This window comes from Homo sapiens, chromosome 11, assembly GCF_000001405.40.
Source record: "Homo sapiens chromosome 11, GRCh38.p14 Primary Assembly".
NCBI classification, from domain to species: domain Eukaryota; kingdom Metazoa; phylum Chordata; class Mammalia; order Primates; family Hominidae; genus Homo; species Homo sapiens.
The window spans coordinates 13,891,046-14,453,386 of NC_000011.10; the positions used below are offsets into that span (position 1 = coordinate 13,891,046).

The 562,341-nt window shown below is 41.6% G+C and overlaps 2 protein-coding genes, 2 long non-coding RNA genes and 3 pseudogenes across 17 annotated transcripts, besides 30 other annotated features; 4 read left to right on the plus strand and 3 right to left on the minus strand.

Annotated features, from left to right (window-relative positions):
* On the minus strand, nt 16,439-16,545 carry RNA5SP331 (RNA, 5S ribosomal pseudogene 331; annotated as a pseudogene).
* On the minus strand, nt 30,402-33,818 carry LINC02683 (long intergenic non-protein coding RNA 2683). Its single transcript, NR_135052.1, has 2 exons — nt 33,647-33,818; nt 30,402-30,916 (listed from the first exon to the last, which is right to left on the minus strand). It is a non-coding gene; the product is annotated as a long intergenic non-protein coding RNA 2683 (long non-coding RNA).
* Nucleotides 32,283-33,482: an enhancer, noted in NCBI's record as "MED14-independent group 3 enhancer chr11:13944875-13946074 (GRCh37/hg19 assembly coordinates)". NCBI's record gives its function as "activates an origin of replication core promoter dependent on BRD2, BRD4, P300/CBP and CDK7 cofactors, and independent of MED14, by STARR-seq in HCT116 cells {active_cell/tissue: HCT116}" and the evidence as "EXISTENCE:reporter gene assay evidence [ECO:0000049][PMID:35650434]".
* Nucleotides 47,543-48,044: an enhancer, noted in NCBI's record as "H3K4me1 hESC enhancer chr11:13960135-13960636 (GRCh37/hg19 assembly coordinates)". NCBI's record gives its function as "activates a minimal SCP1, AML or CMV promoter by ChIP-STARR-seq in naive H9 embryonic stem cells {active_cell/tissue: H9 hESC(naive)}" and the evidence as "EXISTENCE:reporter gene assay evidence [ECO:0000049][PMID:30033119]".
* On the plus strand, nt 71,678-377,088 carry SPON1 (spondin 1). Its single transcript, NM_006108.4, has 16 exons — nt 71,678-72,097; nt 91,802-91,908; nt 150,476-150,609; nt 184,300-184,373; nt 188,854-188,976; nt 244,375-244,523; nt 352,287-352,351; nt 363,483-363,684; nt 364,602-364,742; nt 365,572-365,647; nt 366,671-366,853; nt 368,235-368,405; nt 368,489-368,656; nt 369,543-369,707; nt 371,667-371,930; nt 374,479-377,088. The coding sequence occupies exons 1-16, from the start codon at nt 71,860-71,862 to the stop codon at nt 374,640-374,642; spliced, it is 2,424 nt and encodes an 807-aa protein (NP_006099.2). The 5' UTR covers nt 71,678-71,859; the 3' UTR covers nt 374,643-377,088.
* LOC124902637 (uncharacterized) lies at nt 72,112-76,824 on the plus strand. Its single transcript, XR_007062602.1, has 2 exons — nt 72,112-74,000; nt 75,996-76,824. It is a non-coding gene; the product is annotated as an uncharacterized LOC124902637 (long non-coding RNA).
* Nucleotides 74,963-75,481: an enhancer, noted in NCBI's record as "NANOG hESC enhancer chr11:13987555-13988073 (GRCh37/hg19 assembly coordinates)". NCBI's record gives its function as "activates a minimal SCP1, AML or CMV promoter by ChIP-STARR-seq in primed H9 embryonic stem cells {active_cell/tissue: H9 hESC(primed)}" and the evidence as "EXISTENCE:reporter gene assay evidence [ECO:0000049][PMID:30033119]".
* Nucleotides 130,640-131,147: an enhancer, noted in NCBI's record as "NANOG hESC enhancer chr11:14043232-14043739 (GRCh37/hg19 assembly coordinates)". NCBI's record gives its function as "activates a minimal SCP1, AML or CMV promoter by ChIP-STARR-seq in primed H9 embryonic stem cells {active_cell/tissue: H9 hESC(primed)}" and the evidence as "EXISTENCE:reporter gene assay evidence [ECO:0000049][PMID:30033119]".
* RNA5SP332 (RNA, 5S ribosomal pseudogene 332) lies at nt 243,941-244,055 on the plus strand (annotated as a pseudogene).
* Nucleotides 252,612-253,124: an enhancer, noted in NCBI's record as "NANOG hESC enhancer chr11:14165203-14165715 (GRCh37/hg19 assembly coordinates)". NCBI's record gives its function as "activates a minimal SCP1, AML or CMV promoter by ChIP-STARR-seq in primed H9 embryonic stem cells {active_cell/tissue: H9 hESC(primed)}" and the evidence as "EXISTENCE:reporter gene assay evidence [ECO:0000049][PMID:30033119]".
* Nucleotides 338,898-339,192: a silencer, noted in NCBI's record as "tiled region #134; HepG2 Repressive non-DNase unmatched - State 22:ReprW". NCBI's record gives its function as "represses a minimal TATA promoter and a strong SV40 promoter by Sharpr-MPRA in HepG2 cells {active_cell/tissue: HepG2}" and the evidence as "EXISTENCE:reporter gene assay evidence [ECO:0000049][PMID:27701403]".
* Nucleotides 338,898-339,488: a biological region, named in NCBI's record as "Sharpr-MPRA regulatory region 134".
* Nucleotides 338,901-339,488: an enhancer, noted in NCBI's record as "NANOG-H3K4me1 hESC enhancer chr11:14251492-14252079 (GRCh37/hg19 assembly coordinates)". NCBI's record gives its function as "activates a minimal SCP1, AML or CMV promoter by ChIP-STARR-seq in naive H9 embryonic stem cells {active_cell/tissue: H9 hESC(naive)}" and the evidence as "EXISTENCE:reporter gene assay evidence [ECO:0000049][PMID:30033119]".
* Nucleotides 339,489-340,075: an enhancer, noted in NCBI's record as "H3K4me1 hESC enhancer chr11:14252080-14252666 (GRCh37/hg19 assembly coordinates)". NCBI's record gives its function as "activates a minimal SCP1, AML or CMV promoter by ChIP-STARR-seq in naive H9 embryonic stem cells {active_cell/tissue: H9 hESC(naive)}" and the evidence as "EXISTENCE:reporter gene assay evidence [ECO:0000049][PMID:30033119]".
* Nucleotides 339,749-339,967: a silencer, noted in NCBI's record as "fragment chr11:14252340-14252558 (GRCh37/hg19 assembly coordinates)". NCBI's record gives its function as "represses an EF-1alpha promoter that drives an FKBP-Casp9 reporter gene in an ReSE screen in HepG2 liver carcinoma cells {active_cell/tissue: HepG2}" and the evidence as "EXISTENCE:reporter gene assay evidence [ECO:0000049][PMID:32094911]".
* Nucleotides 346,526-346,575: an enhancer, noted in NCBI's record as "active region_4468". NCBI's record gives its function as "activates an Ori minimal core promoter by ATAC-STARR-seq in GM12878 lymphoblastoid cells {active_cell/tissue: GM12878}" and the evidence as "EXISTENCE:reporter gene assay evidence [ECO:0000049][PMID:35858748]".
* Nucleotides 367,847-368,371: an enhancer, noted in NCBI's record as "H3K27ac-H3K4me1 hESC enhancer chr11:14280438-14280962 (GRCh37/hg19 assembly coordinates)". NCBI's record gives its function as "activates a minimal SCP1, AML or CMV promoter by ChIP-STARR-seq in primed H9 embryonic stem cells {active_cell/tissue: H9 hESC(primed)}" and the evidence as "EXISTENCE:reporter gene assay evidence [ECO:0000049][PMID:30033119]".
* Nucleotides 368,372-368,895: an enhancer, noted in NCBI's record as "H3K27ac-H3K4me1 hESC enhancer chr11:14280963-14281486 (GRCh37/hg19 assembly coordinates)". NCBI's record gives its function as "activates a minimal SCP1, AML or CMV promoter by ChIP-STARR-seq in primed H9 embryonic stem cells {active_cell/tissue: H9 hESC(primed)}" and the evidence as "EXISTENCE:reporter gene assay evidence [ECO:0000049][PMID:30033119]".
* Nucleotides 386,875-473,461, minus strand: RRAS2 (RAS related 2). Of its 14 annotated transcripts, none has more exons than NM_001440708.1 (7): nt 467,718-468,138; nt 404,723-404,810; nt 403,715-403,817; nt 403,426-403,534; nt 390,557-390,675; nt 389,379-389,516; nt 386,877-388,379 (listed from the first exon to the last, which is right to left on the minus strand). In NM_001440708.1, the coding sequence occupies exons 1-7, from the start codon at nt 467,823-467,825 to the stop codon at nt 388,292-388,294; spliced, it is 753 nt and encodes a 250-aa protein (NP_001427637.1). In that variant the 5' UTR covers nt 467,826-468,138; the 3' UTR covers nt 386,877-388,291. The 14 variants fall into 14 exon arrangements, with proteins under 14 accessions (XP_047282523.1, XP_047282524.1, NP_001427637.1 ...); NM_001440711.1 differs by lacking the exon at nt 467,718-468,138 and adding an exon at nt 467,212-467,422 and having other exon boundaries at nt 389,379-389,513; NM_001440710.1 differs by lacking the exon at nt 467,718-468,138 and adding an exon at nt 467,193-467,422.
* Nucleotides 417,922-418,051: an enhancer, noted in NCBI's record as "active region_4469". NCBI's record gives its function as "activates an Ori minimal core promoter by ATAC-STARR-seq in GM12878 lymphoblastoid cells {active_cell/tissue: GM12878}" and the evidence as "EXISTENCE:reporter gene assay evidence [ECO:0000049][PMID:35858748]".
* Nucleotides 421,664-421,713: an enhancer, noted in NCBI's record as "active region_4470". NCBI's record gives its function as "activates an Ori minimal core promoter by ATAC-STARR-seq in GM12878 lymphoblastoid cells {active_cell/tissue: GM12878}" and the evidence as "EXISTENCE:reporter gene assay evidence [ECO:0000049][PMID:35858748]".
* Nucleotides 432,265-432,344: an enhancer, noted in NCBI's record as "active region_4471". NCBI's record gives its function as "activates an Ori minimal core promoter by ATAC-STARR-seq in GM12878 lymphoblastoid cells {active_cell/tissue: GM12878}" and the evidence as "EXISTENCE:reporter gene assay evidence [ECO:0000049][PMID:35858748]".
* Nucleotides 449,646-450,320: an enhancer, noted in NCBI's record as "OCT4-NANOG-H3K27ac hESC enhancer chr11:14362237-14362911 (GRCh37/hg19 assembly coordinates)". NCBI's record gives its function as "activates a minimal SCP1, AML or CMV promoter by ChIP-STARR-seq in naive H9 embryonic stem cells {active_cell/tissue: H9 hESC(naive)}" and the evidence as "EXISTENCE:reporter gene assay evidence [ECO:0000049][PMID:30033119]".
* Nucleotides 461,271-462,157: an enhancer, noted in NCBI's record as "H3K4me1 hESC enhancer chr11:14373862-14374748 (GRCh37/hg19 assembly coordinates)". NCBI's record gives its function as "activates a minimal SCP1, AML or CMV promoter by ChIP-STARR-seq in primed H9 embryonic stem cells {active_cell/tissue: H9 hESC(primed)}" and the evidence as "EXISTENCE:reporter gene assay evidence [ECO:0000049][PMID:30033119]".
* Nucleotides 462,158-463,044: an enhancer, noted in NCBI's record as "H3K4me1 hESC enhancer chr11:14374749-14375635 (GRCh37/hg19 assembly coordinates)". NCBI's record gives its function as "activates a minimal SCP1, AML or CMV promoter by ChIP-STARR-seq in primed H9 embryonic stem cells {active_cell/tissue: H9 hESC(primed)}" and the evidence as "EXISTENCE:reporter gene assay evidence [ECO:0000049][PMID:30033119]".
* Nucleotides 466,968-467,067: an enhancer, noted in NCBI's record as "active region_4472". NCBI's record gives its function as "activates an Ori minimal core promoter by ATAC-STARR-seq in GM12878 lymphoblastoid cells {active_cell/tissue: GM12878}" and the evidence as "EXISTENCE:reporter gene assay evidence [ECO:0000049][PMID:35858748]".
* Nucleotides 467,308-467,427: a silencer, noted in NCBI's record as "silent region_3170". NCBI's record gives its function as "represses an Ori minimal core promoter by ATAC-STARR-seq in GM12878 lymphoblastoid cells {active_cell/tissue: GM12878}" and the evidence as "EXISTENCE:reporter gene assay evidence [ECO:0000049][PMID:35858748]".
* Nucleotides 467,468-467,667: a silencer, noted in NCBI's record as "silent region_3171". NCBI's record gives its function as "represses an Ori minimal core promoter by ATAC-STARR-seq in GM12878 lymphoblastoid cells {active_cell/tissue: GM12878}" and the evidence as "EXISTENCE:reporter gene assay evidence [ECO:0000049][PMID:35858748]".
* Nucleotides 467,738-468,237: a silencer, noted in NCBI's record as "silent region_3172". NCBI's record gives its function as "represses an Ori minimal core promoter by ATAC-STARR-seq in GM12878 lymphoblastoid cells {active_cell/tissue: GM12878}" and the evidence as "EXISTENCE:reporter gene assay evidence [ECO:0000049][PMID:35858748]".
* Nucleotides 473,124-473,681: an enhancer, noted in NCBI's record as "NANOG hESC enhancer chr11:14385715-14386272 (GRCh37/hg19 assembly coordinates)". NCBI's record gives its function as "activates a minimal SCP1, AML or CMV promoter by ChIP-STARR-seq in naive H9 embryonic stem cells {active_cell/tissue: H9 hESC(naive)}" and the evidence as "EXISTENCE:reporter gene assay evidence [ECO:0000049][PMID:30033119]".
* Nucleotides 489,878-490,172: a silencer, noted in NCBI's record as "tiled region #2156; K562 Repressive non-DNase unmatched - State 20:ReprD". NCBI's record gives its function as "represses a minimal TATA promoter and a strong SV40 promoter by Sharpr-MPRA in K562 cells {active_cell/tissue: K562}" and the evidence as "EXISTENCE:reporter gene assay evidence [ECO:0000049][PMID:27701403]".
* Nucleotides 489,878-490,296: a biological region, named in NCBI's record as "Sharpr-MPRA regulatory region 2156".
* Nucleotides 490,077-490,296: an enhancer, noted in NCBI's record as "active region_4473". NCBI's record gives its function as "activates an Ori minimal core promoter by ATAC-STARR-seq in GM12878 lymphoblastoid cells {active_cell/tissue: GM12878}" and the evidence as "EXISTENCE:reporter gene assay evidence [ECO:0000049][PMID:35858748]".
* Nucleotides 516,047-516,725: an enhancer, noted in NCBI's record as "OCT4-NANOG hESC enhancer chr11:14428638-14429316 (GRCh37/hg19 assembly coordinates)". NCBI's record gives its function as "activates a minimal SCP1, AML or CMV promoter by ChIP-STARR-seq in naive H9 embryonic stem cells {active_cell/tissue: H9 hESC(naive)}" and the evidence as "EXISTENCE:reporter gene assay evidence [ECO:0000049][PMID:30033119]".
* Nucleotides 531,119-531,771: an enhancer, noted in NCBI's record as "H3K27ac-H3K4me1 hESC enhancer chr11:14443710-14444362 (GRCh37/hg19 assembly coordinates)". NCBI's record gives its function as "activates a minimal SCP1, AML or CMV promoter by ChIP-STARR-seq in naive H9 embryonic stem cells {active_cell/tissue: H9 hESC(naive)}" and the evidence as "EXISTENCE:reporter gene assay evidence [ECO:0000049][PMID:30033119]".
* Nucleotides 531,358-531,652: an enhancer, noted in NCBI's record as "tiled region #800; HepG2 Activating DNase unmatched - State 4:PromP". NCBI's record gives its function as "activates a minimal TATA promoter and a strong SV40 promoter by Sharpr-MPRA in HepG2 cells {active_cell/tissue: HepG2}" and the evidence as "EXISTENCE:reporter gene assay evidence [ECO:0000049][PMID:27701403]".
* On the plus strand, nt 550,204-550,665 carry LOC105376670 (60S ribosomal protein L13a-like; annotated as a pseudogene).
* Nucleotides 550,666-562,341: the final 11,676 nt, after the last annotated feature.

The following is a 562,341-nucleotide window of genomic DNA, read 5'->3' on the forward strand; positions in this document are numbered from 1 at the left end:
CTCTCCATCCCTCCTGAATTCTCCTTCCCTTCAGCGACCTCCCACTTGAATCCAGCTGTCACTGCTATCTAATCTCCTGAGGATGCTACACATTGTCTTTGAAGACTAGCCTTGCAGAAATGGAAATATCTTTTGAGACAGTCTGACTTCCCAAAGAGACTTTACTAAATAATGAGAATTAGAGAGAAATTCTAGAAAGTATAAGCAGCATAAAGGACATTCTAAATAATGTTTTACATTTGTTTCTTTTATTCCACCATAAGTGGCTTCTGTCCCCAGAGTGTGGTTTCACATCATGGGTCCTTCCTCCCCACGTCACACTTGTCAGGTTATTTGTATCACACAAAAACCTGTCTCCTAGACATTCCTGACCCTTCAGGGAAATGACCAACTTCCCTTCCAGCATTCCCTTTCATTCTAGCCTGTGGTCTCGGGCACGGCCATGCTCTCCCCGCTCTCCCCCTAAGCTAAGAAAAGGCCCCCAGTGGTTGATAGACACACACAAAAGAAACTTATTCCTCAGATAAGAATTCTGCTTTCTACTCACAGAGGTAGGCGTTGTCCGTTTGGATTCCAATGGAATAATATCTCAAGCACTAAACAATACCTCCTCTATTAGACACACAATAACAGAAATATTATTTTTTAAAATAGAGGAATCATGAGCATAGCAAAGACTTTTTCCTGATTCAATTCCTGGTGGTATATAACAAAAAGCTCCCAGTCCCCTTTCCAATAGGCCTTGTTGTAACATTACAAAGTGTCAACTAATAAAGTGGTGGATCCTTCATTTGTGATTTGCACATTACTTAGAAGATGCAAGTTTTCTGGGATTTTAATCAAGAATTGCAAATTCCTAAAAATGCAGTCTCTGCAAGCAAATATTATAGCAGTGGTGCAGACAGGAAGAGCTCTGTATTTGTTCATACTGCAAGTGTACATTTTCATGTGCTTTGTAAACTCAAATAGCAAAGGATCAGCCAATAAGGTCTATAAGAGAGAGCACCTGCCTAGTTTTGCAAAGTCACACTAGACGGACATCTGCTATGAGGTAATAGTCATGGCCTCTGTGAAATGGTAGCATAAAGTGACAGGAGAGGATAATCTGACTAAAATACAGTTGAAACAGATGTCAACAAAGATAACTGAGATAAGAATGAATTACAAAGAAGCTAGAAATGCAGGAGATGGATTAAAATCTTTGGAAGATTTACAAGCAGAAAAGGTGTTGCAGAAAATCAGACCAATAAGGTAGAGAACAAATTGCAGAAGGTCTCCTAGAATTCCGAGGAAAAATAATGAAGAGATAGAAACAATATAAGAGTAATATGATAGCCATTAAAAGAGAGAGAAGAGGTCTAACCTAAGAATTAGAGATGTTTTTTATCAAAACCAAACAATTAGAACAGAAGTAATAATTAAAGATGTACTGGAAACTTTCCTAAGCTAAAAATCAAATAGGCCTTTTTTTTTTAAAATAAACTTTTTATTTTGGAATAATTTTAGATTTACAGAAGAGTTGCAAGAATAGAGTTCCTGGATGCCCTTTACCCAGTTTCCTCTATTGTTCATGGTTTACATACCCACAATGCATTTGTCAAAGGTAGGAAATTAGCACTGATACACGACAATTAACTAAACTACAGACTTTATTCCGATTTTACCAGTTTTTTCACTAATGTCCTTTTACTGCTCCAGGACGAGATCTAGGATACCATGTTGCATTTAGCCTTTATATTTTTGTAAAAATAGAATTGTAGGCTGGGCGCACTGGCTCATGCCTGTAATCCCAGCACTTCAGGAGGCCGAGATGGGAGGATCGCTTGAGCCCAGGAGTTTGAGACCAGCTGGGGCAGCATAGCAAGCCCTTGTCTCTATTTTTTTTTTATTTGTTCCTACCACAACTTTTTAAAATTATACTTTAAGTTCTAGGGTACATGTGCACAATGTGCAGGTTTGTTACATATGTATACATGTGCCATGTTTGTGTGCTGCACCCATTAACTTGTCATTTACATTAGGTATTTCTCCTAACGCTATCCCTCCCCAATACCCCCACCCCATGACGGGTCCCACTGTGTGATGTTCCCTGCCCTGTGTCCATGTGTTCTCATTGTTCAATTCCCACCTATAAGTGAGAACATGCGGTGTTTGGTTTTCTGCTCTTGCAATAGTTTGCTCAGAATGATGGTTTCCAGCTTCATCCATGTCCCTATGAAGGACATGAACTCATCCTTTTTTACGGCTGCACAGTATTCCATAGTGTATATGTGCCACATTTTCTTAATCCAGTCTATCATTGATGGACATTTGGGTTGGTTCCAAGTCTTTCCATTGTGAATAGTGCTGCAATAAACATACGTGTGCATGTGTCTTTATAGTAGCATGATTTATAATACTTTGGGTATATAGCCAGTAATGGGATGGCTGGGTCAAATGGTATTTCTAGTTCTAGATCCTTGAGGAATTGCCACACTGACTTCCACAATGGTTGAACTAGTTTACAGTCCCACCAACAGTGTAAAAGTGTTCCTATTTCTCCACATCCTCTCCAGCACCTGTTGCTTCCTGATTTTTTAATGACCACCATTCTAACTGGTGTGAGATCGTATCTCATTGTGGTTTTGATTTGCATTTCTGTGATGGCCAGTGATGATGAGCATTTTTTCATGTGTTTGTTGGCTGCATAAATGTCTTCTTTTGAGATGTGTCTATTCATATCCCTTGCCCACTTTTTGATGGGGTTGTTTGATTTTTTCTTGTACATTTGTTTAAGTTCTTTGTAGATGCTGGATATTAGCCCTTTGTCAGATGGGTAGATTGCAAAAATTTTCTCCCATTCTGTAGGTTGCCTGTTCACTCTGATGGTAGTTTCTTTTGCCATGCAGAAGCTCTTTGGTTTAATTAGATCCGATATGTCTATTTTGGCTTTTGTTGCCATTGCTTTTGGTGTTTTAGTCATGAAGTCCTTGCCCGTGCCTATGTCCTGAATGGAATTGCCTAGGTTTTCTTCTAGGGTTTTTATGGTTTTAGGTCTAACATGTAAGTCTTTTATCCATCTTGAATTAATTTTTGTATAAGGTGTAAGGAAGGGATCCAGTTTCGGGGCTTTCTACATATGGCTAGCCAGTTTTCCCAACACCATTTATTAAATAGGGAACCCTTTCCCCATTTCTTGTTTTTGTCAAGTTTGTCAAAGATCAGATGGTTGTAGATGTGTGGTATTATTTCTGAGGGCTCTGTTCTGTTCCATTGATCTATATCTCTATTTTGGTAGCAGTACTATGCTGCTTTGGTTACTGTAGCCTTGTAGTATAGTTTGAAGTCAGGTAGCGTGATGCCTCCAGCTTTGTTCTTTTGGCTTAGGATTGACTTGGCGATGCGGGCTCTTTTTTGGTTCCATATGAACTTTAAAGTAGTTTTTTTCCAATTCTGTGAAGAAAGTCATTGAAAGTCATTGGTAGCTTGATGAGGATGGCATTGAATCTATAAATTACCTTGGGCAGTATGGCCATTTTCACGATATTGATTCTTCCTATCCATGAGCATGGAATGTTCTTCTATTTGTTTGTATCCTCTTTTATTTCACTGAGCAGTGATTTGTAGTTCTCCTTGAAGAGGTCCTTCACATCCCTCGTAAGTTGGATTCCTAGGTATTTTATTTTCTTTGAAGCAATTGTGAATGGGAGTTCATTCATGATTTGGCTCTCTGTTTGTCTGTTATTGGTGTATAAGAATGCTTGTGATTTTTGCACATTGATTTTGTATCCTGAGACTTTGCTAAAGTTGCTTATCAGCTTAAGGAGATTTTGGGCTGAGAGGATGGGGTTTTCTAAATATACAATCATGTCATCTGCAAACAGGGACAATCTGACTTCCTCTTTTCCTAATTGAATGCCCTTTATTTCCTTCTCCTGCCTGATTGCCCTGGCCAGAACTTCCAACACTATGTTGAATAGTAGTGAGAGAGGGCATCCCTGTCTTGTGCCAGTTTTCAAAGGGAATGCTTCCAGTTTTTGCCCATTCAGTATGATATTGGCTGTGGGTTTGTCATAAGTAGCTCTTATTATTTTGAGATACATCCCATCAATACCTAGTTTATTGCCTCATCTCTATTTTTTAATAAAAAAATAGAATCGCAGTGGGAGACAAAAAATTGCTCCTTACATTGCCTCTGTCCCACTCTCTGCTTTCCTGGTCTCTGATTTTTTCATTCCTCCTGAATTTTCTCCTTGCCCTCAGCTGTGATGCACACCATGACCTCAGAACACCTATTGATAATGACTTTATTCTTCATACACTCTGTACTGCCTCAAGGGCCTTGGGTAATGTCCATTCCATTCCCAGGACCCTCTCACCCTGTGCTGCCTCCTCAGGGGGCACCATCGCCCCAGCTTCCCCTGGCTTCTGGTCAAAAAAGAGTCATCATTAATTTCTCCACTAGGATGCATTCTGACTGAAAAGACAATTTTAGTCTAGAGAAGTCAAAAGAAAAATGAAAATCAAAAACATTCCTCTTCACACACAACTCAATATGTCTCTCTCTTTTTTCTTGATAAATGTTAGACCCTTTGAGAATGTCATTATTTCAGTTTCACAAAAGAAAAAAACATTTAATGACTGGATTTGGGGGATGGGGTGGTTCTCTGCCGGGTACTGTCCTGTGAGTTCCCTGCAGCCTAGGATCTGACCCTCAGCCTTGCAGGGTGAGGAACTTAAACCCATCAGCTTTCCAGAGGTGATCACACTTAAGGAATGCCCATGCATACTTGAAAAATCTCTGATAAATGTGAATGAAATCAAACAACAATTTATTTATAATGAGCAACACAACTGAAAAATCTGGCAGATGTGTCATTGGATGGGCCTACCCAGCCAGCCCCAACAGGAGCCACATTATCAGATGGGTTCTTGGTGAGTACAGAAGCAGAACAAGGGAGTTATGGAATTGAAAGCTGAATGACATCGGGCCCTGAAAAATGGATGCTTCCATTTCCCCAGTAAAGGAAGGCCTATCCAGAGAAATAGGACATTACACAGCCTGTCTGGGCACTTCTCCTCTGGGGATGATTTAGGCAGCACTTCTTTCCTTTGTGCTTCTAAGGCTGACCAATGCTCATGCATGCACTCTATAGATGTGACCATATTTTTCTTCAATTATTGTCCAGCTCTGGGAGCCATTCTGGGTCTTTAAGATGATGGTGGTTCTGATCAATTATATACGGATCGGAATTTTAACCCCCAAAGAACTCACTTCCAAGTCCTGTGTGTGTGTGCACGAGTGTGTGTGTGTGCATGAGTGTGTGTGTGTGTGCATGAGCATGTGTGTGCATGAGTGTGTGTGTGTATCGGGGAGGGTTACTGTCAAGTATGTGGTCTACATTCCCTTGAATGCAGCTATTCCTGACCCCAGGAAAGTCAGGAGGACCTAAAATAGAAGAGCGAGCACAACAAGTGCCCATGAAATGCCCGGCCTGTGCCAGGCAATAGACATACAGCAACAAACCAGACAGACCTGGTCCCTGTCCTCCTGGAGCCTAGAGTCTGGTGGGGACACTGCTGTTCATAAAATAGCCACATAGATTACAGTAAGAGACTTCAACAAGTACTGTGAAGGAAAAGGAGAGGGAACAGCTTAATAAGAAACCTGCTCTAGTGCTGGAGGGCAGGGAGGGTTTTCTTGAGAGAGTGACACTTGAGTTGATATTTAAAGCTTAAGTAAAAATTAACTAGAGAAAGTGAGGAGGACAGAGGGCTGGACATTTCCAGACCTGCTCTCTGCTTTTCTCTGCCCTGCTCTCTGGGCTTGGAGGCTGGCCACCTAGGATTGCATCACTAGCTCCCTGCCCTCTCTGGCTCTTCAGTGGGGAGCCCCAGCTCCCTAGATATTCAAAGGGAAGGAGGACTGTGAGGGGTGTGCATTCCCTGTCTTCCTCCCTGTGGCATTGCCTCCAATTTGCTGGTTTTTTTTTTTTTAAGGAAAAGTCGCTATTCCCGCTGCCTCTCCAGCAGTGCTGCCCTTTCACCTGGAAGAGAGAGCCCCCCGCCCCAACCCCATACGACCCCATGGATACCATGCCTTGGACTTCCTGTCCTCCGGCCACATCACTGCCCACGGTGTAAGAGCACCCTCCTCCCATGCCGTGCATGGCCATGCATTTTGTGTGCACCTCTCTTCCTGAATGTGGACTGCTCCTGCAGGCTCCTCTGCCCTAGGCCTGAGGGGTTGACCAAAGAGTATGTGTTTTTTGTGTGTGGTAGGTTCTGAGGGCAGCACAGGCATGAGGCCTGGGATGCCCCCCTGTACCAGTAAGGCCTCCTGAAGTTGCCAGAAAACACAGGGGTGGGAAGAGAAAGGGGTGAGCTAGGAGTCCAGGGCCCAGATATTTCCCTTCTGCCATGTTCTGGGCAGTCTGAGACTTCCCAATTCCAACTTCATCTTCCAGGTTTTTATAAAGGTATATTTTCCAAGGTCAACAGCTAGGATATATTTTGTTGAGTGGTTCGTTAGTTTGAGTGATAACTTTTAAATATCTAGACATATGGTTTGGAGGATTTCCAATTGTTCTGTTTTTCTGGGCCCCACAAATGTGTGGGATGTGCTTGCCTTCCAGTAACCACTCTCTCCCTCCTCCCTTTGGGCCCAGAAGCAGGGCACCCCAGGCTAGAGAACGATCCCTTACACCCACACCTTTGTAATGACCCTTTGTGAACAGACCCCCCTTGAATTGTTCTATTTTCAGTGGACCATCTGTTTCCTGGCGAGTCCCTGCCTGATTCTGCAGGTGTTTCAGGCAGAGGGAACAGCATGTGAACGTTCCCTCCCCAAACTCACACACAATTTTTTATTTCACCTTTCAGTTATTCTGTAAGTCATTAGTTGTGGGAAGCAAGATGAGGAGAGATGCTAAAAGGGGCAGGAGAGCCAAGGGTTATTGTGGCTATTAAGCCAGTGTGTGTGTTTATCTGCAGAGGGAGGGGGTGCAGTAGCTCAGCTCCTCAGTTCTCTTTCTCTCACTCACAGACCTTCCCCCTACCAAAAGGGAACACCCCCTTAGCCGCCTTGCAGGGCCTGGCTGGCAGGAGCTCACCCCTGGTGCCTTCAGATGGACCCCGGTGGCTCTCCTTGCCAAAGCAGGTGGAAGGCAGCAACTTCCCTTAATCTCTCAAGCCCTTCCCTCCAGGAAAACTGGATTCCTGTCCCCTCCTGCCCGCCTCAGGACACTATTCCCCAGTTTTGCTCACCTCCTAAGTTCTCTGGGAAACAAGCAAATGTCCCTCCCCCTAAGCAGGCTCATGAAGCCAGCTCAGATCAGGGTCATGTACAAAAACCTAGCAAGCATCCCCTGTATTGCAATAAAAATACAATTTTGATTTTATCACCCACACCCCTTTTGCAAATTATTCGGTAGGGATAAATTTCCCCCTGCCCTGGATGAAATTGCTAGCAAGCTCACAATTACTCTGCTCACTTTCTCGTATTAGGTACTCTTTAAATTGTACATGCACTCTTAATTTATAATAGCAATCAAAATGTTCAGTCCCAAACTCTAATCTTGATTTAGCTTGGTGCCATCTACCCTATTCTCAGCTTGGGCTGACTTTAGGATGGGAAACTGCAAAGGGAAATGGGATGGGGTGTGCCTGGTGTCCCCATGTCTGCCCCTTGGGCTCCTCCATTGTCCAACCTCCTCAATTGGGAAAAGGATGGAGTTGGGTGGATGTAGGAAAGGCCTCACCTAAAATGTGGGGTCTCATCTGGCATCAGCATCTCTGGGCCTGGCATATATTGGAGCTGACTTTTTCTCTTCTGGGTGCTCTCTTAGATTCTCTGGGGTTTTCTACAGGGCCCCCCTTATGTGAATTTCTGTTCACACAGAGACATGCATTTTTTATGGGTGGTAAACCCTTGCCCTCCAGTCAGATGGTGGAACCCAAGCTGTCTTTCTTGAGTTCCATAGGAAAGTGTGTTCCATGGGAAAATACATATACTTGCCTGGACAATCTCTAGGCATGCAAGAAATCTAAAGGCAGCAGCACCTCCATGACTCTGCTGGGAAAGCGGGTAGTCAGCCTCTTGGTCTTTCCGTCCTCTGATTCCCCAGGTGTGTCCTCGTGTGTGCGTGCATGCATGCCTACGTTCATGTGTAGGAGAGGCACGTTAAGTTCTCTGGGTAGCCCAGGGAAGCCCCTGCTTGCCATGTGTATGGTGAGCAGACAGACACCCAGGCACTCACCTCCTACTACGGGGGCAGGATGGGGACAAAGAGCACTACCCAAACTTCCCTAAAGAGCCCTTTCTCAAAAATTGCTCCTGGAAAAGAGCAAGTAAGTTCTGGAGATAGAGAATGGTGGCCAACTATTTCTGCTGAAAATGTGCCTGTGGTGATTTAGGGTCTCACTTTGGAATTTCACATCTATCTCATCTTGGTATCTACTAATTACTTGGACTTGTTGATAATGATCAAAGTCCTTCACTCAATCGCAGTTAGGGGAGCTGGGTTCTCACAAATCCCCTTTTCAAATCACTCTAGGACAGCCCAGCTCTTTTCACTGTTAGCTAGATAGGAGAGAAAGGCAAACATGTGAAGGCAAGAAGGGAAGTAGCCAAAATACAAGGAAGGACTAGAAGGGTTGGGAAGAGAGGAAATCAGGAGAGAGAGAGAGAGAGAGAGAGAGAGAATGAGAGCAGATTCCCTCAAGTTTGAGAAGAAATACTCCTGACACAGCTGCCTTGCTGGGTGGGGCTTCATTCCTTTGATGACTCTGCTAGATCTCCATTCCAGCTCCAGGAAGGGGCCTGTATTCCCCTGGTCCAAAAGAATACAACAAGAGAGGAAACTTTTGTGACTCAGGTTCAAGGACCAGGATAGAATCCCAGTAATGTGAATTAATGGGGGGAAAAAAGACTGAGAATAAATCTACTTGTGGCCACAGTAATGCCCCATGATTGTGCCTGGGTCCAACAGTTCTGTTCCCTTTATGAAGCTTACTTCCAAAGGAAGAAAGCATCATTTTGGCATCAGACTTCTCGTCTGTAATACCAGAAGCTAGCGGATGTGAATAACAATCTGTAGGTCACTGAGAGAAAAGAATTGAACCCCCAAAATCCTGTACTCAGTCAAGATATATCCTTGCTGATATGCAAGGATTCAGTGAATATCTCACATCCTCCATCTGAGGAAAATATTCAAAAATCACAGCAAGGATCTCAAGATAGAGAAATGAGCAAGGACCCTTATAATCTATAGTTGAATCTAAATGGATTAATTATTCATTTTACAGGTATCTATTTTGCACCTAGAGCCAGGCACAATTCTATGCACTAGGTGGCAAACAAGGCAGACAACTGCTGTCATGGGATGTACATTCTAGTGGAGGGAGACAAAAAATGGGTAGACAAAAAGACATATGATTTAAAGTAAAAATAAGTTCAATGAGGAAAACTAACCAGGGTAAGGGGATAGGGAGGGAAGAACTAGTGGGGGTAGGCTGCTATTTTAGAGAGAGTGGTTTGGCTTTTAGGGGAGGAGGAAATTGAACAGAGACCTAAATGAAGTAAAGAAATAAGCCCTACAGGCATTTGGCGGATGAGAGCTCCAAACAGGGAAGCACCAATGCCAAAGCCTAGAAGGGAAACAAGCTTGGTGTAAGAACCTGAGAAACAGCAAGAATGACACGGATTGAGGGGCATAGTGGGAGATGAGTCAGAGAGGCAGTCCGCACACTACCAGGAACAGCCTTACAGACACTGGTAAGGGGCTTCACCATCATGCTAAAAGCAAAGCAAAGCCATTAGAAAGTTTTGATCAGAGCAGCAACATGATGTGTTTGGGTTTTTTTAAAGAGCATTCTGGCTCCTGTATGGAGAATAGATGCAGGAATACCAGTCAGGAGGCTACTGCAGCAGTCAAGGAAAAAGAAGGTTAGTGATTTTTATGGGTGATTGATATGGGACTGGTAGAAGTGGTGAGAAGTGAGTGGATTTCCATGTTCTACACTAAAGGAAGAGCCATTTGTGTTAAATTATTTACATGGACATGCATAAAAAGTTGTATAAAAGGATAGACAACATGTTATTCGTGGTTAATATGCAATGAGATTTGAGGTGATTAAGTTTCCACCTTATACATTTATATATTGTTTAAAATTTTCCAATGAGCATGTCATCTATATAAACAAAAAATTAATAAAGCTATAGTTATTGTGGATAACAAAAAAAGATGAGAAAAAAGAAATATAAGTTGAGATACAAAGACTGCCTCCAAGATTGTCCCTGAATCCCTGGTTCTATTATCTTCATGTTTCCATCTTTTCTTTGGCTGTCAGGAAGCTCAGAGCTAAATTGCCAACTCCCCTTTAGTAATTATGTAGTAGTCCTGGGTCTTGTACACCTGTGTTTTAATTTTTCAGCTGAATCCTGTCTAAGGGAGTGTTGGAGACCAGATTCTCCGGGTCATCAGACTCTGAGATAGAGATCTGTGTGCAGAAAAGTCACTGGAGTGTACTGTCAGTGGTAAGACCTGTGGGGGAGGAAAAGAAGCAGGATTGGGCAGATTTAGAAGGTAAACTCTAATGCAATCACAGTCAAAGGGCTGGGCTGATTCTTGGAGAGCTCCAAATCTTGGATGGCCCTTCAGAGTTTTCTGGAATAGGGTAGGGGGCTGGGCCCTACATCGATCTATCATTGAATGGGTAGTGTAATTCTTTTGAGGCAAGGGACTGAACTGTCAGCAGCTGCCACTCTCCTGAGCTGAGAGAATAAGTGTTTCAGTCCTGGACATGCTGGTTCTGGGCAGCACACCACAGCATCTACTACAGAGAGGAGCCTAATTTCAGGGTAAAGCTCTTACACTGCAGACTCTGGCTCCTGGGTTTAAATTCTGGCTCAACTGCTTGTTGGCTGAATGACTTTTCAGCAAGTTCCTTAATTTCATTTATGAAATAGTGATAATGATCTTGTCTAGCTCAAGTTTTTTTTGCAACAACTTATTGAGTCAATCCATGTAAAGCATTTACACCAGTAGCACACACATAGGAAACACTCAATAAATGTTAGCTATTAAAATTATGCTAGTTCCTGTATTTCCTGGTGCAAACTTTTAATGTATTATTCATAGATTTTTTTTTGAGACAGGGTCTCACTCTGTTACTCAGGCTGGAGTGCAGTGCTATGATCACAGCTCACTGCAGCCTCAAACTCCCAGGCTCAAACAATCCTCCCACCTCAGCCTCCTGAGTAGCTGGGACTACAGGTGCATGCCACCACACCTGGCTAATTTTTGTAGTTTTTGTAGAGACGGGCTCTCACTATGTTGCCCAGGCTGGTCTCAAACTCCTGGGCTCAAGTGATCTGCCCACCTTGGCCTCCCCGCTGGGATTACAGGCATGAGCCACTGTGCCTGACCTATATGTCTTCATTGTAGAAAATGCCCTAAGTTTCTGAAAAACCCCTGAGCAATGAGGGGGTTGATTCTAGGTCTTGGATCTGATCTTTAGTATTATAAAACATGGGGATCAGCCCAGGCACTCAACAGCAATACTACATCCTTTGAGGCCCATCAGGTGCTGGCCTGAGACACTTAGCAGCTGCCTCACAGCTGGGCTGTGCTGGGACCTGGAACGGGGCAGAGGCTGAACGTGGAGCAAAAACAAGATGAGGTTTGGCAAGCGTTAGTAAATAGTAAGATATGTACAAACCTTGCCTCCAAAATATGGCTTCCTAGCAAAGCCAAGGATATTATATTATCATTATAAAGAGATTTTCTGTTTCCTGTGTAGAACCCTGCCAGGAGGCTAAATAACAAAGAAAACATGGTGACAGCTTGCTGTGTTCCTGACCCTATTATGCAGCCAGTGCATGAAACGCGTCTCCTTTGAAAATAAACAGTTATTCATCAAGTTGTCGCTCTCTAGCATGGTATCATTATCTTCCCAAAGTTATGAAGGAAATTATAGGTTCCCAACAAAAAGAGCACGATGTAAAGATGGGTTTCGGCAGCGTCAGTTTGTTTCGAGGGAAAGGTGGGGCCTGCCTCTCCCTGGGCTGCTCTTGCCACTGAACACACATGTTTCAAGCTGACCCACAGTGTACATGAGAGAGGAAGGGGCCCCTTGGGGAGAAGAAAGGCTTTCAGAGGTTGGTGGCAACATTTTTGTATTGCTCCACTCCAAGACTGAGTGGGTCCAACCTTAAGCTCCCAACTTTCAGGAGGTAAGAATGGGTCAAAGGGATATGAGACCAGGTAAGAGGCCAGGACTGGCCAGAGGACACAGGCATTGACCATGGAGGAGACAGAACACGTCAGTGCAGAGCTGGCGCTGACTCTGAGTGCAGGGCCCTGCAATATGTTACCGAAAACCAGAGATCCTTCCTTTAGCCTACGTGATTATTCCTTGTTCACAGCTAAAGTCGAGAGGAGCAAAACACATCAGCTATATTCAGTAATTTCTGTCATAGGATAAATTAGTGTCTCAGACACTAATTTTACCTAACATGGGAGCATCCTCATTCATAGCAGGTGAGGCAGCCTCCTTCTTCCCGGGGAAAATGAAGCTACTTGGCTTAACCCTCTCTGTGTCGCTCCTCTCTATGAACACATCGTGCTGGATCTGTGCTCTGTCTTTTTCCTCACTCACCTGTACAAAGGAACGCTTGTCTGGAGCGAATCCTCTTTACTTGTTTTTTTCTTTCAACCTGTGTTTTCAATTCCCTCCTATCCCCATAGCACTCTTGCTCCATCAAGTATCGTTTTATCATCATGCAAATAAAATGCTTGGCATGGTGCTTGATACCTAGAATTCAGCTCCGGTTGGCTACTACCACTGTCATTATTATCACCAAGAAGGTGGTAGTAAGCTATTTTCACATGTAGTTAAGGCTGTGTCTTTCACTACTTATAACGGTGCAGCTACTGAGTCCATGCTATGTAAATGTTTGCTATCTTAATCATTCTTGTTATCATTGTTACCCACCAAGCATTGCTTAATGTGACTACTAGAGTGGCATACGCCCAATGAGCCAGTCAGGTCTAATTGTAAAGAAATTTTAAAATACCAACAAAATCCCTTCACAGGGCATTATGAGCTCCGATGATAGATAATTATAAAATAGTACAGGTTTCAGACTTTAGGTTTTGCCACTCGTGTACTACTATTGATTGTCGTCTTTGGTAGTGGGCATGGAAAGGGCCATGAGGGAGGTGAGGTGAGCACCCTCATGTGAGTAGTGACCCACCATAATGTGACAACAGTAACAAAAGTAGTCCATCAAATCTTCAACCACTTCCCACTGTTGTTACCTTCACCAAAAGACAGGCTCCCATGGCCCCCATTACTCCAAACTCAGCCATTAACCCAGAATCCCCCCCTCAACTTGACATCCTATGGTCCTCTGTGGCACAAGCAGACTTCGGGAAAGGAGAATCTACCTTCAATTAATTCTTTCTCTTTTCAGTCTGCTGGCTCCTGCTCCCACCGTTCTAACGAAACTACTCTCTATTCTTGATGCCTTTGTAATGTACATGCAAATAGACATGAAATAATTTTTAAAGTTGCAGTGTTGGTAGGGGGAAATAGTACAGTGATGATATAATACCAGAATTAACCAGAGATTTTCATTTGTATAGAGCAATGGCAAATGAAAAGTAATTATTAGGAAAACAAGAAAATTATAAAGGGAATTTCCTTTGACATTATAAAGGAAACCAAGATGGTAGCTGTGAGCAGACACAAGATGGTGGCCATGTGCTTCAGAAGGAGAGGCTGGCACCATGAAGTAACAGAGATGCTTTATTGTTCACAATTCTGCATGCTCTAGGAATGTAGTAGAGATAGTCAAAGAACTGGTAATAGAAGCACCCACTAAGAAAAATTCTGCAGAGAGAAATGGAGAGACTCCCAGGATCTGAAAAGTATAATATTCCTCCTTTTTTTCTGAGGTTTTGGGCTTATACATATACTCCCCTTCAAATTAGAGTAGACTTATTAGCATTGATTAGACAATTTAATACCTATGATGTATTTTCTGTGTTAATTAACTCCTCTCTATGACCTTGTTCTTTGTAAAAGTGCTTACAAAGAACAGGAAAGACACAATCCAATTTCATATGACAAATATTCCCAAATCTGTTGGGAGGAAAAGAGCCACTCAAGACAACCTTTCTCAGAAGAAGTGGCCTCAAAAACTTGTAGAAGTGTTCCCACATCACACACGATTGCTGTTTCCACTCCTGGGCTGATAGCACCACCAAGCCCCAGCTAGGCTTAGAGTCTTCTTCGATTTATGGCCCTATTCTTTTCTGGTCTGGGTTATTCAAAGGTCAGTTGAACTAATGGATGAGGGCTGCTTTGCAGTCTGTATTCAATTTAAAATGTGTGATGCCTGTTGACTTATTATTTTTAAAAGGAAGCTCTGATTGGAGCAGAAATGCTATTTTAGAGATGATTCTGTGATTAGTTTTAGGGAATAAATCAGATATGATTCAGAAAGATAGTGTTGAAATTCACTACATGTGAAAAAAAGGGACCAAAATTCTCCAGTGTACTCCTGCTATGTACAAAAAGGTTCTCTGAAATATTTCACCCACGTCTTTTGAGGCCATTAAGAAAGTGCCCAGCCAGGACTAAAAAGTGCATTAATAGTTATTTCTACATAGCAATTGAATTATAACATCAATCTCTACCTAACTTGGACCACATTGAAGCAGGTTATTTTTAAAATTAGATACAAGTGTTCTGGTTTAAAAGGTGGCTGGCTAGTAACCCCTAACACAACCTCCTCAAACCTCTCAATACAATTCTATGAAGATAGAAAATATAACAAATGCACATTTTAAAAAACTGCAAACTAAGACTGACAAACTACTGCTAGAATCTGGGACAAATTAACAACTTCAATGCCAACAGAATTGGCCTGAGAATGCAGATTTTGTCTTACCCTTGCTCTGATATTAGAAACAGAATAAGTCTGCTAGGCTGAAAACAATAATAGAAATAATAGTATTAATAGTTGTCTTAGTCCACTTATGTTGCTATAAAGGAATACTTGAGACTGGGTAATCTGTAAAGAAAAGAAGTTTCTTTGGCTCATGGTTCTGCAAGCTGTACAAGAAGCAGGGTGCCAGTATCTGCTTCTGGTGAGGGCTTTAGGCTGCTTCCACTCATGGTGAAAGGGGAAGGGGAGCCAGCATGCAGAGATCACATGGTGACGAGACAGGAGGCAAGAGAGAGGGGAGGAGGTGCCAGGCTCTTTTCCACAACCAGTTCTTCTGGGAACTAAGAGTGAGAACTCCCTCAGTTCCATGAGAATGGCACCAAGCCATTCATGAGGATCTGCCCCCATGATCCAAATGCCTCCCACCAGGCCCCATCTTCAACAATGGGGATCAAATTTCAACATAAGGCTTTGGGGATAGGGTAGGGAAACAAACTGTATCCAAACCATAGTAGTAATTAACACTTATTGAATGCTGACTATGTGCAAGACACTGCTCTAAGCATTTTACATGAATTCTCATTTAATTCTCTCAACAACCCTATAAAGTAGAAACTATTATTTCCCCTCACTTTACAGATGAGGAAACTGAGGCACAGAGAGACTAAGTATCTTGCTAAGGGTCCCAAAGATAGTATGTAATAGAACCAAGATTAAAATCCGTACGCTTTACTTAGTTCCTCCTTCATTTCGTAATTGCAGTCCAGAAAGACAAGGTCTTCCTATCAGAAATCTAGGCAGCCATATCTCTACAATGTCCAGTGATAACAAAGTGTATTGTCATAAAATTTTAGTGCCAAATTGCAAAGCATCAAGCCTGAAAAAGAAAAAAAAAAGGGTTACAAATATAAGAAACTGATAGTTGTACAATTATTTGAATGACTTCTGCAGATAAATTAGGACCCCAACCCAAACCAAACCAAAACAGAAACCTGGAATTATAGAGAATTCAAGCAATACATATATGGCATAACATATGGTATTATAAACAAAAATATATCTTCTTTCAAAATAGTTGAGAAACATTTACAAAACTGATCTTGTACTAGACCACAAAAACAAGTTTAATAAATCCCCAAAAGTAGAGATCGTACTATCTTTCTGCCTAAAATGCAGTGAATCTAGAAATCAAGAATAAAAGTTTAAGGATAATCCCTCAACCTCATGGAAATAAAAAACACTCTCCTAAAAAACTATCACTAAAAGAGGAAATCAAAGGTTTCGTTATATATTATTTAGAAAATTGCGGTGAAAATACAGTATATCAAAATTCATGAGATGTGGTCAAAGCTGTCATCATAGATAAATTCATAGTACTAAGTGATCTCATTATTTAACAGCAATAGCAAAATAAAATAATATTCCTTATTTGACTTGATAACTTAGAAAATAAACAGCAAGATAAGAGAAGCAGAAACACAGAAGAATTGTTATATATAGTGGAGACTGTAGAATTATTTTCTCCCATCCAAGTACTAACCAGGCCTGACCCTGCTTAACTTCCAAGATCAGACGAGATAGGACACTTTCAGGGTGGTATGGCTATAGATTACAGAATGATTTTTTTAATGCCAATTCCTAACTTCATTTTCTCTAATCTTTTTTTTTCTATGGGAGCTGGAAAATTAAATAATTAATTCCCTAGAATGTCTTGTAGTTAGAAGTGGACATGCAAAATAGACCTTATCACTGGGATATAAGTGGAAAGTGATTGAGGAGTCTTGGAACACTCTTGCTTTAATGTTAAAAAAGAGGTACAGACAGAGCCGGTTCCATGCGCCCACTTCCCCTTCTCCAACCACATTTTCTGTTTTGAATGGTCCCTTGATGTCTGAGATCGTAATAACCATCTTGGGACCATGACACCACAAACATGAAGAGGAAAGCTAATGGGCTAGGAATGCCACAAACATAAAGAGAAAAGCCAGTCCGAAAAGCAGAATGAGTCTAGATGCCTGATGGCACTGTTGAGTAGTTAAACTGTGCTAGCAACCATTCACCTCTAAGCTTATTATTATGTAAGAAAAATAATGCCTACTTGTTTAATGCACTGGTAGTTTCATTTTCTGATCCATGCAGCTAAATATATTTCTAATATATATGATTCTAGTTTATAGATTTTTAAAATAAAGACAAAACCTCGGGCACATCTAATTTTTAAAAAGAGTGGGAAAGCAAATAAACAAAATTAAGATTTAGATCAGTATATAATAAATACAGAGAGAATTTTAAAATTTTAAGAGAAGATACTCCTAATAAGATTAATGATTTCAAAATGGATCTTTTTTTTAGAAAAAAAAAATCATTGTGATTTAGGTTTTTTATTTCTTTCCAGTTACTATATTAGTCAGATATTGGTCAGGAAAACTCTGGGGATCTTAGATAAAACCTGATTTAGGACACGGAGTCGTATGCTTAAAAAACTTGAAAAAAACACACAAAAACCACTGGAGTGGCAATTTCATCATGTCTCTGCCTTTAAAAAAAAACTTGCTGTTTATTTTCTAAGTTATTGAGTCAAATAAGCATAGATCAGGGAAGATAGTTGACAGTGCTCAGGTTCCTGCTAGCTTTCAGAGAATCAAGAAAATGTTACTCTCTCCCAAGTCAGCAACTGCAAAAAATCAGCCACTGACAATGATCACAGTTGCCTGCAATGCCAAGGCGGATGTCTCTGGGAGGAAAGGCCCTGAGGCCACTGCATTGCAGGAGGAGAAATAATAGCGTACGTTTTCCTTCTGCCTTCTAATCTCACAGTGAGTACCTCTCATTAATTGACTACAAATCAGAAATCTGCTGGCAAAGAAATGGGAGAAATGTAGTTCTCAGGTTTTCAGTCCCGTTGTAATGCAGAGATAACATAGAAGGGCTGGGAAGAGAGGAATTAGCTGGTTACTGAGTGCCAGCTAACTTTGTAGCACATTTATTCATTTTATTTAGGAAAAAAATGAAAAGCCCATTAACATACATATGTCAGCCCATGAAATTCCCATGCTATATAACTGCACACACTCCTGTTCTAATGGATTGTATTAAAATCCTGGAAACAGAATTATATTCAAATGGGTTTAACTATAGATAATTTAATGAAGGGATTGTTTGTAGAGATGTGGTCAAAGGTTTAGGAAATTTGTATATAATGATTTATTCAAGACTAGCCACAGTGGGAGGTCATTACCATCCCAGGTCTGAAATGGGCAAAGGAAGTATGGTGGTTTTAAGGTATGTTCACAAATTTTGGGGTACTGTTCTCTTGAAGAGGTGGAGCTTATCTCTCCTCTGCTTGAGTGTGGGCTGGACTTAGTGACTCCTTTTGAATGGACAGAATATGGCAGAGGTGATAGTGTATGACTTTTGAGACTCAAAGGCATGTAACTTCCTCCTCATTCTCTTTTGGATTTCTTGTTCTGGGGAAGGCCAGCTGCTATTTTGTAGGAGGCTCCAGCAACCCTATGGAAAGGCCCACAGGGTAAGACCTTGAGGCTTCCTGCCAGTGGTCATGTGAGTGCATTTGGAACACATCCTCCAGCCCCAGTCAAGCCTTCAGATGACCACAGTCCCAGCTGACATCTTGACTACAATTGCATGAGATACCCTGAGCCAGAATCACCCAGCTAAGCTACTACCACATTCCTGATGCTCAGAGAATGAATCTCATGGAGCCAACAAAAAATAATCAGAACATATTTAAAACAATCTTATGAATGGTGTTTTGATAAAGATTTGATAAGAGCAGAAGAAACATTAGGGTTTATATAAAATGAGGATATATTATACAGATTGGACCTTATACAATTGTGGGAGCTGGTTAAATGTTTATGTACAGCTATTGTTTCTGTGTTTCAGGCTGGAATCTGAAATCAGAAAGGCAGGCAATGAGGAAAGAAAGATGGACATGAACTGGGGGCAGCAAAACTGGAACCTGCAAAGACAGGTTAAAACCTACACCAGTTTCTCACTGTCCCCAAGCCTCCATAGAGTGGCATTGGTGGGAGAAATAGGTACTTTTCCTCATGTAGCTGAAGTGTGTCTAGCCCAGGAATCAGTGAAGCAGAAGACATTGGCCCAGCAGAATCTGGAGGAGCTACAGACCCAGCTGCTGTCTCATCCTAACCAGGCAAGCCAGCAGAACAGTAACAGCAGGTACCAAGCACCAATGCCTTGTGTGCTGCACCAACCTTGTGAGTGTAAAGTGAATACGGCTCCTACTTCACGTTCACCTTCCTAATCTCACACAATTGTTGGTTGTGGCCCAGCTAACCCAGAACTATGTAGAGAATTCTGGAGATGTAGTTCCAGCTAAATTAAGTTGATGCAATACAAATCCACCACAGAGTTGGAAAAGGACAAAATATAATAATGACAAAATATAATAATAACAAAATAAAATATTAAGAGAATAACCTACTGCAGCTAAATATGGTTTATTCCAGAGAAGCAAGGGTAGTTTTATGTTAGAAAAATCTGTTAATATAATGGCGTTAGTTCAACAACTCCAATATAAAAAATTGTATGATAATCTCAATAGATGACAAAAAGGTATTCAGAAAAATTTAACATTCATGCCTGATTTGGAAAAAAAATCCTCATAGAAAACTAGGAATAGGAAGATACTTCCTTTAATATATAATATTTCATATTGACAGCCTGCATTATCTTTAATGTTAAAAAACCAGAATCATTCCCATTAAATCCAGGAAGTGGCAGAGATGCTAGATGTCTCCATTGTCACGTAACACTGTTCTGGAAATTCTATCTGATGCAATAAGACATGAGGCAGAAATAAGAGGTAAGATTATCAGAAAGGAAGAGACACATTATTGTTATTTTCAGACAATATGATTATATATCTTTTAAAAACTGCAAGATAACCAGCTGAAAGCTCTTAATATTAGTTCATAATAAGTAAAATGATGGCACACCAAAAAAAAGTACAAAATTCAGTAGCTTTCCTCAATGGCAGTAATACCATTCAGATAACATAATGGGGAAGGGAATTCAATCACAAGAGATATCAGAAAATATTAAATGCCAGTGATGTAGACATTTTTGAAGAACACAGATTATTTATTTTGTTGTGTGTCTCTCAGTTTGGGTTTGTCTGATGTTTCCCTATTACTAGATTCAAGTTTTCTATTTTTGGCAAGGATATCTCAGAAGTCATGTTGTATCCTTCTCAGTTCATTGTATTATGAGGAACATGATGTTAATTAGTGTCATTATCAATTCTAGCAACTTTGATCTCTTGGTTAACGTGGTGTCTGCCAGATTTTTCTAGCATAAAATTATTTTTCTCCCTGTGGTTATTAAATGTCTTGTGGGAATTTATTTTGACACCATGGAAATATCCTGTTTCTCATCAAACTTTCACCCACTGTCAACTATTTTAAATGACAATGCTAGCAAGGGTGTGGTGAGATGTATATTTACACACAGTGCTAGGGGGTCATATAAATAAGTCACATTCTCTGAAAAGCAAATGATCAGTCCTTATGAGGAACATTAAAAATCATCAAAGTCTTCGATCTAATAATTCAACTTCTATGAATTTACTCCAAGAAGGATGAAAACCAAAAGTGTGGCCAAACAGGTATCCCTTTCATTTCAGAAATCTTAGTATAGTGAAAGTTTGGTAACAAGGTAACTGTCCAACAATAGTTAATAAATTATCATGGTTCTGTATAATGAAATAATATATAACCAATTATACTATTCTTAAAGACTAATGAAAAAATAGTCACTAAGTAATGTCATTTGAAGATATGGTATTTTAAACTGTATATACAGTATGTACTTACAGGTTTAAATTTTTTAGATAAAAAAACACCAAAATTTTAATAGTATTTGTTATCAAGGGCAGTTTTTCAGGTAACTTTCATTATTTTCTTTTATATTTTCCAAATACTATACAATAATATACTTATATATTCTTTTTTATAATTGAAAAAATCTTAATAAAGAAACACTGTGTGCAAGTTAATTTTCCTGCACATTTTCTTTGTGCAAATTTGTGGTCGATGTGTTACCTCTGCTAGAGTCAGCAACAAAGAATCAATGAAACAGCTGACAAAGCAGGTGAAATCACTTTGATATGTTTGGTAGCCATTAAAATGTAATGTGTAATACTGTACAATTACATCCATCTGCTCAGACCATTTTATTTTTTAACCTCATTTATTTAATCAGTAAATGACCCAATATTTAGGCAACATTTTATAATTTACAGTGCACTTTCATATACATTTTCTCATATGTTAAATGCTGACCTGTTTTAGGTCCTTTTAATCTGACCATGGAGAAAATCTTAAAAATGTCATTGAGCACTAGGGTCATCTTGCCTCTTTAGACCTCTCTTTCCTTGCTTTAAGAATATTGTGGTAAAAAGCACATATCACTTAGGCCTGTGATATGATTTGGCTCTATGTCCCCACCAAATCTCATGTTGAATTGTAATCCCCAGTGTTGGAGTTGGGGCCTGGTGGGAGGTGATTTGATCATGGGGGTGGCCCTTCATGAATGGGTTAGTACCATCCCTCGGTGCTGTTCTCATGATAGTGAGTGAGTGAGTTATCCTGAGATCTGGTTAAGTGTATAGCACCTCCTCACTCTTCCCTTTCTCCTGCTCTGGCCATGTAAGACATGCCTGCTTCCCCTTCACCTTCTGCCATAATTGTAAGTTTCCTAAGGCCTCTCCAGAAGCAGAAGCCACTATGGTTCCTATACAGACTGCAAAACCATGATCCCATTAAACCTCTTTTCTTTACAAATTACCCAGTCTCAGGCATTTCTTTATAGCAGTGTGAGAATGGACTAATATAGCCTGAGACTCCAAACAACAGGATTTGAGTTGTCTGTCTCCTTTTTATTAACATGTGACCCTAGGTGGATCATTTCATGTCTTTGTGCTTCATTTTTCTCATCTTCAAAATCGAGGATTCCTAAGGCTTCACTTAGCTTTATTAGTCTATGATTCTTATTCGGTATGCCCATTTTCTTCATGTCCAACATTTTTTCTTGACTGGTTCCTTTGAAACGTCAACAACCATCTGTGCCTTTGCAGGGTATCTGCAAATATCATCACACAAATATGCCTTAACAAGTTCACATCAGAAAAGGACTGGATTTTCTTTTGCCCTGACAATCATAAGCATTAGGCAAATCTGGATTTCCATCTCATTTCACCAGAAACTTTGGGCATCTGGTATCTCCCTTCCTAATTTAGCCCCCTTGAATGACTGTTGGCCACACTGCACCAGAGGGAACTTTATAAATAAGTGCACAGATATTAGGCATTATGTGAGAGGGCAAGTCACAGTACTCCAAGATCAGTAAACAATGTCGCCAATAAACACTTCCCAATGAGTTAGGAGAAATAGGTAGCAAGGAGAGATCATGCCCCCAATTTCTCTCAAGGAGACCAGGCCTTGAGCAGCTGTTTATAAGAATGTGATTTTCACTTGACACTCACACTAAACCCTGGTCCCCCCAGTAAGAGCTACAGCACTTTAAATGAAATGAGCTCCTTATAGAACACGGTTTGATTAAGTCTTGAGTTGCCTCATCTAAGGTCTGCTCTGGATAAGGCTTGCTAAACTTGACAAGTTTTTGAGGCTTCCAGGAGTCTTTGTCAAACCTGGAGTTAGGAATATAAGAATATGTGTTAAGCACCAACCATGGTATGGTTAAAGCCAATTATATCCATTCACTCATAGCAGTCTTGTAAGCTAGCTCACAAAATGAGAAAAATGTCTCAAAGAGGTTAAGTGAGGTATCCTAGGTCATACAACTAGGCAAGTGTGCCTGACGAAACTTATGATCTTTCTACTGCACTGTGGCTATCCAGACCTGGGGAATTCCAGATAGGTTTCAATCCCTCTTCATTCTGTTGCTGTAGGGTCATACATTCATTTACCAAACATTTATTGAATGTCCCGTGTGTGTCAGGAACTGTACTAGGCTCTGGGAATTCATTATTGAACAAAACAGAAAAACAGTGGAGAAGACTGATAGTAAACAAAATAAAAAGTAAAACACCTTGTGTGTGAGCTGTGATGTGTTAAGGAGAATGGTAAGATTTATTGACAGAGGAGAGCAGTTTGAGATGTGGTAATTTTTAAAAATTTTTTTTATTTCAATAGGTTTTTGGGGAACAGATGGTGTTTGGTTACATGAATAAGTTCTTTGGTGGTGATTTCTGAGATTTTGGTGCACCCATCACCTGAGCGGTGTACACCGTACCCAATGTGTAGTCTTTTATCTCTTACCACCCCCAACCCTTTTCCCCAAGTCCCTAAAGTCAAATGTATCATTCTTATGCCTTTGAATCCTCATAGCTGAGCTCCCACATATGAGTGAGAACATACAATCTTGATTTTCCATTCCTGAATTACTTCACTTAGCATATTAGTCTCCAATTTCTTCCAGGTTGCCGTGAATGCCATTATTTCATTCCTTTTTATGACTGAGTAGTATTCCATGGAGTGTATATGTGTGTGTGTATATATATATATATACACACACACATATATATATATACACACATGTATATATATATATATATATACATATACATATCACATTTTTTAACTACTCATTTGTTGATGGGCATTTGGGCTGGTTCCATATTTTTACAATTGCAAATTGTGCTGCTATAAACGTGTGTACAATTGTCTTTTTCATATAATGACTTCTTTTCCTCTGGGTGGATACCTAGTAGTGGGATTGCTGGATCAAACAGTAGGTCGACTTTTAGTTCTTTAAGGAATCTCCTTACTGTTTTAAGTAGTTGTTGTACTAGTTTACATTCCCACCAACAGTGTAAAAGTGTTCCCTTTTCACTGCATCCATGCCAACTTCTATTTTTTTTTAATTGTTTGATTATGGCCATTCTTGCAGGAGTGAGGTGGTATGCACCGTGGTTTTGATTTACATTTCCCTGATAATCAGTGATGTTGAGCATTTTTCCATATGCTTGTTGGCCTTTTGTGTATCTTCTTTGGAGAATTGTCTGTTCATGTCCTTAGCCCACTTTTTGATGGGATTGTTTGTTTTTTTTTTCTTGCTGATTTGTTTGAGTTCTTTGTAGATTCTGAATATTAGTCCTTTGTCAGATGTATAGCTTGTGAAGATTTTCTCCCACTCTGTGGGTTGTCTGTTAACTCTGCTGATTATTTATTTTGCTGTGCAGAAGCTCTTTAGTTTAATTAAGTCCCATCTACTTATCTTTGTTTTTGTTGCATTTGCTTTTGGGTTCTTGGTCATGAAGTCTTTGCCTAAGTCAATGTCTGGAAGGATTTTTCTGATGTTATCTTTTAGAATATTAATGGTTTCAGGTCTTAGATTTAAGTTTTTCATCCATCTAGAGTTGATTTTTGTATAAAGTGAGAGATGAGGATCCAGTTTCATTCTTCTACATGTGGCTTGCCAATTATCTCAGCACCATTTGTTGAAAAGGGTGTCCTTTCCACACTGTATGTTTTTATTTGCTTTGTCAAAGATCAGTTGGCTGTAAGTATCTGGCTTTATTTCTATGTTCTCTATTCTGTTCCATTGGTCTATGAGCCTATTTTTATACCAGTATCAGACTGTTCTGGTGACTATGGCCTTATAGTATAGTTTGAAATTGGGCAATGTGATGCCTCTAGATTTGTTCTTTTTGCTTAGTCTTGCTTTGGCTATGTGGGCTCTTTTTTGGTTCCATATGAATTTTAGGATTGTTTTTTCTAGTTCTGTGAAAACTGATGGTGGTATTTTGATGGGAATTGGATTGAATTTGTAGATCGTTTTTGGCAGTGTGGTCATTTTCACAATATTGATTCTACCCATTCATGAGCAGGAATGTGTTTCCATTTGTGTCATCTATGATTTCTCTCAGCAGTGTTTTGTAGTTTTCCTTGTAGAGGTCTTTCACATCTTTGGTTAGGTGTATTCCTAAGTATTTTATTTTTCTTGCAAGTATTGTGAAAGGGGTTCAGTTCGTGATTTGATTCTCAGCTTGGTCTCAGTTGGTGTATAGCAGAGCTATTGATGTGCGTACATTGATTTTGTATCCTGAAAGCTTTGCTGAATTCATTTACCAGTTCTAGGAGGTTTTAGGTTGAGTCTTTAGGGTTTTCTAGGTATACGATCATATCATTAGCCAACAGTAGCCCTTTTGTCTTGTTCCAGTTCTCAGGGGGAATGCTTTCAACTTTTCCTCTTTCAGTATAAGGTTGGCTTGTCACAGATGGCTTTTATTACCTTAAGGTATGAGATGTGGTAAATTTTGAGATGTCTATTAAACATCCAAATGAAGATGTCTGCATAACAGTTGAAAATACGTGTCTGGAGTTTAAGAGAGAGGTGAATGAAAACATCTCACTATAAAAAACAGAGGAGAAATCCTAGGGTTTTCTCTATTTGTAATTTAATAACTCCTGGTCTTGACCCTATCAGCTCCAGGGCAAAGACCTGAAGATGAAAAGTAATGGCGTGTTTGAGACACTAAAAGATACTCAGTGTGGGTGAATGTGGAATGTGGGGGGAAAATGGATCAAGAGGATCATAATTAGCTTGGACTTTGTTCAGGTGAGAATAGGAGGCCATAAAAGGGTTTAAAGGAGAGAAGATGTGTGCTTTAGCGAGAGGACTCAATCAGTCATGAAGACTAAATTGAAGAGCAAGGCTGTAGGCAAGAGGCCTGACCAGAAGCTGCTTCAGTAGCTCAGGTGAAAAAGACTGGAGGCTTTTACCAAGGCAGTGGGAAAAGATGGAGATAAGCAAGTGGGTTCCAGTTATATTTGGATTTAGAATCAGCAGGGCTTAGGGAGTGATTGGAAATAAAGGGTGGGCAAAGAGTGTGAAGGGAATTGAGGGTTCCAGGTTTCTGGCTTAGATGGCAGTGCCACTTACCAAAATGGAGATGAAGGAAGAGAAGCTGATTTGGTAAGGCCGAGGGTGAGTTTAGTTTTGCATATATTGTGCTCAAGGTGACTGGAAAATCCAAACTATACAGTTGAGTGTGTGCATCTTAAACCCCTGGGTAAAATCTGAACTGTGCATATTTGGGATACACACACAATACACACACCCACACAAAACAAAGAGTGTGTGTGCGTGTGTATGTGTTGTGTGTGCATATCCCAAACATGTGCAGATGAGGTCATCCAGGGCTAGTGTAGAGCATGCAAAGACAAAAAGACAAAACCCCAAGGAACCCTACATTATCCATATGCACGTCTAATTCATCTTTTTAACAACCCCATGAGTTAAATTTTATCTTTTCTGATGCAAATCAATGAGAATGACTGAAGTGAGTCACAATCATTTCAGAGGTTTATTTTGCCAAGGTTGAGGACATACCTAAGAAAAAGGAACACAAAACCACAGGAACATCTGTGATCTGTGCTTTTTCCAAAGAGGGTTTGGGAACTTCAGCTTTTAAAGGGGAAAGAGTGGGCAGTAGGGGAAAGAGAAGTGAAAAAAGAAGGAGAAGGTTAGATAAAAGGGGGAAGCAGTGTCATTGTTTTGAGTCTTTGATCAGCCTTCACTGAATCCATGTTTTACATGTAAAAGGAGGGGATCGAGGAAGAGTCAGTTATGCATTCATCTCATGCTCTGTGAATCTGCATTGTTACATAAGATGAAGTAAACATAGAGTAGAGGAAGCAGTCAAACATGCATTCATCTCAGGTGAATGGAGAGATGACTTCTGGTTCTGTCCTTGGTTCTATATCCGTGAAGATAAGCTGTTAATTTACATTGTCAAGGTGAAATTCAACAGAACTGATTTAGGGTAAAGATCTTGGGGCCCACAAGGAATTGCCTTGTGAGCAAATTGTGAGGGAGGTATGTAGCCTTTTATCTTTGTAACTATCTATTTAAGAACAAAATGGGGGGAAGTTTGGATTGACTCAGTCCCCAAGTTTGACCTTTCCCTTTGGCATAGTGAGTTTGAGGGTCCTGAGATTTTAATTTTCCTTTCACACTGTTTTCTCCACAGCTGAATGATGAAACAACCATAGGCATTTCCCAGTTCCCGGCCTCAGGAGGCCTATTTGTGTAACATCTGGGACCCTTTGCCAAATCAGCTTACATGTGGGTTATACATTTATTACACGAGGCATCCCTGCTGTGTGTAAAGCACATGAAGAAATCTTGAATACTGTCATGAAGCCTCCTTAAAAATGCTAGTATGAAGTATCCTACACAGGTTAAAATTAGAACCCTCCCTCCCATTTTTGCAATCTTTGGGTAAGGATATTTGGGCTGACACTGCAGTTTAGATTGAAAGCCAAGAAAGTTATCAACATGGTAAAAGTCAAGTTATAGGACCCCAGAGATCAGACAGGACGTGGAAGTCTTCATACATGAAAATAGTCTTTGGTCCACAAAGGTGAGAAAAGTAATAAAATTCCCACAGGTTTCTTCTAGTAAGATAATTGGTCAGAAGAAAATATCACAAATGCAAGGTATTGTGCTATTATTTTAGCACCTTTCTTGTAGGAATACATAGGAAGAAATGTAAAATATTCCTATAGAATCTTTAGAGAAGCTTTCCATGTGGGCTGATCCCAAGTACTAGGACAGAATACAGGCTTTTGAAAGGAGCTTTTAAAAATAATAGATAAGTGTTTTTTCTTTTGAAAATTGTTATATTGTGTGGTTTTAAAATATTTAAAATCTCCAAACAGAAATCCACTGAAGTGCAATAATTTTATTGTAGGATAGACTGAAAACAATATTTAACCCAGCAACTGGGCATCAAAGTGAGAAAGATTATATGCTAGAATGGCACAGGGAACGTGTTCCATGGTCTGCATTGCTGACTGCCACAGAACGCCTTGGGAGCAGGCTTGAGGCTTTCAGTGTCATTATGTAAGTACTCATAGACCACTTAGCCATGAGATATGACTTGTACATTTATATAAAGGAGAAAAGAAAGTCATTTTCCAAGTTAGTTTCCACAGCAACAATATTCCATATTTTCTTCTTCTGTGTCTAAACATGAGCATGCCTCAACTAGGGGGTGGAATATAATTCTTGCAAAATACCAGTTAAGACCAACCGTGAGTGTGAAAGCTTCAGGGATCACATTCATTCAACAAGCACTGATTACAAGCCTACCCTAGACCAGGAACTGTGGGAGACCTTGGAGATGTAGGGAGGAAGAAGCCCCAAGGTCTGCCCTCTAGATCCTTGTGTGCAATGAGAAAGAGCCAGATAGAAGGATGAATTAATAGAATGTGATAAAGTGCTATAATGGAGATACGTTTGGAGTATTAGGAGGGGGCAATTAACAGCCCCAAGAAGTCATGGACATTTGACCTAGATTTTGAATTTGAAAGAGGTATTTGACCTTGATCTTGAATGATCAATAAACTTTTGCAAATTGGGGAGGAAAGACGGGAAAGTGGGCAATTAAGACAAAGACAAATGTATGTTCAAAAACATACAAACTGAACAAATAGAGGTATGGAAGAGCAAAATCATTGAGAAAAGACAGGGTGGAGGGGGTGAGGAAGAGGCTATGAAGTAGGTTGAGGCTGTTTGGGAAGCATAATATGTGCCTAACTAAAGTGTAAGGATTTGATCTTGTAGATGATGAGAAACCACCAAACCTAATAACGCAGAGGCGAGATCAGTTTTATGCTATTAGAATATTCACATGAGCTGCAGAATAGACAATGAAAATAATTGAAAGAGTTGGGAAGAATGAAGGCAGAGTGATCCCCCTAAGATTTCATAGTTTATCTCAGGGTTTGAGAATGTACTGGGATGTAAAAACATGTGCATATGCTTTGGATCCTAATAGAGTACTCAGCAAAAGTTAGTTCTCTCTTTCCCTCCCCATCTTGTTTAACCCCATACTTGGCAGCTGAGCTACTGTTAATCCTTTGCTGAGATTTTGCAGAGGAGGATTTTAGGCATGAAGAGAAAAATTCGTGGCCCAAAGTTACAGAGCTAGGAAATGGCAGGGCTAGAATTTGAACCCAGGCATTCAGACACCAGAGGCAGGGTGAGTAATCACCACACTGTTACCTTTAGCTAAGTGGGAGATTTGTTGTAAGGATTAAGTGAGACGATATATATTTCTTGCTGAGATGATGATATAGTTAGCCATTTGACTGAATCCTTACTCCTCCCCCAAAACCTGTCCTCCTGGTCTGTGACCTTAATCTGGTCAGTTCCCATTTTTCAGGGTCCCACATCAGCCCTCATAGTTCTGTACTTACCTTCATCCCAAGGTTAGAATTGCTCTCTACAGTCTTTGTTGCAGTTTCTTTTCTAATTTCAGGTCCCAACACCTTCTCTCCCATGTGTTCTCATGTAATACCCCTCTCAATGGCCCTTTGTGAAATGCCTGGCCCTCTTCATATAGATCCTGGTACTCTTTCCCCCTGAAGTAAGTTTCCAAAGTGGGAATACCACAGAGCCTCTCTTGACCAGAGATCTTGCTTGTTAAATAGATATTAATCAATGTTGCTGAGATGCCACTCTACCTAAAACTGCCCCACTCAAAATTCTGAGATTTGTGACCCAAGAGGATCCAGTCTGGTGACCAATTCAATTCTCTCTCTCTCTCTCTCCTCTCTCTCTCCCTGTCGGACTTAAAACTAGAGACTGAGATACTTAGTCCATCTGAGATGCTAGAACTTGGAAGTCAGGTGGAGCAGAAGCTTGGGCTCTGCTCCTGGACCTGCTGGAGCTGGACTACGGATGGGGAGAGTTGAGGGATTGTGCAGCCCCTTACCCTTGGTTCCTGGCTTTAATGGATGTTGGCTCTCTATAAAGCCCTTGGGATCTGAGAGACATTCACTATCTGCTTCCATTGAGCTTTCCTTCTGGGGTTGTGTCATTTTGAGTGGGTTTCTGTTTCTCACATTCAAATATTTCCTAACTCTGCTATAGAACTATGAGTGGTGTTGTCATATATGAGTTGTGTGCGGGCTCAATTGTAAACCCCATCAGAGCCAGATAAAAAGAATTTAGGGGGAGTGATGGAATCCATATTGAGACTTGGCATCCAAAGTAGGTTTCTTTTCTTTGCTCATAGCTTGTAACGATGTTATAAAAGAGGCTGCTTCTGTTGCCACCTAATTTTCTTTTTTTTAACCTCTCGGGGTAGACTATAACAAAGGACTCTAGAAAAACAATTATCCACTTTTATGTGGCTTAAAATATTTGGCCAGCCTTACCCTAACAATTTTGGCTAATATGAGAGCAAATTGTGGAGACTAATTATTTAAAGTCCTAAGAATTATAGTACTAAGGAACATACACGTAGAGTGGGGGCCACCAGTAAATTTTAGGATTCAGAAGCTGCGTCTGTTTGTCATTGTTATAAGCCTGTGTGTGTGCGCGCACACACACACACACACACACACACACACACACACACCAGGATTCTACCACACAAGACAGCACCTGACTTTTTAAAATATGTCCTTTTTTATTTTGACAGTGAGCTATGCCAGGTGATCAATTTGAATGACCATTAATCAGTGCAATGAGGTGTCAAAGAAGGCAGAAATCATTAGGAAGGTATTGTCTCTGGAGAGTTTTGCAATTTTCCAAATTTATCTTTATCTAAAGAGACTCATGAGGCTCCACGGTGACATATGTGTCCTATTTACTTCATCAGAACCAGGGTAGCTGGGCACAGATGCACCCAATGAGGGATGAGCTATATCAGTCTGGGGCAAGCTGCATTCTGAGAGGTCAGGGCCGATTGCAGGGAAGGGTCGGCAGAAGGGCAGCACGAGGACATCATCTCATCCAAGAGGTGAGTGTTAGTTAGGCGTGCCCGAGAGGGATGAAGACCTTGAATATCACCAGGCCTCTGGAGACTGGTGTCGCAGGAGTACAATCCTGTCCTGGAAAGGGTAGCCAGAGCTCGGCAGTGGGATGGATCTGTCTGCATCCTCAACAAGGAGAGGTTTCCTATATGAAAAAAAAAAATGCCCAGTTTTAAAGGGACACAGCTTGGCTTGTCACCCTCAGATCTCTGAGCATTGTGATTAAACTGTAAAACTGTCATAAAAGGAAGCATGAAGATTAATAGATAATATTCTTTAGCACTTTAATTTTGTACATTTCAAAATGTAAGAAAATGAATTTCCTGGCCTCTCACCAAAGGAGATATAAATAAATAGCGATTGAGGTTCTAATTTCCTGAGAATTTTAATAAAAAGAAATATTTATGGTTTAAAATTACCCCCGAAATTATGCATCGAAGAATAGATAGTTTATGACTTCGGAGAACAAAAAGAAACTTGCAAATTCTTGATGTTGGCAGATCAATTAAGCGGTAATACATGCTACATTATAATTTTAATCACCATGAAATTAAAATATGGTAATGAATGTTAACATGACTTTATCCTTTCAAACTATAATTTAATTTATGGAACTTTTCTTGACTACTTCCTTATTTCCTTGGTTACTTTTCTTGCTCTGCGTGCTACTTTAGATTATACACTTTCCAATGCACATTATTTAAGACAGCCACCAATTAAATGAGTTCTTCTTCCTTTATCAATTAAGGATCTTGTAGCTAATGTTACTCTTTTTAACCTAGTTCTTTCTGTCTCCCCGCATAAAGTATGCAGAGAATTAGAATAGCGCTCTCTTAATGTCTTTTTTTGGTTTTAAATTTGTTTATTTTTTCCAGTAACACAAAAGGCAGCCCAAGTGTGAGCTTGCTCTCTTCAAGGGTCTTCTTCCTCTAACATATCTGGGGCAGGGACAGAGCTTGTTCTTGGCATCCACATGCCAGCTACTTGGATATGGTGCTGCTCCTCCTGCCTCCCCCATCTCTGTCGGGGCTCCCATTCCTTCCCTCTGCCCAGTGATGCCCCCATCCCACATGCACCTCAGCAGATGGATGGTGTTGCAAAGGCCACGTTTCCCTTTGCTCCTCAAACCTCTAATTTCCAGCACCCCATTTTCAAAGCTCCATGCTGAGATGTCTAAAAAGTATCTCCATAAATGAAGAGAACTGTTTAATAGTACACCAAAAATGACTCAGACGGTAAGGAAAAAGAACAACAAAAAATGTTAAACCCTTCTCTGGTTTTTCCCTGACACCAAGTGCGTGCTGTCTTTTCCAACACCACCGAGTCTCCAATTCCACGACACTAACTGGGTGTTCAGCAATTCAATTCAATTCTGAGACTAACTCTCCATGGTTAGTGCAGTTTCCACAGGTTAAGGGCTCAGGCCCAGGAGACTGCCCCCACTTCAGATGCCAGTCACAAGGCCCAGGTTTCCACCTACATTTCTGAAGGACCTGCTATAAATTCAGTGGTTCCAACTCCCTCTTCAGGTTTGCTAATTTGCTAGAACAACTCACAGATTTCAGGGAAGCACTGTACTTACTATTACTGGTTTATTACGAAGGAATACAGTGCAAGAGCAGCCAAGTGGCAGAAATGCAAAGGGCAAGGCATGGGGGAGGAGCACTGAGCTTCCAGTCCCTCTCCACCCTCCCAGCACCTCTATGTGCTCAACACCCTGGAAGCTCTCTGAACCTCCTTGTTTAGGAGTTTTAACAACCCAATCTTCAGACCTCCGCTTCTCCCCAGAGGTCAGGAGGATTGGAGGGGTAGTGCTGAGAGTTCCCACCCTCTAATCATGTATTTGGTTATTTGGATTTTCTAAGGACCAGCCCTCTATACTGAAATTACCTAGGGATCCCAACCCGAGTGGCCTCATTAGCATTGACTCAGGTGTGTTGGAAGGGGCTTGTTATGACTAACAAAGGACACTCCTGTCACTCAGGAAATTCCAAGGGTTTTAGGAGCCCTGTGCCAAGAACTGGAGACAAAGATCAAATATATTTTTATTATACCACACCTTCCCAGAGGACCCACTGTGTCTTACCCAAGGTTTACTCCTTTCATCTTGAGGTCAACACTCCTGTCTCTCCCTCTTCTTCAACTCCCTGCGTGTGAAACCACACCCCATCCCCACAGGTGGGAAACCTCAGCCTCTCCCCAAAGCTGTTGGTCTAACTCCAGAATCCATTCATTCCACCCAACCAGGTAATCCCCAGGATCACAATAACCCCATTTCTCAAATGCATTGTTTTAAAGTCTGATTTATTCAGCCAAAAATGCAGTGACACGGATGGGGAGTAGTGGCTTGACGGTTGAGTGCTGAAGCAAGTCAGTCTTGAATAGTTTTCTGCAAGAAAACCAACATAATTTCCTGTCTCTACATTAAACAATGCTGAGACCATGCACACTTCCTGGGCCTGTGATAAACAACATTGAGACCAAGAAAAAACAACTTAGTTGGCTGCTCCAGGAAATACCACGCCTTGCAAGGTGAGGCTGTGGGTCAGCTAAATAGTTAAATTATCAAAACTAAGAGCATACTCGTTAAAACACATCAGCATCCTAACTTCACTGCACTCACCAATCTAAAGCCGTTACACCATAACTGTACCCAAACCTAACTAGTTCCTTGCCTTGTAAGATTTGCCTTAAAATCACCCAGTCCAGGCCCTTGTTAGGTCTTCTGATGGCTGCCCGTCAGCTGTAGGATAAAGTAAAAACTTTTATAAATGTATATGTTTACCTGAGCAGCCCTATCTCCATCAATCCAAATTTCACACTTTATTGCAGAACTCTGAAGAATTTGTAACCACCCCAATATGCACATACATACCAAGATGTTTTGCATTTCCATGTCTTTATTCATTTTTCTCATTGTCTTAAATACCCTCCTCCTCTACTCCTTGTTGCCTTGGATAACTCCTACACAACTTTTATTAGTCCAAGGCCTCTCTTCAGGGATCCTTCTCTGAGCCCCAGGCTAGATCAGATGCCCTTCCTTCCTCTTTTCTCCTTGCGCATATATCACAACTCTCCCACTTACAGCATTGCATCAGAATGGTCAGCTTTTACATGCTGCCCTGTCAGCAGAGCTCTAAGAACAGACATGATGTCTTACTGAACATTACAGCTCTCAGGACCTCATGGTTCTAGGAACCTAGGAATGCACAAGTGGTACATGTTGAACTGAACTGAACTGGATTTGGCCATCAGAGTTGTGGTGAATATTTTTCTGGCTTATTGTTCACCTTTAATTTGGGTTGTGAGGGGTTTTGACATAATTTTAATTTTTATGGAGTTGAACCTATTGATCTTCGTGTGATTTCTTCTATTGATTTTGAGCTTCAAAAGTGAAGGACTAGGTTTTAAAGACTTCATGACTAAGCTAAGAAATTCTGCCACCTCATCCTTCTCATTGGGAATAGAAAAACAGCATAAGGCAGAAGAACAAAGAAAACATCTTACCCATCTATTCTCAGAAATTCATGGCTCTTTTCCTTTCTTCCCAGTGAGGAATGGTCTATGTGTCAAAGGCACAGCTTATATTTGCTATCTCAGCTTTTATAATTTTCATCAATGCATGAAGACAGCTATCTTAAAGCTAAGCAATTCCATTTGGCTTTGGGTCCCAAAAGATAACCTATATCTAAGTGCTTCTGCACAAAAAAAAAAAAAAGCATTTGCTGTTTTACTCTTTTCTTATTTTATTTCCTAAATAAATATAATACACTGCAGCAATTTACTCAGCTGGCTCTGCTTGCCTGGCTGTGTGCTTCACCCTTGAGGTCTCCCTCTGAATTGTTGGCCCACCCTCCAAGGGCCAGCTCAAATGTTATGGCCTTGATAAGCCCCTTCTCTGATGAGCTCCTTCTCCTTCTAAACCTGTTTCCTATCCTGTAGATACATGCTTTTATACAACACTCCTAAAATGTAAGCAACATGACACCAAAACTGATGTCTCCTTCATTTGTTCATTCACTGTTCAAACATTAAGCATAACAAATCCTCTGCTAAACACAGGAGAAATGGTAATGAACAAGATAGGCTAGGCCCAAGCCCTGACCTCATGGAACTTGTATCTTAGCAGGGGAGACAACAGTTGAATAGCTAATCACACATTTGCTTACAAGCTAGGAAGAGGCTATGAAAGGAAAATGTAAAAGGATACGAGAATATATTTTAAAAGGGTGAGAGAAGGGGAGTTCAGGAAAAGCTTCTCTGGAAAGTGATATTTTAAGCTAATATTCTAAGTTATATTTGAATAGGTGTTAGCAAAGTAGTGAGGAGTAGGCTGAGGGCAGGGTATACCAGGTGGGGGAATAGCACGTGGCTGGCTAAGGACACTGCTTTGCATACAAAGACACCCAGCGCACATGGATAAAGTAAAGGAAATGATAATACTTATTTAAACAAACAAAATGATATTATTTTGTGTAATAATATCTTGTTTCAACATTCTAACATATTCAACTCTTAAAGAAGAAGCATCAAGAGTAAAATCAAGGTTTTTATATTTTTAGTAGAGACAGGGTTTTGCCATGTTGGCTAGACTGGTCTCGAACTCCTGGCCTCAAGTGATCCGCCCGCCCTGGCCTCCCAAAGTGCTGGGATTACAGGCTTGAGCCACCGCACCCAGCCTGGACTACAGGAATTTAATCAGCTTGAGCACATCAGCCTGTTTTACAGCCTCCTGCCCCATAGCTTGTTTTTTTCCAAACCCCAGGTAGAATGCAGTCACCTGGTTGGCTGGAACCAGTTTATGGCATGTCAATTTACTGAAGAGTCAGAATATGATAATAATTAAGAAAGTGGCTCTGGAATCAGATGGAGTTTAAATCTAAGCTCCATCTCTTACACAAGGTGCGAGACCCTGGGCAAGTTACTTAACTTCTCTGTGCCTTATTGTTTTCATCTGCAAAATAGAATAATAATAATATTTTTTAAAAAGTACCCCCCCCACCCCGCCACAGGCACACCTCATAGGATAGCTGAAGGGATTAGGTGAGATTTAAAAAATGTGACAAGCTAAGAGCACTCAATGAAAGTCAGCACTAATCATTTACCAAAATCAACATATCTGTAAATCTTCTCTATGTCCCTAAATAAAAGAATATTTATTGGAGTTTACATTAATAGTACTAATAGGAAAAGAGAAAGTGTGATTTTTATTTTTCGCCTTCTACCCAAGGAATTTCCCTTGTGAGTATGTCTATATATAGCATTGCCAGTGAAAAGTAGAGCAAAGAACAAGATTTCCAAATGATAAAATTATATTTCCGTTTCAGTCATAATTACATACCTTCATAGCTACTCTCAGGAATTACAAGCATCATTTTTCCTCTGTCTTCACTTTCAAATACCTACAGTGTTGGAATCCTTTGGCAATCTTCTATAAATTTCAAACTGGGGCAACTTAATTAGAATCCTGACTTCTCTCCCTTCCACCAGCAATTGCTTAAGTTTTTGAAAAACATCGTTAAAACAAAGGATGCATTGAGTTTGAGAATATTGGGCTTTATTTGTTTCTGAGACAAGATCATGGGGAGGAAAGCAACTTATAAATGATAAATAGATTTGATATTTAGACTCATCTAGCCTTGATTTCCAGCTTGGGAACCTTCATTTAATATTGAGAAAGACCAGGCTTCATCTTATATCTCACAGTTCTGCACTGGGTTGGTCAACCTACAACATTTTATCCCCTCTAATAGAGCTAGACAGAAAGCAATGAAAAAGAAACAGTAGGGGCAACTGGACTTGAATAGAAGAATAACCATAAATTAATGGTCTATTCATTCCTCCTTGGTCTGCCTTGCTGAGGCTGTGTCCTGCGCAGGTGGCCAAGGCTGCCTAATTAGTGCTTGGGCAGAATGGGGAGTCTGGTGAGACTGCCAAGTGCACCAGTGTTGAGCTTTTAATTTGGAGACTTACCACTTTCTTGACTTTTTTTTTCTTGGTAAAAGCTTTTTTTAGCTCACATACCATACAATTCACCCACTTAAAGTATATAATTCAAGAGTTTATCATACATCCATAGGATTGTGTGATCAGTGCCACAATTGATCTTGGAACATTTTCATCACCCTCAAAGAAACTCCATATTTTTTAGTAATCAATCCCTTCCTAAACACCCCCATGCACCTAACCCTCGGCAATGAGTAATCTACTTTCTGTCCCCATAGATTTACCTATTCTGAACATTTCACGTAAATGAAATCTTAAAATATGTGGCCTTTTGTAATGGGCTCTTTCGCTAGGCACACTGTTTTCAAGGTTCATCCATGTTGTGGCATGTTTCAGTACTTCATTCCTTTTTATGGCCAAATAATATTCCAGTGTATGGCTATACCGCACTTGGTTTATCCATTCATCAGTTGATAGACACTTGGGTTGTTTCTTCCTTTTGACTGTTATGAATAATGCTGCTATGAACAATCATGAGCAAGTTTTTGCACAAACATATGTTTTTATTTCTCTTGTGTATACATATGCACCTAGGAGTGGAATTGCTGGGTCAAATTTTCTTGGTGTTTTAACTTAAAAACAAACCTTATGCCAAATTAAACTAAATGACAGCACTTTGTAAATAATAAATCACCTATAAAAATAAGGTTTCATTTTAACTATCTTGTAGAATATTTAATCTCCTAATTTATTCCAGTAATGTTGAATCCATTTCTACTGTGGACTTTGCACTGTGCTATGTGTTGGGAGTAAAGATTCAAAGAGGACTGAGACATGGATCCTAAACTGGAGGGGATTACTGTCTATACAAATAACTAACATACATTGGATCCTTACTCTAAGCCAAGCATGATACTAAATGTTTTATATGTATCAAATCCGTCACTAGTAATACTACCCTATGAGGTAGATACTATTATCATCCTTATTTTACAGAGGACTTAAGTAACCATCCCAAAGTCACACAGCTGGTAAGTGGCAGAGAACTGTCACACTTCATTGCTCTCCCAGGCCAGGCTGCCTCTCTAGCAACAGTATAACACACAAGAGTTAACAACGTGTCATCTGGAGTTAGATATCCTGAGTTTGAGTGCTACCTCCCCCACTTACCATGTGACCTTGGGCAAATGAATCACACTTCCTACGCTTCACATGCCTAATCTATAAAGAGAGGTTAATCCAAGAACCTACTTCATAGTGTTGACATAAGGATTAAAAGACATAAACATATATTAGTTGCTTGACATGTAGTTAGTGCTCAATAAATATTAGTTGTTGTTATTATCCATAAAAACTCTATAAGCAAATCATTACAAAGGCATGTGATACATTTTAAGGGCTGCCAAATGTCGCAATTTATCTCTGCTGGGAAGGAAAAAAAAAAAGGAAAAAAGGAAAACAAAACAAAACAAAAAAAAACCTCAGGCCAAACTGCAGAAAAGCGTTTGCCTCCTTTTACACGAATTCCATCCATTGACTTTAACAACTGAAGTCTTAAAAGCTGGATTCTGCTTATCTCTTTCGCTTCCATTTCTAGTGCTGTTGGGGAGCCTAATGCAGGGTGGTGATTTGTATTCTGCAAGTGTCTCTTGTCTCACCAAGAAAGGGGCCCATCTGTCTGGTCTTTGGGTGGGTTTGGAACATGACACCCAGGGGATGGGGGTGGCAGCAGAGGAATCAACCCAGGCACCCACAGAGGTGCCAACCAGGCAAGATCCATCCCTCTGCAGGCTCCTGTAAGGAGGGGAAAAGACAATATGATTATTCAAGGGAAGGTCTCATAGAGATGTGTGCTGCATTTAAACACAAATGCATTCTGTCCTCAATAATTTGGTGGAGTTGGCATAGCATTGGGGTCAGCCTGACACGGTATTGAAGAGTCCCAGGGTGCAATGTGACTTGTCACACTAAGTACACTTGTCTCCCACGGCAACAAGTTACTGGGCAGCAGGAGACAGCAGGGCTGGGAAAAGCATTCAGGGGAAGGGTCAACAGGGAGCCCTTCTTTGCACATTTATCCGGCCCCAGATTTGGCTGATGGTTTCAGAATGTGCTAAGTGGTCATCAGCATTCTCGGCTGTTCTAGGGGATGCAGTTAGTCGGGATTGGCTTCCTGGTACTTATTAAAGAAAAATCAGACATCTAGGGAACCAGGCCATGGAGAAGGCTAAGTCCAAAATAAGTATGAGCTTATGGAGACACACATATGAACACACCCCAGGACGACTCTCCTTAAGGATCTTTCAAACTCACATGTTAGATCCTAAGTCAATATTGATTCCCTTTCTCCCTGCTGTCCTGGAAGAACTCTGAGATACCTAAATGTATTATAGCTACTTGCTTACTTATATCTGTTTCTGCCCACTGACTTGTGATTTGGAGTGAACAGGGACTGTGTGTTATTCTTTTAGTGGTCCCAAGACCGTGGTACACGCTGAAAAAAAAAATGTGACTGAATAGAATTTTGGGAGTATATACAACCTTTTGCCCTGGAATTCCATTTAATTATTAGACAAAGTCTATGCAGACGGCTTTACTATTCCTACTTTAACTGGTGTGGAAACTGAGGTTCACAGACATGAAGCAACCTGCCCAAGGTCATGTGGTTGGTGGAGCTGAAATTGAATTTCACAATAAACGTCTGATGGGTGATTAATATACAAAAATCAATTAACCTATTATCACATTAAGACACTTACTAGGATGACTGAAAGAAAATGTCTGGAACTTCCAGAAAGTTCAATATTAATTGCCTTCAGGCCCATGGCACTGAGCTAAATGCCATGAAAGGTAATCCATGCAGATGGCCTGGCTCTCTATTGGATTTTTAAAAATAAAAACCTAGGCCAGGCAGGGTGGCTCATGCCCGTAATCCCAGCACTTTGGGAGGCAGATGCAGGAGAATCACTTAAGCCCAGGAGTTCAAGACCAGCCTGGGCAACATGGTGAAACCCCATCTCTACTAAAAATACAAAAGCTAGCCGGGTGTAGGGGCACAAGCCTGTAATCCCAGCTACTCGGGAGGCTAAGATAGGAGCAATCACCTGAGCCTGTGAGTTGGAGGCTGCAGTAAGCCAAGATAGCGCCACTGCACAATGTGAGTGAGACCTGGCCTCAAAAAAAAAATAATAAAAATAAAAAAGTAAAAACCATAAGTAAAGTATAATTATAGTTAAGAGGATGATTAGTGCCACAGTGAACTTGAATCAATTTGAATATGGACCAGATGAGTGAGAGCTCTCTGAGAACAAGAATTGGTTTTTTTGTTTTGTTTTGTTTTTGTTTTTTAATCACTGTTGTCCTAGAGCCCTGCACAATGCTGGTGACCAACAAATGCTACTGAGATGGATAACGTATAAAGGTATAAAGGCTATGTAACCACTGGATCTGGATATAAAATGTCAATCAGTAGGATTAGATGAACAGGTTCTTTCTAGCTGACTTTCCCACCTGTGTGCCAGACCTCCTCTGCAAGATTCATAGGGTCTTCGTTTCATTGGCATATCCCTGGGGTTAGTAGCTTTGCCATAGCCATATAATAGGTGGTCCAGGTTGTGTTGTATGACCTCAGGAGTAGAGGGATGAGGGCATAGTTCGCCACAGCATTAAGACCACCTCTTCCCCTCTACCCTGGAAGTTGGCTGGAGGTGTGGAGAAATCAATGGACGGGTGAGAAGAAGATAGGGATAGAGGCCAAAGTTTTGTTCACAGAAGCCTGGGGGGCACCTCAGAGTCCAAGGAACAGCAATGGGAGGTTGATGCTTAGCACCAGAAGAGGGGGCTGCAGCTGGTGCAGCTGCTGCTGCAGGTGACATTGTTTGTGGGTACAAGATGGGAGCAGAACACTCTGTAGGGGAGACTAGAGCCCAGGCTAAGCGGAGGAGGACTGGTGCAGGGTGGGAGTTGGCCCAGGAAGAGCACGTACCTCAACAAAGGTTTGCCATGTGCTTAGGGGTGTGGACTGGAGAGAGTATGCTGGGGAAGAAGGGCGTGTATCATGGGAATATGGATAAGAATAAGCTCCAGGATTTCAGTCTACAGAGGAAAACAGACACAGACATGACCAACAGTAATTCTGCATGACAAGTGGGAAAAATAAAGATGGAATGAAGTAATATAATAATTTAAAAGAAGAAGCAGCTTGTGAAAGCTAGTAGGTACCAAGAGCCAGAGAGTTTTGGATTCAGATCCTAACTTACAAGGTGTGTGAGCTAGCACAAGTCATGTAGTTTCATCTAAGCCTTAGTTGCCTTGCCTATAAAACGTGTATAACAGCTTCCTCATAAGCGTTTGTAAAGATTAAAAGGAGATATATGTTAAGTGTTTAGCCCATGGCCTGGCATAATAACACTCACTGAAAATTAGTTGCTATTGCAACTACTACTATTTCAACTTCTATTTGCCAGGCACTGTGCTAAAGGCTTTTGTCTATGCTAGTTAATCTTTACATACACTCTGCTAGTCAGTTATTTTTATCCCATCTTTAATCAATGAGAAAATGGAACCCCTGCGTGTTTAAATAATACAGGTAGTATATAGCAGCCCTAGACTCACCTCGAGGCATGACAAGTTTCAGACACTCCACTCTAGTCACCATCCTGCTGCTTTATTACTACAAATATAACACTTTAAAATATATTCATATTTATACTACAAATATTTTTATAGTAATAAAATAGCAGGGTGGTGACTAGAGTGGAGTGTCTGAAACCGGTCAGTTTCCAATACCTATGGAAATTGCCTAGGTTAGTGCTTAGATAATCATCATAATAATAGCAACAATGAAGATATTATAATCATAATATATTTATAATTATTATATTATAGCTATTATTAAGCGTGTGTAATAATAATTACAGATTACTATGATTATTTTGTACCTAATTATTAGGCACTAAACTAGGTACTTTTCCTACATTGGCTCATTTAATCCTTGTAATAACCCTATGAATCAGAAACTATGATTTTCTCCATTTTGCAGATAAGATTAAGTGACTTGTCCAAATTGTCTAACTATCAAGTGGTGGAGTTGTACTTTGAAGTGGGTAGGGGAACTTTACTCCAGACTCTGTGTATTTTCTGACACTCCAGCCTGCTTAGTTTTAGTGGAAGCGTTTTTCCATCTCTCTAATTTGTCCTTTTTTCTCTTTTCTCTCTCCTTTTTCTCCTTCCTTTTCATCCTTGTCTCAAGGGAATTTCTCGTTTTCTTTCTTTTTTTTTTTTATATTATACTTTAAGTTCTAGGATACATGTGCACAACGTGCAGGTTTGTTACACATGTATACATGTGCCATGTTGGCGTGCTGCACCCATTAACTCGTCATTTACATTAGGTATATCTCCTAATGCTATCTCTCCCCCCTTCACCCTCCCCCCACCCCACGACAGGCCCCAGTGTGTGATGTTCCCCTTCCTGTATCCATGTGTTCTCATCGTTCAATTCCCACCTATGAGTGAGAACATGCAGTGTTTGGATTTTTTGTCCTTCTGATAGTTTGCTGAGAATGGTGGTTTCCAGCTTCATCCATGTCCCTACAAAGGACATAAACTCATCCTTTTTATGGCTGCATAGTATTCCATGGTGTATATGTGCAACATTTTCTTAATCCAGTCTATCATTGATGGGCATTTGGGTTGGTTCCAAGTCTCTGCTATTGTGAATAGGCCGTAATAAACATTTGTGTGCATGTGTCTTTATAGCAGCATGATTTTAATCCTTTGGGTATATACCCAGTAATGGGATGGCTGGGTCAAATGGTATTTCTAGTTCTAGATCCTTGAGGAATCGCCACACTGTCTTCCACAATGGTTGAACTAGTTTACAGTCCCACCAACAGTGTAAAAGTGTTCCTATTTCTCCACATACTCTCCAGCACCTCTTGTTTCCTGACTTTTTAATGATTGCCATTCTAACTGGTGTGAGATGGTATCTCATTGTGGTTTTGATTTGCATTTCTGTGATGGCCAGTGATGATGAGCATTTTTTCATGTGTCTTTTGGCTGGATAAATGTCTTCTTTTGAGAAGTGTCTGTTCATATCCTTTGCCCACTTTTTGATGGGGTTGTTTGTTTTTTTCTTGTAAATTTGTTTGAGTTCTTTGTAGATTCTGGATATTAGCCCTTTGTCAGATGAGTAGATTGCAAAAATTTTCTCCCGTTCTGTAGGTTGCCTGTTCACTCTGATGGTAGTTTCTTTTGCTGTGCAGAAGCTCTTTAGTTTAATTAGATCCCATTTGTCAATTTTGGCTTCTGTTTCCATTGCTTTTGGTGTTTTAGACACGAAGTCCTTGCCCATGCCTATGTCTTGAATGGAATTGCCTAGGTTTTCTTCTAGGGTTTTTATGGTTTTAGGTCTAACATGTAAGTCTTTAATCCATCTTGAATTAATTTTTGTATGAGGTGCAAGGAAGGGATCCAGTTTCGGCTTTCTACCTATGGCTAGCCAGTTTTCCCAGCACCATTTATTAAATAGGAAATCCTTTCCCCACTTCCTGTTTTTGTCAGGTTTGTCAAAGGTCAGATGGTTGTACATGTGTGGTATTATTTCTGAGGGCTCTGTTCTGTTCCATTGGTCCATAGCTCTGTTTTGGTACCAGTACCATGCTGTTTTGGTTACCGTAGCCTTGTAGTATAGTTTGAAGTCAGGTACTGTAATGCCTCCAGCTTTGTTCTTTTGGCTTAGGATTGACTTGGCAATGCGAGCTCTTTTTTGGTTCCATATGAACTTTAAAGTAGTTTTTTCCAATTCCGTGAAGAAAGTCATTGGTAGCTTGATGGGGATGGCATTGAATCTATAAATTGCTTTGGGCATTATGGCCATTTTCACGATATTGATTCTTCCTATACATGAGCATGGAATGTTCTTCTATTTGTTTGTATCCTCTTTTATTTCATTGAGCAGTGATTTGTAGTTCTCCTTGAAGAGGTCCTTCACATCCCTCGTAAGTTGGATTCCTAGGTATTTTATTTTCTTTGAAGCAATTGTGAATGGGAGTTCACTCATGATTTGACTCTCTGTTTGTCTGTTATTGGTGTATAAGAATGCTTGTGATTTTTGCACATTGATTTTGTATCCTGAGACTTTGCTGAAGTTGCTTATCAGCTTAAGGAGATTTTGAGCTGAGACGACGGGGTTTTCTAAATATACAATCATGTCATCTGCAAACAGGAACAATTTGACTTCCTCTTTTCCTAATTGAATACCTTTATTTCTTTCTCCTGCCTGAATGCCCTGGCCAGAATTTCCAACACTATGTTGAATAGGAGTGGTGAGAGAGGGCATCCTTGTCTTGCACCAGTTTTCAAAGGGAATGCTTCCAGTTTTTGCCCATTCAGTATGATACTGGCTGTGGGTTTGTCATAAGTAGCTCTTATTATTTTGAGATACATCCCATCAATACCTAATTTATTGAGAGTTTTTGGCATGAAGTACTGTTGAATTTTTTCGAAGGCCTTTTCTGCATCTATTGAGATAATCATGTGTTTTTTGTCTTTGGTTCTGTTTATATGCTGGATTATGTTTATTGATTTGTGTATGTTGAACCAGCCTTGCATCCCAGGGATGAAGCCCACTTGATCATGGTGGATAAGCTTTTTGATGTGCTGCTGGATTCAGTTTGCCAGTATTTTATTGAGGATTTTTGCATCGATGTTCATCAGGGATATTGGTCTAAAATTCTCTTTTTTGCTGTGTCTCTGCCAGACTTTGGTATCAGGATGATGCTGGCCTCATAAAATGAGTTAGAGAGGATTCCCTCTTTTTCTGTTGATTGGAATAGTTTCAGAAGGAATGGTACCAGCTCCTCCTTGTATGTCTGGTGGAATTTGGCTGTGAATCCCTCTGGTCCTGGACTTTTTTTGGTTGGTAGACTATTAATTATTGCCTCAATTTCAGATCCTGTTATTGGTCTATTCAGGGATTCAACTTCCTTCTGGTTTAGTCTTGGGAGGGTGTATGTGTCCAGGAATTTATCCATTTCTTCTAGATTTTCTAGTTTATTTGCATAGAGGTGTTTATATTATTCTCTGATGGCAGTTTGTATTTCTGTGGGATTGGTGGTGATATCCCCTTTATCATTTTTTATTGCATCTATTTGATTCTTCTCTCTTTTCTTCTTTATTAGTCTTGCTAGCAGTCTATCAATTTTGTTGATCTTTTCAAAAAACCAGCTCCTGGATTCATTGGTTTTTTGAAGGGTTTTTTGTGTCTCTGTCTCCTTCAGTTCTGCTCTGATCTTTGTTATTTCTTGCCTTCTGCTAGCTTTTGAATGTGTTTGCTCTTACTTCTCTAGTTCTTTTAATTGTGATGTTAGGGTGTCAATTTTAGATCTTTCCTGCTTTCTCTTGTGGGCATTTAGTGCTATAAATTTCCCTCTACACACTGCTTTGAATTTGTCCCAGAGATTCTGGTATGTTGTATATTTGTTCTCATTAGTTTCTTTGTTTTTTTTTTTTTTTTTTTTTTTTTTCTGAGGCAAAGTCTTGCTCTGTTGCCCAGGATGGAGTGCAGTGGCGCCATCTCGGCTCACTGCAAGCTCCGCCTCCCGGGTTCCCGCCATTCTCCTGCCTCAGCCTCCCGAGTAGCTGGGACTATAGGCGCCCGCCATCACGCCCGGCTCATTTTTTGTATTTTTAGTAGAGATAGGGTTTCACCGTGTTAGCCAGGATGGTCTCGATCTTCTGACCTCGTGATCCACCCACCTTGGCCTCCCAAAGTACTGGGATTACAGGCATGAGCCACCACGCCCAGCAGTTCTCATTAGTTTCAAAGAACACCTTTATTTCTGCCTTCATTTTGTTAGGTACCCAGTAGTCATTCAGGAGCAGGTTGTTCAGTTTCCATGTAGTTGAGTGGTTTTGAGTGAGTTTCTTAATCCTGAGTTCTAGTTTGATTGCACTATGGTCTGAGAGACAGTTTGTTATAATTTCTATTCTTCTACATTTGCTGAGGAGTGCTTTACTTCCAACTATGGTCAATTTTGAAACAAGTGCAATGTGGTGCTGAGAAGAATGTATATTCTGTTGATTTGGGGTGGAGAGTTCTGTAGATGTCTATTAGGTCCGCTTAGTGCAGAGCTGAGTTCAATTCCTGGATATCCTTGTTAACTTTCTGTCTCGTTGATCTGTCTAATGTTGACAGTGGGCTGTTAAAGTCTCCCATTATTATTGTGTGGGAGTCTAAGTCTCTTTGTGGGTCTCTAAGGACTTGCTTTATGAATCTGGGTCCTCCTGTATTGGGTGCATATATCTTTAGGATAGTTAGCTCTTCTGGTTGAATTGATCCCTTTACCATTATGTAATGGCCTTCTTTGTCTCTTTTGATCTTTGTTGGTTTAAAGTCTGTTTTATCAGAGACTAGGGTTGCAACCCCTGCCTTTTTTTGTTTTCCATTTGCTTGGTAGATCTTCCTCCATCCCTTTATTTTGAGCCTATGTGTGTCTCTGCATGTGAGACGGGTCTCCTGAATACAGCACACTGATGGGTCTTGACTCTTTATCCAATTTGCCTGTCTGTGTCTTTTAATTGGAGCATTTAGCCCATTTACATTTAATGTTAATATTGTTATATATGAATTTGATCCTGTCATTATGATGTTGGCTGGTTATTTTCCTCGTTAGTTGATGCGGTTTCTTCCTAGCCTCAATGGTCTTTACAATTTGGCATGTTTTTGCAGTGGCTGGTACGGGTTGTTCCTTTCCTTGTTTAGTGCTTCCTTCAGGAGCTCTTTTATGGCAGGCCTGGTGGTGACAAAATCTCTCAGCATTTGCTTGTCTGTAAAGGATTTTATTTCTCCTTCACTTATGAAGCTTAGTTTGGCCAGATAGGAAATTCTGGGTTGAAAATTATTTTCTTTAAGAATTTTGAATATTGGCCCCCACTCTCTTCTGGCTTGTAGAGTTTCTGCTGAGAGATCTGCTGTTAGTCTGATGGGCTTCCCTTTGTGGGTAACCCGACCTTTCTCTCTGGTTGCCCTTAACATTTTTTCCTTCATTTCATCTTTGGTGAATCTGACAATTACGTGTCTTGGAGTTGCTCTTCTCGAGGAGTATCTTTGTGGCGTTCTCTGTATTTCCTGAATGTGAATGTTGGCCTGCCTTGCTAGATTGGGGAAGTTCTCCTGGATAATATCCTGCAGAGTGTTTTCCAACTTGGTTCCATTCTCCCCGTCACTTTCAGGTACACCAATCAGACGTAGATTTGGTCTTTTCACATAGTCCCATATTTCTTGGAGGCTTTGTTCATTTCTTTTTACTCTTTTTTCTCTAAACTTCTCTTCTTGCTTCATTTCATTCATTTGATCTTCCATCATTGATACCCTTTCTTCCAGTTGATTGAATCGGCTACTGAAGCTTGTGCATTCGTCACGTAGTTCTCATGCCATGATTTTCAGCTCTATCAGGTCATTTAAGGACTTCTCTACACTGGTTATTCTAGTTAGCCATTTGTCTAATCTTTTTTCAAGGTTTTTGGCTTCTTTGCGTTGGGTTCTAACTTCCTCCTTCAGCTTGGAGAAGTTTGATCATCTGAAGCCTTCTTCTCTCAACTCGTCAAAGTCATTCTCCATCCAGCTTTGTTCTGTTGCTGGTGAGGAGCTGTGTTTCTTTGGAGGGGGAGAGGCACTCTGATTTTTATAATTTTCAGATTTTCTGGTCTGTTTTTTCCCATCTTTGTGGTTTTATCTATCTTTGGTCTTTGATGATGGTGACGTACAGACGGGGTTTTGGTGTGGATGTCCTTTCTGTTTTGTTAGTTTTCCTAACTGTTAGGACCCTCAGCTGCAGGTCTGTTGGAGTTTGCTGGAGGTCCACTCCAGACCCTGTTTGCCTGGGTATCAGCAGCAGAGGCTGCAGAACACCGAATATTGCTGAACAGCAAATGTTGCTGTCTGATCCTTCCTCTGGAATCTTCATCTCAGAGGGGTGCCGAGCCATGTGAGGTGTCAGTCTGCCCCTACTGGGGCATGCCTTCCAGTTAGGCTACTCGGGGGTCAGGGACCCACTTGAGAAGGCAGTCTGTCCGTTGTCAGATCTCAAACTCCGTGCTGGGAGAACCACTAGTCTCTTCAAAGCTGGCAGACAGGGACATTTATGTCTGCAGAGGTTTCTGCTGCCTTTTTTTCAGCTATGCCCTGCCCCCAGAGGTGGAGTCTACAGAGGCAGGCAGGCCTCCTTGAGCTGCGGTGGGCTCCACCCAGTTCGAGCTTCCCTGCCGCTTTGTTTACCTACTCAAGCCTCAGCAATCGTGGGCGCCCCTCCCCCAGCCTTGCTACCGCCTTGCAGTTGGATTTCAGACTGCTGTTCTAGCAATGAGCAAGGCTCCGTGGGCATGGGACCCTCCATGCCAGGCACGGAATATAATCTCCTGGTGTTCCATTTGCTAAGACCATTGGAAAAGTGGTATTAGGGTGGGAGTGACCTGATTTTCCAGGTGCTGTCTGTCACAGTTTCCCTTGGCTAGGAAAGGGAATTCCCTGACCCCTTGTGCTTCCCGGGTGAGGTGATGTCTCGCCCTGCTTCAGCTCACACTCGGTGAGCTGCACCCACTGTCCTGCACCCACTGTCTGACAAGGCCCTGTGAGATGAACCCAGTACCTCAGTTGGAAATGCAGAAATCACCTGTCTTCTGCATCACTCATGCTGGGAGCTGTAGACTGGAGCTGTTCCTATTCGGCCATCTTGGAACCGCCCCCTCTCATTTTCATAATAAGGTTATAGATTCACCTGAAAGGGAATGCAAAAGGAAAGGGGAACACAAATCTGGAAAACTAGCATTTAACTTCACTAATGAGCAATTAAATGCAAATTAAAATCGAAATGGTATTAATTTAGGCAACAATTTTTACATGAGCAAACCCGAGTCCACAGGGAAGGGGGTTCTTTTTCCTGTGACAAGGTAAGTTGGTGCAGCCCTTTTGGCAGGGAACTTGCACTGTGTAATAACAGCTGCAAAAGGCAATTCCATTTAACAGTCATTTAATTCATTTAACACACAGCCATAGAGCTGCTTGAGAATTTTTCATAACGCCATGATGGAAATTACCTTCTTCTCATGGGAATTCCATTTAAGAAGGGGTCACATGGTACTATTTACTATTCTCCCAACTACCTGTCAATCTGGTATCTCTCCCATGGGGCTCACTGGGAGAAGCCAGCTTCTGCTACAGGGTCACATTAATTACCGTAGCCCTTAGGATCCTGTCTCCAGAGGACCCAGGTAGAGCTGGAGCCCAAGAACAGTCCCTTCCTGATGTGGGCAGGAAACTCTAGCTTCCTTATTAAGGACACCTCCCAGCTCTCCAAAGTTGAACAGCCTGACTTTGTCACTGTGATTCACATTCCTCTCATCTCTTCTTGATGACCTGGCTGCCCCGTCACTCTGGCCCCAGGGGATACTGTTTTTCCTTTAACATCCTTACTTCATTCTGAGTGCTGCTTCAGAAGGAAGGGGCCCACAGCTCTCTGCCAATGATTTAATTCCAAATACTCTTTTTTTCATCGCCCCAACCCAGACCCCATCCCCTTCCCAGCAGCCTGGAGGTCCTGAGCAAATGAATTCCTGGTCATGACCTTTCCCTATAGTCTTCCTGGACATGGTCACCTCCACTCTTGATGCCCTCCGGGTCTTGGACAGCACACTTTTAAATCTAAGTACTGTTAGCTCCGCCTGGGCCCAGGGCAGCGGGTGGGGCAGGGGGTCAGAGAGCACAGGCAGGAAGCATGCTCCTGTGCCCTTCATTGCCTGGTATTGATTTTCTCCCATCCCTCACTCTTCCACTGCCCCATAAAGAAGTCAGAGTTGTAAAGCTGTCAGGACATTTTCTATGAGACAGGTATGCAGAATGGAAGTGTTGTTAGTGGCTCTTAAAGAAAGAAACCGGGTGGCTCTGTGGTAGTCTCTGGCATTGTTGTGGGCTGTGCATAGAGAATGGGGTTTGGAGAGAGACCTGCACTGTCAAGGATGTGGTTGCTGATGTTTCTAGAGATGAGGGAACACCATGGCTAATTCCTTCCCTCAGTAAGTAGCACGACACACAAAGGAGCTGCTGCACTGCTTCAGTTTCCCAAGATGAGGGTGAAAGCTCAGTGTAACTTAAAGTTTCTGCACCTCCATGGATGCATCTGTAGTCCAAGAGAGAGAGAAGGACGGAAGAGCTGAAGGTATTTATACCTTACAGAATCCATGCATCAAGGGAAACACATTGTCCACCTTGCAGGATGTTGCAAAGGTGTTTTGTTTGCTGTAACACTCTCTAATCAAAATCCACCTCTGCCATTTACTAGCTCTATGGCATCAGGCAAGGTACACAAGCTTTCTGAGCCTCAGTTTTCTCATCCCTCAAAATGGGGCTATTTAATACCTACTTGCAGAGATGCTGTAAATATAAAAGTAGAATCCTATAAAATAATCTAATGTCTTGCATATATATATATATATACCTTTTTTCAATAAATACTTCCTTTGTTTTTCAATTGTTGGCCAGAGCCCTTAACCCAATATCGGTGTGACTGTTAATGTTTTAACAGGGGCTTATGGATCTGTTCCAGGACTTGGTGGTTTCCTGGTTTAACAAAGCCCTCTAATGGCTAATAATAATAATAATAATAAAAATTAGAGGCCTGGTGCAGTGGCTTACACCTGTAATCCCAGCACTTTGGGAAGTCGAGGGGGGCAGATCACTTGAGGCTAGGAGTTTGAGACCAGCCTGGGCAACATGGCGAAACCCAGTCTCTACTAAAAATACAAAAATTAGCCAGGCATGGTGGTGGGCGCCTGTAATCCCAGCTACTCAGGAGGCTGAGGCACGAGAATCGCTGGAACAGGGAAGGTGGAGGTTGCAGTGAGCCAAGATCACACCACTGCACTCCAGCCTGGGTAACAGAGTGTAACTCTGTCTCAAACAAACAAACAAACAAACAAATTAGAGTAGAAGGCAGAATACCACAACAACTAAAGGAGGAGATTGATAGCCATTAATAATGTTGACCTCAGATGAGTGACAGAGTTTGGTTGCTCATCTTCACAACACAGTGTTTATGAAAGGGCTGAGCAAAGTGCCTGACCTAGAGCAAGCATGCAACAAGTGTGTGGTAGGCAGAATTCCTGGGTAGTCCCCAAGATTCCTGCTCCCTGTTATGCTCCTCTTGTGGAATCCGCACACCTGGAATGTGGGCACAGCTTGTGAATGTGCTGAGGTTTCACTTTAGTAAGTTAGATGTCAAAGGTGAAGGGATTTTCAGATGTAATTAAGGTCCCAAATTAGTTGATTTTGTTGTTGTTGCTGTTTCTTTGAGACATGGTCTCCCTCTGTCACCCAAGCTGGAGTGCAGTGGTGCAACTATGGCTCACTGCAGCCTCGACCTCCTAGGTTCAGAAAATCCTCCCACCTTAGCCTCCCCGGTAGCTGGGACTACAGGCACAAACCACTCTCCCTGCCTAATTTTTGAAAATTTTTTGTAGATACAGGGTCTTGCTGTGTTGCCAGGGCTGGTCTTGAACTCCTGGGCTCAAGAAATCCTCCCACCTAGGCCTCCCAAAGTGCCACGATTACAGGCATGAGACACTGTGCCTGGCCAAATTAGTTGATTTTGAGTTAATCTAATGGGACATTATACTGGGTGGGTCTCACTAATCTAGGTTAAAGCCCTGAAAAGAGAGACTGGGCCCTTTCTGAAGAGAGAGATTCTGTTGCTGGCTTTGAAGAAGCAAGCTACCACAAATTCTACAGCTACAAGAAAATAAATTCTGCCAAGAACCATGTGCACTTGGACAAGAACCCTGAGACCAAAGCCCCAGCCAACACTTTGTGAGACCCTGACCAGGGCACCCAGCTAAGTTGTGCTTAGACTACAGAAACCTGACCCATGCAAGCTGTGAGATAATAAACGTGGATTCTCTTCAGCTGCAATATTTGTGGAAATTTGTTATTCAGCAACAGAAAACTAATACAAACTGGTAGACTCTCTTTTAAAAATTACTTTACTTTATTGTAGAATAATAGGAGAGAATCGTGCCAGATGAGACTCCACCACCCTGGCCCATGAGAAGGGCCATATAGACAAGACATTGGTTCATCTGAAATCAACTGACTGCTACCCAATAAAATAAAACACCATTCTCCCAATTCCAATACATTCTCCTGAGGAAATATCCACATGCAACCTGGTGAAGCACATCCTAGGAGTAGGCATTTCAAGGGGCACTGCTGGCTGGAGAAAGTGCAGGCTGATTCATCCTGTGGTTGGAAGCAGGAAACAAATGTCCTGGGATAATATTTTGAAATAGGAGCATGTCCCTTCCCCCATCCCCAAGAGCTGACCTTCCCCTGCTCAAACTAAATGATTCTGAGTTCCTTATCTCAGGAATGGGATGAACCCCAGAAAGGGAGAAAAGAGGAGCTTTTCTGCTTTTGATGTTCAGTAAGCCAGCCTTCAGAGGCAACAGGGAGAAATCTGGGCTTAAGCAATAGTTTGAGAAAAAAGCTGATGAGTAAGAAGCAGGTTCCACCTTCCCTGGGGTGAAGGAAGGGGAAAGTCAGAAAGAAACAGTTGAGTGCATAGACTTGTGAATCTCTGAAGAAGGGGGATTGTTTATCCTTCAGTCAGGCTGAGCTCAGGGCAAGGCAGATTCTTCAGAAAAGAGCATGGAAGTGCATATCTTGTTTCCTGTGTGGGACCAAAAAAGGTAGCAAGAGCTCAGAAAAGAAGTGCATAGTGTACAGAGAGGGGCTTCAACAGCTCCTCGAAGATTCCCACAGTCCAATGGGGGCATAACAGTGGCAGAAAGGTTGAGTGCACTACATTAGGACAGAAAGAGAGTGAAGAGGAGGCCAGACCTCAAAGGGACCACACAGACCCTCACTGAAGAGCCAGGACATCTCTACAAATGTCATCATGGAGAGATGATGATCCAGAGCAGATAATGGTTCTGTAACCCTGCAACTTGGATGGAACTCCAGAAAAGTGACAGCGGGGGGCAACTAAAAATTAAGTCTCAATTTTTACCATCCAGCAAGAAGGAGTAGGGGGCTTTCAATGAAAATTAAACTGCAAAACTAGTTTTTAAATTGAGATTTATATTCATTGAATAAATAGTCTACTTCTGGGAAACCCAAGGAGAGGTAGGTTTTCAGAAGGAAAGGGACTGCGGTGGATCATGAGACAGGAATGGCCCCCAATGATATACACTTCCCTTATTCATACCCTCATTTTACCTACTTTCTCATTGCTTCCATGTAATTTGGGACAATGGAGCATTAGCAAATGGGAGGCAAGCTGAGGCTTGAGCTGGCACTTGGTGCTTTCCCTCTGTCTTGCTGCTTTTGGAAACTATCCACCGTGGGAAGAAGCCTGGGCTATCCTTCTGAAAATACGTGGCCCAGCCAATAGCCAGCACCAACTTGTAAATGAAGCCATTTCTGACCTTCCAGTCACAGAAAGTTGCCAGATGGTGTTAGCTACACAAGCGACCCCAGGCAAAACCAGCATAAGAACCACCTACTTGAGCTCAGCCTAAGTTGCTGGCCCATAGAATCATGAGTAATGAAAATAGTTGTTAGACTGCCATATTAAGTGGTGGTTGATTATACTGCAAAAAATAACTAATAAAGGGCACACAGGGAAAACATCTTAGTGAAACATGTGATATCCTGAGCTCCAATTAGTATAGCTCAATGCAAATGAATTGGCCAAATGAACCAATAACTGCCCATCTATTTTGAATCAGACACTTATATTTCATTTGATTTGTACACTGACCCTGTGAAGTGAGATTTATTATAGGTAAGATAACTCAGGCCAAATAAGTTTTGTTAAAAGCCACAGGTTTTCTACAGAATCCAATCTGTGTTTTTATAATGTGTCCTTATCTCTTCTAGCACCCTGCAGCACTTACTGTCAGGGTGGAACCAGACACTTTGATGGGACCCAGCATGCATTATAGTGAAGTCCCTTTTCTTTCTTGTTCTTTTTAAGACTCAATCTCAAATCTGCAACCTACCTACCATAAGCCCCTTCTTCTCTCAAAAAAACAGAAGAGTTAGAGGGAAGAAGGAGGGAGGGAAAAGAGCCTTTGTAACACCACTGGGTGAGAGCTGAAAATCACCATGGAGCTCAGCGATCTCCTATGAGACAAAAGCATTTAATTTCCCGCTGTTTGGACAGCTGAGACTGGCCGCCTTCTCCCTCCAGCATGCATGCCAGCAGACCAGGGCTGAATCCTAATTCTAAGAAATAAGAGGGGACTTTTCAGGGAAGATTTTCAACAGTAAATAAATAGACACTCTCTAATGGCCCAATACTGTCTCTAGGAATACTTGAGAAAATTTTTGGCTCTTTTTTCTATCATTCTTGATTTTTTTCCATCAGGCTCAGAAAGCAGAGTGACATAAAAGCTGGGTATGTGCTAAGGAGGAGGGGGAGGGAAAGTCTCCAAATAAATCATTTAACTCACAGAGTTTAAGACTGGAAGATTCTCCTGGGCCTTGTAAGCTATAAAAAAAAGCAGATCTCTGTCAAGAGGCCTTTTCTCTAAAGCAGTTCTGACTCAGCCTATTTGCCCTTGGAAGATGCTGCAGCACCTAAGACATCCACAGGCCATCAGTCAACACGTGATCTCCTCTCTAGCTATGCTCCCTCTAGAAATGCAGGATCTTTTGCCCCATCCTAAACTCAGAAAAGGGGTTTCATGTGCAGAACATGGTGGAGAATCCTAGGTCTCTGACTCACAAAAGGATCACCTTGGGCCTGAGCTTCCTCATCTATGAAATGGGGATGGGAATTCATGCCTTGCTGTATAATTGCAAGGATTCTATGGAGTAATAAAGGTAAGCGTCTGGCATGGTTTCTGTACATCTCGGGTGCTCCTGGTACTGGCTGTCACACAGGTCAATAAATATCATTTCCTCCTAATCTTTCCACATGCATAGTTATTGGAAAGCTGGGTGGGCAGCAGGCTATAATTTTTATTTTGCCCAAAAAGGCAGGACCTTATTTTGTTTATAGAAGGCAGAACCTCTTTGTTCTGCTTGAAACAAACAAACAAACAAAAAACCTCTCCAAAGGCTCTTTTCATCCTCTGCTAAATTGGACAATCCAGTCGGTCCCTCTGGAGTGGACTCAGTTGATTGCCTACCCAGCACCCATTTCTCCCCAACTCCCTACCTCCTTTTTATTTCTCCTGCTTTATAGAACTCTGATTTCATACAGATATATTCATGTTCCTCCCTGGCCATGTGCCTCAAGGAAGGTAATCCCACTCCAGCTCCAGGGGGTTTTCTGATTGGTCTAAGACTTGGTTCTCAATCTCAGAGCTATTGATATTTTGGGTTGGATTTTTTTTTATTTTTTATTTTTATTTTTATTTTTTGAGACAGAATCTCACTCTGTCACCCAGGCTGGAGTGCAGTGGCATGATCTTGGCTCACTGCAACCTCCACCTCCCAAATTCAAGCGATTCTCCTGCCTCAGCCTCCTGAGTAGCTGGGACTGCAGGTGCACGCCACCATGCCCAGCTAATTTTTGTATTTTTAGTAGAGACAGGGTTTCACCATGTTGGCCACGATGGTCTCGACTTCTTGACCTCATGATCTGCCCACCTTGGCCTCTCAAAGTGCTGAGATTACAGGTGTGAGCCACCGCATCTGGCCAGATACTTCTTTTTTATAGGAGATGCTATCCAATGCATTGTAGGATGGTTTAGCAGTTTCCATGGCCTCTAACTACTAGATGCCATTAGCATCCCCCTTCCCCAATTGTGACACTCAAATATGTCTCAAGACATTGTCAACAATGTCCTCTGGAGGAGTGAGGGACAAAGTCATCTCCAGTTGAGAACCCCAGGTCTAAGCTAATCATAGTATTCAATTTTTTCCACCAGTAATTGATTTAAATGTTGTATATGATATATTTCTTCTGGCCAGTAGGACTTAGGAGGTCTGCTGAGGCCTCTGAAAAAGTTTCCTAACTTTTAAAAAGAAGCTCAAAGAATATATAGCTCATATAGCTCCTTTACCTTCTGCTGGACATTTTTGGGTCTGGTTATAATGAGCAGACTGTAGTAGCTATCTTGCAACCATGCAAAACTAGCCTGAAGACAAAGCCAACTCGCCAAAAGATAGACCGAACCTGAATTTTTCATGATGTCAATGAAACACTGGGTTAACAAAGCCTGGGGACATTCTCTGCTATGAGAGATCATTCACTTGTTCATCCATTCACTGGATTTTGAATGAATAAGTGAACGATCCCTGTGCACCAGCTACTGTCCAAGAAACTGGTGCTGGATTGGTAAATAAGATGGGCATATTTACTTTACTTATGACACTCACATTCTATTGAACTTAGTGCTTAAGCTACTTTGAGAAGATTTTCTATTACTTGTTGCCAGCGGCAACCAAACTAATGCACTTAACAAATGCTAAAAGTTGCCAGCATCACTTGGGCCTTCTATGAAATCTAGGAGGGATTTTTTTCCCCTCCATCTGATTCCTATCTCATTCTCCATACAGACTATTCCAAACCTTCCATGCTTTGCTAAGACCTCTGACCACCAACTCTCTTCTCCAACTTGGCCCTTACTTTTAATCTACTGGCCTTCTGTAGTCCCTGATAACACCCTATGCATACATACCAATTTCATTGCATACATCCCATCATATTGGATTGTCTATTGATTTATCTGGGATGACTGAGTGCAGACATAAACTAACTCTGAGATGACTCAAAAGCTGAAAGATGCAGGGAAGCCACAAGGAGACCACTTCTGGAACAGCATTGCAGGCTGAGGGCCTGAGAGCTTTCTATTTCCTTTCCCAGGTCCTGTAAGTTTTTGCTATAGCTTTACAGAAAGGACTCATTTGCTTGAACCAGCCCTAAGGATATCTTCATTTCATGGGTCAGTAAACTGTGGCCTGAGGGTCAACACCAGCCTTTCACCTCAAAAGCTAAGAATGGTCTTAGCACTTGAAAAAAATCCAAAGAATAACATTTCACACCCCATGAAAATTCTATGAAATTCAAACTTCAGTATCCACCAATAAATATTTTTTGGAGCACAGCTGCATTTGTTTGCCTGTATATTGCTTATGACTGCTCTTACATTACAAAGGCAGAGTTGAGTACTTGCCCCAGAGATCATATGACCCCCAGAGCCTTAGACAGGGGTGTCCAAGGGAGAGAACACCGTCATGGGTTCTTAGTTTCTGTTTCTGGCTGGTCCAGTGAAGCCCCTTCCTCATCCCTCTTTTCCATTTATCACCAGAGACATAAACTAAAAACCATGGCTTCAGGCTGCTAAAAGCCTAAAACAAAACAAAACAGAACAACAACAAAATAAAGCAGGTTGAACAAACTTGGGCCCTAAAACATTTATCACCTGAAAAATGTGCTGATCTCTTCTCTGTTTCACACAACACAGAGCCCTGCCTAAAATAAGTACCTTCTGAAATGAGAGATTGTCAGGAGCTTTAAAATAGAGAATGCTTAATAGATCAGTTAGTGTGTTACTGACTGGGTCAAGACGGTCAAGACTGGGTTTGATGGAATCATCTTCTGCTCCCAGAAAAATAGTTAGAAGACAAATAGTTAGAAGAGAAGGAATTTGGATTTAGCTTGGCAAAGAGGATGGCTGGACCAAGAGATAATAAATTCAGGCACTCACTTCTGTAGTAGATTGTTTTCCAAGTATGTTCTGCTAAGACTTTCCAGCATTTTTGAATAGGGAATGTTGCTACACAAATATAGTTAAGAAGTGCAGTCAGCCCACACTCTACATGTAGCAGAAACAAAACAGCAAGCCATGCCTGCACTCTCTGAGCGACTGAGCATCCCCTGTTGAATTTCCATGGTTGATTGAATTCATTAGTTTATTCATATCTTAGAAACATTCATTCAATCTGCAAATATATATAAGGAATCATGTAAGGAAGGTTGGAGACCAAACTGAGCTGAGACAGGTAAGAAATGTCAAAATCAACAGAACAGCCTATTATCATCTGTCTGGAAGGAGAACACATGCAGATCCCTGAATCTGGCTAACGGAGAGGCTGTAAGGGTGGTGCATGACAGAGAGAAAACAGAAGCGCTCTTCTACTGGGCTTTTGTCTTTGTCAAGGAGAATGGTCATTGGACTGGAGAGAGTGAAACCTGTATTGGCACAAGAAACTTGAGTTCAAGAAAAATGATGAGAAAACAGCTACTCCCAATGAGGCTGTGAAGCAGGTTCACTGTGCAGTAATTACTGACTTGTCTGAGTCTGATGAGACAGAATACCCACATATGCAACAAGTTACACGAAGTGGGCTTATGACTTACAAATAGGTAGCAAGGGACAACAGAAGCCTAGGATTCATTGAGAGCTGGGTCCTCAAGGCTCAGGAAAGCTGCCAGGGAAGACAGAGTTCTGACTGTGTGTGCCTCACTTGCACCACAGCTGAGAGACCCCAAAAGGCAGCCCTCCCTGGGTTATATACCTCAGGGGCAACAAGACAGACTGGGCTAAAGTGTTGAAGGACATCTGGTTTCTAGAGGGGGGGTGGGGTGGGTCACTGGAACAGAGCCTAGGCTATAGTGGCCAGTACCTACCCTATCTCAGGATGTGGCATTCCCAGCAGTTTCTACAGTTATTCTTGATGATTGTAAGCAAGAAATAGGGGAGAACAGAGTAAGTCAAAGTTCCAACCTTCTGGCAGAGGCCACATCTGGACTAAATAAATTACCTACCTAGTCATGAAGATAAGTTGCCAACAAGATCATTGGCATGTAGACAATGAAACTATGGGGGAATTTAGTGGTGCCAGAGGTCAGAAAATAGTCAAATAGTATCTTGATTTCTCTATCAGAAGAAGACAGAGTCTTCCAGATTATAGAGCATTTGGGTTGATCCTGGTCCGAATTCTAGTACAAATGAATCACATTTAGCTATTAGTAATTGAAATCCCAAAAGAGTAGCTTAATCAATTTAGAAGCTTATTTTTCTGATTATATGAGAAGTTTCAAGTGAGGCATTGCTTTAACTGCTCAAGGATGTCAGGACTGAGATCTCTGAGATTCTCTTGGCCTTTCCCTCATTGTCACTTCATGGTCCCAACATGGCTCCTCTATCACCAACCTAAGTGTCCATATTCCAGGCAGAAGAAAGATAAAGGACAAGGGCATAATTGGATGCATCAGCTGTCTCCAGCCTCCCTTTCCCTTCTGAGGGACTCTCCCCGAGGCTCTATCCGTCAACTTCCTTCTCTTATCTCACTGGTCAAAACTGTGCCAGATGGTCCAGTGGTATCTGAAACAAGTGGGGAATATAGTGATTTAGCTAGGCACATGGCTCCTCTCCCTGGCCAAGATCAGGAATTTGTTAGTAAGGAAGAAAAGAATTTATATTGAGTACATAATTAGCAGTCTCTCTTACAACAGATTTTCCAAGAAACAGTATATATGTATGTTAAAAAAAAAAAAAAAAAAGAATTGATTGCTAGGAACTGCCATGAGTTTGCAAAGAAACCCCAGCAGATTAACCCACTTTTCTTAAATGAAAATGTTACTAGGCTGATAGAAGAAGGAAATATGGTGGATGTAGTAAATGCATTTATCAATTAAGAAAGCAAAGTTACTTGTGATATTCTTTTTTCGTTGTTTTGTTTTGTTTTTTTTAATTATTATACTTTAAGTTCTAGGGTGCATATGCACAACATGCAGGTTTGTTACATATGTATACATGTGCCATGTTGGTGTGCTGCACCCATTAACTTGTCATTTACGTTAGGTATATCTCCTAATGCTCTCCCTCCCCCTCCCCCCACCCCATGACAGTCTATCATTGATGGGCATTTGGGTTGGTTCCAAGTCTTTGCTATTGTGAATAGTGCCACAATAAGCATAGGTGTGCATGTGTCTTTATAGCAGCATGATTTATAATCCTCACTTGTGATATTCTTATAGGTAAGATGGAGAAATGTGATCAACCATGACAGAGGAGTAAGGTAGATTTATAACTGCTTGAAAGACTATCAAAAGACTGCAGATGAATAGTTAATGTCAGATCTATAAGCTACAGCTATTATTACCACATTGAATTATTTTAATTAATATCAGACTTAGGGCAATAACAATATTTTTAAGTGACAGCAGATTCAGTCCTTGTCCCAGTCATGTTCCACATCAATTTCTAGGATGAGGATCTAGTAGACCTTATGGACTTGAAGATGATGTTAATCTGGATGACAAGTTCAGAATCCAAAATTATCTAGATGGGCAGGAATGGTAGACCAAATAATATTAGTCATCATTTACTGAACACCTACTGGATGCCAGATACCATGCTACACACTTTCCATATATAATCTCTTGTCCTCTTAATAACCTTACAAAGTAGGTATTCTTATCGGTTTCATTTTATAGATGAAACAACCAAGACTCCAAGAGGTTAAATCACTTGCCTAATATCCCATTGATGGAAGTGGAAGAACTAGGAACCCTGCCTAAGTCTATCTACCTTCAAGACCTATTCTCATTTTTCTACACCTTTCTGCATTCCTCTGCTACTAAATGTAAGTAATTCCTATATTTCAGGAGTAGGCAGAAGATGGGAAGATGTAGGTAGAATCAGCAAAGTAAGAAAAGAACTTAGAGATTTTAATTGCCTAAAAAGTCTATTAACTTACTTTGAAATGTATCAAAAAAAAGAAGAATATATTGTTGCCATGCTGCTATCACCAACACAACAGCAAAATCAGCATGAGAACAGCTCTGGCAGGCAGTTTAATGTTGTGCTGATTGCTAAAAACCAAAAAAGCTTTCATCAAAATATGAAATTGGCTCCATCCTAAGTGAGATTATAGTGCTAAATCTTGAGAAATATATATCTCACTCCTTTATGAAAAAGAAGGAATAAGGGACTGATACAGGGACAGATAAACAGATTTGTGACAAAGTGTGTTCACTGTAGAATCTAGTTAGTGGATATATCAGTGTTAATTGTAAAATTCTTTTAACTCTTCCATAGGTTTGAAATTTTTTCATAATTAAATGAAGGGAAAATCAATGTAAATTGACAGGATGATGTGGCAATGTTTAGTTGGGCAGGATATAGCTTCTCCCTTCTGGGATAGCACAGCCATACCCTAAAATCTGTTTTCACTTCTGAGTACCAGCCTTTTGCAACGTTGGTAACAAGCTGCAATGTGCCCTTGGGAAACAGAACAGAAAGATGATGGGCCCAGAAACCATGCCTAACCTGGAAAAGAGAAGAAAACAGTACAACATGGTAATTCTCAGAAAATATGTAAATGGCTGTGAATTTAATGTGATATAACAAATTACACCAAAATTTAGTAGCTTAAAACAACACATATTTATTATCTTATAGTTTCTGTGGTCAGAAACTCACCAGTGCCTTGACTGGGTGGCTCTAGCTCAGAATCTTTGTGTGGCTGCAAGCAGTATGTAGGGGCTGCAGTCATCTGAAGTCTTGACTGAGGCTGGAGGATTCCCTTGTAGGATGGCTCATTCTCATGGCAGGAGGCTTCAGTTCCTGTTACATGGGTCTCTACACAGGGTTGCATGAATATCCTTATGACATGGCAGCTAACATTCCCAGAGTGAGCTATCTTAGAGAGCAAGGCAGAAGTCACAGTGCCTTTCATGACCTGGTCTCTGAAGTCACACATCATAACTTCTGTTTTATTCTAGTCATTAGAAGTGAGTCACTGAGTCAAGGTCACGCTCAAGGGGAGGGGAATTAGGCTCTACCTCTTGAAGGGAGGAGCATCAAAAAATTTATGGACCTATTTTTAAATTGCCACAGGCTGCTTCTCGGAAGAGAGGTAAGCTTGTTCTGTAAGTACCCTAGGGAAGTGGTTTTCACTTCAATAAAAACAAAAATTTTCCTAATAATTAGAATCATCTAAAAGAATGGAAGGAGCTGGTGAGTTTCTCCTAACTTAAGGGATTCAAAAATAATCTGGACAATCAGTTGGAGATATGATACTCATTCAACAAATATTTGTTGAGTATTTACTACATGCTATGCACCGTGCAAGGAGCTAAAGATGTCACAGTAAACAAGACAGATGTGGTACCTACGCTCCTGGTGTTTACACTGTCCTAAGGGAGGAAGACAATAAACAAGTGGACAAGCAAATTAAATAATTACAGATCGTAATGTGTATTATGAAGGCAATAAATAAATAGGCTATTGTAATAGCAACGAAGCAACTTTCATTTTATAGAGAGAACTCATTAAAGGGATAAAGATTTGAAGCAGATAATTCTCTATATACCTTCCAATATAATAGTGGTAATTCATTCCATTGTTCATCCATTCTTTCCTTCAGCAGGCATTTACTGAGCATCTACTATGTGCCAGGCACTGTGGAAGGCACTTAGGGATACAAAGTAAACAGTTCCACATTGTAAAGACTCCAGAGTCTTGTGAGAGATAACAAGATGTATACAGAGATGCTGATCCCCTGTGATAAATCCTACAAGGGATCCTACACAGGAGCCGATGCACACAGGAGTGACAACCCTGCCTGTGGCTGCCAGCGAAGTCTTCACAGAGAGGCCATTTCAGCTGCATTTTCAAGGATAAGGAAGGGGACTGACAATCTGCATAAGAATCTTTCTGAAAAGTCAGCATCTGAGATGCCAGGCCTTGTTAAGGAGAACGAAGGAAAAGAGACAAAAGTGAAATGCACGTTTAATGAGTTAACGGAGCCTGACGAATAAATGCACTCTGAATTCTGGCTCCTGTGCCACTGCCTGAAAATGCACTGGGCTGAGAACTGAAGCTCATTGCAAATTTAAAACTTCTAGAGAGAAACCCCAACACTACGGGCTCATCACAGCCCTATTCCCATTACAGCTTCCCTGTCATTCCCCGCCACAAACCTTCTGCTCCAGACTGGGTGGCCTCTCACTACGCCACCACTACTCCAGGCTCCTACAGTCTGCATGACTTAGGATGTCTTTTCCCCTCTTATCTCCAAATCCCACCTACCCATCAAGTCCTACTGCTCCCCTGAAACCTTTGGGCCACTCTAGCCTGTGGGGATTTCTCCCTTTGAGACACCATTGTCTTAATCTGTCATTGGCACGAAAGTGTCTCTTGTACAATTGCATTGGCTCTCAAATAGATTGTAACTTTGGGCAAGCAAGTAATCTAAGGTACCTACGCCTCAGTTTACTCATCTGCAAAATGGGAGTAATAAAACACTTGTTGTAAGGATGAGATATGTGTGAAGCATTTAGACCACTGCCTGGCCCATAGTAGGCATGATATGAACTGTCAGCTGTGATTATTGCAAGCCCTCTGTAGATGGAGGCATGCTTTCCCATCCTTCAGGGACCCAGTAAAGGGCTCAGCATTGTCAGTGTCACCGCTATCTGATGAGTGAATAAATGTCTTTTATTCTTATTCCCTCTTAATGTTCATACCAACAAGCTGGGCTCAAGTTTTTCTCAGAGAAATGAGTTTTGGGCCTGAATTATGTTCTGGAGGTTTTGTTTTTCCTTTCCCTCCAGGTGCCAGCTCTTTGGGTTGTATATGTGAAATAACAATTGGATGGCACTTTATTTAAAGCCACAACCCAATTGGTAAACCTGACACTTCAGCAATTATATTTTCCAGCTGAGAGACGTGCAAAACTTGAGCCCTAGTTAATTGGAAGGCATAAAAAGAGCCTTTTTATTGCCTCACATGGATACTTCATTATGGTAATAGGAGGACGGGAGCCTCATTTCCTCTGTTGTTTCTCAGACACTCTTATGTATTTCTTTATGCACTAAATATGCTTTCTGGTCATTTCTGTCTTCTTCCCTATTTCCAGTTCTGTTTGCTTTGTCTCCTTCCCTCCCTTCTGTCTCTTTCTCTTCTTGTCAGGCAGAAAGGATGTAGGTCTATTTTCTCCTCTACTCTCCGCCCTCAGTGCCTTCCTCCAGTTCCAGCTTTATGCATGAGCAAAGGAGCGATCAGCCAACAAGCTTGGGAAGCTCTCCAGAACCATGAGTACCTTCTAGGTTACAGAGGCTAGAGTCCTACATCTTTTGTTTACCCTGGGATGCCATTGTAAACATCCTCCTGTGTCACCTTGTGAACCAGGTAGGGAACTCAAGATTACTATTTTCCCATTAGCATGCTAGCAAAATTACATCTATCAAATCGGTCTATTGGTTTGGAAATCAGAGCACAAAGCTGAGAAGTAACATAAGACAGCTAAGCTTTGAGAGTATCTTAAAGGGAGTGTTGGGGCACAATACCAACTCCCAGGTCTCTGTCTCCAGTGCTCACTCCCTTCTGAGATAGAAACCTATTGTCTTTGACAGTCCACTGTACATCCCCCTCTGAAAGACCCCTTAAATGTCAAGTGTCCACAATGGAATATATATCATCTCACACATTCCTCATTCCCACATGTCCCGTGGGTTCTCTTCTTGAATTTGTTGTCTTGGAAAAATATACCACTGAGGTGGTAGATATACAACCCAGTGGCCCTTATGAGAACTCTCAGAGCCACTCCCGTCTCCCTTCCTGCATATCACCAGGCGTTCCATCCTCTTTAGTCTGCTTCCTGAACAGCCCTCCAATTCATCCCTTCCTCCTAGCCTTAGCTCGCAGCTCTCCTCTGGACTGTTGTTAAAGCCTCTTAACATGTGTCACCCCCCCTACACTCTCACTGGACAATCCATCTTCATACAATGCCACTGAAAAGGTCACTCTGCTACCCGAAGGACACACTCTGCCTTCTCTCATCTCTAAGCTTTTGCATTAGCTCTCCTCCCCTCCTATATTCTCCATCCCCGTGTCCAGTTGACAAGTTCTGATCTGTCTTTCGAGAAGGTGTTGAGTACCTTTTCAAGTGTTACTTTACCTGGGCAGAATTAGTTACTCCCTTCTCTGTGCCCCCTTTAATACTTAGTACACATAATTCTTTGTTTTACAAATATCTGCTTTATCCATCTCTGCGGCTTCTTGAAGGCAGGAATTATGTCTTGTTTTTCTTTGGATTACCTCCTCCAATACATGTTTGCTGAATGAATGAAAGGCTTAAATTTCACAAAAATTCACTAAACACCTGCTTTATGCAGACATATTATTCTAAAATAGTGTAAAACTCAATGAGTCTATTCTCAAAGAGCAAACAATCTAGTCTAAAATGGGCCCAAACATTCCAGTTTAAAATAGGTTCAAGGAGTGCCGGGGTGCTTAGGAGTTTTTACTTAATACTGCTGCATGTTCAGTTCACTGTCACCAGGTGGCAGTAGTGTGCCATGGTCATGTGGTCCAAGCCATGAAGTTCCCAGAACTTCAAAAAAGTGGTTCTGCTTGGGTCGGGTTGCTAGATTAATAGCAAGAGAACCACAAGGGGAATGTAGACTGCGTCTGGGTTCTATGTGTGGCTGGACTTGCAAGGGTTTGCTCTTGGGAGCTGCCCACAGCTGCACCTGGCATGCTGTGCTGCATTTAGACACAGTGCTCTCTTTAATCCGTAAACCTAAAAGCAAGGAGACTTAGAGATCTCCAGGTTGGGAGCAGATCTATACCTTGGAAGACCTCCTGCTGTGCAATTCTTTTTAACTGCTCTCAGTGGTGAGCTTCTATTCCGCTGTTTTTAATTCAGACAACGTCTATGGCAATTAGGAGGTCTTAGGTGATCTCTGTTAGAACACTTTCCGTAAAGAGATATGAGCTGATTCCAAGCTACACCACATGAAAAAAAAAATGAGTGAAAACTGAGGAAACAGAGTTACAACAGAGGACACAGAGAGTGAGACAAGGTCAGTAAAAAGTCCAGTCTCTTGACTAGCACTACCTGAATCCCTAGTCCAATTCCCCGCCCAGGATGGGGAAGACTTAGCTAGAGCCGCAGGCCAAGGACATGGACAGAAACAGAAACAGAAATACAAGAGGGAGAGAGGATAAGAGCTAGATCAGTGTTTGGCAGAAGTCAGGAAATGAGGACAAGAATGCAAGTAGGGGATTAGCCTTGAAAAAATTGAAGAGTTAAACCCTTCTGCATTTGAGGCAAGAAGTGAACTTGGATTTTGCCAGAGTTTGGTTTGTGGAAGGAGATATGGAGATTTGAAGAAGTTCATGCCTAATGTCCCCCATGTGAGGGATAAAATAAGAGGGCAAGTAACCACCCCTCTCCATACCAAAGAGTGAGAATTAAAGAGTGATGAAGCAGGCTTGAAAAGATGGTAAGGACTAGATGAATAGGAAAAGAAACTGATTAGGAATAAATTTAAGAACTATACTTAAAGGTAGAATTCATGCATTTGTAGTAAAGTAATTGGCAGGGTTACCAGGTTTTGTGCAGCAGAACTCAGAAGTCGGGGAGGGTTCCATTGTTTTGCTTGGTTGATTTGCTGTAGGTTGGGGGTTAAAGAGGAGGAACAGAAATAAAAGAGGAGAGCTAATGAAGAATGGTGGTTAGGATATAGTTAAAATGATTGAACATGGTGTCCAGGCTGGGTGGGGAAGGAATTAACAAGATGGGCTGGAAAAAATCAGAAGTGACTAAGCAGCTGTAGACCTCAATGACATAGAGGAGGTGAGAAATGGGAAAGCTGGAAGTAAAATGAGAAAGTGCTATTGGGAGCTCAAGATTCCCAAAGAAGAGGGTGTTTCTGTGGGAGAGGGCTGCTGATATGGAGGGAGGCCAAGCTCATTGGAGTAGAGGAGGTTAGAGCAGAGACTAAATTGTCAGCTCAGACTTCATCAGGCTAATCTCCCAGGCCCATAGCATGAGACAATAGGCAGGAAGCTAGAGAGCCAGTTGCAGAGTCCACAGTGGCTGCAGGAAAGTGACCTGGAGGCTACAGATGATGGAGATAGGATGAAGGAGTATAAATTGGATGCTGGGAGTTTTAATGTAGGAGGGACTCTTATTATCTCTTACTTACTAGAATGTTGATCTGGATACGGCAATGGGCAATCGATAGAGGAATGCTCCAGAGAGCAGAAGGAAGGGCAAAACTGAATGGAGACCAAAAGACTGGAGAGACGGGTGATCGGAGGAGCTCATACCTTACATGGAATTGTGGGATGGGCCCAATCAGATTCAGGATTCCAAAGGTAATGTAATTATATATAATTGGCTGATGCCTAGAACACAGCAGGTTCTGAAGAAATATCTTTGTAATTAATGAATGTCTTTTGCTTTTAGGATTTTTTTTTTTTTTTTACCGTATGTACGTATGTATTCAGTTTCCATAACTTAGTCTTTAAACTTGCTGGCTCACCTGTAGACAGCTTCCAGGCCTCCTCACCACAGATTACAATAGATTATTCAGTGCAATTCAACTCCTTCATTGCCTATCTGTTTTCTTTCTCTAGAAATCCCTTTCTATAAAATGTCCAATTTAACTCTATATATAAGAGAAACAAAAACATAAAGTTTCTAGACTCTTTTTCTGAATTAATAAAAGTAACAATAATAACTGGGTGGGGTTATTGTGACCTCATTGCAGTTTACAAATTATCTCAGTTACCCATTTGTTTCTCAAAATCCCACAAGGTAGGCAAGATGGGTATTACTATGTCCAATTTTGCACATAATCCGTGTAGATAGGTCCTGTGACTTTCCAAGACTGCACAGCTTCACATGGTGAAAACAGAAGAGCCAGCCTGGAACCCATGTACTTCAAGTCTGAATTACGGTCTAGGACGACGGTTCCTTAAACTTCAGTATGAGTTTTTCTTCAAAGTACAGATTTAGTAGGTCTGGGATGAGGTTTCGGAATCTGCCTTTGAAGCAAACATCTGATGCTCATGTTTCAATGACCATACTCAGAAAAACACTAATCTAGAAAATCCTTTTCCCCCTTCTCTCTTAAAGCGGGGAGAAAAAAGAGGGAGATCTTACCTCCTATGAATCAAAGGACTTTTCTCGCCTTGGAGAACTGGAGCCCCCAGCTCTTCTCTTCTGCGACCTACCCACACACACTGATAAAGTTAATTATCTGCCCTGGCTAAATGACTTTCCTTAGCAACACCCTAGCAACTGACATCAGCTCTGCCTTAGGCTACAAAAACTGGAAGGAGATTTCTTGAAGTCCAGTATATTTTACAAAAGAACAAAACATCTGAACAGGAAATTAAGGGGAAAGTAAACTGGATTCATTGCTAGGAGATGAGAAATAGACACATGAAATAGTTCATGACAATCCACTGGACCACAGTAGTCAAAATGGGAAACTTTTTCTCCTCCTCAGTTCTACTGAAGTCCACAGGAGGGGAGACTGCAGGATCTCATTCTATGGAGGAAAATTTAATCAGGCAGGAGGAGGGAGGGCATTCCAGGCCATGAGAAAGCTGTAAGCAAAGGTGCTGAGGCAATACTGAAGTGGAGGACACGGGGAGCCCAGCTGGGTGGTGCTGGGAGCTCAGATTGGGATCTATGACCAGGCATGACCAGATGGACACAGTGAGACCAGATTGTGGATGGCCTTAGAGGCCAAGTCTTAAAATTTGGGCAGAGTCAGAAGGCACTGAGGGTAGGCTTGTTAAAAAGTTTTTATTCAGAGAAAAAATATTTATGGAACCCCTACCAGGGGCCGGGCACTACGATGTGCACGGAAAATACAGTGGTAAGCCCCATAGACATCCCCTACCCTTCTGGAGCTTAGAATTTAGAATGGAGACAAATACTGAACAAATGTAAAATTTTAAACATCAAACTTATAAATCAATGGGTCATTATAAATCTTAATATTAAAAGAAGCCAGGTGTGGTGGCTCATGCCTGTAGTCCCAACACTTTGGGAGGCTGAGGCAGGAAGATTGCTTGAGCCCAAGAGTTTGAGACCAACCTGAGCAACATAGGAAGACCCTGCCTCAAGAAGAAAGAAGAAAGAGGAAAGGAGAAAGGAGAAAGAAGAAGGAGGAGGAGGAGAGGGAGGAGGAAGAAGGAAGAAGAAGGAGGAGGAGGAGGAGGAGATTAAAAGAAAAGGTACTCATGAGCTTCAGCAGAGTTTTGGGGGCTGGATCTATTCTAGGAAATCAGAAAGGCCTTCTTTGGGGAGGCAGTTTTGCACTGAGATCTGAAGAGTACATAGGAGTTGGCCAATGGAGAGTGGTGGCTAGGAGAGACCAAAGAGCATGATAGGATTCCAGGCAGAGAGAACAGCACAGGCAAAGCCCATGAGAGAAGAGCTGCATGGCTGGAGAAGCAGATCAAGCAGAGCCTTGGAGGCCTGGCTGAAGATTCTGTCTTTATTCTGAGAGCCCTGAAAAACCACCAAGAAAAAATGTTAACCTCAGGATTGACATTCAAATCTGCATTTTTAAAAAGATCACTTGGGCTTCAGTGCAGAAGACAGATGGAAGGAGAGCACAAGTAGACAAGGGCAACCCAGTTAGGAAGATGAGAGAGGATGTCAACACAGACAGGGGTAGTGGTGGAGAAGAGCGTGAAACTTGATGTGGTGATGGATCGGATGAGTGGAGAAGACAGCAGAGGTCTGAGTGACAGCCAAGCTGGTTTAGGAAAACCTAGCTCATGTAGTGGGATTGGAGCTTGGTGAGCTGGTTAGAGCCTGCCGTCATAGCCCAGATGATAGGGCGAACACTGTGTACTGGAAAGTACCTCATTTGGTGTTGGGGATGCCTGTTTTAAATCCTGGCTCTTTCCCTTAATAGCCATGGAACATTACCTCAGCAGGTAATTTCATAGGCTCCTAATCTGAACAATGGGAGTGCGGAGGTGAATTGGGACTGCCTACTTCCCATAGTTTTCCTGTCAATATCCAATAAAAAGTTAAATATTGCATTCCTGCCTACTTCATGCCCACCCATCTCCAACTTAGATTTGAACCTTTTGTAGATGAATAGAGGTTCAAGAGCACAGATTTGAGCTTTCAGACATAAAATAAGCTTTGTGAAGACAGGGGTCACAATTTATTCATTTCTGTAGTTTCCTGCCCTCTGAGATAAGATCAGGTACACTTTCAAGAACCACTTATTTTAGTTTGTAGCATACATCACAATTATAATTTTAAAAGATTCATATAATTATGTATTTAATATTTGCCTTTGCCACAGGCCTGTAAAATCCTCAAAGGCAAGTAACATATCTGTGTTTTGTATCCAAGCACTGAGCACGTGGAGGGTCTTTGTCATGAATGAATGGATGGATAGAAGGATGCATGGATGGATGGATGGATGAATTTTTGTTCCGTCTTCTACCTACCGGTCAGCACAGAGTCTAGCTCCAAATCTACACTTAATGAAAGTTTGCTGGATGAATGGGACCGTGCAACTTGGAGTGCAGCATGAGCTCTGAGCCAGTCGAGTGAAGATGCAGACAATTCCCTCAGCACTCAGACATGGATCTGAGCCTCACCTCAAAAAGGAGGGCCGATCAGCTGGATCAGGTGCTGCTAGGGTCAAGAAGGGCTAGGGATGAGAGAAGAGCATAATTGGCTTCAGCAAGGGGTTACTTTCAGGTGACCTCTGAGAGAAGGCGTCCAGTTAATAGTGGCAGTGGGAATTCCAGCACAAGCACTAAGGAGTAAGTGGGCAGGCAGGGAGGAATGGAGATCTCCCATGCACCTAGCGCCCTGGGCCTGTTTGTAGCATTATGAAAGAGAAAACCCTGACCTGGAAAGCAAAGGAGATTGCTTGCTAATTGTAGGCACTTGAGGTGTGTCGAAGGCCCTGGGCAAAGAGAAGACGAGGAAACCAAAGCTTCTGAGGGCACCTGGGGAGGGATGTTTGTGTGCACTGAGAGGCAGGGGGCTTATGGTATCCCCAAGCGGGTGAGGGAGCAGGCGCCACTAGAGACCAACTAGAGTGTTTTATATGGGTCATATCATTTACTTCTAGCATATCACCCCACTACCTCTAAGAAGGATGTACTGGCACCCACCCCCACTTCCTTGTTCTCCAGAGCAGGAAACAAGCTTGGAGAGTGCGATAACTAGCCCAAGCTTCACAATGGGTGAGTGGCAGGACTGAGGTTTGATTCGGGTCTCTTCCCAGAGAGACACTGGGAGAGATTCTTGCCCCAGGTCTTTTCCCTTCAGGCCCTCAGGCTCAGCACCTCTCTGAACATCTGTCCCTGGGGAGTGAGAATCTGAACTAAAATGTAAGCCAAGAAAACACAGGCTCTTCATTGAATCTTTGGAAACTCCTTTCCTGGGCTGTAGGAGGACCTTCCTGAGCCTTAGGCACTTTTGCCTTTGCTGGCTCTTTCCTCCAAGTCAAGCATATTTTATGACTGTGGAGGTATAAATACAAATATATTAACATTATATAGTAAAACATTTTGTTTGACATAAATTTTTTCTTCTGATTTTTACAGAAAACATTTTCATAGATCTCCAAAAGTATCGTGGGCCCTAAGCGCTGTAGCTAAGTCGTTTCTCCTTTCTCAGCCTCCAGTCTGACATGTTCCACTATGGCCTTGGGAAGAGCAATGGGCCCGGAGTCGCCGCATCTAACCCTGCTGTAACTGGTCGCAAGTCACAGTTTGCTCATCTATAAAGTGAGCGAAAGTAATGTAATCTTTATTGGGAGTAGGGAACATGAAGGCGAGTCGATACAGTAAGTAAGCCGCCAAGCATATTGCTAGGCACAGAGCAGGTGTGCAACAAAAGTTATTTCTCAGGCTTTCCCTCCTCTGAGCGCCGTCCTCCAGAGGGTCCGGAGTGTAGCTGGGGGTTGGAGCAGCAGCCTCCTAGGCGATGGGACAGAGCCCACAGGGTCCGGTATGCCACGGTTTCTTCGTCAGACCCTGGGAATCCAACGTCGCAAAATAAACACGGCCGCGCCGCTAATCGCCAGTTCGGAGGAAACAAAACAGCGCTGCGCTGGGGGATCTGGGCAAAATCAGCCCTCCCTCCTCCCGCTCCTTCGCCGCGGCCCTCCCCTCCTCGCGCTGCTCTCGTTCGCTTGGCTCAGCTCAGCTCAGCTCAGCGCAGCTCCGCGGCCGCCAAGCCGAGGCGGGCACGGTCTCCGAGTCGCGGACGCCAGCTCCGAGCTCCCTCTCTCCGCCGCGCCTCCGCCAGGTCGCGCCTTCGTCGGGACCACTTCGGGCAGGAGTCGCGTGGCGAAGGCCTGCGGCCGCGGCACAAAGTTGGGGGCCGCGAAGATGAGGCTGTCCCCGGCGCCCCTGAAGCTGAGCCGGACTCCGGCACTGCTGGCCCTGGCGCTGCCCCTGGCCGCGGCGCTGGCCTTCTCCGACGAGACCCTGGACAAAGTGCCCAAGTCAGAGGGCTACTGCAGCCGTATCCTGCGCGCCCAGGGCACGCGGCGCGAGGGCTACACCGAGTTCAGCCTCCGCGTGGAGGGCGACCCCGACTTCTACAAGCCGGGAACCAGCTACCGCGGTAAGTGGCCGCCCGGCGTGGCATTAGGAGAGCGGGACCCGGTCCCCGGAGGGCGCCGACCTCGCGGTGCCGGAGGAGGGCGCGCGGTCTCCGGGCGCGTGGCGCGGGTGCAGCCCGGCAAGGGCCCTTCTGTCCTGGCTGCCCTCGGCCCTTGCAGTCGCGAGCTCGGCGCGGATCATAATCCAGCGTCCCGGGCCGTCGCGGGGGCCGCAGCCAGGAGAGGCACCCCGCGTTTCCGACGCGCGGTTCCCAGGCGGAGGATGTAACTGAGCCACACGTCACGCCGGCCTGACTGCAAGGGAGGCTCGCTTCTCCCCCGGCCGTCTGCAGGAGGGAAGTAAAACTGCCTTTCTCCAAATCGGTCTGGAGGGGACCCAGGCTTCTCTTGGTCGGGTCCCGGGCAAGGCAGCCACTCCAGCTTTCCCCGCTCAGTCCCTGAAGGAGAGGGTACCCGATTCTCAAAGACTGGCCCTGGGCGGGACAGCCACTCCGGCTTCCCTGGATAGGTCCCTTCAGGAGAAGGGACTTTGGCTTCTCCCTAACCGGTCCCGGGGTGCGGGAAGGAGGGGCAGGGACAGCCTAAAGCTCCTCGAAAGGGTCCTTGGAAAGAACCCCAAATTATTCTCTCGTGGTCCCAGACGAGATAGAGTATCTTGGGTTTCCAGAACAGGTTCCCAGTGGGGACAGGGTCCTCAAAGAGCTTGGGGTAAGCTCCGAGCTGCAAGGGGAATTGGATGAAGATGGAAAGAGAAGCCCCGATGCCCGAGGCCTGCTCCCTGGAGGCCGGGGAACCTTGGCTCCGGCAGCTCGGAGTCTCCACGTCCCAGGGATGTCGCGCCTACGCCGCTCGGCTGAGAGTGGGGTTTCGGGAGCTCAGGGAGGAGGTGTCCAAGCAGGTGAGAGCCTCCTAGGCGGGACAGGCAGTTCGACCAGCACCGATCTGAAGACGCCTGACTCTGTCCCCACGCCCGCCACCTCGCTCCTCAGCAGGGTCATCTCCCCAGACATCGTTTCCCCGTGCAGCAGCAGCCGCTCTCCGGGTGGGGGACAGGTAACCAGGAAGGGAAGCGAGCCTGTCTGGCCTCACCTTAGCTCCCGCCAGGGAGCGTGTCCTCTCACCCTCGCCCCTTCATAAGTCAGCTCTGGTGCTAAGCAGGGATGAGCGGGTCACTGGGGCACCTGGTGGGGCAAATGGGCTCCCAGCTGCTGTACTTTCCTCCTCGCCTTCCCAGTTCCCCAGAGAGCCTTGGACGGAAGCGGTGGGAGCAACACAGGAGAAAGTCTGGGGCAGCGTCAGCGGGCGCCAGGGTCACGCCGGAGACCAAAGCCAGGGGCCACCCTTCTTGGAGCGCTTTTCCCCCTTTCCCGGGTTTGTGTCCCCGACTTTCTCCACCCGGAGCTACCCAAAGCCGGCTCCTTGGTGCCCTTGGCACCTTGGCGTGCTGAGCACTTTGCGAGGAACAGTCTGACCCCGGCGCGCAGCTCCGCGGGATCCTGGGTACTCCACGAAGAAAGATTCTGGGCGGAGAACACCCCGCCCAGCCCGGGAGGGAGCGCGCGGCTTGGCACCGCGGCTAGAGCGAGCCGCGCCGACGGGCGGCGACTGCCACTCGGTGCAGCCGGGAGGCGGCCGATCCTCCCTGTGGACCGCAGGGAAGCGGGTATGACTTCAGTGGCCTATTCGGCCCTCCCCAAAACTGAGGACCTGAGTTCACAGGGGAAACTGTCCCCGCTCCACGTAGCAGAGAAAGAAGTGGCTCTGGAGTCCAACAGACTTGGGTTTACTCGCTGTGTGACCTTGTGCAAGTCATTTAATTTCTCTGCACCTATTTCCTAGCTGGAAAAAAAAAAAAGCTGTTTATCCACCCTCTCTTGGTGGTAGGGAGTAAATGAGTTTACAAAGGTGAGTGTGCCTGAGCTAAAAGAGATTCCTAATAAGCCTAACAGTTGAATGTGAGGCCTTTATTGGTTTACTAATGGAGGTAGGTTCTTGATCAGATTTTTGTTTTTGAAGAGTGTTGTGCGTTTGAAAGCAGGTTTCCTCAGCTCTCCTCCAGTCCCATTCATCTACCAGTGGTTATTTGGGTCCTCATGAATTAATTGAATGAATGAATGAGGTATTTTTTCATATCAGGAGCCTTGCCTAAGACTGTTGCTAATGCAAGCCCAGGAAGATTTTTTCAGTGACTTAGACTAGTCTGAGGTTCAGGCCAAGTGTACCCAGCGTCTCTTTTCACACTAATCCTCCGTGTTTTAGTTGAGCATTGGCAGCTGGTGGCCCTAGCACTGGGAAGGAGATACAGCTGGTATTCACGGGGCCAAAGAGGTTTCAGAACTACCTAAACGTCCAGGGCCAGCAGGTGGGGAACTGGGACTGGATAGGGAGTGTCCTGGACTTTCACCCTACAGGCTACTCCTGCCTAAACAGCCATCTGGACTTTGACACCCCAACTCAGGCTATAGATTGGGCAATCATCTTTTCTCCCTTCTTATGGCTAAAAGACCTTGGAAGAGATCTTGCAGGAACCATGCTGAGGTTTTCCAAGTAAATATCCTGCAATTAGCAAACCTGATTCTGCCACTCAAAGTCCGAAAGAAAAGGTACTGGCCTAGTTTGTGACATTTTCTGTTGGCTCCTTCTTTCTTAGAATAATTATGTTAAAAGTAACTCAAACACATTCTGCTCATTGTCCTGACTTAAGGCTGTGAAGCTGGCATTCCCCTGGTGTTCTATTTGCTTTTTAATTTTTTCATGAATTAGGATTCCTCACAATCCTTGGAATCAATGACTTGTTTTCCTGCCTCAAATCTTTGTCCACAGTATTCCAGTTCATCCCCAAGCAGCTTCTGTTCTTTGTGCCTGCTGTCTAAGTACAGTCTTTAGGTACTCTAGACCGGAATAAAATGGTCACTATTAAAAAAGACTGAAACATGGAGTTTCTTCCCCAAAACCTGAATCCAGTTGAGATCATTATTTTGTCTTTTCCAAGTTGTTAGTATTATATTGATTTCCTTTTCTTTCCCACCACTTCTCTCTACTCTCCCTCCCTCTTCCCACAGTCCCCCCTCCCTCCAACGGCAATAATTGTGCTTTAGAAAGCTCTGAAAGGCCTGCTCTGTTTCTGGCCAGGGCCTCCTTTGAAAAGGAGATTACAGTGATTAAAAATAACAAGTTGAGGATCCTCAAGGGGCTTCCCTTATACAGGAGGACAATTCGCAGGACCAGCCTTTCCCAGATCACAATTTCAAGCCAAACAGAAGAAAATCCACTGAAATATTCAAGAATTGATTGAAAATAAAAGAGGCTCTTTTGTCTTACTGGAGGTCTGTTTATTAGGAAAATAAAGTCAGACTCTGGCTAATGAGAGTGGCTTTTCCTAGATGTATTTTAAAGAGACATTTCAAGGAACTTGATGGGAAAAGAATGTCCAGTAGAGGTTTCAAAAGCTGGTCCAACTTCAAGCATAATTGAGGGGTTTATCCTAAACTGGGAGGTTTGGAGACCTCCAAAGCTGCATGGTTTTTCCTTTGTCCCACACTGAGACACACACTGACCACAGGGGTGGACACCTCAGCCTGGTGGAAAGCGCACAGGCTTTGATGTTGGGTGGGTTGGTTTCAGGTCCTCCTTGGTCACATATTCACTGTGTGATCTCAGGAAGCCACTTCACCTCTCTGAGCCAATTTCTCCATCTGTAAAATGAGGGTGTTTTGATTTTTTCCCAGCATTCCTGTGAGAATTAGAAATAATTCATGTCAAAAGAAATTGTCACACAGTGGTTGCTAAAAAAATATGTTATGAGATGATTATTTTGGAAATAGAAAAATACTTAGCAGCAAAGCCCTGGATAAGATATTGTGTTAAGTTCTTCCGACTCATCTCACTTATTCCTTACAGTACTTTGAGGAAGTTTCTGATCGTTACTGTTTTATGGATGAGAAGACTAAACCTCAGAGAAGTTTATTCCTTATCCATGGTCACACAGCTAATAATCAGCAGAATCAGGATACAGTCTCAGGTCTGTCTGACTCCTAAATCTGTGCTCTTAACCAGTCTTATGTGCTGACTCAATGAAATTAGTTGGGAATAGAATGAAATTCACTCAGCTACCCTCAGCCTTCTGGATGGTGAGCCTTCCTTCAAGGAAAACAGAACAACAAATCAAGATAGTAACTGACATCTCTCAGGAGAATTACTTTATATTACTACAAAGTAATATAAAGTGATAAATCCTTATTCACATTTGCTGTTTTCTCTTATTGGCTTCAGTGTTGCATTTCCCCATAAACTAGAGGATTAATTTAGAAACATGAAGAACCTTGTCAGCCTTTGGCCAATTCCTTTTGTTTGTGGGGAAACAAAAACAAATTGGATAGGAAAAAAAAAACCCAGAAAGAAAAAAAAAAAAAGAAAAAACAGATTTGACTGTTGTTTTGTTTTTACATACAGATGTTATATGACCATGCCTGTAAAATTATATGTTTGGAAAGGACATATTTAGGCTCTAAGAAATTTACACAAGATGAGGTCTTTTAAATAAACTATTTCCTGGATGGTGGAGTTTTTAAAAACTTAAGTGCTGCTGATGATATTATAATTAAGCCACCCCTCCTACCTCTCTTCCCTTTTTTGCACCATTCCCTGCTTTTTTGTTATGTAACTATTTCTAACCATTACTTAAGTATTTAGTTCAAACTGATAATAAAAATTAGAAAATGCAAACATAGCTAATGCTTAATGGTTGTGGAGATTGTTTATTGCTCTGAGTTTTAGGAAATGAAAGAAATAAAAACATACAAAAAAGCATATCAAAATGGAATTTTTCAAGGTTTAAAACTTGAGTACTCCCCCATACACAGATAAGCTGTTTCATTACAGCTGACTCTTTCAGTTGCATCAAGAAGCTATAATCACTGATACGTTTACCACTATGGGCTGGTATATCAGGAGCTTTTCACTCTCACACTGTCCATTTGCTTGTTATACAGACTGTCACATATATATAGGTCAATATCAATTTCTGTTGTGAGGTGGGGGGACTCTTACCATGTTATATTAGTCATAGTACAGGCTAAGCTCATGTTACTAACAGAATCCAAAACACAGTGTTTTAAACAAGAGGTAAATGGGAGATCCAGCATGATGGGAGGCTTTGCTCCATAAGGCCATCCAGGAACCAGGCTCCTTCTACCTTGTTCCCTGACATCTTCTTGCACTCTGCTGTGTAGTTGGTGGCTACTTAGCCGTGTGTAGCTATGAAGTACTTGAAATGTGGCTATTCTGAATGGAGATGTGCTGTAAGTATAAAATACACAATGACTGTTGAAAATTTAGTATACAAAGAGTAAACTCATTAATTGTGTATTATTACATATTAAAATTATAATTGTATAAAGTAAAATACACTAGTTAAAACTAATTTTGCCTATTTTCACTTATGTTAATGGATACCTGGTAACAAAATTAATTTCACCCAGCTTGAGCTTATTTCTACTAAACAGCACTGTTTTAAGTTGCTGTTCTCCTCAGCACCGTTACAGCCGAGGAGAACCTCTGCACACCTGTATTCAGTCAGCATGCAGTGGACTGGGGGGAGAGGAAGTAGAGGACTTCAGTTTTCTTTTAATAATGTGACCCAGAAACTGCACCCAGCACTTCTAAACACACTCCGTTGGCAAAAATTCAGTCATGTGGTCATACCTAGCTGCAAGGAAGGCTGGGAAATATAGCATTTAGCTGGGTAGCCACATGCCCAGCTAAAACTTGAAGAATTTATTTTTCAAAAAGATGAAACAAAGTAAATTTCTAAGGATCATATTAACGGTCTCTGTCACATATTTTCATGCATAGTCATGTAAAAACACAATATATCTTACTTTCTCAGTGAAAGGTCAGCTAGGTGGGTCAACTTGACAACATATAAACTGATGTTCCTGCTAAGAATCAGCAGAGGAAGCCAGATGCAGTGGCTCACACCTGTAACCTCAACACTTTGGGAGGCTGAGACAGGTGGATTGCTTAACCCCAGGAGTTCAAAATCAGCCTGGACAATATGGCAAAACCCATCTCTACAAAAAAAAAAAAAAAAAAAAATTAGCTGGCTGTGGTGTCTCATACCTGTAGACCCAGCTACTCAGGAGGCTGAGGCAGGAGGATCTCTTGAGCTGGAGAAGTTGAGGCTGCAGTGAGTGAAGATTGTGCCAGTGCACCCAGCCTGGGCGACAAAGTGAGACCCTGTCTCAAAAGAAGGGAAAAAGAGCAGAGGCAGGAGTGCTGGGGTGTGTATGTGCAAGCTTATGTTGTGGCTTGTTTTGTCTCATTCTCCTTTCTCAATAAAAGAGGAAGCAGCAAAGAATGAAAGGAATGAGGGTAAGGTAAATCAAGAAAACAAAGGGGTGGTGTGGGAAGAGAAAAAGAAAAATGAAAACCCACTGGGGTATACATTCAGAATGAAAATGAAAGAAAATATTTGAGTATGGCAGAGTCCCATTAGGATGGGACTACAGGGCTAGATACAAGAAGAGCCATGGAAAGCAAACATCACATAAGTCAAAATTAGTCCTTTGAAATTATACGTAAGATATAACCCAGATACCAGCTTCAACCTAGCCTTATCTAAACACCCTACCCCCAATATTCCTGTAAGTGAGGAATAGAAACGAATTGGCATGTATCAATAAGTCTAGCCCTTCTAGTTTCCCTCCAGCATTGGAAGAGAGCAATGTTTCCTCAGTTGAGTAGCAGATAAACCCTTGGTTTGCTCTGACATGCAAGTACAAAATCTTCATCATGTGATGGAGTAAGGGAGCTGAGAGGCTCATCTCATGCTCACTCAGGCACATGCATGCATTGAATGGAGTAGCAAGTGGCCCAAATCATTTAAAGCATTACATTCTCTGTTTTTTCTCCTCCAATAGTGTGCAGTTGTGTTTGATTTTTACCAAATGCACCTCTCTTGGAGCATCTATGGTGTCAGGAAGCTTGCTATATCACATAAAAAGCTTTTTGTGATGCTTGTCAGCTCCTGCTGGTATAAAATGCCCCACTTTTACAGAATGTTTTGGCAGGGATGGAGTTGGGGTGCAGATAGGACAGGGCAAGGAGTTAAGTGAGACCACTAGAAGTCCTTTGTGAGGTCTATGTAGAGCAGGCTTCTACCTTTCGCAGAATATTCATAAATTCCATGAAATGTTCAGGAAAACTTAAGGGACCTACCCACATCCACTGATTTTCTTGAGGCTAGGAGACCCATAGGAAATAACTTGAACCCTCTCTACAGTTGTGGTTGAGATATTTGCCAATATGTCTCATGGACTGGGTGAGAGAAACAGGGAAGAGTTCCAAGAACAAGTCACCATCTGTGGGGCAGGAGTGTGGGCAGGTGGGCACAGTCACAGCAGGATGAACCAAATGGTGATTCTAGGTGCTACAGGAAGCTCTTTTCTCCTCCTCTTCCTCCTCCTCCTCCTTGTCCTCCCCCCAACTCCTGCCAACACTATCCTTTGAATTTTCCAAATACACTAAGCTCATTCGCTCCCCAGGGCCTTCATCCTTGCTCTTCATGCCTGGGATGGTTGTCCTCAGATCTTTGCATGGCTGACTCCTTGTCTTTTAAGGGAATCTCTTTAAAGAGGCTGCTCTCACTACCAATTTATGTTTCCCGTCACTTTCGCCTGATTTTGTTTTCTTCATAGCCTTAAACACTCTCTGAAATTCTCTCGTTTATTGTCTGCCTCCTACAGCTAGAATACAAGCTTTATGAGAGCAAAGACTTTGTCTTTCTTATTTGCCATTTTATCTTCAATTCCCAGAACAGTGCCTGGGCATAGCAGGCATTAAATCATTATTTGTTGAAAAAAATAAAGTATCATTGAAGCCCCAAGAACCCTGGTGTGAGCTCTCTAAGAGAGCTGGATGGAGGAAGGGGAAGGTATTTCTCTCTCAGCCAGAGAGAAAGGTGAGCACCCAAGGGATGGCAGACAGGAGGCAAGGAGCTCCAGGTGGTGGCAGCAGAGAGAAAGGATGCCAGTGCCACAGGGGCGTTGGCCAGAGGCTGAGGGCAGATGGCCTGTGTCCAGAGTGCAGACCACTGGGAGGGAAGAGAGAGCAGTTGCATCATGGTGGAAGCTGAAACGCTGCTGCTGTGGCATGAAAAGCAGAGCAACAGCAGGCAAAAGGGCAGAGGCAAGGGGCTGCCAACCTCAGAAACTGGCTCTGAGAAACTGGCTCTGAGTATCTGGAGAAGTAGGCCTGAGGGGATTATTGAGCCATCAAACCTAGACATCAATTATTAAAGTGACATTCCCTAGAACCAGCACATTGTGGAGTCATTTGTAGTACTTTCCAAACCTAGCTATGCCTTTGGAGAGTGTAAAAACTAAACTAAAATTTAATTTAATAAAAAAACTTCCTGGGCCCCACCCTAACAAAAGGCTGGATTCCAGGAATCTTATATTCTTCTTTCTTTTTTCACTCTTTTAAAGGAAAATGATGAGACACAAAGAAAAGGTGGCCCTTTTCCTATGAGCATGCTTCCCCATCACCACCTCTCCTAGCCCCAGCCCCAGCCTCCCACACACTTTAGCACCTGGTCACATCATTGCCCTATCCTGTTACTATGGGACACACTCATTTAGTGACCAGTGGAATATCCTCAAAGCCAACATGACTGCAACATTTCCCGCTTGGCAGTAGGGTGATGGGGAGAAGAGAACCATGAGTTTTCCTTAGGTGGCCACAATCACAGACTGGCGAAGCTTGAGCCAGGGCTGACTTGCTTGTACTTCTCTGCCACCAAAGTCTGCCTACCATGTAACTTTCACACATCTGTCCAAGGTTCTGTCCTTTGGAATCAAGGAAAATAAGGTCTCCCCTGGGCCATATGTCAGCCCTTGAGATGTTTGTGAATAAATAGCTGTCATGGCTTCTCTTCTGACTAAAATGCCCCATTTCTTTAACCATTCTTTGTGGGTTGCAGTTGCTTGCTCCCTTGTACTTTGTGCCCCAGATGTGGTCTGTTAGGGGCAGGACATGATAGAATGATTATCTCCTTGTCCTGGACATTGTGGTTGTGTGAAGCTTGCCAGGTCTTGTGTTTGCTATTTTGGCAGCTGTGCCGTAGTCTGGAATCACACTGAGCTTGCAGCCAACTCAAATTCTTGCAATTTTCTGGAAGGCCTGCTTCCCTCTTTAACCTAGACTGGTGAAAATGGTCCTTGAACATAAAATTTGACATGGTTTATCGTTAGATTTAATCCAGCATGTTTGGATCCATCCCTGTAGCTGTCAGCCATTCATGAATCTGTATTTGGTCCCTGAGTGATTTATTCACATAATCTAATTTTGGATTATGCACAGTGTTGATAAGAAGGTCTTGTAAGTCTTTATCAATGAAGTTGATAAGAATATTGAGCAACTCAGAGTCTAGGATAGAGCCCTCTGACATTCCTTAGAGTCTTTCTCTAAAGCTGATATTTAGCTAAATAGTTTTGAAGTCAAGAGATCTGCTGTCATCCCAATGACATTTACATACCAACTGCCACCCCCAGCATAAGCCACCTCAGTTTAGTTCTGAATACTGTTTCCTGAGCCTGCTGGTGATTCTTGTAGTTTAGGCAGAGTGTTTTCTTTCTTTGCTTCAAAATTAGTCAGGACTCTTTCCACTGCAAGTGATAGGAACAAAGTCAACCTAACTAAAGCAGAAAAGGGAATGCACTGATTCCCATATTTGCAAAGCCCAGGGGTGGCTCTTGCTTCAGGCATAAATGGGTCTAGTGACTCAAATGGGGTCATTCCATCTCTCTCTCTCTCTCTGTCCCCCGTTCCCTCCTTCGCTCTATCTTTTTGTCCCTCGCTTCTACCTTCTCTGTCTTGCTCCTTCCATCCTCAATCTCTTGGCTGTGTTTTGCCCTCATTTTTTCTTACTACAGATAAACTTTCTCCAAATGACAGGGAGGATAGCTGCCAGCAACCTTCAGTGAAAATCCTCTTAGCTCATCCTGTGACTAAAAGAAAAGCCCCTTTCCTTCTAACTACAAACTGAAACATCCCAGGGAAGATTGTGATTAGTCCAGTATGGGTCACATGGCCAGGGCAATGGCATGGAGATAGACTGGATCTGGATCACAGTCACTTTTGTGACTTGATATTTGAGGAAGGAGGATGAACTGTGATTGGAAGCCCCAGTGACCACAGGGTCAGAGTAGGGGCAGCAGTGGGGGTCCCCCAGAGCTTCCTGCCCTCATCCACATTCCCAGCTACGTTCTCTTGGCTGACACATCTCTACCTCCCCAGAGGCATCCTTCCCATTATTCCTCCTGCTATCCACGTGTTGTTCAGCTCAGGACCCATTCATCTGGCTCTGAGCTGTTCCACGACGAGGTCACACAATGGGGAAAGGATTAACTTTTATTGAGCTGCTGCAATGTGCTTCATTGCATTATCTCCTTGAATCCTCATGACAAATCCACGAGATGATAATTATGATCCTTATTTCACAGAGGAGACTGATTTATTTTTAATATATTTTATTGATTTAGCAAATGTTTTTATATACTTCCTATTACCAATTCATTAATTGTCATGATGACAACAGGAGGTAAATACTATTAAATATTACTGCTGTTTTACAGGTAAGGACATGTAGACAAGGAGAGCTTGAGTAACTTGCCCAAAATTACACATAATAAACAGGGAAATTTGAACCAAGTCTGTTAACTACGTCTGTTATAGAAAAATGACCCTTACAAATTTAAGTATGCATGATCTTCAGTTTGAGTGGGAGAAACTTCATCTCTGCCTGGGGATGCTGAGAGCACTGGCTGAAGAAGGCCATCCAGGGGAACAGCATAATCCAACCCCACCATCCTCACCTGCTCACTTTTGGATTCTCAGTCTTGCCTTCCAGTCTTCCAGGCCATCACCAGCAAATCTTTTCTTGCCTGACCTGGCTAGGTGGCCTGAATTACTGTGCCAAATTTTTAAATAGAAATATATGAGTTGCAGCTCCTCAGAGCTCTGGAAGTTGTGCAGAATAGAAAGGGGAGCACTGTGACTAACTTAATGTCCCAACAGTCTTTATAACTCCATGTTATAAGTTAAAGCAGAAGCTGACGCGCATTGTGGTTGAGGTGTGTAGCAAGACTGGGGCATTTCAGTAACACATAGCAGGTGGATGGCAGGGGCTGGCCATAGGATGGAGCTGGGACTCAGGGTCTTCTCATTGAGGTTGGAGTTCTATTAATAATTCTGAAACCCAAGAGACAGAGTGCGGAGGAAGATGGAACTGGACAAGATCCAGTGAGGGTAATAGGCATAGAAGATGAATTTGGGTAATAGTTTATTAGAGTTTTTGTTAGAAGGTTGACACACCAACATTTGAAAGACCCAGAAAGCTATTTGGTAATTAGGTAGGGTAAGTGTACCCAAGGATGGAAAGAACTCTGCCCTGGGTCGGGATTTGAGGCCAGGCTCTAGTGTGAAATATCAGTCTTCATATAAATAAGGCAGGCCTTTGTTACTGATGTGGCTTTTAGGGCAAAGCTGTAATTCAATAATTACACAACCTCCAGCCTGATCTTCCTAAACCATAAATCTGAATATGAAATGTCCTAGCGCAAGCCCTTCAGTACTGCCTCATCCCCCCTCCCCAGGGTGATATCCACACTTCTTATCAAGGCATTGAAGGCCTTTGATCATCTTCCCCCTGCTTATCTTCCTCACCAAGCCTTTTATCACACCCTTCCTCCCAGAATGCAACTTATGAAATACAGAATCAGTTCTGGTTTCCAGGGCCAAGACTGGCCCATCACACATTTCTGCTACATGGGATGCTGTTGATTCCCTTGTCCACTGGATAAACTCCTATTCTTCATTCAACTTACAACACAGATACTACCTCCTCCTTGAAGCCTCTTCGAATTCACCCAGATAGACGCAGATGTTCTCTCCTCTGCAACCCCAGAACACATTGTTCATACCTCCATAACACACTTTACATGTTATAAAAAATATCTGTTGCTATATTTTTTCCCCCAGGTACTAGACTGTGTGCTCCTAGAGAGCAGACGCCATGTCTTTTTTACTCTGTGTCTCCAGGGATGTAGCACTGAGCTAGTGTAGACCAAATGCTCAGTAAAGATAAAAGGATGAGGGAGGTTGATGTATTGCTCAAGGTAACCCATGGGAACTTTGGAAAAGGGACCAGAATAGGAATGAGAAAACTATGCATTTAAGACAAATAAAACCTTTTTTGTTCATTCATTCAACAAGTATATATTGAGCATTTACTATGTGTAAAGTGGTATGCTAGATGCTAAAGATGCAGTGGAGTTCAAGACAATTTGTTTCTGCACTCATGGAGAGTACAGGTTATTAGGGGAGACAAGCATTTAACAAATAGTTTCATAAACACGTATGGAACTGAAATTGGGTGAGAGGTATTCCAGAAAAGGGGTATTGTGTGGAGGTGAAAGGGGCAGGGAGGTCCTCACAGGGCACTCTGAGTGTCATGGGCTGTAGGAAGCCTTGCTTTATTATAAGGACTTACCCAAATCTCTCCATAACCTGAACTTGTAAGAATCGTCCCCAAAGCCAATTCTCTCCATTGCAATCCTTCCAGTGGTCCTTCATTGGCACCTACTAGAGTTTTTCTTTGGAGGTTCAATCATTGTTCCTGAGGACCAGCTCTTTGAAACACATTGTTGGGTAATCAGCCTGATGAGCATTATGATCTTTTATCATAATCACAAATTTCATCATAATCTTCATCCCCAATATCACCATCACCACTCACCACCATCACCATCACCATCATAAATACTACCACCATCATTATCATCATCATCCCTTAAAATTCTTGAACAGTTTACATGTTCCAGGCACTGGGATAAATATTTATTTAACTCTACGTTCCTATAAGAAAGGCGATATCATCAACCTCTTTTTAAAAATAAGGAAATAGATTAAGTAATTTACCAGAGATCACATAAGTGGTAGCTCTGGGATTCTAATCCTAAATGTTTGCTGTTAATCAGTTCCCCGGATGTACTCACAAGATGGCTCTGAATGGAATTCCTTTTTTTTAATCCTTCATAAGCATTTTTCTTTAATTTCTTGGATCTCTTAATAGCCTCTCAGGGGAGGCAATTGGGAGGAGTCATTAGAGAGAAGATTCTATTATTTACTGCCAAGCAGTCATTTTAGGTTATTACTGGGACTCAGAACACACTGCACATTTGTACCTTTCAGAAGGAAGTTGTATAATGAGGTTCTCTGGAAAGATAGAGTCTCCTCTATTCCTTCAAATTATACTGTGTAACAACATCATCACCAGTGATAATTATGGATTAAAACCCCACACTGAGTTCAGCTTCCAGAGCCTTCATCTCATGTGTTATATTTAATAGGGTTGTGTACAACCTTAGCTTTCTAGAACCTACAGGAATGCAGTATTATGGGAAGCTGAGTTTATGATTAGCCCTTTAAGCACACTGAGCAGATGTACAAAAGTTGGGATATTTATCATTCAGAAACATTGTTTAGGAATCTTTTAATCAAAATATAACTTACATAAGGAAAAGTTTACAAATGATAGAGTGTGGTGAATTATCACATGTTGAATATACTCATGTAACCAGCACCCAGATCAAGAAACAGATCATGACTAGCTCTTCAGCAGCATCCCTTGTTCTGCCTCCATGTTGCACTCCCTCCCTTTCCTGTACATGTTACTACTGTCCTGACCTCTAGCACCATGAATTACTTTGCCTGTTTTTGAGCTTTATGTAAATATATATAAATGTAATCATACCATTTGTATTCTCTTGTGCCTGTCTTCTGTCACTTGAGATTACGTTTGTGAGATTTATCCATGTTGCATGTGGCAGTATGTGTTCATTTTCCTGCCTGTGAGGCATTTGGTTATATGAATATGCCACAATTTATATACCTATTCTAGGGCTGAAGGGCATTTGAGTATTTCCACTTGGATGCTACTACAAATAATGTTACTACTAATATTCTTATAGGTATCTTTGGTGCACATATATATGCATTTCTGTTGATTTAAGATGGTATTGCTGGGTGATAGGGTAAGAGTATGTTCAGCTTCAGTAAACACTGCCAAAGAATTTAGCAGCAAAATTGCTAATTTTCACTTCTATCAACAGTGTGTGAAAGTTCTAGTTAACATCACTGGATATTGTTAATTCTTTTAAATTTAGCCAAACTGTTAGATACGCAGTACTATTTCATTGTAGATTTAATTTTTATTTCCCTATTGACTACTGAGGTTGAGAGCCTTTGCATATGTTTATTGGCCATTGGGCACCTTCTTTTGTGAAGTATTAGTTTGTGCATTTGTCTTTCTTATTTTTCTTCTGTTGAGTTGTCTGTCTTTTTCTTATTGATCTGAAATAGTTCTTTATGTATTTTAGATAAAAGTCAGTTTCTGGTTATATGGTTGCAAATATCTTCTTTGACACTGTGACTTGCTTCTTCACTCTTAATGGTATCTTTTGATGAGCAAAAGTTTGATATCACCCCATTTATATATCTTCTCCTTTATTGTTAGTGCTTTTTTATGCTCTATGTAAGAAATCTTTGTTACTCCAAGGTCATTCGCATTTTATTTCATGCTGCCTTCTTAAAATTTTGTTTTGCTTTTCACATTTAGCTGTACAATCTATGTGGAATTTACTCTGTGTATGATGTGAGTTAAGGGCCAAGATTTACCTTTTTCTGCATGGTCATTCAGTTGTCCTAGCACCACTTACTGAAAAGATTATCTTTTCTCCATTGCTCTGATGTATTAGGTTGGTGTGAAAGTAATTGTGGTTTTTGCCATGGCAAAACCATTAATGGCCAAAACTGCAATTACTTTTGCACCAACCTAATACATCCTTTGTCATAAACCAAGCTTCTGTATATTTGTGGAACTTTCCTGGACCCTAAGCTGATCAACTGGCCCATTTTTCTTACCTTGCTATAGTCCACTGGCTTAGTTTCTGTAGCTGTGTAAGTCTTGATATCTGGGAGTATAAGCCCTTCAATTTTGCACTTCTTTCATTAAGATTGTCTTGGACAATCTTGGCCCTTTGCATTTCCATATAAATTTTAGAACCAGCTTGTCAATATCACAAAGAGCATACTGGGATTTTAATTTAGATTGATGAAACCTATAGATCAATTTGAGGATAATTGACATCTTTAGCAATACTGAGCCAACCAGTCTAGGAACACTCAAGTAAATTTAATAGCACGTCAACTCCGCACTGGTCACTGTGCTGAGCTTAGATGGGTTCTTACCCTTGAACGTCTTACAAATGTGTAAAGAAACACATAAACACAAAATATAATCTAATTCGATACTCTTATCACTGATAATAATGAGTTCATATTTACTAAGGACTTTACACATATTACTTCATTTATAGCTTGCACTGATACTTTGAGGTAAGTGCTGTTACTATGCCTATTATGTAGGTATTTTTAATTTCAGTAGGGTCCAAGAGAAAAGGCATGCAGGTCTTTATGGGGAAATCAGAGGAAACATCACACAAACGGTGGAGATTTGGCTGACTTTTGAAGTTTGCAGAATGGAGGAGCTTGACCATTCCAAGTTATATGAGTAGCTCATGAAAAAATACAACAGGGCGACATGACATGGATTTTCAGGAAACTTCTAGAGAGTGAATCCAAGGATTGAAATGTAGTATGGCAGGGGAATGGGAGCATGGTTAGTGAAGCTGGAGAGGCAGAGCCTGAGGGCTTCTTGGTCTGCGGAGTTTGAGCTTTGTCCTAAAGGCAGTGGCTGTGGAGCAGGGATTATCTGTCTTGGCTGGGGTTCCCCGGAGGCTGATTGTATTCATTTCCTAGGACTGCTGTACAAATTACTATAAATTGTTGGCTTGAAACAACATAAATTTATTCTCTCATATTTCTGGAGGCTAGACATCTGAAATCAAGGTATCCGACGGTGTTTTCTTCTGGAGGGCTCTGAGAGAAAGTTGGTTCCATGCCTCTCGCCTGGCTTCTGGTGGTTGTCAACAGGCCTTAGCTTTCTGCGGCTTGTAAATGCATGGCTCTAATATCTGCCTCTGTCATCTCGTGGCATTCTTCCCTGTGTGTCTCTGTGTCTTTTCTTATAGGGACATAAGTTGTATGGGATTTAGGGCCCACCTGAATCCAGCATTACCTCATCTTAACAAACTGCATCTGCAAAGACCCTATTTCCAAATGAGTTCACATTCCCAAGTATGGATTAGAACTTCAACATATCTTAAACCGTAACACAAGCCTCAGATGAGGATTCAGATGAAAGTGATTCTTTTAAGGAAATGCTCCCAGGGGAAACTAGTAAGAGAGTAGGGGAAGCAGGACAGCAACTGGGAAGGTGTCCTGCCAGCCTGTGATCCCAGGCATGGTCCCTTCAGGTAGTTTCAGTCAGATCCTGCGGGGCCATTTTGGAGTGTAAAGTGCCTCTAAGAATTGTCCTCACCTGATGCAAGGCAGCTGGACCTTTCATCTTAGGCAGAGTAGGCTCCAGTAACCTGAGGACCAGGGACACAAGAGCCACAGGGGCTGGCCACGGGAAGCAGAAATATATTAGTGCCAGGGTCACATTAAAATGTAAAAAGGTATTTGAAGAAATCTGGATGAAGTATCCTTAGTGTTTGTTACTTTGTCCTCTGTTCCCTTTCCTCCAGAATTGTGTATAATGGCCTTGAAGACCACCCACCCTCACCCTAGAGAGTCTAAGACTGCTTTTTGGCTGTCTGTCTGTCCTTCAGAGATTCCCAGCTCTGTCCCCTGACAGCATAACCACCATTTTTTTTGCTTGACACTGAACACTACACTTTTCTTACTCTTCTTTGCTTTATTGTGCTTTTTTTCCCCTCATTCCTTCTTTTTTTTTTTGACAGAGTCACGCTCTGTTGCCCAGGCTACAGTGCAGTGGTGCAATCTCGGCTCACTGCAACCTCTGCCTCCTGGGTTCCAGCAATTCTCCTGCCTCAGCCTCGTGAGTAGCTGGGATTACAGGCATGTGCCACCATGTCCGGCTAATTTTTTGTATTTTTAGTAGAGATGGGGTTTCACCATGTTGGCCAGGCTGGTCTTGAACCCTGGCCTCAAGTGATCCACCCACCTCGGCCTCCCAGAGTGCTGGGATTACAGGCATGAGCTGCCGCGCCTAGCCCCTTCTTTCTTTTTTTCTATCTGATCTTTTACAGACATCAGTAGCTCCTTTACTTTTGTGGGATAACCGGCCAATCACAGCATGTCATTTACCTTCTTTATGTCTTAGAGTTCTTTGCTGTGTCATTCTGTTGGTGGCTCAAGAGCAGCCACTACATTATCCAAGACAGTGGTTTTATTTGTTGGAGTTTTAGGGTACTTCTTTTTATTATTATTATTATATTTTAAGTTTTAGGGTACATGTGCACAACGTGCAGGTTTGTTACATGTGTATACATTAGGGCACTTCATTTTCAAGACTAAAACTAGTTTAAGGAATTTGGAAGACTAAATGCCCCTCTTTAACAGGAGGCTGCATATCATACTCACAAATATTATATGTCAAATGAATTGATTTTTTAAAGTTTAAAAACTTAATAATCAGTCAATATTTGTGGAAGATCTATAACATGATGAATATATTCGGTTTGTGAAGCCTTGGATATAGTGTTAAACTGGGGAGTGGGCCTTCAAATCTGACCCTAAGTTGCCCACTGGATGATTTTATGATCTTAGGTGTGTCTGTTGACCTTTCTATGTTTTACTTTCCTATCCGTGAAATTGGAGAGCTGAATTAGAAGATACTTGAGATCCCTTGAAGGTCTAATAGTCTGTAACTCCATATCTAATGTCCAGGATCTTAGCACTTTTATGCAGGCAGTAAAGTAATTTAAATCTCAATTTACATCAATTTAAAGAAACTTGAATTGAACATCTATTAGATGCCAGGCTCTGTGCTAGGTTCTGGGGATAAAAAGAGAATGAAAACCCAGCCCCTCTCCTGTATTAGCACAGCCCAGTGGAGAAGGCAAATCAACAAAGAATTGCAATTCAGTTCAAAAAAATACTGCAATAAAAGATTTCCATCTCAGGAGACTGGGGGTCCAATGGGATGGAGGACCATGATTGCCATGTTGAGAAGATCCTTGAGCTAGATTTTTTTTGTTGCTTTTGTTTTTGTTTTTTGAGATGGAGTCTCACTCTGTCACTCAGGCTGGAGTGCAATGGCACAATCGCGGCTTACTGCAAGCTCCACCTCCCGGGTTCACACCATTCTCCTGTCTCAGCCTCCCAAGTAGCTGGGACTACAGGTGCCTACCACCACGCCTGGCTAATTGTTTGTATTTTTAGTAGAGACGGGGTTTCACCGTGTTAGCCAGGATGGTCTCGAACTCTTGACCTTGTGATCCGCCCACCTCGGCCTCCTAAAGTGCTGGGATTACAGGCGTGAGCCACCGTGCCCGGCCGAGCTAGATTTTAACGGAAAAATCGTTTCCTGGGTAGATGTAGGAATGAAGAGTATAACAGACTTATAATTCCAGCTGCTGTAACAGGTGGCCCTCCACAACATAAGTTTATTTCCAGCTCATGCGAAGTACAGTATGGATGTTTCTGGTCAGTAGGTGATTTTCCGTGGGGTTGTTTAAAATCCCCAGTTTCCTTCCCTCTTGTGGTTCCACGGCCCTGCTCCTGGGACATCAGAGTCTTCTGCTGGACCCTGCATTAAGCAGGCAAAGGCAAGAGAGTGAGAGTGCAGGGTCATGTGGAAAGCTTGTACAGGTCAGGCTTGGAAGTAGAGTATAGCAGTACTCCCTTATCCGAGGTTTTGCTTTCTGTGGTTTCAGTTACCTGCAGTAAACTGTGGTCCAAAACTATCAATTGGAAAATTCCAAAAATAAACAATTCATAAGTTTTAAATTGCATGCTGTTTTGAGTATTGTTATGATTGTGTCTTATTAGTTATTGTTGATTTCCTACTGTGCCTAATTTATAAATTAAACTTTATCATATGTATGTATGTATGTATGTATGTATGTATGTAAAGGAAAACCATAGTAAGCATAGGGTTTGGTACTATCCATGATTTCAGGCATCCATTTGGGGTCTTGGCATGTGTCTTGGCCTTATCTGCAGGGGGCTACTGTATATCATGTCTGTCCATGACTTCCACTGGCAGAACTTGGTTATAAAGCTGACTTAACTGCAAAGGAGGCTGGGAAATGCAGTGTAGCTGTTTCCACAAGAAAAATGAAATATGTTTTGAAGAACACACAGCAGCCTCTGCCACAAAGGTCATCCTACAGGATTTTGTGCTGTGAAGGACTAGTTTTCTCTTGGGCCAGTCTAATGGAAGTGTAATGTTAGACAATTGTGAAGATTGAGTTTCTGACCAGGGACTATCTTTATCAAATTGTGGTTATTGGGAGAGAGCTCACCACACCCCTGGTTGGGTCAAGAATCCCCAAGTAAGATAGCAGCTCAGATATTTAACAGGTTCTGAAATGTAAGAGGGAGCTGGGTGAAGAGGGTAAGAGTTCTCACCTCAATGGATGAAGGCCTCAACACTGTCCACGGCCTCTGTAACTCACAGGTCTGGGATATCGATGGAGAACTCAGGTCTATCCCATTTGACAAATGGACAATAATTGATTCTTATACTTAAAACCTGCTTTTTTCTCTCTCTGCAGTAACACTTTCAGCTGCTCCTCCCTCCTACTTCAGAGGATTCACATTAATTGCCCTCAGAGAGAACAGAGAGGGTGATAAGGAAGAAGACCATGCTGGGACCTTCCAGGTAAGACCCTGCCTGGGCTTATTCAGTGGCCCTCCCTGCCCTAGGAGGTAGAGGCTGGAGAGGTACAAGTGTCTCAGGTGGCTTCCCATGCAGTCCCTTGACCGTTGGCCAACGGGGGCAGGTCCATTTGAAAGGGTCATCATGGAGCAAGCAGCAAATGCCGCACACCTATCTGAGCAAGGTTGGCCATGGGGCAGGCCTTGTTTTGTCTCAGCAGATCACGGGGCTCTTCTCTGGGCCCACAGTGTCCTTCAGCAGCCAAGCGTGGGGAGAGCACTTGGAGCCCTGGCTAGGCCTGGCTGTTTTGCCTGCACAGGCATTTCGTGATTGACTGGTTAATTCTCAAATGTAAACGGAACAAGAGCTCGGGACCGCCAGGCTGGAGGGAGTTCAAAGCACAGGAGAAGGACTATTAAGGGAATGTAGAGATTGATTTATGAGGGAAGATTAAAAGAATTAAACATGCTTTTCTTGGCCAAATGAACAGGGCCGAGTTTAAGAGGTGGTAATGGTCTTTAAATGTCAGTCCTCACAGAACAACCTCCTCAAGGGGAAGCTTCATTTGACTTTGCATGAAAGGGCACACTAAGACAAAAGTGGGTCAAGAAAAGAAAGGGAATCGCACAGACAAGGACCCCGACAGTGAGTCATATTTCACTGTGGAATATTCTTCCAAGGGAAGTGGTAGGAACGTCATCCCCTTTCAGAGGTTTAGAAAAGAGCCGGCAAGTTGTCAGAACACATCCCAGAAGGACTGGAGTGATCCTAGGAGGAGGCCTGGCCAAATTTGCTGTAATTACTTCTCATCTCAGATTTCCATTGTTCTGGAATTCATTTTTATCTGGCATTTGCAAATTAAGAAGAAAAAAACTCAGAGAATACTTATACCCATAGCTGGCTGCTGGAGACTCTGGTGCAATCTGTGGGCTCCGTGGAGGACCCTGACCCAAATACCTCCCTTATCCAAAGGCATCTTTTAATCCTTGTGGCCAGGTTGTAATTTTTAATCCTGTGATTTAAATTATTTTTCTGCTCTCTGGGATTCTAGGTTTTGGGCCTGGTGAGACTTAATTCCACGCTCACCGTAATGTCCTTCTATGGCAAAGAACCTCTTGGCATGTATCTGAAAGGGTGACCCAATAATAATACTAGCAACAGCCAATATTTGTTGGGTACATACCATATGCCAGACACTATGCTAAGTGCTTTACTTTATCTTAGTTTATCCTGTCTTTGTTTAGTTTATCTTTGTTTAATTCTCAAAACAACCCTAGTATGTAGGAACTATTATCCCCATTTTTGGACCAGGAAATTGAAACTAGAGAGATTAAATCACTTGCCTAAGCTTGCTTATTGCTTGTTTTAGTCCATTTTGTGTTTCTCTAACAAAACACCTGACACTAGATAATGTATAAACAATAGAAGTTTATTTCACTTACTTGACATGAGACTGGGAAGTCTCATATCAAGGTACCTGCATCTTATGAGGGCCTTCTTGCTGCATTATCCCATGGGGAAAGGCAGAAGGGTAAGAGAAGGTGAGAGCAAGAGGGGTCCAAACTCACCTTTATAACAAATCCACTCTCAAGATAACTAATCCACTCCCACGACAACCACAATCCATTCACAAAGGTAGAGCCATCACGACTTCATCACCTCTTATTAGGCCCTACCTCTCAACACTGTTGCATTGGGGATTAAGTTTCCAACACATAAACTTTGGGGGACACATTCAAACCATAGCAGCACTGTTCTGGCTAAATTCAGTAAGTTGATAGTCTTCTCTGACTCACAGTTGTTTCTGCTTAGCTTAATCCTTGTTCTTGCAACTGATTGGTGAATACAGGGCCCTGCTCATAGTGGGCAGCGCATAAATATTTGCTGAATGAGTGGATAAACATTTGACTCTTTCTGCTAGTGTCCAGACCTCAGTCCTATTTGGAACTGTTGTTGAACTCCTATCTCTGTATGCATCCTCCCTTCTTCCTCCTCTTAGAGCTTCAGACATCCTCTCTTGTTACACAGCAGTGGTTCTCAGAATGCAGTCTCAGGACCAGCAGCATCAGCAACACCTGGGAACTTGTTAGAAATGCAAAATCTCAAGCCCATCCAGACTTACTGAATCAGAAACTCTGAGGGCAGGGCCCTCACAACCTGTGTTTTAACAAGCCTTCAGGGTGAATCTGATGCATGCTCAGATTTGGGACCCATTATTCTAATGAGACATAGACCAGCCCTCTAACAGGATGTCGTCCATCATCACGTCAACACATCTGTCTGTTCCTATCTATTCTCTCATTGTTTCCACCAGCCCTAGAGGGATCAAAGTGGGATAAGAATATGAAAATGCCTAGCATATGATAACGACAATAGCTAACACTTAAACAGTGCTTGTGTGCCAGATACTGTTCTGAGTGGTTTATATTTGTTAACTGAGTTTATCTTCAGAGTGACATGATGAGGTAAGCATTATTATCCTATTTTCCACAGAAGAGAAACTTGTGGCAAAGAACAACTAAGTAACTTTCCTAAGATGCCCAGCTCTAAGTGATAAAGCTGGGGTTCAAACCCGGGCAGTCTGTCTCTGGGTACCTGCCTGTGACCACTGTGTATGCCATCTCTCAGTGTATACCTGTTAAATGAAAAAATAAGGGCCCACTATGACTTTTATGACAGTCTCTGTGCCAGGTGCTTTATATGCATTAGCCTTTTCTTTTTTCCCCTTAATTCTTGTAGCAACCTTGTGTGGTCAGTATTGTTATCTTCATTTTTCAGATGATGAAACTGAGTCCCCAAGGAGTTCACTAAGTTGACTAAGACAGTCCAGCATCTCAAGGGTCCAAACACTGTGCCAGTTTCTTATTTCTCAAAAGTTATCTCCTCACCCCTGCCCTGCCCTACCCTTGTGCCATCAAAATGCACACTCCGCTTGGGTTCCAATTGTCTCAGAGATTTGGGGGAAGGAATCATAGCCCATGCCCCTCATCTTACTTCACCTGCTCCTGTGATATGTGGCCCCCATGCTGTCCCTTCCAAATCTATCATGAAAGTATTTTTTCTCTGTACCAAAGCTGTTATCTTTGGAGTCCTTGATTTATTCAGCAGCATTTGTTGAGTGCCTGCTGGGTGCTAGGCACTGAGTTAGGCATTGGGGATAGGGTGGTGAGAAAAACAGAGATAGTCCTCATGAAGCCTAAGGAGTCCTCCTTGTCATCATCCCATAAACTGACCTCTGTTGCTGAAAGTCAACAAGTCACCCATTGAAACATAAGCCAACAATCAGAAAGAACAAATGCCATTGTAATTAAATATATATATATAGTGATTTAACAAATAGATAAAGACTTCTGTTTAACACCTTCACTTCAAATATGATGACTTTGAGGGCTTAACAACAACCACAAAATTCTAATACTCATTCATTGATACATAATATTTAACATATTTGTTGGATACGTATGATATTGTTATATATATAGAATGTGTAATGATCAAGTCAAATATTTCAGGTATCCCGTCACTTTGAATATTTATCATTTCTATGTGTTAGGAACAATTCAAATACTCTCTTCTTGCTACTTTGAAATACACAATACATTGTTGTTAACTATAGTCACTCTGAATATTCTTTTTTTTTTTTTTAAGTTCTGGGGTACGTGTGCAGTTTTGCTACATAGGTATACATGTGCCATGGTGGTTTGCTGCACTCATAAACCCGTCACCTACATTAGATATTTCTCCTAATGTTATCTCTCCCCTAGCCCCCGACCCCCCGACAGACCCTGGTATGTGATGTTCCCCTCCCTATGTCCACGTGTTCTCATTGTTCAACTCCCACTTATGAGTGTGAACATGCGGTGTTTGGTTTTCTGTTCTTGTGATAGTTTGCTGAGAATGATGGTTTCCAGCTTCATCCATGTCCCTGCAAAGGACATGAACTCATCCTTTTTTATGGCTGCATAGTATTCCATGGTGTATATGTGCCACATTTTCTTTATCCAGTCTATTATTGATGGACATTTGGGTTGGTTCCAACTTTTTGCTATTGTGAATAGTGCCACAGTAAATATATGTGTGTATGTGTCCTTATAGTATAATGATTTATAATCCTTTGGATGTATACCCAGTAATGGGATCGCTGGGTCAAATGGTATTTCTAGATCTAGATCTTTGAGGAATCACTACACTGTCTTCCACAATGGTTGAACTAATTTACACTCCCACCAACAGTGTAAAAGCGTTCCTATTTCTCTACATCCTCTCCAGCATCTGTTGTTTCCTGACTTTTTAATGATCACCATTCTAACTGGCGTGAGATGGTATCTCATTGTGGTTTTGATTTGCCTTTCTCTAATGACCAGTGATGATAAGCATTTTTTTCATATGTCTGTTGGCTGCATAAATGTCTTCTTTTGAGAAGTGTCTGTTAATATCCTTTGCCCACTTTTTGTTTGTTTTTTTCCTGTAAACTTAAGTTCTTTGTAGATTCTGGATATAAGCCCTTTGTCAGATGGATAGAGTGCAAAAATTTTCTCCCATTCTGTAGGTTGCCTGTTCACTCTGATGGTAGTTTCTTTTGCTGTGCAGAAGCTCTTTAGTTTAATTAGATCCCATTTGTCAATTTTGGCTTTTGTTACCTTTGCTTTGGTGTTTTAGACATGAAGTCTTTGCCCATGCTTATGTCCTGAATGGTATTGCTCAGGTTTTCTTCTAGGATTTTCATGGTCCTAGGTCTTACATTTAAGTTTCTGATCCACCTTGAGCTGATTTTTGTATAAGGTGTAAGGAAGAGGTCCAGTTTCAGTTTTCTGCATATGGCTAGCCATTTTTCCCAACAACATTTATTAAATAAGCAATGGGGAAAAGATTCCCTATTTGTGTCAGGTTTGTCAAAGATCAGATGGTTGTAGTTGTGTGGTATTATTTCTGAAGGCTCTGTTCTGTTCCATTGGTCTATATATCTGTTTTGGTACCAGTATCATGCTGTTTTGGTTACTGTAGCCTTGTAGTATAGTTTGAAGTCAGGTAGCATGATGCCTCCAGCTTTGTTTTTCTTGCCTAGGATTGTCTTGGCTATTGCGGGCTCTTTTTTGGCTCCATATGAAGTTTAAAGTAGTTTTTTCCAATTCTGTGAGCAAAGTCAGTGGTAGCTTGATGGGGATAGCATTGAATCTATAAATTACTTTGGGCAGTATGGCCATTTTCATGATATTGATTCTTCCTATCCATGAGCATGGAATGTTTTTCCATTTGTTTGTGTCCTCTCTTTTGTCCTTGAGCAGTGGTTTGTAGTTCTCCTTGAAGAGGTCCTTCACATCCCTTTTAAGTTGTATTCCTAGGTATTTTATTCTCTTACTAGTAATTGTGAATGGGAGTTCACTCATGATTTGGCTCTCTGTTTGTCTGTTATTGGCGTATAGGAATGCTTGTGATTTTTGCACATTGATTTTGTATCCTGAGACTTTGCTGAAGTTGCTTATCAGCTTAAGGAGATTTTGGGCTGAGTGGTTTTCTAAGTATACAATCATGTCATCTACAAATAGAGACAATTTGACTTCCTCTCTTCCTATTTGAATACCCTTTATTTCTTTCTCTTGTCTGATTGCCCTGGCTAGAACTTCCAACACTATGTTGAATAGGAGTGGAGAGAGAAAGCATCCTTGTCCTGTGCCGGTTTTCAAAGGGAATGCTTCCAGTTTTTGCCCATTCAGTATGATATTGGCTGTGGGTTTGTCATAAATAGCTCTTATTATTTTGAGATATGTTCCATTAATACCTAGTTTATTGAGAGTTTTTAGCATGAAGGGGTGTTGAATTTTATTGAAGGCCTTTTCTGTATCTATTGAGATAATCTTGTGTTTTTTGTCATTGGTTCTGTTTATGTGATGGATTACGTTTATTGATTTGCATATGTTGAACCAGCCTTGCATCCCAGGGATGAAGCTGACTTGATCGTGGTGGATAAGCTTTTTGATGTGCTGCTGGATTTGGTTTACCAGTATTTTATTGAGGATTTTCATATCGATGTTCATCAGAGATATTGGCCTGAAATTTTCTTTTTTTGTTCTGTCTCTGTGAGGTTTTGGTATCAGGATGATGCTGGCCTCATAAAATGAATTAGGGAGGATTCCTTCTTTTTCTATTGTTGGGAATAATTTCAGAAGGAATGGTACCAGCTCCTCTTTGTACCTCTGGTAGAATTCAGCTGTGAATCCGTCTGGTCCTGAACATTTTTTGGTTGATAGGCTATTAATTACTGCTTCAACTTCAGAACTTGTTATTGGTTTATTCAGGGATTCAGCTTCTTCATGGTTTCGACTTGGGAGGGTTTATGTGTCCAGGAATTTATCCATTTCTTCTAGATTTTCTAGCTTATTTGCATAGAGGTGTTTATAGTGTTCTCTGATGGTAGTTTGTATTTCTGTGGGATCAGTAGTGATATCCCCTATATCATTTTTTATTGCATCTATTGATTCTACTCTCTTTTCTTTATTAGTCTGGCTAGCAGTCTATCTATTTTGTTGATCTTTTCAAAAAAACAGCTCCTGGATTCATTGATTTTTTTGAAGGGTTTTTCATGTCTCTATCTCCTTCAGTTCTGCTTTGATCTTAGTTATTTCTTGTCTTCTGCTAGCTTTTGAATTTGTTTGCTGTTGCTTCTCTAGTTCTTTTCATTTTGATGTTAGGGTGTCAATTTTAGATCTTTCCTGCTTTCTCTTGTGGGCATTTAGTGCTATAAATTTCCCTCTATACACTGCTTTAAATGTGTCCCAGTGATTCTGGTATGTTGTGTCTTCGTTCTCATTGGTTTCAAAGAACATCTTTATTTCTGCCTTCATTTCGTTATTTACCCAGTAGTCATTCAGGAGCACGTTGTTCAGTTTCCATGTAGTTGTGCAGTTTTGAGTGAGTTTCCTAATTGTGAGTTCTAGTTTGATTGCACTGTGGTCTGAGAGACAGTTTGCTATGATTTCTATTATTTTGCATTTGCTGAGGAGTGTTTTACTTCCAATTATATGGTCAATTTTAGAGTAAGTGTGATGAGGTGCTGAGAAGAATGTATATTCTGTTGATTTGGGGTGGAGACTTCTGTAGATGTCTGTTAGGTCTGCTTGGTTCAGAGCTGAGTTCAAGTCCTGAATATCCTTGTTAATTTTCTATCTCATTGATCTGTCTAATATTGGCAGTGGGGTGTTAAAGTCTCCCGCTATTACTGTGTGGGAGTCTAAGTCTCTTTGTGGTCTCTAAGAACTTGCTTTATGAATCTGAGTGCTCCTGTATTGGGTGCACATATATTTAGGATAGTTAGCTCTTCTTGCTGCATTGATCCCTTTACCATTCTGTAATGCCCTTCTTTGTCTCTTTTGATCTTTGTTGGTTTAAAGTCTGTTTTATCAGAGATTAGGATTGCAACTCCTGCTTTTTTTTTTTTTTTTTTTTTTTTTTTTTTTTTTGCTTTCCATTTGTTTGGTAAATATTCCTCCATCCCTTTATTTTGAGCCTATGTGTGTCTTTGCATGTTAGATGGGTCTCCTGAATACAGCACACTGATGGGTCTTGACCATTTATCCAATTTGTCAGTCTGTGTCTTTTAATTGGGGCATTTAGCCCATTTACATTTAAGTTTAATATTATTATGTGTCAATTTGATCCTGTCATTATGATGCTAGCTGGTTGTTTTTCCCGTTAGTTGATGCAGTTTCTTCATAGTGTCGATATTCTTTACCATTTGGCATATTTTTGCGGTGGCTGATACCAGTTGTTCCTTTCCATGTTTAGTGCTTCTTTCAGGAGCTCTTGTAAGGCATGCCTGTTGGTGACAAAATCTCTCAGCATTTGCTTGTCTGTAAAGGATTTTATTTCTCCTTCACTTATGAAGCTTAGTTTGGCTGGATATGAAATTCTGGGTTGAAAATTCTTTTCTTTAAGAATGTTAAATATTGGCCCCCACTCTCTTCTGGCTTATAGGGTTTCTGCAGAGAGATCTGCTATTAGTCTGATGGGCTTCCCTTTGTGGGTAACATGACCTTTCTCTCTGGCTGCCCTTAACATTTTTTCCTTCATTTTAACCTTGGTGAATCTGACAATTAATGTGTCTTGGGGTTGCTCTTCTCGAGGAGTATCTTTGTGGTGTTCTCTGTATTTCCTGAATTTGAATGTTGGCCTGTCTTGCTAGGTTGGAGAAGTTCTCCTGGATAATATCCTGAAAAGTGTTTTCCAACTTGGTTCCATTCTCCCCGTCACTTTCAGGTACACCCATCAAACATAGATTTGGTCTTTTCACATAGTCCCATATTTCTTGGAGGCTTTGTTTGTTCCTTTTTATTCTTTTTTTCTCTAATCTTGCCTGCTCTCTTTATTTCATTAAGTTGATCTTTAATCACGGATATCCTTTCTTCCACTTGATCAATTTGGCTATTGAAACTTGTGAATGCTTCAGGAAGTTCTCGTACTGTATTTTTCAGCTCCATCAGGTCATTTATGTTCTTCTCTACACTGGTTATTCTAGTCAGCAATTCATCTAACCTTTTTTCAAGGTTCTTAGCTTCCTTGCATTGGGTTAGAACATGCTCCTTTAGCTCAGAGGAGTTTGTTATTACCCGCCTTCTGAAGCCTACTTCTGTCAATTCATCAAACTTATTCTCTGTCCAGTTTTGTTCCCTTGCTGGTGAGGAGTTGCGATCCTTTGTAGGATAAGCGGCATTCTGATTTTTGGAATTTTCAAACTTTTTTTGCTGGCTTATCCACATCTTTATGGATTTATCTACCTTTGGTCTTTGATGTTGGTGACCTTCTGATGGGGTCTTTGAGTGGACGTGCTATTCCTTTCTGTTTGTTAGTTTTCCTTCTGACAGCCAGGCCCCTGTGCTGCCAGTCTGCTGGAGTTTGCTGGAGGTCCACTCCTGACCCTGTTTGCCTGGGTATCACCAGTGGAGACTGCAGAACACAAAGATTGTTGCCTGATCTTTCCTCTGGAAGCTTCATCCTAGAGGGGCACCTGCCAGATGCCAGCCAGAGCTCTCCTGTATGAGATGTCTGTTGGTTCCTACTGGGAGGTGTCTCCCAGTCAGAATACACGGGGGTCAGGGACCCACTTGAGGAGGCAGTCTGACCCTTAGCAGAACTTGAATGCTGTGCTGGGAGGTCCACTGCTCTCTTCAGAGCCATCAGGCAGGGCCTTTTAAGTCTGCTGAAGCTGCAACCATAGCTACCCCTTTCCCCAGGTGCTCTGTCCCAGGAAGATGGGGTTTTTATCTATAAGTCCCTGACTGGGGCTGCTGCCTTTTTTTCAGAGATGTCCTGCCCAGAGAAGAGAAATCTGGCAGTCTGGCCACAGCAGCCTTGCTCAGCTGCAGTGGGCCCCACCCAGTTTGAACTTCCCAGTGGCTTTGTTTACACTGTGACCATAAAACTGTCTACTCAAGCCTCAGGAATGGCGGACGCCCCTTCCTCCACCAAGCTCGAGCGTCCCAGGTCCATCTCAGACTGCTGCTGTGCTGGCAGCGAGAATTTCAAGCCAGTGGATCTTAGTTTGCTGGGCTCCGTGGGGGTGGGACCTGCCGAGCCAGACCACTTGGCTCCCTGGCTTCAGCACCCCTTTCCGGGGGGTGAACGGTTCTGTCTCGCTGCTGTTCCAGGCACCACCGGGGTATGGAAGAAAAGAACTCCTGCAGCTAGTTCAGTATCTGCCCAAATGGCCACCCGGTTTTGTGCTTGAAACCCAGGGCCCTGGTTGGGTAGGCACCAGAGGAAGTCTCCTGGTTTGTGGGTTGTGAAAACCGTGGGACAAGTGCAGTATCTGTGCCGGAGTTCCTCAGGCTCAGTCCCTCATGGCTCCCCTTGTGTAGGGGAGAAAATTCCCTGACCCCTTGCTCTTCCTGGGTGAGGTGACGCTCCATCCTGCTTTGGCTTGCTCTCTGTGGGCTGCACCCACTGTCCAACCAGTCCCAATGAGATGAACCAGGTACCTCAGTTGGAAATGCAGAAATCACCTGCTTTCTGTATCAATCTCACTGGGAGCTGTAGACCAGAGCTGTTCCTATTCAGCCATCTTGCCAGCCTCCCCTAAATATTCTTTAAATTTGGTTAAAGATTGCATTTGTGGCTCTAAAAGTGACTTTGAGAGAGGGTTACTTTGCTTCTTTATGAGTGAATCCTTATACAGAGAACACAGACTCACAAAATACAAACACAACAAAAGCAAATTTTAATGCTGTCTTTGCACCTCCCTAGACTTAGTGGCGAGGGAATGGGCTTCCTAGTACCAGGGAAAGTAAGAATTACAGCTCTCACCTCTCCAAAGAAGGCCGAGGAGAAGGGGGTGGGGCTACCTGCTCTGGCCCCAACAGCGGGTTCCAGCACAACAGCATTGGCACACACTAGATGTCAGAAAACACAGAGCCTCTCTTTGATGAGATAGCTGATTCGGTGAAAGTGGCAAGGAACTCAGGGACTCAATTGCCTGTACAAAAGTAACCCACCAATCCTTAAAAATTATATTACCAAAAACTGCTCCCTGGAATGCTGTGGCCCAGCCAGCTGCCCAGCTCACTCTCTTGTCTCCTTCAGGTCTCTGATCAGCGGTCCCTTTCCAGGGAGCCCTGCCCTGATCGTCTTATCAGGCACTTCATTCCTCCTCCCACCCTGAGCGAGGCTCTTTCTCTCTCTCCCCAACTTAGTGTTTTTCCATTGCAGTTATTGCCACCTGCCATGCTATTTTACTTATTAACTTGTGTGCTATCTGTCACCTTCCACTGAACTATAAGATCTACAGGGCAGGATTTTAATCTATCTCCCTTCAGAGTATCCCTGGCAGCAACTATGAACAGGACAGAGCAGGCACATGAATATTTAGGGACAGAATTTTAAGCACAGCATTTGCACTAAAATTTAAGCTGCTAATTTATAATACTATTCATTGCCTTGTTTTATTTTTAATTTAAGTCCTTCAGGCATCAACTAGTTTAGGTAACACTCTGCCAATCAAAGGAAAAAAGTCTCAAAACAAAAGGATATTTGTCTGAGAAGAGCAGATCAATACCATGCAAGCAAGTATCTTTTAATAGTCTTTTATATTCATAATCACCTGTTTTTAAACTATTTTTGTGATCTCTACATTAACAATAAATATTTAGTGGCATTTAATGGGTTCTGAGCCACGTTAGAACCTAAAAGGGCTTTTGACACACTTTTCTAAAAATAAAATGCTATTGCAAGCTTGTTCTCAGGAATTCTCTTTGAGTTCATAGGAAAACCTGCTCTCATTACACTAACCTAAGCTTAATCAGTCCCCTTATAAGATGTTAGGATTTTTAAAACTGCCATTCACTATTATAAATAATGGAGTAGAAACAGTTTCTTGCATAAAACTTTTTCTCATTTGGTATTGTTCACTAGGACAGGTTCCTAGAAGTATAATCACAAATGCAAAGGATATGGACATTTTTTATGGTTCTAATATGTATTGCCAAGATGATCCCCCATCCCCACACACACACACACAAAACCTGCACTCAACAAAATGGAATATGGGCATTCCATCATGGAAGTCATGGCCACTGATGTGAAGGGAAACAGACATATGAGATCAGGACTGGGAATCACAAGATTTGAGCAGGTTAAATCGATAGATCAAATTTAGCAAGATGAAAGCTAATGGAGGAAGAGAGAAACACAGAAAACCACCTACTTGGATCCAAATAACCAATTGCACGAGTACAAGATGAGAGATTTGGATTTATGGCAGCACATGAAACAAACAACAATAACAAGAAAAATACTCTAGAACTTTCAGTTGCCATTAAGTAAGTTAAGAATGAATCATCCATGAGATAGGACCACAGAAAACTCATGAGGTCTTAGGATGTATCATAGGAGCATAGTGGCCAGAACACAGGATTTTGATTTTCTTATGAGATTCTTATGCCATTCTGAGAGAGCCCACAATATTCCCTTTCTTTCTCTATATAGTATAACTTTCAGTGAATGAATATTGAAATATAAAATATACAGTGTTTTCTTTCTTTCATTCATTTGTTCATTCAAGTATTTCCATATCATTCATAGTACCCAGTTCTTTTTCTTCAGAGTAGTTATTGAAATTTATAATTATTTGTAGGATTATTTGTTTAATATTACTCTGTTCTACCAAACTGTAGGGCAAAATCATGTCTATTTAATTCACTGTTGTATTTCTAACCACTAGCACTGTGAGTGTTACATAGTGGACACTCAGTAAATATAGTAAGTATTTGCTGACATGAATTAATGAATGCACTAATGACCAGCTATGCAAAATGCAACATACTAGGCTCTGTGATATGGAGATGAATAAATAAGACATGGTATGTTAGTCTGTTTTCACACTGCTATAAAGATACTACCTGAGACTGGGTAGTTTATAAACAAAGAGGTTTAATTGACTCACAGTTCTGCATAGCTGGGGAGGCCTCAGGAAACTTACAATCATGGTAGAAGGCAAAGGGGGAGCAGTCACCTTCTTCATAAGGTGGCTGGAGAGAGAGAGCAAGACAACAAAGTGCCACACTTTAAAACCATCAGCTCTCGTGAGACCTGACTCACTTATCACGAGAACAGCATGGAGAAAACCGCCCCCATGATCCAATCACCTCCCACCAGGTCCCTCCCCTACACATGGGGATTAAAATTTGAGATGAGATTTGGGTAGGGACACAGAGCCAAACCATATCATGGCCCCTGGTATTAGGAGGTCAAAGTCTACAGAAGAACTTCCCAGTTCAGTATTTTATGTACACTGGTGGATCACAGATAGGTTGAAGGAGAACCCAGATGTGTATTTCCCTAGATATTAGGGTGGCCTCCTCTGTTTACCCTAGGGAAATATTACCATTTTCTATATGTGACATGGAGTCAAGAGACCTGTTAGAAAGAACCATATTGCAGCCTGCTAGATGCTAAAATTGCTGCATCTGTGCAAATAAGAAAACAATCATTTGCAGAAAGTGGGTAGTGAGTGCTGATTTGGGAGCACAGAAAGGACATTTACAGAGACAATAACCTTTGAGCTATCTCTTAGAGTCGTTGAAATTTCAACTGGACAAGGAGTGAAGAGTGTGTGTGAAGACCACTCTATTTTTGCCTCACACCTCTATTTTAAAATTTGCCATATTTTAATGTTTTACTATATCTTCTTTAACAAGCACCTAGAGCCTCACAAGGGCCTAGTAAAAGTTTTTTTTTTTTAATAAGAAATGAACCAGGGGATAAATGACATTCTGTCCCTTCCCCTTCCCTTGAGGAGCTCACTTGGTGTAAAATGCCTCTGCAGAGCTATAATGCACAAACAACACATTTTAAAAGCGATGTCAACACCTCTTGCTTAACACTTAGTTTTCTTGCTTAAAATTGCCGTGTGAAAAGTCATTTGTAAGAAGCACAAGAAGCAATGTGCACTGTGAGTGCCTGGAATGGACATTGGGTCCTCACACTTCTGCAGCCCTGGTCTCTAGTGCCTGCTGCCAGAAAAGATGAAAAATCATTTTCCTTCCCAGCAAGAAAGCCTGAGTCTGGGAACCAGAGGTATTATTAAGACTTAAGCATCACTCCTCTCAACAGAGCACACTTGTGTTTTGTGTTATAAAATACAGAAAAGGATAAATACAGAGAAAGATAAAAAAGAAATAAAAATATGTCATTTTATAATCTAGAGATAATCATTAACATTTGGGTATATTTCCTTCCAGGTTATATATTATATAGAAAACACACCTATGTGTGTATATATATATATACACACACACCTATATATATAATTTTTGAACAGAATATTGGAACCATTCTCTATATAGGGTTTTATATCCTGTTTTATTTTTATGGGAACATTATATTGTGAACATATTTCAATGAAATTAAATGTTCCACATGATTTTTAATGGCTTTGTAATACTCCATCATACTGTTGAATTATAATTTATTCGAAGATTCCTCTATTATTGGCAAGATAGGTGGTTCTAATTTTCTTTTCTTTACTTTTATATAAAACACTGCAGTGAACACCGTAACACATAAATCTTTGCACCTGTATTTGCTTATGATAAAAGCAAAGTTTTATGCATCTGTATTTGCTTATGATAAATGAAATTATAGGGTCAAAGTAAAGTTTCTCTCTCTGTACATACTCACATGTATGTATGCACACATGTATATGTATATATGAGCTCTATTTCTGGAGGCAGCCGTTTGGGTTTTGACAGTGTCAGTGGTGGGCACACAGGTTAGCATCACAGTAGAAAGTATTCCTATTTTCAGGCTGCTCTAACTACTCAGAAAGGACCATGCATCTAGCTTAGCTTTGCTATTTAAAATATACAGCGAGTATGTGGAAAGACTTTGGGTTTTGGAATCATTAGATCATTGGACTAGGAGTCAAATTCTGCCCTACTAGCTAAGTCAAGAAGTCTCTGAATTTATCTGAAACTTACTTAGTCCCTTCATCTACAAAATAAAAATGATCAAAATAAAATAATGTATGTAAAATGCCCAACACAGTGCCTGGACATAAGGGACCCTCAATCAATGCCTCCTACTTCTGAGCCAGCAGCCTAGGGTGCATTTTCCACATTTCTGTTTACAGTGAATCATAAACTCCATTCCTCTGTAGATTTGGGCATTTGTGGACCACTAAGGAGCACATCTGAATCTTGTCAAAGGTGTAACTACTAGCTATCTTTCCAACTCCACAGGTGAGGAGAGAGACAGTCTTCTCTAGTTCATTCTATCTTTATTGTAATAGGATTGGGATCGCTGTAAAATAAAATGAAAAATTTATGCTATGGATACATGATGCGCAAACAAAATCTGTTCAATGTGGGTGGTTGGCTGGGCTCTCAATTGCTGGTTTTATGAACTACTTCCATATAGCAGCTTCACCAAAAATGGAATTTAAATTATACCTTGGCAAAAGGCTCCGCACCAGAGGTATGAATGGATAGCGGAAACCACACTAGATACTATTCTAGTTGCTTCGTATACTTTAACTTTCTTCCTCTTGGCTGGAAGTTCCATGAGAGCAGAGACATCTTTCTTTCACAACAACACACACAGTGCTGGGTGCCATGCTGAACACATAATCAAAGCTGAGTAAATATTAGTCACATAAATAAATGTATTAACCCCTCTTCAACTCAGATTCCACTGCCTGCCCACATACACACCCATGAAGTAGGCACTCTTATTATTATTCCCATTCACAGGAAAGTTAACACTGAGGGAATCAGAGCATTGATCGATGGCACAGAGCCAGTAAGTGGCAGTGAACAAAGACTAAGCCACCAAAGGCCTGTGTCATTTTCTCTATTCTGCATCTCTTACAGCTCTGGGGAGAGATGTATGGGAGAGACAAGACAGAAATTTACTGCTAAACCCCTAAAATCCTTTCTGGGTTATTCCAGGGGTCATACCAGGTTTACAGCTTCACAGATCCACCAGGTCTCTTCCAGGCCTTTGAAATGCCATCTCTTCTGTCTTTCCTGACATTCACATTTTCCTTTCATCCCATTTGGAATCTGTGCACCCTGCCTCCTCTCTGAGATCTCAAACACTTGGCACATCCCTTTGTTCTAGTTCTTCGCTCACTGTGTTACCCTGATGAGTTAAATTCCCATTCCCCTACAAGATTCTGCAAAGAGGCAGACAACTGGGCCATGTCTGTCTCTGTATTCCTGTGGCCACCCCTGTACTCCCCTGGCCTCACCAAGGCCTGGCACACTGGCCAGGTGATAAGTGCTTTCCAAATTGATGGATATCTGCTGCTGGAATTGCTGGCCTTACCCACTTGTTTGCAAACGTTAATTGGTCTCCTACTTTCTTGCATGGAACTAGCATTGTTTCCACATCTATTTTCTAAAGGTCTAGAAATCATTTTCAAATACATGATAGACTTCTTTAATAGACAATACATAACTTTTATGCAAAAAAGAACTTTTTCATGTATCTATTAAGTAGTTTTTTAAAAAGCCAATAAGTTCCTGTGGCCTTGCAATCCTCTCATCTTTAAAATGAGAGTGATGAGCCTCCATTCCAGATCTAACTACTTTATGGGATAGCTCTTAATTCTGGTTTTGCAAACACTTAAAGCCGTTGTGTTTGTTTTTTAAAACAGGTAAAATCTAAAGAGTAAATGGGTCATAGTTTACTGAAACAGTATCCTATTGTAGGATATTTAGAGAATTTTTAATACTATAAATAATTTAGCAGTATACATTCGTATAAAGAAAACCCTCTTATTTCATTTATGAGTATATAAATGACACTGTCGTGTGTAAGGCATGTTCTAGGCTCTGAGGATATAGCTGACATAACAGACAAAAATCCCTACCCCTTTGGACATTATACTTCTATATTTTAGATCATTTCCATGAGATACAGTCCCATGTTTCTGGATCAAAGAGTTTTTAGGCTCTTGATACACATTGCTGTATCATTTTCTTTCTTTTTTTTTTTTTTGAGATGGCATCTTGCTGGATGCAGTGGCATGATCTCAGCTCACTGCAACTTCCACCTCCCGTGTTCAAGCAATTCTCCTGCCTCAGCCTCCTGAGTAGCTGGGACTACAGGCACCCGCCATCACACCTGGCTAACTTTTGTATATTTAGTAGAGATGGGGGTTTCGCCATGTTGGCCAAGCTGGTTTTGAACTCCTGACCTCAGGTGATCTGCCCACCTCAGCCTCCCAAAGTGCTGGGATTACAGGTGTGAGCCACCGCGCCTGGCCTGCTATATCACTTTCTATCACACCTGACCAAGTAGGAGTTTGAGTAGGAATCTGACTCAGAGCTTGCTTTTAGAGAGTATATAACCTTTGCCAAGTTACTTTGTCTTGGTTTTTCCCTTGGACACAAACTTTCTCTCCAGTTGGCCCCCAGCTGGTACCTTATGTCCTATAGTCCTTTGTGTTCAGGAGGACTGGGTGTTGGCTGGAGGAAGTAAGTTTGGCTGGAGGAAGTAAGTTCCCATCCTTCTACCAGGTGGTTACTAAACAGATCTTGCAAATCCTGTTCTCATAAAATTACCTCTTTGGAATAAAGTTCAATACCTTAGATTTTTGCCCTGACAAATTAATTATTCAACATGGTTCATCTCTCTAGCATTCCAAGGTTTTTCTATGTTAGACATCTTTTATCCGCCATGGTTGATCACTGTCTTCACAGCATTATGTCATCTGCAGAGTGAACAGGTCTGTCTCCCTAGGCATGGATATATGCCTCAAAAACTCTATTTCCTCATCCCTCTACCTGGGATGCTCTCAGGTAGCCACAAAACTCCCTCCCTCACTTCTTTCCGGTTTCTGCTCAAATGTCACTTTTATCAGAGTCCATTTCTGACCATATTTTATAAAGCAATACCCTCATCATTCTAAACCCCATTTGCCTTCCTTTATTTTATTCATCTGACTTATCAGCCCCAGACATGTTATATGCTTGATTGCTTATTAGCTATTACCCCTACTGCAATGTGAACTCCACAAGGGTATTGCTTTGTTCAGCACTGCATCTGTTCAGCACTATAATAGGGCCTGGCACATAATAGGTGTTTAATATATAGCTGCCAATTTATTGGGTGTGCTTTTTTGAAATCAGCCTAAGAAACAAGTTGTTTTTTCATCATGAAATGACACTGACTTATGGTATTGATAAGGATTCTGGCCCCCACCCTCAGCCCATTTTCCCCCCAAAGTCAGCTGACACCCTCAGGACTTCTTCACATGGACCAATATGAAGATACATGTGCATCACATGCACAGCCACACACCCCCTGGCCCCTCCAAAACAGCTTGTACTTATGTGGCTGCCTTTCTGGGCCCTAGCATTGGGTTTTACCTGAATCCCAATTTTACCATTTTAGTGACAACATAGCCACTCCACCCCTCATTAACTATATAAGCTTGGCCACTTAATTTAAACTTGCTGAGTTTGTTTCCTTGCCTGTCAAAATTGGAGTAATACTAAGTCGAAGAGTTGTATAAGAACTTCTAATGTCTACTGTGACATGTGAAGAGCTTAGAAATCATCACTCCTGTCCTCATATGAAAAAAAGCTGAAAAACTGAAAATCAACAACTCTAATTACTTCCATCAGAGAACTGAGGTCATGAGGCAAACCTTCGCCACCTCCTTCCTCCTCCACCCCCCAAGAAATGGAGAGACAAGTGAATACTGAAAATCACAGATTCTCAGGAGCTGCTGGAAACAGTAAATGGTAGGAGGACTTAAAGGCTAACTGATGACTAGCTACAGGCTGAGTGTAGACTGCTTGGAGAGTTAAACTCCTGGGAGCCCAATCCTGAAGGGACTCCCACACTTTTGTGAATTTTAACCCCAGGAGCCCTCATCAGGTTCTCACGGTGAAAATCAGAGAAATCTCCTCCAGCTTGAGGCATGGGAAGGGAAAAAGAACCTTTTTGAAATCTGGCCAGATGCTTCTCCCTAACAAGGTCTGCCCTCAAGGAAACTACTTTACCAGAGTCTTATCTGATCCGAAGAAAGAACAATTAGCCAGGTCCAGCCCTGTCTAGCCTTCCTGTCTCATATAAAGGAAGTAAAAAAAGGCTAAGAAACTTTTCTGAAGACCACACACAAAGATTCTGCCCCAATAAAATATTGAGATTTAATCAAAAGATAGACCGTTACCCTTTCCCAATATGTTACCATTACATCAACAAGGCTCAGTATAACAACAGTGGATTACAACAGAGAGGGCTGCAAGGCATAACCTCTACTTAAGAAGGAGTTTCTAGGGAAAACCAAAGACAAAAATGAGAAGAAAGAATGACAAACAAACATAATAACCAAGAACTGCAGGAAAATTACAAAAGATGTAACATACGTATAATGGGAATATCAGACAAATAGAGAAAAGAATAGAAGAAATATTTGAAGATTAGATGAAATAATAAAAGGGCTATTATGGTAAGTAGTTGGTTCATACTAAGTGATCAATAAATGGTAGTCATAATTACTATTATTAATTGATCAACATATCAGAGGAGGGAAGAAGAGTTGAATCAAAGGCAACTGTTTAAACAGGACTTAGTCATGATCAGGCACAGGAGGGAGGACATCTTTCTTGACATGGGGAAAACAAGCAAAACTGGTAAAAATATACAACAATTTGATGAACAAGAAGGAAAGTGAGAGTAGATAGGATTACACAGGATGCCCTCCATATAATTCTGACTTTAATAGTAATATCTTCCTTATAGAATTACTGAGAAAATTAAATAATTTATAACAATGGTTTTCAACTGGTAATGAACATCAGAATCTCCTGGATACTTGTTTGTAATTCATCTCTCTGGGCCCCAAGTCAGAGAATCTGATTCTGTGCACCTAAGGGGGTGAGGAACTGGGGCTGCGGACCCTGCATCTTTTATAAGCATCTTATGTGAATCTGACACAAGTGCCCCAAAGAGCACCTTAAGAAACACATAAGCATGTTGATTAGTGACTGACCTGAAACACAGTCAACAAATGTTTTTCAAGTAGACAGAGGCAAGCTGATCTGCAGAGGGAAAGGACAGGGCTGAAGACTGGGGAGATGGAGCAAGTGCAGGAGGAATGTGGTAGGGAGTCCATGAGAGATGGATGGAAGGATCGTGTAGCAGCAGAGACCCAGTTTAGAAAACACATATTCCTAGAGGAGACTTTGAGATTGGATTTGTAACTTTCTTCATCAACTCCCAAGAGCCTGGTGGCAGGAGCCAAGCAGACAGATGGTACAGTTTTCCCAGAACTGGAAAACCCCAAACACAGTAGAAGATAGGGGGCACAGGCATCCACCAAGGGGAGAGAGAATCAGGGAACCAGGGCACTGTTGAGAAAGCTGGTCAGGGGTTCAAGTTGGCCAGGAAGATAGTACCTCTACTATCTACCTATAATTTTTTTAAAAAACCCCAAAGTCCTAGGACCCCACATCTCCTCCAACCACTACCTCATTTCTCTGCCCCACCTCGACAGCCAAGCACTTCAAGAGAGTTGTGCCTACACATGTTTTACCCACTTCTCTGCTGTTGTTCACTTCTCGACCCCCACCAAAATGGCTCTTGAGTCTTGACAGTTTCTGCAATGGCCTCCGCGTTGTCCGTGCACACTCCATCATCTTGCACACATTCCTCAGTATCGCAGAGGGAGCTGACCACTCCCTGATTCCTAGAATATTCTCTTCTCATGTCTTTCTGGTTTTATGTATTTTGCCCCAAAAAGTGGCAGCAGGGGAGTTCCCACACAAGAAAGTGCAACACACTATCCTGAAGTGGGGCTGGTTGGGATTCCAAAGAAAGGAGCACTAAGCACCAGTGAGATCAGTCCAAAACATTTATTAGGGGAACTTACTTACAGAAGTGCTGCAGTGATCCCTGCACCGAACAGCGAGAGAAAAGGGATGTTCTGCCCAGGCACAAATGCAGTGAGGGGTCCAGGGTATGGAGTTTTTATGAGGGTTTAAGGAGTTTGGCTCAGGGATGGGGCCAGTTTCTTTCAGTGTTTTAGGCAACAATCTAGATACCTTTGTCAGTGTCTGGGAATGTTCAAGGCCCCAGTTTGGGATTAAGCCTGCTGGGAATAACCCACATTTGGCTGGGTCACAGAGTGGTCAAGGCACTCTGTGATTTTCTATCAAGACACAGAAAGAAAGCGGGAGAGCTGAAGGGACCTACATAAGCACTATTGGCATTTGGGCCATATTTGAGGTTTACAACATAATGTTATGTATAGATAGTATACATAATGATATATATATAGATAGTAAAATGGTTACTGCAGTGAAGTAGGTTAACATCCATCATTGCACATAGTTACTTTTTTTGTGACAAGGGCAACTAAAATCTACTTAACCAAAATCCGTAATACAATTTTTCATCCTCATGCTATACATTAGATCTCTAGACTTGTTCATCCTATATAACTGTTATTTTGTATCCTTTGACTTACATCTTCCTATTTTTTCCTTCTCTACCCCCTTTGATAATCACTCCCTTATCTATCTCTGCATATTTGAGCTCTTTTTTTAAAAAAATGTTTCACATATAAGAGAGATCATGCAATATTTTTCTTTCTCTTTCTGGCTTACTTCACTTAGCATAATGTCTTCCAGGTCCATCTTTGTTGTGGAGAATGGCAAGATCTCTTTCTGTTCTAGGCTGAATAATATTCCATTACACACACAGACACACACACACACATACACACACACACACGTGTACATGTTCTTTCCCCATTTGTACATTTCCTACATTTTCTTTTCCCAAATGAACATGGACATTTAGGTCGTTTCCATATCCTGGCTATTGTTAATAATGTTGCAATGAACATGGGTCCACAGGTGTCTTTATGAGGTAGTGAGTTTATCTCCTCTAGGTAAATACCCAGAAGTCGGATTGCTGTATCATATGATAGTTTATTTTTAGTTGAGGAACCTCCATACCATTTTCCACCATGGCTATACCAATCTACGTTTCCATCAACAGCATACAGGGTTACCTTTTCTCCAGACCCTTACCAACATTTGCTATCTCTTGTCTTTTTGATAATAGCTATCCTTATGGATGTGAGATAATATCTTATAGTGGTTTTAATTTGCATTTCCCTGATGATTAATGATGTTGAACACCTTTTCATATACCTGTTGGCCATTTTTATATTGTCTTTGGAAAAAATGTCTGTTCAGGTTATTTGCCCATTTTTTAGTTGGGTTTTTTTGTTTTTCTGCTATTGAGTTTTAACAGTTATTTACAAATTTTAGATATTAACTCCTTATCAGATATGTGAAATGCAGTTTTTTGTTTGTTTGTTTTTTCAGTTCGTAGTTTTCCTTTTCTTTCTTTCTTTTTTCTGTGTGAGACAGGGTCTCACTCTGTCACCCAGGCTGGAGTGCAGTGGCATAATAATAGCTCACTGCAGCCCCAAACTCCTGGGCTCAAGTGATCCTCCTGCCTGGGTCTCCTGAGTAGTTGGGACTACAGGTGCATGCCACTATGTCTGGATGATTTAAAAAAAATTTTTTTAGAGATGGAGTCTCACTGTGTTGCCCAGGCTATGCCTTTTCATTTTGTTGTTTGTTTCCTTTGCTGTGAAGAAGGTTTTTAGTTTCATGTAGTTCCATTTATTTATTTTATTTTTGTAGCATGAACTGTTGGTGTGATATCCAAAAAAATTATTACAAAGGCCAATGTTGAGGAGGTTTTCTGCTATTTTCTCTTCTAGGAGATTTATGATTTCTGAGCCAGATAATTCTTTGTTGTTGGCAGCTGCCCTGTGTCCTCTGGGATGGTTGGCAGCACCCCTGGCCCCTGGCCCCACCAGTTGTGATAACCAAAAATGTTTCCAGATATTGTCTGATTCTGATGTCCCCTAGAGAACAAGATCATCCCCATTGAGATCTGCTTCTCTAAATGATGCACTCTCCAAACTCTGTCCTGTAACCTTTTCTGTCCTTTCTCTGCACAATTAGACTCATCCGTTCCATGGCTTTGAGTACCATCTGCGTGATAATGACTCCCATTCATGCTCCACGTTGAGATTTGTGGCCCACTTTGATGTTCTAGACCCTGGGCTAAATTAAGGTAAATTAAGCCTGGGGCTTTTCAAATTAGACAGAGGGAATGTAAGCCCCTGTTCTACTCTTGCTGTGTAACTTTAACTCTTTTAACCTTTGTTTCTCTGTCTGAAAAACAAATAATAAAGATGTCAAAGCTGTAAAGATGATCATTAGAGTCCTTGGCACATAGTAAGTTGCTAAGTATTATTATAACATTCATAATTCTGATCTCAATGCCTTCAGGCTATGCACAAAGGGCTTCTGGACTTAGGGTCATTCAATAGAATGTTATAGACTGTTGAAAGTTCAACTCTAGAGCCTGAGAGACCTGGGTTCAAATCCTGAATCTACAATTCTGCTCTATGACCTCTCTAAGGCTCGGTTTCTTCCTGCTTGGAAAAGGGGAATAATAATATTACCCACTTTGGAGGGTGAATCAAATGAGATCATCCTAGGAAAATCAATTAACATGATGTCTAACATACCAGTACTTAATAAACATTAGTAATTATTATTAGGGTAACATTAGAGAAGCTGATCTTTAACTGAATCTCAAGGGCTATAGAAAGAGCAGTCTCGGCAGAGCATGAATAATGGGACAGGGTAAGGAAAAGTGAGCTATAATCTGGGAATGACAAGGAGTTCTGGATTGCTAGTGCAAGGTTAGGGCTTGAGATGAAACTAATGAATTGTCATCTAAATGCCCTTCCACGCCAGTTTGGGACTATGGGCTTTATCCTTTTAGTACCTGCTAGCAGAAATTGTTTTTTGGTTTTTTTTGGCAAGGGGAGAGGGACACCAAAGAGTTTTAGATTAGGCAACAACATGATGATTAAATTTTCAACTTAGGAAGAGAGCTCTCATCAATATGGAAGAGCTTGGAGAAGATAAGAACAGAGGCAGGAAGGCTGGGTAGGAGATTGTGGCATGAACTCCAGTGAGAGATCAGGAAGGCTGCTCATCAGGAGATGAATGCCACAGACATCAAAGAGCTAACAACTGATGAGTTGAATGCAGGGGGCTGAGTAGGACTCTGAGGCTTTTTGCTTGGTCGCACGTGGTGGACCGGTGGTCCATTGAACCCTCTGCTGTCTCCTCATCCCACCACTGCCCTCTCCTCTCTCCTCTTCCCTCCTTAGCTAAGCTCATCATCTCAGTAACACTTCTGCCATAGCCCATAACTTCTTTGCCTCTTGTCCTCACACCAATCTAGCAAAACTCCAGCCCTGAATGAACACATCTTTTCTCTTCTTTGTGCTTACACCTGAGCCCTGCACCTGGAAAAAGTCACATTTCAGTGCAGATTGGCCAGTTCACATCATGCTAATTTCCTAGAGCTGCTGTAACAAATTGCCACACATTTGGTGGCTTAAAACAACAGAAATTTAATTATCTTACAATTCTGGGGTCCAGAAATTCAAAATTCATCTCACTGGGCCAAAATTAAGGTGTCAACAGGACCACACTCCCTCTGGGGGCTCTAGGGCAGTGGTCCCAAACCTTTTTGGCACCAGGGACTAGTTTCCTGGAGAACAGTTTTTCCATGGGCTGCAGTAGGGGGAATGGTTTCAGGATAAAACTGTTCTACCTCAGATCATCAGGCATTAGATTCTCATAAGGAGTACACAACCTAGATCCCTTGCATGTGCAGTTCACCATAGGGTTTGCACTTTTATGAGAATTGAATGCCGCCACTTACTTGACAGGAGGTGTATTAGGGTTTTCTAGAGGGACAGAACTGATAGGAGATATATATGTGAATTTATTAAGAATTAACTCACACAATCACAGGGTCCCACAATCAGCTGTCTGCAAGCTGAGGAGCAAGGAGAGCCAGTCCAAGTCCCAAAACTGAAGAACTTGGAGTCTGATGTTCAAGGATAGGAAGAATCCAGCATGGGAGAAAGATGTAGTCTGGGAGGCTAGGCCAGTCTCTCCTTTTCACATTTTCTGCCTGCTTTATATTCATTGACAGCTAATTAGATGGTGCCCACACAGCTGATTAGATGGTGCCCACCCAGATTAAGGGTGGGTCTGCCTTCCCCAGTCCACTGACTCAAATGTTAATCTCCTTTCGCAACACCCTCACAGACACACCCAGGGTCAATACTTTGCATCCTTCAATCCAATCAAGTTGACACTCAGTATTAACCATCACAGGAGGTGAAGCTCAGGCGGTAATGCTGGCTCACCCCGATCTCCTGCTGTGTGGCCCAGCTCCTAACAGGCCACAGACTGGGGGCTGGGGACTCCTGCTCTAGGGACGATTTGTTCCTTGCCTCTTGCGGCTTCTGGTGACTGTCAGCAGGCTTGTGTGTGGCTGCATCACTCTACTCTCTGCCTCCATCCTCACGTGGCCTTCTCCTTGTCTCTGTCTCAAAGCTCCCTCTGCCACTCTCTTTTAAGGATACATATGATTGCATTTAAGGCTTCCAGATAGTCTAGAATAAACATCTCCTCTCAAGATCCTTAAATAAATCATATCTTTTGCCATATAAGGTACTATTCACACTTTCTGGGGATTAGAAGTGAACATGCAGTAGTCCCTTTGTATCTGCAGGTTCTGCATCCACTGATTCAGCCAAAAATATTGGAAAAATAAAAATTAAAAATTAATACAGATTTTAAAAATACAGTATAACAACTATTTACAAAGTATTACATCACATTAGATATTATAAGTAATCTGGAGATGCTTTAAAGTATACAGAAGGAGTATATGGGAGGAGTAGCTGTGGATTTTGATATTCACAGGATGATGCTGGAACCAACCCCCGACAAATACCAAGGAATGATTGTATTTCGCGGGGACATTTTTCTTCCTACCATTTACACTTATGCAGGACCACTGACCTTGGAGGGCCCTTGACCTGCCTGGCAATCTGACCAAATTACTCTGGAAGGCTTGTCCTCCCACTTTCCCTAATGCTGATTCCTTTCATTCCTGACCCACCTATGGGTCACATCACTTTTCCCACATCATTCTCAACAAGTGACCTTGTTGTGTTCTCTATGGGGGGAAAAGAAAAGAAAGAAAAAGAAATCCCTGGACCTGGACCAGAATTTCTTAACTTGTTGCTAAAGTTAATAAACCTACCTGCATCTTTCCTCACTTCTTCTCCTACTAAAATAATGGATCTCTCCATCCCTGTCCTGAGACCATCTCTACTCAGGCTCTGGATACCACTCTCTCCTGCTTCCTCAGGAACCTTAAATGGCCAATCACCCCACCTTTGTTTTGTAGAGTCAGCCTTTTCTTCTTGATAAGGTCCTTCCCTTCAGCTCAAGTTTTAAAACTCTTCCTTCAGGAATTTTCCTTCTTAAAAGAACAATTTAAAAACCTTACAACAAACAAAATTCCACCCCCTGGCCAATCCATCACTAAGTCCTGCTGATGGTACCTTGTAAGTCTTTCTAATTCACCAACTTCTCCCCTTCTCAGCCTGCTATGAGTCCAGTCTGTCATCACATACTCCTGGACGACCATAGTAACCTTTCTGCATCCATTTTTGGCACCTCACAATTGCTCTGTTAAGCTGCCTTCAGTTGTGTGTGATTGGTATGTGAGCTCCATGAGGTCAGGGACTTAGTTCCATTCATGTGTTCCCTGTGTCCTCATCATCTTGAAAAGGGCCAGAAACACAGTAGCTGTTCAATAAATGTTTGTTGAAGGTATTCACATAATTTATCACTAATTTCAGGAGGAAGACAAAGTTCCTTAACAGCCCAAAAGGCCCAGAAAGGCCTGACCCCTACTCATCTCTCCACCTCATCTTGTGTCATCTTCCCTTGTTCCCTGAGCTCTAGACACATTGGTCTTCTATGAACGCTCCCAGTTTTCTCCTGCCCCAGGGTATGTGTAGAGAAATGTTTCCTCATTGTTTAGAACATTCCCCTCTGCCCCAACCCAACTTTTCCTAATAAATACCACTCAGCCTTCAGATCTCAGCTCATATATAGCAAGTTGCTTCCTTGGAAAATCTTTCCTTAGCACCATTATATGCTCTGTTATGTTCTCGTTGCACATATATCTGTCATAGAAATTTCCCAGTAAGAACTGTGTTCATATTTGGTGACTATTTGATTCATGTCTGTCTTAGTCCATTCAGACTGCTATAACAAAATATCTTAGACTCAGTGATTTACAAACAACAGAATTTATTGCTTACAATTCTGGAGGCTGAGCAGTCCAAGATCAAGGCACCAGCAGATTTGTTGTCTGGTAAGGGCCTGTTCCCCATACATGGCACCTTCTTGCTGCATCTTCATGTGGAGGAAGGGTAAGAGAGCTCACTCAGGTCTCTTTTATAAGGACACTAATTCCATTTATGAGGGTGGAGCCCTCATCACTTAATCACTTCCCAAAGGTTCCACCACTTAATACTATCACATTGGCTATTAGATTCAACATAAGAACTTGATGGAGGGGGCTGTCAACATTCAGACTGTATCAATGTCTGTCTTTCCCATCAAATGAGGACAGGGGCCACTATATTCCCAGTGCTTAGCATACTGTCTGACACACAGAGATGCTCAATAGGTATGCACTGCAGGAACAAATGAAGGGATAATGGAATAATGGCAAGGCTGAGATCAGTTGCAGGAGGAGAAGGTTTAGTGGAAGGGTCACAACTCAGTTTTGCCCATGTTGGAGGGCCCCACAGCTAATTCAGCTGGAGAGGTACACTCTTGTTTGGGAATCTGGGCTGGGAGCTAAGGACAGAGGGCAGGCTGGATATCTAGACTTAGGTGGTTGGCAACCCTGTAGTAGATGCAAAAGATGGGCCATATAAGAGGATTCATGTCTAGAGATGAGAGGGGGATGGGATTAAGGGCAGACTGGGAGCTCAGAAAGGAAGACCCACAGATTAAAAAAAGATGAGCTAAGTGTAGAGATGTAAAGGAGGGACGAGGTTGAGGGGCACGTGAAGCAGCAGGTGAGGCCAAGTGAAGGTGAAGGACAGACTGGGGGTAAAATGAGGGATTGGGGAGAATCAGGAAGGTTTAGATTTTCTGAGAGGAAAAAAATCTCCTGCTGGCCTAGGCCAAGCAGGTGACCTGCATGAGTGGAGTGTGTTTACCTGTGTGCATGCTTATACGTGTGTCATAGGGAACACCACACCACTCTCAATGTGACTTCACTTCTCAATAGATTGCCTGGCATCTTTTTACAGCAACCCAAACTCTCTGAGGCAAGTAAGGCAGGTGTAATGATCTTTCTTTTCTAGGTGCAATATTAAGTTGGACTCATATCCTAGGCCAATGCTCTTTCCACCAAACCACACTATTTCACTGGGCTCTAGCCAGCTTGTCCGGAGCTTGAAGACATATTACTGTCTTATTTCAGCATTTCTGTCTACTGCAGATGAAATTGGCCTCCAGCCAGAGAAAAATAAAATGCCCTTGATAAACGGCAATATAGTAGGATCATAGCTTTAGGAAATTGTGATGCTCCTTGTAACATTCCCCGCTTTTTTTCTTTAATGGGGAGTCCTTAAGAATCAATTACATTTTCCTAATTAGTGTGGGTAGTCAGGACAGACCAGAACCAAAATATTATTAATGGAATGTGCCTCCTATCCTCGGCAGCTGAGTTTGGGTAGCACATGCAACCCCAAGGAAGAGCTCAGCCCTCTCCACTCTGTGGGTTTGAATTCAGCTACAGAAGCTCAGAAGAAAGAGCACTGGACTCTACTGAAAACCATGTTTCTACATGAGTTTTCATTCTTCATTCAAATTTTAGCAAATTTTAGGCTTTGTGACTTCTAGGCATGGCCCACTATTGTGTTGGACAATTTTTCAGGTAACCATATAACAAGGTACTGCGGTTCTTATTCTTAGAATCTAAGGAAAGCTATGTACTGTGTCATCAGAAAAATGCACTCACACACACAATTTTGCTTGTATTTCAGGGATTTCTCCAACCTTCTGAGGCCTGTCCATGGCTGACTCCCCCTATAGTTTAGGGGGCCTTCAGTCCACTCATGAGTGGATTCCTACTGCAGCCTCCCAATAGGTCTCTCCTCTTTGCTCTCTGACTTTCCATTCCTCTGCTAAATTAAGAATTTCCTATTGTTCTCAAGTCAGCCCAAATTCTTCTACATGGCTTATGAGGCCCTTCATGATCTGGCAACTAGCTCACATTTCCCCACTGTAGGCACGTAGAGGGAGGGGAGTGAGGGAGGTTTGAGGAGAATGTAACTCAGTGAGGATCTGATGGACAAATAAAAGTTAGAGAGTGGATGAGGATGGAAGAGGAGGAGTGTTGCTTGGAGAGGCCTGGAGGTGAGAGGGAACCCTAAAGAACAAGAAAGGAATATGACATGGGCTTTGGAATACAACATCTCAGATTTGATTCCTGGCTCTCCTGCTTATTAACCAGGTGACCTTGCACAATTCTTCAAACCTCAGTTTCCCTGTGTGTAAAATGGCAGTAATAGTAGCCTCCTCAAAGGAAGGGTGTGAGGGCTGCAATGCATAATGTGTGGAAAGTGCTTAGCAGAGTCCTGGCAGGTAAACAGTGGATGGGTGGGCTGCAGTGAGATACCAACTCTTGGGATGGGATGCCTAGCCATGAAGGCCATGTAGGTCATAGGAGGGAGTTCGTTGACACTTTATCTCCTCTTTACCAGTTGGGACTTGCTGGCCAGCCTTCCAGAGGTCTAACACTGAATGCTGCCAGCCTCTCCTGCTGGCTTCAGGGCCTCCTTGTGTCAAAAGTGATTGCAGCTCCAGACAACTGAGCCCCACTGACAGACACCTCCCATCCTAACACCCACCCTAACCTTTCACCAAAGGCCACAGGACCAAGATGGGAAGGCTGAGACTGTGCCACAGCAGGGCTTCCTATGACCCCAAATGGGGGTCAGCTTTTGACTCTGGTGAGATACATTGGAGAACCAGATTAACACCAGATTCCTCATAGAGCAACTTAGTTATGCCAAGCATATTCTCAGTGGCGACGTGCAAACCGCATTTATCCTATGTGGTAGGGAATGAGACTTTTCTCCATAAATGCATCATCACATACTGCAGCCTTCTAAGTGTTAACCATTTTGTCCACCGATTTGGCAAAAACAGACTCGTCTTTCAAGATTCAGCTCAAAGTCACTTCCTCTGTGAAGCCACTCCTGTTCCTCCTCCCCCATCCCAACACCTAGTAGAAGCCAAGCCCTTCTGAGGCTTCTGATGTCTGCCATTGGGGAGAATTTCCCTTTTATTTCTGCCTCTTTGTCTCCCTCTGCTAGAGTGCAAGTCCTTTGAGGACAAAGCATGTTTTAATCATCTTGGACTCCCCAGGGCCCAGGACAAAAATTGGCTCTCGGTAGTTAATAAGTGTTTGTTGAACAAAAGGATGGCTACATTTTTTGCCCTTTTCCTTCATTATTAAATATTAAATGTTCCTATTTACATATTCTGCCTTACTGAAGAGGTGTTGCTGGTCCCTACACAAAACGGTCCCTGATGACTGTACTCTGATATTTCTTACATTCTTTCCCTGTGAGTCTGTTTCTAACGGCAACCTCATCTTCTAAATGTAATTTCACACATGTTACTAAATCACTTTGCTTCAGCCTGAACCTAGGATGTTGCTTCTCCTTCAGAATAAGATGCCAGCTGGGAATAGAGATCCAGGCAGTCCCAGAAGCCCCATGCTAACAACTTCTGCTAATTCTTAGGCTGATTATGTGGATTATTGAATAGATCGTCTTTCTGCTTTTTATCCTTTAAACTCTCTCTGCTCGGCCTTGTCTGTTTCATCAGTAAAGGTGGGCATGGGGAACATAGAGACTGTGAAATCTAAACCTACTCTACTCCACTTCCATTTGGTCAGGTTTTGGAATAAAAAAATCTACTCTATTAGTAAAGAATTATAGTCATTTTAGAGCCATTCTCTGAGTAAAACTGTCAATTAATAAACTTGGCCATTCTGTTTGGGGAATAAAAGAAAGGAGGAGGGAGTTAAGGAGCTTATTTCCCCCAATTCTCTAACTCACCAATGGGTTTGTGGCTGCAATTGCCTGAAGTCCCATTGACTGTGTTGCCTGCCTATTGAGTAGGATCTTCTGGGGTACATACAACTTAAATGTAGTTTTGAAAGTTGCTTGTCTTTCTCTCAGGTCATATTGCTAATATTGTATACATTGCCAATTGAGCAATCAGTTTACCAACTAGAGGAAATCTGGCTCACTAGATTTACTGAGCACCTGCTGTATACCAGGCTCTAGACTGGGTGCCCTGTCTCCTTGACCTCTAATCTTCACAAGCAATCTAGGAAAAGTGTTATGAACATTTTAGAGATGAAGGAAGAGACTCAGAGAGGTTATTTACTTCTTGCTCAAGCCCATACAGCAATGATTTCCCAAACCTGTAGGGTGTTTCTTCCTTGGGTGTTTTGTAGCGGGGAAAAAGAAAGTCAAAGCCTGTTTCCATTATCGTGGATTTTAGGGAAAGGGGAGTATTAAACATAGTAATCAGAGAAGCCTGGTTCTTCTGAAGCTTCTGACTGTCATCAAATTGGAAGTTAATGCTGGGGGAGAAGCTCTGTGTGAAGGACCCACATACTCCCGTCTCTGGCCCAGCCCAAACTGCCTTGGCTTACCTGAGGCTGCCAGTGACTTCTGGCTCCTAGATCTTCATCTTGCAGCTACGTGGACAAGGTGGGTGCAGCCTGGTGCCTTATGTCTGTGCTGTAGCTTCTTAACAGCAAGTGAGATGGTAGCAGGCATGGAAGGCCATCGGTGGGAAGGGAAAGGAGGGGTTGTCATAGACCAAGGAGGGTGACCACAGCATTCCACAGATTCAAAAATGCCCATTTTTAACATTGTAGCATTTTACAAGTCAGAATGCATCTTACAATTGATATGTACATGAAATGTAGGATTCCTTTTCCAGATAAACTGTTAGTGCATCATTGATACCTCTTATACGCAATGGCATCCTGGATTCAAGGAACTATGGCAGGTTTCATCTTATGTGTCAATTCTGATCAAGTGGTGGAGACTATCTGGAGTTTGGGAGGAGAAAGGTCTGGTGCTATGTCCATGGCAGTGGTGAACAACAATAAACTGAGTGGGGCGTCACTGTGCATGAGAGATGGCATAGAATCCTACTGTCGGGCATTTGCGCCTTCATCCAATATCTTTGGTATTAAATGGAGGAGCACCTGCCATATCTTCAACTGTAAACTAAAGGACACAAAACACAGGAAGCATTTCCAAGGGACCAGGTCAGAGGCCTGCCTCTTCTCATGCAGATTTGTGACTGTGGCCTTTTTAAATACTTTTTTAAAGTATTAATTTAATTATAAAAATAGTACATGCATGCTATAATACAAAGATACAGAGGTACATGAAATTTTAAATGTCTCATTGTATAGATGTTACTATTACTGGCCTTATAGATTTTTACCCTTCTTCTATTGTAAACAAATGTGTCTTTGTGTATGTCTGTGCACGTACACACACACACTTGTCTGTCTATGGAGAAAATCTTAACAGAATTGTGGGCAGGCCTCATTTTTAATGGGCACAACATAGTCTACTTAACCTCTCCCCATTGAGGTTTGGCTCAAAGCTTATTTCTTGTTTCTTATGAGTGTAAATGCTCAGAATAACCTGTATGACCAGTGTCATAGTCCATTCATGCTGCTATAACAAAATACCACAGATTGGGTTATTTATAAAGAATAGAAATGTATTTCTCACAGTCTGGAAGCTGAGAAGTACAAGATCTAGGTGCCAGCAAGTTTAGTGTCTGGTGAGGACTGTTTTCTGCTTCCAAATGGTGCCTTGTTGCATGCTCTGGAGGGGACAAGCACTGTGTCCTCAGGTGGTAGAAGGGATAATATAAGCAGTTTCATCTCTTAAGACCTTTATAAGGTCACTAATCCCATTTATGAGGGCTCTGCCCTCATGACTTAATCACCTCCTAAAGCCTCCACCTCTTAATAGTATCACATTGATTATTACTTTTCAACATATGAATTTTAGGGGACATTCAGACCATAGCCACAAGGAATGCTTTACTTACATTTTAAATTAGTTTATTAAGATGGTTTCCCAGAAACATAAACATGCTTAAGGTTTCTGATAATTTCTGAATTGATATGTCAAAGATGTGGTTGATTGACACTTGTTAACTATGGGTAAATTTAAACTCAGTAACAAAGCTTTTGTGTTTCCATTACCAAAGAACAAGAAACTATTGGAGGTAAGTCATTGTATATTTATGTTGGCTGTTTGGCGATGTCCTTGTTAGGAATGGAGTGAGTCATGCTGCCTGAATGCAGTGTGTCAGAGGCTCAGGGTCTCAGGGACAATATCCAGGCTCTAGGTCACCTTTGACTTTACCTGCCTTATCTGACCGGCTCATAGCAGGCTGGGGTAAGTTCATGTTGCCACGGATTCTAGGAGGGATCTCTGAAGTGTCAAGTACTGCCTTTTCTTCTCATGGTTCAGTGCAGATGGCCGCAGAGGGCAGGATAGTTGATGACTTATTCTCTGGAGTCATCCAATCTTGGGATTAATTCTTTTATATTCATTTGCTGGGAAGGGAAAGGAAGAAAAGGGGAAGAAGCTCTGATGGCAGTTCCCTCTTCCTAGATTCCCTGCTGGTGGTGCCTCAGGAACTTCCTTTCTTTTTGGGTATACCCTCCTTTCTTTCCTTCCTTTCTCAGTGTTTACTATTTGTGGGAGCATGTACTAAGTGCTACGCACTTTACACATGTGATCTCATTTAACTCAATCCATTTAACTGAACTGCCAAGAGGCTAAGTGGCTTACAAAACCAATTCTATGATCTTTACATTTTTACTTGTGCAAACGTGTGAGAAAGTTTAACTGGTGAAACATCTGTCAGGTGAAGACTGATGTGCTTTCTATGGGTCAGCAAGAAGGCAGAAGTATATCCATCTAAGTATACATTTATATCAAAATAATTTATTTGGACCCATGTAACTATAGCATTGATTATTGTTTTCTAAATTTGATTAGCAGTCAACTGAACATACTATTCGTTTATTGCAATTGGGTACTTTAAAACAAGTTCTCAGAGTAAGGGTTTTTTTTCTGTTATATTTTTATACTCACATTAAAAAAAGAAATATATACCCAATCTTGTTCAAAAAGAATTTAGGATAGCTCATATCTGGTTTAATCTAAAATTAATACTTTAAAAATGGAATTTTAAAATGATAATTTTAGTAGTGTTTTGGAGACTAAAATTGGGAAAGTCAAGAAGCTGGCTGTTGACTCACACTATTGGTTTCACATTGCAGAAGATAATGTGCCATTTTTTTCATTTCAATTCAGGCAACGCTTCCTGATCACCTACTAAGTGCTGGGCACTGCATGTGGCCAGTAAGACCTCCATGTGTTGCACAGTAGCTGACAGCAGATCAGCAGACTTTTGCTACCAGGATGGGCACAGGGCACTCTAACTTTGCAAAGCAGCCTTTAGGGCCTCTTTTCAGGTGCCCAGAGATTGCTACGGTGTAAGGGAAACTTTTGTATGTTCCAGGGCTGGTGTCAGGCCCATTTTCATTGGCAATGACCTTCCTGGCATATGCTGCATTTTCCTATGTTGGTGAGAAATTTAATTTTACTCTCCAGAGGTATTAGGGAAAATATTACAAACCACTTTTCAAGTTGAGGTTGAACAAATGACCAGGTATAACTGGTTCAGGACCCCAAAATAATGTCATTGTTTCTTTAAGCATTGTCATTGAGTTGAAAGCCATGGAGGTCACAAATAAAAAGAGTTAGGCTCATATTCTAAAGATCCCCAGCTCTTTAATTTAAAAAAAAATCAGTGTCAAAATGTTTTGTTTTAATTACATCATTGTTTTCAGACTATGCTTTAAAGAATTTTAAAATTAGCTTAGTTTTTTAGTAATCTATGAATAAAGCTTCTCTTCTCGTGTGCCTGCCTTAGAGATGGACTGACTTTTTTGCAAAATGCAGCTTTTATTCTTAGAGAACTTAGTAGTGCTTAAACTGTGTTCATATTCATCCTGTCATTTGAGCTCTGTGACAGCCTTGTGATGGAGACAGAACTGGATTCTTACCCAAATTTTACAGATGAAAAGTTAGAGGTTGAACAACTTGCCTAAGGCCACCTTGCCTAAAGTAGCAGGGCCATTTGAGCCCTAGTTCAGGCATATTTCATTGGGCACACTGTCTTTCCAAATATTTGCAAAATTGGACGCTTGAATAGAAGACCTTCACCAAAACTCTGCTTACTATTTGGCTATTTCAAAAGTTAATTGTTGGATTTGCTGGGACTACCTAAGTGTCTTGAAAAATATGTGCATTCTGATAATGGATGCAATACATCAACTAAGTATTTTTAGGCCCCTTGTGTTTTTACACTTGTTACATCTTTGTAATGTATTGATCAAACTAATGAGTCGGACTATTTGGAATGAGCAGCTCAGTATTATTTAATGCTGCATTTCTTGTATTTTATTGATCACTTGCCTGATTAATTAACTTATACTATACTTGGTTTTAAGAAGACTTTGCTGGAGCTACTGAACAATTCTTTAGCTCACTTTTCTTATGAAATAACCATGGAACAAGGTACTATTTAGAGTCTTTGGGTCTTGTTGCGAATTTGTGGGTAGAAAATGTAAGATATATTTCAATACATGGATATAATCCATTTACAAGTAGCTAGACGGCCTTTGTTCAAATTTGACCACCTTTCAGACAATGAGCTTCACCTCTCAACTCTGCAGGAAGCCCTTAGTAGGTCCCAAATGGAAATAGGATCTACTCTGTCATAACTATCAAGCCTGAGATCTTAAGGCATCCAGGTAGTCACTTAGGAATGAAGAGGCAAGGATAGATTCAAACAACATTTCAGAGGTAGAAATTGGCTTGTTCAGTTTAGAAATGACATGGAAATTTCTAGTTTAATGATGCCAGTAACTGAGAGACCAACGGAGGGGCAGGGGCTGAAGGAAGGGGCTGGATTGAGTTTGAAATATTGTATCCTTCTCCTGAGGAGGTTATAACTTGGTTTGGGAATGTGGAGTTGACATGGATGAGAAAAGATAAGTAAACAAATGACTAAACTGCAGTATGATAAGGCCAGAGACAGAGATCTGCAGAGCATGCTGGGAGAACAATTTGTGGAGGTTGAGAAGTCAGAAAAAGCCTCCTAGTGGGCCTGACACATGGGCTACATTGTAGAAGAATTAATTAGGGAGAGTGTAGCACAGGGCATTCAATGCAGTAAAGGCAGTCTATACAAAGGCTCCAACGGTACAACAAGAGCCAGTAGACCAGGCAAGTTCAGTGGGCTGGAGGTTTTAGGATGGTTGAAAGATTTGAAAAGAAGCAGCAGCTTAGTCATGAAGAGCCTGGTAATAGCAGCCAGCACTTGTAAGCATTTACTGCAAGCCAGGCATCGCAGAATAGTTCAGAATATGTTTAGAAGGTAGAATTGTCAGTATGTGGTGACCAGTTGGACATGGGGTAGAAAAGAGAAGTACAAGTCCAAAGAGAGTCCCAAGTTTCTGCCTTGACCAAGACAGAGTTTGAATGAGGAGCCTATTTATGAGGGAGAAGGCTGATGAGCTCCATTTGGGACCTGTACAATTCAAGGTTCCTTTAGTCATCCATAGTATTTGGATGTATGGAGTCTGAGACCAGACTGCCCCGGTTTGAATCCTAGCTCAGCCACTTAGGAGACTTATGACCATGGGTAAGTTACTTAATCCCTCTGTGCCTCAGTTCAGTTTTCTCACTAATAAGATGGGAATAATGGCACTTAACCTTATAGAGTAGTTGTGATATTTAAATTTTACATAAAATTATGTATATTAATTATATATTATACGTAATTTTATAATGTGTATAATTATATAAATATACAATGTATATAAAATTGTATATGATTATATATATAATTTAGGTTCTAGATCATAACAGGCACTTGATAACTTATTGTTATTAATTATTATCATTATATAGTTCTGAGACTCAAGGACCTGGGTTGACACCATCAAGGTAGAGTATTATATATGATCATTATGTATGATCATTATGTATCTCTTAGGAGGTATTTGGCTATAAGAAACAGAAAATCCAATCATGGCTTTTATCATGGGTTCTTTTATTGTTTAGCAAGGAGTTTGGAGATAAATGGCTTCCACATTCTTTTAGCAGCTCAGTGACATCAGGTCCCTGGACTAGTAGCTCTGTGATTCACTCAGCCTTTCTCTTCTATTCCATAAAATGGCTGTGCTAGCTCCTCCGGTTCATAAATTGGCCACACTAGCTCAAAGCATGTCACCCTCACCAACAGTGTTCTAAATAGGAGAGAAGGAGGATAGTGGGGGAAAACACTCTCCTCATAGGCCACTACCCCTTTTGTCAGAGAGGAAAATCCCAGAAGCCTCCTGGCTGATGTTTCTGTACCTCTCATTAGCCAAAAGCAGGTCACATGGTCACCTGAAACTCAAGGAAAGGAACAGGATAGCCATAATTGGTTTAGACCAGTCATGATTCAATCTCTGGGGTTGGACACTGTAAATCCTAAACAAATAGGGTCTTTTAGCAAAAGAGAAGGAGGGAATGGCTGTTGGGCCAGTAATTAAGAATGTGCACCACTCTAGGGAGGGAGGACATTTAGAGAAGAGGACAAGAGGAGAACCCAGGACTCCATGACATTCATAGGTCTTATAGGGAACAGGGGCCAGGGAAGAGATTTCAAATGCCAAGGAAATAGGAGAAGAAATCCAGAGAAGCACCCCAAAGGGAAGAGCTGGGGGAGAGGCAAGTCTACAGGGGTACATCTGGCAGAGCTTTGAGCAGAATGAGGCTGTAAAAAGCTGTCAGAGTTGGCAGTGAGGAGGTCAGAGTGACCATTGCCAGTGCAGATTCAGTGATGCCAAGGGTTAAGAAGAGAATGGTGATCTCTATCATATGCAGTTGGTAGGCGTGCAAATTAATCCAAAATTTGTATTAGTTTGGCACTGTGTGCCAAAATTTAAAATGCTCATACCCTTTAACTCTGAAATTTCACTTCTAGGAATTAATTCAACTGGCCAATTTAGACAAGTGGAGGCTGATGTAAGTACGAGGATGTTGATTGCAGCCTTGTTTGTTATAGCAAAACAAAAAAAGAGGGGTGATTGATCTGATCTGAAAGCCCATCATATAGGATTAATTATAATAAATGGTAGTACATCTTGGCAGTGGAATACCAGGAACAGTAGAAAAGAACTGAAGTTCTGGAGTCCCACAGCCAGGGTTTAAATTCTGGTTCTGCCATTTACCAGCTGTGTGACCTCAGCTCTCTGTGAACATTTCTGGGACTCAGTTTCTTTAGCTGTAAAATGGGATAATTATAATACTAACTCATAGAGCTATAGTGAGGAATAAGGATGCAGATATAAGTGAAATACACTGAATATTTCTGGCACAGATTATTATGCAGTAATTTAAAAAGATTTGGCAGATTTACATGTATGTTTAAAAGATTGTTTATAAGATGTTAAGAGAAAGAAATGAGGTTACAGAATATCACGATATAATGATCCAACAGGTGGTTTTATCTGGGAGGTAAAATCCTGGGCACAATTCACTTTCTACTTTATACCTATTTGTATTTTTTACCTTTAAAACAAGGCATTTAATGTCTTATTCACCTGGCCAATTATAAGCCACAGGAGGGAAGCTACCATTTCTGTTTTGTTCACCACAGTATATCATAATATCTGGCATATTACAAGCAGATGATAAATATGTGTTGAATGAGTGTATGAAAAAATAGTAAGTTGTGTTTAGAAGGAAATTCCATAGGCCAAGAGTTCAAAGATGCAGTAGTTCTGCACCAACAAGTCCCCGGGTAGACCTCAGGGACAAGGCTGCAGAAATGAAGCAGAAGTCAGGGCTGAGGGTTGTATATTGGTCTTCAGTATGAATGCCTCAGCTTCTGAAACAGCTCAGGTTGCAAAACCTGAGGAAGAAGAGGGAAAACAAGCCCCAAAGCACCAGGATCCAGTCCCTGGTTTTGTTCAGCACTTCCCAAACAGGCTGAATCTGAGAGCCAAATCACATTTTAGAATTGCAGGGCATTTTGGTGCCATTGAGTCATTTCAACTTCAGAAAACCCAAGGCCCTGGAAGGAGGAGTTCTCCAAGTTCCTACAAGACCTGAGACGACCCTGCCCTGTGTTTCCCAATTCCTGCTCTAGTGCTGGCTCCTTCTTCCAAGGACTGAACATTGTAGATTTCTGATACACACGAAGTTGTTTTCAGAGGATGTCCATTCATTTGACTCCTAAGAAACCCAGTTCTCTTAAGCACAATTCAATGGCTTGCGTCTCTAAAGTTCACTGATCACCCATCGCTCTTGCTCTTTATTTGTAAAGAACAAAGGGACCAGGGATGTAATTAACTCACCCACATTTCCCATTGTCCTTAAGTCTTTTGTGCAAGCATTGATTGTTGTTTTTATTGTTGAAAGCAGAATTGTTCTCCTGGCAACACACATCCAGAAAGAGAGCCCAGTGAGGGACTCAGCAGGTGATGCTGTTGAAGTTTGACCTTACCGTTTGGAAGAATAAAAGAAAAAGCCAAAAAAAGCAATAATTGAGCAGAGGGTCGTTATGAATTGGTTACTATTCTATACTATTAAATGCTTTGGGAGAAAAGACATTTGGTTATTTTTAAGTGCATTTAGGAATTCAGAATATCAGCCAGCTGAGCTCCCAAGTACAGGTCCTCAGGGGATTCAGTTTAATGAATCTTTAAGAGCAGCCTGTTGTTAACATATTACAATTAGCACAGGTAAATGGAGGATTCGAATGTGCTTCTGGCAAATAATCTGTTCTCACTTTTATATCTTAGTCATTACTTACTCATACATTGATGTTTACTCTGAGGTTGTTTTGCTGGGAAGAAAGGATACACTTAGCAAAGCAAGATGATATGGCAGAAGAGAGCTTGAGATTTGGGATCTAAATATGACCGGGTGGAATATTGGCTCTGTTCATTAGTACAGTCGTGTGGTCCTCAGGAAATTGCTGAAATCCTCTGAATCTGTTTCCTCCTCTATAAAATGGGGATTATAAAACCTGTTTCAGTGGATTGTTCAGCTGATTCAACCAAATCATGTTAAAAGGGCTGCTGCATAGCTCAATAAACTTTAGCTTCTTTCCCTCAAAGTTAAGCTTTTCTTCCCTGTTCATCTAAAAAATCAAGCAATGAATTACTGAAACCTTTTCATAGGGAAGAGAAGGCAATGTTTTGGGTTCTTTACCCACATTTTGCCCATACATTCGACTTTATCCAAAGAACGCTTTGAGTTGCTGCAACCACCTGCACGCTGAGAAGACAAAGGTGAGGAGTAGGGTTAAAAGCAGGTTCATGTAGGTTCAACTGGAAAACCAGCTGCCACGGAAGCCTCAGGCATATCTAAATTTGTTCCTCCCTCTTTTCCTTCCTAACTCCTTAAGGTTTGTGGGCGGGATCATGTAGGATGACGACAGCCAAAGGGAACCATCCAAGGCTCTGAGGTGGAGGGAGCTCTGCTTGTTTAAGGAACTGGAGCTCGGTGGGTGAGACAAATGGTGGCAGGAGATGATGCCTGAGAAGTTGGCAGGGACCAGATTAGGTGGGGAATTGCAAGCTGGCATTATAAAGTTTGGATTTTAAGTGTAATGGAAAGCCACTGGAAGTCTTTAAACAGGGAAGTGACATGATTTATTATTTTAAATGTGCGCTCTGGCTTCTGTGGGAAGATTGGATTGTAGGGGCTAAGTATGGAAGCAGAGAGATAAGTTAGAAGGTTGTTGCAGTGGTTTATTGAGTTTGGGTGCTTTAGGGTGCTGGAGAGAAATACTGTGAAGGTAAAACTGACAGGCAGTCAAAGGTGAGGCTTAAATGAAATAACATAAATGAAGTGCCAAGTGTGTAGTAGATAATTAACAACACAAGTTCCCTCTCTTCGTGCTACAACTATATCAACAAAGTGATGTTTTTCTCTGGAATTGGATATAGGGAGATGATAAATTAATAACCACATTTTCTCAGCTATGGATTTGTTCTTTGGAGGTGGGCTGACTGGGAGATGGAGGTCAGCTTTTGCAGATCACAGCCTGCCAACTGGGAACACTTGCGAAAGGAAGAAATAATAGAAGCAGGAAGCAGGAAAGGAGGGAAGAGCAGTATGGAAAAAAGACTGGGCCAGGTGCGGTGGCTCACGCCTGTAATCCCAGCACTTTGGGAGGCTGAGGTGGGCAGATCATGAGGTCAAGAGTGCAAGACCGGCCTGACCAACATGGTGAAACCCCATCTCTACTAAGAAAACAAAAATTAGCTGGGCGTAGTGGTGGGCGCCTGTAATCCCAGCTACTTGGGAGGCTGAGGCAGGAGAATCACTTGAACCCGGGAGGCCGAGGTTGGAGTGAGCCAAGATTGGGCCACTGCACTCCAGCCTCGGTGACAGTGCGAGACTCCATCTCAAAGAAAAAAAAAAAAGACTGGAAGGAGCAATTTGGGGACCTTATCTCCCTCACAAGGCATGTGACAGTGGTATGGCTTGGCTGCTTCAGTGCCCTAGTACTCAAACCCCTAAAGGGAGAATGCAGATGGACAGGTGCAGAGGTCATGGGGAGCACTTTTGGGCTTCAACCCCACGGCAGTATCTTGGGGTGAGTGCTTACGACTCTTGAAGCCCCAGTGGGTGTGTGTTACAGTGTGCTCTTTCTGCTTTGCCATCTGCAGGTGGCTTGTGTTAATCAGCTCAAGTAGACCCTCTGCCTTATCGCAAGAGCAGAGGGCTTTCTGTATCCTGAGTTCTTGCCCAGTGTACCAGAAAAATTTGATCACAGGTGGGCTTGGTGCAAGGTTCTGTTGAGTGGTGGAGGTGGCGCTCAGCAAGATGGATGGGGGGCCAGAAGAGGGATGGAGTGGGAAGGTGGTCTTCCCCTGGAGTCAGGCTACCCAGTGGCAGACTGTCCTCTGATGGCCCCTGGCTGAACTCCCCTCAGAGTCCGCATTGTTCCACCATCGCTGGTCTGCCAGTGTCTGCTGGTGTGGTCCTCTGCTCCTCCGATGTCTAGCCGCTTGTGTGTGTGCCTGCTAAGGTCTCGGGTTTATATGGGCACAGGATGGGGGGCATGGCTGGCCAGAGTGGTCTTGGAAAATGCAACATTTGGGCACAAAAACAAGAGTGCCTGTTCTCTCTTAGGTCCATGGGCACAGGCCCAAGGGTGGAGCCCCTGCCAGGGACCCCACTCTTCTCTACCCAGGGCTTCCCTGCCCTACTTCCGCATCACTGAGAAATGTGAGGACATTGGTGTGTGTGGAAGGTGCTGGCATAACAGCTGGAGTTGCATCCTTCAAGTGACAATATAGGTATATCAGGGCAGTCTGCTATGATTAGAACTGAAAAGAATCTGGAGGCCATATCATCTGAATTCCTCATTTTAGGAAACTGATCTCTAGAGAGAAAAAGTGACTTGGGCAAAGCCACAGAGATAATGGCAGAGGCAGGGCTGGTAGCAAACTAGAGTGGGAAGAGATTGAGTTTTAAAGTAAGAGACTGGGGGTGCAGTCATTTATTCAGCAAACATGTACCAAGCTCCTGTTCCATGTCAGACCCAAGTCTAGGCACCGGGAACACAGTCAAATAAAACAGACAAGGCTCCTGCCCCCATGGAGCTTACATTCTCATTCCTCCTCTTACAGACTCTTCTGAGACTACCATGGCAGTCCACCTAGTTTGCCTTCATGAATCGATTTCCTCTTCTCTAAAAAGGGAGTAGCAATACCTCTTTAATTTTAATTAATTCATTTATTCATTCTACAAATATTGATCAAGTATATATGATGTGCCAGGCACAATGCTAGGTGCTGGTGACCCAAAAGTAAGCAAGGTAGAACCAGCCCCTGCTTTCAGATATGACGAACTAGAGGCAAGATGGTTGTCATCTTAAATGTCCATCAAAATCACCTGAAGCCCTTAGGAGGTCACTGCTGCCCTGGCCCCATGCCTGGAGCTGTCGATTCCACTGCTCTGGGGTGGGGCTAGGCATCACTATTTTCACAAACCTTCCAGGTGGTTCTTATAGGGGTGGGGTGAAGAAGTGCTGGAGAGGCAAAGATAAAGGGTCATGCGGGTGGTGGTTTGGCAGGTGGAGGGTGCAGCCTATCAGACCTGGGTTCTTGGGGCTGGGAAATGCTTCCCAGAGGAAGTGACTCATCAGGTGAGACCATGAGTAGGACTAGTCCAGGAACAAGAAGTGGGAGCAGTGTCTGGGAAGGCCAGAGCCCCCAGAGGTTGCTCTGAGGGTAAAAGGGGTAACAGAGGTGGACCATAGTCCGTGGTCAGAGACAAGAACTATGCCATTGTTCCTTTGCCTGTTTCTCTCTCTTTGTTCTTTCCAGCCCCACTCCCTTCCTGTTATGTTCTTTATCCTACAATACACCATACTGACAGCACAACAGCTGATTCTCCAGCTCCTAATAATTATCTGAAAGAGCTTCCTCCTGTCATCCATCTCATGTCCACTGCTTCTCTGCAAGGCAGGAGCCAGCCTCCGGCTCCCTTCCCACAGCTTCCAGCTCAATTGCCTCCCTACAGCAGAGGGAAATGCTCTCTTTGCTGCATGATTTGATCAGTGTATTCCCCCCAACCCTCCACCTTCAGGTGCACAAAGACAAAATGCATTCTCTTCAGATATTTGATTTGTTTTGCAAGTAAGTGCTCAGTACCCACCAGCTGATAACCACATTGGATGTGTTTGACAAATAGTCCTTGAGTGTTACCATAAATCTATAACTTGATGAGAGATTCTTATTGTCAAAATATAATTAGATCAAAGTTTGGTATTTCCCAAGGGTGTAAGGAAGTTCATGGATGTGTACCATATTCAGTAAGATATACATCTGTGCATGATGTCTGCCATTGTCACTCTAAAACAAGAGGGAAATCTGACATGCTTTTACGTCCTAAAGAAGGAAGATATTCAGTGACTTGTTTAAGTCTCTTCTGAAATAACCCTCAGCAGAGCCTGAGTTTATTCTCAAGGCGAGGGGGTGGGGGAAACGGGGTGCACAAACAGTTTTGATCCCATGCCGATGTCTGCTGACTTACGCAGAGAATACAACAAGCTTCAGGGTTAAGGAAAGGATAACAGGGAGGTTGAGAAAGAAAAATCAGTCTGCTGGAAATGTCATTGTCTTAAGCGAGGGTGGAGGAGAGTTGGAGAGTCCTTCTCTTCTATGTATAATCTTCTCAATGCATTGTAAAATGTTTTAAAGGGATTATATTATTTCTCCTGCCTGTGAGGTTACCCCAACTTGTCTCCTCCTCTCTCCCCATTTTTCCCATTTTTGGCTCTTTTGACATGTAAGTGAGACCAGAAACAAAGGCTGTCATCTCATCCAGGCAGCCATTTGTCCACACTTACCAGTAAACTGAATTTGCCAAGAACTCCCACTCTGCAGTCTCTGGGAGAGGCAAGATGATAAGCTTGTGCCTCTGATAAAGCCTGCAGCCTGGGATGATCTGGGCTGAGTGGGGAGACTGAATCCATGGGAAACTGCATCCCTTGAGGAGACTCGTCTGGACTTCTCTCTGCCGGGAGGCACTGGCGTTGTAAGAAATGAAGGAATGGGGTCAGGGGTGGGGAGCATCCACAACTCAGATGTTTAAAGAGCCAGAGCTGCAAACAAAATCTGGCTAGGAACAGTTTTCTTCGACTGACCTCACTAGATGCCTCTTTCCAAAATTCCAAGCCCTCTTGGGGCACACGGGGTCTTTCTGGAAGTTGGTGATGTCGTGGAAAGGTCACTAGGTTTGGATCCAAACTGCCTAGTATGAGTTTACCATGAGCTTCAATAATCTGATCAAGTTCCAACATTCCTCTGAGCTTCAGTTGCTTCTGTGAGATGGAAAACACCATCCCTTCTCAGGACTGTCAGGGACTTTAAATGAGCTGACATAGTTAATACAAATAAACCACCAGCACAGTGACTGGGACACAGAAGGACCTCAGCAAACTGAGTTTTTGCTCCTTTTTCCTTTGCTAAATGAAATCAAACCATTGCAAACCCCATTAGTGTATAAGAGACATTCATTTGTCCATCCCTGAAGGTGTAAGCACAATATAAAAAGGCTTCCCAAACTACTCAGGCGGAGCAGGATAGAGAGATGTATGTTTTGCTGAGCTGATCATAAATCTGAATGAAGTAATTATGTAAAGTATTCAAGAGCAATTCAGTAAGAAGATGCCTCATCTGCCTTGATGGGCTTTTCAATTACTCATTTTTAGTACTGCATTATACTGTTCTCTGGCAATAATTATTAAACATTTCAACTGTACTGCTATATAAAACTTAAAAGGCTGATTTATTTCCTAGGCATTAGACTACATTGAATAAAATCCCCCAATTACATGGTTCTATTTTTTAAAACCTGTTTATCAGTGATTTTCTAGTATTGAGTCAAAACTGACAGCAGGTCCTCATGTGAAAAATAAGGGTACAGTGTGTTAAATCCAGCGGTTATTAGCTTTGGGGTCATGGAGGATATTAATACAGACCCCCTACTTGCTAGTCCCAGTTTCTGAATCTGTAAAATGGGGATAATTCCCACTTCACTGGATTATTGTTTGAAATAATGGATACAAAGTGTTAGCAAGAATGTAGAGTCTGTGCCAGGTTTGGTGGCTCACACCTGTAATCTCAGCTCTTTGGGAGGCTGAGGCAGGAGGATTGCTTGAACCCAGGAGTTTGAGACCAACCTGGGCAACATAGACCTCATCTCTACAAAATATAAAAAATAAAAAATATTACCTCGGCATGGTGGCGTGTGCCTGTGGTCCTAGCTACTAGATAGGATTGCTTGAGTCCAGGAGTTCAAGGTTATAGTGAGCTATGATCTTGTCACTTCACTCTAGCCGGGGCACAGAGTGAGACCCTGTCTCAAAAATAAATAAAAATAAAATTTTAAAAAAGAATATAGGGTATTTACTTATTAAACACTAGATATTCTGAGATTCACTGGCATTTACATATAGCCAGTGAGAATCTTCCCACTTATTCAGTGTATATGCATCAATCACCTACTAGGCTCTAGGCACTCAAGATGCCACCAGGGCCCATTCTCTGATTGTCACTTCAATGACTCAAAGTCATGGTCATCAAGCATCTAGCAGCTCCAGGTCCCCTTCTGGGCTCTGTACACAGGACATCTTTCATCATGTGTAGCCATTTTCCACATAAGGATGTGTACTCACAGAGAGTTGGGTGACTTTACTCAAGGTCATTCAGTAGCTAAGGCAGAAATCAGACCTATGTCTGCTGGCTCCAAAGTCCACATCTTCTCTCCCCACTACCCCATGCTACCTCTCAGGATTCCAGGAGCACATTTCACCTGGTTTGAAGGATAATTCCTCCTCCTCTTCCTGGTTTTTCTAGAGGAGATAGCTCTTTTCTTATTGAGGATTACCCACCCCTGAAAAATTACCACTTTCCCGAAGTCTGTCTCTACTTTTCTCAGCATCTTCCAATTCTCACCTGGAAGATGAGGCTTTCTATTCTAACTGAGGACTACACCATGATTCAGGCAGTGACCCCTACACACACACACACACACACAAGCATGTGTGTGCCCAGTTCTACTGGAGCCTGTCCATTGTACTTGAGGCTCCCAAGCCAAACTGGATTTAGGTGCAGGCCAGCTGGGCTGGTACCCTGGATACCAGTCTGTAAAGAGAACTAAAATGCTGCTGGAAATGTAATACAGTGGAGAAAATGGTCTTTACCAGAATTGTTGAGAGCAAGCGGGACACGAGAATGATAATAATAATATTTATCAATGCACAGTGATTATAATATACACTGATAGTTTTGTTGATAAACTTTCTCCTTAGTTCAGCCAAAACCGGGCTCTTGTCACATGATCAGGAAAAGATTAGGCTTGTGGACACAGAATGGTGAGGAAAACAGAATTTATTGGGTGAAAAGGAAAAAGGAAAAGCAACTCTCAGCAAAGTGAGAGAGTCCTCCTATCAGGTTTCCCGCCTCACACGTTGAATCCCAGGTCACCACATAGCAACGGGAGAGGCCAGGCTCCTCCCCACTGAACTTCCTGAGGCTCCACCCCATTCTCCCAGTGCTCAGGTGGGCGTTATTCAGAAAGAATCAGTCAGGAAAGGGTGGCTTCATCCAGGAAGTGTAGTCAGGTTTTTCAGCCTTCAGGCTGTTTTAGGTTTAAATATGGAGTTTTGCTGGGGACCCTTGGCTGCCTCCTGTCTCCACTGGTTTTGTGCCAGAAGCTTCTCTAACAACTTTGTATATGAATTCATATAAACACTTCTGGCCCATTGAGGTAGATGCTATTATCAGTCCCCATTTTACAGATAAGGAGAATCAGTCCAGAAAAGTTAAGGAACTTGCCAGAGTCACACCAGTAATAAATAGGCTGCTGGACTCTCCTAGGACTTTGTATTGTCTCCTGGTAGGGGGAAAACCCCCAAGAGCACTTAAGTGACAAGAGCTGGTATCTCAGTGACCTTCCAGGCCTCTTAGTTGCTGGGTGAGGTATGCAAGTTTAGGGCAGCAGTTGAACTACTCAGGTTAATAGAGTGAGCAGTGCTGAGCTGGCAGTCTGCCTGCCCTCCTCCCACGCAGCACTCAGCCTATCCTCCAAATGAATGTTGGGCAAATATTTAGAGAATATCGTTTTGAAAGGGGGCCAGGTTATTAGCCTGCCCAGGGCGCCTACGCATCTTGGCCCAGCCTTGCTCCCAAGCCTGGCCTGCTGTCTGTGCTCCTAATATGTGAAACAACTCACATAGCATGGAGGATTAATCTGCTTTTGGGGGAGAAATGCAATCTGGTGTTTCTCAGGACTAAACTTCTGTGGATTGGATGCCACATGCCCGGTGCCAGAGGGTCCGCCAATGGTGCTCGTGGCCACGTCACCTCCCCCACAATCCCACGTGCTTCTCAAGTCTGGAAAGCACAGGGTACACTCCCGGGAAGAGAAAATAAAGCAAGTGAGATTTTAAAAGATGAATAAGATGGAGGTAAGAATCCGTTTGAAGAGATGCTAATGCAAAAAGGGATGCTAGTTCAGAGACATGCAAATCAAAACTACAACGAGGCACCACCTAACAGCAGTCAGAATGGCTGTTGTTAAAAAGACAAAAAATAACAGATGCTAGCAAGGCTGCGGAGAAAAGGGAACACTTGTACACTGTAGGTGGGAATGTAAGTTAGTTTGTCCACTGTGGAAAGCAGTTTGGAGATTTCTCCAAGAACTAAAAACAGAACTAGGATTTGTTCCAGCAATCCCATTACTGGGTATATATGCAAAGGAAAATAAATTGTTCTACAAAAAAGACATAAGCACTCATATGTTCATTACAGTACTATTCACAATAGCAACGACATGGCATCAACTTAGGTGTTTGTCAGTGGTGAACTGGATAAAGAAAATGTGGTACATATATACCATGGAATACTACATAGCTATAAATAATAAAATCTATCCTTTGCAGCAATATGGATGCAGCTGGAGGCCATCATCCGAAGCAAATTAACTCAGGAACAGAAAACCAATACCACATGTTCTCACTTGTAAGTGGGAGCAAAACACTGGATTCATATGGACATAAAGATGGAAATGATAGACACCAGGGGCTACCGGAGCAGGAAGAGATTAATGGGGAAAGGTCTGAAAGACTACCTTTTGTGTACTGTGCTCACTACCTGGGTGATGGGATCATTCGTAACAAACCTGTACATGTACACCCTGAAGTTGAAATTATATATTTTTAAAAAGGATGCTATAACTTTTGTGAAAGTTAGGCTGGAAGATGGGGGTATTTGTAGGGAAAAGGGACAGGATTTAAGCCTAAATCTTTACAGTTTAGAAGAGAGGCCACTGACAAAAAGTACACTGAATAACGCAGTCAATGCAGCCATTCAAATTATGTTTCTGTTAAGTTCAGAAAAACCTGGAAAAATATTGAGGCTCCTAGGACAAATGGAAAAAGAAACAAGACACATTATATAAACAAAATCAGTACCGCTATTAACAAATTTTAAAGAATACATGGAGAAAAGGCTAGAAGGAAACAAACCAAAATTATTCAAACAGTGGAGGATTTTTTTTTTTCCTTTACTTTTCTGTCCTGGTTAACGTTTCTATGATAAACTTACTTTTTAAATCAATAAGGGCAAAATCTGAATTTTAAAAAATCTATATTGAAAGCCCTTTCATAAAAGACAAAAGCAACTGTCTTTCCTTCCATGGCTTTCAGATTGAAAAAATACACGTAGGAAACTAGTAAGAGGTGATTCAATGACTGGGATTATTTTCTTTGGATTCTCTCTCAGGTTTTACTGAAGTAGTTAGAAAGCCCTTCCTGGGCAGATTCAGCAATAATAAACTACATTAATTTCATTTCCAGAAAAAACTTAAGATGTCAAATTTAGCTAAGGGGGATCATAATAGCCCCAAATTATAAACAACAAAATGTTCAACGTGCTGAGGTTTGTTAGGTAAAATGTGGACCAAATAAGATGAGGTATTATGCTGCCATTAAAAATTTTATTGGGATTGTACATTAAATGGAAAAGAAATATGTTCGTGATATGGTGTGAAATGACGAGTTATAACATGGGAAGCATACTTTAATCCTGTCTTTTAGAATTACATTTTTATATGTATATGTATGCACAATCTAAAATGATATACACCAAAATATTAATAACTATCTTGGGGTGGTGGAATGATCAGGAACGTTTGTTTCATATTTTTTGCTCCCCTATGTTTTCTGATTTTCTACGATGAACAAATATCTGTATGGAGTAATTATAAGAAGCTTATTTGTTTCCCCTCTTAAAAGTGTCTTCCTCCCATGTTAGCCAGCCTGTGGTGTTAATGCTTCCCTCTGGGGATGTGGGCCACGACCAGTTAGGAGAGGGGTGCACGGCACACAAGGGGAACCACAACATACCGAGGGCCTGTTAACAGCTGCTGGCTGCTTCGTCAATACTATCTCATCTATTCCTTCTGTCCATCAAGCAAGATGGATATTATCATCCTCATTTTGCAGATGAGAAAACAGACCCAGAGAGGTCAAGTAGCTTGGTGTGGTCAAAGTCATCTAATTAGAAAGTGGCAGAGCCATGATTTAGTCCAAATCTACCTGCCTCAAACATTCATCTACTTTTTACTCTATCACACTACTTCTCATGACACCTCTAGAGAAGAAATATTTATAAAGTGGTGTCATAGCACATGTCTTCCCTCATTCCCCACCCTGGTCCCTAACTTCAGTGCCCCCTATACTCCCTGACTCAACAGTGCATATTTAGATGTCCCAATGCCCTGTTCTTCAGGCCCAGCCCACCCAGTACCCACATACCCAGACCAGAAGCTGCTGTCCTCAATTGGGGGTTATCACACCACTATCCCTGATAGGAAACTTTGGTCGTGGTGCCTCAGCATTGACCACTGAGTCCCCTGAGTTGTTTCCTTAATCACATCTCACATCCTCCACAGAAGATGTCCCTTCTTATCCCAAGGCCCAGTTTCTAAGACTAGCCTCTCCTGCTCACTCTGCTCCAAGCCCATGTTCATGGGACTAGTTTCCTGCTGTGGATGCTATTCCAAGTTCCTGTTCTAATTATCTGACTTCTCCTTGATTCTCATGTGGGAACTGGAGCCCTGACCTGGCCACTAGTCCTGACCTCTGTGTCTGGGGCTCTGCTTCCTGAAGACAAATGTCCCAGATGCCACTTACGTGGACTTTGGAATCGTATTCTCCTAGATGTCTCACTGCCATGGCCCACCCACGTGTTAGAACGCTTGCAACTTCCTCTGGGACCTTGATGCTGTTCAGGTTCATCTCTTGAGGCTTGTGTCTCTTGAACCAGAAAGTGTGAGGAGGTGACGTATCAGGGGAGATAATCCAGATCAGAGTTGAGGAGGGGAGTCAAGATTAGATTTAGGGAAGAAGGGTTGTATGTTCAGATCTGAAAAAGAAAAGCCCATAAATAGGCTGAGGGAAGAGTAGGCACCCTCAGAGTAAAGATGGGTCATGATGTAGGTTTCAAAATGGGTATGGCATGTGATTTAGGACTAAGACTGCATTCAATGAAAAGTTTTAGAAGCCTAGAAAAATCATTCTATTAGCTTAAAATGCCCCTGATATTTGAAAAGGCATATTCATGACCAGATACCCAACCAGTTGCTTTAACAATAGACTGACAAGTATTGGGGAAATCAAACCTTGTCTACCTGTCTAAACTTGGTGGATATCTGGGTTGTCTCACCTGGCTGGATGGGAACCAGTCACAGATTAAGATTTCTCCGTCTCTTGCAAGGAGTCAAGCAGCTGCCTTATCAGCAAATCTCTCCCAAAGTGACTTTAAACTTAAACTTAACCCAAGAAGGTTTATTTAAACCTATATATAAAATAGAAATGTTATCATTGGAATGTTGTAATTAGGTCCTTTAAAAATATTAAGCTGGGTGTGGTGGCATATACCTATCATCCAAGCTACTCAGGAGGCTGAAGCGAGAGGATTACTTGAACCCAGGAGTTCACAGCCAGCCTGGGCAACATAGTAAGATCCTATTTAAAAAAAGAAAAATGTATAACCTCTTCATCTAAAGTAATACATCATCATTGTTGAAAATTTAGAAAACACAAAAATTATACAAAGGAAATAAAAATCACCCATAATACTATTACTAGACACAACCACTCCATTGTAATATGTTTTAATTTTCTGTCTTAGGTAAAAAGAAATCACAGATTGAAATGAATGACTGCCATTTAGTTGGTAGCTAACACGGTAGGATTCTGAGACCCACTCTAGATGACGAGTGTGGAGACGTTTGGGATTGCCAGGAGGTTTGAGAGCAGGTTCTGATAGTGCAAGGCTTTTCAGAAGAAGCTGATATTTTCTGAGAAGCAAACAATGTTTGGAGGATTCTCTGGATCGAGAGAAATAACTCCTTCTGTTCAATGTTTAATTACCATCTGGCAACTGAGGTTGTGGATAAACAACCGTATTTACCTGAGGTAGCTTCTATGGATTGGAGAACATTCTTCTTTGTTTCACTTCTGGGCCAAGGGTCTTAGTCTTATGTCCCCCTGGGATCTTGGTCAGAGTTCACCTGGAGAGAGCATGGACTTTGGCTTCAGACAACCCTGGGTCTGAATCCAGACAGATCACTCTGAGCTCCAGTTCCTCATCTGTAAAATCTTCTGTTCCTATCAAAGGTCCAGTGATATGACCATGCTAGGTACCTGGCAGATAATAAATGTTAACTCGATATGAGTGCCTTTTGGCTTTCCCAGTGTAGTCACCCAGAACCTTCCCAAGGATTTTAAAGATTTAGGATTAAAAATTCCTGCCAAAGTTCTCTGCGACCATCAGCAAACAGGGTCCTCACTGGACTCACTATTCTGCAAGTCCAAGAAAATCACATTGTTTGGAAACCTACCCTCACGTCAACAAAGCTGCAGAAGAGAGTCTAAGAACCTGTTAAGAAAATATGAAGCAAAAGTACTATTCACTTTTACCAAGTACTTATGTGTATGTTGGAGTGGAGTGGGGTCTTTTGTTGTGGGTTGGTCCAGTGTATGTGGTTTCATGGGACTAGGATTGGCTAGAGAGAAATTTCCTGCCTATCATAAAGGATATGGCACTATTAGGAGGGACTGTAGCATAGGGGAAAGAGCATGGACATTATGGCCAAGTAGGGCTGACCTCAAGCCCTAGCTCTGCCATTCTGGGACTTTGGACAGGTTGTTGAACCCATCTGCATTACAGTAGTTTCCTAAGGGGTGGGTTTAATAATGCTTATTTTTCAGTGTTTGAGGGAATGGAAATAATATATGTAAAGGTCTTCATCAAGAGAAAGTGCTGAAAAATGCTATTATTATTATCAAGGCTATTAATAACCATCTAGGGAAACAAAGTCCAAATTCAGAAGGAAGTCCAGGGAATTATCTAATTAAAGGAGCTGAGACACATATTGTGGCCAAGTCATATAGCCAGGAACCTCACAACAAAAGGGAGGAGGCAAGTACACTTAGTTCTTTTTTTTTTTTTTTTTTTTTAAGACAGGGTCTCACTCTGTCACCCAGACTGGAGTGCAGTGGCACAATCACAGTTCACTGTAGCCTCAACTTCCTGAGTTTAAGCAATCCTTCTACCTCAGCCTCCCAAGTAGCTGAGACCACAAGTGTGCACCATCACAGCTGGCTAATTTTTTATTTTTTTATAGAGATGGGGCCTCACTACGTTACCCAGGCTGATCTCGAACTCCTAAGCTCAAGCAATCCTCTTGCCTTGGCCTCCCAAAGTGCTGGGGTTACAGGCATGAGCCACCATGCCCAGCCTACTACACTTCATTCTTACAGTGCACACTTATTAGTACCAGCTACCTTGCAAAGTGGTGATGAAATGATGACTATTTTTAAAAAGGCTTTGGAAATAGGAATTGACCAGGGCCTTGGCAGGAGAAGACACCTGACCAGTGTACAAAGTGCAGGAAGCAAGGAGGGAGATGGCACAATGTGAGGCTAGAGGCAGGGAGGCAGGAACTAGCCTCTGTGTAGGATTTCAGTCTTGATTCTGAAAGCAATGAAAAGCTGTTGAAATACTCTGAGGAAGGAGATAATTATATTGTAATGATATTTGTGTTTTTAAAAGGCCTGTGGCTTGCAGTATAGATAACAAATTGGAGAAAGACGAGAGAGTATATAAAGACAGTTAGAATGATGTTACATTAGTTCAGAGAAGAAATGATGTAGCTTAGTCCAGGGTAATAGTAAGAATGGTGGTAGACATTCAGGAGATATTTGGAAGGTAAGATGGACAACATTTAAATATGGAGGATGAAGGCAAGGAAGAGCCAAGGGTGACCTCCAGGGTTTCCGACTTGCACAATTGGAGTAGGACCAGGTTAGAGGAAAGACGGTTAATGGTTAGGTTAGTTATTAACAGGGTATATTTGAGGTGTTTCTGATATATCAAAAGGTAAATGCAAGTAAAAGATAGAAAGTTGGAGATACATGCCTGGAACTCAGAGAAGCAGCCAACACTAGAAATATAAACGAATGAATCATCTATACAGAGGTAGTAATTAAAGCCATGAGTTGAATGAGATCACCTACAGATAAAGAATCAAGTCAGAACAGGAGAGGGTTTACGACTGAACCTTGAGCAAGTTCAAATTTAAAGGCCAGTAGTGGAAGATGAGTAGCCAAAGAAAGTGGAGAGAGTGGATGGGGGAAGTTGGGGGAGGGCACCAAGAAGGAGCTATGGCACAGAAGGCAAGGGAGGAGAGTCAGTTGAGAAGAAGGATGACATAGGATCCATTGGATTAAGCATTGCAGAAGCTTAGCTAGAGTTATTTTGGTAGTGCAATGTGGCCTGAAAATACACAGAACTGGGTTGATGAATAAGTGGGAGGTGAAGGGAAGACAGTAAGTATAGCTACCTTATTCAAGTAATTTCATTGTGATGAAGAGAGAGAGAAGACCGTAACTGGAGGGGGATGAAGAGTTAAGTAAGGTCTCAGCTTTTTTTTTAATTTTATTATTATTATACTTTAAGTTTTAGGGTACATGTGCACAATGTGCAGGTTTGTTACATATGTATACATATGCCATGTTGGTGTGCTGCACCCATTAACTCGTCTCAGCTTTTTAATGGGAGAGATTTGAATGTGCTTAAAAGACAATGACAACAATTCAGTTGGAGCACAAGTTGAATCCAGAGAAGAGTAAGGAGATAATTGTTAGAGTTGGGAAGAAGGGATGGGACCAAGACAGTGTGGTATTAGTAAAAAAATAGTCTAACAGAGCAATGGAGTATAATAAAAAGCCCAGAAATAGACCCACACAAATATAGTCAACTGATCTTTGACAAAGGAGCAAAGGTAATATAATAGAGCAAAGATAGTCTTTTCAACAAATGGTGCTGAAACAACTGCATATCCACATGTAGAAAAAAAAAAAGAATCTAGACATAGACCTTACACCCCTCACAAAAATTAACTCAAAATGGATTACAGACCTAAGTGTAAAATGCAGAACTATAAAACTCCTAGAAGACAACACAGAAGAAAACCTAGATGACATTGGATATGGCAGTGATTTTTTAAGTACAACACCAAAAGCATTATCCATGAAAGAAATAATTGATAAGTTGGACTTCATTAAAATTTAAAACTTTTGCTGTGTGAAAGACACTGTCAAGAGAATGAGAAGACAAGCCACAGATTTGAAGAAAGTATTTGCAAAAGACATATCTGATAAAGAACTGCTATCCAAAATATGCAAAAAACTCTTAAAACTCAACATTAAGGGCCAGGCGCGGTGGGTCTTAATTCCAGCACTTTGGGAGGCCAAGGCAGGCGGATCACTTGAGGTCAGGAGTTCGAGACCAGCCTGGCCAACATGATGAAACCCTGTCTCTACTAAAAATACAAAAATTAGCTGGGTGTAGTGGCACACACCTGTAATCCCAGCTGCTTGGGAGGCTGAGGCAGGAGAATCACTTGAACCCGGGAGGTAGGGGTTGCAGTGAGCCGAGATCGTGCCACTGCACTCCAGCCTGGGTGACAGAGTGGGACTCTGTCTCAAAAAATAAATAAATAACGACTGGGCGTGGCAGCTCATGCCTTTAATCCTAGCACTTTGGGAGGCCAAGGTGGGCGGACCACTTGAGGTCAGGAGTTCAAAACCAGCCTGGCCAACATGGTGAAACCCCATCTCTACTAAAAATACAAAAAAGTTTAGTCAGACGTGGTGGTGGGCACCTGTAATCCTAGCTACTTGGAAGGCTGAGGCAGGAAAATTGCCTGAACGTGGGAGGCAGAGGTTATAGTGAGCTGAGATGGCACCACTGCACTCCAGCCTGGGCAATAGAATGAGACTCCATCTCAAAAAAACAAAACAAAACAAAACAAACAACTCAACATTAAGAAAGTGAACAACCCAAATAAAAAATGGTAAAAGACCCAAACAGAAACCTCACCAAAGAAAATATACAGATGGCAAGTAAGCAAATAAAAATATGTTCAACATCATACGTCATTAGGGTGTTACAAATTAAAACAATAATGAGATACCACTATACATCTATTAGAATGACCAAAATCCAACACAATGACAACATCAAATCCTGTGGAGGATGTGGAACAACAGGAACTCTAATTGTTGCTGGTGGAAATGCAAAATGGTAAAGCTGCTTTGGAAGACAGTTTGGCAGTTAAATCTAAATATACTATTGCCATATGATCCAGCAATTGTGCTCTTTGGTATTTACCCAAATGAACTAAAAATTTTATGTCCACCCAAAAACCTGCACATGGACGTTTATAGCAGCTTTATTCATAATTGCCAAAACTCAGAAGTAACCAAGATATCCTTCCGTAAGTGAGTGGATAAACTGTGGTACTTTCAGACAATCAGATGTCATTCAGTGCTAAAAAAGAAATGAGCTATTAAGTCATGAAAATACAGAGAGGAAACTTAAATGCATATTACTAAGTGAAAGAAGCCAATCTGGAAAAGCTACATACTGTATGATTCCAATTCTATGACATTCAGGAAAAGGCAAAACTGTGGAGATAGAAAAGATTAGTGGTTGGGAAGAACAAGGGATGAATAAGAAGAGCACAGAGGATTTCTGGGCCAGTGAAACTATTTCATATGATACTACAATGGTGGATACATCTCATTATACATTTGTCAAAACCCATAAGATGTATAATACCAGGAGAGCAGCATAATGTAAACTGTGGACTTTGCAGGATAATGATATGTTAATATAGGCTCATTGATTGTAACAAATGTATCATTCTGATATAGGATGTTGATAGTGAGGGAGACTGTGTGTGTGTATGTGTGTGTAGGGGTGAAGGGACAGGGAATATGTGGGATAACCCTGTACTTTCCACTCAGTTTTGCTGTGAACCTAAAAGTGCTCTAAGAAAATAAAATTTATTAATGTTTTTTTAAAAAATGAAGTTGGATCCCTACTCTATCATATTAAAAAATAAACTCCAAATGGATTGAAGACCTAAATGTGAAAGGGAAAATTATAAAGCTAATGAAAGAAAATATTGGAGAATATCTATATGATCTCAGTTTCTTTAGGCAAGATCATAAAAGTGCAAGCCATAGGAGATAAGTTGATGAATTTGACTAGAAGAAAGTTATTTCTGCTAAATGAAGAATTCCAAAGGTAAGACTAACCTCTGGGTGCCAGAAAGGAAAAGATATTTGTAGATGTTGAGGTATTCATGTCTAGAAAATCCCCCAAAACAGCAAGAAAAAGACAATAGAATCCACTGGCAAAGATTTTGAATAGACAATTTGCAGAAAGGCAAACCTGATAAATTTGTGAAGATGATCAAATGTAGTAACATTAAAATAAGATACTACATTATAAGCATCAGATTGGAAACAGTTAGAAAATCCAGTAATAACAAGTACTGGTGAGGATATGGAGGAAATTAGGAACACTAGTACATGGCTGATAGAATAAAAGGTATAGCTATTCTGCAGTACTTAGTGAAATTAATATGACTATACCCACAACTTAGCAATCCTACTACATTATCAATCTTGCTGAGAAACTCTGATCACAAGTACAGCAGCATGAGGTTCTTCATTACATCAATATTTGTGGAGACAAGGAACTGGAAGTCAACTAAGTGCCCCTCACTGGAAGAATGGTTACATAAAATGTGATCTATGCATGCAATGGAATACTAGGCAACAGTCATAAACAAATTACATTTACATGTAGTAACAATGATATAGCTCAAAAGTGTAAAGTTGAATGAAAGAACCATTAAAACACAAAACAATTCTAAATAACACACACACACTCAGAACAACACAAATACTTAGGAGTGAATGCTAAGTAGAGGAGGAAAAATGGAAGTAGGATAAAAAGTATAAAGATAAAAAGTAATAGAAAATGGTCTTTGCTTTGTCCAGTGATAAAATTATATGATAAACTATGGAGTTTGAGGTACTTCATTCCTTTTGTCTGTTGTCCTAAAAAGAAAAGGAATTTTTAAAAGTAAAATAAATACAATATAGGTATAATAATTTAATAAGATTGTGTTTTGAAGATTAAGTCAGATAAAGCACTTAACTTAGTGCCTAGAACATATTAAACACTCAATGAATGTTATCTAGTAATGCTATCAACACTATTCATGATACAGCTACTACCAATCTATTGGAGTTGGCACTTAAAACCAATTGGATTTAGATTACTTTCTCCCAAAAGATCCTTTCAGGTCTAATATACTATAGTTCTGCAAGAGGGATAGGGAAATACCACAGGAGGCCCAGAAGCAACAGGCAGGAGAAGAGATGGAACATCCTTGGGGAATGGGAAAGGCTACCATCTTGTTTGTAGCATCATAGGAAACTTTGATGGTTAATTTGGGAGAATACTGATTAGTAAATACAATGCACAGATTAAGGAAGTAGGAACTGCGCTAGTAAAAAGTGCTATGAAGCTGGGATACTTTATATACTTTGCTATACTTCCTCCAAAAGGGTGTTTTAACATTTTAAGTTATAAAATTGTAGCTGAGTTATGAAGTTTTGCTATGCAGTGTTTGATTTGGATTACCCCTCCCCCATCCTCCTTCTTCCCCAAAGTGGGACACAGGTCGTTCTATTGAAATAAGCAAGATCATCACCTAGTGGTTAATTCCTCAAAGTGCTGACACAAGATTTGGTCCCAGAGAGCAAAGATGTGCCCAGTCTGCGTCCTCATACAATGTTAATTCATTCAACAAGCGTTGACTGGGACTTTATGCCAAGCACTATTCTGGTGCCTGGGGATACAGAGTTGCTAACATAAAATGATAAGTTTAAAAATAAAGTTAAGGAAGTACCAACTTAGAAGCTTAAGCGCCCTCTCAAAATGATGTTGCATGTATTTATTTCCCACTGGTTTTCCGTAGATCATAGACGAAGAAGAAACTCAGTTTATGAGCAATTGCCCTGTTGCAGTCACTGAAAGCACTCCACGGAGGAGGACCCGGATCCAGGTGTTTTGGATAGCACCACCAGCGGGAACAGGCTGCGTGATTCTGAAGTAAGTAAACATGGAATCCTTCCCTGCAGTTTATCAAAGACTTTGTGGTGTGATTGCAGGGAAAAAAAAAAAAGTTCTTTACTGAGCATCAGAAAGTTGCATCATCTCTCTGCCCTCCCTTATCTGAATTCTCAATAGCACCATAGACTATCATTGGTGAAGTGTTCCATAAAGATTCATTTGCTAGAATCTCTATTTTCATCAAATAGGATGATTCTCCTGGCCACCCTGTCCTACCAGAGATAATTATATTAGGGCTGGTTAAGAAAAATTACAAACCAGGTGAAGATAATCTTTGACTTTTTCCACCTGGAATTTAACACTTTTTCTTTTCTCGGAACATACAGCACCTAGAATCCTTAAACACTGCTTAGGCTGCCCCGAGACCCACATGTGACCTCCATTAGCCCTGAGCTCCACTTTATGATGCTATCTTCTTCTTTGCCCATCAAAATGGCCCTCTGGTGCCACTTCCTATCTGGCCTCCTGACCTCCTTTCAGTGAGTTATAATAGGTGATAAAAGGTATTAACCAGCCAAAGGAGTTTTCCTCTGGAAGGTAGCATTATCTCAAACCTGTTTCTCCAAACTTATGTGCCACAGAATGATGGTTTGGGAAATGGAAATAGATGGGCAGGAAAATGATTTCTGTGGTCAAATGTTTGCAAAATGCTGTGTACTAGATACCCTTCTTACAGATTCATAATACTAGCATAATGAAGGTTTTGCAAAGTCCTGGCGAAAAAAAAAAATCTGTTTAATTTGGTTTCACCCAGTATTTATGGTGACATCTATTAACATTCACAGTTTGGTGAAACATAGGCATAATCTATTTTAAATAGGTTTGAAGTCCTATATGGAATGATGCTGAGAATGTTAGGATTTCATACCAGCAAATTAGTCATGGGTAGATGGAGAGGGTTCCAGTCCTAGCATCCAAGAAGTCACTTTTTTTTAATGGAAGTAGGCACTGAGACCTTCCCAACAGCCTTTCTCTTTTTTAAATCCTCGAAGGTCTTATTTATGTATTTGGTTCATTTGTCAAATATAGTCATTTTGACAGACTTAACAACTGTGGTTAACTCCAGCCCACCCCTGAGGAGATCCCGATAAGAAAGCCCACCTAGGCATCGCAATACCTGCAGTTCTTAGACTTCCACTGTGCTTGGCTTATGGAAAAAACCCCACAGAATCTCTGAAGCATCTGTCCATTGTCCAGACTCACCCGTCATTGTCTGGCCTCCCTTTGCCGCCATCTGTCTGGACATTATTTGTTTCTTTCTTAGTTTAATGCAAGCTGAGCATCCTTCCTCAGATTCCTTGAGCAGTTTGGCTCTTGGCATTAATCTACACTGGTCATTAAGAAAAAATCAGAATTTTAAAAGATGAAATCATATCTATAAATGTCAATATATAACATGTCTATAGTATCTAGTTAAAATGTGGGAGATGGCCTTGTGGAAATGAACAAAGACCCCTGAAATGAGAACAGAGACTGTGTGTTCAGAGCCTGTTGTATAACAAGGGAGTCAGCTGCCATTACTAGCATTTGGCAGAGTCTCAAAGACAGGCAGAGGACTGGGAAAGCCTTCTAGTGAAAACAAGAGAAGACTGATTGGAGGTTCCTTGGCATGAGGAAGCTGGAGGCAGGCTAACTACAAGTGGAGCATCTTATGTGATTGGTTTGGAGGGCATATTTGGCTTCCTCTGGTTAGTTCTGAGTTGAAAGTTGGGGAGGTGGTGAGGGCAAAAAATAGAGCAGTTGACAGTTCCTTGGACAAATGCTGATTTTCTGTGTCAATTGCTGGGGCCCAGAGACTAGGGGTCAGAGTACTATGGTCACTGTGATAAATAACCTTGCTATTGTCTGTTAGTATTTTCACTCTTAGCCCAGAGACTGGGTTCCCAGCTTGGCCCTCAGTGCCCATCCCACTACCCATGACAGCCCAATGGCTCCACAGAGCCTGGAGCTCTAAAGAAGATGGGCTGAAAATGTCAGATCTATGTGAGGAGCCTTCCTGCTCTAAAAGCTCTCATCCCTCTGGCCCAGATCTCTGGTTTTCTTTGATTTATTGTTCTTACAACCCAGAAGCATTAGATCTTTTTGGTGGAAGCCAGAAAGGCATCTCTTGTTTACCCATTAACAATCAACGTTATGTGTACATATGTTTATCCATTAACATGTATGGCTTATTCATTTGCTCATTCTTCCAACAAATGCAACTGAGCTTCTATTAGCCCAGGCATCCAGGATATACACAATGGAGGTATATTCTTGACCCTGGAGGTTCTTACAAGTCAAATAAGGGAGAGAGAAAAAGTCAACCAATGCTTTCTGTGTACCAAGAACTCAGCACACATCTAGCAGGCTTTGTCTAATTTGATCTTCACAGAAAACGACTCCCATTTTACAGAGGAGGAGACAGGCCCTGGGGATATTAGGCAAGTTTTTTAAAGTCATGAATCCATGTAATATTAAAGTCCATGTTCTGCCTTTCTTTTATTTATTTTTTCTCTGAAGGAATCATATATAAGCTACAACTATTTATTAAATAAATAGTAATTGTATGGGCAGGACATAAATGCATTCACCTCGTAAAATTTCAAACAATACAAAAAGTAGTAAAATACAGAAAAATACAGAATAAAGAAAAAGTTAAAGATCCATGACATCTTGGCTGGACACAGTGGCTCATGCCTATAATCCCAGCACTTTGGGAGGCTGAGGCAAGCAGATCACTTGAGGTAAGGAGTTCAAGACCAGCCTGGTCAACATGGCAAAACCCTGTCTTTACTAAAAATACAAACATTAGCTGGGCGTGGTGGTGCGCACCTGTAGTCCCAGATACTCGGGAGGCTGAGGCAGGAGAATAACTTGAATCTGAGGGGTGGCAGTTGCAGTGAGCCGAGACTGTGCCACCGCACTCCAGCCTGGGTGACAGAGTGAAACCCCATCTCAAATAAATAAACAAACAAATAAAATCCATAGCATCTCTCTCAATTCCAGTTTTCTACACAAAGGCAATAATAGAATCAATTTGGTTTGTATGCTTTAGACTTATCTCTGCTTTTACATTCACGAAGGTAATCATAAAAGCACATAGTTTCATTCCTGTGGGAATTTAAGGTTACACAAATGGTATCATGTTATGTCCTGAACTTGAATGGTTTTTCACTAAATAAGATGTATTAGAGATATGTCTGGGTCAGTACATACAAAGCTACCTCTTTTTGTTTTTTAACTGCTGCATGTCTATGGTATGGATGTTAATTATTCCAAAGTTAGTGGACATTTAGATTGTTTCTGGTGTCTTACTATGACAAATAATGTTATGATGAATATCCTGAAACTTGCCTATTGAGCAAATTTCCAAGTTTTTATCCACAGTAGATGCCAAGAAATGGGATCATAAGGGATGCACATTTATAATTTTATTAGATGCTGCCAGATTTTTCTCCAGAAAGCTTGCCAACTTAAACACTCTCCCTGACTGTGAACAAGAGAGCCTAAATCTTTACTTGCTCAATGGCACTTGGTATTATCAATCTTTAAGATTCATAAAGATTGTGTGAATGGCCCATTCATATTCTTGTCCATTTTTTAATAATCTGTCTTTTAAAAATTGATTTACACGGCCGGGCGTGGTGGCTCTTGCTTGTAATCCCAGCACTTTGGGAGGCCGAGCCGAGAGGGGGGCAGATCGCCTGAGGTCGGGAGTTCGAGACCAGCCTGGCCAACATGGTGAAACCCCCGTCTCTTCTAAAAATACAAAAATTAGCCAGGTATGGTGGCATGCGCCTGTAATCCCAGCTACTCAGGAGGCCGAGGCAGGAGAATCACTTGAACCCAGGAGATGGAGGTTGCAGTTAGCTGAGATCCTGCCACTGCCATTCAGTCTGGGGGACAGAGTGAGACTCCATCTAAAAAATAATAATAAAAATTTAATTATATATTTAATTTTGTTTTAATATATATATTATATTTAAAATATAGCTTATAAAATGTTTTTATAAATATATGTAAATACATCTTATATATTTACATACATATAAAATAATTTGATTTATTTAGAACATATTTATGTTTAAAATTGCTCTTTAGGTAGTCCAGATAATGACACTTTGTTGTAAATTTCAAATATTTCTCTCCACCTTTCTTTTAACTTTGCTTGTGGGTGTCTAATCAGTCAAAAGTTTGAAATTTTTATGTAATCAAATGTATCCATCCTTTCCTTTATGAATTTTGATTTTATGTCTTGTTCAAAAATAATTTTCCTATGCCTAAGGCTATAAATATATTCCCATATTTTATAGATTTTAAAATAAATGTAGGTCTTTAATCTTCCTGGAATTTAATGTTGTGAATGATATGATATTAATAAGCTACCACAGAAAATAGATGGCATGCTCAAAATGAGGTGCCAGAGGAAAGTTTAATAAGGGTCTATTCACAATGGTGGGGGCAAAATAACAGTGAAGGAGGGCTATACAAGGAGGGCCTGAAGAAGCAAAAGGAAAAGGCAGAGAGGATGGGGTAGAGAGGACCACCCCTTTACAGGAGCTAAGACCTTCGGTTAAGGGAAGCAACTAGCCTCAGGTACCCCAACCCTACTCCTTTCTCTAATTCCTTGTGGACTCTCCCTTTGGTGTGGCTCCAACTACAGGAACACAGAGCCCATTGATATAATCTTTACGGAGTATTCTCAGTCTTTAACTAGGGAGCAGAAGAGTAGAGCAGGTATCCAGAGGAACAAATCAAAGATATCCACCATAGATGGGAAATTGAAATCTACCTATTTTTCCCCAAATGGGTAGTTGTCCCCCATCCATTTATCAAATAGTTTATTCTTTCCTTGATGGGCTGAGATGCTACTTCATTAAATGCAAAATTTTTATACAGGTCTGGTCTGTTCTGTTGATCTTTTTATGTATTCTTGCATGAAACCCACACCATTTTATAGTGTAAAATGGTTTGAAATGGTTATGTTTTGATAGCAAGTCATTGCTCATTAGTCTTCTAGTTCAAACTGTTCATGGTCATTCAAGCAGATTTCTAATTCCTGACAAATCATAGAATAAGTTTGTTGTGTTTGATAAAAAATCATTTTGGGATTTCGAATGGCTTTGCACTGAATTAATAGTTTCCCAGAATACATAAGATGCATTCTCAGTCAAAAACATGGAATGTTCCATATTTATTTTGGTCTTTCGTATCCTTCTTAAAATTTTGTAATTTTTCTTCATTTAGATTGCACATTCTTGAGAGGCTTTTTCCCCACATAGGTAATTTATAGTTTTATTTCTTTTGTGAATGGGATCTTTGTCTTGTTGTGCTTTCTAATCATTGATCCCTTGTGTTTAGAAAAGCTATCAATTTTTGTACCTTAAGTTTGAATTTGGGCACTGCTGAACTCTCTTGGTAGTTCTACTGGCTTATTCTTTCATTCTTTTGGGATTGTCGATGTAAATGATCATATCTTAAAATAATGAATATATATATATACCTTTTGTTTCTTTTTTATGTTTTACTTTATTATCTAGCACCTCTAGTACAGTATTGCATAGTAGTATTCATGCTTATTCCAGATTTTAATGGGAACACTATTTTACTTTTAAGTGTAATATTCAGTATTACAGATTTCAAATCAGTGCCTTTAATCAAGTTGAGGAAGACCCTTTAGCTAAGAAACTTCCCTTCTTTATCATGTTGAAGGTGTTATTTGGGAAACCAACCAACCAGTATTCCATGTGTAAGAGTAAGGCAAGAAGTGTAGGCACCCAGAGTATACCAGACATTGAGAAAGATTCAGGGTATAAACAATGATCCTGACTTTCAAAACACTTTCAGCCTAGTTGTGATGTATATTAAAATATTTATGCAAAAGCTAGCAAACCGAAGACAGATATTAATGGGGGACAAATTAAACATGGTAAGAGTTCAGAGAGGAGATGAATGAGGAATGGAAAAATCAGAGCCTCTTGGAAAGGTTAGCAGTTACATCTTGAAGACAGTGTTAGGGTTTGGATAAAAGGACAGAAGGGAAGAGGTTATTCCAGGTAAAAGGGGTGGATAAAGTGAAAACTGAAGTGAGAGCAAACATGGCAGCCCTAGAAGACAGTAGACAGACCTTTCAAGATTAAAAAGCCTTTGGGGACAAAATCTATTGCTAAATCATAGAGTCCCTCCAATGTCAACAGGAAGAGATTGAACTTGATTCTAAAGTAGTTGAGGGAGCCATTAGTAGTTATTAAACAGTGGACTGACACACTGGGAGGAATGTTCATTAAAAAGTTAATAAGGGTGGGCCAGGTGTGGTGGCTCACGCCTGTAATCCCAGCATTTTGGGAGGCTGAGGCGGGCAGATCACCTGAGGTCAGGAGTTTGAGACCAGCCTGGCCAACATGGTGAAACCCTGTCTCTACTACAAATACAAAATTAGCCAGGTGTGGAGGTGCATGCCTGTAATCCCAGCTACTTGGGAGGCTGAGGTAGGAGAATCGCTTGAACCCAGGAGGTGGAGGTTGCATTGAGCGGAGATCATGCCATTGCACTCCAGCCTGGGCAACAAGAGTGAAACCTCATCTCAAAACAAACAAACAGGTTAGTAAGGATACTTAAATCTGGCAGCAAAGTTCAGGACAGATAAAGAGGGGGATACCAACTGTGCTGCAGAGCCCTCACTTGTAAAAAGGAGCATTTGTGTTGTGGTGTTTGAGTAATATTCCTGGGAGAAGGCAGCCTAGTAGATAAGCTGCACAGACTGATGAATGTCTATAGATGACAGCTCTGAAGCCCACGTAGCTGGTTGTGTTCCTTTGCCCAGGAGTGCCGGGAAGGAAAATACATAGCAATTATGACTTTCCTTTTGGCACAAACCTGACACCATTTCCATTTTCCATTTGGATGCAAAGCTTTGAACATTTCTAAATTACAGACTTTCCAGGCAGCCCTCCTTATAGACTTCTCCCTACAAATGAGCGACCCAGCACTTAAAGTTTCCCTGGCATATGCTACAATGCTGCAAGAATGCTGCAAACCATCATAGACAAGTAGCGATTGATTAAAAGAAAAAGCCGCCATGAGTAGAATAAATGTTTACAGACCCCACCAGAAGGAAGTTCCGTACCCTTCAGTCTGACAAAAGTTTTATCTCATGAAGTGATCCTCTGTTTCCATGGATTTGTTACCTTTGGATAGATTTCCAACACTTACTTGTCCCTTCCTGGAAGGGTCTGAGATGTAGATCATCCGTCTCCTGAGAACACACTCATTTGGTAAACCATTAGGAAATTCATTCTTAGGAAACAGTGGTTGGTAAAAGGCAGACGTAAGAGACAAGAGCCAGGCACTGTTCTGGGTGCACTACAAATACTTATTTCATCCTCATAGCAACCCTATGAAGTAGATATGAAGGAGGAAGCTGAGGCACAGAGAGGTTCAGTAATGTTCCCAAGGTCACAGAGTAAGTGACAGAGTTGGGATTCAAACAGAAGCATCTGGGCTCCCAAGTCTGTGATCTTCATACTGTACTCTGCCATCTCAGTCTGATGCCACAGGGTCAGGTTGAACTCTGACTCTTCTCTCCCTCCAACATCATTAGAGCCAGATCTTGGCTCTTTTTTTATCACTGCTCTACATTCATTGCCTAATTCACAGACACTTCTTGCATTACTCTTACAGAAACCTCCTGACTGATCACTCTAGTTCCTTACCCTCTGGTCCTCCTCACGCTGGTATAAGACTTGCTGTCCTCAGGCCCATCTGAGTCACACCACTTACCTAACACTTGAACAGGGCTCCCCAGCACCTTCAGATAAAGTCCAAATCCTGATCAGAGCATATAAGGGTGCCTATGACCTTCACCAGGTTCCTCACCAGCCTTCCACTGCATCTCTCTCTCTGAACTCTGAATCCTCCCTAGCCTTTCTTGTCTGTCCATTCCTTTGGTAGCACTTACTGAACACCTCCTGCTTGCAGGCAGTAAGGACACAGAGGCTGCCTTTGAGGTTGGCACAGTCTAGGGAAAATCATGAACATACAAATTGGGTCCACAGCCCTTCATCCACAAACTGAAATCCAGAAAGCTCTAAAATCCAAAAGATTTTTCATAACTCATTTAGGGCCAAAACCTGCCCTAAACTGCCTCAAAGTTACGTATGGTCTTTTTGTGTACATATTAATGTGTTTGATGGTGAGATGCTGTCCCAGACCCTGATGGGGGCATTACAAGATACATGGAATGTGTACTATATTATTCAAAATATTCTTAATTTCAAAACATATCTGGCCTCAGGTCTATCAGAGAAAGGACCTTGGCCCTGTCGATGCAATCCAGGGTGGGAAATTCAGTAATGGAAGCATCACTCAGGGTGCTTAGGCAGCCCTCTGGCAGGACTGGGTTTCATGTAAATGTTAAAAAGAAGCAACTCATTTCTTGCTAGTGAAATAACCTATTCCCAGCTGCAGCTGCTACAAGATATGAGAACTCATTCAATGTTTCTCACCACCAAAGAATAAAGTCAAAATTCCTTAACATGATGTCTAACTCTGTATATTTCTAGCCACCTTTACAACCTTATTTGTAGGAACTCCTCCCCACACAGGACTCTGAGCTTCATAAAGGCATAGATCAATTTCATTCTTCTTTGTGGTCATAATGTAGGTCAGCAAATCACAGCCCATGGGCCAAAACTGGTCCATTGCCTGTTTTTGTAAATAAAGTTTTATTGGAACACAGTTACGTTAATTCATTTGTGTACTGTTAGAGCTCTATCAAGCTATAGTAGCAGAACTTAAAAGTTGCAGTGGAGACCATATGTCCTGCAAAGCCTGAAATATTTATCTGGCCCTTTATAGAAAAAGTTTACTGACTCCTGTTCTAATGTACACTCCAGCATCAGGAACTCGAAAATTATTGATTCTTGTCCTAGGTTCTTCTAAAAGCCCAGCTGAGACCTAAGTTTATAAGCAGGTAGTTTATTTGGGAAATGATCCCAGGGATCAAGAGTGAAGGGTGGGGGTGGTGATTTGGTCAAGTGTTATTGACTTGGCCACCACTGCAGGCCACTGGTGTTTGACCCCAGTTGGGGCCTTTGGAGAAGGCTTATGACATGTGTCTCAGAACAGTGTGCCCAGGGTAAACCGGGGAAGCCACTATCCATTGGCCTCCATCCTTCACTAATCAAAGGTGGCCCCATAGCATTAACTCTCCTCCACTTCTGAGATGCATACATGTGAGTATTCTTAAGATTCTGAACACTTGCTGCAGCATCAGAGAAGCTCTGGGACAGGAATCAAGTGGTACACCATGCAGGCAAGACGTGCATCATCCCATTGCAGTGGGGGCAGAGATGGTCAAGTCTGTACAGAGTTGGTCACTGCAACAGTGGTTGGAGTCAGAGTTGTGCTGAGAGGATGTGAAGAGGGGTGTAGAGTTGCCTATTATGGTCTGAATATTTTGTGTCCACCCCAAAATCCATTTGTTGAAGTTTAATCCCCATCGTGATGGTATTTGGAGGTGGGACCTTTGTGCTATAATTAGATCAAGAGGGTGAAGCCCTCAAAAATGGGATTAGTGCCCTTATAAAAAGACACACAGGGAGAGATGTGGTGGCTCACACCTGTAGTCCCAACACTTTGAGAAGCCAAGGTGGGAGGATCGTTTGAGTCCAGGACTTTGAGACCAGCCTGGGAAACATAGTGAGACCTTGTCTCTACAAAAAATAAACAAAATTAGCCTGGTGTGCTGGTGAGAGCCTATAGTCCCAGCTACTCAGGAGACTAAGGTGGGAGGATTGCTGGAGCCCAGGAGATTGAGGCTTCAATGAGCTGAGATGGCACCACTGCACTCCAGTCTGGGAGACATAGTGAGAGCCTGTCTCAAAAAAAAAAAAAAGAGAGACAGGGCTTCCTTCCTCTCTCTGTCATTCACTATGTGAGGACAGGAGGAGATGGCCATCTTTAAACCATGAAGAGGGCCTTTACAGGGCACTGAATATGGTGGCACCTTGATCTTAGACTTTCCAGCCCCCAGGACTGTGAGAAATAAATTCTGTTGTTTATAAGCTACTCAGTTTATGATATTGTATTTTGTTATAACAGCCTGAACAGACTAAGACAGTGCCCAATACATTGATTAATCAAATAATAAGTAGCTTATATTTATTGCTAACCACTATGCTAAATGCATTGCATGTCTTATATATGTCTTATGTAATTCTCATAAAAGCCCTATAGAATTTTCACTATATTATTCCCATTTTGTTCATAAGAGAGCTGATGTTTAGACAGTTGATGTAAAGTAATGAGGCCTGGGACTTCAACTCACTTCTGCCTGACTCCAAAGCCCTAATCACCACTAAGCTACACTGACTAAGCTTGACTCCCCTCCCCACAGCTCCTGCCCACCTTCTGCCTCAGTAGGTCTGTCAGGAGTAGGACAGAGCTCTTCCTATAACCAGGGGTTGGAGGTCTACCTGTGAGGTGAGATATTGTTCCCCAAGTGAGGAAACTAAATGTCACTTAGAAAATGGAAAACAAGCCCAGGGAAACTGGCAAGAGAAAGACTTGTTAGTGGGAAGAGAGGATGAGTATTAAGAAGCAATTAGCTAGCACTCATAATACTTTGTAATTTCGTAGGGCTCACTAACTCTTTTTATCTTCAAAGAAAGTAACAGAAAACCACATGCAATGACTCCGTGTGTGATTTAGAGGAAAATGGCAGGGTTAGGAGGATCTGATGTGGCTGGGGCGAAGCTTACCCCACAGTTTTTCTGGCATTAGGTAGCAAGAGGAACTACAGGCTCCTTTGTTGTAAGTCAGGGTGGTTTTACTTCAGGCAGCCTAGAACCTCAGGAACCCTGACCAGGGAGGAAGCAAGGAGTCAACAGAAAAGGGACTAGGAAACCCCTGAACCAGCTAAAGTGTCAGATTCTTGGGAGAGCAGTTGGAAAGACCAATGCCATGGCTAAATGAAAACATGTGCCTGATTAGGAAGACTCAGATACCCCAGAATCTGCCATCCAACAGGTGGAATCCAGATGCCAGAGGTTCTCGGGATGCCAGTGGGAGCATGGCTCCAGGGGATCAGTCCAATGGCAGCAGAGTTTCATTCAACAGCTGGGATCCCAGGTGCAGGATCCAGCCCCCAGGGGAGAAAACTGGAAAGAATTAAATAGGAAGTACAGGCTGCCGAGGAACAGGCCCTAGACAGAGCTCTAGGCACAGCAGTAAACTGAAGCTTGGTGGGAAGACTAAAGCACTGCCAGATTGCACCAACATCGTGGGGATCCTGGGATTGACTGCAACTTTGTTGGCATGCAAGAACACATGGCCCGCCCTATTTGTGAGCTAGCACCAGGTCTATGGCAGCAAGACTAGTTCCAATCCTCTTCCACTGATGGAGTGGGAGTTGCCAATATATTCCCTGCCCTGGTCAAGTTGGGATCAAAACGGAATGTTTCAACCCTATGAACATTTTTATAATTGAGGTTAAATTCACATAACATAAAATCAACCATTTTAAAGTGATCAATTCAGTGGCATCTGGTACATTTATAATGTGCAACCACCATCTCTACCTAGTTCTAAAACATTTCCATCATTTCAAAGTAAAACCCCTTATTCATTGAGCAGTTTCTCCCCATTCTCCTCTCCCCACCCCAGCCCCTGGCAATCACCAATCTACATTCCGGCTCTATGGACTTACCTATTCTTGATATTTCATATAAATGGAAGCATACAATGTGTGACCTTTTGTGTCTAGCTTTTTTTCACTTAACATAATGTTTTTGAGGTTCATCCATGTTGTAGCTTTATCACTACTTTATTCCTTTATATAGCTGAATAATTCCCCATTGTATGGATATACCACAATCTGTTTATCCCTGTGAACATTTTTAACATGAGATGATCAAAGGATAAAAATGAGAACTTTGGGCAACAGTGAAAAAGTATCATGGTATTATTCCTACATTAACTTTTCAGTCCCTATTTTTTTAACCAGGAGATAATTGGCATGTTGCCTCACACCTAAGTCCCACACCATCCATAGGAAGGACAGTAATGACTCCAAACAAGAGTAGAAAAGGACAAAGAAATGGTTTTACACCTACTTTGTCTTTCAGGGTCACAAAGTATGAAACAGCCTGTCCCAAAAATGGGTTGATTAGATCTTTGGACACCCAGTGTGTGACCACAGTGCAACAAAGTCATATACTTGGGCATTTGTTCCTTCATCTGGAAGAAGCGAGGGCAGAAGCCACCTGAAGGTCCTCAGTGCTGTGGAAGATGGCATTCCTCTATAGATGCTCTCCTGCTCTACCACTGTTCATTCTCAATTACTAATCAAATAAGTGCACCTGAGTTATTTACCTCCCTGCAAGCCTGCTCACAACAAAGAATACCCAACCTAAAGTCAGTGAACAATAAGATTGCATAAGAAGAAAGAATGTACCACACTCCCTCCATAATTAATTATTGTGGGCTGATTTCAGCTACATTTTTCCTTGGGCATTTTCCTAACAGTTCATATTTAACAGTCCCTGGAAGCCAGGAAAACAGAGGAGAAAAAGCTCCTTTATGTCTTAGTTCTATGCTATTCATAAATGAAAATCATTGTTAATTTAGAGTTTGACAGCTGTGGTGCACTTGTAAGTCCAGGGCAGCTGTCATCAGCACTCCAGTTTATTTTTCAAGCACATGTTTAATTTGACTTTAGCGCTATTGCCAGTTCTTAAGGAGAAAGAGGGGGAAGCAGAAACAGAAATAATCATTATCTTCATCATTTGGTTTCCTTTCAAAATGTAAATCGGCATGATTAACAATGATATCAGAATTGCTCTAATTGCAGTTTTGGGTGCAGAACTAGTTAGCTATCATCTCCTACATGGTCCAAAGTCTAGTTTTCTTTTCTTTTTTTTTTTCCTCCTAAAGTCAGAGGGTGTTTTGTGGTAATTACACGCAGACTCTGAACAACAGTCCCAGCTCCACAGAAAAGCCTTCCAAAGTGCAGAAGAAAATCAAAAATCAAGGAATGGGGAATGATGGGGGTGACTAGGCCACAATCCCAGATGAAAGCCACAGGCTGAGTCTTGTCTTGTGGCTCTGGAATCAGGAAACCAGCGAGAGCAATCAGAGCCCTTGGAACAGCAGCCAGGATCTCCCGCTCTTACATATCTACCATGCTTCTGCGGCCAGGCAGCTGGCTTTGTACAGGCTCACAGTGTGCAAATCGGTCTCAAAGTATAAAATTAAACACATCTGTAGCTCCACGTAGAAATCTGATGAGTCAGTATGTACTTGATCGGGCCCACTGTTCCAGTCCACGTTGCTTGGAGGAATCTTCCTTCGCACCAGCTGTGATGCTAGCTAAACCCACTTCCTGGATCTTTCTTCACCCTCATTTTTATATGTGTGGCTTCCGGAGGTCTCACTTGGCCTTTATTTTTTGCCATCTGTCATGTGTCCAATCACAATGTCCCAAAGAACCTCTTTGACATTGCCTCTGTAGTGGGGACAGTAGATGCAATAACACACTCCTATCTTTCTATTTGTTTCTTTGTACATTGAGATGAAAGACTGCCTTGCCTTCTTCATCAGTCAACATCTCGATATGTGCTATGCTAAAAAAGATCCCACCCAAAGGAAAACTTTGGCAAATGTCCTGGACCCCAGCTCTGAAATTAAAGTTTGATAGAGGAACAATCTACAACTTCACCCTTCTAGTGCCGGAGGATCCTCTAGACAGAACTAAAGATGTAGACCCTGAGGGGCAAGTCTGACTCCTAAAAGGGTAGTCTTCCGTCTTTTTAAATGGAAAGTATTATTTGTAGATTATGAGATCAGAACTAATTCTTCCTTAACGATAGAAAGACCAGGCTTCTGCCAGGTTAACGTCCCAAGAATCTGTGAGAATCCTTAGGGAATTATAAACATGTACCAAAAACTACTGGCTGTTGCTTGTTGCTTGCCACCTTGGCCATCCACCTGGGGCTAGGCTCTGGATCTGTTCCGTGGGCAGCTCCTCTCCCTGCCTTTGCCTCAAGCTTGGACTCCAGGCTGTCCATTAGTACCCACATTATGGTTAGGGCCAAACAGCAATGGTTAATAAGATGTTGAGGACTTGGGGAGTGCCCCAAAGTCCTCACAGAGATCCTACATAACTGGACTAAGGGTTGGCTGCTCTTAGGCCCACGAGCCCAAGCTCATCCTTAGAGGTTCCCTGCTCTCAGCTCCTGGCCTGTCTCACACAAGGTGGGCACCAGGCTGCCTGCCTAACCCCAGTGGCCTCTTTACTTCTCCTTCAAAGATTACCCCTGTACAAGTCCCAGGTTGCCCCAATTTCCAGACCTAACTCCCCTCCACACTAGTTTGCTTAGCATTGTAGTTAAGAAGGTGGACTTCCAGGTCAAGTGATCTGAGATTGAAGTCTGGCATTACCACTTACTAATGACGTTAGGCAAGTCATTTTAGACACCCAGTGCCTCAGGTGCCTCCCCCATAACATGGGGGTGGTAATATTAATAGTATGTACCTACCTCATAGAGTTGCTGAGAAGACTAAATGAGTTAGTGCATGTAAAATTCTTAGAACACTTCCTGGCACAGAATAAGCTCTAAACAAGGCTATATTATTAATGTTGCTGTTATTACTATTGCTTTACATTTGCAATAAAACAAAGATCATCATGTAGATGTTTCCTAAGACAAAGAAGTGGTCTACCCAAGAAGTGAATTTCAGTTTCTGGTACTTAGGACAAAAACTGTACATTTTAAAGGTCGTTTTTCAAGCTTCAAAAACTGTTTAGTCACACTGGATCTCCATTTCTTTTACTTGCTTGCTCCTTGCCACTTCCCATAAAGAATATGAAGTGGCATTAAGAAAAATATAAAACAAAGTGGTCGTGTTAAATTAAAAAAAATCAAGACCAGGGAAAATCAACATTAAAATATAACATCGGCTGGGCACGGTGGCTCATGTAATCCCAGCACTTTGGGAGGCTGAGGCAGGTGGATCACGAGGTCAGGAGATTGAGACCATCCTGGCAAACACGGTGAAACCCCGTCTCTACTTAAAAATACAAAAAAATTAGCCAGGCGTGGTGGCGGGCATCTGTAGTCCCAGCTACTTGGGAGGCTGAGGCAGGAGAATGGTGTGAACCTGGGAAGCGGAGCTTGCAGTAAGCGGAGATCGCGCCACTGCACTCCAGCCTGGGTGACAGAGCGAGACTCCATCTCAAAAAATAAATTAATTAATCAATTAAATAAAATATAACATCAAGACAGGAGGAAGATCTAAAGCATGCTAAGGGCTCTAAATTCTCATACACTTATAAGAGCACTGGATTACAACCCATTAAATAAAATGGAAATAAACTAAATAATATAAATAATATAAATAAACACATATACCAGTTAAACAAGTGGATGGATAATTGGAAAGTTTGATAAGGAACAGGAGGTTTCTATAATCTCAAAGTACTTGCCCTTGAAATACTTAATCACTAAAAAGGGAGAAAAGCAAGAACTTTAGAATGGAGAAATCTGGCAGCCACCTGTAATGTGTGCCACCTGATAGGATGCAATGAGAAGAAAACGACACAGTGCCACTTCTGTGATATTCCTGCTAGAGATGCATAACCTGAATCTAATTATGAGGAAACATCAGACAAGCTCAAATATTTTACAGAATAAATAACATGTAATCTTCAAGTTTCAAAGTCAAAGACTGAGGAAGATTCTAGATTGAAGGAAACTAAAGTGACATGAAATCTAAATGCAACACTGTGATTCTAAACTAGATATATTATCTGCAACAGAACAATTGTTGAAATGTGAATAGGGTTCGAGGATTAGATATATCAATGTTATCTAATCTCATGGTTATATTGTGGTTAAATGGGAGAATATCTTTGCAAGAATTACACAAAAAAAGTACTTGAGCTGATCAGCATCATGTCAACCACTTACTCTCAAATGCTTCAGGGTAAATAAGTTTTTTATACCGCTCTTGTAAGTTTTCTTTAAGGTTGAAATGGTTTCAAATTAAAAAGATTCAGGGTTGCCAGACACAGTGGCTCATCTGTAATCCCAACAATTTGGGAAGCTGAGGCTGGAAGATTGCTTGAACCCAGGAGTTCAAGACCAGCCTGGAAAACGTAGTGAGACCTTGTCTCTACAAAAAAAAAAAACAAAACAAAAACTTAAAAATAAAATTAGCTGGGCATGGTGATGCATGCCTGTGGTCCCAGCTACTAAGGAGGCTGAGGTAAGAGGATCACTGGAGCCAGGAAGATAGAGGCTGCAGAGAGCCATGATTGTGCCACTGCACTCCAGTCTGGGGGACAGAGTGAGACCCTGTCTCAAAAACAAAAAAAGGACTCGGCAAAATCAGGGGGTGTTGGGGTGGAGAGGAAAAAAGAGCTATATTGACATCTTTCCTTCCTTCCTTTTTTTCTTTTCTCCCTGGCTTTTTTCTCTCAGAAGGTTGGGCCAAGATTTTGATGAGAAGACACTGGGTTCAATCAGGAAGGCAGGCAAGGACTTGCCAGACCTGAGGGGCTGAGCTGAGTTGGTTCGTTCAGTGATCCTTCCTGTAGTGTGTGTATACTAAGCACCTTCATCACATCCCAAGTGCCATACCAGACAGCAAGGATACAGAGCTGAGCAGGATGCAGCCTGTGTGACCGGAGACTCGCAGAGTGGTGGGAAATGAGCCAGTCAACAGGCAGCAACCTCATGGTGTGAAAGGGCCTCCCCGAGAGAAGCACAGGGCGGAGTTGGGCAGGTACCCATCCTGGTTGAGGGTGGTGAGGAAGGTCCAGACAGCAGTGGCAAAAGGCAACAGATGAAGGGAAGCAGCGGAAACAGTGTGGGATTGTCCCTAGACCAGAGAAGGCAAGGAACATTAGGGGACCTGCAAGCAGGTGGAGCAAGGAGGACTGTGATTGGGGCGAAGGTGAGGCCATGGTAAGGAGTGGGTGCTCAATGAATGTTCCTCTTTTTCTGTACTTTCCTTCTCTTCTTTATCGCTTCCTTTGCCAAAACATCCCTTCTTTGAGCATTCAGCTGGGTATTGCTCTAATTTTTTAATGACAGTAACAATTGCTAAAATATGTGCCCACAATCCTATAATGCAGATACTATTATTTCCTCCATTTTACAGAGAAGAAAATTGAAGCACAGCTTGCTCAACATGATATAGCTCATAAGTAGCAGAGCTGAGATTTGAACCCTGGACAGTCTAACTGTGTAGCCCAAGCTTTTGATCTACCACAATGCCAGAGTACATCTTTAACAAGGCTGAATCCTCAGGGGATTATGTCTTTTATAAAGTGTCTTGAGGGCCTCAATAGTTCTATAACTAGAGGGGTAAAGGGAGTGGGGATCTTACAAGCTGTGTCTGTTGGTGCATCTTACCCATTCCAGCCACCTCCCCTCATCCCACTCACTGCCTTTTCATGCCTGCCCTGTTATCAGTTGTGTGGGACCTGCAATGGGTCCAGGGACACAGGCAGCCTGGGCTGGACCAGTGAGGGTTTTACCCAGGGTGGCTGCAGAGTCAGCACAGCTCATAGTGGAGGAGGGAAACAAAGGGTCAAATCAAAGAAGGATCAGGTCCAAAGGGCCCTCAGGGGGAAAGGCTGTGCCCAGCAAGAAACTGGGCACAAAGTTGGGTCAAGGTGAGCTGTTCGGGATGGAAACTGAATAAAGCAAAGTCAAAATGTAAAAGGTGAAAAAGGCTCTTTTGCATGTGGTCTCAGGCAGGAGGGAATGGGAAACATACTTTCCACCACCGTAGACCCCCCACTACCCCCTCAGGGCTCAATTATTTATTGGACAAATATTTAGTGAGCACCTACTATGTGCCAGGCTAATGCTAGGAACTGGGGAGGAAAGGAGAAAAAACAAGGCAGAGAGACCAGAGGGGCTGGCACATGAATATTCATCTGAGAACCTGAAATGCCAAGCTTTCTTTGGAACCAGGCTGCATTTCCATTTTCCCTTTAGCCCCTGGAACAAAGCCAGGAAGTGACAGAGTTACTGGCTGGGGAAGAGTGTGGGAGGGAGGGAAGAGCAAGTTCCCCCCAGCAGCCGCTGCCACAGTCATTTCTAAAACAGGTTTTTACAGAAAAGCCTGGTTATTCCATTATTCCTCTGCAGCCAGGAAAAATCCCCCTTTCCACACCTGCCTGGTGATCAATACAGATGCTTCTGCTAATTGTGTTGTCAAGAAGGTCCTTGACTGGTTCTAAGCATTCTGTTAGGCAAAGCTTCCCCCTTGCAGGTGGGTTTTAGGGTCAGACAGGTCAAGGTTGGAATCCTGGCTCTACCCAGTCTGAGCCTGTTTTCCTCCTTATAAAATGGGAATCAGGAGCAAAGGCATAGGAAGTACCCCTTTACATTTTTAAAAGTAATTTAGGGTTTGCAGAGCACCTTCCGCTCTACCCCCCCAACTACTTTTGCTAGGTCAACATCATAATAATTGTGAGAAATTGAAGCTCAGAGAGGTAATGTGATTTGAATTGGATCACACAGACCCTGAGTATAAATGTCAAGATATAGAAACTCGGCCTTCACTTTTAAAATAGAAATGATTTGCTAGGCTTTTGTACATTTTCTTTTGTGATGGTCAAAATCTACTGCCTAATACCAAGGATACCTACATACTATCTAATACCCAGTAGTTTTAGCTGGGAATTTCCTTGACAAATGGAAGGCAGGAGAGCCCAGTGGAGAAGGGTATGGGTTGTGGAGTCAAAGTTGTTGGGCTCCTAATCCTGGACTACCTCTTAACAGCTGAACTTGAGCAAGGTACTTGATCCCTCTATACCTCAGCTTCATTTATTTGCAAAAGGAGTACTACCTACCTCATAGGCAGGAGAATTAAACGAGATAACCAGGGATTCTTGGCCCTGGCTGCATATTGGAATCACCTGAGCAGCTTTTAAAACTTACCTGTCCTTTGGCCCCACCTCTGGAAATTCTGATCTCATCTGTCTGGGGTGGAATTAGGGCACCCAAATGATTCTAATGAGCAACCAGGGCTGCAAACCCTGGAACTAAATAAAATGTCTACTACAGAGTGCCTAGCACATCACAAGCACTCAGTAGATGCTAGTTATCACTGTCATACTGGTTGGTGATAAAACCAAGGCATGTGGGCCAACACTGATCCATTGGTACCAACATCCAGTAGGTCCCAGTTACTGTGCCATGCACTGTGGGTAGATACAACGGTGAACAAGAGTGAGTCTCTACCTTATAAGGGTTTCATTAATTCTCTAGTTTGGTAAAAAAAAAGGCATAAATATGAGAAGTTATAATAAATAGTGACACAAGGTTTAAAGGAGAAGGAAGAAGGAAAGATAAAATTTTTCAAGCTCCTATCTCATGCTAGGCACTTTCTACACCAACGTAGTTCATTAATGCACACAGGAGCCCTATAAAGTAGATATTAAGCTCAATTTGTGGGACAGAAAACTGATGCTCAGGGAAGAAATTCACCTACACACAAAACAGCTAGATCCAGAATAAAATTTTATCTGCCTGACTACAGAGGTCTTTCTATTGTACCATGTCTTTAGCACACTGATTTCATGGTGATTATAAGAACAAGTAATAAGCTGGTAAGAATTAGAATGTAGAAGGTTCAAGTCCTTATGTGTGTGTGAATGTACACAACTATCATCTATCTGTCATTCTATGTATCTATCATTCTATCCAATTATCCATCCATCCACCTATCCAGTCATCTAATTCTGTTATCCATCATTGGTTGTAAAATTAGATTTTCAGCTTAATCAAATATTTCAGTTAATAGGTCAAGCTTTTAAATTACTCTTAATTAATTCTCCATTTTCCTGCATAAAATTAAAATATTAGCATTAAGCCAAACAATATATCACTTCCAGTAAATCATGGAGGAATAGGATTGCTGATGTTATTCTTTAAAGTGTGCTAATGGTATCAGACTATTTAATGTAGATTAACTACCAGGCCTAAACAGTAATACAAATAGAGGAAAACAAAATTAACGTGATTAAATACACTTGGAGGCTATTTAGTCAACAGTCAGATTGCAGACATTTGCAGCTGCAGCTCCAAAAGCTGGTTCTCTTCTCAGCTGTCACTAATTAATGCGATTTTCCTAATAACAGTTTTCTGATAGACAGACAGCATCAAATCAAAACAACTTCATTTTTATGCTGATGAGGCCTAACTACTGCAACAAGAGCCCAACAGATGCAAATGGCAATGTTGCTAACTGCAGGCTTGCATGTGGTCTTAATCACACACAAGTTGACCATCAGTGCTGGAAGTTTATTGCACAAATACATGGGATGTGGGAGAGCTTGGCTAGTTACATCGTCACATCAGCCTTGGTAGTACTGGGTCACAGTGGGATATACCACAGCTCTAGGAGAAAAGTGCTCTAGACAATTGTCCATTGCTCCGGACCTACACCTGTGTAAGTGACTCATCTTCCCTTAATTTGACTGACACTTATTTTTCCCAAAAGACAGAATTCAAGCAGGCCGGTTCACATCATTCAATATTCAGAACCCTTGCTGGGCAGGGTCAGCAGGAAGGCAACCCCAAAATGGCCAGCATCCCTCAAGTCTAATATGGATGACTTTGGCTCAGGCATTGATCCCTGGTGTAATCAATTGCAGTTAATCGGTTTCTCCAAAGCATGTTACATAAATCATAAATATTTATGGATCAAGAAACTGGTTTACATTTCCTAAGAAGGGTACTAGACACATGGAAGGCCAGGATTTACTACCTTTTCTACTGACAACCAGTACAATAGCATCGCAAACTGGGCCAATCAGTGGCATTTGACCTCTGGCCATGAGGAACTTCTGGTCATCTCTAGGGGAGCTTGAACAGAGAAGAATCCAAATTGGCAGGAGAGTGAATTGTAGATTTTCAAGACCATGTCAGCCCAGAGAAACACTGTACATATTGATGCCTTTGGATGGAGAGGCATTAAATACAGTGCAAAATGTTATTACCAAAAGATTGTTGCCAAATATCCTCCGAGGATAAGAATTCTGCTAGTTGACTTTCTTGAAATGCATCTCACTTTATAATAGAAACATCCTTCACATGGAGATATCCAGAAAGCTAGGGAAATGTACATCTTAATCTCATGGCCCAGACTCATCCATTTACAAACAAAGCAGTGACCAGGACAAAGACCCTGGAAAAAGTTTGGGCCCACCACACTGTGAGGGTCCAGCTCCAGGGAGGTCTGTTGTGCTGCACCATGGAGGTGGCAACTACCTGGTTTTGCTCTTGTTCCCTTACACAGATGAGGAGATAGAGACTTCCCCCTCCTTCCCTCTTTTTTTCCTCTCTTCTCGGTGATTTCTACCTATCCTACTTTGTAAAGGTTTTAAGTGTTTTCAAGGGACACATTCTCTGAAGTTCAACTCCCTCATGTCTCCCAGATGTGCAACATGGAAATGTACATGTTACATTGTCAACCTTAGGATATAGATTTTTACTTATGTATTGGGTTTTAATTTATTCCTTGCCAACTTGAAAACAATTTGCAGTACCTTGTTTCACACAGACGCTCCAGAATGATTCCCAAGTCTCCCAACATAAACATGAGTGGTTTACCATTAAAATAAAAAAAATTCATCATTTACATTCTGCTCTGCATTAAAATGGGATCACATTAATTTCTTTTCCACATTATTCACTAAGAAAACTAGAGTTCTTGGTTTCCTTCCTTCCCTCCCTTCCTCCCTTCCTTTTTTCTTCCCTTCTCCCACTCTTCCTTTCTTCCTTCCTTTCTTGTAGCTGAAAATATTTCTGTGAGAAAGATTAGGAAACAGGACAGATCATGTCCGGATTTTGTAGCTTACATATGGTCTCATGCTGTTGCCCCAGAACTCTGTGAGGGTCCAAGATGACTGTGGCTTACGTCTGATGAGCTTATGCCACATAAGGATGAGGTCAGATGCTACAAGAGGGGCACAGACATTGAAAAGAAGAAACATGGGGCAACTCAATGGATGAGCAAAGTTGAATGCGTTGTGCAGTCAGCAAGTGTCTTTTTTATAAGAAAGCTCTGTGCTTGGTTTCACCTCCTGGTGCTGGACATACCATCATCCTGCTGATTCCCAACATTGTGAAGGGATTTTGAGTTCAGCCTCCGTGGTTCCTTTTGAGAACAATGGTTGCCATCAGCCAAACTGCCTAGCTTGGTCAAAACACAGAAGGCATAAACAGCCTTTATGCAGTGGGAAATGTTTCATGATTCAGACCAGTCACTGTTTGCTGATCACACAGCACTCTGGGTGGCACTGCTAATACAGAGGAGTTTGTGCTTCTTGCCAGATTGTGGACATATGGCAGACACTCAAAATTATGTGTTGAATATAAAAGAGTTGAATTATGGGGAAAGTCAGTGTATTGAAAATGTATCACATCAGCACACCTGCAATGTTTCCTGTAGGAAAGCTCAGTGCCAAATGTTAGAGGGTCCACCAGGGAATAACAAGGTTCCTACCCTCAAAAAGCTTGGAATTCAGGCAGAAATGCAAAATATAAACATGCAATAAATCAAAGGATAATACAAGATATTAAATAAAGTTCAAGCAAACATCAAGAGTACCCAATGCCTGAATGCCAAATGAACAGTAACAACAAACTGTGTTCTAGAAGTCTGGTGGAGGGACAGGTCACTTCTGATGGTCCTGGTTAATGCGGCTCTGAGGAGGAAGTGAGATGGTGACAGATGATTGGGATCTGACGAGGCAGAGAGGAGGGTAGAAGTGAGGAGGAGACATGTGACACACATCCACACAGTAAAGCTGAATTCAGGTACTTGGGGAGGGGGGTATCAGACCTGAAAGGTGGCTTGCACCCCAGTGTTCAGAATTGTGGATGTTTAGCCAAGACTTCGGACTATAACCTGTAAGCGAGAGAGGAGCCTTTGTTTAGAGAGGACCTACTGTGTGCCACACCCTGTGCTGGGGTGTGGTAGAGGTTGGGGGTGGGATAATTAGGATGTGGTGCCATCGTTGCTAACAATGTGTGAAAGAAAGTGATAATGAAGAGGTGATGATCAGTCCCCTGGCAGAGCATAGGTAAATGGGATGGGTTGGCAAGGACAGGAGACCATTAGGAGGTTACTGCAGTAATTAACCAGAAAATCCTTCACTTAATCTTCTGTGTGTGTCCTTCCTTAGGGTGAGGTAGAGGGGAGTCAGGTGGGTACTAGCAGGCATGAAAATCAAGGCTTCTACTTTAGACAGCTGCTCTTATAGAATCTCTCCCCAAAGCAATGCACATGCTTACAATTTTGCATATACTTTCCATACAGTTTTTTCAGGGGTTCAAAGATCCTCTGGAACCAATCATGGTCTATGAGGTCCTAGCTGAGAACAGTGACCCCCCTCCCACACCTCCAACCCCACCTAAAGAGCAAGCATCTCCCAACAGCCAGTTCTACTACTCTACAGGATGCTCCCATTTCCACAGCAGAAAACCTGAGTGAGAGGAAACAGAAAGAAGGCAGGTGGCCCGCCCTCAAGGACCTTGCTCTGTCACCTGGATTGTTTCCTTACACCTGAGAGGACAGTGCTCTTGCAGTCAGCCCTAGTTTGCAGGAACCCACAGAAGCGGGAGGAGGCTGAAGCCAAGGCAAAGTGGGACGAACTGCGGAGAGTAATGACTTGCATGAACCCAGCCAAGAGGGAGCTTGCAATGTGGCAGCATTTCCTCTTCCTTAGAGGCTGGGGCGATTATATGATTACACCCACGCCCAGCCACGGAGCAGCAAGGACTCAGCACAGAACACCGGAGAAACCCAAGAGCAACACTTCACTTTCTATTTCTTGTTTTCCAGCTGAGACAGGTTCTATTTTGGATCAGAGCATAGTCTGGAGAGAAAGCAGTTGAAGTCTTGGGTGCTTGGAATAAAAATTTGACCTTAATCTTTAGGAAAAAAGTGTATATCTTAGTTGGAATATTTTATTAAATGGAATGACATTCATGCCCTTCTGCGTATCTACTGTCATATATTTCAGACCTAATGGTGATTCTTAAGCTTTGTGGGGTCAGGAACCCCTTTGAGAAGCAGATGAAAGCTATGAATTCTGACTCAGAAAAATGCACTTGTGCACATCAAACAAAATTTCATCATCCTAAAACCTGTCTGCAAACCCTATGTTAAGAACTCCAGGTTTGATAAGCCTTGGCCAGATCCTCTGTTAGGTCCTAGGAATGCAATGATGAATAAGACACTAGTCCCTGGACTCAAGGGGCTCTGAGTTTAAGGAAGTGTTGTTTATAGATGTGAAGAGGTTGGCAGGGAGAGCCAGGGAGGTCACCGAATAGCAAGTGAACTGTAAGAGGCATTAATAGTCACCAGCTAAACAATGTCATAGAGACAGCCTGCCAGTTGTCCCTTGACTAGTAATACCCCAGGTACCACTAATCAATTGCAAAATGCTAAGTAATGTGCTAAGGCTGATTGAAAAATAAAAGTAATTTTTTAGTAACATCAAACTGAAAAATAAAAGTAATTTTTCAGTAACATCAAACCCCTTGTTCATGTGTTATTAAGAGAAAAGATTTTTTGGCTTAATGATGTATGTGAGATACTGCCTTCACCCCAGGCTCAGGGATTAGACAAATATCTCTTTGCAAGGTTAAGAAATACCATGGATAATTTCAACCAGAGGAAGAAAACCATTAAGGGTCAAAAGACGCTGGAAAAAAAAATTGATAGTTTGGTTTAAAACAATTATAGAAAATGAGAAATAGTCCTGTTAACTATCTAGAATTGCCTGCCTGTCAGAGCTTCCACAACCGGGACTACCTCCTGCAGCCTATTTATTTCATTCATATGAGTTGAAGAGTTTTCCAACAGCTGACAAATTTCCAGCCAGTGATCCAGCAGGTACCCCTAAGGATTTCCGCTCTTTCCTGAGCTTCACCTTACAGGCATGTGAAAGCTTCCTCCAGAGAGAAAAAAAGTATTTCCCTTGCTTGTGTTTTCCTGTCAAACTCCTACTCACAACCCCCACCCCACCTTTCCTTTACAGCCACATCTCTGGGATGTAAACTTGAAGGCCTGACCCAGCACAGGGACCCTCTGGTTCCCAAATCCAAGGCCTTCTTATAAGGCCTTGTCCACAGCTGTCCCTCTTCTCCCTCTTCTCAGTCTCTTCTGATGAAGGGCATCCCTGCCCCTCACTCCCACCAAAAACCGTCAGTGTGGGAGCAATAGCTCACACCTGTAATCCCAGCACTTTGAGGGGCCTAGGCAAGCGGATCACTTGCCAGGAATTCGAGACCAGCCTGGACAGCATAGCAAGACCCCATCTATACCAAAAAAAAATGTAAAAAGCAGCCAAGCATAGTGGCAGGCACCAGTTGTCCCAGCTACTCAGGAAGCTGAGCCAGGAGGATCACTTGAGTCCAAGAGATTGAGGCTGCAGTAAGCTGTGTTCATGCCACTGCATTCCAGCCTGGGCGAGACAGTGAGACTCTGCCTCAAAAAAAACAAAACAACAATAAAAGACCTCCAACAGCTCCCCAGTGGTGCAACCTTGTGGCCTACATATGGGACCAGACAGAGCCTGACTCCTCCTTTCCTCTGAACTGCCCTCCCTATATCCCACCATGCCTCTTTCCATCAGTTAGGCACACATTTAAGAGCAGCATTCATTACAAAGGTTGGCTGATGATGGCTTCAACAAATAGAGGTTTATTTTTCCCATACCACAAGAAGCCCCAGGGTAAGTGACTGCTGGTATTCTTTCAGCAGCTAAATGATGTCAAGGCCAGTGTCTTTGTGATTCTTCTTGGCCTTTCTTCATGGTAGCAAAATGGCTTGCCTTGTTCCACACATTGTGTTTGTAAGGGAAAGTCCATGGTGGGTCATTTGTTTTTCTTACCTGGGAAGCAAAACTTCCTCAGAAGGATCTCTTTTAGGTGTGCAGCTCTACTGCGAAGTTCCTGTCCCTGGTTTTACAGACTTAGTCTCTTCCATCTTGCAAACTTCCCGTTATGTTACTGAGGCCACATGTGGGTCACATGTCCTACCACCAGCAGCAAGGAAGGCTGGGAAAGCAGGAACAGGACTATCATGACTGGCATGTCTGATATTACCCCAAACAAAATGACAGCTCTGCAAGTGGGGAAGATGGAGGGAATGGATGCTGGGTAGACGCCAGGACTTGCTGTGCAGTGTTCTGATTCAACAGATTACGTCACTCTCCTGTCAGGTGGGCAACTATTTGGTATCACACAAACAATAGCTTATTCATCTTTGTATCTCTAAGTCCTAACACAGCTTTGTGGCACTTACTCTGTTAGACAAACTTATGAGTAAATGAATGTCTGTCTGGTTTTAATACCTCTCACATCTAAAGTAGTTCTTTTTAAAACACAATCCAGTTTTATTCTTGTCTTTTTATATCTCTTATATGAAAATCAATTCATCATTAGTTTTCCATTGGATTTGGGCAGACGGGTAAGTTGTAAAGTGCTAGAGTAATGGTATTGACAAGTTATATGATGAAGTTGAACAATATGAGAGAAAATGGGATCATGGTAACCTTGTTATCCCTAGGTCAGTTTAACTATTGAAGAGGAAATAAACTGAGCACTAAAACTAGCTTTCCTTTAGTTTTTATTAAAATCAGAACCAGGGCTTTGTAGTGTAACTTTGTGCAATGCGAATTGAGAGCTTGAGAAATCCAATGACCACACAAGTTTGGGAATGGGTTGTAGTCTTGTTAAGAGCCTAACCGACCTCTTACCCAAATTCTGGTAATAATCAAAGCTGCACATGGGTGTGCAGCACCATGTGGAGCTGATATCTCTGATTCAGGTCGAGATGTCTGCTCAGAGCAGAGAACGTTGTTTCCAAGGGCCACAGATGGTGGGCCTGCCAAGGGTCTCTTTTAGGTGTGCAGCTCTACTGCAAAGTTCCCGTCCCTGGTTTTAAAAACTTAGTCTCTAGGACTCCAAGTCCAACTCCTGTGCCATTTTTCCAAGAAGTTACACCTGGTCAACCTCATTTCTACCAACACTTTCCCCAACTCCACCTCACTCCAGCCAGAAATGGCCACCCTCCGCTGAGTTGTAGCACTTGTAGATGATTGTTTGATTGGGATTCTAACAGATTTGTGTTGTGAGAGTCATTCGGGTATGTTCCATCATAGAGAGTGCCAGAGTTTCTTTAGAATGGCATGATCTAGCTTTCATCTAACCTTATTGCACCATTTGGTACCCAGACTCAAGCCCAGTGAATTGTATCAATGTCAATATCATGGTTGTACAATTATACTTAAGTTTTGCAAAGTGTCACCATTGGGAGAAACCAGGCAGAGTACAATCACTTTGTATTCTTTTTTACAACCATATATGAATCTACAATATCTCAATAAAAATTTTAAAAATAAAAATATTTCTTTCTAATCCCCCTGTCTTTTGTGTCAATCCTAGCATTACTATGTCTCCCTCTAGTCATTGGTGTTCGTACCTAGGAGTCAGTTCCCTTACCTCCCTCTATCTCAGTTTTCTCATCTGTAAAATAGGGATGATAGTAATGCCTACCTCTTGGTTGGGGGGATTAAATGAGTTAATATTTGTGAAGCACATAGGAAGGTGCTTAACTGTTAAATAAACAATAAATAAATAAAATATCTTATGCTTAACTTTCTCTTTCTGCCTTAGATCCAATATGCTATAAGTCCTGATGAATTTTCCTACCATGTGTCTCATAGAGTCTCTATTTCCCATGCCCCTTTCTCAGTTCTGACCTTCAGAGCCGCCGCCATCATCTCCTCCTCTTGAAGCCTTGCCATTGTGAAGTTAGTCACTTCACCTCTGCCTCCCATGGCTCCTCCATTATCATGTTCCACATTGATTTCCAGTTTCCTTTTTCTGTTTATCTCTTTTCACCCACTAGCATAGGAGCTCCTTGCTGGAAGTCATCGTTTCTTATTCCTCTTTGAAGTTTCAGCTCCTAACATAGTGCCTGGCACAAAATGAGTGTTCAGCATATGTTTTTGAGTGAGTGATAATTAATCAGGAATAATCTCATTTCAGCTACTGGAATTGCTTTTTTGCAGTCATGGTAGATGACCTCTGAATCTATAGCTTTGTGACCCCAAGCAGAGACTGCAGCCTTACCCTTTAACTCTATCTACAAGTCATGGAGTCTTGTAGATAGAGTCTTGTAGATAGAGTCCTGCAGATAAGTTTTCACTTTTCTTCTCCCATGGGCCCACTGTCTTGGGCTTCCTGGATACTTGTTAACTCTTGAACATACCTCCATTTCTTGAGACCCACCTAAAGCCATATACAAGATTGGTGAGTGTGCATCCTGGCATGTACACAGCCTTTGGATAAATATGCGGCCATCGTTCAGTTAGCCCTTGGCATCCTTGTGAAGTAAAATAAGGGAGACGGCCTCAGCATCTGATATTATCATTGCAGTGACTTCAATATTTGATTCCTGGGTCATCCCACAGTTAATTTTTTCATTGGTAGATGGGAATAAATATTGCTGGTTATAAACTGGACCAACTCTATGGAAAACATTACTGAGATCATAGAGAAATTTTATAAAGTATTTCAAGAAATATTCAGTAATAAGGATTTTACTGGAATTGGGAAGAAGGCTGGCAAAAATAGTCTAGAGACCACAAACCCAACCTTCATTTTGGCAATTTATTGTCTCTGTCTGAAGCAGCTGACTAAGGTAATACTCTCACTCCTCCTTCCACAAGCAAAGAAACAGACCTGACATCAATCATAAAAACAACTACTGTTTATTAAGTACTTATTACGTGCCAGGTACTTTTTGTTAGGGGCTGGTGACTTAACAGCAGCAATGATAATGACCACCACATACTGGATATTTACCGTGTGCAACACACCACAGTAGGAACTTACATGAATTGTCTCTATATGGCTGTGACACATTCCCTGAGGATCCAGGTATATTTTTTAAGTCATTTCATGACCTGATTTCTCCCAAGTACTTCAGTTTCTGAGATCTCTCTCTCCCGGGAGCAGGGACCCCAGCCCCTTTTAGCACTAGACAGCAAACCCACAACTTCACAAACTCTAACTTCACCCCAACAGGCAGATTCCCTCAGGAAAAAGAGTGGTAAATGAATAAACCCTCCAAACAGAAAAGGGCTGAGCACCTAAGAGATTCAGGATGGCATTTTTGGAAATGTTCACTTCAGGTTGAAAAGAAAACTTTTGAAATGATTAGTGAGTTATTTAGAACCTCAATATTCTAAAGTTTGAGAAGATAACATACTGAGGAATTTAATTTAGATTTCCTTAACATGCTCTCTTATGATAAGAGAGCATTCAGTATATAAATGCTATGCAACAGTACTGCCAAATTGCAACACAGTATGGGAGAAATTTGTCATTTTGAAATGCTAAGGGAGTTCTTACTAACAGCTTTCTCATCTTGTAAAGCTATTATTTTTCTGAATGATAATATGATTTATAAACCTCAGCTGAGTTTTATAGTTTTGATGGGAATAGACTCAAAATGCATTTTCTCAGAATATAAAATTCTCTCAGGAGTTGACCAAATGAGGAATAAATAGAAACTTCCGCAACCAAGTGTACCAAAGTCTTGGTCTCCACTAGCATCTCTGTAGGTGAATGTTGGTCTTCCTCAGGGTTCTGGGCTCAGTTTGACTCTCACTCTCAACTCTGCACGCTTTCCCTGGGTGACATCAGCCACTCCAAATCCTTTGACTCTTACCTAGGCCAGCAACTCCCACGTCCACACTCCCATTCCCTCCCAGCTTTCCAGAGTTACAATGCCCTATGTCTAACGACCCACTAGACTGCCCACCATCACAACCTAAGCCACATTAGCCTCAGATTCTCTCCTGTCCCCAAACCCTGTTCCTTCTCCTAGAACATTGGTAGTAGAATGATACTAACATTTGGAGGAATAAGGTACGAATCTTGGAATCTAGCACAGGAGACTGAAAAGTGAATAGGTAACAACAGAACTCAGGGAGGATAAATGAAATTCATACATAATCTAACCTTTTTTTTTGAGACGGAGTCTCCCTCTGTCATCCAGGCTGGAGTTCAGTGGTGCAATCTCAGCTCACTGCAACCTCCACCTCCTGGGTTCAAGCGATTCTCCTGCCTCAGTCTCCCAAGCAGCATGGGCCACCTCGCCCGGCTAATTTTTGTATTTTTGGTAGAGATGAGGTTTTAGCATGTTGGCCAGGCTGGTCGCAAACTCCTGACCTCAAGTGATCCATCTATCTCAGCCTCCCAAAGTGCTGGGATTACTGGTGTGAGCCACAGCACCTGGCCCCATAATCGAACATTTTACTGCAGAATATTGATGTGTTTGATTATAGAGGTATTAGTGGTATATGTACAATCTTAACTTTCTGATATCTAAAAGTTTCTGAATTCCAAAACATATTCCAGACCACGGGTTTTGGGTGAAGAATTTGAGGACCTGTCATATATAAAGCATAAGTTATATAAGGTAATAATGTATATTAAGTGCCTCCTTAGTGCAGACTAGCACATAGTAAGGGCTCAGAAATGACAACAATTATTAAAAAGAGGAAATGGGTTGCCTTAGACTTTATAGAATATTGAGGAAGCTGAGACATCTTATAGGAAATACATGTTTTTCATCTCTAGTCCCCCAAAATTTTTATAATCATATATTTCAAAAATTTGAGGGCAATTACTTTTCTATGCACTATCATGCTTTTAAATGATAGGCTTTGCCATTGTCCCCCTATTTACAGTAGGAGGAAGAAGATTCAGAGTATTTATTACAGAGGCAAGCAAAGGCAGGCATGGGTGATTCCGGAGAGGAGGCAGCACAGGCAGAGGCCTGGTCGAGTTGAAGAGGTGTTCACACAAGAATAAACATCGAAAGTCTGCAACCCGGGAAGCTTGGCCCAAAGTGATGACAGCTGAAGCCAGGACATGTCTGGGGAAAATTATAAAGACCCTTGAATATTATAAGTTTGTATTTTATCCTGTAGATGACTGATTTTTAAATGTTTTTAGCAAGAGAGCTTTATGGAAACAAAACTTGATTTGCATGGGAGCTCTGTCCACTGCAGCCACACACCAACTGGTTTTTACTACATCCTGAGTGCTCTTTTAAAAGAGCAGATCTGATCATCTTAGTCCTCTGGGCACACTCTTCAAAGATATCTCATTAAACTTGGAGTGAAATGCCATCTCCCTGCAGGCTCTGGGTAATGTGGCCCTACCCATCTTCCCAGCTCATCTCATACAGGTCGAGTATTCCTTATCCAAAATGACTGGGACCAGAAATGTTTTAGATTTGTGATTTTTTTTTTCAGATTTTGGAATATTTGCATATACACAATGAGGTATCTTGGGATGGGACCCAAGTCTAAACACAAAATTCATGCACGTTTCAAACATATACATGAATAGACCCTTATATATATAGCCTGAGATTAATGTTATACATTATTCTTAATAATTTTGTGCCTAAAACAAGTTTGTGTTTTACACAAACATTGAGCCATCAGAAAGCAAAGGTATCACCACCACAGCCTGCCATGTGGACAGTTTGTGGTTGTTTGGCATCACCATCATTCCTAACCCTAAATTTATGTGCTGCCAATAAATGTTTTAACTGTGACCTGATACATGAGGTCAGACGTGGAATTTTCCACTGTAGTGTCATGTCAGCACCCAAAAAGTTTTGGATTTTGGAGCATTTCAGATTTTAGATTTTCAGATTAGGCTTGTATAATCTGTACTACCTCCCTGACTTACCACTCGTAGGTCCTCCCATGAGCCCATGTCCCTCCCCTCCTGAAGAACTTTATAAGGGATGCCCTCTCCCTGTCTCCTCCCTTCCACTTGCCTAATTAGCTCCTAGTTTGCTCTTTCAAACCTCAGCTCTGCCACCTTTTTTCAGGGGAGCCTTTCCCAGCATGGTTAGGATGCCCTATTCTATGCTCTCCTGCACTCCGTGGACTTCCTTGTAAACTTTAATCAAGGTTGTGTTAAATGATCAGCTGCAGGTTTGGTTATTTGATACTTTCTCCTACTATGCTGTAAACTTTGAGAATGGGTAGTGTGGCCCCATCTGGCTTGTTTATGACAGTGTCCTGGAACCTCCCTCAGGCCCCTAAGCAGACCCCCAACTATTTGTTGAAAATACACCAGTAAATATAATGGGAAGACAAATGGGGGAAGAGGCTGTTGTGGTTGAAATTAGGATGGAGCCTTTGGCTGAAGCAGGAATGTGGGGCCTGGGATACTTCCCACTAAGCCTGCCCCTTCCCCTCCACAGAGGTCCTGGAGGCACAGAGTGGAAAACACTCTGAAAAGCACTGTTGGAGATGATGGGATGATCTGACTAACAAAAGGCTTTGTTATTTGGCTTTGGGGTGAAGACTGTTATTCTCTTGGCCTGAGGAAACTTTCTTTTGCTTCATAGTCAAAAGAATGATCAAAGTAGCTTTGCGTAGACAGGAAGCATATTTCATTCATTTATTTCAACATCTTGTCTCTCTTGGGTAAGGAATGACTGTAAAAGACATCTGTAGGATGGTCAGAATTGTATTATTTTGTGCAAGACTAGATGTAGAGTAGATATTTCTTTGGAAAGTCATCCTGGCCTAGGCCCAGACCATCAGGAAGATTGCCTCTGTACTCTGTGGATCCATGCACACATGGCCCCATTCCTGGGTCTGGGATCATGTGACACATGCAGATCATGTGACTCTAATACTCCTTCAGTGTGGTCAGCTATAATACAGTCAAGGAATCCCTATATCTGTTAAACAGGGTGAATGGAAGTGAAAATTACCGTTTGACTGAGTAGCATTGCTGAAGAAAATCAGTAGAAGTGGTCCAAGATCCTTTCGCATTGTCTCAGTTCTAAATGTTGTAAACTTTCAAATTACTGAAACTCTGGGTTTCAGTATCCAACCCCTTCAAGGCCAGCTGAAAATCAACAACAGAGTGGGTTAAAATAAAAGAAGCATGTCTGTGCAATCCCAAATTAAAGCGAAAATATGTGCTGGCCAAAAGTAAGTCATTTTTCAGCCTCAAAATATTTTTTCCAAATTCTAAGATCCTGCATTTGACATGTTTAAGAGGGAGATATAACAGCTGAAGTTGTCTTTGTTCAGAATGTAGGAGACAGTTTTGTCTAGACTTTCAGGAAAGATATAGAATGACATTTTCAGAACAAATCAAAATATATTTTTAAATTCCTTTTTCCCCTTCACAAAGAGGATCTGACATGCTTCTGTGATTTGAATTTGGCTGATCTATAAATGGCCTCAATAGTTTAACATGAAAAGTAGAGTAAAATAAACCATTGAGAAAAGTTATTAAAATACTGTTAGTTCACTTTCTTACCTTCACAATAACCTTACCACCAAAAACAATTTAGTAACTAATATTGAGTGGAGTGGTTTCTAGGTATGTGTTAATCTCTTGACATACATTTTCTGACTTAGTTCTCACCACAACCCCATAAAGCAGGTATTGCTGTTATGTTAATTTTCTCATGAAGACAGAGAGAGTTGGGGTGACTCACTCAAAGCCACAAAGCCAAGCAGGGACTATGTCTGACTGATCTCCCAAACCTGCCTTCCTGCCCTCCTCACCACTGTGCTTGGGTCTTCTTTCTTCACAGGGCCAGCATCGTACAAAAACGCATTATTTATTTTCAAGATGAGGGCTCTCTGACCAAGAAACTTTGTGAACAAGGTAAGACCCTGTGGGTGGGGAGGGGGAGGGGCAGAGACATGGAAGGCAGCTCCTCCTGCACGATCCTCCTGCTGCAAGAATTAAGGCCCCTGGGCTTCGTGAGTTCCTCTGGGTTCTGCTTCCTCACGTAGCTCCGATTTTTAATCTGGCTGTGTGCTGTGGGTAATTGGATCCGCCTTAAGCTCTAATTACTCAGCTTGATTCCCTGGGTAGAAGATAATGTACCTTATATTGGTGTCGTCTTCTTATTTTTGTGAAACAGTGATTATTCTGAAGAGGTTCCTTGGAATAATTCACAGGACTTAATTAAGGAATGCACAATTGTGTACCTTTAAAAAGTCTGTAATGGTTCTTTGGAAAAAAATCACCAGCAAGATCTTGTGTGGCACCCAGACAATATGGGAGGATTTTCTCCAGAGAAGCCCAGCAGGGGATGGGGATGCCAAGGGGGTGTTGACCTTGTGATATCACCACATTCAAGGATCTAGTCCTTAGATTTGCAAACTTATCAACCTTCTCTCCTTAGGTTGAAGGTATTGTAACAAAGCTCATGGAGGCTAACTAGACTCGGGGGATAAAGCAGAGACCTGAGTTTAGATCAGGCCCAGGTTCGGATCTGCCTCTGCCCCTTCTAGCCATGTGACTTAAATAGATAAAATAGTACAGTACCTCCTTGACACATAGTAAATGCTGTCTATAGAATAGATAGCTCTTGTTATCTATATCTGAAAGCTTATTCATTAATCTACTGCAAAAAAAATTGACCTTAAACATCGGAATGTTTTTAAAAGTTATTGGATAACTAAATAAAAATAAAAAATGCTCTATATTTATACAGCATAACAATCTCATTTCTATTTAATTTTGCAGAATTTTTATTTGCATTTAGAGCAATTAGTGTTTGGAGAAGAAATAATCCTCTCCAACTATAGCAAAGTATAAGCTACTAAGAAAAAGAAAGGTTGATAAAGGTCTTCGGGGAAAACAATAATAATAGGTAATATGTTTGGGGTGCTTTGCTACGTGCCAATAACTATTTTAAGCACTTCATATGCATTAATTTTATAATCTGCACAGCAGCCCTATATGGTAAAGATTATTATTATATTTTTATTTTATGGATGAGGGGCCTGACACAAAAAATTTAAATAGCTTTCTTAGCATCATATACTCATGGTGGAAGGCTGGGTTTGAAGTCAGGAGCCAATGCCCTTAACCATTGCTTTCTAGCAAAGCAACTGCTTCCCAGTTCAGTAGTTCTTATCATTGCCTTTGACAGATCAATGCATTGTCCTCCTGTAGATGAGCTGAGCAGAAACTAGGTCCCCTGTTTGGAATTGTTTAGAGAACATGGCAATAGCAAAGGAGAGAGAGAGTTGGATACCTTGCATTAGGATCATACCTCCCAGAGGGGCTGGAGAGCTGGAATCTGCAGTCCAGAGAACCCTGGCCAGCTTCCACATGGACACCACCACACGTGTCTTCTGAGGCTTTTCTTTTTTGTGTTCAACTGCCTGCAAGTTCACTCAGCCTTTCTCTACACAGGGAGCATCTCCACTTATTAAGCTCTTGGTTCCTCAATGACAATCCCATCCCTGCTGTATCTTCATGTGATGAGATCCAGGTGCTGTGGTGGACTTGTGGGTGTTTTGGATCACACATTTCCAAGACACCTCTTGTAAATGCCTTAGACAAGTCTTCACATAACATCAGGATTGAGACTTTGGGAAGTGCACATTAGTTAATGATTGATGGCAGTACATGAGGGTGTCAGTGAAGTATCTCCTAAGAACCCTCAGCTCCTGAAAATAAGGCTGTCCTCCGACAGTCAAACTGACAAAACCACACCACAGTGCCTGGGGAGAAGACCTAGAGCTGCACAGATGAAAAGCAAAGGCAAACAATAGTTTTAAAAAGCAAGATAAACAATAGGTTACTTCCAATTAAGAACAGAGAAACAAAATATTCAAAAAAGTGACCTATAACAAACATATGCATACACATACTTTATTTTTTTTTTTTTAGTTTTTTTGAGACAGAGTTTCACTCTGTCACCCAGGCTGGAATGCAGTGGCACGATCTCGGCTCACTGCAACCTCCAACCCCCGGGTTCAGGCGATTCTCCTGCCTCAGCCTCCCGAGTAGTTGGGATTACAGGAACACACCACCATGCCCATTTTTGTATTTTTAGTAGAGATGGGGTTTCATCTCTACTAAATATGAAAAGATCTCTGTCTCACAAGTAAGATCTAAATAGAGATTTGCCATGTTGGCCAGGCTGGTCTCGAACTCCTGACCTCAAGTGATCCGCTCATCTCTGCCTCCTAAAGTGCTGGAATTACAGGCATGAGCTACCGTGCCCGGCCCTGCATACACATACTTTAATACCATGTCACAAGCAATTAAATGAAAGAGACAAAAAAAAAAGGAAAAAGGAAGGGAAACGCAGAAAAAAGAGAAAAATGTCAACAGAAACAGGATAATGAGAAAAGGAAGAAAAAGGGAAGAGGAACAAAGAATACAGGAAGAGAGTTGCAAAGGAAGTCAGTGGATTTCAAGTAGAAATGGGGAGAGAGGGCGGCTCTGGAGATGCTCCATAGCCTGAAATTACCCATGGTTGGCAGACCCTGCCTGCTGTGGTTAGAAGAGGAGTAAGTGGACGATTCTTATCACTGCCCTTTGAAAGCCTGATTCATTTTCAATAGGCTTTTCCTTAGTAGGAAAACAGTATGTCTGTTTTTATTTTCAAACTGAAAAATTTATTTTTCAAATGGGAGCTTAAAAATGTATTTTTCAAATGGAAGCTTATTTTCCTTTGAAAATCCAAAAGGTTTATTATGCATTCCTTTGAACCCTCAGAAATATCGTTAAGTTTACCACCTATATCCGAAAGCCCTTTTGATAAGGCAAAGCTACCAGTTGGCCTTCTTTTGGTTTTTGTAGAGACTATTGCTGCCTCATTTAATAGCCCCTAGTAGCTACAATTGAAACCTCAGCATGTATCTCTGATTTAGAAATCGTAGAGCTATGTAGGGAGGCAATTTTTTTTTTAGCGCATCTTTCTTCATTGAAAAAAGCAATACAGAAACAATAAAAAAGTTTTCTCTCTTTCCTATCTATGCAGACCTATCCAGATGAGGTCTTTCCTGGAGTAATGTAGTGCAGAGATTAAGGGTATGAGTCCTGGACCCAAAAAGACCTGGCCTCCAGTTCTGCCTGCCCTGTTCACTAACCCTGTGACCTTGAACAGGTTACCTAATCTGCTTCAATTTACTGACCTGTAAAATGGGGATAGCAAAAGTACTTACCTCCTAGCATTGTTAGGATTAAACGAGACAATATATGGAAAGAAATCAGCAAATAAAAGGACTCAGTATTTTGTAGTTATTATTATGATGTCTCATCCTTTCATCTCCACCCTAGAACCTAGAATTCACTTCTATCCATCATGGATTTTATATATTTAAACCAAATCAACCCAGTAAATTCCAAAAGGAAGTCTTGTAAAATGCTCTTCCTAACACTCACAATGATTTTAACATTCTTTGCCACTACTCTTTGTATAATATTTAAGAATAAATGTCCAACTGCAAAGAAAAAAAAATTATGTTAATACTACTAGAGGAAGTGAAAAAAAGCAACTGAAGCAAGTTACATCTGTAGTCATTGTTTTCATCTTGCAGGAAGCAGAACAGACTAAAAGCAACAACGTGCAGCTAGAGATGTGGGTTTGACAATCGGAAATACTGAATTTATTCATGTAATCTCTCTTTCCCCACTTATCAGCTATTCACAGCTAAAAATGAGGGCCGAGAGGGAATCTTAAGTTTTTCCTGGCTACTTCTATACCCAGAAGTACAGTAAACCTGAGCTTATGAACACATTTCCACCCCCTACTCCTCCCAGTGAAGTCTCTGAAAGCATGATAAGAAGTGACGTGATTATATATGCATGCCTCTTTTTTTTCTCCCTTCAGTAATTCTTTATCTCTCTCCATTTATTTTCACTGCTCTGCTTCAAAGTCATTCCTTCTGGTCCTGTCATTTTGGTCCCAGAGAATATTTCCTAGAGAAAGCACACATGTGTATTCCTCCTAAAATTTGTTAGAGAAATCCTGTTGTGGGAGGGGTGGGGAAGGAGACCAGGATCCGGAAAGGATGATTGAGTGAATTTTACCCCTGATTTTTCAACATAGCCCCCATCTTAAATATTCTCGAATAGCCTATGGGTTATTGCTCCCACAGATCTTCTCAATTTATTAGGGAAAAAGCTCTCTTTTTTTTTTTCAAAATATTACCATACTTAGAGGCATACAAAATCCTTTATTGCCCAAGTACTGATCTGGCTCTAAGTCTTATTAACTAATGAAAGCTGCATCTTCTTTTCCTAAGGGTTAAGGATAAAATGAGACCATGATAGCACCACCTTATATACAACCCACGTTTACTTTCTAACTTGGTGACTTTTCTGACTGTTTCAGATTCCACATTTGATGGGGTGACTGACAAACCCATCTTAGACTGCTGTGCCTGCGGAACTGCCAAGTACAGACTCACATTTTATGGGAATTGGTCCGAGAAGACACACCCAAAGGATTACCCTCGTGAGTAGAGTGGCTACTCTGTGGTTTGGGGAAAAGCACATTGTCAAAGTTCTGTCTGGTTATAGGGCACACTAGCTGCAGCATGTCAGATCTGCTCCCTAGTATTGGCTGGTTCATGAAATGCACAATCCAAGTATGTATATTAATCAAGACAGGCAGACATTATATGGGTATGCTTTCAGCTTCTTTGCATAGCATTGTGCTATTTTTTTTCTTTTTTTTTTTGAGATGGAGTCTCGCTCTGTTGCCGAGGCTGGAGTGCAGTGGCACAATCTCGGCTCACTGCAACCTCCGCCTCCCGGGTTCAAGCAGTTCTCCTGCCTCAGCCTCCTGAGTAGCTGGGATTACAGGTATGGGCCACCATGCCCAGCTAATTTTTGTATTTTTAGTAGAGATGGGGTTTTGCCATGTTGCCTGGGCTGGTCTTGAACACCTGACCTCAGGTGCTCCACCCACCTTGGCCTCCCGAAGTGCTGGGATTACAGGTGTGAGCCACTGTGCCCAGCCCCAGCATTGTGCTTTCTTATCTGTGATTTTTAAAAATATTCCCAAAGTCATGCTGCTTATATTCAGGTGAGGCATTTGGTAACCTCAATCCCCCTGCAATGACCCTGTCCATGAATTCCATGACAGACCTGCTGGAAATAGCGGCAAAAGGGACCTGCTCTTGACTCTATAGGTCAAGGTCAACAAATACTCTGCTATCATAGGTGTTAGTAATTAGTCAGCATGCCTTTTTTTTACTGACTTCAGATGCCACCTTGAAATCCCTTCATGAGGGGCCAAGCATGGTGGCTCAAGCCTGTACTCCCAGTGCTTTGGGAGGCTGATGTGGGAGGATCCTTTGAGGCCAGGAGTTAGAGACCTGCCTAGGCAACATAGCAAAATTCTAAAATTAGCTGGGCATGGTGGCACATGCCTGTAGTCCTGTAGTCTTGCCTGTAGTCCTAGCTACTCAAGAGGCTAAGGCAGGAGGATCTTAAGCCCAGGAGTTCAAGGCTGCAGTGAGCCATGACCACACCACTACACTCCAGCCTGGGCAGCAGAGCAAGACTCTGACTCAAAAAAAAAAAAAATCTTTTCATAACATTGTTATCAAGATAGCCAATACAAAGCCATGAGAGTTGTCAGGAGACCCCAAACTTACTATTTTTTAAGTAGATCCTACTAATTCCACTTTATCATATAATTGTCTCAACAAACGCCTAACATGTGCCAGGCACTGTGCTCAGCTCTAGAGTTATAATACTGAACAAAAAAAAGATGCATCCCATATTCTCAAGCCACTCAGCGGCTAGTGGAGAGACAGACACTAACCAAATAGTCATGCAGAAAGAGGTGAAGACTATAAGAAAAGTGGACTTACTGTGAACCAAGCATTTCTACATATGTTATAGTGTTTAATCCTCAAAGTAATGTGTTTTTGTGGATAAGTTTACTGGGGAGGAGAGAGATGTCATGATTTGCCCACATTGAGATGTAAGTAATGGATCCAAGATCCAAAGGGGTTTTTCAGTCTCCTATGCCTGCCTTTTGTTTGGGTTGCGTGTTGCCCATTCTCTCTGTGGGTGGCAGGATGTCCATGTGTGGCACTGAGCCTGTTTTTTTCTGTTCATTGTCTGTTTTGTTCTTGTGCATTTTACTTTGGAGTTACCGCAGTTCAGGAAGAACAGTAGGAATGGGAGAGAGAGATTAAAAAGAGGGATTTGGCTCAGGTCCCAAAGGAAAGGGGGAGAAAAGGGCACATGATTGGACTTAAGAAGACTCAGACCAGATCAGAACCTCCATGATCCCCACGCAGCCCACCCAGAGGGGACTTCGACATTTGTTGACAAATCAAGAGCTCTATTGTTTAATGTTACCCACATGCAATCAAGGCTTGGGATCTTAGAAGCCTCTTTCTAGTTCATTCTTCTGACTCTGAGATTCAGCCTGATCTGCATCAGCTGTGTGGGAGACCTGTGCGAAGAAACTTGGACTCTCTGCCTGGGGGAAAGAAAACATTTGGAACAAGCACGATGGAAAAATTTCCTCCAGCCTCTCCTATCCACTAACCAGAGGAAATAAAATGTTAGGGGCCCGTTACTCATCTTTTGTGATCCTAAGAAGCTTCTTGACCTTTCCTATTCTGCCACTGTCATTTCCCAGAATTTAGGGAGGAGGTGAAAAAAAAAAATTGTTTCTGGGTCTTTGGGCCAAATCAAGTACAAATCTATACAGAGTTTCTGTGGAGTTGTTGAGAGTTTCTTAGTAAATATAGCAGACGTGTGTTCCAGATCTTCTAGGATTGTTCCATTTTTGACATGATGTCTTATAGACAATTGTCAGATTGTGTCCTAATTTTTGGTTGGAAAAATTTGGTCACTTGTACAGAATAGCACTTAACATAGCATACTGTAGTTATTTTTTTAAAAGTCTTTCTTTCCCACTAGACCAAGAAGTCCTCCAGGACAAACGTGATGACGTGCTTATCTTTGATTCTTAGTGCCTGTTGTCTTCCCAAGCACTGTGTACTGATTGTTGAACTCCGAGTCACACTCATTATGACCTGGGAGGCAGATGTCTAGCCTTCAGCTAATTATGATGGGCAGTATGGAGGAGAGTGTGAGTCAAACCTTCCATGGAGGAAAAGGAGTGAACACTCAGGGAGACTGGAGCCGTTTAAAAGGACATGGGGAGGATCTAATCGGGATCTTGAAAATTTAATGTTCTCAAAAGTTATTTCTATCAGTCTTAAGTAATAGATGAATTTCTTTTTGCCACTGCAAAGATGATACTGTCTTGATAACCATTCTCTATCATCATGCCCAGAGAAGCTTCCCACAATAGTGCAAACTGACAATTGCCAAGCCCCCCTGTCCTTTATTAGTCATCCAAAACACTGCTTTCTCTACAGTGATCTTAGGACAGTGGTTCTTAAGCTTTTAAATCTTAGGACCGCTTTTGTATGCTTAAAAAATCTTTGAGGATCCCAACATAAGTGGTTTATATGGGTTATAGCCATCAATCTTCCATGTATCAAAAACTAAAACAGAGAAATTGAAAAATATTATTTATTTTTAAAATAAACCTAGTAAATTAAAAATAATAAACTTGTTCCAGGTTAATATAAAGAACATATTTTATGAAAATACCTATATTCAAAACAAAAGAAATGTGAAAAGAGGATCAATGTTTTACGTTTTTGCAACTGTCTTTTCTATCTGGCTTAATAGAATACACCTGGATTCCCATTTGCCTTTGCTTTTGCATTCAACTTAGATTCAAAATAGATTCAAATAGGTTCAAAAAATCTATTTTTTGGTTGAAGTATGCGGAGAAAATTCTGTCTCATATGGCTATGTAATTGGAAAAGGGAAGAGTATTTTAATAACCTTTTCTGATAATTATGGATAATCTTTGATCCTACACCAGAACTCTGCAAATTGTTTTTTTAAAGGTTAATTACAATGTGGAATTTGAAACTATATCAATGAACTTGTACTCTTACATTAAAAGTCATTGCTTTACCTTCTACTTTGAATGGATCTTTTACAAATGCATGGTTTTGTAACATCTTACGTTGATCATTTGGAAAATATTGGTTTACTGAGTTATGCAGATTGTGCAAGTGTTGACACAGTTCATTAAACAATATGAAAAGCCATATCCATTAATATCACTACCAATCTCATCAGAAAAGTATTTAATATTGGAAAGCTATCAAGTTCATAATAATGAACACAAGTTTTCTAAAATTCTGGGTTTTGCTTGAAAGCTTGAATTTTATCATTGGCAACAAATACTGTCAGTTGTTTTCCTTGAAGTGACAGGATCACTTTATTTTTTAGAAAATGTAGGCCAAATTCCCAAGTCTGAATAACCATAATTTGTCTGTCATTTGTCCTTTCAAGTGAAAATGATGTTTTATGAACATAAAAAGCGGCTAGTCCAGCTTGCACCTCAAAGAGTCGCATAAGTGCTTTTATTCAAGACAATCACAGTACTTCAGTATATAGCAGAAGTGCTTCTGCGTAGTTCCCAATTAGTCACACAGAAAAAATAAAAATATGTTTACTCAAAGGCAGAGATCTAATGAAATTAATCATTTTTATTGTTTTTTCAAGGACATTCTTTTTTTTTTTAACTTTAAGTTCTGGGATATGTGTGCAGAATGTGCAGGTTTGTTACGTAGGTATACATGTGCCATGGTGGTTTTGCCGCACCTATCAACCCATTATCTAGGTTTTACGTCCCACATGCATTAGGTTATTTGTCCTAATGCTCTCCCTCCCCTTGCCCTGCACTCCCCGACAGGACCAGGTGTGTGATGTTCCCCTCCCTGTGTCCATGTGTTCTCATTGTTCAACTCCCACTTACGAGTGAGAACATGCTGTGTTTGGTTTTCTGTTCCTGTGTTAGTTTGTTGAGGATGATGGTTTCCAGCTTCATCCATGTCCCTGCAAAGGACATGAACTCATTCTTTTTTATGGCTGCATAGTATTCCATGGTGTATATGTGATGCATTTTCTTTATCCAGTCTATCACTGATGGGCATTTGGGTTGGTTCCAAGTCTTTGCTGTTGTAAACAGTGCTGCAATAAGCATAAATATGCATGTGTCTTTATAGTAGCATGATTTATAATCCTTTGGGTATATACCCAGTAATAGGATCACTAGGTCGAATGGCATTTCTGGTTCTAGATCCTTGAGGAATTGCCACACTGTGTTCCACAATGGTTGAACTAATTTACACTCCCACCAACAGTGTGAAAGCATTCCTATTTCTCCACATCCTCTCCAGCACCTGTTGTTTCTTGACTTTTTAATGATCACTATTCTAACTGGCATGAGATGGTATCTCATTGTGGTTTTGATTTGCATTTCCCTAATGACCAGTGATGATGAGCTTTTTTTCATATGTTTGTTGGCCACATAAATGTCTTCTTTTGAGAAATGTCTGTTCATATCCTTCACCCACTTTTTGATGGGGTTGTTTTTTTCTTGTAAATTTGTTTGAGTTCTTTGTAATTCTGGAAATTAGCCCTTTGTCAGATGGATAGATTGCAAAAATTTTCTCCCACTCTGTAGGTTGCCTGTTCGCTGTGATGCTAGTTTCTTTTGCTGTGATGAAGCTCTTTAGTTTAGTAAGATCCCATTTGTCAATTTTGGCTTTTGTTGCAATTGCTTTTGGTGTTGTAGTCATGAAGTCTTTGCCCATGCTTATGTCCTGAATGATATTGCCTAGATTTTCTTCTAGGGTTTTTATGCTTTTAGGTTTTACATTTAAGTCTTTAATAATCCATCTTGAGTTAACTTTTGTATAAGATATAAGGAAGGGTCCAGTTTCTGTTTTATGCATATGGCTAGGCAGTTTTCCCAGCACCATTGATTAAATAGAGAATCCTTTCCCCACTGCTTTTTTTTTGTCAGATTTGTCAAAGATTAGAGGGTTGTAGATGTGTGGTGTTATTTCTGAGGCCTCTGTTCTGTTCCATTGATCTATATATCTGTTTTGGTACCAGTACCATGCTGCTTTGGTTACTGTAGGCTTGTAGTATAATTTGAAGTCAGGTAGCATGATGCCTCCAGCTTTGTTCTTTTTGCTTAGGATTGTCTTGGCTATACAGGCTCTTTTTTAGTTCCATACGAAATTTAAAGTAGTTTTTTCTAGTTCTGTGAAGAAACTCAATGGTAGCTTGATGGGAATAACATTGAATCTATAAATTACTTTGGGCAGTATGGCCATTTTCACAATATTAATTCTTCCTATCCATGAGCATGGAATTTTTTTCCATTTGTTTGTGTTCTCTCTTATTTCCTTGAGCAGTGGTTTGTAGTTCTCCTTGAAGAGGTCATTCATGTCCCTTGTAAGTTGTATTCCTAGGTATTTTATTCTCTTTGTAGCAATTGTGAACGGGAGTTCACTCATGATTTGGCTCTCTGCTTGCCTATTATTGGTGTATAGGAATGTTTGTGATTTTTGCACATTGATTTTGTATCCTGAGACTTTGCTGAAGTTGCTTATCAGCTTGAGATTTTAAGCTGAGATGATGGGGTTTTCTAAATATACAATCATGTCATCTGCAAACAGAGACAATTTGACCTCCTTTCTTCCTATTTGAGTATGCTTTATTTCTTTCTCTTGCCTGATTGCCCTGGTCAGAACTTCCAATAGTATGTTAAATGGGAGTGGTGAGAGGGGGCATCCTTGTCTTGTGCTGGTTTTCAAGGGAAATGCTTCCAGCTTTTGCCCATTCAATATGATATTGGTTATGGGTCTGTCATAAATAGCTCTTATTATTTTGAGATATGTTCTATCAATACATAATTTACTGAGAGTTTTTAGCATGAAGCAGTGTTGAATTTTACTGAAGGCTTTTTCTGCATCTATTGAGATAATCATGTGGTTTTTGTCATTGGTTCTGTTTATGGGATGGATTACATTTATTGATTTGCATATGTTGAACCAGCCTTGCATCCCAGGTATGAAGCCGACTTGATCATGGTGGATAAGCTTTTTGATGTGCTGCTGGATTTGGTTTGCCGGTATTTTATTGAGGATTTTCACATCAATGTTCATCAGGGATATTGACCTAAAATTTTCTTTTTTTGTTGTGTCTCTGTCAGGTTTTGGAATTGGGATGATGCTGGCCTCAGAAAATGAGTTGGGGAGGAGTTCGTCTTTTTCTGTTGTTTGGAATAGTTTCAGAAGGAATGGTACCAACTCCTCTTTGTACCTCTGGCAGAATTCAGCTGTGAATCCGTCTGGTCCTGGGCTTTTTTTGGTTGGTAGGCTATTAATTAATGCCTCAATTTCAGAACTTGTTATTGGTCTATTCAGGGATTCAACTTCTTCCTGATTTAGTCTTGGGAGGGTGTATGTGTCCAGGAATTTATCCATTTCTTCTAGATTTTCTAGTTTATTTGTGTAGAGGTGTTTATAGTATTCTCTGATGGGAGTCTGTAGTTTTGTGGGATCAGTAGTGATATCCTTTATCATTTTTTATTGTGTCTATTTGATTCTTCTCTCTTTTCTTCTTTATTAGTCTGGCTAGCAGTCTATCTATTTTGTTAATTTTTTCAAAGAACCAGCTCCTGGATTCACTGATTTTTTTTAAGGGTTTCCATGTCTCTATCTCCTTCAGTTCTGCTCTGATGTTAGTTATTTCTTGTCTTCTGCTAGCTTTTGAATTTGTTTACTCTTGCTTCTCTAGTTCTTTTAATTGTGATGTTAGGGTATCGATTTTAGATCTTTCCTGCTTTCTGATGTGGGATTTTGTGCTTATAAATTTCCCTCTTAACACTGCTTTAGCTGTGTCCCAGAGATTCTGGTACATTGTCTCTTTATTCCCATTGGTTTCAAAGAACTCATTTATTTCTGCCTTAATTTTGTTATTTACCCCATAGTCATCCAGGAGCAGGTTGTTCAATTTCCATGTAGTTGTGTGGTTTTGAGTGAGTTTCTTAATCCTGAGTTCTAGTTTGATTGCACTGTGGTCTGCGAGACTGTTTGTTATGATTTCTGTTCTTTTGCATTTTCTGAGGAGTGTTTTACTTCCAATTATGTGGTCAATTTTAGAATAAGTGCTAAGTGGTGCAGAGAAGGATGTATATTCTGTTGATTTGGGGTAGATAGTTCTGTAGTTCTATTAGGTCCACTTGGTCCAGAGCTGAATTAAAGTCCCGAATATCCTTGTTAATTTTCTGTCCCATTGATCTAAAATTGACAGTGGGGTGTTAAAATTTCCCACTATTATTCTGTAGGAGTCTAAGTCTCTTTGTAGGTCTCTAAGAACTTTCTTTATAAATCTGGGTGCTCCTGTATTGGGGGCACATATATTTAGGATAGTTAGCTCTTCTTGTTGCATTGATCCCTTTACCATTCTGTAGTGCCCTTCTTTGTCTTTTTTGATCTTTGTTGGTTTAAAGTCTGTTTTATCAGAGACTAGGACTGCTTTTTTTGGCTTTCCATTTGCTTGGTAAATATTCCTCCATCCCTTTTTTTTGAGCCTATGTGTGCCTTTGCATGTGAGATGGGTCTCCTGAATACAGCACACTGATGAGTCTTGACTCTTTACCCAATTTTCCAGTGTATGTCTTTTAATTGGAGCATTTAGCCCATTTACATTTAAGGTTAATATTGTTATGTGTGAGTTTGATCCTGTCATTATGATGCTAGCTGGTTATTTTGCACATTTGTTGATGCAGTTTCTTCATAGTGTCATTGATCTTTATATTTTGTGTGTTTTTGTGGTGGCTGGTGCCAGTTTTTCCTTTCCATGTTTAGTGCTTCCTTCAGGAGCTCTTGTAAGGCATGCCTGTTGGTGACAAAATCCCTCAGCATTTGCTTGTCTATAAAGGATTTTATTTCTCCTTCACTTATGAAGCTTAATTTGGCTAGATATGAAATTCTGGGTTGAAAATTCGTTTCTTTAAGAATGTTGAATATTGGCCCCCCACTCTCTTCTGGCTTGTAGGGTTTCTGCAGAGAGATCTGCTGTTAGTCTTATGGGCTTCCCTTTGTGGGTAACCTGACCTTTCTCTCTGGCTGCCCTTAACATTTTTTCCTTCATTTCAACCTTGGTGAATCTGACAATTATGTGTTTTGGGGTTGTTCTTCTCGGGGAGTATCATTGTGGTGTTCTCTGTATTTCCTGAATTTGAATGTTGGCCTGTCTTGCTAGATTGGGGAAGTTCTCTTGGATAATATCCTGAAGTGTGTTTTCTAACTTGGTTCCATTCTTGTCCTCACTTTCAGGTACCCCAATCAATTGTAGGTTTGGTCTTTTCATATACTCCCATATTTCTTAGAGGCTGTGTTCGTTCCTTTTCATTCTTTTTTCTCTAATCTAGTCCTCGTGCCTTATTTTGGTAAGTTGATCTTCAATATCTGATATCCCTTCTTCTGCTTGGTTTAGCTATTGATACTTGTGAATGCCTCAGGAAGTTCTCATGCTGTGTTTTTCAGCTCCATCAGGTCATTTATGTTCTTCTCTAAACTGGTTATTCTAGTTAGCAGTTCCTGTCACCTTTTATCAAGGTTCTGATCTTCCTTGCACTGGGTTAGAACACGTTCCTTTACCTCAGAGGAGTTTGTTATTACTCACCTTCTGAAGCCTACTTCTGTCAATTTGTCAAACTCATTCTCCATCCAGTTTTGTGCACTTGCTGGAGAGGAGTTGTGATCCTTTGTAGGAGAAGAGGCATTCTGGTTTTTGGAATTTTCAGCATTTTTGCATTGGATTTATCCTCATCTTCATGGATTTATCTACCTTTGATCTTGAGGCTGATGACCTTTGGATGGGGTTTTTTGTGTGGGGGTCCTTTTTGTTGATGTTGATGTTATTGCTTCCTGTTTGTTAGTTTTCCTTCTAACAGTCAGGCTCCTCTTCTGCAGGTATGCTGCAGTTTGCTGGAGGTCTACTCCAGACCCTGTTCTCGTGGGTATCACCAGCAGAGGCTCCAGAATCGCAAAAATTGCTGTTTGCTCCTTCTTCTGGAAGCTTCATCCCAGAGGGGCACCAGCCTTATGCCAGCTGGAGCTCTCCTGTATGAGGTGTCTGTCAACCCCTGCTGGGAGGTCTCTCCCCGTCAGGAAGCACGGAGGTCAGGGACTCACTTGAGGAGGCAGCCTGTCCCTTAGCAGAGCTCGAGCTCTGTGCTGGTAGAATCCTCCTTGTCAGGATCTGCTGCACTCTTCAGAGCTGGCAGGCAGGAATGTTTAAATCCGCTGAAGCTGGGCCCACAGCCACCCCTTCCCTGAGGTGATCTGTCTCAGGGAGAGGGGAGTTTTATCTCTAAGCCCCTGACTGGGCCTGCCGCCTTTCTTTCAGAGACGCCCTGCCCTGTGAGGAGGAATCTAGAAAGGCAGTCTGGCCACAGCTGTTTTGCCACGCTGTGTTGAGTTCCGCCCAGTCTGAACTTCCCAGCCTCCTTAGCACTGTCGGGGAAAACTGCTTACTCAAGCCTCAGAAATGGTGGATGCCCCTTCCCACACCAAGCTCGATCATCCCAGGTCAACTTCAGACTGCTGTGCTGGCAGTAAGAATTTCAAGCCAGTGGTTCTTAGACTGCTGGGCTCCACGGGAATGGGACCGGCTGAGCAAGACCACTTGGTTCCCTGGTTTCAGCCCCCTTTCCAGGGGAGTGAATGAACAGTTCTGTCTTGCTGGAGTTCCAGGCACCACTAGGGTATGAAAAAAAAAAAAAAAAAAAAAACTGCAGCCAGCTTGGCGTCTGCCCAAACAGCCGCCCAGTTTTGTGATTGAAAGCCAGGGCCCTGGACGTGTAGGCACACAAGGGAATCTCTTGGTCTGCGGATTGCAAAAACTATGGGAAAAGCGTAGTATCTGGGCTGGATAGCACAGTCCTGTGTCTGGAATTGGTGGGTTCTTGGTCTCACTGACTTCAAGAATGAAGCCGCGGACCCTCGTAGTGAGTGTTACAGCTCTTAAGGTGGTGTGTCTGGAGTCTGTCTCTTCTGATGTTCAGATGTGTTTGGAGTTTCTTCCTTCTGGTGGGTTCGTGGTCTCATTGGCTCAGGAGTGAAGCTGCAGACCTTTGTGGTGAGTGTTACAGCTCTTAAGGCGGCGGGTCTGGAGTTGTTCGTTCCTCCTGGTGGGCTCGTGGTCTGGCTGGGCTCAGGAGTGAAGCTGCAGATCTTCACGGTGAGTGTTACAGCTCATAAAAGCAGCGTGGACCCAAAGAGTGAGCAGCAGCAAGATTTATTGCAAAGAGCAAAAGAACAAAGCTTCCACAGTGTGGAAGGGGACCCGGTTGCCACTGCTGGCTCCCGCAGCCTGCTTTTATTCTCTTATCTGGCCCCCCCCCCCCCCCCCCCCGCCCACATCCTGCTGATTGGTAGAGCCCAGTAGCCTGTTTTGTCAGGGCGCTGATTGGTGCATTTACAACCCCTGAGCTAGATACAAAGGTTCTCCACGTCCCCATCAGATTAGTTAGATACAGAGTTTTGACACACAGGTTCTCCAAGGCCCCACCAGAGCAGCTAGACACAGCGTGTCGATTGGTGCACTCACAAACCTTGAGCTAAACACAGGGTGCTGATTGGTGTATTTACAATCCCTGAGCTAGACATAAAGGTTCTCCAAAGCCCCACCAGAGCAGCTAGATACAGAGTGTCGATTGGTGCACTCACAAACCTTGAGCGAGACACAGGGTGCTGATTGGTGTGTTTACAATCCCTGAGTTAGATATAAAGACTCTCCACGTCCCCACCAGACTCAGGAGCCCAGCTGACTTCACCTAGTGGATCCCGCACCGGGGCTGCAGGTGGAGCTGCCTGCCAGTCCCGTGCCGAGCGCTGGCATTCCTCAGCCCTTGGGTGGTCGATGGGACTGGGCGCCGTGGAGCAGGGGGTGGTGCTCGTTGGGGAGGCTCGGGCCGCACAGGAGCCCATGGAGTGGGTGGGAGGCTCAGGCATGGCGGGCTGCAGGTCCCGAGCCCTGCCCCGCGGGAAGGCAGCTCAGGCTCGGTGAGAAATTGAGCGCAGCACCGGTGGGCCGGCACTGCTGGGGGACCCAGTACACCCTCCGCAGCCACTGGCCCGGGTGCTAAGTCCCTCATTGCCCGGGGCCAGCAGGGCTGGCCGCCTGCTCCGAGTGCGGAGCCCGCCAAGCCCACGCCCACCCAGAACTCCAGCTGGCTCGCAAGTGCCGCCCGCAGCCCCGGTTCTCGCTCGCACCTTTCCCTCCACACCTCCCTGCAAGCTGAGGGAGTGGGCTCTAGCCTTGGCCAGCCCAGAAAGGGGCTCCCACAGTGCAGTGGGGGGCTGAAGGGCTCCTCAAATGCCGCCAAAGTAGGAGCCCAGGCAGGGGAGGTGCCGAGAGCAAGCGAGGGCTCTGAGGACTGCCAGCACGCTGTCACCTCTCAATCCCTCACGGCTTCCTTTTGCTGGGGGTGGCGGGGCGGGGGAGGCCCCCAGCTGCTTGCACTTCCTGGGCAAGGCGACACCCCACCTTGTTTCTGCTCATCCTCTGTGGGCTGTACCCACTGCCTAACCAGTCCCAGTGAGATGAACAGGGTTCCTCAGTTGGAAATGCAGAAATCACCCGCCTTCTGCATTGGTCTTGCTGTGAGCTGCAGACCAGAGCTGTTCCTATTCGGCCATCTTGCCAATACCCTCCAAGGACATTCTTAAGTGAAACGGACCCCTTTTGCTTTTTACTGTTGGTATGTGGCAGTGAAAAATATATCAGCGACTAACATGGTTTGGGGTCATTAACTTGATCCATGCTCAGTGCCAGAGTTAATGTCAATACATTACAAAGGGAAGTAATGTCTTAGCATTATTATAAAAATAGTTTTCACCTTCTAGACCCCCTGAAAGGGTCTTGGGGTTCCAAGGGGTCTGTGGTCCAGACTTTGAGAACCTCTGCAATAGGTAAGATAGCAACCTAAGGTGTCTGACTTTCAGTACTCTTTGACTAACTTGCCCTTGGGAATTTACGTTGGACACTATAGGAAGGATGGGGCAATACCCAGTCTCTGCAGGTGGGCCACATCTGCCGAGGCTCTTCTCAACCATTTTACAAAATGGTTTGTTCCAAGTGCTGTTTCTGGGGTTCCTTCCATTGGAGCACAGTGTTCTCTCTAGGAGGGGCTAGATGTGGTTAGATAAGAAGGGAGGCAGGGGAATCGCCTAAATGACCTCTGGCATTCCCTATCTATTGTAATGCTATAGATCTCTGCTTGTCATCTGGAAATAGTGAAATCCTTTTAAAACACTTCTAATCTAGTAGTTCTAGAAACGCATTTTAACTTATCATGTAAGTTTTACTTCCTAATTTTACAAGTGAAAAACTGAAGCACAAAGAAGTTACAGACTCAGATGACATAGCCACAGAGTGTCCGAAACAAAATCAAAGCTTAGGTCTCCTGACTCCTTTTTGCCTTCCTCTGTAGGCTATTAGGAGGCCATCAATCTTCTGTCCTTCTGCAGAAAAATTAGTATCTTATACACAAAGCATCTTTTAATAAGGCCCTGCTGTACTAACATGAACTCAACTGGTACCAAATTTGGTGCCATACTGAACAGCTTTGCCCCACTCTACAAAAACCTGCATTGCAGAGATCCTAACTTAGAAGTCAGAAAGAGAAGGTCTGGATTCACTGGTCCTGAGTGGAGTTCATGGACCTTAAAGTGTCAGAAGAACTGCCAGCTCCTGCAATGTCTGTTCGAGGCACTGTGAGTCTGTAGCTTCCAGCTATGGCTCAGAAGCAGTTGCTTCACAGAAACAAGGTGACTAGGCAGTGTAACCACATGAGGGTGTCCTGGAGGCTGGAGACATGCCCATTCTTTGCCAAGGAATTGGGAGTTACCTAAAAGATGCTGAGTCTCTTTATTCTCTAGCTCTGAATACAGCTCTTGGGTTTTTGACAAATGCTCCTATCCCATAGAGACCCTTTAATCACCTTTGACAATGTAAGCTGCATAGCTTCCCCCATTTTTGATATGACATCGGTTTTAATGCTGTTTAACAGATATGCATTGATGAAAAGAACATTTTTTTCCAGGAGCCAATCACGTTTTCCGTTTGACAATACATTGCCTAAAATATAAATACAGCAATTGGGAAATATACTCTATATAATCAAAGTTCATTTTACAATGAAATTCAGCCATCTTTTCTATTGGATCACCAGATTTAGGAAATTATTATTAAGTCCAATCACATGAAAAACCACCGCTCTAACACTTAACAACTACTTTTGTTTCTTCATATATTCATCTATGTACAGAGTATGTATATCACATTTGAACATACTGTTCTACTTTTTGCATTTGATTTTGTCTTCATACTCATATCAGCTTATTCTAAGCAACTTATCTATTGTTTTATTGATCATTTAAGTAATGTCAGGTCTTTTGCTAACATAGAAAGCACTGCAATAAAATACTTTGTACTTAGGCCAGGCATGGTGGTCACGCCTATGATCCCAGCACTTTGGGAGGCCAAGGCAGATGGATCACTTGAGGTCAGGAGTTTGAGACCAGCCTAGCCAACATGGTGAAACCCTGTCTCTACTAAAAATACAAAAACTCACCAGGCATGCTGGTGTGTGCCTGTAATTCCAACTACTCAGGAGGCTGAGGCACGAGAATCGCTTGAACCTGGGAGGCAGAGGTTGCAGTGAGCCGAGATTGTACCACTGCACTCCAGCCTGAGTGACAGAGTGAGACTCTGTCTCAAAAAAAAAAAAAAAGCCACACAACGCTTGGTACTTAAAGTCTTCCTCAACCCGTCTCCTTTCTTTGGAATTATTTCCTTGAAATAATTTCCCAAGATGAAAACTGCTGGATCAAAGGATATGGATTTTTCTTTTGGCCCTTGATACATCTTGCCAGATTCTTCTCCAACACATTTGTATCAATTCAGTTTATTACCAATAATGAATAAATGTGTCTGTTTCTCCCAGCCTTCTCAGCATTCAATTAAAATTTTAATTAAAATTTTATTTAGTAATAATTTATTAAAATTAATCTTATTTTAAATTGGCATTGGTTTAATTACCAACACACTTGAATCTTTTTTCATGTTTATTGTCCTTTGCCTTTAAAACCACTAGGGTGTTGGCATGAATCAAGTCTGATTTTGCTCCTTGTCTCCCCAGGGCATCAGTCATTGTCTGGCACACTGAAAGTTCTGAATAAATAGTGTGGAATGAATGGATGAATGAATGAGAAGCAGTTACAAAATGAGGAAGGAAGAGAGTGGAGGGAGATGAGCAATGAAAAGCTGCTGATGAAGAGGTTAGGGCAGGAGAGAGATAAGGCCATATGTGGCTGCTGAGTGGACAGCAGCTTGGATGGGGCCAGTGGTGTGTGGGAGGATGCGCAAGGAGGACATTGCAGTCAGTTAGTGGGCAATGGTGTGGCTTGGACTGCAGCGGTGAAAGTGGTAATGGAGAAAATTGGTATATTTCACATCTCTTTTAACAGTAGATTCTGTCATGAACTGGATGCGGAGGAGTAAGAGAGAGAAACATCATAGCTGACAAGCTAGGTTTCTGGCTTGGAAATGGAGGTGCTCTTTCTTTTGAAAATATTCCTCAATATTATTATCTCTCTCTTTTTACAAATGACTTTGAAATCATTTCATCAGGCTCTGAAAAGGATCCTGTCAGAATTTTAAGTGGGATTGCACTAAGTCTCAAAATTACCTTGAGAGGAATTGTTAGCTTTATAATGTTTAGCTTGTCTAGTTTTTTCCCATTTATGAATAAAACCAAGCATTTCTGGGTTTCCTTAGCACCATGCCTAGAAGAGTGATACCATATGGACCATAGCCCTTCTTTCTCAATCTAACTGCAGAAACAAAATTAAACATTATATTACAGTTCTCCAGAGAAACAGACCAACAGGAGATAGATAAATGAGAGACTAGATAGATAGATAGATAGATAGATAGATAGATAGATAGATAGATAATACATTTTTTTTTGAGGAATTGGCTCACATGATTATGGAGGCTGAGAAGTTCCACAATCTGCCATCTGCAAACCGGAGACCCAGGAGACCCAGTGGTGTAGTTCTAGTTGAATTCCAAAAGCCTGAGAACAAAGGGAGCCAATGGTGTAAATCCCAGCCCCAGGGCAGGAGAAGGCCAATGTCCCTGGTCAAGCAGGCAGGCAGGGTGTAAAGAAATGGATTTCTTCTTCCTCTGCATATTGTTCTATTCGGCCCTCAATTGATTGGATGAGGCCCACCCACACGGGGGATGGAAGTCTCCTTTGTTAAGTTACCTGATTCAAATGTGTATCACATCTGGAAATCCTCACAGATGCACCCAGAAATAATTTGGGCACCCAATGGCGCAGCTGACACATAAAATGAACCATCACAAACATACAATGAACAATAATCCCACTGCTTCCTTCTTCCATCACTGTGGAATCCCTCCCAATCCTGAGAAGTCTGCCCATCAGAGCATCTCAGCTGTGCCACTGCCAGTGCTATGATGGGACAGGAGACATTGCTGCTGCCACCAGGCTGAGTCACAAATATAGGATTTCACCAGGAAATGGAATTTGGCACCCAACACTTGTGTCGTCATACACAGTTTCAGTGAAAGAAAGGGCAAAAGAGAAAGGATTAAATATCTTCTTTACCCTTTTTCTCTTGCCTTCCTTCTGCCTCTCTGGAAAGGAAGTCCTATGACAACCAGTCACTCATGTATGGGTTGGGAGTGGAGAAGGAAAGTCCATGATCACATTTTCCAGTTAAACAGGGAAGGCTGAACACATAAATCTCTGTTGTTTCCCCAAATCCCACAAAGATAACACTAGATGAATAAAGCAGACTCAGTCCCAGAGGATTTCTCTCACTTTTTTCCAGCACTTTTAGGTACTTTGCACAGGTGTGTTTTTTAGGGATTTCATTCTCACCCCCAGATCCACTCTTCTCTCCATCCTGCTTTGGGAGGGTGACGTCGAGGGATCTCATCAAGTGGCTCTCTCGCCCTCTGCATTCCAGCTGGATTTGGTCAGTGGGAAGCCAAGGACAGAGGAAAGTGAGGTCAGGGTCTCTACCTACCCACCCACTGCTCCCTGCCAGTGGAGGCTGCAGGTGGGTGGTCCTCTTCCAGCAGCCACAGCTTCTGCCCAGCCACCCTGTCTTCCAGCTTCAACTCTCCCTCCTGGTTCCTGAAACTGCTCCTCCTCAGGTTTAGGGGTAGTCACAACTCCCTGGGAGCTTCACCTTTCCTTATTGCACTCCTTTGACTCTGCCAGGCCCTTATAAAATGTCCCTTCATCAAACTCACTTCTCTTGCCCCACTTGAGTATGCCATCTGTTTCCTGTGGGACTGAGACTGGTATTGCCACTTTTTCAGAAATTGATTCTTAGACTCTGTACATGTATTATTTTGATAAAATAAGAAGCAAAGCTAACAAAACAGTAAAGTCAGTTATTACTATAGAATTTTATGTTGCTATAGGATTTTATAAAAGATTATACATCCCCACTGTACTGAGGCTGCCCTTTCTGAATTGCCTTCCTCTCCCCCATCCCACTCAAATGCTGCTTCCTTCCATTGCTCACCTAGGACCTAAAAACACCCAAATGAGAATGTCTTTTCTCTGGGTCTGTGGCTAAACTCAGACGCCAATCCAGTTCCCATTCCCAAATCTTCTCTCTTTGCCAACACTAGGCTGTCATCTAACCCAAAACATACTCAAAGGAACAACGTTATAAAGTAGATTATTAGATAGGGGTTTCTGGAATTTTAGCTAAGAGGACACCCTTTAATAATAGGGAGTGCATTTTCACAGATCATGTTTCCTGGTTTAAAAATATATGCAATTTCCGTAAAAACTGAGACTTGAAGAGATTTTAATTTTTTCTAAATGATTTTTGTTTTCTCAAGAAGGCTTTGCTGTTTCATTCTTATATATGCTTCATCAAGTTAATTCCTAGAATTATTTTATGTTTTGGTTATTATGAATGAGATTTCCAGTTTTCATTACGTTTTCTATCAGGTTATAATTAGTGTACAAAAATGCTCTCGTTATTCCCATTTATTGTACCTCTATGTTTTTTCCTAATAGTTTTACCTAATATTCCTTGGGTTACATAAGTAATCAATAGCTATTTGCCTAGCTGGGCATGGTGGTGCGTGCCTGTAGTCCCAGCTACTTGGGAGGCTGAGGCAGGAGGATGACTTGAACCCATCCTTGAACCCATGGTTAAGGCCATTGAGCCATGATTGTACCACTGCCACTGCACTCCAGCCCAGGCAACAGAGTGAGACCTCATTTCTAAAAAGATAAATAAACAAAATAAAAAATTAATAATTTGCCTGTAAAACACAACATGTTTTTGTCTTTTTTTTTTCTGATTACTCTTCCATGATTTCTGTGGTCTCCCACTTGTTCACTGACAAGGTATGATGTTGACTCTTGGCTTCCAGGATGTTAAAGGATGTTTAAGGATGTTAAATATAGATGTACACTTCTAATTTTTTTAATGGGTGTTGCATTTTTCTTTCTTTTTGAGACGGAGTCTCGCTCTGTCGCCCAGGCTGGAGTGCAGTGGCACGATCTCAGCTCACTGCAAGCTCCGCCTCCCGGGTTCACACCATTCTCCTGCCTCAGCCTCCCCACTAGCTGGGACTACAGGCGCCTGCCACCACGCCCAGCTAATTTTTTGTATTTTTTAGTAGAGACGGGGTTTCACCGTGTTAGCCAGGATGGTCTCGATCTCCTAACCTTGTGATCCGCCTGCCTCGGCCTCCCAAAGTGCTGGGATTACAGGCGTGAGCCGGATGTTGGATTTTCTAATGCCATTTCAGCGCTTATTGATATGAACAAATAATTGTTACTATTCAATCTCTTTTGTGGAGTATTATAATTACTAGTTTTCAATTTGCTAGACTATTCATCCATTCTGTGATGAGCCTAATTTAATTGTGGTTTGTTTTTTCCTTCCTTTAGTACACATGTGTAATTATAAACTATTCACAAAGCATTATATTTTTGGTATACATTTTCTCAATAATTCTTGCCTTAGCCTCATAGGATGAATATTATGCTCCTGATTTATGGAAGAGAAAATTGAGTCTCAGAGAGGCTAGAGAGTAGGCCCAGTTCATAGAGCAAATCTGTGGTCGAGCTGGTGCGTGATATGAAAGGCAGAGAGAGAGAGAGGGGTGGGAAGAGAGAGAGAGAGAGAATAGGAGGGGAAGAGAGACAGAGGGAGAAGAGGAGAGAGAGGGAAAGAGAGGCAGCCAGAGAATGATGCACTGGCTGTGCCACAGGTTTGCACTATGAAATGCATCTGGCTTTGAATCTGGGTCCATCTGACCCTAGAGTCCTTTCTACCATGCCTCTCCTTTAAAGTGGTAATCCATTAGTATTGTCATTAAATTCTTCAGATCTACATGCAAGAGTGAAAGTGGTACACAATTCCTGATTTTTAAATCAACTCTTTATCTGACTGTAGTCTCAAGGCCATACTAGCTTTGAGGAGTAAATTGGTTAGTTCCTACCTACCTGTTTTTATTCATAATTGAGACTTTAAAAGAATTATCCACACACATTGAATACTTTCCCTTATCCTCACCCCCAAGTTATCCAATTTCTTCATCAGTTATTGGTGTATTCAAGCTCTTTCTTTTATGTCAGTTTTAGAATTTTACTTTTTCCTTTAAAAATTATCCATTTTATTTAGATTTTCATAGTTCCTAGCATACAACTATAGAGTGCAGTAAGATCATTCACTATTTCCTGGCTAAATTTACCCGTGTTAGCTTTATCTAATAAGCTGTGTAGCTTATTAAATAATGCTACTGTTATGCTGTTGGTAATTTACACACATCCACTTTTATATATACTGTTCCCTTCTATTTCTTTTGGGTTGTCCTTTTGTTCCTTTGGTGAATTTTTATATTGTTGACTTAGTATGCTGATTTTCCCATTTTGTTTTTTGTTTTTATTAATAATAAATGCACTTAAGGCTGTGAATTTTCTTAGTGTAGCTCTGAGCCCTTCCCAGGGAATTTAATATGTAGTTCTCATTTTCATTGTTTTCTTAATAGAGTGCTTTTGTGCACTTTATCTTCTTGACATATTTGTTAATTAGCAGATTATTTCAAAATTTCTAAGTAGTCAGAGAGTTTTGATTTACATCTTTGTTCCTAATTTTGTTTTATTTTGTTTTGGTAAGTGTGTTAGTCCATTTTTGCATCACTATAAAGAAATACCTGAGACTGGGATAATTTATAAAGAAAAGAGGTTTAATTGGCTGCAGGCTGTACAAGCACAACTCCAGCATCTGTTTCTGGTGAGGGCCTCAGGAGGCTACAATCAGGGCTGAAGGCCAAGCGGAAGCAACTGATGTCATACGGTGAGAGAAGGAGTGAGGGACAGAGGGAAGAGGTGCCACACTCTTCCAAACAACCAGATCTCCTGTGAACTACCAGAGCGAGAACTCACTCATCACCAAGCGGAGGGAGCTAAGCCACTCATGAGGGATCTCCCCACCTGATCCGATCACCTCCCACCAGGCCCCATCTCCAATACTGGGGGTTACATTTCAATATGAGATTTGGAGGGGACAAACATCCAAACCATATCAGTAAAAGAGTGTGTTATATATAATTTCTGCTTTTTTGTACTTACTGAGTTTTTTTTTTTTTTTAATAACCTAGCTTATGTTGACTTTCAAAAGCCTGTTTTCTTATTCTGCCTCAGGTGCCAAGCTATGTGTTACCTAGTGACACACAAGTATAATTAGTCCATGAAAGGCCCCTCTGGGCCTTGTTGTTTGTTCGTTTGATTCCATCTACCCCATATTTATTGTGATTACTGTCCTACTATAATTTTTCTGCCATGTTATTATACATTTCTGATTGTACTTTCTCATTTCTTTTTTTTTAGACACCTTCTTTTCTTTCCATTGCCTAAATTATTTTCTTCTGCTGGATTAAAAGTGATTTGATCCATTTTTTTGTTGTTGTTCTTATGGTGGTTGCCTTTAATGTAAGACACGTACTTATGTTTATCTCTGTTGAATTCATAAACAAAACAAGTACTTTAGCATACTTTATAATTCCTTTGGTCTCTACTATCCCTGTACCCAAATACACACTTTATGTTGGTTATTTTCTAGAATTTTATTTCTGGATTGTATGGATAATTTCTTTTTTGTTTTTCTCTAGTCTTTGCTTTTTTACACAACCATAAACATTACTAAAGTGTTGTTCACCCATAGCTCTTTAGCATTTTTCTTATTTCACTATTTTCTACAAGAGTATTTTTATAATACATTTTTGCAAGGCAAACCCCCTAAGGCCTTATATGCCTGAGAATTTTTTATTATGCTCTCACATTTAAATGACTGATGGCTGACATAAGACCTGCATTCAGAAACACTTTGTTTTCCATTGTCCAGTGTGTCCTTCTATCCAGCTGCTTAGAAGCCTAATCTCAGTCTGAATTTGGTTGCTTCCTAGGTGATCAAATCTCTCTCTCTGTTTTGCTTTTCCATTTTTTTGTTGTTGTTTTGTTTGGTTTGTTTTTTGCTGTCTCTTTGATGTTCTTTATTTTCACAGTTAATGTGACTTGATGTCGTTTTTTTCTTTTTAAAACCTGGTTTTCGGCTGGGCGCAGTGGCTAATGCCTGTAATCCCAGTGCTTTGGGAGGCTGAGGTGGGCGGATCACCCAAGGTCAGGAGTTTGAGACCAGCCAGACCAACATGGTGAAACCCCATCTCTACTAAAAATACAAAACTTAGCCGGGAGTGGTGGTGCATGCCTGTAATCCCAGCTACTCAGGAGGCTGAGGCAGGAGAATTGCTTGAACCCACGAGGCAGAGGTTGCAGTGAGCAGAGATCATGCCATTGCACTCCAGCCTGGGTGACAGAGTAAGACTCCATCTCAAAAAATAATAATAATTTAAAAATAATAATAAAATAATAAAACCTAGTTTTCTATTCTATGGGTCCTTTAAATATGAGGGCTTTCCTCCTTTAATTCTGGAGATTTATTTTTTGTCAAATATTTCCCCTCCTCCTTTTTTCTCTTTCTGAGCCTCTGGTGACTCAGATATTGTCACTTCTACTCATTTCCTTCATATCATCTGGGTTTTATTTTATGTGTTTTTTCCCTTCCTACCTCACTGCTGCCTTTAAAAAGGCTTAGATCATCTAAAAATACTAAAAAACAAACTCAAAAACACTAAAAAGGTCTATTAATTAAAGAGAAGAAAAAGCAAGTGAGAAGTTCCTCAGTTTTATCCCTAGGCCACTCATTCTTTAGTGCCAACCATCCTGCTTTTACCCCAACTACTATGTTGCTTATTTCAACTGTTGTGGGGGTTTTATTATAAACCTTTATGTTGAAATAGCTTCAAATTTATATAAAAGTTGCAAGAATAGCACACAGAACTTCTGATCACCTGTCACCAGATTCCACAGTTGTTAACATTTTACCACATTTCCTTTATCATTCTCTCACCATATAGATACATATTATTTTTTGTGAACTTCTGAGAAGTAGCAGACATCATGCCTGTCCTTTTACCTCTAAATACTTCAGTGTGTATTTCCTGAATGTTTTTGTAATATTTTGTAAGAGAACAAGGATGCTCTTACAAAATTACAATACACTTATCATTAACATTGATAAAATACTATAATCTAATCTATATGTCTTGTTCAAATTATACTCATTATACCTCTCATGTTCTCCAAAGCAATACTGTATCATATCACTATAATGTAAACCACAAATATGAGCCACGTATGTAATTTCAAGTGTTCTAATAGCCATATTAAAAAAATTAAACAGAAGCAAGTGCAATTAATTTTAATGTTCTATTCTATTTTATTTAAGCCAGTATATCCAAAGTAGTAGCATTTTAACATGCAATTCATATAAAAATTTATTATTGAGACATTTTGCATTCTCTTTTTCATAATATGATCCATTGTATTTTTTTACACTTAACAGCACGTCTCAATTCAGACTAGCCACATTTCAATCACACAGTAGCTACATGTAGCTGGTGGCAACCATATCACACAGCACAGTTTTGTAGCAAATCAAAAATAAAAATTCTGGTTCAAGATCCAGTCTAAGATTATATACTGCATTTACTTGTCAGGTCTCTTTAGTCTTGTTCAATCTGGAATGGTTCTTAGTCCTTCTTGACTTTCATGACACTGATGCCTTTGAAGAGTACAAGGCAGTTACTATGTAGACTCTCCTTCTGTCTGGGGCTGTCTGATGCTTTCTCATAATTAGATTCAGGTTGTGCATCTTTGGCAGGGATACCACAGCCATTATGGATATTTGTTTAACACCTAATTTACATTTTGTTCTTTTTCTCTATTTCTTGTTCTTGCTTCATATTGCTAACATGCTCCCGATCTTTGAGAATATGTATTGTGCTTCTGTTAAATTTTTGGTCCATCTGTTGCAATAAGCTGCTTCATGTTCAGCTTGCATTCTCTTTCGCTAGTTGTACTGCTTGGGATTTAGTTACTGTGGCAGGTGGTCTTCTGTTTCTGTGGTGATATAAATGTTCTGCCTGGTAGTGTATGATGGGGAAAGGCCAAATCCTAGGTGGTGCCCCTTCTGGTGTGTATAAGGAAAAGGAAGGAGACGAGGCCCAGGCATCATGTCGCTGCTATCAACTCTTCTGTTTGCTTTCTTCTACTGGGTAACTTATTCAGTTAAGGATTCATCCTGACACTCTTAGAACAAAGCAGGAATAGGAGGAAGTGATCTCCTCAGGTTCTAATCCCCAGCCCTGCAAGTCTGGAAACAGAAGGGATGAAGAAGTGTATACCCAGTGAAGGCTGGGATTCGTTTATCCCTGTCTCTCCTGAGAGGGCTTTATGCTGCTGCCCTGAGATTATTCTGGCTGGGAATAGGAATAGAGCTGGCCTAGTCCTGCAGACATCTGGGTTGCAGGACAGGCAAGGACCCAGACCCTCCCTTGGTGATGTCAAGGAGGGGAAATGAGAGAACTGCAATAGTCCTCACAAATCCATCCTCCCACCACTGGGCCAGAGGAAAGAGGAGGATTCATCACTCCATCTATCCTCTTTTTCCTGGGTCAGGATAGCCTTTGATCTCCTCTTTATTTCAGTGTCTCTGTTAGTTCCTTGGATCTGTGCTTCCCTCTGCTTCTGAAGTTTCCCTGGGTTGAATTTAGAGGATGAGGAGCACATGCTAATTCACCGTCTTATCAGGAAACAGCAATAACATTTCAGGGTTTTTTATTTGTTTGCTTGTTTGTTGTTCAATCTATTAAATTGTTGGCAATACCTACCCTTTCTGCTGTATGTTTAATTATGCTTTTCAGTCTATTAATTTATCATTTTCTTATTAATTTATCATATTCTGATAATGGGGTATTAATACCTTGTTCTAAAATTGTATACTTATTAATTTCCCTTTGATTTTTATAAGGGATTTGTTGCTATGTTCTTTGAACCTTATAGACATAATATCATTATGCTCTCATTATTAAGGCTTTTATCACATAATTAACAGTTAGCTTGCTTTAATAACTTTTACCATAATTCTACCTTGTCTGAAATCTCACTTGCTTTTTTTCCCTTTAATTAGTAGACCTTTTTAGTGATTTTTAAATTTACTTTTTAGTGTTTTTATCCTTTTTCTAAGCCTTTTTAAAGATTTCCCAGTAAATTATTGCATTATTCCAGTTGGAAGCATTTTTTTCGTTTTTGTGTTTTATTTTTTCTTCCTCAAAATTGTTTGAGCTTATACTTATTTTAACCCTAGTCCGCTTAGGTTTATGTTCTTCCATTTTACTTTTTATCTCTCAATTTTTATAGTTAATTTGTTTTTTTTTCCCCTAGATGTTCTTTGGTATTATATACACAATTAATTTGTTTGGTTTGGGTTTTGCTTATTTTAATTTCCTTTAGCAACTGTCTTCTTTTTAATTTGATTAGCTGTCAATTTAAGATAAACCACAAAGATTTCATTATCAAAATGGTATCTTTGATTCTCTTTTATGGGAAACTTTTGTTCTTTTTTTGTTCTTCCCTACTCTGTTACTGCTTCCATTTTTCATTGAATTAACTTGTTGCTCAGTTTATTTATTTTAATCTGCTTTTATTCTAACAATTTTCCTAATGCCCAACTCCTATCACAAACAATTCTTTCTATTGTTTTTGTTTACTTATCTCTTCAATAGGTACATACTAATTCAAGATTTCATACTATTTTTAATAGCATCATCTTTTTTCAGGTCTATCTTTTAAGATCAGATTTCTTTTTGTAGTAACTTTTGAAGTCAGTGCTGGTCCATTAGTGGGTGACCAAATTTCTTAAGACTGAAAATTCATGAACATCTTTACATTTGGATAAAAACTTGACTGTATAAAGACAGAAATTATACAGCTTCTTTACTCTATGGTATGTACATGGTTTTTTCATTACAATGAAGTCCTTGTCTACTTATGACTATATCTTTTACATGAAATATGTAACCTAGCTCCTTGCAGAATGTTTTCTTTTCCTTTTGTAATTAAAATAAAATATTTGATGATACATGTTGATTTCAGTTATTTTTAGTGGATCTTAAATAGGGCTCTGTTTGTACTTTAACCTTTAACTATTTTATTAATGGTTACATTTTTCTTCTAGTGGATCTTTTCTTTTTCTAATCTTCAATGTTTTATTCTTTGTTTGCTCATTCATTCCATAAATCTATTCAAAGCATCTATTTCATGCAAGCAATGTGTTCAGTTCATTCCTTCTCTTTCTTTAGGAACTCCTATCTCTTCCAGAGCACTCCATTCTCCAGATCTTCTTTTGCATATTTTTATATCTCTTTTCATGCTCTGCAGATTTTTTCCTAGTTCATTTTCTCTTTCTCTGTTAGTTACCTGTAGCATCCAATTCTACATTTTACCTATACTACCATTGTTTACTCCTTCCTGCCCCTTCCTGCTGTAATGAGCTCTTCTGAAATAGATATAATGTCTTTCTTCCACATTTAAGAAATAGTTTATAAGTATTTTCTAAATCCTGTTTTGATTCTTGTTTCATTTCATGGTTTATTGATTCATACTTCCCATCCCCACCCCACCCTGCACCCAGGTTCTTAATTCATCTTTCTTCTCTCGTGCCTGACAAACATTTTCAATGGTTCCAGTCATTTATTCCCCTTTACTCATTCTTCCTTGAGTTTCTCATGATGATATGGCTGCTATTTCTGAAACCTTTGCTTCAGACTGTTTTATTCACATTTAAATAGGCCTTGAAATTGGAAGGTTCACAGGCTCTCACTCAGACTTCCTCCTGGAGGTCCAAAAACTTTATTTCTTGAGCACATCATGTCCTAAATAACACACACCTGTATTGGATTGGCCATTCAGAATTAGATATTACATTAAATATTACTTTCCTTATATCTATCAAGGTAAAGTCCCATTACCACTGAGAGGGGTAAGTTAATTTATTGATAACTTGCTTGCCATTTACTCCTGCTGGTTGGCAGTTTAAAGAGCACATGCTTCCTGCATCTCATTTATGTAGCTTAAGTAGTCACCTGTTTTGAACTGATTTGAGAGGGAAGACTGGATTCATTGGCAAGTCATGGATCAATTATTATGTAAGCTCTAATGCTAGCAGTCTCCTAGCAAAATGGATGTGATTAACATTTAAGCACGATGACAACCCATGCATTTTTCATTTACTATTTCCTTCAAACCTATTTGCCAGTTCCTCTGCTGTGATTCCAAGAAATGCATACTTTAATAATAAAGACTTAACTTTTCCTTTGTATGAAAATATTATAAACACCAAAAAGCCTTATGAAATTATAGGAGGGGGAATATCAAAGACCATTAACAACATTATGTATGGTCACCCAGGAATTTGCACACAAAATTCTGCCAAAGCTAGTGTCATTTATGTACTTAAGTTTTCCAAACAACGAGTTGAAAAATATACCCTCAAGAATTGTTTATGCCAAGAAGGGCCAACTATTTATAATCACAAGTGGAGTTTCTGCAAAGGTCTCTGCCAGCCACTACAGTCCTGGCATACATCCCTCCCAATCTGCAAAAACTCTACTGTTTGGGGTTGAAAGTGAAGCATGAGTCCAAAGAAATACTTGCAGCTTTTTCCTAGACTCAGTTGAATTCAGAGTGAAAGAACATAGAAGACGACAAAGGGTATAGGAAATCGCAGCATAGGCAGCCCTGCCTTATTTTTAGTGAAAAGGATTAGTACTGGTAGCCCTGCAGTAAAGCTGATCGCCTGTGATCAGGGAGTAGGATAGTTGTAATCCCTTTACTATACCACTGAGTTGATTGATTAAATTGAAAGTTATGAGTCAAATGCCCCCAGAGCATCTTGGAACCTTCCTGAGTCTGTGCATATTCATATGGTCCTAATGACCTTCCACTGGAAGGAAAAAGTGTGTGCTGCCTGCAGGGAACACATGAAGAAAGGCTTAGGACGAAGCAAAACTTTTTCACAACCACCAGCAAGAGTTTAATTAAACTCTGTCTAACATTATAAGCTTGCCTCAATTTAAGAGCAAAATGTACCAGGTTTTTCCTGCACATGGAGCCTCCCAGGGTCTTGCAGCTCAAGTGGAAAGAACAATGAAAAGCAGAAGGCTTTCATTTTACATCTGGCTCCTTGAAATGGGGCTAAGAGGCTTTCTGGAGGGTTTTGCTGGCTGGGACAGTTAGTGTTTACAGATGTGAGTGGCTTTCAGTCATTGAATGTAAATTGCATTTGCTTTGTTGCACACACCCTGGGAAAACCAAGAGGAAGAAGAGAAATAATGTTCCTTTATCCGCCCACACACATTGATATTCAAGGCACAGTCTTTTCAGGTTTATTGGGTCCCTAAGCAACCTTTGAAGAGATCTGTACATCTGTCCGGCTGTCCGTACTCCAGCGGACATGGATTCCTTTGCTTTGCTTTTCAAGTCTCTGGTTCCATCTTTGGTCCGTTGACTGAATTTTTTGGTAAACATTTCTTGCATTCAGACCTGAGTGGCCACCCAGCTCCTGGGCTAATTCTGCTTCTCTCTTAAAATTTGATCTGTATTCTGAAGGCAAGATCCTCAGGAAAAAAAAAAAAAAAAAAAAATGAAAGAGGGCTAGCTTTTAATGTGGAAGCTAAAAGCCTAAGAAGTAAACTAAAATAGGAAGGTGGGAGAGAGAGCAAGTTCTTGCTGAAATACCAAATCCCCAAACCAGATCAGAGTAATGCGAGAGTGGAAAGGAAGCCTTTCTAAAGTGAGAGAAACTGTAATCTAGGTTTCTTTTGCACCTTGCAGCTCCCCAGAAAAGAGTAGCCAATGGTCAGCACTCCGCTGAGAGGCAATACATATTGTATATAGTTTGAACAATAATGGACTATTGTGAGTCAGATCCATCTAGGAGTGTTGAATCTGAGACTTACTAGAGGGGCTTATGGAAGCTACTTAACGTGTCTGTGCCTCAGTTTTCTCATCTGTAAAGCAGGGATAATCAAATCACCTATCTCATGAAGCAGTTTTAAAGACGACCTAGGTTCAAAGCTAATCTCCACCATTTACTAGCTGTAGCACCTTGCAGAAGACACTGACTTACACTGACCTCCAGTCTCCTCAGTAAAATCACAGTCTACATCACTGTATTGTTGTAGAGTTGGATGAGTTAATATTCTTAGAATAGGCTTGGAATATGATGAAAGCTCACAAAGTGTTCGTCATTATTATTTTAAAATGAGACGATGTATAAATGGTTCTTAGCTCAGAACAAGACCAACAGCAAGGACTGTGTTAGCTATGGCTATAATGTGCTTATTTCTAGCCTTGTCCTGCTACCCACCCAAATTCTCAACCTCTAAATAAGGATTTAGCTCTGATCTCATGCTGATATCTTGGATAAGTCTTCTCATCTGATTGGCTTCCATCACCTGATGAGAGTTTGCTGAGATTCCAACCTGACTCCTGAATTTCTTCCATGTACCAAGTGGAGAGAGGGCCAAGTTCCAGGTATATTTTGTCATCCCTAACTTCACAAATATCACTGGAAGTAAAGGGCCCCAAGTTTACACTTGACAGACCATTTATAAAAGATTTTATACTACAAGGCCTAACCAGCAATGAGGAAATAGAGTTTTCATTTGTGACTTTTTCCCCTATCAGAAAGGAATTTAATAACAAATAAAATATATCCATTTCAGCAGCCAACCAGACAAACACATGGAACTAATCAGCTAATTTTAAGTTAGTATTTGATGACCTTTTTTTTTTTTGTAAATAAGAAAAGAGAAGTCAGTGGAGTTTGGAATTTATGTGTTCTGTGATTTCTGTTGGCCAAGGTCAGTTTTACTTGATTTCTCTTCCCCTCTTTGCCTACCACCCAACCCCCAGGAGCACATAAGCAATTATTAGGTGGGATCTCTCTCTATGTATCCTAGGGGCTGAGCAACAAGCAGTTAGAGAGGAATCAAAGCTGGGAGAAGGTAAGGAAACCATTTAATTGTTGAGCTGAGTCCTGGGCAGCTCCTTCTCTTTCTGCCTAGTCCAGTCTTACATGGTCTTCGTATTTCAGCCTAAACCATCACTTCTTTAAGGAAGCTCTCCCTGATTCCCCACACTGGACTGGTTCTAGTTCTTAAACACTCTTTACAACTCTTTGTGCCCTTCCAGCTATCTATTGTTCTGTTTATCATTCTGCACTTGAACTCCTGGTCTCAGTCAATCCTCCCACCTCAGTCTCCTAAGAAGCCGGGACTACAGGTTCATACCACGATAAATAGAGCAACAAGCTCTATTTATTGTTTAGTACAGCTGCTTCAGGTTTCCCTAGGGTTATGTTCTTCAGGATATTCCATATAATTTAAAGCTTACAGAAATAAGATTAATACTGAAAAAGGATTAAGACTAAATTTTTAAACCAGCTGTAAAGTGGTACAGCTGTGCACCAATAACATAAACACAGCTTAAAATTCATTCAGTCACCAGCTTTGAAACTACGGTTCTTGCAATTTTTTAATTTGGGGAAAGAGAATTTGCATTGTTTTGCACATTTTGTGCACAGAGTGGCTTTACTAATATTTTTAAATATTTTTATATGTCTTTATTAATATTTTTATGTTTCTATGCCTTATGACATGTCCATATAGGTCCAAATCAGACTGCTCTGTAATTATTTGTTTAATTAAATTAACTGGCTCCCCCAATAAAGGATAAGTTCCAGGAACTGTAACTACCCTTTGTTCATTTCATTCCACCCAGTGCCTAGCAAAATGGTATGTGGTAGACACTCAAGAAACCTGGAAGGGATTTAGAAGGGTAGAAACTGACACCTTCTGAGAATAAAGGAGGAAAACTTTTTTCTTCTCTGTGGGCAGGAAGGACAGCATGTTTTCCATCTCAAAGACAGGAAAGAGTTATCTCTTCCTCTGGGATCCATCAGCATCCTGCCTACTCCTGCGTCACAGCACAGATCCTAACTGGCAAAATTATTAATCTCTCTTCCACTGAAATAGATACATCAGACAGATTCCTTTCTGACTGAAACTGTTCTGCTGTGAAAGACTAACAACAAAGCAGATGCTCCTTCATGCCTGGCCAGTTCTATCAGTTATCCTACTGGCCATCCAGGGTAGGAAGAAGACTAAAGCCTTCTAACACCTGACATCTCCCAATCCAGGAGAGAATAAGAGGAAATTCCCAGTTACTGAGAAGTGAATTGCAGCTCCCCTTTTTGAGGATCTAATACCATCAGCCACCCCATCTCCTTATGGGCCCAGAAACCCATGATCTCTTATTTTATCTCTTCCTTTATAAGAATTATTGAGTAATTGCTATGCTGCCTATACTGTGTCAGTTGCACATCAATTAAACAATTGCCTAATTGGACTATACATTCTCTACCCTACTCCTGGTACCAAAATCTGTGTTAGAGTTCTCCAGTGGGACAAAACCAATAAGATATATGTATATAAAAGGGAGTTTATTGGGGAGAATTAGCTCACACAATTACAAGATGAAGTCCTATGATAAGCTAGCTGCCTGCAAGCTGGGAAAAGAGAGAAGCTGGTAGCCTGGCCCAGTTCAAGTCTAAAAGCCTCAAAACCAGGAAATCTGATAGTGCAGCCCTCATTCTGAGGTCAAAGGCCCAAGGGCTCCTGGAAGGCCACTGGTGCAAGTTGCAGAGCCCAAAGGCTGAAGAACCTGAGGTCTAATGTCCAAAGGCAGGAGGAGAGGACGAGTCTTCCTCTCCCAGTCCACTGGCTCAAATCCAGTCCACTGGCTCAAATGTCAGTTTCCTCTGGCAACACCCTCACAGACACATCCAGAAACAATATTTTATCAGCCATCTAGGCATTCTTCAATCCAGTCAAGTTGACGTCTAATATTCACTGTCACACCTGCCCTAGGCTATTGTTTCCCTGAGGGCAGAGACTATGTTTTGTTCATGACTGCATCACTATCTCCCAGCCTATGCAAAACAAAATAGACAACTAGAAGTATCAAATGAATGACAGATAACAGAATGGATAGATGAACTGGGATTCTGGGGTTCACTCCATCTCTTGTAGTAATATCAAGGAAATGTCATAAAAGACAGAATCTAAACCTTCTTTAAAATCTATATTAGTTAAATGCATTATGCTTCCTTTAATCTATAAGGGCTGCAAAAATCTCTCATATTACCCTCAACCCTTGGGCAGCAATCATTAGTATCTTCAAGATACCACATATATTAGAAATAACACGGGACAAACTCTCTATATGATGAACACATCCTTTTCCTTACCTTTCATTTTCTGTGTCATCTTTGCTTTTTCCCTGCATTCTATGATTTTATGGCAGACTCTCAAGAAAGGCATTAGAGTTGGTTGGGACTGTTACTATATCCCCAGCTCCAGCACCATATCTGATATAGAGTTAGTGCTGAATACATGTTACTCAACGAACTTGCTGCAAGAAGTCTTCACTTTTAAGAGAATATTTCAATTACTTAAAACGATCATAGAAGGGAGGAATATGTACGTACTAACAATCTAATAAGGTTACTCAGAATTGTATACACAAAACTGCTGAAGCTAACAGCATTTATATGCTTAAGTTTTCCAAACAATGAGTTGAAAATATACCCTGAAGAATTGTTTATGCCAAATAAGGCTGACTATTCATGATCATGACTGGAATTGCTGCATGTTTTGTGCCAGCCACTTCATTCCTGCCAAACATCCTCCCAATTTGCAAGGATTCTTGGGTTTCGTTTTGAAAATAAAGCAGTAAAATGCTTCTTAAGCTCAACTTATGTGGGGTCTTATTCTTCATTAGTACTTACTTAAGCTATACTGATTAGAGTAACATCTTAACTCTTTTGAAATGCTTATTTTGATTGACAAAGTGACATGGAATTTCTAAAGTGACAAATTGACCAAGGAGCACAGAAACAAGTCAATAGAATTGTGATGTTAGCTTGAGTTCTGAACACTCAACACTTGGAAAGAACCTCATACCACCTTTTGTGCCAGAGACACCGAGAACCTGAAAGGCTGTCAGTCAGATATTTCTATTAGCTGAAGCAAGAAAACTTCCTCATCCTGGTGGCTCCTAGGCCAAAATTTGCAGGGGAAAAAAAAAAAAAGGAAAAAGAAAAAAGCTGGCAGACCAAAGCCTTACATTGACCAAGGTCTTAAACACAGCAACTAGAGATTATATGCTTGGAAAATAATTTATAACAAACAGCGCAAAAGCACTCCTGATAAGTGAGCCTGCTGAAGACCCTTCAGACTCAGTCCAGACCTAGGTTCTAAACCAGTGAGTCTCCTTATTTGGAAGAACTGCACAAGAGTTTAGCAACCCAGCATTGTACCAATTCTAACAAGACCATTACATCTAAAGCTTTATTAAGCATGTAGACTCTGCAGTCAGAATAAATCCTGCCTCCACCACTTATTACCTGCAAGAGGCTAGGCAAGACATTTAACTCCTCTGTGCCTTGGTTTTCTCATATATTAAATGGGGATAATAATAATACTAACTTCATAGGACTAATGTGAGGATGAAGTTAATTAATTTATGTAAAGCGCTCAGAAGAGCGCCTAGCATATATTCAGTGTTATATACTTGGCAGCTATTATTATGACCCTTTTTCATGATCTATTTCTTGCCTTGGACCCCAGTTCTCATAACTGGGTCTTAATTTTCATGCATGTGTCAATTCCATAGATAGTTAAGGACTGCCTGCTATCCAGCTGACTCTGTCCTTTATAAAATGGCCTTTTTCCCCAGCAAGACCCATATAGGAGCCCTGGCTTTGCCCTTCCAGGGATGAAGTCCCTTCCTTGCTCCTTCTAATTCTTCCAAGCACTAGAATTCTGCCTTTTATTGCTGCCAGACCTGCCTGATGCCCAGTGTCTCTATCACCATCTGCTCCTAATCCCTGATCTCGCCTAACACCAGGGGATTTCTGGCCTGCCTGCTCATCCCAATACCGATCTTTCTGTCTAGTCTTTAACCTCAGCTGCCTGGTCTGGTCTTGATTCTGACAGCACCCTTGAAATTTGTTCAAGCAATGAATAAGTTATTCAAATCCTTTATTTCCCTCCAAGGGAGAACTAGGAAGCCAGACCTTATAAAGCCAAAGGAATTCCTGTTGCCCCCTTACTGCAATAATTTAATCTCTAAGAAACTCAAAAAAGCACTAAGGAAATAACCCTCTAATCATAAACAATCCCTCTCCATCAAGAGAAAACAGACCTCTCCTGCCTGGAATTGCTTAAACAGGAGTCTTCCATTTCACCAGAGCTCCAGGGACAAACCAGCCACCAGCTACCACAATGGGCTGCAAGTTTCAGAAACTTGCAAAGGGGAATTTTTCATCCTGATTATTGCCTTTGCAGTGTTCTCAGCTGCCAGCATGTGATGGAGGGCGTGGGTATGAGCCTGCTTTTGTGTTCTTAAATAAGGCTAAGAGGCTGTTCTCCTTCGCTTCTTAGCCCTAGACACTCATCAATCAACCAGATTTCCTGAGTGCACCTACTATGTGCAGGTCTTTGGAAAGCAAGTCACCTCCTATGTACTTTTTAAATTTTTTTTTTTTTTTTTTTTTTTTTTTTTTTTTTTTTTTTTTTTTTTTTTTTGAGACGGAGTCTCGCTCTGTCGCCCAGGCTGGAGTGCAGTGGCGCGATCTCGGCTCACTGCAAGCTCCGCCTCCCGGGTTCACGCCATTCTCCTGCCTCAGCCTCCCGCGTAGCTGGGACTACAGGCGCCCGCCACCACGCCCGGCTAATTTTTTTGTGTTTTTTAGTAGAGACGGGGTTTCACTGTGTTAGCCAGGATGGTCTCGATCTCCTGACCTCGTGATCCGCCCGCCTCAGCCTCCCAAAGTGCTGGGATTACAGGCGTGAGCCACCGCGCCTGGCCAAATTTTTATTTAAATGTTTCTGCATACAGAGTGGGTTTATATGTGTATAGGGTACATGAGATGTTTTGATACAGGCATGCAATGTGAAATAAACACATCATGGGTAATGGTGTACCCATCCCCTCAAGCATTTATCCTTTGAGTTACAAACAATCCAATTACACTTTTTAAGTTATTAAATATTTTTAAATATACAATTATTGACCATAGTCACCCTATTGTGCTATTAAATACTAGGTCTTATTCATTCTTTCTAATTTTTTTGTACCCACTAACCATCCCCACTTCCCTTCTGTCCCCCTACTAGCCTTCCCAGCCTCTGGTAACCATCCTTCAACTCTATGTCTATGAGTTCAAGTGTTTTGATTTTTAGTCCTTTTGTACTTTAAAAAATATTGGAGGGAAGCTAATAATCAAGGCAAAACAAATAAAGTTCTGATGCTGCCAAAGCAGAAGGGACTTTCCCAAGGTCACAGAGTTCAAAAGGAGCAGATCCAGGATTTAATTACATCACCCTGTGTAATACAGATTGTTTGACACATCTCACTCAGTTCACTGGAACTTGGCCTGTTCCAGCTTAATCTCATGCCCTCTGCAAATCATACTCTTGGCTCCACATCCGTCCAGGTTCCTAGAGAGCAGCCTCTCATTCTGATCTCCAGGCCTTTGCACAGGCTGTTTCCTGTGATTGCCACCCTCCATCCAGCCTCTATTTCTTCACTTGACTGTTTGCTTGCCACCCTTTCATTCTCTGCATTAACCCCACTGCCTCAGAAAGCCGTTTCCAATTCCCCAGTCTGTATTGGCGGCCCTCCTCTTTTCTGCTCTGTGGCTATCCTATCACGGCACTTTCCACACTGCACTGTAATTGCCTGTCCTCACGTTTAATCCCCTAATATGCTGAGAGACCCTCAAGGGCAGGACCCTTGTCTGGTTTCTCTCTGAATCCCCAGGACCATATGTAGGATTTAGAGCACAAACGTGACAGTGAATTTTTGTTAAAGTAAGGTGGACCAAACTCTCTCTTTACCAAGCTGCCTCCCTGACAGGTCAAATCCCAGACTAAAAATAGTAGCTTTGCAACTCCTGGCTAATGGCTCCAGGCAGGCACTTCTGTCCCAGAGCACCTGACCTCTGATCTGTAAAATGTTCTGGGGTAACATGTGTCCTCCCACCTTTGCCTCTTACAGGCTCACTGATCATCACTGTCATTTCCCTGATACCACCCCCATTATGGGAGAAGGAAACTTTCAGTTTTCATCCAATGCAGCTCAAGCATAGGGTAGGCCAGAGTGAGCCTGGAGAGACAAGACAAGAAAAGTAACTCTGCTTCTGCCGTCACTCAGTTAGTTTTTCTTTATTAAAAGGGAACTTTTTATTGAAGCATAACATATACACAGAAAAGTGGGTAAATTGTAAGTCTATAGCTCAAAGCTTCACATTCATGTGAACACGTTCATTTCACCAGCACAAAACTCTTAAAATGACTAGGACTCCAGAAGCCTCCGTTTTGTCCCCATCCAGTCACTACTACATCTTGACTTCTATCATAGATTAATTTGGCCTGTTTTAAAACATTTTATAAAAGGAATTTTACAATATGTACTCTTTTGTATCTGGCTTCTTTTGTTTATAGTATATAGTTAACTTTATAGTTGGTGAGATTCATCCATGTGGTTGCATATCATTTTGGTATATGTTCTTTCTCATAGCTGTATAATATTCCATTGCATGAATCTACCGCTTTTCATTTATCTATCCTATTATGGATGAACATTTGGGTAGTTTCCAGTTTGGGGCTGTAATGAACAGTGCTGCTATATGCTATATCCATTCATGTATATGTCTTTTGATAAATATACATTTGCCTTTCTGTTGGTTAGATACTAGATGTGGAATTGCTGGGTTGTAATGTAAGTGGCTTAGCTTTAATAAATACAGCTAAACAATTTTCCACACCAAAAGAGATCTAATTAATCTACATCCTTGCCCATACTTGATATTGTTGATATGGTTTTGTTTTGTTTTGTTTTTCCACTTTAACTACTGGATGTAGTAGTGATATCACGTTGGGATTTTGATTTGTACTTTTTTGAATTTTGCCTAGTGTGTTGTCATTGACCATTTGGATAACCTGAAGTATTTGTTCAGATGTTTTGATCGTTTTTCTTTTTCTATTATATTCTCTGCCATTTTCTTATTGACTTGTAGTAATTCTTTATATAGTCTAGATAAAAGTCCTTTGTCAATTATATGTATTGCAGACATCTTCTCCCATTCTATGGCTTGCCTTTTTACTTTTCTAATCTTTTGGTAAATAGAGGATTTAATTTAAATGTGGTCCACATTATCTTTTTTTTGTTCATGATTAGCACCTTTTTTGCTCCATTTAAGAAGTTTTTGCCTACCTCAAAGTCGTGAAGATGTTCTCTTGTATTTCCTTCCAAAAGCTTCATAGTTTTTATCTTTCATATCTAGATATTGAACTGATCTGTAATTGAATTTGTGTATGGTGTGAGGTAGGAGTCAATAGTCTTTCTGAATTTTTTTTTACAGGACTATTGATTGAAGTGTCCATCTTTTTCCCACTTCATTACAGCATTACTTTTGTCATACATCAAGTGACTGTACATCTGTGGGTCTGTTTCAGGACTCTTCTGTTCTTCTGTTCCATTGCTGTATTTGTCTGCCCTGCAAATAATACACTGTCTTTATTATGGTTCCTTTACAAAAAGCTTTGATATCTGGGAGTGTTCTCTGATTTTTTTTCTTCTTCAAGATTATTTGGCTATTCTTGGTCATTTGCATTTCTGCATAAATGTTAGAATCATGATCGATTTATATTTTTAAAAAACCTGTTATTGAGACTGTTTTTGAACTCATAGAAAAACGTGGGGAGATTTGACAACTTTACATTATTAAATCTTTCAATCAATGACCATATTATTCCATTTATTTAGTTTTACTCTAAGTTCTCTCAATAATGTTTTATAGCTTTCTGTGGATAAGAAGTCTTGTTCACTTTTTCATGAGATTTATTCCTGGGTATTATATGTTTTATGCTATTGTGAATAATAACTTTTTAAAATTTCATTTTCCAGTTGTTTGTCACTGGTATATAGGAATAAAATTGACTTTTGTATTTTGAATTAATTTTCAGAGACTTTGCTAAATTCACTTATTGCTTCTATTACTTTGTATATAGATTATTTTGGAATTTACGTACACAATAAGTTATGCCAATAATTCCCTTCTAATCTTTATAGCTTCTCTTTTTCCTTCTTGCCTTATTGCACTGGCTATTACCTCTACGATGTTAAATAGAAGTGGCAATAATGGACATTCTTGACTTGTTCCCAATCTCATGGGGAAAGCTTTTAATATCCATCATTAAGTAAGATTATTGCTATGGCTTTTTTGTAAATATTTTTATCACATTAAGAAAGTTTCCTTCTATTATTAGTTTGCTGATATGTTTTCTTATGTGAATGTATATCAAATATAATCAGATACTTTTTCTGTGTTCTATGAACATATTCATGTAATTTTTTCTGTTAATGTGATGAATTGTATTGATTAAATTTTGAATGTTAGACTACCCTTGTATTCTTGGAATAAACCCTACATTGTTATTATATAGCATACTTTTTCTAATTTACTGGATATAGAGTTTGCTAATATTTTGGGGTTGCTACATCTATGGTCATGAAAGAGATTGGGCTTCCATCTTAACTTTTACCTCAATTTTGAGATGGATTTTTTTCTACCTGGGCTGACCCCTCTTTTGTCCTATATATAGACTTAGTTAAATAGACTTTGCTTCTATTATTAGCTTAACAAACTTCACCCAGATCCTCTAGTTTATTTCTTATTGACAGAACAAAAGCTTTCTCAACGACAAACTAGTCATGAGCCAAGTCATGGTCCAACCACTCCCTGGCAGTGTGTCCACTGTCACATTATAGATCCTCCCTGAGCCTGTTTCCTTATCAATGAAATAGCATTGAAAAAGAAGTTAGACAATGCATAATAAAGCACCTGGTACAGGCAGGTGCTCAGTAATTCCCATTTCTCACTACCTCTTCTCTTCTGCTTAAAAACTTTTCAAATACAGAAGAGCATTGGCTTACTTATTTACAGGGCTTAGCCATCAGAGTTAAGATTGAAATCTGAAAAAATGAACTAATGGGGGTGGGAGATGTCCATTCTTTTTGTTATACTCTAAAAAACAAAGCGAAGTTGTTTACTGCTCCTGCTAAGCTTCTTTAAATACAAGCTCCTAGATTTTTAAAATTAGATAAACATTGCTAGAATTTATCATCTGTAGTGCTACAGTTCCTTCCCTGGGGCTTCAAACTCAAGTGTTAGTGGAGTATTACACATTTGGAAGTTGTCCAGGAATATAGCCTCTCTCCCACATTTAACAATGTTTATGTGTAAAAGTCAGCTTGGAAGGACACCTTTAAATAATGCTCTTTCTGGATATATAATTGCAGTGTTACTTGTCAGTGCATAATAAACCATCAACCAGCCTTTATTGTACCAGTGGGAATGAGAGTTTGAGGGTGCCCTGAAATTATGTTCTTTGTGTCTGAGATGAGAATTAGGTTAGTAGCTAGGCTTTATTTATAGATATCCAAATAAATCAGGAGTCAGAAGTTCAGAAAGACTGGGCTGGGAAGGCTGAGTCCAAAGAAGGCTGAAGTCTATGAACACCAAGAGTCAATACCCCTAATGCTATCAAGGACACTGGATAGGTCCCATCCTACTTCTCCCCATTATCTCCACCCCAAGAACTAATCCCGGTGACAGGCATGAGTGACATCAGAATGACCTTCTGACTAAATCTGAACTTGGCTCAAGCTGTGGATCCCCAGTGGAGTAGAAAGGGCAAGGCCTTAAGGTTGGCAGATCAATGGCAAATCTCAGCCCTGCCACCTACTTGCAACTCAGTTCTCTCACCATAACATGGGGATGGTAACTGACCTACCTAGCAAGACAACTGTGAGAATGGAAGGGTATTAGCTGATACCTGTGAAGGACATGATGCAGGGAACATGCTCAATAATAAATGGCAGTGATTGTGATGATAGTGATACTGATGAGGATGAGACAATGACAATGAAGACAACATCTCTAGCTTTGAATAAAGGGGTGGTAGAGGATTACCTATATTATGCTTATGGAAACAGGAGGAGCATCCCTAACTGCCTTTTTTCTAATCCCCACAATTATTTTATGGATCTCTGGGCCCAGACACATGATCTTAGTTGGACAAGCCATGTCTCAATTTGTGTTCTCCTAAAAGCAGGATCTGAGGCAAGGACTGCAGGTACTTCGTGTAGAAGGTGATAGAGGAAGCAGAAGTGAAGGAATAGGGAGAGAGTGACAAGGGAGGAGGAAGGGTCAAGGTAAGAGTGCATTATTCAGGTCACTGGCATCAGCGTACCTCTGAGAGGTGTATAGAATGAGTCCAGAATTGTCCACTTTCCAGAATTTTCTACTAGCACCCACCCCCTATTGACCAAGGGTTGTCTGCAGTAGTGTGAACTTCCCCACACTCCCAGGCACTTGCTTGCTGGCTAAATTGACTCTCAAAGCTTCAGAGAAGGCCATGAGTCAGTCAACAGGAAGAGGCCCTTGAGGTAGACACTCACTGATAGCATTAGCAAGTGCTCACTGCTGCCTGCCATAGTTGTGGCTGAAATTGGAGGTGGATGGAGAGTCTGTGATACAGGGCACCAAATGTAGCTGCTGCAGGCCAAGTCTTAGTTCAAGTGCAGACTCCTCCTGCAAGCTGTCTACTTGCCACATGTGATACACAATTGTGAGAGTCCCCCGTCGTCAGTAGAGTCTTTCCTCTCCCATCCCCTTGTGACAGAAAGGACTACCTGCACAGTTGGTTCTTATATTTAGCAGTACACAAACGTACACCAAATTCTAGAGCTGTACTGTCCAGTACAGTAGCCACTCGATACACTTAAATTGATTAGTTTATTTAAATTAAATAAAATTTAAAATTTATCTCCTCAGTCACACTGGCCACATTTAAGTGCTCAGTGGCCACATATGAGAAGTGGCTACCATATTGGACAGTGAAGTATAGTATACTTCCAACTTCTTGGAAAGTTAAACTGGACAGTGCCACTCTTGAGAGAGTCAGTCTGGATCCTAATCCTGGCTCTACCATATACTAGCTGGGTGGCCCTGGGTGAGTCATTTAATCTGTCTGTGCTTTAATTTGCTAATCTGTAACATGAGTTTATTTCCATGATTAAATAACAATATGTAAGCATATAGTAAAGTCTCACTACATGTTAATGATTATTATTTCCCAATTCCCAGGGTAATATTTATGCAAGGCAGGAAGTACTTAAAGAGCCTCCAACCCTGATTCAGGCCCTGGGTCCCTTGAGGCTACTCTCTGGGCTTCTAAATTATCTCTGTGCTCAATATGGCCATGCCCATATACCTCCCAGTCTCCAAACAGGGATGTTGCTTTAGCCCTCACTGCCTTTTCAGCTTGTCAGTTCCCCACCCTAAGTCCAGAGGCTGGAGCTGGAACAGTCACCCCCAGCTTATGTCAGGAGCCCTACTGCCTGCTTCTGGAAACTTCTGTCTGTGTGCCTGACTCATTCTGTCACCATTTTCCCACCACTTGCCCACCCTCCCAATGGGCCTCTGCACTCCCAATGCTGACTATGACCTGAACTGACCACCTCACTTTAAAATGCTTGCTGTCCTCTAAGACCTTGTCCTACCCTAATGGACAGGTCCTGTGCATGTCCTGGTTTGCTACCAATTTCTATCTTTCCTAGAGAAATAAAATATTAATATTTAAAATAACCATTATTGAATGTTTTCTTGTGTGCCAGGAACTGTGCTAAGGGCTGTAATATGGATTTCCTTCCGTAACCCCATCACAACCATAGAAGATAGGTACTATTATTATTTCCATTTCACAGGTAAGAAAACTGGATCTTAGAGAATTTACATAGTTTGTTCAAGATTGCACAGCAAGTATATGGTGAAAACAAGAATGTGATGAAATCCTTAAGCCAGTAGGAGGTCCTTTTCTTCTTTCAAGACAATTGAAAAGAAGGAGGGACTGATGCATACAACAACATGGATAAATCTCAAATGCATGATGCTAAGAAGTCAGACTCAAAAGGCTACATACTGTGGGAGACCACTTATATCTTGGAAAACTTAAAACTATAGGGACAGAAAACAAACCAGAGGTTGCCAAGGGCTGGGAGTGGTGGTGGGGTTGTTACATGGGAATGTGGGTAGGTAATACAACTATTCATTATCTTGATTATAGTAGTTACTATGTAGTTGCCTGCATTTGTCAAAACTTGCTAGACTTTACATTAAAAGGGGTGAATATTACTGAATTCAAAGCATACTTTTATTTTTAAATGGAAAATAAAGAAGATAGAGAGTAATTTTCCTCTGAATGCCCCCCAGCAATTGTTCAAATGTGGGAATAGAGGGGAACAAACATCAGTTTAAAGATTTGGTGGAGAAAATAAGCTCGGGTTCAGATTGCAAGGAAGATAATTCAAGGAGAGGAAATGGAAGCAGTGGGTTCAGACTGACCTTCCTGAAAAGCCTGGAGGTGCAGGAAAGGCAAAAGATGGGCTTTTGTGAGAACAAAGCATTGATGGAAGATTTTTTTTTCACCCAGAATGAGAAAACTTGAACCTCTTTACTTAAAGGGAGAAGCTCTTCAGTGAAGAAGAGATTAAAGGTGCACCTTACCCACATATTTCCCATTTCCAGCACTCTTTATTCCTTCATGTAGATCTGTATTTCCATCTGTTTTCATTTTCCTTCAGCCTAAAGAACTTCCTTTAATATTTCATATACTGCAGATGTGCTAATAATAAATTCACACAGCTTTCATTTATTTAAAAAAACGTTTTATTTTTACCCTCATTTTTGAAGGATATCTTTGCAAGACACAGAATTCTAGGCTGACAGTTTTTTTTTTTAAGCTTTAAAGTTGTCATTTCATTGTCTTCTAGTTTGCCTTGTTTTTGAAGCAAGTCATCATTCTTATCTTTGTTTCCCTCATTGTGTCTTTTATCGCTTTTTGTTGCTTTGAAGATTTTCTCTTTTTCTCTAGTTATTAGATTATGATGTGCTTAGGCATCATTCTCTTTGTTTTTATTCTGTTTGGGGTTTGTTGATCTGGGATCTATAGGTTGGTATTTTTCTTCAAATTTGGGAGAATTTCAGGCATTGTCTCTTAAAATATTTTTTTTTATTTATTTATTTATTTTGAGATGGAGTCTTGCTCTGTCGCCCAGGCTGGAGTGCAGTGCACGATCTCGGCCCACTGCAAGCTCTACCTCCCAGGTTCATACCATTCTCCTGCCTCAGCCGCCTGAGTAACTGGGACTACAGGCGCCCGCCACCAGGCCTGGCTACTTTTTTGTATTTTTAGTAGAGACAGGGTTTCACCGTGTTAGCCAGGATGGTCTTGATCTCCTGACCTCGTGATCTGCCCGCCTCAGCCTCCCAAAGTGCTGGGATTACAGGCGTGAGCCACTGTGCCCGGCCTGTCTCTTCAAATATTTTTCTAACTCAATCTATCTATTCTCTCCTTCTGGAACTCCAATTACCACTATGTTAAACCACTTGTTTTTATTCCACAGTCATTTATACCCTAGTTCATTTTTTTCAGCCCATTTTTCTCTGTGCTTCATTTTGAATTGTTTTCATCACCCTATCTTTTAGTTCACTGATCTTTTCCTTTGCTGTGTTCAAATACAGATATTATATTTTTCACTTCTGAAATTTCCATCAGAGCTTTTTAAAATAGTTTTTATTTATCTACCAAAATTCCCTATCTGTTCACTCATTATGTCCATCTTTAAATCCTTGAACATATTGATAATAGCTGTTTTAAAGTTCTTGTACGTTAGTTCCACATGTCAGTCATCTCAGGAACTCCTGTTATTGACTGTGGGGCTTTTTCCTGATTTGGGGTTACATTTCCTGCCTTTATACTGCTCTTGTAATTTTTTTTTTTTTTTTTTGAGACAGGATCTCCTTCTGTCACCCAGGCTGGAATAGAGTGGCAATCATAGCTCACTTCAACCTTGAACTCCTGGACCAAGTGATCCTCCCACCTCAGCCTCTGGAGTATCTGTGACTACAGGCAGGCACCACCATGCCCAGCTAGTTTTTAAAAAAATTTTGTAGAGATGAGGCCTCACTATGTTGCCCAGGTTGATCTCAAACTCCTGTGCTCAAGTGATCCTCTCACCTAGGCCTCCCAAAGTGCTGGGATTACAGGCATGAGCACCATGCCCAGCCATGTCTAGAAATTTTTTATTGCATGATGGACATTGTAAATACTACATTGTTGAGTGTCTGGATTTTTTATCTTCCTTTAAAGAGTATGACAAATGGTTAATTTACTGATGGATCTGCTTCATTCCTTTCCCAGGCCTGTTTTCTAAGCTGTGTTGGGGTAAGTCTAGAGTAGCCTTTACTCTAGGGCTAATGTAGTTTTGCTACTAAATTGTAGCCTTTCTAGGGTTTCAGTTGAACATATAGTGTTCAGCAAGTTCTCTCTAACATGGATGGGTAGATATTTTATATCTCTAGCATTGTGTGACCTCTAGAATCTCTATTCAGCTCTTAGCTCCCCAGGGGCTGTTCTCTGCCAGGCCTTGTAAAGTGTCACCCTGCACAAGTGAAGCTTAGTGTTTGGTCAAAGATTTAAGGGGACTTCTATGCATATTCTGAAGTTCCATCTCCATGCAGCTTCCTCCTCTCTGGCATTCTAGCCCATAAATCCTATCTACTTTAATTGCCCCAAATTCTTACCTCTACCTCCTCAGCTCAGACAGTTTACCATGGTCAGTTCTACTCCACCTTCCTGCACCACAAACAAGAAAGTGTCTGTGGCAGAAAGCCTGGGCAAACACGGGCTCATCTCTTGTGTTTCCCTTCTGTCAGTGATCATAGTCCTTTGCGGTCTGTTTTCCAACATCCGAAAACTGGTGCTTAATATATTTTGCCCACTTATAGTTATTTATGTCCAGAGGGCTAATGCAGTGCCACTTACTTAATCAGAGTCAGAAGCAGAAGTCAAGTGAGCATATGCAGATCTGGGAGTTGTCTATAGACAGGACTATCTTATTCTCTTCTCTGCTTCACATTGCCTTAAAGATAAAATGTTTCTATTAAGACAGTCATATCCTATCATGATCTGCCTGGCTGACTGATCTCATCACTGATCATCCAGTCTTTATACACACACACTCACACACACACACACACGCACACACTACCATGACCTACTCGTAGTCTTACACATATCTCTAGCTTTTTCTTATGCCTCTGCTTTTGCATCTATTATTTTGTCTACAAAAATAACCTTCCCCCAACTCCCTACCTGCCTTCCTAACTGCTACTTATCCTTCAGAATTTAGCTCACCTGCCATCTCCTCCAGGACACCTCCTCTGGAACCATCTGGGTTAAGTGCCCCCTTATTTGTGCTGTGACATTCTGTGTTTGCCTTTATCAAAGTTGTATCACCCACGCTTTATTGTAATTGCCTGTTATGACCTATCTTCCATGCCCTTCACACCCCACCCTCCAGACAGAACATCTCTAAGACCGGGATCAAGTCTGAGTCATCTCAGTGTCTCTATGACCTGGCACAGGTTTTGAAACTTTTTGTATGAAGGGCCAAACAGTAAATATTTTAGAGATTGTAGGCCAGACATCTTCAGCTGTAACTACTCAACTCTGCCGTTGTAGCATGAAAGTGGCCATAAACAATAGATAATACATAAAATATAAGACTTTATTGAAATAGAAACAGGCAACTGTAGCTTACTGATCCTTGGACTAGCACATAGTATAATCCCAGTAAATATTCATTGAATGAATTAATAAAATATTATTATTGGAGGCCTCAGAAGAAATAGAAAATAATGTAATCAATTTTATAAGTGCAAGAGTTTTCCTGGGAACGGAAAAGTGGCACTTTCCTTGAGGCCCTAGGGAAGGAAAAAAAGACAGTGGAGTGAAGAAGGCAGGATAATAGAAAACTGGGGGATTTCTGGCCTAAATGACAGACTTCCCCATGCATGGCTTTTGCCAGGAGGCCATTCTGGGATGGGAACCTGAAAACCAGAATGGTCTGGTCAGAGTGAGTTCCCAAGGCAGCCAAGAACAGAGAATGCCAAAGGACAAGTACAAGCTGTGTCCTGGGCAGCACCCAGGCGCAAACCCGCAGAAGGCATGTTTTGCAGCCAAATTCAAAGTGTCAGAAACCAGGCAGGTTCTAGAACTGCATCTAGCATGAAAATAACAAGGGCAAGAGGGATGTGAGATCCAAAACAACTTTTATGAATACAACTGGCAGGTCCACAATACTTTTCTGTTGGTCACTGGCCACATTGTGCATGGATGAGTCTGTAGATGGGTTAACCTTGGCTTTTTCAGAAGAGTTAAGTGACCAGTTCATCTACTAAGAAATAAAAGGAGGAGGGGAGCCTAGAACTTAGAGGCTGGAGGAGATCTGTCATATATAACTACTATAGCAGATTCCATAAGGGCCCAATCAGGGCTCAAAACAAAGATTTGCTGAAAAGTACTATGGGTGAGGCTGAGGTTAGACAACAGAAGGTTGCAGCAATCTAATCACTAAGGTTGTAGGACATTCTGTAGAGAAGCATTATGAATGAGTATCAAGGAAATGAATAGGTGGCTTGCTGCAGAATTGGGATTGGCAGGGGAATGCAGCCACTGGCCAGGAGATCCAGATAGTCACTGAATACCTGTTGTATTAGTCAGGGTTCTCCTAAGAAATAAAATCAATAGGGTATGTGGCGGGGCAGGGCGGTGGTGAAGAGATTTATAAGGATGTGGCTAACCTGAGTACAGAGGCTGAGAAGTCCCAAGACAATGCAGTTAGCAAGCTGGAGTCCTAGGGGAACCAATGGTATAGTTCCAGTCTCAGTGTGAAGGCCTGGGAACCAGGATTGTTGATGGTTCAGTTCCAGTCCTAAGGCCAGTAGGCTGAAGACCCAGGAAAAGCCAGTGTTTTAGTTTAAGTCCAAAGGCAGGGGGAAAAAAGCAAGGTTCCAGCTTAAAGGCAGTTAGGCAGAAGGCATTTCCTCTTCCTCCAGGGAGAGTCTGCCTTTTATGTTCTATTCAGGTCTTCAGCTGACTAGATAGGGCCCACCCACAATAGGGAGAGCAGTCTGTTTTACTCTACCAATTCAAATATTCATCCAGAACACCCTCATAGACATAACTACTTTGATCAAATGTCTGCCCTCCCCATAGCCCAGTCAGGTTGACATATAAAATTAACCATCACTCTGCCATGTGCAGAACACCTCAGAGAATCTATCTACCATGCACCCTGTCTCCTTCAACACTAGATAAAATATCAGACAGAATTATTTGATTAGCACTGGTGTTTTAAGCATCATTGTGAATGCTGGCAATTTAGTACCAATGATGACAGCAGAAAGGATGTTAGGAAAGAGGTTACTACACATATACTCAAAATTATCTCCCTGGAGTAGCTTTTTAGACAAATGCACCTGGTTGGCCATCAGTATCTCAAACTTACATGTCTAATTATTTCTTCCTCCCAGCTTCCCCCCACCTCTGGGCCTCATCTAAGCTATTGGGAATAAATAAATAAACCCAGAGAGGCTACTTGAACTCTGCTGGAACCAGTGAGGGACATGCAAAATCAAAAAGCCATGTCCTTACCTGAAAGCCAAAAAGGATAGTGATAGTCTGCCGCTTCCCCCTAGGTCTGAGTTCCCAGTGTTTCACCAAAGACTCCAGAGGCTCTGAGTTTTCCTTTAAGGCCACAAGCTTTAACCTCGTCTCCTTTTTCCCAGCCCTCCTGATACCTGAGTCTTTTCTCTCTCCTCCTCTATTTACTAGAGGATGTGGGGCCCAGGTGTAAACTTTCTCGTGTCCCAGCTAACTGAGATCTGCTTAACCACCTCATTCTGCAGGCCCCAGATCAGAGTCCCATTTAGATGATTCCTTGACTCCTTTTTTCAGATTCAGATCCTTGCATGTGACATTCCTGTCATCTCCACACCCCTCCCCAATCACCCAATCAGATTCTCTTTGGTTACCATGCCTTACAGAAATGTGTCTGCATTTTCCCTGCTCTATTTAGATTTAATTTTACTAGCTAATATTTATTGACCCTATTTTATGCGCCAGCCACTAGTCACTATTTCATGGACTTCAGCCTTGGAACAACACTAGGAGGCTGATCATATTACTATCCCTATTTTACAGATGAAGAAACTGAGATTGAGAGTGACTAACTGATGTGTTTAATGTAGAAAGTTTCAGAACCAAGACTAGAATATACATAGATCTGACCTCCGAAAAAAAAAAAAAAACCCAGTTTTAACTACTTTACCAAAATGCCTCCCAAGGACTGTTCAGTCTTCTGTCTTATTGTCTCACACTCCTGGCCCCTTGTCCCCATTCCCCCTACCACTGCCCTAAGTCAGACACTGCATGATTCATGAAGGGAATGTCAAAGGGCCTTCTATTTGGTCTCCTCACCTTCAGACCCTCTCCCTTCCTATCCCTGGGTATGTCCTACCAAAGGTATGGTACCATGCAGCAGAGAAGAGCTGGTCTTTGGCTCTTTGACTCAACTTTGAATCCCAGTGTCATAACTCGCCTGCCTCTGCATTTTTGGGTTAACTGAATGAGAATAGCATCTGTATTAACAGTTTTCTTTTTGAGCGTTTAATGAGATAACATAGGTCGAGACCTTGGCATTGTGCCTGACACATAGTAAAGTCTCGTGTATTAGTCCATTTTCACATGATATAAAGAACTACCTGAGACTCTAATGTAAAAAGAGGTGTAATTGACTCACAGTTCCGCATGGCTGGGGAGGCCTCAGGAAACTTACAGTCATGGCAGAAGGTGAAAGACAAGCAAGCACCTTCTTCACAAGGTGGCAGGAGAGAGCAAGAGTAAAGGGGAAACTGCCACACACTTTTAAGCTATCATATATAATAAGAACTCACTATCATGAGAACAGCATAAGGGATATCACCCCCATGATCCAATCACCTCTCACCAGGTCCCTCCCTCGACATGTGGGAATTACAACTTGAGATGAGATTTGGGTGGAGACACAGAGCCAAACCATATCATTCTGTCTCTGGACCCTCCCAAATCTCATGTCTTTCTCACATTTCAAAACACAATCATGCCTTCCCAACAGTCCCCCAAAGTCTCAACTCATTCCAGCACTAACTCAAAAGTCCAAGTCCAAAGTCTCATCTGAGACAAGGGAAGTCCCTTCTGCCTATAAGCCTGTAAAATCAAGAGCAAATTAGTTACTTCCAAGGTAAAATGAGGATACAGGAATTGGGTAGATGCTCCCATTCCAAATGGGAGAAATTGGCCAAAACAAAGGGGCTATAGGCCCCATGCAAATCCAAAACCCAAGGCAGTCATTAAATCTTAAAGCTCCAAAATAATCTCCTTTGACTCTGTGTCTCATATCCAGGCCACGTCGATGTAAGAGGTGGGCTCCCGAGGCCTTGGGCAGCTCCACCCCTGAGGCTCTGCAGGGTACAGCCCCCGCGGATGCTTTCACAAACTGGTGTTGACTGCCCATAGCTTTTCCAGGTACACAGTGCAAGCTGTCAGTGAATCTACCATTCAGGGGTCTGAAGGATGATGACCCTCTTCTCATACCTCCACTAGACAGTGTCCCAGTGGGGACTCTGTGTGGTGAGTCTTCAGCCCCACATTTCCCCTCTGCATGGCCCTACTAGAGGTTCTCCATGAGGGCTCTGCCCCTGCAGCAGGCTTCTGCCTGGACATCCAGGCATTTCCATACATCCTCTGAAATCTAGGCAGAGGTCCCCAAACCTCAATTCTTGCCATCTGTGTACCCACAGACCCCCAACACCACGTAGAAGCAGCCAAGGCTTGGGGCTTGCACCCTCTAAAGCAATGGCTCGAGCTGTACCTTGGCACCTTTTAGCCATGGCTGGAGCTTGAGCAGCTGGGACAGAAGGCACCATGTCCCAAGGCTGCACAGACCAGCAGGGCCTTGGGCCTGGCCCAGAAAACCATTTTCCCTCCTTGGTCTCCCAGCCTGTGATAGCAGGGGCTGCTGTGAAGATCTCTGAAATGCCCTTGGAGACATTTTCCCCATTGTCTTGACTATTAACATTTGGCTTTTTACTTATGCAAATTTCTCTTGAATTTCTCCCCAGAAAATGTTTTTTTTTTCTTACCACATAGGCTGCAAATTTTCCAAACTTTTATGCCCTGCTTCCCTTTTAAACATAAGTTCCAATTTCAGACCATCTCTTTGTGAATGCATATGACTATATGCTTTTAGAATCAACCAGGTCAAATCTTAAATGCTTTGCTACTTAGAAATTTCTGCTGCTAGATACCATAAATCCTCTCTTTCAAGTTGAAAGTTCCACAGATCTCTAGAGCAGAAGAAAAATGCTGCCGCTCCCTTTGCTAAAGTGTAGCAAATGTAACGTTTACTCCCGTTCCCAAGAAGTTTCTTACTTTTATCTGAGACCACTTCAACCTGGACTTCATTGTCCATATCACTATCAGGATTTTGGTCAAATTCACTCAACAAATCTCCAGGAAGTTCCAATCTATCCCACATCTTCCTGTCTTCTTGTGAGCCCTCCAAACTGCTCCAACCTCTGCCTGTTACCTGCTTCCAAAGTTGCTTCCACATTTTCAGGTATCTTTATAGCAGTGCCCCACTTTGGGTACCAATTTTCTATATTAGTCCATTTTCACACTGCTATAAAGAACTACCTGCGACTCGGTAATTTATAAATAAAAGAAGTTTAATTGACTAACAGTTCGACATGGCTGGGGAGGCCTCAGGAAACTTACAATCATGGCAGAAGGTGAAGGAGAAGCAGGCGCCTTCTTCACAAGGCAGCAGGAGACAGCAAGAATGAAGGGGGTACTGCCACACACTTTCAAACCATCAGATCTCATGAGAACTCACTCACTATCATGAGAACAGCATAAGGGAAACTGCTTTCATGACCTCCCACCAAATCTCTCCTGTGACATGTGGGAATTACAACTCGGGATGAAATTCAGGTCAATAGTCAATAGTCAAATAGTCAATCATCAAATAGTCAATCCTCACTATAACCTTATCCTCATGTTACATATGAAGAAACTGAGGCCCAGAGAGCTTAAGGAATCAGCCCAAGCTCACAGAGCAAGGAAGGAGCAAAACTGAGGTTCAAGCCCAGGTCTGCCTGACTCCAGAACACATGTTCATCTCCCTACATCCCACTGTGAGGTCATGATACAGAAGAGATGATTGGATGGACTCTGGAAACAAAGAAATTAGATGAAAAAGAATTTCAGGGCTAGGTTGTGGTGGGTGCTGAGTGCCCTTGGTGGTAAATGGCATTGGAAAAGGGGGAAACATGATCAAAAGTTCCTCCTGCGAAGAATGACATAACAATAGTTAACATGTATTAGGCTGATATGGTTTGTCTCTGTGTTGTGTTTGTTCTCAAACCCCCTTATACCAGTTATTCTGACATTGTGCTTACATAATTTAGTTAAATCTTTTGAAATTGATGAGATATGAGTGAGAAAAGGAAGGCATTTTTTATGGCTGCTCTGAAAGGACTCAACAGAGGCAAGTTGTCAAAACTATTGTCAAATAGTTTAAATTAAATCAGATAAGTGTACCTTCAATCAGAAATATAAATCATGCCAATAATTTATCACCCCTGATTTCCAGTTTAGGCTTCTTGAAAATGAATCTGTACTTAAAGATACTTGCAGAACCTTCTGAGTATAGAACTCCTGAGTTTTACAACTTTTCCCAATCTTTTACAGATATCTTGCTCTCACCTAATTATATATTATTTTCAGCAACTTGCCTCTGTTGAGTCCTTTCAGAGCAGTCATAAAAAATGCCTTCCTTTTCTCACTCATATCTCATCAATTTCAAAAGATTTAACTAAATTATGTAAGCACAGTGTCAGAATAACTGGTATAAGGAGGTTTGAGAACAAACACAACACAGAGCCAAACCATATCAGCTTAATACATGTTAACTATTGTTATGTCATTCTTCGCAGGAGGAACTTTTGATCATGTTTCCCCCTTTTCCAATGCCATTTACCACCATCGGCACTCAGCACCCACCACAACCTAGCCCTGAAGTTCTTTTTCATCTAATTTCTTTGTTTCTAGAGTCCATCCAATCGTCTCTTCTGTATCATGACCTCACAGTGGGATGTAGGGAGATGAACGTGTGTTCTGGAGTCAGGCAGACCTGGGCTTGAACCTCAGTTTTGCTCCTTCCTTGCTCTGTGAGCTTGGGCTGATTCCTTAAGCTCTCTGGGCCTCAGTTTCTTCGTATGTAACATGAGGATAAGGTTATGGTGAGGATTACACATAGGAGATCATCATCCTAACACCTATTAGATGTTTGAGCCTAGCATCTGTATTGTTCATTGAATCCCTGCTCCGACTAGCCTGCCAGTCCTGCGCCCGGCAAACTATCCCCTTTTCTATCTATTTCTTTACATCTCTAGGCACCCTCCTTCCAACTGGAAAGTTCCCTTGCTCCACCACCTTCTTTTGGATTGGTGCTTCATATCTGTAATAATACTGAGAGCTTTGTTTTGTACAACTCTTTACAGCTTTCACAATTCTTTCGAAAACTATCTCAATTAATTTGTACAACTCTGGGAGATTCTCCAGCTTGGTAATTATTATTTCTATTTCTTAAAGGGAAACTGAGGCTCTGAGAGATTGAATGACTGGTTTGTGGTTATAAATGGGGCCTGGAGCCAGAGTCTTCTGGCTCCTGGTCACCATGCCTTTCTTCCCTGCACCATTTTGCACCTGAATGACTGCTGCTCACCTGACATCAATACCCTTTGTAATGTTGCAAATTGTTTTTCCATAGGTGCCTGTCTTGTCCCCCGAGGGCAGCGACATAGTCTTATTCCTTCCCCCTGGCCAAGTGCCTTACAAATATCTGTTATTTGGTTGATGTCATTAAATGTGTTAAAAATTTGAATTAGGTCGGGCGCAGTGGCTCACGCCTGTAATCCCAACACTGTGGGAGGCCAAGGCGGGCAAATCACAAGGTCAGGAGTTTGAGACCAGCCTGGCCAACATGGTGAAACCCCGTCTCTACTAACAATACAAAAAATTAGCTGGGCGTGGTGGCGGACGCCTGTAATCCCAGCTACTAGGGAGGCTGAGGCAAGAGAATCGCTTGAACCTGGGAGGCAGAGGTTGCAGTGAGCTGAGATTCTGCCACTACACTCTAGCCCAGGCAACAGTACAAGACTCCGTCTCAAAAAAAAAAAAATTGAATTAATATGTTATGTTGTAAGGCCATTGTAGGAAACTAACAGCTGTATTGGCTAGGAGGTTGAACTTGTGTAATTAAATTTTATTTAAGAGAGAGAACCATAAAGATAGGTCCCACGCTTGAGGTGCCTGTTTCTCTGCACTCGTGCCTTTGGACTTTGATTCCTTGGATCTGGGGAATTTGGAGTTAGCTGCTCCATCCTCTGTGCTCTGCATTCTTGTGCTATAAAAAACCCTGACCACAGTGGATTGTAATTAATCCGCTTATCCATCTGTTTCCCCTGCCCCCAGACTGTGAGTCCCTTCAGGGCAACACCATATCCAGTCCTCCTCAGTGTCCAGGGCCCGCCACTGTGCTTGGCACATAATGGAAGTTACAAGAATAAGCCAGAAAACTCCATCTGGGTCCCTCCCCTAATCCCCTAGGATTGTACATGTTCCCATTATCTTATCATACATATTTCTTATCTCTTATACTGAATTAAAGGCAAGTTTCATGTTTTACTCAGTTTTGTAGCCTCCCTACCAACCATGAAAGGAAGAAACTATAATTATTGACTGTCTATTGTGTGCCAGTAGTGATTTCAATATATTATCTCACTTTTAAATAATTTAATTTAATTCTCATAATAGGTTGATAAGGTAGGCATTATCATCCCTGAATTACAAACGAGGGAACTGAGACTCAGGGAAATAAAGTAATTGAATTTAACCAAGTTTACAAAGCCAGTAAGTGGTAATGCTAGGATTTCAGTCCCTGTCTGCTGGCTCTAAGACCAATGCCTTTCTTTTTTGTTGTTGCTTTTTGTTTTTTAACAGCACATAGGATACTGCCTTAGCCTAGCAGGTGTCAGGAACTCTGCTGAAATAAGACTTGAATTTAATCACGGTGAATCAAATCTGTGCAAGCCTGTTCCCAACTATGTCAAGTGCATATACTGCTGCCCTCCCATTTGATTGTTTGGATGAAATGCTTCTGGAAACATATACTGAGCACTAACAACACACTAGGCACAGCACTAGGTGTTGGGCTGAAGTCAGGCTCCCTCAAGAAACGTTCAGCCTAGTGAGATAACAGACTGTAAGAGTGATAATAAATGTGATTTGTGCTATGGCAAGACAGAAGACAAAAGTTTAGGTTGGCTTGTGGTGGTCTTGAGTAACTTCTGAGTATTTTATAAAGGAGGAATGGGAGTTGGCTAAGCCAAACAAGAGGAGAGTACAGAGCAAAGAGCATATGGTAATTCTGCACTAAGGTACAGAATTGCAGGCAGGACACGCCTAGAACAAGGAGTATTTTGGTGGAGAAGGGCAGGGAGAGCAAGAGTTTCTGAAGCTGCTTCACTCTGTGTCCACATCACGAACCTAAGGCCATTACTGGTTACCAGCCATTGCCCCTACACAAGTGTACTTTGGCTTTGATGACGGCTAGGACTCTTCACCCAGGAAATGAGTTAGAGAAACGGCTGGCAGCATCTCTATCTGTCTACTCTAGGGATATGAGAGATGAAGGATAAACATGGGGTCTGCATTTTCCCGATGTGTAGGAAATAATGAACAAGCAATTGGGCAAACCCGCATGGTGATGTCCTCTGCCTGGGGTGGGCCGTGGCTGCCCTCAGCAGGCCAGGAAGGTGCGGCCTGGCTTTACACCTATGTTCTTGATGTGGCCCTGGAGCAGAGGGCCATGGGGAAGCGATGTGAGCTGTAAACAGAACCAGGCCATGTTCAGAACCACTTTCTTTCTTTCTTTTTTTTTTTTTTCTTTTTTCAAGAGTGTTTATTAAAATAGGCAGTAATGGGGTGAAGAGTTCTGCCCACTCTGGGCCACAGGATGGGAAACTGAAAATGTTAGTTGGGTTCACCCAGTTCAAGTTTTCCTCTTTGATATGCCTGAAAATGTTATTTAACTTGAGACTTTGTTTAACCAACCAAAGAATGGCTGAGAATTGAGCCAACTGTGTGATGAACTAATTATATGTAACTTAGTCAATAATAAATGTATATGCATCTGTATTCATCACATGTAAAAAACAAATCCAGTAAGGTGCTGATACTATCAGTTCCTTCTTCCTCCAGGACTTAAATAAAATCCTCAAGTCAAGTTCTGTCTTGCTCCAGCCCAGATCTTACTCTGTTTTCCCATGCTGTTGTGTTGTGCATTAATTCCCTCCCACATCCCACTGCAGCCACCATCCCATGTGATCTTCACCAAACCACTGTGGACTGGTCACTTCCACATATCCAAACTGTCCATCACATCCTTTAAATATAGCTAACCTGCCTGCCCCTTGTACTGAAATGTACATAGAAGTCAGCTGAAATCAACCATGTTTACTTCTAAGGCTGGTCCCCACACATTTCTTTTATCTTTTGCTCCTTGCTTACCTCTCCAGCTCTCCACTCCAACTGTGCTCTCTCCAATGCATTCTTCACACTGCTGTCTGGATGATTTATCTAAAATTCAAATGCAATTATATCACTCCTCTGCCAGAACCCTTCAGTGGTTCTCAGATCCTTTCAAATGACATCCAAACTCCTGAAGCATTTAGAGCAAGGCCATTCATGAGCCAGCTTCTTCCTACCTCCCTGGCATCATCTCCTAACTTTCCCCTTGACAGTTTGTGACACAGCAATGCTGAATTAGTTATGACTCTCCAAACACACAATGTTATTTAATGTTTCTGAGTCTGGTCTATGGCTATACCACCCTGAATGCACCCAATCTTGTCTGATCTCAGAAGCTAAGCAGGGTCAAGCCTGGTTAGCACTTGGATGGGAGTCTGCCAGAACAGTCCTTTCTACTCTATTTTGCCTTACAAATATGATCAGCCTTTAACGTTCTCTCAACTATCCCCTTCTCTGAGACCTTCCTAGACAGAACGCATCTCTGGGCTGCCTCTGCGTCTTGTTCAACATCTGCTGTTGACCTGTCTGTACATTCCCAAGACCTATTTGCTTATAGGAACTCAGTCTTATCACTGAATGGCACAGGGCCTAAGACAGAATAGGTGCTTAGTCAGTGCTCTTTGAATCGATGTCCAATTACGCATCCTCCCCATCATTTAAGGGACTCGTGTTTCAGCCACAGCCATGCTGATAACTGCCTCCTGATTGGCTTTCCCAGGTCGGGCCAACCACTGGTCTGCGATCATCGGAGGATCCCACTCCAAGAATTATGTACTGTGGGAATATGGAGGATATGCCAGCGAAGGCGTCAAACAAGTTGCAGAATTGGGCTCACCCGTGAAAATGGAGGAAGAAATTCGACAACAGGTAAGACAAAAAAATCACAGAATGACCAAATAACAGAAATGCAGTCAAAGCACTCCTTAGATATCTTTCCCAGGGGCTTGAAATTTGCAGTACAATGTGGTGGAAGAAAATCTATTTGCTGAGTTTGGGGGTTTTATGTTAAGTAGAGGACAGACAGAGGCACAAATATCCATTTTGTTGTCTCAGATTGTCCCTGACTGCATTCATGTTTTCTTCAGCCTGTGCTAAATGCTGCTGCTGTGGCCATATTGTTGGGATGCCTTGTCTCTAGTCTCCTGAGAGTCAAAGCCATGAATTAAGGTTTTCTTACTGTGATCTTTGAGAGGGTCAGAGGAGTAATAGTCAAGCTGTCCAGCCAAATCCCCAAAATAAATGTTTGAGTATTGGCACGTGCTTTTTGCAACTATGTCTTGAGGTACTTGATAAATTAGTCGTTCGTTCATCATAATCATTATGGACTGAGGCATCTTCTGTGTCCTATGCTGTGTGGGCCCAGGAGCAGTCCCACTCTCTAGGCCTTCACTGATACCTCTGTGAGATAAGGGAGAAAAAGTCCATAATTCTTATCAATTCATTTGGCTGACAGTGCCATCGTCCTTCATCAAAAGCCTAATCAGGTTGACACCAGAGAGAGGCTAATGAGAGAACCTTGGAAGAAGAGCCACGTGGCTCAGTGGTGGTTTGCTGCAAGACATGGCAGTGCAGCTTTAGCCATCACTACCCACAAAAGCCTGTCCAGCCTGAGAGAGCACATGGCAGCATGTCCCACTGCCCACCAAGTGCTCTGGAGGAAGTAAGGAAAGAGCAAAGCATGCTTGGGATGTGATCATTTTACAACACAGGTCACTGAGAGGCTGTTGCCCTCCCTGTGCTCCTGTCCCACATCTCCTGAAACAATGCAGGAGGCTAAGAAAACACCAGGGACCCCATCTCACAGTCTGCATGTGCCCAGAGGCCTGAGCAGCACAGCAGGGCAAGCACAGCTGAGGCCCGCAGTGTTCCCCACCATCTGGACTCCAAGCTGCCCACAGACCCTAAATTGGAGGCAACAAAGGTCACTCTGACTCCTGCTATAAATCCCCTGAGGAATCAGTTTGGACTAGAGTCGAAAAATGCCCCAGAATGAGCTTATGTTTCTTATTAATTTGATTTGAAGTCTTTCCTCCTTTCTTGGAAAAAAAGATGTTTGACCAGATGTTTTAAGAGTGCATGCTATTCATCCAAGATGAGCTATCTAACTATGCTCTGTTTCTCTGACTCTGGCTGCCATGCCTCATAATTGGCATCACTCCTTCAGACTATGGCAAAGTCATGCAGGGCTCTATATTGGTGCTAGTCTGTCTGGCCTATCATGGGGGAACCATTGTTTGGGATCCTGGAGGTTCACATTCCCAGTTCTCAAGTATGGAATTATGCCTCCCTGATTTGTCAAGCTCCATGGTGTGGAATCTTGAAAACCTTTTGTTACAAATAGTAGTTGAAATACTAAAGTTTGCCAGTTAATTACATCAGGGTCAAGGGCATCTTCATAATAATGTCAGTCTCACTTGTTGGCTTTCTTGAGAGGTTTCTGGAAAAGAAAGAATCCTGCAGGAATCATACATAACTGGAACTATATTGTGCTGGTGAACATTATCTGACATGTCATAGCAATAAAAAGATTGAAAACTCATGGATGGGACCCCCCACCACCACCACTGCCAGCCTCAGAATCCCTCTTAGGAAAAAGTTCTTTGGTATGTTCCTAATCAGCATGGCTGTGATTGGCTTGTATTACCACACAGGCAATGTCTGTCTGCCTATCCCAGCTGGCTAGTGTTTCAGACAAACAGTCGTAATAATAAGTTTAATTATGGGTACCGCACATGGGAATGAACATATCTCAGTGCCTGTCACCACCTTTCAGGCCCCCTGGGTGCTGGATATCTACTTTTCGCCCCCCTCACATCTAGGCTGAGGATGCTATTATTATCCCAGTTTTACAGATAAGGAAACCAAGGCATGGTCAACAGCAGAGAATACCAGGACTTAAACCTAAGTCTGTCTGGCTCCAAAGCCCAGACAGTACTAGACATATAATCTGCTCCGTGTAAACCTGAGGCCACTTGTTTGAAACTTGTTGAGAATCTCAAGATGGCAGTACCGTGAATTTCATAGCATGGGGTCCTGTGAGCCTGCATGGGTCACCTGCCCCTGAAGCCAGGCCTACCTGTATAATTTCCCTGTCCCACACAGCTGCCCCACAGAGAAATTCCTCTTGCCAGCCTCTGAATCTGGCCTCTGCTAACAGTGCCTCAGGTTCCCCAGCTCCTGGGAAAGTCAGTTGGATAGGGTGATTTCAGGATTCCAAATAACTCATCTTTCTAAATATTGTTCCCCGCAAGCACACAATTGATTTATTTTTTTGTAAGTCAGGTAAGAAACAACATTAAAATAAGCAAGAATATGAATCCTCCTAGAATACAAAAGTGTCCTCTGAATAACCAGAAACTTGTTTGAAAACATCTGCAAACTAACACAGTGTTCTCGGGCTTTAATACTTTATATCCTACCAATCACTTTGTCAAAGAACCTGAGTCCAGCCATGATGAAAATAAAAAGCCCTCTTTTCTCAAGAAAGACATTTATATGCTTACCAGCATTCTCTTATTATAAACTTACGGCTCACTGCAAGTTTCAAGGGCATGAAGAATCACAATAGATATTCTTGGAGGTAAATTTTATGCTAATGGCTTTCAAGCACAAATGAACAAAAATACTAATCCTATTAATAGTGGAAGTATTAATAATAATAACAGTATATTAATAATAATACTGTTGAGTATAAATTTTAATGTTACTATAACTGCAAAACACCAAGAAAATTAATGAAAAATTACAGCAGAATTATTGGCAGTAGTGACACTAGTGGCTGGGGCTGGGGAAGGCCACAATGCTCACCCTTTCGTGGAAGGACAAAGGCAAATGTGTCCTGGTGGCCAGGACACCTGGGGACTGGGAATTAGAAATACTGAGCTATGGCTAGCCTGGCAGGTCACAAATGGGTAATCCAAGGCAGGCGGGGGCTGTAGGAAATGGTAGATCACACTTGTAGGTTGGTGTGGGAGTGGAAAGTGAGCTTATGAATACTCGTTATGAAAACACTTCATCCCACTAAGACCATTTCTACTTCAGTAAGCCCATATTTCTGGCATGTTTACTAAGTGTCTGGTTCTCTGCTGGATGCTGGCCCAAAGATGATGCCCCTTTCACTCGGTTATTCAGGCTAGAATCCTTGATCTCTCCACACCCAAACTTGTGCCTTCTCTTTTAAATTCATCCAGTTCAATCTGCCCTCATCACCACCTCCCTCCACTTATCTCTTGCCTAAATTGCTGCACTAGCCTCCTGATGCCCCTGCCTCTGATTCTCCTCCTGTTGCCCATGCTGCCCCAGGGCCATCTTTATAAAAAACAAATCAGATCATGCCACTCCCCCACTTAAAATGTTTAATAGCTTCTCCTTGACCCTAAGATAAAGTCCAAATTCCTTATCAAAGCCTGAATACCCTTTATGTCCTGCCCTTGTCTTACCTCTCCAATTTTATTTCTTGCTGCAAATCTAAGTTTTGGGCATACAGAACCTCTTTCAGTCTATGCACAAGGGCCATGCCCTTCTTGTCTCTGGACCTTCTCTCAGCCAGACATCTTCCAGCAGCCTTCTAACTGGTGAACTCCTATTCATCCCTTAGGACTTAGCTTAGATGTTGCCTCTTCCAGGAGGCTTTCCCTGATTCTGTACTAAATTGATCTTGCCAGGTGCTCTCCCAGCACTTTGTCCTTCTCCTATTGTTAGCATCATCACACTTACATATTTCTTTGATGTCTCTCCCTCACTAAACAACAAGGTTTAAAGCTGCCGTTCCCACTATTATATCCCCTGAGCTTGGCATAGTATTGGATGCTTCCTAAATGTTTCTTGAATATATAGTTTGTTCATTCAATAACTTTATAAATATTTATTGAACTTATTAGTTTATTCATTTGGTAATTTTACTGAACACCTACTATATGCTAGGCATTGGAGATGCAGCAGTAATTAAGAAAACTCCTTTCCTTCATGAGCCTACATCCTAACAGTGGAGAAAAGGAAAACATGTAAAATATATATATATATATTTAAGTGAAAAGAAACCAACAAGGGTGGTAGTGACATAAAGAGGATTAGGAGTAGGGAGGGGCCTGTTTTAGATAAACCGGTCAGGGAAAGTCTCCCTAACAAATGACCATGAAGCAGAAACCCAAAAGACAAGTGTAGGGGAAAATCATTTTAGATGCTAACAACAGCACATGCAAAGGGCCTGTGGGAGAACATAACTTATTGTGCTTAGAACTAAAAAAAGACTAGTGTGACACAAGGATAGTGAGGGGATTGTGGCACAAAAGGAGGCTGGAGAGTTGAATGCCGGACCACTTTGTCTCTACTCAGACGAAATTAACAAAGTGGGAGAGGCACATACATGACTATTTCCATAGAAGGTACTTATTCCTTAGGGGAATCTGTGCATCCATTGGGGAAATGTGGACACACATTTGGGCAGGGCCTTGTTGGGTTTCCTCTCTGCTGGAGTCTCCTTTTCCAATCCACGTCTGCTTCTTTCCACTATTCTAGTCCTTCATTAGGGCTACTTTTATGTCTTCAATAATTTTAAATATGTCTAATTGTCTCTTTCAGATTATTCTATTTTCTCATAATCTTAGAGACTATTTTTCCTTTTCATTGAACTTGCTCTCTCAGTGACATTAGTTTCTTCTTTGGTTTTAAATTGTTTGATCATCTTCAGTGGTATTTGTTTTGTTTTTTTGAGATGGAATTTCACTCTTGTCACCCTGGCTGGAGTGCAGTGGTGCAATCTTAGCTCACTGCAACCTCCGCCTCCTGGGTTCAAGCGATTCTCCTGCCTCAGCCTCCTGAGTAGCTGGGATTACAGGCGCCTGCCATCATGCCCAGCTAATTTTTGTATTTTTAGTAGAGACGGGGTTTTACCATGCTGGTCAGGCTGGTCTCGAAATCCTGACCTCAGGTGATCCACCCACCTTGGCCTCCCAAAGTGCTAGGATTACAGGCGTGAGCCACCACACTTGGCCTCAGTAGTTTTTTTTCTTTTTCTTTTTTTTCCTGTTGGAGGAAAAAAGGTTCAAGTGATGGTGTCTTTACAGTGACTTTGTATTTTCTTCTCCTGGTCCCACCCAAGTTTTTATGTCCTTTCTCAGATTGGAATTGCCCACTGCACAGCTAGTATACGTCTGGACCCTGCACTAACACATGAGAGCAATTGGGAGTTCCATTTCTTGGAGGTGTCTTGGGCAGAAACAACCTTCCTTGCCATGTTCCCGAATGCTTGATGGAGGGTTTTCTCATGCCCTATTCACAAACAGGGCAGCCCTTTAAAACATCCACTGTATGCAGGCGTGCCCCCCCCATGCCCCACTTCTCACTGGCTCAAGATTTCCCCTTCTCTCCATGCATGGGCTTCTAAACCCCCGCCTCCAGCTCCTGGGGCCTGTATCCCAGTCCAGGGCCCCAACAGCTCACCACGCACTAGCTCCTGCTTACTGTTCTGAGTTAGACTTTCCTCCCTATTTCTGGCATCTGGGCAGTTTTTCTAAACTTGTTTACATATTTTTGTAATGTGTTTTGTTATATTTGTCCAGCATTTCTATCTGTTTGTAGAAGGAGAGAGAACTTTTTGTGTCAGTTCAGTTTTCCACATTTTCAGGTATCCAGCTAATATCTGTAGCACCTAACAAATATCTGAATTGATGACAAGCAAGCCATGAATGGTTCTTGCATAAAACTCTGAGCTTTGAAGAGTCACCCATTTATTAAAAATCCATTAGAAAAATCATTCCAACTTTTATATTTCTCTGGATTCAAGGCTTTCCTGACCATAAGAGGTCAGATAATGGTGGACCCTAATACAGGCATTGATTATTTCACCTTCAGGAGACCTTGTTTTGGAGGATGACTTGAACCAGCCCACAGGATTATCACACCGCCTGTGGCATGAGAAGCAATAGACAAGCAGATGTTCTTTTTCTTTAAAGTTGAAACAGTTTATATGGCTCCAGGAACTGGAAGAAAAGGTTTGAGAATTTTCTTTTCTCATCTCCTTTAAATCATTGGAGATGACATATGTCTACTAAACTATTGTTTTTTTCTGATTTTTGATTTTCTAAATTTTTAATCACTTTTCTTTAATTAAAGCCATGGCCTGACTTCAAGTGTTCTCTATGATTCATGACATGCTGCCTCATCCGGTTTGGAAAAACCACACACAAACACACACACACCCCACCAGCTTTTATTTATAATAATAAAGCTCCAGTGATCTTCCATGCTTATGAGAAGTAGTGATGTATAATGTCTAAAAGCATTGCCTCTGAATCAAGATTTCCTGAGTTCAAATCCTGGCTCCATCCCCTGCCAACTATGTGACTTTGGGCAAGTTACTTAACCCCTCTGTGTCTCAGTTCTCTCTTCTATGAGATGAAAATGGCGATTGTGCCAACCTCATAGAGTCATTCTGAGGACTAAGTGAGCTGATAAGTGTAAAGTACTTGGAGCAGAGCCTGCCCTTAGAAAGAGATTGCTGGATGTTAGCTATCATTACCATGTTTTCATTCTTCAGCCTCTGTTTCCTTATCAGTAAAATGAGGGGTTTGTCCTAAGACCCCCTGCAGGACTAGAAAATTTAATGTTCAAGTTCGTGTCATTTCTCAGTGTGAAAAGGTCCAGAGGATGAGGCCACAACTCCTTTACCATCTACTTCAACTACTTCAGCATCCCCAGGCACTGCCCAAGCCTGCCCCTCCTATCCCCACTTGACAGTGTCATCTCCCAATTTGCCCTAACATTTTTTCCCAAAGTTGATCATAAGCAATTAAGGGTATAAATTAAGCCTTCAAATATAGAAAGAGCTACAGTAAAACTCCACGCCCATTCCCAACTCACTGCTTTGCACATGCTCCCTCCCTTCCTTGGAACAGCCTCATCAGGATGCTCGCTGGAGCTAGTTCGATGCCACCTCCAGAACAGCCCTAGAGGCAGCCATGGAGCACATCTTCCTGAATGTAGCAAGACACAAGCCAAGGGGCAGAAATGTGGCTCCCAACCTAAGGAGAGAGGTGGTTTAGTGAAGTCTAGTTTGATTGTAACAGGAACCCACTGAAACTAACTTAAGAACAAAGGAAACTTTATTGTAGAAAGAAAGTAGGACACATGAGAACACAAGTTTGTGCAGAGTACAAAAACCCTCACGAAAGCTGGAATTGGAAGGCATCAGGCTGAGACGACCACTAACTCTCTCTCCCTCCTCCACACTGCCCCCAGTGTCAGGTGGTCTTTTCCATGCCCTTCCATGCAAATCTCTCCCCGACTATTTCTCAACAGAGCTGCTGCCTCTGCTTACTTGGGTTGCACATGGCCCCAAATGGTAGCCATAGGATCTTCCTCCTTGGCTTCTCACAGCTAGCTGAGCAGTTTTGGTGACTCTTAGTGAAGCACCAGAAAAACAGGTTGATCACTGGATAGCCTGGGCAATGGTGCCCCCTGCATCAGATATCTACCCTTACTCCAATCCAGTGGCCACCTCTGTGTAAAGAACCATCCGGCCTGTTATTATATCCAGTGGCTGTGGGCAGGGCAGTTTATACTAAGAAGGGAACTGAAGGCCTGGGTGTGGTGGCTCATGCCTGTAATCCCAGTATTTTGGGAGGCTGAGGTGGGCAGATCACTTGAGCTCAGGAGTTCAAGACCAGCCTGGGCAACACAGTGAGCCCTTATCTCTACAAGAAATACCAAAAATTAGCCAGGCATGGAGGTGCACGTCTGTAGTCCCAGCAGTTGGGGGACTGAGGTGGAAGGATCACTTGGCCCAGGAGGCAGAGGCTTTAGTGAGCCACGATCACACCACTGCACTCCAGCCTGGGCGACAGAGTCAGACCCTGTTTCCAAAAAAAAAAAAAGGGCAGGGGAAACTGAAGGTAGAAGATAAATTTATATTTCAGGGCAGCAGTGGATGGGCAAGAATTAGACTGAGTTGCAGGGCCCTAGCCAAAGGACAGGAGCTCAGGGCAGGATTTCAGTCCTGTAGAAGAGAGGGGCACTGAAGAGAGAAGAAGTTCAGGAGCACTAAAGAAAGAAGAGGGAAGATCAGCAGAAACCCAGAGTTCAGAGCTGCACCAATTGGGTGACAAAATGCTGGGTCTAGAGTTTGGTTTAGCAATTGAGGTGGGATCAAGGGACATTACTAGGCCTAAACACAAGGATATGGAAAGGCAGAGGTCAGAGAAAGAGTATGGGGCCCCAAAGCACTGTTAAGGCCACTTATTTACCCTTGCCACCTGCTGCCTTGCATTGTTACTTAAGAACCATGAAAACAGTAGAGAACCTGTACTTCTTAAGTCTCTGACCTCGAGTAGGTCACCTAAGCTCACTGAGCCTTAGATTTTACATTTGAAAAACAATAACAAGAATATGAATTACCTCTGTTGGTTATGAAATAATACGTGTACAAAGCATGGCTTGGAGTATGAGCTCATTATTACTCTTATTATTGCAACAAAAAAATTAAATTGGAAGGACTTAGAACCCTTTTTTCCTTCCATCTTCTAAAAGGGTATTTCGGTTTTACTGGGTGGGAATACAATGGAAAGAAGACATAAATTGGGCTAGGTAGAATCTACTAGAGCATAAAGACAAGGAAAAGGGAGAAAGAAAGATCCAAAGAAGACTTTTAGACCAGGCGTGGTGGCTCACACCTGTAATCCCAGCATTTTGGGAGGCCAAGGCAGGCAGATCACTTGAGTTCAGGAGTTCGAGACCAATCTGGCCAACATGGTGAAACCCTGTCTCTACTAAAAATACAAAAATTAGCCAGGCGTGGCGGCAGGCACCTGTAATCCCAGCTACTCAGGAGGCTGAGGCAGGAGAATCACTTGAACCTGGGAGGCAGAGGTTGCAGTGAGCTGAGATTGTGCCACTGCACTCTAGCCTGGGTGACCGAGTGAGTGAGACTCCATCTCCAATAATAATAATAATAATAATAATAATAATAATAATGAAAAATAAAAAGTAAAAACCCAAAGAAGACTTTGAGTAAATTTGATTTCTAAAAGAGGAAACTTCAAAAGAGAACTTTTAGCAGTATACTTTGCAGAATATTGTGTGATGTCATTTTCCCTTTGCTGCCTTCTCAAGAAAACTTCAGCAAAGACCTCTAATACTTTTTCAAGGCTTCTGGGAGTCAGATTGGGTCTGTTTTTTTAGGTGTGTCACCCTGCTGCAAATGGCCCCCAAGGGTGCCCAACCTTATTTGGGTTACATTGATGACACACACCTCCTTTGTTCTCCCCTACCTCATTCAAGGCTTAATTCCATGTAGTATGGGTAAGTGGGCACTTGTGGTTGGTAGAAATAAAATGACACTCAGAGTGGTGATAGGGTAAGGAGTCAAATAAAGATTCTGTCACAGATACTCGATACAGAAATTAAGACATTGTTTGAAAGGTATGATTTGAGTCATATGAAACCTCTTGTTTGCTTTCAGTTGAGTCTTCAAACAAATCCAGATTACAGTAGGACAAGCTGCCAGAGTGATTTCGTGATGCCTGTTCTTTAATAAAACTGGCACAGGCTGCCTTTGCTGGAAGGGTATAGAGCTGGCCTCTTAGCATTACTTCTTAACCTCTACAGTTTTATAAGACAGCATCATGATCCCTGGGAATTTTTCTGAGAATCTCTGTATGAGAGAAATGTGGGACAGTCTTATTCAAGACTTACAGAATATTTGACTCACTAAAATATCTATTTTTACAGTAACTGAGCCAAAATATTGCAAATAGAAGGCAAATTTAAGTGAGAGATCATTAATATATTACCTTAAGATTTAGAAGACAATTTAGCAATATCTATCAAAATTATACGTTTTCTTTTTTCTATTGTAGTAAAAGAAAACACATAATATTTACCATCTGAACCATTTTTAAGTGCACAGTTCAGGAGTGTTAGGTATATTCACATTGTTGTGTGTATATTTTCCTTATACATCAACATAATAAAATAATTCTATATCTAGGAATATGTCTTTCTGAAATAGTCTTGTGCAAAAGTATATGAGGAAGAATATTCATTATAGTATTTTATTTTTAAGAGATGGAACAAGCAAACTTTCATCAATAGGGGTCATATTAGAAACTCTGGATGCATTTAACGGGTCAAATACCATGCAGCTATTAAAAAGAATAAGGCAGATTTGTGTGTACTGATACAGAATGCTCCCTGGTGTATATAGTTAGATGGGAAAAAAGCAGAACAGTGTGTATAGCTTGATTCCATATATGAAAAATGGCAGGTTAGAGTGAAATGATTATATTCATGTATAGGATTATATATGCATAGAATATCTCTATGAACATACACCAGAAACTCCTTGCCTCTAGAGCACACAGAGAGTAAGGGGCAGAACTGAAAGGTTCATTCACATTTTGCCATACGGCCTCTTGTATTGCTTGAATTTTACCATGAACACAAATTACTATACTTTTTTTTTTTTTTTTTGAGACAGAGTCTCTGTCTGTTGCCCAGGCTGGAGTGCAGTGGCACCGTGTTGGCTCACTGCAACCTCCATCTCTCAGGTTCAAGCAATTCTCCTGCCTCAGCTTCCCGAGTAGCTGGGATTACAGGTGCCCACCACCATGCCCGGCTAATTTTTACATTTTTAGTAGAGACGGGGTTTCACCATGTTGGCCAGGCTGGTCTCGAACTCCTGACCTCAGGTGATCCACCTGCCTTGGCCTCCCAAAGTTCTGGGATTACAGGCGTGAGCCACCACACCTGGCCTACTGTACCTTTTTAAAAGAATAATATTTAAATGAACAAAGAAAACTTGGATAAGAAACCAAATATTCCCCCCAAAAAAAATACTGCATAACTTAATCTGTAAATTTAAAGTGTTCCCTCAAAAATCCCAGATAATTTTTTAAAAATTATACAGGCTGACGCTATAGAAATAGAAAACTAAACAGTCAACAATAGTCAGAAAATGTTTGAAAAAGCATATAATGAAGGGAAGACTGGCTAAACCAGATATAAAAACGTTATAAAACAACATTAACTAAAACTGTGTGAAGCTAGAGAGTGAATACACAGATCAATAGAATCTAATAGAAAGTCCAGAAATAGACACAAATTCTTTGTAAGTTAAGTATATGAAAAAAGTATAATTTTATATCAGTTGGAAAAACACTAGATCCTTCAATAAGTGGTAATGGCACAACTGGAAGCCATCTGGAAAAAATATTTTTCTTCATACCTTAATCCTGGAACCAATACAAGCTCCAAATATATCAAAAATTTAAATATTTTTAAATGAAAACATAAAAACGTTAGAAGAAAACATGAAAGAACCTTTTTTTTTTTTTTTTTTTTTTTTTTTTTTGAGACGGAGTCTTGCTCTGTTGCCCAGGCTGGAGTGCAGTGGTGCGATCTTGGCTCACTGCAGCCTCCACCTCCCGGGTTCAAGCAATTCTCCTGTCTCAGCCTCCTGAGTAGCCGGGACTATAGGCACCTGCCACCATGCCTGGCTAATTTTTGTATTTTTTTTTAGTAGAGACAGGGTTTCACCTTGTTGGTCAGGCTGGTCTCAAACTCCTGACCTCAGGTGATCCACCTGCCTTGGCCTCCCAAAGTGCTGGGATTACAGGCGTGAGTCACTGCGCCTGGCTGGAACCATTTTTATAACCTAGAACAAAGCTTCTTCCAAGCACATCACAAAACCCGGAGATCATAAAAGGTTAATGAAGTAAACTAAAAACATTTCTTTTTTTGAGATGGAGTCTCACTCTATTGCCCAGGCTAGAGTGCAGTGGCACAAACTTGGCTCACTGCAACCTCTGCCTCCAAGTTTCAAGTGATTCTCCTGCTTCAGCCTCCCAAGTAGCTTGGATTACAGGCACCCACCACCAGCCTGGCTAATTTTTATAGTTTTAGTAGAGATGGGCTTTCACCATGTTGGCCAGGCTGGTCTCGAACTCCCGAACTCAACTGATCTGCCTGCCTTGGCCTCCCAAAGTGCTGGTATTATAGGCATGAGCCACCACGGCTGGCCCAAAACATTTTTTAAGTAGTGGAAAATACTAAGACTTTTTTTTTTTTTGAGAGGAGTCTCGCTAAACAAAGGGCTAATTTTTTTTTGATATATAAAGAGCTTCTTATGGTCAGTTTTTAAAAGACCAACAAACCAATAGATCAAAACACATGGACAGGTCTCAGAAAAGGAAAATGAGATGGCTTTTAGATATTATAAATGATGTTCAACTTCATTTACAATCATAGAAATACAAATTAGTTTCACAGAGCTACAATTTTTGATCTGTTAGACTTTTGACAACTATATTGTCAGAGGTGTAGGGAAACACCTTTCTACACTGGAGAGCGCTTTCTTCTGACTCAGCAGTTCAGTCAGAAATTTATATACACAGATATACTCACATTTAGGCACATTCTATTTATTGGACATTGTAACACAAGAGTGGAATAAATTAAATATCCATGAATAGGGGACCAGTTAAATAAATATGAGATTTTGATATTAAACATTTCCAAGACAAATTGTTTCATTAAAAAAGAAAATGCAGCAGGGTACTCATGATTGGTCCCATTTGTGCTATCTTTCTAAAGATGTGTACTTACGTCTCTTGAAGGGTATATAAGAATATTAATAGTGGTTGCCTCTGGGGTGGAGAGTTAAGAGATTGCGGAAAACGAAGAGAGGGACCTTTCACTGTATTCCCTTTGGTGCCTTTGGAATGTGGTACCATGTTTTTGTGCTATCTATTCAAAAAGTAATTATTTTATAGTTGAAATAAAAAAAAATAAGCCAACCAACCAACAAACACCCAAGCTTAGGAACATTTAAACGATGCTGTATCTGAAAGCACATTGTGGGGTCTTGGTAGATCGTTCTCCTCCTGGTGACCAAGAGAGCTACAGTCCACCTGTTATTTTAGGTGAGAAAACTGAGGCTCAGAAAATATACTTCACATGTCCAAATGCTAGTGGCAACACAGGACTTTTGACTTCCCTCCTGGTACTTTTTTCTGTCTCTGCTAAAAGAGAAGAGACATAGGCAGCCCTGAAAACGTCACTCTGGTGTATGTACTCCTCCAGTGTACTGAAACATTTACTTTTCACCAGATTGTGTCTCTGAGACAGTTTAGAGCTGGACTTTTCAATGAATACTTGCCATCTAGTGGTAAAAAAAGATGTGTGCACCTAACATAGACTGCATTCATTCATTCATTCATGCATCAAACACCATACAGTCATGCACTGCATAACATTTCAGTCAACGACAGACTGCATCCATGACAGTGGTCCCTTAAGATTATAATGGAGCTAAAAATTCCCATTGCCTAGTATTCACTATACTGTAATTTCTATCATTATTTTAGAGGGTACTCCTACTTATTTTTTTTAAGTTAGCTATAAAACAGCCTCAGGCAAGTCCTTCACAGGTATTCCAAAGGAAGGCATTGTTATCCTAGAAGCTGAAAGTGATGAGTTACTGCCCCCGAGGACCTTCCAGTGGGACAAGGTGTGGAAGTAGAAGTCAATGATGTTGATGATCCTGACCCTGTAAAGGCTTAAGCACATTTTTTAAAATGTGTGTGTTTACATCTTAGCTTTTAACAAAAAAGTTTAAAAAGTTAAAAAAAGAATTAAAAAGGCCTGTAGAATAAGGATATAAAGAATGAAAACATTCTTGTACAACATGCACTGTGTTGTTGTTTTAAGCTAAGTATTATTACAGTCGTTAAAAAGGTAAAAAAAAGTGTATAAAGTAAAAAGTTAGAATAAGCTAAGGTTAATTTATTATTGAAGAAAAGTGTTTTTATAAATTTAGTGTAGCCTAAGTGTACAGTGTTTATTAAGTCTACAGTAGTGTGCAGTAATGTCCTAGGCCTTCACATTCACTCACCACTCACTGACTGACACAGAGTAACTTCCAGTCCTGCAAGCTCCATACAGGTGTACCATTTGTTATCTTTTATACCTTATTTTAATGGTACCTTGATATGTTTAAATATACAAATACTTACCATTGCATTACAATTGCCTATGGTATTCAGTACAGCCACATGCTGTACAGGTTTATAGCCTAAAAACAATAGGCTATACCATATAGCCTAGGTGTGTAGTAGGCTAGACCCTCCAAGTTTGTGTAAGTACCCTCTATGATGTTTGCACAATGAAGAAATTGCCTAATGACACATTTCTCAGAGCATATCCCCGTTGTTAAGTGAGGCATGACTGGGAAATCACTTGTCCTTAAGGCACTCCTAGTCTCTTGGGAAAGACTGACAGAAAAACAGGTGATTACACCAGTATGATGAAGAGACAACTGCACTCCCATGTTTATTGCGGCATTATTCACAATAGCCAAGATATGGAATCAACATAAGTGTCCATCAACAAATCAATGAATAAAGAAAAATTGGTGTATATACACAATAGAATACTATCTAGCCATAAAAAAGAATGAAATGCCATCATTTGAGGCAATGTAGATGAGCTTGGTTGACATTTTGTTAAGTGATAATAAGCCAGGCATGGAAAGATAAATATCACATGCTCTCACTCATATGTGGGAGCTGAAAAAGTTGATCTCATAATAGTGGAGTGTGGAATAGTGGTTACTGGAGACTGGGAGTCAGGGGATGGTGAGAGGTTAGTTAACGGATGCAAGATTGCAACTAGATAGAAGGAATAAGTTCCAATGTCACTGGAGCATGACTGTAATTAACAACAATCTACAGTATGTTTTCAAATATAGCTAGAAGAGCAGATTTTGAATGTTCTCAACGCAAAGAAACAATAAATGAGGTGATATGCATGCAAATTACCCTTTGATTATTTTACATTGTGTACATGTATCAAAATATCACACTATACCCTGTAAATATGTACAAAACTATGTGTCAACTAAAAATAATAATAAAAGATAAAAGAATAGAAAAATGGGGAACAAAAAGACCCATGGTGAGCGTGAAACTAAAAAAATAGAATAGAAAATGTCTCATTAATGTTTTCGTTATATTGATTACCTGCTGAAATGGTAATCATTTGTGAAAAAGAAAAATAGGTGATTCCACTACAGTGCAACTAAGGCTAGGAAAGTCAAGTACAGGACACAGGGAGCACAGTGTAGGGCTTAACCTTGCCTTGGGAAATTGCAGGTATCAGGAGCAACACTGAACTCACTTTTCTGGATTCTCAGTAGATGCTAAAATTACCTCCTTTCTTGTCTTCCTCTTGCTGGACCCCATCAGGACCAGGATAGCAGTTTTTGTTGTTACGTTCTCTGTGTCTGAGGATGGACTCATTAACTGATCATGTTAGGAAGGCAGCCAGTGTATGCCCTTTGGCTACATGGAGTAGCTGTTCCAAGAGCTGAATCCGTGCCACCGTTGCATCTGGTCTGCAGATCTGTTTTCCAAAGAGCCATATGCGAATGCATTGTTCATTTCCCACCTCTGGTCAGAACATCTGTGGAATGTCCCTCCTGCCCATGTAGTTTTTCAGCTCTGTTATCCTGAAGCTCTTTCAAAGGTTAGCCTTTCATTCTCCAAGCAAACAAGTTCTTGTAGCCCATAGAAGATGTCCTCCATAGAAACCAAAGCAGTCCACCCAGCTTGCCTAGAATGAAAGGTGCCTAAAGTGGTAGGGGGTGGACCTGCAAAGAAAGGTGGAGTCCTTTCATAAATGAACTTAAATACCAGGCTGGAGAGATGCAGAGATTACAAGTAGACCTAAAGTAATTAGGAAGCCATTGAGGGTTTCTGAGCAAGGAAGCGACCAGAGACCAACGTATTTGTTCATTCAACAAATAATTGTCAACATCTACTGTGTGCAAAGCTCTGAGTGAGACCCTGTGCTACAGACCCCAGCACAGAGATGAATAAGACCCAGGGTGGGAGACATGTCATCCTCCTGGGTTATAATGCCTTCTACCTCCATGCAACAGCTTAAATTTTTTGTCTCAGAGAAGGAAAGAAATGTCAGAGCATAAGAAATTAGTGACAGAAATTATAAACTATAAATCACAGTTCTAATTGTTCTATAATCATGTAAACATAGCAATTTTTCTTTAACATAGAAATATACAAATCAAAGATAAAACAGGAGCCCCATCTCATGGAGAGATAGTCTGCTGCCTCTTCAGATTCTACCTCAACATTATAACATGTCCTTTTGACACTGTGGAGCCAATAAGGTTTCCATCCCTAGAAGACCTTTCTCTCCCAATCTGTATCCATCAGAATTCCACTCAACCTTCCATACCCTCCTTGCCAGAATACCTTTCCAACTCCTTCCAAATGCATGTCATTTCTGCCTCCTTGGATCTTCCAGACCATATTGTAACCCCATTTGGCCCAGTTCCTGCCTTGTATTATGGGTGTCTGCTCCTAAAAACAAAAGTAGGAGTCAGTCTGAGCTGGGGTGTAGTCTGGAATCACCCCTCCATCTCCCTAGTCATGCTTTTCATATGTCTCATAGTACATTGAGAAGTGTCTGTTGAATTGAGTTGAATGCTTTAGACCTCGGTTCACTGACAGAGGGACTCCTTTAGCAAAGTTAGCCATTTTACCTCCTTTGTCTCCATAGCTACTTCCAGTTCTCCAAACTACAACCTATTTCCCAACAGACTCCAGTTACAGTACTTCTTAATTTATCTTCTATTCAAAGGCAAAACTACTGCTTCATTAATCAATGAGTAAGGAAAATCAAAAGCTTATTAACTAGCAAGCCAATGCTCTTCTAAAGGGCATTGATCCATGTATGTTATGGGCAGCCTGTTCATTGATAGCTACAGCTCTTGGAGAGCAGCTCTCTGGAGTAGCATTGGGGAAACTGAAATCTTATTTTGAAATAGCTTTTAAATGCATGGAAACACATCTGATTCTTACTGGGAATTTCTTGATAGGGAATACAGAAGGGAAGACTATTTGCTTGTCAGTAATATGATATAGAGACAAATCATTTCATAGGATTTCATAAGTGCATATATGTAACCAAGAAACACAGGTACTTTCATATTATCTTGAGAAAAATGAATTCATTCTTTAAAATGCAATGACTTCCCTGCATAATGCATTCAAGAATCAATGCAAATATAAAGGATGTGTTTATTGGCTTGTGATCTGTATTCATGACTGCAAGCATGGTTGGATCTTTTGAGATGGGGGTTTCCTCTGTTTCAGTGGCCAAGGGATATTCTTTCTCAAATGGACATGGTGATCATTTGAAACTTATCCCATGCATAGTGACCCCAAATTCGAGTAAATATATATCAAGTACATATAATACACAAAGAAGTGAGTCTGAAGTCAACCTCCAAGCACTCCAAATTAGGGCCCTAAGACAACTGCAGAATTTGTTGCAGGGCAGATGTATGGCCTGGTTTAGAACTTTATTATTTTGACCTCCATTCGCATGTTAGTTTTACTTCTTCTTCTATCTTCAATCTTTTACAACATACATCCTTTACTTATTAGATTCTAATATATTAGCATTTAACATACTTTTACTATTTCTTGGACAATGGAAAAACCTTAGAACACTGTAATTCCCTTTAGCCCATGTATTAGTCTGCTCTCACATTGCTATAAAGAACTACCTGAGACTTGGTAACTTATAAAGAAAATAGGTTTAATTGGCTCATGGTTCCACAGGCTGTAAAGGAAACATGGCTGTGGAGACCTCAGGAAGCTTGCAATCATGGCAGAAGGTGAAGGGGAAGCCAGCATGTCCTATAAGGCTGGAGCAGGAGGAAGAGAGCAGGGAGGGCCACACACTTTTAAACAACCAAATCTCTGAGCACTCACTCACTATCACAAGGACAGCAAGAGGAAAGTCCACCCAATGATTCAATCACCTCCCACCAGACCCCTTCTCCAACACTGAGGATTACAATTCAACATGAGATTCATGTGGGGACACAGAGCCAAACCATATCATTCTGCCCCTGGCCCCTTCGAAATCTCATGTCCTTCTCACATTTCAAAACACAGTCATGCCTTCCCAACAGTCTCCCAAAGTCTTAACTCATTCCAGATTAATTCAAATGCCCAAATCCCAAGTCTCATCTGAGACAAGGCAAGTCCATTCTGCCTATGAGTGTGTAAAATAAAAAAACAAGTTAGCTACTTCCAAGATACAATGAGGGTAAAGGCATTGGGTAAATGCTTCTGTTCCAAAAGGGATAAATTGGCAAAAAATAAAGGGGTTACAGGCGCTATGCAAGTTTGAAACCCAACAGGGCAGTCATTAAATCTCAAAGCTCCAAAATAATCTCCTTAGACTCCATGTCTCACATCCAGGCCATACTGATGCAAATGATGGGCTCTCAAGGCCTTGGGCAGCTCCACTTCTGTGGCTATGCAGGGTATAGCCCCTGCAGCTGTTTTCACAGACTGGCATCAAGTGCCTGCAGCTTTTCCAGGCACATGGTGCAAGCTGTTGGTAGATCTACCATTCTGGGGTCTGGAGAATGGTGACCCTCTTCTCACAGCTCCACTAGGCAGTGCCCCAGTAAGGATACTGTGTGGGGGCTCCAACCCCACATTTCCCCTCTGCACTGTCATAGTAGAGGTTCTCCATGAGGGCTCCATCCCTGCAGCAGACTTCTGCCATGACATACAGGTGTTTCCATACATCCTCTGGAATATATGTCAGCCTCAACTTTTGCCACCTGCACACTCACAGGCTTAACACTGTGTGGAAGCCTTGGTGGCTTCCAGCTTGCACCCTCTGGAGCTGTGACCTGAGACATATCTTGGCCCCGCTTAGCCATGGCTGGAGCTAGAGAGGCTAGGATGCAGGGCATCATGTCCCAGGGCTGCACAAGGCAGTGGGACCCTGTGCCTGGCCCACAAAACCATTTTTCCCTCTTGGGACTCTGGGCCTGTGATGGGACAGGCTGCTGTGAAGGTTTCTGAAATGCCTTACAGGCATTTTTCCCATTGTCTTGGCTACTAACATTTGGCTTCTCTTTACTTAGGCAAATTTCTGCAGCAGGCTTGAATTCTTCCCCAGAAAATGGGTTTTTCTTTTCTACCACATGGCCAGGCTGCAAGTTTTCCAAACTTTTATGCTGTACTTCCCTTTTAAGTATAAGTTTTAGTGTCAGGTCATTTCTTTGTTTATGCAGGTTAGTGTAGGCTTTTAGAAGCAGCCAGGCCACATCTTGGATGCTTTGCTACTTAGAAATTTCTAAATTTCTAAGATAAAATTTCTAAATTTTAGATACCCTAAATCATCACTCTTAAGTTCAAAGTTCCACAGATCTCTAGAGCAGGGACACAATGCCGCCAGTCTCTTTGCTAAGGCATAGCAAGAGTGCCCTTTACTCCAGTTCCCAGTAAGTTCCTCATCTCCATCTGAGACCTTAGCCTGGGCTTCACTGTCCATATCACTTCAGCTTTTGGTCACAACAATTTGACAAGTCTCTGGAAAGTTCCAAACTTTCCCTCATCTTCCTATCTTCTTCTAAGCCCTCCAAATTGTTCCAACCTCTGCCCATTACCCAGTTCCAAAGTCACTTACACATTTTCAAGTATCTTTGTCGCAATGCCCCACTCCAGGTACCAATTTTCTGTATTAGTCCATTCTCACATTGCTATAAAGAACTGTCTGAGACTGGGTAATTTACAAAGAAAAGAGGTTTCATTGGCTCACAGTTCCACAGGCTATACAGGAAGCATGGCTGGGAAGGCCTCAGGAAATATACAATCATGGCGGCAGGTGAAGGGGAAACTGACATGTCCTACATGGCTGGAGCAGGAGGAAGGCAGGGGAGGTGCCACACACATCTATTTTTTTATTTATTTTTATTTTATTATTATTATACTTTAAGTTTTAGGGTACATGTGCACAATGTGCAGTTTAGTTACATATGTATACATGTGCCATGCTGGTGCGCTGCACCCACTAACTCGTCCTCTAGCATTAGGTATATCTCCTAAAGCTATCCCTCCCCACTCCCCCTACCCCACAACAGTCCCCAGAGTGTGATGTTCCCCTTCCTGTGTCCATGTGTTCTCATTGTTCAATTCCCACCTATGAGTGAGAATATGTGGTGTTTGGTTTTTTGTTCTTGCGATAGTTTACTGAGAATAATGATTTCCAATTTCATCCATGTCCCTCAAAGGACATGAACTCATCATTTTTTATGGCTGCATAGTATTCCATGGTGTATATGTGCCACATTTTCTTAATCCAGTCTATCATTGTTGGACATTTGGGTTGGTTCCAAGTCTTTGCTATTGTGAATAGTGCCGCAATAAACATACATGTGCATGTGTCTTTATAGCAGCATGATTTATAGTCCTTTGGGTATATACCCAGTAATGGGATGGCTAGGCCAAATGGTATTTCTAGATCCCTGAGGAATCACCACACTGACTTCCACAATGGTTGAACTAGTTTACAGTCCCACCAACAGTGTAAAAGTGTTCCTATTTCTCCACATCCTCTCCAGCACCTGTTGTTTCCTGACTTTTTAATGATTGCCATTCTAACTGGTGTGAGATAGTATCTCATTGTGGTTTTGATTTGCATTTCTCTGATGGCCGTGATGGTGAGCATTTTTTTCATGTGTTTTTTGGCTGCATAAATGTCTTCTTTTGAGAAGTGTCTGTTCATGTCCTTCGCCCACTTGTTGATGGGGTTGTTTGTTTTTTTCTTGTAACTTTGTTTGAGTTCATTGTAGATTCTGGATATTAGCCCTTTGTCAGATGAGTAGGTTGCAAAAATTTTCTCCCATTCTGTAGGTTGCCTGTTCACTCTGATGGTAGTTTCTTTTGCTCTGCAGAAGCTCTTGAGTTTAATTAGATCCCATTTGTCAATTTTGGCTTTTGTTGCCATTGCTTTTGGTGTTTTAGACATGAAGTCCTTGCCCATGCCTATCTCCTGAATGGTATTGCCTAGGTTTTCTTCTAGGGTTTTTATGGTTTTAGGTCTAACATGTAAGTCTTTAATCCATCTTGAAGTAATTTTTGTCTAAGGTGTAAGGAAGGGATCCAGTTTCAGCTTTCTACATATGGCTAGCCAGTTTTCCCAGCACCATTTATTAAATAGGGAATCCTTTCCCCATTGCTTGTTTTTGTCAGGTTTGTCAAAGATCAGATAGTTGTAGATATGCGGCATTATTTCTGAGGGCTCTGTTCTGTTCCACTGATGCCACACACTTTTAAACAACCAAATCTCTGAGCACTCACTCACTATTACAAGAACAGCAAGGGGAAGTCTGCCCCCATGATTCAATCACCTCTGACCAGACCCCTTCTCCAACATTGAAGATTACAATTCAACATGAGATTTGGTCGAGGACGGAGAGCCAAACTATATCAATCCACTACCATCTTAAGTATTATTGTTACCAAATAATTAAATTTCATATATATTTTAACCCTACAACACATTATTAGTATTGCTTTGCCCAGTCAAAATTCATTTGGCTTTACCCATATATTTATTCTTTCTGTTGTTCTTCCTTTTTTTATGTCCATTTTCCTTCTGGGATGATTTCCTTCTACCTGAAAAACTCCTTCAGCATTTTTTAGAATTTGCAGGCAAAGAATTCTCAGTTCTTATTTATCTGAAAATGTCTTTATTTTGTCTTTATTTTTGAAGAGTATTTTTAAATAAGTTGCCACTTATTTTCATTCAGTATTTTTAAGGCATCACTTGTCTGTCTGTGGCTTTCATGATTTCTGTTGAGAAGTCATCTGTCAGTCTTATGGTTGCTTGTTAGAAAATAACATGTCTTTTTACATAGCTGCTTTTAAGATTTTGTCTTTATCTCTGATTGTCAGTAGTTTTACTACATAGGTAGGCATGACTTTATTTATATTTATTGTTTTTGAGATTTCTAGCACTTCATGCATCCATGTCTTGGTATCTTTTGTCAGTTTTGGAAAATTCTGGCCCTTATTTCTTCAAACATTGGTTCTATCCCAATATTCTTTCTCCTTTCCTTCTGGAACTTTAATTATATATATGTTCAACTTTATCATCATTTTCCATATGCTTCTTATGCTTTTTTTGTATATTATTTATCATTTTCCCTCCATACTTTAGCGTGGATATTTCCTAGTCCTCTCCTCTGCTAGTCTGAAATGCTATTAAACTTGTTCTTAATTCTAGTTATATTTATTAATATTAGTTCTAGAATTTTCATTTGATTCTTTTTTTTAGAAATTCCAGTTTGTTGCTAAAATTCTCCATCTAGATTTCTATTTCCTTGAACATATTAATTATAGTTTTTAAGTCCAAGTCTGGTAACTATAATATCTAGATCATTTGTAGGTCTATTTCTATTATTTGTTTTTCCCTTGCTTCAGTTTCTTGGTATGTCTCATCATTTTCTATTGAATGCCAGACATGTGTATGATAAATTATAGGGGCTCTGGATGACATTATCTTCCTTCACAAAGATTTGCTTCTTCTAGCAGGCAGTTGGAGTATGGAAAATCACCTAATCAGGCCTTGGGTTGGGTTGTTTTTAAGCTGGATTCTGTCTTTGTGAGGGCTCTTTTACTTATGGTTCACTCTTATTCCATGGGTGTAGCTCTTCAGGGTTCCTCACTTAAAGCCTGTAGTGCTTACCAGTGTGTCTCTTCCTTATGGTTTCCAATTTCCAATTTTAATCTTCCCCAAATCTGAGGCTGCTAAAAGCTCTGTTTAATCTCTTAGCCACTAATTTCTACCCAGAGTTGCAAACTTCCTTCACCATGACTCTTACAAATTAGCAACTGCCTCAGAAGAAACAGCAGTGCCAAACATCAGGCTCACTTCTCTGTCCCTTTCTCTTCAGGGACTTGATCTTAGCTCAAGTCATTTTCTCTCCCCAGTCTTATGAGACTGATGAAAGCTGTACTCAGCTTCTCAGCCTCTTAGCCTTGTGTGGCTGATGAAAAAGCCAGAGCCTGAAGGGAAAAAAGCAGTTTGGAATATCTGACTCACCTCCATGCATTTCCCTTCTCTCCAGGATCTTGGCCTTCAAGTCCTGGCTGCATTGAGACCTTTCCAATACTTTAAACCAAGTTACTTTGTTTTGTTTTATTCATTTTTTGTAGTTGTTCTTGGGAGATTGTTGGCCTCATATAAGCTCGCTTATCAGTGTTGCAGGTGAAACTAGTATCTCTTCTTTAAGTACTTGGGTTCTGTCTCTCCTACATGCAAGTCTTTCTCTTGCATCTTTCTGATTTGTGTCTCTAACCCAATCTCACTTGCTGGTATCAGTTCTAATATGCTAGGTGTGGAGAACTGTACGTCTGTCTGCAATTGTTCAAATCTTTCCTCTTAAGTAATATCTCTTACTTTGTTTCTATTCTTAATTTATATTGGGAAATATAATATTACATCAAGTGTGACTTCCTTCAATGTGAGTGCCTTGGTAAAACTCTGCAACTCTTAGGACTGAAGAAAAAAACCTCTATGGATTTAACATAATTAATTACTTATAGTAATTAGTAAGACTCTAATTGATTATTACCTCTAAGATGTCATGAATTGATGCCACTTTTTTCTGTTTTTTGAGTTATTAGATGTGAAACAGTCATTATTAAAAATTTTTTTGATGCCTTTGGAAAGAAATTACGGGAAAGGTGCTCAACATCATGATCATCAGAGAAATGCAAATCAAAACTGCAATGAGCTATTATCTCACCCCAGTTAAAATGGCTTATATCTAAAAGACAGGCAATAAAAAATACTGTTGAGGATGTGGAGAAAAGGGAACCCTCATACACTGTTGGTGGGAATGCAAATTAGTACAAGAACTATGGAGAATAATAGTTTGGAGGTTCCTTAAAAAACTGAAAATAGGGATACTATATGATTCAGCAATCCCACTGCTGGGTATAGATCCAAAAGAAAGGAAATCAGTATATCAAAGAGATATCTGCACTCCCATATTTGTTGCAGCACTGTTCACAATAGCCGCAATTTGGAAATGACCAAAGTGTCCATCAACAGATGAATGGATAAAGAAAATGTGATATATATACACAATGGAGTACTATTCAGCCATAAGAAGAATGAGATCCAGTCATCTGCGACAACATGGATGGAACTGGATATCATTATGTTAAGTGAAATAAGTCAGGCACAGAAAGACAAACATCACATGTTCTCACTTATTTATGAGATCTAAAAATCAAAACAATTGAACTCCTGGACTTAGAGATTAGAAGGATAATTTCCAGAGGCTGGGAAGGGTAGTGGGGGGTGGGAGGTGGGGGGGATGGGGATGGTTAACCGGTACAAAAACATAGTGAGAACGAATGAGTACAACCTATTTGATAGCATAATAGGTGAATATAGTCAATAATAACTTAATTGTACATTTTTAAATAACTTAAAGAGTATAATTGGATTGTTTGTAACTCAAAGGATAAATGCTTGAGGGAATGGATACTCCAATCCCCATAATGTGCTTATTACACATTGCATGGATGACCCAAATCATCTCATGTACCTCATAAATATATACACCCACAAAATTTTTTTAAATTTTTTTTAAAAAGAAAAGAACTATAGATACTCCTTGACTTACAGTGAGGTTACATCCTGATAAACTCAGGATGTTTTATCAGTTACAACTGAAAAAAGTTGAAAATATCACTAAGTCAAAAATACACTTAATATACCTAAGCTACTGAACATTATAGCTCAGCCTAACCTACCATATATGTGCTCAGAACACTTACATTATTTTTATATATATATTTATATATATATATTTATATATATATATTTATATATATATTTATATATATATTTATATATATATATTTATATATATATTTATATATATATATTTACATATATATATTTATATATATATTTACATATATATATTTATATATATATTTATATATATATTTATATATATATTTATATATATATTTACATATATATATTTATATATATTTATATATATTTATATATATATTTATATATATTTACATATATTTATATATTTATATATATATTTACATATATTTATATATATATTTATATATTTATATATATTTATATATATTTATATATTTATATATATTTAATTTATATATATTTATATATATTTATATATTTATATATATTTTTATATATATTTATATATTTTTATATATATTTTTATATATATTTTATATATATTTATATATTTATATATTTATATATATTTATATATTTTTATATTTTTATATATTTATATATATTTATATATTTATATATATATTTATATATTTATATATTTATATATATATTTATATATTTATATATATTTATATATATTTTTATATATTTATATATATTTTTATATATTTATATATTTATATATCTATATATATTTATATATATCTATATATTTATATATATTTATATATATCTATAATTTTTATATATTTATATATATCTATATATTTTATATATATCTATATATCTATATATTTTATATATATCTATATATCTATATATTTTATATATATCTATATATCTATATATTTATATATCTATATATATTTATATATTTATATATATCTATATATATTTATATATTTATATATCTATATATTTATATATTTATATATCTGTATATCTATATATATTTATATATTTATATATATATTTTTTTATATCTATATATTTATATATATATAAGATGGAGTCTTGCTCTGTCACTCAGGCTGGAGTGCAGTGGTGCAATCTTGGCTCACTGCAAACTCCACCTCCCAGGTTCAAGTGATTCTCTTGCCTTAGCCTCCCAAGTAGCTGGGACTACAGGTGCACACCATCACACCCAGATAATTTTTATATTTTTAGTAGAGACGGGCTTTCCGCGTGTTGTCCAGGCTGGTCTCAAACTCCTGACCTCAGGTGATCCACCCACCTCGGCCTCCCAGTGTGCCGGGATTACAGGCATGAGCCACTGCATCCAGCTAGAGCACTTACATTAACCCAAAGTTGGGCAAAATTATCAAACACAAAGCCTATTTTGAAATAACTGTTGAATATCTCATATAGTTTATTGAATACTATATTGAAAGTAAAAAATAGAGTGGTTGTATGTGTACTCGAAGTACAGTTTCCACTGAATGGGTATTGCTTTTATACCATCATAAAGTCAAAAATTATAAGTTGAACCATCATAAGATGGGGACTATCTGTATATTAAAATAATGAAGGTTTTCCACACCAGGTGTGGTGGCTCATGCCTGTAATCCCAGCACTTTGGGAGGCCAAGGTGGGGCAGATCACTTGAGGTCAGGAGTTCGAGACCAGCCTGGCTAACATGGCAAAACCCCATCTCTACTAAAAATATACAAAAAAAATGGCTGGGCATGGTGGCAAGCGCCTGTAATCCCAGCTACTCGGGAGGCTGAGGCATGAGAATCACTTGAACCCGGGAGGCAGAGGTTGCAGCGAGCTGAGATAGTGCCACTGCACACTAGCCTGGTCAGAAAAGCAAGACTCTGTCTCAAAAAAAAAAAAAAAAGACAAAATAATGAAGGTTTTCTTAAAATATAAAATGAAATATGAACACTAACCCATGTATATTACACATATATGTAGAGAGAGGGGGGAAACACTAACCAATGTATATATAGGAATGTCTAGTTTGGTAGATGCCCTCCATTCCAATTCAAATGAGAGCAGAAGTTGATTACTATAACCTAAAGAAGAATGTGTTAAAGCAGGGAATTTAAAAATTAATACATGGATATGTCAAATAGTTTAACTTAAATCAGATAAGTGTACCTTCAATCAGAAATATAAATCATGCCAATAATTTATCACCCCTGATTTCCAGTTTAGGCTTCTTGAAAATGAATCTGTACTTAAAGATACTTGCAGAACCATCTGAGTATAGAACTCCTGAGTTTTACAACTTTTCCCAATCTTTTACAGATATCTTGCTCTCACCTAATTATACATTATTTTCAGCAACTTGCCTCTGTTGAGTCCTTTCAGAGCAGTCATAAAAAATGCCTTCCTTTTCTCACTCATATCTCATCAATTTCAAAAGATTTTACCAAATTATGTAAGCACAATGTCAGAATAACTGGTATAAGGAGGTTTGAGAACAAACACAACTTACTCTTGGTAAACATGCAAGTTTACTGCAGAAGCAGAAGCGTGCTGCCACAGCGGAGAGTGGGCACCCAGCTGAATCATCCGGATGCCCTAGCTCTGTCAGTGTTTATAATACTACAGAGGGAATGGCAAGCATCGGCTGGTCCTGCAAAGAGGTTAAGTGTTGGCTAGTCAAGAGAGCTTCTGCAATACAGTTATTTTGAGTATAGTTATTTTGCTTAATCTTGGGTTGAATCTACATCTTTTTGAAGTCACCTTCCTTGTCACCACTCATCTTATCCTCACATTCACTGGCATGATTTCAGAATGATTGGAGATAGCTTCTTCCAATCTAAATATCACAGATTGCCTAAGTTTAATAATAACAGTGCACTTTTTGTGTGTTAACAAATACCAGACTTCTAAACACTTTACATGAATGTCATTGAATCTTTAGAACCCTAAGAAGTAGGGCTATTATTATCCACATTTTGTACTTGAGGAAATGGAGGCTCAAAGGAATGAAATGGCTTGCACATAGGCTCATAGAAAGTAATGATAAGTGCAAAATTCAAGTCCAGGTCATGAGCATCTACAACTTACATGTGTACCACACACTAAGTGCATCCCTTGTCATAGAACTTGGGGGCTGGTGGTGGGCTCCCGCCTGTCAGGCTGGGGCCAGCTCCCCACCCTGCCATTCTCCTTTTATTTCTCCAGTCAGCCTCCCTAAACTCAGCCCACTTTGCCTTCTTTCAGGAAGTGATTACTTCTTATAGCCCCCCAGATTCTCCCCCCATACCTGGCAAAGGGCTGGGTTCAGGCATCCTCCATTCCCTCTTTCACTGACTCTGAGGATATTTGTTTGAGCTCCTTGTGATTTCAGAATTTTACTGTCATCACTATGGAGACATGGGGTGAGAGAAATACACATGCAGAAAAATGACAAAGGCTTCAGAAACTTACTACATTCTTGGATTCTGGTTCCTGAGCTACCATTCTTCATGCCCGTGCTGTGGTGGGAACCAAATGCTCCCATGGACTGCTGTCCTCCATATTGATTCCTGAGAGAAAGGCTCTCCAATTCCCTCCCCCGCTTTAGCAACAGCCCTGGTTACCCCCACACCCATAAAGGCTACTTTGCCCAGCACAGTTGTCCCCTTGTTTATAGTGGAGACTTGTGCTCTAAAGCCCTTCAAACTGGGAAGCATTCAATTCTGGCCCCCACATACAGCAGCAGTAATGACCCCTCTGGGCATTACCTGATGGTCACTATTTAGAACTAAGTATCATGACTTCTGGAAAAACTGTTAAAATGCCAAGTATTTTTGCCTGGCACAAATCAGGTTGAGTGGCCAAGGCAAAAGAGCCACAGCTTCAGCCACCGTTAACCGTTAAAGGTGAAAAGAAATTCGTTTATCCACATAGCCTATATCCAAGATGGTTTTACTGGCTGTGCTGAAATGGCAGAAACTCACGGGAAGTCCATGGATAAATTTAAATTTCCACTATCCAGTGCATCTAACATGTATCCCAGTATCAATCCTCCCACTCCTTTTAATATCAGGATACCAGTTGTCAGCTGGATACATGGCCACCCAGAATAATACATTTCCCAGCTTCTCTTGAGATAGCCATAGTTATGAAACTAAGTTCTGACCAATAAGGTGTAAGAAAAATAATGTGTGCAATTTCCTGAAAGAGTACTTAACCAGAGGGAGCATGCCCCTCTTTGTCTTCTGGACTGTCCACCTACAAACTTTTTTACATAAGACAAAAATAAACCCGTTCTAAGCTACGATATTTGAGGTTTCTCAGTTATATGCAGTCAAACCTAATCCTAACTGGGTTAACCACCCAAGAAGTTCATCTTGCCCACTGCCTAGATAGCCGATTCATCACGACAGGGGCATTGCAATAGAGAAAGAGTAATTTATGCAGAGTTGGCCATGCAGGAGACCGGAGTTTTATTATCACTTAAATCAGCCTCCCCTAGCAGTCAGGGAGCAGAGATTTTAAGGATAACTTGGTGGGTGGGGGGAAGCTAGTGAGCCAGGAGTGCTGATTGGTCAGAGATGAAATCACAGGAAGTCAGAGCTGTCTTCTTGTGCTGAGTCAGTTCCTGGGTGGGGGCCACAAGATCAATGAGCCAGTTTATTGATCTGGGTGGGGCCAGCTGGTCCATCAAGTGCATGGTCTGCAAAATATCTCAAGCACTGATCTTAAGAGCAGTTTAGGGAGGGTCAGAAACTTGTAGCCTCCAGCTGCATGACTCCTAAACCATAATTTCTAATCTTGTGGCTAATGTTAGTCCTACAAAGGCAATCTAGTCCCCAGGCAAGAAGGAGACCTGCTTTGACAAAGGGCTGTTACCATCTTCCTTTAAACTATAAACTAAGTTTCTCCCAAAGTTAGTTCAGCCTACACCCAGGAATGAACAAGGACAGCTTGGAGGTTAGAAGCAAGATGGAGTTAGTTAAGTTAGATCTGTTTCACTGTCTCAATATGATTTTGCAAAGGTGATTTCAATCCCTCCTTTTGGGTTTTTATAACACCTTGATCTTAAGGTGTAGGCTATGAGGATGGGAAAAGGCCGTCGATCACTCTGGCTTCTTTCTGCTGACAGGAGATGTAGTGGGAATGGGAGTGACCCCCAAGGTGAGAAGAGTAGAACCACTTTGCAATTGTCTGAGTGTACTCATGCAGGCCTGGCTGGGTTTTCAAGGCTTGCATGGCAAAAAACATTAGTACTCTCATCTATAGTTTTACTACAGTGTTTAAAGTGACCAGCCTACTATAAGGTAAATAACGAGTCCGAGGATGAGGAGTACAATTCCCAATTTTAAAAGCAAAGATCTGAAAGCATTAGTTTGGGGACTTCTAACCCACAAAGAATTTAGAATTTAGTCTAAACTGCAGAAAAAACCTCAAGAACAGCTAACAACAGTGTACTATAGCTTTTCTTTTGAAGCATAATTTTTCTGTCTCCAGTCCCCATTTTTATTCAAAACAAATCATGATAGAACTGACTTGTTTACAAAATAAACTTTACTCTTACTGTACTTGGCCTGATTATTGGCAAAAAGTGCAGCAAGAATAATTATTTTTCACTTAGGCTTTTTAAACTGGCTTTGATAGAACTCTGCTCTATGAAGACTCTCAGATAAGACTTTTTAAAAGGTGAGCCCAGGCATGGGTTTGTATCCTCAAATACCTATGAGTTGGGCAAATTCCTCTTCTCTTAAGGTCCCAAGATAACTTGGGGTTCCTGGGCCTGTTAGAAAGTGGCATTCTTTAACTTTCCACAGGTCAGGAACCTGGTACAGGGACTCTGTGTACACAAGGTATGAGGCCAGATTCCCCAATGGACTTTAATTGGCTCTATAAGTCAACTTTGATTCTTTAAAAGAAGCATGCCATTCCAGTCAAAGCCTTGGTAAAATAACCAGTTTATCCAATTGTGTCCTGTTACAAAAGGAAAGAGATTCTTACTGTGCTTATACAATTAACTATACTATAATGCCATAAATTGAGAATATTCACAAATAGTTTCCGAATTCTGGAGAAATCAGGTAGAAAAGAACAAATATGATCCAAATTTTGTTCACAAGAGTATATTTTACTCACTTGTTAAAAGTTGCAAATAGCTCTAAAGAAATTAGTCCTCTTGTCTCTGAAAACAAAAGGTTTAGCAATGTTTAACACATTAGCTCTCCATGAGAGTCCTAGAAGTTTGGCTTTTTCATGTACTCCAATAGCACAATTTTTAAAGTTATCTGAGTCCTGCACTTAAGAGTCCTATATCTGATCATAAACTGCCTTTTGAAAAGGACCAAAACAAGACAAAATGTCTGTGGATGACAAAAGTCTATAGCCACTATTAAAGCTACAATTGACTAGGAATTTGGGTTACTTCTGTGGCATAAAACAATTTTATATAACAATTACAATTAATAATGTACACTAAATTATACTAACATTATAGAAGTTTCCCATAATTTTGGAACACATACTCATAACATTTATACAAACACAGTCCAAAGTAAACCAAACAGCATTTACTCTTCTATTTGAAACTTTTTCTTCTAATCTCACAATCTCCAGCATTATTCATCAGAATCCTGCATTTAAGAGCACCTTAAATAGCTCATTATAAAACCATCTTTTAAAGAGGACCGAAACAAGACAAATGTCTGTAGATGACAAAAATATTTTAGGGCAGCCACAGTTAAAGACACAATTGACAAGGAAATTTTTACCTCCATGGCACACAGTCTGTTACCAAAATAATTATAATACTGATAACATATATTAAGTCATATTACAATTATAGGAGTTTTACATAATTTTGGAACATATACCAATAACACATTTACATAAATATAGACCAAAGAAAGCCAAACACCATTTCATATTTGATGATGCTTCCTGTATAATTTTTGTACCAAATAAGCCAAATGTCATTACTGGACTTTAGAGGACCTAACATCTAAAATATTAGGCTAGAAAGAGACATAATTTATAATTTTTTTTTGGAAAGTTGTCAGATATCAAAGGTTTAAAACACTGGATATCACAAAATAGAATCACAGGTCATCATAAGTCATTCATTTGGCCAAAATGATAACTCCAAAATCTTAAAAGAAAAATCTTTACTCAGATAGGAAACTTAGCCAATAAAGATAGCATGAGGCCAGCTGAATTTGTCTCTTCTCTCTCCTCCCCTTTTTTTCCCTGCCATTTACCCAAAGGAGAAAACAAAACCATTTTCATTATCTTTTAACATTACTTAAAAATCGTCTTCAAAAAAGGAAACCAAATTTCATGTTTGCATTACAGCATCTTTAATGTTAAAGCTAGTTATTTAAATAAAATTTTATATTTCTATCCAGTTTTAATTAATTTGGCCATAAGGTAAGATTTTCATTAACTTTTTAGAACACTTTACAATTTTCCATCAAATAGCAGATTAATTTTCTAAGAAAACCCTGTTACTTGGACACATGGGCCCAGATTCTGGTCCCACATCAGTATGATTTTAATGTGTTAACCTGTGGAAAAAACCTAAATAATTTCTCTTAAATCTTAGCCACCTTGTTTATACCCACAGAATTTTTTCATAAAATTAACCAAACCCTTTTCACTTTGCTTAAGACTTCAGTTTTGTCCCATTACTCTTTTAGGTTAAGACAATCTATAAAATCCTCTGAACTGGACAAAATTACATTCTCTTTAACAAAATCCATATTCCTATGCCTTCTTATAATCTTTTACCAAAAACACCTTCCCTATACACCTTGTACGTAAAACTGTTTCTCCAGTGGTCTCAACTACATATTATACTGTTAACTCTTACTCCTTTTAGCATAGCTAGTAGGCATGGCTCTCCATATGTTCCCAGGCCTTATTTATAACCTAATGCTCCAAAGTAGGTAAATTGAACAATTTTCAAAAGTCAAACAGTTTGACCTTAAAGCATTTAGCAAATCTGATATCTGACCTTAATTTAGACCAAATGTCTACATTTTCAAGACATTTTATTTTACCAATAATCCTTAAAACTGTCTTTATTTCCAAAAGATTACTAAAGTCACGTGAACAAAAAGGCATTAAAGCTTCTTTTTTCTGACAAAATGTTTGATTTAAGTGCTTTTTCTAAGCCAATTAATCAGAGCTCTTTTATAGATAAACATACAACACATACAAAAATGCAGACAGAAGATTCAATGCTTGTAAAATTTTTCTTTTTTTTTCTTTTATTTTTATTATACTTTAAGTTTTAGGGTACATGTGCACAACGTGCAGGTTTGTTACCTATGTATACATGAGCCATGTTGGTGTGCTGCACCCATTAACTCGTCATTTAGCATTAGGTATATCTCCTAATGCTATCCCTCCCCCGCCCCCACCCCACAACAGGCCCCGGTGTGTGATGTTCCCCTTCCTGTGTCCATGTGTTCTCATTGTTCAATTCCCACCTATGAGTGAGAACATGTGGTGTTTGGTTTTTTGTCCTTGCAATAGTTTGCTGAGAATGATGGTTTCCAGCTTCATCCACGTCCCTACGAAGGACATGAACTCATCCTTTTTTATGGCTGCATAGTATTCCATGGTGTATATATGCCACATTTTCTTAATCCAGTCTATCATTGTTGAACATTTGGGTTGGTTCCAAGTCATTGCTATCGTTAACAGTGCCACAAAAAACATATGTGTGCATGTGTCTTTATAGCAGCATGATTTATAATCCTTTGGGTATATACCCAGTAATGGGATGGCTGGGTCAAATGGTATTTCTAGTTCTAGATCCCTGAGGAATCACCACACTGACTTCCACAACGGTTGAACTAGTTTACATTCTCACCAATAGTGTGAAAGTGTTCCTATTTCTCCACGTCCTCTCCAGCACCTGTTGTTTCCTGACTTTTTAATGATTGCCATTCTAACTGGTGTGAGATGGTATCTCATTGTGGTTTTGATTTGCATTTCTCTGATGGCCAGTCATGATAAGCATTTTTTCATGTGTTTTTTGACTGCATAAATGTCTTCTTTTGAGAAGTGTCTGTTCATATCCTTCACCCACTTTTTGATGGGGTTTTTTTTTTCTTGTAAATTTGTTTGAGTTCATTGTAGATTCTGGATATTAGCCCTTTGTCAGATGAGTAGGTTGCAAAAATTTTCTCCCATTCTGTAGGTTGCCTGTTCACTCTGATGGTAGTTTCTTTTGCTCTGCAGAAGCTCTTGAGTTTAATTAGATCCCATTTGTCAATTTTGGCTTTTGTTGCCATTGCTTTTGGTGTTTTAGACATGAAGTCCTTGCCCATGCCTATCTCCTGAATGGTATTGCCTAGGTTTTCTTCTAGGGTTTTTATGGTTTTAGGTCTAACATGTAAGTCTTTAATCCATCTTGAATTAATTTTTGTCTAAGGTGTAAGGAGATCCAGTTTCAGCTTTCTACATATGGCTAGCCACTTTTCCCAGCACAATTTATTAAACAGGGAATCCTTTCCCCATTGCTTGTTTTTGTCAGGTTTGTCAAAGATCAGATAGTTGTAGATATGTGGCATTATTTCTGAGGGCTCTGTTCTGTTCCATTGGTCTATATCTCTGTTTTGGTACCAGTACCATGCTGTTTTGGTTACTGTAGTCTTGTAGTATAGCTTGAAGTCAGGTAGTGTGATGCCTCCAGCTTTGTTCTTTTGGCTTAGGATTGACTTGGCAATGTGAGCTCTTTTTTGGTTCCGTATGAACTTTAAAGTAGTTTTTTCCAATTCTGTGAAGAAAGTCATTGGTAGCTTGATGGGGATGGCATTGAATCTATAAATAACTTGGGCAGTATGGCCATTTTCATGATATTTATTCTTCCTACCCATGAGCATGGAATATTCTTCCATTTGTTTGTATCCTCTTTTATTACATTGAGCAGTGGTTTGTAGTTCTCCTTGAAGAGGTCCTTCACATCCCTTGTAAGTTGGATTCCTAGGTATTTTCTTCTCTTTGAAGCAATTGTGAATGGGAGTTCACTCATGATTTGGCTCTCTGTTTGTCTGTTAATGGTGTATAAGAATGCTTGTGATTTTTGCACATTGATTTTGTATCCTGAGACTTTGCTGAAGTTGCTTATCAGCTTCAGGAGATTTTGGGCTGAGAAGGTGGGGTTTTCTAGATATATAATCATGTCATCTGCAAACAGGGACAATTTGACTTCCTCTTTTCCTAATTGAATGCCTTTTATTTCCTTCTCCTGCCTGATTGCCCTGGCCAGAGCTTCCAACACTATGTTGAATAGGAGTGGTGAGATAGGGCATCCCTGTCTTGTGCCAGTTTTCAAAGGGAATGCTTCCAGTTTTTGTCCATTCAGTATGATATTGGCTGTGGGTTTGTCATAGATAGCGCTTATTATTGTGAGGTACGTCCCATCAATACCTAATTTATTGAGAGTTTTTAGCATGAAGTTGTTGAATTTTGTCAAAGGCCTTTTCTGCATCTATTGAGATAATCATGTGGCTTTTGTCTTTGGTTCTGTTTATATGCCAGATTACGTTTATTGATTTTCGTATGTTGAATCAGCCTTGCATCCCAGGGATGAAGCCCACTTGATCATGGTGGATAAGCTTTTTGATGTGCTGCTGGATTCGGTTTGCCAGTATTTTATTGAGGATTTTTGCATCAATGTTCATCAAGGATATTGGTCTAAAATTCTCTTTTTTTGTTGTGTCTCTGCCAGACTTTGGTGTCAGGATGACGCTGGCCTCATAAAATGAGTTAGGGAGGATTCCCTCTTTTTCTATTGATTGGAATAGTTTCAGAAGGAATGGTACCAGCTCCTCCTTGTACCTCTGGTAGAATTCAGCTGTGAATCTATCTGGTCCTGGACTTTTTTTGGTTGGTAAGCTATTAATTATTGCCTCAATTTCAGAGCCTGTTATTGGTCTATTCAGGGATTCAACTTCTTCCTGGTTTAGTCTTGGGAGAGTGTATGTGTCCAGGAATTTATCCATTTCTTCTAGATTTTCTAGTTTATTTGCGTAGAGGTGTTTATAGTATTCTCTGATGGTAGTTTGTATTTCTGTGGGATTGGTACTGATATCCCCTTTGTCATTTTTTATTGCATCTATTTGATTGTTCTCTCTTTTCTTTATTAGTCTTGCTAGCAGTCTATCGATTTTGTTGATCTTTTCAAAAAACCACCTCCTGGATTCATGGATTTTTTGAAGGGTTTTTTATGTCTCTATTTCCTTCAGTTCTGCTCTGATTTTAGTTATTTCTTGCCTTCTGCTAGCTTTTGAATGTGTTTGCTCTTGCTTCTCTAGTTCTTTTAATTGTGATGTTAGAGTGTCAATTTTAGATCTTTCCTGCTTTCTCCTGTGGGCATTTAGTGCTATAAATTTCCCTCTACACACTGCTTTGAATGTGTCCCAGAGATTCTGGTATGTTGTGTCTTTGTTCTCGTTGGTTTCAAAGAACATCTTTATTTCTGCCTTCATTTCGTTATGTACCCAGTAGTCATTCAGGAGCAGGTTGTTCAGTTTCCATGTAGTTGAGCGGTTTTGAGTGAGTTTCTTAATCCTGAGTTCTAGTTGGATTGCACTGTGGTCTGAGAGACAGTTTGTTATAATTTCTGTTCTTTTACATTTGCTGAGGAGTGTTTTACTTCCAACTATGTGGTCAATTTTGGAATAAGTGTGGTGTGGTGCTGAAAAGAATGTATATCCTGTTGATTTGGGGTGGAGAGTTCTGTAGATGTCTATTAGGTCCACTTGGTGCAGAGCTGAGTTCAATTCCTGGATATCCTTGTTAACTTTCTGTCTCGTTGATCTGTCTAATGTTGACAGTGGAGTGTTAAAGTCTCCCATTATTATTGTGTGGGAGTCTAAGTCTCTTTGTAGGTCACTAAGGACTTGCTTTATGAATCTGAGTGCTCCTGTATTGGGTGCATATATATTTAGGAGAGTTAGCTCTTCTTGTTGAATTGATCCCTTTACTATTATGTAATGGCTTTCTTTGTCTCTTTTGATCTTTGTTGGTTTAAAGTCTGTTTTATCCGATACTAGGGTTGCAACCCCTGCCTTTTTTTGTTTTCCATTTGCTTGGTAGATCTTCCTCCATCCCTTTATTTTGAGCCTATGTGTGTCTCTGCATGTGAGATGGGTTTCCTGAATACAGCACACTGATGGGTCTTGACTCTTTATCCAATTTGCCAGTCTGTGTCTTTTAATTGGAGCATTTAGCCCATTTACATTTAAGGTTAATATTGTTATGTGTGAATTTGATCCTGTCATTATGATGTTAGCTGGTTATTTTGCTCATTTGTTGATGCAGTTTCTTCCTAGCCTCGATGGTCTTTACAATTTGGCATATTTTTGCAGTGGCTGGTACCAGTTGTTCCTTTCCATGTTTAGTGCTTCCTTCAGGAGCTCTTTTAGGGCAGGCCTGGTGGTGACAAAATCTCTCAGCATTTGCTTGTCTGTAAAGTATTTTATTTCTCCTTCACTTATGAAGCTTAGTTTGGCTGGTTATGAAATTCTGGGTTGAAAATTCTTTTCTTTAAGAATGTTGAATATTGGCCCCCACTCTCTTCTGGCTTGTAGAGTTTCTGCCAAGAGATCAGCTGTTAGTCTGATGGGCTTCCGTTTGTGGGTAACCTGACCTTTCTCTCTGGCTGCCCTTAACATTTTTTCCTTCATTTCAACTTTGGTGAATCTGACAATTATGTGTCTTGGAGTTGCTCTTCTCGAGGAGCATCTTTGTGGCGTTCTCTGTATTTCCTGAATTTGAATGTTGGCCTGCCTCGCTAGATTGGGGAAGTTCTCCTGGATAATATCCTGCAGAGTGTTTTCCAACTTGGTTCCATTCTCCCCGTCACTTTCAGGTACACCAATCAGATGTAGATTTGGTCTTTTCACACAGTCCCATATTTCTTGGAGGGTTTGTTCGTTTCTTTTTATTCTTTTTTCTCTAAACTTCTCTTCTCACTTCATTTCATTCATTTCGTCTTCCATCGCTGATACCCTTTCTTCCAGTTGATTGCATTGGCTACTGAGGCTTGTGCATTCGTCACGTAGTTCTAGTGCCATGGTTTTCAGCTCCATCAGGTCCTTTAAGGACTTCTCTCCATTGGTTATTCTAGTTAGCCATTCATCTAATTTTTTTTCAAGGTTTTTAATTGCTTTGCCATTGGTTCGAACTTCCTCCTTTAGCTCGGAGTAGTTGGATCTTCTGAAGCCTTCTTCTCTCAACTCGTCAACATCATTCTCTGTCCAGCTTTGTTCCGTTGCTGATGAGGAGCTGCGTTCCTTTGGAGGAGAAGGGGTGCTCTGATTTTTAGAGTTTCCGGTTTTTCTGCTCTGTTTTTCCCCCATCTTTGTGGTTTTATCTACCTTTTGTCTTTGATGATGGTGACGTACAGATGGGTTTTTGGTGCAGATGTCCTTTCTGTTTTAGTTTTCCTTCTAACAGTCAGGACCCTCAGCTGCAGGTCTGTTGGAGTTTGCTGGAGGTCCACTCCAGACCCTGTTTACCTGGGTGTCAGCAGTGGTGGCTGCAGAACAGCGGATATTGGTGAACCGCAAACGTTTCTGCCTGATCGTTCTTCTAGAAGTTTTGTCTCAGAGGAGCACCTGGCCGTGTGAGGTGTCAGTTCACCCCGTAGGGGATGCCTCCCAGTTAGGCTACTCGGGTGTCAGGGACCCACTTGAGGAGGCAGTCTGCCCAGTGCTTGTAAAATTTTTCAATTGCCAGTTTCTTAATTGGATTACTGGCTTCAGGGTGGAGCCCTTGGAGGAACAGGGCCAGGAAAGCATGCATTTCTAGGGCCAAATAAGCAGCTGAAGGCAAAGACAGTTCCCCAAAATTAAGGGTGCCATTTTATACTGGATCCTGGATCCCCAAAAGGAGGGAAAGACTATGGGAGAAGATAGTGCAATGCTTCTACCCTGCATTTCAGCATTTCATTGCAAGGCAACCCAAAGCCAATCAGCCCATTTTGTAATCACCCCATCTCTCATGAGGGAGTCTCATCTCCCATTTGGGGATGAGGATGTTTCCTTGTCTTCCAGGTGGCCACGAGCCTGCTTCTCTGATCCAAGTGTGCTAAGAGTCAAGTATCCCTCCCTAACTACTGTTAGCCATCCCTTAAAGTGTATTTCCTACCTAGTTATAATGTGAAGTAATTTGATACCCCCAAAACTCAAAACCTTCAGATAACACAATGCAAAACAGAACACAGCCTTTGATTTTGAGAGGGATTTATCTGCTTTTAATTCCTTGGGTTTCATGAGGAAAACAGAGGGGTTTTTTTTTTCCCCAAAATGGGGCCTGTGGCACCTCCTCTGTTTTCCCAATGAGTCCGAGGCTACCGGAAGTTATCTTAGGGCCTCTCCTGTGTGCATTAAGTGTGGCAAGACAAAAAAAAGAAAAAAAAGAAAAAAAAGGAGAAAAATAATTCAGTCAATTGAGAAGAAAAAACCTTTTTCCAGAAAAACAAGTTCCAAGAAGAGAAAAACATAAAGGCCTTTTAAATATATCTGTAGCTTGTTTATCCACTTTTAATTAAGCTGATTTTTAATCATAGTGCTCTCTAAAAAAGAAATCCTTTCAAATCTCTTATTACCTGACTTTATCCATGCCAAGTGGCCAATATTTCTAGCTTCTAAACTTTATGAAAGGTAACCTCCTAGGTGCTTCAAAGGCATGGTAAGCAGTTTCTTTTTTTATAGGAGTTAGAAGCTCTACAAGATAGTTCAGAGAAAGGAAAATTAAAGAGAGGAAATCAGAAGATAACCATGGGTGGGGGGAGGGGGAGACTCAATAAATGGCAAAGTTACACAAATAACAAACCAGAAAGGAATCATTCCAGAAGCCAACAATTGAACCTAGGCCACCACTGTCAGAAGATAAAGCCTTAGCTACTGAGCTGTACAGCATTGAGCAGTTTCTATTGCTTTTCCCAGAAGGAGCCTAGAGAAGCCAGTTTCAAGCTTTCAAGGCTTTAACTGCTCACAAAAAATTTTTAGGACTAACTATGACAAGAACCCCCAAATTCCTGTCCTCTGGATGGTGGAAATCAAAAGAAAGTATTCCCACATGGTCACTAAGTTAAGCTGTTAAGGACACAAAACAAGACAGAGAAATTTCCTACAGTATTGGTTTCAGGGACCCATAGCAAAGTTTGTAACTGACCAGCCTGCCAGGCTGGCTTGAAAAGCAGGGTTATAGGGGTCCTAAACCCACATGCTATCCTGTGATACCCCTGTCTCCATTACAGAACACAGAAAGACAAATTCTTATTACAAAGTACACCAGATTTGCTACAGCCTAAGACTAGTCTCACAAATCCTTTTTTCTATTAATCAAACCCTTGCAGAGGACACCAGTAGTTTACTGTTTTACTCAAACAGAGAAAGAGAGAGCAAGCAGAAACTTGGCTGGTAAGAATTTCTTACCCTTTTTGCTGGCATACCAGGTTTCTAGGTTCCCTTTCTCTGCAGTTTCCAGAAGAACCGAGTGGCTTCTGGCGACCCTGCTCACTTGTGCTATAGCTGGGGATTCAAGCCACTTTACAAGAGAAAATTACCCTTTACTGTCTTACAGAACCATAGGCAAGGTTCTTAATTTGCAAGATGCTGCCCAATGGGCTGCATGGGAAACTGAATTAACATTTTCCGTTCCAGCAAAACACACATAACAAAACAGACATTACTTACCTTGTTCAGCACCCACTATCAGCCTGGCAAAGCTCAAACTTTTTCCCATTGGTCCCTGTCATCTTTGATCTACTCTATGTGGGGACAGATGACCTCTGAAGGGTAATTCATATTGGGGTCTCTGGGAAAGGCAAAGAGCAGACAGGCACTCCGAGACAGGCCTGTTAAGCCCTCTTTAGGGTTCATTGAATGTGACCAGACGAATAAGGAGGGTTCTCTGAGTTAGGCCTGCTGGACTTCCATCAGCAACCCCTCTGAGATCCCTTCCACATATGCAAACACACACAAAGATGAGACAGACAGAAGGCCTTCCAAATCAGATCCCTAACCAAGAGCTCCAAGAATATCCCTTATTCCAAACTATCCTCCTATTCTCCGTCTGAGAAACCGCCTCAAAATCTTTCTGATTGAGAAGTCTCCAAAGCCAGGACTCTTCCTACTAGTTAGAAAGAGCCAACTGAGACCCCCAGGAGCCGAACAGACACCCTGCAATGAGGCTACAGGTATCCCATGGTAGAGCTACAAAGAGACACCCCACAATGGAGCTACAGACACCCCATCATAGGGCTACAGACACCCCACCATAGGGCTACAGAACCAGTCGGGAGAAGGAAGGTGGCCTTGGCAGCAATACTCACCAATCCAGACACCCCTCAATGGGGCTACAGACAGATATCCTGTGATGGGGTACAGTTAAGGGACATCTCAGGACTATTTCTCCATTGCAATTAAATCCATGCACATTGGGTCGGCAGTGCCCCACCAGTAGAGAGAGTACCAGAGTCAGTCCCCAGCCCAAGAGAACTAGGCGACTGCTTGGGTTGGCTTCTGGATCCATCCATAAAAGGGGTGCCACCGAACCACAGGCATGTAGCCACAAGGGCAATCCCAGACAAGCCCTTAAATTTGTAACCACCCGAGGGGTTCGCCTTGCCCGCTGCCTAGACAGAGCCGATTATTCAAGACAGGGAAATTGCAACAGAGAAAGAGAAATTCATGCAGATCCTGCTGCACAGGAGACTGGAGTTTTATTATTACTCAAATCAGTCTCCCTGAGCATCTGGGGAGCAGAGTTTTTTGTTGTTGTTTGTTTGTTTGTTTTGAGATGGTGTCTCGCTCTGTCACCCAGGCTGGAGTGCAGTGGCGCCATCTCAGCTCACTGCAAGCTCCGCTTCCCAGGTTCACGCCATTCTCCTGCCTCAGCCTCCCGAGTAGCTGGGACTACAGGCGCCCACCACCATACGCAGCTAATTTTTTGTATTTTTAGTAGAGACGGGGTTTCACCTTGTTAGCCAGGATGGTCTCGATCTCCTGACCTCGTGATCTGCTTGCCTTGGCCTCCCAAAGTGCTGGGATTACGGTCATGAACCACTGCAACCAGCCCAGAGTTTTTAAGGATAGCTTGGTGGGTAGAGGGAAACCAGTGAGCCAGGAGTGCTGATTGGTCAGAGATGAAATCACAGGAAGTCAGAGCTGTCTTCTTGTGCTGAGTCAGTTCCTGGGTGGGGGCCACAAGATCAATGAGCCAGTTTATTGATCTGGGTGGGGCCAGCTGGTCCATCAAGTGCAGGGTCTGCAAAATATCTCAAGCACTGATCTTAAGAGCAGTTTAGGGAGGGTCAGAAACTTGTAGCCTCCAGCTGTATGACTCCTAAACCATAATTTCTAATCTTGTGGCTAATGTTAGTTCTACAAAGGCAATCTAGTCCCTGGCCGTCCCCATAGGTGACCAACCATGCTAGTCCTTCTCTAGCAAGAAGGAGGTCTGCTTTGGGAAAGGGCTGTTATCGTCTTTGTTTAAACTATAGACTATAAGCTAAGTTTCTCCCAAAGTTAGTTCAGCCTACACCCAGGAATGAACAAGGACAGCCTGAAGGTTAGAAGCAAGATGGAGTCAGTTAAGTTAGATCTGTTTCACTGTCTCAGTCATAATTTTGCAAAGGCGATTTCCCTGACACATGTAAGAATTCCAAAAGTATTTCAGAGATTGAAAGACTTGTTTCTTATTCCTGTTCAAAGTACTTGTCACATGAAATACATTAAATCCAAGATTCTCTGATTCTCTCACTGTTGTAAAACACACACACAAACACACACACACACACACACACACACACACGCTTTGGTCTCCAGTGACTGGGGAGGAGTCGTTTGCTCTCACAGATTATTGTATTCTACACACAATTCTTCAATTAAATGAATGTTTAGAAGTCACAAACACTTTGGGAGGCTGAGGCGGGTGGATCACAAGGTCAGGAGATCAAGACCATCCTGGCTAACATGGTGAAACCCCATCTCTACTAAAAATACAAAAAATTAGCCAGGCATGGTGGCGGGCGCCTGTAGTCCCAGCTACTCGGGAGACTGAGGCAGGAGAATGGCGTGAACACAGGAGGCAGAGCTTGCAGTGAGCCGAGATTGCACCACTGCACTCCAGCCTGGGGAACAAAGCGAGACTCCGTCTCAAAAAAAAAAAAAAAAGGAAGTCACAAACAACACAGAATCCTGCACAAACTTGGTCTCAGTTTTCAACCAATCCCTACCCTCACTCGCGAGATGAGAAAACAAAAGAAATCAGCCTGCCTTTTTTTATTCCTTGGGCTAAATTGTTACATACTCTGCAAGGAAATGAGCATAGATATTTCCAAGACTAAACCATCATACCCAAGCAGTCAGTAATAAATATGATGAATGCCTAAATAAATTATGGCTAGAGTTGGTAAAGTAATTCTTCACCATCAGATGATTCCTGTAAAAAGCACTAAAGTGTCAATCTACATGAAGCCCCCGGCCCTGTTTCAAGTTATCTGTTAATTACACATCCCTCATTTATCCAGTGACTCTGCTATTATGGTAAGTGTCGGATTCATTTTATCCCATTGCTCAATAGATTTTAATTGCAGCTGCTGCAGCAGACACCTTGAGATACATTTCCTATTGAGACCGTGGCAGCCTGCTAGACTGGCCCAATGATGATTAATTTCAATGACTTGAATCACTGAGAAGAAGGGAAGCCACTTCCATTTTAATTACATCTACAAGAGTGCAGCACTTTTATACCAGTTCATTGTCCTTAAACAAAAGAATACCTGAAAGGAAAACAAAATTCAGGGTATGGTGGTCTCTATTTGTACTGATCTCCTTTTTTCAGTTCATTGCACCACAACTCAGTCAGCTCTGTATTGGGAAATATTGGCAAGCCATTGGGATTTGCACACAGATTAGAAACCATGAAGAAAGCGTCATTCAGCTTGTTTTTGTTTATCTTACTTGGGCAATTAGAATCCATTGAGCGGGTTAAGATATGACACAGCATTTTGCCATCATCGCAGATGTTCCACATAAAAGGGTCAAGAATAATTAACTCTGACATGCATATGTATTTATTTATTGTTCCAGGGAGACAGAGCCAAAGACATTCTTGGGATTTTACAGAACACTCCATACTCATTCATACCCTTGGATGCTGGCACATGCTAGTCCCTTCTCTTCCCCATCCATTTGGATAAAATTTTCCAGCAAAGGCCAGCTCAATTGTCATTTCCTCTGTCCTGCCTTGAGATAGGGGTGGAGTGAGGGTGGGGGTTGAAAGAGCAGAGGCCTTGGATGAGACATATCTGACTGGGACTGCCAGTGCTGTGTGACCTTGAGCAAGTTACTTAGGCTCTCTGAGCCACAGTTTCCTCATCTAAATGAAGAAAAATTAACATTCTCCTATGTTATTATCATGTGGATTAAATGAGATACTTTCTAGAAAGCACCCAGATTGATGCCTGGTCATAAAAGGGTGTGATGGGTATAAGTCTACTTTCCTCTTCTGCACTTCTCGCAGTAGCACTTAAAAAAAAAAATCTCCTTTATGATGCTAATTGATCAGCAAGCCAGAAAACAGGAATTTAGGCTCTGTCCTTTCCTCCTTCCCCTCCCCGCGTAAAAAGATGATGAAATGTATTTGTCTCTACTTCCTATTTCAGATTCATTCTCTTCTCTTCGTCCTCACTGCTAACTACCTTGATTCACACCTGGTTTCTTCATCCCTCACCTGAATTAATGCAGAAGACTCTTTACAGATCCCCACACCTCCCATCTGACCCTTCTATTGCATCTTCCATGAGGCTTGCACAGTGATCTTCCCTGCCCCTCCCCATAGGTGACCAACCATCCCAGTTTGTCCAGGACAGCAGGGGTTCCCAGGATGTGAGACTTTTCAGTTTTAAAATCAGGACATTCCCAGGCAAACCAAGATGAGTTAGTCACCCTGCATCCCTTAGTTAAAATCTCTCAACAGTTTCTCAAAGATTCCAAGATAAACTTAAATTTGTCAGTGTAATACACAAAACTGTTTGTAATCTAGCCCTTCCTCTCTACCTTCATCTTCATCATGCCTCCGTATTTCCTGCACAAACACACACACCCTTTGCTTTGGCAATACTGGGCTCCTAGAACTTCCTCCGCAGATATTTCATGCTCTTTCTTGACTCCTTCTTTGTCTTTGCCCTTGCAGTTCCTTCCACTTGCAATGCCCATTCCCCTACTCCTTTCATCGGCTAGCTCCTTCAGATCCTGATGCATCATCTCCACTAATAAGTCACCCCTGAGAGTCTAACGTAGAAGCTCCTCTACTGTGACTTCTATCGCACCCTGTTTTAAACTCTGACCTGACATATCTTATGCTTCACTGTGATTATGATCTGCCTGCCCTAATAGACTGGGCAGTTCCTGAGGACAGGGACTATGCCTTCTTTAAGTCAGGGAGTTGACGCATGTCTGTGCTCATTATTGGCTGGACGAACAAATAAGTTGTATATATTTGCCTTCTCACCTCCACTACTAAGTGACCTCCTCAAAGGCAGAAAGGACACATCTTGATTTTCTTTGATCTCTTGATTTTCTCCCCCAGCACCTGGTCCACAGCAGGGCTTAATTAAATGTTTTGAATATATGAATGAATGAATAAATACATCTTTCTTTAGATATGAGCCTAGCTTTCCTGGTGAAATAAACTTCCCTTCAGTTTGTTCACTACCCCCTGCCCCAGCTGGCTGTGTGCCCTAGACAAGGAACTAGTTGTCAGAACTAAACATGGCCCCACACTGTCCCTCAAGTGGCCATCAGCCCGAAGACACTGGGGTCAGGACCTCTCCTATAGGCATGAACTCCAGAAGGAAAAAGATTTCTGTCCAAAGGCTGATTTCAGTCAAATCTAATAAAATTTTCAACTAGATTCCTTACACAATTAAATATAAAGACCACTAGCATATGGGGAGGAAAGCTACACCAGATGGCTTTCCCACTACAAAGAGATGAAATATATGTCATTTCCACTTCCATAGTGGTTTAGTCTTCTTGGAGCTCAGCATTAAACAGCTGGGAGCCCTTTCTGACAGCTGGGAGCCCTTTCTGACAGTGCAGATTCCACTGCTGATGGCAGGAAGTCAGTATCAGGCAGCATCCATCCATTTTCTCCAACTACCTTTCCAGCCAACCACCTATGACTTTCTCTCCTACAAAAGTTTTATGACAAGTTAAGTAGAAAGCTTAGCAATGAATAAGACCTCAAGGGATTTGGCAGGATGGAGAAAATGAGGAAAGTTTGGAATAACATTGATTGTTCCTGGGAATAAATGTAAAGTGGAAAAAGGTCTAAGGGCATTGTGGTCGCACAGACCAGGGATCAAAGCCTCACTCTTCCATGTAGAAGCCACCTGACCCCAGTTCACTGGGCCTGGGCTTCAGTTTTCTAATCTCAACAGGGAGAAGAATGACAAGACCTAGTTGGCACAGAGTATGTTCAGTACATTTTAGCTCTCTTCCCCTCTCTTGACTCCTATTGTATTTGCTAAAATGACACTTCTGGTCTGAAATGGATTTTTTCTTTTCCTCATGTGTGGGTTTTTTGTTTTTTGTTTTTAGTAATGATAACGCCCATAAATATTGTTTTAAATGAAATCAGATTTAGATATGCATTTTTAAATTACTTACTTTTGAATAGAAGGACAAGACTATGCTGAACAGAATAAAATTAGAATTGTCAAGGGGTACCTGGGAAATGTGACAGCTCTATCCATGAGGCAACCATGACAGCTAAAAAAATTGGTAACTTGTAATTGGCTTTGGGTCTCCAGTATATTCTGCTGTGAGTCTCACATTTGCTCTCCTAAGTCTCCCAAATGGAGAGGGGTCTCTAACACTCTTAAGCTCCCTGATATACCCCTTGATACCTGTCCCTGAGACTACTTGTTTCCATACACTATTGTTCCTGATATTCATTCACCTCCAAGTCCACTCATCTTTTAAAATCACATTTGAATAGGCATGTGTGAGAGAGGCTAACACACCTGTAAGTCAAAATCCCATGGCGCGCTGTAGAAGACATCCCAGTAAGGCTAAATGAGCAAGGGTTTCAGAATCAGAGGCCTAAATTCTAACCTTGGCCCCTTCATCTTTGTACAAGAGCAGCGCTTATGTCTGTGGGCTGTTATATAAAATCTACAAATACCTGTCATTCAGTCCAGTTTCCCATTCAATGAGAAGCCCCTTTCATCACATTCCTAGCAGATAGTCACCCCATCTCTGCTTCAGTTCCTCCAGTGACAGAGACCTCCCTTTTCTGAACTGCCATATAAGTTTGTGCAATTTGGGTATTGCACAAAAGCACCAACCTGAAGAGGCAAATGGGAGCTAAAATCGAGTCCCCATTCTGCATGTAAAGCTTGTTGCCTAAAAGGGATGCCTTTTTCTTATTTGACGGTCCATAAAAGGCTCCTTTTTCTAACCTCACAAAGGCACCATATAGACTATCAGTGACCCTGCCAGGTCAACACACTCCAGCGCTCACTGAAAAATAGAAGGAACTTCAACCTCTGCCATGAAGGATGTTGTTTCAGATGCCAAGTGGACAATGAGACTGTGTCCTTTGGCTCCTCTTAGCAAGGGCCACGACCCCAAATGAGCCCAGGTGTTGAGAGACCAGCAATTAGTTGCCGTCCAAGCTAGTGTCTCTGCAAGAGAAGAATATAACAAAATAAATAAAGACCTGCAGCAGCACACCATGCTTGATCATTTATCAAATTGCAAAATCTTATCCATGACTGTGAAATGGCTTTATAGTTAGGAAAATGTACTAATAATGTTATTAGGCAGCAATTAAACTTAAATTCCTTTTAACTGTATTTGATGTCATTCTTTTTCTGGGCCCATTAGACTAACATTAAGGTGTTTGTGCAGATAGCTCAGTCATTTCAAATTACTTTCTTGTCTAATGTGGGAGCCTTTAATAGCATACTCTTAGGTTGAATTCAATTTTGGAGACACCAGGCATGCTAATTAGATTGTCTCAGTGTTCCTTGCAGAAGAAGCCAAAGAAGAGCTATTTTTCTCCCTCTTCTGCTTAGCAATGTTCATGGAACACAACTTTCTGTGCAATTAGAGGTATAGACCCTTTACCACACAAAATCTCACTTGAACCGTAAGTATTGCTAGCAGACACAATGTCTGGTTAATATGCCACCATTGTTGAAATGTTTTTAAGTTCTCATTAGAGCCAGTAAGTTTTCTCCCCTATTATTCTGAGTATCGTAGCCAGTGTTTGTTCTGTCTCAGCATGTTAGAGTTGGAAGAGAGGGAGAAATAAGTGAACATTTATTAGGCACCTACCATCTGCCAAGTTCTGGGTGAGATGTTTAATGCCTCCAACAGCCCTGTGAGCTGTGGGTCATTATCTCCATTTACAGATGGGGAAACTTTGACTCAGAGAGGGTAAGTAAAGTGCCCAAGGTCTCACAGCTGGCAGGTTATGGAGTTGGGATTTAAACAGATCTGACTCTAAAGATATGGTCTTCCCCTTCTCTTAGCTCCTCTGCTTACTGGTTTGGAAACTTAGAAAGTCACTTTAACATCTTGATCATCAAGATCACATCTATAAAATATGATAATAATATTCACCCCCTCACAGTACATTGTATTTATCAAATATAGTAATAAACGTAAATGGCCCTTGGAGAAAGTGAAATGCTATACATATGTTGATGAAAAGCAACTCCTGAGGGACCTTAGTTTCCCCAGGCTGATATATGGATCAGATGGGATAGTATTATGTCAAACATCCAGCCCACGGCCCAGAACTCAAACATTCAACCGAACAATAATTTCATCATCATTTCAACCAGCCTTAGTCCCTGGAAGCCTTCCAACTATGTAATCTCTGCTCATTTACAGATTCCCTTTTCTAAGTCTCCTTTTTCATTGATCTATTAACATAAATTCTTTCTTCAAGTAGTCATTGCACTTGGCATTGATCTACTAACTTATAGCTATTACAATCATGATTGCAATTACCATTTGGCTCCCTGCAATGCTATCATCATTTTCTCTTGGTTACCATGATAAATCTTACTAATAACTCCTGCCTCAGATCCTTTGTGGAATGAGGCAAGAGATTAATTTATTAATTGATGGATTAATGACTCATAACAGTTACAGTCATCATTAATTGCTATTACCTCTGAAGCATCAAATGGTTGAGGGGGAATAAGAGTAAGGCTAAGTGGAGTGTTTCTTCCTCTCAGAGGGCCAGCCTGGTAGAGAAGGTGAAAGCTGTCACCAGCCAGGCAGAGAAAGTAAATGTCACCTTGGGAGTATGAGTGTATTAAAACTGTTATGGCACAAACCACCGCTGTTCCAACCCATTCCTTTGTCTTCCCTGGCTCTGACTTGGCTTTCCCCATAACTACTGTGATTCTTTCAACATTAGACATCCAGCTCTGGGCTGCTGGCCCTTCCCTCATCCCAAGGTCATTCTCCACCCAGGAATTCCTGAGAGCCAGCCAGGCAAGATAAGAAAACAACAGGCCTATTTGCCCCTCCAGCCTTTGGGATCCCTGAAAGCTCTGGTGAGTGCAGCAAGTAGCTACAAACTTGTCACCCTGTCTTTGAGAGATCACTCATCCTTGAGCCCTCAGATTCCGTGGAACCCATGGAAGACCAGAGCTCAAAGTCAGAAGAAGGGTACACCATGAAGAACCCAAACTTTTCATCAGTCCACACTACCCCATCTCCATTCATACCCAGCTCTCCTGTGTAAGAAAGGTAACCCTTCCAGAGCCACATGAATCTCTTGTGCAACCCTCTTAGCCATGCAGCATTTCTGCTTAGATACAAGAGTGGTGCCAATGCAATGCACATGCTTTTGCTAAATTATTCCCATCAAGGAAACAGTATTATACATTCTGCTTATCACAGGGTCTACCTGTAATGACCCCCCACCATCAGCAAAGCCAATCATTTTCCCTTAAATATTATAGCTATTGTTCATTACTATTGGCTATAGAGTTTAGTTTGAAGGTTTGCCCATAGCATATCCCCCATCCTTTACCATCCAAGATCTATATGTATGAACTGTTTTTCCTCTATTTACTATCAACTTTGAATGTATGTGCCCCCCGCTCCTTTCTCCTAGAGAGCCTTTCTCATATAGACCTGACCTCTCTCATAACTCATCTATAGAATCTTGCAACCATTTTCCTGAAAAAACAATGGAAACAGACCAGGGGCTTGGTTCAGTGAAAATGTTAGTTAAACCTGAGTCTACATGGTAAAATGGATTATACATAGTTTACCAAACAGATGAAATGTATACACAGCTACCCCAAATAGCACACAGGCATCACTGCAGAGTAAAGTTGGGTTAATGATCAATCCCTCCAAAACAGGGCATTAGGAAAGCCCTTGGCCTAGGCCAGTTGAATGGATTTTTCTTGGGCTTCTCCAGACTCCTTTTGTCTTTGTGATGGTTCTGTAGTTTCTGCTGATTGACCTCTGAACCCAAGATGAGCAGCGCCCCTTCTCATCAGACTGGCCACTTCCTTATATCAGAACTGATCAGAACATTGCAAAGAGTTATTTAATATGCCCGTCTAACTGATCTGGCAAAGTGGAAGGAAGACTGGGCAACCTTTCAATGCCAGACTTTGCATTTGATCTCATAGTCAGTAAAGATTATTGAGCTGAGGAGTACATCTTGGTAATAACAATATGCATCTCCCTGAGTTGTCTGAGGATCAAATGAAATAATATATGCAAAATGAATTTGAAACCTATATAGGCCTGATGATTGTTATTATTTCTTTCTGAAGGAGTTCTTCCCCATTAGTGATTCCTGGCTTGTCTTTGGACTCCTCTTTCAGAAAAGCAAGCCAGACACATGTGACAAGTTAAACAGGCATAGAAGATATTTTTATCTGCTCAAGCCAACAACAGTAAATGCATCCAACACAGTGTGTGATTAATTGCCAAATGAATTGTGAAAAGAATAATTGCCAGAAGAGTTTGAACAAGGGAGGGCTCAGCTCTAACAAGTGGGCAAGGGAAGAAGGAGGATCAGGAGAGGCTGTATAGAAGAACAGAGATTTTGTTTTTGGTCTTGTGGGCCAGATAGGATTTGGATTGGCAGGGAGAGGACATTCCAGGGAAGATAAGTTATGTATGGTTGGGTGGACATGCTAGGGATTGGAGTGTTCAGGGAGCTGGGAGTGGGGGAGATGCATTTGATGTAGTGGGAAATTGTGAATGGTATTTTCTTTGACTCTGTACCTTTAACCATGCCCTACATAATTGTGCCACCCACTCCAACCAGCCTCTCCAATCCTGGCTGTCCCATTTATCCAACACTCACTCCTGCTTATGCTGTACCCACCCTTTGCCATCCTGGCTCATCTTCATACCTAATCTTGACTACATTTCCCATTTATATCCTTGTGCAGGGCCCTGTGAACTTGATTCAAATTTTTGACCTCAGAGGTTTCTTCCTCAATTCCCACTCAAGCCTACAGAAGTAAAGCTAACACTAAGCCAGATCTTCGTGTGAGATCTTGAAATCTTCTATCTCCTTAAAGTAATCCTGTGAAGTGAAATTTCTTTTACCCCCATTTTGCAGGAGAGGAAACTGAGGCTTGAGATGTTAATTGTGAGCACTGTGTATTATTAGTCCACTTTGCATTGCTATAAAGGAATACCTGAGACTGGGTAATTTATAAAGAAAAGATATTTATTTGGCTCATGGCTCTGCAGGCCATACGAGCACAGCACTGGCATCTGCTCGGCTTCCGGTGAGGTCTCAGGAAGCTTTTACTCATGACGGAAGGCAAGGGGGAGCAGGCATGTCACAAGATGAGAGAAGGGGCAAGAGAGATGCCAGGCTCTTTTAAACAACCAGCTGTCCTGTGAACTAATAAGGTGAGAACTCACTCATTACCTCAGGGAAGGCACTAAGCCATTTATGAGGGATCCACCTGCATGACCCAAACACCTCCCACCAGACCCAACTCCAACATTGAGGGTCACATTTCAACATGAGATTTGGAGGGGACAAATATCCAAACCATATCAGGGTGAGATTTGAACCCCAACCTGTCTGACCCCATAGCCTAACTCCCACCACTAGGCAGATGACAAAGCCTCTTATTGCCTTGGCCCACCATATTGGTTTTTTTCATCGTTAGTACCCTTGGATAGGATATTTTACTCTAGGCAACCCTTGGAACTTAGACCCTGCCTCATATTGCCATCCTGCCGCAAATCCTTGGGTAGCAAGGACATGTCATAGGTAGGAATTCTCAGTGCAGCAGTTAGTTTGGGGTCCTAAAAGACTTTATTTTCTTTTTGTTGTTGTTGTTTTTTGAGTCAGAGTCTCGATCTGTTGCCCGGGCTGGAGTGCAGTGGTGCAATCTCGGCACACTGCAACCTCCACCTCCCAGATTCAAGCAATTCTCCTGCCTCAGCCTCCTGAGTAGCTGAGATTACAGGAGTGTGCCACCATGCCCAGCTAACTTTTTTTTTTGTTTGAGATGGAGTTTCGCTCTTGTTGCCCAGGCCTGGAGTGTAATGGCGCAATCTCAGCTCACCACAACCTCCACCTTCTTGGGTTCAAGCAATTCTCCTGCCTCAGCCTCCTGAGTAGCTGGGATTACAGGCATGTGCCACCACGCCTGGCTAATTTTGTATTATTAGTAGAGACAGGGTTTTGCCATGTTGGTCAGACTGGTCTTGAACTTTCAACCTCAGGTGGTCTGCCTGCCTCAGCCTCCCAAAGTGCCAGGATTACAGGCCACTGTGCTTGGCCAATTTTTGTATTTTTAGCAGACGGGGTTTCAGCATGTTGGCCACGCTGGTCTCAAACTCCTGACCTCAGGTGACCCACCCACCTCAGTATCCCAAAGTGCTGGGATTACAGGTCTGAGCCACTGTGCCCGGCCCGTAAAAGACTTTCAACACCAGCATTTATATTTGATTCTATTGACAGTGCAAGCCAGTGAAGGTTTTAAGATGGTTATAAACATGAGGATAACATGATCAAATGCCATATTTTCAGAAGATAAGTCCTGGACACAGTCCAGGACTATCCTGCCTCTTCCCTCCTATACAATGAAGAGGTGGCAGGAAGACACAATTTGCACCCTATTTTGTGGTTTAAGTTAAGGTTATAAGAGTCTGAATTAGGTAGTGGTGGTAGAAATGGACAGAATATGATAATAAGTAATTGACTCATTTTACTCTGAAATAAATGTATTTCTTCTGAAAATAAACTTTCTCACCAATAGCATCATCTGGAAAGAATAAGCTCATAGCTTCATAACTCTCGGGGACCCAGGATGTATCTCAGGTGTATCATTGTTCCTTGGTTCATATTCTTGAAACTTTTGGCAACAGCATGATGTGGAGGGAAGCTTAGGGGGTTGAAGTCAGGCCCGCTTTCTAGTAGTGACTCTGCCACTCAACTAACCATGTGACCTTGGGAAAGTCCTTAATCTCTCTGAGCCTGTCTTCTCATCTGTAAAATGGGGTTAATGTCTGTCACACAGGGTAGTTGTGAGGCTTAAATACAACAGAAGATAGAAAAGCTATGATGAGCACAGAATAAATGTCAGTTTTTATACTATCTTTTCTTAGCCAAACATCTCATTAAAAGCCCTGAGTAATCACCCTTAAAGTCATGTTTGAAAGAAAAGTGATTGGGTTTAACCAACCTTTTAGAAAGAAATTTGGCTTTCCAAATGTTTTCCACTGTGTATTAAGACACATAAAAATGTTCATATCTTTTGACCCAGTTGTTCCACTTCTCAGAATCTATTGTTAGGAAATTGTCCTCAATACAGAAAGAGTGGAATGCACAAAGAGGTTCAATGCACAGATGGCTACAATAGTGAAAAATCAGAAGCAATTTGAATGTCCAGAAGCCAATGATTGCAGAGTCCCACTGCAGTCTGCTGATACTTTAAACATGCTTTAAATCAGTATAAAATACACAGCTCAAAACAATATGAAAACGGGCAAAGTAAATCAAGGATCAAACATTCTTTTCTTCGATTCATCACCTCCCACCTCTGATGTCCAACCCCACTCTTCTGCAGGGCTTCCCTGTGTGGCCCATATACCAACAATTCTCTTTTTCTGCCATCTGGGTACTACCAGGGCTCATTTGCACAGCATTAAGCTTCCCACCCAGCTGCCTAAGCCCCCTCGGAGGCAAATCTCAGCTCTTTCCCCTGCAGACACAGAGGTTCTCTCCAAGCTTGGCAGTTTTTTGGCACAGCTCTCTCTCTGTCTCCCAAGGCTTCCTTGCTCTGGCCCCACCCCATATCCCTATTACCTTCCCACTTCCAACTTCTTTCCCGATTGTCTCCAACGCAGTTCGCTGTGCCCTTCTAAGTTAGAGAAAGTATTTTCTCAGGTGTCCAAAATTTGTTCATCTACATAAACTTAAGGAAGAGGGAAAAAAGATAGATTTTGATGTCAAAGTTTATTTAGAAGCCAGTTTACACTCAGTCTCCAAGTCTTTCAGTCTTGACTGCTTCGTGGAATCCCTCAAGAGAAGACTAAAATGTTATTAAACTACATCATTTCAAAGCTGGAATTCATGAAGTTAGAAACACAGACAGTTAGCTGGTCAAAAATAAAAATAAAAATCACATAAAGTCATGTGGTGCTACCTGTATTTTGTAAGCGGGCACTTCCTCTTTTGGTAACTCCTTGAATGAAGAGCATTTGGTTTCTCTTGAGTTTGTATAATTATATGCATTGTGCAATTTCTTAGCTTTGGCAGGCGCTGGGTAGCATTTGGCTTCAGCACTTTCAACTCTAAGGACAATTTCACAATTGGGCTTTTCCTGTCAGCTCCAACATCTGGACCCAGGGGAGACTGGGTCCACCATGCGATGAAACCCTATGTGAACTTCCTCAGCCAAGCAAGAACAAGCTGTACAAGGGCAGGTCCTTCCCTCACTCCAGGAGCCTGAAAGCAGGTCTTTCACTGTGGCTGCCAGGTTATGGCCATTTTTTAAAAGAAAATAAGCTGATCATTTTTTAAAATGCTGCTTTACTGGTTGAACAATAATCACTATTTCAAATCAATATTTATTCAGCACCTACTGCATGCCATGAGTTCCACCCTGTGTGCTGGAATACAGAGACAGCTCCTGCTAATCCATCCTGCCTCTTCTATCTTCCTTCTTCTTTCCTCCTTCTTCCTTCCTTCCTTCCTTCTTTACTTCCTTCCTTCTTTAGTTCCTTCCTTCCATCCTTCTTCCTTCCTCCTTCCTTCCTTCTTTACTTCCTTCCTTCTTTGGTTCCTTTCTTCCATCCTTCTTCCTTCCTCCTTCCTCCCTTGCTTCTTTTCTTTTCTTTTTCTTTTTCTTTTTTTTTTTTTTGAGACAGAGTCTTGCTCTGTCACCCAGGCTAGAGTGCAGTGGCATGATCTCGGCTCACTGCAACCTCCACCTCCCAGATTCAAGTGATTCTCCTGCCTCAGTGCCCCGAGTAGCTAGGATTAAAGGGGCCCGCCACCGTGCCCAGCTGATTTTTGTATTTTTAGTAGAGGTGGGGTTTCACCACCTTGACCAGGCTGTTCTGGAACTCCTGACCTCATGATCTACCCACCTCGGCCTCCCAAAGTGCTGGGATTACAGGCATGAGCCACCACGCCCAGCTTCCTTTCTTAAATATTGTTTAAATAATGCTGAAAACAAAAAAGAAAAAAGCACTTACAATCCCATCACTTGGTATATAAAGAATAAAAAAGAGCATTGTTCTAAAGCTTATTTAGAAGCCCATTTACACTTAGACCTCAAGTCTTTTAGCCTTGAATACTTTGTGAAGTTCCTCAAAAGAAGAGTGAAATGTTATTTTAAACCACATCATTTAAAAAATACATTGCTCATCCTACCCTCTCTGAGTCCGCTGCTGCCTCTGGTGGCCTGGGGCAGGGAATCCAATGCCTGCCCCAACTGGCCACGGCAGTGATGGAAGGTGGACCAATGAGAACTAGTCTCTGCCTAGGAAGCACTCGTAGGTTATGTTATATACAAAGGATGATGCCTTCACAGTTTAAACTCTCCCCTTAATTTATAACCTTGTGCTGAGCTTTCTGCCTCTCCCACAGATCTTCCAGTCCCACCTCCTCTCAAGTAGAACTCCTTAAATGTAGAGTTGTTTCCTTCTTCCTTCCCCACACACTTAAAACAGGCAGGCACATTTTGTTCTTCATGAACGTTCAGGACCCGCACACTGTGAAACAATGAGTGAAAGGAGTAGACAGCACGGACTCTGACTTCCTGGCTCTAGAAAATTCCTTCCAGAGTAAGTTTGCATGCAGTTCACTGTTGCACACAGTCCTGGGCCAAAGGATCCCAAATGAAAGCAAAAACCCATCAAGAGAATTGTGATTTAAAAGTTAAGAAAACAGCCTGTGCATATTTTTAGAACAGCCCAGAAAAGAATACATCTGTGACTTGAAACAGCTGGAAATCTACTTTCTGCCAAAATTATGCTGATTATGAAAGCTGTAATGGTCAGACAAGAGACAGTCAGAATCCAAGGAGTCCTGTATTTTCATGTATTCAACTTTCAAATAATCTTTACTTTCATACATTAAACATTGACCCCTCTACACTGCCTTTCAAACACCAAATGCCAGCCAGCCATGAAGTTTTTACAGCCATGTTTGTATAATTGAGGATTTTATTGTATTTTGCCCTTATCAGTTTAGTAGTAAGAATGATCAACCAAAAGAACAAAAGTAATCAGAAGCGTGGGTTTTATAAACTCATAATATACTTCAGAAAATAAAGAAAATTATGAGGCATCCTGAAAACAGAATAACATTAGCCCTGGATAGTCATTGGGTTACACCAGTCAACCATGTGTTCAATTCTGAAGGAAAACAAAATTTTAAAATATGTGTGAAATGTTAAAAATATTGGTAACAACTTATGGCTAAAAGACAAGGTATCATTAGGGATATATATATATATATATATATATTAGGATTACTGAAAATGAAGTCTTCTCCTACTTGGCACTCTGCTAGGGTATGTCTGTCATTCACTGTTATGTCCTCAGTGCCTTGCACATAATAGATGCTCCATAAATATTTGTTGAATAAATGAATAAGTCATTTGTAGCTTTGACATTTTAAAGAATTTATTATGCATAAAAGTAGAGATATATTTGCCTGTCTCTAAATATAGAAAGAGAAGTAGAAAAAGGATTTCTGAAGCTGCCCCGTCAATGTGCGTAGAGATGGATCAATCTCTTACAGGGGTACAAAAGGTGAATTTAAGCAGAAAGGGTGACAGTGAGCTGTTTGTCAGACTATTGTCCAAATGCCCTCCCTCACGGTACACCCTCCTCCAAGCCACACATACCCCTGACTGAAATCAGGCAAAAAAACAGACCTGGTAAGGCCAGGACAAAGACAAGGCTTAGGAGTGAGGTGCCCCACCCCCCGCCCCCATCACAGGATGCAACGTCTGGAAAGAGGTGGGACAGGAAGTTGTGCCCGGGGGAGAACATCAAATTCTAGTCCAATATAGTCCAAACTGAGGAATAAAATGAAAATGTACAACCAAGGTAAAGAACCAAACCAGAGATGCTGGTGAGTGAAGAGCATTCAAATGGACATTTCTAGAGGAATTCTCGGGGTAGAGTGCAGGCATCCAAACTGGTGTTTCCCACCAACTTGCTGTGTGCATTTGAAGAAACCAGAGCAGAATGCATGCAGCTCCTATGCAAAAGACGGATAAATTACAACACAGAAAAGACAGTCTAAACTCGTGCACCAGCAGAGCAAGTCTCTGATGTATTTGCTCCAAAATGTAAATGATGAAGCCAAATATTGGACACAGTTGAGATCAGGCACTGGAAAATTATTTCAATGGTGCCAAGGCCACACGCATGGAGGAAAAGCAGTGTCAGCAGCAAGTGTGGTGAGAAACAGGGTAAAAGCAGGATGGTCCTGAGATTCTAAGATCAGAACCAGGAAGTGTTGGCAGGAAGGCCTGGGAGATGATCAGAACAGTTCTCCCTCCAGAGAGGACCCAAGCCTCACTCGCACTGCCACGCCACCCCAATCTTGAAGGTACCCCATGCCGAACCTCATCACTGACAGCTTGTGAAGGTGTATAACGCCCAGGAGGAGTTGTGGTAAACGTATGCACACATATATATAAATATCATCTTGCTCCAAGGTTTTTGAGGATGGTGAGCTCTGCTTGTCACAAAGGTAACAGGGGTGGTCATTGGTTTCACTTTATGTGACCTTAAAGTGCATTTTAAGTGAACTCACATTCAATGTCACTTTGTGGGATGCTTGGGGAAGAGGGTCTCCTTTAGTGTCCAGTCTTCTGAGGCTCTGCCTTTTCCCTCTCTGGCCCTCCTCAGACAAGCAGAGCTGAGACTCTGCCTTCAAAGCTCGGGTATTGCCTGGAATCCCTGAGGCAGTGCTAGCTGGGGAATCCAGTCAGCTAACACATGCCTCTCAGACAGTCTATACTCTCTCCTCTGACATCCAGGAGGGCTCATGGCAGGGCCACACGGTGAGACCTTGCCCATCACACAGCCATTACAGAGGATTCCCACAGAGCCTTTTGACAGTGGTGGCCACTCATGGCTTTCAGAGTATGCTGCTTCCCTGAGGAGCTCACCAAGGGCTGTGATACTCTCAGAAGTGCCTCTGAAAGGCAGCAGTTTACAGAAGGACCCCTGCTGAGCCCCTGGTGAAGCTGAGCTGCTGCACAGCTTGCCCAAGGAACACGTTTTAGAAATATCTTCAGATCCACTGGGACTGCCAGAGGCTCCTCATCCTGTGCCCAGCACAGGCCAGTGGTTCTAGCCCTTTTGGTTCAGGATAAAACTTCACCCTTCCTAGGTTTTTGTCTTTCCACTCATCCCTCACTGGTGAGGTAAAATATGCCTATTAAATCTTCCCATTGGTGTGCGAGAGTCAATATTTAGGGTACTTGACAAAAGCTCTAGATTCCTCTTCCTCTGAGTCCTTACACAGCATACACCTATGGGCATGGAATTGAATAATCTGCCAGTCCTCCATTTCCTTCAGCTCCCTAAACAGCAAATACAAACTGAACTTCATTAGCAACTCCAACTTGAATGGCAAATGCCAGCCACTGGGTCAGCTCAAAGCTCAAGGATAAATTTCAGTGGTGAAACATCCACAGAAAACCCTCAAGTGGGAGAATGCTAAGAAACAGTGGGAAAGAACTAATGGGAATCTAGGCCTACTTCACACACACACACACACACACACACACACACACACACACGGACTGCCTGCGTGGCTGGTACAATAAAAGTGTGTATTTACACTCGCTCATCTATTTCATTACAAGGGACCAATCACAAAGACATTTATTTTGTCTTCTTTCCTGCTCTGGTAAGCTAATTACAAAGTAATTGAATTAGCTACAGAATAAATTAGTTGTTATCAAACTGCAAGTAAAGGGATTCTTCTAAAAATGATTTTAGGGTAAAACACTGGCTTGCACAATTATTCCAGGTTAGGAAATATTTTTAAAATTTATTTTATTAATATGTTTATTGTAGGAGGAAATCCTAAATTTAAAGGTAAACCTAAAGTAAATATTTATTCTACCTTTAATGAATGACAAAGAAAGGAAAGCATGGGTAAATTCTTGAAAATGCTAGAGGGGGCAGTCTACGTGAAATGTTTACATGATAATCTTTGTTGGTTGAAGTCACTGAAATATTGAAACGTCTTTAGTGGTGAGCAAGTGGGGTGGAATGGTGCTTACTCTACATAATGTTCGATTTAGCACCCTTACCACATGTAATTACTAAGTAGCCAGAAAGAATGTCTTTTTCAAAAGTACATACTCTGCCCTCTTAAAAATCTCAAAAATAGCATGTTTTCTTTTCAACTTCTAAATTACACTTCTATTAAATGCTATGCAGAGTTCAGAAAATGGCTGCCTCTGATCAATCTGGTGTGCAAAGCCCTTCATGAAGTCATATCCATTTGATCATAAATAAGCTCAAAGATACCTTGCAATAAAAGTGTCAGGCTTTCAGCTCTCTGGCAAAGTAGAAGTTATTTATACATTGAAAGGGTGTGGGATATTAATGGCAAAGACAAAAATGATTGGAAAAGGCCTGGAATCAAAGGACAAAAGCTGGAATTATTAAACACAATACAACATAATGCCACAATCAGAAACACTGTAATACCATGGAATTCTTACAGTGCCGGTCAAATTATGCCCATGAGCATAATACTTGAGACTTGAGGGTGAAATGTCAGGTCCTATACTTGGGCCTGGAAGCAACAGCACAATTACAAGATCAAATAACAGTATTGGGAATAAAAATAGTTTGCAGGTTTTAGTGGGCAGTGAACTCAGAGTTCATGGCATGCAGAGGCTGCAGAAAGGCCAATTTGAGGATGGACAGTCCTACAAGGCATAGTCTGGAAGCAGGGTTCTTAACTGGGGCTCTGTTGGTGGGGAGTGGATTTGGGAGTCACAGCCTCTATTGTCAGACATTTATTTCACAGTTTCATAGCAACATTGTCATGATTAGCTATGTACATATAACTTTGCAACCATCCTTAATGAATACCTAAGGATCATCCTAGAAGTGAAATTTCTGGGTCTGAGGGTGTATACATTCTTAGTGCTTTTAATACATACTACCATGTGCCTCTAGAAACATTTTCTGTTTCTAATAAGAGCAGTTGAAAATTCCTGTTTCCCCAGCTATCCACCATTTGCCTCATGATTTTCTCTAGGACTAAATTTTAAAGTAGAGTCTTTAAAGTAGAAGGGAGTCCAAATTCCATCCCTTTCATTTTATAGGAGAAAAAAAATTGAAGCCCATGAAGGATAGGCGATGTGTCCTCTAATACCAGAGCTTCTCAGGGGGAGAGAAGATGGGGGTGGCTATAGCTCCCTTCTCCTGGCCTTAGGCCTGATATAGAACAGGTGCATGGAAACGTCCAGCATAGAGAAATCTACAGAAACAGAAAGTAGATTAGTGGTTGCCTAGGCTTGTGGATGGGAGGGAAGATGGGGAGTGACAACTAACGAGTATGGATGGGTGTTTTGGTGGGGCCATTGAAAATGTTCTAAATCTATTGCGGTGATGTTTACACAACACTGTGACGATACTAAAAATTATTGAGTTACTTTAAAGAGGTAAATTGTATGTTATATAAAATATATCCCAATAAAGCTGCTATTTTAAAAAAAAATGTGCTCAGTAAACATTTGTAGAAGGACAGAATAGAGGGAGGAAAACAGATCAAACATCCTTGTTCCTTCATTTCCAACCAGTGGTCTTTCCACTTTCTCACTTTCACTGAAGTAGAACATGTCTAAAATTGTCCCCAGCTCAGTGCTGGGTTTCCCCTAGGTGTTTCCCTGTGTTTCAGGAATGTGTTTTTTTAGTAAACACTAACCTGCCTCTTCCAGAACTTTTGAGTAGAGAATTTTTTAAATCTGAGCTTCAGGCCAGGCATGGCAGCTCATGCCTGTAATCCCAGCCCTTTGGGAGGCTGAGGTGAGTGGATCACTTGAGATCAGGAGTTTGAGACCAGACTGGCCAACATGGCGAAACTCTGTCTCTACTAAAAATACAAAAATTAGCCAGATGTAGTGGTGCATGCCTTTAGTCCCAGCTACTTGGGAGGCTGAGGCAGGAGAATCTCTTGAACCCGGGAGGCTGGGGTTGCAGTGAACAGAGATGGCACCACTGCACTCTAATCTGGGTGACAGAGTGAGGCTCTGTCTCAAAAATAACTAAATAAAATCTGAGCTTCAGCCTTTTATATTTTCCTGAGAATCTAGCTCAGGGCTGGTCACAAAGTAGGCACTTGATAGATGCTTATTTACTGAAATACTGGTGAACTGTATGTACATTAAATATTAAGTAATAAGGCAGTAATATAGCATTATTTTCTAATATTGATGCCTAATTTCTCCAGCTGTCAGTTCAAGCTCTGTCAATTCAGTTGGCAGTTAACACTCTGGCATTTCAGAGATTCTGATCTCCCCCCTTACATTTCACTGTGCATAGTGAGTTGTTACGGGCCCCACTTTGCCCTCAGTGCCCGAAAGCACAGGACTAAATTTAAGGCTCAGAAGTATTGACTGCAGCATCTGGGGGGCAAATCTAGAATCCATGAAGCTTAAACTTTATTCACTTTGGAAGGAGGAAAGGTCCTCTTTAAAAATAAATAAATAAATAAATAAATAAATAAATAAACAAGTGGGGGCTGCGCATGGTGGCTCACGCCTGTAATCCCAGCACTTTGGGGCAGTATCACCTGAGGTCAGGAGATCAAGACCATTCTGGCTAATGCAGTGGAACCGCACCTCTACTAAATATACAAAAAAAAAAAAAAAAAATTAGCTGGGCATGGTGGCACGCACCTGTAGTCCCAGCTACTCGGGAGGCTGAGGCAGGAGAATCGCTTGAACCTGGAGGCAGAAGTTGCAGAGAGCTGAGATCACACCACTGCACTCCAGCCTGGGTGACAGAGCGAGACTTCCATCTCAATAAATAAACAAATAATAAAAATAAAAACACAAAATTATAAATGCTAAGTACAGCACCTTGGAAGGGGCCTGACCAAAGAAGCTTCCTCAGCTTCCTGATAAGTCTGCTTGTGGCTTTGTTCGTTTCTCTCTCCTTTTCATTGGATTTAATTTTGTTTTTATGTTTAAAAGTCCATTGTTAGTAGCAATTTAGCATCATAAGCCTCCTAATTCTTCTTAAAAATACAGTGCATTTAAGTAATTGTGTAATTAACTACCCACACCATCTAGACGATAACTAGAATGGTGGGGCATCCCATCTGGAGTGGAGGATGGGCTCTCAAATCGGTGCCTAATGTGAAAATCACACATAGTCCTAATTGTCTTTAAAATCTCTTAAATTGCCTGTTAAGTACAGAATGTGTGGTTTTATGTGTCTGACCTTGTCAGTAGTTCTTAGACATACTCAAGTTTGAAAATCACTAAGCCAGACCAAAGGAAGGAAAATCCAAATGCAGGTGCCTGGAGGTAAGAACCTCTTTGCCTTATGACCGCTCTCAAATCTCTAGCTTGAACAAAGGTAGGTGCTCACCTGGGATGTTGACTGCCTCTTGTTTTTGATACTGAGCCCTTATAAACTTAATAAATGTTACCAGCTTGGTTTGTTGCTATGGAATTTGAAAAGATGATATATTTGAAAGCTGATAGACTGGGACTTGGCACAAGAGGTGCTCTGTGAATGTCAGTTGGATTTAAATCTCATTTGATCAGGTCTCCATACACACTGCTCTGCTAAAGATGGTGTCTTCCAAGCTGGTGTTTCTGTTTGTGGCCTCACTACATGACAATCCCACTCATTCAGGGCGTGGGCCCTGGACTCAGCACCTCTTTCGGGGTAAATAAAGGATTCCTTTTACCTGAGGGAGGGTTCTCAAGTCTCCCATTTGAAAACATTTCTTCATGACAACTACATGATGTAACTTTGTATAAACAAAAGTTATTTGAAATGAACTTACTTAATAATTTACTTGCTACATTTGCTTTTTTACTTCTTTGTAAAGCTTAAGCTTAGAAAAGGTGCTTCTGTTGTATTTGCATTTTTTTAAACTGACTCGAGTAAGGCAATGAATGAGGTTTCCGAAAGATGACCAGAGATAAATCTAGCTAAAATCAGTCTCAGGACTTGAGTTAGTTTTGTTCCTACCCTTATACTTATTTCACTGACATAAGTAATAGTGTTTCCTACTATCTACTACTTTGGGGGAAGAAAAGAGAGTCCCTTTGGTACAGAGTTACTAAGCACCTAAATATCAGCCCTGTTTGCTGGGCATGTGGGATTCGGAAATGAATAAATAGTGCACAGCCTTGACCTGAAGGTCACATATGTCTGAAGATATTTAGTCCCCTAGATACTTTCTTAAGGAGATGTAAGGGCACTAGCTTTCAATGTACTTTTGAGGGAAGTAACCATATTCCTCCAATGTCTTCATAGTTACATTGCTTTATACAAAAACTCTCTTCGTAATAGCACCAACGTCTGCCTAGGTGTTCAATCCAGACACCATGAGTCACCCAGACCACTCCTTCCCTTCACCCCCACAACAGTTGACCACCAAGACATAGTAGCTCTAAGTCCCAAAATATCCATCTCTCCCTCTTACTCCTCTATCTCTTTCCTGGTTCAGGCCTCATCACCTCTTGCCTTGACTATCACCACTTCCTAAACTTTTCTCCCTGTCTCCCATTCCCACTTCCTGCCTTTTCCCAATCTCCCTGCCTTACCCAGCCCATGTTCCATACTATAACTAGAAAGGGCTTTTTAAACACAAAGCTAACAATGGCACCCTCCTGCTTAAATTCCTCTGTGCTTCCCCGTTACTCTCAGCTGTGGTCCTGCACCTTTTTCTCCTGCTAATGTGCATGCTCATATGTATGTGCATTCAGAGGTTCATTCGCTCATGCACGGTTCTGAGCATGCCAGCTATAATCTTGCCCCATCACTCTGGAGGGTGCAAGCCCTCAGTGGGGAACCCCTGCCTTAGAGCATGAAGCTCAAGTTCCTTGGCCTTGCCTAAAGGTTCTTTCTGATCTGGCCTATTCACATCTGCAACCTCATTTCCTCCCAGCCACGCATATGTGCCCTGTTCATCAGCCTATTCCAAACCGCTTACAGTACCCTCAAAGAGACCATGCCCCATGCGTTTTTACACATTGCTCTCTTTTCCTTGAATACTTTCCCCCCACCCCTCATCCACCCATTTAGCAACTACTAACCCTCCAAGACACAACTTAAGAACCACCACCTCCAGGAAGCCTTCCATGCTCCATTTATGTCCCTATTCTCTATGTTATATGTCCCTCCCCTATAAGATCATTTATGGCTTCATGCTTATCTGTAATTAATAGAGTGTTCAAGTTTATAGCTTGTCTTGTGTGCTAGGGAATAAGCTCCTTGAGACCAAGAACTTTGGGTTATCAATTGTTAAGATCTCAGTTCTTTGCACAGTGCTTTTCATCCTAGGAATCCGCTAACATTTGATATTTGTGGGAGGAAGGAAAGAAGTAAGAGAAGGTGGAACTTTGAAGCTGTGATCATTTTCTTTCCATCAAAGCCATAGCAAAAAGAACAATATTTTTAACATCCATTTAATTAACTTCTATAAAGATTTTTTGTTGACTTCATGAATCTTAAAATTCTTTATTAAAAGATCTTTTGGCTGGTTTCTTCATTCTCACTTTTGAGGATTTGTCTTAAAGTTATATAAAGGATTCATAGGAGAGAGGCAGAGGTGGACAGATTACTTGGGGCCAGGTTTGAGACCAGCCTGGCCAACATGGGGAAACCCCGTCTCTGCTAAAAATACAAAAAATTAGCTGGGCATGGTGGTGCATGCCTGTAATCCCAGCTACTCAGGTGGCTGAAGCACAAGAATAGCTTGAACCCGGGAGGTGGAGGTTGCAGTGAGCCAAGATCACGCCACTGCACTCCAGCCTGGGTGACAGAGCAAGACCCTGTCTTAAAAAAAAAAAAAAAAAAAAAAAAAAAAAAAAAGATTTATGGGAACATTCAATGGTCCCAGGTTTCAACAAAAACTCTGTAGCTCTAGAGGATGGTGGCCGGAAGTTGGGCTTTGAAGTGAAACAGACCTGTGTTTGAATCCCTCTTGGCCACTTAGTATCTGCATGGCTTTGGCAAGTTACCTACCTCTCTGAGCCTCAGTTTCCATATCTGTAAAATAGGGATACTAAAACTACCAACTCCTGGCCAGGTGCGGTGGCTCACACCTGTAATCCCAGCACTTTGGGAGGCCAGGGCGGGTAGATCACAAGGTCAGGAGGTCGAGACCATCCTGGCTAATATGGTGAAACCCCATCTCTACTAAAAATACAAAAAATTAGCCAGGCGTGGTGGCGGGCACCTGTAGTCCCAGCTACTTGGGAGGCTGAGGCAGGAGAATGGCGTGAACCCAGGAGGCAGAGCTTGCAATGAGCCAAGATCACGCCACTGCACTCTAGCCTGGGTGACAGAGCGAGACCCCATTTAACCAAAACAAAAAAACAAAAAAACAAAAAAAACTACCAACTTCATAGCATTAGTTTGATTTTTTTTTTTTTCTTTTTGAGACAAAGTCTTGCTCTATCACCCAGGCTGGAGTGCAGTGGCACAGTCTCAGCTCAGTGCAGCCTCAACCTCCCGGGCTCAATCAATCCTCCCACCTCAGCCTCCCAGGTAGGTGAGATCAGAGGCCTCTGCCACCACACCTGGCTATTTTCTTATTTTTAGAAGAGATGAGGTCTCACTATGTTGCCTGGTCTGGTCTCAAACTCCTGGGCTCAAGTGATCCTCCCTCCTCAGCCTCCCAAAGTGTTGATGTTATAGGTATGAGCCACCTCACCCAGCCTAGTTTGAAATTTAAATGATAAAATACATACAATTGAGTATATACACATAAGTATTTAATGTATGATGATGATTATTATTATTACAAGGACAAAATCTAGTGCATCTGATCTTAAGCTATGGTTTCATAGTAGGTGACTGTGAAGTGGTGGGGGGAGTCCTTGAAAGGAGAAACAAAAAATTCAGTGGGAACTTAGATAAGGAGAAGATGGAGAAGTCATTTTTTTTCCTAATCTGTTTAGCTCATTCTCTTATAATTAAACTGCAAGATTATTCCTTCAACTACAAAATGGATAAATTATTCATTATATTGACTTGTTTGAAAAGATATCATAGTTTAAAATTGAATGAATTTCTCTTTAATATGATTTTCTGGCAAGATTAGATTCTAATGTGGATTAATATCCTAAATTGAGAGCTCTAATTGAACACTGTGGGAACCAAGCATGAGTCAAAGACATCGTCCCTTTACAAGTGGCAGTCACCGAGGAAACGTTCACTTGTGTGTCAGAGGGACACCTAACATCAGCAAGAGTAACAGTAGCTGAGGCTGAATGAAGGCTTGCTGTGTTGGGTACGCATGTCAAGGGAGACGCAGGACGCTATTTGCCTCACATCTCCCTCATCTTGCAGTCATCGCCGTCCTGTGCCTTGGTGGAGTTTTTAGTGTATGCAGCTTCTGTGAACACAAGGACCTCCCCATCATGTCCATTGCACTCCCTCCATACCTAGCACAAGTGCATGGTCCGGAGTAGTGCCCAGTGAATATGTGTCAGGACAGTGGGGAAGGGAGGAGGACAATACCCTCTAACGGCCCCAGAGTCTGTGCCTTCTGGCCCAGATTCAGTCAGACTCCACCAAAGTCAGTCTCCAGGACTCTGTTTTCCAAGTTTGTTCAGCCCTTCCCCCTCAGCTAACCTGTTCGTCCCTTTGAGCCAAACTCACTGATTAGCATTCAGCTTCTTTCACTTTCAATCATGCCAGACCCGGTGTTTCATGCTTAACCGTTAGGGAAACATCCTGTCTTTTACCATGATTTTTGCAGGTGGCTAATATCATCAATTATTTTACTCACTCAACTCTCAGAGGGTAATCACTTCTTTGATTCAAGTTTCAAGGCCATCTCACTGTGGGCTCCTATACATCACCGATTACACCGGGCAGAGTCAAGCAGAGGTGCTGGCCCTGTTCTTTACAGATTCATCTGGAAACTATGGTGCTGTTAATCTGCTCTGTGTTCATGCTAATAGTGTCTGTCTATAATCAACCTCAATCTACCATTCACCACGCCAAAAAGATAAATGCCAGACTTCAGAAAATGAACTAAAGGCAGCCCTCAAACCCCAGAAAATCTCCTGTCCACCCCTGCCAGGGCGCAAGATGTCCTGATTTAGGAGGTTGATCCCTCCTCTAATTCCTCCTTAGAATGTATTTCAAAATCAAAAGCCAATAGTTACATTTCTAAGCAACGGAGCAGACCAAAAATGTTTTGTTTGACACAGAAGCAATAGAAGCAAGACCATGTTTCTATTTTATGAAACCTCTGAGGGTAATTCACTGAAATCTTGACATTTAATATCACCCAATCACCTCTCTAGCAAGCTATTTTCTTTGGCTCCATTAACCCCACACACACAGACTGGGCTGCTGGCACTTACTGGGTCTTGTCGTTAGGTGGGCTGCTTTTAATACCAGGGCAGGATTTGGCAGGAAGAAGTGGCACCTGCTTTATTGAAAGACATCTTCATATTTTAGCCTCTGAAAGAGAAATGTGCAACATAAATGTCCTTAAGAGACGATTATCGTACATCAAGATGTCCATTCCAAAAGGCATTGTACCAGATGCCCAATCACACACAGTCACCCAGAACAGACGTGACAGATGGAGACTTTGAGCTTTTAAAGAAAACAAATGTGCAAATTCCAAAGTGTCTGTGTGCTCCAGGCCAGCACATGCCCAGGTAATTTGAGTTGTGCCCATTGGCTGAAAGATAAGATTCAGGCCTCAGAGAGGGTTTGGGGAGAGGATGAGTACAGGTTTCTTGTTGCCCAGAGTCTCCAAATAGATACACACAGGATACACCACCTCAGCCCAGAGATATTTAAGCACTGAGTTAAAAGAAAGGATTGAGCATGCAGCATCAATTGATACATTAATGCTGGTTCTCTGGCATCAGGGAAGACATTAACATACAGAACTTGTCTTCTCCACTGTTCAAAAATGGGAAGAATCATTCCAACAGGGAGAGCAGGGAAGTCCAAAATCCATAATGCTCAGGTACAAAGTAATGAAACCAGAAATCCAGGGTATTTTTGCTATTACTACCAAGGGCCTATCTTCGGTGTAATGGCAATCTTCTAAATCTCTGCATAGTTTGACACCTGCAAATCTGATTGAGTCTGATTGAACCATTTGCTGTCTAAAATCCTTGGGAGACCCCGATAACCTAGAGCTGTAGCTTTCAAATTGCTCCATGGGCTCGGGCCAAGGCTTCCACAGGGACTGAGGGAGGAAGGGTACAGCTCTTGGGCACATCCCCTTGGCTCCAGTCAGAAAAGTTATTTCCTCTGTTTTACAAATTGAGCTTCCAAGTAAGATTTTCTTCTTTTCTCTTTTTATCTGTCTCTGAGGTTGGGTACAGTGGCATGATCGCAGCTGACTGCAGTCTTGACCTCCCTGGCTCAAGTGATCCTCCTACCTCAGCCTCCCAAGTAGCTATGACCACAGGTGTGCATCACCTGTGGTCTAATTTTTTTATTTTTTAATTTTTTGTAGGGACAAGGTCTCACTATGTTGCCCAGACTGGTCTCAAACTCCTGGGCTCAAGTGATCCTCCCGCCTCAGCTTCTCTAAGTGCTGGGATTACAGGCGTGAGTCACCATGCCCAGCTCCAAGTAAGATTTTCAACAAAGAGTCTTGAGGCTTAAAAACAAAGTATGTTTGAAAAGAAGGGGTCTGCAGGATTAAATTCAGATAAGATCCTCCCCATTCTTTTTTGTTTGTTTGTTTTTGGTTTTTTTTTTGTTTGCCAGGCTGCAGTGCAGTGGCGCAGTCTCGGCTTACTGCAAGCTCCGCCTCCCGGGTTCACGCCATTCTCCTGCCTCAGCCTCCTCAATAGCTGGGATTACAGGTGCCCGCCACCACCCCCGGCTAATTTTTTTTGTATTTTTTAGTAGACACGGGGTTTCACCGTGTTAGCCAGGATGGTCTTGATCTCCTGACCTCGTGATCCACCTGCCTCAGCCTCCCAAAGTGCTGGGATTACAGGCGTGAGCCACCGCGCCTGGCCGATCCTCCCTATTCTTTATCCTGTCTTCCTCTTAGACGTTCCCCAGCACACCCAGATAATCCAGTCATGTCCAGTGACTTCCTTCTCTCTATATCAAAGTTTCCTTCCGTTCCATTTGCCTGGAATGTTCTCCCTTTTCTCTTCTCTGCATGGTAAATCTGTATTCTTGTTTTAAGATTCAGTTCAAATTTTGCCTTCGGAGTACTACCATTCCTGCTTAGCAGCAATTATCCATATTCCCACTGCATTTGTGCATGTGTTGACGCATATCGTATTATTACATGTGTCTGAATCTTGGATCAGTCTGCACACTCATAGAATATAGAGTCCCTGTCTTATTCTGTCCTCCTCCATCTTCCTCCAGGGCCTGGTATGCTGTGGGCACTCAATAAATATTTGATGGATGGATGCTTAGCTATTTAATTCACCACTAGATAGCAATTTGGCATATTCCCAAACAATTTTATTCAGAAGGAATTCAAAGAAATAGGCCCACATTCTCATAACCAACTCAAGCAGCTCTATGTTAACAAAGAATATAACTACTTCTAACTACTTCTGTTTAGGTCGGAGTTTTATTTTTTTAATAAAATTTATGATTGCAACAACATTAAAAGAGATATTGTATAGAGGTCACATGCTGAAAGCCCATGGACAACAACAGTCTTTTAAATTGGCATGGTTTGACCCTGCCAATCTGATTGGGTCATTTCTTCACTTAAAATTCTCACGAGACTTCCTGTTGTCTGTGGAGTTCAGAGGTTTCTAGGACACCTCCAATGCTAAGGCCTCCACATGGAGGCCTGAATGGAAAGGAAGTGGCTCAGGGTCTCACACCTTTTGCTTCAGTCAAAGAGGTTCTACAGAATCAAAGTGTTTTTTGTCTTAATTTCTTTTTATTGGAATGGCTATGGCTGAGCCTGACTCTCCAGGTTTCCATAGTTCCCAACACTTGCTACTTTCCCCATCCATCTTCACCTGCTTGATTCCTGATATTTGAGTTTGCAACTCAAAACTCACCCCTAACCCCAGCCCTCTAAAACCGTTTTCATTTTTATGAACCTATTTCCAGGCCCAGAGCACTATGCCTATTTTTATATATACTTGCAATTGTATTGCATATACAATTTTATATTCTGTTTTCTTCACTTAACACTGTATCATAAATATTTTTCCAGTATGTGAGATGTGAGACACAGCCTCTGATGGTTACTTTTTCTTTTTTGAGACTGAGTCTTGCTCTGTCACCCAGGCTGGAATGCAGTGGCACGATCTTGGCTCACTGCAACCTCCGCCTCCCAGGTTCAAGCGATTCTTCTGCCTCAGCCTCCCAAGAAGCTGGGACTACAGGTGCACACTACCACACCTGGGTAATTTTTGTAATTTTAGTAGAGATGGGTTTCACCATATTGGTCAGGCTGGTCTCGAACTCCTGACCTCGTGATCCGCCCACCTCAGCCTCCCATGGTTACCTTTTTAAATGACAAGTTTTTAAGTTGGTTGGCTCTAATTTATTTAGGTCTTCTGTTATTGTTGTATCAACTTTTTATTTTTTTGCTCTTAGAAGTAATAATTGTGTTGAAAATCTTCATACATATGAATTTTTTCTAACAATAAAAGTGTTCCTCATATTCCCATTCACAATTGCCACAAAAAATAAAATAAAATACCTAGGAATACAGCTAACTATGGAGGTGAAGAAACTCTACAAGGATAACTACAAAATACTACTCAAAGAAATCACAGATGACACAAACAAATGGAAAAACATTCCATGCCCGTGGATAGGGAAGAGTCATTATTGTGAAAACAGCCACACTGCCCAAAGCAATTTATAGATTCAATGCAATTCCTATTAAACTACCACTGAGACTCTTCACAGAACTAGAAAAAAACTATTTTAAAATTCATGTGAAACCAAAAAAGAGCCCAAATAGCAAAGGCAATTCTAAGCAAAAAGAACAAAGCTGGAGGCATCATGCTACCTGACTTCAAACTGTACTACAGGGCTACAGAAACCAAAAAAACATGGTACTGGTACAAAAACAGGCACATAGACCAGTGGAAGAGAATAGAGAATTCAGAAATAAGACCACATGCCTACAACCATCTGATTTTCAACAACCCTGACAAAAACAAGCAATGGGGAAAGGATTTCCTGTTCAATAAATGGTGCTAGGATAATTGGATAGCCATATGCAGAAGATTGAAACTGGACCTCTTCATTACACCATATACAAAAATTAACTCAAGATGGATAAAAGACTTAAATGTAAAGCCCAAAACTAACCTAGGCAATACCATTTAGGACATAGGCACAGTCAAAGATTTCATGACAAAGAAGCCAAAAGCAATTGCAACAAAAGCAAAAATTGACAAATGGTTTCTAATTAGAGCTTCTGCACAGGAGAGGAAAGTATCAACAGAGTAAACAGACAACCTACGGAATAGGAGAAAAATTTTGCAAACTGTGCATCCAACAAAGGTCTAATATCCAGCGTCTATAAGGAACTTAAACAAATTTACAAGAAAAAAACCAAACAACCTCATTTAAAAGTGGGCAAATGACATGAACAGATACTCTTCAAAAGAAGACATATGCGACTAACAACCATATGAAAAAAAACCTCAACCTCACTGATCATTAGAGAAATGCAAATCAAAACCACAGTGAGATACCATCTCACACCACTCAGAATAGCTATTATTAAAAAGTCAAAACATAACACATGCTGGCAAGGTTGTGGGACGCTTATACACTATTGGTGGGAGTGTAAATTTGTTCAACCATTGTGGAAGACAGTGTGGCAATTCCTCAAAGACCTAGAGACAGAAATGCCATTCAGCCCAGCAATCCCATTACTGGGTATATACCCAAAAGAATATAAATCATTCTATTATAAAGACACACGTACACGTATGTTCACTGTAGCACTATTAACAATAGCAAAGACATGGAATCAACCTAAATGCCCATCAGTGGTAGACTGGATAAGGAAAGTGTGGTACATATGTACCATAGAATACTATGCATCCATAAAAAAGAATGAGATCATGTCCTTTGCAGGGACATGGATGGAGCTGGAGGCCATTATCCATAGCAAACTAACACAGGAACAGAAAACCAAATATCACATGTTCTCCCTTATAAATGGGAACTAAGTGATGAGAACACATGGACACATAGAGGGGAACAATGCATGCTGGGGCCTATTGGAAGGTGAAAGGTGGGAGGAGGGAGAGTATCAGGAAAAATAACTAATGGGTACTGGGCTTAATACCTGGTTGATGAAATAATCTGTATAACAAACGCCAGTGACACAAGTTTACCTATGTAACAAACCTGCACATGTACCCCTGAACTTAAAAGTTAAAAAAAAAAAGTTGTTCCTCATTTTAGCACATTCCTTATACGTTATTGATTGTATTATTTTGATGCAAATATATTTCAATATGTTTTTCTTTTCACTTCTCATATTTTTATGATTAAAATATGTTAAATGTTACCCAGATGAATCTTTTGATCACTTCCATTGTTATTTCTTCTATTGCTTCAAGCTAGTGAGAGTTCTTCATAGTTCATTACTAATAGCTCCCAAGATCTCATGCAATCTTCATTCTCTTTTCCTTTGATTGCTCTATGTATTTAAAAAGTATGCATTTAACTCTTTAACTCATCTGAGCATATTTGGCACATGTTTAATAAATGGTTTTTACATTGATCATATCATTATTATTAAATAACTTCTCCTTTGCCCATTGTTTATTGTACTTCATATAACCAAATTGTCATGTATAAATAGGTGTATTTCAGTGCTGCTAATTCTCCTCTACTGTTCTATATGCCTGGTTTTGTGAGTACTTTATTAATTATTATTGCTTCATAATATGTATAGAATTTATAGTACTGTAGTACTAGTCTTCCCCAATTGAAGGTCTTCATTTTTCAAAATATCATTTTATATTCTTGGCATTTTGTTTGCCTCATAAGTGTTAAAATTGCTTTGTCAAGTTATAAAAATAAGTGGCGATTCTGATTTAAAATATATCAGCTTCTTAAGTCATTGCATACATTCTAAGCATCTTATTTTTGTTGTTGTTGTTGTTTTCGTTTTCTTATGGAGAGAGAGAGAAAGGGAGAAGTTACCCATAGTTGCATAGTTGCACCATTGCCTGAGATATCCTGATGCAACTTTGTTATTGACAGCTCACAGAATGGAGCAAGGTTTTTTGAGGCCCAAAGCTTATATGAGTGAGAGGAGACTTCTTTAAGAAAAATAATTTTTTTATTATACTTTAAGTTCTTGGATACATGTGCAGAACGTTCAGGTTTGTTACATAGGTATACATGTGCCATGGCGGTTTGCTGCACCCATCAACCCATCATCTACATTAGGTATTTCTCCTAATGCTATCCCTCCCCTAGCCCCCCACACCCCGACAGGCCCCGGTGTGTGATGCTCCCCTCCCTGTGTCCATGTGTTCTCATTGTTCAATTCCCACTTATGAATGAGAACATACGGTCTTTGGTTTTCTGTTCCTGTGTTAGTTTGCTGAGAATAATGGTTTCCAGCTTCAACCATGTCCCTGCAAAGGACATGAACTCATCCTTTTTTATGGCTGCATAGTATTCCATGGTGTATATGTGCCACATTTTCTTCATCCAGTCTATCATTGATGGGCATTTGGGTTGGTTCCAAGTCTTTGCTATCATAAATAGTGCTGCAATAAACATGTGTGTGCATGTGTCTTTATAGTAGAATGATTTATAATCCTTTGGGTATATACCCAGTAATGGATTGCTGGGTCAAATGGTATTTCTAGTTCTAGGTCCTTGAGGAATTGCCACACTGTGTTCCACAATAGTTGAACTAATTTATACTCCCACCAACACTGTAAAAGCATTCCTATTTCTCCACATCCTCTCCAGCATCTGTTGTTTCCTGACTTTTTAATGATCACCATTCTAACTGGCATGAGATGGTATCTCATTGTGGTTTTGATTTGCATTTCTCTAATGACCAGCGATGATGGGCTTTTTTTCGTATGTTTGTTGGCCATGTAAATGTCTTCTTCTGAGAAGTGTCTGTTCATATTCTTTGCCCACTTTTTGATGGGGTTGTTTGTATTTTTCTTGTAAATTTGTTTAAATTCCTTGTAGATTCTGGATATTAGACCTTTGTCAGATGGATAGATTGCAAAAATTCTCTCCCATTCTGTAGGTTGCCTGTTCACTCTGATGGTAGTTTCTTTTGCTGTGCAGAAGCTCTTTAGTTTAATTAGATCTCATTTGTCAGTTTTGGCTTTTGTTGCCATTGCTTTTGGTGTTTTTCTCATGAAGTCTTTGCCCATGCCTATGTCCTGAATAGTATAGGTTTTCTTTTTCCTTTTTTTTTTTTTTTGTTTTTTGTTTTTTGTGTTTGTTTTTGTCGAAGTCTCACTCTGTTGCCCAAGCAAGCTGGAGTGCAGTGGCACAATCTCAGCTCACTGCAACCTCCACCACCCGGGTTCAAGCGATTCTCCTGCCTCAGCCTCCCGAGTAGCTGGGACTTACAGGCACAAGCCACCATGCCTGGCTAATTTTTATAGTTTTAGTAGAGATGAGGTTTCACTATGTTGACCAAGCTGGTCTCAATCTCCTGACCTCGTGATCCACCCACCTTGGCCTCCCAAAGTGCTAGGAGGATTACAGGCATGAGCCACCGCACCCGGGCATCTAGGTTTTCTTCTAGGGTTTTGATGGTTTTAGGTCTTATATTTAAGTCTTTGATCTATCTTGAGTTAATTTTTGTATAAGGTGTAAGGAAGGGGTCCAGTTTCAGTTTTCTGCATATGGCTAGCCAGTTTTCCCAACACCATTTATTAAATAGGAAATCCTTTCCCCGTTGCTTGTTTTTGTCAGGTTTGTCAAAGATCAGATTGTTGTAGATGTGTGGCATTATTTCTGAGGCCTCTGTTCTGTTCCATTGGTCTATATATCTGTTTTGATACCAGTACCATGCTGTTTTGGTTACTGTAGACTTGTAGTATAGTTTGAAGTCAGGTAGTGTGATGCCTCTGGCTTTGTTCTTTTTCCTTAGGATTGTCTTGGCTATACGGGCTCTTTTTAGGTTCCATATGAAATTTAAAGAAGTTCTGGCCAGGGCAATCAGGCAAGAGAAAGAAATAAAGGGTATTCAACTAGGAAAAGAGGAAGTCAAATTGTCTGTGTTTGCAGATGACATGATTGTGTATTTAGAAAACCCCATCGTCTCAGCCCAAAATCTCCTTAAACTGAGAAGCAACTTCAGCAAAGTCTCAGGATACAAAATCAGTGTGCAAAAATCACAAGCATTCCTGTACACCAATAACAGACAAACAGAAAGCCAAATCATGAGCGAACTCCCATTCACAATTGCTACAAAGAGAATAAAATACCTAGGAATACAACTTACAAGGGATGTGAAGGACCTCTTCAAGGAGAACTACAAACCACTGCTCAAGGAAATAAGAGAGGACACAAACAAGTGGAAAAACATTCCATGCTCATGGATAGGAAGAATCAATATCATGAAAATGGCCATACTGCCCAAAGTAATTTGTAGATTCAGTGCTATCCCCATCAAGCTACCACTGACTTTCTTCACAGAATTAGCATCTTATATTCTTATATTATTATACGTGTAGTTTTCTAGGGGTTTACTGCTTGTGTATAATAATGTATATAGTAATGTAGTATATATGAAAACATGGTGTATAGTAATATATTGGGCATAGTAATGCTACTGACCTTTGAATTTTAATACCAAACTGTCCTCTTTCTAAACTGGTTGATTTAGTTCCAGGTGTACAGCAAATTCTTTGTAAATATTTTTTCTTCTTTCCCAGTAATTATTGTCCTTTAAGTCTTTTGCAGTTTGTCTAAAGCAATATTATGTTATAATAGTAGCTATATTATTTTCAGGGGCCAATTTTTGAAAAAAAAAGCTTTTAATCTTAATCCATTATTGATTCATTATTTAAAATAGGTATCTTTATCAAGTTAAGGTAGTAAATAGTATCACTCCAAGTAAAGGTTTTATCAATTTTTCTTTTGACATATATTGAAATAGATTATGTCATCTAATGTTAATATAATGTTAGTCTTTTATTGATTTTTTTTTTTTGCATTTCTTTAGTAACCTTCCTTAAGATCAAATTTGTCACACAGAATAATTAGATGGAGTCCGGCCTTGTCTGTGCTTTGATGCAGTCAGCATAGCTTGGGAATTATCTGTTCCTTGTGAGCTTGGAGGAATCCATTAGATCTGTATGCCTTGCTTTTTGGGGATATTCTGAATTTTTAAAAAATTTCTACCTCCATTACTGCTTTAATAGGGTTTCCTACCTCATTGCGTCATTTTTAAATATAAGATTGAATTAAAATCATATATGTTTATTATAAAATATCATCCATTTGTTCAGGTTTTCAGTCAGTTAGCATATAATTAGACATAGTATTCCATATAAGTGGTTTAATTCCTTTTGCTACTGAATATATTGAGTCAGACCTGAATTCTCATCCAGGTTCCACCACTGATTCATGTGACTTTAACCAAGTAACTTGACTTCTATCATCATTTCCCTATAAATAGGGGTCATATTACTTAGAGTATAGGATTGCTGTGAGGATTACAGATGATGTATATGAAGTTCTTAGCACAGTGCCTGTCCTCACTAAGTAGAAGATATTACACTGTTCTCTTTCCTAATGCTGTTTGTCTCCTTTTTTGCTGTTCTTTAATTATATTTGCATGGGTTGTCTATTTTTCATAGTCTTTCCAGTATTTTCAGAAGCAACATATAAGCAATGGGGAGCCACTGAAGGAAAGAGTACCAACTCTGATAATCGAATGTCTGAGCATCATTTGTGGGTGGATCATCAAAAGATGGGTCTATGCTGTGAGAAATGACAGAATTGACAAGAGGCCATCTAGACTCTTCTTGCCAAGCAAAATGTGGAAGTGTAGTCCTTATATTCATAGTCAGTAAACACAGTCTCCAGAGCTTGGGAGAGACTCTTTTAAGGGCTTCTGAGAGTGGGAAATTGACCAGGCCCCCAGTTGTCCTGTGCCTGCATCCAAGCCTTTAGGGCCTGGAAACAGAGATGCTGACAAACACCATGACCCAGACTGAACCCAGCTTTTCAATGGGACAACAAAATGAGCTTTGTTCATCCTTTTGAAATGGAGCCCAATTATGTTTGATTAATAAATGAAACTCTGTGTCCAAATAGGAGAGACACTGTAGAAAAAATGGTCAGAAAACACTTTGTGTAAGAAAAGGCTGATGAAGTTTTCATCAGAGGGCTTTCATTTGCCTGGAGCTAGTCTCAGACAGAGAGAAATGTTCAGCTTCCAAATCCTTCTCTTGTTTCTCATTCCTTTTTTTTTTTTCTTAAATATGTTTAACTCTCCTGCTTAAGATTTATTTTGGGCTCCTTAGCGATGGATTTGTGTTTATTGTGTCATTTAAAGAAAAATGCACTATTAAAAACACTCCTAATCCATTTATAAATGTCAACAGAAAAACAAGTCAAAGGTTGACAATAGTAATTAATCAAACGATATTTATTGAGCACTTTCTATGTACAAAGCACTTTCTATGTACAAAGCTATATGCTATTAAGTAAGAATAGGAAACAGTCTCCAGCCTCAAGAGTCCTTCAGTTGAGCTGAGGAAATAGCCAAATAATTGACTAGCTATAATACAAGGGAAATGGAAATAAATATTAAAGTCAGTACATAAGCCACGCTGTACTGAAGTACATATCCCAGGGATGGATTAGCAAGGACTTCATGAGCAAGTTGCATTTGGGTTGCATCTTGAAATGTAAGCAGGCTTTTTTATAAGGATGTGTTCTCTTAGATTTTTAGGTGAGCCAGCCAATGCACCTATGTATTATGCCCCAGATGTCAGCAAACACAAGCAACTATTCTAAGCTAGTCCATCAAACCCATGTGTGCACACAAGCACACAATCATGTTGTTCCCAGGTCACCTATGGTTACTTTCCTATTCCTCATTGCATTTGTCCCATCCAAATGCTTACTCCCAAACATGCCTCTGAACCTCTTCAATTTGATGACCTCCAAAGCTTAGCTTCTTAAATCTGGTCCTTTTTACATGGTTTTTGGTTTTGCTTCCTTCCTTAAGTTTTAGCCTTTCACTCCATGTTGTCCTGGGGAAAGAACTCTCGGCTCTGGTCCTCTGCGCGTAGGGCCCCCATCCCTAGCCGGATCAAATCTTGGAATGAGGAAGCGTTGGAAGAATTCCCTGTGTTATCCACCCAGGAGTTGTGTAGGTAATACAGGTTCTCCTCCACTCCCTGGCCCCAAGTAAGATGATGCTTCAGAATAAAAACATGCCCTTGCATAGATAGGTGGTTCCCTTCACAGCTGGCTCCTTACCAGAATGGAGAACAGTCCTGCTAGCATGGGGTTCAGAGTCTTCCTGTGTGTGCATCTTTCCAAAGATATTAAGAGGAGAAAAAGATCCAAGTGAATTTCCAGGTTTCTCCAACACTTTAAACTATACATTTGATATTCTTAACCAACTTGATGAACATGTTGGCCTGTCTGTTCCACACACCAAGGAGGTAAAGAGAAGGCAAGTGAGATGATGAGCCATGGAATTCCAACTGCTATGTCAGTCATCAGGCTAGAAAAATGGGAGGCTGTGCATTAATTTCAAGAGAGCCTCGGAGAACTGTCTCAGGATAAATCAGCCAGAGTGACTGGAACATTGTACCATTTTCAACTGGCAAATTTATTAATGAAGTAAGAGTACAGTCTCAAGCCAACTCCTCTTGCCCCTGTAACAAACTCCCCCTGTGAGAGAGGATGAAGGGGATGTGTTTGTTAGAATACTTAGAGGCCATGAGTAACACAAAGCCTAACCAACAGTGCTTTAAATTTTGTGGACTTTTACTATTTCATTAAGTGAAAAGTTTGGAGATAGGTAATTCCAAGGTTAGTAGAGTGGCTCATTCATGTCATCAGGGACTAAGACATTTCCATCTTTCTACTCTGCCTTTTTTATGTTTTTGTTTTTGTTTTTTTAAGAGATGAGAGTCTCACCATGTTATTCAGGCTGGAGTGGCTATTCACAAGCAGGATTATAGCACACTACAGCCAAGAACTCTTGGGCTAAAGCAGTCCTCCCACCTCAGCCTCCCAAGTAGCTGGGACTACAGGTATGCACCACACCCAGCCCACTCTGCCATTTGTAATATGTCATCAGTGGCTCCCTTTATGGCCACAAGATCAGTATTAGCATAGTAGTTCCACACATTGCCTCCTTAGGTGACCTGGGTTATTTCTTCTTCTCAGAGTGCTATTGGCCAGGTTACTTGTGGTATTCAAATACAAATGGGCTGGTGTAAAGGGTCTGAGATGGTATTATTCATATGACTGGAAACTTCAAGGGGTATCTTGAAGGCAGGGACTGGCAACTGAAGTGTCTGCATGACTCTTCAGCATGGTGGTCTCAGGGAGTCAGACTTTCTACATGATGGCTTGGGGTCCTCAAAGGCAGTATTACAAAAGGCAGAAAGTGGAAGCTGCCAGTGTCTTAAGGCCGGGGCCCAGAAACTGGCCAAAGCAGTCACAAAGCCCCCCACATTCAAGGGGAGATAACATAGACCCCCATCTCCTAATGGGAGGAGTGTCCAAGAATTTAGTTATCTTTGGGTCACATGTAGGTTATAAGTTAAGCTGTTGTAATAAAGAGACCAAAAATATGCCGACTTAAGATAGAAGTATATTTCCCCTTGTACATCACAGTTTAGAGGTGAGCAACACAGGCTGGTGGTCTATTTCTGCCAGAAAGTTCCCATATCTGGATCCAGCATGCTTTGTCTACTACTTCTTCTCAAGTGGTGGGAAAGGGAAAATGAGAATTGCAGACAAACAGCTTCCTTGTAAAAGATAATCCAAAATTTCTACACATCCCTTCTGTTTGCATCACATTGGCTAAATGTTAGTCACATGGCCACACCTGTCTGTAAGTTATTGCCAAATAGAACGTAGGGAAAATGGGTATTGAGGACAATTGTTCATCAAGGTGGTTAAGAATATCAAATGTATAGTTTGAAGTGTTGGAGAAAATTGGAAATTCACTTGGATCTTTTTCTCCTCTTAATATCTTTGGAAAGATGCACATACAGGAAGCCTCTGAACCCCATGCTACAAAAGAAATAGGTAGTGTTGGAGGAGATTCAACTCTAGACAATGAAGTTGGCATCTGTGGTGGTTTATGAATCAACCCTGTACCTGCAAAGGGTTTTCACATCTGGGGCTGGGTGGTAAATCATAGGGTGCTCTGAACAGATCTTTAAGTATTGGGCTATTCACAAAACAGAAGCAAACAATGTGCAGATGCCTCCCCCCATGAGGAGTAGCTGCCTATTTGAATCTCTCACTGGATGGTAATGGAAATGATCAGTTGGGTTCACTTGGTAGGGTACTCCTTAGAAATAGCTAATGAGGTTTCTTATTGTCTTAGTCTGTTTTTTGTTTCTATAACAGAATACCACAGTTAGCTTCATAGTTCTGGAGGCTGGGAATACCAAGAGCATGGTGCCAGTATCTGAGGAAGGTCATCCCATGGCAGAAGGCAGAAGGCAGAAGTGATTGATTACATGAAACATAGAGGCACCAGGGGCTGAACTTACTCTACAACAACCCACTCTTCAAATAACTAGCCCACTCCTACAATAACAACATTAATCCATTCACAACCCAAATTACCTGTTATTGGACCCCACCTCCCAACAAGGTTGCATTGGAAATTAAGTTTCCAACACATGAATTTTGGGGGAACACATTCAAACCATAACATTTACTCTGAACTTCACAAAGACCACAAAAGAATTAGTTGATAAAGAATGAGCTAAATAGTTGACTAAATGGTTTAGCAATCATAAATATAAAGCAGCATAACTATTGTGTTAAAAGCATTACTATGAGGCAGATATAGCAACAGCATCAGCCTGATCTAACCAAACAATGCCATCTCAGTAGGATACTGGTGAAGCCATTCCCTAGGAGAAGGTGGCGTGCGTCATAGGTGTTTGCTGGACTTTCTTCTGCCTTATTCCTGGTTCAGAGAAACTCAGTGATCCATTTTTCATCCCACTCCAAAGCAGATCAGATGGTTGTCTTGCTTGTATCAGAGCTAATGCTTCCGTGGGGAGAGCTCTCTGTTTCTGCCTGCAAGTGCTCACAGTTCGGTTGTTTCAGCCAGCACCAACATTTGTTTCTTAGATCTAAAAGTAGCCCTATTCCTGTCTGCTTTATATATTGGAGTTCTGAGTATACTTTTGTTTAACAAAATGTGTTCTATTACGTAAAGAAAAAAAAAGATTGATAGCTATTAGCTTAGGAGGCTTCTAGAACTCAGTGCACAGCCAGCTCTTGCTCTCTCATATATTTTTACAAATATCTTCAAGAAACAAATGGCCTTTCCACTGGCTCTTGAGGGATAATTTTAATAATATATTTGCAGAAATATTTGAAATGGAATAAGGGTATTATGACTGTAGACTTCACTTATTTATTGTTGAATCTTGTAGCTTCTGTATTAAAAAGAAAGAAAAAACACTTTTATTGAAGACAGTATGTCAGAAAAAACATGGATTTTTTTTTTTTACTCAAAAAGACTTGTGTTTAAATATAATTTGTGCCACTTATTAGCTCTGTGATCTTAGGCAAAATATTGAGATCTCTGAGTCTCCATTTTTTCATGTATAAAATAAAAATAATAACAATTCCTGTAATATACTGCTATTATAAGGATAGTTAGCTAATTTATGTGAAGTGCCAAGCACAGTGCCTAATAGTATTTGTAACTACTATTTATTGAACCCTTACTATGTGGCAGACACTGTCTAGGTCAATGGTTCTCCCTTGGGGACTTGTTAGAACTGCAAATTCTTTATCAGGCCCCAGCCTACACCTACTGAATCAGAAACCCTGGGGGTAGGGCTCAGCCGTCTGTTTTATAAGCCCTCCTGGTGATTCTGATACACACTAAAGTTTGCAAACCACTGTTCTGAGTGTCCAAGAAATTGAATGTATGATTATCATATTCATATTACACTACAGCTAATAATTTGTGCTGAAACAAATATAGATATGTCCTCTTCTATTTTGTTTGATGACAGCCCTAGATTTTTCCCACCTTAGTCATATCTGTGACCATTCCTTACAAGGAGATAGGCGACCTGGAAAACCCAAATATCATACCTCCTTCTCCCTCCCGAGTCCTCTCTTCCTCCCCTAGCGGGTCTGCATCCTGTCTGTGTCAAGCAGTTTATGAAATACCTGGTGAGAACTCAGCCACTCCAGAAAGAATGAATAGCTCCTCCTGAATGCAGCTCCAGCACCTGGAGTCAGTATCTCCCTGACTTGCCATTATGTGTTCCCATTGGTCCCCCTGATAAAATATGATCTCCCTGAGGGCAGGAACAACATCCTAATGATTTCTGTGTCCCCAGCACCCAGTACACTTAATAGACACCTAATAAATGAGTGGTGAATGAATGAAGTGTCAGCCCCAAATCAGAGGGACATTTGTTCCTGGAGCATTCAGGTGTTAGGCATACCCTAGCAGCCAGTATATTTCTAGTCATGGTGACAAGTAGGCAACGGGATTGCCTAGAGACCCATGAAATGTTATCTGAGCCATGTCTTCATTCATCCATAGGATCAGTTCTGTGCCACAAGGAAAGCTGTGTGACAGTCTCATGGCAGATCAGACCCACATTAGGAACAGCCTAGAAAAGCAAACTGCAAATATCCATTTCTTTTCTCTGTCATAATTTGTTTTCCCAGTTGCTGGCGAGGTTGAAATTAGCTCTGTCTGTTGACAATTTGGATACAATAACCTTTCTGTTTCGTGAATTCTGAACAGTGAAGGACTGAATTCTGCTCTGGGCTGCAGAAAAATAACAAAGCACTCAGTAGGATAGATGGGAATGGAGCACGGACTTAGCTGAGGAAGAATTTGGCCCTGCTCTGGAGCTCTCTTTGAATTTATTATTCCTGCCTTCCATGTCTTTTCATGCTAGGTGGGTGTAGAAAGCCATCCTGCTCACCACTTTGTCCCCCACCCACTGCCACCTATGCTGTCAGCCATTCATCTAACCCACTTAGAAGAACCAGAATGAATATAGATTTCTTCTTTCACACATTAATTTATGGAGCCTTCCTATTTCTTCTCATTGCAATGTTCCTACCTGCTGCAGTCACATTCAATTTTATTGAAAAGCAGCAGGGAATTCATCCTTTGCTGGAAAACTTTGACAATTAAATTCAAACTATAAGGAAAAAGTTATCCTAGTTTCAGTCTCTCTTTAAATCAAAGTGTAGACAGTATGTAGTGGGTTATGGTGAAAGGCCCCCATAATGAGGAGAGCAGGTACCCTCTAAGAGTTGAGGGGAAAAATCGATGCAGATGATATGAGTTAAACCACATACAGAAGTGACCCTGAGATCTGGATTTTAAGTGGATGATGGCCAAATTCCAATCACAACTGGTATGAATCCTCTAAAGTTGAATGTTTGTCATAAAACTGCCACCTATTTGGGTCATATTGTAGCCTGCTTGAAGAAAGATCTAACTAGGAGAGGGTGGTCTGCATGACCTCTAGAAAGACAGGAGTTTGTCGGGGTCTTCTGTGCAGTCCAAGAAGATAGCATGACCAGATGACATGATGTGTTTATCTGCAAGCCAGATCTATTCCCATAATGGGAGGTAAATGCATTTGACTTAGATAGCTCCATGATGTCCATAAAAACCATTCAGCTAAATACCTTTGCTTCAACTCTGTGCTTCCCAGGCAATATTCCATTAAGATTATGGCTTATCATGAAGACTTTCCTCCAACCCAGGCAACATGGTGAAACCCCATCTCTACAAAAAGTACAAAAATTAGCTGGGCGTGATGGTGTGCATCTGAAGTCCCAGCTACTCAGGAGGCTGAGGTGGGAGGATTGCTTGAGCCCAAGAGGTGGAGGTTGCGGTGAGCCGAGATTGTACCACTGCACTCCAGCCTGGGCAACAGAGTGAGCACTTGGATCAAAAAAAAAAAAAAAAAAAACTTTCCTACATATGGAGGCTGTGTTGCCCCACGCCCATAAGTTTACATAAAGTCCACTTGGCATTCCTGTTTCTCACTGTTGGGCATGTCTTCTACATCTTGAAAGTTTGGGTAGTGTGAGCCAGTTCCTCTGGTTGAACCCTTCTGCACATACCATCAAATTCAAGATCTGGACCAGGAAATAATAGGACCACACTCCGGACATGGTTCAGTAAACATCCTAGGTAACAAAACTCTTGAATTCAACTGTGAGAAGGTGATTTTTCTTCCCTATCTCTGTCTTCAGAAGACCAGCGTTAAAGTTGACTGATAATCACAGCCTTTTTTAAAAAAATTCTTACTAAGGTGACATTGTTAGGCTGTTTTGGGCAATCCTTTGAAGTGGTTTTTCCTCCCAAATTTTCTAATTTTTGTTCATTATATATTTGAAAAGAAATTCAAATTGCCTGATAATAGAAAATGAAAACATGACAAGCTATAAACTCTGACCTTAAAAGCATCTCTAATATAGCATCATAAAATATAATTAGAAATCCATTTCAACATCACATTACAGATCTATGACTTACAGGTAATTTCTGTCATTTAAATATGAGGGTGAGCTGATGGCTGAATTGGATTCTTAGGAGAAAAACAATTTCTTCTGCATTAGGAGTTATTAGTTTAATTGAATAATATCTGGATCATACTGGTGGTAATGTTAATGTTATTACCCATTATCTTGGTGATGGTCACACCACTGTTTCCAGGAAAAATATAGCCCATTAACTGAACAGAAGGATTAAAATAGGAACAAAGTGGCAAGCTTTTCATGGCTTATTATGCCAGGGTCAGGACAAAGGAATGGCCCTGACCTTGAAATGGGACAGAGGACCCAGCCTGAGCTAAATGCCTCAAAGAATTCCAAGGGAAGTCCTTTCAGGCATGACAGAGTGCATTTGGTTTCCTCAGCATGTCGTTCTGAACATTTCTACTCATTAATTTATTCATTTATTCACTTACTCGTTCATTCATTCAACCAGCCCATTCATTTATTCAACCAACATATTTTGTGCATCCTCCTGAAACCATGAATGGTGATAGATCATGGAGAGACAAAGATGACTTAGTCAAGGAGAGAGGGTCAAGGCTTATTGAGAACCTGCTGTATCTCAGACATTATAATGGGAGATTTCAGACAATATCTGTTTTATTCTTCTCGAGAATTCAGAAGGTAGGTAGAGTTGTTATACCCATTTTATACATGAAGAAACTGAGGTTCAGACAGGTAAAATGACTTGTCCAAGGCCTAGAAAGGGAAGGAGTCAGAACTCAAACCTAGGCCTGTCTTAATTCAAGGCCTAGGCTATTTCTACTACACCTGGAATTTGGACTTAGAACATAAACACATTTTTAAAACATTATAATACAGTGTGATGAATGGGATACACAGTCATATAAAGCAAGACAGCTGCCACGGCGAAAGCCAGATTTCCACTCTAAGTGACTCATCCGACGTTTTTAGGTAATAGGAAATGTCTAGGTGGCCCTAATATGTCCTCCAAATCTCTTCTTCATCCTCAGCCCCACACCCAGCTCTCCCTCCATCTCCTTCTTATCAATGGGGGGTTCTCTGCTCCCCCCATCTTCACAAGCGAAGGGCATTTGTTCTTCCACACCCCACATGATGCAGGGCAAGAGGAAAGGTCAGGCTCCACCTCATTCTCATCACCTCCTCACCTCTCATTAGAACCGTGATCCTGTGAGCCTCCTAATGCCCAGCCATTAACTAGCATCTGTCCTCCTGGTCTCTGCTACCTACCAGCCTTCTGGTCACTCCCAGCCCTCAGTGAAGATGTTGGCCCTGGGATCACTGTCTTATCCAACCCAAGTAGCTCTTCCTGGGACTAGGACCACTTTCAGCTGCTGTGAATACTGGAGTCATGTTGGCACCATGAGATATTTTATCATCCTATGAACTCATTTGGGAACTCAATGACAGGTGATACAATGGCCTAAGCCCATTTCAAAGAGTATTTCTGACAAAGCTTTGTGTAAGTACAAAAAAAATTTTCAGACCATGCTTTTTCCCATTATAACATTTCATAATCTCTTCCTTGTTTTGTCCCTGCACCTCTACCTCCATTAACCAGGTCTCATCAAGTTGTGACATAAGCCAGGTTTCATCAAGTTGTGACAGGTGACAGAGGCGTCACATGACAGGGGACCTGATTAGGAAATCCATATCCTCATAGGATGCACTTTAACATCTTCTTGAGCTGTCTTGATATTTTGAGACATACGGCAAAGATTCCATATACTGTTCCAGTGACCAGTGACCTTGAGAACATATTTAAAACTATAGATTTCTGTGCCCCACCCAGAGATCCCAATTCAGTAGCGCTGAGGTGGGATCTGAACATGAGTAGACTTAGAAAGCCTCTAGCTGATTCTGAAGCACAGCTAGTTTGGGGAGCACTGACATATAGCCACTGCCCATGAACCTGGATGTTCCTAAATCTTGATACCAATTGAGTGACTTGAATCCTCCCTCATCTGTATGTATACCATCATCAGGTCGGAAAAATACCTCCAGCTTCCAGCTTAAGGTTGCCCTCTCCTTTCCCACCACCAGTAACATGCTAGTAAACATTTAACAATAGGCTCTCAGAAAGAAAAAAAATTAAGCCCTGATTTATAATGTTTGCCAGTTTCCATGGTGTAAATACTCTCACCAGGGCCAATTTCCAGCTACCAATGTGATGCCACTGAACGTAGAGGTGGGAAAAGATGCATGTAATTAACATTCCTTAGACAGAAGTCAGCTCCAGCACATCACTGTCCCACCCATCCTTTACTGATTCCCAAAGATCAAACAAACTACACCCAAGAAACAGAGGGGTCTCTCTCAGATCCTACAGCACAGCCAGAGCCTCTCAGAAGTAAGGTTGTCTCCATTTTTTAAAAAGCTCTGGCATATTAAAAAGTGGAAAAGTGGGCCGAGCATGGTGGCTCATGCCTATAATCCCAGCACTTTGGGAGGCTGAGGCGGGTGGATCACTTGAGGTTAGGAGTTCGAGACCAGCCTGCCCAACATGGTGAAACCCCTTCTCTACTAAAAATACAAAAATTAGCCAGTGTGGTGGCACATGCCTGTGATCCCAGCTACTTAGGAGGCTGAAGTAGGAGAATTGCTTAAACCCAGAAGGCGGAGGTTGCAGTGAGCCAAGATTACACCACTGCACTCCAGCCTGGGCGATAGAGTAAGACCCTGTCTCATAAATAAATAAATAGTGGAAAAAGTGCTACTGCAAGATTGGCAAAATTGGGGTAACGCTTTAACACCAAAATACGATGCAATAAAATTGTATTAATCTCAAGATTATTTATAAGAATTATAAAAATATTCATTTATACTTCACCATAAATGGGGTCAATTGGTAGCAGGACATGTGGAAAGCCGTAAGATGAATGTCATTCGGTTCTGTCGGTGTATCTCTGTGACTCTGGAGAAAATGCCAGACTCTTTATCTGAGGCTTTTGTGAGTGTGAAAACTGGGGCATACCCCCTCACCACTCCGAATCCTGTCTCCACCCTTCTACCTCCCACCCTCACGCCCTCCCCTTCAATCCATGAGAGACCCTGGACATAGTTTTCTCCCTCCTACCTTCTGTTCTTTGCCTCTCAAGAATTTCCAAAGCTAGGTGCCCTGCCACTGGGTCTTATCTGGGTCACAAAATAGCCAAGTGACAAGAATTAAATGTAACAAGAAAACACTGGGGGGTCCAGGTCCCTTCTGCACCACTGAGGACCTGCAGTTAGTTACTGATGACGGGCTCTTTTATCTGGCTCCAGTCTGGCAAGAGATCTGGTGGAGAATTCTTTCTGGCTTTCATTTTCCTTATTTCTCTGAGCCATTTCTGGCAGGAATGTTATAAGCAAATCAAATTTTGATCAGTTGAAGACTATTTGAAGACTCTAGGAGCTGCTGCTGATTCATTCATTTATTAAACAAACATTTATTTAATACCTCCCTTGTGCCAAATCCTGTACTAGACAGTGGGGAAGAGGGATAGAGAGAGGAGATGAAGAGCACACAGTTCCTCCCCTTGAAGCACGGAGAGTGGAGGAAATGGATACATGATATGTAAGGGGGTAACAGCAGTCCCTGAGGCAGATCCCATGACAGGGTGCAACGTAGGGTACCTTGGAAGCACAGAGGAAGGGTGGCTAAGCTAAACCAAGCGGTCAGGAAAGCCTTGAACTGCATTCTCAAGGACAAGTAGGCATTACCTAGGTGAGAAAGGGTTAAAAGGATTAAAAGGGAGATGGTAGTTTATGCAAAGAAGCTTAAAAAAAACAAAAGCTATGTGGTTCGGGAAACTGCAAGTAGAATATCTTTGATATGGAGGACCCTGGGTTCAGAGGCTGGTTCCTTTGCTTATTAGCTGCATGAATGGGACTGAATTTAGCTTCTCTAAGCTGCAGTTTCCTCAGCAGGAAACCCCACCTTAAAGGACTGTTAGTATGCAGATGAGATAATGCATGTAGCACTCTCATATCTAGCATAGAGGCCATACCCAGTACTTGACAGCTTGGTGATGAGGATGAAGATGAGGATGGTGGTGGCTGGCATAAAGGATACACATAAGGGTGAAAGACTGAGGGAGATATGAGGCCGGAGAAGTAGGTGGGGCCAAAGGGTGAGCCCTTGGGCTCCATGCTGAACAAAATTGGGCTTTACCCCTAAAGCCAAAGGAAGAATTTCAAGAGTGGAGTAGCCTGATCAAGTGTCTGTTTTAGAAAGTTCTGTCTGATGGACTGGGTGCAGGGAGTAAAACGGGAGGCAGGAACTGATTTTGGAGGCTCTTGCACTAATGTAAAGACAGTGAAGGCAATAGACATGGCACGGATGGAGTGACGGAAGCCTCTCCAGGGTGTGGCTGAGGGCGCCATTCCTTTATGATTTCTCAGGCTATGGATGTGAATTTTCCTAAGCCAGGTCTGCTCACTCACAGCAGGGCCCAGCTGCATGGAGGAATATAGAATCCAGGGTATTATCATTAGAATTAAGCTGCTTCGTTGAGTCCATAAATGTCACACTCGGGCATACCAGCATGTCTTTTTTTCTGGCTTACAATGTAAAAAGTAACAATGGTTATCTGTGGGTAGTGGGATTATGAATTGTTTTTATATTATTCCTTTTGCCTGTGTCTATTTTCTAAGTGTTCTACAAAGAACATATTTTGTATACGGAAAAATTTATTATAAAAATGTTTTTTTAAAAAAACAAAACTATACATAGTTTCGATCCAAACAGCATCCTCTCTCCTTACTGCCTGAGTAAGGAAATGCTTGATTGAATTAGAAATGGGAGGGGAGGTTGTTGATAGGATCCAACTTCAAACTTCTAAGCTATTTATTTTCTTCCTTTTGCTTTGGAGATTGTGCTGTGCCAATGAAGATAGACTGAAGACGTGAATAGTCTTGAGTTTGAAAAATAATCGTCGTTTTTATTGTTACAGCTTCAGGCATGGATTATTTCCATCATTTATATTTCAGGAAACCTCAAGTACAGCAAAATTGCCCAATAGTTAGAGAAGATCGGATTATTGATACTCTCTTTTTAAAGAAAATAAAATATCTTATCAGAGAGAAGTCCAAGTGACAATAATATCACCATACGTCTACAGGGTTGCAAAAGTAAGGAGTTGAAAGGAAGCTCTGGTTTAAGTACGTGATGTTTAAGAGAACTGCAGACAGGGGTCTAACAGCTGAGATTTTTCAGCACCATGTTCTAAAGCACTTTCTTGCTGGGCCTAAATCAAATGTTTGTCTATATAATGTCTTAGACATTGTATGCATCATCGGGCCATCTTCCTAAAAGGTGGCATTTTGATTACAATCTTCAATTTGGATTTTTAAAAATTTGTAATACCAGTAATGATAAATAGTGCACATAGTTGTATGGTTCATAAAGTGTTCTAACATTTAATCTTTACAACTCTAAGTGTTTGAGTTCACTTTAGTCCATTTTAGAGATGAAGAAGGTAAGGCTCATAGAAGCTTACTGACTGGCCTGAGATCACACAGCTAGGAAGTAGAGAGAGAGGATTCAGATCAAGCTCTTCGGACTTGAATAGGAATGCCCTTTACACTGCTCCCTTCTAATGACAGGTTTTAGTTACAGATGCCTCTTTACCCACCATGGGGTTACTTCCCAGTGAACCCACTGGAAGCTGAAAATATCCTAAGTGGAAAACTGACATTTTTTAAAACATAATGGGATGTGAAAACACAAAATACAATATCCAAAAAATGCTGGCAACACAGTACACTGTACAGTATCGGTTGTTTACCCTTGTGATCGAGTGGTTGACTGGGAGCTGTGGTTCACTGTTGCTGTCCAGCACCACAAGAGTATCATATCACAAATTGCTAGCCTCAGAAAAGGTCAAAATTCGACGTACAATTTTTACTGAATGCATATAGCTTTCACATCATCATAAAGTCAAAAAATTGTTAAGCCAAACTATCTTAAGTCAGGGACTGTCTGCCTTTTATTTTCATTAGACTCACTAATCAAAAAGGCAAGCAGGGCCCATAGGAATTATATCCATTCCTGTTGCTGTTGTAACAAATTACCCACAAATCTGGTGCCTTGGGGTAACACAAATTGGTTCTCTTACAGTTCTGGAGGTTAGAAGTCCAAAATGAGTCTTACAGGGCTGAAGTCAAGATACAAGCAGCGCTGGTTCCTTCGGGAGGCTCCATTGCACAGTCAGTGGCTGCCAGTCTTCCTTGGCTTGTGGCCACATCATTCCAATCTCTGCTTCCATTATCACAGTACCTTCCCCTCTCCTTTAGTCAAATCTCCCTGTGCCTCTGTCTTGTAAAGACACTTATATTTAGGGCCTACCCTGATAATCCAGGACAATCTCCCCATCTCAAGATCATTAACAATATCTGCAAGGCCTTTGTGGACATATAATGAAGCATTCACAGGATCCAGGGATCAGGATGTAGATATTTTGGGGGGCCGTTACTCAGCTTACCATGGCAATATTCGTTTCATTCATTTATTTAGTTATTATTTAGTTATTTTTGTAGAGACGCAGTGTCACTATGTTGCCCAGGCTGGTCTCAATCTCCTGGCCTCAAGTGATCCATCTACTCAGCCTCCCAAATAGCAGGGACTTCAGGCACAAGCCACTACACCCAGCTTTATTTCATTTATTAAGTGGTCCCTAAATGTAAGATTCCCTGAATTTAAATTTAGGCCATAGCTCTTCACAGTTTTCTATTTTAACCTTTCACTTTTGTGTGCCTTGAGGCCTTAGTATTTGTTTGCTTGCTTGCTGGCTGGCTTTTAAGCAAATTTAACTCTGACTTTCTATTGAAAATAACTCACCCAAAACCCCTCCTCCTGCTCTCTGTCAGGGATGGATGCAGACCACTGACTTTTTCCAGGCCAGGCTTGGAAAGGGCTTACAGAGAGGTGCATTCTTTATTGTTCGGCCTCTCCTAACTACTGCCATTTATTGAGCACTTAATATGTGTCAGAAACTTTGAAATCATTCTACATTTATTTACAGCTCATTTGTACCTTGGAACAGGCCTGTAAGGTAGATTATTATCCCCATTTTACCAATGAGAAAATCAAGGCTCAAAGAGTTAAGTAACATTCCCAGGGTTACACAGTTAAGCCACAGACCCTCCAAAACCCAGCCTCTTAATACCATGCTTTTGCAAAATTAAATAATTCCCAAACCTGCGTAATGTATAGATCTCTTTTAAAGGGCAAATACAAGCTCACAAACACCCAAGGTTGAGTTATAAGGATTTTCATTATCATATTATTTAAATATGTGCAAAGATAACCAGATATGAACTCCTTATGCTTATAGCTCTCTTAAGATGATAAAAACAAAATAGTGATACTAATAATAACACAAATAAAACTGCAAACACTTTAAATGCTAATTAAGAACATTGCTTTAATGTGATGGGTGATGCTGTTTTGCTGAAATTAAATGACTGCTCACAATCTCGATGCAATGCTGACCCTCGTAGCCTGGGTCCTTCCGAGTTTGGTATGCATACACCAGGGCCCTTTGGGCTAACTCAGTTCTCCCACTGTTCTTCCAACCACTGACAACACATTGTTCAGGCAGCAGCACACGTATCCTTTGGGCTTTACCTAGTCAAAATGTCTTTGATTTGTTAACTCTGCTTTCCTTTTAGAACCCACTCTCTTTAGCAGCTGGGTTCTCTGGGAAGGAGACCTGCATCAAGATTAGAGTGCAGGAAGTTACCAAAGAATGTTCTTGGGAACCACAGCTGTGGGAGGCAGGGGAAGGAAGCAGGATGTGCAGAGGGAGAAGTTGAGCTGTGTCGCAGGCCCAACAAAGACCTCTACCAACCAACTCACTGGGCTGGGTGGCTCTTCAGAGTTGTCCTGCCTTGGGGACAAGAGCACTGACCTTTGTGCCCCTGGAGGATCACTGGATGAGGGTCACCCTGGAAGGAAGTTTGACCTCACATTAGGCTGTGTTATCTAGCCAATGCCAAAGAACTGACAGCTAAGAGCAACCTTTTACCATCATCCCTGCAGCTGGGAAGTAAGTCCTTCACTCCTGAAGAGAGATCTGGACAGAGCGTCACATTGTCTTCCACACTAACGCACAATAAAGTTGTATAGGGCAACCGTGAGATGTGAAAACAAATGCATCCCAGCCACTGAACTGCCTGGTGATGCTTGACTAGATCTTTGAGATGATCCTTAATATGTACACAATCTATTATTTTATTCTCACAAAAATATAAATATAAATGTTTAAATTCCCACAGAGAACTAAGAAGACTCTAACAACATATTTACAGGCCCCTAGAGGTCTTCAGAACCTACTCCAAGAAAGAGGAAGGTTAGGAAGCTTCCACCCCAGTTACCTCTGCTGGGAATTGCTGCATATACCTGTGATATCTCCGTGGTGTGACAATCACAAAGTTTTACGAATACTTCTTTGGGTGGCAGTAATCATGATGGACAGATCCTCTCACAATTCACATGTAATATTTGGGAATAAAAACTTGATTGAACATTCATTCAACATATTTGATCAGGCACATACTATGACGTGGGTACTTTGCTAGACACCTGGTGGGGAAGATACCTTTATACGAGTGAACAAATAATCATGGACAAAGAGGATCTGAGAGTCTTGGGTCATCAGTAAGCCTTTTCAGAAGAGGAGTGGCTTGAGGGGACAAGGGCAGGAGCATTCCAGACAGAAGGATCCAATGCAAAAGCATGAGCCTTTGGTGCGTGGGCATGACAGGTGATGTAGGAGATTTGGTCAAAAGGTGGGTCAGGCAGTAGTGAGAGGTCGCACTGACAGAAGCGGAGTGGAGAGCCTGCCAGTATGATTAAGTCATCAGAGGCACCCCCTTCATTACTATTCACCTGGCCCTGACTGATACCGTCTCATTTAACCTCCATGCACTGTGATTAACCCAGTAGGGAACAAGCTCCACAAGGGCAGTCTGTCTGGTCTACTGCCCTGTGACGGGAGCCCAGCACAGTGTCCGACCCAGAAAGGAGCTCATTAACATGTGTTTTACAGACAAAGAGTCAGGTTCAGAGAGGACAGCACTTTCCCCAAACTTGCGCAGCATATAAGTGACCAAGCCAAGAGCTGAACCCTCGGTCTGCCTATTCCACCATACCGCTCTTCAATTCCTGCTCCGTGAGCCACGAAAATAACTAAAAGAGCGTTTTCACAGTCAGAGAAACTTCTGTTACCATGGGAAACCTGGAAGAGAGGCCAGCCTGTGTGTGTGTGTCTGTCTGTCTGTCTGTGTGTCCGTGTGTGTGTGTGTGTGTGTGTGTGTGTGTGTGTGTGTTCTCAAATTCCTAGAACGGACACCCTTTAGTGTCTGCCACAACACAAAATTTCTCCTGTCATCTCCCAAGTCTCTCCCCAAACCTCAAATATGTGGGGTACTCGAGAATGAAAAGGGTTAACCTTTCACAGCTTAGGAGAGCTGTTACTTTGCATTTAAATAGCCGCATTTAAGAAAGCAGCATTCCCAGGATCCTTATTTGATACTAATGTGCTGAACACCTTAAAGCACACTTACTTCTCCCCCATTCGGGTCACTTGGAGCTTCATTACTTAATAATTTGAAAGCTTTTTATGGAAATCAGTTGATAAAGGGAGATGATGAAGTGAAATGTTATTACATTTAAAGACCCAGCAAACTAGGCTGCCAGAATAACACCTGCGTCAGACATTTCTAAGTAAAGAAAGAGAAGGAGAAGGAGATATTGGTGTGTGGATGAATTCTCATTTCTTTTGAAACTGCCGTTACTTTAAAGATACTCCTTGCCTAACAAAGCCTAACACTCTTTAAAATTGTCAAGTGAAGAACTCATCAGCTATCTTATGAATTCTACCCCTGCCATGGCGCTCTGTCCCCCTGCCCACCTTCCCAGCCGCTGCCTTGGCTTCAAGCCCATTGGGTCTAGAGGTCCGCCCTACTCTCCTCCACAGGCAGGGTCAGCCTCACACAGTGCCCACCTCAAAAGCCTTCATGACTAACCAGTTGAGAAAACCCTGGGAAACAGGCTTGGATGCGACCTTTTCTTTTTACTTTCCATTTTTCTTTCTCTCTCTCTTTCCTTCCTTCCTTCCTTCCTTCATTTTTTCGTGGTGGTGGTGAGACAGGGTCTCACTCTGTCACCCAGACTAGGGTGCAGTGGCACAATCACAGCTCACTGCAGCCTTGACTTCCTGAGCTCAAGCGATCCTCCCACCTCAGCCTCCTGAGTAGCTGAGTAGCTGGGACTACAGGCATGTGCCACCACACCCAGCTAATTTATTTTTTATGTTTTATTTGTATTATTTGTAGAGATGAAGTCTCACTCTGTTGCCCAGGCTGGTCTCGAATTCTTGGATTCAAGCAGTCTTCTTGCCTTAGCCTTCCAAAGTGCTGGGATTACAGGCATGAGCCACTGTGCCCAGCCGCCACTTTTTTTCTTTTTTTTCTTTTTTTTTTTTTATTTGAGATGGAGTCTCACTCTGTCACCCAGGCTTGAGAGCAGTGGCATGATCACAGCTCACTGCAACCTTCACCTCCCAGGTTCAAGCAATTCTCCTGCCTCAGCCTCCGGAGTAGCTGGGACTACAGGCGCATGCCACCACGCCTGGCTAATTTTTTGTATTTTTAGTAGAGACAGGGTTTTACCGTGTTAGCCAGGATGGTCTCGATCTCCTGACCGCGTGATCCACCTGCCTTGGCCTCCCAAAGTGCTGGGATTACAGGTGTAAGCCACCACACCTGGCCCCAGCCTCCATTTTTTTAATGGCAATATATTCACATGGTTTGAAAATCAAAAGATATATAATAAGGTTACACAGTGACAATCCTCAGCCTTTTGCTTGCTCCCTGGTTACCTAGTTCCCTTCTCCTGAGGCAACTGATTTTTGTAATGTTCTTATATATCCTTCCAGAGATACTTTATGCAACTAGAAATATATACACACACAATTTTCTTTATCCTTACCACCCCTCTCCACAAAGGTAAATAGATTACACAAATAGATTACTATACAAACTGTACTGTAGTTTGCTTTTAACATTTAATATATCTTACAGATACTCTTACTTGTGACATGACTTTTTTAATGGTGAATCCAAAGACTATACAGCAATGTCTAAAAAAAAAAGATTCAAAAGTATATACGTGTGTGTGTGTGTGAGTTTTGTGCATAAGTTATGATGTCAACTATGACAAACAAATGAATATTGCAATTGATGAAAGCTGCTGGGTAAGGATGGTGGGATTATAGGGTCATTCTTTTTGTTTCTCTCTCCTCCTACGCCGTGTGTGTGTGTGTGTGTTTGTCTCTGTGTGTGTGGCCAAAACATGGTTATGTTTTTAAATTCTAAAGACCTTATTTCAGTATGTGAGGTATATTTTCATTTTGGTAGAGTTCTTTCCTGGCCCTTTCATATGCATCAGCATCTGTTTCTTAAAATACTTGAGTCACTTTATTGGTGAAGGCTTCCTCCACCACTCTAAAATTGCAGCATAACTCTCTCACCCCATCCTGGCCCTCCCCCTCACCCTTCCCGGCTATATTTTCCCCGGAGAGCTAATCAGCACTGGACACACTGTGTAGCTGTTATGTCTGCCTCCTCCTCCGGAATGTAAGCTCCTTGAGGACAAGGATGGGTGTGTCTTCTGTTCAGGGCTCATTCTCCAGCACGTGGAATAGGCCTGGCACAGACTAGGGGCTCCATCTATCATTGCTGGATGAATGAGTCCTCACCATCAGCCCCAGCAACCCAACCCACATGCTCTCTGGCTCATGCCTGTAACCACTAACCAGAGCACCTGCAGATAACCAGTAACCAGAGCATCTGCAGCTCTGTCCTCTGCTTCCCTTTTCCCTCCCCACTCTGGCAACTCTGGAAGACCACTCCTCCCTCCCAGGTCTGGATCTCACCTTAGGGATCCATTCCTGCAAGTGCACCCTCCCTCTCTCCTGCAATATGAGCTTATCTTCTATATTGGATTATACACTTGGACATACAAACTTGCCCTCATATCACACATCTTTCAAAAAATAATCACATGTCCTTCCTGCTACTGCCATTTTTCTCAACTCCACAGCCGACTTCTCAAAAAGCGCTGTCTGGGCTTGCTGGTTCCGCTAATTCACCTCTGTCTTTCCTGAACCTGCTTCCATTGTATTTTCAGTAGTGGCCAGTGGGGCAGCGGCGGCAGCAGTGAGCACATGGCAGGGGGGGCAGTAGGGCAGCAGTAAACAGAGGCCGCAGAGGTAGTGGGGTAAGCACAGGGTTTCTGAAGAGGCCCTGGGCAGGTCCTGGTGTCCTCCTATCTCTCTGGCCATTATACCTTAGTCTGCTTTGCTCTCCCCCATCCTCTCCTCTGCCTCCATTCACTCCCCAGGTAATCTATCCTGTGGTTTTAACTACCAGTCTCTATGCTGATGACTTGGAGTTTACGTCTCCAGCCTGGACTTCTCCGTTGAGCTCCGGCCTCATATATCTACCTTCCTACATGACACCTCCTTTTGGAGTCATCCTTGACCCCTCTTTGTTTTATACCTCACATCCAATCCATCAGCAGATAACGCTGAGCCGACCTGTAAAATATATCTGCATCCCATGCCTTGAACCCCTTCCATTGCTCTTCCCTGGCCCTATGTCGCCAGACACAGCAATGGCCTCCTGCCTGGGGTCCTTGCTCCCCAGCTTGCCCCACTCCAGTTACTTTCCCTGAGCAGCCAGCAGGATCCTTTAAAAATATGAATCAGGTCATACCACTCTTCTGCTCACAAACCCCTCAGCCATGTTCCAGTCCCATCACACTCTGAACAACAGCCCCTAAACCCTCTGGGAGGGCAGCCAAGGCCAGAGACTTCCTCTAGCTTATTATTAACTAATTGTTTAATTAACTAATTCATTATTTATCCCTTAAATATTCCCTGCATACCTCTCACAAGCCAGGCTGGTGCTGAGGATATAGAAGGGATGCAATGCGGCCCCTGCTCTAATGCTGGCTTCTGGGACGGGACCTGCCCTGGGATGGCAGTGGGGATGGGAATCATGGTTGAGGAGTGTCCAACACTGTTTCTTTTTCTTTTTTTTTTTTTTTTTTTTTGAGATGGAGTTCTGCCCTCGTCGCCCAGTCTGGAGTGCAATGGTACAATCTCAGCTCACTGCGACCTCTGCCTCCTGAGTTCAAGCAATTCCCCTGCCTCAGCCTCCCAAGTAGCTGGGATTACAGGTGCCCGCCACCATGCCCAGCTAATTTTTGTACTTTTAGAGATGGGGTTTCACCATGTTGGCCAGGCTGGTCTCAAACTCCTGACCTCAGGTGATCCATCAACCTTGGCCTCCCAAAGTGCTGGGATTACAGTGTGAGCCAAAGCACCCGACCCCCAGTGCTGTTTCTTGAAGACTACAGGATGTGTTCCCATGGGGTAGGGTTAGGGGTGCTGAAAGGGGCACTACCCTTACAGGTTGAGGCACCTCCAGTCAGATCTGGCCTGGATCATGGGCTGGGCTTCCTCACAGCCCTTTCTGTTTGAAGGCAGACAGCCCTTGCTTGATGTTCTCTCCTGTTTGGATTTGGCATCACCTACGTGATGTTCGAATACCTTCTGCTGTGGCCCCCTTTTCCCTTCTTTGCTCTGGCCTTGGCACTAAGGTTTTTCTGACTGCTGAAGGTCAGGTAGAAGATGGGGAGGCGGACCACGGAAGAGCAGGTCCTGGGGGCTGGTGGGATGGGAGGCAGGCATGCCCCATCAGCCTCTTCTGCTCCTTTGCTCACTGATTTTACTCAGGGGAGCAGCAGACTTGTGTGAGCACTAAAAAGAACATAATAAAAATGCAGAAAATGAGGTTAAATCCAGGATGGTACTTCAGTTACCAAAGGACAAGCTAAGTAAATGCCGATGGCCAGTGCCAGCACACAGAAGGTCATAGGGTGATGTGAGTCCTCAGAGCTCCCACCCACCGGAGGCAGCCCTTGGGCGGAGGGGCAGTGGGGCAGGCCCGGAACAGCTCTGATGGTCCCTTCCTCTCTGGCTTCAGAAATGCCAAGCTGCTTCCACAAAACCATCTCAGGGGAAAATCATTATCTACGGACATTATGCAATTTTCCCATCGAAATTACAAGCTGTGTTTGAAAAGAAATAAAAAGAAATTGAATTTGAAATGCTTCTGTGCAAACGCATCATCTTCTAGTGGATCTGCTAATGGGCTTCAGATACTTTCTCTTGCTCTAAAATAGTTGATCAGACAGCAGCTTGTGATGGTGGCTGCTTCCCGGGGAACGGGGCATAGAATGAGCACTTATGAACGGCCAGCCAGCCCACCTGAGCCAGGTTCAGAACCTGTGAGCTCTGACCACGGTTCCCAAAGTGGTCACTGTATGCTGTCCCTTCCCCTCCTCTACCTGGCAGTGCTGGCACGGCTCTATGCTGGGACTCTCACTGCTCCTCCAGCGCCTCCAGCTGACACCCAGGTCGATGAGTGTCACTTCACACTGCGCTGGCTCCATCCTAGGTCCAGGGAGTGCCCACGGACTGGGCCTCGGAGGACACCAGCCCCTTCCTCATCACAGCCTCTCATTCACCCAACAAGTATTAGTTAAGCGTGTTCCCAACACAGATCTAAACACTGATAGTACAGCAGTGAGCAAAACAGACAAACACCCTCGCCCTCTTGGAGCTTCCATTCTAGCAGGGGGAGATAGACAATAAAAAGTAAATAAGGCAGGACATGGTGGCTCACGCCTGTAATCCCAACACTTTGGGAGGCTGAGGCAAGCAGATGGCTTGAGCCCAGGAGTGTGAGGCCAGCCTGAGCAACAAAGCAAGACCCCATCTCTACAACTAATTTTAAAACTAACTGGGCATGGTGGTAGGCACCTGTAGTCCCAGCTATTTGGTATGCTGAGGGTAGAAGGATGGCTTGAGCCCAGGAGGTCATTCTACAGTGAGCCATGATTATGCCCCTGTACTCCAGCCTAGGCAACAGAGAAAGACCCTGCCTCAAAAAAAAAAAAAAAAAAAAAAAAAAAAAGTAAGCAAAATGCACAGTCAACTGGACAATGGCAAATGTTATGAAGAAAAGATAGTGGGATAAAGGAATAGGGATGCTGAGTCAAAAAGGGGGCAGGGACCTGCCATGGACATCAAAGTCCTCACTGAGAAGTTGACATTTGAGCAAAGACCTGGAGGAAACAAAGGAGAGAGTGCTCTGGTATCTGGGAGAACAGCATTCCAGGCACAGGGAACAGCAAGTGCAAGGTGTGCCTGGCATGTTTAAAGATACATAAGAAGTCCAGGATGCCGAAACCCAGGTTGTGGAAGAGTAGTAAGAGATGAGGCTCAGGAGGACAGGCAGACCATGGAGGGTGTGGGGGACCAGAGCAAGGTCCTGTCTGCTGTGAGATGCAAAGCCACTGGAGGATTTTGGCCAGAGGAATGGCATGATATGACTGCTGCACGAACAAGAGTCTGGAGGAAGGGAGGGGAGGTAGAGAGACCTGCTAGGAAGCAACTGCACTCATCTAGCTGAGCGATGATGGTGGCTTGGATCAGGATGGAGGCAGGCAGGAGACGGAAAGTGGTTGGATCATGAAGATATTTTGGAAGTGGAGTTGACAGGGTGTGCCGATGGATCAGTTGCAGGGTGGGAGAGAAAGAGGCATCCAGGGTGGATGGAACTGAAAGTACGGCATTGCCATGTAATGGGATGGGAAGAATGAAGGAGGCTGGGCTTAGGGAGGGGAAGATCAGGAGTTTGGTTTCAGGCACGTTGTTGAGTTTGAGATGCCACTTAGATACCCAGATGAAAATGTTGAGTGGCTGATATGCAAGTCTAGAGTCAGAGGCTAGTTTGCAATAGAAGATTACAGCTTAGGAATCATCAGCATATACACAGTTGGCTTTTTAAGGCAGGGGACTAAATGAAATCACCAAGGGAGTGTGGATAAAAGAGAAGACCAAAGGCTTGAGCCCTGGGGCACTTCAAGCTTTAGAGGAAAGTGAATAGGAGTCAGCGAGGGAGACTGAGAAGGAAGAGTTGATGAAGTGGAAAGAAAATCAGAGGCAGCAAGTCCCAGAGCCAAGGAGAAAGCTTTTCAAGGCAGAGGGAGTGAGTGACCAGCTGTGTCAAATACTGCTGAGGGGTCACAAGAGCTGAGAGCTGGGCACTGACTTTGGCTTTGGCACGGAGAGGTCACTGGTGACCTTGACGGGAGCAGTGAGTCTGCTGTCAGAGGAGAGGTGAGTCTCAGTTGCCTCACCTGAGAAATGGGGACACCCTCCTGCCTTCCTCAGAGAGCAGCAGTGCAGACCATGGGCAAACTGCAAAGTGCCACCAAATATGAGCTGTTTTATTTATGACCTGAGAAGCCCAGAGGCTGTTGAAATGAGGGGAGGCTACTGTTGGGCACAATTGGTTTTAAAGATGCTTACAGCCCCGTTATCACCTCATAAAATGGCTCATTTCTTGCTACTCATCACCAGAACACTCACCCAGGCATGAAAAAGTTACCTTCAGAGGTAGAAGCTGTCAGGATGGATATTTTTTGTGCATGGCAACTGGGAAAGAGAAAAAGCAAATAATGGGGCCAAATAGTGCTCACCGGGGTCTCCACGCAAGATTCCAGACACTGCTCTCCCAGAGGGAACCCCAGTGATCCTGTGCCTCAAAGCAAGGGCTCCTTGGAGAAAGCCACCAACCAGGGTCAGCTGTGCTCTCACTGCAAAATGAGCAACATGGGGGAGGGAGGAGAGAAGGATGGAGAAGAAGGACAGTCAGGGAAAGTGGAAAGAATGTGAGTTTGGAGTCAGATACACATGCGTTGGAATCGTGGTTCCTGTGTGGTCAGCAAATGACCTGACTCCTCTGAGCCACAGCTTCCTCATCTGCAGTGGACAGCGTGATAGCTATTTCCAAAGCTTTCTGTAAGAAACAAGCTGTTGAATGGGGGAATGCACACTGTGTGTGTGGCTGCGTATCACTGCATTTGCAATTAGTGGCACTGGGTTTTCCCCTGTTTAGTAGCAGACAGTTTTTCTTCAGCCCAAGGAGCCTGTGCCTTCCCGGCTTCATCAAACCGGTCGTCAGAACAGCAGTAACTTTCAGTGTTGTGAACATGGTCTGATATTCTTCCACGTGTGGCTGTGATATGCAGAACTGAAAGTAGGCTAGGACATGCCCTTAAGAGCAGCAGAAGTAGGAGGGGTGGGCCTGGTTCTCCTGGGCCACAGTGTGCACTTTCAGGCCCCATCTGCCTGGGTTCATGGTGGCAACGGGTGTGGCCTCTAGAATCAGACTGAGGTCTAAACTCTAGCTCAGCCAGTTAACTAACTGTGAAACTAATTTGGCCAAATAAATGTGTTTCTGAGGATTAAAACGTATATATCCACCTTGCAAATGTGTTGTAAGGATTAAATCAGATGCTGTCTATTAGGCAATTTGCAAGGTTAGCAAGATGCTTAGCACATAAAAAATAAATAATTATTGTTTTATTATTGTTGCTGTTTCCACCTGTTTCTATTCCTTTCCCTCTCTGATCATGGATTGCATCCCATTTCTCTTCCTGTGGGGAGGAGAGATGGTAGGGGCATCAGGCAAGTTGGCCAGGCTGACTCCACACTGAGGTCTGAGCCTCAGTGCTACCAGCAGCAAAGGAATGTTTAGGATGAGGAAATGGCTTGTGGTTCAGGACTGGAAGACAAAGTCAAAAAGTTAGGAAGAAAGGGGCAGGGGGATGTGACAGACTCTGGCCTTCTGCTGTGGGCACAGCTGGGATGTGTGGAGCTCTTCCTCATTGGGTGGCTGGCTCTGGAGTGCAGAGGAGGGTCAGCGTGGGGTAAGATTGGTTCAGACACCAGCCCCGACCCTAGACTCACAGTCTTACTTTCTGTTCTGCTCAGACCACCCTGTTTATCTCCTGGTATTGATGTAATTGCTGCCTCCAGAACAGATCTGTCCCAGATCTGTTTTCATTCCACATGAACCCGCTTCCCTCCAGACCTGACCTCAGCCCATGGCCTGTTAGGGGATATGCTCTTCCCATTTGGTACCAGTAACTGTGAGGTACAAGTACAGCTGTTGTATCCCCACAATATGCTTACAAAAGCAAAATGGAAGATGAATATGAGTGACCTGTAGTATCTTTGGGTTTTTTCCTATTTTAATTGGTATGTCTTTAGAAAAGTGTTGGCATCATCCAAATGAACCATGAACGATGGATGCCCTGAGACACTTTGTTTGAAAAGGGTCCTGTGGGAGCTGAGAAGGGGCTCTAAGTATTCTTGAAAGTTCCTGTCTGTGCCTTAGAGACTTGTTAAAATAAGCTTTTCATTTAAGTCTGAAGTGTGGGTTGCTTACTCTGAATTTAAGTCCTTCATTCTTCAGAATGTGAAATGCCCAGGGCCCTAGTGCCCCCATCCAAGCTACATAAGCCTTCCATCATATGCTCCCTGGGACTCAGAGCTTGGCTTTCAATGGAGGCAAGTTCTCCTGAGGCTTTGTGGGTTTGTACCTGCAACTGTGTGCTCCAGTCTCTGTACTCAGGCAGCGCAAGTCAATTCTGATATGAACTTACCCTGAATGTAAGTAAAAATAAGAATGATCAGTAATTTTTGTGGAGCACCTGCTATGTGCCAGGCACTTCATTGCCACATTACATGAGTTGTCATTTAGTCCCCCTAACAAGCACATGCAGAAGATCCTCTTTTTACCCTATTTCACAGATGAGAAAACTAAGAGAGGTCACAAGACTTGCCAAAAAACAGAGTTTGGCAGGGCACGGTGGCTCACACCTGTAATCCCAGCACTTTGGGAGGCCGAGGCGGGCAGATCACTTGAGCTCAGGAGTTTAAGACCAACATGGGCAATGTGGCGAAACCCCATCTCTACAAAAATACAAAAATTAGCCATGAGTAGTGGTGCACACCTGTAGTCCTAGCTACTCAGGAGGCTGAGGTGGGAGGATTGCTTGAGCCCGGGAGGCTGAGCCTGCAGTGAGCTGAGATCGTGCCACTGCACTACAACCTGGGTGACAAAGTGAGACCCTGTCTCAAAAACAAAACAAAAACACAGAGCTAGTAAATGGTACCATTAGCATATGACCTCAGGTATGATTCCAGAGCTTATGCTTCTCAACTATGCTACTTTCCTGCCTGCTGGATTCATAAACATTAAAAAGATGGATAGTATCCCGTGTGCCCTAAATTGAGAACATGGGCACATACACATCCTTGCTGGGAGTAGAAATTAGTACAGACATTTGGAGGGCAATTTGGTAGGGCAGACCACAGTTTTAAATTTGCTTCACATTTTGATCACTCCTATGACTCAATGATACAGGAATCCTTGGATGTATGAGCAAATAAATACGTACATGAGTCTTCATCACAGCATCATTTATGAAAACAACTAAATATTTACTAATGGTGCCAGTGGAATCAATTAGAGAACATCCCCTGCTACATAACTCTCTGCATACATCAAAGAGAATGGTGTGGCTTTGCTTTTTCAACAATCTACTGAGCGGCCGTAGGCATGGTGATATGGCCATGAATGAGCAAGATTCTCTCTGATCCTTATAGAAGTTAAGTTCTACCAGATAACTTGCTGCTTCAACAAAAATATTTAGCTTTTTAAATAAATGTGGTAGAATGCTCCTGCTTTCTTGTTTCATTTAACTCAAATGATCACCAAAAAAGAGAACAATAAGCTGTTGACCCTGCAGATGTTGTGTAACCACTAGATGAAAAGATTTACAGCAGGAAGCTGTCATGCCCACACATATGGTCCCACCATCCTTGGAGCCTCCATAGGTCTAAATGGAGTTTCATCACCATAAATAAATGGTAATGTAGGTTCCAAACTATACTTGTGGAGTTATACATTTGATCTTGGCCAAAAGGCCAAGAAGCAATATTGTGTGTGTGTGTGTGTGTGTGTGTGTGTGTGTGTGTGTGTGTGTGTAGTTATATATTACAAAAGCAAAATCACTATATCAGCTGGGACCTGTAAACCAGAATTTAACTGTAAAGCAAGGTGAATCTGCATGGCCAGCTAACTTGGCAGCCACCTTCACTCCACCCACATTGATTTTATTTTCTAGTGAAATATTTCTTCAAGAGCAAACAGACTGTCATCAGACAGTATCTCATTACCAGGATCTGATATCTTGGATTTCCTTTTTCTAAGTCTTGACCTGGCTTGCCATAATTTGAAGATATCCAACACTTTAAAAATCAAAAAAGAGAGCTAAGATATATAGTATATAGTGTACATAGTATGTAGTACGTACTGATGGAAAGTTTCCCGTGATATGATATTAAGGAAATATTTTAAAGTCATGGTACAGAACAAGATATTCAGTATGACACAGATTTGGTGGGAAAGCTAAATATAATGCCTGCACACACACACACACATCCTTACATGTGCATCGTAGAAGATCTGGAAAGATACACACCATGCTGTAATATTCTGGAAACGGAGAAGGAGACAGAAGGCAGGGTTGCTGTTGAAGTAGACTGTGTTCAACATTTACATTGTGAGTTTCTGTGATGCTAAAATTTTCCACAATGTGTGTATTATTCTGGAATTAAAAATCAAAGAAAAAAAAGTGGAGCAGAACTAGATGATGAGGACCCCATAAGCAAAACTCAGGAAGTAAGAAATTGTCATGGAAGTTGTGAGGAGCCTTTGAAGGGTTTTGGCAGGAGACAGATACCGTCAGATTTGCAGCAAGTGGAGGATGAATTGGGGGAAGCAAGAAGATACTGGAGATGGGGTGGCCAGAGGGGAGACTGTGGAAGGAGGTGAACACAGGAATCCTCAGCCTGACTGGTGTCGGGGGTGAAGGGAGCTGCTGGTGTTTGGCACCCGGCTCAGGCACGCCTGAGCTGTGCCTTCAACCCAGGCTGGGCTGCTGGAGGAGGAGCAGGACTCTGAGGTCAGAGGAAGGGCTCAGCCATGAGGCATATGAGATGACTGGAGGAAAACCAGGTCTGGGGAGACATGGAGCTGGCACTCAGGAGACAGATAGGTTGTGTTCCATATATGACTTCAAGATAAACAACTTCTCGGTCATTCAACAGATATTTCTTAGGAGGGAAGAAGGGATACACTGTAAACAAATAAATATATTTCTCAGAGCATGAGAAATGTAACTGCTCTGTTGGGAAATGCTTTGCCTGCAGACATGTGAATGTTGGGGTGTCTGTGCATCCCAAGATTTTTTTCATCTGATGGAAAGAGGGTACCCCGGGGAGCCTGAGCCTAGGAGGAGGCTGCAAGCTTCCTGGGTGGCTCACCGCCGCTGCCCTGTCCTTGTGGGCCCTTCCCCTCACCCAGGACTGTCTGTAGGAGCCCAGACCACGCTGGGTCTGGCTAAGCCAACTTCCTCTGCACCACCACCACCCAGCAGCCCCTTCCTGCATGGTAAATGGGAAGCCATGGACCAGAAAGCTTTTTATAACCTCTGGGCCTGAGCCTCAGAGACACCACTGTCCTCCTTCCTTTCAGTTTCCATGGGGCTGTGGGATTTTCTAGGCAAGGTACCCAACCAGGGAGAAGGTCACAATGCATTCTAACTGCATTCTAGGCGCCTGCTGCCAGGCACGACTCTAAGGACTGTAGCCTTGTCGCTATGAGCCAGCCAAGCAAGTCTCTTCCCCTGGAACTCAGGGATCTGTTCAGTTGGCAACAAAGCCCTTCCTTCCCCAGCTGGTGACATTCTGGAGTTTTCCACACACAATGGACTATTGTGTCTGAGCACTGCTGGGCCCAGGCCAGGGAAAGGGGCCATACAGGACCAGCTGACTCCACTCTAGGGAAAGCCCCCCACCAGAGCTGAACTTGGACCTGTGGAGGCCTCCAGCCTTGCAAAGATCATGGCACCCCTCACCCGCAGTGTGTAATTGAAAATAAAAACCCAACCAAACCTCAAAGTTGAGCAAAATCAACAAAGTTCTGATTTTTGCCCTATGAAGACCATTCAGTGCTTTCCTTCAAAATGTTAATTATCAAATTATTCCTCAAAAAATTACTTTAGTTTCCCCAGTTATCCCTAAAATAACTTTATGGTGCTTTATTCACCATCCAAAGCAAAACAGAGCCAGAGAACCTGAGGGGCACCACGGGTATGGGGCCTTGGCTTTGTGCTGGCCTCCTCGTCCAAGGGAGTCTGATCCAGCGCATGGGTCTCACCAGCAGGACAGGCGTTGAGGGGACAGTCCTCAGGGCCAGGTGTTAGCCACATTGCAACTCCTGCTGACCCAGCTGGCCTGGAGCAGGCCCCACTCAGTTGCTGGACACAGAGCATGGCTCTGCCCTCTGAAATGGACATGACATGGGAGTCTGGCCAACCAAGGCAGAATCCAGGCCAGATCTCTGCTCTAGTGGGGAAGGGATGGGCTGAGCTGGAAACCAAAGGTGTGACTCAGTGGCCCTTCAGTGTCCAGGACATACCTGGACACTCAGTCCCCTCTCCCGGTATCACTGAGGCCCCAGGGTTCCCCCATCCCAGAGAGAGGTGGCTGTACACCCAGGCAGGAAAAGCCCCAACAGCAGGTGAGGGAGTGGGGGTGAATGGTGTCACCAGGTCAAAGCCCTATTGTTCCCATGAGCCCAGCTCTGTTCACTAAATATTTGTGGTCCTTTTTTGCAGAGTGATGAGGTCCTCACCGTCATCAAAGCCAAAGCCCAATGGCCAGCCTGGCAGCCTCTCAACGTGTAAGTAACACAAGTCCCTTGCCTGGCCTGTCTTATCCTAGCCCCTTCTCAAAGCCACCTACCTAATGGCCACCACATACCAGTTATGCTGTTGAAGTTAGCACTACTTCTCAGTTAACAAGCAGGCAAGATGCTTTCTATGTGCAGAGCATCACACCTGCCCCATCTTCTCAAGGATGCAGGCTCAGGCTCTGTTTTCCCCCAATGGCTTTAATACCACAGCCAGATGTGATGGCTTTAATACCAACTCAGATGGGATGATTAACTGTTCTGTGTTCACTCATGCTCTCAGCCACAACAGACCAAACATGCCCTCACCCTCAGAGCACACAGGTGTACTCATGCTTAGCCAGTCTGATGTGTGGAAAGCCAGATTTACCCTGGGTTCCATTCTCAGTCCCGTTTCTTTTCTGTCTCCTCTATCCCAGAGAGATTTTATCTGCCCTTGAGTCAGGTGACCAAGGGTATGCTGACAGTCCCCAAAACTACCTCCTGCCAAATGGATGGATACAGTGGTATATCCGTCAGGTTTTTGGACAGCTCTCCATGGATGGTCCACCTGGACCTTAAACTCATCATGTCCAAAATGGGTCCCATCACCTTCAAACAAACCTGCTGTTCTCCATGTGGAGAAATATTGAAAGTACAGTGAGTGTCAAAACCCTGTGGATTCTGCCTTCTGGGCAGCTCACAAATCAGTCCTTACTTGATTCTCCTCCCCTTCCTTCAAGCCATCACCCTTTCTCACCTGGACCACGTCACCTTTTTCCTTTGCTGTAGTCTCCCTCAGTCCAATTCCTCATCCACAGTTACTAGAGTGATCTTTTAAGAATCCAAATACCGGCCAGGCGCAGTGGCTTACGCTGTAATCTCAGCATTTTAGGAAGCCAAGGCGGGCAGATCACGAGGTCAGGAGATCGAGACCATGCTGGCCAACATGGTGAAACTCAGTCTCTACTAAAAATACAAAAATTAGCTGGGTGTGGTGGCACGTGTCTGTAATCCCAGCTATTTGGGAGGCTGAGGCAGGAGAATCACTTGAACCAGGTAATCAGAGGTTGCAGTGAGCTGAGATCGCACCACTGCACTCCAGCCTGGTGACAGAGCAAGAATCCATCTCAAAAAAAAAAAAAAAGAATCCAAATCCTCCAGCTAGCCTGGGCAACATGGCAAAACCCTGCTTCTACTAAAAATACAAAAATCTAACTGGGTGTGGTGGCGCATGCCTGTAGTCCCACCTACTCAGGAGGCTGAAGTAGGAGCATCGCCCGGGTCCAGGGAGTCAAGCAGCAGTGAGCCGTGATCGCACCACTGCACTCCAGCCTAGGTGATGGGAATAAGACTCTGTCTCAACAACAACAAAAAAGAATCCAAATCTGTTGTGTCCTCTCCTTCTTCATCCCTCTGTGACTTCGCTTAGTCTCAAGATCAAGTCCACACTCCTTAGTTTAGCGTGCGCAGGTGGGCGGAACACACGTCGGGGTTCATCTCTTGTCCTCCCCATGCTGCACCTCATACAGGCCACCCCGAATCCTGGGCAGTTCCTTGAACAAGCTTTGATTTTGCTCATCCTTTAAAGACGCAAGGCCTGGAGACTGACCCCAAGAAGATGGTTTACGAAGAAGCCTTGGCCAGCCCCTCTAGGGAGTAGTCTACATCCATTAACACCCGTATTGAAGACAGCAACAATGTGAGGAATGTGTGAGATGCTGCTCAGTGGGAGAAAAGGCGAAATCCACAGGATAGGAAGGGAGGAAAGTGCTGGACATTCAAAAGGAAGACGCCCCAGGATAGGGCAGTGGGAGTGAGGGAGGAGGCACACTCATAGCTGACTGCCTGGGAGCAGGGAAGCTACGGCGAGGCACCTGATACCTGCTCATTTAACCATTCAGCAAACTAATGGCTCATCCCCTACTGTGCGCCAGCCCTGCACATGCAGTCCTAGCTCTCTGGAACACTCAGCCAGAGAGGAGACAGACAACAGACCAAGTTGGGCCACTCCAGGTTTTCCCTTTGCACAAGTCCAGGCAGCACCATATAACCTGAATATATAAAATATAATGTCATCATGGCAGCCTTGTATACTCCAAGGGGATAAATGTTAGGGTGAGGAATGGCTCTGGAGCCCCAGAGCAGGGGCAGAACCCTCTCCTGCTGTGTGGAGGAGGGACATGGGGCTGTGCCTGGAAGGTGTTCCTTGTGCTGGTCAGGACTGGCCCAGGCTTGGGTGGAGCTGAGGCTCTGAGTGGAGGCCTGAGGAGGGAAAGAGAGACTAGCACTCAGACAGCTGGCCCAGCGCAGCCCAGCTGGCTGCATGGAGGCCTTTTCTAGCCTGCTGTGAGCTCTAAGCCTTGCTCTGGATCCTCCCTAAGGAAGCTCACACCAGGGCAGGAGAAAACCCACCCAGCCCAGGAAATGCCTTGCCCTCCAAGGAGAAGCAACACGAGGCAGGGCCTACCCAGGGCACTCTCCTGGCAGGTGCACCTTTGCCCATCTCATCCCTGTCCTACCAAAAAACAAGGATGTGAATTCACAAAAGCCCTTGGTGCCCTTTGCATAATTAACATCAGTTACCAGTCAGGTCACCCTGAATCTCCTTACTCTGCTGTCTCTTCAGATTCTCCCAGTTCCTTGGCTCCCAGAACCTATGTGTGAAGAACCCCTCACTTCTGGTCCTCTAAGTGGGCAGGGGATGAAAGGCAGGTAGGGGTGGGGAGAGTTTGTGGGTACCAATTTTTACACCATTAAGGAGTCTTTATACCAGTTTTCTCTTGAGGAGCCTGGGCTTAAACAGATGTAAACTGCAAATCAAAGCACATTCAGGAAAGAGATAGGAAGGGAGGGAGAGAGGAAAGAGAGAGCAGTCCTTTTTACCTTCAGCATCCCCTTGGGTCCAAGTAGGCGCTGACATTTATTATCCCTTTTAATCCTAATAACCATGAGGTAGGTATTGCAATGTCCATTTTACCAATGACCAAACTGAGACTCAGAGGTCCTATGACAGCAAGGGTGGATATAGAATGCCAACAGTACCCAGCTGATTCTAATGCCTGTGCTTTTCACTATAACACGATCCTTCCAATTAAGTAACAATTCATTCATTTTCCCATGTCTAAATTAATCAAGACATATATACCTGCCAATGAGCCTTCTGATTGGCATGAAATTAACAATGTGACCACACCAAATGGTCTCACACCTACCCCAAAACAAACAAAATCTTACTTTCACTTACCCTGTATCCTATCAAGGAGGACTGAAACATCCTTGATAGGAGGGTCCCCCCAAAAAAAGTCCTGTGAAAGGTGCTTAGGGCAACTGTGGTGAGCACAGCACAGTTCCTTATGGAGATTACAATTCAGTGGGGAGAGATATTTACTAAATGATCACACAAATAAATGTGACATGTCTATGAAGGAAAGGCATAAAGTGCCATTAGGGGGGTTAGAGATAGCTTCCCCCTAAAAAGGCAATGAAGCTAAGATCTAAGGAAGCAGTAGGAGTTAACTAAGCAAAGAAGAAAACAAAGGGGAGAACATTTTAGAAAATCTGGAGAGACCATCATGTATCTGCAAAGGCCCTGTATGAGGAGGGAGTAGAGTATGTCTAAGGCACTAAAAGGCTTTGGTCTAACTAGATCCAGAAATCAAAGATGAGTTTGGTGTGGGGCCAAGCCATGTAACATTTGAAATTTTTTATTTGAATTTTTGCATTAAAAGTCATGAGTAAGACCAGGTGTACTGGCTCACACCTGTAATCTTAACATTTTGGGAGGTGGAAGCAGGAGGCTCACTCGAGCCCAGGAGTTTGAGAACAGCCTGGGCAACAAAGCAAGACCCCCATCTCTACAAAAAATTTTAAAAACTAGCCAGGCGTGGTGGCTTGTGCCTGTGGTCTCAGCTACCTGGGAGGCTGAGGCAGGAGGATCACTTTAGCCGAGGAGGCTGAGGCTGCAGTGAACCATGCACTCCAGTCTGGGTGACAGAGCGAGACCCTGTCTCAAATAATAATGGTAAATCATTGAAGGGTTTTAAGCAAAAGGGTGACATGATCATATTTGCATTAAAAAATAAAAAGCAATAACAGCACTCGGCCCCTGTGTGAAAGGGTAGATGCGGGAGCCCAGTGAGGGGGGCTACTTCAGAAAACCGGAGAGAATTAACTGTGACTTCACTAGGATGGTGGTGGTGGTGGAAAAGGAGAGAGGTACAGAGATGTGTGAGGCACGTAGGAGGTAAAATCAACAGGCTGTGGCGATAGGTGGAGTAAGGGGGTGGAGAAAGAGCAGTCAAGATGTTTCCCATGTGTCTGGCTGGCATAATGAAAGAGTGGTGAAGCCACTCACAAGGCTGAAAACGTTAGATGAAGTTCAGTGGGAAAGATCATGGGATCAGTTCTAAGTGTAAGTTGTTAAGATGTATTCAAGATTTCCAGTTAGAGGTGTTAAGTACATGGTTGGCTAGATAGCTCTGGAACTCAGGGCAAGAATTCTGCACTGAGATCTAAAATTGGGAGCCCTCAAGGAATGGGAGACAATGCCAAGGGCATAAGAATAGGAATCAAGGGCTTAGGACTGAGTTCCAAAGATCTCTACTATTGAATGTTGAGGAATCTTGCCTGCAAAGGACACAGCAAAGGAGCAGCAAAGAAATTGGTAAGGAAGCTTGGTACCGAGAAAGCCAGGGGAAGAAAGTGTTTGAGGCGGGTGGTTGGCTGTGCCCAGTGCAGCCGAGAAAACAAGAAAGATCAAGGCTACAGGAAGCCCTTTGGGTTTATCGACAGGAAGGTCATCAGTGACCTTACGGAGAATCCTTTCTGCTGAGTGATGAGGGGGAAAAACAGCCCGGAGCAGGTGAGCTGTGAACAGAGCATGAGGTTATGGAGTCAGCAAGTACAGACCACTCTTCTGTGAAGTTTGCTATGAAAGAAGAGAACCTGGCTCCAAGGGGATGAAAGAGTCAAAGGAGCATTTTTTTTTTCTTTTTTAAGATGGGAGAGACTTTCTGAAAAACTGAAATGAATATTTTGGGACACCTTCCCACATTTCACCTACCCCTCAGACTTCCTGAGGCCTCCGTGGAACAAAATTAATTGATGGCAAACACTCAGACCTCCCAAACACCCAAAACCTCTGCACTCGGCGCTACTGGCTTGTTAAGGGAAAAGAATTTTCCTTTGATTTTCCCATACCCCAGTCTCCCCTTTCCTCTTCCAAATCTCATTAGGAAGTCAAATTAGGAAGCCTACATGCAGCCAAGTTTTGTTTTGCAGAAACAGCCTTGCCTCTCTTTGCTGAGCCTGCCTGATTGAGGTTAATGGGATTCCAGCCTCCCTCGCCGCCCAGTGGAAAGCCAGGGTGACCTACTTTGCAAGGTCCTGCCCGTTGAAACTGACTTGTTTTTCAATGATCTGCATCTTTATCCCCAGGACCACTTCTCAAAGGACAGCCATGAATGAGCAAATTAGCTGCTGACTTGTTTAGCTCAATAAATCAAGCTGTGGCTCCGACAGCCCAGGGTGCAGGTAGAGACAGGAAAGGCAGACTCTGAACAAAACCCACATCCTTTCCTAGTTCCTCCGGTGCCTAAGTAGAAAATGCCCAGATTTCCTACAAATCAATTCTGAATGTCCATCATCCAGTTCCTCCAATTGCATCTGAATGCTAAGAATTACTGGGACTTTTACAAATAACTTTTATTTCCTTCCTTAAAATGAATCCTGCAAACCACTGTCACCACCTTAAATTATTCCCAGCCACTCTGCCGGATTAACATTGATTAGATAAAGGTCGTGTTTGTGAGGCCAGTGGAGTAGAGACATGGTCACCTTCTCCAGAAATCCAAAGCCATGCTCCCCAGGAGGCCAGAGATTTCCCTTAAATTGGGCCGGAAGAGTCAGGGCTCTCCCTGCCTCCTGCAACACCTGCACAGGTCCACCGATGTCCTCGGGATGCTAAAGGAAGATGGGCTTTGGACAGAGAAGCAGGTGGTAGGTCTAAGCATCCAGATGGACCTGGAGTCCTAGATGCCTCCTGGTTATAAACACAGCGTTTTCCAACGTTGCAGGAACCTCCCTCAAACCTTTCTCCACACACACCCCTGCAGAACTTCAGCCTAGTGAATGGCTTGGGCGCCCTCTCGTGGCCAAATTGAGTTTTTGCAACTCTGAAAATTCAGATTATTGAAAACTCAGGATGAGAGACAACACAGCATATGAGTGTTTTAGGAAACCCTCCTGAGTCTCACTGGTGTGGATCTGTAATTTAGGAGGGGATGGTAAGTCTCTAGAAGCAGTATCAAAATCCTTTCTTACCTCTTTTCTTTTATGGTGTTTTGGAACATTTTGTTTGGAAAAGTTGAATGAGAAGAAAATCAACCTCTACCAAGCCCTGTTATGTGTCCCTCACAATGATAAGCAGTTTTCTCACAATAAAACCTTGGGGTAGGATGATGATGCTCCCATTTGGCAGATGTAGTAATTGCAAAGAAAGGTGAGGTGGAAGCCCTCATCACATAGCTATTAAATAAACAGCTGATTCGAATCCAGCTCTGACTGTCACCAATGCCCTGGGTTCTTTCCTCCACACCATGCTGCCTCTCCAAATGTAGAAAAAGGAAACATTTCTCTGGGTCTTCATATCTGATGTGAATTGTCTGTTCATAACTTTTCTTTATCTAGTGGGATCATTGTCTTTTTCTACATATTTGGATTAACTCTGTAGATAATATAGATATTAACACTTTGTCAGTCACACTCAATGGAGACATTTTTTGCCAGCATGTCATTTTTCTCTCCAATTCAGTACTGCTGTTTTCATTTTACAGAAGGTCTTCGTTGATAGATAATTCAATTCTTTTCTTTATAATTGCTTTTATTGTTTCAAAGTTGAAAAAATTAATATTTCTCTAGTAGATCTGAAAGCTTTATTTTTTTCTATGATCTGGTTATTTTCTATTTGACTCTGGGTCTGTTTTTTTTTTTTCTTGTGTGGTATATTAAATGTGAATCCAGTTTTTTTTTTATTACAGTTAACTTAGCCCAACCCCACTTGTCGCACAATCTTTCCTTTCCCCCTAATTTGAAAAGCCTATTTTGTATAGTCCTTATCTATAGTTTCTGGGATCTCCAGTCTGTATTGCTGATTTATATTTCTATCTTACCTGAATATCACGCTATTTTGTCTATCATGCTTTATCATATACTCTGGTATATGGTATGGCTAGATCAACTCTCTGCTAGAAAACGGATACAAATCTAAGTCCCAGGTAGAAAGATGAAACCAAATTAACAAAATATATCTTGGAAGACATGGCATATACAAAAGCATAAAAATTTTTATGACAGTTTGAACAAATTAAAGCACTCCAGTCCTATCTAGCATTTTCTAAGGAAAACTCATATAGATTCTTATTCATTTAATTATTTTTATTATAGAATAAATACTTTGAAGTGATGCTTAATTAAATTTGAAGGTCAAAGGAAATACAAGAGCTCCATGTTCATTTCTTAGATTAAGTCATTTACTTCAACAAACATTTGAAGAGAATCCATGGCATGCCAAGTTCTAAGCCAGACATTGGGATATAGCTATGAGCACGGCAGAAATGGTCCTCACTCTATTGGAACCTGATGGGAAAGGCAGATATTAACAAAAAATTCCAAAGCAAGAGTGAGTTCAGCATGCTATGGGGAGGTAGAATAGGAGTTCTAAGCAATTTGGGGAGAGGTCAGGAAATACCTCCTCCAGGAAATGTTACATAAATGGGGTCAAGGAGGGATTCTCCAGTCAAGGATAAGAGAAAGCTGCAGGGCATATCTGAAAATGCTATCAAATTGTTCTCAGGCCCTTATAGATTCAGATTTACTCTATCACCCAAGATAAGTCAGCCATGTGACCTCATAGTCAGGAATTGGCCGCCCCACGTTTCCCACACCTTGAAACACTTACCAGGGTCTAGAGGGTATCTCGCTTCAGCTACAGATTTGGATACAACAGATTGGGCCAAAATGCATTTACTGAGAATGATTTCCACAAGGCCTTGGTCTCAGATGGTTACACCCATTGGCTGGGCAGGTTCCAGGGTAATGTGTTAGGGTGGCAGTTGGTTTGGTTTCTACAGCTCTGGATTAGAACTGGTTTTGTCCCCTTAGATTGTCATTATGAATAGTCACCCATGGGGTACAGGATATGAATGACTAATCTGGCCCCAAATCACCTACTTAGGAAGACAGGAAGGCAATAGATGGAGCGGTCAGTCTCTATGACAATGGAAGAGGAAACCTGCCTCCCAGGGGACTGCTGGACCACCCCAGAGGACAGCTGCACCCAGGTGCCAGTGCTGTCTGCTCAGCAGTTACTAGAAGGCAGACCAGAACCCCGTCCTGTGAGTCCCTAGGCGAGGTAATGCCACACCTCCATAGACTGCAATCCTTGTGTGAACCAGGTCTTTAAAGAAGCTGCTAAAATCACTGACCTACATGCCAGAAAATGCACACGTGGGAAAAGGAAATTAAATCCCCTGATTTGTGCCTAAGTAGCTGATGATGTCATTGCAATACTTTAGCAGTTTATAAAGACTTCCTAATAAAGCATCTCATTTGATCCTGACAGCAACACTGCAGGTATGTATTGCTAGATGAAGATATTGAGACTTGAAGAGGGTGAGCAACTTGCCCAAGATCTAAAGCTAGAAGTGGAGGAGTTCAAGTCATCATACGCATATTTGTTCAGTCGGCCCACTGGACACCTAGGTCCTGGGGTACAGCTATGAAACACAGAGTTCCTTCAAGGAACTCCCGGTCTAAGCTGGGGAGAGGGAACAGTGAGGAAGTGATTACATTCATGGGGTCTGGCTATGGAGACCTGCGCAGAGTGGGAATCCAGCGCTATGTATCTGCCTCAGCCGAAGGCAAGACCTGCGCAGAGTGTGGGAATCCAGCGCTATGTATCTGCCTCAGCCGAAGGCAAGACCTGCGCAGAGTGTGGGAATCCAGCGCTATGTATCTGCCTCAGCCGAAGGCAAGACCTGCGCAGAGTGTGGGAATCCAGCGCTATGTACTTGCCTCAGCCGAAGGCAAGACCTGCGCAGAGTGTGGGAATCCAGCGCTATGTACTTGCCTCAGCCGAAGGCAAGACCTGCGCAGAGTGTGGGAATCCAGCGCTATGTACTTGCCTCAGCCGAAGGCAAGACCTGCGCAGAGTGTGGGAATCCAACGCTATGTACTTGCCTCAGCCGAAGGCAAGACCTGCGCAGAGTGTGGGAATCCAGCGCTATGTACTTGCCTCAGCTGAAGGCAAGACCTGCGCAGAGTGTGGGAATCCAGCGCTATGTATCTGCCTCAGCTGAAGGCAGGCAGAAAGGCTGCTGGAAGAGGTGACATGACCTGAGGCTTGAAAGATGAGTGGGCCCAGCATTCTCAAGCTTGAGGTGTATTACAATCTGGAGGGATTATTAAAACAAATTGCTGGGTCCTACCCCAAGTCTCTAATTCAGCAAATATAGGGTGGGGCTCAAGAATCTGTATTTCTAACAAGTTCCTAGAGGTTGCTGATGCTGCTGGTCCAAGGACCACACTTTTCCAATCACTGAAGAGCTTGCCCAATAGATGCAAGTACAAGTGGAACCTGCAGCTAACCTGCAGGTAGACTGGCCTGTCAGGGCCCAGGGAGCTTCTTAGGTAGCAGGTAGTGTGGGATAAGGGAGGGGGTGCATGGGAGGCAGCACCAGGACCTTGTCAATCGACGGATGCCAAAGCCAAGGCTCAGGCCAGGTTCTTCTCCACTCCTGTGGCAGAACCTAGACTGGCATCAGGCTAAAATGGAAAGTCCATTCAGGAAGGCTTTTCCTCCCACCTGTCCCCTTTCTGATCTCCATACGATCCTACAGTACTTCTCTCAGTAACACTAATGGTAATAAGAGCTCTAGGGCCAGGCAATGGGCTAAGTACTGTCTGCAAGCTAGCTCATTTGAAATTCACAGGAACCCTTTGGAGTAGACGTATGTGATCACCATTTTAAAGATTTGGACACTGAGACGCAGAAAGGTTTGATAATCTGCCCAAGGACACACAGCTGTAACAGGTGATACCAGAGCCCAAGGGGCCCAGTTCCCCAGGCCCCAGTCGGGTCTGCAGTCATTGCTTTCTGGTGCCAGGTGAGGGCAGCCAGAAGCAGCTGGTCCCAACAGAGGGCACAGGGACTTCCAGACAGCTGAGGCAGACCAGCTGCCAGCTGGACTGAACAGAACAGTTGGTCTCTGGCCAAGGATTCCCCATGATTAGCAGCCTTGGGGTGCAGAGTCAGGCCAAGCTGCCTTCAAGCCTCAGCCCCCTCCTAGCTGTGTCTATTAGTTCATTAACCACTTATTCACTTTCATGGCCTCTCTATGAGACAGGATAATAATTCTAACCCCACAGGATTGTCATGAGGGGAAAATGAAATAATATGGGACTGCCACCCGCTGTGTGCTTTGCGAATGTGACTCTTTCCTTTCCAGCCACTCTGAGTGGTTGCTGCCATGTATCTCACATGGTCCCAGCCACTCCTGAGAATCTGTGTGACACAAAGAGAGAGGTTGAAGAGCGGCCTCTGATAGCTTAGACTCAGGATGTTATTCCCAGCAACTGGGGGTGTCGGCCAAAGGTCTCTGACTCTACAGCTGGTCCCTGCTTCCCAGCTGTGAGCTGATGGGTACAGTCTGGCGCTGGACAGTGCCTGCTATTGGCAGCCTTCTGAGGGCAATAGAAACAGGAAGCTGGGGGAGATGACCCCTCTGATGGGAGGTTGAGGTGCAAGGATCACTTGAGCCCAGAAGTTTGAGGCAACAGTGAGCCATGATCACACCACTGCACTCCAGCCTGGGTGACAGAGCAAGACTCTGTCTCTGAAAGAAAAACAAAAAGAGAAACTGGATAGGGTGGTAGTATATGGTTCTCTCCACATTTGTTCAATGGATGGGCTCAGGACAGAGAAGGGTATAAACCCACAGTGGCCAAAGGCAGAATTCAGTGGGAGACCACGAATGTGGATACTCTCTGTCCCTCTCATTCTTCATAATCCAGGCAGATTTCCCTCAGAGTGAGGACCAACCCCCAGAACTCTAATATAATGGTCTCTGTATTTCGTTTCCAGGAGAGCAGCACCTTCAGCTGAATTTTCCGTGGACAGAACGCGCCATTTAATGTCCTTCCTGACCATGATGGGCCCTAGTCCCGACTGGAACGTAGGCTTATCTGCAGAAGATCTGTGCACCAAGGAATGTGGCTGGGTCCAGAAGGTGGTGCAAGACCTGATTCCCTGGGACGCTGGCACCGACAGCGGGGTGACCTATGAGGTGTGTGTGTGTGCCTGGAGTGGTGAGTGGCTCCTTGCCTACCCGCTTCCTGAGTGTCCTGGACACAGAGGGGATCTGTCCCAGGCTCTGTCCTAGGTGAACTTTCAGTCTGGCTGGGGAGGCTGGCATGGTCGCATCATCACATATGGTGTAATTTGGGCTCTGGGAACTGTCTGTGCAGTGGCCAGGAGAGCACGGAGAGGGAACTGCTAAAGAGCAGTTCCCAGGTGAGCAGGGGACAGCATTCCAAAGCCATGACTGCAAGAGCGAAGGTTTCTGGACAGCTGGGCTAAGGAGTTTGCATTCTGTCCTGAATGTCATATTTCTCTGATATGATCTATTGCATTGAAATCTGGAGCCATCAGAAAACCAATGGGAGAACAATCTAGAACAGACATCTGCAAACTATGGTTTGGAAGACAAATCTGCCCTACAATGTGATTTGTCAATAAAGTTTTCAAAGCCAGTTACACTCCTCCAAGTACATATTATCTGCGGCTGTTTTCTCACTACCACAGCTGAGTTGAATATTAGCAACAGACACAATATGGTTCACAAAGCCTAAAATATTTAGCATCTGGCCCTTTACTAAAAAAGTTTTCCAATGCCGGGTCTATTAGAAAGAGTTTGGGATTCAGGCCAACCTGGCTCAGCCGTTTCCTAGCTGGGATGGCCTCTCTGAAACTTGGCTTCTTCATCTTAGCACAATCCTACCATGGACATGGAAGAATTTTAAAATATAGTTCTAGAAATTTCTCAGCACAGTATGTGGCATGAACACAATTCCATAAATATAAATAGTAGTTATGCTTGTTAAATTCCTATCAAGGACTTTGCTCTGATCCATATAACAAATGGCTTTTGTGGGTTTTCCCAATTTTATTTCTTACTCTCTACCTCTGTATGTTTTCTTGCAGTCACCCAACAAACCCACCATTCCCCAGGAGAAAATCCGGCCCCTGACCAGCCTGGACCATCCTCAGAGTCCTTTCTATGACCCAGAGGGTGGGTCCATCACTCAAGTAGCCAGAGTTGTCATCGAGAGAATCGCACGGAAGGTACTGGGTTAGAACCCACTCTGGCATCGACCTTTCCCGGTAGGAGTGCCAGGGAGATTGTACACCCTTCTGCTCTAGAATCATAGAGTCACTGGCAGAAAGCACCTCAGGATATGGAATTCCTGGGCCTCCCCAGGTTTCTAACATGCAAATTATTTCATAAGATGAAAATAAGCAGGCCAGGCACTGTAGCCCATGCCTGTAATCCCAGCCCTTTGGGAGTCCAAGGTGGGCAGATCACCCGAGGTCAGGAATTCAAGACCAGCCTGGCCAACATGGTGAAACCCCATCTCTACTAAAAATACAAAAATTGGCTGGGCATGGTGGCAGGGACCTGTAATTCCAGCTACTCGGGAGGCTAAGGCAGGAGAATTGCTTGAACCCTGGAGGTGGAGGTTACAGTGAGCCAAGATTGCGCCATTGCGCTCCAGTCTGGGTGACAAGAGCAAAACTCCATCTCAAAAAGAAAAAAGAAAAAAAAAGAAAATGAGCAAAATTAACTCAGCAGTGAGGCCCAGTGCTCAAATGAACAATTTGATCCAGGCAAATTGCTTTCATTGTGAGTTCTGCAATTGATTACTAATATCTGCCATGGGCCAGGAACTGGGGAGTGGTGGTACCCAAGTTATGTATTTATCATCCCTGGTTAGCCATTCCTGCTTTCTTGGCATTTCTTTCTCAGGCAGATTGTAAATGTTGGTCCAGAACTTTGCCATGGCATACGATTTGTATACAGAATGGCGATTAGATTTTAGTCCTCTTTCACCTTCCCCCTACACATTCCCTTCTTTCTCTCATGTGAGCCCTCCAAGTAAAATTCCTTTTTCAGGGTGAACAATGCAATATTGTACCTGACAATGTCGATGATATTGTAGCTGACCTGGCTCCAGAAGAGAAAGATGAAGGTACGTTGTTTTCTTTTGTTGCAGGTGGCAACATAAATTGACATAACCCTTTGAGAAAGCAATTTGCTAACCTGTTTTAAGAACCATAAACCATGTGCTTTGACTTGGTAATCATATCTCTGAGGATTTCTCCTCAAGAAATAATCAAAAACAAGGCCAAGGTTAGGCCCAAAGCATAAGGGAATTGGTGAAGATATGACATCAGAATATATACTCAACAACATCAGGCCTTTAAAACAATCATGTAAATCTCATTTTAATGGGCTTCGCAGGATTCAGACCACTCTCTGCTTCGATTCTCAGGCCAGCCTATGAGGCAGGTGTGGATACATTCACTTTCCTAGCAAGCAAAGAAAGGCCCAGATCCTACAATCAGGAGGGAGCGACAGAGTCATGGTTCAAGCTCAAGTTTTCTTATGGGATCTGGAGCCAGACAACCTGGACTCTCAGTAGACATGTGATCTTGGGCAAGAAGCTAACCTTTCTGTCTCAGTTTCCTCAACAGTCAAATGGGGATAATAAAAGAACTTGCTTCATACAGTTGTCAGAATTAAATGGGATAAAACATGTAAGGCTCTTAGAATGGTGCTGGTACATGATGAGTACTCAATGAATAGCAGCTGCTCTTATTCTTACCATGACAACTGTGTATGGGATCATTGGGAAGATGAAGCCATGGCATGTAAATAAGCCTTGAGCTTTTCAAAATTACCTACAATGAGCCTGCATGTGTCTGGAAACAATGCCAAGATGAGGGACTGAAAATGAGAAGACGTTCATGTGTTGAGAGGAAGGGATAATAAGAATCATTCTGCTTATTTAGATTAGATATTTATTAGCAAGATGTTAAACTATTATCTTTAAAGGGAAGTGGATGGCTGCTTCCATCCCAGGAGCACCCAGGCTCACTGAAGTCAGTCTGGCAGCATGGCTTTTCTTGTCCCCAGATAAGCTGGTATGGGGAGAGGGCCAGTGGCAGCTCCCATAGGTTCCCAGGGAAAACATGTCAAACACTCTTTCCAGATGACACCCCTGAAACCTGCATCTACTCCAACTGGTCCCCATGGTCCGCCTGCAGCTCCTCCACCTGTGACAAAGGCAAGAGGATGCGACAGCGCATGCTGAAAGCACAGCTGGACCTCAGCGTCCCCTGCCCTGACACCCAGGACTTCCAGCCCTGCATGGGCCCTGGCTGCAGTGACGAAGGTGAGGAGACAACCCAGACCAGCCAGGGGCTGGCAGGAGTTCAGGAAGGGAGGGTCTGCCTAGCAGTCAGACAGTGTCCCTGGTGAGGGCACAAGGACCCTGACAGTAGATGTCAGTGGGGTCCACCTTGGGCAAACTCCTATCTGCAACAGTGTCTTGAGGGCTCTGAACACAGAATCTCTCTTATATCAAAGGAATTCTTGAGATTGACCACCCCCTCCTTCTTTTACTGAAGAGCTAACAAACATAGATACAACTTATGACAAGTTACAGATAACACATAGCCTGCTTCTGGGCCTTAACTCCAATCTCTTCTTAAGGAGCCTGTTAACAGTCAGCCCAGATTGAATCTAGATCCATTGCCCTAATTCTGTCATTTACAGCCCCTCATCTGTGTTCCACCTCAGCGTGAGTCAGAGCACTCTCACTTCTTTGTGTCAGGACCTTTGGGCTGATTGCAGAAATTCTCAGTCTATTTGCAACAGTGCAAAGGTCAGCCTTTAAGTATAATCTTGCAACACCTATATCATGATGGCTCAAGCTTCAAGATTGCACTAAGCTGATTGCTGTGCAAAGGTCAGCTATCTGCTTCCCAAGCCATGACCCCTTTCTCTGCCTGATAGATCTACGCTATTCTGCCCTGATCTTATAGGATGCCATAAGGCAATGGGAAGGCACTGTATAGGCTGGACTGGTGTATGGCAGGGAAAAAAACCACTTCCAAGCCGAGGATAAAGAAAGCAAGCTTATCCCATGCAGGTCATTAATTCCTTGGCTCTGCCTAGAGGGAGGCTCTTAAACACCTCTCCCAGTGTTGCACTTTCACGATGGTTTATTGCTAGCTCATTTTGCCCACAATAAGCACTTTGGAGGGGAGTAAACCCTCCCCGTAGACTAAGTCATTCCTACAAACAGGCGGGAGGAAAGCTGGGACTGGCCTGTCAACATTGAAGCCTCTTTCTTGGGGCTGGGACTGGGGAGCTAAGCTGAGGAGCTGAGGTCCTTAACCTCCCCTTCCACAGGGAAGGATTGTTCCTCATACAAATGGATTATGATTTATCTTAAATTATATGTAGATTAAATTATATCTTATCTTAGATATATGCGTGTACATTTTTTAAACACCATCCTTTCCATACAAGCATCTTTCGAATGTATTTTCATGAGATAAAGAGTAATTCTGAGTGTCCCATGCACCTGGAAAAGAGGCATTTCCTCTTAGAGAACTTTGCCAGTTTAAGGATTTAGACCTCTTAGGTGTGCAGACAACCTCAACTGCCTGACTCCTCTTGATTCCCGCTGGCGGGAAGTTCCCACCGCGCAGCCTGGCAGGCGCCCCTGCCACCGTGCACTGCTGCAGCGTTCACTCGGTGTGTTGCAGACGGCTCCACCTGCACCATGTCCGAGTGGATCACCTGGTCGCCCTGCAGCATCTCCTGCGGCATGGGCATGAGGTCCCGGGAGAGGTATGTGAAGCAGTTCCCGGAGGACGGCTCCGTGTGCACGCTGCCCACTGAGGAAACGGAGAAGTGCACGGTCAACGAGGAGTGCTGTGAGTGGGGGCCCCGGGCGGGCAGGCGGGCAAGTAGGTCGGGGAGGCAGCAGGTGCGACTCCAATGCCGCTGGCCTCCCCAGCTCCCAGCAGCTGCCTGATGACCGAGTGGGGCGAGTGGGACGAGTGCAGCGCCACCTGCGGCATGGGCATGAAGAAGCGGCACCGCATGATCAAGATGAACCCCGCAGATGGCTCCATGTGCAAAGCCGAGACATCACAGGCAGAGAAGTGCATGATGCCAGAGTGCCGTGAGTGAGAGCGGGGGTGGACTTGGAGGAGGCCACTGGGGACAGGCGTGGAGGGCCATGGCATCCACTATTACCACCATAAAGGTCGGAGGCTGAGCAGAGGAAAGCATGGCCCATGGTCCTTGCTGGGCACTGCTGGGAGCCAGATGAGAGACATAGGTGTGTAGACATCAACCAGACCCAGAGAGAGTAACCTCCACTGGGGGACATTCTAAGCAATGCTGGGGTGGCAAACTGGTGGCCTCTGGATAGAGAATTCACCTGCAGCTGTGTTTTATAGGAGTGTCTTTCTTGCAGTGGTGGGGAGGAGGGCCAATACATTTAGGCGGGACATACATTACCCAGGTCCAGCCCACTCCTCCCACTCCTGTTGTACATTGGACTTGGCTGATCCCATAAAGCATGACCTCCCCTGCTCTGTGCACAAATGCATATGGGCCTGCCCACACATTAGTATGCAGATGTATACAGGCACACAAGTATATACACATTCTAGGGAATTCAGGACAATGTCCAAAAATGCATCCCTGAGCCTCTCCTTTAGTGCCTGATTCTTAGTGAGTGTGGGATGTTTCTGTCTCTAGGAAGACCCTGCTAAGATCCTCAGTGGCCTTTCTAGTGGGGACTTATGTAGTCATATTGCTACCCTCATGTCATAACCATCGGGGGGGGTCAGCAGGGAGATGAAAGAGAGTGAAAAGAAGAGCAGTAGGCTGCTGAGCCACTTCTTGCTCCATAGATTTCACTCTTATTTGAACCCATGGGCCAATTCCACTTTATTCCAGGGGCCAAAGCAGGGGACTCGGTGTGGAACACTGTGGGGTCAGGGAGATCAACGAAAACAAAAGGAACCTGTTCTCAGTGGCAAACCTGGTTCTTGATCTAGACACCATCCCATGCTTGCTGTCCCCATGGTCCGAGTGGAGTGACTGCAGCGTGACCTGCGGGAAGGGCATGCGAACCCGACAGCGGATGCTCAAGTCTCTGGCAGAACTTGGAGACTGCAATGAGGATCTGGAGCAGGTGGAGAAGTGCATGCTCCCTGAATGCCGTAAGTCCTGGAGCTCCTCAAGGCCCATCACTTCTATGTTCCTGAGTCCAGGGAGCCCCGAACCAGCCAGTGCTAATACTGCTAGATCCTAGAATAACATGGTTTGCTGGGGAAGAGTTTGGGGTTTGGCTTTCAGTGTTTGCAGTTACTTAAACACTGCAGTCAGTTTCATTAATAAAGTGAGAATCCCACTACCGTCTACAGAACACCCAAAGTTAAGGTTCCTGTGAAGTCTAAATGACAGACACATACGAAAAACAGCACAAAGCTCAATAAACCTTAGTTCTTTCCCTCCTCTCCCCCAACAATTATAGGCTTGCCTGACCCATGGATTTTCCAAGCATTTTAATTCTATTTTCCCTGTGACCATTTTAATTCCCCATGACCAGAGGCTGGACATTAAATCAATGACTCCTGCAGACTGGTAAGAAAACCAGCAAGAAAACAAGCCAAGTTCTCAAAAACTCACCCCACCCCGCTCCACTCCCAGTCCTGTTTTCCAAAGTCTCTGCGATCAGCTGTTTATATTACATGGGACTAATCTCCAAGCAGAGCAAGCCAGTTTCCTTGGCTGGTCTTCCAAGAGCTGCTTTTTTGGGTGGTAAAAGGGCAGGCACACTGGCTGTGGCTCTGGCCCCCTCCAGCATGTACTTGCAGTCGTTCATCCTCCCTCCCCTAGCTAGTAACCTTCAGCCGATGACTCAGCACCTCTGTTCCTCAGTTTCTCCATCTGTAAAATAGCAGGAAATACTTCCTAGGTTGCTCTGAGGATGAAACCAAGTAATTGGTCCAAAGTATGAGCACTGGACATGGCAAGGATAGGCCTTACTTAATCCCTGCTCCATGCTCCAGCTCCTGGGTTGTTTTAGGAGACTCAGCCATGGGTGGAGGTAACTTGGACCACCCACTAGAGAAAGCCTGGGGTTTTCAGTAACTAAGATTGGCCCATGGTTCAGGCCAGCTCACCAGAGTTGGGGCCCCATAGCCTTCTGACTTAGAGTGCCTGGGGTCCACTGAAGTAAGGGAGAAGAAAATGAAAATTTATGGAGCACTTACAGGGCTGGGAGCATCTCATTTAATCCTTACAACCTAATGAAAAAAAAAATACCATGATCCCCATTTTGCAGATAAGAAAGCTGCCTGAGCTTCCACAGGCGGGATAAAAGAACTGAAACTGTTGAACTAAATGAGGACATCTAAGTCCACCACCCTGACTTTGGCCTTGCAAGACCAACAGAGAGCTTGGAATAATTTACCTCCCTGGGACACATCCTGACAGTCAAACTGATGTGTTATTTTCCTTTCACATTTATGAGATGCTGGCTTAGTAAGAATTTACTGGATCTCGATAAACCATAAAGCACCACTTGCTCCTGACCCTCTTCTCTACTGAATGTCCCATTTCTGGCTCCTGTGTTTTTTGCATAGACCACCATATATAGAACACAGGATGATGTTGAGAATGAAAAGCTGCCAGGGTGTGTTAGAACCACAATGTCCTTGGTATTGGTCCACAAGGGTCAGCCGCCTTTAGCTTGTTGACTTGTTCTCTCCAAAGAGCAGCAGGGGGCTTGCTGGCCTTGCTCTGAAAAATATCACCAGTGAGTTTGGGACTGTGGGAAGCTATTCTGTACTTGAGGCTGATCTGACAATATTCTAGTTCACAGAGCAGGGCAAGAGGCTCTGAACACATCCTGAAAGTCCTCCAAAGCCTTCTTGAGTCATAGAGGGAGCATAGAATGGGTGATGACCTGGCACCAATCCTGCCTCTGCTGCTTACCAACCACACGGGCTGAAGTCAGCCTGCCTCTTTGGAGCCTCAGTTTCTTCTTCTGTAAAATAGCATGACACAGCACCTGCTTTGCATCCCTCATAGGCTTGTTGAGATGTTCAAAGGAGAGCGTGACCATATCTTGTTTCAGACATGTGATACACTCATGCCCATCTGTGTCTTGCCAGCCATTGACTGTGAGCTCACCGAGTGGTCCCAGTGGTCGGAATGTAACAAGTCATGTGGGAAAGGCCACGTGATTCGAACCCGGATGATCCAAATGGAGCCTCAGTTTGGAGGTGCACCCTGCCCAGAGACTGTGCAGCGAAAAAAGTGCCGCATCCGAAAATGCCTTCGAAATCCATCCATCCAAAAGCTACGCTGGAGGGAGGCCCGAGAGAGCCGGCGGAGTGAGCAGCTGAAGGAAGAGTCTGAAGGGGAGCAGTTCCCAGGTATGGCTCCCAAGTGTCAGCCTGGGTGGTCTCCAGGACAGGCAGGGTTCTGCACTGGGCTAAGTCTTGGACCTGTTTAAAAAAAAAAAAAAAAAAAAAGTCGGGGAGAGTCTGCATCTTCTGGAGTCTTCAGGCCACATTTTGATTCTTTAGATCCAAGTTTGTTCCCAAATATTGAGCAAGCATAATTTATAAAGGAGATTGGCGGTGGGGGTCATTTATCAAAGAACATTTAGATAACCTAATTACCTGCCAAAAATAAATTTTCAAGCAAAGAATCTTTAGGAATTACAGTTCCTTCTTTACACACATATAAAACCAATAATGTGTCCAACTTTGCTCAAAGTCAGTTATGACTTAGCAACACCATTCACTCCTTGCAAAGAGGGAAAATGATACAGATGTGTCAAAGGAGTCTTGTCTTGTTCATCATTTAGGGAATGTTCCTGAGAACCTCCCAGAACACATCATCTTCCATTTTAAGGGTGTGGCTCAGACAAGGCAGCCGTGGCCTGAGACTTTATGATTTTTTTTTGCAAGGCTAACCAGAAGTTTATCAGCAGTGTCATGTCAGCCTTGAGTTTTATTTCCCCAAATAATATTGATCCAAGCTGACAAATAACTAATAGAACAATGCACCAAGTGCTCAGGGAGCTGAGGAATGAGCATCATCTTACATTGACTGGAGTTCAGGGAGATGTCAGAGCAGGGAAAACTAGAGTGGGTCTTGAAAAATCTAGAGGAGTTTGCCACTTAGAAAAGTACATTCCAGGCCGGGCACGGTGGCTCATGCCTGTAATCCCAGCACCTTGGTAGGCCAAGGCAGGCCAATCACTTGAGGTCAGGAGTTTGAGACCAGCCTGGCCAATATGGTGAAACCCCATCTCTACTAAAAGTACAAAAATTAGCCGGGCATGGTGGCGCACACCTGTAATCCCAGCTACTCAGGAGGCTGAAGCAGGAGAATCACTTGAACTGGGGAGGCAGAGGTTGCAGTGAGCCAAGAGCACACCATTGCACTCCAGTCTGGGCAACAAGAGTGAAACTCCGTCTCAAATTAAAAAAAAAAAAAAAGAAAAGTACATTCCAGGCAGCAAGAATAGTCATTACAAAGGCACAGAGATGCCAAAGACCATGATAGGTCCAAGTGATAGGTCCAAGTGATAAATGGGATGCAGATGAAGCACAGAGGACAAGGCAGGCAGGAAACCAGGCTGGGAAGGCAGGGACCAGACCACACAAGGCCAGTGGCCCACCAAGGATTTTGGGACCTGATTCTGTAGGTGGTTTTAAGCAAGAGGGTGACTGTATCAGACCTGTGTTGACTGATTTGGGGATGGCAAACAGACACAGAGGCCAGATAGGTTTTATTTGTAACCCAAGAGAAAGATTATACATCCCCAAACTCCAGCTTAACTTCAGAGTTCCAGGACTTCAGAAGAAAAAGAAAATGCCTGCCAGGGACTTCAGTGCTGAAGGTGCCCATGTAAAAAAGTGAAGATTAACATGTACATCAAGTTTTCTGATTTTTAAAGGCCTATTCTTTTTGAAGCATGAGGATCTCCTTGATGGTTCAGGATCCTTATGATTAGGGAGCTGTTTGCATATCAAAGTGCTGTCTGTTCTACATGGTAGTCAGCCAGTCAACAAACATTCATTAAAGCCTACTATGTGGCAGGTACATAGTTGTACGGTACATTCCTCCATGACTCTTAGCTGTAGTGTGGTTAACAAATATCTCATGTGTAACCATAAATGTGGTGGGTTCTATAAAAGAGGAATCTAGAGTGCTATGGAAGCAGTAATCAAAAGATCTAACCTAATTAATCTCTGGGGTCAGGGAAGTTTTCTTGGAGAGCAGCATGTTTATGCTGAGTAGGAAGAACAAAAATTGTACTTCTCTATACTTAGCATTTGGGAGCCAAGTACTTGGGGAGTAAGGCATAAGAGAAAGTGGTTTAGTGTTCCTTATATGGCTGCTGCATAAGCCATCCCAAAACAGTCTTTTTAAACAATCACTTAGCAAGATTCTGTGGATCAGTGATGTGAACTGGGTCCACTGGATGGTTCTTCTTGGGTCTAGTTTGGACTCATTCATGTGGCTACTACTAGCTGGTGGCACAATTGGACCAGACCAGCCTCACCTGCGTATCTGGGGCCTCATGAGATGGCTGGGGCTTCTCTGCACATGGTCTCTCCAGTGGTCTAGCCAGGCTTGCTTACATGGTAGTAGAAGGGTCCTAGCAGCTTTTAGGCCTGTTTTTGCTCATGTCCCATTGGCCATGGCAAATCATGTAGTCAAGCCCAGATTCAAGAGGTGGAGAAACAGAGTCTGCCTTTTGATGAGAAGAACCGTGAAGCATTTGTGGCCATTTTTTTGCAGTCAGTCACATACGACCTAACTGTCCCTAATAACGACTCTAACCAATCATTACATACTTGAGCAGAGGAGGAGCCCAGACAAGCACATTTCACAGTTCTACTAGAGTTCAGCATCCCTGTTCCGTCCCGTTTCTGCGGGCCTAACAAGGCATTCTCATGCTTTCAGGTTGTAGGATGCGCCCATGGACGGCCTGGTCAGAATGCACCAAACTGTGCGGAGGTGGAATTCAGGAACGTTACATGACTGTAAAGAAGAGATTCAAAAGCTCCCAGTTTACCAGCTGCAAAGACAAGAAGGAGATCAGAGCATGCAATGTTCATCCTTGTTAGCAAGGGTACGAGTTCCCCAGGGCTGCACTCTAGATTCCAGAGTCACCAATGGCTGGATTATTTGCTTGTTTAAGACAATTTAAATTGTGTACGCTAGTTTTCATTTTTGCAGTGTGGTTCGCCCAGTAGTCTTGTGGATGCCAGAGACATCCTTTCTGAATACTTCTTGATGGGTACAGGCTGAGTGGGGCGCCCTCACCTCCAGCCAGCCTCTTCCTGCAGAGGAGTAGTGTCAGCCACCTTGTACTAAGCTGAAACATGTCCCTCTGGAGCTTCCACCTGGCCAGGGAGGACGGAGACTTTGACCTACTCCACATGGAGAGGCAACCATGTCTGGAAGTGACTATGCCTGAGTCCCAGGGTGCGGCAGGTAGGAAACATTCACAGATGAAGACAGCAGATTCCCCACATTCTCATCTTTGGCCTGTTCAATGAAACCATTGTTTGCCCATCTCTTCTTAGTGGAACTTTAGGTCTCTTTTCAAGTCTCCTCAGTCATCAATAGTTCCTGGGGAAAAACAGAGCTGGTAGACTTGAAGAGGAGCATTGATGTTGGGTGGCTTTTGTTCTTTCACTGAGAAATTCGGAATACATTTGTCTCACCCCTGATATTGGTTCCTGATGCCCCCCCAACAAAAATAAATAAATAAATTATGGCTGCTTTATTTAAATATAAGGTAGCTAGTTTTTACACCTGAGATAAATAATAAGCTTAGAGTGTATTTTTCCCTTGCTTTTGGGGGTTCAGAGGAGTATGTACAATTCTTCTGGGAAGCCAGCCTTCTGAACTTTTTGGTACTAAATCCTTATTGGAACCAAGACAAAGGAAGCAAAATTGGTCTCTTTAGAGACCAATTTGCCTAAATTTTAAAATCTTCCTACACACATCTAGACGTTCAAGTTTGCAAATCAGTTTTTAGCAAGAAAACATTTTTGCTATACAAACATTTTGCTAAGTCTGCCCAAAGCCCCCCCAATGCATTCCTTCAACAAAATACAATCTCTGTACTTTAAAGTTATTTTAGTCATGAAATTTTATATGCAGAGAGAAAAAGTTACCGAGACAGAAAACAAATCTAAGGGAAAGGAATATTATGGGATTAAGCTGAGCAAGCAATTCTGGTGGAAAGTCAAACCTGTCAGTGCTCCACACCAGGGCTGTGGTCCTCCCAGACATGCATAGGAATGGCCACAGGTTTACACTGCCTTCCCAGCAATTATAAGCACACCAGATTCAGGGAGACTGACCACCAAGGGATAGTGTAAAAGGACATTTTCTCAGTTGGGTCCATCAGCAGTTTTTCTTCCTGCATTTATTGTTGAAAACTATTGTTTCATTTCTTCTTTTATAGGCCTTATTACTGCTTAATCCAAATGTGTACCATTGGTGAGACACATACAATGCTCTGAATACACTACGAATTTGTATTAAACACATCAGAATATTTCCAAATACAACATAGTATAGTCCTGAATATGTACTTTTAACACAAGAGAGACTATTCAATAAAAACTCACTGGGTCTTTCATGTCTTTAAGCTAAGTAAGTGTTCAGAAGGTTCTTTTTTATATTGTCCTCCACCTCCATCATTTTCAATAAAAGATAGGGCTTTTGCTCCCTTGTTCTTGGAGGGACCATTATTACATCTCTGAACTACCTTTGTATCCAACATGTTTTAAATCCTTAAATGAATTGCTTTCTCCCAAAAAAAGCACAATATAAAGAAACACAAGATTTAATTATTTTTCTACTTGGGGGGAAAAAAGTCCTCATGTAGAAGCACCCACTTTTGCAATGTTGTTCTAAGCTATCTATCTAACTCTCAGCCCATGATAAAGTTCCTTAAGCTGGTGATTCCTAATCAAGGACAAGCCACCCTAGTGTCTCATGTTTGTATTTGGTCCCAGTTGGGTACATTTTAAAATCCTGATTTTGGAGACTTAAAACCAGGTTAATGGCTAAGAATGGGTAACATGACTCTTGTTGGATTGTTATTTTTTGTTTGCAATGGGGAATTTATAAGAAGCATCAAGTCTCTTTCTTACCAAAGTCTTGTTAGGTGGTTTATAGTTCTTTTGGCTAACAAATCATTTTGGAAATAAAGATTTTTTACTACAAAAATGAAATTTGTTTGGACTTCCACTTGAGACAGTAAAGAGAGTATTAGACACCCAGTAAAAACTGCCATATAAAGAAGTTGTAATTGTTTGTTGTGTATGTATTTTTTTCAATGCCAAACCAGCTGTGATCCAATTTACATCCACATTTTAGGTCCAACAGCAAGAAGTTCAGAGAGAGATTTCCCAACCAGACATTGGGTCACTCACTGGTCACCTTGCCAGTGCATTTTATTAGAAGGGAATCTGTTGTAGCAAATGGGAATAAACCTGGGTTTCTATAGACCCAGAACTGAAAAAATAAACATCGTGCTGTTTTTAATTTGAACTTTGCATATTGAACATATTTTAGGGATACTCAAAGTCTATGTACTCCCTCCAGGAAGTAAGGATACATTACACATTCTCACACAACTATAGCTCTCCAGAAATAGTCCAGGTCAAGGGCATGGCTAAAATGTGCTATGGCTTGAGTTTGTTCCCACCAAAACTCACGCTTGAAATTTGATCCCCAAGGTGGCCGCGCTGGGAGGTGGGCCTAGTGGGAAGGGTTTGGGTCATGCAGGCATATCCCTCATGAATGGCTTGGTACCATTGTAGTGAAGTAGTTCTCTCTCTAGACTGACTTAGTTCTCACAGAATTGTTCCCAAGGGAGTAGGTTGTTACGAAGCCAGGATGCCCCTTGGTTTTGCCTCTTCAAACACATCCATGTCCCCTTTGACCTTCCCCGCTATGACACAGCATGAAAAGCCCTCAACAGAAATGGAGCAGATGCTGGCAACATGCTTCTTGTACTTCCTAGCCTGAAGAATCATGAGCTAAATAAAATAAACCTTTTTTCTTTATAAATTACCCAGCCTAAGGTATTGTTATAGCAACATTAAAAGGACTAAGATGAGTATCAATACACAAAAATTCTCAAAGTCAAATTATTTCTGTGACTTATTTCTGTTTAGTCCACATTTCAGACAATGGTTAAAAAATAAAATTTTTTTCTGAGATGGAGTTTCGCTCTTTTTGCCCAGGCTGGAGTGCAGTGACACGATCTCAGTTCACTGCAACCTCCACCTCCCCGGTTCAAGCAATTCTCCTGCCTCAGCCTCCCGAGTAGCTGGGACTACAGGCGCCCACCACCACGCCTGGCTAATTTTTTGTATTTTTAGTAGAGACAGGGTTTCTCCATGTTGGTCAGGCAGGTCTCAAACTCCCAACCTCAGGTGATCCAACTGCCTCAGCCTCCCAAAGTGCTGGGATTACAGGCGTGAGCCACCACGCCCAGCAAAAAAAATAATGTTTTAAATAAAAAATCCAGCCTGGGCAACATGGCAAAGCCCTGTCTATACAAAAAATACAAAAATTGTCTGGGTGCGGTCACTCACGCCTGTAATCCCAGCAGACTTTGGGAGGCGGAGACAGGTGGATTATCTGAGGTCAGGAGTTTGAGACTTCCCTGGCCAACATGGTGAAACCCCGTCTCTACTAAAAATACAAAAATTAGCTGAGCATGGTGGTGTGCGACTGTAGTCCCAGCTACTCAGGAGGCTGAGGCAGGAGAATCACTTGAACCAGGGAGGCAGAAGTTGCAGTGAGCCGAGGTCGCACCACCGCACTCAAGCCTGGGCAACAGAGAGACTGTCTCCAAAAAAAAAAAAAAAAGCCAGCATGGTGGTGCGTGCCTATAGTCCCAACTACACTGAAAGCTGAGATGAGAGAATCACCTGAACCCAGGAGGTAGTCTGCTGTGGGCCATGTTCATACCACTGCACTCCAGCCTGAATGACATAGTAAGACTCTGTCTCAAAAAAAATCAGAAAGCTCAAGACCTGTAGAAAGGCCTCTCCTCAGCTTATAATGGAATCTGACCATTAAAAGAGCTCAGCTTTGGAAGTTCAGCTACAAAGGAGCTAAATATTTATTCCCTAACGATAGACTCTGTTGTTCAAACAAACAAACAAAAAAAACTAAACATTAATGTTTAATCCTTAATTATAACATAGACTCAAGGAAGACACAGTCATTTCCTCTATTTTGTTATGTGATGCTATCAATTTTAATAAGAGAATGATTCATGTTGTTCTTCATATTGCCCAATGTAGGGAGAATGAATAAAAATAAATCCCTTTTGAAAATGAGATGCAGTAACAAATTATAAATAGCAGCCGAATGCTAATTAGCATGAAGCTAATTCTTCAATTTACATCCTTTGAAATCTGAAAGCAAAAGATCTACACTAAAATGTCAAATTTAAATAATGACATCCTGCTTTAGAAACCCTGTTGGTTCAGAAGGCTTCACATGCTCTGTAGGGTGGAGAGCAGAGGCTGTGTCATGGTTCAGTACCACGGACCTAGGTTCAAACCACTGCTGCACCTGAGTACCCATGAGGGTTGGGGCCAGTTATTTTACCTTTTCTGGCCTTAGGCTTCGACACAAACTCTCTCCTACTAGCAGACACCTCTACTCCACCTCCACAATTTAGACAATTCTTACACGTGGGTCTTGATGGTATCCTGTTGTAGGACTCATTGAAAGCCAACTGCACTCCACCCAACCCTCACTTCATAAATAAGTAAATGCATGCACTGTGTGAAGCTGGTTTGGGTTGCATTTCTGTCACTTATAACTGAAAATGTCATGACAAATAAAATATGCATGCATAATTTTACAGTTATCAGAGCAAAATGAAATTTGTCTTCACTTAACATTCATAATATTCATAATGTCTTAACATAAGATAGCACTCATTAACATTTTCTCATACTGTTCTAAATACTCCTAGTCTTTATAACTGATTGGTAATAGTTCTCATATTTTAAGCAGTTGCATGTTTAAGCAATTTTTCTTTACCTCAAATAATCTGTAAGTATTCACAGAAGGGAAAAGGGTGAAAACATCTTATTCAAGTCTACTGACTCCAACACCTGGAGTTGGTATAAACATAGTCCCTCTTTTTCTAGTGTTGGAATGTAACTGTTACTCAGTGGTTCTAACCTGGAATCACTAGCCTACAGAGGAAGTCAAAAGCGCCACCTGTGAAAAACACTCGACTCTCCTGCTCCCTTCCCCACTACACTAGTGCTGCCCAAATCAAGACCTGCAGCCTGATAAGATCCACAAATGAGATAAAGAAACTGAAAGCAAGTGTTTAGAAACTCTTAATTTGACACTGCCATGATATACAGGAGAATGATTATTTTCCAAATAATTCATTTTTTATAACATTTAGAAAAGTATCAGTCCACAACACTGGAGACTAACAATCTTTTAACCTGGCCCTCCAATGCAGATAAGTCTTGAGAAGCTGCACTGTGCCACTCTCCCCCATCAGAGAGGCATGTGCTAGAGTCTGCGAACTAGGTTTCTAAATTTCTCAAACGCTGAAGGATCCAGGTGTGAATACATAGTTCCAGATCTGCATACCTCCCTATCTGTGATTAAGTAACTTGCAGTGGCTTATTCTTATTCCTCTAACCTCCTACCCTGTAAAACAAGATAACTTCCCCATCTTGCCCTGCTTTTGCCACAGAATTTCTCAAAATAGCCCACACTTACTTCCTCCACATCCTTAGCCTCCAATCACACCTCAACTCACTATCATCTGGTTTCCACAACCAGAAGACTGAAATAAATCTAAGGAAGTCATCAGCAACCGCACAAGACCAGTGCAGCCTCTCACTCCCCCATCCTCTGCACAGCACTCAATGCTTTCCACCACCTCCGTGGCTTCCTTCACAAAACAGCCTCGTGGTTCTCTCCAGTTTCTGGCTACTTCTCTTGGCTTTTTGCTGCCTCTTCATCTTCTACCTCCCATGTTTGTTTTCCCCAAAGTTTTACCCTTGGACCCTCTCCTCAAACACTCTCTTCCTGGAGGATATTACCCATTCTTATCTCCTCAATCACTAAGCTCAAAAGAGACAAATTTCAAATCTGCATTCCTAGTCCGAGCAGCCTCTTTTGACCTCCAATTCCCATTCCCCATTCCCAAATGCCTCCTGGACTAACCCTGTATGGGATTGTCACATAAATTTCTATCACTAGAGAGTTGCCTATACTCCTTATTTTAATTAATAGCACCACCACCTTCCTGGTCATCCAGACAGTATTTTGGAGACTCAAACATCACTTGGATATCCCTCCAGTGTTCAGTCTCCTTCTCCCCATGTCACTGCAGTTCAGGTCTTCATTGTCTCTCTTTCTGAAATCATCCATTCATCAAATGGCTTTTCAGCACATGCCAGGCAATATAAACACAACAGACGTGATTCTGCCCTCACTGAGTTTATAATACTAAGAGAACAGATTCCATGATTCCAACAACCTCTATCTGACCACCAAATTTGCACTTCTCTGCCATTATGCTACCACTAGATTAGATCCAGGCACCTCCTGTTCAGAATCCTTGGCAGTTTCCCATTATACACAGAAGGGCCATCCTATTTAAAGCCCTCCACAACCTGATCCCAGTCTATTTTATCATATTTTTTTCCCATTGCATGTAGAATCTTTTTAGGCCAAGGTTCCAGTCCAGAATACACCCTGCATTCTGCCAACTCTGGGCCTTTCTCATCTTTCCACCCTCACTCTTCTCTCCTCTCCATCTCAAATCCTACCAATCCATCGAGCTCCAGCTTAAACACCAATTCTAATTAAGAAGTTCCCTCAGATTTTCCAGGAGAAATATATGCTACAATCCCTTCTGCTGGACAACACTTTTTGAATGCTTTTCCTACTCTGCCTTGAAAGTGGGTCCCAGCATTTGTTTTTATCACTCTAAAACTTCCTGCACTAGACTCTGAGTAATTTGAAAAAAAAGGAAAATCTCCACATTTATCCATTTCCCCAGAATGCCTATTACTGCCATGCACAAAAAAAAAAAAAAAAAAAAAACATGCTCAGTCAAGTATTTTTAATTAAAATACCTTTTGCTAAAAATTACTTTGAAATTTTAGAAGCAATCACTGGTTAAATACCCTTAAGTGATTAAGTGATGTGTTTGAAAAAGACCATTTGATTATCATCTCCTTCTATTTACCTGCCAGTTATCTGGAGGTTGTTTGCTTTTTTAGACAGTTTCGCTCTGTCACCAGGCTGGAGTGCAGTGGCACAATCTTGGCTCACTGCAACCTCCACCTCCGGGGTTCAAGCGATCCTCCTGCCTCAGCCTCCCAAGTAGATGGGACTACAGGTGTGCACCACCACACCCAGCTAATTTTTTGGATTTTTAGTAGAGGCGGGGTTTCACCATGTTAGCCAGGATGGTCTCAATCTCTTGACCTCATGATCCGCCAGCACTTTGGAAGGCCTGAGGCAGGTGGATCACCTGAGATCAGGAGTTCAAGACCAACCTGGCCAACACGGCAAAACTTCATCTCTCCTAAAAATACAAAAATTAGCCGGCTATGGTGGCGCATGCCTGTAATCCCAGCTACTCAGGAGTCTGAGGCAGGAGAATCACTTGAACCCAAGAGGCGGAGGCTGCACTGAGCCAAGATCGTGCCACTCCACTCCAGTCTGGACAACAGAGCAAAACTCCATCTGAAAATAAATAAATAAATAAATAGATAGATAGGGTCTCACTATTAGGCTGATCACAGGATCATAGCTCTACTGCTGCCTCAAACTTCCTGGGCTAAAATACTCCTCCCACCTCAGTCTCCAGAGTAGCTGAGACTGCAGACACATGCCACCATGCCCAGCTAATTTCTATTTTTACTTTTTTATGGAGACAGGATCTGGCTATGTTGCCTGGGCTGGTCTTGAACTCTTGGTCTCAAGCAATCCACGTGCCTTGTCGTCTCAAAGTGCTGGGATTAGAGGCATGAGATACTATGCTTGGCCCCTACTTACCTGTTAAGTGGGATCATTACGTATAGCGTACAGCTATGGGAAAAGAAATAAAATGAATTAAAACAAGTGGTGATAAACAGAAGAGGAGCAAGCTAGACAAAGTATATACAACCTTGTTACATCACATTTTAAAAGTCAAATGATAAAATAGTCAATAAGGGCACAATCTATGCCAATAAGGGCATAATGTCCAACTCTGAGATACTGTAAATCTCTAAACAAACAATATAGAAAGAAAACACCTAGAACACAAATTCATGACCATCCATTCAGGAAATGCTGTCTGAAAGAACTTCCACATAAAGAGACTTAAGAGATTCTAAAGAATCGCTCAAATGCTAAATGTGCTATAATAAAGCAGGGCTGGCAAACCATGGCCTGTGGGTCAAATCCATCCCACCATCTGTTTTTGTACAGAATGGTTTTCACAACTGCAAAAAGAGAGTCATATTTCATGACATATGATGATGACATGAAACACAAACATCAGTATACACAAAGTTTTATTGGAACACAGCCACATTCATTTAGACATTGCTTATGGCTGCTTCAGTGCTATAATGGCAGGCTAGACTAGTTGGGACAGAGATATAGCCGCCAAAGCCCAAGATGACACTTACAATCTGGCCCTTTATGAAAAAATTTGCAAACTCCCAATTATAGAGAAAAAATGGCCACATAGACAAGGACTATTCATTCCATGAGACTGTCCACTCTTTTTAAGAAAAGTTTCAAGTCAGAGATTTAAAAAGCTACAAGGCAAATGGGAAACACTTCAACTTCCAATCACAATGGAGTAACAGGAACCAGATTAACCCTCCTATCTTAGACAATTTAAAAACTGGACTAAGCCGGGCACAGTGGCTCATACCTGTAATCCCAGCACTTTGGGAGGCTGAGGCAGGCGGATCACGAGGTCAGGAGTTTGAAACCAGCCTGGCCAACATGGTGAAAACCCGTTTCTACTAAAAATACAAAAATTAGCTGGGCATGGTTGTGCGAGCCTGTAATCCCAGCTACTCAGGAGGCTGAGGCAAGAGAATTGCTTGAACTTGGAAGCCAGAGGTTGCAGTGAGCCAAGATCGCACCACTGCACTCCAGCCTGGGCAACAGAACATGACTTTGTCTCGGAAGAAAAAAAACTGGACTAGTCGGGTGTGGTGGCTCACGCCTGTAATCCCAGCACTTTGGGAGGCCGAGGGGGGCGGATCACCTGAGGTCAGGAGTTCGAGACCAGACTGGCCAACATGATGAAAGCCCATCTCTACTAAAAATACAAAAATTAGCCAGGTGTGGTGGCACATGCCTGTAATCCCAGCTATTCGGGAGGCTGAGGCAGGAGAATTGCTTGAACTCAGAAGGCGGAGGTTGCAGTGAGCTGAGATCGCACCACTGCACTCCAGCTTGGGCAATAGAGCAAGACTGTGTCTCAAAACAAAAACAAAAACAAAAACAAAAACCCTAGACTAAATACATTCAGACATTGTACACCAGGTAGCAAAGGACTACAATCCTGATGGAAGGGAAAGAAGTTGGGTAAGCCTCAACACTGCCCTGGCCATCTGCCTGGAGGCACATTCCAGACTGTAGAGGGGATGGGGGATTCCATGTAGAACACAAATGTTTCCCTGGGCTGAAAGGAGACATTAAAGAACAGGAAGTCTGAAACAACTAGAAGTCACAGGACAAAGTTGTGCTGAGAAGACAGCTACACATAAAAAGAGATCCAAAAACATGCATAGAGTTTATGAGTCTTTGCTGACTATTAAGATACATATGTCTAGGATGAAAACTCCAGGAGGTTGGGCAAAGAATGACCCAGGAACTGTGAATAGAATTGTTCCCTAGAGCTCACACGGGGCTGGGAATTCTTTGAGTTCCCACAAGCCAAATTGATAATTCAGGGCATTCAGCAGACAGACCCCAAAAGGGTCATACTTTAGTAGTGGAGCTAAACTAGCCTGGGAAAAAGGCTACTTGAGACTGTATTAGCTTTAAAAGAGATCTCGAAAGGATCAAACTGAACTGCAGTCAGTAAATTAACTATCAGAACGAAACCCAACAAAGACGCCAACAAAATCTAGATACCCAACAACATAAAATACACAATGTCCTTCATCCAACCAAAACTTACTTGGCATGTGAAAAAACAAAAAAAATGTGACCTATAACTAGAGAAAAATCAGTCAGTAGAAACAAATCCAAAAATTATACAAGCAATAGAATCAGCAAAGACTCAAAACAGCTATTATAACTACATTCAAATATTCAAAGCAGTCTTTCTCAATCACAGTTCTGTAAGAGAATTGAGCCCCACAGAAAGTTATTTGAGGAACTATTTTCTTTATTTTCCCAAGGATGGTACATGGCTGTGCCATTCTAGATGCAAACGTACAATGCAAATTTTCCAGATGCAAATTGGGCCCTAATGCCGTATCTGTTGTGTGTTAATTCAGGGCTCAATGTTCTGCAAAACCAGTTGAGAGGGGCTGGTTAAGAGGAATACATGAACATAATGAGGAGAAAAACAAAATATATATATATATACCCAAACATAATTTCCAGGGGGAAAAAAACCCACAAAATCCAAAATGAAAATTCACTGGATAGGATTCATAGCAGATTAAACAGCAGCAAAAGAAATGGTTATGGGGATCGGGTGTAGTGCCTCAAGCCTGTAATCCAAACACTTTGGGAGGCTGAGGTGGGCAGACAGCTTGAGTCCAGGAGTTTGAGACCAGCTTAGGCAACAGGGCAAGACCTCATCTCTACACAAAGTATAAAAAGTAGCCAGGTGTGGTAGAATGTGCCTCTGTAGCCCCACCTACTCAAGAGGCTTAAGGGGGAGGATGACTTTGAGCCCGAGGCAGGTTGCAGTGAGCCAAGATGGCGCCACTACATGCCAACCTGGGCAACAGATCAAGACCTTGTCTCTACTAAAGAAGGGGAAGAGGGAGGGGAAGAGGAAGAGGGAGGGGAAGGGAACAAGCAGGGAGGGAGGAAGGGAGGGAGAGATGGAGATGGGACTTGAAGATGTAGTAATAAAAACAATCCAGCCAGGCACGGTGGCTCACGCCTGTAATCCTAGCACTTTGGGAGGCCAAGGTGGGTGGCTCACGAGGTCAGGAGTTCAAGACCAGCCTGGCCAAGATGGTGAAACCCCACCTCTACAAAAATTAGCCAGGCATAGTGGCAGGCACCTGTAATCTCAGCTACTTGGGAGGCTGAGGCAGAGAACTGCTTGAACCATGGAGGTGGAGGTTGCAGTGCAGATCACGCCACTGCACTCCAGACTGGGCAGCAGAGCGAGACTGTCTCAAAAAATAATAATAATAATACAAAGTAAAGCATAAAGAGGAAAAAAGGTAAACTGAGATAATAAAAGTTGATGGGTTTCTCATTAAATCTGGATATTATGTAAGCAATCTCGTTATCTGAAGTTAACTAAAACAAATAAACTTTGCCAACTGAAAGTACTACCAAGGATACATGATAGTGCTACAGTAACAAAAGCCACAGGATAAACATGGTATCTTCCTGGGCAGTAATTGTACTAGAAGACATGGAAGATAATTCCATATCAACATAGTTATACTATCAAGTACAGTGCATAATTACACAATTTTTTTTTTTGAGACACAGTCTCAATCTGTCACCCAGGCTGGCGTGCATTGGCACGATCTCAGCTCACTGCAACCTCTGCCTCCCAAATTCAAGTGATTCTCCTGCCTCAGCCTCCCAAATAGCTGGGATTACAGGCACCCGCCACCACACCCAGCTAATTTTTGTATTTTTAGTAGAGATGGGGTTTCATCATGTTGGTCAGGCAGTCTCGAACTCCTAACCTCAGGTGATCCACCTGCCTCAGCCTCCCAAAGTGCTGGGATTACAGGTGTGCGCCACTGCACCCAGACAATTATATTATTTTTACTGGTCTTCAAATAAATGTGTGTGTGGCTTTAGCTGTTTTCAGTTTCATCTTCATGGGGTATCTGTGTAGGTATTCACCTTCCTCTACAGTTGGGTTTCTATATCAGGAGCACTTCATAGAAAAAGTTTAAGAAACACGGACTTAAGTAAATATTCAACAAGTCAAAGAACATCAAACTGTTTCACATCCCCTCCACCTGCTGAATGACCAATGCTGACTTCTAGATTCAAACCCTAAGGCACTGGAGAAAAGGAACAGAGCTACTAAAGTAAGTTTCACTAACACTTGTTCCCTTAAGAAACCACTTAATTAACACAATGAGTAATCAAACATCATCTTGTGATAACAGATCAATTTTAATTCTAGCACCTGAAGCTATACAAGGGTATGCTCTATAAACTTCATGGGACTGTTGTACACACTTGATAAAGTGACAACTGTGCAATACCACTTAGCATCTCAAAATCAGGAACATACTATTGAATTGCTTAAACACAATCCACAGAATTAAAAACAAAATCAGATGCCATCCACAGTTATACTAATTATCCATTAAAAGCTTACACTTAATACTTGAAATAACAATCAATATCTAGCAGGGAATACTGAAAGTGATTTCAGAGTCTCATCCTGTTGTACTCTATTGGGAAGGTTTCTTGAGTAGTTATGTGACTGGCCAAAGATGGGTACAACCAAGACCAGACCAGCAAGTAAAAGTTCTACCACAGTTTCTGTAGTTTCCACTTGTTTTTCTTTGTCAGTTAAAAGTGAACAGTGAGAATTAAATACTTATCTTTACATATACACAAGGTATGCTATGAAAGCATATCTGCTTACAAACATATAAAAATACTTGTTAACTAGTTTGATAAGAAAATAATGTATAAAAGTATATAGCAAAAACATTAATCATCTCTGACCCTGGAAAGATCAATTCCATATTTTATATTACAAACAAAAACAGTTTTAGTTTTTTGAATCCCTTACCCAGAAATACTTGAAAAGGAAGACAGAAGGAAATTATTCCTTTTTACCCTTAGCGTGGCTGTGAAAAAGAGTTAAATTAAAAAATCAAGTACACTGAAATATCTAAGTCCTAAATGAGTCCAAATATTTGACCACATAGAATATTATCATCTCCAAGAGTAGGAGTAGTAACACAGGGTTTTATAAGCAGTTTTTAATCCATAAATACAACAGGCATTTGGTATTTTGGCCATCAGAAAACAAAAGTTGTAGTATCAGTAAAGGTCTGAGATGGTTCACTTTTGTAGATTCAATTCAGTGTATTTAAGGTTAACAAAGGCTGACATTGAAATGTTTAAAGATAGGCAAAAATTCACATTAAAAAAAACCCTATATTTCTATTTAGAGTAACAGTAGGCAGTATGATTCCAAAAGTTAAAAATTATTTCACAACCTGTAGCTTCAGCTTGGCAAACAGCTTAGATTCCAAAACTGATTCATCTCTATTAAAATGTAAGCACTTAAAAAAAGAGCATGTCTGTGTATATAGACATATATTTTAAAGGAATCAGATAATCTTTGAAGCAGCCTTAGTGTTTCCTTTAAATTTGTCTGGAAATGACCATTGTATTAGCTTCACAGAAAGGACTAGCCAGCTTCTTCGTCTAAGGCTAACATGGTGATCATTTGTCTAAGGCTAGAAAGGTACCAACAAGATGTAAACTGAGGAGAGAAAGAGAAGATGAGGGCTTTTCCTGGCCGTTGGTAGCTAAAACTGAAGGGATTCTAGAAAATGACACAATGGCAGCCTTTCTTGTCTTTTTCTTTCCGTGTTGGTTCTGGTGAAGGAGGACATTCCTGCTCTTGAAATTTCCTGTAAGATAAAAAATTCTAAAATATAATTGCCTTCTTGGTAATCTACTATTACAAACACAGGTTATTTTTTGTACAAGTTCACTTTTAAGTGTGTATGCTTTTCAGTGTTAAACTTCAACGAGGGAATTTCTCTCTTTCCTACCCCCACCAAAAAAGGGCACAAACGCGTCAACACCAGCACAAGCAGAGCTATGAAGCTGCTTTAATGGATGAGTCCTGAATCAGACGAGATACTAGACTCAGTAATCTCTAAGTTCCCATCCCAATTTGAAATTCCATGACTCTAAGGTATCCTTAAGAATAAAGATTCATCATTAGAGTGCAATATAAAATTAACCTTATGAGGTATGCAGGTCTTATCTGTGTTCTGCCATTTTTTAAATTCAGTATTAGACAAAGTTAGTTGACCTAGTCTGAGCCCCAGTTTTTTTAGAGGGGAATAATGGAAACCTACCTTTCACAGCTGTTGTGAGGATTAAAGATCTTGTGATGTTAGAATATATCTAATAGCTCCTGGCATTAAAAACAAAACAAACAAAAAACCTCCTCTACTTCTCCCCTCATTCCTGAATTACTGATGGGTAAGGAGAGATCCTAAGAACCAAAACAAAGGACAACATTTCAAAACGGCAGTCATAATTATTTTAAGAAGGCACTGCCTCATCAGTTGCTTAACACTAAAATGGAACTGGAATGGGAAAGGGGGGTAAAATACATATAACATAAAATTTTCCATCTTAATCATTTTTAAGTATACAATTTGATGGTATCAAGTATATGCATGATGTTGTGCAACCATCATCGCCATCCATCTCCAGATCTCTTTTTCATCTTATAAAACCGAGACTCTTACCATTAAAAAAAAATGGGACTGGGATTTTTAACAAACTACTAAAAAAGAAAAAGCTATAACCTTCACTTTTTTTTCCTCCACAGAAAGACAATGCCTTGGCAAGGAGCTAATAAGTAGAAGATCATCGCTCAGGTGTCAATTTACCTTAGATACAAAATAAATACGCAGCCCAGGTGCGGTGGCTCACGCTGTAATCCCAGCACTTTGGGAGGCTGAGGCGGGTGGAACACGAGGTCAGGAGTTCGAGACCAGCCTGGCCAATATGGTGAAACCCCATCTCTACTAAAAATACAAAGATTAGCTGGATGTGGTGGCAGGCGCCTGTAAATCCCAGCTATTCAGGAGGCTGAGGCAGAGAATTGCTTGAACCCAGGAGGCGGAGGTTGTAATGAGCCGAGATCACACCACTGCACTCCAGCCTGGGTGACAAAGAGAAACTCTGTTTCCAAAAAAAAAAAAAAAAAAAAAAAAAAAAAAAGCAGCCCACTTCACATTCCTATCAAACTGTCTAACTAGCAGAGAATCCCAGATCTACAGAGCAGAGTATGAAACAGGGGCCAGGCATCAAGACCCAAAATAATAAATCAAATCCTACTCACTAAAGCAACTTCATCTTTCTCACCCACAAACGTACCTCGTAATTCTATCAGACCTCACCCAACACCTTAAGCTTCCTGGAACCCGTTAACACTTTTTAAACCAAAAGGCCCCCTATGGCATCTAACAGAAAAATTCTCTGTTGTGTGGGACATTATACTTCACACCTTACAGGATTATTTAATCTCTACTACCTGGTTTACTCTTAGCCTGGGATGAGCTGGATAAAAAGAAAGGTAGGAGCACAGGCTCTGGAATCAGAGGTTTGAATTAAAGCCCCAGTTCTGCCATTTAATATGTCTTAATTTGAACAAGCTATTTAACTTCTTTCTCTGTACCCCCATTTTCTCCTCTGAAAGTGAGGATAAAACAGTATTTAGTTTATTGGGCGAGGGTGAGGATTACATGTAATAATACACGTAAAAACGTTTAGCACAGAAGCTGGCAGAGACTACCATGCAAAAGTTAGCTGCTGTCATCACTATCTTCACACCATCACCCCCTTTGGAAGCAGCATTTATTCTTATCAAAATCCTATGTGTACTTTATACTTCATAATTAAATTATATTTTATATTCTAGAAGTGCCTAGAATATGTACTTAAAAATTGTAATGCACCATGTGCATTAATCCCTAGAAAGGAATCACTTCCATATAAAATATCCTTACTAAAAACATTTAATAGTAATTTATTAAAACACACATCTAGAATGTGTTTTGCTTACCTGATAACCCGGACAAGTTCATGGAAAGCTTGATCTACATTCATCCTAATCTTTGCTGATGCCTCCATGTATGTTACCTTAAGCTGCCGTGCTAACTGTTGTCCTTCTTCCTGTGTTACCTGAAATTCCAACAGTTATGTTTATGGTACATTATTAACAACTGGATTTGTTCCATCTAATCCTGGCCACAGATTGTGCTAATAATTCAGCCAAGAGGCCAAGTTGTTTTATCATAAGGTGAAACAACAGACTTAACAGCTCAAGATAAACTAAAGCCCACCTCTGCAGAACAATGCAGAAGAACATATCTGTGATGGAAATACTAGCCTACAACAATATTTCCAAATACAGATCACACAAAAAGTATTAAATACAACAGTAATACATTCTGGGAAGGGAAAGTGTAAGGTGCTATTAAAGTATACAACCCTGTCAGGGAGATGAGCGAAAGCTTCCCTGAGGAAGTGACATTTAAGCCCAGAAGATAACAGAGTATGGAGTTGAGGGGTGGAGGGTGGGGGTGTGAAGAAGTATCCTTGCCAGAGAAAACTGAATGTGTGAGGCCATGAGAGTGAATGGGCTTTCCAAGAACTAAAAGAAGCGTCACATAGCTGGAATACATTAAGCAAAGAGAGAAAATGGCAAGAGGTGAGGATGGAGAAAAGTGTAAGTTTCAGAGGCCATAAGGTCTCTTCATCATTGCATTCCCCAAAACCTGGTACACAGGTGACACTCATCAATATGTGGGGAGAAATGAATTATGAATGCAATCACAGGCCCTCACAATGCCTTATATTTTGGAGATCAAGGAAAGGTGGCATAGCTGATTGATGTATAAAATGGCAGGTCAGAATAAGAAAACATAAACTGAATGTAAGTTCCTACATGTTTTAAATGTAAGGATTTGAATAGTGATGTTTACTAAAAATTATTAAACTCTATTACATTTACATTTATATAGTGGGGCTTAAAATTATATTTCTGAAAACAATACCTTTTATGGCTATTATTACAAAAGTAAACACCTGATGAAAAATTAGAAAAGCCAAATTGGGGGGAAAAAAAAAATCAAAGAAAATTTAAGAACCTATCAACCATAGAGAATCATGTTCTTTTGGTCATTTTTCAATGATACATAGTTTTTAACACTATAAAAATAGGATCATAATTTTTGTATATCTCATACTCTGGAAGCATTCTGAACTCATTTATCTAGGAGTTCTTTTGTAAATTCCACAGGCATTTCTACATAACCATGTCATTTGCTAATAAAGACAATTTTATTTCTTGCTTTTTGATGTGGATATCTTTTATCTCCTTTTCCAGCCTTAGTGCACTACCTAGAACCTCCAGTACAATGACATAAGTGGTGACGGGAATACTCTTGACCTATTTTGGATCTTAGAAACAAAGCTAGTTTTTCAACATTAAGTGTGCTGTCAGTTAGAGAATTTTTTTGTAGATGTCCTTTCTCAGGTTAACAAAGTTCTCCACTACTCCCTTTGCATAAGGCGTTTATCAGGAATGGATGGCGGATTTGCCAAATGTTTTTTCCTGCATCTTACTGAGATGATTATATGATTTCTCCTTTTTAGACTGCTAATATGATGAATTATATTGACTCACTGTCAAATATCAAACCAACAACCCATTGCAGGAATAAACTCTCCTTGAGTGATATATTGCCCTTTTTATATATTGTTAAATTCTATTTAATATTTTATTAAGAATCTTTATATCTGTGTTCATGAGAGATATTGGACTGTGGATTTCTTATGCTTTCCTCTGGTTTGGGTTTCTGAGTGCTATGCTGGCTTCACATAAGTTGCAAAGAATTTTCTCTCCTCTTCAATGTTCTGGAACACTTTGTACAGAATCAGTAGTATTTCTTCCTTAAATGTGTGGTATAATTCACCGGCAAATCTATCTGGGCTTGAAGTTTTCTTTGAGGTACGTTTTTAAAACAAACTCAATTTATTTTGTAGATAAAGTACTACTGATATTATCTTTTTTTTTCCCTTGAGTGAATTTTGGTAGTTTGTGCCTTTCAAGTAATATGTCCATTTCATTTAACTTGCTGAATTTATTGGCATAAAGTTGTTTATAGTATTTATTATCTTTCAAACATCTGAAGGATCTAAAGTGAAGATACCGCTCTCAATCCTGATATTGTGTCTTTTCTCTTTTTTATCTGATCATTCCGGCAAGAGTCTTGTCAATTTGACTGATCTTCCAAAAAGCCAGTTTAGGGTTTTTATTTTTTATTTTTTTTGGTAGAGGTGGGGTCTCACTATGTTACCCAGGATGGTCTTGAACTGCTCTGCTGGGCTCAAGCAATCCTCCTGCCTCAGCCTCCCAAAGTGTTGGCATTACAGGCATAAGCCACTACACTCTGCCAGTTTTTCTTTCCTTTATGGTTTTACTATTTTCCATTTCATTGGTCTTCATTCTCTTATTATTTCCCTTCTACTTACTATGGGTTTTAATTTTCTCTTTTTCTTCTTATTTCTTAAGGAAGAAACTAAAGGTCATTGAATTGAGACCTTTGTTCTAATACAAATATTTAGTGCTACAAATGTCTCTATATATACTTCTTTAGTAGCATGCTATAAATTTTGATGTTGTGTTCTAATTTTCATTCAGTTCATGATACTTTGTAATTTCCCTTTTCATTTTCTTGACCCAAGGGTTAGTTGGAATATGTTAATTTCCCAATATTTGAAGATATCCTAGATACCTCTCTGTTATTAATTTCCAAGTTAATTCTACTGTGGTCAGGAAATTACACACTATCTGACTAAAATCCTTTTAAATTTATTGAGGCTTACTTTATGATCCATTCTTCTTTCAAAAGAAGGTGCATTCTACTGTTGTTGGGTAAAGGGTACACTTAATGTCAATTAGGATATGTTGTGTTCAGTATTGTTGTTCAAGTCATCTGTATCCTTACTGATTTTCTTTCTACCTTCCTATCAGTTATCGAGAGGGGTATTGAAGTCTCTGATTTTAAGTGTGAATTTGTCTATTTTTCCTTGTAGTTCTTAACATCTTGCTTCAAGATTTTTGAAGCTATTAGATCACGAATGTTTGGGACTGTTATGTCCTCTTGAGGAATTAATCTCTTTATCATTATATAACACTCTTCTTTATCTCTGGTAATAGTCTTGGCTCTGAAATCTTTATCTGATATTCATATAGCTACTTTAATTATTTTCATTATTGCTAGCCAGGCAATCATGAAAATAATTAAAGTAGCTATATAAATATCTTACTCCATCCTTTTACTTTAACCTTTGTGTCTTCACATTTAAAGTAGATTTCTTGTAGCATCTTGTTTTTTTATTCAATCTAACACATCTGCCTTTTAATTGAGACATTTGGGCAATTTACATTTAATGTGCTCATGGATACAGTTGAGTCATCTTGCTATTAGTTTCCTATCCATATTATCTATTCTTTGTTCTAGTTGTCTTCTTTCTCTACCTTCTTTTGGGTTAGCTGAGTTGTTTTTATGATTGCATTTTACCTCCTTTGTTGGTTAATTAACTATATATCTGTTATTTCAGTGGCTGCTTCAGAATTTATGGTATACATTTTTAATTCATGACAGTCTAATTCAAATGATACCATACCAATTCAAGTATGGTTTAAGAATCTTACAACAGAGCCAGGTGCAGTGGTGTATGCCTAAAGTCCCAGCTACTTGGGTGGCTGAGGCAAGAGGATCACTTGAGCTCAAGAGTTCAAGGCCAGTCTGGGTAACACAGTGAGAACCCGTCTCTCAAGAAAAAAACAAACTAGTTAACAACAATATTTCTCCCTCCTGCTCTTTTTTGTTATTAACTTTTACTTCATAATGCGTTTATTTTTGCTTTAAATATTCAGTTATGGTAAGAGTAATTTATATTTATCCACATAATTACCATCTCTGGTACTCTGTATTCATTTTCAGATTTCCATTTGGTATCATTTCCCTTCTGCCTAAGGACATCTTTTCACATTTCTTGTAATGCAGATCTGCTGCGGATGAATTATCTCGCTTTTACATGTCTGGGAAAAGTCTTTATTTCATCTTCATTTCTGAAATAAATTTTTAGTAGGTAATGAATCCTAGTTGATAGTTTTTGCTATCAGTACTTAAAAGATTCTGCACCACTATCTTCTGGCTTCACTGTTCAATGAGATGCAATGATGACTCCTGCCATCCTTATCTTTGTTCTTCCATATGTAATGTGCTCTTTTCCCCCCGTCTGGCTATTTTTCAGATTTTTTTCTTTACCACTGATTTTAAGTGATTTCATTATAATGTATCTTATAATTTTCTTCATATTTCTTGTGCTCCGGGTTTGTTGAGCTTCTTGGATGTGTGTATTTTTCATCAAATGTGGAAATTTTCAGCAATGACTTCTGCTGTTAATCCCATCCAGTGCATTTTTCATGTCAGACATTGTAGTTTTACTTCTGAAAGTTTGATTTGGATCTGTTTACACCTTTCATGTCTCTAACATGTTTTCTTGATTGCATAAAATAACGGTCAAAATAACTGTTTTAATGTCTCTGTCCACTAATTCTATTATCTTTGTCATTTCTGGATCTGCTCCTATTAATTATTTGTTTCCTTATTGTGGGTCATATTTTCTTGCTTCTTTATATGTATGGGAATTTCTGAGTAGAAGGCTGGGACTTTTACGTATCAGGTATCAGATATTTTGTATTCCTAAACACATTCCTGAGCTTTCTTCTAGGATGCAGTTATTTGGAAATACATTATCCTTTCAGGTCATGCTCTAGGTTTTGTTACAGGGTACCAGAACAGCATTTAGTGTGGCTAATTTTGCCCCACTACTGGGACAAAACCCTTCTGAGTTATACTATCCAATACTCCAAGAAATATAAGGTTTTCTACTTTGATTGATTAGAATATGAATTATTCCTAGCCCTGTTTGAGCTCAAGGTATTGTTCCTTCTAAACGTTTTAGGTAATTTGTTCTCCCAGTTTAATATTCTATTCCAAAAATTTAGCAGCCTCAATACAGTATCATTAGTTTAGTACACCAATATACATATATCCAACAACTACTTCATAACTGTTTGTGCCCTGTGGCATTCCAACAGGATAACGGGCAGGTTCTACATAGCACTGGTATATCTAAGTTTATCTAACTTTTAAATTTACCTTGTCTCTCTTCAAAATAACGTATGTGCCACAAGGCTATGCATTTGAAATATAAACTGATCAAGTTACCCGAACAATTAACGATAAGGAAGGAAGCCGAGTAAACACAGAAAGCTTCACAGAACCACCAATTTTAGACAGGACAATTTCTGTTTTAGGAAAATTTGACATGTGAAATTCCTTCATATAAAATACCCCTATGCCGTCACAAATTCTGTTTCTTCTTCCTGGGATGTCATCCCTTCTCTCTCAACTCTACACTCTCAAATTCTTCCTCACTAACCTTTCAAGCCCTGAGCAATGAAACTTCCCCCTAAGTGTTGGTGCTGTTTTGGAAGCACCTTCTCAGAGCTCCCATCACACCATCTGGTTACCACTGACAAGTCTCTAACAATACCACAGTAAAATTTTTCGTTGTGTTTTCTTATTCTTTCACCACGTCATCATGTCCTCTGAGGCTAGGAAGTTAAGACAGGTTTGTCTTTGTACATCCAAAGCTTAGAAGCATGCTTAGCAGCTAAAAAAGTAAACACATGTTAAGTAAATGGTGTACAACTAACCAAATAGGTACATCCTTAAGTTAAAATATATATATATACACAAAAAGTAAAAGAAATCTCAATAAACTACTTACTTTGTTGGGGTAAATATGATTGGGGGAAGGAAATACACGTACTTATTAGAATTTTTCCAGTAGCTTTCCTGCTCCATTATTCCTCAAAAAGATACCTTGTCCTACCCATCATGCATAATGTAATTCACATAAACAGGAATAGCAACTCACCTATCCTTATATAGGGTAAAAAAAGTTAGGCCAGGCATGGTGGCTCATGCCTGTAATCCAAACACTTTGGGAGGCCGAGGTGGGTGGATCACCTAAGGTCGGGAGCTCAAGACACGCCTGGCCAACATGGTGAAACCCTATCTCTCCTAAAAATACAAAAAGTAGCCGGGTGTGATGGCACGGGCCTGTAATCCCAGCTACTCGGGAGGCTGAGGCAGGAGAATTGCTTGAACCCGGGAGGTGGAGGTTGCACTGAGCCAAGATTGCGCCACTGTACTCTAGCCTGGTTGACAGAGCAAGACTCTGTCTCAAAAAAAAAAAAAAAAAAAGAAGAAGAAAAAAACGAAATGTTAATTAATTCATGGTCTACATGATAAAACAATCCTGCTGCTAGGGTTATGTGCTTCACTTGTTTTTGTTTTGTTTAGTTTGGTTTTGGGACAGGGTCTCACTCTGTCACCCAGGTTGGAGTGCAGTGGCATGGCCACAGCTCACTGAAGACTCAACCTCCCAGTCTCAGGTGACCTTCCCACATCAGCCTCTTGAGTAGTTGGGACTACAGGCACGTGCCACCATGCCTAATTTTTTTTTATTTTTAGTAGAGGCAGGGTCCTGCCACGTTGTCCAGGCTGGTCTTGAACTTCTGGGCTCAAGGGATCTGCCTGCCTTGGCCTCCCAAAGTGCTGGGATCACAGGTGTTTGCCACCATGCCCAGCCATTTATTTGTTTTTAAAGCATGGTTTCACATCACTGTCTTCCAGGAAACAAAGCCAACAAATTTATACATACATTTCTGGTGAAGAAATCTCTAACCACATGCTTGTGAGCTGACACAGCATACTTTTAACTAAGTAGAAATAGCATTGCCATCACCAAAGCAAACAATAAAAGACAAAAAGGACAACATACCGGAACAGAGCCATAGCACTGTGGAAGTTAGAAATCAAAAGAAAACTGAAAGTTACAAAAGTAAGTACTTCCTAGAGGTTCCTCAACCCAGATAATTTCATAAAGATACCAAATAATATTAAGCCTCATCTCCTGGATATTCTGATTTGGTAGATTTTAGCACTTCCCAGACATGTTTTGTTTTAAATAACCAGGGCAAATCTGATGCAACAAATTCACAGAACTACATTTGGAAGCTTCCAGTAAGACTCAGTTCAAAAACACAGGTAGCAGCAGCAGTTCACAATAACATGTATGAGCTCATCTAGTACTACATATTTCCAAATAGAATAAACTACATTTCAGTGCTCAGAGTTATGTCAAGTTAATGAAGTTTACAGAAGCAAAACTTGTTTTCACAAACATCTATTATGTAAAAAGAATCATCACATTAATACAACGTCTTAACTCACTGGCACCCAGATTCATCCACCCAACAAATACTTATTTAGTGCATACCTCTGTTCTATATGCTAACGATAAAGCCTGAACAAAATTGACCTGTCAAAACCGAGAAACCCTCATAGTACCTACACCTACATTCACCATCTAAACCCTTTTAGACGCACATAAGGCACAGATAACGCCACATGTGGTAAGATCCTCTACTATTTGAGGAGGGGTTCTTTTTCCTAGGAGGCTGTAGGGGGCACACTGGTCAAAAGTACTGACAGATGGGAGTCTGGATTGATATACTTAGCTATCTATTATTTTAAGTATAATAAGTTATTTTCTCAAATTAATAGTAACGATTAATAATTAAGCAACTAAAAGGAGGGGAAAAAGAGGGAACAACCAAGGTAAGCCAGGAGAAAGATGGTAAAGACAAAAAAGCAAAGACAGTTGATCTCTAGACAGGGCTGAGTTGAGGACAAGGAACTTGAAATCAGATATATCATGAAATTCCACTGTCTAAGCCAACATACTGTGCTATTTAATTTCAGATTCAAGTGTTGTTATATTTACCTACTTTCATATTTTAGCAAAGTTAAGCAAATCATTTACCTATGTTTTCTTCCTACACCTTTAGCAGAATAAACAAAATGACTGGCATATCTTAAGGGACCAGATGGCTGGTAATACTAAACAACCACTCAAATTCTACAGATATCTTTTTATCTCACGTAAACCTCAGTGACTATTCTGTCTACTGCTGCATCATCACTGCCTAGAAAAGGTGTTCAATAAATACTGGATGAATGGATGGAAGGATGAAAGAAGCAACCCAGTCCACAGATACAGAGGCCATAAGCAAGCAAGCAAAGCCTCTTCTGGATGATATCCCTGAACCCTGGTGGGGTTCAGAATCTCAGGAGCCAGTGGTAGAAATGGCCAGTGCTGACCCACAAATTCAAAGAACAAGGAGAAATGGCATTTATTATCTACAAGAAAATAGGCTAGAAGGTAAAGAAACTACAAATGATCAAGTCTAAGACAAAGGTAGAAAAAAACAAGCTGTGTCGGCAACAGAGAGCAAGCCAGACTGGTTACTCAGAACCTACAGATGACAAAAAACTAAACATCTCTGAACAGGCGGAAAGAAGCTTTTACAGCATCCCCGTGGCCTGTCCAAGTTGACTTGGTAGAACAACGTAAGTGTGTCAAGACATTATAGACGGACACCTTTAATTGTGAAGAGATGTTAAAAAGGTAAAAACCGGCTGGGCGCAGAGGCTCACACCTGTAATCCCATCACTTTGGGAGGCCAAGGCGGCAGATCACAAGATCAGGAGTTTGAGACCAGCCTGGCCAACATGGTGAAACCCTATCTCTACTAAAAATATAAAAAATTAGCTGGGCATGGTGGCCCATGCCTGTAAGCCCAGCTACTCAGGAGGCTGAGGCAGGAGAATCGCTTGAACCCGGGAGGTGGATGTTGCAGTGAGCGGAGATCGTGCCATTGCACTCCAGCCTGGGAGACAAAGCAAGACCCGTTTCAGGGGGGAAAAAAAAGGTAAAAACCTCTACTATAGCATCTCAATTTCATGCTATAGTATCTCAATTTCAATAGCATGCCCCCTAAGGGTGGGAGATAAGGCATGTTTGTCTTTGCACATCCAGAGCCCAAGACACTTTAGAGAGACACGGAGACAAAGTAGTACCAACAAAGGACACTGGGGAGGCTGGAGGAGCAGGAAATACTATCTCAGAGCTAAGTAAAGAATGTGCTTCAAAAAGGAAGTGATCAACCATGTCAAATGTCACTGACATTTGTCCAATTAGTGATACTGACAGTGGCACTGAATGCCTGATGTCTGTAGAATCAAGAACGGCAGGAGAAAAAGTAGAGAAAGTAAGTTTCAGGAGTTTTGCTATTAAAGAGGGGCAGAAAAAATATACTCAGAGGGGAATGTGAGATTAAAAGTTTATGCTGTAGTTTTTTTGTTTTAAAGATAAGAGACATTGTAGCATGTTGTATGCTGATGGGAATGATCATGCAGAAATGTTCATCTGAAATAGAACAATTGCTGGGGTAATGTCCATGAGTTGGTGAGAAGGAACAGGATCCAGTGTCTGGTGGAGAAGTTGATCATAGACAGATGAACAGTTTATCCATGTAAGTGGAGGGAAGTGAACTTGATGGGGTACCTGTGCACTCATGTTAGTAGATATGGAGGTAAGGACATGTAGAAATTTCTCACAGAAACAGGAAAACATACACATTATCAGCTGAGAGTGAGGAAAGAGAAGAAAGTGTTACAGGTTGAAGAAAATGAGAAAGTATGTAAAAATTATCCAAACAAATGGGAAATAGGTGGACTAGGGAAATGTAGGATTCCCAGTCAGCACTAAAGGCCCATAAAGATTAGTGGTCATGACTTTAAAAGTGAGAGTAGTCAACATGCCTGAGTACAGGTGCAAAGGAAGAAAAAGCATAAGGAGGAATAAAACTTTTCTTTGTGTCTATCCTTCAGAGAGTAGACGCCATATAAATGAGCAGAAAACTAAGCAATCAGATTTCAGGCACTTGCTTTTCTCCCTTGGATATATATACATCTAAGCTTTTCAAGATATACATAATTTATGTCTATTTATATGGTTTAGATGGAAAAATAAATAAAAATAACTTACTGCAAGCTAACACTACGTATCTTTAGGGTGACTGAAATAAGGAAATCATTTCCTATATTGTTCTCTCACTTTTTTACCCTGAGAATCTATTACTTTTACAAAAAGTAAAAAAAAAAACTTCCACGAAAAAAATTATAATCCAATGATATACAAACAAAGCCAGTGCCACAATATGTTGACTGTCTGCAGACAGATGGAAACTGCATACCACATTCTGGCAATCTTCAGTACAGGTTGAATACCCCTTATCCAAAATGCATGGGACCAGAAGTGTTTGGGATTTTGGAATTTTTTTGATTTTAGAATACTGTATTTGCATATACATAATGATGTTTCTTGGGAATGGGACCCAAGCCTAAACACAAAATTTACTTTTTATATACACTTTACACACATAGCCTAAAGATAATTTTATACAATATTTTAAGTAATTTTGTGCATGAAACAAAGCTTTCACTGTGACATCACATGACATCAGGTGTGAAATTTTCCACTTGTGGAATCATGTTGGCTCTCAAAAAGTTTCAGATTTTGGAGCATTTCAGATTTCAGATTTTTGGGCTAGGGATCCTCAATCTGGTGTATAGACAACTTAAAAATAACTCATATAGACCCAAGCTGATAATGGCAGAGCCTCTTTGGGGTTCTAGTGGGCATACACCCTCCTCCCTTCCCTAATCTGCCACTGCCTACCCTACAGGAGATCTCCACCTATCCTAGGTCTCCTACCTATTCCTTTACTGGAGCTACCACCATGAGAAGGTTTGAGAAAGATCCTATTTCTATATTCAGGACAGGAAGCATATAGGGGTGAGGCAAAAGTCAGCGAGAGATAGGAAGAGAACTCCTTCAATGCACATCTACTTTGCCATTATTTCCCAGATGCAATGACATATAGAGTTTCTAGTACTAGAAAGAACTGAGAAGAGCCACAGGCAGGGTCCACTGGGCAACATCAATAAATATAATCAGGTTTAGAAACCTCAAGGAAATGGTCTTAAAAAAAAACAAAATTAAATCTAAAAAAAATAGATGAACTGTCTATGCTAGGTTTATAATGTAAGCAATGCCATATTCTTAATTATTTCAAACAGTTTATATTGATTTGAAATGAAGAACAAATTTTTTCACTCTAACTTTATAACCAGATTTGAACGAGATTTAGCAGGAAAATTTATTCTATACCAAGTTTCATCAGTGGACATTTCCAAATCTTAGCATTAAGATAATATATCATTTTCTTGGGCCAGGCATTGTGGCTCATGCCTGTAATCCCAGCACTTTGGGAGGCCGAGGTGGGTGGATCACAAGTTCAGGAGATCGAGACCATCCTGGCTAACATGGTGAAACCCCGTATCTACTAAAAATATAAAAAATTAGCCGGGCATGCTGGCAGGCGCCTGTAGTCCCAAGCTACTTGGGAGGCTGAGGCAGGAGAATGGCGTGAACCCGGGAGGCAGAGCTTGCAGTGAGCCAAGATCACGCCACTGCACTCCAGCCTGGGCGACAGAACGAGACTCCGTCTCAAAACAAAACAAAACAAATATATATATATATATATATATATATATATATATATATCATTTTCTCTTAAGTCAGTGTTTGAAATTGGGTATGCCGCCAATAAAATTTTATGTACACAGCTAAAATCAGAGACAGTTACAAAATAGAAAGCTGCCCTCAAAGCTGTTTATCAACCAATTTTTCCTGATGTTTACACTTTTCCAACAAAATCCTAAGAATCTGTAAACACAACATAATATAAAAACAAGAATACTTAAATACCAGCAAAATAAACAATTTAAACAATACATTTCAGATGTGGGGTAGAGACAAAAGACCTTTAAAAAAAGCCATATAACATTGATATTGTTTGGCTGTGTTCCCATCCAAATCTCATCTTTTTTAACTGCAGTTCCCATAACCCCCACGTGTCATGGGAGGGACCAGGTGGACATAATTGAATCATCCGCGGTTTCCCCCATCCTGTTCTCGGAGATCTGATGGTTTTATAAAGGGCGGTTTCCCTGCACACTCTCTCTTGCCTGCCGTCATGTAAGACGTGTCTTTGCTCCTCCTTCGCCTTCCGCCATGACTGTGAAGTCTCCCCAGCCATGTGAAACTGTGAGTCCATTAAACCTCTTTTTCTTTATAAATTACCCAGTCTTGGGTATGTCCTTTTAGCAGCATGAGAATGGACTAATACAAATGAACAGCCGGCATTAATATACAACTGACCTTGTTCCCCTCCCCTACAAAAAAGATGAATGTGCAATGTTACCAAAAAATTGTTTTAACTAATAAAATTTCAGTAAGTGGGTAAAGAAACAAGTGAGAATAAATTAGCCTGCAAACTAAATACTAAAAATATTATTTTATTAAATGTTACTGAAGTGTTAGAGCTAGCCAATGTAAAGAATTAACAGAAAATTCAGTCATTAAAGTGACTTAGAAAAAAATCCAAATACTGCAATTTAAATGAAAGCCATTCTCTACATGAAGTTAATTTAGTATTAACACCGAATAACTTAGGCCTTTAGTGGTAACTTTGAAATTATCCAACTAAGTTAGAGTTTTGGATGTAATCCAAGAAATTATTACATGCGAATAAAGCTAGTTTAAACACTTGCAGGCTTATAAAGTCTTATAAAATTTTATGAAAAACTATTTGAAAATAAGGAATTTTAATTTCCCCAAATCTACTTCCTTTTTATTTTTCACCCGCTGTGACTTCTGTAAATACAGTGTGCCAGACTCAGCTATAAACACTTAAGTGGCATGGAGCACCGTATTTTTTTTTTACTAGACTTTCAATTATTTCCTTAAATCTATCAGTTCACTCACATGATTATAAACAATTGGTTTCCCAACAGTGAAATTCCTTCTCACCTGTCTTTGATGATCCAGATCTGCTTTATTACCAATTAAAATCATTGGGAACTCATCACGATCCTTTACTCTGAGAATCTGTCTTTGAAACTTATAGATTTCTTCAAAACTTAAAAAAAAAAAATCAAAAACAAATTAATCAATTTGGTCAAGTATCAGAATTCAGCAAGTCTCATGCCCCAATTAGTACTTTATTTTTCCTTTTTCTATAAAAACAAAAAGTCCAAACTCAATAAAGTCTAGTGATCTTGACAAGAACAGTGGATCTACATTCTAATATGGTACAAACCTGCCTCTATCTGTGACTGAAAAGACCAACAGGAAGCCTTCGCCAGTCCTCATATACTGTTCTCTCATGGCTCCAAACTCTTCTTGTCCTGCTGTATCCAAAACTAAAGAAAAAACAACAAATGTAATTATACTTGTTTTTTATAAACTGCTTCCCCACAAGGGCAAGACCAATTAATGTGAGTCCTCTAGAGAGCCTCATACTTGGTATAATACAGAAATGGCATTCCTTTCTTAGTACTTTATTCTTAATACTAAAGGCAAATATATTCTAATGGCAGACAGTTACAGAGTTTATCTTCATCAGTATGGGTTGACTTTGTGGTTAGAATATATTAGCACACTAATTAGAAGCTTAAAAATATCAAACACATTTAATCAGATGGAGTCAGGTGACCTCTAAAATCACTTGAATGTTTTATCCCCTCCATGGAAAAAACTGAAAAAGATACCTGTAAATTCAAGAAAGAAATCTGAGTTATAACCACTATCCCCCAATACCATACTTAGTGCAGGTGCTAATGTAACTTTTGATCTCTGTAAATAAAAGAATCATACATATTAGAAGAATAGAGCTTTCTTTGTGGAGAGGGGGGATGTTTAGACACAAAACAGTACTTGCTAAAGTCTCTGTGCTATAAATTCTAAGTAACAGTATCAAACTTTTTCTATATTCACTTCATCCATTTTAACCTTTGCCAAAAGGTAGGAAGAGTTGAGACCTGACAGGTTTTTTCCAGTTGTCCCAATAAAATCAACTTCAACAAACTGCAATGAGACCAGTTTCACTAGAACAAGATCAATACAAATATCGTTTTACTTTTCATTTATTGAGGAATATTTAAATTACCCATTATGCAGACTCTTCAATCAAAACTTATAAATGACATGGGCTAATATTCCAGATCATCTAATATTTCAAATATATTATTTAACATAGCAAAACATCAGCGCTTACTTTTTTAAAAAATATGATATGCAAATTATCAAACAAAGGAAGTTTACTTACTATCTAGCCGGGCTGCTCTGTCATCTATCACACACTGCTTTGTGTAAGAATCTTCAATGGTTGGATCATAATCCGTTACAAAATAGGACTGCAAGAAAAGAAAAAACTTTATTTTAAAATTCATGGCCAGGCATGGTAGCTCACACCTGTAATCCTATGCTCTGGGAGGCCGAGGGAGAAGGATCACTTGAGGCCAGGAGTTTGAGACCAGCCTGGGCAACACAGCAAGACTCTTATCTCTTAAAAAAAAATTAAAAAATTAAAAAATTAGCCGACGTGGTGTGTACCTGTGGTCTCTGTTACTTGGGAGGCTGATGTGGGAGGATCACTTGAGCCCAGGTGGTTGGGGCTGCAATGAACCATGATTGTGCCACTGTACTCCAGCCTGGGAGACAGGACAAGACCCTGTCTCAAAAATAAAAATAAATAAAATAAATAGAATAAAAAATAAAATAAAATTTATGATTACCTGCCTACCAATGTACCAATGTAACTTTGCTTAACAAATTCCACTTATCCAGAACTAATCAAAACATTTTCACTGTACTAGGGTTTACCCTCTATGACAATTCCCCACCAAATGTTCTTATGAGCACCTTCACGTGAAGAAAAGGTACTAGGTATCTCTAAATTTTCATATCTGAAATATGCAAGACTGTAAAAGATCTACAACTTTTTTCATAATTATTTAAGGTTAAGAATCTAGATCTCAAACTCTAGAAAAATTAGAAAACACAGTAAGTTATAATTCAGACCTATTTGAATTAGCAACCTGATTATAATCATCAGTCCTAAGAAGTCAAGTATCTGGAAAAAATGGAGACAACACAAAGAGGCCTGGAACATTTCATCTTATACCTTTCTTTTCTCACACTTTGTCTTATTCCCCTTTCAACTGCCTTATGTACTACAAGAAAATATCATTTTGAAATTTTTTCATTAGTAGGAACCTCAAACTTACTCTTTCACTGACATCTTTTGTTGTTTTTTTATCTTAAATTCTATTCCTCTCTTCTCTGATCAAACCCTCCCAACTACCGAAGTCATTACCATAAAAAAAAGGGGGGGGACAGTTAAAGTATCCAAGTAAGAAGGGAAGAATCTCAGCCTACATTTCAGTTTTATTTAAAAGGGTTTTAAAAAATCAGCTACTCAGGAGGCTGAGGTGAAAGGATCACCTGAGCCCAGAAGGTCAAGGCTGCAGTGAGCCATGATCATACCACTCTGCACTCTAGCCTTGGTGACAGGATGAGACCCTGTCTCCAAAAAAGAAAAAGGTTTAAAAAAGATAACAACAATAATCTGAGAGAGTGCATTTCCCTCTTCTTACAGAAGGGCACTAACCAGGACACCAACATCATCCTCCATTTGTTCTGAGTATCTCCTTTGATCTACTTTGGACTGACTTCCTCAAAGCCCATTTTCCCACTGGCTCATTACAAAATCTGAAGGAATGATTTGGAAGGAGACAGCTTAATGCTAGGAACCAGCATCAAGAGTATTTAGCCTTCTTCAGGCAAGGGTTCCTGGCTCTTGGGACCCAACATTCGTGGCGACCTATGCAAACACCAGAGAGCTACTCAGAAACAAGCACTCTTGAAGAGGACAGAAAAGAATCCCCTGGTTTTGGGAGGAGATATATTAATCTGCCTGATACCATGACTTTACATATTTTTTTTGAAGGACACTTTCCACATTTTATTTAAGTCTTAAGAATAACTTTAAAGCCAGGCATGGTGGCTCATGCCTGTAATCCTAACACTTTGTGAAAATTACTTGAGCCCAGGAGTTCCAGACTAGCCTGGGCAACAAGGTGAGACCGCATCTCCACGAAAAATTTAAGACTTAGCCAGATGTGGTGGTGTACACCTGTAGTCCTAGTTACTCCGGAGGCTGAGACAGAAGAACTGCTTGAGCCCAGGAGTTCGAGGTTACAGTGAGGTATGATCATGCCACACTGCGCTCCAGCCTGGAAGACAGAATAACACCCTGTCTCTTAAAAAAATTTTTTTTAAATTAAAATTAAAATGTTTAACTTTAATCACAGAATTCCATATCTATAATCCTATTTGTTTTTTGATGTTTCACTTCAATGCATGATGTATTGAACAAAGTCTGTAAAAGAAATGTTCACCAACAGCAGTAACTTTTAGTAGGAAGCCATCTCCTCCACCACTCCATCACCATTTAAAAATAAACAGGTATCAATTCACTTAACTAGCCTTAAAAAAAAAAAAAAGCAGGTATCAAAACAATCATGAACTTACTTTTTGGCACCCATGCCACTTCAAAAAGTAAATAAATTTTACTGGCAACAATATTCTCTACACCCACTATTTTAAACAACAGGAATCAGCAGTCTTTCACAAGCAAATTGGATAAAGCATGCGCTGTACTTTTTAAGATTCATTTCTTGAAACATGTTTCCCCATATGCCATGCTTTTATATCTTGTAAAACCTGAATTTCACTGACTACTCCCAGCTGATGCCTAAAAGTGCTACACTGTCCCTACTGATTTGGCCTAAAATATAATAAACAAATGTTAAATACATTTTTTACAAATGCCAAGCCATGCACAATAGCTAGAATTCTTTAAATGTGACAGTTCTTGGCGTTGTGAGATTAAGATATTAACATGCACAAAAGATTGTTGGTTTGATTGTTATATAAAAGATTGTTGCAACTTTGAAGTCCAGTATAATAAACTGTTTTACCTCTACTCGCTATGGACATTTCTTTGGATGTCTTAACTCTTGAAACACAATCTTAGTATTACAAGAATTTTGCCATACTGCTACATGCATTTATTTCCACTCATATTAATTTTTAAGACAAATTCATTGTTGGGATTTTTGGATATTTAGGTTCACACCCAATCTTTGCTGTGTCCTATCTTCATACTTTGTCTACAGAGACCATCATCTACTGGCTACACGTAAATTGTAAAGAGCCATCCACATTGAAACAATCCTCCTCCAACGAAACATCACTCTGGGAACTGCCTATCATAGAATCAAAAACCTCTTTCCCTCTCAAAATTCTAAGAATCCATAGGTCAGAATATCCCTAAGAGCATTCACTGTGTGCAGGTAACAAATACAGGCATCACCTCTCACCAAAAAGGCAACATTTTTGTTAAACTTGGGTACCAGATATTTGAGGCAACAGATCACCAATAAGTAATCAGTCCCCGTGATGAAGTGTCGTGGGTTTAATTCTAACTCTGCTATTCCCTAGCTGTGGGACCTAAGGCAAATCACTTTACATGTCTAATCTTCAGCATCTGTAAAACAGAGACAGGAACAAAATCCTGTGAAGCAGGTAAAATGAAATAATGCATATGAAGTGCCAAGGCATGCTGATTAATAAATGTCAACCATAATAATAACTATTGTTTTTGTCATGCAGTTAAATGGTCTGAATTAGTGTTTTTTACTCAAGTATAAAGATTTGCTAAGCTCAGGAGTAGCTGTAATAATTCCAGTCCTAGTTACACTTCAGACCAACCACACGACCTCTGGGATTTGGTATCCAAACGTTGTGAATCAAGACAAAAGCTGGGGTTCTGGAAATAGTCTCTGGATCTGAGCAGCAACTACACAGTTAATTTACATAAGTAAAAACCCATCAGGCTGTACACTTAAGATCTGTACACTTTTTTGTACATATATGAATTATACCTCTAGAGAACATATAAATTAAATGGCTCCCTGCTGCTTACAGGATTCCATAGTTTCTTTACATGCTATGCAAAGCCCTCCAGGTTTTATGTAGTATGCAAAGCCATCCAGTTTGATCTGTGTTGTTCACCATGCAAAGCCTCATTCCCACTACTTGAAACCCTTCAGCCAATTGTCCTTGCTCTCTTGATTTCACTCACTCATTTGTTCAGTGATCATGTATGAAGCACCTACTAAGTACTCCATAAAGATACTCCATAAAGACAAGGTCTCTATCTTCAGAGTCCAGTGCCTTTTATACAACCACCAGTAGTTGAGGTATTACTGGGGGCAAGAGAAGGATTGGGGCATTTTAAGTCTATACCCAAGCCAAAAAACAAACAGCATGAAGTGCCAATACCATGCTTGTTCAGAAGGCAAGAGAAGTTAGACAGTTAATACTACAGTTATGTACAGAACTATGTATGCGTTCACTTATCAACACAGCCTCAGCAATTTGCCAGAAAAGAAAACAGTCTCTCTCCTGAAATTATAAAAAGTTACCAACCACAGCCCAGAAAGGATGTTCTGTAGCAGAAAGAGAAAAAAAGAGGAAAAAAAAGCAAGCACAGTATTGCACTGAGCTAGACAGTAAAGGTTCAGGCAAGGATAGGGAAGAAGGGTGGACCCAAGGGCTCAAAAGAGTACACTGAGGGGAAAGGAAGGGTGGAGGATGGAGAGAGCACATGTTTCCTGATAGACATGAAAGGATGTGTGCAGAAGAATCCTAGTCAAAAGACAAGGAATACCCTCCCATTCAAAGGGCAGCATGCCTTCCCGGTAGTATGGATGGGCAAATGAACTTCAGTTTCTTTAACATTGTCAGGAGATGTGGAGAAACATTTAGGATTAGGGAAGCTATCACATTCAGACAGAGATAAAATCGGGTCTGGCAAGCCTGGGCAACCCCCATCTCTACAAAAAATAAATTAGCCAGGCATGGTGGCACGCGCCTATAGTCCCAGCTACTCAGGAGGCTGAGGCAGGAGACTGAGGTCAGGGGATTGCTTGAGCCCAGAAAGATGAGGTTGCAGTGAGCCATGATGGCACCACTGCACTCCAGCCTGAGCAACAAAGCAAGACCCTGTTTCCACCCCCGCCTCAAAAAAAATTGATCTGGGTAAGTTTGTCAGAAGCCCCTAATAATGCCAAAGTATAATATTATGCTGGGATAAGCAGGATAATCCTGCTTACATGCCACTAGATTGCATAACAGGAGCTCGGGCTGGCCTCCTAAGGAGAACTGCCAACTCAGTATCTCCCCATTCAAAGAAGCCACGTTAAGGAGGAAAAGAAGAAGGAAGGAGAGAAAAAGGGGTGAGTTGCCCTTCCGCCTTCAGTGGTAAGGAGTGACAACACACTTTCTTCTGACACCAAGCTATTGGTGAAAGTGTAGTTCCCAAACACTGCCACAGAGTGGTGCCTGGTCTACACCCTGGGACTGGTAATTTACTGGAAATTCTAGGAAACTCAGTGAATCCAGCACACTGGTTAAGTCTACCACCCTTGCATAGAAAAAGGATAGGCTAGCTCTAAGGTACCACTGGGGAGTTGTAAACAAATGGAGGGCAGTTCTGAGCACAGCATCATTCTCAGGAAAGTCGTAGGAGTTCTCTAAAACCATAGGGTATAGAAAGGGGAAGGGAAAAGGAAAGGAGAGAACGGAAACAATAAACAAGTGTAGGAAAACCCTGAAAAATACTGAATCTGGGCAACGTGTATATGGTTGTAGGTTCTCTGGACTTTTGTATATATTTGACAGTTTTCATATTAAAATTAATTTTTTCTAAATCTGGTGGTAGCACATAAGGAAAGAGACAGTGATCCTTTTTTAACCCTGAGCTTTCACCTCATTCTACTCAAGACTACACATCATGTAGAAGGCTGATGTTTTTTCTTGCTCAGAATATTTTCCAGGTTTTTTTCTCTTTTCCCCCTCCCTCTTTTCTCCCTTCCTCCTTTTCTCTCAACACCACATATATCTTATCTACTTCGTCTTTTATTTTTTACTTTTATTGTCCATTTCTTCCCCGACCGAACTAGAAAGGAACTCCATGAGGGCAGGGACTTTGTCAGAGAAGTAAAGTGACCTGCTTAGTGCTTAAACATCAAATAACTTTGCTAATCTGCCTCTCTGAAAGTAAAACACACTCACACTCATCTTCCATTCCTGCTTCCACTGATCCCATCGAAAGTGACATATCCATAGGCCAGGCATGGTGGCTCAGGCCTATAATCCCAGCACTTTGGGAGGCCGAGGCAAGTGGATCACCTGAGGTCAGGAGTTCGAGACCAGCCTGGCCAACATGGTGAAACCCCGTGTCTACTAAAAATATAAAAATTAGCTGGGCGTGATAGCGGGCACCTGTAGTCCCAGCTATTCAGGAGGCTAAGAAAGGCAGGAGAATCGCTTGAACCCAGGTGGCAGAGGTTGCAGTAAGCCAAGATCATGCCACTGCACTCCAGCCTGGGCAACAGAGCGAGACTCTTTCAAAAATTAAAATAAATAAATAAAATTCATAAAATTTCAAATTTCTCATTCCCTTATTGGCCTATAAAACAAGGAGTAAATGTACCACACACATACACACACACACACACACACACACACACACACACACACCAAAAACCAAGACTAACAAATTTTCTTTCTTTTCTTCTCCTTCTTGAGCTCCTGCTCAGCTCACCCCTTACCCCCACACTACACACAGATATCAGGTCATGAAACATTCTAGAAGCAAAATTCTGTGATTCTCTGCTCCCTTCCAGTTTAAGACAGCATTTCCCTATTATTACTTCTATCCATAAAACACGTACTATGTTTTTTAAATTATGATAAACCAAAATGAGATTTCATTAACTTGCTTCCTATTAATAGATGCATTTATATCTTTACTGGAGACAACATGATGAGAAGAAAACACAAGGGCTCTGGAGTCGGAGAGCCTGAAATCCAAATCCAGAAGCCATCCTACTTGCTAGCTGTTTGAGTCCTTGGGTAAACTAACACATCTCTAACTCCATTTCCTCAACAGAAAAGGGCAAGAACAGCTAGTTTAGGGAAGGCATATTCCAATGCCCACTTCAGATGTGGCAGCAAAGAAGTTGTAAGAGAAAAGGAAAAGCTTCCCAGGGAGCTGCTCCCACTCCCAGGGAGTAGGGGGAAGCTCACAAAGTTGCCCCTCGGGATCTAATAAGGGCCACAGGTCCCCAGTGACTGTTATGTAGCCTCCACTCTCCTCTTCCAGGACAGAAGCGCTGGCTGAAGCCATCCTGTCCCTAGTCCCACCACTGTATCTCTGGTGTGTGGGGCTGCCTAGGGAGGCAGCAGAATTGAGGGAGTCTGAGATGTAAGTCAAATAGACCCGGACACAGTTCTATCAGTTTGCCAGCTGTGGGAAACTAGAGTAGCTCACTTAACCTGTTTGAACCTCAGTTTCCTTGTCTATGAAATGAAAATCACACCAACTTTGCAGGATTGTTGTGAAAAGTTAAAAATACTCTATGTCTATGTAGAGTACAAAGCCCAACAGATGACACACAGTAGGCCCTTAATAAATTATAGCTGATAAAGCCCAAATCACATCTTGCTTTCTTTGCAATGCTTTCAACACTCCAACCAGAAAACAATCTCAATATTCTCTTACCCTTAAAGTGACAACAGTTTGGATTTTTCTCAACTTCTGTCTTATTAGTAATAAGTTGTGATTTGGAAAATACATATACCAAGCTTAATGTATACTATATAATTGCTACTTACAATTTCCTTTTACAATTGCTTATCCTTTCATGTATGTGTCTAAGTGAATGTATGAATAACTGATATACTGAGTTAAACTCAATGGGTATAAGCATAAAACTTTCCCTCCAAGCCCCTCTGTGGGAAAGTTTTTCCTTGTTCCTGAATGAAATCTAAGGCAAGTCTCATAATTTTTTAAAATCATTCTTTGACTATAAATATATTTAGGCCAAACACAACAGTTCATGCCTGTAATCCCAGCCCTTTGGGAGGCAGAGGCAGGAGGACTGCTTGAGCCCAGGAGTTTGAGACCGGCCTCAGCGACAGAGAGAGACCCCCATCTCCACAAAAAGGGGGGAAAAAAGTTTAAATATCCTTCAGCCCCAAGAACACCATAGTTTCAATAACTGTCTTAACTGCAGTAATCAATACTCATCTAAATTAAAGCTTCTCCCCTTCCTTGGTGGAGCTGAGAAGTCTAGTTGGGCTGGGGGATGTGAGGGGTCCTGTCATCATCTCTCTCTCCCTGCTCTGCATCTCTTCTACCCACAACAAGGCTGTCTCTGGCTCCTTCAGAGTGGGAACTGAAGCAGTGGGAAAAGCTATGGGGGTGTCAAAAGGCCACACCAATTAAGTGTGATGTTCATACCAACTTTTTCATGAGGGCCCTCCATACTCAATTCCCAGAACTTAAGTGAGACCTGGCCATTTACAACTCCAACCCTCCACCTCTGGGGTTTCCATGGGTACCTTCCTCCTGGTTCATGTCACCTTCTAGGTGGCCGAGCACAGTGTCCCTTTCTAGATGGCTTTAAGCTGGTTTCACCCAGCAGCCTGAGGAAACACTAACGTCTTTCTAAGTACAAAGTGCTAACATACAGCCCTCTCTGTGCTCTGCTGCCTCAGGGCTACTGATCCATAGATTTGTATACTAAACCTTTCATTCCCCAAACTCGAGGGGATACATGTCAAATTCTCAGAATGACTCCATTGGAGCCTCCCTCATCATTTGGCTTAAATGAAAGGGGCTTAAGGAGAAGCATCTTTCTCCTCTCCTCCACTACGTGTGGAAGCAGGAAAGGACACCAAACATACAACATACTAATAGCTCTTTCCAAAAACATTGTCTTAGAACCCTTAATAATCTCAACACTTTTATTCCCTAGAGGTAGGTATGGGCTACATGTGCAAAACCAGTTTAAGGCTACCCACTATGCAAGTTCTTGGAATATGAGGATAACTTGGCACCTACTGTTTTATTCTGTCTTTTGGGTTTCAAAAGAAGCTAAAATGAATTAGAGTTCCAGTTAAAATTGTGTTATATGTATGTCCCAGGACATATAAAACTCGATTTACATGCTCAAGGTTTTTAAAACTTTCCTGAAGCTAAGTAATATACTTGCACACAGATCTCAAAGTAGGGGAGGACTGCAGTGGGGAAAGAAGAATTAATTTCCCCAAGCACAATAAGGACCTAGTTAGCCATTGGTAGCCTCCATTTTCTAAAACAAGAGCAGAGCAAATTCCTCTGGTAACACTAGAGAAGACTGCAGCAACTTCAGGCAGCTGTGAGCCAGAGCTGGGCTCCTCCTTGTGTCACTTTTTAGCAGCAGCTGTCATGTCACAGAGAACCTTTGTTCCCTGCAACATCCTCCCTTATTTTTTTTGTCAAATGTTTCCAATATGCTTGATATTCCTTCACTGAAGTATAGCTTTTGACTGAAATTAGTATTTCATTTAATCTAACATGTACAATTATATATGTCTATAATTTAATCCCCAGAACTCTAATGCAGAATAATAAAAGCTACACTAAATCCAGTAATCCTTTTAGTTCCTTTTTAACAAAATTTAGTGAGGTCTTCAGTGTTGCCAGTTGTCTCAGACTGCCTAAAGCAACCATGTGCCTTCATTTGCCTTCCATACATTTTCAGCTAATATATATGTATTACCTCACATATAGTATTTAGTTGCAAATGAATGGGCCTGGTATGTGCCAGCAGAAAGTACAGTACAAAGTCAGCTTACAAACTGGTTCTATGACAAAAGTCTGTTTATAAGTTATTTGGAGTTTTTTCCTAAATTGCAGGTATATTCGGAGGCCAAACCACAAAAGCTACTACTGGATATGGCCCTGCCAGTATCAGCCCCAAGTTCCAACCTCCAAAGCACGGTAATTTTTCCTAAGAAGAAATGGGAAGAGAATTTCTTTTCCTTTTCCAGAGGACAGAGCCAGGCCTAAACAAAACTTGTATAGAGGGAAAGCTTGTCTTTGGGGTACCACTTGTATACCCCAGCCTTCTCAGCCTGACCTAACTCCCCACTCCAATAGCTTTCCCTGGGTTTAGCCTTCTTCTGAAAACATTCTAAGTACAAAAACACTGTATCTCTCTTCCCACTGTCCTCAAATTAAAACCCTCAAGAGATATTCCTTGAATTCCCAAATTAAAACCCACAGACACATTCCCACTAGCAGTGTTTGGGGGTTCCAATTTTTCAATATCCTCACCTAGACCTGTTATTAAACTCAGTCTTGGCCGTGCGCGATGGCTCACACCTGTAATCCCAATACTTTGGAAGGCTAAGGCAAGAGGATCACTTGAGCCCAGGAATTCGAGACCAGCTGGGCAACACAGTGAGACCCCCATCTCTACAAAATATTTAAAAATTAGTCAGATGTGGTGGTGCGTAACTGTAGTCCCAGCTATGTGAGAGGCTGAGGTAGGAGGATCACTTGAGCCCAGGAGTTAGAGGCTGCAGTGAGCTGCGACCGCACCACTGCATTCCAACCTGGGCTACAGACTGAGATCCTATCCCCCACCGCCGCCCCCACCCCAACAAAAAAAGAATTTTTTTTTTTACAACAGACACCCTACGGATGTAAAATAGTCTCTCACTGCAGTTTTAATGTGCATTTCCCTAGTGGGATGTTGAGTACCTTTTTGTGTGCTTATTGGCCATTTGTATATCTTCTTTGCAGAAATGGCTACTCAAATCGTTGCCCCTTATTAAATTTTATCTTATCATTGAATGTAAGAGTACTATATTCTGGATATAAATCCCTTATCAGAAATATGATTTACAAATATTTTTTCAATGGTTTTCATTCATTCCTTCATTTATAGAGATGTGATCCCACTATGTTGTCCAGGCTGGTGTCGAACTCTAGGCTTAAGGGATCCTGCCATCTCAGCCTCCTGAGTAGCTGGGACTACAGGCATGCATCACTGTGCCCAGATGATTTGCAAATATTTTCTCTCATAGCCCCCTTCTTATAAAGCCTTCCTGCCATAAGTGAGTACATAGTTCCTAAATCTCAACTGTGGGGCGAAGTCTTATTACCCACCAACAACTCTCCACAATTCCAATTCCACATACCCAGGATTTTGGGCAATACCTGCTCCTGAGCCATCAATCAGTTGTACTAGCCTCCCACTAGGTGGCTGTTCTACTGGGCTGACTGCTGATCTAGAATGAAACTTCCCTCACTGTAACTATCCCTCTAACACCCCATTCCCTACCCTGAGCTTTTCCTATCACACTGAGCTTCAGCCTATACCATGCCCTAGCATAGTTCACTTGTCCCAGTATGTGAATTTACCCTTTTTCATCAAATCTAAGATGACACTGATTGTAAGACCATCATTATTTTATGTGCCAAGATAAAAAAAAAAAAAAAAAGGCCGGGCGCAGTGGCTCACGCTTATAATCCTAGTACTTTGGAAGGCCAAGGTGGGTGGATCACTTGAGGTCAGGAGTTCAAGACCAGCCTGGGAAACATGGTGAAACCCAGTGTCTACCCAAAATACAAAAATTAGCAGGGCATGATGGCACATGCCTGTGGTCCTAGCTATGTGGGAAGTTGAAGTGGGAGGATCATGGGAGCTCGGGAAGTCAAGGCTGCAGTGAGCAGTGATTGTGCCACTGCACTCCAGCCTGGGTAACAGAGGAGACCCTGCCCCCTCCCCCAAACCAAAAAAAACAAAAAAAAACAAAAAACAACAACAACAAAAAAAAAGCAGAAAAAGGAAGAGGGAAAAAAAAACTGCTACCAATACACTCATGACATGCCTTTGACTATGAAGCATCTCAATTTCAGATATACTAAAATGTACGGGGGGAAATGTGATGAAATACAATAGTTCAAGACAACCGTATTGGTAAGGCTAGTTTTTGAGACAGAATATCTCATTTTGTCGCCCAGGCTGGAGAGCAGTGGTGCAATCTCGGCTCAATGCAACCTCCGTCTCTCCCTGGTTCAAGTGATTCTCCTGCCTCAGCCTCCCGAGAAGCTGGGATAACAGCGCCCACCATTTTACAGATGAGACCATTGAGGCTCAGCAGTTAAATAACCTGCCAAAGGTCACAAAGTGGAACTGGGATTCCAATCAGGTCTAACTCCAATGCAATACTCCTTCCATTATACTTTCTTTAACCTGCCATACTAACATAGCACATAGCCTGCGACAGTTTAAAAAAAAAAATCCTGGTACCCCTTAAAATAAGTGATTCATTATTTTTTTAAATTATAAACTGCTACTGCCAAATAGAAAAGTAAAGTCGTTTCATTAAAAATGGAAACGCCCCATTTGTAAGTTACGAGTAAAGGTGTAAGTAGGTCATTTTTTTTTAAATACACAAAGATACTGTTTGACCCAGCAATTTCAATTCCAGAAACTTATCCTGCCGATAGGTCTGCACATATAAGAAATGATATGTACAAGGTTGTTCATAGTGAAATGTCTTTAAAAGACTGGAAACACAATGTGCTTCAGCAAGGACAATGTCATTCAGCAAATGCCTGGTTAAATTACGAAAGGTTCATTCAATATGAATATAACCATTAAAAAAAGGAATGACTTCATGCATTAATATACAGCAATCTGCAAGATATGTTGTTAAATACCCACAGTTTATGTATTTGCTTTATGTGCACAAAATATCTCTGGAAAGATACACAAGAAACTGATTAACTTTACCTGTGGGTTTAACTGGGTTGCTAGGAGATATGGATGGAAGGAAAACAATTCTTGTAGCTTTCAAATTTGAAATACATGAATGAAAGAAGGAACCCAAGAGTTTCGAAAGACCTAGACAGATTAAACATAAACTCTTTAGTAATAAAAGCTAGATTCTAGTCCCAGCTATACAAACAACTAGCTCAGTGCTCCTAGATGAGTAAATCTCTTAAACCTCTTTCCTGGCTCTCACCTATAAATGAGGGGTTTGCCCTTCATGACCTCTTTAAGACTCTTTCCAGCTATATAATTTTATTATGACACGTTTAGCTCCTACAATATGCCAAATATAATTTATAGGTGCTATCGAGGACTTCCTTGTTTTAAATTTGTGGAATACAGCAAAATATCATATTTTAAAAGAGGAAGATTTGCTTGAAGCCCTACCTCTGCTACTTTATAGCTGTAGGATTTGCAGTAAGTCACTCCTCACTGACACCAAATTTAATTACTTGCAAAGCTGAGAGACACTTTCAAGAGTTTTTTACAAGGAGTAAAACGTGAACATTTTCTGTACTTTACAGCTCCACATGAAATGTGAACTACTGCACACAGACTCCCCCTTCAGGTGCTATGAAGTAAAGAGCATGTATTTTAGAGGCAGTCAGACCTACATACCCCGCTTAATTGCTGTATCATCTTGGGAAAGTTATTTAATCTCTTAAGTCTCAATTTCCTCACCTAAAAGATGATCATAATGATTCTTACTTGAAAGGGCTATTGTGAAGATTAAATGATATTGTTAAGTACTCAGTACACTGCTTAACTAAAACTGAGTATTCAAAAATTGGCTCTTTTCCTTTCCAAACTTAGAAATGGAAGGGTGCCCCATAAACAGGTAGGTAACCAACTCACTTCTAGTTGTAACTTTTGCTTCCCAGAGTCTAGACTGTTACTTCCATTTTCACTTCCTCTCCCCTCTATCCCGTTACCTACCAATATCCTAAACCCCAATTTCATTTCTCACCTCTTCTAGAACAGAGAATGGTCTGTAGAAGCAAAACTAGAATTAAAGGGGGTGATTTCCACAGCACATGTTCTATTACTAAACTGCTAAAACTGCCACAAGAATCTTCCCTAGGCTCACTCACCACCCCACTTAATCTACAAATACTAACTGAACACCTATAATGTGCCAAGCATTGTGTCAGGAGCTGAGGATCTAATCCCCAGGCTCTTAGAGGGCTGGCAGTTTCTTGAAGTATTGACCATCAATAAATAAGCAAACATAATACATCAGAGGTGATAGGAACTCTGAAGAAAAATGAAGGGGGCTGGCAACAGCAGGAGTTGGAGGGGAGGATATGATACTGCATAAGATAGCCAGAGAAGGCTCCACGCACAATGTGACACTGGAGAAGGGAATCCTGGATCAACTGAAGGAGTGAGCCATGCTGTGATCTAGAGTATCATTCCAGGCAGAGGGAACATTAAGTTAAAGGCAGTGCGGTGAGAGTACTGTAACATGTCTGAAGAACAGCAAGACAGCCAGTGTAGCTACAACAACAAACATGAGAGAGTGGTTAATGAGTTCAGAAAATTAACAGGGAGGCAGGCGGAGACTTGCAGGCCAGAGTGAGGACTTCAGATTTTATTCAAAGTGAAATGAAAACCACTAGAGGGTCTGAGGCAGATGAATAAAATGTTCTGACTTTCATATGAAAAGTAATACTGGCTGCAGTCAGAAGACTGGATTATAGGTCAAGGGTGAAATCAGAGACTACTTAAGAAGCTATTACAATAAATCATGAAAAGAAAATTGCAGCTTGAAGGGAGGTGACTGGAATGGAGGTGTAAAGTGGCCAGATCCGTGTTTACTTCCAAAGGAGGGCCAACAGCATTTGCAGATAAACTGGATGTAGATACAGAGTCTGTCAGAAAAGACTCAAAGATGATGCCAAGTTTTTCTGCCTAATTAACTGTAAGAATGGTGGTACCATTTATTGGGCTGCAACAGGCTGGTGGGGTAGAGAATGGAGGAAGAATACAGAGTGGTTTTGTACATGTTCTGTTAAGACACTTATTAGACACCTACAGAAATGAGTCTGGGATTCACTGAGAAGGTGGGGCTGAAGACAAATTTGGGAGTCAGGAGATAGATGGTATTGTCACAAGACGAATCAGACAGAGAAAACAACAGAGACTGGGACCTGGGGTACTTCACTGTTGGGAGGTCAGGAAAATGAGAAAGATCTAGGCAAGGAAACTGAGAAGGAGCAGCTAAAAGTAGGAAGAGAACAAAGAAAATGGTAGCCAGGAGGCCAAGAGAAGAAAATAATTTAAGAAGGAGCGAAAGATAAGGGTTGCTGATAGGTCAAGTAATCATAATAACAGTGACAGCAAGCACTTACATGACATTTACTATATACCAGGCACTGCTCTCTCTCTACAGATAAGGAAAAAAAGAACTGAAAGATTAAGTAGGGTGACCATATAAGTTACTGATAAACTGGGACTCAAAGAGGATGCTAATAATAATTACATCAGGACAACAGGCATAAACCAGGACTTTCCTAGGCAAGTAGACATATGGTCACCCTAAGGTTATGCATCTCTCTTAGGCATGGAAGGAATTCTTCCTTGTTTCTTATTCAGTGTTCTAATTGTAACCTATTGTGTGGCTACTGCTTTCCTTCCCAGCCTTGCATGCAATGGACAGACAGGTTCTGATACTTCCTTTCAAAGGGATTAGCCAAGAACCATCCCACAGAGGAAATCAAAACAGTGTGTGCATACACACTGCTTCTGATACTTTTTTCAAAACTCTGTGGCAAAGGATTTTTCACTGATTCGAGGAGAAACAAATTTAAAAGCATTTTAGGCCAGAAGCAGTGGCTCATGCCTATAATGCCAACACTTTGGGAGGTCAAGGTGAGAGGATCGCTTGAAGCTAGGAGTTTGAGACCAGCCTAGGCAACATAGCAAGACCTATAAAAAAATAACCTAAAAATTGACCCGGTGTGGTGGGGTACACCTATAATCCAGCTACTCTGGAGGCTGAGGCAGGAGGACCACTTGAGCCCAGCAGTTTCAGGCTACAGTGAGCTATCATCATCAGACCACTGCACTCCAGCTTGGGCAACAGAGCGAGAATCTGTCTTTAAAAAATAAAAATAAAATAAAAAAGTACTTTATTTTATTTTGAGACAGAGTCTCTCCAGCCCAGGCTGGAGTGCAGTGGCACAATCTCGGCTCACTGCAACCTCTGCCTCCCTGGTTCAAGCAATTTTCCTGCCTCAGCCTCCCAAGTAGCTGGGATTACAGGCACGTGCCAACACGCCAAGCTAATTTTTGTATTTTCAGTAGAGACGGGGTTTCACCATGTTGGCCAGGCTGGTCTTGAATTCCTGATCTCGGGTGATCCGCCCACCTCAGCCTCCCAAAGTGTTGGGATTACAGGCACGAGCCACTGCGCCTGGCAACATAAAAGTACTTTAAATGTATTTAAGAAAATATAGGTCAGTTATACTGGAAAATTATTTCAATAATATATTTTAAAATGTGCTTGTTTCACAAGAACATAGCCATGAATGAAGGAAATTAACACTGCAAACTACGAAAGTTACATAAACATACACACACAAACAAGATATGTCATGGTAGCTTTGTTACTGTGAAAAACTTTTTTTTTTTTCTTGAGATAGAGTCTCACTCTGTTGCCCAGGCTGGAGTGCAATGGCTCAGTCTCGGCTCACTGCAACCTCCGCCTCCCAGGTTCAAGCAATTCTCCTGCTTCAGCCTGCTGAGTAGCTGGGATTACAGGCACCTGCCACCACACCTGGCTAATTTTTGTATTTTTAGTAGAGATGGGGTTTCCCCATGTTGGCCAGGCTGGTCTCAAACTCCTGACCTCAAGTGATCCACCCACCTCGGCCTTCCAAAGTGCTGGGATTACAGGTGTGAGCCACTGTGCCCGGCCTGAAAAACTCTTAATAGCCTAAATATCCCTAAGGGGAGAACACGGACTAGTTACATGAATTACAGCATATCTATCACAGCATAGCAAACAGCCATTGAAAAGAATAAGACACGTCTTGAAATGCCACATAGATTTCAAGAGCATCTATGATATACTATTCATTTGACAAATAGTTGTTGTGTACTTAATACCTACAAGCTAGGATATGGTTCTGAATAAGAATAAAACCAGCATAATTCAGGCACTTGTTTTTTGTTTGTTTTTTGTTATTTTTAGAGACAATCTTGCTCTGTTGCCCGCACTGAAGTGCAGTGGCCCGATCACGGCTTACTGCTGGCTTGAACTCCTGGGCTCAAGTGCTCCTCCCACCTCAGCCTCCTGAGTAGCTGGGACTGTAGGTGCATGCCACCACGCCTGGCTAATTTTTTCATTTTTTTGTAGATATGAGGTCTCACTATATTCCCCAGGCTGGTCATCAACTCCTGGCCTCAAGTAATCCTACCACCTAGGACTCCCAAAGTGTTGGGATTACAGGTGTGAGCCACTGCACCCAGCCAGTTCTGGCACTTGTGGAGCTATGTTTTAGTGAAGACATATAGGTCTATGGCACAATAAAATTCAAAAAAGCAATCTCACACCTGTATCACTGTTGTTTTACTTTCCTAATAATACGAAGAACTAAATTCCTCATCAAGTTCATCTCAAAATGGGAAAGCAGCAGCAGCAAATGTTCTCAACCAGAGATTCCCTCCAAACCACATGCCTGGAGGCCGGGCCAGCACTTCTCTGAAAGTGGCTGTCTATTCACACCAAGGACAACCAGTCTTACTTTTGATTACTTAACCTCATTCTACCAGCAATTCTGTTTTTATAAAATATCTTATGGCACACAAATTTAAATCAGACTAGGTCGCTAGGGATAATTTTAAACTTTTATGTGGAGACAAACATGATTCATATCAAAAGGAACTATAAACATTTATCTTATAAAAATACCCAAGTACGTAGGTTTAAAAAGTCAAGAGCTAAACAGCACATGTTCACAGAATTTAAGACCCTGCTCACACCATTTAGAGACACAAATTATAGCTTGTCTGTATGTGCTCAGCCTAATTCATAGTAAAAGAATGCCACATCAATTGTAAACCACATGAAAAGAAAGTAAACATGTAACTCTGAATCACATTTATATGCATATAATATAGGTCAGATTCTATAGCTATTATTGCATTTAGTAAAAGTACTTTCATAGTGCTTATTTGCAAATGCAGGAAGAGGCTTGCTCACTGTAGTGGCCTGAATGGTGGCATCCAAAAAAGATATATCCAACTCCTAATGCCTGGTACCTATGAATATGACCGTATTTGGAAATAGGGTCTTTACAGTTATTAAAGTGAGATGGCCCTGGACCTAAATCCAACCACTGTTGTCCTTATAAGAGAAAGGAGGGTGAGATGCAAAACACAGAAAATAACCCAGAGAGGAAGGCCACATGAAGGCAGAGGCAGAGATTGGAGGGATGCATCCACAAGCAAGCCAAGGAGCACAAAGGGCTGCTGATAAGCACCAGAAGCCAGGACAGAGGCATGGAAATGATTCTTCCTCAGACTCCAGAATCAACCAGCACGACAACAACTTGATTTTGGAGTTCTGACCTATGAAAAAATAAATTTCCCTTGTTTATACCACCAAGTTTGAGGTGGTTTGTTACAGCAGACCTAGGAAATTAATATACACATCTAAAATAGTCATTTGTTTACAATGCAGTAAGTCTCAAGAGCAATCAGTAAAGAAAAAAGAATTTAGCAAGTATTTTTAATTTATTATGTTATAAAACAACACATCTTCATTGTAGAAAATCTGGAAAATCATTAGAAAAAACTATAAAATTCACCTTTAGAACCAAAGCCCATCTTCACAATCTCTCAACTTTAAAATGTGAAACTAGACATGTATTTTCTAGCCTGTGAGCTAAATAACCTGATCTTAAATTGTTCAAATAATGTCCATCATTAAATGCCTTTGTTTACAATTAGGTTTATATGGCACTTACACAACTATGAAATTGAGAGTCTATGATGGAAATTCTGATCTAATTTTAACATAAGCCTTATAATTGAAACATACAAATGGGAACTACAAGGAGAGTTTTATTGTCATGGGGGTTTCCAGCGAGGTGCTTTCCCTTGATCATTTTGGGTCCTAAACTGTTCTGGTCTCTAATCATAATTTACATATCAACCAAATCCTCAATTTTAGAAATAATATATGCAGAAATAAGAAGTGCAGAAAAGCAATAAATGCAGAACAAAATATTAACGAATTTTATTCAAGAGCTCTTGACTAATGTTCTTCCACATTTCCATTACATTTTTTTCAAAAAATAATTATCAATTAGATGCCATAAAATAAAGAGGAACATCTAACAGCTGCCATGTAATAGCAAATGTTGAAATACTGAGAATGAAAAATAGCTTGAAAATTATTGCCAAACCAAATCTTTGAATGCAGGCACATGGTTTTTTTGTAGTTTTTGTTTTGTTGAGATGGAGTCTCACTCTGTCGCCCATGCTGGAGTGCAGTGGTGCGATCTCGGCTCACTGCAACCTCCGCCTCCAGGTTCAAGTGATTCTCCTGCCTCAGCCTCCAGAGTAGCTGGGACTACAGGCACACGCCACTATGCCTGGCTAATTTTTGTATTTTTAGTAGACCAGGTTTCACCATGTTGGCCAGGCTGGTCTCAAACTCTTGGCCTCAAGTGATCCGCCCGCCTCAGCCTCCCAAAGTGCTGGGATTACAGGAGCCACCATGCCCAGCCAAATGCAAGCACATGTTTTAATATTTCATTTAAATAGCCATGGTTTTTGTTATAAAAAGCAAAAGTCTCACTAACTCCAGGTAAATTTTTAAACTAAGCCTCTACTATTTAAATGTTTATTCAAAATTAGACAGCATCCTCATTCCGTAAGTGTGAGCTGCACATAAGGACTTCCTTCCAAAGAATACAATATGGAAAAGGGTTGGGGCAGGGAGCAACTTCATAGTAGAGAAACCAGACAAACATTACCTCAGCCAGATGATCAGGGTCAGCATCAACAGTTACAAATCACGCTGACAGCATGTACTCTTGATATAATGTGATGAAAACGGTACTTCACCTCTGTGGTCTTCCTAACCCAAAACCCATAACCCTACACCTGTCATGAGAAGAACACTAGACACATTCTAATAGAGGGGCACTCTACAAAATACTTAATGAGTACTCTTCAAAATAGTTGGGTCATCAAAAACAAGGAAAGTCAGCCAAGAGGAGCCTAAGAAGGCATGACAACTAAATGTAATGTGTTATCTTGATGGGATCCTGGATCAGAAAAAGGACATTAGGTAAAAACTATGGAAACCTGAATAAAGTATAGACTTTAGCTAATAATAATGTATCCACATTGGTTCATTAATTCTAACAAATGTACCATACGTGTTAACAATAGAGGAACTAGGTGACAGATATATGGGAAGTTCCTATACTATCTTCTCAGGTTTTCTGTAACTCTAAAGTTCTTAAAGTCTACTAAAAAAAAACTACATGGCAGTCATTTCTAAAAAATGCCAACTGAGGTTCTGGATAAGACTTTTCTAATCACCCACATGTAAAAGCTTAAATTTAATTAAGGAAAACAACTAGACCCACTAAACAGTTTCTAGCACTAAAATTAAATCCACATTTTAGGGTACTCAGAGGCAAGATAAAGGGAGACCAGATCAACTCCACCTTTTTAAGCAAACATTTACTGTGATAAGAATGTAAAAATTCAGTCTCAAAACCACAGAGCTATTAAAAACATTAATTTTAAACTAATAAAAAGACAAAAAAAACGTAGTTCAGAAGAGATTTTAAAGCAGAAAGCCCAGATCAGAAACCCATAACAGGAAGTTTGGTCCTTCTTCCACCATCTTGGACTAAAATTTTACGTCTCTGAACATATTTGACTGTTTCCTCATTTACATAATGGAAAGTGACAATCGCACAGTGCAATATCCAAAAGATGCTCAAAAAATAGCCTGTCATAAATAAAAATATAAAATTCTTAGTCTTTTTACTTCACTCACATCTGCTAAAACCAATGCTTTCTTGGTGAGGTATGCATCAGTCTGAAGAGAATCAACCAAAAGAGAAAGACAGAAGGGGTACAAAGGAGGGAAAAGTAGGAATAGCATTTAACTATGTATATTAGCATTTTCCAGGCCCTCCTTTTTACAGTTTTTACATCTCCCCCTGCAAAAGTATCCTGATGAGGCCAGGTACAGCAATCCATGCCTATAATCCCAGAACTTGGGGAGGTTAAGGCAGGAAGATTGCTTGAGCCCAGGAGTTCAAGACTGGCCTAGGCAACATAGCAAGACCCTGTCTCTACCTACTAAATAAATAAATAAAGCCAGGCACGGTGGTACACCTCTGTAGTCCTAGCTAATTGGGAGGTTGAAGCAGGAGGATTGCTTAAGCCCAGGAGGTCAAGGCTGCAGTGAGCTATGATCGCACCACTGCACTTAGCCTGGGTGACAAAATAAGACCCTGTTTCAAAACAATCCAAAAACAGTGTCCTAATGAAACTCTCATTTCAACTAACACTTATTAAGATATCCCGAAAATTGTTACATTGTAATTCACCAAACTTTGGGTTCTACTGCAAATGAGACATTGGAAATAACAAAAATAAATGACTATCAGTTCCTGCCTTCAAGGAGTCTACTTATAGTCAAGTAGGAGGCAAGACAAGAGAACAAATAACCACCTTTTGTTGACAGGAGGATGACATCAATTAGAAAATGCACCTAATTACAGAGGTGTTAAAATAAGAAATTTTTTAATGTGTGCCTTAGAATGAAGGAGATACTATAGTTTCTGTGTGGTAAGAGTAAATTTAGAAAAAGGTACTATGGAGGCATAGATGTTAATGTACTGCCATTTAACACTGCTACCCTTATAGGTGTTGGGTGGAGTTCCACAGATTCTCAATCATCCAAGTTATGGAAGAAGAGAATTCAAAACGTATACACCTTACCAAGAACAGACGTGTTTGCAAAATGCAAGACAGACCTGTAAAGATGCAGAATATCTGTATTAATAAAATCTTAGGCCGGGCATGGTGGCTCACACCTGTAATCCCAGCACTTTGGGAGGCTGAGGCAGGTGGATCACCTGAGGTCAGGAGTTCAAGACCAGCCTGGCCAACATGGTGAAACCCCATCTTTACTAAAAATACAAAAATTAGCCAGGTGTGGTGGTGGGTGCCTGTAATCTCAGCTACTCAGGAGGCTGAGGCAGGAGAATCGCTTGAACCCGGAAGGCAGAGGTTGTAGTGAGCCAAGACCGTGCCATTGCACTCCAGCCTGGGCAACAAAAGCGAAACTCCATCCCAAAATAAAATAAAATCTTAAAAGGCAAGATGAATTCATATTGACATTTCACTAAATTATTTGGGAAACAAAATTCAAAGGTAATTACTTTTAAGAAACGTAGCCTCTATCAACAAGAAGCAGATGATGAATGAACTTACTAGTTTTTCCTCTTGATCTTTCCCTACAAAACAAATCATTGCAAACTCTAAATGTACAAAGGGGAGCTGAGCACAGTGGCTCATACCTGTAATCTCAGCAAGTCAGGAAGCCAAGGCTGGAGGATCAATTCAGCCCAGGAGTGCAAGGCTGAGGTGAGCTACGATTGCACCACTGCCCTCCAGTCTGGGCAACAGAGTGAGAGAATGTCTCTAAATAAGTAAATAAATGTATGAAGAGGACAACTGTAAAATAAGCCACATTTCTAAAAGAGAATCAGGTCATTTTCAAACGGAGCAGGAAGAATAAAGGAATCATTTTCATGATATTTCCCCTCACTGTTAGGACTAAAGCTGTCCTTTATACAGGAAAAGGAAACCCTGTCTTCGCAAAATCCTGAAGGCTTTTCTATGTGTAAACCCTAGAGAAATACCTGTCAAATGAGTAACTATCCTAATAAATCCTATATGGATGTTCACTTCTTTTAATACTTGAGTGCAGCCGGGCGTGGTGGCTCATATCTGTAATCCCAGCACTTTGGGAGGCCAAAGCGGGTGGATCACCTGAAGTCAGGGGTTCAAGACCAGTCTGGCCAACATGGAAAAGCCCCATCTCTACCTACTAAAAGCACAAAAATTAGCAGGGCGTAGTTGCGCATGCCTGTAGTACTAGCTACTTGGGAGGCTGAGGCAGGATAATCACTTGAACCTGAGAGGCAGAGGTTGCAGTGAGCTGAGACCATGCCACTGCACTCCAGCCTGGGTGACAGAGAGAGAATCTGTCTCAAAACAAACAAACAAACAAAAAAAAAAACCTTGAGTGCCCAGGGATGAGATGGCACCTATTCAATTAACCATCCTGATAAGAAAAGCAAAACCCTTCTCTCACAGGAAGGCTCCTGAGCCCAGCCAGGTGCAGCACTACCTGTGTCTCCCAGTGCTGTAGTCATTCCAGCTCAGCAGGGCAGTGGAACAGCTGAGACAGAAGAAATGTTTCCTGAGGAAGGCAGAGTGTTTAGGAAAGATAACCCAAACACGGACATTTTGTACATTCTTTCAGTCCCCACTTTGGACTATTGAAAAGTAAATATAAATCAGACTTTTACAAAACTTAAGTATTAAACTTCAAATTCCTTCAGGGAAACATATCTGTATACTTTGACTCACACTTACTGACTTGGCAACAATACAGCTATCATTTACTATGTGTCAGGCACTAAGTGCTTTACCATATTAATTCATTGAAACCTCACAGTCCATGAAGTAGGTGGTCTTATTATCGTCTCCATCATACAGGTGAGGAAAGACTTTAAGTAACTTGCCCAGTCACGAGGCTAGTAAGCATGGAGCAGAAATTGATTCCCAGCAGTCTGGCTCAATTCTGTGCCCCAAATTACATCATTACAATGAGAGCTACCTTCAGAAAACAAAAATAAATGTATTGCCCCTGCTTTCTCTAGATTCATGGAGTAACATGTCCAGATTTTCTCAAATCCATCTCCCCATACACCTCCGTCAATCCTGACATTTGGCAATAATGCCAAGCAGGAAAAGAAGCTTTTCCCAAGGTATGTGAGTAAAACCTGTACTACAATAAAAATTATATTAACTATTCAGGTTCCCTCTGTCTTTTTTTTTTTTTTTTTTTTTTTTGAGACGGAGTCTCGCTCTGTCGCCCAGGCCGGACTGCGGACTGCAGTGGCGCAATCTCGGCTCAGTGCAAGCTCCACTTCCCGGGTTCACGCCATTCTCCTGCCTCAGCCTCCCGAGTAGCTGGGACTACAGGCGCCCGCCACCGCGCCCGGCTAATTTTTTGTATTTTTAGTAGAGACGGGGTTTCACCTTGTTAGCCAGGATGGTCTCGATCTCCTGACCTCATGATCCACCCGCCTCAGCCTCCCAAAGTGCTGGGATTACAGGCGTGAGCCACCGCGCCCGGCCGGTTCCCTCTGTCTTCTAAGAGCACAGATAACTGCAAGTTTACCATACATGATGGAGAATTTCTGCTACTTCCCCTGTAAAATATTTTCAAAATATCTTACTCACTCAACTGATAAAAGGTGATAAACCTACCTAAAAGACTTTTGGTGAAGAGAAGTAAGTATCAGTTGTATTTTTCAGAGCGCAGAAAAGTTGTGTGATCAAAACAACAAAAATAAGATTATAATTCCAGTTTACTGATGGACTCGAAAAACATATACGTTATAAAACAACTAAACAACTCAACTGTAGCTATGTTACATGTTTAAAATGAACTAATCATTGTAAAAATGTTTAAAGAATGGGAATGATAGCAGAAGAAAAATGTCACCATGAGAGAGTATAAAGATGGGTTAAAGGTTTTCTTCCTGCAAAACTCAATTTGTTTATTAAGTTGTAGCACTGCCCACCCACCGCACCCCACAAAAAAAGCCACATTCATTTGAGGTCACTTTACCTCCTGCTATTTCCTTTGCAGTGAGTCTGCAAAGTTCTAATGCACGGTGCTGATTTTATTCATTGAACAGAAAGCAATTGAGTGAAACATACAAGCAACTAAACCTTTGGCATCCTGTGAAACCACAAGAGAGCAAGATATTTTTTCCCAGGTTCTAACATCTTTTTAAAGCTGTTTTTTCAAATAGCAGTATGCCTAGAATGACTGCATGCTTGTCTAGAGTCATGTGCTCAGTACCAAAAGCCAGATCAATTGACTCTGAGACGGGAAAGTAATCAAGACAAAAAATTTTAATGGATGTCTTAATTTAAGCAGCTCTCATTTACTTATTCTTTCATTTAGCTAATTTCAATCTATAAACAAAATAAAAGCAGTAGACAGTTTTTCCTATGGAAACTCATTAACACAGCTTTCAGAGTTAAGCTTCAGCTTAGCCCAGATTCCCCTTAATCAATTATTTGTTGCTTTTAGAAAAGGTTGTGCAAAAACATTAGCTAAAACTGGTTAAAATTAAAGCACAGGGAAAGAACTTTTCTGAAAGATATTAAACATACTATTAATTTATTTTAAATAGGATGGATTGGTAAAAATAAAAATATAAAAGAACTTAAGTCAAAATTCATTGTTTAAGAACCTAACAATCATAAAGTCATATAAAGTAGTATGCAGTAAAATGTGGGAAAACTATAAAAATGTTAATTTTTATAGTAACTTAACACAACAATTTAAAAAAATGGTTGCAAATGGCTGGGCATAGTGGCTCACGCCTATAATCCCAGCACTTTGGGAGGCTGAGGTGGGCTGATCTCCTGAGGTCAGGAGTTCGAGACCAGCCTGGCCAACATGGTAAACCCCGTCTCTACTAAAAATACAACAATTAGCTGGGTGTGGTGGCAGGCGCCTGTAATCCCAGCTACTTGGGAGGCTGAGGCAGGAGAATCACTTGAACCTGGGAGGCAGAGGTTGCAGTGAGCCGAGATCGGCCAGTGCACTCCACCCTAGACAACAGACCAAGACTCCATCTCAAAAAAAAAAAAAAGATTGCAAATAAGTAAACACACGACGCACGTCAATATTTTAAAATCTTATGTCTATACCATTCCTCCTTCCCCTAACATGACTAGTCAACAGCAAATTTTAGGTGTTCTCAATAAATTTCCCTTGGTGAAATGGTGGTGGGACAGGGAAGGGAACTAACTCTACAAGGATGGCACGAAAGTCCCTCATTCTTTATACTCACTTAAAAGAATGATCAAAAATTGTCAAAACTTCTGAAGTTCTTGTATAGGGGTTGGGGGTTGGGGGCTACATTTGTTATTATTTTTGCCATGTCTTGTGTTTTGTGTTTGATCATCCAGGAGCAAGTGGGAGTGGGGAGAGCAGGGAAGCTGTTTACCTATTAAGACCACTTTAGCCTACCTATGATCACTTCTAGCCAGGTTGGATGGATCCTTCTTAATAAAGGAAATACCAGATTTAGCTCCCTTTCCACTATCCCTGGCTTGTTGCTGGCTGAAAATTCAGTCTCTAATTGAAAGTCTGACCCATTTCTGAAATTTTGCCTGTTCTGTGTTTTTATCACTAAATGCTCCCCTGCTTCCATTTAAGCTCACCCTTGTTTGAGTGAGGTGAAGACAACATTTGAAAATGTGTTTGGTTTTTTTGAACCCAATAATGCATTTAAAAGGTATATTTAATCCAGATCTAGTTATTAGTGGCTTCTGGTATAATTCCTCGTACTGTAATCATATGACAATGATTAGTTCATTATAATTAACTACAATTGAACTTTGTTTAGTACTTTTAAAATCCCATCTACCTAGCTATAATAAATCTATTGACTATATACTATTTAACAGTTACTATGCTAGACACTGTATAAAAAACAAAACACCACCAATAAAAGTGTTTGCCCCAAAAGAGATCACAATCTAACTGTCAAGACAAATATACCCAACAAAATAGGTGATAACTGCTATCAGGAAATATCAAATATGCTGGGCACAGTGGCTCACACCTGTAATCCTAGCACTTTGGGAGGCAGGGGCAGGTGTGTCACTTGGACTCAGGAATTTGAGACCAGCCTGGGCAACATGGTGAAACCCCATCTCTACCAAAAATACAAAAAAAAAAAAAATGAGCCCAGCATGGTGGTGCACACCTGTAGTCCCATCTACTTGGGAGGCTAAACTACGAGGATCACTTGAGTGCAGGAGGTTGAGACTGCAGTGAGCTGAGACAGCGTCACTGCACTCCAGCCTGGGTGACAATGTGAGGAGACTCTGTCTCAAAAAAAAAAACACAAAGAAATATCAAATGCTATACAAACACATTCCATCTAGGAAGACACAGCTAGCAACATTTCCTGCTTCTCTTCCTTGATGTTTAATTTCTTTCTTCCTATATTTCCCACAAATAACATTTTTTCCAAATTATTTACCTAAGAAAACCTTAATCATCCAACAAGTAATTCCTCTGTAATACGTATGTTATTGGCTAAATACAGCAATCCAGATCTATATCTATGTGTTAAAGTAGTCACAGTCTAATTTATCTTGAACTTATTAGGGAAGTACATAACAACCATTGTTAAAATTTTATCAGCCATACCCATCAAGATTCCGGATTAAATGTTAAAAATAAATGAAATCACAAACAAGTGAGCAAGAGGCTATAAAAAATGACCATCAATCCAATCAAGACAAATGTGAATTTAAAAAATAAAAAGTTAAAGAATGACCACTAAGATCTTAAGAGGAAACACACAGAACTTATGGAAATAAAAAATATAACCTAATGGTAAAAATTCAATAGATGGACTAAAAAGCGTATCTCTTCAAACACTGCTAAGGAGAACTAAAGGACAGACTATAGTGAACATAACTACAGCTAGAGGAGACATTTAAAAGAGAATACTATGAACAACTTTATGCAATAAATATGAAGCACAGACAAAATGGACATACGCCTAGAAAAATACAAACTCAAAATTGATTCAAGAATAATTAGAAGGCTGGGTACAGTGGCTCACACCTGTAATGCCAACACTTTGGGAGGCTGAGATGAGAGGATCACTTAAGCCCAGGAGTTTGAGATCAACCTGGGCAACATAGTGAGACTTCATCTCTACAAAAACAAAACAACAACAAAAAAACTAGGCCAAGCATAGCGGCATGCGCCTATAGTCCCAACAGCTTGGAAGGCTAAGGTAGGAGGATTGCTTGAGCCTGGGAGGTGGATGGTGCAGCAAAGTGAGATCACACCACTGCACTCCGACCTGGGTGACAGAGCGAGACCCTGTCTCAAAAAAAAAAGGATAATCAGAAAGCCTGAACAGCACTATGACTAATAAAGGAAGAAAAAATAAAATAAACTTCCCCCTCTTCCCCCCACCGGCACACACACAAACTAGGTCTAAAAGTTGTAAAAGCAAGGTCTACCAAACTTTCAGGAAACAAGTAAATCCAGTATCACACAAATTCTTCCAGAGAATAGAAAAGGAGGAAATACACCCCCCAAGTCATTTTATGAGGCCAGTATAATCTGGATACCAAAACCAGACAAGAACATTATTAAAAAATGAAAATTACAGGCCAATTTCACTAATAAACATACATGAAAAGAGTCCATATGCAAAATATTAACAAACAGAATCCAGAATCCAACAGTATATAAAAATATACATTATGACCAATATGTCCCAGAAATTCAGGAACAGAATATATAGACTTTTTTAAAATTATAAATATAATTCACCATATGAACAGACTAAAGAAAAACACTATAAGAGATATGGAAAAAGGATAAGAAAATGTCACATTTGTCTTAAAAAAAAAAAAACTATAGCAAACAACACTTTTTACAGTGAAACTCATTAAAATCAAGAACAAGTATGTATGTCTACTATTACCATATTTATTCAACATTACATTGGAGGTCCTAGTTAATTTAATAAGAAAATAAAGTGGTATACAAATTTTTAAGAATATATTTGATATGATTATCTGCACAGGAAACAATATACATAATAATTATTGGAATTAGAATTCAGCAAGGTATTTGGATATAAAAGTCTACATAGTCCCCTCAACCTGTCGAAAAAATAAACAGCAAAAAAAAATACCACTTCTGTATAAAGCTATTAGAAAGCTTAAGTCAAATAAAAGACACCATTTACAACAGCAACAGCAAATATATGATATGCAGGACTAACTCTAGTAAAAATATATTCTAGACCTTTAGGGAAAGAAATAATTAAGCTTTAAACAGAGGCCAAAAAAAAAAAAAAAAAGGAAAACGTATATGAGTGTAAAAGCATTCTCTTCATGGATAGAATTGTCAAGGTATCAGTGCTCCCTTAACTGACCCAATTTAAATTTGTTTTAACATTACTGGGTTTTTCATAGAATTTGACAAGCTGAACCTAAAATTTATAAGCAAGAAAATAGCCAAGAAATTGTTTATAAGTGTAAGAGTCATGAGAATTTTTTTGTTTTGCTCAATGCCATTTTCCCAGCACCTAAAAAGTTCCTGGCACATAGCAGTTGTCTCCAATATATGTGCTGAATGAATTTTTGAATGAACACAGCAGGGAAACTTATCCTACCCTCTACGAAATTTAGAATGGAAATGACACAAGAATAGGCAAAAAAGACAAATGGAACAAAACAGAAGGCCTAAAAATAAATCCACATGAATGAAATTCGATATATAAATAGAAGAGCAGATCATAGGGGAAGCATAGAACAGTACTCAAAAAGTGATGCTGGGATAACTAGTTTATGCATGTGGAAAAAAGCGAGATTGAGGGGAGAGATTATAAAGGGTTCATAAATCTCTAAGCACAGCCTGTATTATCTCTAGATTCTTCCTAGCAAAGCCTCACAAGTTTTACATTAAGATGCTATTCTAATTGAGAAAATATATAGTACCTCACCTGGAATGGTAATGCACAATAATATAAACACTTACTGCATGTTAGCTATCATCGTATCTGAGCCCTCAAACTTACCCTGATGTGAAGCCTTGCTTCACCACTTCCCAGCTTTGTCATTGGAGAAGTTACTTGAATTCACCTTGTCTTACCACAAAATGAGCTTGCACTAGCACTTACCTCAGCAAGAGTACTGTTGGGAGTTTCTTTTAATCCTTTTAGTATTTTTTTTTTTTTTTTTTTGAGACAGAGTCTCGCTCTGTCGCCCACGCTGGAGTGCAGTGGCGCGATCTTGGCTCACTGCAAGCTCTGCCTCCCGGGTTCATGCCATTCTCCTGCCTCAGCCTCCTGGGACTACAGGCGCCTGCCACGACGCCTGGCTTTTTGTATTTTTAGCAGAGAGGGGGTTTCACCTTGTTAGCCAGAATGGTCTCGATCTCCTGACCTCGTGATCCTCCCGCCTTGGCCTCCCAAAGTGCTGGGATTACAGGCGTGAGCCACCGTGCCCGGCTTCCTTTCAATATTTTTATTTTAGAATGGCATTAAGTTTGTAGATTAACAATTAGAATTGACACTGTTAAGAATCTGAATTTTCAGATCTGGAAATATAGTATGCTTTTCTGTTTAAGTCTTTGTCTTAAAAAAATTTAATGTTTGCTTTAAAATTTTGTATGGAAGACTGTAAAAAAAAATTTAACACACATTTTTTAAGTGTGTAGAAGTAGTCTTTTTGTTTGCTATTCTAAAAGGGGTGTCTTCTTCCATTGTATCTTCTACTTGATTTGTAAAAACTCTAAGTATTACATAAAATACTGTCCAATTGTGGAATGCAGTAGAGGCTGGGGAATGAGCAGCAACTGATAGCATTTTGAAGGAGGATCAAGTCTGGAATCTCACTATGCTTCTCTCATCTCCTTCCTTGAATTTAAGATGTTTTTTAAGAATATTACAGAATAGCATTCAGCAAAACATGGACGTGTACTAGAACCCCTTTGAGAGAACTTGGTTTTTTATTCTTGAATGGTGCTAAAAAGTGACCTTATTATCCCATAGCATGGAATCCAAAAATAGTAGTAAAGAAGGCTTCCACAGAATATGTGCAAATCTGAAAATCTCAGGGCATGTACCTAATGCTATATTTATTTTTCACAAAACCGGAAATAGTGACAGCTTAAAACAAGTAACTAGACTGTTATATAGCTTTTAAAATGCTGCTGCTATTGTGTAATTTTTAGCATTTTGTATATTGAATTTCTATGCCAGGAAGTATGCCACTGTTAACTATTTTACATGATGCCTAAATTTTATTTTAAATAAAAAGTTATCACACATATCAAACTCAACTACACAAATTGTTATACTAAAACATTTCAGGAAATATGTGCTTTCTAACGCTAATGAAGTTTTAGAAAAGATTGTAAATATACAAACATAAAATAAACAAGTATCACCAATTCTGAAATTTGTTAAATCAGTAAAAGAATTTTAAGGGGTAAAAGTTCTATATCTTTATACCAGCTGACTTGACAAAATTAAGAGTTCCAGTAAGAGCAAAATGTTGTCCTCTATTTGGGAGGGGGAGGGGACAGGGCACTGAGCAATCAAGCAGTTAAAACTCCTATGTCGTATCTTAAATCACTTATAACATCAAAAAGAAAGTAAACATTTCAATCCTATTAAGAATATGATTTTGGCCGGGCGCGGTGGCTCACGCCTGTAATCCCAGCACTTTGGGAGGCCGAGGCGGGCGGATCACGAGGTCAGGAGATCGAGACCATCCCGGCTAAAACGGTGAAACCCCGTCTCTACTAAAAATACAAAAAAATTAGCCGGGCGTAGTGGCGGGCGCCTGTAGTCCCAGCTACTTGGCAGGCTGAGGCAGGAGAATGGCGTGAACCCGGGAGGCGGAGCTTGCAGTGAGCCGAGATCCCGCCACTGCACTCCAGCCTGGGCAACAGAGCGAGACTCTGTCTCAAAAAAAAAAAAAAAAAAAAAAGAATATGATTTTGCTATTCTGTTCTGCTGTGGAAAACTAAGTAGTCACTTGTTTAAAAACTAAGATGAAGCAGACATAGCATAAACCAATTAAAATTAAATCAAAACAACAGTTTTAAGATGCAATATGCATACATGAATTTCTTAACAGATTATTATAGTTAAAATACCACTGAGTGTACTCACTTCAAGTGGTGTGTAAAAATAAAAATAGCTGAAGAGAGGATGGTCAAACCTCAAAACAAGTACTATAACCACCACCCAAAAATGCAAAATAAAGGAAGTTGTCTTCTTCAGAGTTAAGAGGAGGGGAAAAAATCTTTCTACTTACACATTGGGAGGAAGTGGGGATGGAGAGAAAGAAAAACAATTCCATGCCCTTCCTAAATGTTTAAGAACAAATGCAATTTATGTTACCTTCAGAAGCATTTTATCAGTACCCACAAAATTGCCTTTTAATTTGTACTAGTAAACTTACATTGCCTGAGCATCTTTCTCTACCCCCCTTTCTCTTCACTTGATTTCATGTGAAAGTCAAATTATTTGTATGACTGCTACCAGAATTTTAATAAAAATTGACACAACATAACCCAAACAATATAAATTTTCCCCTATTTAGCCAGACTCTAAATGCTTTAGGGAAAAAGAAAAACGTGCAGTACATAATTTAATTAGGTTCCAACAACTCTTCACAGATTCATATATACTTCTCACCTGTAACAACTCAATAGAGAAAAAAAATTCAAGGATGAAAAGGTTTTATTTACTTCTTTCCATACGGCAGGTAATGAGAATGGATGTTGTCTCTTACAAGACACAGGTCAAACATAGGAAAGCATGGAGGAAAAAACACAAAGAAGCCAAACTTAGACCAAATGTAGCTGTGACAAAGTTAAATGGCTTCATTAGAGAAAAAAAAGTCTTGACAGGATTTTCTAAAAATAAAATCTACCACTGTAGTGCTTACAAAGTACATAAGGCTAACAGTAAAGAGTGAGAAAAATGGCCAGGCGCGGTGGCTCATGCCTATAATTCTCGCACTTTTGGAGGCCGAGGCAGGCGGATCACCTGAGGTCAGGAGTTCGAGACCAGCCTGACCAACATGGAGAAACCCATCTCTACTAAAAATACAAAATTAGCCAGGTGTGGTGGTGCATGCCTGTAATCCCAGCTACTCGGGAGGCTGAGGCAGGAGAATCACTTGAACCCAGGAGGTGGAGGTTGCAGTGAGCCAAGATCGCACCATTGTACTCCAGCCTGGGCAAGAAGAGCAAAACTCCAACTCAAAAAAAAAAAAAAAAAAAAAGAGTGAGAAAAAATAATGTAGCAAATTTAGTCAAGCCAGGAAGACACGTGTAAAAACAATATCAAACATGGTAAAATTTATTTGGCAAGAGCTATAGTAAAATTTTAAGATGCCATTAGGCAACAGTAAAAATAATATTTAGGCAACAAAAAAGTATAAATCAATGTAAAAGCTTAGAAACACTAGAAGAAAAACAGCTATAGTATGTAAAGTAGTAAAAAATATATACATGACACAAAGTAATGACTAAAATTAATGCAGATGCAATACACATACACCAATTTTTTTTTTTTTCAACAAGAGTTTCGCTCTTGTTGCCCAGACTGGAGTGCAATGGCGTGACCTCTGCTCACCGCAACCTCCACCTTCTGGGTTCAAGCAATCCTCCTGGCTCAGCCTCCCCAGTAGCTGGGATTAGAGGCATGCGCCACTATGCCCAGCTAACTTTGTATTTTTAGTAGAGACAGGGTTTCTCCATGTTGGTCAGGCTGGTCTCAAACTGCCAACCTCAGGTGATCCACCGGCCTCGGCCTCCCAAAGTGCTGGGATTACAAGTGTGAGCAACTATGCCCGGCACATACACCAAATTTTATATATATGTGTGTGTGTGTGTGTGTGTGTGTGTATATATATATATATATACACACACACATATATATGTATATACACACACATATACATACACACACACACACACACACACACACACACGCATATACATATATATATATATTTTTTTTGAGATGGAGTTTCACTCCTGTTGTCCAGGCTGGAGTCCAATGGCGCGATCTCAGCTCACTGCAACCTCCCTTCGCCTCCCAGGTTCAAGGGATTCTCCTGCCTCAGCCTCCCAAGTAGCTGGGATTATAGGCATGAGCCCCCACACCCAGCTAATTTTGTATTTTTAGTAAAGATGGGGTTTCACCATGTTGGTCAGGCTGGTCTCAAACTCCTGACCTCAAGTGATCCACCCGCCTCAGCTTCCCAAAGTGCTAAGATTACAGGCACAAGCCACCACGTGGGGCCAAAATTATATATTTTAAAGCAGAGATAGATCAAACACAAAATGAATCAAGTTAGGCTTTTAGACCCCTCGCATACACAGATACCTTTTCTTATTCTAAACAAATATTCACATGTGCATAATCTTGTATTTTCTTTCCTAAAGAGGGTCCTCAAAATTATATAAGCTGTAGGTCCCCTCAACACCTGGATCTGATTCCTGCAGTAAACAGCAAAAACATACCTTTTCTAATGTCTAAAACTTGCCAATTTCTGGCCATGATGCCAAAAGTAAAATAGAACAAAAAAGCAGAAATCAACAAAGACTTAAATTTTAAATATATAATAAAAATTCACATGATGAAAGGACACATTTTAAATTAGGAAATTAAAAACAGGGCCAGGCACAGTGGCCCATGCCTGTAATCCCTGCACTTCAGGAGGCCAAGGTGAGACAGTCACCTGAGCCCAGGAATTTGAGGTCAGCCTGAGCAACATAGTGAGACTTCATCTCTATAAATAAAAATAAAAATAAATTAGCCAGGCGTGGTGACACATGCTTGTAGTCCTAGCTCTTCAAGGGGCTGAAGCAGATGGACTGCTTCAGCCCAAGAGTTCGAGCCTATAGTAAGCTATGATTGTGCCACTGCACCCCAGGCTGGGCCACAGACTAAGACCCTATCTCTTAGAAACAATGAAAAAGAAAATTAAAAAATATCCAAATGACTCAATGTAGTATTCACGGTGTAATGTGAATGTGTTCATTAAAAGATGTAAAAACACAGCAATGAATTCTAAGATTTTAGAAAACAAACCCAAAGGAAAACAGAACAAAATAATTTAAGGAAAAATACAAGGATCTATTCATTGGTAGTCCTGATAATTTAAGAACTGCTTCCTGGCCAGGCTCAGCAGCTTACATCTTGTAATCCCAGCACTTTGGGAGGCCCAATCTATATAAAAAATTTAAAAATTAGCCGGGCATGGTGGCACACGCCTGTAGTCCCAGCTACTCAGGAGGCTGAGGTAGGAAGATCCCTTCAACCTGGGAGGTCGAGGCTGCAGTGAGCCATGATTGTGCTACTGCACTCCAGCCTGGAGGACAGAGACCCTGTTTCAATTAAAAAACAAAAAACTGGTTCCTTGGGGTTGGGGGAACACCATACTCAGAAACTTAAATGAGTACCACTGATGAGGGGGACGTCTTTATCATTTCAGATTCCCTGAAAAAGCAGAGGCATTATGATGACATGTAGTTAACATTAAAAAAAATTTTTTTTTCAGATGATATAAATATTCAAACGAAAAAGGCTGTAACAAAAATAAGATACTTTTAACCACAGCTATATGTTGAGAAATTTAATTAAGGCAATGTTTTCACACCAAATTTTTAAGAAGAAAAATGTATTTACACATAAAGCTTACATTTCAAGAGGTAGAAAACTGAATCAACAGGATGAAATAGACAAAATTGTTTATCAACAATAGGAGTAACTATAGTTAATAACAGTGGCAAATTTCATTTGTTTTTTGTTTGTTTGCTTGTTTTAGAGACAGTTCACTGTTGCTCAGGGTGGTGTGCACTGGCGTGATCATAGTTCACTGCAGCCTCAAACTGCTGGGCTCAAGCAATCCTGCTGCCTGAGACTTCTAAAGTGCTGGGATTACAGGCATGAGCCACTGCGCCTGACCCTAAATCCAGATTTTTAAAGAACATAAAATTTAAAGCCCTGGGAGAATATGAAGATGAACATACTACCCAATTCATCTTTCAAGTCAAATATATTCTTGGTCACAAGTTTCTGTGAACCTAGAAACTGGAAACAAGAAACACAACACCCATACAACTTAATAAAATAAACAAGAAACTGGGGTAAAATGATGGTGTATAAAACCCCTCAGTGTACTAAGTAAATATATTCTAATGATCTAACATATCACAGTAATGGCTTAACAAAAACAAAGAGGATCCATTTCTACAGATATCAAAACAGCATCTGGTAAAATTACATTGCAAATAACATTAAAGGAAAACACTAATAGGATACTTATATAACTTATCCAAAAAATTTTAAAACCATTGTACACGATGTAGAAAAAAATAGTTAACAAAACAAGGTTATCTACTGTGTTCATTTTGTTTGAACTATTTTGTTATAAGGTTCTGGCCTGGGCATGGTGGCGCACATCTATAGTCCCAGCTATTCAGGAGACTGGCGGGAGGATCACTTGAGCCCAGAAGTTCAAGTCCAGCGTAGGCAACATAGGGAGATCCCCAACTCTTAAAAAAAAAAAAAAAAAAAAAAAAGTTCTGGCAAGTCTACTACAGAAAGAGGATGTAAGTATTAAAAGGGAAGGAACAAATGAAAAGGCAAGATATGGACTAGAAGAAACTATCTGTAATACACAGCTGACAAAGGATTTGTGTTCCAAATATATTAAGAAACTTTACAACTCAGTAACACAAAGCAATCCAATTTTCAAAAGAGACAAAAGACATACAGACACACAAAAGGAGCTATACCAATGGCCAATAGGCACATAAAAAGATGCTGAATATCATTAGTCGTCAAGGAAAAGCTATTTAAAACCACAATGAGATACCACAGCACAGCCATTAGATTGGCTAAAATACCCAGTATCGGTAAAGACCCAGAGTAACTGGAATTTCCATACCCAGTTGCTGGGAATGTAAAATGGTACAACCATTTTATAAGAAACCACCTGTTTCCCAAAGTTAAACATCCACTTACCATACGACCCAATAATCACAACTTGGTATTTATCCAAGCAATATGAAAATGTAAGTCCAAACAATGACTTGTACATCAATGTCTGGGGCAGCTTTATTCACAGTTAATGAACATTGGAAACAACCCAAATGTTCTATCAATAAGCAGACAAGTAAATTGTGGTATATCATACAATGAAATACTACCAAACAATAAAAAAGAACTAACTACTAGCCAGGCGTGGTGGCGTGTGCCTGTAGTCCCAGCTACTTGGGAGGCTGAGGCAGGAGGCCCACTTGAGCCTGGGGAGGTTGAGGCTGCAGTGAGCCATGATGGCACCACTGCACTCAAGCCTCAGCAACAGAATGAGACCTTGTCTCAAAAATAGTAATAATAATAATAAAATAAAGAACCATAGAAACAAGCAATATCATAGATGAATGTCAAAATCATCATGCCAAGCAAAAACATCCCAGACACAAAAAGAGTACATACTGTATATTTCTATTATATAAAGTCTAGAAACAGGCAAAACTGAACAATGGGAATAAAAAGTCAGAAGGGAGACAAGGGACCTTCTTGGAGAGATAGAAATGTCCTATATGTGCTTGTAATGATGGTTACACAAGGTGTGTAATTTTTCAAAACTCACATGACAGGCTTTTCCAAGTAAAGTAACAGATAATGGGCAAAGACATGAACAAATCATACAAGGAAAAAAAATGCAACAGTAAAAATAAGAATCAGAGTTCCCTGGAAACAATAACAATATAAACCAAAAAAAGTTTAAATATCATTTTATATCAATTAGCAAATTAATTTACAACTTTTTTCTTATAAAATAATTACACCATTGTAAAAACTTTATGAAAGTATAAAGAAAAAGATAACTCAACATTTGGGTCAATTTCTATTTCTTCCCATTGTTTTATCTATTATTTTAAAGATTAAAAAATAACACAAAAAGTATTTTTTCTTCAGGTAAATCATAGTATAAGCAACTTATGTCATCATATATATTTCTTAAATAATTTTTATAAGCTACACCGATCTGCTTTAAGTCCACTAGAAAAAAGAGTTATATTTAACCATTGGTCTATTTAAGACAATTCTAGTATATCACTATTATAAGTCATGTCATGATAAATATCACTGTAGATAGATATTTATGGTTCTTATCCCTGGAGGTGTATTTATCAAGTCAAAGGAAAAGGCGAGGCTATTGATAAATAACACTAAACTATACTCTAGAAAACTACACCAATTATATTCCCTTAAGCTTATAAACTCAAGTTTTAAAAATTCCTTTTCCTTATAAACATATTGCATGTTCAATAAAGAAAATCCAGACACAGAAAAGAAAAAAACAAAAATAATTAAAATCATCCATAATTCCACCATCTAAGGATGCCCACTCTTAGCTTGTGTCCTGTTTTCCTATGCATATATAATTAAATCTATGCTGTACTGTGAATTTCATTTTATAATCTGTTTTCATTTTATAATCTGTTTTCCCCACCCCCACCCTGCCCCTTTTTTTTTGGAGACAGGTCTCTGTCGCCCAGGCTGGAGTGCAGTGGCAGCGATCACAGCTCACTGCAACCTCGACTTCCCTAGGCTCAGGTGATCCTTTAACCTCTGTTTCCCAAGTAGCTGCAACCACGGGCACGTGCCAGCATGCCTGGCTAAATTTTTTAGAGACGGGTTTTCGCCATGTTGCCCAGGCTGGTCTTGAACCCCTGGACTCAAGCAATCCACCTCCCTCCACAAAGTGCTGGAATTACAGGCGTCAGCCATCTCACACAGCCCCGCCCTTACTTTTAATGAGCATTAGCTTACCAGTCTTTTAAAAGTAATTTTAATGACATGGACCATATTTAATCCATCTTCATTATTGACCACATAGGTGATTTCTAATTTTTTTAGATTAAGCAACAGTCAAATCATTGCACATATAGGAAATTACTTCATCAGAAAAAGTTACCTGGAAAATAACTACTGGGTCGAAATTTATGAAATTTAAGATTTAATTCAGCTTGTTGATTTCCAATCTCAATAGCAGCACGAGAGTGCCCATTTCCCATAACTTTACCTATAACAGGTAGTATTTTACTAACCTGTGTCAATTTGATAATTTAAAAATCGTTTATTGTTTTACTTTGTCCTGGTTTTTTTTTCCTATTCAGTGAGGGCTAACAATTTAAAATGTTTATTGATTTGTTTTTCAACTGCTCACCTTGCTGTCATTTTAAGATATGAGAATTATTTGTATCATCAGCAAATTTATTTTAAAAATGCAGTTCTTGTTGTTGATCATATCCATTAAGTTATATATATAATTCTGATATATCCATGTAACCTATTCAATTACTGATGGAGGGTAAAACTTTTTTGAAAAGCATCCATACATACACACACACACACACACACACACACACATAATGGATTAGTCTGTCTCCTACATCAAAGAAAATTATCTAGCTGGGACTCCCATCAAGTTCTTCCTTGTTTCTAAAAACTCTCCTGCATCCATAAACATAGCCATATAAATATCCTTCCCACCCTTCTAGCGAGTGTTAAAAAAAAAAAGTATATTATTCTGCCCATCTTTTATCCTTCAGTTAGAAATCAAATCTCCTCCAACCTTCTCAAAGGTCCTTGCCATCAACAACTGTCCCTCCTCCAACATCTTCCCTATTGTACTAGCTTTTTCCTCAGCATATAAACAAGACACCTTCTTTTTCTAAAAACACTCACATGCACCACTGCACTACCACCAACCTAGCCCCAACCTCTGCTCTTACCTTCCTTCTTTCTCCTCCATCAACATTTTTCTTGACTGCCCATCCAGCGGTCTGGCTTCTAGTCCCACACTGCTCTCTGTGTCCTGTTCATTGCTGAATCCAAACTTACAATTTTCACCATCAGATTATTTACCAATCTAAGACCTGTGACCCTGCTGAACACTCAAAGCCATTCCTGAAACTGTCTTCTCTTGGTTTCTGTAATACCTAACATGATTTGTGTCTCTAGTTCTCCAGTGGGTTCTGTTCAGTCATCTTGTTCCTTTTCTTCTTCCAGAGTCCCTTTTAATGGCAGGCTTCCAGAGTCCCACCTTGAGCCGGCAGACCTCCTTAACATGAATGATCCTCATCTACACCAACTAGCTTCAAAAATCCTTACTTTACATTCCCAAATCTACCTCTGCACCTAAATCTCTTACCTACACTTCTCTTCTGATTATAAAAAGGGATATATACCTTCATATGGCAGCCCCTGAAGCATCTCAAACTCAACAGGTTCAGAACTGAACTCATCATAAATTAAGATGAATGACAAAATGACTTGCAATTTGAATGAGGCATAAAAATATCAATCTATTTTTTGAGCTAGCAGAGAAGTAAAAATAGAAACAAAATCAAAACTTCAGAAGAAAACATCAATTACAACATTACTTAATAAACCAAAAAGCCCTTAAAATAACTTTTTCTTCTGAAAAGATAGAGTAGACATACTTTTCCCTATTTCTCCTGCTAAAAACTAAAAATCCTTGACAAACATAAGACTCTGAAAGTTTGAGGGAAGGCATATAGACCAACACTTTGGAATCCAAGAAACCAACACTGTGGTGAGTTTCCTGGGTTTTCTTTTTACAACATATATCCCAGAGTTGGAGTTGAAAAAGCCAGCAACATGGAAATGCCAACAGACACAGACAAAAAAAGTACTAACAAAAGAATGCTCTCTCTAGCTAAAGGACCAGAACAGGACGTCCCAGCAAGACAGAAAACTTTTAGATGACAGCTGCTCTACTCCCAACAGACACCAAAGAAAAAACCTCTGCCCACACCAGGGAAGGTCAAGTGGGGATCCTAGAATCCCACACTCAAAAGGCTGTAAAGGGGCACCCCAACACCCCACTGCAGTGGTGTCAGGGAAGACCAAGTGGGGAGCTAAGACTTTCATCCCAACTGGCCAGCATGAACCTCCTTCTCCCAGCAGTGTCAATGGACTTCCATCCCCACCAGGCAGTAATAAAGAGCGTCCCCACATTTTGGACTTAATGTAAGCTGAGTAGGGAATCTAGACACCTGCCTCACCTCACAGTAACAAGGCAGCACTTCCCTTTCTCCTGCCAGAGTGGTATCCAAAAAAGCCAGCTAACCCAGTCTAAAAAAATACAGAGCCACACAACAAAATATGAAAATGTGCAGATTTCAAAAGAAAAACCCAAGGAACAGGAAGATCCCAAACCAAATGACAAAAAGACAATCGACAGACACCAACATCGAGATAACAAAGATGTCAGAATTATCTGGCAAACATATTAAGGCAGTCTCCATAAAAATGTTTCAACAGCTTGAAACAAATGAAAAAAAAGTCTCAGCAAAGAAATGAAAGTCTCAGTAAAGACACAGAAGTACAAAGAAACAAATGGGAGCTTAAAACTAAAAAATACAATAATCAAAATAAAGAGCTCAGTGGATGGTCTTAACAGTAAAATGGAAGGGACAGAAGAATCAACAAACTAGAATGCACAACAGTAGAAACTACCAAATCTGAAAAACAGAAAACACACTGAAGAAAAGAAAGCAATGAACAGAGCCTCAATAGCCTTTGGGAATGTTACAAAAGATCTAACTTCCATGTTATCAGAGGATCACAATGAGAAGACAAGGAGAATAGAGCTGAAAAAGTACATGAAATAACAGCTGAAAACTTCCCAAATGTGGTAAGACATAAACCTACACATTCAAGAAGTTGAATAAACCCCAAAGAGGAAAAACCCAATGAAATCTACACCAAGACACATCATAATTAAACTTCTAAAAACAAAAGACAAAAAAATATTGAAAGCAGCCTAGGAAAAACATCTTACCTACAGGAGAAAAACAGCAGATTTCTCATCAGAAACCATGGGGATCAGAAGAAGTGGCACAGTATCTTTCAGGTGCTGATCAAAGAAAACTACAGTACCTTGCTTATCCCCAGTTTCACTTTCCTTGGTTTCAGTTACCCACAGTCAACCACAGTTCAAAAATATTAAATGGAAAATTTCAGAAATAAAGTTTCAAATTGTTTACCATTCTGAGTAGCCTGATGAAATCTCACACCATCTCACCCAGGACAATGAATCATCCCTTTGTCCAGAGTATCCACACTGTATATGCTACTCAACCGTTAGTCATCAACACTGACACTGTCTGCTCTGAACATTCAACTGTTGACATTATCATGCCTCAACAAGCCATATCATCATGCCTCAACGATCCAGGATCATCCAAAGCAGATGATTCTGACCATACATCAGAAGGTCAATAGTAACAATGCAACATCACAATGCCTACATCATTTACCTCACTGCTTCTCATCAAGTAGGCATTATCTCATATCATCATAAGAATATAGAACAAAAAGATATTTTGAGAAAGACCGCATTCAGATAACTTCTATTGTAGTATATGGTTGTAATTTTTCTATTTTATTAATAATCTAATCTCCTACTGTGCCTAATTTATAAATTAAACTTTATCGTAGGTATCTATCTCCTTATTGGAAAAACAGGATATGTAGGGTTCAATACTATCCACAGTTTCAGGCATCTGCGGGGGTTGAAATATATAGCCCTTGCAGGTAAGGGGGGACTACTGTATTAACTCAGAATCTTATGTACAGTAAATTTTTTAAAAATTGTTCTGGGATGAAGGAGAAATCAAGACCTTCTCAGATAAGGAAAACCAAAGAGAATGTATTGCCAGAAGGGCCACCCTAAAAGAATGGCTAAAGAAAGTTCCTTAAACAATAAAAGGAACCTTGAAACATCAGAAAGGAAAAAACATGGTTAGCAAAAATATGGACAAACTCCATAGCTTTCCTTCTCGAGTTTTCTATAGTATGCTTGACAGTTCAAAAAAAAAGTTAATACTGTAAAATGTATATAGTGAGAATATTTAAAAGTTATATTATAAACAGGAAAATAAAGGGACATAAAGGTTTCCATACTTTATTCAAACTGGCAAAATGACAGTATCAGTAGGTTGCAATAAATTATACATAAATAATGTAATACCTAGAGTACCCACATAAAAAGCTAAAATCCTATAAGGTAAGTACTATTATCATCCCCATTATATTGATGAGGAAATTAAGGCTCAGAGTTGCATAAGGACGCAGATACTAGTAAGTACAGGCTGAGTATCCCTTATCTGAAATACTTGGGACTAGAAGTGTTTCAGATCTGAAATTATTTTGGATTTTGGAATATCTGCATATACATGAGTTATCCTGGGGGATGGGACCCAAGTCTAAACATGAGATTTATTTATGTTTCTATACACTTTTTACACATATCTACAAGGTAGCTTGACACATATTTTTAATAATTCTGTTCATGAAACAAAGTTTGTGTACTTTGTTTCAAGGTCAAGAGCAAAACTGAGGTCAAGTTTTAAATTTTCCACTTGTGGCATCATATCATGACTCAAAAAGTTTCAGATTTTGGAGTATTCTGGATTTCAGATTTTTGAATTAGGAATGCACAACATGTAAAGATGAGACTCAATCCCGAAGTCAAATGGCTCCAAATCCTAATTTTTTTTAAACCACATTAAAAAGGGGTTTTGGGGATTTAAAGCTCAGAGTTACAGAAGGATACAGATACTACAAAACAGTGAATATGGGACTCAATCCCAAATTCTGATTTTTTTTTTCCACCACAATAGAAAGGGGTTCTTGGGATTTAAAACTTCAAAACATGATGGGGAAACGGTTTTTCACTAACCTCTGTTAAACCAAACTTATGTGACGCCATCTGTTTGGACTGAGCTTCTGTACTACGCCCAAAAGACCAAACCAAAATGAAGTTACCCATGCTGAATGAAGTTCCACACCACCACGCCATTTATCTGACCTTCTAGAAATCAGGAGAATGAGAGATGACAGCCAAATACCCAAACAGGCCAATTTTAGCTGGCACAATAAGGAAGTCCCATCTGCTTTAACCTTTACAAGGAAAATAACTTTAAAAATATCAGCTGGCCCGGGCTCAGTGGCCCACACCTGTAATCCCAGTACTTTGGGAAGCCGAGGTGGGAAAAATCACTTGAGGCCAGTTGTTCGAGACCAGCCTGGGCAACACAATGAGACTGTCTCTACCAAAAAAAAAAAAAAAAGGGGGGGGGGGGAAGAAAAAATCTATAATAAAAAAATAAAAAGACCGATCCATTTTTTGTTTTGTTTTTGCTTTCTTCAGCCCTTTTCTGTCTATAAAGCCAAACTGCTGTGCTCAGTTCATCAGAACAGTCATTCTATTTTATAAAATGAGATGTTGCCAGATTCTAGGATCAAAAAGCCAATTAGATCTTTCAATTAAATTTGTTGTAATTTTGTTTTCTGATACCTCCAACTGAAACTTAGCACTTCCTCTATAAAGCACTCTAGCAATACCTGCTGATTGTCAACAACAGACGTCAGATATTTTCATGTAATAGCTACTGCAGGTAAGTCAGAATAGCATTTACACTACTAAAGTTAAAAAGAAAGAAAGAAAATAGAAAGTTAAAGTTAAAAAAGAAAGTTATTAAAGTTAAAAAGAATTTTTTTAAAAAGTTAAATAATTTTGCTTCTAACATTTTGATATTTGAATTTAAATGTACTGGTTCCCCTTATAATCATATACATTTTATTTTATACATTTAAAAATAGTATTCTGGCTGGGAGCAGTGGCTCATGCCTGTAATCCCACCACCTTGGGAGGCTGAGGTGGGCAGATGGCTTGAGCTCAGGAGTTCGAGACCAGCCTGGGCAATATGGAGAGACCCCGTCCCTACTAAGAACACACACAAAAAAATAGCCGGGTGTGGTGGTGCAGGCCAGTGGTCCCAGCTATTCAGGAGGCTGAGGTGGGAGGTTTGCTTGAGCCAGGGTTTGGGGGTTGTGGGGGAGGTTGCAGTGAGCCGAGGTCGCGCCACTACACTCCAGCCTGGGAGACAGGGCAACAGAGTCTGTCCCTCTGTCTCCCAGGCTGGAGTGTAGTGGCGCGACCTCGGCTCACTGCAACCTTCGCCTCCAAGGTTCAAGCGATTTCTGCCTCAGCCTCCCAAGTAGCTGGGATTACAGGCGCACCCCACCATGCCCAGCTAATTTTTTGTATTTTTTTAAGCAGAAATGGGGTTTTGCCACATAGGCCAGGATGGTCCCAAACTCCTGACCTCAAGTGATCCAGCTGCCTCGGCCTCCCAAAGTGCTGGAATTACAGGAGTGAGCCACCGCACTCAGCCAAAAAAAAGTATTCTGAGAATCCCACAGGCTTTACCAAACTACCAAGAGCCCTTTACACAAAAAAGTTTAAGAATCCCTACATTAAGAACCATTTCCAATTTATTAAAAAGTCTTAACAGACCACAGCTTCTACTTGTCACTGGAATGAGAAGAATGGCTCTGCTAGAAGACACCGAAAGAAAAATACCTACAAAACTAAACCATGCTAGAAGCAAATGCTTTTTCAAGTTCTCAAAAATCAATACCGTAAGAGTTAGACCCTTAGTTCAGTAAAAATCTATCCACAATCATCAAAGGATCCCCAATTTACACCATGAGTTAATTCCTAGGTAATTCCCAAAAAGGATATAATCCAAACCTCTAAACTCAAGAACAAGAGCACTTTTTCCACCTTCCCCAACCTTCCACCTCTTACCTACCCCTACCCATTTCCTCTTGAACATTATAATCTGTAAATCTAAAGATGGAGAGTTCCTTTCTTGAGGAAATTAGCAACATTCAAATGTATATACTTTCACATTCTTGTTCCAAGAACACAGAATTCCTTTTCTCTCCCCCATCCCACCTCTCTCAAAGGCATAAGTACCCAAATCAGGCAAAGCCTTTAAGATGAACAATGACCACGGCATTTTTTCTAATCCCATGATGAAAATAAGATTCCTGTCATACGCAAAGCCACCAAAAGAGTGGCAGCACATTTTTTACATAAATAATCCTATCCCTCCCCCTGAAAATTCAACACTTGATGAAAATCTTCTCGGTCCAAAAGTAATCCATTTTCTAAAGGAATAAATTTCATGAGCAAAAAAAGTCAACAGCATAGCACAGAGCACAGGTCTAGTATGATACTCCAGGTTTTCTTTCAATCGGTAAACCTACCTCAAACTACATTATGTGGGCATTTGTTTTGTATACCTACAAATAGTGTTATGAATTCGGTGCTGAGAAAAGTTAAAGGCATTTCTGTATATAGGAAACTAAAGGCAAAATTAATCATCAGTTCCTGTAACTACCAAGACAAAAATTAGATACTGTGCTTTGGAGAAATCTTCAGAAACCATGTATAGTAATTCTTAAAGCAAATCATAACACACACATTCACGTACAAGTTTTATCCACAAATTGAAATATGAATTTCTTACTGTAATAAGAATGTACTCAAGTTTTATTTGTTGTTTGAGAAGGACCAAAAAAAAAATAAAAATAAAAATAGTTTCCTACTCTGAAGGAAAACCCCTGAAGAAAACACTTGTGTCTCGTCAAACAAGTCATGATACCTTTAACACCAAATTAACAGCTAAAAATTTCCATTTGACTACACAGTTAAGTCAGAGTACATTCTCTGTTCTTAATTAACTATAAAATACCTCAGAAAATGTTATGAAAAAATATAAATACGCATACTCACCTCCCGACTTAGGAAACAAAACATTTGTAATATGATTGAAGACTCTTGCATGCCTCCTCAATAATATTCCCCTCTCTCCTCCCCCAACACCAAGAGGTAATCAATATCCTGAATTTGGTATCTGTCATTCTCATGCATTTATACAACATTAGTAATCATATGATAGTATTCCTAAACTACGTTTTGGAGAGGACACCACTGCAAATCTTCAGCTCTATACTAGCTTTTATCAGTAGCCATCAATTGCAGTTTTAATAGAAATACAAATACATCAAGTGTGCTTTTGGGTGAAACCTCACCCTTCCCTCTCCTCCTACCCCACTGCTCCTCCCAGATTCAAATTGTTAACACAGTCACATGACCAAGAACTTCAGAAAGAGTATCTATCACTCTTTTCAGCTCCCCTCTAGTAAGTGTTGGCACTTTTATTCCAACTTAACGTTAATAGTTCTGTAGTGAGAAGAGGATCATATTTAGAAATACAAAAACCAACTTAAATCCCAGCTTCGCTTTTTACTTGCTACAGGACCTTGGGCAAATCCCTTCTTCCCAAGCCTGCATTTCCTCATCTGTAGGATGGAAATAATGACCATGACGATGCCATGCTGCCTTCCAATCATAAAGGGTTGTAACTGGTAGAAAATGAAATAGTCATAATTACTTCAATGTATTTTTCATAGGTACCTGCTCCTAATTAAAAAACAAAACTTGAAACCCTTAGTAATATAATTCAGTTACCGCATTGTATAGGAAAATGAAGTCCAACCAACCAACCAGCTTATCAAAAATACAAACCAAAGTTCATCAATACAGGTTCTATACAAGCTATAGAACATGATATTATACCTTTTCATTTCATAATTCTATTGAAATTAATGCAAACTCAAGGTTAATATTAAGAAAATAGAAGATGCCTAGTTTCATTATCTAGATACTAGCTACTTATTTGGGGGACATAATTAATGTATGGTGCCTTTTTCAATGTTAATCACTTAACTTGTCTCATATACATATTTCACAACTGCAACTTTAATTTTCAAAGAATTAAAAATATGACAAGGCTGAAATCTATGTCACATAATTCATTTTGGCACTACTCTAAGTAAACAGCTATTGATAGGAGTAAAAACGAAGAAAAGTCACTAATTACTAGATCCATTTTAAGTAATAATGTATAGAATATTACAAGAGGTTCTGTTTTTAAAAGAAAAGGAATGTGGGGTATTTTGTGACAGGCCAGTAAGACAGCTGGAACAAAGCTGTTTGAGCAACAGCTGTGCACCATGTACTGTTCATCTAAAACCACAAACTAAAGTAACTCATGTCAGACAACTTCATTGGATAATCAGCTCAGCCAATGGCTTCTTTCTGAAACTCTCACTACAAAGAAATAGACACTAAATATATACTTTGCAATGATTTGAGGAAGGAGACAAAATAAACAATTGTCTCTAAATATAAAATTAAAAACTAAAAATTACAGACTAATAGTGAAACAGAAGACAAAGTTTTCCATACTATTTTCACACCTCTTAGGCTTCATAATAGTAAGGAAATAACCCAAAGACTCAAAACTTAAATTTGAATTACTAATATGCAACCTCACCATTCCTACTCCATTCTTAATTAACTTTCAAATGAATCAAAGTGCTTCGTCATAAAACATCTTCGCAGTGGTTATCAGAAATTTTTCACATTAAGTCACTTGATAATTTTAAAGTAGTTCCCTGTAGGCCAGGCGTGGTGGCTCACGCCTGTAATCCCATCACTTTGGGAGGCCAAGGCACGCAGGCAGATCGCTTGAGCTCAGCCTGAGTTTGACAACAGCCTGGGCAGCACGGCGAAACCCCGTCTCTACCAAAAAAAATACAAAAATTAGCGGGGCATGATGGTGCACGCCTGTAGTCCCAGCTACTTCCGGGGCTGAGGTGGAAGGATCGCCTCTACCCGGCAGAAGGAGGTAGCAGTGAGCCGAGATCGCGCCAATGCACTCCAGCCTGGGTGACAGAGTGAGACCCTGTCTCAAAAATAAATAAAATAAAATAAAATAAAACAAAAATAAAGTAGTCCCCTGTAATCCCAGCACTTCGGGAGGCCAAGGTGGGCAGATCACTTGAGTCCAGGAGTTCGAGAGCAGCCTGGGCAACAAGGCGAAACCCCCATCTTTACAAAAAAATACAAAAATCAGCCGGGCATGGTGGCGCACGCCTGTACTCCCAGTTACTGGAGAGGCTGAGGTAGAAGAATCACTTAAGCCGGGGACATCAAGGCTGCAGTGAGCCATGATTGTGCCATTGCACTCAAGCCTGGGAGACCCTGTCTCAAACAAAATAATTTAAAAAAAAAATTTTAAGTAGTTCACTTAAACCAACTTGTTGGCATGGAAATTCCATGCCATTATCTGAAAATAATAATTCATGTAGTACTCAAGCTACTACAATCATTAATTTAAACATCTGCAACTCGTCATTAAATTATCAGACTTAACTTTTGTTTCACATTTCCACTTTTTTATTCCAAAAACCCACAAACCTCTCTCTAACCTTAAATTCACTCCTTCCTCAAGTAAAATGTATGCCTCTGTGTACCTGCACACAAGCCTACTTGCATGGGGCAAATTTCCCTTAGTTGACACACCTTAATTTTAGAGGCAAAAAGGACAAAATTACAAATTTAATAGCCACATATCTTTTCCATGTGATTTCTGAAACTTAAACATTAAATCTACCACAAATCTTCCTCTGCAGTTTGACTTGACTACCTGCTTAGCTTTCCTTTCAGCTCGCATCTTTTGACTACTGAAACGTCAACCACATCGTCATTAACCAAAAACAGGCATTAAGAGAAAATTCATCAGGAAATAAAACAAAAGTTACAACTTTTAAGACCTTACTCTCAGACTGTTGTATACTTCCCAAGTCAGAATTGCCAGACAGAAATTAAGAAAGGACTATCTTCTCCAAAGACTATTTTGGCTAAAACCGAATGCTACGGATCAACTTCTAAAACTCAAGATTCAACGTGTATATGCCACACATGATTTCTGAAATCCAAAATGATAGCCAGCTCTTTCTCTTCTTCAGTAACTAGATGCTATGGAACCATAATAGATACAACTCATCTTTCCAAAAGCCTCTTTTTTCCACTATTTATTTCCTGTGCCCTACTCAAGACTTTATTTTTTTTTTTTTTTTTTTTGAGACAGTCTCACTCTGTCACCCAGACTGGAGTGCAGTGGTGTGATCTCAGCTCACTGCAACCTCCACTCCTGGGTTCAAGAGATTCTTCTGCCTTAGCTTCTCAAGTAGCTGGGATTATTGGCGCGTGTCACTATGCCCAGCTAATTTTGTATTTTTAGTAGAGACGAGGTTTCACCATGTCAGCCAGGCTGGTCTGGAACTCCTGACCTCAAGTGATCTGCCCTACTCAGCCTCCCAAAGTGCTGGGATTACAGGAGTGAGCCACCGCACCTGGCCTCCACTCAAAACTTGATACTAGCAAATAGCAACAAATATTTTGTTGTGCTTAGTTCTGTGTAACAAAGGTATTCCTAGTCTACGATTCTGAAAATGCAAATATGAATAAAATGTACAAATATAACTAAGAGACATAGATACAGACAAAGCACACCAAATATATAAAGTCCTCTACTAAAATACTTATAGTCTAGTGCTTACAGGGTTTAAGATAATGTCAAGGTGAACCAGACACAGATCGTTGTTCAAGGTCTGAGCTACAGAAGAACAAAAGAAGGAAAAAGGGATCGTTTTCTAATCCATAACCTTCTTTTAAGAATACACACACTCTTCCACTTGCCTCACTGCAGAAAGCTGTGGTATGAAGGATTTAAAAACTTGAAAACTATCCCTTTTAAACATCTCTAATTCTACAAAAGTATACCTCTCAGCCAAAAGCCCATATTTGGAGATTAAGATTTAGAGGGTGTAGTAAAATTTTGTATTTGTTGAAATTCTGCTACTGATAATCTCCAAGAAACTGAAGCTCTCCAACGTCAACTTGCTGTTTAGCACCAAAACAAAGCAGAAATCTCAGTACCCCAAGGCAATTCTGAGAGATGACCAGCTCTTAACTTCCTAAACCAAAAATAGCTATGAGCAACTCTTCATGAATAAACAAGAAAAACAAATATATTCTTCCACACAAAGAAAAATCACTTCCCTGTAAGTTGTTTCATTAAATAGTATCAAGCTTTACAAAAATACCAGTTTTGTGGCCTTCTGAAAAGACAAGAGAACATTACCGTTGTTTAATATCAGACCGAGAAATCAAGGGCACTAAATATGTTTTGGAGACAGTAATTATGTGTGACATCCAGAAAATTTCATCAAGGATGGAGAAGACAAATTTGATAAATCTTCCTAGAATAGAGAGGATCTTATCCTTTTCATTAGCTAACTTAAAACAATGTACTATAAAGTTACAGAAAATCAATGTGTAAATAATAGGTACTTAAGAAGATAACTGAAAAAAATGAATACAAAAATGGAGAAGTCTTCCCAGACCTGAGAGTGTTTCATCATTTCCCTGAGAATACTAGTGACAGAGAAAAACTTCTAGTCATATCCTGATAAATGTGTCCATTTCCAATGATAAGAGAATGCTGCAAGCATACACCTAGTGAAGTTATTTCTACAGAAACTTGAGGCCAGACAAAGATAACAAATAAAGCAGGACCTCTACTGTTATAACACAAAAATGTTGGGACCCAATAATTTTATACCCAGCCAAATCATCATTTATCATGCAAAAGTAAATTTAATCTTAGATATGTTTTCAGTAAAAAGTACTTGGAAATGTTCTTTAAATCACAATTCAAAATAAAAAGTAGCTGTAAAGCATAGTAACTATAGTTAATAACAATATATTGTACTCTTGTAAAAAGCTGAGTGGATGTTACATGTTCTCACCACAAAAATGACAACTATGTGACATAGTACGTATGTTAGCTATATTTAGTCATTCCACAATGTATATATACTTCAAAACACCCTGTTGTACATAATAAATACATACAATTTTATCTGTCAATTTAAAAATAAAAAGGCCAGGCACAGTGGTTCACGCCTATAATACCAGCCCTGTGGGAGGCCAAGGTGGGAGGATTGCTTGAGGCCAGGAGTTTAAGACTAGCTTGGGCAACAAAATGAGACCCCATCTCTAAAAAATAAAAATAAAAAAGTTAGACGGGCATGGTGGCATATGCCTGTAGTCCTAGCTACTCAGAGGGCTAAGACAGGAGGAGGGTTACTAAAGCCTAGGAGTTTCAATGTTGCAGTAAGCTATGATCATGCCACTGCACTCCCGCTTGGACAACAGAGCAAGACCCTGTCTCTAAATAAAGACAATTTTAAAAATAATTAATTAAAACTAGCTGTTCATGAGGATTGTTTGTAAACACTAAAACCAGGTAGAATGATAGAAATGGCAAATAAAAGCAATAACCCTTAATGACAAACGGATTAATGCCAATGGGTATTAACTATTGTAATTGTAATAACAAAACAGAATGCAGAAGATTTTTGAAATCTTTTAAAAATACTGAATCTGACACAATTTTGGTTGTTGTAAATAAGGACAAAAAATGTACGAAAGGAGTGGGTAGAAACAGGGTTAACAAAAGTGCTTAATTCTCATTTTCTGTAACTGGGAATAAGACACTATTTTCTGATTCCCTAATTATGTATGTTTAAAAATATAAATCATTTTATACAGGGACAGATGGCTCACACCTGTAATCCCAGCGCTTTGGGAGGCCAAGACAGGAGGATCACTTGAGGCCAGAAGTTCAAGACCAGCCTGGGCAACATAGCGAGACCTCGTCGCTACAAAAAATCAAAAACTTAGGTACAGTGGCTCACACCTGTAGTGCCCGCGCTTTGGCAGGCAGAGGCAGGAAGATCATTTCAGCCCAGGAGTTCCGAGGGTGCAGTGACCTGTCATCACACCACTACACTACAGCCTGACCTGGGCACCAGAGCAAGACCCTGTCTTTAAAATTTTTAAAAGAATATAAATAATTTTTAAGATAAATTCCAGTAGAAAAAAAAAAATCTACTTTCCAAAAACCACCACAGAACACAGAAAAAAACAAAAACAGTTGTACAGCAAAAGACACACTTGGTGCAAAGGGAGGAAGTTATTATGCTAAATAAAGATTAGAGTTTATGGACAAAACCTTACTGGCCTAACCTAAATTTATCAACCTTTCCCTCCCAAGACATCTGGCTACAAAATTAAGAAGATATATTTTTTAAACAGAAAAAAACCTGGTCCCCTTTATGCTCTGCTTGGTTCCTTTAGGCTTAATTTCATTCAATGCCTCGCTGAACAAATTATAAAGACAAGATCTCATTAGCATAACAAAGTAAAACAAACTCTGCTCATTATTATTATGTAGAGTAACATCAAAGATGTTGACTTTCATCACATGGGCAAGTTGGTGTCAGATTTCCCCCTGTAAAGTTGTTATTTTCCCCCTGTAAAATTAACAATAACTTATGAGAACATACTTTGAGACTATATTAACATCTACTACTCTCAAACTTTCACATACTAGTTTTAACATCCATTTTTACCCACTTAGTTTTAAGATCCATTTATGGTTCTTACTTAAATCAACTGTTATAATTGCCAAAAGGCAACTTACTAATTCCACCTTTTCCTTTATGTTCATTCATTAGTCAGAATTCTACATTAAGGACTTCTAGATCATTTATTTATCATAGATCCTTACTCTATTTATGGGTAATAAACAAGTACTGCCTTATTTATTTCAATGATTAAATTGCCCTATAGTCAGTCAATGGGAGTTTTGCCAGGCTGGCTCCTGTGTCTCTTTCAAATATCCCCATCATTTTACCTTTTTGAGCACTCCCTTATGAGACTACAAGATGCTCCAAGCATATTTTGTATTTTTTCCTTCCCCTATTCTGGAATCCTCCATTTCTCTAAGGTTCCTTCCAGTAGAGAATAGTATTAATGGTATTTAGAAACCAAGATCTAGTGCTAGGTGATCTCATTGCTAAAGGGGTATCACTGCTTCCTGGCCATCTTAGCAGACAGAAGTGGAAAAAGATGTACAGATGTACGCATGTGTATCCATAATGAGATCTATTTCTATATCTACATACTTCTTTTTTTGTTTCTTGTTTTTGAGATAGAGTCTCGCTCTGTTGCCCAGGCTGGAGTGCAGTGGCGCGATCTCGGCTCACTGCAAGCTCCGCCTCCCAGGTTCACGCCATTCTCCTGCCTCAGCCTCCCAAGTAGCTGGGACTATAGGCACCCGCGACCACGCCCGGCTAATTTTTTGTATTCATTTTTTATTTTTATTATTTTTTTTAGAGACAGAGTCTTGCTCTGTCACCCAAGCTGGACTGCAGTGGCGCGACTTGGCTCACTGCAACCTCCACCTCCCAGGTTCACACCATTCTCCTGCCTCAGCCTTCTGAGTAGCTAGGACTATAGGCACCCGCCACCACACCCGGCTAATTTTTTTTTTTTTTTTGTATTTTTAGTAAAGAGGGGGGTTTCACTGTGTTAGCCAGGATGGTCTCGATCTGCTGACCTCGTGATACACCCGCCTCAGCCTCCCAAAGTGCTGGGATTACAGGTGTCAGCCACCACACCCGGCCTATATCTACATACTTCTAAAACTATGAATTTATGCCACTATCTGCAATTCCAATCAAACATCAGAGTTCATTTTAACCTTCACATTTTTCACCTTTGTAACTCCCTTCTCCAACAGTGAGAAACTGGCTCCCATTTTCCACAATATATTTACTTATTTGCTTATAACAGTATAGACAATTGCTTCAAAATTGCAAACCCATGCCTTTATGACAACAACAAAAACCAAAAATTCTAGTTAACTCTATTAACTAGAGTTCAATGTTTCTTTCAATCTTTTTGTCTTTATCCTGAGGACAGAGTTCAAATACTAGGATCAAAAGTTACCTAAATTAGTTGTTTTTCACTCCTTCAGTGTAGTTAAGTTACTCATTTGAAATACGGTTCAGTTCATTTGTTTCTATTTGTACTCCCTGTTAAGGTGTTTTTATTTGTCATCAGTTGATTTGGTTGGTGTGTTTGCTGCTTATATACTCAGTATGTGAAACATTAACATGGTTTCAAAAGTCAGAAAGGTATCCTCAGAAGGGTCCCTGCCCCCATTCCCTCTATCCTTTCCACCATATACCTTTTTACCCATCCTCTAGGAAATCAATCTTATCAACCTCCAATTTATCTTTGTGTTTTGTTTTTGCCCCAATGAACAAATACATACGTATTTTCTTATTTCTCCTTCTTTCTTACACAAAAGGTAGTATACACACAGTAGTAGATACTTTTGCACTTTTTTTTCACTGACTGTAAGTTTGGTTTGTGCGATTCCTCCAAATCTCATATTGAAATCTGATCCCCAAAGTTGGAGGTGGGGCTTAATGGGAGGTGTTTGGGTCATGGGGATGAATCCCTCATGAATAGATTAATGCCCTCCCTGGGACTGGGGTGTGAGTGAGCTCTTACTTATTAGTTCCACCACAGCAGGTTGTTAAAAAGAGCCTGGCGCCTCCCCCACTGGCTTGCTTCCTCTCACCATGTGATCTCTGCACATGCCACTCCCCTTCATCTTCTGTCATGAATGGAAGCTTCCTTACACCCTCACCAGAAGCAGATGCTAGTACTGTGCTTCTTGTACAGCCTGCAAAAACTCTAAGCCAACAAAACCTCTTTTCTTTATAAATTACCCAGCCTCAGGTATTCCTTTAGGGCAGGGGTGTCCAATCTTTCGATTTCCCTGAGCCACACTGGAAGAACTGTCTTGGGCCACACATAAAATACGCTAAACTAACGATAGCTGACGAGGTTAAAAAAAAAATTGCAAAAAAAAAATCTCATGTTTTAAGAAATTTTATGAATTTGTCTTGGGCCACATTCAAAGGTGTCCTGAGCCGCATGCCACTCGCAGGCTGAGTGTTGGACAAGCTTGTTTGAAAGCAAGACAAACCAAGACAAGTGAACAACATATCCAAGAAAGCACTCCATATCAGTTAATCATGCCCTCAGTCTTTTTCACAGGTGCATAATGCTCCATTGGATATTCCTACCACGTAGACTGCTTGTTAATTTTTGTAATTAAGAAATGCTGCAACCTTGTACATGTGTATTTTCATACTGTGGGAAGTGCATCTTCTGGGTAAATTCTGAGATTTGGGACTGCTGAGTCAAAAGGCATGTATGTGGTCAAATAAACACATCTTATGTTGCCTAATAACACATAATTTCTGTATTATTTCTGCCCCCCAAAAAATGCATAACCTGAATCTAATCATGAAGAAACATCAGCCAAACCCAAACTGAGGGGACTCTATAAGTAACTAATTTGTACTCTTTAAAAATATCAATGTCATAAAACACAGAGACTAAAGAACTGTTCCAAAGTAAGACATGGAAATAATGAATTGGATAATCTGAGATTTTCTTTTGCTATAAAAGGCGTAACTGGAACAACTGGCAAATTTCAAACAAATTCTACACATCAGGTAATAGTATAATAACAAATCAATGTTAATTTCTGAGTTAGGTTAGTATATTTTATTCATGAAAGCAAATGCAGCCAGGCACAGTGGCTCACACCTGTAATCCTAGCATTTTGGGAGGCCAAGGCAGGTGGATCACATAAGGTCAGGAGTTCAAGAATAGCCTGGCCAACACGGTGAAACTCCGTCTCTACTAAAAATACAAAAATTAGTAGCCGGGCATGGTGGCAAGCGCCTGTAATCCCAGCTACTCGGGAGGCTGAGGCAGGAGAATGGCTTGAGCCCGGGAGGTGGAGGTTGCAGTGAGCCAAGATCGCACCACTGAACTCCAGCCTGGGCAACAAAAGTGAAACTCCATCTCAAAAAAAAAAAAAAATTAGCCAGGTGTGGTGGTGGGCGCCTGTAATCTCAGCTACTCGGGAGGCTGAGGCAGGAGAATGCCTTGAACCCAGGAGGCGGAGGTTGCAATGAGCCGAGATTGTGCCACTGCACTCCAGCCTGGGTGACAGAGTGAGACTCCGTCTCAAAAAAAAAAAAAAAAAAGAAGACAGCAAATGCCCTGGTTTTTCGGAAATACACAAAGAGATATTTAAGGATAAGGGTGGCATCATGTCTTCAACTTACATTCAAATGATTTTAAAAACCATATATTGCAGGGAATAAGCAAATATAGTAAAATGTTACCATTTGGGAAATCTGGTTAAAGTCAAAAAAGAAAGCAACATCGGATGTCTTTTTAACACTTATATTCTTATTTCTACTGCTGAATTTTACTTACATGGATAAAGAGCTTTCTCCCAGAAAAAAGAATCATTGTATAAGGTGACAGTAAGTTAAAGACGGCAATATTAAACTGTTAGTATATACCGACAATAAACTGACTGCATTTTTAATTAAACTATAAGTTAAAGCTGTTCAGTGCTATGCAACAAATAATCACATGGCCTTTATAAAACACTAAAAATAAAATATAATTTATAAGACATCAAGGAGCTCAGTCCAATTATTCTCAAGTACAATTTAAGACAATTTATATTTCTTTGCATCTTTGAAACACATTTTTCTTTGCAAAAGAAATAAATCTAAGGCCTACCAACTACAAGTTTAAGTTTCAATCTCAAACAGACTCAGCAGCTCTGCCCAAAGTAATTCAAGATCAAGGCCTTTCAACAAAATTCATGACTATTAACTCCATACTGTCTACACGCAAAGTGAAAATCCTTTACTCATTATCACTTTTCATTAAGGAAGGCACGGTGGAATTAATATCCTAAAGACCATTTTCCCCAACCAGAAAAAAAGGCGTGTCAAGTGGCATCACAAAATCTGTTTCAATTTTAAAGACCAACTTTAATTTGAAAAAGAAACTTTTAAAATATATATATATAGAGAGAGAGAGAGAGAGAGAGAGGGAGAGAGAGAGAGAGAGACATTTTTTTTTTTTGAGATATAGTCTTGCTGTGTTGCCCAGGCTGGAGTGCAGTGGCATGATCTCCGCCCACTACAACCCTCCGACTCCCAGGTTCAAGCAGTTCTCCTGCCTCAGCTCCTGAGTAGTAGCTGGGATTGCAGGCGCCCGCCACCACACCCAGCTAATTTTTGTATTTTTAGTAGAGACAGGGTTTCACCATGTTGGCCACGCTGGTCTCAAACTCCTGACTTCAAGTGATCCGCCCGCCTCAGCCTCTCAAAGTGCTGGGATTACAGGCATGAGCCACCGTGCCCAGCTAAAATTTTTTTTAATAGCTTTAAGAAAGTCTCTTCCCACTCTACTCCCCCAATTTAAAGTTATCAATTTATTTTCCTAACTGAATGGAGCAGACTATTTTTATTCAAAGCTTAGGAAAGACCATGATATTTCAGCAATCAGATGAATTAAAATCCCATCCCGGTAAGCAGTAGCCTGTTATCTACCAAGGGAAAGCAGTATTCTTGACCTACTCAACAAAAGTGCTCCCACTCGGCCAGGCATGGTGCAGGCCCAGGCGGGTGGATCACCTGAGGTCAGGAGTTCATGACCACCCTGGCCAACATGGTGAAACTCCACCTCTACTAAAAATACAAAATTAGCTGAGTGTTGTGGCACATGCCTGTCTATAATCCCAGCTACTTGGGAGGCTGAGGCTGGAGAATCGCTTGAACCTAGGATGTGGAGGCTGCAGATAGCCAAGATCACGCCATTGCACCACTGCACTCTAGCCTGAACAAGAGCGAAACTTCGTCTCAAAAAAAAAAAAAAAGTGTCCCCACTCAATTCCTACAACTTCCTTATCCCAAAACAGGGGTACGCATGCACACAAACACACACACACAGAGACAGACACAAAGAGAAAGAGAATGAACAAAACAAGAATAAGACGTAAGTTAAGAAACTGCAGGTTAAAATTTCCTTCTTCTCCAAAGGCAGTCATCCTCTATAAGAAAATGTTCTTCCTTGGGTGTACAGAAATTTTATCTAGGAATTGCCTGCAGGACCATTTCAACTGTTCCCCAAACAAGAAAACCTTTAGTATGGTACCACTTTGGGGGCAGGTGTCTTATTTCTCAATGCTAACAATTCATTTGTACATTAATGTTAAAAAAGTTTAAACACTAAAAATGTCTAGTTTCAAAATAATAGATAAAAGTTAACAGTTTAAGTAGTTTCTAATTGCAGGAAAAATCTTCGAGATGTAGCAATGGAACAGCAAATTGGGAATTTAAACTCACAACCTTCACATGTGGATCAATTAACTATTAACACAAATCTCCTGAAATCTCTTCTCGGCTCTCTGCCCCAGGAAAAAGCAATGAAAAAGTACTCAGCAAAAGACAAACTTTTAAAAAGCAATGCTGGGTCCAGACTAACAGGTCATAGGACTGACTGAAATTCAAGACGTGAGAAATCAGCTAACCCCTACCTACCTCAAAATCTGGCAAATTGTTGAATAAAAAGTTAATATGCTAAAAAAAATATATAAACCTCCCTGTAAATTTTTAAAACATATATGGCCTTTTCTCAGAGTTACCAGATAAAGCACTAACCCCAAAATTAAATGCTTACCTCATTATTTCTTAAAATTAAATCCAAACTGACAAAAAGAAATTTCTCCAACTCAAAACGGAATCCACATTCATCACCTGAATACCACACAGAAGTAAGGAGGGGAGTATAGGGTTGAGCCAGGAAGGAGAGGGCAATGAAGACTTAAAGTAATAGACCAGATTATGTGTCAAAGAAAAATGAAAAAATTACAAATTTTGTTTTGGAGGAACACCAAGATACAGAACTAACAGCAGCAAATAAAACCAAGTAACAATTTCTTTTTTTTTTTTTTTTTTTTTGAGACAAGAGTCTCACTCTGCTGCCCAGGCTGGAGTGCAGTGGCGCAACCTTGACTCACTGCGACCTCCACCTCCCAGGTTCAAGTGATTCTCTTGACTCAGCCTCCCGAGTAACTGGGATTACAAGCACGCACCAACACGCCCGGCTAATTTTTGTATTTTTAGTAGAGGTGGGGTTTCACCATGTTGGCCAGACTGGTCTCAAACTCCTGACCTCAAGTGATCCACCCACCTTGGCCTCCCAAAATGCTGGGATTACAGGTGTGAGCCACCACGCCCAGCCAACAATTCTTATTTGCTTACTCTGTAGATGGCACGGTGCTGGATGATTTACCTGCATTATTTTATTTACTCCAAAAACCCTAAGGGTACTATTATTTAATGTTATTCTCCCTTCTCAAATGGTGAAACTTGGGTTTAGAGAACCTAAGAAACTTGACTAAACACACAGCTAGTTAAATGAATAAAAAAAAAAAAACACTCCTAGAATTTCAAAAGTGCAGAAATTTGTTCAACCAAACCCAACATTTCATGGGGAAGAAAGAGAAGCTCAGTCGAGATAAAGGCAGATTAAGAAACTACTCAAAGTCACCTGGGTAGAGAGACATAGACCCCACACACCCAGCAGTCTCTCCTAACCACTCTGTACCATCCTGAAGTCATTTCCTACCTAGAGTTTACTTAACATTTAGGTGTTCTACCTACCAACAGAACTTTACACATTTTTCAAAGAAATATGAGCAACAGAAAGGAGGAGGTAATGTACACACACATATTCATTAAATAACATAATACTTTACATTTTATCATGGCTACTTTATGATTTGTTATATTTATTTTTAAAAAGGAAAAGGTATCTCAATTTAATTATCTTAGTTCCCTAATTTTGCAACTCTTCATATGAACAGAAGGTAACAACTAAATCTAAGTCAAAGAAAGTTAGGGTAAAAGGCATTGTTTTTAAATTCTCCGTTCCCAATTTTATATTTTTTTCTGCTCAAAATCACATAGTAGAAAATATATATACTGAAAATTGTAAAAACAGTCTGGTGTTTCAGGAGTCTTAAAAAAGTAAGTCCAATTTGTGCCATTCTAATCTCCTACCAAGAGAACTGACTTCTGCTTATTAAAATGATTAGTCTGCTGTGTTCTCTCCCTCCAGTTACTACTGCTAAACAATCATGGTGGAATGAATTTTAACATTCCAGGAGTCAGGCAATGAATAGCTACCCTATTAAGTGTAAATATAAAAAAATCGCTTTAGCTCCATAATCTAAAATTAATATAAAAATGTATGCAGCTTTACTACAGACTGTACTAGACACTGTTCTAAGCCCTTGACATGTTAACTCATTTAATTTCACAGCTATATGTGGTCCACCATATTTCCCCAGTTTACAGATGGGGAAAACTAAGGTACAGAGAAGTTAAGTAACCTGCCTAAAATTACACATGCAGCAAGTGGTAGAGCTGAGACTGCATCCAGGTGGTCGGGTTCCTGTCTCTCCAAAAAGGCTCCTTTTTGCAGAGACCAGATCACAGGTCCCAAATCAACTATCAATCCCACTTCCCCACTTGCCACCTCCTCTCTCCAAACTAGCATATGACTCCCACATATGACATTTCCATTCTCCCCACCACCAAGCCTACATAATGCTTTCATCAATTTTTTCCACAGACTTCTCTGAGTCTGAATTCCCTTTGCATTTAAACATGTTACAGAACTGTAGGCATAAACACTGATAACACCTACCATTACTGAGCACATACAACATGCTGGATACAATGCTACCATCTTTGTCATAAAAGTTATAAAGAATGTGTAATCAGACCCATTTTACTGGCGAGAAAACTGAGGCTCAGAGAGGCTGAGTATTTTGGCCATGTTCTCACAGCCGATAAATGACAGAGCTTTAAAAGACACACATGCTCAAGTCTGTAAGACTCAAGGTTCATACTCTTTATGTACACATATGTCTTCCTCATACATACCTGCTTCCTTTACTTCTTTAATATCATCTAGAGCATCCAGGTACTATACTATTCACAGTGGAGGTATTTCTTCAACAAATGATTCTATAAATTATTAGGAAAACGGCAATTAATGCTTTTTTTTTTTTTTTTTTGAGGCAGAGTCTCGCTCTGTTGCCCAGGCACAATCTCGGCTCACTACAATCTCCGCCTCCCGGGTTCAAGCGATTCTACTGCCTCAGCCTCCAGAGTAGCTGGGACTACAGGCGCGCGCCACCATGCCCGGCTAATTTTTGTATTTTTAGTAGAGACGGGGTTTCACTATATTGGCCAGGCTGGTCTGGAACTCCTGACCTCGTGATTCACCCGCCTCGGCCTCCCAAAGTGCTGGGATTACAGGTGTGAGCCACGACGCCAGGCCCAATTACCGCTTTCTTAATGGTTTAATACCATTACTTCCCCAAAACAAAAAGGCCCAACACCTTAATTAATTAACATGGGCTCAAATAATTCAGATGGCCCCTTCCTCAAAAAAACGTAAATATTTGTGGTTCAAATCTTTTAAATAACACTACCAATATTGTAACCCAAGATTATTCTCCCACTCCTAGACTTCTCCTCCACTTATCCCCTCACCCCCACCCTCCCTCAGCCATCAGACTAGTCCCCAAAGGGTTAGCTATAAATTGTTTTGCTTTGCCATTAGATACGTACAATCTCTCTGCGCCCTAGGGAAATAGCAACCTGACAGCATCCCTGATTCTGTAGCCTGCTAAACTTAAACCAATCTCACCCCTTACTCAGTGATTTTTTTAACCCACTAATAAGCATACTGTAAATGCTCATTACATAAAACATCCTTTCTTCCTGGATTCAAAGGTTTTAGCAGCAGTAATCCAGGGAATATTATAGCAGCAATTATTGCTCATTTACTCAATGTGAAAGGTGACAATCACATTTGTTACAGTACTCAATATTTTAATGTCACTATAAACACTAAGTGAAATAAGCTATTCAGGTATCCCAATTAATGACAAATGGGTGAAAAGGAAACCAGACAAAAATATTTCACCGTTCATACTCTAGATACTGTGAAAAATATCCTTGTTTCCTGTTATAACAGGGTACCTTCGTTCTCTCCCAGCATATGCCACACCTTTTAGGTTGACAAAAGCAGAAAGACATCGGGGCTTTGTGTTTTAAAAATCCCAAAAAAGACTACTCAAACCTCTCCCCAAGAGCAAATTCTAAGAAGGAAGAATACCACCTCCCTTTTCTTTACCACAAACCCCTGACTTACCGTCTCTAGCAACCAGAGAGGGCTGGGGGTAGGGGAGAGGGTGGTTAGAAAACAGAACGCACGACTCGGTCATATCCTAGCCCGGCCCATCCCAAACTTCACCTAGGCACGGCGAGAAGCAGGACGGCATCAGGAATTCCTAGGAAATGGTCTCACCCCATCAGAGAACATTTTTAACTTCCTAGAAGCCACCATTTCCCCGGGGCATTATCACACACTCCCACCCGGACATATTACCTAAGAGAGTACTTATAAAAAGAGCGTAACACACACACAAAGAAATACACAGTACTTGAAGCGGGCAGCTCCGGCTCAGGCGGCGCGGGGAAGCCCGGAGACCACGCGGAGCCGCGGCCAAGTTGCCACCGCTATCGCCCCGACGGTGAAGGCGCGGCCGCAGGCGGCTGGAAAAGCAGCGCGCGGGGCTCCAGCTCCAGCCCCACGCCCGGACCCTCGGAGCAGTAAAGCCCGGCTCGGTGGCCCAGCCTCTCCCGGAGGTCTCTGGCCTCGGCCAGAGCAATAAGGTGGATCGGTGCTTCCCACCCTTCCAGCTCCGCCCTCCCGACCACATTCCTGAGAAGCCCTACTCCCGCGACGCCGCGCCCGGGAGGAGGCAGGAGCGCGACGCTGCGGCCGCAGGGCAGGAGCGTAGTCGGCCCCGCGCCCTCCCGCCCCCTGGCCCCGGCCCGGGCCCGCGAGGCGCCTCTGGGGCGAGGTCGCGGCGGCCGCCCCGCCACAGGTAGCGCCAGCCCCCGCCCGCCGCCGCTCCGGCGCCCCGGGCAGGCCCGCTCCAGGTACCTGGATGAACTGGATGGTGAGCGCCGACTTGCCCACGCCGCCCCCGCCGACCACCACGAGCCGGTACTTCTCCTGGCCGGAGCCGTCCCGCCAGCCGGCCGCGGCCATGGGGACGCTACAGAGCCCAGCCTGACTGCGCCGAGCCGCCGCTGCCGCCCGCCCTAGGCCCGGCTCCGGGGACGTGTGCGGCCGGCGGGCTGCGGGCGAGCGGCCGGGCTGGGGTCCCGGGTACCGGGAGGCGTCTGGAGGGCCGGTCAGCGCGGTAGCGCGGCGCTGGGGACTGGCTGGGTACCGCCCGAGGCGCGGAGAAGCGGGGTGACGGCACGGGCCAGGGGCGGCAGCGGCCGGGGGGCGCGCTCCTCTACGCGTCTCCGCAGCGCCTGCCGAACGCAGCCTCCAGCGCCGCCACAAATGGCCGTCTGGGGGCCGGGCTGCCAGGCTGAGGTGCTGCATATGCATGAGGGGGCGGGGAGGGGCGGGGCCGCGCCGCTTGGGGCTGAGGTTCGGGAGGTAACCCGGGCTTCAGACCCCCACGGACACACCGCTCTAATCCCTAGCCAGTGAGCGAGTGCGTGAGAGTGTGGGAGTGGGTGTCAGTTGGGAGTGGGACGAAGGCAGAAAGAGTGTGTCACCCTAATTGTCTATGTAAGGGATTGTGTGGATGAAAAATACAATATGTGACGGCGTGTGCGAAAAATAGGGCTGTTGGCATATTAACTCAATTTTATAGGAGAGTACATACCCTGCTTTAAGAGTACAGATGGTGACCATATTTGTGTGAAAAACAGTATGTGACAGTGATTGAGGATTAGAGCTGTGTCACAGTAATTGAGTGTGTGATGGGCTGGTGGTTGTGACAGTGTGAAGAATGGGACAGTGGCTGAGCATGGAGAATAAGTCAGTGATTGAGCTTGCATGGGCAAGACGGAATGTGACAGATTTTGTATGTGTCAGTACAGTGTCATAGTGGCTATGTTTATGTGTGACAAATGTGCAGTAATTGGATATGAGGAGTGTGAGTGCGAGGGGTTGAACTCCTGGCCTCAAGCAATCCTCCCGCCTCGGCCTCCCAAAGTGCTGGAATTACAGGTGTGAGTCACTGCACCCGGCCTCATGGGGTTTTTAATAAGAATTAAATGAGCACATAAAACAGTGCTGCTACACAGGAAGCATTTACAGCAATCTTGGAACATGACTGCAAGTTCTTGGACTTCACTTGGTAACTCATTTGGAACCAGTAGAATGCAGCAGAAGAGATGCTGCCTAATTTCCCAGGCTAGATCAGAAGAGGCCATGCAGCTGTTCTCTTGGTATTCTCACTCCGGGAGGAACAAAGTCAGAAGTTTGACTATCATAAGACTGCCATGCTAAAGAGGCTACATGTAGGCATGCCAGTCGAAGTCTGATTGATGGCCAGGAGCAACATGCCATTTAAAAAAAAAAAAAAAAAGTCCCACTGAGCTCCCACCAGATCACCAGCATCACCTGCCAGCCATCTAAGTGAGACATCTTGGACACTCAGCCTAATCGAGCCTTCCAATGACGGCATCCCCTGTTAGCATCTGAATGCAACTGCGTGAGAGACCCCAAGCAAAAATACCCATCCAGGCCAGCCCATCCTGAATTCCTTTTTTAAAAATCTTTTTTTTTTCTTTTTTGAGACAAGATCCCTCTGTCACCCAGGCTGAAGTGTAGTGGCACAATCATGGCCCACTGCAACCTCCAACTTCTGGACTCAAGTGATCCTTCCACCTCAGCCTCCCTAGCAGCTGGGACTACAGGCACATGCCATCAAGATCAGGTAATTTTTTTTTTTTTAAGAGACAAGGTCTCTCTATGTTACCCAGGCTAGTCTCGAACTCCCAAAGTGCTGGGATGGCTGGGCGCAATGGCTCATGCCTGTAATCCCAGCACTTTGGAAGGCCAAGGCGGGCGGATCGCTTGAGCCCAGGAGTTCCAGACCAACCTGGCCAACATGGCTAAACGCATCTCTACTAAAAATACAAAAATTAGTCCGGAGTGGTGGCGTGCACTTGTACTCTCCGCTACTCCGGAGGCTGAGGTGGGAGGATCACTTGAGCCTGGGACGCGGAAGTGACAGTGAGCCAAGTTCACGCCACTGCACCCACGCCTGGGCGACAATGCGGGCTCAAAAAAAAAAAAAAAAAGTGCTGGGATTACAGGCATGAACCATCACTCCCGGCCCTTCTTGAATATTTGACCCACAAAATCATGAGCAAAATAAAATTGTAGTGGCTCACGCCTGTAATCCCAACACTTCGGGAGGCCGAGGGAGGCGGATTGCTCGCTTGAGCCCAGGAGTTCCAGACCAGCCTGGCCAACATGCCAAAACCCGTCTCTACAAAAAATTACAAAAATTAGCTGGGCGTGGTACACGCCTATAGTCCCAGCCACTCCGGAGGCTGAGGTGGGAGAATTGCTTGAACGCTGGAAGCGGAAGTTACAGTGAGCCAAGATCGTGAGATCACGAGATCACACCACTGCACTCCCGCCTGGGCGACAGAGCCGTCTCAAAAAAAAAAAATGTACTGGGATTACAGGCATGAGCCATCACTCCCGACCCTTATTGAATACTTGACCCACAAAATCATAAGCAAAACAAAATTGTTGTGGCTCATGTCTGTATTCCCTGCACTTTGGGAGGCCAAGGCAGGAGGATCGCTGGAACCTGGGAGGCGGAGGTTTCAGTGAGCCGAGCTCGGGGCCACCGCACTCCAGCCTGGGCAACAGAGCGAGACCCTGTCTCAAAAAAAAGTACATCGAAATACTGCTTCACACACACGAGGATGACTAAAATTAAAAAGACAGGTAAGTGTTGACAAAGATGTGAAGAAACTGGAGCCCTCATACACTGCTGGTAGGTGTGTTAAATGATGCCACTGCTTTGGAAAACTGTATGTGTCAGTTCCTCAAAAGATTAAATGTAGAGTTACCAACAACCTGACAATTACACCCCTACTTATCTGTACCTGAGAGAAATGAAGACATATATTCACATGAAAACTTGTTTGTGAATGTTATATATAATAGCCAAAAAGTGGAAACAACTCAGTTGTCCCTCAGCTGATGAGTGGATAAACAAAAAAATGTCGTATAGCCACGCAATAGAATATTATTTGGCAATAAAAAGGAATGAAGTCCTGATACATGCTACAGCATGGATAAACCTTGAAAACATTATGCTAAATGAAAGAAGACAGACACAAAAGACCACATATTATATAATTCCATTTATATAAAAGGTCCAGAATAGGCAAATCTATAGATACAGGAAGCAGATTTGTGGTTGCAGGATTACAGCAACCAATAGTAGGTATTGAGTTTCTTTTTGAGGAGTTGAAAATGTTTTGAAATTAGATAGTGGTGTTGATTGCACAACTCTGTAAATATACTAAAAACATTGGATTGTATGCTTTATATGGGTGAATTTTATTGTGTCTGTATTATGTCTCAGTGAAGCTACAAGGAAAAAAGATTCAATTGCAAGGTTTCATTTGAACTGTGAAGTTCAAGGAAGTGGCTTTATACTTCAGAATGTTCCCTATATTAACTCTATTCCTTTATTTTTTTTATTTGACTCAAACGTAGTATTCAGCAAATGAGAAGTCCATATGCTCAACCCCGCCCAGACTTTCTATGCCAAAATGAGCTCTTTCCCTTAGAAAATACCCCCAAAAGCATACAGCAGAAAGAAACTTCCATGCAAACACAAATCACTGAAGACACAGGAGAATATGGGAGAGGAAGAACTAGTTGTCACTCAAGCCAATTAAAGGTGAATTTTCAACTTAATCTGAAAAGTTTCCTTTTCAAGTAGCTGACAGATAATAAGTACATACATTTTCATGAAAAAGAATGATCTAGAACCTTGGAAAGAACAATAGAGATCATCCCCCTTACTTTATAGAAAGAAATCCTGTGACAAGGGAGAGAATTTCTTTCCCAATGTCACCTAGCAAGTTGTTAGCAGGGATTAGGAAACAGGTCTCCTGACTCCCCTGCTCAGAGCACTTTGCTCCATGCCAAGCTGGGTGTTATCCAGAACCCCGGAGAGCCTCACATCGCAGAAGCAGTGTGATGCTGCCAGTCAAGAGAGCTGTTGACTGCATCATTTTGACTTAAATCAAGCTTTTGTTTGGCTAAAGTGTTGTCAAGAGATTTCAACAGGCAGATTCAGAGCCAGATCTAGCCAGCGCATATGTTTTGGCCTACAATTCAAATTTTTTGTGTAAATTTTGAATTGGTTGCCGATATTTAAAAATAGGGTATGTCACAAATAAATCAGTATTTCTAACTCTTCTTGGAAAAATTAAGTGGAATATCTAGCAACACTGGACTGGCGTTATCTGGCAACAACTAGCTAAAGCTAAATACTGACTGCGTTTTAGAAAACTTAAGATCCTCCTGTTCATCAGGGTCACCAGCACTCTTCTATCACACACCACCCATTTGTTACCTGCCTGGCTTTAGTGGGCTTTAAGAGCTTGCAAATCCTACTATGACAATGTTCTCCACGAAGGATGTGCTTCCAAATCCCCTGTAGTGTATTTTATTTATTTATTTTTTTCCTATTCAAACATAAAAGGCAGCCTGTAGTGTCTTTTAAAATGAAGAAACTGGGCTCCTCCCCAGACCTGCTAAATGAGAACCTCTGAGGACACGGACTTAGAATCTGAATTTGTATATTAAATATCTAAAGTGATGGCCGGGCGCAGTGGCTCACGCTTGTAATCCCAGCACTTTGGGAGGCCGAGGCAGGTGGATCACCTGAGGTCAGGAGTTCAAGACCAGCCTGGCCAACATGGCGAAACCCTGTCTCTACTAAAAGTACAAAAAAATTAGCTGGGCATGGTGGTGTGTGCCTGTAATCCTAGCTACCTGGGAGGCTGAGGCAGGAGAATCACTCGAACCGGGGAGGCGGAGGTTGCAGTGAGCAGAGATCGTGCCACTGCACTCCAGTCTGGGCAACAGAGCAGGACTCCGTCTCAAAAAATAAAATAAAATAGGCCAGGCATGGTGGCTCATGCCTGTAATCCCAGAACTTTGGGAGGCCGAGGCAGGTGGATCACCTGCGGTTGGGAGTTTGAGACCAGCCTGACCAACATGGAGAAACCCCATCTCTACTAAAAATACAAAATTAGCTGGGCATGGTGGCACATGCCTGTAATCCCAGCTACTCGGGAGGCTAAGGCAGTAGAATCGCTTGAACCCGGGAGGCGGAGGTTGCAGTGAGCCGAAATCACACCATTGCACTCCAGCCTGGGCAACAAGAGCGAAACTCTGTCTAAAAATAAAATAAAATAAAGTGACCCTGAGACACCACCACAGCAAGAACTCTTAGAGGAGGGTGCTCATCCCTGTCCACTCTTTATTTCAGGACAAACAATGACCATCTCATCTGGACTGTTGGTTATTCATAATCTTTACAAACCAATATTGACCAAACAGCATCCCTGGCCCATCCCAGAGACAGGATCTGAGGGTAGAGTGGAGAGGGAGATGCTAGAATCAAGATTCCTCTAACCTCATCTGTAGCTACAACAGACAGAGCCAAGACCTGTTGGCCAAAGAAGGCCAAGCCCCCAGATCAGAGCCTGCAATACTTACCATGGGTGATGGAGGAGCATCATCCACTTATTTCCTTAATGGGCCATTGCTTTTAATGTGAATGAATGGCTGGCAGAGAATGAAACCGCCCAGCAGGAGCTGCATGCATCTGAGATGAGACATAAGCACAAATCTATTCCTTGTTTAAAGATCACATTGCTAAGAATAGAAATTGAAACACACGCTCAAGCGTGTGCACACACACACAACCCTGAGGAAGGCCGTAATGGTGCTGGAGAAATCCGCAGCTTAGTAGAGGATGATCTGAGAATCATTGAGCCTTAGAACAGAAAAGCCATCTTGAGTTCATTCCCTCTAAAGCTCTCCTTTCACAGATGGGGAAACAAAGGCCCACAGAGAGAAGAGCAATCCCCAGCATCACCTGGAAATAGAGCAGAAGCATGACTGGAACTCGGATTTCTGTCTCCCACCTTGAGATCCATCTCAATGTAGCACACTGTCTTAGGAACCCAAGAGCCCAGAAGGCTGAGCAGGGCCAAAAATCATACCTCTCTTCTTCTGCATGGCTACCAGAAAGAATCAAACGGAGGTATCCACCATTGCATTTTTTTTTTATTTTTTTGAGACAGAGTCTCACTCTGTCACCCAGGCTGGGGTGCAGTGGCGTGATCTTGGCTCACTGCAACTTCTGCCTCCTGGGTTGAAGCAATTCTCGTGCCTCAGCCTCCAGAGCAGCTGGGACTACAGGTGCACCACACCATGCCCAGCTAATTTTTGTATTTTTAGTAGAGACAGGGTTTTGCCATGTTGGCCAGGCTAGTCTCAAACTCCTGACCTCAGGTTATCCACCCGCCTTGACCTCCCAAACTGCTGGTATTACAGGTGTGAGCCACCACACCTGGTCTTACCATAGAATTTTTTAAATAATGAAAAATTGAAAAATCCCTAAATATTCAACAACGGGGACTTGGTTAAATCAATGATGCAATGGCCACTATGTGGCCATTAAAAATAATTTTTACTTATATGGGAAAATGAGAAGGATAAGTGCTATGGTCTAATCCCCCCTACCAAAATTCATATGTTAAAACTCAATACTAAATGTAATAACATTAAAAGGTGGGGCCTTTAGGAGGTTATTAGGGCTCTGCCCCCATGAATGGGATTAGTGCCTCTATTACTCAAGCTTCTCTAGAGGGACAGAATTAATGAAATAGATATATAGATATTTATTAATCTATAATTAATGAAATAGAAATACATAAAGGAGAGTTTATTAACTATTAACTCACACGATCACAAGGTCCCACAATAGGCCACCTGCAGGCTGAGGAGCAAGGAGAGCCAGTCCGAGTTCCAAAATTGAAGAACTTGGGAGTCCAATGTTCAAGGGCAGGAACCATCCAGCAAGAGAGAAAGATGTAGGCTGGGAGGCTAGGCCAGTCTTTCTTTTCACATTTTTCTGCCTGCTTATATTCTAGCCTCCCTGGCAGCTGATTCGATTGTGCCCATCTAGTTTAAGGGTGGGTGTGCCTTTCCCAGCCCACTGACTCAGAATGTTAATCTCCTTTGGCAACACCCTCACAGACACACCCAGGATCAATACTTTGTATCCTTCAATCCAATCAAGCTGACAGTCAGTATTAACCATCACAATGCCCTTATAAAAGAGGCTTGAGGAAGACTGTTTGCCTCTTCTGCCACATGGGGACCCATAAAAGGCACCATCTGTAAAGCAGAGAGCCCTCACCAGACGTGAAATCTGCTAGCATTTTGATCTGGACTTCCCAGCCTCCAGAACTGTGAGAAATACATTTATGTTGCTTATCCATTACTCAGTCTAAGACATATTTATTTTTATCCACTGGCCAGTTACTAGAAATAAGATATTTTGGGCCGGGCATGGTGTCTCATGCCTGTAATTCCAGCACTTTGGGAGGCCGAGGCGGGCAGATCACCTGAGGTCGGGAGTTCAAGACCAGCCTGGCCAACATGGAGAAACCCCATCTCTACTAAAAATACAAAATTAGCAGGGTGTGGTGGCGCATGCCTATAATCCCAGCTACTTGGGAGGCTGAGGCAGGAGAATCCCTTGAACTTGGGGGTTGGAGGTTGCAGTGAGCCGAGATCGCACCATTGCACTCCAGCCTGGGCAACAAGAGTGAAACTCTGTCTCAAAAAAAGAAAAAAAAAAAAAAGAAAGAAAAAGCAGTATATCCAGTGTAATTACAATTACCAAGATAGATAGATACCGATATATATTAATACATAAGCTGTCATTTATTGAGCACTTACCAGGAACCCGGCACTGTGCTTACCATTCAAAACATTATCCAGTTTAAAGGCTGGGCATGGTGGCTCACACCTGTAATACCAGCATTTTGGGAGGCCAAGGCAGGTGGATTACAAGGTCAGGAGATCGAGACCATCCTGGCTAACATGGTGAAACCCCGTCTCTACTAAAAACACAAAAAATTAGCCAGGTGTGGTCGCAGGCACCTGTAGTCCCAGCTACTCGGGAGGCTGAGGCAGGAGAATGGTGTGAACCCGGGAGGCGGAGCTTGCAGTAAGCCAAGATTGTGCCACTGCACTCCAGCCTGGGTGACAGAGCAAAACTCCATCTCAAAAAAAAAAAAACAAAACATTATCCAGTTTAATCCATCAACCATCTGAGTGGGTTCTATTATTTTTTGTATTATACAAAAAAGCTGCAGCACAGACATGTCCTATAGCTACTAAATGACAGAGTGCATTTCCTTGAACCCAAAGTGCACTTCCTTGAACCCAGGAAGTCCAAGCTTGTACTTAGTCACTATGCATAGATTTTTTTTAAAAAGATGAAGACTGGCAGGATACTCAGTTATCCTAGAGAGTGAAATCACAGATGAGTTTTATTTTCTACCTTTTGTATTCTCTATCTTTTTTTAAAGTAATTCCCCATTCTCTTCCACCTCCAGCCCCTGGAAAGCTCTAATTTACTTTCTCTCTATGAGTTTTCCTATTCTAGACATTACATATAACTAGAATCATACAATATTTGTCTTTTGGTGTCTGGTTTATTTTGTTTAGCATAGTGTTTCAAAGTTTATCCATGTTGTAGCACATATTCATACTTCATTCCTTGTTATGGCTGGATAATATTCCTTTGTATGGATATAACACTATTTATTCATTCACCTATTGAAGAACATTTGGGTTGTTTCTACTTTTTGGCTCTTAAGAATAAATGCCGCTATGAACATTTGTGTACAAGTACCTGTTTGAATTCTTGTTGTCAAGGATATGCCTAATCATGGAATTGCTAAATCATATGGTAATTCTACGTTTAATTTTTTGAGGAACTGACACACTGTTTTCCACAGCAGCTGCATCATTTTACATTCCCACTAGCAACGTATGAAGGTTTTAATTTCTTCACATCCTTGTCAACACTTGTTATTTTTCATTTTTTTATTATAGCCATCCTAGTAGGTTTGAAATGATATATCACTGTAGTTTTGGCTTGCAGTTCCCTAATGACTAATGATGTGGAACATCTTTTCACAGGTTTATTTGCCATTTGCATGTCTTCTTTGGAAAAATGTCTATTCAAGTCCTTTGCCTAGTTTTTAATCAGATTGTCTTTTTGTTGTTGAGTTGTAGGAGTTATTTATATATTCTAGATATTAAACCTTTATCAGATATGTGATTTGCAAACATATTCTCCCATCCTATGGCTTGTCTTTTTACTCTCTTGATAATGTTCTTGGATGTGCATCTTTTTAATTTTAATGAAATGCAATCTCATCTCTCTTTCTCTCTCTGTCTCTTTCTTTCTCTTTTTAACAGAGTCTCACTCTGTTGCCCAGGCTGGAGTGTAGTGGCGTAATCATGGCTCACTGCATTGAACTCCTGGGTTTAAGCCATCCTCCCACCCCAGCCTCCCAAATAGCTGGAACTGCAGGCATGTGACACCATATCTGGCTAATTTTTAAATTTTTTTGTAGAGACGATGTCTTGCTATGTTGCCCAGGCTGCTCAAACTCCTCAAGTGATCCTCCCGCCTTGGCCCACTAAAGTACTGGGATTATAGTCATGAGCCACCATGCCTGGCCCACTATTTCTTTTTAATGCGAAAAATATAAAATTTTATTTGCAAATATTTGTTAATGATATGGACAAAGTGGGAGCCAGATTATACACATATGATCTATTTATGTAAAAAGGTATGGGAGTTAAATCATCGAGGAGAATTAACTATTCTAGGAAAACTGAGAATGAGTGTTAATATACAAAAAAACATTTATGTAGCCTTCTGTCACTCAGGGGAATTGTGATGGCGACTTTTTCTCTTTCTTCTCTACAGCAGCTTTCCAAAGAGAGGCATACCTACTGCTCTGAGGGGACTAAGCCCTGAAAATCGAGCTCTCTGTAGCACCCAGGCCCAATTTTTGGAGCTCCAAACAGGTCTTTCTTTAATCCACACTTCTCACCAGGACCATGACAATTGTTGTTTTAAAGATTCATGAAGGGCGGGGCGCAGTGGCTCACGCCTGTAATCCCAGCAATTTGGGAGGCCGAGGCGGGTGGATCACTTGAGGTCAGGAGTTCGAGACCAGCCTAGCCAACATAGTGAAACCCCGTCTTTACTAAAACTACAATAATTAGCTGGGCGTGGTGGCGGGCGCCTGTAATCCCAGCTACTCAGGAGGCTAAGGCAGGAGAATCGCTTGAACCTGGGAGGCAGAAGTTGCAGTGAGCCAAGATTGCGCCACTACGTTGCAGCCTGGGCAACAGAGGGAGACGCGGTCTCAAAAAAAAAAAAAAAAAGATTCATGAAGAACTCAGAAAAGAACAACACAGTGGAAAGGGGAAGAGGGAAGTCCTATCTTTTTTCAAACACAGACTAAGACATTTCTAACCTCCAGAACAGTGGGCATAGCTTCAAGAGTAGCCATATAGATTTAGGTTAGACAGCTGGCAGAACCTGATAATTAAACAAGGTAGAGAGCTCTTAGGAAGCTTTTTAAAATGCAGTGGTTTTTAGGCCCCATTCCTGCCTCACAGAATTATACTGTTTCAGGAGAGAACAGAAAGGAAATGCTTTATGATTGCAATCTTCCCTTCTGTGCCCATGGGGCAAGGGATACTTCTGACTCCCACAGATGCAACATCAGTGATCTGGTGAGAACAAACAAGGTTTTCTTCCCCAGAGCACTCAGGATCCCTGGAGAGAGTGTGGAACATGGCATCCTAGAATATTAGAAGGGTAAGGGACTGAGAGATTGCCTATATTAGTCAGGCACTAGGGGCTCACTAAATAACAACTCTCTTTTCACCCACATTCTGAACCAACTGAGAAATAGGGCACAGAAAACCAACAGATGGGGATCAATATGTCAGCTTTATGACTGATAAGAGCTAGACTGGGAGATATGGTTTAGAAGTGAGGTCAAATGGGCTTGCTTACACTGTTCCCAGAATAAACTTCCCACCTAGTTACAGGCAGTGCTGGAAAGACTGCTGGCCTTATCTTATGGGGATCTGCCTCTGTTGTGGCACATAGAGGAACAGAATAACTGTCCCCTTTAATCAAGCTGGCTCCCAAAGAGAAGAAAGAGAAGGCATTAAACTAACCATGCCAAACTTACTAATTAGATAATTCATATCTTCTTCATGGAGAAGAATGAATAAGGGGTGGAAAGAGAGGCCAGGAATTCTGCTCTAGTGATTTTCAAATTTTAGTAAGCATCAGAGTCACCTGGCGAGCTTGTTATACCACAGATTGCTGGCGTCCACTCCCAGAACCCTGCAGTAGGGCCTGATAAACTGTGTTTTTAAACAGATTCCCACATGAGACGGTTATCTAGGGACCACACTTTGAGAACCGCTTCTCAAAGGAAATCTCTCCACTTGGAAACATTAGGAGAATAAGTGTTGCTCTTGACAGCCAGATCTTGTTTGGTTGCTAGTGACAAAGCCAACTCAAACTGAAATGCAGGCTGAGTATTCCTAATCTGAAAATCCAAAATCTGAAATGCTTCAAAATCTGAAATTTTTTGAACACCAACATGATGTTCAAAGGAAATGCTCATTGGAGCATTTCAGATTTCAGATTTTCCAATTAGGGATGCTCAGCCGGTAAAAAGAAAGCAAATACTCCAGAAACCAAAAAAATCTGAAATCTGAAACACTTCTGGTTCCAATCATTTTAGATAAGGGATACCCAACCTGTTAAAAAAAGAAAAGGTTATTGGTTCATATAGCTAAATGATATAACAGTCAATTTAAGTTCAAGCACTACTAGACTCATAGACTCAAATGATGCCTTCAGAACTCTGTATCTCTCAGCTCTGTTCTGCATGGCTCTAGTCATAAGGGGGGTTTCCTCTGGTGTTGGCAAGATGACTCCACTTATATTTTCCCTAAGCCAGTGTTTCTCAAACGTGAGCACTATTCAGAATCACCTGGAGGCCTTGTTAAAGCACAGATTGCTGGGCCCCACCCCTGGAGTCCCTAATTCAGCAGGACTTGGGTAACAACTGAGAATTTTCATTTCTAGCAAATTCCCAGGAGCCACATTTTGAGAACCACTTCTCTAAGCAGTTTCTGAAGAAAAGAAAGAGGTTTTATCTCTCCTGACTGTTCTTTTCCAAACCATTCAAAAAACAAATAAAATAAGACCTGGAATTGATTCTCATTAGCTCCAACTGGACGGATTTGAGCTGAATGCCCGTGTCCCTGAGCCAACAACTGTTCTGATGTTCTCATCAGCCAGGCTTGGGTCAGAAGTTTCCTTAAGTACTCCAGAGGTACCTGGAGATGCAAGTGAGGTTAACTCCACATGAGCTATCCAGACTGAAAATGGGTGAGGGATAGAGCTACATAAAGGTGCTTTTAGAAAATGACAAATGAATGCTGGTGGGCACTAACAACAGAGGTTCTCTACCCTTTGTTTCATAGATTAAGAAACAGAGAGGTTAAGTGGCTGTTCTGTTTTATCCCACTTGGAAGATAAAAGTTTTTTGAAAGGGCAGCTTGGCATAACAGACAGAGCATGCATGGGTTTTAAACTAAGAAAACCCATCCTCACCACAGACAAATTGACTGGTTTGGGGCAGATCACTAAGCCCCTTTAGTGTTTCATTCCTCTCTTTAGTTTTTTAAAATGAAAGTAATAACACCTACTCACAGGGTGGGATGAGAGTGTGATGATTTTCTAGAACATGTAACACTTCTTTATTAGGAAAGTATTAAATATGAGTTTAATTTTTTTTTTTGAGACAGAGTGTTGCTTTGTTGCCCATGCTGGAGTGCAGTGGCGTACTCTCAGCTCAATGCAACCTCCATCTTGCAGGTTCAAGCAATTCTCCTGCCTTAGCCTCCCAAGCAGCTGGGATTACAGGTGCATGCCATGAAGTCCAGTTAATTTTTGTATTTTTAGTAGAGACGGGGTTTCACCATGTTGGCTAGGCTGGTTTTGAACTCCTGACCTCAGGTGATCTGCCCACCTTGGCCTACCAAACTGCTAGGATTACAGGCGTGAGCCACTGTGCCCGGCTTAAATTATTTTAAAAGTTGATGTGAATTATAATGTATGAAAATTGAAACTACCTAGAGTTACTACTTTTTGTTTTATAAGTACTATTTTCCCCCTACAAAATAGGCAAGATGAAATATTTGGTAACACTATTGAGTGAAAGTCTGAGGAAAGACACTTTAATTTATTGCTGATTGAGCTCAGCCCATATCCTAGGACCTTCCATTTTCCTCAGTGGCCCAGTGCCTCATGGAATTTTATCTCTTTACCTGAGGGATTTTTTTTCTGAACTGTGGAAGTCCGTGCTGGCCACCAGCAGGCCAGGCCAGGGTATTATCCCAATTCACACCTCCACATCCCAGAGCAGCTTTCCTCCTATGACTCCTGGGAGTTTCACCTTCTTCACCTTTGATAAGGAAATTCCAGAAGTAAGTATTTTGCACCATTTCTCAGAATTATTCACTGTAGTATCTGGCTTAATAACACATCCCTTTAATGGCTGCCTTCCCATCCCTGCGTCATTCCCTCTCCCCCAGCTTTCTGGTGTTCCCTGCACCTCCCAAATATACAAATGCACTAGAATCATTGTCACAAAGATAGGTTGTTCTGGAGGAACCTCAATCAAGATATAAATAGTCCCCGGGAGTGGGCAATGTCTAGCAACGTTACAAATTTACATGTCCTTTGACCTGGCAAATCTAATTCTAATAACAATTTTAACAAGTATATTCACACATGTGCAAAATAACTTATATAATGTTATTCACTGAACCACTATTTGTGATAGCAAGAGACTGACACAATTTAAATGCCCATTAATAGGGAACTGGTTAAATAAATCAAAGTTCATTGATACAATGAGATACTATGCAGCAAAAAAAAAAAAAAAAAAAAAAATGCCTGCTAACTTGGAACAATCTTCAAGATTTATTTAAATGAAAAAACAAGATACCAAACAGCATGTGTGATACACTACCATTTGTGGAAAGGGGGGAGCATAAACAAACATGTATTTGATTGTAATCACAGATTTTCTTTCTGGAAGAATAAGAAACTGGGAAACTTTTCTCTTTTTTTTCTTTTTCTTTGGAGTTTCCTCTTGTTGCCCAGGCTGGAGTGCAGTGGTGCAATCTTGGCTCACCGCAACCTCTGCTTCCTGGGTTCAAGCAATTTCCTGGCTCAGCCTCCCGAGTAGCTGGGATTACAGGTGCCCACCACCACACCTGGCTAATTTTTGTATTTTTAGTAGAGTTTTTACTGCATTTTGACTGCATTTGACTGCATTTTGATGTGGAATTTTTTTCACATTTTGAAGTACTTTGGATTTTTTCCTTTTTTTTTTTTTTTTTTTGAGATGGAGTCTTGCTCTGGCGCCCAGCCTGGAGTGCAATGGCATAATCTCAGCTCACTGCAAGCTCCGCCTCCCGGGTTCATGCCATTCTCCTGCCTCAGCCTCCCGAGTAGCTGGGACTACAGGCATGTGCCACCACGCCCAGCTAATTTTTTATATTTTTAGTAGAGACGGGGTTTCACCGTGTTAGCCAGGATGGTCTCGATCTCCTGACCTTGTGATCCACCCGCCTCGGACTCCCAAAGTGCTGGGAATACAGGCGTGAGCCACTGTGCCTGGCCAGGAAACTTTTCTTATATAAACCCTTTGGTGCCTTTTGAATTGTGAGCTATGTGAGTGAATTACCTATTCAGAAAAAAATGACTTAATTGAAACCTTTAAAAAATGAATGTGGAAAAAGATTTTATATTCAGAAAGTTATTTTGAGTCATTTCAGAAACACATTTATTTGTGTAAAGTTAGATGTAACTACAAACCACAAAACTACAAATTGCAATATGTCCAACAAATGTGTACCAACAGCCACCTAGAGCTTTAAAGGTTTAGATAATGTGTTAATTAATCAGAGAGGTAGAAAGAATAAAAGACAGGTTAAGTTGTTGAAGATCCCAAAGTCACAGTTGGGGGACTTGGAAGCTCTCATTATAAATAACATCTCACCTATCCTGTGAACCTGCTATGAGATTAGAATGTACATGTTATAGGTGAGGAGACTAAGGCTAGAGAGCTGAAGGGACTGGCTGAAGGTCACTTAAGCAGAACTTGAATTCCAGGTCTATCTGACCCCAAGGCAAGATATGTGCCAACATCCCCTCAGTGCTATCTATTAAAGATTCAGACCTTGATAAGAGGTGATAAGAGCATTGAATAAGGGGTCATCGCCCAAGGTCCAGGCCTGAAAGTACTCTAGTAAGCAGGAAGGATAGCCATTTGGTCTTTGGCCCCTTTGTACAGATTTTCATGCCAGAGCCAGAGCATAGAGTCCACATCTTTCTGTGACTACAGCATGACAATGCCATACTACAGGGAGGGAATCTATCAAAACTGGTTTGGAAAATATTTTTGACAAACATCTAGTAAACACATTTTTTGTGCACTAAGCTGAAAGTTCTTGAAAGTACAGATCATTTTGCCTTTGTAGCCCCTGGCTCAGTGCCTGGCACATAGAGGTTTCTCAGAAAATATTTGGTGAGTGAATGAATGAGCCAACAGTTGGCAGCACAGTGTGAGGCAATGCAGGAAGTCCAAAGAAGTAAAATACACAGTGCTAGGTTATAACTCAGTTGAGGAGACAAGACAAAAATATCACAATACTTAGGTAAGCATAGGAGACAGGCTATAAATAAGGCCCCCGTGTCAAATGAAGCCTGAGCTACATGCAATCAGAAGTAGAAGAATAGCCCTGTACAGTACAGTGATGGGAATATGTCATCTAGATAGGCAGAGATCAAGAGGAAGGCATTCTAGGGAAGACAATTTCTAGTGGAGATGTTTTATAAGCCCAAAAGCTTGACACAGGGGAAAAAAACTATAAGATTTGGAATTAGGCCCAAGGTTTGAATCCCAGATCTACCCTTTATTGATGGGCACAATTACTTAACCCCTCTGATAAGGATACTATCTCACAAGACCATTGTGAGAATTAAGCTAATTATATTGAGAACCTAGTCCAGTGACTCACTCATGGTAGGTGTTCGATAAATGATTTTTCACCTTCGTACATGGAACCCAAAAGTCTTCAGCCAATGGCTACAGGTAACAGTGAAGAAAGGGTGCTGGCTGGAACACTGGGAGAGATTTAGGGGGCTAAGCTCCAGGAAACAGACTGGGATGGAAGTAATGTGGGGTGGGAGAATGGGACTTCAGAGCCAGACTGAGATAGTTGGACTCTACAGCCCCACCTGTGGCCATTTTAGATGGCTGGTATTAAGGATCTTGTCCTTCCTAGAATGCTAGGCTGAAGACAAACTGGCAAGAAGGAGGACTAAGGAGAGGGCAGAGGAAAGATACTTTTCTCCAAGCCCTGAGATCCTCCAGACCTTGAGCCAGCTGGAGAATAATGGGGAACTGAAGTCCCCCAATAGTATGTGGGGCCTCCCCAGATCCAGGGACAGTCTAAAACTGGATTCGGGTAGTGGGGCCAAGGGAGATCCTCCACTGCTGCCCCTGAACATCACCTTAGCCCCACAGCCTCAGTGAGCAATCCAAGCTCCAAGCCTAGACACAAAGCCCTCTCCTCCTCTAGATCTTAGTCTCCCTCCCTTGGCTTGTTGCTCTTTGCTCCTTCACTTATCTTTGTTTCTGTTTTAGTCTCTATCTCAGCTTTTCTGTCTCTGTTCCAATTGTTCTCTCCTTCTGTCTTTGTTTCTATCTAAAAGTTTCTTTTTCCATTTTACTCACATTTCTCTGAATAACAAGGCATGGCTCCCTGGGAAATTTTCTTTGCGTTACAAAAACCCAAAACAAAGCAAAACAAAGACACCCAATAAGCCCGGGTGTTTTGGTATTCACAAAAGCATATGAATCTAAAAGCCAGTAATAATTTAGATTCATACCTCTATACCATAAACAAAAATATATCTTAGACTATTAAAGAGTTAAACATAGAAAAGCCAAATCACGGAAAAACTGCAGGAAATTGAATTTACTATTTATCAGATCTTTGAAGGAATGGTAACTTTCAAAGCATTAAAGCAAAGAAGAAATCATGAAGGAAAAGATTTTTATTACAGTGGTACATGCTTGTAATCCCAACTACTGGGTGGCAGGTACAGGAGGTTAGTGGGGGGCAGTGGTGAGATGGGAGGATTGCTTGAGCCTAGAATTTCGAGACCAGCCTGGGCAACTTAGTGAGACCTCATCTCTCTTTTTTTTTTTTTTCTTGAGATGGAGTTTTGCTCTTGTTGCCCAGGCTGGAGTGCAGTGGCACAGTCTCTGCTCACTGCAACCTCCGCCTCCCAGGTTCAAGTGATTTTCCTGTCTCAGTCTCCCAAGTAGCTGGGATTACAGGCGCCCGCCACCATGCCTGGCTAATTTTTGTATTTTTAATAGAGATGGGGTTTCACCATGTTGGCCAGGCTGGTCTCGAACTCTTGACCTTAGGTGATCCGCCCACCTTGGCCTCCCAAAGTGCTGGGATTACAGGTGTGAGCCACCGCGCCCAACCTGGTCTTAAAAAAAAAAAGTGAAGCTTCTGAACAAAGAAAAGTAACAAGATAAAAATAAAAAGTTTTCAGTAAAGCAAATAATAAATATTTAAATTATATAAAGTTCATATCATAAAAAGAACAATTAAAGCCTGAGTAAACATATTATCCATAAGTTGAAAAATGTCAACATAAGTAAAAATGCTTAGCTTCTTATTTTCAGGCATATGCAATTAAAACATTAATGAGAACCTTTTCCCTGCCATTATTCTAGCAAAAAGCAAAACAATGATAATACACAATGCTTGTGGTTAGGTAAATTTGTACAACACTTTTGGACTGGTATTTGGCAATAATTATCAAGAAACTTTAAACTATTTGTACCTTTGTTCCTTAATTCCATTCCAAGAGATTTATCCCAAGGCAGCAGATTTTAAACTATGCTTCTGGCAAGCCAAGAAGTGCTACAGAATTGTCTGTGGAACTGATAGTAGGGATATACATTAACCAAGGTTTGGGGCTATAAGCAAGAAAAACTAACCCTGATTACCTTAAGCAAAAGGGCAATCCACAGGGAAAACTTGGACACAACAGAATCAATGAGAAGCTACAAAACCATGTTCTGAAAATAGGCAGGAAACAAGAGAATTCCAGAGGGCTAGGCAGCTGGAACTACACTACAGGTCACGGAGCAAGAACAGTTAGGTGCATGTGGCACTGCTGCTGAGAGGAAAATGACCTCTAATTACCCCCAAACTGTCATATGCCCGTGATTCATAAGAAAGGATGTCTGATTGACTGAACCTAAATCACATGCCTCAGGCTTTTCAAGGAAGCAGGAGGTGAGGGTGAAGACTCTAGGTCTCTGGTTTCCTAATGGGTGATGGGAACTACCTCTCAAATCTACACACATATGGGGAACCCTCAAGCAGAAGACTTGGGTACTAATTGCAGGATGATATGGATGCTGGACAGCTGAAAAGCAGGAAATATTTATCAACTACTGGGTGATATTCAGAGATGCCGACCACATAAAGCTCTCAGCTTCCTACCCCCACTTCAACCAGAGCAACTCCACTTTCATCACCTTTTCCAAATAGGCTTCCAGGCAAGATTTTGTCTGCTGAAAGGTTTCTGCAGCTTCAACACATTTAAGAAGCCCTTGTGGATCGCCAAGAAGGCTGGCTTAATATACCTTACCAACTGTTTTCTCCTTTGCTGTCTTCCAGTGACAAGACTGGAACAATGCTTATTTTTCTAGTCTCCCTTACAGGTGGAGGTGGCCATGTAACACAATTCTAATCAAATGAGACATTAAGTCTGTATCCACTGGAGGTTATCTGGGGATGATAAAGACAAAAATGTAGACCTGACTGGCATTATCTCTACCTCTTTCTGCCATGAATGCTGATGTTACAACTGCAACTTCAGCAGCCACTTTGAGAACATAAACATGAGAAAATGGCCAAGAGAACCAAAGCCAACATCCACCCACCTCTGAATCTCTTGTTATATGAGAAACATAGCCTCTTACTTTAAAAGCAATTTTAAGAAGTTTTCTTTCCTTGCAGCTCATATAATTATTTATTGATATATCCCTAAGGGAAAAATCTAGAAGAAGTAAAAATATATACATATATATGCATATATTTGTGTGTGTGTGTATATATATATATATAGAGAGAGAGAGAGAGAGAGAAAGTTGTTCATTACAGAATTTTCCAAACTGGTTTAAAAAAATAACTAAATCTAAATGTCTATCTATAGGAGATTGCTTAAATAAATTACAGTCTATCCACTAGATGAAATACTATGCCACTATGCCTGTAGTGAGATAAATAATTTTGAAGCTATTATATGTTTATGACATAATAGTAATTAAAACCCTAGAATGAGTAATTGTATCTATGTTATGTACTATACATACAAACCCAGCTATCTGCAGTGGCCACTGTCACCTTTAAAGGAACTGAATCATCCACTGCACCTGATGAGCAGAGCAGCTATAAACATGTTCTGTGCTGTGTGGCTCACTGACCACCCTCCACTCCACACAGCTGATTGGCTCAGGGGTGGACATCTGATCCAGAGTACCCAACATCCTTTGAGATGCTTATTGCAAAACTCTCTGCTCAAACAGGGGTGAATTGGTCCAGTAAGATTCTCATCCTTTGGAATCAAAATTGGTAGAATACCAAGAGAATCAGGCAAATCGAATCAGGAGCTGAAGTTTAAAGAATACACAGAATGGTCAGGCATAGTGGCTTATCCCTGTAATCCCAGCACTTTAGGAGGCTGTGGCAGGAGGATCATTTGAGGCCAGGAGTTGGAGACCAGCCTGGGCAACATAATGAGACCCCGTCTTTACAATAAATAAATAAATTAGCTGGGCATGGTGGCATGCACCTGTAGTCCCAGCTACTCTGAAGGTTGAGGCAGGAGGATCACTTGAGCCCAAGTTTGAGGCTGCAGCATGGTATGATTGTGCCACTGCACTTCAGCTTGGGAGACAGCAAAACGTCTCAAAAAAAAAAATACTTAGAGAATTATTTGGCACAGTGGCTCACATCTTTAATTCCAGCACTTTGGGAGGTTGAGATGGGAGGATTGTTTGAGGCCAGGAGTTCCAGACCAGCCTGGGCAATATAATGAGACCCCATCTCTATAAAATAAAATATAAAAATTAGGCTGGGTACGGTGGCTCACACCTGTAATCCCAGCATTCTTGGAGGCCAAGGTAGGTGGATCACCTGATGTCAGGAGTTTGAGACCAGCCTGGCCAACATGGTGAAACCCCGTCTCTACTAAAAATACAAAAATTACCCAGGCATGGTGGTGGGCGCCTGTAATCCCAGCTACTCGGGAGGCTGAGGAATGAGAATCACTTGAACCCGGGAAGTGGAGGTTGCAGTGAGCTGAGATCGCGCCACTGCACTCCAGCCTGGGTGACAGAGTGAGACTCCATCTCAAAAAAATAAATAAAATAAAACAAAATAAAAATTAGCTATAATCATGTCACTGCTCACCAGCAGCCTGGGCAACAGAGTGAGACCCTGTGTCTTAAAACAAAAAACGAAAACAAAATATAGACTATGTCATCAAGCAAGGGCCATGAGAGGCTATGAACTCATGTGTTATAAGGAACCAGAAAATATTAGGCTAAGAAAAGATAGAGTACAGTGTGAAGAAGTCAGCCAGGTGAACAGAGAGACAGAGGTAGACACAGAAAAAAAGGAAAGCCCAAAGAGTAGCTAACTTAGGTAAACAGCAGTGTTAGACTGAGGATCAAGAATTCTAGAGAGATGCCTTAGATTCAGAACAGCTTTCTAGGTCCAGTCCTACAGGCTTAGCTGGACTCCAGCCTCTTTTGGCTAAATGGTTTCAATGAGACCCTGTAGCCAGTGTGAGTATGCATTCCTGGGAACCATAATAGTTTAGCATAGCTGTAAAAATTATCTTTGCATATAGAGAGGGACAGGAACATGAACAAATAAAAACCATCCATTTGTTAGAGAAGGATTTTTGTGGATATTTCTTTTGAAGAATTCATTATTGTTGCTCTAATGTTGTTTTTACATTAAATAACAATTTTGTTTTAAAACCACTGTGGAGCTCCTGGGATAAAGCCTTAAGTATGTGTGTATTACTGACTTTGCAATACTGGTTTCCAAGAATTTATTTTAAGAATATAATCAGAGATAAGGCATGAAAATGTAAATTCTTGAATCCTTATTATAGCATTGTTGTAGTAGAAAAAAATGGAAACTACTTAAATGTCAAACAACAGAGTATTGGTTAAATAAATTATGATATATCCATAGAATGGGATGCTGCACAACCATTAAAAAATCATATTGTAGGCTGGGCACAGTAGCACATGCCTGTAATCCTAGCACTTTGAGAGGCCGAGGCGGGCAGATCACTTGAGGCTAGGAGTTCAAGACCAGCCTGGTCAACTTGGTGAAAACCCGTCTCTCCTAAAAATACAAAAATTAGCTGGGCTTCATGGCACGCACCTGTAATCCCAGCAACTCAGGAGGCTGAGGCAGGAGAGTCGCTTGAACCTGGGAGGCAGAGGTTGCAGTGAGCCGAGATCACACCAGTGCACTCCAGCCTGGGCGACAGAGCAAGGCTCCGTCTCAAACAAACAAACAAAAAAAATCGTATTGTAAAAGAATATTGGTTGGTACAGAAAATGTTCATGATTTACTGCTAAGCAAAATACAACAACAACAAAAAAAAACTTACAAAATAATAACTACAACGTGACACCCTTTCTTTTGTACAGAGAATAAAGCATGCTATCACAGGCATAAAATACTGAAGGGACAGATACTAACATGTTAACAACAGTTGCTCTTGGGTTGCGAGGCAGGGGTAGTTAGAAGAAATGTTTGTATTTTTCCTTTATACTATTTTGCTTTTTTCGTGTTTTCCTACCTTGAGTACCTTGTTTGCCTAATTAAAGAGGTGGGGAGAGGAGGAGATTTCCTCTCCCGCTTTTAATTTTTTTTTTTTTTTAAAGAAAATCACGCTGACTGTGTGCCTAGGAAACTATTGCCAGAATTTCCAACATCTCCCACAGCCCGGTGCTTGGGGAAACCAGAACTAAGTGAAAGACTTTCTCTCTGAGAGCAAAGTGCGCAGGTGACAGGAGAGAAGGGCAGAGGAAAGAAATGGGTTGGACCGATCCGAGAACGGGCAGGCTGGCGTGCCGACGGTCGCCAGCAGACAGCCCTCTCCCTAGCGGAGCGCTCGCCCCAGCCTCTGCCCAGAAGGCCCGGGGCGACGCGCTCGGATGCGTGGCTCCGGAAGGGCACTGAGCTAGAACATGCTGGGGCACCGCGCGGGCACCCAGGTGCCGCTGGCGCCGCTGACGAGGGGTGCTAGCAGGCTGTGCTCGAGGAGCTAGGAAGCTGTAAGCCTGTGAAAAGCCAAGCCAACCAGGCAGAGCGGCTCCGCAACAGCTAGCCCCGGCCGGGGCCTGCCCAGCGCTGCGTTGACCGCCGGAGCCCGCGTGCCGCTGCAGCGGAGCCATCATGAAGCGGCTCCCTGGCCAGGCCGTCCTGGCAGCCCGCCCGCCCCGCCCGCTGCGGAGCAGTGCCCGGGGAACGAAGGCAGGCGGGGATCATGTGCTGCGCGCTCAGGAGCCCTTGGCATTCCTCGCGGGGCGGCAGCTCTCCCCTCCATTTCCACCCAGGGGGGCTATCGGTCTTACTTTAAAAAGACAAAAACACAAATTACGGTGACGCAAAAGAAATATAAAAACAGGAGTCAGAGGACCTAGATTTGATTGTCAACCCATGTGACCATGAGCAGGTCACATTCATGCCTCTGCTTCCCTATCTGTGACATGGATATAATGATCCTATTTGTCCCAAGAGGTAGCCGTGAGTCTTATTAATGAAGATACAAATGATATAAGAGTAATGAAAACTGCTTTGCAAATTATGAAGGATAAGCTGATGCCAGTCCCTGTTCGCTAGATGTATACATTTCAGGACTTCGTAGTTCTTTAATTTTGAATGTTATTTGTGTGTATTGGTAAATCATCACTTTCCACTTTCCACAGTTTAAAATGGAAGACTATAGTGCAGTGATAGCTTAGAACTGGGAAGGAAATCAGGTCCAAAGCAAAGGAGAGCACACACCTGCCAATATAAAGATCAATAACATTTCTGACACTGGGTTTGGAGTTGAGTTCTGAGTTTCACAGCAGTCAAAGTGTAAAAGGAACCACGATCAGATGTTGTACTCATTATCAGAAAAGATTAGTACAGAGGAGAAGGTTAAGCAAGACAAGTGCCCTCAGGAAAAAATGGGATGTTCTCTAAATCCGCATTCCCCAAGTATCAGTCGTTTACATACCATCTTCATGTGTTTTGCTGTATTTATATGCCACATGTACATTTAGTTAACGAATATTTTTTCTTTAAAACAGTCTAACAAAAAATATTTCCTAATAAAAAATATATATTACTCCCTTAAGTGTTTGTTCTATATTTTCCCTGATATAATTTACTTTATTAAGAAATACATAACCATTAAATTTAAAATGTTCATTCTCTAACCACCTAATGTCATCTTATATGCCACGTGTATTAGTCCGTTTTCACACTGTTATAAAGAATACCGGAGACTGGGTAAGTTATAAAGAATAGAGGTTTCATTGACTCACCATTCCGAATGGCTGGGGAGGCCTCAGGAAATTTACAATCATGGCAGAAGAGGAAGGGGAAGCAAGGACCTTCTTCACATTTGTGACAGGAGGAGGCAGGGGGAAAGTGCCATACTTCAAAACCATCAGCTCTTATGAGAACTCACTCACTATCACAAGAACAGCATGGGGGAACAACCCCCATGATCCGATCACCTCCCACCAGTTCCCTCCCTCAACACGTGGGGCTTACAATTCTAAATGAGATTTGGGTGGGGACACAGATCCAAATAATATCACCACGTAAGATGTCCGAGTGCATAATGTGTGCAGGCTATGTATAGCACACTTTGGGAAACTCTCTTCTTCTTGTTTGATGAGCCCCTTACAGAGCCCATCATGGCATGTCCACACTGACAGAGATCCTAGATATCACCAGGGCCAATTCCCTTTGCAGACTCTACTAGCAGACAGAGGCCCAGCAAAAGGACCAGACTTGCCCAGGATAACCCATTATGGGAGGGACAGGCTGATGCCTCCTAACCTCCAGTCCTATGTCTTTGGCTCCCTTTACACACTACCTCTCCCTAGGTCCCTCCACTCCCCCTACCTCCCACCATCCTGTTGACCCCTCAGTCAGGGCTTGTGCCCATGAGAGCCTAATAATATGCCCCTGTCTGAGTCTAAGAGAAGGTAAGTTGATACAATTTGGGCGGCACCCCAGAACCACCTTGGATTCTCTCCTGGTCTCTTTCCTTAGATTATGAACTCCAGGAGGGGAAGAGCCATGATTAGGAGGTTGGTGTGAGATAGCAGGTGAAGAGGCAGAGTTATATAGAGCTCATCTTCCCAAGTAGGTACTGAATAGGCTTTGGACAAATTGCACAGGATAAAGAGAAGTAGCCAGAAGAATTGTAGAATTTCCAGGGCTCAGAACTACTATCAGGCCACAGCTTCTGGTGGGGCGGGTTGTACTCTGAAGGAAGACACCTGCAGAGGAGGCAACTCAGGATCTCCTACCTGAGGCTGAGGCAGCAGGCAGAGAGGAGGCTGTTTTAACTGGGCTCCCAGAGGAGCTGCCTTTCACAATTTGTTCACCTGAGGGGTACCTGCTTGTAATATGCTCTAAGGTGCCATATGAGCTAGCAGAGCCTACATGGATCCCAAAGAAAATTATGGCAGTCAAGGACTATGAGGTAATAATCTGAAACTCAAATGGGTCCTCTGGGGCCCAACAGGGATATGTCTTCCTCACCTAAAGGCCCCTGCAGAGCTGATGAGCAGTGCTGCCTTGGACCAGTGAGGATAACCTGCAGAGCTCATCAGAGCTAAGCACCAATAAGATTCAGGTTGGGAGGGTGGAGTACAGAGACCCCACAAAGTCTAGCAATAATGCTGCCAACACTCAAGGTAGACAGAAGAACAATCTTTTCAGCTCTGCTTAGCCTCTGCCAGGTGTTGCTATTGGGAAGGCTGTGGGCTGAAGGAACAAGCCCTGGATTAGGAGCCAGAAGGCTAGAGTTCTCACTCTGGCTCTGTGTGATGTTGGGCAAGTTTCTTTGCCACTCTGGGCTTCAGTTTCCTCATCTACACATTTTCCTAATTCTTGTTCTGCTGTAAAAATTAGGAAATTGGCCAAGTGCAGTGGCTCACACCTATGATCCCAGCTCTTTGGGAGGTGGAGGCGGGCGGATCACTTGAGGTCAGGAGTTCGAGACCAGCCTGGCTAACATGGTGAAACCCCGTGTCTACTAAAAATACACAAATTAGCTGGGCGTGGTGGTGTGCACCTGTAATCCCAGCTACTTGGGAGGCTGAGGCAGGAGAAACACTTGAACCCGGGAGGCAGAGGTTGCACTGAGCCAAGATCATGGCACTGCACTCCAGCCTCAGCAACAGAGTGAAACTCCATCTCAAAAAAAAAAAAAAGATTAGGAAATTTAGGTTCTGAAGTCAGACAGACTTGGTTTTTAGCCCAGTTCTTCCCAAAGGAACTCAGAGGTCAGCTAAGGACACAGATACATAAACAGGATTTACAAAAGAGACTGGCACAAAAGCAATGATCTTGCTTCTTGCTCAAGGCAGCACAGTGAGTGGCAGAGTGAGGACTAGAATACAGGGCCCAGACCTTGATGTAGAGACATAATAATCATATAAATGATTAATGAAGTGGCTAATCATAAATGTGACAGTTGCCACAAAGGAAAGGTAGAGGATGCTATGCGAACACACAACAGATCGTAACATGATGTATACGCTGTGGTAAAGATTCTGGATGTTCCCCAAAGAGTAATAGGAAATCATCTAAGCAAAATGGTGATAGTAAGAGGCTGCTGCAATGAAGACCAGATTGGAAGGATGCAAGAGTGGAGGCATGGAGGCCTGTTAGGTGACTCTTGCAATAATTCAGACAAGAGATGTTAATGACATGGGTTAGGGAAGTGGGGTGACTAGACCAATGAGGCATAAAACTATCAGGACTCAATGACTGATTCCATGTGAAAAGAGAAAGGGAGAAGGCCATGTTAAAGGCAACACTCACGTTACTGATAGAGACAGAAGACAGCCAAGGGTCCCCAGCAAAATCCCAGCTTCAAGCCTAAAAAAGCCTGAAGATTGAAAAACCAGACTGCTGGTCCCAGATGAAGCCCACCCTTTCCCAGCTGATTCTCTCTGAATAATGTCCACCTGCACACTGGGGGAAAGGGGTGGAGCCTCAGGAAGTTTGTGCCCTAGGCAGCGGAGGAGCCTGTTCTCTTCAGCTGAGTGGTGACCTGGGTGGGAATGAATCTGTGAAGTGGAGGGCCTGTTAGCATGACTCCATCTCACTTGCTGAGTTGTTTTTTTCTTTTTTTCCTTTTTGTTCAATAAAGTTCTGCTTTACTTGCCCTTCAATGCATCCACATGCCTAATTTTCTTGGTCCTGTGGCAAGAACCCAAGTTTAGCTGAACTAAGGAATAAAGTTCTACAACATTACTGGAATGAAAAATAGGGTGAATGATGGTGCCATTTACTGAGATCAGGGTACTAGGGGGGAGCACGTTTTAGGGTGATCTTTAGTTCAACTTTAGGGACATTGGGTTTTCTAGTTGTGGTGGTTGTGTTTTAATTTGGTTTGGTCTGAGAATGCCGAGTTTGCCTATGAAATTGAGAAAGTAGTTGGGTATGGAGGTCCCTTGATCAATGAGAGGATTGGGTTTTGGAATCAACCCACTGGCAACTGAAGGCACAGTGGACAGAGACAGGCAACCTGCCTATCCCTAAAGCATAGCGGAGAATAGATGGTACACAGGCTTTGGAATGGCACTCATTGGTTTTTTGTTCCCTTTTAACCAGCGGCCATGTGACCCTGGTCAATTTGCTTAATCAATCTGAGCATAAGACTCCTCATTTATAACATGGAAATAATGATTCCTACCTCACTGAATTATCATGAGAATTATACTATATTACAATTCACAATTCAAAAGACTCTCACCTACTTACTATATGTAAGGATATTTCAGACAAACACTGTATCTTATAAACTTGGTGTGAAATTGCTATGATCTGAATGTTTGTGTCCCCTTAAAATTTATATGCTGAAATCCTAACCCCAGAGGTAATGATGGTATTGGGAGGTGGGGCCTTTGGGAGATGATTAAGTCATGATGGCAAAGCCCTTATGAATGGGATTAGTGCCCTTATAAAAGAAACCCCAGAGGGATCCCTCTCCCCTTCCACATGTGAGGTTGCAGTGAGAGGGCAGCCAACTGTGAGGAAACTGGCCCTCACCAGAACCCAACCATGCTGGCACCCTGATCTTAGACTTCCCAGCCTCCAGAACTGTGAGCAATATAGTTCTGCTGTTTATAGCCACTCAGTCTATAGTATTTTATTATAGCAGCCTGAACAGACTAAGACAGAAGTCTAATATCAATATAATTTATCTGAACAAAATAAATCCAAAGCACTTATCATAGCAAAGAGACAGTATAGCATAGGTTTATGCAGACATTTTAGACATAGACAACCCTGGGTTCAAGCCTGGGCTTATCACTTCCTGGCCGCATGACTTTGGAAAATTATGTACTGAGTTTCCTTTTCTGAAAAATTGAGAGAATAATAGAATTCACCCCATGGGATGGTTAAATGGATTAAATAAAATATGTAAAGTACCTTGACTTAAAAGTTTCAAAAATGCTAGTTATTGTTATTGTACAAAATACAGCGTCAGGCACACAGTGAGCATTCATTACGTGTTTGTTGCCCTACCTCCTCCTCACCACTCCTCAAGCCTCCCCAGGTTCATCTGCACACATTTTTAGGTGCACAGGCCTTACTCTAGTTCATAAAGGAACTAGAGTAGAGCTCTCTAAATTCTAATTCCTCACAATGCTTTCAGCTCAGCCCTCTCCACAGCAATCTGTTCTCCCCCTTCATTCAACAAACCCAACAGATAATATAGGACATTGTATCATGTTGTTAGCAAGTACCAGCTCCTCTCCCTCGCTGGGAATGTAAGAGACAGAGGCTCTAGGCCACATGCTCACAGCATCAGCTGTGTTTCCATGACGACAAGCCCGGCACAACTAGATATTTCAGCAGAGAGGAGCTGTGACACCCAGCTCTCCGCAGAATGTAGCTGACTAGCTATTGTTATCTTCCTTGCACTGACCTAAGGACTAAAGCAGGCTGGATGTGGCTCTGAGGGGTGGGGAAGTTTGTGTTTGCAAGAGTAGGAGATTGAATTTGGGAATGCAGTTGGCTGTTCATTGTAGCAGTTAACTGTATTGGCTGTAATAAGTTAAGAGAAACCTAAAAACAAAACAAAAATTCCATTCTAAGTGTCATAACAAAGGAAGGTACTTATTGCTATGTGAACAATAGGAGGATTTGGACCTAATTCTTCCTAAGGGAGTCATAGAAGACTTCATCTTTACAAAATCTTTGGTATTTTCTCTATTTTAAAGAGAAATATCCTATAAATGTGTTAATTAGGGTACTTTCAGCTCCAAGTAACACGAAACCTAACTAAAGCAGCTTAAATAATTAGGACAGTGAATATCTCATGCTCCAGAAAATCTGGAGGTGAGCCATTCTGGGGCTTGCTAATTCAGTGGCTTAGGGATAGCAGCAGGACCCAAACATTTTCTATCTTTCTGCTCTTCTGTCCTTGTTATGTCTGCAGTGTCTTTCCTCATGATTAAGAGATGGTCAAAGCATTTCCAGGTGTTACAAGCAGACATTTCATCTCCAAAGAAGAAAGGCATCTGCTCCTGTGCATTGCTTTTTAGTAGTGAGGAAAACCTCTCCCAACTACCCACCTGCAGACTTTCTATCAGGTCCCACTGATCACAGTGAGGGCCCAGGGTAATGCCTTCATAGTGGATTCAGGATCAAGCATTTGTGTTTTCTTCTAAGGGAAATGGAGAGTCATTAGAGGATTTTCAACCAGGTGATAGAGTCAGACTTTTCTAGTGGTTGTTTGTCTGTTTTATAGAGACAATGTCTCACTAGGTTGCCCTGGCTGGTCTCAAACTCCTGGGTTCAAACAATTCTGTTCTTGGCCTCCCAAAGTTCTGGGATTTACAGGTGTGAGCCACCTTACCCAACTTAGATTTCTGTTTTTGATAGATCACTTAGAGAGTAATATGGAAGATGGACTAGAGGGAGGCAAAGATGAGAAGCAGGAAAACCTGTTAGCAAACTGTTGCAAAATCCATGTGAGAAATTATGAGACCTGAACCAAAGTAATGATGATGGGAATTTGGGGTAGGAATTAGAAAAGACAGAGCTAATCGGAGATGGTAAATTTTCATTGGCAGTAGATGCAGAGATTGTCTACAAGTCTTGCCACCAACTGAACTGAAGAACATCACAGGATCGAATTTGAAGGAGCTGATGATTAGCTCAATTGTGTAAATATTGAATTTGGAGACCATGGTGTTTCCAGGTGGTAGGACAAGATAAAGGCTGGAATCTTGGGAAAGGGATATGGAGCTGGGAGTTTTCTGCACGGCAGGGATTGGTTAAAGCCAAAGGAATGGATGAGGTCACCCAAAGCAAGAAGGGAAGAGTGCCAAGAAGAGAACCCTGGGTGCACAGCATTTAAGGAATGGGCTGTGGATGAGAATTCCGTGAAAAAGATGAACTCAGACGAATCAGAAAGATAGAAAGAGAACCAGGAGTGGGTGGTATTACAGAAGCTAAAGGACAAAGATTTCCAAAGAGTGTTAAATACCACAGAAGGGCAAGGGAGGCAGGGATTGACTTCAGCTTTAATGACTTTGATGAGAACCATTGAAGTGAGCAGTAAAGGCAGCAGATGTAGACAACTCTTTCTAGAAGTCTGACTGTGATGGGGAGTAGAGAGATGATATGATAACCGGGGCGGGTGAGGGAGAATTTTATAATGTAGAATGAAGCTTGGACATGTTTGCAGGCTGAAGGAAGGAGCCCAGGGCCTGGGAGATGTCATAGTCCTGCCTGACTTATAGACATAGGCCAGTTTTGAAGCAAAACCCCAGAAGTTGAGTTCTCTCCTCCCTGTGCGCTACTCCAGAGGATCCCTTGAGCTGGCTCCTCAACAGGGGGTCACCAGGTGTCCCTCAGCCTCTGCTGCTATGATGACACATTCACCCACATGCCCTTATTATTCTTAGAAAATATAAGGGAATCAATCCTAGTCTCCATTTAGTACTGGCTTTCTGGAAATTATGCAAAATACTGGCTGTCTCCCAGATCACTTATTAGTGCCTTGGGGTGGTAATTTCATGGAAATGACTTTGAGGCACAGTTAAGCTGTCTAGCAGACAGCCATTTACATTCCAGGGGTCTGTCTTCTATAACTTCCCTATCCCCTTTGGGGCTGGTCCCACTGTCCCCAGGCCAGGCTCTCAGGGAGCTGTACCCTCACCTTCTCTACTTCCTTCAGACTCAGAGCTTCCTTTGCCCAGCCAGTCACTCACTGTCCATCTCTTGGTGGCATAATTGTAACCAGAAGCAAATAGTAGAGTATGGACCTCGGTAAGATCAGGGATGTGTAACTCGAAGGAGATCCAGGAAAAGCTGTCAACACGGCACAGATACCAACATGCAGCCCTGGGACAGGCAGCCCTTACCCACAGAGCCCTGGTAGGACACATATTGAGATATATATATATATATATCTATATATATCTATATATAGATATATAGATATATATATATGTGTGTGTGTGTATTTTTTTTTTTGAGACAGGGTCTCACTTTGTCTCTCAGGATGGAGTGCAGTGGCATGATCTCAGCACACTGCAACCTCCACTTCCCAGGTTCAAGCAATTCTCCCACCTCAGCCTCTTGAGTAGCTGGGACTACAGGTGCTTGCCACCATGCCCAGCTAATTTTTGTATTTTTTTGTTAGGGACAGGGGTTCACGATGTTGGCCAGGCTGGTCTTGAACTCCTGACCTCAAGTGATCCACCTGCCTTAGTCTCCCAAAGTGCTGAGATTACAGGCGTGAACCACCGCGCCTGGCCGCGGTATATGTTTTCCCTTTTTTTCTTTTTTTGAGATGGAGTCTCACTCTGTCACCAAGGCTGGAGTACAGTAGCATGATCTCAGCTCACTGCAACCTCCACCTCCCAGGTTCAAGCGATTCTTCTGCCTCAGCCTCCCTAGTAGCTGGGATTACAGGTGTGTGCCACTGCACCTGGCTAATTTTTGTATTTTTAGTAGAGACAGGGTTTCACCATATTGGCCAGGCTGGTCTCAAACTTCTGACCTTGTGATCCACCCACCTCAGCCTCCCAAAGTGCTGGGATTATAGGCATGAGCCACCGTGCCTGGCTGCGATATATGTTTTCTAAGGGAAATCTTCTTTACAGAAACTGCCTGCCTCACCCCCAAAGTTTACTCCCAGAAGCCATGTTTCTGCTGCATCTTCCTATTCCTTATCCCCATCTTGGGCTATGAGGTCCAGGGTAGACATTCTGTGGCTTCAATCACTTAGCATAATGTTTTAAGATTCATTCATGTTGCAGTATGTATTCACACTTCATTTCTTTTGATTGACAAATAACATTCTTATGTGTGGATGTGCCACATCAGTTCATGGACATTTGGATTGTTTCAATATTTTGGCTTTTGTCAATAATGTTGCTATGAATATTTGTGTACAAGTTTTTTTGTGAATGTATGTTTTCATTTTTGGGGGGATGGAATTGCTAGGTTATATAAGTATGTATATTGTGTAATTGTTTAAAAATTGTGTAAATGTTAAAAATTAAACATGACATTTAATTGTTAACTGCCAGACTGTTTTCCAAAGCAGCAGCACCAGTTTACTTTCCCACCAGCAGTGTATGGGAGTTTCTCTACATCCTTGCCAACACTTATTGTTTGTCTTTTTCATTATAACCATCCTGGGGGGTATGAAGTGAAATCTCATTGTGGTTTTGATTTGCATTTTTCTAATGGCTAATGATGTTGAGCATTTGTTTGTGTGTTTACCGGCCATTTGTATAACTTCATTGGGGAAATGTCTATTTGTATCCTTAGCTCATTTTTAAATTAGATTGTCTTTTAATTACTGATTTCTAAGAGTTCTTTATATATTTTGGGTACAAGTCCCTTATCAGATACATGATTTGCAAAACTACTTCTCATTCTGTGGGTTGTCTTTTCATGTCCCTGATGATAGCCTTTGAAGCACAAAAGTTTTAAGTTTTGATAAAATCCAGTCTATTTTTTCTTTCACTCATGCTTTTTTTTTTTTTTTGACACAGGCTCTCACTTTGTCATCCAGGCTAGAGTGCAGTGGTATGATCTCAGCTCACTGCAACCTCCACCTCCTAGGTTCAACTAATTCCTGTGCCTCAGCCTCCTGAATAACTGGGACTACAGGCGTGCGACACCACGCCCAGCTAATTTTTGTATTTTTAGTAGAGATGGGGGTTTCACCATGTTGGCCAGACTGGTCTCGAACTCCTGGTCTCAAGTGATCTGCCTGCCTCTGCCTCCCAAAGTGCTGGGATTACAGGCGTAAGCCACTGCGCCCAGCCTCATACTTTTTTTGTATCCAAGTAGGCTTTGTCTAACCCAAAGTTGTTTTGTTTTTGTTTTTGTTTTTGTTTTGTTTTGTTTTGTTTGAGATGGAGTCTTGCTCTGTCACTCAGGCTGGAGTGCAGTGGTGTGATCTTGGCTCACTGCAAATTCCGCCTCCCAGGTTCAATCAATTATCCTGTCTCAGCCTCCCAAGTAGCTGGGATTACAGGTGCGTGCCATCACACCTGGCTAATTTTTGTATTTTTAGTAGAGACGGGGTTTCACCGTGTTAGCAGGCTGGTCTGGAACTCCTGGCCTCAAGTGATCCACCTGCCTCGGCCTCCCAAGGTGCTGAGATTACAGGGGTGAGCCACTGTGCCTCGCCCTAACCCAAAGTCTTGAAGCTTTACACCCGTGTTCTTTTCCAAGCGCTTTTTAGTTGCAACTCTTACACTTCACTGATGATCCACTTGGAGTTAAAACTTAAATTCAGTATAAATCTGACCCTCATCACATACACACCTACTCCTCATCCCAGGCTTAGGTTTCACCCTGATTGCTTAGAGCAGAAGTAGAGGAATAAAATGTAGCAGTAAGCCATCCCCTCTCCTTAATAGGGGGAAGTCTTCTGCCTCACAATTACGTTTCCTTTCAAATAAGAGAGCTCAATTATTGTGACACTCTCCATTAATTTACCCTGTCCACGAAAAGTAGAGTATTTACTTGATTCAAAAATGTGGGAGTAGGCTGGGCATGGTTGATTCAGTGCCTCCTTTTAAATTTATTTTCTAGCCCAGCACAGTGGCTTATACCTGTAATCCCAGCACTTTGGGAGGCTGAGGTGGGTAGACCACTTGAGGCCAGGAATTCGAGACCAGCCTGGCCAACATGGTGAAACCCCGTCTCTACTAAAAATACAAAAATTAGCCAGGCATGGTGGCGCGTGCCTGTAATCCCAGCTACTGGGGAGGCTGAGGCAGGAGAATTGCTTGAACCTGGAAGGTGGAGGCTACAGTGAGCAGAGTCTGTGCCACTGCACTCCAGACTGGGCAACAGAGTGAGACTCTGTCTCAAAAAATTATAATAATAGTAAATAAATTTCTTTTCTTTTGTGTTCTTAGGCTAGAGCCTGCCTGCAGGGAGAAGGAGTTCTCTTCTGCTCCTTAAGTCTCATCTGGGCAGGGCCCCATGTCTGGATGCTGCTGGGGACCATGCTACTTCCACTGGATGGTGAGTCTGCCTAATTCAGGGGTTCATTAGCTCGCTTATTTGGCTCCCCTCTAAACTATATGCGTCAATTTGGCCTTTATTACCAAAAAGGTGAGTTTTTGTCACCATCTATCTATCTGATTTTGTCACCATCTCTATCTGGTTTCTCAATTTGTTTAGAACACTCTGATTGGGCCACATCAGAGACTCTAACACCCTCTTTCCTGCCTTAAAGGAAAAGAACAATTCCTAGTTTCTCTAGTATATGGGGGTGGGGAAGAAGAAAAGGGCCATCTCCCTCAAATTTTCTTCTCTCTTGCTCAGTTAGACCCTGGAGATAGTTCAGTAATCTACTGCCTAAGCAGATGTCCACATGGGAAATAGAATTGCAGTCTCATCTTCTTGCAGGCAACTCTAATCCCTACAAATGCTTCCTTTGGGGCCCAGTGTGGTGGCTCACACCTGTTAATCCAGGTGGTTTGGGAGGCTGAGATGGGAGAATTACTTGAGGCCAGGAGTTCAACACCAGCCTGGTCCAACATAGTGAGAACCTGTCTCTACAAAATAAATAAATAAATAAATAAATAAATAAATAAATAAATAAATAAGTAATCAGCCAAGCATTGCGGCATATGCCTATAGTCCTAGCCACTTGAGAGACAGGTGGGAGAATTGCCAGAGCCCGGGAGTTTGAGGTTATTATGATCACACCACTGCGCTTCAGCCTGGACAACAGAGAGAGATCCTGTCTCTTAAAAAACAAAAAAATACGACTGGACGTGGTGGCTCACGCCTGTAATCCCAGCACTTTGGGAGGCCAAGGCGGGTGGATCATGAGGTCAGGAGTTTGAGACCAGCCTGACCAACATGGTGAAACCCTGTCTCTATTCAAAATACAAAAATTAGCTGGGCGTGGTGGCATGCACCTGTAACCCCAGCTACTCAGGAGGCTGAGGCAGGAGAATCACTTGAACCCAGGAGGCGGATGTTACAGTGAGCCAAGATCACACCACTGCACTCCAGCCTGGGTGACAGAGCGAGACTCCATCTCAAAAAATAAATAAATAAATAAATAATACTAGTAATAGCAATTCCTTTGGAGCCCCCTCCCTCCTTTCCCTATACAAGGCTTCAGTTAGAGAAGAAAACACCCGCTTACCATGAACAAACGCTGCAGTCTCCACAAGTCCAACTACCCTCAAGAAGTCGCCCCTGCCTTCCCTTTTCTATATCTTAATATAATTCAGAAGGTGGGGGGTGACAGTGGAGGGGTGGTGGTTGATGGCAGCAGAACCCATTGTACATCCTGTTTGTAAGCCCAGGGGAAGATTAAAGGGTAGAAGGGTTCTACACTTCAAGTGTAAGCTGTTCTCTTTAGAAGGTGAGATATTTTGTTTTTGTTTTTGTTTTTTTTGGCCATGGGCTTTAGTGTCAATTGTAGGGCAACAGGAAAAGAGCCACCAACATCCTGTTAAAAAGTAACGCCCCATGCTGGGCGCGGTGGCTCATGCCTGTAATCCTAGCACTTTGGGAGGCTGAGGTGGGTGGGTTGCTTGAATCCAGGAGTTCGAGACCAGCTTGGCCAACATGGCAAAACCTCATCTCTACTAAAAATACAAAAATTAGCCAGGCGTGGTAGTGCATGCCTGTAGTCCCAGCTACTCAGCGGGGTGAGGCAAGAGAATCGCTTGAGCCCAGGAGGTTAAGGCTGTAGTGAACCCTGATCATTCCACTGCACTCTAGCCTTGGTGACAAAGTGAGACCCTGTCTCAAAAAAAAAAAAAAAAAAAGGTTACCCCTGCTCTTGGCCAAAAATTTAAAAATATTATAAATATAGATGTAATACAGGAATTGCAAAGCCCCCATAACCCCACTTCCCTGGATAGAAGGGAACAGTGTTAGCAGTTGGATATATATTCCTCCAGACTTTTTTTTTCAATGCATGTATTAACTTTAAGAAAAGGATGAGCTTGGCTGGGTGCGGTGGCTCACGCCTGTAATTTCAGCATTTTGGGAGGCTGAGGCGGGCGGATCACGACGTCAGGAGATCAAGACCATCCTGGCTAACACGATGAAACCCCGTCTCTACTAAAAATACAAAAAATTATCTGGGTGTGGTGGCAGGCACCTGTAGTCCCAGCTACTCGGGAGGCTGAGGCAGGAGAATGGCGTGAACCTGGGAGGCAGAGCTTGCAGTGAGCTGAGATCGCACCACTGCACTCCAGCCTGGGTGGCAGAGTAAGACTCCGTCTCGGAAAAAAAAAAAAAAAAAAAAGGATGAGCTCATAATGTACATGCAATTGTGTAACTTCCTTTTTTCAATAAAAAATATCCTAGGCATCCATAAGATTTTTGTTATCAGAGAATGGAGATAAAAATATGGAAAGGAAGATAACGAGGATGAACCTTCTGGAGTTGGATTCCAAATTGAGTATTGGTGGAAACATTTTCTTCAATATATATGGATAGATTTGGAAATAAATATACATATATGCACTTGAATCTCTCAAGTCGCCTGCTTGGCCCTCTTCCAAGTGTGCTAAATAAAAAGAAATATACATATAAATATCTATATGTGAGAGTATATACACACAACACACACACTCCACATGGATATACATAGATATATTTCCTAGCTTTGCCCATTCTTAGAGTCCAGAAACAGTGATATCACAAACACAGTGAGCATACCTAGCACTCAGTTCTTGATTTTTAAAAACAATCCTTCAGCCGGGCGCTGTAATCCCAGCATTTTGGGAGGCTGAGGCATACGGATCACTTGAGCCCAGGAGTTCAAGAGCAGCCTGGGTAACATGGTGAAACCCTGTCTCTAAAAAAAAAAATATATATATATATATAAACACACACACAACATGTGTATATATATATATATATACGCAATATATAGTGTATATATATAAACTATATATTGTGTATATATATATATACACATATACACTATATATGTGTGTGTATATATAGTATATATAGTGTATATATAGTTGTATATATAGTGTATATATATGTGTGTATATATATATATAAGTATATATATGTGTGATATATATACACACACACATACATATACATACACACACACACACACACACACACACACACACAATTAGCTGGGCTTGGTGGCTCATGCCTATAGTCCCAGCTACCTGAGAGGCTGAGGTGGGAGAATCACTTGAGCCCGGGAGGCAGGCAGAGGTTGCAGTGAGCCAAGATCACACCACTGCACTCTGGCCTGGGTTGACAGAGCCAGACCCCATCTCGATAAATAAATAAATAAATAAAAATATAAATAAATAATAAAAACATCCTTCACTAAAAGGAACCAGGGCTCCTTAGAGAAATGGCTGATTCCAGGGCTCAATCACAGAAAGTGCAAGATGAGTCTGGTTTAACATCTTTTTGTGCCAGAATGTAAAGAAATGCCAAAAAGTTGATGGGGACATGTCAAAAGGACATAGAAGCCAGCTTGCAGAGATGTTCACTGGCCAAATCCAGAATGATTTGCATATCAAAATTAATAATGATAATAATGGATTATAATCCACTTGTGATGATTAATTTTATGTGTCAACTTGACTGGGTTACAGCATACCCAGATATTTGGTTAACATTATTCTGGGTGTGTCTATGAGAGTGTTTCTGGATAAGATTAACATTTGAATTGGTAGGCTGAGTAAAACAGATTGCCTTTCCCCAGTGTGGGTGGACCTCATTCAATCTGTTGAAGACCTGAACAGAACAAAAAGCTTAGTAAGGGAGAATTCACTCTCTGGCCCTCTTCCAGTTGGGACATCAGTCTCTCCTGCCTTCAGACTCAGACTCAGGCTAGAACTTACACCTCCAGCTTTCCTAGATTTTCAGCTTGCCAACTGCATATCTTGGGACTTCTCAGCCTCCAAAACTATGTGAGAAAAATTTTTATAATAAGTCATATATGGGCCAGGTGCAGTGGCTCATGCCTGTAATCCCAGCACTTTGGGAGGCCAAGGCGGGCAGATCATCTGAGGTCAGGAGTTCAAGACTAGCCTGGCTAACATGGTGAAGCCCCGTTTCTACTAAAAATACAAAAAATTAGCCGGGGCATGGTGGCACACACCTGTAATCCCAGCTACTCAGGAGGCTGAGGCAGGAGAATCACTTCAACCCAGGAGATGGAGGTTGCAGTGAGCCAAGATTGCGCCATTGCACTCCAGCTTGGGCAACAAGAAGTGAAACTCCATCTCAAAAAAATAAAATAAAATAAATCATATATGACCAGATGTGGTGGCTCATGCCTGTAATCCCAGAACTTTGGGAGGCCAAGGCAGGCAGATCACTAGAGGTCGGGAGTTCAAGACCAGCCTAGTCAACATGGTGAAACCCCATCTCTACTAAAAATTCAAAACTTAGCCGGGCGTGGTGGAAGGCACCTGTAATCCCAGCTACTCAGGAGGCTGAGGCACCAGAATCACTTGAACTGGGAGGTGGAGGTTGCAGTGAGCCAAGATTATGCCACTGCACTCTAGCCTGAGCAACATAGTGAGGCTCCGTCTCAAAAAAAAAAAAAAATTAGCCAGACATGGTGGTGAGCCCCTGTGGTGCCAGCTATTCAGAAGGCTGAGGTGGGAGGATCACTTGAGCCCAGGAAGTGGAGGTTGCAGTGAGTGGAGATAGCACCACTGTACTCCAGCCTGGGCAACAGAGTGAGACCCTGTCTCAAAAAATAAAATAAAAATAAATCATACATATTATGATTATTTTACATATATAGGTTTGCTATTTTCATGTTATACATTTTAATATGTTATATACATTATAATATTTTTTACATATATTATGTGAATATATATATGATATATATGTCTTATTGGTTCTGCTTCTCCGGAGAACCCAGACATATACCACTGAATAAAATAGGACCATGAGCACATAGTGATATAACTAGATAAATAAGTTAAAGTTTGATGAAGAACAGTATATTTGCATGGTTTCAAAACATCTACCCACATTTCTTCTAATTAGGGAGAGCAAAAACAAAAACAACATATTCTGCCCACAAAATGCTTATTACAAAGGGAAAGAGTATGTTTTCAGGGAAGAAAGCTGGAAGACACCACCTTCATCAAATTATCAAAGTGAACATCATTAGTAATGGGACAAACGGAAACAATATACCCCCTGGTAAGATGCAATAAGAGCATAATATTATTCCTGTGATATGTAACCTGAATCTAATCACTGAGAAAACATCAGACATAACTAATTTCAGGGACACTCTACAAAATAACTAGAACTGTAATCTTCAAATATGTTAAGTTTATGAATGTGAAGAAAAGACTGAAGTACTGTGTCTGATTAAAAAGGAGAATAAAGAGACATGACAACCAAATGCAACGTGTAATGCTAAACGGCTCCTTTGCTGAAAAAGATCTTGGAATAACTGATGAAATTTGCATGGGGTCTGAAAATTGGATGGTTGTAATGTGTTAATATCAATTTCCTGATTTTGATGGCTGTATTGTGGCTATATAGGAGAATGTCCTTGTGTTTAGGAAATATACACTGAAGTACTCAGTGGTGATGGGTTATCATGTCAGTGACTTACTCTCAAATAGGGGGAAGAAAATTCTTTGTACTAATCTTGCAACTTTTCCTGGGTTTGAGACTGTTTTGAAAAATTAATGTTCTGGGGGAAGACAAGAGAATGCACTGGAAGGCTGATTGCAATCATGTTTGGGCAGGATTTGTTGCCCAGAGGGCTTCTTTGTACCTTGCTAAGGCAGAGGGCTGGCTTTTTCCCTGGACACTTCACTCTTGCTTTCCAAGGCATCTGGTGCCACTAATTCCTGAATCTTTCTAGGGTACTGCAGGGACACTGATTTGCTTCTTGTCAGTGTCTCCTTTGCAAGTACCCTCTGCCCTCGTTTGGTTTTCCCTGAAAGTAAAGTCTGAGATAAGAACTTGGGTGGAGGTAGATTATTTGAGAGATGATCCCAGGAAGCAAGTATGAAGAAGTAGAGAAAAGCTAATCAAAGGAAGAAGGAAAAGCCAATAGAAGGGTACATTATTAAGGTCATCTTTGAGGAAGCTGGGGGCTGAGAAAGGTAGAGAGTGCCTCTCCCAACTGTCTGCCCAAGGCACTGGACATTGAAGCATTCATCCTTTCTTTCTGTGGGCCCCCCTTTTGTTGAGGACTGCCCCCCACTGGCATTAATTTGGGGAGTCCCACTCCCCAAGTGCTTTTTTTCCTGCACATGAGCCAAGCAGCTTTCATAATATCGAAGAAACTTCAGGGCAAAGAGAAAAAATTCGGGTTTCATGTATGAGGCACAACGCTATCAGCACAGGTGAGTTTGAGCTGTGGCTGAAGTCACAGGCAGGCTGAGAAGATATGAATGAGGTACCAGGCAAATCTACTGTAGCAGCTTTGCCTTCCTCCAATTTCTTAAGACAATTTCTCCACCTGCTTTCTCTATTTCAGATTTCTCCCTCTGTTGCCAAGGATGGAGTTTGTGTTTTTGTTTGCTAGTCTCGTTGTTGGCAATGGGCTGATGTCTGAGTAAAGTACAGGGAAAGGACTTTGATTTTGCTATCTTGTCATTAGAAGTCAACCAATTGATAACTAATATAACACTTGCTTTTAATGTATCCAATATGTGATTACACTACTGTGAGTGATTCCCAAACCCTGTCCCCACCTTTTGTAGTTGTCTCATTTTTCAGGATTTCTTTGGCATTGCTGGTTAGTGAAGTGAGATTTGCTCATCCTAGGCAAACCACAGGTTGGACTGCTCCCATCCAAGAGGGAATGCAATTCATGCTCCACAGTTTTCACAGAAGCTTATCAGCTTGAGTATCTATTGGTCTTATACAGTTTTTTCTCTTTCTCTCCCTCTTTCTAGCACCTATTGGTCTTATGGTTGTTGTTTTTTTTCTCTCTCTCTCTCTTTTTCAGATGGGGTCTCACTATGTTGGCCAGACTGGTGTTGAACTCCTGGCCTCAAGTGATTGTCCCACCTCAGCATCTCAAAGAGCTGGGATTACGAATGTGGGCCACTTCACCTGGCCCTTGTCTTATAGTTAAAGCCTATCTGTGGTCACCAAATAGATGCCAGAAGCCCTTGTCAAGAAGCAAAACTCAGACTTAAAGTGTAAACTACCTTCTTATAAGAAGCACAGTTGAAATTTAAAAGTCCAGTTAGAAAGGGACTGAGAAGGGAATATGCCACTTTCAGACAAGATCAGATTCTCTCTTATGCACTGTATTCTTTTAGCACTTTATACTATTATAATTAAATAATTAATTGTGAAATCAATTGTTTAATGTCTAGCCCTCCTCCACTACAAGATAAGTTCCATGGGAGTAGATATGTGTTATTTAAAATATCTTCTGGCCGGGCATGGTGGCTCACACCTATAATCTCAGCACTTTGGGAGGCCTAGGAGGGTGGATCATCTGAACTCAGGAGTTCGAGACCAGCCTGGGCAACATGGTGAAACCCCGTCTCTACCAAAAATACAAAAAATTAGCCAGACATAGTGGCATGTGCCTGTAGTCCCAGCTACTTGGGAGGCTGAGGTAGGAGGATCACTTGAGCCTGCAGTGAGCCAAGACTGTGCCACTGCACTTCAGCCTGGATGACAGAGTGAGACCCTGTCTTTAAAAATAAATAAATAAATAAAATTCATGCAGTGTATGTTTTTGCATACAAGTGACAGAACCTCCAACTGAAATTTGCTTTAAAATTAGAAAATATGTTATTGTACATAAGAAGTTTAGAGGTAGGGTAGGTTCCCAGGTTGGTTGATTCAGCAGCTCAACGTCATCAAGAATATGGATTCTGGTTGGGCGTGGTGGCTCACGCCTGTAATCCCAGTGCTTTGGGAGGCCGAGGCGGGCAAATCACCTGAGGTTGGGAGTTTGAGACCAGCCTGATCAACATGGAGAAATCCCATCTCTACTAAAAATACAAAATTAGCCAGGCATTTTGGCGCATGCCTGTAATCCCAGCTACTCAGGAGGCTGAGGCAGGAGAATTGCTTGAAACTGGGAGGCAGAGGTTGCGGTGAGCCAAGATCGTGCCATTGCACTCCAGCCTGGGCAACAAGAGCAAAACTCCGTATCAAAAAAAAAAAAAAAAAAAAAAGGAATATGGGTTCCAATGAGAACACATGGACACAGGGAGGGGAACATCACACACTGGGGCCTGTCAGGGAGTGGGGGACAAGAGGAGGGAGAGCATTAGGACAAATACCTAATGCACGTGTGGCTTAAAACCTAGATGACGGGTTGGTAGATGCAGCAAATCACCATGGTACATGTATACCTATGTAACAAATCTGCATGTTCTGGGCATGTATCCCAGAACTTAAAGTAAAATAAAATAAAACTAAAAATACGGGTTCTTTCCACCTCCCTACATGCCATCTTTGGTGTTGACTTCACCCTCAAGCTGCAAGATGGCTATAAGAGTTCCAGTCATCATACAAAATCAAGGCATAAACTTCGGAGGAAGAAGAGAGAACACCTCTCCTCGCTCTTTTTTTGAAACAAAGAAACTTTTCTTGGAATCCTCATCATACAAAATCAAGGCATAAACTTTGGAGGAAGAAGAGAGAACACCTCTCCTGGCTCTTTTTTTGAAACAAAGAAACTTTTCTTGGAATCCTCTTACATAGTTCTCAACACCCATTGGTCAGAATTGAGTCATATGCATATTCCTAGACTAATCTGGGCAAGGGGATAAGATTGCCTTTAGACCAATCAGTCAGGCCTAGCTCTTGGAATTGGGCCTGGAGTCTTCTTCCCTTGATACTCATGGCTACATGAGAGAGAAATGGATAGCTGAACAAAATCAAGATTCTGTTAAAATGGAAGCTGGAGGCAACACAGAGTGTCCACTAACTCTCCGCACAGCACACGGCTATTCAAATCTGCTAGCCCGGGCTGGACGACAATCTCTATGAAAGCCACTGGCTGTCCTCACTACCCTCCATTCCGATGTGGACACCTCCCCAAAACATTTCCCCTCTTTCTTTCTTGTTACCCAGCTCCCCGTCGAGTTCTGGAATTAGCCACTCCCAGGCACGGCTGTGTTTTACCTTGAGGTTTTTGCTACATTACCACTGAAGACGCTGTTTATGCTCTTGTTCAATATCCTTTATATAAGAATGTGTGATGAATGTCTCTTTCAATTACATGTTTGTATCTATAGACAAATATCCTCTCACCAAATGAGGACAATTACACAATCCATAATCATTCTTCCTTGCAACAGTGAACTTAGAGCTATCTATAGTGCTCAATAGCTGTCATGATCTCATCCCAGGCTCTTGGTACCATTACGTTTCTCCTTTCTCTAATATTGTGTCAAATATCTGGTTGTTGTTTTTTCTTCATGTAATAAGTTGATGTTGGGAAAGACTGGACCCCAGGATTTTGAGCTGCTAATGGGGAGAGACCAACAATACAAGAAACTAGACTTAGTTTGGCACAATTCCCCCATGGGCCAGAAATTGATTTCCCAGATTATATATCTTAATTTGAGTTTAATTTGATATCTAAAAGCTGACTGACCAGACATTGGAAAGGTATTTATATCAGATTATTGCAATTGTCTTTTGAGGACTGTAAGGCCAAAATATACTCTGGTGGTCTTTTAGGAAATACGTTCTGAAGGGAATGGTTATTACCATAGTTATTCATCCTGGCTAGAGTTCAATCCGGTGGCTAGAAATGAGGTCTGGGGAGCCACCCCGTAGAATGGGGTAAGGCAAGACTTCCTCCTTTCTCTGATGCCTAGGGCCAGTTTGGCCTGGACTCTAAGATCAGAATATTCCGGGAGAACTCCTGGTGGTCATAAATACTGACTCCTGCTGTCATGAGCCCAGGCCTGGAACATAGCAGGAAGATGGATAGTGGGGGTCCCAAGGAAGGATCTGAGTTTTTGCAGTCATTGGAAATTCTCATCTTTTGTTAATGTGCCTTTCCTTTTTCTTGAATCATCAGTCACTTCCCTTGAAATATTATGGGCTGGTCTCTGCTAGGATATGTGAAATTGAAGGGAAGGTCTTGTCTCACACATCGGCCATAGAAACCAAGTTCTGTCTACTTGAACCCCAAACGGTGTCGGCAGTAGTTGTCAGCAGAGGATAGCCGGGTCTGTGGAGCAGAGACCTCAGGGGTCACTGTGGCAGAGGTAGCAGTGTCGATACATGGTGAGGAGGCCAGAGAGAAAGTATAGGAAAGATTCTCCCTCCCTTCTTCCTTTCTTTTTTTCATTCCTTCCCTTCTCTCCTTTCCTCTCCTTCCTTTTTCTCTTTCTTCTCTCCTGTCATTTCCTTTTCTCCTCCTCCTTCTCCTTCTTCTTCTTCTTTTTTTGACAGTCTCCCTCTGTCACCCAGGCTGGAGTGCAGTGGCTTGGTCTCAGCTCACTGCAACCTCCATCTCCCAGGTTTGAGCGATTCTCCTGCCTCAGCCTCCAGAGTAGCTGGGATTACAGGCATCTGCCACCATGCCCAGCTAATTTTTGTATTTTTAGTAAAGACAGGGTTTTGCTATGTTGGCCAGGCTGGTCTCAAACTCTCAAACTCCTGACCTCAGGTCATCCGCCCACTTTGGCATCCCAAAGTGCTGGGATTATGGGCATGAGTCACTGCACCCAGGCCACCTTTTTTCTTTTTTTTTTTTTAGAGACTAGGTCTTACTCTGTCAAATAGGCTGAGTGCAGTGGCACAATCATAGCTCACTGTAACCGTGAACTCCTGGGCTCAAGTGATTCCCCCTGCCTCTGCCTCCCAAGTAGCTGGAACTACAGGCACATGCCACCATATCTGGCTAATTTTTTTATTTTTTTTAGAGATGGGGTCTTGCTATGTTGCCCAGGCTCGTCTCAAACTCCAGGCTTCAAGTGATCCTCCTGCCTTGGCCTCCCAAAGCTCTGGAATATTACCGGGATGAGCCACCACACTTGGCCCTTCTTTTTATTTTGTTTGTTTGTTTGTTTATTTATTTATTTATTTATTTATTTATTTATTTATTTTGAGACAGCGTTTCTCTCTTGTTGCCCAGGCTGGAGTGCAACAGCGTGATCTTGGCTCACTGCAACCTCCACCTCCCAGGTTCAAGTGATTTTCCTGCCTCAGCCTCCCAAGTAGCTGGGATTACACGCACCTGCCACCACGCCAGGCTAATTTTATATTTTTTAGTAGAGACAGTGTTGGGGTTTCACCATGCTGATCAGCCTGGTCTCAAACTCCTGACCTCAGGCTATTCACCCGCCTCAGCCTCCCAAAGTACTGGGATTACAGGTGTAAGCCACCTTGCCCTGCCCTCTTCTTTTTAAATAGGTAACATATTCACATGGTCCTAAATGAAAAAGTACAAAAAGCATATACCCCAGACATCCAGTCACCCAGTCCCTTCCCCTTCTCACCCCTGCTACTAGTTTCCTTTGAATTCTTGCAGGGAAACTTATGAATATACAAACCAGTATATATATTTATATAAATATATGTTTATTTAAAAGATATTTATCAAAATATACTTATATTTATATTTATTCATGTGCTGCATAACATTTCAGTCAATGATGGACTACATATAGGATGGTGGTCCCATATTTTAAGAGAGCTGAAAAATTTCTATGTCTCGTGATGTTGTGGCCATCTTAACGTCATAGCGCAAAGCACCACTCACGTGTTTGTGGTGATGCTGATGTAAACAACCTACTGTGCTGCCAGTCGTACAAAAAGTATAGCACATACAATTATGTACAGTATATAATATTTGATAATGATAATAAATGACTAGGGGACTGGCTTATGTGTTGACTATACTATACTTTTTTATTTTTATTTTGAGGAGTCTCACTCTGTCACTCAGGCTGGAGTGCAGTGGCGTGATCTTGGCTCACTGCAACCTCTGCCTCCTGGATTCAAGCAGTTCTCCTGCCTCAGCCTCCCGAGTAGCTGGGATTACAGGCGTGTGCTACCATGCCTGGCTAATTTTTCTGTTTTCAGTAGAGACGGGGTTTCACTATGTTGGCAGGCTGGTCTCGAACTCCTGACCTCAAGTGATCTGCCCGCCTCGGCCTCCCAAAGTGCTAGGATTACAGGTGTGAGCCACTGTGCCCAGCCGACTATACTATACTTTTTAAGTGTTATTTTAGTGTGTACGCCTACTTACTAAAAAAAAAAAATAAATAAGTCAGGCACAGTGGCTAATGCCTGTAATCCCAGCACTTTGGGAGGCTGAGGCAGGAGGATCACTTGAGGCCATGAGTTTGAGACCAGCCTGGGAAACATGGAAGAAACCCTGTCTCCATAAAAAATACAAAAATCAGCCAGGTGTGATGGTGTGTGCCTGTAGTCACAGCTACTCAGAAGGCTGAGGTGGGAGGATCTCTTGAGCCTGGGAGATTGAGGCTGCAGTGATCCATGACTGGACCACTGCACTCCAGCTTGGGTGACAGAGCAAGATCCTGTCTCAAAAAAAAAAAAAAAAAAAAAAGGGCTGGGCACGGTGGTTCAGGCCTGTAATCCCAGCACTTTGGGAGGCCGAGGTGAGTGGATAACTTGAGGTCAGGAGTTCGAGACCAGCCTGGCTAACATGGTGAAACCCCATCTCTACTAAAAATACAAAAATTAGTTGGGTGTGGTGACAGGCGCCTGTAATCCCAGCTACTCAGGAGGCTGAGGCAGGAGAACTGCTTGAACCTGGGAGACAGAATTTGCAGTGAGCCGAGATAGCACCATTGCATTCCAGCCTGGGTGACAGAGTGAGACTCCATCTCAAAAAAAAAAAAGTTAACTGTAAATTAGCCTAAGGCAGATCTTTCAGGAGATATTTCAGAAGAAGGCATTGGTGTCATAAGATGACAGCTCCATTTGTGTTATTGACCCTGAAGGCCTTCCAGTGGGACAAGATGTGGAGGTGATATTGATGATGCTGACCCTGTGTAGGCCTAGGCTAATGTGTGTGTTTGTGCCTTAGTTTTATTTTTCGAAAAAATCTAAAAAATAAAAAGTAAAACAAACTCCCATGACACAAGTTCACCTACGTAACAAACCTTAACATGTACCTCCAATCTCAAAATAAAAATTAAGAAAAAAGCAAACAGCTTACAAAATAAAGATATAAAGAAAGAAAAAAATTTCTATTTAAAAACTCATTTTTAAATTTTATTTATTTATTTATTTATTTATTTATTTTAGAAGGATCTCACTCTGTCATTCAGACTGGAGTGCAGTGGCACAATCATAGCTCACTGCTGCCTCAAACTCCTGGGCTCAAGTGATCCTTCTACATTGGCCTCCCAAGTAGCTAGGACTACAGGTACACACCACCACACCTGGCTAATTTTTAAATTTTTGGTAGAGATGGGGTCTCACTGTGTTTCCCAGGCTGATCTCAAACTCCTGGCCTCAAGTGATTCTCCCTCCTTGGCCTCCCAAGTAGCTGGGACTACAGGCACATACCACCACGCTGGGCTGCATTTTTAAATTTAGTGTAGCCTAAGTGTACAGTGTTTATAAAGTCTACAGTAGTGTACAGTAATGTCCTAGGCCTTCATATTACCTCACCACTCACTCACTGACTCACCCAGAGCAATTTCTAGTCCTGCAAATTCCATTCATAAGTGCCCAATACAGGCGTACCATTTTAAATCTTTTATACCATATTTTTACTGTATATTTTCTATGTGTAGATGCACAAATACCATTGTGTTACAATTGACTACAGTAATCAGTACAGTAACATGCTGTACAGTTTTGTAGAGATGGAGTTTTGGAGTTTTGCCATGTTGCCCAAGCGAGCCACCCGCCTTGGCCTCTCAAAGTGCTGGGATTGCATGTGTAAGCCACCACACCCAGACTGGGACATTATATATTTTTAAATATTTTCCTTTTATGAACAATGCGTATTTAATTTCCCATGTGGGTAAATATATCTACTGGAGAAATTCCTACAGGTAGACTTGCTGGGTCAAAGGGTATGTGTTGCGGGAAGTCAGGGACCCCAAATGGAGGGACTGGCTAAAGCCATGGCAGAAGAACGTGGATTCTGAAGATTTCATGGACATTTATTAGTTCCCCAAATTAATACTTTTATAATTTCTTATGCCTGTCTTTACTTCAATCTCTAAACATAAATTGTAAAGATTTCATGGACACTTATCACTTCCCCAATCAATACCCTTGTGATTTCCTATGCCTGTCTTTACTTTAATCTCTTAATCCTGTCAGCCGAGGAGGATGTATGTCACCTCAGGACCACGTGATAATTGCATTAACTGCACAAATTGTAGAGCATGTGTGTTTAAACAATATGAAATGTGGGCACCTTGAAAAAAGAACAGGATAACAGCAATTGTTCAGGGAATAAGAGAGATAACCTTAAACTCTGACCACTGGTGAGCCAGGCAGAACAGAGCCATATTTCTCTTCTTTCAAAAGCAAATGGGAGAAATATCACTAAATTCTTTTTCTCAGCATGGAACATCCCTGGGAAAGAGGATACGCGCCTGGAGGTATAGGCTTATAAACAGCCCCCTCAGGTGCACCTGCCTCTTATGGTTGAGGCTGCAGGGGTGAAATAGACCACAGTCTCCCATAGCGCTCCCAGGCTTATTAGGAAGAGGAAATTCCCGCCTAATAAATTTTGGTCAGACCAGTTGATCTCAAAAACCTGTCTCCTGATAAGATGTTATCAATGACAATGGTGCCTTAAACTTCATTAGCAATTTTAATTTCGCCTCGGTCCTGTGGTCCTGTGATCTCGCCCTGCCTCCACTTGCCTTGTGATATTCTATTACCCTGTTAAGTACTTGATGTCTGTCACCCACAACCTATTCGCACACTCCCTCCCCTTTTGAAAATCTCTAATAACAACTTGCTGGTTTTTGCGGCTTGTGGGGCATCACGGAACCTACCAACATGTGATATCTCCCCTGGATGCCCAGCTTTAAAATTTTTCTCTTTTGTACTCTGTCCCTTTATTTCTCAAGCTGGCCAATGCTTAGCAAAAATAGAAAAGAACCTACGTGAATATCGGGGCAGGTTCCCTGATAGGTATGAGCATCTGTAATTTGGGTATATCTTGCTATATTGAGGAGGGACCTGTTCTTGAATACATATGGAATAGCACCCTGAAACAGTTTCAGAAATAGCTGGGAGAATCCATGAGGACAACTTTTTTCTGGGAATTAATTGGTGGAACTTAGTGGTTTGGGCATAATAATTCGGGTTACATTTAGATCTCCTGAGTGATGGTTATTTATTATAAGACTTCTCATGACAGACACTCCCAATTGTCTCCCTAAATCCATTCACCTCTTCTTTCATAGTAATAGAGGTTAAGTTGGGCAAATGGCCATTCATTTCCTGGTCAGTTTGCAGCTAGATGTGACCTTGGAATTAATGTATGACCAATGGACTATGAGTGGAAGTGGAGGATGCAACTTTCCCTCACTTTTTTTTTTGTTTATTGTTTTTTTTTTTAAATCACTCACCCTGGACTTCTACTCTCTACCCTTCTTACAAGCTGAAATGTGTTTGGGTCTATGACCCATCTTTGACCATGCAGATTTTGATGGTTAATACTGAGTGTCAACTTGATTGGATTGAAGGATGCAAAGTATTGATCCTGGGTATGTCTGTGAGGGTGTTGCCAAAGGATATTAACATTCGAGTCAGTGGGCTGGGAAAGGCAGATCCACCCTTAATCTGGTGGGCACCATTTAATCAGCTGCCAGCAAATATAAAGCAGGCAGAAAAACGTGAAAAGGCGAGACTGGCCTAGCCTCCCAGACTACATATTTCTTCCATGCTGGATTCTTCCTGCCCTTGAACATCAGACTCCAAGATCTTCAGTTTTGAGACTCGGACTGGCTCTCCTTGCTCCTCAAGCTTGCAGACAGCCTATTGTGGGAACTTGTGATTGTGTAGATTAATACTTAATAAATTCATATATATATATATATATCCTACTAGTTCTGTCCCTTTAGAGAACCCTAATACACAGATGAAGACAATGGCATTGAGGATGACAAAACAGTAAGATGGAAGGAACTTGGGATCCTTAATGACTGTGTGGGTCAGAGAGGCTTTTCCGTTCTGGCCTGCTTACCTTGGGGTGCTTTTGTTAGAGAGAAATAAACTTGCATTTTCTTAAGTCATTGTATTCTGGAACCTTTTTAAAGGTGCTAAAAGCAACTTAGCCTTTACCCTAACATCCATTCAATATTTTTTTGGAAATAGGCTATCTCTTAGAGCACTACCCTCAGTGTTTGAGCAAAATAATTTACATATGCATATATTTTCTGTCTATTTAAACAGGAATTTAAGGGGGCTAAGCACTGCTCTGCCACAGAACAGGCAAGTCATTCCTTCCTTTCACAATATGTGTTGAAGCCAGGCGCAGTGGCTCACGCCTGTAATCCCAGCACTTTGGGAGGCTGAGGCAGGCAGATTGCTTGAGCCCAAGAGTTCAAGAGCAGTCTAAGCAACATGGCAAAACCCTGTCTCTACAAAAAATACAAAAATTAGCTGGTGTGGTGGCATCCACCTGTATTCCTAGCTCCTCAGGAGGCTGAGGTGGGAGGATTGCTTGAGCCCAGAGGTTAAGGCTGCAGTGAGCCAAGATGGTGCAACTGCACTCCAGCCTGGGTGACAGAGTGAGACCCTGTCTCAAAAACAGTATGTGTTGAGCATATACTATGTGATAGGTACATTGCTAAGTGCTAGGGATACATTGGTGAGCAAAACCATCACTGTCCCCGCCCTCATCCAGTCTAGGGAAGGAGACAGACATTATTCAAACAGTCACACAAATAAATATGTAGTCACGAAAGGAGTGAGTGTGAGGGAAGGTTGTGTGAGATGGGATAGGAGAGGCAGGCAGTGTCCAGATCACACAAGGCGGTAGCAGCCATGTGAACACTGCAAGATCTGCACCTCTAAGTAGCTGCTGATAAAATGGTCTTCTTGATAGCTTCACTCCGCCCACCCAACCTCACCTCATTTCATTCCTTTAACAAATATTTGTAGATCACCTACTTAGCTGACAGCATAAGGAAGCCCTTCTCATCTCGGGAAGACAAAGTGCTGGGCCTTAAGAAAACCTTAGGCATCTATGCACATATTTCTCCAGGAGAAATTCTCCTCTGAGATTGGATATTTAGCTGAAGTTACGATGATGCCTGGGAAGGCATGAGTTTCTGCTCACTGGAGGCATTCAAGCACAAGCAGGATTAGTCAAACTGGATTTGGAATTTTTGTGTGTATGGAACAAAGGTTTGGGACCTTGAAGCCAAACAATTCACTCAAGGTTAGCAAGGTGGGGCAGAGCTGGAGCAGGAAACCACAGCTTGGCACGTTTCCTTCTGAATTAGCCTCCCCTTTCTGGGGTGAGGAGGGAACTGCCGCCACATGCCCTGCCAGAGTCCCATAATGAGTTCAGGCTTCACCTGTGCTGGTATGGCCTGAGTTTGAGAAAGAACTTCCCATGGCTTGCCAGAGGCTAGAAAGGTCCTTCTCCTGCCTCCAGAGAGCCCTGACTTAGCCTCCCCTTTCCTCAAAGACCTCCAGGAAGGCTGAGGAAGATGCTGGATTTTCCATTAATATCACTATTCAAGAAATAGCAAGATGATGGAGTAGAAAGAGGACTGGCAAGGTGCAGTGAGTTGAATCTGCAATCCAAGCTAATTGGGAGACTGAGACAGGAGGATTGCTGGAGCCTGGGAGTTCGAGGCTGCAATAAGCTAGGATCATACCACTGCACACCAGCCTGGGCAACAGAGAAAGGCCTAGTCTCTAATAAATAAATAAATAAATGAAAGAGGACTGGATGAGAAATCTGATCACAGCCCTGTGATGCTGACAACTCACTTTCCCTCAGTTTACTAATCCATAAGAAAGGATGCAGAGTGGAGGAAGGGGACTAGATGGCTTCTCACACTCTACAGTGGTGGTTCTCAGTGTGTGGTCCCCAGTCAAGTAGCATCAGATTTACCTGGGAACTTGTTAGAGATGCATATTTTCAGGGTCCACCCTTGAACTACTGAATCAGAAACGCTGGGGTGGGGCCCAGCAGTTTGCAAACCATTGCTCTATGGCAAGGTCTTTATGGCACCCAGTACCTCCTAAGCCTGCAACCTGCCCATGGCAGAGCATGTGATAGCATGGCAGGCCACTGTGCTTTGCAGAGCTCTGAGGAGTGCTCTTCACATTTCAGGCATTGTAGATCTGTAGAGTTATTAAGACAATTTTCTGGTAAACCGAAGTAACATGTCTTGAAGAAGGGACACCGTTTTCTAATTGGACTGGAGGTGAGACTTGCAGGGGCCAGATTCAGGGCAGTCTGTGCTTCCCTGTGAGACCGCCCACACCTTTCCTCCTGGGCGTGTGCTGCTGTACTGTTCTTGCTATTTGAAAGCCTGAAAGGAGAGATTCCACTGGAACTTGCCTCCCCTCACCAGCCCTCCTCCAGAAGGGATGTGTTTCCGGTCCAGTGACGCAGAACTGGAAGGACCCTTGGATACTTCCTCACCCAATCACTTCATTTTACAAATGAGGAAACTGAAGCCCAGGGAGATTAAGAGACTTGCTCAATCAAGGATATAGAGAATGAGTGGCACAGCCAGGATAAGACATGGGTTTTTATTAGAGGTATAGCCCTGCGAACATCTGCATTGAGTGCTACTCAGCCCCAATTCTGAACATGTTTCTTCTTTCAATCCCACCTCCCACATCTATCCCCAACACACACACACACACACACATGCGTGCGCTCACACACATATGCTCTCACACACTCACACACACACTCACATGCACACATTACTCTAGGGCTCTCATGGTTCCCTGCTATCTCCCTTTCCATACCCAATAGGAGGAAAGGACATGAAACTCAGTCCTCTCTAAAGCCCATAGGACTGATGCTAACTCCAAGGACAGTCTTGGGCAGTATAGGGAGTTGCTTTTCATTGGAAACAAAGCCTCCAGGTAAGGTAAGGGTCCACTGGCTTATTTTTAGGCATTCGGAGCAGTTAGGGAAGGTGTACTGGAAATGGAAAATTTCCAGGCCTCCCTCCCCTGCCACATGGCTAAGTAAAACCCATTCTGCCTGCCTAGGAGATTCACAGGACCTGTGCAGCCACCACCCACCCCCATCCCTGCCAAATTTGGGAGGCAGCAGATTTAATTATTTAACTCAGCTCTGAGTCAGAGATGGCCCAAGCATCAGAGCCCAAGCCAATGCTGTCAGGGGTGAAATTACAAAATGATCCCCTTAGGCCCTGACCACATCATCCCTGAGTTATTAAGACCCAAAGCAGAAAATCAGAAATTCTCCAGCAGCCTCTGCAGCAGGCTTCCTCCCAAGGGACTGCACTATTCTTTGTGGCTCTGAGACCCACATGTGGGAGGCTTTGTCCTTCCCTCCCTTGCTGAAGTGTCTCTAAATGGGGGAAGGAATAGAGGAGGTCTGGTTGGGGGCATGGAGGGAAAAGAATGTGTTTGCCCCAACCAAGCAATCATAACCATCTGGGAACTTCTGGCTATAGAGGGAGTTAATTTAGGTCACAGATCCAGGCCCCCCAAGAGCCAAAGCCTCAGGGAGAATCATAGCATCACAGATTCGGGCACCTAGCTAATGCAGACATTACAGGATGGTAGTTAACACATCAACTAACTCCACTGTTACACCCACAGCCCTTCCTAAGGGTAAATACTCCGCTCCTTGTCTCTGCAAAAGGCAGCTAAGGGAAGCCCTGTTTTTACCATGTGACCCTATCACCCTTTGGCCAAAACTGACTGGAGAAGTGGAAGTGGGAAGCTAAACCCAAGTGCGACAAATCCAATAGTTACATGTGGTTGGTGGTTACCATAATGAACAGCACAGATACAGGACACTGCCATCATTTCAGAAAGTTCTATTGGACATTACTGGGAGACCGGCTCCCCCATTATCTTCTTTTGTTTTGTTTTTGTTTGTTTTAATTTTGTTTGTCATTCACCAATAATCCCATTATCTTCTATAATAGTGGTAGGCAAACTTATCCTGTAAATGGCCAGATAGTAACTATTTTAGGCTTTGAAGGCTATAAGTCTCTGTTACAAGCTACTCAAACTTGCCATTGTAGCATGAAAGCAAGCATAGACAATATATAAACAAATGAGTATGTCTGTGTTCCAATAAAATTTTATTTACAAAAAAAGGACAGTAAGCCATATATGACCTCTGTTTAGTTTGCTGATCCTTGCTCTACCACACTACTCTATTTATTTCTTTCACAGTGCTAAGTGTTTTGTAATAACTTGTTTACTGTCTCTCTCCCCATATCAGACTGGTAGCTCCATGAGGGCAGAGCCTATGTCAATTTTGCTTGTTAGAGAGAATCCAATACTGACATATAGTATAGGCTTAATAAAACTTTGTTGGCTGACTGAGTGAATAATGTGCCATTTACTGGACTAGGGAATGCCAGAGAAGGAACAGTTTTTGAGAGAAGATAATGATTGTCTTTAGGGACATGCACGTGTTATTATAATTTCTCATTTTTATTATTCTCTCTGGAGTCCCATTCAGCTCTAACCTTCTTTAAATCTCACTAGTTTTGAGGTCTGTGATGTTTTTCAGAGTAGCTGCTTTTTGGACTCACTCTCTGGGAGGCTGTAATTGGAGGTCCAGCCACTGGGGGGATTCCCTGGGACATCCACCATGAGCCAAAGCAGCAGGAAGAAGATTTGGGCCTGGCCTGCCCCTCCCACACATTTGTCAGCATTGGCTCCAAGAACTCAGATTCCTTTCCCATTCTGTTTGGGCTCAGCTAAATTAGAAAGACCAAATCTGTGACTTAAGGAATTACTTCATGCAGAATTTTCAAAATTTCAGTCATTCATGTGCCTCCTTCACAGTTTTAACTGCATTTCCATACCGCCCACACAGAGGCTTACTTAATATTTTCAGCTCTTTCAAACATTTTTAATGTTCAAATTAAATTGGATCACTCTTTGCTCAAAAAATCAAACAGCCTCCCATTACAGAGTAAATTTCGGAGCTCTTACCGCAGTCCACAAGGCCCCATGTCATCTGGCCCCTGGCTACTTCTCTGACCTCATTTCTGCCATTCATTCAGTCAGCCACACTGACCTCGTATTCTTGGAACATTCCAAGCAAGCTGCTACCTCAAAGCCTTGGCTCAACCTACCTAGAATGCTTCATTCCTCACACATCATTCCTCAGAAGGGCCTTCCCAGGCCACCCTATATAAAATATAAAATAGCAGCTCTGTTTGGTCTTCCAAATAAGTTTTAGAATCAGCTAGAAAAATTAAACACACACACACACACACACACACACACACACACACACACATTCAGAATATTGATTGGGATTGCATTAAATTTCTAGAATAATTTGGAAGAACTGACATCTTTATCATATTGAGTTTTCTTCCCATCCATGCTGGATCTTATTTGTTTAGGTTTTACTTTATAGTTTTCATTAAAATTATATAATTTTCTTGATAAAGACTAGGCGTACATCTTTTATGAGATTTATTTCTACACGTAAACAATGTTGTTGCTTTTGAAAGGTTATCTTTTAAAACATTATATAGAAAGTGCTTGCTATAATCCTGTTTTTATTTTTAATATTATTTATTTATGCCCTCTCTTCTTTTCTTCATGGTGAGTCTTACTGGTATCAGAGGGATGTTAAAGAACTACTAGCACCTAATGGAGACATTCTTCTTGATATAATCAAAAGTATTGAAAAGGAATGAAAAAGGGGGTAATTAAATATTCTTTAATGCTGATATTCATGTGGAAACTTAAAATTATTTTCTGTCCTACCAATGCTATATGACTTCCATACGGGGAAACATTGATTTATTAAATGTCATAACCACATTGAAATGCCTTTAGGGCTGTCAGTTGCTTTGGCTCACCTCTAGGGCCTGTCTTTAGCTCGGGAGTAACAGAAGGATCTGGGTTAGGAGACATGGGTGTGAAAGGTATCCCAGAGAAGAGGGGGATCCTAGAGTCTGGATAAGCTGGGAGGCCCCCTCTCAACACCCCATAGAGATGTGCTGTCTCTATGAGAAGTTGTTCAAACAGAGGGGTTGCCTAGGGCAAGGATCGGAGGTGGAGGGAGCAGGGGGTGGCACAGGCTTCCCTCCCTTTCCCCACCAAAGACTCAGGCTCTGGGTGTGAAGCAGGAAATGGGGTCTTCTTAGAATTGTTGAGGTTTCCTGGAAGCCTGTGAGGGCTGAGACCATCTGGCTTTCTAAAGTTCACTTTCTGGTGGAGGAGGGACCCCTATCTGGGGACATAGGCTCACTAGTTATAGATACTGAGGCCCTGGGGGTACAGATGCTGGACTGGAGGAAGAGGCTGTTAGCCCTGGACTCTTCCAGTCTCCACTGCTATTTACCCATGACCACACACTCCCTGTCCTCTGGTCAGTCTTTGCAGCCTGTGCTTGTCAAATCAAACTATGTGTTCTGGGAAATATGAGCATTTTAAGGCTCCGCCTTATCTGATAAACCCTTGAACTGAAGAAGGCAGGAAGCCACAGGCTCCTGGGTGGGCAGTACCTACCTGGGGTTACCCCCGACCTCAGAGGGGAAGGCAGCTGTTCTGAGTCATCAAGTAAGCCTAACAACTAACACCCACTTACACGTTCACATCATCAGAGAGGGAGGCGAAGGCCAAGTTGAATGCCTGGAACGGGGGCACTGAGAAGAGCAAAGGCTTTGGGATGACAGGGCCCAGGTTCTAGTTCTGGCTCTTCCACCTCCTAGCCATATCTATTAGATAACCTCTCTCAGTCTCTGAAAGCCCAATAACACCATGGTGCAATGCGATCCCACTAAAAAAAATTGTAGGCTAGGTGCAGTGGCTCACACCTGTAATCCCAGCACTTTGGGAACCTGAGGCAGGAGGATCACTTAAGGTCAGGAGTTTGAGACAAGCCTGGGCAACGTGGTGAAACCCCATCTCTACTAAAAATACAAAAATTAGCCGGGCGTAGTGGCGTACTCCTACAGTTCCAGCTACTTGGAAGGCTGAGGCAGGAGAATCGCTTGAACCAATGAGGCAGAGGTTGCAGTGATCCCAAACTGTGCCACTGCACTCTGGCCTGGGAGACAGAGCCTTGCTAAAAAAAAAAAAAAAAAAAAAAAAAAAAGTAATATTTTGTAAGCTCATATGAATTTTATAATTAAGAAAAGAACAATGGTAACAGTTTATTGTAAAGTGCTAGACAAATACATATTTTCTATTGTTATTTTTATCATTGTTCCTTTGTCCAGTCCTACAGTCAGAAAATATCACATAAGAAAACAATGCCTTCTTACATGTCCCTTACTAGAGGCAGACAGATTTTAGGGTGGGAGTGGTATGGGAGAAAGCAGAGGCTTTTCTCTTAAAATTTAAAAATATTCATACTAAAGAGGACTTCAAAGAGGTTACAAACCCAGGGCCAGGCACAGTGGCTCACATCTATAATCTCAGCTCTTTGGGAGGCCAAGGTGGAAGGGTCACTTATGCCCAGGAGTTTTAGACTAGCCTTGGCAACACAGCAAGACTCCATCTCTACAAAAAATAAAAAATTAGCCGGGTGTGGTGGTGTGGGCCTGTAGTCCCAGCTACTCAGGAGGCTGAGGTGGGAGGATCACTTGAGCCAGGGAGGTCGAGGCTGCAGTGAGCCATGATCACACATCTGCACTCAGCCTGGGTGACAGAGTGAGACCCTGTTTCAAAAAAAAAAAAAAAAAGAGGATACAAATCCGGGAAGCCATGGAATGGTAGACATGGAAGCACCTACAGTAATACACTCCGTATGGATTTCTCAAACACGTATGTAAAAACATAAATGAAGTTCTCAAAAAAATGAGATGTCCTGTCTTAAATATTTGCAGGATATAAGGGTCACTCAGCTCTTTTAGCTTTATTTGAACACAAAATATTTAATATTTTGCATGTAGAGAATAAGAGGTAGTCAGCATGAAAAGGGAGAAGAAAAAGATTTGCAATCAATGCTGTGTAGGAAGAAAGCAAAATGACAAATATGAGCCTACTCAGCAGATGGATATTAGAGAGACTGAGGAATAGACAAGGGGCAAATAGATAGAGAGACAGAGCAGAAAGAGGAGAAACGAAGCTGTGAAAGCAGAGACCATTCCCAGGCCCCATAGCTGGGTGACAACCTCTGAGATGATCCAAGGAGTCTGGCTCTGATTAGAAGACTTTATTCACTCAACAAATTGTTATGTTGTGCATACTGTGGGCCAGGACTCTTCTAGACATTAGAAGTACAAAACTGAACAACTCCAAACCTCTACTCTCATGTAATTTATATTTTAGAGGGAGAAGACATAATAAACAAGTAAAGCTAAAAGTATGACATGTCAGGTGGTGATAAAACTTTAGATAAAACTAATGCTGAGCGAGGGCGACAGGAAGCGCAGAGGAGAGGAATGAGGGAGAGAGGTGGGAGCCATGTGCTATTCTCTGTAGCTGATTCCATTGTCAGCCTCACCAGGAAGGAACCATTTGAGCCATGGCCTTAAAAGACCCATGTGAACTCACATGCAAAAAAATGCAATAGGAATCATCACAAAAGATGCAGTTGATTGTCCAGCCAACATCCAGTTATTCCTTCCTTCTCTCTCACAGAACCCTTCTCCCTTTGCCAAGATGCTGCCGTGTGATGAGGAGAAAGCTGGGCTCAATCTCTAATCCCAGAGGTGGATCCTGTTAGATCCCAATTAGTCTAGGTCAATTATGGCTATCCAACTCCACTTACCAGTGAGTGTGTTAGGAAGCCAGGCTTAAGCCAATCAACATAGGGAATCCCCCTGATCACTGTCATTGGTCCAGAAGCAGGCACATACCCTAAACTAGCCTAAGCATATTGAAAGGAAGGGTTTATATTTCTGTTTGGGGAGGAGATTTTTTTCTCTGTTAGATGAATGTGAACAAGGAAGCATGTTGTCACAGTTGCTCAGGACACAGTGACACAGCCGTCTCTGGACAATGAGGGAAGCTAGCCTGTAGACAGAGCCAATACAAAGAAGAGGGCAGAGCTGGGAGCACTACAGAGAAATGGAGTCAGAGCCCCGATTATTCCATGCCTGGGGCCTGCTCTACTTCAACACTCCCCATTATGTACTGTGAAGAATCTCCTTACTGTTTAAGCCAGTTCGAGTTAGGTTTTCTGTTCCCTGGTCCTTAAAGGTTCTTAACTGACAATAAAAATAATAGCAGCTAACATTTCTTGAGAATTGGCTTGTGGAGGCTCACACTTTATACTGGTAATTTTTAAAAATGTTCTAAACAACCTTACAAGGCAAATGCAACTACTGTGCTTATTTGTAAGACACAAGTGATTCTGCTAAAGGTCATTTGGGTGGTTAAGTTGCAGAATGAAAATCTGTCAGAACTCAGAGCCTGTGCTCTTAATCACTGTAGTGATTCCATCCATATGTGAGGCAGAGGAAAACAGGAAGGAGATTGTGAAGAAGTCCCAGGAAGAAGAGGAGATAGAGATATTATTAATTATATTAATATAATTATATAATATTGCTATCTCCGCCTGGAACCTCATCCCTGGGACAGTTTTTCTCTGCCTAGGAACTTTTTTTTTTTTTTTTTTGAGACGGAGTCTCGCTCTGTCACCCAGGCTGGAGTGCAATGGTGCGATCTCGGCTCACTGCAAGCTCTGCCTCCCAGGTTCACACCATTTTCCTGCCTCAGCCTCCCGAGTAGCTGGGACTGCAGGTGCCTGCCACCACGCCTGGCTAATTTTTTTTGTATGTTTAGTAAAGACGGGTTTCACTGTGTTAGCCAGGATGGTCTTGATCTCCTGACTTCATGATCCTCCTGCCTTGGCCTCCCAAAGTGCTGGGATTACAGGCGTGAGCCACCGCGCCCGGCCATTCTCTGCCTAGGAGCTTCTTTTTGTTAAGAACTCGACTCAGATCTATCTTCTCCTCTAAGAAGCTTCCCCACATTCCCAGCTCCCCAGATCTCCAACCTTCTGGGATCCCACAGAAATGTGTTCAGATTTCTATTATAGCCCAGGTTATTTTATAATATGTTTGTTTTCATACCTTCTCCTTTTACTAAACTCAGAACTCCTTGAGGGCAAGCACTTCGATCGGTTATTCCTTGTGGTTCCCGTGCTCAGCTTAGCTCATCGTAGGTGCTCAGGAAAAGTGGGATTGAATGAAGTGAGCATCCATCCATCAAACATCACACCTTGAGCACCCTCTGTCTTATCAGGAACTGTGCTACACCCTAAGGAGTTATATGGTTAAAAAGATCAGGCTTCTGTCCTCTGGAAGTTTATAAACAAATTGAGGATGCGTTTGTATCTTTCAATTATATATTACAGAAACCCAACTCAAACTAGTTTAAGAAGTAAAAAAAGAATGTGGGTAGGGGGCAGAATTAATTTGCCCCAGGCATGTGATCAGGAGAAAGCTGGGCTCAATCTCTAATTCCAGAGGTGGATCCTCTTAGATCCCAATTAGTCTAAGTCAGTTATGGCTATCCAACTCCACTTACCAGTGAGTGTGTCAGGAAGCCGGGCTTAAGATTACCTCCAGCTTCAGGAATCACTGAATCTAAGATCCAAGGATTTCCAACAATATTATTCTCAAAATTACATCTCTTTCTATAACTTGCTCTTGTGTAGCTGCATTCTCAGGATTTTTTTTCCATGTGAAAGTACTTCACAGCTCCATGTTTGCATCCAATCACAGCAATTAGAGCTGCTTGTTCCAATCTTTCCAGCAAAAGTAATTCCCAATGGTTCATCTGCCCTTCACAGAACCCTTCACAGTGACTCTGATTTAAAAGTCCTAAGTCACATGCCTGCCTCTGGATTTTGAGGTGGGGTTAACCCCATCCAAATCATATCGACTAAAAGTGAGGGAACGTGGTCCCCCAGAGGAAAATCAAGTTGCTGTTACCAAAGTGGGAGATGATGCTGGGCAGGCAAAAACCAACATGTCCTCCATACAGGAGATGTCTTATACACTAATAATTATGGCAAGGCCAGGAGTGATGCCTTTCTTGAGAGCTTACAGTCAAAGATTAGATAGAATAAATGGATCATTTCAAGGACAGCTGTCCATGAACGCCTCTTAGGAGAAAGTCTATGAACTTGGTCTTCTGGATAGTAGAATTATGGTAGGTGAAGATGAAAAAGCCTTTCAGATAATGTGGAAAGGCATGAACAGAGGCAGAGAGGCAGGGATACTTTGGAGATTTTCCAAGTTTGGTGGGAAATTTTGGGAATTAAGGCTGGAACATTGGTCAGGGGCTAGACCCATAATCTAGTAATGTACTAACCCTTTATTCAGATGTCTTTCACATATAATCTCAGAAAGAGTATACTAATTTTGGTGGGGACCAAGAATAGGACAATTCTTCCCATGTTACCGATTGCGTGTTACCCAGTACAAGAGACACCTGCTGAGAGAGAGATCACAGTGCCCAGACAGAACAGCACGAGTACCCCAGTGTTCTGCCTTTCAGTCCAGGACTGTGCCCCTCCTCCCAACAAACTCCCTCTCCTCCACATAGAGAGAAAATGAAGTCTGGGGTTGGAAGTCACCAGGACAGCAGCTGTGGCTCAGCCCCATGGCCAGCCTGAAGGATCCTCTGGAGGAAGCTGTGGGAACTACCACCTAGGCAGAGAGCAGGTATCTGAGTTGCATAATGGCTAAGAGCAGACTCCAGAGTCAGACAGGCCGGGCATTTATCACCAGTTTCATGACACGATGTTACCTTGGACAAATCATGACTTTTCTGAGCCTTAGTTCCCTCATCTGTAGAACAAGGATGGTTAATAAGATCTGAATGAGGTAATGCATATTAAGAAGTTAGCACAATGTGGCGGGGCCTCGTGGCTCACGCCTATAATCCCACCACTTTGGGAGGCTGAGGCAGGAGGATCACTTGCGGTTAGGAGGATCACTTAAGGTCAGGAGCCTAGGCAACATGGTGAAACCCCGTCTCTACTGAAATACAAAAATTAGCTGGACATGGTGGTGCATGCCTGTAATCCCAGCTACTTGGGAGGCTGAAGCAGGAGAATTGCTTGAACCCAGGAGGAAGAGGTTGCAGTAAGCCAAGATCATGCCACTCCACTCCAGCCTGGGCAACAGAGTAAGGCTCTGTCTCAAAAAAAAAAAAAAAAAAAAAAGGAAGTTAGCACAATGTCTGTTACATAGGGTGTGCAATAAGTGGGATATTGAGGGCATTACAGTGTGGTACAGACCCTTGAGTCAGATTGACTTCCCAAGGTCAAATCCTGGTCCCATTTTAATTGTTCTATAATGTACTTTCCACACCTCCCCCCCCGTTCCCCCACATTTTAAACATCTCTGAAATCAGAATGCACCTCAGCATTGTAACATGGTTTAATTGTCAGTTATTATCTCTTAGAATATATGAGATAATAGCCTGTCTTTACACTTGATCTCTTATGTTGGGCAAATTACTTAATCTCTTGGTACCTCAGTTTCTTCAGTTGTAAAATAGGGATAATAATAGTGTCTACTTATAAAGTTGTGAAGACTAAATTAGACTTGCTTTGGAAATTTCTGGCACACAATAAGGGCTTAATAAATTCCATGTATTGGTATTGTTTTTATTATTATCATTTCAAACCAGGTAATGGGTGTGGTGGGACCTGCATGAGCTGAGCAGCTAGAAGCAGAAGAGGGGAAGGCTGGTATGGGAGGGGCAATGCTGGTTCTCAGGTCAAAAGGGGAGTGTGATGAACAGTAGCCAGGAAGCCAGACAAGTGTCCAATGCAGCACAAGGTTGATGAGGGCATATGGTTTTCAGGTGAAGACTGGGAACCATGTTAGGGTACCAAGCCTGGTTGCCCAGCGGGGATGGGTTGGTGGGTTAAAAGGGATAGCCAGGTTGGGCTAGTTGGTCTATATGTTCTCTTTGAAATTGCATGTTCTCTGACTGTAATAACTACTGTCTATTAAGTCTTTACTACATGCCAGGGCACTGTACTAATTGATAAGTACTGTCTCACAGAAATCTGTTATCAATCATATGAGTTAGGTGATTTTATTAGATCAATTTTATAAAAGCAACCAAGAAGGTTCAGGCCGGGCGTGGTGGCTCACACCTGTAATCCCAGCACCTTGGGAAGCTGAGGCAGGTGGATCACCTGAGGTCAGGAGTTCAAGACCAGCCTGACCAACATGGCGAAACCCTGTCTCTACTAAAATACAAAAATTAGCTAGGCGTGGTGGTGCATGCCTGTAATCGCAGCTACTGGGGAGGCTGAGGCAGGGAGAATTGCTTGAACTCAGGAGGTGGAGGTTGCAGTGAGCCAAGACTGTGCCATTGTACTTCAGCCTGGGCAACAGAGCGAGACTCAGTCTCAAAAAAACAAAAACAAACAAAAGAAACCGAGGCTCAAAGAGGTAAATTAACATGTTCAAAGTCACGTGGCTATTAAGTGGTAGAGCTGGAACTTGAATAGGGTTTTTTTGACTTTACATCTGGCACCTAAGCTCCTCTGCCACATTCTTGAACTCAGTTCTCCAGCATATCTCAGTGTATCCAGAAGCAATTTTTCTCCCTTTTTCCTTTCCCCCCTCCTCCCCCACCCCACAGGTCTCCACCTCCCAAGTCCACAAATGCCAAACTCACAAGTCATCTGTTTTGCCAAAATTCTGTTCCGATTTGATAAACCCTAGCTGGGCCAGCTCACTCAGCATGATTCAGCCGGAGAGAATAGCAAGGCTGCATGCCCGGCATGCCGACCAGCTGAGCTCAGGCAGGATGGGAGGCGCTCAGGAACCTCAGCCTGACAGATGGCTCCACTCGGCTGTCTCCACGGGCCTGATGCCAGGGGCAGCACTCGTTCTCAGCAGGAGGGAGGTCGTACGAGTTTCACATGCATGGATGTGTGTGTGTGTGTGTGTGTGTGTGTTTCACATGGACCATGCAGGAGTGAAGCTGTGTATTATCCAGAGTGCCCATGTGTATGTGGCCGGTTTGCACATGTTTGTCTGTATGCGTGTGGATGAATGCATGTGTGCATGTCTAGCTGTGTGTTTGTGTGTGTATTTGTGTGCATGCAGAAGTGTATGTGTGTGTGTTTGAGTTTCAAATTTGCATTCATGTAGGATGTGTGCTCATGAGCATGAAAGAGAAAGCTGGGGGTGGGAAGTAGGGGGAGAACGGTCGTGGGCTTTGAGAGTTGAGAATGTTGAATGTTCCCACCTGCAGTGGAGAGTTGCTGTATGCCCCTCCCTCCAGCTCTCTCTCCTCTTCACAGGACTGACTGACATCAGCAGCAGCAAAAGGTCATATCAAGCCCAATGTGAAGTTTAGGCTCTGGCTATGATTTAGGTTTCCCAAACCAACTCCTTGGCTACAGTTTTCTCCTAAGGTAGGGGTACTTAACTGTTTGTTAATCTAGGGTCCCCCTGAAAAATCTGGTGACCAGAATGAATCTTCCAGGAAAATGCCCTCAAAACACATAATTTTATATGCAATATTATGGAGTTCTAGGGGCCCTCCAAAGCCTATCCATGGACCTCAGGTTAGGAAACCAAGTATTATATAAACACTTATTGAATGGCTATGATACTGAGCCCTTGTTAGAGAGATAAGTACATAGAGGAAGAAGATGGCCACTGTTTAAAGAGTACACAGTCTAGCAGGAGGAATAGATGTAAATGCATAACTACAGGGCACTGTAACAAGTGCAGTAGTGGCTGGAGGAAAGAACTGGCAGAGCATGAGAGGAATGAGGGGAAGCACTTCTTGACGGGTTCAGGGAGGAACTCACTGAAGAAGGGGACACTTAAGATATATATTGAAAGATGAGAAGGAATTTATCAAACAGAGAAGATGCAGAAAGACTTGCCAGGCAGAAAGAACAGCACAAAGGCAGAGGGGATGCTGTATTTGGGGAATGATACACATGAGATCAGCCGGGAGCAAGGCTGAAAGAGAGTTTAGAGGTGGACTGTGAAGGGCCTTGTTCACACTAAGCTAAAGGTTTTGGCTTTTATCCTATAAGTAAAGGGGAACTATTGGAGCTCTTTAAACAAGAGAGTGACATGATTTAACTGATGTTTTGCAAAGACCACAATGCATCCGGCACTTATCCAGAGGTCAAATAAGTGGCTGTTGCAACAGTTCAATTGACAGAAAAAAATGTGAACAACAGGAATGTATGGGAAACTAGTATATAGGCTTAAAGAAAAGAGATATTTAGGAGATAAACTAGTAAAAAATTAGATGCCCTCATTAAATGTGTGGGGGTTAAAAAGAAGAAAGAAGGAAGAGTTGAGCATAGTTTCTGTGATTCTAGCTTGAGAAGTAAGGTAGATGATAGTGCCATGCACTGAGATGGAACCATGATGCAGTTTAGGTTCTTGGAGGAAGATGAGTTGTGTTTGAGACACAATGTGAGATGTCCAAGTAGAAATATACATCAAGCAATTGACTATATAGGTCTGGAGCACTGGGGAGAGAGATTTAGAAATGTCAATTTGTGAGTCACAAGCAGACAACTGAAGTCATGGGTAACAGATGAGATCACTAAGGGAGAATTTAGATATCCAGTGAGAAGAGAAGCAAGAAAGAAGTCAATATTTAAGGGGACATGGAGGAAGAGGAATTTTTGTAAAGAAGACTGTGAGAGGGAATTCTTAGGGGTTGAAAGGATTGAAATAAAATCAGGAGAGGTATCTCCTAGAAGCTAATAGTACACAATGTTTTGTTTTGTTTTGTTTTGTCTTGAAATGGAGTTTCACTCTTGTTGCCCAGGCTGGAGTGCAATGGCACGATCTTGGCTCACGGCAACCTCTGCCTCCTGGGTTCAAGCAATTCTCCTGCCTCAGCCTCCTGAGTAGCTGGGATTACAGGCATGCACCACCACACACGGGTAATTTTGTATTTTTAGTAGAGATGGGGTTTCTCCATGTTGGTCAGGCTGGTCTCAAACTCCTGACCTCAGGTGATCCGCCCAGCTCGCCCTCCCGAAGTGCTGGGATTTGAGGCATGAGCCACCGTGCCCGGCCTAGTGTACAAAATTTTAAGAATGAGGGAGTAATCATTAGTGTCAAAGGCTAAAAAGAGGCCAAGTAAGCAGAGGACTGATGTAAAAACCATACATAATCAAAAGACAGAAAGAAGACTGGAAGGAAATATAAAATACACAAAACATTAATCAGAGTTATCAGCATGAGGAATTATAGGAGTTTTTACATTTATCAGAGTTATTACTATTGGAGATTATAAGTGCTTTTATATTCTATTTTACAGTTGTTTATCTCAATGTTCCCAGTCCACTCCAGTGCATGTGGACCAAATTTGAACAATGAGAAAGAATACCTGGAGAAAATTTAGAAGGCTATTAGAAGACTTTCTTCCAGCCAAGAAAGAATAACAGGCACTGGATTTAACCTCCTGCCTAAAACAATTATAAAGCAATAGGCCAGGTGCAGTGGCTCACACCTGTAATCCAGCACTTGGGAGGCCAAGGCAGGTGGATCACCTGAGGTCAGGAGTTTGAGACCAGCCTGGCCAACGTGGAGAAACCCCCCTCTACTAAAAATACAAAATTAGCCAGGCGTGTTGGCACATGCCTGTAATCCCAGCAACTAGGGAGGCTGAGGCAGGGGAATCACTTGAACCCGGGAGGCAGAGGTTGAGGTGAGCAAGATAGCGCCACTGCACTCCAGCCTGGGTGACAGAGTGAGTCTCTGTCTCAAAAAAAAAAAAAAGAAAAAGAAAAAGAAGAAAAAAAACAATTATAAAGCAGACAAAATTATACATAACTGTTTCTGATAGTGCAGGACACTGATCCTTGAAAGAGAGAGAGAGAAAAAAATGAGTCCTAATACTGCACAAGCTTACTGTCTGCAGTTTCCAGGCTGTAGTGCATAAAAGAGTAACCTAGGCAGAGCTGGAAGATTCTCTGAGTTGAGGAGACAGCTGATTATTCAGGGAGGCCAAGATGGCTAGAATTCACAGGGCAGAGTATCAGGGGGAGAAATTTGCATAGAGAGAACTCTAGAGATCTGCAAAGGGTTCCCATTAAGTCTTCATCTGAGTACTAAAGACTGTATGCATATGAGGAAGCTACTAGAGGCTGGAGAAAGCACACTTCACAGAAACAGGTGGAATAATTCTTGGTGTTCACACAAGGTTGGAAATAGTTCATATTCCTAACAACCAGGGTGAATAAATCTCATAATACATTGAGCATGGGAAAAATACCCACAAGGATATTGCCTCATAAAGGAGCCAAATTACTCCTAGAATATACTGTGCTCCCAAAGTTTCAAAGCAACCTCAGAGGCATCAAACTGTTTCCAAGCAAGTTAACTGCATCCTGAAACAAAGCTCAAAACAATTAAGGAATAAAAAAGCCTAGCACCCAACAATGTAAAGCTTACAATATTGGCATTGACTCAAACTTACCAGACATGCAAAGAAGCAGGAAATTATGGTCCATAATGAGGAGAAAATCAATCAATAGAAGCAGGCCCATAATGACACAGATGATAGAAGATAAGAACAATAGAACAGATTTTATAAATACATTTCAGACGTTTAAGAAGACAGAGGAAAGCATAAGCATGTCGAGGAGAGAGAAGGAAGATGCACAAAAGGCCTAAATCAAACTTAAATAGATGAAAATTGCAATATTAAGATAAAAAATATAGAAGATGGAACTAATAGATTAGATGTTGCAGAAGAAATATTAGTAATTCGAAGACATAGCAATAGAAACTATCCAAAATAAAACATAGGAAAAAAGATGTAAAACAAGGAATGAGCATCAGTGAACTAAATAGTCCTTAATATATATGTAATTGGAAATCCTAAAGGAAAGGACAGGGAGAAGACAGAAGAAATACCTGAAGAAACAATAGCCCCAAATTTCCAAATTTAATAAAAATTGGAAACCCACAGATCCAAAAAGCTCCATGAATCCCAAGCAGAAGAAACATGTAGACAACACACTAAGGCACACCATAATCAATTTACTTAGAACCAGTGATAAAGAGAAAATCTTCAAACAGCTAGAGAAAAAAAGATGTTGCAGAGAGGAGCAAAATGACATGGGATGCTGGGGCAGGAGGATCACTTGAGTTCAGGGGTTTGGGGCTGCAGTGTGCTATGATCACACCTGTGAATAGCCACTGTATTCTAGCCTGGGCAACTAAGACCCCATCTCTGAAAAAACAAAAAAGATATCAGACTTCCCATCTGAAATTATGCAAGCCCAAAAAGAGTAATGTAACATTTTTAATGTGCTGAAAGAAAAAAACGCCAACCTAGAATTCCATACCTAACAAAAAATGTCTTTCAAAAATAAAGGGAATTGGCCAGGTGCTGTGACTCACACCTGTAATTCCAGCACTTTGGGAGGCCAAGGTGTGTAGATCACTTGAGGTCAGGAGTTCGAGACCAGCCTGCCGAACATGGTGAAACCCCGTCTCTACTAAAAATACAAAAATTAGCCGGGCATGGTGGCGTGCACCTGTAATCCCAGCTACTTGGGAGGCTGAGGCAGGAGAATCACTTGAACCTGGGAGGTGGAGGTTGCAGTAAGCCGAGATCATGCCACTGCACTCCAGTCTGGGTGACAGAGTGAGACTCCATTTTGGAAAAATAAGTAAGTAAATAAATAAATAAATAAAGGCAATCAAACTTACTATGAAGTCACAGTAATCAAGAGAGTGGTAGTGGCAGAAAGATATGCATATAGGTTAATGGAACATAATTAATAGTCCAGATATAAAACCTTACATTTATGGTCACTTGATTTAAACAAAGGAGCAAGGACAACTCAATGAGGGAAAGAATAGTCTTTTCAACTAATGGTGCTGGGAAAATTAAATATCCATGCACAAAAAAGTGAACTCAAACCCTTACCTTACACCATATACAAAAATTAATTCAAAATGGATTATAGACTTAGACATTGGAGCTAACACTATAAGACATCTATAAGAAAACATAGGAGAAAAAAAATCATGACCTTTGGTTGAGCAAAGAACTTTTAGACATGACACTAAACGTACAAGCCATAAAATAAAATTTTGATAAATTGGACTTTATCAAAATAAAAAACTTTTGCATTCAAAAGATACCATTAAGAAGATGAAAACAGAAGCCATAGGTTGGGATAAAGAACTTGTACCCAGAATTTATAAAAATCTTTTACAACTCAATAACAAAAAAGAAAAATAACTCAATTTTTAAATGGTCAAAAATTTTGAGGAGACGCTTTACCAAAGAAGGAAAACAGATGGCTAATGAGCATGTGAAGAGATGCTCAACATCTTTGTCAATAACATGCAAATTAAAATCACAATGCAATGCCACCATACCAGAAGGGCAATAATAAAAAAGATAATCCAGGCATGCACCTGCAGTCCTAGCTACTCAGGAGGCTGAGGCAGGAGGATTGCATGAACTTAGAAATTCAAGGCCAATCTGAGCAACGCTGTGAGACTCCACCTCTTAAAAAAAAAAAAAAAGATATACCTTAAAAAAAAACCTAAAATATCCAATACCAAATGTTTGTGAGAATGTGGAGAAATTGGAACCCCCATGCATTGCTCGTGAGAATGTAAACCAGTATAACTGATTTGGAAAACAGTTTGTCAGTTCCTCAAAAAGACAAGCACAGGCCTGACACAGTGGCTCAGTCCTATAATCCCAGCACTTTGGGAGGCCATGGCAGGAGGATCACTTGAGGCCAGGAGTTTGAGACCAGGCTGGGCAACATACTGAGACCTTGTCTCTATTTAAAAAAAAAAAAAAAGTAGGCACAAACTCAGCAGTACAACCCAGCAATTCAATTTCTATAAACCTAACCAAAATAAATGAAAACATATATCTACCTTATGGCATATATGCAAATGTTCATAGCAGTATTATTCATAATAGCCCCTCACAAAAACAGAAACAAACTAAATGTTCATCAGGTGGTGAATGGATAAACCTAATGTAGTATATCTATAAATGGAATATTATTCAGTAATTAAAAGGAATAAACTACTGATACATACCACAATATTGGTGAACCTTGAAACATGATGCTGAGTGAAAGAAGCTAGAAGCAAAAAAATTACATGTATGATTCTATTTATATAAAATCCATAGGCAAAAACAAATTTAAAGAGACAGAAAGCAGGTTAACTGGTTGCTTGGGTTGGGGTAGAAGTGAAGATTAATTATTATATGCACATCGGGAAACTTTTTGGGTGGTGGAAAACTTGTTGGGTGGATTGTGATGATAGTCACACAACTCTATTAATTTACTAAATGACTGAATTTATAAATTTATAATTGGTAAATTTTACAGTATGTAAATTATACCGCAATGCAGCTGCTTAACAGAAAACAAAGAAGAAATAAAGACTTTGAGACATATTTTTAAAACAGAAAAAATTTATCACCAGCAAAACACCACTGCAAGAAAAGTTCAAGGAAATACTCCAATCAAAAGGAAAATCATGCCAAATAGAAATCTAGATCTATGCAAAGGAGCAAAGCACTAGAGATAAAAATATATGGGTGTACTATCTATTGCTGTATAATAAATTATTCTAAACTTTGATGGCTTAAAATGACAAATGTATTATCTCATATGGGTCAGTCTTGGGAGACAATTCTCCATGGAATTTCTGCATATCTTGTATCATCTTTGTTCTAAACTATCTTTTTTTTTTTTTTTTGATGAAGTCTTGCATTGTCACCTGGTCTGGAGTGCAGTGGCACGATCTTGGCTCACTGCAACCTCCACCTCCCAGGTTCAAGCAATTCTCCTGCCTCAGCTTCCTGAGTAGCTTGGATTACAGGTGCCCGCAATCATACCCAGCTAATTCTTTGTATTTTTAGTAGAGATGGGGTTTCACCATGTTGGCTAGGCTAGTCTCGAACTCCTGACCTCGTGATTTGCCCACTCAGCCTCCCAAAGTGCTGGGATTACAGGCATGAGCCACTGCACCCAGTCTAAGCTATCTTTTAAAGGATATTTGTACGGTCTGGAGTGCACCTCCAGCAAACTCCAACAGACCTGCAGCTGAGGGTCCTGATTGTTAGAAGGAAAACTAACAAACAGAAAGGACATCCACACCAAAACCCCATCTGTACATCACCATCATCAAAGACCAAAGGTAGATAAAACCACAAAGATGGGGAGAAACCAGAGCAGAAAAGCTGAAAATTCTAAAAATCAGAGCGCCTCTTCTCCTCCAAAGGAATGCAGCTCCTTGCCAGCAATGGAACAAAGCTGGACAGAGAATGACTGATGAGTTGAGAGAAGAAGGCTTCAGACGATTGGTAATAACAAACTTCTCCGAGCTAAAGGAGTATGTTCGAACCCATCGCAAAGAAGCTAAAAACCTTGAAAAAAGATTAGACGAATGTCTAACTAGAATAAACAGCACAGAGAAGACCTTAGATGACCTGATGGAGCTGAACACCATGGCACGAGAACTGCGTGACACATGCACAAGCTTCAGTAGCCGATTCGAACGAGTGGAAGAAAGGGTATCAGTGACTGAAGATCAAGTGAATGAAATGAAGCGAGAAGAGAAGTTTAGAGGAAAAAGAGTAAAAAGAAACGAACAAAGCCTCCAAGAAATATGGGACTATGTGAAAAGACCAAATCCACGTGTTATTGGTGTACCTGAAAGTGACAGGGAGAATGGAACCAAGTTGAAAACACTCTTCAGCATATTATCCAGGAGAACTTCCCCAACCTAGCAAGGCAGGCTAACATTCAAATGCAGGAAATGCAGAGAATGCCACAAAGATACTCCTTGAGAAGAGCAACTCCAAGACATATAATTGTCAGATTCATCAAAGTTGAAATGAAGGAAAAAATGTTAAGGGCAGCCAGAGAGAAAGGTCGGGTTAACCACAAAGGGAAGCCCATCAAACTAACAGTGGATCTCTTGGCAGAAACTCTACAAGCCAGAAGAGAGTGGGGGCCAATATTCAACATTCTTAAAGAAAATAATTTTCAACCCAGAATTTCATATCCAGCCAAACTAAGCTTCATAAGTGAAGGAGAAATAAAATCCTTTACAGACAAACAAATGCTGAGAGATTTTGTCACCACCAGGCCTGCCTTACAAGAGCTCCTGAAGGAAGCACTAAACATGGAAAGGAACAACCGGTACCAGCCACTGCAAAAATATGCCAAATTGTGAAGACCATCGATGCTAGGAAGAAACTGCATCAACTAACGAGCAAAATAACCAGCTAACATCATAATGACAGGATCAAATTCATACATAACAATATTAACCTTAAATGTAAATGGGCTAAATGTTCCAATTAAAAGATACAGACTGGCAAATTGGATAAAGAGTCAAGACCCAGCAGTATGCTGTATTCAGGAGACCCATCTCACATGCAGAGACACACATAGGCTCAAAATAAAGGGATGGAGGAAGATCTACCAAGCAAATGGAAAGCAACAAAAAAAGCAGGGGTTGCAATCCTAGTCTCTGATAAAACAGACTTTAAACCAACAAAGATCAAAAGAGACAAAGAAGGCCATTACATAATGGTAAAGGGATCAATTCAACAAGAAGAGCTAACTATCCTAAATATATATGCACCCAATACAGGAGCACCCAGATTCAGAAAGCAAGTCCTTAGAGACCTACAAAGAGACTTAGACTCCCACACATAAAAATGGGAGACTTTAACATTCCACTGTCAACATTAGACAGATCAACAAGATAGAAAGTTAACAAGGATATCCAGGAATTGAACTCAGCTCTGCACCAAGTGGACCTAGTAGACATCTAAAGAACTCTCCACCCCAAATCCACAGAATATACATTCTTCTCAGCACCACATCACACTTATTCCAAAATTGACCACATAGTTGGAAGTAAAGCACTTCTCAGCAAATGTGAAAGAATAGAAATTATAACAAACTGTCTCTCAGACCACAGTGCAATCAAACTAGAACTCAGGATTAAGAAACTCACTCAAAACTGCTCAACTACATGGAAACTGAGCAACCTGCTCCTGAATGACTACTGGGTACATAATGCAACGAAGGCAAAAATAAAGATGTTCTTTGAAACCAATGAGAACAAAGACACACATACCAGAATCTCTGGGACACCTTTAAAGCAGTGTGTAGAGGGAAATATATAGCACTAAATGCCCACAAGACAAAGAAGGAAAGATCCAAAATTGACACCCTAACATCACAATTAAAAGAACTAGAGAAGCAAGAGCAAACACATTCAAAAGCTAGCAGAAAGCAAGAAATAACTAAGATCAGAGCAGAACTGAAGGAGATAGAGACATAAAAAACCTTTCAAAAAATCAATGAATCCAGGAGCTGGTGTTTTGAAAAGATCAACAAAACTGATAGACCGCTAGCAAGACTAACAAAGAAGAAAAGAGAGAAGACGCGAATAGATGCAATAAAAAATGATAAAGGGGATATCACCACCGATCCCACGGAAATACAAACTACCATCAGAGAATACTATAAACACCTTTATGCAAATAAACTAGAAATTCTAGAAGAAATGGATAAATTCCTGGACACATACACCCTCCCAAGACTAAAACAGGAAGAAGTTGAATCCCTGAATAGACCAATAACAGGCTCTGAAATTGAGGCAATAATTAATAGCCTACCAACCAAAAAAAGTCCAGGACCAGACGGATTCATAGCCAAATTCTACCACAGGTACAAAGAGGAGCTGGTACCGTTCCTTCTGAAACTATTCCAATCAATAGAAAAAGAGGGAATCCTCCCTAACTCATTTTATGAGGCCAGCATCATCCTGATACCAAAGTCTGGCAGAGAAACAACAAAAAAAGAGAATTTTAGATCAATATCCCTGATGAACATCGATGCAAAAATCCTCAATAAAATACTGGCAAACCGAATCCAGCAGCACATCAAAAAGCTTATCCACCACGATCAAGTTGGCTTCATCCCTGGGATGCAAGGGTGGTTCAACATATGCAAATCAATCTACGTAATCCATCATATAAGCAGAACCACTGACAAAAACCACGATTATCTCAATAGATGCAGAAAAGGCCTTCAACAAAATTCAACAGCCCTTCATGCTAAAAACTCTCAATAAGCTAGGTATTGATGGGACGTATCTCAAAATAATAAGAGCTATTTATGACAAACCCACAGCCAATATCATACTGAATGGGCAAAAAACTGGATGCATTCCCTTGGAAAACTGGCACAAGACAGGGATGCCCTCTCTCACCACTCCTATTCAACATAGTGTTGGAAGTTCTGGCCAGGGCAATCAGGCAGGAGAAGGAAATAAAGGGCATTCAACTAAGAAAAGAGGAAGTCAAATTGTCCCTGTTTGCAGATGACATGATTGTCTATCTAGAAAACCCCATCGTCTCAGCCCCAAATCTCCTTAAGCTGATAAGCAACTTCAGCAAAGTCTCAGGATACAAAATCAATGTGCAAACATCACAAGCATTCCTATACACCATTAACAGACAGAGAGCCAAATCATGAGTGAACTCCCATTCACAATTGCTTCAAAGAGAATAAAATACCTAGCAATCCAACTTACAAGGGATGTGAAGGACCTCTTCAAGGAGAACTACAAACCACTGCTGAATGAAATAAAAGAGGACACAAACAAATGGAAGAACATTCCATGCTCATGGATAGGAAGAATCAATATCATGAAAATGGCCATGCTGCCCAAGGTAATTTATAGATTCAATGCCATCCCCATCAAGCTACCAATGACTTTCTTCACAGAATTGGAAAAAACTACTTTAAAGTTCATATGGAACCAAAAAAGAGCCCACATTGCCAACACAATCCTAAGCCAAAAGAACAAAGCTGGAGGCATCACGCTACCTGACTTCAAACTATACTACAAGGCTACAGTAACCAAAACAGCATGGTACTCGTACCAAAACAGAGATATAGATCAATGGAACAGAACAGAGCCTTCAGAAATAATACCACACATCTACAACCATATGATCTTTGACAAACCTGACAAAAACAAGCAATCGGGAAAGGATTCCCTATTTAATAGATGGTGCTGGGAAAACTGGCTAGCCATATGTAGAAAGCTGAAACTGGATCCCTTCCTTATGCCTTATACAAAAATTAATTCAAGATGGATTAAAGACTTAAATGTTAGACCTAAAATCATAAAAACCCTACAAGAAAACCTAGGCAATACCATTCAGGACACAGGCATGGGCAAGGACTTCATGACTAAAACACCAAAAGCAATGGTAACAAAAGCCAAAATTGACAAATGGGACTAATTAAACTAAAGAGCTTCTACACAGCAAAAGAAACTACCATCAGAGTGAACAGGCAACCTATAGAATGAGAGAATATTTTTACAATCTACCCATCTGACAAAGGGCTAATATCCAGCATCTACAAAGAACTTAAACAAATGTACAAGAAAAAATAAAACAACCCTATCAAAAAGTGGGCAAAGGATATGAACAGACACTTCTCAAAAGAAGACATTTGTGCAGCCAACAGATACATGAAAAAATGCTCATCATCACTGGCCATCAGAGAAATGTAAATCAAAACCACAATGAGATACCATCTCACACCAGTTAGAATGGCGATCATTAAAAATTCAGGAAACAACAGGTGCTGGAGAGGATTTGGAGAAATAGGAACACTTTCACACTGTTGGTCGGACTGTAAACTATTTCAACCATTGTGGAAGTCAGTGTGGTGATTCCTCAAGGATCTAGAACTAGAAATACCATTTGACCCAGCCATCTCATTACTGGGTATATACCCAAAGGATTATAAATCATGCTGCTATAAAGACACATGCACACGTATGTTTATTGCGGCCCTATTCCCAATAGCAAAGACTTGGAACCAACCCAAATGCCATCAATGATAGACTGGATTAAGAAAATGTGGCACATATACACCATGGAATACTATGCAGCCACAAAAATGGATGAGTTCATGTCCTTTGTAGGGACATGGATGAAGCTGGAAACCATCATTCTGAGCAAACTATCACAAGGACAGAAAATCAAACACCACATGTTCTCACTCATAGGTGGGAATTGAACAATGAGAACACTTGGACACAGGGTGGGGAACATCACACACCAGGGCCTGCCATGAGGTTGGGGGGAGGGGGGAAGGGATAGCATTAGGAGATATACCTAATGTAAATGACAAGTTCTTGGGTGCAGTACACCAACATGGCACATGTATACATATGTAACAAACCTGCATGTTGTGCACATGTATCCTAGAACTTAAAGTATAATACAACAACAACAAAAAAAAGAATTTCAAGAAGTCAGAAAAAACAAAACAAAACAAAACAAAACAAAAACAATCCTCCTGCCTCAGCCTCCAGAGTAGCTGGGATTACAGGTATGCACCACTGCTCCCAACTGATATAGGATTTTTCATATGTCTTGTACTACAGAGTTATTGGTGAACAATTATTACACCCCAAAGTCAGAAACCATTTAGTCAACCTTTGTGACCCCTGGTATCTAGTGTAAAATAATCTTACATGTAATGGAAACAGTAAAAAATTTGTTGATTAAATTTGAAAAATAAATATATAAATAGATAGATAATAAATAAAGGATGTTTGTTTAGCAAACAGCCTTGGAAGATGGAGAAAATGTCTCTCTCCATGGCAGAGGGCTGATTTGTTTCCTGATTCATCCAGTAAAGATAATGTCTTTGCCTGGGGTGAAGGTTGGGCAGGTTTGCTTGCAGCCTTTAGCTTTTAACCGTACACTATGAATACAGAAATTGACTTCAGAGTGTTTTCTCTTGTATGGCCCAAACACACACTTAAACATTTACAGCTATAAATATTTACAGCTATGATATGCTCCAGGAAATGCCTATACCAGGAGGCGGTTGGGGAAAGGAGGGATGGGGAGGTTGGAGAAGAAGAAACATGAAAAAGATTGTATAGTGGGAATAGAGTGAGGGTTGGAGGAGAGAACTCCACAAAAGAAAAATGTAACGCACAGCAACATATGGTTCAATAGAAGCTCTTTGGTTTGCAGGACAGTGGCTAACTCAGCAGACGAACCAGAGCTTCCTGCCCTTTGCAGATGGCATGAAGATAAGAGTTTGCCAAACAACTAAGATGGGCTCTTGATTGAGCAAAGAAACCACAACATGGGACACACAGAGCCACCCTATTGCCCTACTGTCATTCAAGCTTAAAGGAGACATATCTACAGACAGGGTTTGAGCCTAGTAATGGTGAGAACTTTCTTGGATGTCTCAACAGCCTGGAGATGAAATTCCCAAGAAGGCAGAAAATAGAGGTGGCACATTGGTTTTATTGTTTTTTATTACAATTATAAAAGTAATGCATGCTTTTTGTAAAAATTCAAACAGTACAGAGGATATAAAGGGGTAAATAAAAACCTTCTCCCTGCCAATTTCACTCCTTAGGGATACCTAATGTCAGCAGTTTCTTGTGCATGCTTCTATACACTTTCACTTGTATTTAATGTTTCTCAAAGTAATAAATGCACAACGCTTTTAAAAAGAAAGTCACATAAACACAAAGCTTGTAACAAAAACCAATAATCCCTGTTCTGCCTCTCCCTCCCCATTTCCCCAAGTCCCTTTTCTCCAAAGTAACCATTTTAGACATTTTTTTTTAATAGCCTAATCTTGGAAGTGACATTTTAGAGGCTTCTTCTGGCATTTATATATCTCTGCTTTTCCTAAATAATACACTGCTAATGCTAATTTTTGATTAATCAATTTTAGACATAATGTAATGACTTCTTGTATAGTGGATTCAGGATTTAGCTCTCTTACACCACTGTCCCATCTGCTTCTTCTCCCCTATACTCCCAATAGAATTGTACTACAATTTTTTCGCTACATCAGTATTTAGTATTTACATTATTATGCCTTACAACTATTTACTTGTTATGTTATTACAAGCACACCAAAATTATATATATATTTTGTTTTTTTGAGACAGGGTCTCACTCTGTCACCCAGGCTGAAGTGCAGTTGCATAACTTGGCTCACTGCAGCCTCCGTGCCCCCAGCTCAAGCAATTCTTCCACCTCAGCCTCCCGAGTAGCTGGGACTACAGGTGCCTGCCACCATGTGTGGCTAATTTTTGTATTTTTTGTAGACACAGGGTCTCACTATGTTGCCCAGGTTGGTCTTGAACTCCTGGCCTCAATCCGCCCTCCTGCCTTGGTCTCCCAAAGTGCAAGGATTACAGATGTGAGCCACCATGCCCTGCTCAAAATTATATTTCTTTTCCAACTTTTGCTTTTCCTAAATCTAATAATTGCCTTGGTTTTTCACCTGCTTAATTTTCTTTGTAATTATTACCTATAGTTATTTCTTTGACACTTTACAATAATCTTTCACTACAGATTCCCTTGTAGTCAATTACATCAGGTAATCTGTCTGTTCCAATTTTTCTCTTGAAAAATTGAAAATGAGTCTCCTAGAGACTCCCGGAGACTCATTTTCTTATCTGATTGCACCCTAGCCCTTCTGCTTAGCTGTCTTCCCAGCACTTTTCTTCCCTGTCATCCTGAGAATTCTTTTTTGCCTTTTTCTGAGTTGGGATCCCTGTTGCCTAGAATTTGTATCTTTCTCTTTCTCAGTTTGCACCCCTGTTTGGGAGATATCTGTTCCAGTAGTTTCATCAGTTTTAACCTGATGATACTCCTCAGTGAACCTCTCTTGAATCACCTTACTCTTTGGCCTGATTATGCTCGACACTTGGTGCAATGCTGTGATCCTAGAATCTCTACTGATTGTCACTCTTCAGGTGCTCTTCATCTCTTTCCTTGTTGGATCTTGTTTGTTTGTTTGTTTGTTTACTCCTATATTTTGGTGGGAAAGTGTATATGTCAGAGAAAATTTCTTCATCCTATCTTCACACTTGATTATAGTCTGAAAAGTATAGAATTCTTAGGAAGTATTTGCTTGCAGAATTTTTAAGCCATTGCTCCATTCCCTTCTTGATTCCAATGTTGTTAAGGATCCTCAAGACATTTTGATTCCTGATTGTATACAACCCATTGTTTCTTTTTGGAAGTTTTCAGAATCTTCTCTTATTTATTTATTTATTTATTTATTTATTTATTTATCTTTATTTTAGAGACAGGGTCTCGCTCTGTCACCCAGGCTGAAGTGCAGTGGCAGGATCATAGCTCACTGCAGCCTGGACCTAGTGAGCTTAAGCAATCCTCCTGCCTCAGCCTCCTGAGTAGCTTGGACTACTCAGGCATGCACCACCACACCTGGCTAATTTTTTAATTTGTTGTAGACATAAGGTCTTGCTAGGTTGCCCAAACTGATCTCTAACTCCTGGGCTAAAGTAATCCTCCCAAAGTGTTAGGATTACAGGCATTACAGGATTACAGGATTCCACTACACCCTGCTAGAATCTTCTCTTTTTCTTTGGTGTTCTGAAATTATACAACAGTGTTCTGAATTTCACTAAGTGCTGAGATATGAATATATTTTCATTCACTGTGCTGAGCAACTTCTGGAAGACAAAATCCTCTCCACAATTGGCTCAGCAAGTGAAGAGATCTTAGGAGGTCACATGCCAGCTATTTTACACTTTGGTCCAGAGTGAGATACTAATCACCTCAGCCTGCCTAATTGCTAAGTTCCTGGGAAATGTGAGGAGCAGAACAGAATATTTGGTAAACACCACTATCTCTGACATAGGAAGAGTGGACTATAGAAATTTTGTTATAAAGGGAAGGAGAGATAAGGTAGTAGCTAGGGTGACAGGAGGTGAGTGGATTTTTTGTTTTTCTTTTTTTTTTGAGACAGAGTCTCACTCTGTCGCCCAGGCTGGAGTGCAGTGGCGTGATCTCAGCTCACTGCAACCTCCACCTCCCAGGTTCAAGCAATTCTCCTGCCTCTGCCTCCCAAGTAGCTGGGATTACAGGCCCGTGCCACCACACCCAGCTAATTTTTGTATTTTTAGTAGAGACGGAGTTTCACCATATTGGTCAGGCTGGTCACAAACTCCTGACCTTAGGTGATCCGCCTGCCTTGGCCTCCCAAAGTGTTGGGAATACAGGTGTGAGCCACTATGCCAGGCCTGTTTTTTGTTCTTCTAATTAGAAGAGAATTGCATGTGTTTAGAGGAGAAGGAGTGGTTAATCAAGGGGCATGGTATTGGTCTTGGAGAAGGTGGAAGGAAGAATGATGTGCCTTAGAAAGGAGATCTGACCCTCTTTCTCTGAGACTGGCAGGAAGGAAGTGAAGGAAGTATAGTTAGCTAAATGTGTAGGTGTAGAAGCAGGAAATTGAAGTTCACACCTGATATTTTAAATTTCCTAAGAAGTAGGAAGCAAGTCAATTGCCAAAATTGGTAGTAGTGGTGGTGTGGTGGAGAAGGGACCAGAAGTAGGTTATGGGCGTTCAGGAGCTTGGAGAAGTTTCTTGAATCTATCTCCACTAAGCCATCTGCCTTCGGATGGACAACTATTAATACAATAGCTTCCCATCTGATTTACTTACCTCCATTAAGCCCTTTCAACATACTACAAACAGGCTGACCTTTTTTAAAAGGACGTATCAGATCATGCCACCCTCTGCGTGAAACTGTACACTTGCTCAAAATCCTTGAAATGACCCAAATATTTGGTTCACATTGTCTTCTTAGTCTTAGCCTCAACCTTCCATACACTCTAACAGGAACCCTTTTCATTTCCTTCCTCCTTTCCTCCTTGAGGCCTTCACAGATACTCTTCCTTGCACGAGGAGAGCACTTCCATTTCACTCCTACTCCTTTCACTTGGCTAATTTTAACCCTTTCTTTAGGTCTCGAATTAAATGTCACTTTCTCAGAGAGGCCTTCCCTGATTCTTTGGTCTAGGCTAGGTCTTCCTATTGTAAGCTCTTATGATACTTGGAGTTTTTTCCTTGGTAGCACTCTTCACAATTGTAATTATAGTTGGCCCTTGAACAACATGGGATTGAACTTCATGGGTCCATGTTTACAGGAATTTCCTTCTGCCTCTGCCACCCCTGAGACAGCAAGACCAATCCCTCCTCTTCTTCCTGCTGCTTGGGCTATTCAACAGGAAGATGATGAGGATAAAGACCTTTATGATGATCCATTTCTGCTTAATAAATAGTAAATATATTTTCTCTTCTCTTCCCTGTGATTTTCCTTTTCTTTTTCTTTTTCTTTTTTTTTTGAGACAGAGTCTCACTCTGTCGCCCAGCCTGGAGTGAAGTGGTGTGATCTTGGCTCACTGCAACCTCTGCCTCTCCAGTTCAAGCGATCCTCCTGCCTCAGCCTCCTGAGTAGCTGGGACTACAGGCATGCATCACCATACCTGGCTAATTTTTTTGTATTTTTAGTAAAGACGGGGTTTCACCATGTTGGTCAGGATGGTCTCAAACTCCTGAGCTCAAATGATCTGCCCACCTCGGCCTCCGAAAATGCTGGGATTACAGGTGTGAGTCACTGCACCCAGCTCCCTGTGATTTTCTTAATAACATTTTCTTTTCTCTAGCTGACTTTAGTGTAAGAACATAGTATATAATACGTATAACATACAAAATATGTGTTCATCAACTGTTTATGTTATCAATAAGATCAACAGTAGGCTATTAGTAGTTGTATTTTTGGGGAGTCAAAAGCTATACATGGATTTTCAACTGTGCAGGGGGTCAGCCCCTTAACCCCCATGTTGTTCAAGGGTCAATTGAATATGTTTGTATATAGTGAACAAGGGATCTGTCCTCCACTAGACCATAATTCCATGAAGGTAGGCACTGTGTCTGTTTGGTCTACTGCTACATGTTTAACATGTAGCACATTGCCTGGCATGTAACAGATGACAAATAGTTGTCAAATGAATAGGTTAATCAATTTTGTTAATTAACCCATATCTATTGTGAAGAGAGAATCAAGGTCACAATACCTATGAGAGCCCAATCAAGAATGGAGACCGCTTTTCCCAGGCGGCTGCCGAAGATGGCGGAGGTGCAGGTCGAGGCCATCTCCTGGGCCTCCTGGTAGCCATCGTGGCTAAGCAGGTACTGCTGGGCCGGAAGGTGGTGGTTGTACACTGCGACGGCATCAACATTTCTGGCAATTTCTTTTCTTCTTTTTTGAGAGAGCTTCGCTCTTGTTGCCCAGGCTGGAGTGCAATGATGTGATCTTGGCTCAAAGCAACCTCCATCTCCCGGGTTCAAGTGATTCTCCTGCCTCAGCCTCCTGAGTAGCCGGGATTACAGGCGCCACCACCACGCCCAGCTAATTTTTTGTATTTTTAGTAGAGATGGGGTTTCATCACGTTGGCTAGGCTGGTCTTGAACTCCTGACCTCAGGTGATCCACCCGGCTCGGCCTCCTAAAGTGCTGGGATTACAGGCGTGAGCACCACACCCGGCCATTTCTGGCAATTTCCACAGAAATAAGTTGAAGTACCTGGTTTTCCTCCACAAGTGGATGAACGCCAACCCTTCCCGAGGCCCCCTTACCACTTCCAGGCCCCCAGCAGCATTTTCTGGCCGACCCTGCGAGGCATGCTGCCCCACAAGACCAAGCGAGGCCATGCCACCCTGGACTGCCTCAAGGTGTTTGACAGCATCACACCACCCTAAGAAAAGAAAAAGTGGATGGTGGTTCCTGCTGCCCTCAAGGTCGTGTGTCTGAAGCCTACAAAAAAGTTTGCCTATCTGGGGCACCTGGCTCATGAGGTTGGCTGGAAGTACCAGGCAGTGACAGCTACCCTGGAGGAGAAGAGGAAGGAGAAAGCCAAGACCCACTACTGGAAGAAGAAACAGCTCACGAGGCTACGGAAACTGGCCGAGAAAAACGTGGAGAAGAAAATTGACAAATACACAGAGGTCCTCCAGACCCACGGACTCCTGGTCTGAGCCCAATAAAGACTGTTAATTCCAAAAAAAAAAAAAAAAAAAAAAAGGAGACCACAGCACTACTGCAGAGTCAGTCTGCAGGGTTATGTTCAACAGCTTCATTATGGGGGTGGAGAAAGCAGATAGTTGAACTGATGCAAGGTGGGTGTGGAAGAAAGAGGATAATGTTGGTCTTCATGTGGCACTATAAGGTCTAGGCAGAATAGGGAAGGGAAATATCAAGAGGAGTGATGAACTTGGTAGAAAATGGTAAGGCCAAAGACCTGGTGGAGTCCAGGATATGAAGGAGAATGTATGGTGGGAGTAAGAGTGAGAGAGCTAGGGAGCCAGGAGGTGATAGTCAGAGATTTAGTACTCCAGACCTTAAGATCTCAAAAGTGGAGCAGTGCCAGGTCTTTAAAAAGTCCAGGATATAATCATGGAAATGAATGAGTGGAATGGCTGTAAGGTGGTGGTTACTGTTGCCAAAAATAAGGAATACGGAGGCTAGGATGTTAAGTGGTTCCATACAGTGAAGTTACCTAGGTGATAGCGAGACTTAAAGTGAAGAAGACTTTGTGCCAGGTACCAAAATCTTTAAGGACTGAAGTGGTCAGAGGATGACTCCTATAAAGATAGCATATAAGATGGCATGAGCCCCAAACACAGGCCTTCCTCTCGTTCTTTCCATTCTTGGATCAGTCATTCAACAGTCAAAGTTCCAGGACAGAGGGTCTGATAGGCTGAGCTGGATGGTATAAGCCTCAAAGGACAAGTAAATTTTGCAAGTGGCAGAAGTAACGTGGTAGGTTAGTGTCAATGGGGAATGACAAGACTGCCAGTGAAGTCCCCAGTAGTATATGGAAGATGTGAGAAAAGGCAGTGTCTAATCAAGAAGCTGGAAGGCCCAGGCGCGGTGGCTCACGCCTGTAATCCCAGCACTTTGGGAGGCCGAGGTGGGTGGATCATCTGAGGTCAGGAGTTCGAGACCAGCCAGGCCAACATGGTGAAACCCCATCTCTACTAAAAATACAAAAATTAACCGGGCATGGTGGCATGCGCCTGTAATCCCAGCTACTCAGGAGGCTGAAGCAGGAGAATCACTTGAACCTGGGAGGTGAAGTTTGCAGTGAGCCGAGATCGCGCCATTGTACTCCAGCCTGGGGGACAAGAGCAAGACTTCATCTCAAAAAAAAGAAGCTGGAAGAAGATATAAGGGAGGTGTGGCATTGAGAAAGAGCCAGGTTTCCATTAAGCAGGAGGCAGAGAAAGTAAACTGCCAAGAAATTAAAGTTTGTAGGAGGGGTTTTTGCTTATTTGCCTATTTTCCAATGGATGAAGGATTATTCCAGCAGTAAAAGTAACAACATGTAATAGAGAGAGAACAGGCCCTGGTCAGAGGTCAGGATTCCATTCCTGGATCTATCACTTACTAGCCAAGCAACTTTAGCCAATTACTTTGCCTTAGCTCAGTTTTCCCACTTGTGAAACAGTAACCTAATAATTTGGTTACTTTGAGGATCAAATGAGATAATGGGTGCAATTCGCATTATAAACTGTAAAGTGTGGTCCCCACATATTGTTATCATTAATGTGCGGTGAGTTCATGCAAGCATTTGGACCAATGTTCTTATTCCTGACTTAGTTTGGAATAGTACTGGGAGGAACGCAGGCCAAATACTAACTCCATTTTAGAGGTGGGGCAAAGTACCATGCTAAATTGTGCTATGTGGTATAATGGTGGAATAGAGAATGCTGTGTGAGCACAGAAAAAGGAACAATTCAGAGCTTAAGTGAACTTTATAGTGGAAATGCCATGTGAACTGGCCATTGAAGATTAAGTCTGAGAAAGGGAAAGCTATTCCACTCTCCTTAGTTACTGGTAGATATCTAAGTAGAAGCCAGGGCCACAAACATGCAGTTAGGTACTGCTTCCCAGTGCTCTTGACCCCCGCCCCCAACACCTTCCAGAGCATATTCTCTTTGCTTTTGCTAAGGGCCTAGCTGCCATGGGAGCACCACCATTCTTGCTTAGTCTCTTTGCAATTTGCTGTCAACAACTTACTGTCAGTGTGCAAACGTACAGTTCACATCCTCCAGATATGCAGCATCACACTTCAGTTTCTGCCTCCAAGCCTCTTCCAAGTTCTCTGATGATGCCTGCTGTTGGCTGACTGCCATGCCTTATCTGGGAATCAATGAGACCAGTAGGTCAACTGTGAGCAGCTCTCCCAGGAAACCAGCAGGGTTAATTTTAAAGGAATTGTGACTTGTCACACACACTGTGATTGTTCTACACCTGAATGAGGTTGCTGGAGGTCCCTCTGTCCTATCCCCTCCTCCCCTATTTCCTTCAGTGACTTTGGAGAAAAAACAGATCCTATTTGATTTCCTTCTTCCTCAATCTCTTAGGTTCCCAAAGTCTGACTGCTCCGTTCACACTTTTTCAAAGGGCATTGGTGGGGACCCAGTAACCCACCTCATTCCTAAAAACTTGGTTACCCAGTGGTGGGCCATATTTCTATTTAATATCCTGTGATAATAATAACCATGGTATATCCATTTTACAGATGAAGAAGCTAAACCTCAGAGAGGGTAAGAGGTGAGAGGCTCAGGGTGGGGAGAAACCAGAACATGAGACGGGAATACAGCCTAAGGCAAGGCAATAATGACTATCTGTCAATGTTTGGCTGCCCAGCATCCATTTCCCCGCTTCCTGATAGTACCCTGATTTCTGTACACATTATGTGCAGTCTTGGTGGGAGCAGACATGCAGAGAGGCCTGTCTCCCACTACAGTTAGGGAAGGGCTACAGAATTCTAACCTTTGAGATTTAAGGGAAATAGCAAAAGTTACCTCCCTGCTGAGACTAGTATGCAGCCTAGCCCACACTCCATGTTTAGCAAAGGTCATTTCTGCTCAGCACTCTTTTCTTACAATCTGAGTGGTTTTAGGCAAGTCACTTAACATTCTTTGCCTCAGAAATGATGTGTGTAGGTCGGGTGTGGTGGCTCATGCCTGGGTGGATCACTTGAGGTGAGGAGTTTGAGATCAGCCTGACCAACATGGTGAAACCCTGTCTCTACTAAAATACAAAAATTAGCCAGGTGTGGTGGTGTGTGCCTGTAATCCTAGCTACTCGGGAGGCTAAGGCAGGAGAATCACTTGAACCAGGAAGGCAGAGGTTGCAGTGAGCCAAGATCTGGGCAGCCTGGGCGAGAGAGCGAGACTCCATCTCAGAAAAAAAAAAAATGTTGTATGTAACATCACCATCATTCCTAACGTGTGTTAAGTGCTCAGTGGTTAGTTACTGCTCTGATCGTCATAATTATGCTTTTGTCCCCAGTGAATGGGTTGAATCAATTGTGGTATATATCATCAGCATGACAGAAACTATTTAAAGTAATGTGGAAGCAGATATTGACTTATTGAAACAGAAACTGATTTATATGGTTGAATAAAAAGGTCAAATTATGATCATACTTTGATTAAAATATGTATATACGCCAGGCGTGGTGGCTCTGCCTTTAATCCCAGCACTCTGAGAGGCCGAGGTGGATGGATCAGTTGAGGCCAGGAGTTCAAGACCAGCCGGCCAACATGGTGAAACCTCATCTCTACTAAAAATACAAAAATTCGCTGGATGTGGTGGCATATGACTATAATCCCAGCTACTTGGGAGGCCGAGGCAGGAGAATCACTCAAACCTGGGAGCTGGGGGTTGCAGTGAGCTGAGATCACGCCACTGCATTCCAGCCTTAGCAACACAGCGAGATTCCGTCTCAAAAAAGAATAAAAATACCTGAAATAGTACATCCCAAAATGTTAATCAGTATTTATCTCTGATGTTTTATTTTCGCCTTTCTTCATTTTCTATTTTCAGTGAACAGACATTAATTAATAGTTACTAATTTTTAAGTTTAAAAAGGCCATCACTTAGTGGAGAATCAAGGCTTGATTTCAGCCAGGGGCAAATTCAAGCAGATAGCACAAGGCAGCCAGGTTCCACAAAATAGGGATGAAGTCAGAATAGCAGTCACATCAGACATGTGGTTGGCATACTTCCGATTTAAAGGGCAGTCCTAGGCAGTGGCTAGATACACAATCCAACCCTCTAGGGGAGCTGGGGGCCAGAGCAACTCAGGTCCTTGTAACTACTTTAATTCCTGAAAACCTTTCTTAATTACCCTCCCCATCTACCAGCCACTGTCTACTCCATTCACCTAATTTATTTCCTTCCCAGGACTTACTCTGAAAACACCTTATTTGGTTGTTGTCACAGGAATGTAAGCTCATGTGTGCAAAGATTTTGTCTATCTTATTCATCATATACATGCTGTGACATGAAGAGCGCCTGCACAAAATAGGAGCTCAATTAAAAAGAGAATTAATGCAAAATCAAAACCCACCAGGGAATAAAAATGAGGCAGAAATCCAGCTGTGCCTTTGGGATCTACAAGTGTGAGGGGTCAGCAATTATGAGTTCACCTTGTGGGGTTGGATTCAAAGTAAGGAATATAAGCAAATAAATACAATTTCAATGGTCTTTTTTCTTTTCAAAAAGCAGTTATCACATTTTTTAAAAATGGTGATGACACTTCCAGAAGAATATGACACAGTCTCTATGTATGAACTTATTGGAAGTCTGGGCTAAATGAGTAACTTCCTGAATGACATGAAAAGTGATGAGGCTCTGGCATTCTGGAAAAACTTGATACAAATTGTACACTAAAGTAATTCCATGGAATGATATTTAAAAGTTTAAATGGCTACTTAGTCTAAAAGATTTTGGCTTAAAGTTAAATGAATATTTCTTATACACATCAAAATCCCTGGCATAACTCAGTTTTTATGGGACACAAGGAAGCAGAGAATTCTGAGTTTTATGTCAAACTTTTTGTGAACGAGCAAGTAGGAAAAATGAAAGTGAGAGGGGACAGCTGAGACTTTCATTCATCTTTTATATGCCACACACTAACAAGCCATGAATTTTCTCATTTAATAACCCTACAAGGCAGGCACTATTTATTTCCATTTTCCACAACAAAAAAATAAGGCTGAAATAGATTGACTTGCCCAAGATCACAGTTAATAAATTACAGAGGAAAATCTAAATTCCAGGTTTATTTGATTCTAGAGCCTGCATACTTTTTATTTACCACACTTGCCTCTCCAGCATTCCTGGAAATCCCCTTGATGAAATATATTGCTCATCTTAAAAAGAAAAAAAAAGGCAATAATATGGCTTAAAAGGAAGCAGGAAGTAATAGGAAAAACTAAGTAATTCACAAACTATTAGGTTGAATCACATAAAATTGCTGATACTTGACTTTTTTTAACCCATAAAAGAAGCAGTTTCATATACTTCAACCTCATGGTATGGTATTATTTCTGTGGATAAAGATCACCATGACAACCCTATTAATAACTACTCCATCACTCATCTGTACACACCTTTACTGATTAAATTTCATGTCATTTCAGTAATGGCTTAAGACAGGAAGTGTTTTACATATGAGGAAGAGCAGATTTGATAACCCTACCCATTTTTCAGAGTAGCATTTGCCCTTAGGAAAACATGTTTAAGTTTTTTTAAAAGCTCCTACCTGTCCCTTACTCCCTGCCCCTTCCATGTCCCACTTTCCACATCATGTTCTGTCAAAATAACTTTTTTTTTTTTTTTCTAAAAAGAGACAGGGTCTCGCTCTGTTACCCAGGTTGGAGTGCAGTGGCACAATCATAGGTCAATGCAGCCTTGAACTCCTGGGCTCAAGCAATCCTCCCACTTTAGCCTCCCAAGTAGCTGGGTCACCATGCTGGGCTATTTTAGTTTTTGTAGAGACAGGGGTCTCACTATGTTGCCCAGGCCAGTCTCAAACTCCTGGGCTCAAGCAATCCTCCCACCTTGGCTTCCTAAAGTTCTGGAATTACAGGTGTGAGCCACTGCACCCAGCTTAAAATTACTCTTGAATTTTGCTTCTACAGTTGGCTTCTAACTGGTCTCCCACACTTCCAATCTATTCTCCAAAGGTTTTTTCCTAAATGCAAATCTGGGCTGGGCTCAGTGGCTCACACCTGTAATCCCAGCACTCTGGGAGTCTGCAGCAGGAGAATCAGTTGAGGTCAGATGTTTAAGACCAGCCTGGACAACACAGCAAGACCCTATCTCACAAAAAAGAAAGAATTTTAAAAATTAGCTCAGTGTGGTGGCATACACTTTAGTCCTAACTACTTGGGAGGCTGAGGTGGGAGGATTGCTTGAGCCCAGGAGTTCAAGCTTACGGTGAACTATGGTTACGCCACTCACTGCACTCCAGCCTAGGTGACAGAGCAAGACCCTGTCTCTTAAAAAACAAACAAAAAGCAAATTTGTCACTATCTGCTTACAATTTGCCATCTCCAGCCTAATCGTATTGCCTCCCAAAGATGCTATGTTGAATAGAACCCAATTCTCTGTGTCATGTACCTCTGTGACTTTCTCCCACCTGTTTTGTGGCTGGAATGGTTTTTTCACCCCTTTTCCCCCATCCCTTATTTGACATTAAGCAGCCAAATTTATGCTTTTCAAGGCTTAATTCAAATGTCACCTCTTTATGAAACTATACCTGACTCTCCTCTGATAGCCACCAGTTTTCTGTGCTCTCACAGCAATTGATACATTTTTCTATTTTAAGACTTTCAAGCAGTGCTCTGATTAGGTGTTTCTGTGCCCTTAAAATATTCACCAGACTTTATCTTACTCTTAGTAACACCAGGATGTTGCATAACACTAGATGTACAGCAGGTATTACCAGTCAGAACCCAAGGGTCCTTAGCACTGAGTCCCTGTGTTTTATCTTAGTTTGGGGAATGAGGGAAAAAGCATACAGGTTGAGTGCCAAAAACAAGGGTGCACTCTTCCAGGGCGTTTCCAGAGTTCTTTTACATTGAAGGCATAAGCTGGGGACTACCTGAACTGGGATTTACATTTCCATTACCAAGGCTTATTTCATTAGGGTAAACGGTGTTTATGAGCACTATATATGGATTACATAAGAGCATTTGGGTTTTATGTTTTATACAAACATCTAGGATGGTAGTGGGGCACCTAGAAACCAAATTGTCCTTTGCTACAACCATGAAATACAAATTCAATTTGATAAACAAGAAACAATTTGCTAGCTGAAAATATATGTATGCAATATAAAACCACCAGGAGCACATATGGCCACAAAGACAAGCTGTTAGATCAAGAACATTCATCCCACCAAATATTAATATTTCCATAATGCTTCCTCAGTACTTTTAAAGTTTGGTAGCAGGCATTAAAGTGTTAAAAATCTTTATAGAGAATAAACATAAAATTGACAAAATGTGTTCTACCAACTTGGGAAAAAGATCATCACTATCTGATTTTAGCTGTGGGAACACATTTGTCCAGTTTGTGGAATACTAGTGTTCTAGCAGGGAAAGTTTGAAAAACATGCTCTTAGCCTAACAGAAAGCAGTCATACTTTTACTCAAAGCAAGGGATCACTTAAAAAAAAAAAAGTGTGACTTACTTTGTAGAAAGAGAAAATTTTGATTATAATTCATTAAATTCACTTTTTAAATGTTGTTGGGCTTTCAGAAATGGTTTGCATAGCTCAGTAGAAGTCAGTAATTTTCCCAGACTCCTTGAGCCAGATGGGCATTTTCCCTACACCCTGGCTGGTGAAGTCCTGTGTGGTAGGAATCTGTTCCCACCCTCTTATAAGGGAATACATTGTTAACTCACAAGAGGATGCCCAGAAAAGGCTGAGGTTTCAGCCACTTTGAATCCCAAGAGATCAAGATCACAGATATAAAAATCACAAAAGCTGGAATCAGGGACTGTAGCCAATAAAATATCTTAGCTACACCCAGTAACAGGGTGGGTGGGGTAGACAACATTTATTTTCAAGATGTACTGGAGATAAGACTGATGTGATATTTCAATTTCCTATTCACTTGGAGAGATAGGCCATGTATCTGCAACATATCCTGACTCATCTTTTTTTTTTTTTGAGACAGAGTCTTGCCCCGTTGCCCAGGCTGGAGTGCAATGGCACAATCTGGGCTCACTGCAACCCCCGCCTCTCAGGTTCAAGCTATTCTGCTGCCTCAGCCTCCCGAGTAGTGGGATTACAGGTGCCCACCACCATGCCCGGCTAATTTTTTTTTTTTTTGTATTTTTAGTAGAGACAGGGTTTCACCATGTTGGCCAGGCTGGTCATGAACTCCTGACCTCAGGTGATCCACCTGCCTCGGCCTCCCAAAGTGCTGGGATTACAGGCGTGAGCCACTGCGCCCGGCCCTGATTCATCTTATGCAGGAGACATTATCATAATGTAGGAGAGTGCTGTCTTTTTCTCACCTAACATTTTTTTCCTAGGCACATCCCCACAGTGCAATTTAGTCCACACCCTAGTTATCTTTATGACTATATGCATTATTCATTTGGTCACTCAACAAATATTTATTAAGCATCTACTATCTACTGGGTACTCTGGTACAGACTATAGACACACCACCATTGCTTGTCAATACTCATTTTGGAGCATCTTGATCATTTTTCATTTTTATTATTAAAAATGTTATTAAATCTTTGGACTTTTTCTTTTTTTCAGTATGCCTCTCAAAAATAGTATTAGTAGGGAAGAGTCTGACCAGGTCCAAAAATTGTATAGAAACTGTTGTATGTGACTAAAATTAAGGCATAGGCTTTAATTTTAAAATTATATGTGAAGTTTATGGTTAGGCTACTGTAGGAGACCACGTTAAGGACGACGAGAGTCTAAACCAGGACAATGGCAGTGGAGTGGGGAAAGAAGATTAGAAAAATATTGAGGAAGGGAAAAAAATGAGTCTTGGTGTCTGATGAGATATAGGTGTGAGGGTAGAGTTAAAGATGACTACTGGGTTTCTAGCATAAATTACCAGAGAACACAGTAGAGGAGCAAGTTAGGGGAACAAGATAAATTCCATTTCATTTTGATGTGCCCATTGGTAACATCCAGGTAGAGATATCCCAGTTGATTTACAGAGCTTGTTGAAGAGGTAGCTATAAAAACACAAGGCTTTCCTGCTCCTTGTTTATGGATAAAATAAACAATAAAATAAAATAAGGATATTTTTAAAAACATAAAAAACAAAAATAAAACATAAGGCTTTTTAGTATAGATTTTTAAGCCAGAAACCCAGAAAGTCAGCTAGCTGAATTGTTTCATTTTACAGATAAGAACATAGGCCCAGTGACATCTGTCTGTTTTCACAAAGCTACTTAGTGAATTGAGAATAGATTTAGAAAAATTCATTCAGGACTCTTTCAGTCCAACATGCTGCATTTCATTTGTTTATTTTGTTGGTTTTACAATTGTGATGGTTAATATTGAGTGTCAATTTGATTGAAGGATGCAAAGTATTGATCCTGGGTGTGTCTGTGAGGGTGTTGCCAAAGGAGATTAACATTTGAGTTAGTGGGCTGGGAAAGGCAGACCCACTCTTAATCTGGGTGGGCACCATCTAATCAGATGCCAGTGTGGCTAGAATATAAAGCAGTCAGAAGAACGTGAAAAGACTAGACTGAGGCCAGGCGCGGTGGCTCACGCCTGTAATCTCAGCACTTTGGGAGGCTGAGGCAGGTGGATCACCTGATGTCAGGAGTTCGAGACCAGCCTGGCCAACATGGTGAAACCCCATCTCTACTGGAAATACAAAAAAATTAGCTGGGCTTGGTGGCAGGCGCCTGTAATCTCAGCTACTCCAGAGGCTGAGGCAAGAGAATCATTTGAACCTGGGAGGCAAAGGTTGCAGTGAGCCGAGATCATGCAATGGCACGCCAGCCTGGGCAACAAGAGCAAAACTCCATCTCAAAAAAAGAAAAGAAAAGACTGGACTGGACTGGCCTAGCCTCCCAGCCTATATCTTTCTCCAGTGCTAGACTCTTCCTGCCTTCGAACATCAGACTCCCAAGTTCTTCAGTTTTGGGACTCAGACTGGCTTTCCTTGCTCCTCAGCTTGCAGACAGCCTATTGTGGGACCTTGTAATCGTGTGAGTTAATACTTTATAAACTCCCCTTTATATATATATCCTATTAGTCTGTCCCTCTAGAGGACCCTAACTAATACAATTATTCCACATACAATTATTCCAAAATACATACAACGCAAAGTTTTCTCAGAATCCTATAATTATATACAGAGCCCAGATAAAAGACACAAATCCCACTTGCATTCTTTTGTCACTGCATGACTGACTTCTCAGAGATTCTGCCATTGCTAGATGGAGAAAATAAAAGAGGAAGTGGTCAGATTATTAGAAGTGACTTTTGATCACAGTGAGCAACCCCTAAACATCACACTGTTATTGTAACCTGGCTGCACATATCTCTGGGCTCAATTTTAAAGAACCAGTCATCTGATTGTCATTCTGAAAGCAAACAAAGCCAGTATGTTCACCATAGATGATCTATCACATGAGGAACATGGGTTATGACAATTACGTTTAGCTAACAATAGTTGATAGGCAAAAGTGCCAAGAGCTTATTAAAAAAACTACACAACAGGCTGGGTGCGGTGGCTCACACCTGTAAACCCAGCACTTTGGGAGGCTGAGGTGGTGGATCACCTCAGGTCAGGAGTTCGAGACCAGCCTGACCAATGTGGAGAAACCCCATCTCTACTAAAAATGCAAAAATTAGCTAGGTATGGTGGCAGGCATCTGTTCTTCCAGCTACTCGGGAGGCTGAGGTAGGAGAATCGCTTGAACCCACGAGGCGGAGGTTGCGGTGAGCTGAGATCGTGCCATTGCACTCCAGCCTGGGCAACAGAGTGAAACTCCGTCTCAAAAAACAAAACAAAACAAAACAAAACAAAAACAAAAAAAACTACACAACAAATAGTTACAGAGTCAAGGGCCAATGATACCTCAATTGAATAATTCTCAAGACATGAAGATTCTTTTAAGTAAGTTACTGTGTAAAACGTACATTTTACAGTGTAAAATGAAGACCTAAATTCTGAGGGAAGTATAAAGATAATGGGAACAGGGTTCAGTCTCCTCTGAAAGGTAAGGAAGGTCAATGTGGGAAAAAATGGAATGAATACATACTGATGAGCATCTACTGTGTGTTAAATATTCATAATAAGTATCATTTCATGTTCATATCACCTCTGTGAAATACACCTTAAAAGCACCTTACAAATGAGGAAACTGAGGTACAATTTATTAGGCTGTGGTGGCAATGTGTGACTAGTTACAAGGGCTTTAGTGTCAGATACCTGGCTTTATATCTGAGTTTGTCTCTTACTATTAAACCTTGAATAAGTGACTTAACCTGTTGTAAGACTGTAATCGTCATCCTTAAATGATGGTATTAACAGTATTTGCCTTAGAGGATCATTGTGAACACTGTAAATGTCATGGAAAAAGCACTCACAGTTATACCCTGGCACAAGTAAGCACTGACTAAGTTAGCTATTTACCATTGCCTGAGACTACATAGCACATAACTAGCAGATAGGATTCCATACTTTCCTAATTCTAAACTGAACTTCTGCATCATACCTGGTTACTTCTGTAGGCTCCTGAGATCCTGGAGGTAGAGAATGGAGCTGGGGACAGTAACAGTGATGGTGTACTGAGAATCTGGGAGAGGAAAGTAAGGCAGGAGGCTGGTATCCCTAACCGTTTTGAGGACAGCATTCAGAACTATTAAAAGACAAGCTA

Excerpts from the sequence above, each read along its gene's own strand:
- SPON1 (NM_006108.4), top strand. The coding sequence starts at position 71,860 with ATGAGGCTGTCCCCGGCGCCCCTGAAGCTGAGCCGGACTCCGGCACTG. Across the intron at positions 364,743-365,571 it reads TCGAGAGAATCGCACGGAAG|GGTGAACAATGCAATATTGT; the intron begins GTACTGGGTTAG and ends TTCCTTTTTCAG. Across the intron at positions 369,708-371,666 it reads GTGCATGCTCCCTGAATGCC|CCATTGACTGTGAGCTCACC; the intron begins GTAAGTCCTGGA and ends GTGTCTTGCCAG.
- RRAS2 (NM_001440708.1), bottom strand. The coding sequence starts at position 467,825 with ATGGCCGCGGCCGGCTGGCGGGACGGCTCCGGCCAGGAGAAGTACCGG. Across the intron at positions 403,818-404,722 it reads CAGAGCAGCCCGGCTAGATA|TTTTGGATACAGCAGGACAA; the intron begins GTAAGTAAACTT and ends TTTTTTCTTTAG. Across the intron at positions 388,380-389,378 it reads GTATTTATTTTGTATCTAAG|GAAATTTCAAGAGCAGGAAT; the intron begins GTAAATTGACAC and ends TTTATCTTACAG.